This window comes from Mesoplodon densirostris, chromosome 3 (genome assembly GCF_025265405.1).
Source record: "Mesoplodon densirostris isolate mMesDen1 chromosome 3, mMesDen1 primary haplotype, whole genome shotgun sequence".
Classification (NCBI taxonomy): Eukaryota; Metazoa; Chordata; class Mammalia; order Artiodactyla; family Ziphiidae; genus Mesoplodon; species Mesoplodon densirostris.
Window position 1 is genome coordinate 62,429,363 of NC_082663.1, and position 576,716 is coordinate 63,006,078.

General features: G+C 40.6%; 5 protein-coding genes and 2 non-coding genes across 23 annotated transcripts in view; 2 read left to right on the plus strand and 5 right to left on the minus strand.

Annotated features, from left to right (window-relative positions):
• Positions 1-92,509: 92,509 nt before the first annotated feature.
• PDE8B (phosphodiesterase 8B) lies at positions 92,510-351,426 on the plus strand. Of its 9 annotated transcripts, none has more exons than XM_060093065.1 (22): positions 92,510-92,848; positions 196,735-196,794; positions 212,965-213,155; positions 216,646-216,705; positions 218,757-218,814; positions 228,831-228,919; positions 235,680-235,758; positions 251,006-251,146; positions 252,686-252,774; positions 254,887-254,947; positions 320,743-320,785; positions 324,490-324,567; positions 326,027-326,103; positions 327,553-327,717; positions 330,213-330,258; positions 330,669-330,804; positions 331,715-331,913; positions 336,350-336,567; positions 343,999-344,119; positions 346,116-346,283; positions 348,658-348,787; positions 351,317-351,426. In XM_060093065.1, exons 1-22 carry the CDS (start codon positions 92,510-92,512, stop codon positions 351,424-351,426), a joined length of 2,658 nt encoding a protein of 885 aa, XP_059949048.1. The 9 variants fall into 9 exon arrangements, with proteins under 9 accessions (XP_059949048.1, XP_059949050.1, XP_059949049.1 ...); XM_060093067.1 differs by having other exon boundaries at positions 254,896-254,947; XM_060093066.1 differs by having other exon boundaries at positions 196,738-196,794.
• On the minus strand, positions 230,445-230,547 carry LOC132487345 (U6 spliceosomal RNA). Its single transcript, XR_009531626.1, has one exon. It is a non-coding gene; the product is annotated as a U6 spliceosomal RNA (small nuclear RNA).
• Positions 351,427-354,410: 2,984 nt separating the features above from the next.
• WDR41 (WD repeat domain 41) lies at positions 354,411-401,808 on the minus strand. 5 transcript variants are annotated; one of them, XR_009531451.1, is made up of 14 exons: positions 401,465-401,807; positions 398,913-399,028; positions 387,225-387,273; positions 385,841-385,972; positions 382,902-382,964; positions 377,642-377,753; positions 374,589-374,651; positions 370,928-371,038; positions 364,823-365,007; positions 361,856-361,977; positions 360,934-361,022; positions 359,840-359,973; positions 355,846-356,860; positions 354,411-355,038 (listed from the first exon to the last, which is right to left on the minus strand). XR_009531451.1 is itself a non-coding variant. In XM_060093075.1 (13 exons), the coding sequence occupies exons 1-13, from the start codon at positions 401,513-401,515 to the stop codon at positions 356,708-356,710; spliced, it is 1,380 nt and encodes a 459-aa protein (XP_059949058.1). In that variant the 5' UTR covers positions 401,516-401,807; the 3' UTR covers positions 355,213-356,707. The 5 variants fall into 5 exon arrangements, 2 of the variants coding, with proteins under 2 accessions (XP_059949058.1, XP_059949059.1); XR_009531452.1 differs by having other exon boundaries at positions 354,412-355,038; positions 356,658-356,860; XR_009531450.1 differs by lacking the exon at positions 354,411-355,038 and adding an exon at positions 355,213-355,748.
• Positions 401,809-442,770: 40,962 nt separating this feature from the next.
• Positions 442,771-442,844, plus strand: TRNAG-GCC (transfer RNA glycine (anticodon GCC)). The gene has a single exon. It is a non-coding gene; the product is annotated as a tRNA-Gly (tRNA).
• A 54,765-nt stretch (positions 442,845-497,609) lies between these two features.
• Positions 497,610-498,857, minus strand: LOC132485265 (protein FAM50A-like). The gene has a single exon (XM_060091770.1). It carries the CDS (start codon positions 498,810-498,812, stop codon positions 497,802-497,804), a length of 1,011 nt encoding a protein of 336 aa, XP_059947753.1. The 5' UTR covers positions 498,813-498,857; the 3' UTR covers positions 497,610-497,801.
• Positions 498,858-533,804: 34,947 nt separating this feature from the next.
• Positions 533,805-541,923, minus strand: OTP (orthopedia homeobox). 5 transcript variants are annotated; one of them, XM_060091772.1, is made up of 4 exons: positions 541,758-541,923; positions 540,649-540,813; positions 540,057-540,466; positions 533,805-534,371 (listed from the first exon to the last, which is right to left on the minus strand). In XM_060091772.1, the coding sequence occupies exons 2-4, from the start codon at positions 540,752-540,754 to the stop codon at positions 533,841-533,843; spliced, it is 1,047 nt and encodes a 348-aa protein (XP_059947755.1). In that variant the 5' UTR covers positions 540,755-540,813; positions 541,758-541,923; the 3' UTR covers positions 533,805-533,840. The 5 variants fall into 5 exon arrangements, with proteins under 5 accessions (XP_059947755.1, XP_059947756.1, XP_059947754.1 ...); XM_060091773.1 differs by lacking the exon at positions 540,649-540,813; XM_060091771.1 differs by having other exon boundaries at positions 540,057-540,813.
• Positions 541,924-570,647: 28,724 nt separating this feature from the next.
• TBCA (tubulin folding cofactor A) overlaps positions 570,648-576,716 on the minus strand; it is a 111,287-nt gene continuing 105,218 nt past the window's right edge. The window contains exons 3-4 of the mRNA XM_060091777.1: positions 573,318-573,404; positions 570,648-570,904 (exon numbers count right to left, since the gene is read on the minus strand). Coding sequence (XP_059947760.1) covers positions 570,824-570,904; positions 573,318-573,404 — 168 coding nt within the window. The 3' untranslated portion in view covers positions 570,648-570,823. The remainder of the gene's footprint in view (positions 570,905-573,317; positions 573,405-576,716) is intronic.

Sequence of the window (576,716 nt, forward strand, 5' to 3'; positions counted from 1 at the left end):
TCACACAGGTACATTTATTTTTGAATGGTACACTTGAGATTTCTGCATTTCACTGAATATGAGTTTTGCCTTAAAAGAAAAAAATCATAGGTATTGACTTCTCGTTAATGATATGAATGCTGAAGTGCTTAGAGGTGAATTGTACTGTTGTCTGCAAATTACTTTGAAATGCATTTAAAAACGAGATATATTAGTAGATGGATAGAGGGATAGATGATAGACATGCAGTAAAGAGTTAAATATTAGTTGTATAATCTAGGTGGTGGATATATGTATATTAACTAAGATTCTTTGAACTTCTTTATGTTTGAACTTCTCTATGTTTGAAAATTTTCATAATAAAAAGTAGGGTAAAAAGAAAACTACCTTGTCAAGTTAGAGACATTTGAGCAGCTGGTGCTCAAGCCTACCAACGCCTTCTCAGAAGCTTTGTGAAAGCCACCTCAGAACTTAACACCTGAGTGGTGAAAGGGAAAGCATTTATCCGTTGGTTTCTTTCTCATTATTGTGAGTGCTAGGAGGCATCTTGCCAGTGTCCCACACCTAAGAGAATTCCCAGTGTAGGAAGCTAAAGGTCCCCAGCATGGGCTGAGGTCATATGCTTCTGATTACAGCTGGGGGCAGCAGGTCAAAGCCTATGCAGAAATGGTCGCCTCCAGCAATGCTGCAGTTAAGAGTCAAACGAGAGGATGTAAGTGCTGTAGAGGAATCATTGAGTTAGTTACATGTCACTGCATAAGGAATGAGCCCCAAATTTAGTGTCTTACAACAAACAAGCAATTATTACCCACAGTTTCTATGGGTCAGTAATTCAGGAGCAACTTAACTGGTGGTTCTGGCTCAGGATCTCTCATGACGTTACATCCAATATTTCAAGCCAGGGCTGCATTTATCTGAAAGCTTGATTAAGGCTGAAAGATCACTACATTAGTTCACCCATAATGTAGGGCTGTTTGAGTGTCCTTATGATATGGCAACTGGCTTCCTTTAATGAGTGATGAGAGAGGGGTCACAAGACCTTTTATGACCTCGTCTCAGAAGTCATACACTGTCACTTGCACCACATTCTGTTCCTTAGAAGTGAGTCACTAAGTACAGTCCATACTTAAGGGGAAGGGAATTAGGTGTCACCTTTTGAATGAAGGAGCATCAAAGAATTTGTGGACTTATTTTGAAACCACAACATATTTCCAATAGGGTTCAACCTGTGTCCTTATATACTTTTCTGTTCTGCATTAAATCCAATCTGTCCAGAGTGGTCTTCAAACTCTGGCCAGCTGCAAACCCTACAAAGATTTAATACAAGAAGGTTAGTAGAAGAAGTTACATTCCCTGCTGCTGCAATATGTCCCTAGTCCATAATTAATATTTGTCATCTCCCTTTCCTACTATCTGCTCTAGATTTCCCTTACCCTCAGCTGGTTCTTTGGCTGATCTTGGTTGCTTTCCTGAATGGATGACTCAGACCCTCATCTCGGAGGGGTCTAGCCCTTTAGTTGTCTTTGTAAGTCCATGACTGCTGCAACTGCCTGTTTCATCATCACTGATCAATCACCAGTTGATATCCCGGTGAATCTCCTGTGTTCCAGAATACTCCTCCCTGCACACATTATTTAAGAGCAGCCTTAGCTCTTCATGGTAATCAGAGTCAATTATTCTTGCCAGTATTAGAACACCTTTCTTTGCTTGTTAGTCTACTACCTTGAGGAGGCCAAAGTTAACAGGTCATAGCGTCAAGTTCAGTAGAAAGCCTACCATTTCCCCTAGAGAAATATTCTCCTACTTAAATGTAGGATGATTAATTCAACAGAAATTGATTACTACAACAGAATTGTAATTGTGGGAATGGGAAACACAAATTTTAACTAGATTTTAAGGAGTGTTGGTGAGTGGGGGACCAATGCTACTTCTGCCTCGTGTTTCCTGGACCACTGTTGCTAGACACAGGGGACATGGCACTATATACCAGCTCTTGTTTTAGCACATATATACAATATCCTGGAAGACAGTGTCCTAACAGCAGGGTGTTTTCCCTGAGCTGACACTTAAGCTGAGTTATTTGAAGAACTTTCTAGTAACTGCTTCCAGCCATGAGGGAGTAATCCAGTCTGGAATTCCCTTTTGAACCTAAGCAAGTAGAAAACTAAGCAAAATATAGGAAATAATTGTTTTCAAACACTGGACAAGAGTCAAACAAGATTGTGATCCCTGGGAAGAGGGAAACGAATGGGACAAGACCTACCATTGCATAGCCTTTCTGCTTGTAGGTAGCTCCAAGGCTGTGCTTCAGGCAGAGGAAACTATATGGAATGTGACAGTCTCACTGAATTGGGTAGATAGAGATTGTAATTCAAGAAGACCAAGGTAACTATAATTTTAGAGGCAGAGTACCTGAGAGGAGAGAGTTATACAAAAAGAACTCAAGAAGTCTTTGTAGGAATCCTCTTGAATCTTTGTCTGAATGCCAGTCTAATCAGGAACACAGAAAGTGTTCTGGAGATGGATAGTGGTGATGGTTACACAACAATGTGAATGTACTTAATGCCACTGAGTAGTAGGCTTAAAAGTTGTTAAAATGGTAAATTGTATGTATGTATATTATACCACGATAAAATTTTTTAAAATTGTCACCACTGTTCAAGTATAAACCATGCCTTATTGGCCAGTATAGGTCATTCAATGATGATGACAAAAATCAAAGAGCTTGATGGAATTCAGTTATGTAAAATGGAATCTATGTGTATTTCCTACAGACTTTTTAAAAAAACTTAGATGCTTGTAGAAATTTAAATTACATTTTGCCTCTGTTAATTCCTAATGAACACTTTCTGTGATCTGTCATAAATGAATAATCAAGAAAAAATAAGTCTACTCTAATATTTCTATTTGTCTTGAGCTTTCTCACTCCTTTCTCAGAGCTATGTCAGGAAAGTTCCAGCAACTGAACTTTATTTATTGCAGGCCCTTATTTTGTCCAAGCCTCAAGAAACTATCTTTGCCGTGGATAGTTTCCTTGCCAGGACAGTTTAAATCAAAGAAGAGCGCCGTCATGTCAATTAATTCTCTGCTTTCCATTCACCCTACCTGGTCCGACATCCTCGAGGCCCAATCCCACTAGCATAACCAGGTTCCTGGCTGAATGCATTAACCATGGCCTTCAATTCATTCAGTAAAACTATTTCCTACTGGAGCTGGGATATATTTCCCCTCCTGCTTGAGCCAAGCCCTGGCTCTAGTTATCCTGGAGGCAGGGAGTGGAGATGGGAGAGGATCTTGAGGAGGACAGGCATCATCCTGCAAGGCAAGGTTCAGGTAAGGTCTTTGCAGGGTGTCCTGGCCAGGTGAGGCTGTTCTCTTGTAGCGGGGAGGGGTGGGGGTGGGGAAAGGCTGGTTCTGCTCTCCTAGAGGATTAAAATATATCTAGTGACAATATTTTCAGACTTGTCTACCCTATCCCAGGTCTTAAGATCTTAAACTTTTCCTTTAACTGAAATAGGAGACCTGTTGAGGCTTTGTATTCTGTCGCCTTTTGACTTTGTCACCTTATGACTCAGTTATCGGTTTAATATTCAAGACAATATTCCCTGCACCTCTAGGAGATAAAGTGTTTTAAACATTGCCGTGGAGACCTTCTAGAGTTCACAGTATGCTTGAGTTGATTGTTGGTTAACCTGACTCCATCAATTTCCTCTTTTCAAGATTTCCAAAGCAGATCGCAAAAGCCAATGAATTCCCCATTTCTTATCATTATCATTGCTTCCATGCAGGTGCACAGCAACTGCATAACCCAAAGCTTCTCCTTCTACCTGTAGCTTATCCCAGTCCACCACAGGTGAGAGCCTTAACTGTGTTGCTACTGGATCTGCACTTCCACCACAATGGGGCCCTTATTTCTGTCTACCTACAACATCCTGTCCAAGGGGAGCCTCAAAAGTAGTAATTGCCGAACACCTCTGAATTGTGCATGTGTGACTGCCAGGAAGCTTTCAACAGGCATCACAGATCTTGGTGTCAGAGAAACCCTGGAGTAAAATCTAGAGATCCATAGTGTGGGTGTAGGCTGAGGTGCTGTCAGATGACACCTGTGTGGAACTGGTTGCCCATAGCAGTGACTGGGGTAAATGGCAGGGCCAGGATGAGAATGGTGCTCAGGACTCTGGTACACTGGAGGCTCTGCTCTAGCCAAGTTTTAGTATACAAAACATTGTCAGCCCATTCCAAGTATTTACTTGAGCCCAAGTAAATTGGAGGTCAGTTCCTACATGCATTTGACCAGACCTAGGTCAAAGTCTATTCACCTTATCAATTTCCTGACTACTCTTTAATCTGTGTGGTTCTGATGGTGGGTTTGGTCTGAGTCTGAGGACCATGATCACAAATCCATTTCTCGGTGGATTAAAGGAGAAAGCAGGCTGGAGATTCCCAAAGTTACTGACATCCTTGACTTCAGTCAGATATGAACCTGATGGCTATTTCATTCACCAACATAACTTTGAAGATAGTTTTTAGTATCAAAACTCTGTCTGAGGGACTTCCCTGGTGGCGCAGCGGTTAAGAATCTGCCTGCCAATGCAGGGGGCACGGGTTTGAGCCCTGGTCCAGGAAGATCCCACATGCCACGGAGCAGCTAAGCCTGTGTGCCATGAGCCTGCGCTCTAGAGCCTGTGAGCCACAACTACTGAGCCCACGAGCCACAACTACTGAAGCCCACGTGCCTAGAACCCGTGCTGCACAGCAAGAGAAGCCACCGAAGTAAGAACCTGTGCACCGCAACCAAGAGTAGCCCCCGGTCACTGCAGCCAAGAGTAGCCCCCGCTCGCCGCAACTAGAGAAAGCCTGCGTGCAGCAATGAAGACCCAACACAGCCAAAAAAAAAAAAAAAAAAAAAAACCAACAAAAAAACCTGTCTGAATAGATTATTTCCCTGTTCAGTTATTAGACGTGTAACCTACTATATGAGCTAATATGTTCAGATAAAAAATTACTAACATTTTCCTGACCAGTTTATTAATGAAGGTACCTTCTGATTTAAAAAATATCTTCAGTATAGGGAAAAGGAGAACAGATTCAATTATTACACTGTCACCATTCTTTTAAAAAGTTACAAATGCTTGAGGATGTTTCAAAACATTTTATTTTGGAAAATTTTTAACATACACAAAATAGAAAGAATAGAATAATGAATCCTCATGTACCTGCCAACCAGCTCTCAGGGGATCTTTACCAAGACTCCAAAGGAATCTAGAATTCTAGGCTTACTTTGCAGGTAGCCAAGATGGCCACTGCCAGAGAAGAATGTTTTTCTCACTATTCCCATCACAGCTTGCCTACCCTGGAAACGGATCTCTTCCCTTCCAGTGGGTTTATTTGCTTAGGTTCTCTGCAACCAGAGGGGTCAAGGCCAGAGATGAGGAAGGGTCTAGCTGTGCCAACCAGAGGGAGCAGTGTCCTCCTGTTTCTCAGTAATTCGCTGGGCATTGGTGCTGATACTTGTCAGAGTTTTATTTAGCTCTGTTCTTCTTCTCCTTCAGTTGAAATGTCATTGGTTTTTCTTGGACTGTGGGATACAGTCGGTGACCTTCACGTGGGCTCCAGCATTAGTGTCTGTAGGATTTCACAGTAAATGAATTGGCATAAATCACCATTCTTACTTCTATTGAACCTGCGCTCTAGAGCCTGTGAGCCACAACTACTGAGCCCACGAGCCACAACTACTGAAGCCCACACGCCTAACCCAAAGCTTCTCCTACCTGTAGCTTATCCCAGTCCACCACAGGTGAGAGCTGAAAATATTGTCACAGATATATTTTAATCCTCTGGGAGAGCAGAACCAGCCTTTTCCCCCCCGCTAGAGTGTTTGACTCTTGCATTTCGATGGGCCTAGGCTGCTCACTGTTTTCTGTCTTAGTTCAGGGAAATCAGAAAAAATTGTTTTGAAATTGAATTTTTTTTTGAGTATGTTTTTCTAACGAAACTCTGTGATGACCTTGATTGTGTTTTTCCAAATCTCCTCCCATCTCACTTCTGTTTTCACATTGAGATGCAGTTGTTTTTCACAATCTGGAGCACAGAAAAAATATGGACTGTACTCTATGCTGTTCCGAGCCCATATGGACCTCTGGGTTTTATTTGGGGCACTGCATTTGAAAGGATATATTGGCAAACTGGAGTGTATCAAGGGGAGAGCTAAAAGGCTGGTTTGGGAGCAATATATGAAGAACAATTAACCATGGAGAAAAGAAGACCCAGGGGAGATGCAGTAACTATCTGCACAAGCTGTATTGAAAGCTAACTATGACCAGTGGGGGGAAGTTAGAAGAAGGAAAATTTCAGCTTTATAAGATCTTTATAATCTTAGAAATTATAAGATTAGATTAGATTAGAAATATCCAGCACTTAAACAAGATTGTCTCATAAGGAATTGTATTCTCCTCCCTAGGAGTCAGATAAATGCCAGATAACATGTCTTAGGAATATACTTATAGAGGGGGTTCCCAGTAGTGACAGAAAACCTGTCTAAGAGCACTTATTTTGTGCCATGTACTATTCTGAGCACCTTTCCTATGTTACTAATTTAATCCTCACAACAGCCTTATGAGATACGCACTTAAGATCCACAGGCTTTTATCCTAAAGACTTAAGACCAGATGTGTTTTAAAATTCTTTGGATTTTAGAAAGGTGCATGGCACATCTACCTCATGTTAGAAAACACTCCCACGGCACTGTCAAATACGTTAATATTTCTGCGGTGAGGCATATGAGTTTTACATTAAATGGAATACATACCTTTACATGAATTGGGTTAGATTTTGCTGCCAAATGAGGTCAGGTCAGCTCTTCCCACGAAATAGGTTTTGAAATAATTTTATATTTATGGATTCTGAATTGTCGATGAGGGACTATGGACTCATTTTTCTATCTCTAGTTTGCAGATGAAGACACTGAGGCATAGAGATGAAATACCTGGCTCAGAGTCATACTCTTAACCACCCCATGGGCTGCCTCTCACTATGCTCTGCCTCTTCTTGTTTTTTTTTTTTAATTAATTAATTTATTTTTGGCTGCGTTGGGTCTTCATTGCTGCGCACGGGCTTTCTCTAGTTGCGGCGAGCGGGGGCTACTCTTCGTTGCGGTGCACAGGCTTCTCATTGCGGTGGCTTCTCTTGTTGCGGAGCATGGGCTCTAGGCGCGTGGGCTTCAGTAGTTGTGGCTTGTGGGCTCTGGAGCGCAGGCTCAGTAGTTGTGGCTCACGGGCTTAGTTGCTCCGTGGCATGTGGGATCTTCCCGGACCAGGGCTCGAACCCATGTCCCCTGCATTGGCAGATAGATGGTTAACCACTGCGCCACCAGGGAAGCCCCATCTGCCTCTTCTTATTGAGTTGAGCTAAATTCCCCCAAGTGTCTCTTCCAATTCTGCGCGTCTTTGATTTCCTAACCTCTGATTTCAACCTGCCTCAGGCTCTTCCCACCAGGTAGAGATGCATTATGGAGATACCAAGATCTGTTCCCAGAGGCCACGTTGAAATAAGAGATATTTGGGAGAAGGAGATCACCTCTTCCTACTCCAAGTGGATTATGTCTCTCGGGTGGCATTTTGGTGTAATTGCTCTCCAAGCACTAGGCTGAGCAGGCTGAAGAGAAAATGATGTGTCATCATGATTTGTCTTCAGTGAACTTCCCTTTTGTATCTTTCACCACCACCTGTTACCCAGAACACCACCACATGAATCCCGATGGCTCAGGTTTGCCCCCTTTCCATCCATGTTCCAGGACTGATTTTCCCAGTAAAGGAGCTGATGCCTCTTAACCTTTCTTTCACCATCTAGATATGTATTGTGGAGTAGTAGAAAGAAAGTGGATTTGGACATTCAAATATCTGAATTTAGATGTGCAAACTTGGGCAAAGCCACTTAACCTCATTCATCAATTTGTAAAATGGGATAGATAGTACTTAGCCAGAGATGAATTCAGGTTTTATGGGCCTTGAAGTTTATACTCTTTGGGGGAACCCTTTTTAAACAAAAGAATACAAAATTGTGAATACAAATTGGGTGGGTACAAAGTGTATATTTAGTTAGAAATAATGCCCATGGCCATATAAGGGGAAGTATGATGCTTTGGAAGTTGGAGTATAAAGAAACCATCGCCTTAACAAAAGGCCTTTTTTTTGTGTGTGAATATATTGCTAGGGCCCCTTCCTGGAGTTAGGAAGGGGTTCATTCATCAAAGGGTCTTGAAGCTTAAGATTCATTAGCATCATGGTAAATATACTTCTGTGCAAACGTCATAGAGTTGTGAGAATTAAGTCACAAGACTAAATATATGCAAACCTGTTTTGTAATCACTAAACACTGTGCAGTGTTAATCTTTATTCTGATGCCTGAAACCAAGCATAAATGAGTACTCAGTAAATGACAAAATGGATGAAATTTGCTCTCACCAAAGTGTTATATGGGCTTATTGTATTACTTTTCCCTAGGCCTTTAAAAAATTTATCAGAAAAATATATGCATACATTTTTACAAAAAGAGTCAAATATTGATAGAAGACTTGCAACAAAAAAATAGCAATTCCATGTCTTGTGCTTCATATTTTCTAATTCCACTTTCCAGAGTCAGCATATTTCTTCAATACTGCTAAGTAATATGTATTATATTGCTTTCTCCAGATTTATCAATGTTGGATAATATCTAGTAACTTTCTGTTATGGTAGGTAAGGATTTTACTTTCTTCTTCCCATACTCTCAATATAATTATAGTATAATTTTTATGACTAACTTAATATGAAATATTGTTTACAGCTGAACCATAGTGAACTATGATTATATTTCTTTCCATATGCATCTGTTTTACTTTCCTAAAGTTGACAACATGTCATTTTTTCATTTCTTAGTTTTTTGTTTTATGTATATTTGAGTGTTCCCATTCTCCACAATAGCATTTTATATATTTTTCACACAATTAAATTCCACACACTGCACATGGAGGTCTCTGTCCTTCTGCTCCAGATTGCTCTTGTAGCTCTGTGTGCAACAGGATGGAACTTCCACGTGCCATCGTGCTGGACATTTCCTTCACCTCTCTCCTATGTTGGGTTTCCTATTTCCTATATTCCTCATCTTCCTCTTTGTTGGTTTAGTCCCTCTTTTTGGTGGATCTTATTCTCCAATAGCTTCCCGAGGAAAGCTATACGAGAGGTAGGTTAACTGAGACTCTGAATGTCTCAAAATGTCTTTATTCTAGCCTTATAATTGACTGATAGTTTGGATGGATCCAGACTTGTAGGTTGAAAATCATTTTACTCAGAATTTGGAAGGCATTCCATTATCTTCTAGCTTCTGGTATTACTCTGAGAAGTTCTGGCATTCAAATTCCCAATCCTTTGTACCTGAAGATTTTCCTCTTTGGAGGTGGTCTAAAAATTCACAATAGCATATGTGGTAGGTTAGATTATTGCTCAAAAAATATTCACTCTTCTCCCTTCCCCTCCCACTTAGGTGAGTGGAGTGTGCTTCCCTCCTGTTTGATTCTAGGCTTTGCCATGTGGCTTACTTTGGCTAATGGGATATTAGCGGACATGTTGCAAGCAGAAGCTTGAAAAGCACTTAAGTGGTTGAGCCTGCTCTCCCATGCTTTGTCATTGGAAGCAGCAGAACGTGCTGATGACTAGCCCACTGGTTCTAGGAGAAGAATGAGTAATACCTGGAACAAAGCCAATCAGTCCTGGCCAAGTTCAACCTAAATCAGCAGAGCTGCCCAGCTGAGCCTAGCTGAGATCTGCCAACCCTCAGCTGACTCACAGATCAATGATAATAAATTGCTGTTATTCTAAGCCACTGAGTTTTTGGATGTTTGTCATATAGCATTTTGTGGCAGTAGCTTTTGGTGTCAGAAATTAGTATCTAATTGGTATTAGGAATTGGTATCAGTAGTAGGATATAGACACAAGAAGAACAAAAAATAAGTGGCATTGGTTTGGGGACTGGATGGTGGGCAAAAGAAGCCTAATAGGCTGGAAAGAAAATGTAGACCTGTGTTATGTAGGGATGAAATGTTTTATACATCATTGGTAACTTGAAAATTGGAATATTCACCTAAAAATATTTGGATTTATGCTGAGAGATCTCCAGAGAAAATGATGAAAGTGTCAGCTAGCTGTATTTATTTGCCAATAATAGGACTACAAGAAAGAGATGCGTTCATAAGTGAACAAGCCAGTTTTCAAGGGAAATGTAGATGGAATAGAGGGAGCCCAGTAATTGTTGAGTTGGAAAATAACTTTTTCATCTCCAACTGGCTACGTTGTAGCAAGTCAACTACATTTGGCCCCCTCTGTCCCGGAAGGCTCAGCAGTTCATCCCATCGGGTTAGATACCTGTTCTGGCTATCGGTTTGCTGTTGTTGCTCACAGAGCTTCAGCAAGCACCACTATCTGAGGACTTATGGAATGCTAGATCTTAGTCATGAAATCACATACAACATAACGTCAACCACTGGATCCACTTCATACCAAAGGAGGTGTGAGAGTAAGCTCATGACCATGGGATCCGCTGGCCATGTCACATATCGCATCATCTAGAAGGAGCAAGCTTCATAAAACACTGGAATGGTTACTAAGGCACAGCTGTATCTCCAGCTTGGAGATAATTATACCTTGAAAGGATAGGGTGCTATCCTTCAGGAAGCACTGTATACATTAAATCAGGTCCTCCATGTGGTATGCATCCTCAATAGGAAGACTGTGTGGGTCTGGGAACCAAGTGGTGGAAGCAGGAGTGGTACCCTGTATCATCAATCCCAGCGACCCACTGGGGAAATTTGTGTTTCTTGTCTCTGCAGTTCTGGGCTCTGAGGGATTAGAGGTCCTGCTCCCCAAATGTAGTGCACTCTTGACAGGAGACACAGCGAGAGTCCCACTGAACTATATGTTATGGCTGCCACCAGGGCATTTTGGATGCCTTATAACCAGTGACCAGCAGGTGAAAAAGGGAGTCATCCTCTAGGCAGAGATAATTGACTTCAATCAGCAGGGGTAGGTGGAGCTGCTTTTACACAACGGGGACAAGGAGGAAACGTGTGTGGATCCCAAGTGATCCTCATGGGCATCTCTTCTCCACCCTTGCTCAATCTCCGAACATATATGGGCAGCAAATTCTGCTTGAAAAGAATGTGATTGCTAAGATGCCTGTAGAATGAAAGTTTGGGTAAGCCACCAAAAGCTGCAGAATTGATAGCTGATGGGGAGAGGAATTTAAATCGGACAGTGCAGGTGGGAGAGAATGAGTACTATTTGTGACCTCAAGACAAAGATGCAGCATCAGGGGCTGCAGTTCTTCCCATAACTTCTCTCTTCTAAGTTTCTCCTCCAGAAGAGAGGCCTATAGAAACCATGGAGAACTTGATCTGTATAGGGCAAGAAATGGACTGTAGTAGTCATAGAGGTGTACTGCTTAGATGTCCCTTAAAGATAATCTGCCATGTATATCATAGTTGACTGATAGCCCAGCTGCCACACCTCTGGATCCAATACCATGGGAACAAAGAGGCCATACTTCCCTTAGACAGCTTCCAGCTAATAACTGAATAAGGTGAGGGTACTAGAGCTAGGCTATGCCTACCTGTTCCTCTCATGAACAGTTTGTGGCTCAGAGACTCCTCTTTGGCCTGGCTGACACCTTTTCAGAACTGTTCTGAGGTCTGAAGCTTTTCCTACTCAAGTCTCTCTTTCCCCTCTCCTTTCACAGGTATCAGACCTGCGTTGTGATCTGAAGGTTCTTCCCATCTACTCTTGTTCTCTATCCGTTTATCCTTCACAGACATTTACCCCAGTAAATCTCTTGTACATCTAATCTCCTCTCGATAGCTGCTCAGAGGACTTGTCCCATAGTGTTTTTGGCAATAGCAATTGAGGTACTATGACTTGGTGTAGTTTTTATTCACTGTGCTGGACACTTGGGGGACCCTCTCCATTGAGGGACTCGAGACTTTCAATTAGAGGAAATTTTATTTCTTCTTTTCAAATCTTCTCTCCAATTTTCTCTTTCTGGAACTCCTATTAAGTTGGATATTGGACCTTCAGGATCAAGCTTCTAATTTTCCTATCTTTTCTCTTCTATTGTCCATATCTTTTTTCTTTTTGTTCTGTTTTCTGAGAGACTTCCTTAACTTTATCATCAAACTTTTCTATCAATTTTCAAAATTTCAGGTTTCTTATTCTTTTTTTTTTTTTTTTTTTTTTTTTTTTGCTGTACGCGGGCCTCTCACCGCTGTGGCCTCTCCCGTTGCGGAGCACAGGCTCCGGACACACAGGCTCCGCGGCCATGGCTCGCGGGCCCAGCCGCTCCGCGGCATGTGGGATCCTCCGGGATCGGGGCACGAACCCGTGTCCCCTGCATCGGCAGGCGGACTCTCAACCACTGCGCCACCAGGGAGGCCCAGGTTTCTTATTCTTAATTTCCAAGAGTTCATTCTTATTTTCTAGTTATTTGTTTTCTTTAGTATCTTGTTTTTATTTCCTGAATGCACCTTCTCTTCTTATCTAAGGGTGTTATTTCTAGCTTTTTTTGTCTTTGAAGTATTCATTTATTCCTGGCATTGTTCTACTTCCTCTTACTTATTTAAGAATTAGGCACTAACCAGCTTAATGGACAGTCTGTGAGCTTGTCACCCCTTGGCTCCACTGCAGTGTATATGGCATTAAGCTGGCTATTTCAGTGGCGGAAACTCAAATGTCAGTGTCTGTTGGACATCTCTCTGGGACCATTAATGTCTGGAAAGAAGAATTTTCCAGTCTCATTATTAAAGGATCTAAGTCTAGCTGCTGGCATTTTTGAGTCTGAGATGAGGAGGACATTTGTATCATTCAGTATTTTTACTCTGGAATCTAACTTCCACCATCCTAAAAGCTTTCTGGTTCAACTTTTTCCCCAAAAAACTATATGTAGGGAAGTTTTTTTTTTTTCTTAATCACTTTGTTTGGCTTGTGGGTGAGGACGAAATGCTCATTAAATGGATTCTGAACAAATCTCCCTATTTTCATCAGTTGCCTCACTCCAATTAGTGCCTCAAAGCCTCAGCTTTTCAGGGGGGTGTGCACTGCAAAATCACTTTGCTTCTTGGTGAGTTCATGCTCTGCAGGTTCTTAAGTTCCACCTTTCTCTACCCTGCTCAGGCCAGAGTCTTCCAGTCACTTTCTGTCTTCGTGTATTGTGATTTGAGAAGAGAAGGGCCTACTGCTTTCATCAGTGCTGCATGTGTGTTTCTGTTTCTCATCTTACTTGTTGCTGAGAGGCGAAAGGAGAAACAAATCTCTTTTCTGTACCACCTTAAAACTGAAATTCTTCCCCAGGCTTTTTTCATGTTAAGAGAGTAAATGCCTAACTCCTAACTAGCCTGTGTAGGTTATGCCAGGAGAGCCTGGCTTAGGAGAACTTGGGGCACCAACACTGCAGGTATACATAGATGCAGCTGGATCGAATGCCAAGAGCAGGAAGCATGATCGAGATGGGAAAGAGCACTTTTCCAAATGGTTTGCTCAGAAATGGGATGGGAACTGTAACTGAGTTGAGGGTGGACTCAGATGTGGAAGAAGGAACAGATATGAGAAGCTCTAGTGCTCATGGGCTGGCCAAGGCAGAGTCAAGATGGAAGCAGCTTATTTGAATTTCTGTTCAAACTCTTCCAGTGGCCATGTCAGACCTGTCTGGATGCCACTACCTTAGAGAAGACTGCTTCCTGGTCCTCCGTGTCTTAACACAAAGTAAGGAACACCAGTGGTCAAATTCCAGAGTCAGCGAGTGCCCTCTGTAGAAAAGACCACTTTACCAAAACTTCAGAAAGTCACACTCTTGCTCTAGCTATGAGTCTATCTACTTTGCCCTCACATTTTGTATATCTTGTTCAATTTGGGCATTATTTTCCCCTGCAGGAGTAAAATAGAGTGGTGGATGTGGGGTGGTATGGCTAGAGATTGGTCATTGTTAAAGCAAAAGGGAGACTTCAAAGTCTGAGATGGCCAAGGGGGGACACCAAATCCACAGGCTAACCAGAGCAAAGGCACAGATGTGTTGCCCACCCGAGAATCATTACAAATAAGAATGGCCGCCCAGGGAACAGGAGAAACTCCCTCCACTTCCCTGGCACCTTAGGCTGCCCATGTTGATAGTGACCAAAGTCTCAAAACCATATATCTAAACATCTGTTATGACAAGTCCAAGGGCACTCATGAGGACATGGAGTCTGAATATCTGAAATAGGTACCATCCTTGGAAAGTTGGAGCCTAAGGATGCCATCTCCTCAGCCCCTCTCAGCCTGAAGCACCACAGTGATTTCTTATCCTCACCCCTCCCTAACCCTTCACCCTCTGTCCCTGTTGTCAGGCCCTAAATGGATTAAGTTAGGAGTTTCCTAGGACAAGTGACACTTTTCCCTCTTGCTCTGTTTTTTTTTTTCTTTGCCCAATAGCATGTATATTTTGAGTAGAACAAATGGGTGAGGATTATCTGCCTGAGAGCCCTTTCCAGAACAGGGTGTTTCCAGAACAGGTAAACAGGAGTGCTGTCACTCTAGTCTATTGTGATGATTAACAAGATTTCCTTATTTCCTATGAGTTTATTTATCAAAGACTCTGGTGTGGAATTTATTTAGGAAAAACAAATTCTTTCTAGCTTCTGCTTCTTGGCTGAGAGGAATAGGGATTCATGGTTTAGGAAACCCCAAATAGGAAAACCTTCTGGTTTTTTCCTTTGAATTAATCAGTTATCAATTAATCAATTATTTTCAACTTTTCTCCCTGCTTTTATTTCCCACAATCCAGCCCCCTTTCCTACTATGCCCAATCATCAATCTACAGGACTGTGTAAATATAATTCTTGTTGATTCTTTTAAACATTAACCATAATCCACACACCCCCAAAAGAGTCTTAGTACTGCAGTCCTAGCAGAGCAAATTTTAACACTGACCCAAGTGATTCGTTTTTTATTTAGATACTTCGAACTGAATTCAGAGGGTGAAGTGGTCATAGGTAAAACTAACAATTAGTTACCCCAAGCTTGCAACAGAGGCACAGAAATGTCAAGTCATTAATGAAAATGACGTCAACTTCCCTCCTGAATCCAAGTTGTTCCCAGTAAGTCGACGTCTGTCACAATCTGTGTAAAAGGGCAGAACATGCTATACAACAGCCCATTTGAAAACCCAGCTGCAAAACATTAAATCAGAACACAGAGGCCTTTGGGCAGTGTGAGGCTGACTTGTCTGCAGCCCAATAGTTGCCAAGGAAAACAGAATACGCTCTTTGCAGGAAGCCCTCAGGGGCTCAGCCAGTTCTCTTCCCCTTTATTTCACATTCAGCTAAAGTGAGTGAGGCCACTTCCTGCTGACCACAGACGCATGGGTAACCTCTCAGCAGAGCCAAGCCCAACTTGTTCATCCACAGAACTATGATTTAAATAAACAGAGGTGTTTTTAATCCACCAGGTTTGGGGTTGGTTTGTTACATAGCAATATATTCTGATGCAGTGTACTTCTCTGTACACCGTCTTTTGTCAAGTTGGTAAAAATTCTCAGTCATTATCACTTCAGTTGTTGCTTCCTCCCCATTTCCTATTTCCCTCTTCCATAACTCCTAATGGGTATATTTTCTGTTATTTACGATTCTGTTCTTGGTGATTCTTAAACTCTTTTTCCCCCCTTTTTATCTCTGTGCTACATTCTGAGTCCTGTCTTTAGTTCCAGTTTCCTTATTTTCTATGCAAGTATTAAATATATCTATTTACTTTTGACTTTCAGTGGATATAGGTTCCATTTATAAAAGAACTATTTGGTCCTTTTCCAAATCTACCTTTTCTTTTTCCATGATTTCCTGTTTTCCTTTGTACTCTCGATTCCTTCTTTCATCTTGTAAGTCATCTAAAACTTACTTATTTTATAGCCATCTATAGGTTGGTCTGTTTTCTCTACTTCGTGGGGCATTATTTCTCCTGTTAATTTCATGATCTGGCCCTGGGTGACTTCCTCCTATGATTTGTAATTTTTATTATGAGCTTATTTTCAGCAGGGTTTTTTCCCTTGGGGAAGAACTGTGTGCCTGGGGTTGTTAGATTGTCCCTTCACTGTGGCTGCAAGTTTGCTTCTGCTAGACTCCTAGAGACATCACCAGTTCTCAACTTGCTTTTATGTTCCTTCTCAGCCTGGTATTTCTGTCTCACAGTGAAAATGCAGAACTCGTGTCAATGTATGACACAGGTATAGTTTCAAGCTTTTGTGGATGAATTTTTTTTTTTCACCTATAGCTTGAGGACGCAGGAACTTATCTGATCCTGTTTTTGCCAGTAGCCTAGCGCTCAGGAACTCAGATTTTGCAGATTGCTCAATGCCCGCCCATTGCTTCCTTGCTCACACCAGAGACAACATCTTATTGGCCTGCAAGGGTGTTAAAATCCCTAGCTGGTCCAAACCCTGCACAGGCTACAGAGGCATTAACCCCTACTTACTGCTCAGCTTCTAGGTTCCCTCTTTGTTTCTAGAATAGGGAGAGTTCCCTTTCTTTCTGTCAATGGCATATATATATACACGTCTGTTTGTCCAGTGTTTCTCAGTAGCAGTAGCCAGAGGGGAACTCTTCTGCATCACCTCAGCCCACTGAAATTCTGGAGGTTCTCCTCACACTTTTGAGATATAGTTTTATAATAGTGAAAGGTAAAATTCACAAGAAAGATATAACATTTGGGAATCTGTATATGCTGAATCGCAGTGCATCAAAATATACAAAGCAAAATGTGTTAGATACACAATCATAGGGCTTCCCTGGTGGCGCAGTGGTTGAGAGTCCGCCTGCCGATGCAGAGGACACGGGTTCGTGCCCTGGTCCGGGAAGATCCCACATGCCATGGAGCGGCTGGGCCCGTGAGCCATGGCCGCTGAGCCTGCGCGTCCGGAGCCTGTGCTCCGCAACGGGAGAGGCCACAACAGTGAGAGGCCCACGTATGGCAAAAAAAAAAAAAAAAAGAAATACAATCATAGTGGAGACTTTAACATGGTACGTTGAGACTTTACCAAATCAAGAAAGTAAAAATTAAACATAAAGAAGGATCTGAATAATACTACAAACAAGGCAGGTTTACTACATATACATCACACAGTAATCTAGAAGAGTGACTATACATTTTCTGATGCTCATTTAACATTAAAACCCACAAGAATTTAAAGAGCAGTGGATAGAGTTGAATTGCTCATGGCTTGTTGCTAAAGGCATTTGCTGTACCTGTGTCATGGAAGGTCCTCTGCTTTGGATCCCCTCTGTGTCCAACTCAGATTTAAACTCTGTGGGCCACTAAAATCCTCTGAATCATCTCCAATCATGCAGGATGCATCACAGAGCCACTTTGTTCAGCTGCAATTTGGAGGCAGGGTCATATCCGACTTTGGCTATTTCTGTACAGAGCACAGATCCTTGAAGCAGGACACTCCTCCTTACCAGCATCTGACTCAACAAACCCACCTGTCCACTTAATTGGTGGCCACTACCCAGTAACTCCTACTGCCAATACCATAAGGTTTGTTTTGAAAACTTTGCAGCTTATTGTAATATTGCTTGTAATTATGAAAACTGAAAACAATGGAAATGCCTATCAAAGGGGGAATGGATAAATAAAATATATTCATTTTATCCTGTGATATGATTTTTATCATAATATCCTAGTATATTGTGATGTGCATTATCATAATATTCTATTATATTATGATATGAATTGTTATAACAGCCATTAGAAGGAATGGGTTGTACCTATATGTAACATAATATATCCATGTGTAAAATAATCTTTATGTAATGTCAACTCATGACAATGTAATAAAGAAGAAATTTTGTGGAATAAAATGTACGTGTTGTCATTTACATGAATTTTAAAACACATAAATAATATGTATTATTTAAGAATACATATATATGCATATAAAATTACCACAGATGGTTGGGATATACACTAAATTCATGATAGTTGCTTCTGGGGTTTGGGGTGAAGAAATAGAACAGTGGTTGGGGACTTAACTATTATCTGTTTTATTTAATTTATATAAGCACTATTGAGGCAAATATGATAAACTATTAATAAGTGTCAATTCTGAGAAGAAAAAATGTATGGGTGTGTATGTTAGTCTTTTTTCATTTTTATTTTTTTACAACTTCATTGAGGTATAAATGATATACAATAAACTACGCACATTTAAAGTGTAATAAAGTGTGTTAAATTTTGACAGATGTATGCACTCATGAAACCTTTACCACATGAAGACAGTGAACATTTCCATAACCTCCAACAGTTTCCTCAGGCCCTTTTGTAATTCATTTCTCCTTCCTGCCTTGAACTTGGGCAACCACTGATTTGCTTTCTGTCACTATAGATTAGTTTGCTTTTTCTAGAATTTTATATAAATGGAATCCTACAGTAGTATGTGCTTTTTTTTTTTTTTTGGCATGGTTGCTTTCACTCACTTTCTTAAGAGAACAGCAATTTGTCAAAAACAATTTGAAAAATAATATGGAGCATATATCTGTGATTCAGAAATAGAGGAGGGAGGGAATCTGTGGAAAGGAGGTACCATTTGGGATACACTCCCAATAGGCAGAATGAACATATCTACTATAAGGCTTCCATATTCACCAAAATCTTCCCCCATATAACCTGTATTTTAAAATTTTCTGACACTGCCTGAAATTGCACAGACAAGAATCTTTTGACTATCTGAGATATCCATTTAAAAACAGAGGCATCATTGAGAATTCATTAATGGCAGTTGATTTGATGAGATACCTGTCATTCTAACCCCACCTGAACTTGGCTTTACTGGGGGGATGGGTACTGGGTCATGGGCAAGGGGAGCTCAGGTGTATTGAAGCCTGGAGAATTGCAGAATGTAGGGAGATCTGAGTGAGGCAGCACCCTAGGAGACGTCTGACCACACGAGAATATTGGGACCTAGGAGACTGGGATAAGGACCTGAAGAGGTGGGGGAGGGCCAGAAAAGAACGTGGGAAGATATCCAAAGTGAAGAGTCACCCAGTTCAAAATGTTCCCGAAGAGCAGCCTCCACTGAGAAATTGAGACAGAAATTCTCACTTCATCTTTCTGCATCTCTTAAGCTTAAGATCAGAGAATTCTTTTTTTTTTTTTTCTTTTTTTTGTGGTACACGGGCCTCTCACTGTTGTGGCCTCTCCCGTTGCGGAGCACAGGCTCCGGACGCGCAGGCTCAGCGGCCATGGCTCACGGGCCCAGCCGCTCCGTGGCATGTGGGATCTTCCCGGACCGGGGCACGAACCCGTGTCCCCTGCATCGGCAGGTGGACTCTCAACCACTGCACCACCAGGGAAGCCCCAGAGAATCCTTATTCCCTAAATTCAACCTGATATCATTATTGCTCTGTGACCTAAATTGGCTTTCTTTTTTTTTTTTTTTCTTTTTGCGGTATGCGGGCCTCTCACTGTCGTGGCCTCTCCCGTTGCGGAGCACAGGCTCCGGACGCGCAGGCCCAGCGGCCATGGCTCACGGGCCCAGCCGCTCCGCGGCATATGGGATCCTCCCAGATCGGGGCACGAACCCGTATCCCCTGCATCGGCAGGCGGACTCTCAACCACTGCGCCACCAGGGAGGCCCTTGGCTTTCTTTTTTGGCTGGGCTGGGAACTGCTGTTTCTGTGGGAAAATGTGCCCAACTTTCAAATAACTGAAACATAACTTGTTATATGCCAGCCAGGAACTCCTTAGGTATATAAATCTTTGTACAATGAGCTATGTTATAATGGAAATATTTTCACAGATATAATTCTTAATCTATAGCCAATATCAGTCATTAAAACATACTGTTCAGTCCTTGGCCCCATAAGGGTAGGATGTTATGGAGAAGTTGGAAAGGAGCCAGGGGAGACAAAGTAAATGATGAAAGCTTTTGAAAAATAGCCCTTCAGGGAAATGTCTACATTAGTTCAGAGAAGAGGTGTGAGTAGACTGAATATCAGTCTTCAAACTATAGAGGGATGTTACATTATTGACACCAAGTCTTTCTTCTCTGTTTCCATAGAGGGAGATATGAGAGAAAATGAGCTTCAGCTACAGTGGAAGGGATGTAGTCTGGTCAGATGTACCCAACATGAAGGTTAGAATCCAGTCTCAAGTTACTAAGCTTCATTCTCACAAGGGAAGAAGTCATTCTTGAGATTTCTCAAGAGCTGTCTGCTCAGTGGCAGGCCAACTTCACCCAGACCTGGTCACCTGTCCAGGTGGTTTGCATACAGTATTATTTAGGAAACTGATAAGTTCTGTCCAAATACAGAAAATGCTTCAAGGCTACAAAGAGAGTAAAGCAAGGCTAGTGGGAAAGTCCAGACGAGGGAGATCGTAGCCTTCCATCCATCCATCATTTGACATGGTTGGATAAGGCTGATCCAGACAGCCCTTGGAGTTAGAGTGTGCACTGGGAGGGCGGTGACAGCCCCTCCGCATTGTGGGCAGATGGGCCACCTCTCAGGGTGGAGGCCATTTTTGCCATCGGTGTGTTTTCGGGGGCTGTTGAAATGCCTCCAGAAGAGAGCCACTGGGACAGAAACTGGAGGCTGGGTCAAATGAGGAAAAATAGAGGGAACCACATGTGTTGGTCTGGAGAAGACAAGCTCAGGCCGGGGAGGACAAGAAGTCATTTTCAAATATCTGAGGTGCTGTCAGGTGCAAGAGAGATTGGAATTGTGCCTGCAGCTCCAGAGGGAAACGCAGAGCCAGTGGTACAGGTCGCAGGGATGGAGTGTCAGCTGAGAAGAAGGAAGCGTTTTATAATAATTAGAGATATTTAAAGAGGATTGAGGCGCCTAGTGATGCAGGAAGTGTTTGTGTAAAGACTGGTTGAGTATCTCACAAGAACGTTGACAGAAGAATTTCTGGATTTTTTTTTCTTTTTCTTTTTTCCCCAAGCCTCGCTAATCAAGAGAAACTTCTTGGAGAGCGAGCTTAGACTTAGCAATAAGCATTTTTCTCCTGGTTCTCAGGAAAGGTGGGCTTCGCAGTCTGAACCACTAGAGGGCGTCAGGACAGCAGCATTCCAGAGCCGCCATCCCGGCTCTTTAAAATAGCAACTGATACGAACTGAAACCTGGCTCTTGCCTCCCTAATTCTGTCTTCTGTGTCTCCGCCATGAAGCTTTCAGGAACGCTTACATCTGATTAAATTCATTAATGTTCGAGGGGTCTCTGTACGTCCAGAGGCACAATCACTGCAGTTGGTACTTTAACGCTGGATTTACTAATTCTTTAAATAGATTAAGCAATATTCCTCTGAACATCTGAACGCTCCTTACACAACTAAAAAAAATTAAAACTTACGAATTTAACAAATATAACATTTTCCAGACATTTAAATATTAATTGATAAGCTAATTGAATTTCTTCTAAAATAATGAGTATCCTATATCGGAATCTTTTAAATGCTACAAATGCCTTTAAAAGCAGAAACATACATATGAATCATCACAATGATTACAACACTTACTATTATATTTAAACTTAAACTGTTATAAAGTACTTATATACTTAACTTTATTTCTCGTCTATTACTATACTTACACTTATGAGTATTCTTATACTTTCCTGAGGATAGAGTATGTTTAAAAATGCACATTTCTTTACCTTCCTGGTGATACAGTAATTTTGTCAAACTCAAAAGCAAAAAAAAAAAAAAAAATCATCTCTGAGTAGCTCAGGTTGGAAGTGCTGGGTTGTGTAATTTCTTACAAACATACAAAATCTTCCCACGTAGTTAAAATTCTAGCAGATCTAATCAATTAAAGTTAAAAACAAGGTTACATTTTGGTACCTGAAAGTGGAGTGTTGCTATAACAAATACCTAAAACAAGTGGGATTGACTTTGAAACTGCTTAGAGGCTAGAAGAATTTTGAGGAGCATGATAGAGAAAGCCTAAGTTGCCTTGAACAGACTGTTAGTGAAAATTCAAACTTGATGCTGCCAGTGAGGGCTCAAAAGGAAGTAAGAAATGTGGAAACTGGAGGAAGAGATTTCCTTGTTAGGTAGTAACAGAAAGCTTAGCAAAATTGTCTCCTGAAATTATATGTAAAGCAGAACAGGTAAGTGATGAACTTGTTTATCTAGCTAAGATTTCCAAGCAAAATGTTGAAGGTGCCACCTGTTTTTTTCTTGCTACATATAGTAAAATGCGAGAGGAGAAAGAAAAAATGAGGGGAAGAACTGTTAAACAAAAAGGAACTGGGACTTGATGATTTTGAAAATTCTCAGTCTCTCCAAATGGCAAAAGATGTTAAAAGTAAGAAATGACTTTCAAGCATGTGGCATGGAGATAAACCCTGGCCTAGGAAAATGCCGAGTGGTTATTGTAGTAGGTTTTGTTAAAACCTCAGGAAGATCTAAGGATCAGAATAGTATCCAGTCACATGATGGACCCTCTCTAGAGATAAAAGGTGTACCTCATACAACTTCTCAAATAATAAGGCCTGTCTGAGTTGTCCCTTAACCATCTCAACATCTTTACCCTAGCTAAAGGAGTGCCTGTCTCAAAAGAACTGTGGATGTTACTCACATGTAAGGGAAATTGACAGGAGACCCACAAAGTATTTAAGAAATTTATTTTGGCAAAAGCACTGCCAACTTAAACGGAAAGGGACAGAAACAGTACAAAATAAAGGAGGCTGTTAGATCTCCAAACTACTGGCAGGAAGCAGGATGATAAAAGTACTCAGCTGCGGGGCTTCCCGGGTGGTGCAGTGGTTGAGAGTCCGCCTGCCGATGCAGGGGGACGCGGGTTCTTGCCCCGGTCCGGGAAGATCCCACATGCCGTGGAGCGGCTGGGCCCGTGAGCCATGGCTGCTGAGCCTGCGTGTCCGGAGCCTGTGCTCCGCAATGGGAGAGGCCGCAACAGTGAGAGGCCCGCGCACCGCGAAAAAGAAAAAAAAAAAGTACTCAGCTGCAAATGTGCTGCCTTTCATGAAAAAGGTAACATGACTCAGAGGGCAGAACCAAGAGTTACTGTGGATTATTCCCAGGCCTTAGAATCTAATTAAGGAACTCTGGTAAGAGTTTGCTAGGCTGAATTTCAAATTTTCTTTGGATTGGTAACTCCTTTTCACCTTTCATATATCCTGTCCCATTTTAAGTAGAATGTCTATAACTATTTTACATACCTGTTCCTCTACTGTGTGTTGGATGGTTGGGCGTCAGATAGCTTGTCTAGTTTTGTAGACTGAGAGTAACTATACTTAAGGAGACTCATTCCTACCTGGACCTGATTTAGATGATGAGATTCTAGACTTTGAACAGATGCTATAAAGGTATGAGATTCTTGGGGAAATTGGGAGGGAGTAAATGTATTTTTCATGTGGGAGGGACACAAATCACTGGGGACCAGAGGGTAGACTATGGTGGACAGTCTCTAGGGTAGTCCTTACATTCCCTACCTCCTGTGTGTGATTCCTCTTGAGTGTGAACGGGACCTATGAAATGCTTCTAATTGGTAGAATTTGGCAAAGGCAATTGGATATATGTGATTATGTGCACATGATTATATTACATAAAACTGCAATTCGTCTTGCTAGGAGACCTCCTCTCCTTTGCTGGCTTTGAAGGAGCAAACTGCCTTGTCATGAGCTACCATATGCAGCAAGGAGCTGAAGGCAGCCTCCAACTGATGTCAGCAAGAAGATAAGGTCCTCAGTCGACAACCTGCAAGAAACGATACTCCAACAGCTGTATGAGCTTGGAGGCAGATCTGACCCCAGTCAAACTTTTGAAGTCCACAGGCAGGTAAGCAGAAAAGGAAGATCACGAGCAGGCTGGTATCCCATGAACATGAGCCAGAATTCCACAAAGACAGGTTGAAACTCATATTTGTTCTTGTTGTCTTTGAACTTGTTGACAAGGGTGTCCTACAGAAGCTGGAGTCCTTCGTCATGGGGCTAAACACATACACCTGGCCCAGGAGTCAGACAAACTGAAAGAGAATCCAGGGAAGGAGAACAATTGCAAGCCCGGATGCTGCTTCACACCAATGAGGTGAGTAAGCAGACCAGAAACAAGGTGTGTCAGCTCCAAAATGACTTATACAGGTACCAAAATATAACATCATATAAACTTATACAGTCTTAAATATTTCTAAACTGTTAACAATGTTGGAACAACTCTCTTTTACACTTAACCTTAAAATCCCAAGTCTAATTTGCACTTTCGAAAGTTCACCATGGCTGTTGAGTGGAGTGTTCTCTTATATGGTTGTATAACATTGTGTTTATACATTTATCAGATAACAGATATTTGGGTTGTTTTCAGTTTTTGAATGTTATAAATAATACTACTGTAAACATTTACATACAAGTCTTCGTGCAGACATATGTTTCTTTTTGTTCTTTTGTTTTTTATTTAACATCTTTATTGGAGTATAATTGCTTTACAATGTTGTGTTCGTTTCTGCTTTATAACAAAGTGAATCAGCTATACGTATACATATATCCCCATATCTCCTCCCTCTTGCATCTCCCTCCCTCCCACCCTCCCTATCCCACACCTCTAGATGGTCACAAAACACCGAGCTGATCTCCCTGTGCTATGCGGCTGCTTCCCACTAGCTATCTGTTTTACATTTGGTAGTGTATATATGTCCATGCCATTCTCTCACTTCGTCCCAGCTTCCCCTTCCCCCTCCCTGTGTCCTCAAGTCCATTCTCTATGTGTCTTTATTCCTGTCCTGTCCCTACATTCATCAGAACCATTTTTTTGTTTTTTTTTTAGATTCCATATATATGTGTTACCGTACGGTATTTGTCTTTCTCTTTCTGACTTACTTCACTCTGTATGACAGACTCTAGGTCCATCCACCTCACTACAAGTAGCTCAATTTCATTTCTTTTTATGGCTGAGTAATATTCCATTGTATATATGTGCCACATCTTCTTTATCCATTCATCTAGACATATGTTTTTATTTCTCTTGGGTAGATTCCTAGGAGTGGAATCACTAGGTTGTATGGTAAATGTATGTCTAGCTTTTAAAGAAACTGTCAAACTGTCTTCTACTGTGATTGAACTATTTTACATTCTTATCAACAATGTATGAAGATTCCAGTTCTTCCACATCCTCACAAACATTTGGTGTTGTCTTTCTTTTACATTCTAGCTGTTCCAGTAGGTATATAGTAGAATCTCATTGTAGTTTTAATTTGCTTTTCCCTAATGACTAATGATTCGGGCATCTTTCCACATGCTTTTTAGACATTTGTGTACCATCTTTAGTGAAATACCTATTTAAATCTTTTACCCATTTTTAAATTGGGTGGTCTTATTAATGAGTTGTAAGAGTTTTTTTATTTCTTCTATATACAAGTCCTTTATAAGATCTATAATTCTGTATATTTTCTCCTAGTCTATAGCTTATTTAAAAAAATTTTTGCTTAGTGATCTTTTAGAGTGCAAAAGTTTAATTTTGATGAAGTCCAATTTATCATTTTTTCTTTTAAGTGTCATGGTTTTGTTGTCATATCTAAGGACTCTTTGTTCAACCCAAAGTTACCAAGATTTTCTCCTGTTTTTTTCCTAGAAGTTTTATGGTTTTAGCTCTTATATTTAAGCCTGTGATACATTCAAGTTCATTTCTTTTATATGATGTGAGATAAGGGCCTAAGTTTATGTTTTTGTATGTAGGGGATATGCAATAGTCACCATTTGCTGAAAAAAGACGAATTCATTCCCCCATTGAATTATTTTGGCACCTTTATCAAAAATCAGTTGAACATAATGCAAGTGTTTATATATGGACTCTCAAACTTCATTCATTGATCTATATATATTTCTTGCACCAATACCACACTGTATTGAGTCACGTGGCTTTATAGTAAATTTTGAAATCAGGTAATATGTCTTCTAACTTTGTTCTTCTATTGCAAAATTATTTTGATTATAATAATAAATTATTATTTTGCATTTCCATATAATTTTTAGGATCAGTGTGTCAATTTCTATAAAAAAAAAAAAACGCCTGCTGGGATTTTGATAGGGATTGTGTTGAATATACAGATCAATTTGGGGAGAATTTCCATCTTGACGATATTGAGCCTTCCTATCCATAAATAGAGATTGTTTCTTTGTTTATTTGAATCTTCATTAATTTCTCTTAGTAATGTTTTATAATTTTTAGTGTATAAGTCTTGCACTTCTTTTATTAAATTTATTCCTAAATATTTTATTCTGTTTATGCTTTGTGAGTAGAATTAAAACATTTTTTATTTTCGGATTTGTCATTGCTAGTATAGAAATGCAATTGATTTTTAAATATTGATCTTGTATCCTACAATATTGCTAAACTCATTATTAGTTCTAGTCATCTTGTATGTGGATTCCTTGGGATTTTCTATGCACAAGGTGATATCATGTATGAATATAAGCAGTTCTACTTCTCTCTTTACCCTCAGCCTACTTTTTTTTTTTTTTTTTTTGCGGTACGCGGGCCCCTCACTGTTGTGGCCTCTCCCGTTGTGGAGCAAAGGCTCCGGACGCTCAGGCTCAGCGGCCATGGTTCACGGGCCCAGCCGCTCTGCGGCATGTGGGATCTTCCCAGACCGGGGCACGAACCCGCGTCCCCTGAATCTGCAGGCAGACTCCCAACCACTGTGCCACCAGGGAAGCCCCTCAGTCTACTTTTAATGAGCTATATTTTCTTTTCTACACTGGTCAGACCCTGCCTTGGCTCATAGTATTTATTCTTGGCCATCACGTGTTCCTTTGGGAAACAAACAAAACAAATTAAAAAGATAAAATAATGATCACTGTAATCCCTACACTCAGGCAAAACCTTTACGAACATGTGGGGTAGATTCTTCCAGACATTTTTGTTAGAGGCATCATAGCAGAGCTTGTGATGTACTGAGCCACATCCTTCAGCCACCAGATTTCAGTGTAGCTGTGGTGAACATGGCCATGCACTTTGCCAGTGTCCATCCAGGCTCACGTCACAGTGTCTCTCGCCTGTGCTGTCTAGGAGTCTGCAAAGTCTGCTCAGCTATATATAGGCACAACCCATACTTTAAGGCAATACCACTGGGTTGGGGGCAGCTCTAAACCAATGAGAGCAGGATTTCATAAATAAATGCCCCAGCCTTCCCATTCTGCAGGACATAGAATGTGGACAGTTCTAAGGTGCCTTCTACATATTCCTCAAAGCTCCTATGGGATTGAACCCCAGTTGCCCACAGCTGTAACCCACTCATTTGTTGACTTTTCTCCCTTCCCCATTTGCCCCACTTCTGTTTCCTAAGATAACTACCCCCCCCCCAAATTATCTGCACCCAAGTCCTATCGCAGGGTCTGTTTTCAGGGAAACCTTATTAAGGCAGGCAGCATATTTGGTCCCTTGACAAGCTGAGGTATGTCTATGGAACAGCCATCCAGAGAGTGAAGGGGCTGGTAATGACACGACATAAAAACAATGAAAATAGCTGAGGAAACTGGGAGAAGAGAAAACTTACAGAAATAATTATAGTCATTTTAAAATTCCTGGAAAGCATTCATGTAGAAGAGGACCAGGGGAGATACGAGCATTAATTCTAGGTTGTGTATCAGATATTAGGCAGTGTGCCAACACATGTATTATCTTATTCCATCTTACAACAATTCAGGGAGGTAATTACTATCTTTATCTTTCAAATGAGTAAACTGAGATACAAAGAGGTGAAGCGATTTGCTCAAGGTCCAAAACTAGCAAGTATTTGAACTGAGATTCAAATCCACACCTACTTGTGCCCCAGCTTGTGTCTTCCCGCTGTCCTGTGCCTGTTGCTCTGACGGGCAAGACTGGGACCAACAGGCAGACGTTCTGAGTCTGCAGAATTGTCTTTATACGAATGCAGAGCATAACAGAGATTGTTTAGATGTTCACTGATGCTATTTTCTCTTCCTGGATGCAGAAGAACATTTCATGTTCCAGCTTCCTTTACAATTAGATTGGGGCCGTGTGCCAGGGCTCTGGCAAATGGGAATGTGCAGATGTGATGCACCTGATGTTCTCTCTCTCTCTTTCTTTCTTTTTTTCCTCTTAGCTAGCTGAAAACAGAGAACTCAGTAGAGGATTCTGGGAAGGTCCTGGGAGATGGCAGAGCTACCAGATAGAAGGCATATGGACCCACAGGGCATGGGGTGGGATAGAGCACCCGATGTGTTCGCACTGGACTGGGACATGAGCAATAAGTGAACATACGTCGGATTAAACCACTGAGATTTGGGGGTTGTTATACAGCTGGCATTCCCTAAGAAGCCCTGAGCTTCCTGTCTCAGAAAGCACACAAGCAGTGATCAGATGTTCAACTGCCAAGGCTGTTGTAAAAGGGATTTCTGGGAGAGTGGACCAGATGACCTGTAAAAATGATAGCTCATGTTTATTGAGCTGTTATAGATCAGGCATGTACATGCATTCTCTCATTTAAGTCTACAGTGTACTTCATCATGCTCATTTAATACATGAGGAAAGCAAGGCACAGAGAAGTTAGGTAACTTGCCCAAGGTCACACAGCCAGTAAGAGGTACAACCAGACACCCTTCTTACCCCTTCCAGGTACTTCACTCTTCTTCTTTTTTTTTTTTTTTTCCGGTACGCGGGCCTCTCACTGTTGTGGCCTCTCCCGTTGCGGAGCACAGGCTCCGGACGCGCAGGCTCAGTGGCCATGGCTCATGGGCCCAGCCGCTCTCGGCATGTGGGATCCTCCTGGACCGGGGCACGAACCCGTGTCTCCTGCATCGGCAGGTGGACTCTCAACCACTGCACCACCAGGGAAGCCCCTGAGGTGATTTTGCTCCCCCAGGGGCATTTTCTAAACCTGGAGGCATTTTTGGTATTAACGACTGGGGGTGGGGTAATGCTGGTGGCTTCTACTGGATAGAGACCAGGGCTGCTGCTAAACATCTTACAGTGCACAGGACAGCCCCCTGCAACAAAGAATTACCCATCCCCAAATGTTGTATGTGCCGAGGCTGAGAAACCCTGCCTTGAAGGATGGTTTTATTCCTTTTTTTAAGCTTCAAAATTATAAAAAGCAATTTATTATTTTATAATCAGAAAAATAATTTATTTTAAATATAGATAAATATGTTGGACTTCCCAAGTATCACCTTCTTTCATTATTTATAATAGTGTTGGCATATAGTAGGTACTCAGTACCTATTTGTGCAATGAATGAATGACATACTATACTAGTTTACCTTATTTAATTGGTTATAAGTGGTTACTTCTTTTATTGAGGCAATATACAGCTCTTTGCAGGGGAGGGAGGGAGGTTTTAGGCAGTCCATTCATTCATTCATTCATTCATTTTTCTGCTTCTGGCTTTAGCACATGGGCCCCTGACTCCAGCTGCACTTTGTTTAATAAAATGTCAGTTTGCTAATAAGGTTGGTCTCTCTCTTTCCTGAACCCTAACACTGTTATTTGAGTGGATTTGACTTGGTGAATTTCCGATCCATCTCATCTGGTTCTGAGAACCAGATTTGATATTGATATGGATTGTAGCCATAAAGCTGTTTTTCACTGAAAAAGAAACATTTTATAATTGAAAACTTGAATTGTTACTTGTAACACTTGAGTCAAAAAGTCCCAAACTTAAGAATTTCATATTGTTCAAAACGGGAGGCCAGGTGGAATCCGGACTCACTTCTGGTACTGCTTGGCACCTGTCAAAATTGCTGATGGCCCCTGTGGCTCTGTGAACTTTGCCTCTCCCATTTGGTCAGTGGTTTCTTTATGGCATTGTCACCACCTGAAATTCTATCAGATATTGTGTACTTGTTTTACGGTCTGTTTCTTCTTCTAGATGTGAGTTCTCTAAGGGCGAGGACCTTCTCACTTATTCACTGCTGTGCCTCAAATGGTGCCTGGCACATGGGGGGCACTTAATGAATATTTGTTGAATGAACCAGTGGCAGAGCAGAGAGGCCCAGAGACTGAGTGACCCGCCTAAGGCCGTACTGAGCCCAGCCGTGTAACCAGGTCCAGGCCCTCTCATTTGGCCTATCCCAGCTCCCCCAGCAAATACTCCGTCTGGGGGGATGCTAGGCAAGCTCTACTAACACCGCAGAGCTGCCCAAGGAGACTCAGGAGCACAAGGGTGTAGTATGGTATCCTCATCTCCCAGATAGGAGAGGCTGCTGGAGGGGTGAGCTTAGGACATGACACATGGGGTAACCAACCTGGTTGGCCTGGGACCGAGGAATTTCTTCAGATGCAGGACTTTCAGCCTAAAAGAGGAAAGTTCCAGTTAAACTAGGATGAATTGGTCACCCTATGTGACAACAACATTCGTGAAAATCTATGGTGCCCTACAGTGGATACTTCCTCTGAGAAATGCTTTCACGTGTCAGGGAATCATGGACTCTTAGTGGTAGAAGGGAGAGACCTCAGTGATCATTGAGTCCAGAAGTTGTAGACTCATCTGTCTGCATGAAACTGTGAGAAATGGGTATGGCGGCAAATTGGGGAATATTTGTCCCTTGTAAAAGGAGGTGGCCTCACTCAACTTGAGGTGAATATTGACCTGTGGGAATGAGAGCCCATGTAGCCAGGTGGGCTCATTTTCCAAGAAAACCCTGAAATGTGTGTTGGGGGTGTGGGTGTGGGTGTGAGAGAGAAAGAGAGACAAGTAAGGAAATCTACTGATTTTTAAACATTGGCAACTACTTTTTTAAAGTGTAAAGATTATGCAGTATAACAAAGTGCAACTGTGGGCCAGGTCCAGCTCATAGGCCGCTGATTGGGGCTGCTGACATAGTCTGCTGTTTCATTCTACACAGGGGGAAACTGAGGTACAGAGTACAATGAGTGCATAGCTAGGAGTGAAAGATCCAGGCCCCTTGAACAAAGAGCTTCATTAAAAAAATCATTTTCTGGGAATCCTCCTACACTGTTGGTGGGAATGTATATTGGTGAAGCCACTATGGAAAACAGTATGGAGGTTCCTCAAAAAACTAAAAATAGAGTTGTCATATGATCCAGCAATGCCACTCTTGGGTGTATGTTGGACAAAACTATAATTCAAAAAGATACATGCACCCCAATGTTCATAGCAGCACTATTCACAATAGCCAAGACATGGAAGCAGCATAATGTCTATCGACAGATGAATAGATAAAGAAGATGTGGTACATATATACAATGGAATACTACTCATCCATAAAAAGGATTGAAATAATGCCATTTGCAGCAACATGGATGGACTTAAAGAGATTACTGTACTAAGTGAAGTAAGTCAGACAGAGAAAGACAAATATCATATGATATCATTTATGTGTGGAATCTATATGACACAAATGAACTTATCTCTGAAACAGAAACAGACTCACAGACATAGAGAACAGATTTTTGCTTGCCAAGACAGGGGTGTGGGTAGGGAAGGGATAGAGTAGGCATTTGGGATTAGCATTCTATATATAATTAGTATTATATATAGAATGGATAACAACAAGGGCCTACTGTATAGCACAGGGAACTATATTCAATATCCTGTGATAAACCATAATGGAAAAGAATATAAAAAAGAATGTGTATATATGTATAAGTGAATCACTTTGCTGTACAGCAGTAATTAACACAACATTGTAAATCAGCTACACTTTAATTGAAAAAACCCATTTTTTTTTTTTTTTTTTTGCGATACGTGGGCCTCTCACTGTCGTGGCCTCTCCTGTTGCGGAGCACAGGCTCCAGATGCGCAGGCTCAGTGGCCATGGCTCACGGGCCCAGCCACTCCGCGGCATGTGGGATCTTCCCGGACCGGGGCACGAACCTGTGTCCCCTGCGTCGGCAGGCGGACTCTCAACCACTGCGCCACCAGGGAAGCCCAAAAAAGCCAATTTTTTATAACGATTAGTTAATTTGGCAAGAGGGGAAGGGAACTGTAAAGGGACAAATTAATTGAGCACCTACTATGTTTCAGACAGTTAATGATTTCACTGTGAAAATCACACTCAAATTTTACAACCCTTTGAGCAAGTTACTTAATCTCTCTGTGCTTGTTTCCTTATGTGTAAAATGAAAATAATAGTAGGTAATTCATGAAGTCGTGGTAAAGATTAAAGATTCATATGAAATGCTTGAAACCAGATAGTAAGCGTGTGTTGGCTCTCAGCACCATTGAGGTAGATGTTATCCTCACCCACATTGTACGCTCAAAGAAACTGATTTCTGAGAGGTTGCTTAAGTTGCCCATATTGTCCAGCAATAAATTAGAATCAAGAGTTGGACCCTGATTGTCTGAATATAATTACAGGGGTCTTTTCCTCTACTCTCCTTGTTATACAACTAGGCTGGTGTTATAAATTCAAGATAAAAAAAACAAAAACAGCCCGTTTTTCTCCTTGGTAATCATTGTACAGACAGTCAAGGTCAGAACTTAAGTTCTGTGGTATTTCCCTACACTTTCAGCTGAGTATCATCTGCAGTAATGGAAGAGAAAACGTTACACAGATAATAAAAATGGTGGATAATAAAATACTTTCTCTTTGGGCATTCATTATGCAGTTTTGGGGGGCAGCTAATTTATCTTCCTAATTATGTTTTGCTTAAGCTGATTTTAAAATTAGTTTGTTTACCCTGGGCACATACTGATTAACAGCAGGGAGAGGTGGCCTAGAAACATCTTGGGTGGTAGAGGGAAGATATCTTGAGATTTGGGGGAATTTCCTTGGATAATTTTCATGTAGCTATGGGAAGATAGAAGGTTGATATGTTGATGGCGCTCTGAGAATAAATCATTATTGGGATTTGCTTTTGGGAGTATTTAAATATAAGGCTATGGATTGCAGACCCAGAGAGTTGAATGGACCCCAAGCTCCTCCTTGTTTAGTCTTTAGTGCTGAGAGTTCAGACAATCAACGCCAAGGAGATGGAAAAGGAGGGCTAGCTGGAGGTAACTCCAGGAGTTTCCTCTCAATAGGTATCCAACAAAGATAAAATGCCTATTACGTGCTGTGAGTTATGCCAGGAGCTCAGGCTAGCAAGATGAATAAGGCCATTGTCTTACCCTGTGGGATTCCACAATCTATTAAAGAAAACAGACTTGTAAACAGAAATCACAGCCCAGTGGGATCAGGGTTATAAAAAAGATAGGATCAGAGTGGAGAAGAGACAGTGACAATCTGCCTAGTCAGGAAGAGGAACCTTCCAACCCTCTCTCTTCCTCTGCCCTCTTTGTGTTGCGGGTGGGAGCGGGAACCCTTGCAGGCTCAGTGTCAGCTGGCTTCTGGCTGGTCCAGCCAATGGGAGGCAAAGGTGCCAGACTGGAGGGTAGCGGAGAGAGGCGGGTCGGGGTATCTCTCCTGTTCCTTCACAGCGTCTGGGTCTCTGCCGTGACTCCACTTCCCGCTGGACAGGCCCACTGGGGTACAGCTTCTGCAGGGTGATCATGGCCCCTGGACTCTGGTCACCTCCTCCGATTGCCCCTCCAGCCTAGGAGCGGAAGCAGCTTCTTGCTGGTGCTAATCTTACCGTCCCCTGGTTGGTGACTCAGTGTTTTCCATCACCTGCTTTGAAATGAATCCCCTACACTAAATTCACTCCATGTGAATACAGAAAGCCATTTCTGTATTTCTGGGTGGGCTCTGATGGATGTAGAGGGCTGCCAGGGGAACAGATACTTGAACTGGTTTTTAAAGGGGAAGAAGAAATATTCTGGGTAAAGATCCAGAGTATCCTAAATACACTTGGAAATGTGAGACTTTGAGGATGGAGGTCCAGGAGGCACAGACCACCCCGGGAATGGGGAGCCACTGAAGATTTTCAGAAAGGAGATAAAGTATGCAGGTATTTTAGAAAACTCACCTGACTGACTCTGCTCAGTACAGACTGCTAAAGAAAACAGCAGAGTGGGCATGAAGCCTAGCTGAGAGGCAGCCACAACAATTCAGGCCAGAAGTCACTGAGGCCTGAACTATAACAGCCTGATGGATAGATACAGAGAGGAAAGGACACACCCTAGATAGTACCCTCTTAATTAACTCCAAGAAAAGAAATTTCTTATTTTCCTGGGACGTAAGAGGTGCTCAATAAATATTTGTTGAATGAATTAATATACTAATAACTGCTTTTCTTTTCTCTGATATTATAAAGAATGCTGCTATAAACATTTAGTACAAGTTATTGTGTGGGCATGTATTCATTTCTTCTGGCTATAGACCTAGGAGTGAAGTTTCTGGGTCATATGCTAACTCTGTGTTTAACTGCTTGAGGAAGTGCCTGACTGCTTTCCAAAGCGGCTGCACCATTTTACATTCTCACCAGCAGTGTAGGAGGGTTCTGATTCCTCTATATCCTCACCAACCTTTGCTGTATCTGAATTTTTTTTTGTCGTTATTGTCACCATAGGGCGTACGAAGCTGTCAGTCACTGTGATTTTTGATTTGCGTTTCCCTGTGATTAATGATATTGAGTGTATTTTCATGTGCTTACTGGCCATTTGTATATCTTTGGAGAAGTTTCTATTCAGTTCCTTTGCCCATTTTAAAAACCTCAGTTGTGTCCTTCCTTCCCCACATTTCTCCCCCCTCCACCAGAACCCGAGGTGCTGTGATAATATTTGACCTGTCCTGCGGAGCCTGTTACACAGAGTCTCTGCTTCCCCTTTTCAGGACAGCATGAGGTTCACACCACTCTAGAGCAGCTCTCTGTTTACTGAATGTCCTTGCCCATTAGAGCCACTCAATTAGCAGGGATTTACTAAGCACTTATATACTAAGAGCTGATGTTTACTGAGCACTTATCAGGCACTGTGCTCAACACTTGCCAGGCATTTGTCTCAGCCCTCATTACAGCCCCGTGAAGTGGTACCACTTCTGTCCTCATTTTTACAGATAAAGAAGACACACAGAGGCTGGGTAATTTGCTACAGTCATGCAGCTAGTAAGTGGCAGAGCTGGAATTCATACCCAGGTATCTGACTCTGGCACCTGGGTTCTGAGCCACTAGACTTTGCTGACTAGCACTGTAACCTGTGGGGAGGAAAGATGTGAATACACAAAGAGTAAAACTTCATGCTAAAAATATAGAGTAATTCAAGGCAATAAAAGAAAATCTGCCATAAACCAGAATGTGATGATTGCCTGGTAGGGATAATGAGAGAGATCATCCCGGACTAGGGTAATCAAGGGAGGCTTAAGGAAGGAGCCAAGATTCGACTTGTGGTTTTCCTGCTAGTTAAGGAGACATGCTGAATTCCTTTGAAACAATGTAAGAACAACTTGGAGGTCACTAGTGGACTGATGCAAATTGCAGCAGGGAATTAAAGAAAGGAGCAATTAGTATGGACTTTAAGAAGGCATCTGGGTAATCCTCCAGCTCCCAGCTCCTGTGGCTGGAGCCTCCAACGGATGGCCCATGGGCAGAATCCCTTTACTAACTTCTCCGCTGGACACCCGTAGCAGACTCATTTCATACATATGCATATTTTTAGGTTGAATAGGCCTTTTCTGGGACTCCAGCTTTTCCTTTAGGAGCGACCTCTTCCTACCTTTTTTCACACATCACGTGTGATCACATCAGGGAAGACAGAATCCCACTACAGCCAAGAAGGAGGCGCCATCCCTCTTGGTCCATGCAGGGATGATGGAATGGCAAGCATCACATGAGACTTGAGTTGACTCACTTGATGGGTTATTCATTACCTAACGCAGGAAAGTGGGCCCAGCAGGATGAAGTTGGCGAGTCTGAGCATGGAGACAGGAGAATGCCTGCTTGTCCCCTGAAGTAAAATCTATATCTTTTCAGTCTGTCTTATTCCTTCTCTTGGGGAAGTCCTCCCCTACTCTATTTGGTCTAAGAAATTGAGAAAACTCAATCAAATTTACTGTCCTCTACCACAGAGGAGAGGATATAACCTAGCTGGCAAGTCAGATGACTCAGCTGGCCCCCAGGCTGGTGACAGGGTCTCCCCTTGCTCTCCAGCCATCATGGATCTGTGTACCCACTCATAGTCCCTGTGTCTAGACATCCTGTGAAAGCAAAAGGACTTCGGATATACATTGACAGTTTTTCTTCTGGGAAGAATAGATCTAAAAATGTCTTTTTCTCCCAGCCCTCACCAAACCTAAGTAGTTAATTTTAAAAAATCAATTTGATAAATGATAAATTATATTGTTATTCTAATTTATATATCTTTGATTTATAAAGAGTTGGAGTCTTTTTTTTTGGTCATTTTTTTTCCACTTAAAAAAATTTTTTTAAATTGAAGTACAGTTGATTTACCGTATCATGTAAGTTTCAGGTGAATAGCACAGAGATTCAGTTATACATATATATATGTGTGTGTGTGTGTGTGTGTGTATATACACACATACACATACACACACTTTTTCAGATTCTTTCCCCCAGGTTATTATAGAATATTGAGTATAGTTCCCTGTGCTATATAGTAGGTCCTTCTTAATTATCTATTTTATGCATAGTAGTATGTATATGTTAATCCCAACCTCCTAATTTATCTCTCCCCCTTACCCCCTTTCCCCTTTGGTAACCATAAGTTTGTTTTCTGTGTCTGTGAGTCTCTCTCTGTTTTGGAAATAAGTTCATTTGTGTCTTTTTTTTTTTTTTTTTAGATTTCACATATCAGTAATATCATATTATATTTGTCTTTCTCTGTCTGACTTACTTCACTTAGTATGATAATCTCTAGGTCCACGCATGTTGCTGCAAATGACATTATTTCACTCTTTTTTATGGCTTAGTAATATTCCATTGTGTGTGTGTATGTATATATATATACCACATCTTCTTTATCCATTCCGTTGATAGACATTTAGGTTGCTTCCATGTCTTGGTTATTGTAATAGTGCTGCTGTGACCATTGGGGTGCATGTACCTTTTTGAATTAGAGTTTTCGTCTTATATTTATTTGATTTATAAAGAGTTGGAGTCTTTTTCAGACTTACTGGCCACTTATATTTCTTCCTTTGTGAATTACTCTTTTGGATGCTTTTCTAATTTTCTGTTGGTATGTTCATTTTTTTCTTATTGATTTGTAAGAAATCAATTCTTTGTATGTTAGGACCTCACAAATTTGTCTGCCTTAGTGTTGCAAATATTCTCACAGTTTGTCATTTTCTTTGGTGCTTATAGTGAAATTTTTTCAGTGTAATTGCAATATAATTTATATACAGTAAAATCCATCTACTTTAAGTGTACAATTCAATGAGTTTTGATAAATGTATATACCCATGTAGCCATGACCAAAATCAAGATATATCCGTAGAACATTTCTGTCATCTCAAAAAACTTCCCTTGTGCCATTTTACATGGATCTAATTTCCATCATTTTAGGTTAGTTTTTCCTATTCTAGAACTTAACATAAATGGAATCATACAATATGTACTTTACCTCACAAAGCATATTTTTGAGATTCATCTATGCTGTTGTATTCTCAAAATAAATAACTAAGAAAATGAAAGGCAAGTCACAGATTGTGAGAGAATATTTAATATGTGTATCTGACAAAGGACTGGTGTCATGGATATTTTTAATATACAAAAAAATTTTTCTAGTTTTTACAAAGTCAAGCATATCAGTCTTTTTCTTAATGCTGATATCTTTGCTGTTATTCTTAGAAAGTCACTATTATCCCTCACATTAAACAACTATTTATTTATAATTTTTGGCATTTTTATAGTGTTAAAATTTTAATTGAAAATTGAAACAAAATTAAATCTAAAATGAGAACATTAAAATATTTAATCTACCTGAATTACCTTTCAAAAATGTTAGCAAATTATCTCAATTCCATTTATTGATATTCCATCCTCCCCCTCCCCCAATTTAAAATGCTTTGTTTACTAAATATGAAAATAGTTTAGACACTTTGGTCAATTCTGGTCCTTTTATTCTGTTTTTCAGCCTTGGGAACAGCTGAACACTCTTAGCAGTGCTAATCTCTTTTCTGTCTTGTACCCTGTGAATACTGGCTCCTCTCTCTCTCTCTCTCTCTCTTTCTCTTTCTCTTTCCTTCTCTCTCCCCTCTTTCCCCCTTTCTTTTTCTCTTTCTCATCCTTTTCCCCAATGGTATGTTGAAATACAATTAAGCCAACCACCTTTTCCCACCAAATCATCTTGATGTTATCTTTGGGTTTAGTGAAAACATATTTTTTCCTTCCCAACTTTATTGAGGAGTAATTGACAAATATAATTGTATGTATTTAAAATGTATAATGTGATGATTTGATATCCATATATCTTGTGGAATGATCACCAAGACCAAGATAATTAACACATTTATCACCTGTGAGAATATTCTTGATTTTAATAATGAGTTCGTGTTTACTTGGTGAGAGTAAGGCAGAAACAGGGGTATTAAAGCTAATAGGGGGACTTCCCTGGTGGCACAGTGGTTAAGAATCCGCCTGCCAATTCAGGGAACACGGGTTTGAGCCCTGGTCCGGGAAGATCCCACATGCTGTGGAGCAACTAAGCCCGTGCATCACAACTACTGAGCCAGCGTGCCACAACTACTGAAGCCCATGTACCTAGAGCCCGTGCTCTGCAGCAAGAGAAGTCACCACAATGAGAATCCCGCACACCGCAGTGAAGAGTAGCCCCCGTTCACCACAGCTAGAGAAAGCCCGTTTGCAGCAACAGAGACCCAACGCAGCCAAAAATAAATAAATAAATTTATTTAAAAAAAAAAAGTTAATAGGAAGCCAGCCCATTACTAACCAATAATTCAGTGGCCCTGATCCTAGCAATGAGTAGAGAGAAAATGAGCCAGTTTTTTTAAATCACAGAGATCTAATTTGTGCCTTTCCTAGGATACAAGTCCATAGGTGAGCCCCAAAGAATTATTAACCATTCACAATAGTTCTTAGTAGTAATTGACTTATTTACACAAAGAATTGATTCCCATATTTGCTTTAACCAGACCTACCAACTAAATATACTTGACTTCAAATAAAGAAGACAGGTTAAAAGGGAGCATTAATCTTACTCATGGGAAAGTTATATTAAAATGATTTCTATGTTACTTTTCAAAGTAGCCATGTGCCATTGATTTTACCCATGAGGCAAGCATGTAAATAAATACCAAGAGAAGGAGCAAACAGAATGCCTTCTGAACTCAATTTTGTAATAGGAATGAGGGCCAGAGATAAAATTATGAGGACCCTAAACAGACACAGCAACTTAGGAAGAGAGGGAGATGGAGAAATGGCTTGCATGGCAATCCCTTCCCTGTTAGTGTAATGTCACTTTCTGTATTTGTCTTTGGGGAGATTATGGCTTAGTTTATTTAGGATAGGATTCTTTTTTTTTTTTTTTTTTTTGTGGTATGTGGGCCTCTCATTGTTGTGGTCTCTCCCGTTGCGAAGCACAGGCTCCGGAGGCGCAGGCTCAGCAGCCATGGCTCACGGGCCCAGCCGCTCCGCGGCATGTGGGATCTTCCCGGACTGGGGCACGAACCCGTGTCCCCTGCATCGGCAGGCGGACTCTCAACCACTGCGCCACCCGGGAAGCCCTAGGATAGGATTCTTATATAGAGTGTTTACATGGCTTAGTTGAAGTAATGGATAAGACCCTTAATAAATGCTTATTTATGTTTAATAAATTTAAGGGTGTCATTATTGTGCTTCTGAAAGTATAAGGAAGACTAAAGAAAGGTTGTTATCTACTGAAAACTGTTGATAGTGGGACTTTTTAGAAAAATCTTCATTTCCCCTTGAATAACCACTACTAACAGTTTGGTACAAATTTTCCCAGTCACAGTTTACAAAACAAGAAGTCTCACTTACAAGGATATAATAAGGAGTTTCTTTTCCCCAGTTCTTTGGGTCTGGCCCAAGGACTGGGTAAGCAGCTGTTTTGCAAAAGCTGGCCTCTCTCCTTTCCCCCTTCACAGTCTCTGCCCAATTGGCCAGCAAATTAATGAGGCTTAATGTCATCCAGTTTTTGAGTCAGGAATTAATAAACCATAGTCTCATAAAAAATTGTTTATGTTTATGGTATGTGAATTCATACTTTAAGAACTCCATACTCTGCTTTACAAGCAGAGCTTCTGCACCAGCTCTAGCTTTTCCCATGGATCCTGTGACCTTGTGGTCCCGTGGCCTTGTGGTCTTCTTCTTTGTACTCTGGTGTCATCTGTTAAGGACACTGAAGGTCAACTTCTAATCTCACTTTCTGGTAAATAAATGGTCTGCATGACCAGGATGAACCTCTAAATAGTTCAATGCCATGGAATCAGGTGGAAAGCTAACAGGAAAGTCCTTGGAGGAGGAAGAGAGAACAGATAGCCCATTTTTGACTCCCATGGTTGACTTCCATGGTTGACTTCCAGTTAAAGTAATTGGCATGTCATGCTTCCTACTTCTGTAAGGTATGACATTTTCAAAACCAGCTGGCACTGTGGGACCTGATCCCAGTTCTTTTACAAACTAGCCAGGTGGGCATTGCTCATTCTGATAGTGTCTGTATCTTGACCCCTTTTGTTCATAATGGCGACAGTAATGTGTGTGTTGTGCCTCTCACGGTGTCATTCTAAAAGCTGTATGTAATAATAAATGTGATAGGGCTTTGTAAAATGCAAAACACTGTATATTCTTCTAAGGATGATGCCCTTTGACCCATTCACTCGGCGGTGGGTGGGGGGGAAGCTAAGTGCCTTGAAATCCAGAGGTCAGAGTTATAGGTTTACCTGTACTTGCTCAGTCCTTCACCCAGCAATTCCAGTATGTATCTGCCAAAATAATGTCTAGAGTGGAAAACTGAGGAGAACCACTCAGCTCCCGGCTTTGAAGTCAACTCATGGGACCAAATGAGAAGAGATGGTATGCATAGTAACCTTATATCCAAAACACTCCACTGCTGCCGCTTCTCCCCTTCAGACCCCACTCCCCACCCGCAGGCCCACAGACTCGCATTCCCCAGAACTTAGTTGGAGTTAACAGAGTCACCCCAAGCAGAATGTGTTGGCTATGAGAGTGGGTGTTGGGGACGGGCACAGGTGTCTTTGTAGTGGGGGGGAGGATAAAGCAGGAGTGACTGGAGACTGTCAGAAGTTATCCCAGCAAAGTGGCTTTGGGAAGGCACAGGCAGAGCTTTGGGGAGGTTCTGCAGACCTCTCCCCACATCCGTGCCGTTGGGTATTAACACTTCTAGCTGATCACAGGTCTGGCCCCTGAGCCCAGTGAGGGCAAGATAGTGGGATGCCCATGAATGCTTAACAACCTGTTTGATGGAGGAAGAGGCAATAACTAAAGCCCTGATTTGTAGTGTGAACCAAATTCTCTGGTGTCAGTACTCCCACCCACCATGGCTGCGTTCAAGCTACCAGTGTGACATCATTGGACACGGAATTGGGAAAAGATGTGCGGTAACACCAGGTGTAGTATTTGCACCATAGAGACCCAGTAGACATAAATAACTTCAAGTGCGTAGATGAGCGTATCATGGAATAATTAGGAAGTGATGAGGTTTAAGTGTAGATTACCGTGTTTTTAATATAATTTATTTAATTGTAAGCCTATGTAATATAACTTTTAATAATGGCAGTGTTTAACAACGATCTGGCAAAAATTCTTGAAATTTTGGCACTCGGTTCCTATGAGCCAGGACAAGCTAGGTCCAAAGGAGAAGAACAAAACGCTGAGTGTTATGGAATATCCAGCCTCTAAGTAGAGTACAAGGCTCCTGCCTCCTACTTCATCCCCTCCTCTGGCAGGACAAGAGCCCTAAAGGGGGTCTGAAACAAACAACTCAGCTTCCTTAACTATCATAACAACAAAGAATAAAACAAAACAACAACAAAAAAACCCCAAACCTTTACCCAACTGGTATAAAATCTCCATCTTCATGGTTAACCCATGTCTGTCTAGCAGGGAGCAGGTATGGGAGGGAAGGGTTACAGGAAGGGTGAACTTTGAGATGTAAGGCAGGTGAGAGCTTGGGCATGTCAAAACAGACAGGGACTATCATAGAAGGTTCTAGAAGCCAGGAGTGATATTTGGATGCTGGATACTTAGGCTGGAGAGAGGAAGCAGGAAGATGATGGGAGGAAGCCAACACCTTGCCTTCACAGTTCTGCCCTAGGTCAGTTCTGGCACACTTTTTGAAGAACCACATCCCTTCATGAGACTCTTACGGTAAAGGAAAAGAATCTTCTATGATCTCAGAAACATGGCTCATAAGATAGGTCTCCCAGAATTCAGGCCACAGAGCCATCCTCGGCAGCCATAATGAGACACAAAATGAGAAGTGCCTGAGGCCTGCGTCCTACTGAATCCTACCCCGCTGAGTGCACATGGAAAGGAAAATGACCAGATGCCATTTCAGCCCATTATCGGTCCAATCTACTTCTTGAGTGGGAGCAGAGTTAGAAATCTAGTTCTAAAAATAACATTGTAATCTGTGTCCTGGAATAATCACACCTATCTGAAGCTAGCGTGCATGCGTGTGTGTGTGTGTGTGCGTGCGTGCGCGCGCGTGTAGGGTGGGGTGAGAGAATGAACACTACCTTGCATGTATATGCAGCAGTGATTTTTTTTTTTTTTTTTTTTTTTTTTTGCGGTATGCGGGCCTCTCACTGTTGTGGCCTCCCCCGTTGCGGAGCACAGGCTCCGGACGCGCAGGCTCCGGACGCGCAGGCTCAGCGGCCATGGCTCACGGGCCCAGCCGCTCCGCGGCATATGGGATCCTCCCAGACCGGGGCACGAACCCGTATCCCCTGCATCGGCAGGCGGACTCTCAACCACTTGCGCCACCAGGGAGGCCCTGCAGCAGTGATTTTCTTTCCCATTTTATGTTTTCTTTCTACCCACACTGGAGAGTGGGGGAGGAGGGAGACAGGGACCAGCACTGCTGAGTCCCTTCAGGACCCAGCGCCTTCCATGGGTTATCCATGCAGTGCTCACCAGCCTCTGAGGCAGGCAAAGTCTAGCAGCCAGGAACAGGTAAAACTGTGTTTTAGACTTATTTATTGGACACCAAGGCCACTCTCTTTTCCCCATGCTCTGTGGCTGCTAATCACGTCCTTCACAGATCAGACCAGAGATGTCCGGAGCTAGGTCATACTCATCTCAGTACGCCTGGCCCCAGAATGGTCCCCATCACAGAGGAGAGTTCTACCAATTCATGTTGAATGTATAGTGATTTCAGAGCAAAGACAACATCTCAATGTTTGACTCACAGAAAGTTAATTGGGAAGAGACTCCACAATCATCCTAGATTTAGTGATACCCCTTAAGAGTCAAGACATAAAAACAGAAAATGGCGGACACCAATCCCTGCACCTGTATTAACAGGTATTGGTTTATTTGTAAGTGTGGCACTGCTTGTCACCATTCCTCAGAGCACTTTGAAGTCAGATGCCCTTTGATGACAAAGTTGTATTAGATTGTACAGCAGACCATGTCTGTTTTTGGCTTTGGGGTACAGGGATGCTTAATACTTTGAGAAAAACCTAATAGAGGCATAGCTAGATTGACAAAGATAGAACGTGGTGGGAAAGAATGTTTCTACTACAGAATTATTTACCATGGGCTTCCCTTAGATCATCGTAGTCCAGAGTATGTTTAAAATATGAATCAATATCCCCAGGCTGAATTGCACACCACTTTTCAGTGGCACATCTGAGTTAAGGGAGCCACAGAGACCTCCATCTAATCTACACCAGCTCCGTCCCTGTGCAAGAGAGCACTCAGCTCTCCCCTCCTGCACTCGCCTTTCTCTTCTCCAGGAAGAGACATGTCCTCTCAATTGATTCCCAGGAAACCTGGGGACAAGCTGGCTGCCCCTGAAAAGGGAGATTTGAGTGGAAGAAAATAGACTAGGGGAAGCTGAGGGGATGAGTAGAAGGAATTGCGACATCTGCTAAGAGTGCCACTGCATCCCAGGAAACCCCCAGCACGGAAGTGAGGCCCGCTCTGTGGGACTGGGGATTCTTGAGGGAGAAGAAGCATGGTCCCCGTGACGTCAGAGCCCCCACCTGTTTACACCAACTGGTTTCCACCACCCAACGGGGTAAATTGAGCTGCATATTTGATGATGAGGAAGTGGAGTGGAATGTGAGAATCCTCGTTATTGACGTCAAGCTTGCCTTTCATTTTATTTATACCCGTGACATTGTGACACGGGATCTAATTTTCCATTGTATATTTTTCCTCTGTTAGGATGCGAGTGATGACAAGTGAATTTGTGCCGGGGCCTGGAAAACAATATTTTCAATTAATTTGAAGCCAGGGTCCCTGCAGGATTCGGTGTCTCTGCCTTCCCACCTGCCCGCCCCTCCCTTGAACTGCTCAGTTGACCAATGCAAAGGGCGGAAGGGACCATGCTCCTACAGAGGACGGCCCCCCCGGGAAGTCAGATCTTGAGGCATCTAGCTGCCCACTCCTCACTGGTGACAGGCTGTTCCTTCCTGGCCCAGACGCTGGAGGGAGACCAGGGAGCAGTGAGGCCGCTCGGCAGCCCCGGCGCAGAGCCCTGGCCACTGTCTGCGCATGAATCTGGGCTCTGGCGCCAGGAGCGTGGCTCCGGGTCCCTGATCCAGAGCTGCCTGTGCAGAAACCACTCGTGCTCTGGTGGGCCCCACTCCTTCTGTCCCTTAGGGGCAAGGCTGTGTCAGGAGCAGAGATGGATCTAGAAGGAATGGCAGGAGCAGTTAGGGCTCCTTGACTGGGGCAAGTGTGAGTTATGTCCCCATGTGCCAAAGCGGCCTTTGGAGGTGTGCCTAGGATGGAGGAGAGAGTGGCACGTGTGTCCGGCAAGTGAACAGGGTGGGCGGTACCCCCAACTCATTGCTGGGGGCCCAGCCCTACGAACAGCCTCCGTCCACTACCTCCCCGGCCTCCACTCCAGACGCAGTGTCTGTAGCATGGAGCCCTGTCCTGCCCTGAGATGAAAGCTCCACCTAGGTCCCTGCAGACCTGCCACTATTTCAGTAGGGCCTCCTGTCACCAGCTTTTCAGCAATGTTTTCCAGCCTCTGACCCCAGAGAAATCTCAACTTCCTTGTACTCAGTTCAGAAGATGTTTGTTATTCAGGATTGTGATGCGGACATCTGATAAGAGAGGCCTCAGGGCTTCCGCGCTAGTAAACCAACAGAGTCTGAGGATTTAAAAACCCGAGAAGCCCAAGGACAACCACGCCCTGAGAGGTGGCAGAGTGCCAACTCCTGTCACCTGAAATCTTCCAGGAGTTTTAGAAATGGGTGTCAGTGAGTTTTCACTACCTTTACTTTCCATATCTTGTTTGTTTTGCTTTTGAAACGAAGGTTTCCAGTAGCACTAACAAAACTGGATCTGTGTTTTATTGAATCTACTGTAGATCGGAGCTTGACTTGGTGTTGCCTTCTACTTGTGTGTCACTTTTCTCTGTCAATTTAGGTAAAAATGGCACAGAGTAAACTGTTGTCTAGAAATACAGTGTGGGAAGCCAGAGAGAACACCTCCAAAGCTGTCCTGGTATCTCACCCCTAACTGACCCACAGGGAAGGAGTTGCTTGGGGTGGAAGGGGCCGTCTTCACGTGCAACAACTTAGGGCCAGGTCTTTAGAATTCCATCTGCAACAGCCCACCCAAGACCCGGTTCTGAAAGCCTGTGTCTGTTAAAGCAGCCTGTCTCAAATGCTTCCCATGGGCGGGTATATCAAGTGCTTCCTACTAGGTGCTGGGGTGGAGGTGAGGGCCAAGGGCAAGGAGTTATGAATGAGACACGGGCCATTTCCATCAGCCAGAAATTACGGAAGTAACACAAGGCTGCGGGAAATAAAAGTCTGGTGGTAAGGAAGGCCTAAGTGGACTCCATGGGCTCAGAATATAATTGGACAAGCTCTAAGTTTCATATTAGGATATTGGTGTCACTTAGGCATCCCTTTCCCAAGGCTCATTGGAGGGTTGTTTGGGACAAGTGCATGAAATTTGTAGTCAGACAGTCCGGGGTTCAAGTACTTCCTCATGAGTTCTGTGATCTTGGGAAGGTACTTAAACTCTCTAAGCCTCAGTTTCCACATCTATAAAAGGGAGATACAGAGCTTGTCACTTAGGATTACTGTGGGGATTGAATGAGATTCGGAAGACAAGCATGTCTGCAGCATTGAGCGCATAGTATGGGCTTCCTTGCCTTCCCCATTCGGACTGGGGATGGGAGAGCCCCACAGAGGGTCTGCTTTTTTTCTTTTCTAATTGAAGTCTAGTTGATTTACAATGTTGTGTTAGTTTCAAGTGTACAGCAAAGTGATTCAATTATACATATGTGTATTCTTTTTCAGATTCTTTTCCATTATAGGTTATTATAAGATATTGAATATAGTTCCCTGTGCTATACCGTAGGACTTTGTTGTTTATCTATTTTATACATAGTAGTGTGTATATGTTAATCCCAAAGTCCTAATTCATTCCTCTCCCCTCCCTTTCCCCTTTGGTAACCATAAGTTTGTTTCCTTTGTCTATGAGTCTGTTTCTGTTTTTAAATAAGTTTATTTGGATCGTTTTTTTAGATTCCACATGTAAGTGATATCATGTTATATTTGTCTTTCTCTGACTTACTTCACTTAGTATGATAATCTCTAGGTCCATCCATGTTGCTACAAATGGCATTATTTCATTCTTTTTTATGACTGAGTCATATTCCATTGTGTGTATATATGTGTAGGTGTATATATGTATGTTTGTGTGTATGTATGTGTGTATATATATATATATATATATATATCTCACATCTTCTTTATCCATTCATCTGTTGATGGACATTTAGGTTGCTTCCATGTCTTAACTATTGTAAATAGTGCTGCTACAAACACAGGAGTGCATGTATCTTTTTGAATTAGAGTTTTCATCTTCCAGATATATGCCCAGGAGTGGGATTGCTGGATCATATGGCAACTCTATTTTTAGTTTTTAAGGAGCCTCCATACTGTTTTCCACAGTGGCTACACAGAGGGTCTGCTTTTTTTTTTTTTTTTTTTGCGGTACGTGGGCCTCTCACTGTTGTGGCCTCTCCCGTTGCGGAGCACAGGCTCTGGACGCACAGGCTCAGCGGCCATGGCTCATGGGCCTATAGCTGCTCCGTGGCATGTGGGATCTTCCCGGACCGGGGCACGAACCCGTGTCCTCTGCATCAGCAGGCAGACTCTCAACCACTGTGCCACCAAGGAAGCCCCAGAGGGTCTGCGTTTAAGTCTTAGCCCAGCCAGGTGGTTCCACTTTTCTGAGTTCTCTTTGTGATGGGCTGTGACGGTTGGGAATCTGTGTGTGGATGGAATGGATATGACTGTGCTGATTAAGATGTGGGGCGAAGGGGCAGGTGATCCCCTGGGTTCAGGGACACAGTGTGGGGAGAGGGATTGTCTTCATGAATAGGCGTTGGAGGAGATGAGCTGAGGGACATGGAAACATACGCGGCTAACCTGATCCTCACCAAGCTCTCCCAGGAGGAGCTGGGTTGGGGCAGGTGAGGTGGCCTCTGCCAGGACTCTTCTGCCTTGGAAGTTCATGTGAACCTGTTTTTGTCTTGGGGTCGTGGGTGGGAGGGAGAGAGTACTGAGGGCCCATAGTACACTCTACCCTGAGCCAGAGTCCCCAGGACAAGCCTCGAGGCCCTTCTCCTGTCCCCCAACCCCTGTCGTGGCCCCCAGCAGCCAGCTACCCATAATCCCCTGGGAGTCATTCTGGGTGTCCCTGCATCGTGTGAAGGCTCGGCCGGGATAAGCATCGAGTAACAGTGCTGTCAGGAGGGATGTTTCATCAGCCAGGGGGAGAAAAAATTTTAAAGTTATTTTTGTGAGGAAATTGAGATCCAAACATCATACCTATGTAACCGAGCCAAGGTGGAAAGTGAGCCTTGACTCCATATTATACACGTTAGACCTGAAAGAGAAGAGTGAGTTTTTGGGTTAACAGAGACACTGAGGCATCTGTGCCAGCTTCAGAGTGGCTCCAAGCAAAAAGCAAGAGTGGCCAAAGTCTACTAAGACTCTGAAAATCTCACATAGTTAAAAATTTTGCTCTCTTCCCAAGCTACTGATAAACGACAACTGCCTAAATCTCCGGATCCATACCCACCCCCCCACCCCCCCGCCCCACACACCCTCTTATCCATGTGGCTTCTCAGCAATGGAAAGAAAAGAGAGGCTGAGACACAGAGGGTCACGGGTCGTCTTCACTCTACGTGGTGAGTAAGTGAAGCCTGGCCGTCTTTTATACTGTGTCGTTCATGACTAGAGGCAAAAGCCCACATGGTGGGCTCAAGAAGGACTCTGGAGCCTCACAGGCAGGTTGGCTCGTGGGCGGGCTATGGTTAGAAAAAACTGACAAATGGATAAGCATCGCTCGAGTACATGCTGTGTGGCACGCACAGTGTAAAGCTTTGGGCAGACATGGTCCCTGCCTTCATAGAACTCAGAGTCTGGTGCGGAAGATCGATTTTAAGCAAAGAAACACGCTAACAGTTATATAATTTGCAGATTGTGATAAATGAATAGCTATCGTGAGAGAGAATAACCGTGGGGATATAATAGAGACTGGGGAGCTGGGATGGAGGGAGGTCTCTCTGAGGAAGTGACAGTACAGATAAAGCCTAGAAGAGTGCTGCTCAAATTTTACTGTGCATCAGAATCACCTAGAGAGTTTGTTACAAAACAGGTTCCTGGGTCCCACCCCCAGAGTTTCTGATTCAGTAGGTCTGAGGTGGGTCCCAAGAATTTGCATTTCTAATAAGTTCCTAGGTGACGCTGAGGCTGCTGGTTTGGAGACCAAGCTCTGAGAACCACTGGCCTGGAGGATCTATAGGAATTAGCCAGGTGAAGAGCATGGAGGAGAAGACCAGTGAGCGGAGGGAGAAGCGTGTGCCAGCACCCTGATGTGGGAAAGATCTGGGAGCTGCAGGTAGTGGAACGGTCAGTGCCCTCAAGGCAGTGAATTAATGGGCCAGTGGCTTGAGGTGATGTTAGAGATGAACCTGACCCTCATCCCCATCCTGAAACTCACCCTAACAGAGCTACTGCCAGTGGTAGCATTTCTAAGGTTGATGGTGCCATTGACCCTTGGAGATGTCCTGCTGCCGCGTGGGGCTAGTGGAGCTGTGCTGGCCCTGAGATACTGTGAGACTAATGTGATAATGTATGCAGAGGGCTGAGCACAGATCAAATGCCCAGTCCATTCTAGTTTCCTTTCCTCCCTCTATTCCCTGGCTTGAAACATGGCCCCGTCTCAAGTTCCCTATTTTATCTAGAGGGACATGTTGCTAAATTGGTGCTGTCCTGGAGATGCGAGCAAAAAGAGTTCATGTGGAAGGAATCCGTGGTACCTCAACTGGGATCTGGTTCAATAACTATAGATAAGGAATCTGGATACCACTTCCAAAGGGCAGGTGTATGTGTGTGTTCTCCTACATCTCATGCAATTTATAAATGTCTCAGGATTTTAAGCCAAGGAAAGCATGGGTTGGGTTTCTGGAGCCAAAGTGCACAGTTAGCATTAGGCCAATTCAATTCTGAGTACATTTTCTGAGTCCTCACTCTGTGCCAGGTGCCATGCTAGGTGCTGGGAAGACAGAGGTAGGTGATCAAGGCTGGGTCCCTGCTCCTGAGGAGCTCCTAGTCTCAATGGGACACGGATACAAAAATAACACAGAGCGGTGAGATGAAAGCCATAACAAAGTTCTGTTCAAAGGGCAATAAAAACTCAGGAGAGAGAGCAGTTCTGCCTGGGGAAGACGGAGGTCACAGACAGTAAGTGACATCAGAGCCAAGCCTGGAAAGGAAATATCTAGAGAATGAGCAGAACTGAAGGATAAATGAACAAATCTTTAAGAACTTTTTTGTTACTGTCTTATGCTCTGACCTAAGTCATCATTATGAGCTTCTAAGATACATGGCCACATGGTGTTGAGTTTGACTTAAAATATTGCATAAACCATTATATATAGAAACACATATGGAAACAATCTGAAAATATTTCTCCTCAAATATAGTGCCATTTGCTTTTATGAGTTTGCTATTTCTGGATGAAAATGTGAAATCTGGTTTGGTCTTCTGAGACTCAGAAGAAATTATATCACTATTCCAAGTGAAAATAATTTTGGTGGTTAATTCATACATTTATTTAGTCAGTCGACAAACATTTAGTTAGAAATTTCAGTTTTTGGAGCACTGCAGTGGAGCCAACAAAGATATGTAAGACGTCCTGCCCTCAGGACTCTTCAAGCCTTAGGAGTGAGAAAAACACCTGGACACATAATTCTAACACAAGTGAGTAGTAAGTGGTACGAATGAGTACAGACAAAATGCTCCAAGTTTCTAGAGGAAAAAAAGCTATTTTCTGATCAGGAAAATCATAGAAAGCTTGACCATTTATGGAGAAGCCATTTGCACTAGACCTAGTAGGGTGGGAAGGGATTGGACATACAGAACCAAAGCAGGGGGAGAGGTATTCCAGGCAGAGGCAGGTTTGTGAACAAAAGGAGAAGGAGGTCACTTGGAAGCGGCACTTTGTCCCATTTAGGGTGTGACCTGGGGAAAGAGCTAGAATTGGTAGATGTCAACCTCACAACCAAAGTTTGAACTTGATTCCACTGGCTGTGACTTCTTGGAATTTGAAATGCCAAGCATTTGTCACTTTTTTCCTTGTGTGCTTGTTTTAGTTGGCATCTCAGGCCTGACCTTTGTCTTGGCATAATTTTGTCCAACCCATAGGATATATTTTAAAAAATCAGTCTGTGTAGGCTGATAGTAATAAAATCACAACGTGGCTCCAAATAGCTGTAAAGGCCACAGATTGAAAGTAGACCCCTTTCTTTAGGAATTTGTGACTCCACCTCTGGAGGTTGAAAGAAATGGGTTCTGTATTGGAATCCCTTCAGGAAACAATGAAGGCTTGCCCTACAAAGGTGTGGATGGGTGTGGGCAGGCTTACGGGAAACCAAGAAGGGATGATGCAGTTTCCATGGGCTAGTGAGAGCCGAGAAGCTATTACCACCCAGAGGCCAATGGTAACACGCCACTAGGAGGATGGTAATGGGCTCAGAGATGCAGCAGATGCTGGGACTGAGAAAGCTCTGTGCTGCTATGGAGACACACAGCTACTGCCCTGCTCCCATCCTATGCTGGTACCTCCCATTGCTGAACCCAGCTCTCGCAAGCCAGAGACCAAGGGGCCCGTGATGTATTCCTTACAGGTCAGCCTCCCAGGGCACAGGGTCGGGGAGGAAGGATGGAGAGCCCATCTGGAGGGGCAAACAGAGACTATCCAGCACAATGCTTTTTAGCTTTTGAATATTTTTAGCTTTAGTAATATGATTCCAAAACAACCCAAACTACGGTAAGTCTTCATTTAACAAATATGTTCCAAACACCCCTATTGTTCTCAGGAATTTAAAAGAATTAAGAAACACAGAAAATAGATTGGATGGATAGATGAATGCATGGTTGGCGAAGGAGTCTTTGGCTGGGACAATTCACTAAATGGTAACTCAGCTAGATTGCGAGGTTGGTGAATACAGGGATTGGGCTGGGTTTCTTCATTGTTGAATCCTAGCTACCCAGTACTATGCCTGGAGCTTAGTAGACCCCAATAACTGTTTATTGGAATAACATGATGAATGAAACATCAAGAACACCAAGCAGCGTAAATGTGAGTCTGGGGTCTTAGGTCAGGGGAACCCAAAGTTAGGGTCAGGACCTAACGTTCTCAGACCCAGGAGAAGCAGGTAATGACAGTGTTTATCTTTCTGATTCTAGTACTTTTTAGGTCAAAGGACGTCCCAGGAACAAAGGCCATTTAACGGTGTTGGGGAGATAAAGGATACTGTTTCCTTTCAATCTTTCAATCTTTTTCAGCAGCTTAAGAGGGCAACATTATAACTCCTGCATTCCAATCTCAATTCATTCATTCATTTATTCATTCAGTGACTTAGCCCTCAAGGAGCTTAGTCTGGTAGGAGCCACAGACATGACATAGGAAACTGCAGTGCTAGTGCTGGCTACACAGAATGCGGGCTGCTGTGGGAGCAATAGGGGGGCACCCTACACGGGCTGGAGGTCTCCCAGTAGGAAAGTTGGGTCCTGAAGGACTATCCCACCTGTTTATTGCTGGCATCCACCCATGCCTTCTCCCTCAACCGCAGAATAAAGAAGTAAGAAAGTATCAGTAAGTAGATAAGTAAGTAAGTAAGTAAATGTCTTGAGACGCACATTACTGGCTAAGGTAACACTTGGACTCAGATGCATTCACACCAAAGTGCCATCAGCCAATCAGTGAACTCAGGCGGAGGGTTCATCCCTTCCTCACCCTAGAGAAGAGGAGCAAGAGGTCAGGAGGGAACAAAGCCGGTGTCTGGACAGGAGAGAAGAGAGAATAGGTACAGCAAGGGAGGCTGGGGGATGTCTAGAGAAACCTCATGGATTGCACGGTTTTTTTTGGAAGATCCGTACTATTTACCTTTAACTCTGCAAACCAATGGAAGGTGTGTGAGGAGCGTTCTTTGTTTAGCCATGCTCATTTGTTTGCTTTTTTTTTTTCTTAGCCCCTAGCAACTGAACATAGGGTCCAAGGTCTCAGAAACGTTGTTATGGACCCACACGATGTGTGTTAACACGGATCCACCTGATTTATGAAGGTGGTTGGCTGGTTTTAAAACTTGGGCAATTTTTTTTACAAATTTGCTTCATTCCCAGAGGTTTTGTTAATCAGTACATTCTTGTCTTTCCCTTGAGTATTATGACTAGGAATGGGAGGAAAAAAATAAGTTGGGGACGAGGAACAGAGGGGGAACAAAGAAATAGTGTTGGTCAAAATCTAAGGGGCAAGGATTTGTTTTTAGAGATTTTTTTTGATGTGAACCATTTTAAAGTCTTTATTGAATTTGTTACAATATTGTTTCTGTTCTATGTTTTGATTTTTTGGCCGGGGGCATGTGGGATCTTAGCTCCCCATCCAGGGATTGAACTCGCACCCCTGCATTGGAAGGCGACGTCTTAACCACTGGACCACCAGGGAAGTCCCTGGATGTCTTAATTTATCTATATTGCCCTCATTTTTCAAGAAAGCCTGCTAGAGTTTGAGAATTTGATTAAAATGCATTTTAATTCTTAGATAAATTTGGAAAATAGAAGTGTTTTTTTTAGTTTACTTCCTCCTCCTTCAACTGATTTTTTAATGGAGGATAAAACATCTAGCCCCAGAAAGTTTTGTTGGTTTAAGAGGGTGTGTGTGTGTGTGTGTGTGTGTGTGTGTGTGTGTGTGTGTGTGTAAGGCTATATTTCATTTTCTATAAGAATACTAGTTCTGTTAGGGAGTAACTCTCTCCATTTGCAGTCTTTCAGGTGTTGAGAATTTTGTTGTCCTTGGCCTGGAAGATGTTAGGCTGGGATGGACCTCTGGCCAGAGGGCAGATTACTTACCTTCTGGCCTTCAACTGAAGTCTCCTTTTTCCAGCCCTCTCTGTTCACCTCTTGAAAGCCTTCGAGGCTAGATCCTTAGCTCCCTTGCTCAGAGCTTCCTCTCGTATCTTTATGTTGATGATGCCCAAATTTTTAGCTCCAACTGAAACATTTCCCATCACCTGCAGACCTGTTTCCTCTTACTGGCTAGACATCTTGTGTGTTCCCCAGGTACCTCAGACCCCATTGACTCAAAACTGCGCACCAGAGTGCTTGCTTTTGCCCAACCAGTGCCTGTCTTAGTGGGAAATACCAGCATTCCAAGAGTCGCCCACTCACAGCCCATTGGTTTCCAAATCCTATTCTGTCCCTGGATTTCTTTCCCGTTTCCCCCCCCTCACCATTCCTGATGCCAGTGCTGTCTTTCAGGCTCTCCTCCCCTCTTCTGGATGATTATTAGTTGTCTCCCTGCCTCTGTTAGCCTTCTCCAACCCATGCTTGCCTCCACCACCAAATTTATCTTTATAATGTACAAGTCTCCATGTTGTGTAGCCCTTGTGCAAAATCTTTCAGAAGTTCTTCATTTTCTAACTCTTCATATCAGTGGACAAGTTGGTTAAATACTTTCCTTCTCTTTATGTGGGTTTTCCTCCTATCATATGGGCCACAGCTCCTTCCTCTCTTTGCTGGTATCTCCTCTGCTGAACCTCGAAGGGTTGGCAGGCCCAGCACGCACTTCACCGCCCTTTCTGATTACACACCCCATGGCTTACAGAAGCATCTACACACTGATGACTCCCAAATGTATGGCTCCAGTCCTGACCTTTCTACTGAGCTCCAGACACAGATCCAGCTGCTTCCTTGCCATCTTCACTTGGATGTCTAATAGGGACTCAGACTGAACAAGGCCAAAGCTGGGCTCTTGATTTCCCACCCATTCTTTTCCTGCTCCTTCCTCACCCTTCCCCATCTCAGTAAATGGCACCGCCATCCACCCAGCTGCTCAGGCCAGAAACCTAGGGGGTTTTACTGTTTCTTCTCTCTCCTCACTCCACTCCCCACATGCACTCCATCATGAGTACTGTCAGCCTTACATTCAAAACCATGCATCCCCAACCTGATCATTTCTACCGTCTCCGCTGCTTTCTCCCTAGTCATCACCGCCTCCTGCTGTGGCAACAGCCTCCTGCTGCCCTATGAATCCCTAGCACGGATCCTCCACACAGTGGCCGGAGTGATCTTTTCAAAAAGCCAATTGTATCATGTTTCTTCTCTAACACTGTCACCAGGCTTCTTGTTGCACCCGGCCATACCCACACTGGCCTCCTGTCTCTTCCTGGAACTTACCAAGCTTGTGCAGCCTTAAGGATTTTGCATTTGCCATTCCCCTCTCCCCTCTCTGGGACCCTCTTCCCTCACATCTTTGCATTTCCAGCTCCTTGGGACAATCCATGTGTCAGTACAAACATTCCCTCCCGGAATAGCCCCCTCTGACCTTCCAAACTCACCTCTCTCCATCTCTTTCTATTGCAATCATTTGTTTTATTATCTTCAGCTCATGCTAAAATGATCTTCTTCTTTCTTTTATTTTTTCATGTTAATTGTCTCTCTTCCCTCCACTAGAATGTAAGCAGTATGGATTCATCTTGTTTCCAATCTGTTTTTTATATATATTGGGTATAAGTGTCAGTGAGTGGGGGAGGGGTCAGGCTCTCAAACACACTCGAAGGAATACTTGGGCACAGTGGGCTCTCTTCAGATACAAGTGCAAGTTTATGCTTCTGGCCTCCTGAGAAATAACGATGAGAGATTTTATTGGTAATGCTAAACTTCCCAGTCCACAATTAATCTTTGCAGATCTGTAACTCCAAGCCACAGGGCTAATGCCCATCCGTATGACAAGACAGGTTTACTCAAAACTCTCTATACCTCTCTCTCTTTGACTTGAGCCCTCCTGAGGACAGGGATCCAGGTTGGAGAATGTCTGATCTAGAATTCTGTAGGAGGTGTGTTGGGTTTCCTTAGGGTGGCTTTGCTAATTGGACTGAGATTTCAATATGATTAGGGAAGACTGGGGCTAGGATCCTGAATCTACTCACATATTTAGAGTAAGGGAGGCCACAGGTGACACTAAGTGGCCTCTCCAAGTCTGTTGTCAGAAGGTCAGTAATGTTACTGTGTATTCCTTTGGTTCGGGATAGGGATGGTGGTAATGGGATAATGGTATACCAAATGGATGGAAGAATTACAAGAGGAGTTTAACGCACATATTGCCATAGAAGGTAAACCATGGACTTAATTTCTCCAGAAATTGCCAAATGCTGGTAGCACTTGAAGGTACTGGTCTTTCATATTGCGGCAATCATGTAAGTACCAGCTTGTCAGCACTATCAACATCTTCAATCTTCAAAGAATGACCAGTGATATGTTCAGAGGAGCCTAAATGGTGAACCCCATTTGTTTTAACCTCATCAGTGGAACCAAAGTCTTGTTATCGATACATAGCTGCTGCTCTTCCAGCCCTGAGTGGTCAGGCTGCTTCTTCTTCTTTTTTTTTTTTTTAAATACATTTATTTATTTTTGGCTGCATTGGGTTTTCATTGCTGCGTGTGGGCTTTCTCTAGTTGCGGCAAGTGGGGTCTGCTCTTCGTTGTGGTGCGCGGGCTTCTCATTGCAGTGGCTTCTCTTGTTGCGGAGCACAGGCTCTAGGCACTGGGGCTTCAGTAGTTGTGGCACACAGGCTAAGTAGTTGTGGCTCGCGGGCTCTACAGCGCAGGCTCAGTAGTTGTGGCTTGTGGGCTCTAGAGCGCAGGCTCAGTAGTTGTGGCTCGCGGGCTCTAGAGCGCAGGCTCAGTAGTTGTGGTGCACGGGCTTAGTTGCTCCGCGGCATGGGGGATTTTCCTAGACCAGGGATGGAACCTGTGTCCCCTGCATTCGCAGGCAGATCCTTAACCACTGCACCACCAGGGAAGTCCTGGTCAGGCTTCTATTTATTCCCTATGAGAAAACAACTCCCCCCCGCCACCCCCCCATGTATCTCTGCTTGTTGGGTTATGGAACTGAAACAGGTAGATGCCAGTACACGTCTGGTGCCACCAAAAGCCAACAGCCAACAACCAACCATGAGCTGCCTTACTCCCTCTCATATTCCAAACAGCTAGACCCATAGGGCCATAGGCAAAGCTGTGGAATGGGTGAAGTTGGTTTTTGCTGCCCATTTCCTTTTACCCCAGAAATGTTTACTCTTCCTAAGTAAGCATTGTGTTAAGTTGCTCTTCAAAGAAGAGAGCATCAGATACACAGTACACAGTCTTATGAAGGTTTTAAAGGCACAAAGAGTCGCCACAGATAGAAATATTTACAGGTTTAAATTTTAGGATAGAGCAATGCTGAACCAATTAGGACCAAAACAACAACAACAACAACAAAAAACACTCCAAGGAAATTATAAGCCATGTAAAATCTGGGTGGAGGAGACATTATGGGCATGAGCAGGGGGTGGGCTGGACTCTAGCCCCTCTGAGTTAAATCATCCCATGTTGGCTATTGCTACTTACCTGGCTTAGTCCAGGGAGAGACATGGGCACTGTTTCACTCCTGGCAATAGGGGTGCAAAGGGAGGGACAGGCCAGTGACACTACAGTGGAAGAGGTGGCTGGTTGGTTCAGAGAGCAACGGAGAAGGAGGGAAGCCAGATGGCTGTGGTTTGAATTGGGAGAGCTGTTAGTGGCATTAACCACCAGGAATCAGATTTGGTAGGGAGAGGATGCTTCCTGGTTCAGAAACTTTCATTGTGAAATGTTGGTGGGACTCTCGTAGAGATGTCCAGTAAGCAACAGGAAGTGTGAGAACAGTGCTTCATTATGTTCTTGTAGACTTTCCAGCCACTCCCCCACTAGACTGGGAACTCTGTGCTTTGGGTTCTTTTCCCTTTGTTCTCTCCCTTCTTGGTTTCCTTCCCTTTGCTTTAGTTCCCTTTCCTTCTCCTTCCTTCTTTCTTTCCTTTTCTCCTTCCCTCTCTTCCTCACTTTAAAAATCATGCATCACTCCATAATCCCCTTCAGGGTTAAGTGTTGGCCTTGATTTTGCTGTATTATAGCAGGGATGGAATAGAAAACTTTTAAACAGTAGGCATCCAAAGACACTGAGAAGCTAACAAATACACTCAGACCCTCAGAACTCTGGCTAATAGTCTTGAGACACCGTCTGTTTTCATGCAGTATCTCGGGAACAGTAGACAACCTGCTGGTTGCCACAGGCATGTAATGTGCACAGCCAGCCCCCTAGTACTTCTTGAGCATCTCTTCTGGAAAATCCCCGCACTTCCAGGAGTAAATAATATGGCTTTTGTTTTTCTTTTATAGATAATGAGAAAAGGGATTCAGAGGATTTGGTGTTATTATTGTTTTTCTCGTTTTCCTTTTCCTTTACTTTCTGAAAATATTTGTACTTTTTCTTGGGTTGACTTACCCTGAGTTCTTCAAACTGTCCTTTTACCCGCTGGGTTATTTTCAGACTTTCTTAAAGTTGTGTTGCTTTACCCCCCAAGTCTCAACCTGAACTTGATCTTTCACCTTCTGATGTCTTTGCTGTTCTGCTTTTCCTTGTCTATACAGGGCCTTAAAAGGCTATTATTGTGAAATAATGGTAGATTATGCTTATGATTTCAGTGACCTTCACCCTTATACCTAATCTTCTTTGCCTTACTTTTCCGTCTGTGGAAGGAGGAAGTGTATTAGTTTTGCTGTTGTACATAACACATTACCACAAATTTAGTGGCTTAAACACACACATAAATTATCTCACAGTTTCTGTGGGTCAGAAGTTGAGCATGGATATACAGGTCCTCTGTGTTAGCTGGGGCTACAGTCTCATCTCAAGGCTCAACTAGGGAAGGGTTCAGTTTTGGGCTCTCCTTGTTGTTGGCAGGACTTAGTTCTTTTCAGTTTGTTGGACTAAGGGCCTCAGTTTCTTATTGGCCCTAGGCCAGAGGCCCCCTCGGTTCCTTGCCACAAAGGGCCTCCCCAACATGGCTGTTTGCTTCATCAAAACCAGCAAGAGAGAGCGTTTCCTAGCGAGACTGTGTACCATAATCACTGAAGTGACATCCCCATCACCTTTACCATACTTTATGTATAGGAAGCAAGTCACAGGTTCCCTGACACTCAAGGGGAGGGGAGTCCACAAAGGCATGAACGCCCGGAGGTAGGGATAACTGGAGGCCATCTTAGAGTCTGTTCACACAGAGAGGGGTGCTGTTGAGGGAAAAGGCTTTGAGCTCCTTAGAAAAAGACAATAAAGGCTATATTCATACTGCTCTCATGCTTTATGGTTGGCCTTTATAGATTATGGCTAACACTAAAATAATCATGTTTTTCCATGTCTCTCTCCGTGTCCTATGCACTAGGTTTTACTTCTAAAAATGACTTGTTTTCCTTTTCTGCCATTAGAAGTCGCATCAGCCTCTCTGGATGAAAGTCAGCCGGAAAAGATTGCTGTTGTTGATCTTGGTTTTGGCTGGACTGACTCAGCCCTGTGGGCAGTTGAGAGAGGAAAGGCCTTTGTAAATGCTCCCTAGGTCTTTGTTAGAAATCCGTCCCCCTAGAGGAGCCAGGTATGGGGCAGGTGTGATAATAACCACAGCTGGATTCCAGGCTTATTCACAGCTGAAGGATTTAATTGGGCCCGATCCATTACTTTTTCAAAGTGTCTGAAAGCTTAATAGTATCTGCCCAGGCCTTTGATTCCAGCTCCCAAAATACATTGGGAGGGGCGGTAAGGGTAGCAGTAACTTTGGCTTGATCCACGTTTGACTCGCTTTGGTAAATTGTCTGCACAATTAAGGCTGAGGGACAACACCCCCTCACCAGCCTATCCCGCCCCGCAACAGGCACATAATCAGGTGTCCTTTACAAATTCATTTGAATACAAAAGTCCTCCTTTAACTTTGAGGAAGAATGATCTCTATCTATCTATCTATCTATCTATCTATCTATCTATCTATTTATCTATGACTAATGTCTCTGACATTAGAATCTCTTTAAAATGATAGTGTATACGAATTTGAGTTGAGGAATGAGGCAAATCTGATCCTTCAGTGTTTTCTTGGGGGTAGAGGCGCACGGAGAAGAGAGTGGAAAGGATGGGCATGGTGAGGAGGAAGCTCCGTGTCCAGATTCCGAGTCCCAAGAAACGCCAGACTGGGCAGAGCAGGCTAGACTCGACTTCCCTCGAGGGGCGGGAGGGGCGCTGCGGGGATCGGAATAGCTAAAGGTGGGGGGTGGGGGGGGTGGGGGGGGCGCTAAGCGGGCTCAAAGTCGGGGCTCACACCCTGAGAGGGGCGCTAGGACCCAGGCACTCGCTGGCTCGGGACGCGCCTGGGGAGTGAAGGCGCAAAGAGGCTCAGGCTCGCGGCCAGAGTCCCGCGGAACGACCAGCCCCTCGGCGCGGGGTGCGGTCGCCCTGTGCCCTCTGTGCGGGCTGCGGCGCGGGCCAAGGGCACCGCCGGGGCGCCCAGCAGCCGCCCGCCGCCGGCATGGACCCGCCGAGTGTGCGCCAGGTGAGCCCGGTGCGTGGGGTCCGCATGTCCCGCGCGCCGCCCCCTCCCACCCCCGTGCCCAGAGCTGTCCCCACACCCCTTTAGGACACCCCGCAGCCAGGGAGAGACTCCCCCTCACCCCCGGTCTCTCCGTGTCCTGGTGCCCAACTCCCTTCTTCCGTCCCAGGAGGGGAGCACCTCGAGTGTCTGCTGTAACCGCCCGGTTTATAATTCCGAATAATACCAATCGCCCACCAACAGCGCGATCGGCTTATGTGTGGCGCTTTCCCTGGCACTAGCCGTCCTGCTGCTACGTCGGGCCAGCTGCACTGACTCCTGTTGCGCCCCGAGTTTCCCACGCCGTCTCCGCGCAATCGCGGTGCCCCTGCCTGCCTCCGCGCTTGCCGTGGCTGCGGAGCTGCCTCCCCTCCTGGAGAGCGAACCGCCCACCGCCCCAGCCCTCTGGCGTGGGTGGAGGGCAGGGCGCTTCGGCGCCCGGGACTCCGCGATCCGGGGGACCCACTCCTACCCGCGCGCGCAGCTCCCCAGAGTGCGCTCGCTGGGCACCCAGACGGAGCGTGAGGTTTATACCACCCGCCTCCGGTGGGGGAGATGGAATGTGGGTGCAGAGAAGGGGCTCACGCTGTGGGGCGTAGGGAAGTGCGGGTGAGAAAGGTCTTCCGTGCAGGAGGGGCGTTTCGACCAAGGCGGAAGCTGCGCAGGAGAGCTGCCTCTCTGAACTTGGGGGTGACCTGCTGGGCGTCCGAGTGTCACCTGAAGCGCACTCAGTTACCAGGATCAAGTAGACTTGGTCCCTGGACTGCTGCGGGAGGGGAGGATTGCACCCGCATTTATAAAGGCTTGCCGAGAGGTCTTCGGCCTTCAGAAGGCGCTCTGTACTCTCAAGACTAGCCGTGCCCAACCATTCTGCTTCCGGCTCAATCTGCTACCAGTTTACCGTCTCCAGTTTGCCAAAACCAGAAAAACGTCGCTGACGAGTTGCTATGGGCGAGCTTCGAGTTGCTAGGGCTGCAAGACCACCGCGGTTGGGTGGTGGCTGTGGCCCCCGCAAACCTTTGCGGGCCGCCAGGTCGGGGCACTGGGGGGCGTGCCTGCTCTGATAATCACAGACGCGTGTGTCAGAACCTGAAGTTAAACGCGTAGTGCTAACCTAGAAGAGAAACTTCCTCTAAACTGTGTGTTGGGAGACAATCAGCAAAAACATTTAAACAGGGCCAGTGGGGGTAGATGAGGGGCAGAGGACCCGCCCTCTAGGATTTTATAATCTGCTGGTTAGCATCGCCAGTTCTACTTGACTGCCTCTCTGACACTGAATGAACTGTTTTAACTTTGCTCGGTTTTCCAAGAAGCAAAAACGGAAGAATGATAATTTACTAGCAGTGGAAAGAGCATCTGTGTTGGAAAGTTACTACCTGGGTTCCAGCCCTACCTGTACCACTGACCAGCTGTGAAACTTTGGGCAAGACACACAACCTGTCGGAGCCTCAGCTGGCACAAAAAGCTCGAAAAGACCCTTTAATTCTGGGAGCTTCTGTAACAGTGATTTGCCAAGCTTACATAGCCTTCCCATGCTCAGTGGTTCTTTGGAGTCTAAATTGCGCTTGGTTCCACAGAGCATCCATGGACCAAAGAAATACTAGATTAGAATGTGGGTGAACTGTATTTTATTATTATTCTTTTTTCTTTTTTTTTCTTTTTTGTGGTACGCGGGCCTCTCACTGTTGGGGCTTCTCCCGTTGCGGAGCACAGGCTCCGGACGCGCAGGCTCAGCGGCCATGGCTCACGGGCCCAGCCGCTTCGCGGCATGTGGGATCTTCCCGGACCGGGACACAAACCCGTGTCCCCTGCATCGGCAGGCGGACTCTCAACCACTGCGCCACCAGGGAAGCCCGGGTGAACTGTCTTTTAATTCCAGTCTGTTTATAGGGCTGCACAAATCTTTCAGGTTTAAGGTCTGTGGAAATAAGCCTGGCTGGCTCAGTTAATACTTAGAATGCCCCGGGAAGGACCTCAAATAGAAAGTCCTGTTTTAAGTTAGAGTATGGTTACATAAAAGGTTCTTTCTGTGCATTTGAAAGACCTGTGCCATAGCCACCTTGTTACCTAAATGAGCAGAGAAGGCCCAAACTGATCCCTCCACAGAAGAGGGCTGGGTATACTGCATACTTTGCGGAGGCATCTTGGGTTATACCTGATAAACAATTTATTTACCTGGGAATGACTCTGTTAATATTAACTTCTCAGAAAAGCAGGTTATCAGTTTAGTAATGAAATAATGAAATTGTCTTTAGAGGCTACATTAAGTATCAGAATACCTAATATTGCTAGAGTTTATTGGGGTAAGCACTGCTTTAAAAAGCACTGCCTTTTTATTTAATTTCAGGCAGGGAAATAAGCAGGATGATTTATTATGTTTTCTTACAAGATAATTTTTTAAAGGAGATAAACAAAGCAGAGTAAATACAATATGAACTAAAGAAACCTTGTTTCTTCAGGTTCCAGAGATGAATAACATCATCATTACCATAATGGTGCATATCTATTAAGCACTTACTATCTGCCAAGCATTGTTCTAAGCACTTTATGTACCTAGTCTCACAAAATCCTATCAACAACTTCTGAAGGAAGTGCTATAATTTCTTTCAACCTTACTGGCGGGGGAACTGAAGCTTCTTGCCCGAGATCACCTAGCTGTTAGGCGGTAGAACGGACCAGCTCCTTGAATTCATTGCGATAATTCAAATGATATGCAAGATGGAGGAGGTGGGGAGGGTCAAAAGCGCCTACTGAGTGTTGGGTACTTTATACCCCTCAGTGCATGGATATTAATACATCTTTTGTGAGTTGTATTTTTATTTTCTTTCTCTAGGTATCCTTTCTTGCTTTTAATATGATTTGGGCATCTTTTAACATGAGCAAAGAGAGTGACCTCTTTCTTTTTAACTATGGTACATAGATTTTTTTTTTAATTACTACTCTTACTTTAATTAATTAATTAATTAATTTATTGGCTGCATTTATGTCTTCGTTGCTGCACACGGGCTTTCTCTAGGTGAGGCAAGCGGGGGATACTCTTTGTTGTTGTGCGTGGGCTTCTCCTTGCAGTGGCTTCTCTTGTTGTGGAGCACGGGCTCTAGGTGCATGGGCTTCAGTAGTTGCAGCATGTGGGCTCAGTAGTTGTGGCATGCAGGCCCTAGAGCACAGGCTCAGTAGTTGTGGTGCACGGGCTTAGTTGCTCCGTGGCATGTGGGATCTTCCTGGACCAGGGATCGGCCCATGACCCCTGCATTGACAGGCGGATTCTTAACCACTGCGCCACCAGGGAAGTCCCCGGTACATAGATTTGAGTGCAGATGGATGAACCATCATTGATTTAACCAATTCCCTGTGAGTCGGCATTTGGATTCTTTGTAAATTTTCACATCACATATGGGGCTGGCATTGTGGGTCTTCTTATTTATATATTTCTGCACACCTATTCAGATGTTTCTGGTAGATCAATTCCTAGGGGTGGAATTGTTATGTGAAAGAGCATGGTTACTATTTGATATGTACTTTTTAATAGATACTGCCAACTTGCCTTCACAAAAGGAAATGTAATTTCTGGTTTGGGGTCCAGTTCTTCTGCTAACACGTTTTTGGGCTTTTGATAAGTCAGTGCATCTGAATGGGTCTCAGGTCTATCATTTATAAATTAGGGGTGGTAGGACTTGTTGGTTCCAAGGTCTTTTCTGCAAATATGTATAATTAGAAGATGAACAAATAAAATTGTCCATATTTGACCATTTTTTTACCTACACAAACAGAAGTTTAATATGGGTTCATCTAATGACACATGAACTAAAATACCCATTTTTGGTACCCCAGGTTTCTGAGATTGATTTGTATGTGGCCTTATCTCACATGCAAATCTGTGTCCTGCTCTCTTTTTATAAAGGTACCAGTTGTACTGGATTAGGACCTATCCTAATGACCTGATTTAATGTTAATTATCTTTTAAAAGGCCTTCTCTGCAAATACTGTTACACTCAGAGGTAGTAGGCGCTAGGACTTCAGCCTGTGAATTTGGGGGGACACAATTCAGCCCATAATACACTGTCTCTGTCAGATGGCACATACTGAGGTGTAGGCACCCTGTTTTTATTTGAGGGCAATATGTTTCTGAAGCTACATCATGGAATCCTCTCTCTTCCTATTGCATGTCCCCCATTGCCTAAAAAAAAGTGTTGTTTTTTTAATTCCCTGGTGTTCTTTAAAGGGGCTCAGTATTACTACTTGTATCAAGTAAACTTTCATCAGTGACAGTGAATCTCATGTGAGACAGGGTGACTGTAGGTGAGAGGTGGTAAGCATTGTGGTTAAGAGCCTGCGTCCTGAAGTCGGCTGCCTGACTTCTAATCCCAGCTCCATCACTCACCAGCAGAATTTCCTCATCTGTAAAATGGGAAGAGTAATACTTACCTCACTGGGTTATTGTGCCAGTTAAATGAGATGATGTGTGTAAAGTGCTTGGCATATACTAGGGGAGTCACAAATGGTTGACTATTATTATTTTGCAACTTCAGAAGCTCATGGAGCCTTTCAGGCTCAGTGTGCCCTGCCCCAGGCTGCACCCCAGAGGCACAGACAACCCAGAGGCTCTGTTCCTGGAGCTCCCAGGGCTTCCATGTGTGCCCTAGTATGATAGTCATTGCATGACCATTGTCAGAATCCAACAGCTCACACACATTAAAGTCATAGGCTCATAATTCGATTTGAAAGCTGAAAAGGAACACAAGAGATGTTCCCTTAAATATCTCATTAAAATGATCATCCCCATTTCAGTTGTGGCCACTAGGGTTAGCAATTAAAATGATATGTAAAAGCAGCATTTCAGTTTTTCTAAGATGTACCTTGCCAATTTTTTTTTTTGAAGATGTTGGGCGTAGGAGTTTAGTAATTAATTTATTTATTTTTGCTGTGTTAGGTCTTCGTTTCTGTGCGAGGGCTTTCTCTAGTTGTGGCAAGCGGGGGCCACTCTTCATCACGGTGTGCGGGCCTCTCACTATCGCGGCCTCTCTTGTTGCGGAGCACAGGCTCGAGACGCGCAGGCTCAGTAGTTGTGGCTCATGGGCCTAGTTGCTCCGCGGCATGTGGGATCCTTCCAGACCAGGGCTCGAACCCATGTCCCCTGCATTAGCAGGCAGGTTCTCAACCACTGTGCCACCAGGGAAGCCCCCAAAGATGTACCCTTGCCAATTTTAATGCCCCTGGAATCAGGGTGTGTTTTGCAGTCAATGGCACCTGAGAGCTAGGAACCTTTTCCCATTAACCTGCCTGGGAAGATGACCGTAGACTTACCTTCTCACAGCAACTTTACCTTGGAAACATAAGGGTTAAGTGTGGATGGCTCTATACCTGGGGTGGATTATCTGTCTTGATTATTGTGAAACTCTAGATTCCTGGGACTGCCCTGGGACTGGGAGAACTTGGAGTGGTCACGTGGCCTTAGGCCTGCAGGACTAGAGCAATATAGAGGCCAATAGGAAATGAAGGCTGTGGCTTCTTTGGGTCAGGGTGAACCATACACGTCATCTCTAGCAACTGTGTTCACCCCTGCTGTGGTAGAGGGAGGCCAAGACTCTGCATCAGGAGTAGTTGCTGGCCTTCCTATGAGACAGCAGATACATACTGTATTTCCCATCCTTTTTCCTACTATGAAGCTAAGGAAAGGCAGTGCTAGATTAAAGTCAAGTGTGTTGTGACTTGATTACCCATCTGGATCTGTGACTACTGCTGGTGGGGCAGCACCTTATCCATTGCTGTTGGCCTGGCAGTGATTGTGATGTATTTGTCATTGCCTGTGAATTCATCTACTGAGTTTTAGCTTCTGATGTTTTCAACTTTTCAATGAGATAGGTACATTGTTGGTAATACGTGTCTTGAGTTTAATCGCTGATTAAGATGACTTCAAAAAGGTTACACTGTGATTTGGCACTGAAACAAAAAGTTATTGTTTACATGGTTACAAAGAGAGTCAAGGAAATAGAGCATGGGGTATAAATTTGATATTGATAAAGCAAATATTTGTCATTGGAGGAATGACGCAATTTCAGTTCTGTTTTCTTTGTGGTTTTTTTTTTTTTTTTGCAAAGCAGCAGCCAAATACTTTTAATAAAGAAAAGATACCCACAAGTACATAGAGCTAGATTTATGTTTTATTATTGAGATATGTGCAAAAGGATTACCTATCACGTCAAGTAACTAAACTGAAGGCAGGAGAAGTTGTCTAATCCCTCACTACAGATGAAAAAATTCGAGGCTGTGAGAGGCTAGCGAGGCCAATTCTTGTATCTTACACAATTGTCATTATGCCATTATGTCATAGTTTAATGGGCAGCATTTTTTTTTCATAATGGTACATCAAGCGATGGTGTTTGTACAATCAGTGGTATCTTAGATTTGATGGAATATGGCAAAAGTGGTAAAGAGGGGACTGGAACATAAGTCTCCTGCCTCCCAAGCAGTTTAATTTCCTCTGCACACACATGCCCTGACCAAGGTATTGTCTGACCCCAGCTTCCAGATTGGCGACAGAGTCACTTGCATGACCCTGAGAGTGAGAAGCCTAGGCTGCAAAATTTAAGGAGGTCTTCAAGGGCAGGGCCAGCATCTGAGAGTGAGCGCCTCCTTAAAATTGCAGTCTAGTTGCCTTGCCCCAGTCCCAGCCCCAGTTCTGATCTTTGAAAGGGATTTCAAAGTTTTCCCTAGATGATTAGGAAAATTAAATGGAAGTATAAATGGATGAAAAGGCAATCATCTAAAACACATGGCCAGCCAATATCCTGCATTCCAAATATGAGTGCTCCTGAGTGAGATCTATGGGGAGCATTACCAAGAGTGGTTGGGACGTTGCTAAGAAGGTGACCTCATAAATGCATTAACACTGCATGAGTTCTTTACCCTTGTACATGTGTTAGGAGGCTATGGCTGATTAAATAATAGGAAAGCAAATGATTTTTCTAAGTTTTTAGGATCTTTTTTTCTAGTTCCATTTAGCATTTTTAAAAGGAACATTCAAGGCCATTTTTCTTGCAAAGGAATGGAATGTGAAGAGGAAAATTCAATTCCTCATCAAGGCTCCTCTATTTTGAAAACTGCACAAAGATCTTCTTAGTAACCCAAGAGTGCTTTAGAAGGCTGGGGAGTTCTAGATCCTGTCCTGGCTGGTGGTGGTGATATGAGGAAGACTAAGATACATAATATCGACAAAGCATTTACTATGAGCCTCTTTGTCAAACAACCCATTGAATGGCATATGTGCCTGAAGAGCATCGTTTTGCAATACACATTTTTATGTCTCAAAGAGGAAAAACTCAGTTTATCTCAGAATGGCATTTTCCGAGGGACAGTGGCCACTGAGGTATTTTCACCGTCTGTCTTTTGTTGAGCAGGTTTTTCTGTTTAAGGAAGGGCATTTCAGATCTTTTAATGCGGCAGGCATGGAAGTTCTCAACATGCTGTCACTCACATTGTGGGAGTCCATTCTGTTGGAAGGGCCATAGCTCCCCCATTGATCTCTACAATAGCAGAAAATATGGCACAGCTGCAGGGATTGCACAAGAGAGGAAAACAAGCAGGAACATGGGAGAGGAGAGTGGAAGGAGGAGAGGGGAAGGCGTCTGGAGGAAGGGAAAAGCACTGTGTCCCAACCCTTTTGCATCACAGCACACAGAGGACAATGATGATGTTGTCTGGGATGCTGGAGGTGGTGGACAAGGCTCTGTCTGCTCCAGGCCCTGCGTGGGTGGCCTGAGGGCTGAGAGAACCAGTCTCTTGTCAGGCTATTCCAGTTGGGTCAGTCCATCTGAGAAAGCCCTGGTGGAAAGTGTAGCCCTCAGGAGGAGGGAGGGAGGGAGCCCAGGGGCCACTGGATTATCCTACCCACCTGCCTCAAACACCGGATGGCCTCTTGCCTTGGCCCGCATGTAGCTGACATTCTTATTTCATCCCGAAGCCCTGCCTCCTATGCTCGTCTGCAGGACTTTTCTCAGTTTCCGTCTGAGCGAGATTTGGAGGCCAGGGAGAGCTGTGGGTGGCAGAGGAGGATGAAGGCAGCCGAGGATGGTAGCTTCTTTCCTCTGACTTCTGTTCTATAAAAGGAGCAGGTTTCCACTGTCCACACAACAAGTTATTACTGAGCCTCCTGCACGTGCGAGACAAAGTTTCTCTCCCTTGGTGCTTACCTTCTGGTGTGGGGAGTTGGTAAAGAACGAGAGAGCGAATCAAGAGAAAGCAAGCAAGTCAGAGGGCAGTATGTGCTAGGGAGAAAGAGCACCAGGGCAAAGATAAAGCCGGAAAGGACTCCCTGAGGTGGGGTGGGGAATGTTGGTTCATTCACTAGGAAGGTCAGAGAAGGCCTCCCTGGAAAGGTAACATTTGAGCCGAGACCCGAAGGAAATGGGGAGCGAGCCGCGCGGATAGTTAGGAAAGGCGTTCCAAGCAGGAGAAATAGCAGGTGCAAAGGCCCTGAGGGAGCATCCACATGTTCAAGGTACAGCAAGGAGGCCAGTGTGGCAGGTAGACGCTGAGGTCAGAGAGGTCACAGAGGGTCAGGCTGCTGAGGGCCTTGTCCTCTGCTGTAAAGACGCTGAGCCAGGTAAGAGTGATGGAGCCTGACTTAAGCTGTAAGAGGATCATGCTGGCTGCTGTATTAAGAATAGGCTGAGGGGAGCCAGGGTGAAGCCTTAGTCCAAATAAAGGTCCACCTCCACCTGGAAGCCTTTCCTCATAACCAACCTTTGAGGGCCCCTAATATAGTTTTAAAGGAGAAAGGTGGATCATAGTTTGTTAGCTGAAAAATGTTGCTCTAAATAAATGAACCAAATCAGTGGACAGATGAGAACTGATAGAATCATTGGTTGCAGAAATGTATCTGATAGGGGCTTCCCTGGTGGCGCAGTGGTTGAGAGTCCGCCTGCCGATGCAGGGGACGCGGGTTCGTGCCCCGATCCGGGAAGATCCCACATGCCGCGGAGCGGCTGGGCCCGTGAGCTGTGGCCGCTGAGCCTGCGCGTCCGGAGCCTGTGCTCCGCAACGGGAGAGGCCACAACAGTGAGAGGCCCGTGTACAGAAAAAAAAAAAAAAAAAAAAGAAATGTATCTGATAAATGGGATGGTAGAGAGAAAAAGAGAAGCCCACCATCCATGGATTTGGTGCCATTGCCAAGTGAGGCACAACCAAAAGCCAAGAGAGAGCAAGTCTTTCACTGATACATGACCTGACACACACCTGGGTGTGACAGAGGTGCTCTTGTGAGCTTCCTTTCACTTGGTCCCAACGATCTCAGTCGTTTCAATGACTGCTTTCACAGGTCTGAAAATCCCACCATCACTTTCGGTCTAACATATGCATCAGCTGTCTGATCTGTTGGCCAAGGCCTTCTACAGAATTAAAACAACTGCTGGCCTCTCAATACATATTCCAGAAAAATTTCACTCAGCTAAAGGCAAAATAGGCTCAGGAATAACATGATTAGTAAGGAATGGTGAGTTTATTTTCTTGTGCTCAATACTCAGGTATATTTCTCATGCCATAGGCTGAGTGGTTTAAACAACAGATGTTTATTTTCTCACAGCTCTGAAGTCTAGAAGTCCAAGACCAAGGTGCCGTCAGGGTTAGTTTCTGGGAGGCTTCTCTCCATGGCTTGTAGATGGCTGCCTTCTTGCTGTGTCTTTTTTTTTTTTTTAACTTATTTTTTATTTTTGTCTGCGTTGGGTCTTTGTTGCTGCGCGCGGGCTTTCTCTAGTTATGGTGCTTCTCATTGCGGTGGCTTCTCTTGTTGTGGAACACAGGCTCTAGGTGCACAGGCTTCAGTAGTTGTGGCTCTCAGGTTCTAGAGCGCAGGCTCAGTAGTTGTGGCTCATGGGCTTAGTTGCTCCTCAGCATGTGGGATCTTCCCGGACCAGGGTTTGAACCTGTGTCCCCTGCATTGGCAGGTGGATTCTTAACCACTGCACCACCAGGGAAGCCCTTGCTATGTCTTTATAGGGCCTTTTCTCTGTGTGCTCACGGAGAGCTCTATGGTGTCTCTTCTTCTTCTAAGGGCACCAGTCCTATCAGATTAGGGCCCCACCCTTATAACCTCATTAATCTTAATTACCTCATTAAAAGCCCTATCTCCAAGTATAGTCTTTGAGGGTTAAGACTTCAACCTTTGAATTTGGGGGGGCACACTTCAGTCTATAACATCAGGCAAATGTTGCAAATTTAAAAAAAAAATAAATACATACCTTTGAAGTGTACAGCTTGCTGGTTTGGGCAAAGTATACAATCACAGAATATGCCCATGAATCGTTACTGCAGTCTAGATATAGAACAGTTCTGGCATCCCATCCCTTGTGCTCCTGCCCAGTCAGTTCTCAACCCCACCATAGACCTCAAGTAGTCACTTGTCTTCTTTTTATTACAGTAGACTAGATTTATCTCTTTTAGAATTTAATATCAAGAAAATCGTACATGAGCCTTTTGTGTCTGTCTTCTTTCACCCAGTGTAATGATTTTGAGATTTGTCCATATTACTGCGTATATCAATTAGTTTGTCACATTTTATCATTGAGTTGTACTCTGTTTTATGGATGTACTACAATTTATTTACTCACCTGGTAATGAACATTTGGGTTATTTCCAGTTTGGAGCTATTATTTTAAGTGCTGCTCTAGACAAGCCTCTGGGCATATATTTTCATTTCTCTTGGGTGAGTGCCTAGAATTGAAATCTCATGGTTGTAAGGTAAGTGTATGTTTAATAAGAAACTGTCAGACTGTTTACATTCCCAACAGCAATGTATGAGAGTTCCAGTTGTTCCATATCCTTGTTGTCACTTGGTATTGTCAGCCTCTTCCATTTTTAGCCATTTTAGAGGATGTATAGTGATATCTCATTGTGGCTTTATTTGCATTTCACTGGTGACTAATAATGATGCTGAGCATTTTTTTTCATGTGCTTACTGGCTATTTTAATGTCTTGTATTGTGAAGTGTTTGTTCCAAACTTTTTGCCCAAGTTTTAATTGAGTTGTCTTTTGGTTATTGATTGTAAGAATTCTTTATATATTCTGGATACATCTTTGAATATATATTTCTTCCAGTCTGTGGCTTGCCTTTTTATTTTCTTAAAATTATCTTCAAAGGAGCACACGTTTACACTTTTGTTGAATTCCAGTTTATCAAGTTTTTTTTCTTTTAGGGGTTATGCATTTTACATTCTTTCTAAGTAATCTTTGCCTCCCTGAAGTTCGTAAAGATTTTCTCCTGTGTTTAGTTTTAGCTTCTTTAGTTCTATGACCTATTTCTAGTTAATATTTGTGTTTGGTGTAAGGTAAGGGATGAGGGTTGCTTGTTTGTGTTTTGTTTTTGTTTATGGATATCCAGTCATTCCACCACCATTTGTTGAAAAGATTGTATTTTCTCCATTGAAGTATCTTGACACTTTCATTGCAAATTAATTGACTCTCATAACCTGAGTCTGTATGTGGACACTGTCCTTATGACAATACCACTCTGTCTTGATCACTATAGCTTTATATTAAATCTCAAAATCAAGTATTGTTTATCTTCCAACTTTGTTCTTTTTCAGAGTTCATCTGGCTATTCTGGGTCTTTTGCATTTCTACACAAATTTTAGAATCACCTTGACAGTTTCTAACAACAACAACAACAAAACCTGCTGGGGTTTTGATTAGAATTGTATTGAATCTATTGATCAATTGAGAGAAAATTGACATTTCAGCAATATAAAGTCTTCTGATACAAGAATATTATACGTATCTGTTTATTAAGGACTTCTTAATTTCTCTCAGCAGTGTTTTATAGCTTTCAATGTGGAGATCTAGAGAGAAACTTTCATGCTTTTTAATATCATTGTAAATAGTATTTTAAATTTCAATTTCCAATTGTTCATTGTTTGTATATAGAATACAATTGATTTTTGATTGTTGACCTGTATCCTGTAATTTTGCTAAATTCACTTGTTAGTTCTAGTAGCTTTTTCTGTAGTCTTTAGGATTTTTTATGTGCACAACTATGTTGTCTGTGAATAAATAAAGTTCTACTTCTTCCTTTCCAATCTGAGTATTTTCTTTCTTTTTATCTCTTTACTGTGCTGGGTAAGGCCTCCAGTATAGAGTTGGTGATAGTGCACGTCTGTGCCTTGTTCCTGATCCTCTGTTCCTCATTTCACGTTTAAGTAGGATGATTGCTGTCAGTTTTTCATAGATTTTTTCTTTTTTTTTTGTACACGGACCTCTCACTGTTGTGGCCTCTCCTGTTGTGGAGCACAGGCTCCGGATGCGCAGGCTCAGCGGCCATGGCTCACGGGCCCAGCCGCTCCGCGGCATGTGGGATCCTCCCGGACCGGGGCATGAACCTGTGTCCCCTGCATCAGCAGGCGGACTCTCAACCACTGCGCCACCAGGGAAGGAAGCCCTCATAGATTTTTTAAAATCAGATTGAAAAATTTCCTTTCTACACATGATTTATTGAGAGTTCTTATCATGAATAGGTAGCAAATTGTCAAATGCTTTTCCTACATCTATTGAGATGATGGTATGTTTTTTCTTTTATTCTATTAAAGTAGTGAATTATATTGATTGATTTTTTTTTATTGTGGTAAATGCACATAACATAATATTCACCATTTAAACCATTTTAAAGTATACAATTCAGTGCTGTTAAGTATGTTTACAATGTTGTGCAACCACTTCTACTCTCTAGGTCCAGAACATTCTGCTCTCTCTAAAAGGAAACCCCATGCCCATTAGGCAGTCACTCCCCATTCACATCTTCCTCCAGCCCCTGGCAACCACTAATCTGCTTTCTGTCTTTGGATATTTCATATAAATAGAAACATAATATGTGGTCCTTGTGTTTGGCTTCTTTTACTTAGCATAATGTCATCAGGGTTCATCCATGTTGTAGTATGTATCCACACTTCATTTTTTTTATGGCTGAATAATATTCGATTGTATAGATATACCACGTTTTGTTTATCCATTCATCTGTTGATGAATATTTGGGTTGTTTCCACCTTTTGGCTATTGTGACTAGTGCTGCTATCAACATTCATGAAAAGGTTTTTGAACATCTGCTGTCAATTCTTTGGGATGTATACCTAGGAGTAGAATTTCTGAGTCATATGGTAACTCTGTGTTTAACTTTTTGAGGAATTGCCAAACTGTTTTCCATAGCAGTTTCACCATTTTACGTTCCCACCAGCAACAATGTATAAGGGTTCCAGTTTCTTCGCATCATTACTAACACTTGTTATTTTTCTTTTTAAAAAAGTTTTAGCTATCCTAGTTTGTATGAAGTAATATCTTATTGTGGTTTTGAATTGCATTTCCCTAATACGCTTGTTGGCCATTTGTATGTCTTCTTTGGAGAAATTTCTATTCAAGTCCTTTGCCCCCTTTTCCATTGGGTTGTTTGTCTTTATGTAGTTGAGTTGTAGAGTTCTTTATATATTCTGGATCATTAACCCTAATTAGGTATATGATTTTCAAATTTCTCCCATTCTGTGGAGTATCTTTTCACTTCCTTGATAGTGTCCTTTGATGTACAAAAGTTTTTAATTTTGATGAAGTCCAATTTATCAGTTTTTCTTTTGTTGCTTGTACTTTGGTATTGTATTTTAAAAACCTTTGCCAAATCCAAGATCATGAAGATTTGTCTCTGTGCTTTCTTCTAAGAATAATTTTAGCTTTTAAATTTGTCTATGATGCATTTTTAGTTTTTATATATGGTGTGAGGAAAGAATCCAACTTCATTCTTTTGCCCACTGATTGACTTTTGAATGTGAAACTAACTTTGCATTCCTGGGATAAATACAACTTGGTCATGGTATACTAGTTTTTAAAATATATTGCTGGGTTTGATTTGCTAAATTTTGTTAGGATTTTTGCATCTATGTTCAGGGATATATTTGCAATATTCTTTTCTTATAATGTCTAGCTTTTTCATTTTTAAATTTTTTTTTGCTTTGGTATCTGGATAATTCTAGCCATATAATATGAATTATGAAGGACTTCCTATTGCTCAATTTCATGAAAATGTTTGTGTAATGTTGGTATTATTTATTCCTTGTGAGTTTTATAGGCTTTACCAGAGAATGTTTCTGAGACTGGAGTTTTCTTTGTAAGCAAGTTTTAAACACAAATTCAGTTCCTTTAGGGAAATTTAGATTTAAAAATATTCTTTCTTGAGTGAGTTTTGGTTCTTTGAGTGTTTATAGGAATATGTCCATTTTATCTAAATTATTAATTTATTCACATAAATTTGTTTGCAATATTCTCTTCGTACCCTTTTAATGCCTATAGGGTGACTGATGTCAATAACTGGTGTTGTCTGTCTTTTTTTATTGGCCAATCTTGCTAGAGGTTTATTAATATTGTTGACCTTTCTAAAAACCATCTTTTTTATACATTGAGTTTGTCTCTTGTTTATTTGTCACCTACATGTTAATTTCTGCTTTTATATTTATTATGTCCTTCTTTCTTCTTAGTTTAGATCTAATTTGCTCTTTCTTTTTTCCTAGACTCTTAAGTGGAATCTTAGCTCACTGGATTTGGACGCTTCTTCTAACAAAAGCTTTTAAAGCCATATATTTCCCTTTAAGTACCACTTTAGCTGCATCTACAAGGTTTGATTTCTTTTCATTTTTATTCAGTTCAAATATTTTCTAATTTCCCTTGTGCTTATTTGACTTATGGGTTACTTAGAAGTATGTTGTTTAATTTTCAAATATATCTGGATTTTTCAGATAATTTTGTTATTGAGTTCTACTTTAAATCCACTGTGATCAGAGAACATTCTGTGTATGAGTTCAATGTTTTAAATATATTGAGACTTTTTTATGGATTAGCCTATAGCATATCTTGGTGAATGTTACATGTGTACCTTAAAAAAATGTGCATTCTGCTCTTACTGAGTAGTGGGATAAATATAAATTATGCCAAGTTGACTAATGGTATTTTTATATACTTACTGATTCTTTTTCTATTTGTTATGTCAGTTTCTGCAAGAGGAAGTTTCCAAGTATAATTGTGGATGTGTATATTCCTCTTTTCAGTTTTATCAGTTTTTGATTAATGTATATTGAAGCTCTGTTATTGAGTGCTTTCATATTTAGGATTGTTATGTCTTCTGGATGAACTCACCCCTTTATCATAATGAAATGCCCTTTGTATTCCTGAGTATAGCTTGTTCTGAAATCTACTTTATGTGATATCATTATAGACACTCTAGCTTTCTTATATTTAGTATTTGAATGGTATGTCTTATTCTATCCTATTACTTTTAACTAATCTGTGTCTTTATATTTAAAGTAGATTTTTTAAGATCATATATACTTGGTTTAATTATTGTGCTTGGATCATTTACATTTAATGTAATTAGTAATCACTATAATTTAATTAAAATATCTCTATGGTAGGATATAAGGCTATCACATTAATATTTGTTTTCTATTTTTTGCATCTGCTCTTTCTTTTTCCTTCTTTCTCTGCATTCTTTTGTGTTGAGTAATTTTAATGATTTTATTTCATATTAGTTACTTCTTTGTTTCTTAGTAATTGCTCTTAGATTTATAGTATATACTTTTAAAGTTATCATAATGTACTTTCAAATAATATTATGCTCCTTAGTGTTTAATTCAAGAATTCTACAGTATACTTCCATGTACTCCCTCCCATTCTTTGTGCTATTTTTGCATTTTACTCCTACATATTTTATAAATACCACAATACATTGCTATTATTTTTGCTATAAAGTTAATTATCTTTTAAAAACAATAAAAAAATTTTAAAAGTATTTTATATTTACCCTCATATTTACAGACATTCCTTGGAGATATTGCAGGTTTGGTTCCAGACCACTGCAATAAAGCGAATATTGCAATAACACAAAACAAATGAATTGTTTTGTTTCCCAGTGCCTATAAAATTTCTGTTTACACTATACTGTAGTCTAGTAAGTGTGCAATAGCACTATGTCTGAAAACAATGTACATACTTTAATTTAAAAATATTTTGTTGCTAAAAATTGCTAACCATGAGATGAGCCTACAGTGAGTTGTAATAGTAACATCAAAGATCATTGATCACAGATCAGCATAACAAATATAATAAGAATAAAAACAATTGAAATATTGCTAAAATTACTAAATTGTGACACAGAGACACAAAATGAGCAAACTGGAAAATTGGCACTGATAGATTTGCTTGTTGCAGGGTAGCTAGAAACCTTCAATTTGTAAAAATGCACTATCTGCAAAGTGCAGTAAAGCAAAGCACAATAAAACAAAGGGTGCCTGTATCATTTTAATGATATTCATTTATTTGTGTGTATTCAACTTTCTAACTGGTTTCATTTTCCTTCTGCTTAAAGAACTTTTAAAACTTTTCTTGTAATGCATAATTGCTGGTGATGAATTCTCTCAATTGTTGTTTGTCTGGAAAAGTCTTCATTTACCTTCATTTTTTTGAATGATATTTTTTCTGCACAGGCTGACAGTTTCTTCTTTTTTTAAACATCTTTATTGGAGTATAATTGCTTTACAAGACTGTATTAGTTTCTGCTTCATAACAAAGTGAATCACTTATACATATACATATGTCCCAATATCTCTTCCCTCTTGCATCTCCCTCCCTCCCACCCTCCCTATCCCACCCCTCCAGGTGGTCACAAAGCACCGAGCTGATCTCCCTGTGTTATGTGGCTGCTTCCCACTAGCTATTTTCCATTTGGTAGTGTATATTTGTCCATGCCACTCTCTCACTTTGTCCCAGCTTACCGTTTCCCCTCCCCGTATCCTCAAGTCCATTCTCTAGTAGGTCTGTGTCTTTATTCACGTCTTGCCCCTAGGTTCTTCATGACCTTTTTTTTTTTTTTAGATTCCATATATATGTGTTAGCATACGGTATTTGTCTTTCTCTTTCTGACTTACTTCACTCTGTATGACAGACTCTAGGTCCATCCACCTCACTACAAGTAGCTCAATTTCATTTCTTTTTATGGCTGAGTAATATTCCATTGTATATATGTGCCACATCTTCTTTATCCGTTCATCTGTAATGGACACACAGGTTGCTTCCATGTCCTGGCAATTGTAAATAGAGCTGCAATGAACATTTTGGTACATGACTCTTTTTGAATTATAGTTTTCTAAGGGTATATGCCCAGTAGTGGGATTGCTGGGTCATATGGTAGTTCTATTTTTAGTTTTTTAAGTCACCTCCATACTGTTCTCCGTAGTGGCTGTATCAATTTACATTCCCACCAAGAGTGCAAGAGTGATCCCTTTTCTCCACACTCTCTCCAGCATTTATTGTTTCTAGATTTTTTGATGATGGCCATTCTGACTGGTGTGAGGTGATATCTCATTGTAGCTTTGATTTGCATTTCTCTTATGATTAATGATGTTGAGCACCCTTTCATGTGTTTGTTGACAATTTGAATATCTTCTTTGGAGAAATGTCTATTTAGGTCTTCTGCCCATTTTTGGATTGGGTTGTTTGTTTTTTTGATATTGAGCTACATGAGATGCTTGTATGTATTGGAGATTAATCCTTTGTCAGTTGCTTCATTTGCAAATATTTTCTCCCATTCTGAGGGTTGTCTTTTCATCTTGTTTATCATTTCCTTTGCTGTGCAAAAGCTTTTAAGTTTCATTAGGTCCCATGTGATTATTTTTGTTTTTATTTCCATTTCTCTAGCAGGTGGGTCAAAAAGGATCTTGCTGTGATTTATGTCATAGAGTGTTCTGCCTATGTTTTCCTCTAAGAGTTCGATACTGTCTGGCCTTATATTTAGGACTTGAATCCTTTTTGAGTTTATTTTTGTGCATGGTGTTAAAAGAGAGTTCTGTTTTCATTCTTTTACATGTAGCTCTCCAGTTTTCCCAGTACCACTTATTGAAGAGGCTGTCTTTTCTCCACTGTATATTCTTGCCCCCTTTATCAAAGATAAGGTGACCATATGTGCGTGAGTTTATGTCTGGACTTTCTATCCTGTTCCATTGATCTGTATTTCTGTTTTTGTGCCAGTGCCATACTGTCTTGATTACTGTAGCTTTGTAGTATAGTCTGAAGTCAGGGAGCCTGATTCCTCCATCTCCGTTTCTTTCTCAAGATTGCTTTGGCTATTCGGGTCCTTTTCTGTTTCCATACAAATTGTGAAATTTTTTGTTCTAGTTCTGTGAAAAGCCAGTGGTAGTTTGATAGGGATTGCATTGAATCTGTAGATTACTTTGGGTAGTAGAGTCATTTTCACAATGTTGATTCTTTCAATCCAAGAACATGGTATATCTCTCCATCTATTTGTATCATCTTTAATTTCTTTCATCAGTGTCTTATAATTTTCTGCATACAGGTCTTTTGTGTCCTTAGGCAGGTTTATTCCTAGGTATATTATTCTTTTTGTTGCAATGGTAAATGGGAGTGTTTTCTTAATTTCACTTTCAGATTTTTCATCATTATTGTATAGGAATGCAAGAGATTTCTGTGCATTAATTTTGTATCCTGCTACTTTACCAAATTCATTGATTAGCTCTAGTAGTTTTCTGGTAGCATCTTCAGGATTCTCTATGTATAGTATCATGTCATCTGCAAACAGTGACAGCTTTACTTCTTCTTTTCTGATTTGGATTCCTTTTATTTCTTTTCCTTCTCTTATTGCTGTGGCTAAAACTTCCAAAACTATGTTGAATAAGAGTGGTGAGAGTGGGCAACCTTGTCTTATTCCTGATCTTAGTGGAAATGGTTTCAGTTTTTCACCATTGAGGACGATGTTGGCTGTGGGTTTGTCATATATTGTCTTTATTATGTTGAGGAAAGTTCCCTCTATGCCTACTTTCTGGAGGGTTTTTATCATAAATGGGTGTTGAATTTTGTCAAAAGCTTTCTCTGCATCTATTGAGATGATCATATGGTTTTTCTCCTTCAATTTGTTAATATGGTGTATCACATTGATTGATTTGCGTATATTGAAGAATCCTTGCAATCCTGGGATAAACCCCACTTGATTGTGGTATATGATCCTTTTAATGTGCTGTTGGATTCTGTTTGCTAGTATTTTGTTTAGGATTTTTGCACCTATGTTCATCAGTGATATTGGCCTGTAGTTATCTTTCTTTGTGACATCTTTGTCTGGTTTTGGTATCAGCGTGATGGTGGCCTCGTAGAATGAGTTTGGGAGTGTTCCTCCCTCTGCTATATTTTGGAAGAGTTTGAGAAGGATAGATGTTAGCTTTTCTCTAAATGTTTGATAGAATTCGCCTGTGAAGCCGTCTGGTCTGGGGCTTTTGTTTGTTGGAAGATTTTAAATCACAGTTTCAATTTCAGTGCTTGTGATTGGTCTGTTCATATTTTCTATTTCTTCCTAGTTCAATCTCGGAAGGTTGTGCATTTCTAAGAAGTTGTCCATTTCTTCCAGGTTGACAGTTTCTTCTTTCAGCACTTTAAAATATCCCTCCATTTTCTTCTGGATTCTTTAGTTTCTAATGAGAAGTCTTTTTTTTTCCTCTGTATTTATTATGCCCCTTTTCTCTGGCTTTTAAAGATTTTCTTTTTTATCGGTTTTTCCAGAATTATATTATATTGTGTCTTGGTATAGTTTTCTTTTGGTTTATCCTGCTTGAGGGTTGTTGAATTTCTAATATTTGTTGAGTCACCAAGGCTCTTTTAGTTTTCTTTTAGCTTTCTCTCTCTCTTTGCTTTAATTTGAATAGTTTTAATTAGCATGTTTTCCTGTTCACCAATCTTTTCTACTACAGTGTCTAATGTGCTCTTAGTCCTATCTAGTGACTATTTGATTTCAGAACTTGTATTTTTCATTTTTAGAACTTGATTCCTTTTTAAAATCTCTTCTTTTAAAAAAATGGGGCTTCCCTGGTGGCGCAGTGGTTGAGAGTCCGCCTGCCGATGCAGGGGACACGGGTTCGTGCCCCGATCCCGGAAGATCCCACATGCCGCGGAGCGGCTGGGCCCGCGAGCCATGGCCGCGGAGCCTGTGTGTCCGGAGCCTGTGCTCCGCAACGGGAGAGGCCACAGCAGTGAGAGGCCCGCGTACAGCAAAAAAAAAAAAAAAAAAAAAAAAAAAAAAAAAAAATAATAATCTTCTCACAATGTTTATGTTTTCCTTTCAATACTTGGACAATAGTTATAGTGGCTCTTTTAATGTTCTTATCTGTTAATTGCAATATTTCTCTTATTTCTGTTTCCATTTGCTGGTCTTATGGTTATTGGCCATATTTCCTACTTAGCATACCTAGTAATTTCAATTGTGTGTTAGACATTTTGAATGTTGCATTGTTGAGTGTTGAGATTTTGTTTTCTTTAAAGAATGTTGGATTTTGTTTTGGCAGACAGTTAAGTTAATTTTGGTTCAATTTGACCCTTTAAAGGATTGTTTTTAAGCTTTTAAATGTGTATCTGGAGTAGTCTTTTCCAAGCATTCTTTAACCTTATTATTAAAGCACGACTCATTGGGTTTTCCAGTAAATTTTTGAGTGATCAGCAAGGACTTTCTATTCTGGCTGGTGAGAACTTGGATGGCTTCCAGTTCTTCGTGAGCTCTGAATTGTTCAGCTTACAGCTTTCCAGTCACTCTCTTCCTGCTCTGTGGAATTTTACCCTACTCATACTTGTCTTAGTATATAGTAAACTTTCAGGTATTCCTCAGTACTCTGTATATATAGTTTCCTCTTTCTGAAACTCTGTCTCATAAATTCCATCCGCAAAAGCCTCTCCAAACTCTGATTTCTATTACCTCAAGTCAGTGACACCACTGGACTCTGGCTGGGACTCCTTCCCTGCCCCAAGGTATGGAATGTGTCTCCAGGATAAAAGGTAAGGTAATATCGTATACCTCATCTGTTTTTTTTCTCTCAGGGATGACAGTCCTGAGCTACCTATTGTCCAATACCTGAAAATGATTGTTTTGTATATTTTATCTGTTTTTTTAGTTGTTAATGGAAGAAGGGTAAATTTGGCCCCTGTTTCTTCATCACAGCCAGAAGTAAGTCCACGCTACAAATATTTATTCATGAACCTACACAAAAGGTTGCCATCTTTTTTTTTTAAGGTTGCCATTTTGAATGCAATTCTATTTGAAGATATACTTTGAGATATTTTGTGTTCTTTTTTCTTAATTCGTCTATAATTTAAAATGTAAACAATGGATATTGCAAAGAAATTTGGAAGAACTGCACTATGTTGTTTATAATTGTGAAATTGTCTGTCCCACAATGGCTTCTATGCCTATTTTCCTTTCCCCACACATCCACTCCAAATAGAGCTCATACGACTTTCTGATACAGTATTTAGGCTCTGAAATGACTCTCAGACCTTTCTCAGGGGAAATTTCTAAGCACCTGATAGCTGGAGTTCTAATAATGACCATTCATGTCTTGCTTCCTACATTTCCTAAGAATAGAACTTACTTGAAGTTGTGGCATCTCTAACTCATTATTATATATGTTTTATACTTGTACATACAGGAGAATATATTAAAAGTACAATTAATGTGGAAATTTATGCCATCTGAATTATAATAAGCTATGAATTTCTTACAAAACTTTCTACAGTTTAGTGCTTAAAATGTCTTATAAATGTATAGACTTTGTGGCTGGGCTGTATCTCTCTCAAAAGTGTTAAGAAAGGGAAAATCTTAAATCCTGGCTTGATTCCTTAATTTAACAACATGAGACAATTCTCATACTATATTTCTCCTAATGTGTCATTTTCATTTCTAAAATCTAGGGTTGTTTTTTCCTTTTGAAGTTGATGTTTATGTTGGTGATTTTAAAAAAATCCCCCATTAAGAAGGATCTGAATCTTATCTTTTAGATCTCTGTGAGAAATACAGTACATATTGCCTAAACCATATATATATATATATATATATATACACACACATATATATTTAAGGGCTATGTAGGATTTTTATAACTTATAAAAGTTTTATGGGCTTCCCTGGTGGCGCAGTGGTTGAGAGCCCACCTGCTGATGCAGGGGACACGGGTTTGTGCCCCGGTCCGGGAAGATCCCACATGCCGTGGAGCGGCTGGGCCCGTGAGCCATGGCTGTTGAGCCTGCGCGTCCAGAGCCTGTGCTCCGCAATGGGAGAGGCCACAACAGCGCGAGGCCCACATACTGCAAAAAAAAAAAAAAAAAAAAGTTTTATGACTCTACACTCAACAGAAAGCAAGTAATTATTTAGCCATGCTAGGTGGGACTTCAGGTTAATGGTAAACAGAAAGGAGATGTTGAAAGATTTCATATCCAAAGGTAGAAGAAGAGAAGTATACAGAGATACATCATACATGCAGAAATTGTGTACAGAGACAAAACATGTAATGTACAACACTTACATAGTAAGCCACCTCCTAAGTAGCAGCCATTGGTATTATTGTTATTCAGCCAGTGTTCTGAAACTAATTTTGTTTGCTTTGTGTAGTTACACTGGCTTGAATTCACACTATCTTCCTCCTCCTATTCCCTAGGACACTGCCTTCCAGAACTTTACTTATTGTTCCTAAAAGTTAGTGAACGTTTGTCTTCCTAGGCTTCAACACTATATATCAAAAAAAAGAAAACCAGTTATTTACTGGAAATTTATATAGCTCTGCTGGTGTGCATTTAAACATAAAGTTTACTTCTGTAAGTTCCCCTGCCCCCCGCCCATGCCACAGCATGCTGCCGTGTCTCAGAAAGGGTGAAGACTCTTGAGAACCTGTCCTAAGAAGTCCCTGGCTTGGAGGGGCATCACTGAAACCCACAACTTTACAATTGTTATAAATTGCCAGATGATAGTGCTTTGTTACATTGCTTTGTATAATGAAACATTCAGGTTTAGGCACAAGTTATATTATGCTTCAGAAAATAAAACATCACAGGTAAAGTTTTTTTTTTTTTGTCATTGTTTTTGTTTTGTAATATTGTTATTTTATGTATAGCAGTGGTTTTCAAAGTGTAACCTGGCATCAGGAGCATCAGCATCATGTGGGAACTAGTTACAAATAAAAATTCTCAGGCCCTGCACTCTGTTTTAGGCAATTTTGATGTATGCTAAAGTTTGACAGCTGCTGGTGTAGAGAACCCTGGAAAGGCTCCTTCCTATATTGACTTAATTTATTATAAGCCACATCATATGAGATGTGAAGAAGTAATCAGTCATGCCCCCCAGCTACTGTTGCCTAGGAGATGTTTAATGGTGTAACACGGGAAGTGCCATGCTGTTGAGCAAATGTCAGACTCCGAGAAGGAAGAGCCTTTCTGCCAAAATCCCTTCTAGAACACCTCCTTTCACAGCCCTAGCAGCCCAAGGGAGAGGATTAAGACATCAGAACCACAGAAGGTGCTAATGCAGTGCCCTTGGGCTGATCTGCAGCCTTGAGGCACCTTTAGCTAGTTAAGAGGGAAAATCCCAGGGCTCAAAAGCGGTCCTCGAAGCAGAAGTATCAAAAGACAGAATTTAACAATCTGGACATGAAGCAAGAAACTCATATCCCTGTGTAGACCAGACTGTAGGGAAACCCAAGGACGTCTTGGCAAAGAGACTGTATTCTTAGCTGCACTGGGAAAGGAGGGCCATGACCTTGTTAGTGTGGAGGACCTAGAAGCTGACATGCGTTCTCACTGTGCGCTGATATGGCCTTTTCTCTGTGTGTGAGCCTGGAGAGAGAGAGAAAGCGCTCTGGTGTCTCTTCCTCTTCTTATAAGGGTACCGGTTCTATTGGATTAGGGCCTCACCCTTATGACCTCATTTTACCGTAATTACCTCCCTAATGGCCCTATCTCCAAATCCAGAACAGTCCCTATTATCCCATGCCTGGATTATTATAGCGCCTTACTGATCCTCATTCCGGACTCCCTTCACCAGTCCTTCTTGAATATGCAACCAGATTCACCTCAGTAAATTTGCACTTTTAAGGTACAGTCTTACTGAAAAAACCTCAGTGATTCCCAATGACTAGACTTTTGCCAAACTCCTTACTCTGGCATTTGGCTCCCTGGTAGGTCCAAGCCTACCTTGTCAGCCAAAATAATGCTATACTCTTCCCCCACACCCCACACCTTTTGAATAACCTACTTCATTGTTCTTCAAGCATTCAGTTTGTGTGCCCACCTCTAGGCCTTTGCTCACATTATTCTCTCTGGAATGGCCTCTTTTCTACTTATTCAAATACCGCCCTTTCTTCCAAGTGCCACACTCCTCAGTGACATCTTCTGCATCACTCCACCCACAGTGATCTTTCTCTCTGCGCTTGGATTATTTTTCCAAAGCAAGTGTTAACACACTTCTCTGGGTGTGTGTCTGTGTTCCTGATAGAACTGTCTGAGAGTGGGTACTGAGGATGTTCCTTCTTTGCGCCCCTCTCAGGACCTGGCACAGGGGTGGGTGCTCAGTGTTCTTACTGCGTGGATTGGTGGATGGATAGATGACAAGACCGATACTCCTTTGGTAAGGTTTTTTGAGAATCTTAAATGTCATCTCCTCTGAGAAAACGTCCATAACCTACCCCCTCTCTATCACATCAATGTATTTTGAATCCCTGTACAAGCTTCACCACTACCAGAGAATTGTAGTGTTTGTTTGTCCTTCCAATCCCCCCATCGTATCCTAACTCTATAGAAGAGACTGTTTCTGTCTTGTTTCCCAGTGCCTACTTAGTGTCTGATACATGGTAGCCCCTCAGTTAATATTTGATGGAATGAATGAGTGAATGAATGACTTTAGCATCACATAGTGTAATGGAATCTTTTGGAGCTTAGCAAAGTGTGTGGACACATAGAGGAGGACCTGCTTAAAAACCTGAACCTTTTTTTATTTTATTACCCATGAAGCATTGAGGAAATGTCACACTAATTTAGAAACAAATGTGCTTTGCTTTATATATTATATAGCTTAAGTCAAATCAGAGTGAATTAATAATTTATACCCTGACTTAATACCCCCCAAAATTATAGTGCTGTAGAAAAGTATTCATTGAAGCCATGCAGTCTACTATGTTTTTAGAAAGCCAATGTTTAATCATTTGGCAAACACAAACTTATTTTGCAAAACAAGAATTTGTTTTCTAAATCTAGATTTTCACATGGGGAGTTTCCTTAAGGGTGGTAGGACCTACACTGACTTCCACTACATATAGGAGAATTTTCAGTCTTCCCTTTTCTGTCTTCTTTCTTCCCCTTCCAATCTTACCATCCCCACCTCAGGAGACACCGTCTAGTTATCTCAACTGCTCACTGTCTTCTGGATCCACCAAGGTTAATTCTGCCTCTGTGCCTTTGCTCATGCTGTTCCCCTTGCTTGAAAAGTCCTCAACCTCTGGTGGAGGTCCAACTGACATGTCCCCTTCTCCAGCAAGCCTTCCCCAATTGTCATAACTGCTCACTTTTGCTCTTAGGCCTTGAGTATCAGCTCATGTATTATGCTCTGTCACTTCTTGTATGTAAGTCTCATCTCCCTGATTGCTCTAGAAGCTCCTTTGGAGTAGGACTGTACCTCGTGCTTCATTTGTATATTCTTTTATGCCTGATACTCTTGTGAAATGTATTCACAAGATTTTTGGAAATGAATATTTCATTTTTCATAGCCTAACTATTTGAGTCCAGGAGAATTCTGAAGATGAGTAACAAGAAGATGCTGGAGGCCCCTCTCCAGGGCTGATCCAGCCTGCTGCTGCACACCGCCCCCAGGCCCCCTGTCGTGGTGTTCTTGTTAATGGTCAGATCACTTTTGAGTACATGGATTCAGGACCCAGTGTTCAGTAGATTCCATGTTTGATGACGTTAACCTAAAAAAGTCAGATGTTGGCTGAATCACCTTCCTGCATCTCTTTTTGCATATTTTACAACTGGCTTGGGAAAACTATCCTATGGGCCAAACCTTCTCCTAAATTTCACTTGGTCTGTGGTAAAAGGTCCAAAAAGTGATACACTTACAGTTAAACACACAACTTACAACTTATTTTTACTGCCTTAAAAGAGCTGTAAATCCACTTGGTAGGAATATTTCACCATGAAAATGTTCACATGAAAATGTTCCCATGCCTTTTTTTGACTCTCACTTTCTTTTAGCCTCTGTACCTTTGTGTCTCTGTGCCTCTGGTTTTGTATTTCCTTTGTAAATTACAGAGACACTTGTAAAAAACAGAGAAATTATTTCTGTCTCCATTTATGTCTGATCCTTTTCCTTCTTTAATTTTTTCCATCTTCTACTTTCTGTCTGAAAGAAAAAAAACCAGTGGGAGTCCATAAAAGAAAATATAGTTAGCTAGGGAGTTCCCTGGTGGTCCAGAGGTTGACTCCATGCTCCCAATGCAGGGGGCCTGGGTTCCATCCCTGGTCAGGGAACTAGATCCCGCATGCATGCCACAACTAAGAGCCCACATGCTGTAACTAAAGGTCCCACACTTAGCAACGAAGATCCTGCGTGCCGCAACTATGATCTGGTGCAGCCAAATAAATAAATAAATAATAAATATTAAAAAAAAATACTTAGCTAAAATATTTTTGAGGAGAGAATTAAGAAACATGATGCTCATTCATGTACATTATTTTTGTATTTGGTGAAATAGTTTTTTTAAAATTAATTAATTAATCTATTTATTTATTTATTTATTTATTTACTTTTGGCTGCATTGGGTCTTTGTTGCCATGTGCGGGCTTTCTCTAGCTGTGGTGAGCGTGGGCTACTCTTTGTTGTGGTACGTGGGCTTCTCACTGCGGTGGCTTCTCTTGTTGCAGAGCACGGGCTCTAGGTGCGCGGGCTTCACTAGTTGTGGCATGTGGGCTCAGCAGTTGTGGCTCGCGGGCTCTGGAGCTCAGGTTCAGTAGCTGTGGTGCACGGGCTTAGTTGCTCCGCAGCATGTGGGATCTTCCCACACCAGGGGTTGAACCCGTGTCCCCTGCATTGGCAGGCAGATTCTTAACCACTGCGCCACCAGGGAAGTCCCAGTAAAATAGTTTTTCCCAAAAAGAAATTTGTCGTGCTCCAACTTCTTACCTATATCACTTTACATTCACTTATGAACCTCAACAGATAGACATGCATTTTCCATAGTTGTAATCAATCTACATATACTATATATAAATATTTAATCCATACACATTTAAATAGCAGTATTCTGACTGCTAGTGTAACTTGTTGAGCTATTCCCTAAGTGTTTGATGTTTAGATTATCTCCATTTTCATTATTGTAAATGGTGTTGCAACACCTTTGTATAAGTTATTGTTTTATTGTTTTGACTTTTTCTGATGTATATTGCCAGAAGGAGGATTATCAGGTCAAGGCATTCACTGGCTTTAAAAATCAAAAACATAGAACATAACCCTCTACTCAATAAAGAAAAAACCCAAACCCCTTCCATTTTGAGGTATAACAGTTAAGAGAAGAGAAAGACAGAAAAGGAAGAAATGAGAAAAAATCATTCATTCATTCAACAAATATTTCAGCATGTACTATATGCCAGGCACTAGGAATGTGGTCCATCAGTGAATAGGAAACCAAAAGATCCCTGCCGTAGTGAAGGCTACTCTCTAGTGGGGGAAGATAGAAAATGAACATAATAATCAATGAGCTAATTATATAATAAATTGGAAAGTGATAAGTGCTATGGAATAAGAAAAACAGCGGTGGGGGGGAATCAGGAGTGGTGGGGGGACAGTGGAGGGATAAATAAGAGTTACTCAGATGCTCAGAAGGCAGCATCTGAGCAGAGACTTAAGGGAAGTGAGGAAGGTAGCCCTGTCCGTGTGTGTGTGTGTGTGTGTGTGTGTGTGTGTGTGTGTGTGTGTGTGCGCGCGTGCGCCTGCCTCTCACTGTTGTGGCCTCTCCTGTTGTGGAGCACAGGCTCCGGACGCGCAGGCTCAGCGGCCATGGCTCACGGGCTCAGCCGCTCCGCGGCATGTGGGATCTTCCCGGACCGGGGCACAAACCTGTGTCCCCTGCATCAGCAGGTGGACTCTCAACCACTGCGCCACCAGGGAAGCCCAGCCCTGTCCTTTTTGACAGCGTAAGAGGCAGAGGGAAGGGCTCCTGGCTAATATTGTTTGGTGTCTTGGGGAAAGAGCAAAGAGGTCAATGTGGCTGGAGAAGAGAGAGTGCTGGTGAGAGGGGAGAGAGCTGAGAAAGGCCGGGCAGGGGCCACATCAGGTAGGATTTTGTAGGCTCTTGTAAGGACTTCAGCTTCTATCCTAGTCCCCCAAAGGAGGCTGTGGAGAGGCTACACTGGACTCCTCTTCTTTGGACCTGCCCTTGACGCCTGCCTCCAAGTCTCTGGGATGGGATCAGGAAGCTGCTGTGTTTCTGACAAATTCCTCAGGGTGATTCTGATGAGCAGTTAGGTTGAGGACTACTCTTTCAGGTCAAAAATTCCACTGTTCTAAATTTAAAATAATTTAATAAAAGAAAGTAAAAAATTCACAGCATCCCCGAATGTTGGTGATTTAGAGACGTTGAAGATGATGTAGGAAATTGAGGCCCAGAGGTTAAGTGACTTGCTGGAGGTTACACAGCTATAAAAAGCAGCACTATTTTCAAGTTTGCCCTTCTCACTCTGAGTTCAGTGAACCTTCCACTGTGCCAGGCTACCTAATAAACTGTATCGTTTCACTTATCAGGTGGTTAGACTTCCAGTAAGCTCCACCATTAGGAATAAAGTTTGAATTCAGAGTTCTGTAAGGTTGATTGGTTGATTAAATGTTTGATTACCTAAAGATTAATCTGAAAGCTGCAATTGTCTTAACCTTTATGGTTAAGAATCACTCAAAATGTACTAGTCACATTTTATTCTTCTTTAGAGGAATTCTGGAAGAGTTATACTGATTTAGAATGGGAAGGGACCTTAATTGTTCAGGGTCTTGCAGTGCTTCTGGGTCATAATTCTGAAATCAGCTCTGTTTGACATCAGTATAAAACATACAAGCCGTTCAGCTGACCCTGGACATTTCTGAGGTTTAGAAGAAATTTCTGATTTACTTCGCTGTTTGATTTCTTTCTTGGACATTGGCTGTAGCTAAATTTTCTTAACTCAAATTTTTTTATAATGTTGGTTTTTCTGGCCTTATTCTGTAACTTGAGCCTAAATTTTATCTGCAATGTCTGAACTTGTAGACTTCGCGGTTACTGTGGAATGCACTGAAATTGTGACATGGGAATTGGTCCAGAAATCACTTACAGGAGCAAGAACTCAGGCCTCAGAGCTTAACTAGGGAACGATTTCAGTTAAACCATTTTTCCTCCACTTGCACGCTTCTGCATGTTTCAGTGACCAGATTTGTGCCAGTGATGGGGGCAGGTTACACATTCCCACTGAGAACACTTGGTGGAGATTATAGGGATACATTATTTTTTTTTCCTTTCACTAAGCCAGAATTGGCAGTGGAAGCTATGTCTGAGAAAGATACTGAAGCTATTGGCTGCTCTGGGAATGGGAGGAAGAATTTATAGCTAGTGCATTTCCCCCATTCCCTCTTCTGCTCCTGCAAAAACTCACATTCAGTGAAAGGCTCTGGTCCCAACCCAATAAGTAATGGTCAGTTAACATAGTAAAGCAGCTCAGTCCTGTTCAATAGCCACCTAGGGGTTATTTACTTCTCAAGTCTTAATCTTTTTTTTTTTAATTTAATTTTGCTTCTATTTTTTTTTTTCCCCTAAATTTGCTTCTGGATGACTTGTCCCTTCATGACTCAGCTCCTAATGTTCTCCACCAGAAGACTGGTTGTTATTTCTGTTTTATCATAGTCTTCTTGCCTTCAAAGCCTCAGTGAGTGACTGGCCCTTTTCTCTTCTCTGGGAGGTGTCATCATAGTAACCACATTCCTAGAGAAAACTCTGAAGAAGTAGACATGGGGCATGAGAATTAGCATGGCTCTAAATGTCAAAAAAGGCTGACATTGACTGGTAGCTCTGTGAAGGATAATGACTGAAATGGGTGTATATAAGAGAATCATAGAGAACTTTAGGAACCAGTAACTCCCACCTAACATTGCATCAGGGATTGGTATGGAGACTAGTGCTTTTGTAATTTAACTCTGATGATGTTTGCCCAGATTCTGAATGGTCCCTTGGAAGTAGAGCAGATGGCAGCCATCAGGCTTAGGCCTATTTCAGATGGATGACTGTCCCTATATCTCAGTCTTGACCATTTAATGTGGTATTCTTACAGGCATGGATAGGGACAAGGAAGCATGGCAGGGAACTGTGGTGGAAGACACGATGCCAGGAAAGAAGAACTTATTCCTTCAGCTGGAGGAGTGCTGCTAGCAGATCGCCCTCTGCTCAGCTGTCAGTCTCATAAGGGGACTACCTCAGCTGAAGAGAGCCACCTGGCCCAAGGCTACTGTGGTGGCCTGCAAGTAACTGCTGATCCATGTGAGAGTATAAAGGTCTATTCTCCTAGACCCAATTCAGGACAACTCTGAGGCATCGTCCCGTTTCAGAATTTTCCCCGCAGGGTTGCCTGAGGCTTTCAGTGAGGCTGTATTCTAGCTCAGTTTCTCCCTGCTCAATCTCCCTTCCTACTTCCCTCCCTCCCTCCTTTCCTTCCAGATGTTGATTAGGGTCCTAGAGTATTTACTCATAAACCTTATGCCTGCTAAACACCATTTCAGGATCTGCTTCTTAGGGAACCCAGCCTGCACAGAAATTTTATGAGCAATTTGCCTGTCCATTAGAAAATACAGCATAGACTTTCTCTGCATTAACTAGAGATACACTTTTTCATGTCATCAAATATTTTTTTTAAAGAGACCAACAGTTGGAAAGTTCTAGTGTTAAACTGAGAAGCGAAACAGAAGTAGAAGACTTAGGTTAGCTTAGGTTAGTTAGACTAGGTTAGGTTAGTTCTTTCTCCTCTGTATATCTGAATTTGAGATTTGCTTCTCTATGAAGGTTAGAAGCTGTAATATAAAGTCTTGATCCAGTCATTCCCAAATTTGATGTTATGGGGAGAGAAAGGGAGGGAGGAACCAAAAAAATTATTTGAAATTGGATACTTCTTTGTGCTTTGCATTAGGACTCTGTGTTCTTGCCTTTAACCTTATAAGCAACTCTACTGTTGAGTCCTTCCTTGGACCAGCCATGTGATGCTGTGGCAGCAGGCAGGAATCACTCAAAGAACCAATGAATAAATGAGCAATGGTGCCTCGAAGCGCTAACCCAGATTGCACAGCGGGGACAACGATAAGCAGCCTTCTTCTGAAGGTATTCTTGCTCCCCTCGTGTGAAGCTGTGTAGCCTCACTCAGGGGAGTGAGGGCAGGCAGTTTTGACTGCCCAGCCTGGGGTGTCAGGCAGAGCAGTGGACAACGGGAGGCTGGATGGAGTAGAAGCCAGGGTGAAAATTTAGTGACACCCAAGGAAGAGGTGAAAACTCTGGAGGAGAAATCCAAGAACCACGCGAACAGCTTCTTTCTGTTCTTCCTTTGGATCTTAGAATTTGTGTGTTCAAGTGCTTGGTCCTCTGCAGGGCCTCCCGTCCCTTGGCGTGACCTCCAGATGATAAGTAGACATGGAATGGACTTCTTTTGAAGACTGGGTCGCCAGCCATCCAGCTCAGCCTTCAGAATGTGTGGGGAAGCGGGGGACTATGGAGGCATGAATTCTCTCCTTAATGCTCTGAGTGTACTGGGAGGCGAGCAAGTCAGATGGGTGGGCATGGTCTGGAGGGTCCCTACAGGGCATCGTGGTGTTTTACTAGGATGTTACAACGTGTTCGTGAAAGGCCAGAAGCTTGTTGCGGGGCTCCCCAGGCTACACCGCCCTTCGGGGCCGGCCCGGGGTGTGTGCCTTGAGGGGAAGAGGGGCTGGGGAACCGGGGGGCGGCCCCGGGACGGGTGCAGGAGGTATGAGGCCTCTGGACGGCGGAGGAGGGGAGGGCGCCGAGGGGTGGTGCCCGCTGCCGCGCCCTGGGGCCCCGGGGGCCGAGCCGGGCGGCGGGCACTCTCTGTTCAGCCCTGGAGAGCGCGGGGAGCGGCGGGCGGGGCCGAGGGGCGCAGCGGGGCCCGAGTGGCGGCGGCTGCGGAGTGAGGGCGCCGCAGAGGGAGGCGGGCGGGAGGGAAGGAGGGAGGGAGACGCGCGCGCGGACCGAAAGTAGGGAAAGAGGTTTAGGCGGGCGGGCGGGCGGTGCTCTGGCCCAGGGGCCGCGGGAGCCCGGCGAGGTCGAGCTGGGCGGCGGCGCGGGCCGAGGGCGGAGGGGAGGGCGGAGGCGCAGGGAGCTCGTTTGGGGCGCCGCGGCGGGGAGGGTGGCGGCCACCCGTGCGCGCGGGGCGCTGTGTGTGCGCGCTCTCCCGCTCGGGGAGGAAGATGGCCCAGAAGGGAAAGTTGGGGTGACGCGCGCAGCCCCAGGAGGCTCGGCGAGGGGTGCCGCGGCGAGCCCGACGGAGCGGCGGCCAGACAGGCCGGGGGGCGAGCGGTCCGGGCGCCGCCGCCAAGGCGCCCGCCCCCTCACTGCAGGTGGCCGCCGCGGCGCTGGGGCCCGGCGGCCGGGGGCGCGGGCGGGCGCTCGAGGGAGCCCGGCCGAGGGATGGGCTGCGCCCCCAGCATCCACGTCTCGCAGAGCGGCGTGATCTACTGCCGGGACTCCGACGAGTCCAACTCGCCCCGCCAGACCACCAGCGTGTCGCAGGGCCCCGCGGCCCCCCTGCACGGCCTCTTCGTCCAGACCGACGCCGCCGACGCCATCCCCCCGAGCCGCGCATCCTGGCCCCCCGGTGCCGCCCGCGGCCGCAGGGCCCGCGGTGAGCTGGGCAGCGGCAGCAGCGCAGGCTCCACGGCCCCCGCGGCGACCACCTGCAGGGGCCGGAGTCGCCACTGCTGCAGCAGCGCGGAGGCCGAGACCCAGACCAGCTACACCAGCGTCAAGGTAAACGCCGGGCGCCGGCCCGGGCTGGAAGGGGGCCGCCTGCCCCGTCCGGCGGGTAGGGGGCTCCGGCGGAGTTGAGTGGCCGTGACGTGGTTGGTTTGGGGAGGTTTTCACTAAGGAGGAGTTTACTTTTCATTTAGGGGGTGATGAGGGCCCAGGAAATGTGAGCATTAAAGACCCCTGGAGGGGTCCAGGGCGCTGGTTCTGGGGCACCGGGTGGAGAAGGGAAGCAGGTGGGCTGGCCCGTTTCTCACTGAGGTGGAGAAGGCTGGGCTGGGTCAACTCAGGAGGAGGGGTGGGCATCATTGAGAGCGTTCAGTGGCGAGTCCCATTGAATGAAATCTGAGCTCCGGGCTGGATTTGCGTGGCTTGTAGGTGAATGGTGCAGACTCGGTGCAACGGTACTATAGTGCCCTCGTGTTCAGGTTTTTACCTTGGAGACACCAGCCAGGTTGCATGGAGTCTCAGCCACAGGGACCGAGTGTGGGATTTGTGAATGAATGAGGGTGTTTCTGTTTTCCGGAGGGATGGAGGAAGAGGACCTGAGTGGAACCTGTTGTTTATTACTTCTTTGGGTTGGCTGTGTCTTGGACATAATTGAGAGAATCGGGTCGTGAGTGAGGAGGGTCGGCTGAGCTACAGCGAGGGGAAGTGGTTTCCGTGCAGTGTAGCTGTCTGAAGATGATTCATTCTGCACATACATCTCATCTTTCAGGAGAGTGGAATTTTGAGGAACTAGAAAAAATTAAGTGATTAAAGCAGTCACTACTTATTTCTTAATGCCAGAAGAAGAATGATTATTTTAATAGTGCCTTCCTGTGTGTTCTCAAAATACTATTAAATCCAAGAGGTTTTTCATTGTGTAAATGTGGCCACTGGGCCTTTTATCCTTATATAGCAAACAGAAGGACAATGGCACATCCCACAGTACAGAGGAAAAGAAGTGTGTCTCTATGACTGTTAATGGGAGGTAGAATCACAGTTTTTACATGGTCAGTAAATTACCAGGAATCGTTCCATTGATTATTTGGTAAAGGCACGATTGTATAGTTAATACTTGAAAAGTTATTCAACAGCTGGAGGCGGCTAGTGTGAGGAGGCTCCTAGTCTTCATTGGTTAAAGTCAGCTCTCAGTGGAGGGGTGAAGAGAAGGATGACGTGCTTACTTCAGTGTGGAAGAGCAAAAGGTTCTTTTAGTGAGCTTACTTTAACAGCATCTGATTTTGTAACATGAAGCTTAACTGATGTTTACTTATAGTTGTAGAGTTTCTCTGGTAATAATCATGTAATATACTATGATAATGTACTCATTATAATACAAATACCATTTATTGAGCACCTACCATGTACCAGGTATAAGCTTTCTCTTCTAGCTTTTGAATGTTAACTGTGTATTGATAGAATATCCAAGAACCAGAGACCTGGACTCATGACAGTACAACCTACTAATTGAACATTTGTTATAAAGGTATGTGCTGAACACTTTCTATTATTAAGTTCCCCCCCCACCAGTTCACATAAAGTTACCACTAGGAGTAATTTCAGGGGATTAAAATGTTATATTTGGTGAAATAATTAAATTGGAATTTTATCAATAAAGACTATCCTTTGCCTTCTTGTTGAAAAGGAGATTTGCAAACATGAAGCAGTAGTTCCGAATGGTGACAACTTATGAACTCTGTGATACTCTTTTTGGTTTGCTTAAGAGAAATTGTATATTTTTGCCTTTCAGAGTAGCAAGAATCCCAATTTAGTACCTGGCACCTCTAGCTACTCCATGTTTGTTCAGTGAAAGAAAGAATAATGAATGAACTCATTCTCTATGTTTTAGTACTTCTCTCAAGAGGCTACTTAGAGACCAAATGAAATAAAAACTGGAGGGAAAATAAGTCCCAATTATTAGCAGCTAGTATGAAGTTGTATAAATATCATTGCTACTTGGCTGAAGTGTTAAAAGGCTTGACCTGGGTATGAATTTAACGTACTTTGCTTTATCAACCAGGTTTCCAAATAAGAGCTTATTTCATTCCAACCCATTGCTGGAAATGTTGGACTAAAACTGCTGGTTCAGTTTATTCAACACTAATTTGCATGCGTAGAGCTCAGAAACTATAGATTTGAGACCAGAATTATTATTTATACAAACCACACAGAATTATTATTTTTTCTTTTTTTTTTGTTTTTTCTTTTTTTTTTATTTTTTTTATTTTACAAATTTAATCAGTTATACATATACATATGTTCCCATATCCCCTCCCTTTTGCGTCTCCCTCCCACCCTCCCTATCCCACCCCTCCAGGCGGTCACAAAGAACCGAGCTGATCTCCCTGTGCTATGCGGCTGCTTCCCACTAGCTATCTACCTTACGTTTGGTAGTGTATATATGTCCATGCCGGCATGGACACACAGAATTATTATCACAGAATTATTTTAATATATTTAATAGTATCCTTTTAGGATGTGTGACTCAGTGTTATAGTAGCTTTTTCAGTTTTCACATGTTCCATGTTCTTTTGTGGATAAGGTAATTTTATAAAGACATTACTTTCATTTCTTTTTAGAAGAGTTCTTCTACCTTAAGAGTTTGAGATAGTTGCTACTCATGCCCCCCCCCCACACCCTCCCTTTTCCAAAATGCTCAGGTGGAAAAGTAAAGTCTTTGCCATTTGGTCTTGTTTACAGTGGTGATGGGGTTGTAATAGATTTTTTAAAACTTTCTCTTTGTACATCAATTAGAAACCATATCTTCATTATCTCCTTGGTCTCTGGTGTTCCCCAGAGTGCAGAAATGTGTACTTGATTTCTCTCTCTCTTTTCTAGCAAGAATTCATCTCATTAGGCTTTTAGAATGATGAAGCATTATGATGTCAAACATGATGTCGACAGGAACCTTCCTGAATACCTAATTTACAAAAAAAATGATAAACATTAATAATTCATGTGCAGTACAATGATATCATGTGGATTTCCATTTCTGGTAAGAAGTTAGATTTGTCTTCCAATTGCTGTAAAAAATGCAGGTTCCTAGCAATTTGTCTTCCTCTTGTTTGCCTTTTTAAAAATAGTACTCCAACAGGAGAATCCTGCAGAATGCTCACTCCTGATATTGTGCCAGTTTTGTAATTCTTGTTCAGAAATCCTCAGAGGAGATGGTTGAACCTCTCCCCGGGAAAATCTGGGGATTCTTACAAGTCTTCTTTTCTCATCCCAGCTGTTGTGGCTGGAGAGGCATCTGGGACTAGGCAGCCAGTTGTAGAAAAGAGTCTTTGTTGACAGTTCAGTCAACTTGCAGCCATCTCTGTGTAGTTTAACTATTTTGTGGATCAGACGCAGGAGGTTCTCAGTTTCCAAGTGATTTTGTGCTGGTAGGCAGCCTCACCAGTTCCCCATCTCCTCCATTCATTGTGCTCATTTATTCACGCAGTCAGTATTTGTACCAGACTCTGTTGTACTAGGGGTTCAGGGAATATCCATGAAGTTTGGTAAGCAAAGCCTAATGAGGATGGTCAATCTATTGCAAAAGGGTGTACCTAAGCCAGTGATTCATTACTTTTGTATTATTCTTTCCATGGTTTTCTGAATCAGTGAGGATAATCCCAAGTTGACTATATATAAAGGGAAAATAAATAGATAATTTTCTGACCTTATGGTAAATAATGAATGAGATTTTATTTCGGGGAGGGGTAAAGGTATTTTGGAAAAAAATCATTTTTGTTCTCTAAATCAATATCCTCAAGCTTTAGTGTACAACAGAATTACCTGGAAGGCTTGTTAAAGTACAGATTGGTGGGTCCCACTCCCAGGGTTTCTAATTTAGTAGGTCTTGGGTGGGGCCTGAGAATTTGGATTTCTAACAGGCTTCTAGGAGACACTAGTTTTGCTGATCTGGGGACCACAGTTTGAGAACAACTGCTTTTTAAATTAATTAAATTGACTGTCTGTGGGCCAGATGAATTAGGTGTGACCACCTCCAGCAGAGTATATGGTACCACATTGCATGTGTTTGGACTACTAGTCACAGCCCTGCCTTCATCTTAGTTGACTTTTATAATGTGCCACCTGTCATCTCTATCCATGAAGTCTGCCTGGAAGGTTGGCTGGAAAGTCTGTAAGTGGAGAGAGGGCTGGACCACGTAGCCCACTCTTGTTTCTTGAGGTTCAAATTCTCCTCAGGATCTGTTGGGATTTGCAGGTCCTGATGTCTTCCTTTGTCATCACAATCCCTCACATGCCTCTACTCTGCTAGAGCTGTGTCCTACGTGCTGGGAAATTGCAAGCCAAGGGAGGAGCTTAAAACAGGGGCTGATGTGACGCCATAGGCTTATTCAGTTCTCGGCTCTTGGAGTTCTTGCTAGTCGTTTTCACCATGTTTATTTGTTTTAATTTTAGTAAAGCCCTAGTTTATTTTCTGCCATAGCTTATTTCATCACAATTTAGTGCCCCCCCTTTCTTCCAACACATGAACTATAGTCATTGAGCAAATTTTCCTAATTTTCACTGCTTTCTTCAGTAGTCACACTAATTTTTAAGAACTATCAGATAATTCTTCCTTTGGACTTTGGTAAATCAGTTCTCAAATCAGAAAGTAGCACAGCAAGCTGCTACTTTTCAGAGGTGATGCTTTTCTACGGAGTCCTACCCTGGTGGACACAAGGCAGGACTTGGGCTGCAGCAGGACAGGACATACTGGTGAGGGCCAGACAGCTCCTGTGGTACCAGATTATGATGGGCGAAGGCCAGGAATCAGAATAGGAGGGAGGGAGGGAGCCCTATAGCACCAGGTGTGAAGACAGAGTCCAGGGTCTGGGAAACCAGCAGGGTTGGAGAGGAGCAGGTGAGTACTTAGGGGCCAAGGAGGCAAGTAAAATCTAGAATTCAGGGGCTCAGAAAGATGACAGCTGTTGAACTGGGTTGAGACTTCTGGTTGGGGAAAAAAAAGGGAGATGCTGATGACCAATCAAAGGGCTGTAAGTAAACCCTGCACCTAGGTGAGGCAAGACCAACCAACCAGGCCTTCCTGACACCTGATAAGATGGTATCTGGACAGGAAACAGATTGCATATCCACAAAAGTTTAAGAAAAATCATCTAATGAAGGGATTGATGCGGATGTGTTGGCAAGATGAAAGGAAATTAGCAAATGATGATGAAGCACCCTAAGACTAGAAAAAGAGGGTGCTGTTACCACCTAAAAGAAGCCACAGGAGGGAATGGTTATGGGAACCTGAGAAACCAAGCCTATAGGACAGGGAAGCCCCCCGAAGCTGAGGTCTTAAGGAAGAATGCAGTGACTGGAGGCCTTTGGCCTGGCAGGGGGAGCCAAGGGAGTAAATACCTCCATGCTACTGTTCTCCTTTTCAGGAGGTACCATCTTTGTCCAAACACATTTGGAAACCAGAGGGCAAGGGAGCCCATTGATCGAGGTTTTACAGAACAGGAGAGAATATCCTGACCATCCCCCAGAAGGCCCTCTGTAACCAGTGTTAAAAGATGGTCAACATCATTAGAGATACCCTGGGAAGCTCAAATTGAGATGAGTAATTCTGATCATTTTCTAAAATAATGGCATTTTTAAAATGGCCACTTAATTTATTGTTTATATTTCCTGTCTGATGACTAATGATGTTAAAGAATGTCCACTTGTCTTGTGTGGAGACCTCCAAGATATTGCTGAAAACATCTCCTCCTCTTTTCAGTTCACTCTCCACCCTGACTCTGCTTAGACATTTTCTTAGTCAGCTTGGGGTGCTATAACAAAATACCATAAACAGGGCAACTTAAACTCCAGACAGTTCCTTCTCCCTGTTCTGGAGGCTGGGAAGTCTGAGATTAAGGTGCTTTGTGAGAGCATTCTTCCTGGCTTCCAGATAGCTATCTCCTTGTTGTGTCCTCACATGGCAGAAAGCAAGCAAGCTCTGTTCTCTCTTCTTCCTCTTAGAAGGACACTAATCCCATCATGGGGACCCCACCCCCATGACCTCATATAAACCTAACTACCTTCCAAAAGTCCTGCCTCCAAATATCGTCAGGGTTTAGGGCTGCAGCATAGGAATTTTGGAGGACACAAACATTCAGTGCGTAACACACGTTTCTATCATTTCCTCTGTTCTTTGCCCACTGACCCCTCTCCCCACGATCTCAGAGCCCAGAGATAGGGGGTGGGGGTGATAGCACTCTTTCTAGGTGAGAAGTTCCTTAAGTAGGAACCTAGCTTAGCCAATTTATTCTATTTTTGCTCAGTTTTTACTTTCTTGCTCTCTACACCTTCTCTCCATAGCCTCAAAACATTAATAAATGAGTTTTACTGTATGTTTATAAGCTGATGTTTTCACTCAAGAATATGTATATTTAAAACATTTAAAAATATTCAAATGTGTTCAGGAGTTCATTTTTAAAAATAGATGTTACCTTACTATGTATAAAATAGATAATCAACAAGGACCAGAACTCTACTCAATATTCTTTAATAACCTATGTGGGAAAAGAATCTGAAAAATAATGGATATATGTATATGTATAGCTGAATCACTTTGCTGTACACCTGGAACTCACACAACATTGTAAGTCAACTATACACCAATATAAAGTAAAAATTAAATTAAAAATTAAAAAAAATAGGTGTCACCATTATCTTACAGTGGAAGTCTGGATACTTATGTTTTAATGGAAAACACCACTTTTTTTTTGAAAACACCACTTTTTAATAAGTTGCAATATAGATTAGTTTAGATTTGGTTGCTAATAGCTTTTCCCCCATTTTCTCTCTTCTCCCACTGGCAGATAAAAGCCAGGGTTTATTCAGGATTTTGATGCTTTATTCTTTACCATCAACTTTTTTCAGCTCCTCCTTTCTGCTTTCTCAGGGACAGGTCACAGAAAAATAGTTTAGACACTTGTGATTGGTTTAATGAAAATCAAGAGATGATTTTGCTTTTGGATAATCCATCACTGAAAGAAAACTTGTCGTGGTTGTCTCATGTTTCCAAGGCGATTCCAATTTTCTTGTGTGGTTTGTACATTTTGCAACACATTGTGTAGAGTAGATGTAGTAACATTAGCTATTAAAGTCTTGCTATTTGTGGAGTACTTTATATACATGAGCCACAAATTATCATTCCCATTTTACAGAGGAGGAAAACAAGGCTTCAGAGGTACAATACATTGCTCAAGGTGGGGGCTGAAATTTGAATACAAGGTTGTCTGAATCCAACTCCCAAGTTTTTAACCACTGAGCTTTATTGCCTTTTACACAGGCCTGAAGGCCCAAGCGTAGCTGGTGCTGGAATCACAGTTATTTAGAATAGAGTGGTAGGACGGGAGGTGGGGAGCAATCAGAGGGCCTTGCGGGTGAGGTTTTTCCTGTTATAGATCCACCGTCACCCCCTCTATTAGCTCACACTGGAGTGTTGTTTTGAGATGAGTGGAGAATGTAAAATGGAGAAAGCTTTGGTAGAACATGTTGCCCAGTACTCGGCACTTTGCTAAGTACTGTACAAATATTAGCTGCTAATAATCTTGTGGTTGCTATGATTTCTGTTTTGGTAATTAAAATGAAAGTTTGCTTATTTAGATTTAGATTTTTTGAAACACATAGTTGTTTTTTATTGGAAAATGTATCCCACTTTCAAGTAGATTGATTTGGCCAATGTAGGTGACTAACTGGATTTATATATAGACATGCTACCCTGAAGCTTTGGAAACCCGCTGGGTGTGGTCTGAGTCAATTGGATTTCCAAAGGAGATGACACAGTAGAATCTAGCCAGTCAAAGGCCCAAGCTGGTGTTTGGGTTCCATGACTGTTGGACCTGCATCAGGCTTCTGCCTTTAAAGCTCAGGGCCTTGGTGTTATCTTGAGATGGTTCCATGTGGAATTCTTCTTTGGTGTAAACATGTAACCTGAAACCTTAGTCTATAATTGGGCTTAAAGCTATTTTGGAAAAGCTCTGTTGGTTTTTATGTTGTGGCATTTCAGGTGCTGTCACATGTAGTATATTGTTGGAAAAATGATACACTGTAAATCTAACACCGTTTCCTCCTAGAGAAGGTATAATGATTAGCTACAGGGATCCAGTTGCTTGTGTGAGTCACAAAAAGGAGGGAAGACCCCGAATTTTGGAAATTTTTATAGGAAAACTTCTTAGTAACCTATCACACAGGTTAACATGGATAAAAAGAAAAGTGCCGTTTTCTGACATTAGATCCATAAATAACGTCAAACCTCTGGACCTGGAAGGTGATGACTTCAGGGTTGATGGGGCTTTTGTCCTCTTCCGAGTTCCTGCTGAGGAAGCTTCAAAAGCAGTGGCCAGATGGAGAGGAAGGTACCAGTTTATGAAGGCCAATAATGACCCAACGGCCCAAACCCCTCACCCACAAGTGGTCTTTGGGTCATATGAGGCATTTTCATTTTCAGCTTAAGAAACTGATTGACAGTCTTGACCTGTAATCTGGGTGACTGTGAGGAAAGCAAAAGGTGTTCCACTGGGTGATGTTTTAGAAGGATAAGTAGCATTTTGAACTGAGCGGTAGCTGGAGCTGAACGTTTCTCTTTTCCCCACGGTTTGATACAAACTCTGTCTATAATATCTCCTTTGCACAGTTCCCTCGAGAGAGTGGTACTCAAGACAGTGATGGCCAAATAAAGAGAGAACAGAGCAAAGGATCAGCTTTGTCAGTGGCTGGGCAAGCACAGGTGAAGATTGCCTGGTGCGTGCTCTGGGAAGTGGTGGCTTGCTCTGTACCGGAGGCTTAGGCAGACAGGGTTGCACGAGGCTTCCTGCCCGCTTCCTCCCAAATCTACAAGGCAGGGTCTGCAAAGCCAGTTCCGGGACTCCTTACACATTGGACCACCACAGGCCCTCCTGTCCCTGTGGTCGGCCTCTCTGCCCATGTACTCCACCCTACGCGGAACCCAGGTGAGCTGCCACCTGGGTGAAAGCCCAGCACCTTTGCCTGCAGTGATCTGGCCCACTAGGACAGTGAGATGTCAGGACTGGCTGACTCTGATCGTGGAGGCTTCCTCTTCATCCCTTTGGGAGGAGCTGGTGAGGGGAAGGGAGCTTTGTCCAGTCCCCTCACCTCCCGGGGCTGGCCATGGCTGGGAGGAGTGTTGCAGGAACATTCTCCTCTCCCCTTTGTTGGTTGAGATTTTCAAGAAGGGAAACGGAGGAGGAGCACAAGACTAGAACCAATTCTGTGTGTCAAAGGTGAGAATGTTGAATCCGAAAAAAGAATCAGGAAATGCTTTGGATTAATGTAAAAGGTAACACTCACTCTTATATGCAGATTATATGACAAACATACTTTGTAAAGAATCCAGTTGGTACTGGGAAAGGGTTTTCATATAGAAACAGTGTTATACGTGGCATTTAGGTTTCTAGGTTAGCTCAAAAAAAGTAGTTAGCCCATTATGTGGCTGGAATATATTTACAGTGTTGTGAGAGAAACATAAAATTGAATTAGAACTAGCATTTCGTTTGTACGCATGTCCTTTGGGAGAAGTGGGTTTAATTAGAAGGTGATGAAGCAGATGAGGAAGAACCTGTGCAATTCCCTCAGGGAGTCGTTATCCTAAGTGATCCTCGGTGTTCTGAGGAGGTGAGGGGCTCAGGTGGTGTTTTTGCCCCACATTGGTAGGGAGAGAGCTGGGGTGCGGGGTCTCTAGTGGCTTGACCAGGACCCCACAGCTAGGGACTCAGAGCTACTGCCAGTACTCTTTTCATTGTGCTGTTTCACCTCCAAAGGCACTAAATTGTCTCGTTTCTTTTAGGCACTTATTTTCTGTTTCATCTACAAATATTTCAGTCTGTATCTTTAAAATCTAAGAATTCTTTGCTTTAAAAAGTCATAAAACCACTCTACACCAAAAAATTTAATAACTACTGTCTTAGTTCTGGCTGCTATAACAAAAATCCCATAGACTGTGTGACTTATGGACAACAGAAATTTACATCTGGAGGCTGGGAAGTCCAAGGTCAAGGTGCCAGCAGATTCGGTGTCTGGTGAGGAACTGCTTCCTAGTTCACAGACAGCCATCATCTCATTGTGTCCTCACATGGAGGAAGGGGTGAAGGAGCTCTCTGGGGTCACTTTTATAAGGGCATCTGCCCTCATGACCTAATCACCTCCCAAAGGTCCTACCTCCTAATATCACATTGCAGGTTAGGATTTCAACATATGAATTGGGGAGGGGCACAAACATTCAGTCTATAGCAGCTACTTAATATCAATCACATTTTTCTAATTGTCTTTAATTGTCTTATTATTTTTTACAATTGGTATCCAAATAAGACTCACTCATTGCAATTGGTTGGTTTATCTCTTAAGTCTCTCTTAATCTATAGGTTCCCCACCGCTCTCTCTTTTTCCACTTGCAGTTACTTTGTTCAGGACCTTGGGTTGTTTGTCCTGTGGATATTCCCCCAGTCTGCACTTTACTTTTTGCATTCCTGGCATGTGTCTAACATGTTTCCCTGCCTTCTCTGTTTGTTAGAAACTTGCAGTTATTTTTAGAGTTTTGGTTCAATTATGCTCAATTTTGAGGGGTGGAAGTGGGGCGAGAATACATTTTCAGTGATACCGTGTTCTTACAGCAGGAAATATACAATGTTTGCTTTTTTTGTTTCTTGGGTTGTTTGTTTGTTTTGTTTGTTTTTGCTGTGACTGTCTTTTTGCTGTGATGCTAGCCGGTATTAACGATCTTTGCTTACATCCATTTATCATTGGGGGTGTCAAATGGTGATATTCCTGTTGCATCCTTTCCTTCACTTATTAGCTGCAACACCTCTAAGAAGAAAAACATCCCCTCATCAGTTAGTTGGTTTCCCTGGGATACAATTTATATGCGAAAGGCAGGTTAAATGCGTCAATCTTCCCTGTTATTTCCAGTTATCAAAATAATGAGTTGATTCTCTACCATTCTCCTAAGGTAACAAGGGTGTTTCACTTGTTCCTCTGCTTGCTTAGTAACATTATGAATCAGTTTGGCTCACACATATACTTTTTTAAAATTGAAGTATAGTTGATGTACTAATCATATACGTTACAGGTATACAATATAGTGATTCACAATTTTTAAGGGTTATACTCCATTTATAGTTGTTATAAAATATTGGCCATATTCCCTGGGTTGTACAATATATCCTTGTAGCTTATTTTAACACATATAATTGATGCGTGTCAACCCATTGCAGTTCTTATACTTGGATGCTCAAATTGTCCATTTTTGGCTGGAGGGAGCTTATTCAAGTTGGTGAGGCATTTTTCTTTTTTTATAAATTTATTTAATTTATTTATTTTTGGCTGCGTTGGGTCTTCGTTGCTGCTTGCACGCTTTCTTTAGTTGCAGTGAGTGGGGGCTACTCTTTGTTGCGGTGCGCGGGCTTCTCATTGCGGTGGCTTCTCTTGTTGCAGAGCATGGGCTCTAGGCACGTGGACTTCAGTAGTTGCAACACATGGGCTCAGTACTTGTGGCTCGTGGGTTCTAGAGTGCAGGCTCAGTAGTTGTGGCGCACAGGCTTAGTTGCTCCGTGGCATGTGGGATCTTCCCGGACCAGGGCTCGAACCCGTGTCCCCTGCATTGGCAGGCAGATTCTCAACCACTGCACCACCAGGGAAGCCCAAGGCATTTTTCTTGAAGAAATAGTTCCAGCCAAGTTGACTAAGTTATGTCTTTCTTTTATAAACATTCTTCGTAGATGAGGCTTGCTGACCACCGGGAGGTGGAGGCATGACTTGGTGTCTGCCTAGCCATCCCTAGTCATACCAAGCCTCAAACATCAAGGAGGTTTTGAGGGGAGCCATTGCACAAGGCCTGGCTGCAGCTCCTTTCCTAGGCTCCAGCTCCTAATCTTGGTGGCTATAAAAAGTCAATCTGGTGTGATGGAAAGATACTCACTGACCCAGGCTTGAGTTCCAACTCTGCCCTACACAAGCTTTGTGGCCTTGGAGATGCTGCCTAACTCCTTGTAAGGTGGGACTCATACACTGTCAGAAGGATTGGTACAGCTATAACAGATGTACGGTCCCTGTAAACCTTCTAGGTTCTCATGAATATGTGTGTGTGAGTCTAAGTCTTTGAAATTCAGAATGTATTTTACACTTAACAGGGCATCTCAATATGGATCAGCACGTTTCAAGTGCTTAATGGCCACATGGCAGCTATTAAAATGGAAGAAGCAAGGAAAAAAGTAAAACTTCACATTAAAGTTCTTTCCTTTCCATTTTCTTTTTTTTTTAATTGAAGTATAGTTGGCATACAATATTGTATTAGTTTTAGGTGTACAACATAGTGATTCAATATTTATATACATTATGAATTGATCACCACAATAAGTCTCATAACCATCTGTCACCACACAAAGTTATTACAATATTATTGACTGCATTCCCTGTGCTGTACATTACATCCCCATGACTTATTTTTTTTTATAACTGGAAGTCTGTACCTTTTAATTCCCTTCACCTATTTCACCCGCACGTGAGTTCTAAATCAAAAAATTACAATTTGACATTGTAACTCGACAAGAAGTACAGCACAGTAGTTGTGCTGGTTATTTGTCTCTTGGGTCTCAGCTCCATTCCTGCTTTTCCATATTTTCTTTTGTATTGTGGGGGGCTAGAAGCCTGCAAACTGCATCTTCCATACTTCTTTGCCAGCTGGTCTACTCTTAGATTCTGCAAGTAGGTGGTACTGGCAGGAAATTGGGATGTGGGAGAAAGGAGGAGACAATAGCAGTGGCTACTTCTAAGTGGCAGTGGTACAACTTTCACAGTGATGGTGCCAGCATCACTGATGAGTACAAGTATGGGCTTGTGGGTACCAGCCCAGGGTGTTAACAGTTTCTGGTCTCTGGATGTTACCCTTTCATCCTCTCTTTCTCCAGTTTTTATCTCCATCTTCTTTTTGCTCTTCTATACCTTCCAGCACCTCGTAAACAATTCTCTACACCAATCTCCTTCTACTTATGTAGAGGAATTTCCATTTCTCCCACTGGACACTTGGAGTCTCAGGTCAGAGAGAGCTAGGTTATAATCTCTGTGCCACTTACTTTGTTCTGTGGCTTAACTTCTTTAATTTTCAGTTTCTTCCTCTGTCTAAGGAGGATCGTAGAAGTAACTGCCTCATAGAGTTGTTTGAATATATTATACACTCTCTCTCTCTCACACACACACACACACACACACATACAGACACACGTTGTTAGCTTTGAACATAACTCTCAATATGTGTCTGCAAGACACAAACCAATTTTTGAAGGCTCGTCATTTAACATTTTTTTATTATGGAAAAGTTCAAATATATACAAAAATAGAATAGTATAATGAAACTTCATGCAAACATTACCCACTTTCAACAGTTATAAAATTAAGGCTATTCTTTTATACATACCACCCACTCTTCCCCCTACTCTGGGATTATTTTAAAGCAAATCTAAAACATCATATTTCAGCCGTAACTATTTCAGCACATAACTTTGAGGTAAGGACTGTTTGAAAAACAACCATAATACTATTAGCTTATATAAAAATTAAGATAATTGCTTGATATCATCAGATACCAAGACAATGCTCAAATTTCCCTAATTAGCTCATAAATGTCTTTGTTTTTAAAAAATGTTGTTTAAATTATGGTTGAAATAAGACCCACCAATTGCAGTTGGTTGATATGTTTCTTAAGTATCTTTTATTCTGCAGGTACCCCTTTCTCTTTTTTCCCCTTAAGATTTATTTGTTGCAGAAATCGAGTCATTTGTCTGGCAGAGTTTCCCATAGTCTGGATTTTGCTGATTACAGTCCTGTGGTATCATGTACCCCATTCTTCTGGACCTATATTCTCTGTATATTGTTAGTTAGATCCAGAGGTAGATTGGTTGGTTGGATTCAGGCTTATTTATTCAGACTTCTTTATAGGTAGTGTTGTGTACGTCCATTAGGAGGCATATAATGTCTGGTTTTCTGTTTTTGTGATGTTTCATGATTGATGCCTAGATCCATTAATTCATTAGCATTGCAAAAGTCTGTGGTCCATTCTTTCTACAAAACTTCTGGAATGCTTCTATAAAGAGAAACTCCCCTCATCAACTATTTGACTGTCCTGAGGTATAGTTCATATGGGAAAGATGGGGTAAATGCTTGAGACTTCTCTTTTACTTAGCAATTTTCAAGGTAGTGGTTTGATTCCCTAGCATCCTCCAAAGATAACCAGTGATGCTTTTAGTATTGCTATACACTTATCAGTTTATAAATGTCAGCTATGTCCCAGTCAGTTCCAGTTATTGTTCCTACTGATGCTCAACTCATCTATCTTTGGCAACTGGAAGTAGCCATGTTGTCTCCTAGTTATCTCTGATAGGTCGTTTGCCTGATGGTGTGACAGGATATTCCAGTTTCATCATGTTCATTCCCTGCTATGGAGTTAGTCATTTCTCTCAGGACCCTAATTCTTCTTATTGAAAGATGGTACTTAAAGACATGATCTGGGCAGTGGAGTGATCATTGCTAATGGACGGGTCATTGTCTCCTGGCTTTTTAAGTGGACATAGACAGAAGATAAATGTTTTTAAAGATAAAAATGCATCATGAGTTTATACTAACACTTCCAGTTCAGATTTAGGACCTTTTCTTTAACCTCATCAGTCTTAACATTATTTCCTCTTCCCATAACATAAATCCTGGTTCTTAACAACACCAAGATAATTCCTCATTTGTTCTATCCCACAACACACATGCAACAGTCTCAGAATCATCGCTGAAAACAGTTTAGTATTTTTTCCCCATAATTTTTTACATTAAAGTATATCCTACTAGGGATGAACAGGCAAATTATTGTGTTTTAAGTCATTTGAATGTTCCTTTTTGTGTAGCAATCCTATTAACAGTGGAATGGTGATTAATTCAATACAGTTACATTCAGTTGTTTCACTTTACTTTTGATTTGCTCTTTTTAAAAATTTGATTTTGTTATAATAATGTAAATTATTTACATGTTACAAAGTAAAATCTTTATGATGTGGTATATTCAGAGAAGTTTAGATTTTATCCCTATCTTCTACATAGTATGCCCTCCATCAAAAAGTAACTATATTTAAAATGTTTGTGGTTTTTATAACATTGTTTTAATTACATACAACCATGTTTATATCCTCCATTTCTTAGATAAATGGTAGCATACTAACTCACTTTCCTGCATTTTGCTTCTTTCATTTAACAATATATCCTAGAGATCATTCCACCATAATTCATAAAGATGTTCCTCATTCCTTTTTATAGCTGTATAATATTCCATTGTATGGCTGCACAATAGCTTATTCATCCAGTCTGCTATTGATATTTTTTGAATTATTTTTTGCTATTATAACTGTTGCTGAAGAGAATGGTCCTATGCTGATATCTTTTCATATTATGACATCTTTTTTTTAGTGCAATAACGAAATAATTTTTTTTCCAGAAAGGCCTTATTTATCTAATCTGGGACATTAACTTCTGCCCATCATATAGAGAATTTCTTTGGGCCCTTTAGTTCTCTAGAAATTGTAAAATAGTAATGTAGTTTTTCTCAAGCGTAAAATCTCTAGCAGAGGGTTCCTTGTGAGTAAAACCTGCTTTTTTCTGTTTTTACCCCAGCTATAGTTTCACTTTCATGGAGGTGTGAGATCTTTGAGAAAAATTTTCTAGAGGAGGTTGGTCCTCTCAATGGTAAATGTCTGTTGGATACTGTAATTCTACTCACCTTTTCATGGCAGCAAAATGGTTTCGGAAGAGTCGTGACTGCCTTTTCACCTTCATTTCTGTCTCTCCACTTACCTTAAAGTTCAGCAGTTACATTATCATTAGCCCTGTCAACACCCACAGAATACACCCACAGGGGGCTCAGCATCACTGATTGTTTTAAAGAATTCCCTTGCATCTTCATGAGGACTTAGAACGTAATTAACACCTTATCTTAATTTTTAGTCATCAAGACCTAAAATCAAGGTTTTTTTTTTTTTTTTCCATTTTAGAAATTGAATGCACAGATGTGTATTCTTGTATGTTTAAAAATGTGATTCTCTTTTCTGTGCTAGAATCACATATCTGATCTACAGATACTTTTACTGAAGTGCTTTCTTATGTTAATGTCATTTGTAAATGGATCTTGTTTTTTTTCCTTATACAGATATATCAGCTTTATCAGTGAGCAATGCTTAGGGTGGCTCCTGAGTTGTATATGAGTGAATGAGAAAGTGTGAGGAAGTTGGGGTGGTGCAAGGGAAGAAAGAGAGAAGCAGGGGTGCTATCAAGAGAGAGAGCAAACATGTATCAGAATGAGACAGATTTTGGGGGTGCAGATTAGAAACTGAAAGTTGGAGAAAGTGATATAAAAAGTGGCTGTGTGCCTGTGTATGTCCAGAAGAGATACTCTTGAAGGTAGAGTAACTTTATTGTGTGTCACGAAAGGAGGAAGACAGAGTTGTTTACCTGCCTCAGTTTAGGAGAGAGAAGCAAAGTTGGGTCACGGTTCCTTCTGCGGGCCATCAGGTGGTGCTGTCAAACTAGGGCAGCTTGGCTGTCAAACATGCAGAAGCATTAGGGTAGATTGGTGCAATTCAACAACAGTTCATAAATATTTATTGAGAGCCTAACTGAGCATCAAGCCCCTGTGTTAGATTTAGGATACAAAGATGAATAAGATGATCCCTTCCTTAGGGGAGTTTATATTCTAGTCGGGATGGGGAATGACATACAAATAGGTGCAGGCATACCTTGGAGATATCTCAAGTTCAGTTCCACACCACTGCAATAAAGTAACTATTGCAATAAAGCAAGTCACGTGAATTTTTTTGTTTCCTAGTACATATAAAAGTTATGTTTACACTATACTGTAGTCCAGTAAGTGTGCAATAGCGTTATGTCTAAAAACACAAAACACTTTATTGCTAAAAACATGTTAACCATCAGCTGAGCATTCGAGTCATAATCATTTTGCAGTTATAACTGACGATCTCTGATCACAGATCACCATAATAAATACAATGTAAAGTTTGAAATAGTGCGAGGATTAACAAAGTGTGACAAGAGACATGTAGTGAACAAATGCACTGATAGACTTGCTCAGTGTAGGGTTGCCACAAACTTTCAATTTGTAAAGAACACAATATCTGCAAAGTACAGTAAAGTGAAGCACAATAAAATGAGGTATGCCTGTATTTATTGCTGTGTAAAAATACCACAGATTAAGTGGCTTAAGATACACAAATTTGTTATTAGTTTCTATGGGTCAGGAATCCAGGCACAGCTCATCTGTGTCCTCTACTTCAGGGTCTCTTACAAACCTGTAAGGTGTTGGCTAGGGCTAGGTCTCATCTGAAGGTTTGACTGGCTTACTGACATGGTTGTTGGCAGGATTCAGTTCTTCAATGCCTTTTACACTGAGAGACTCTGTTCCTTGCAGGCTGTTGGCCATAGGCTACCCTCAGTTCCTTGCCACATGGACCAGTCAGATATGGCAGCATGCTTCATCAAAACCAGCAAGAGAGACCGTCTTTTATTTTATTAAATTAATTAATTTATGTATTTGGCTGTACCAGTCTTAGTTGCAGCATGTGAGATCTCTGTTGCCACGTGCAGGATCCATGTGCAGGATCTTCAGTTGCGTCATGTGACATCTTCAGTTGTGTCATTCAGGATCCTTAGTTACAGCATGTGAACTCTTAGTTGCAGCACGTGGGATCTAGTTCCCTGACTGGGGATTGAACCTGGGCCCCCTGCATTGGGAGCACGGAGTCTTAGCCACTGGACCATCAGGGAAGTCCCAAGAGAGACCGTCTTTTAGTAAGATGTCAGTCACAATCTTGTGTATCTTAATTACAGGTGTGACAGCCCATCATCTCTGCTGTATTCTATTGATTAGAAGCAAGTCGCTAGGCCAGCCCACACTCAAGAGGACGGGGTTCAGAGGGGTATGAATACTAGGGGGTGGGAATCGTTACGGGAGATATTAGAGTCTGCCTGCCATACAGGTGTTTACTATAGTTTGCTAATGTCTGAGAGAGGTAGGTTTCCGCAGAAGCAAGAAGGAAGAGCATCTAACCCAGCCTGGCATGGAAATGGCCTCTCAAATAATGCAAACTTGAGTGTCACCTTGAACGACAAATAAGGATTAACTTGGTGTGTATATGGTAATAGGGAGAGGAGGAGGGAATTTTAAAACAGTGTGCACAGACATGGGAGCGGGGTGGGTGAAATAGGACGGTATGTCTGAGGGCTACCATCCAACAGTTTTGTGAAAACTGTGGGTGGAAGACATGCAAAAGAGTCAAATATAAGGCGAGGGCCAGTTTGGGGGTTTCTCCTTTGCCAGGCTAAAAAAATGAGGGCTTTATCAAGGGGATCACAGGGAAGGTTTTAAGCAGGGTAGTGACATAGGGTTGTGGTTTCTTGATCTGGGAAGATTGTGGGAGATTGACTTTGATAGCTTTTACAATAATTCAGGCAAGAGATAAAAAGGGCCTGGATTAAAGTAGTGGCAATAGAGTGGAGGGCATACATTTTTATTTTTTAAATTAGGAAGTGATTTGATGTTTGGATAAGGCAGAGGTGGGAGATGGAATAATCTGGAGTGATGCCCAAGTTTTGGTGTAGTTTTGTCAGAACATCCTTGCTGGGGGCAGGGGAGAGAGAAATGGGAAGACAGAAAGGATGGGTGGAAGGAAGAGGTCTATAAAGTGTGTTTGTAAATTTATGTAGGTTTGTAGATTTAGTGACTGACTGCAGAGGAGCTTAACTCCGAATATTCTTTACAATGTTTATGTTCTCAATGTAATCAATGTAACTATGTAAATTTACTTTCTAGTCAAACCATATGCCTCAGTGGTAGGAGGTAGAATCAAATACAGAATTCATTTTCCTTGCAAACAGCTTGATAAAAGAAAAGTTGGTGTTAGAATTTTAGTAAGCCTAGACCGCAGGTGGGGCCCCCGTCCAGTCCTGTCTAGTGCTTGGAACATTGTAAGTACTACTACTTAAAATACTACTACTCCAGAACAAGTACTACTCCAGAACACTTGGTACAAAGTGTCATGTCACTGACTTTTTCTTCAATTGAATTACAATTCATAACATAAAATTCACCACTTTAAAGTGTATAATATAGGGGGTTTTAGTACATTCATTATGTTGTGCAACTATCACCCATGTCTAATTCTAAAATATTTCCATCCTACCCAAGAGGAACTCCATACCTATTAGCAGTCAGTCCCAATTCCTTATTTCCCCAACTCTTGGCAACCATTAATCTATTTTATGTCTCTGTGGATTTGCTTATTCTGGACATTTCATATAAGTGGACTCATCCAATATGTGGCCTTTTGTGTCTGGCTTCTTTCACTTAGCATAATGTTTTCATGGTTCTTCTGTGTTGTAGTATGTATCAGTATTTTATCCCTCTTTATTGCCCAGTAATATTCCATTGTATGGGTATACCACATTTTGTTCATCCATTCATTCACTGATGGACATTTGGGATGTTTCCACTTTTTGGCTATTTTGAATAATGCTGCTATGAACATCCTGTACAGGTTTTTGTATGAACATATACTTTCATTTCTCTTGGGTATATAGTAGGAGTGGAATTGCTGGATCACATGCCAACTCTGTGTTTAACTTTCTGAGGAACCATCAAACTATTTCCCAGTGCAGCCACATTATTTTCCACTTCCACTACCAGGTAGGGAGGGGGGTGTCTCTGTTTCTCCACATCCTCACCAACACTTGTTACCTGTCTTTTTTATCAGAGACATTCAGGTGGATGTGAGGTAGATCTTATGACGGTTTTGATTTGTATTCCCCTAGTGGCTAATTCAGGGTTGTTTTAAAGAATTAAACAAGATACTGTAGGTAAAATCTGATACGAATTTAGGTCTCAGTTCTATGCTAGATTCAGGGAACCCCCAGAATAACTGTGTTAGTGCTTGTCCTTTTTATTTGCTCTGTAGCCTTTTAGCTCAGGAAGGCAGAGCACAGGCCTAACTCCCACACTGGGCTTTACGCTCATGTAATATATTCATATACCCAAGTATGCCAGAATCCCCTGTGGATTCTATCCCAGAGCTCTAGAATCACAGTCCAACGGGCCGGGACTTCCCTGGTGGAGCAGTGGCTGGGAGTCTGCCTGCCAATGCAGGGTACGTGGGTTTGAGCCCTGGTCCGGGAAGATCCCACATGCCGTGGAGCAACTAAGACTGTGAGCCACAACTACTGAGCCTGCATGCCACAACTGCTGAAGCCCATGCGCCTAGAGCCCGTGCTCTGCAACGGGAGAGGCCTCCGCAGTGAAGAGTGGCCCCTGCTCGCCGCAACTAGAGAAGGCCCGCGTGCAGCAACGAAGACCCTATGCAGCCAAAAAGAAAAAAGTTTAAAAACCAGATTAAAAAAAAAAACAGTCTAACGGACCCCAGCCTGTGCATTAGAAAAAAACCTACACATTTGAATCACTGCACCAGTTCCCGTCTAACAGAAGTAATTGGTAGGATTTTGAGGAAAGGCAAACAGCTTGGGGTTAAGTGGCACTTTCTTTTGCTGCCACAGGAGGCGCCATTGAGTACATGCCATTCAGATCTCACAGTAACACCTGAGAGGGTTAGTCACCATTTTTACAAGTGCAGAAACTAAGGTTTGGATTTGCTTCAGAAGCTTAGTATCAGTATGAAATCTTTGGAACACTGGAATTAAACGTAGGGCCAGGTTTCCAGTTTGGGCACAGTGAGCCACACATTGTGTGTTGGTTCTTGATATTTGTTTTGCTAATTTAGAGGGAATGGAGGTAAAGATAATTCCCAAATGGTGGCTCATGCAAAATTCATGTGTAGTCGTTTTGGAATGCATATTCTACCTGCTCATGTGAATGCAGATGCAGCTGCCGGCTGTGGAAATTCCCAATACAGGAAGCTAAACAAGCCAGGTTGTGAAGACCCAGCTAAAAAAGACTTGGAGGCGGTCTGTGGAAAACTGCCCTTTCCTACTTTTCCAGTTCTTATTTTGATTAAGTAGCATTGCTTTGTAGAAGGAAATAAAGTTCCTAAGGAAACATTCTGTCTCTCTTTAGGCTGCCTTTTCCCTGGTTATAGTGGAATGAATTGGATTTATGCTTAAAAGGAGGGAATTTCAAATCACCTTCTTTTCTAGCTTCTTTTCTATGATAATCAGAGAAGGTAGGAATGATAATGGTAATAATGTCAAAAGGGAGCTGTGTGACAAAAGATTTTGCTGCATGTTAATTCAGAATTGATTGCAGTTGTCAAAGTTGCATCAATCAGGGAAACAATTCAACTCAGGTGGTGCTAATGAAAAGACTTAAATGGAGAAAAGGTCTGAGCAGAGATTAAGGAAGACAGGAAACAGTGAGGTGCCCCGACTAGCAACCTTGTGTAGCCCTCACCAGATCCAGGGCCGAAGGGGCCAAGAGAGGAGAGAGCATTGCGGGCCGTAGGGCCCCTGGCAGGAGCTGTGCTCGTGATGGCACAAGCTATTTCCAGGCCAGGGCACTGAAGCAGGGAGGCGTGGGGAAGAAATGCCCCAACCTCAGTTTCCCCTCGTCCTCCACTGCCTTGCCAGCGTGAAGCCAGCTGGGAAAGGAGGCTGGGGGTGCAGGCTGCAGAGGTGAGCTTCCCCGGGTACGGAACAGTGGACGGGGGTGGTGGGTTGCAGTGGGAGACCAGTTCGCACAATAACCAACTATTTTACAGTGAGCACATTCTATTTTTTGTTAATTTTAGAAGGTGTTATTTTGGAGAAGGTTGAGAAATAGTGCAAGTATAGAAAAACGTCTGTTTCTCATTTTTAAAAAATTCCACTCTTTCACATTTACGCCTGCAGAAGCTTCTTATCTTTTAGATTGTAACTTTGTTATGAAGTATCTTAAACTTTGCACATTTTTCTTATTTTCCTAATACATTTGTGCATATCATTATATAGTGATAAGCCTAAAACAGAGGGTGCCATGCTTTCATAATTGGCAGGGGGTGATTTTTAAATTTCCCTTTTCAGATGAATGCATAGATATTAGTGAATTATTCTAAGGTGTTCACTGGTCTTCAAGTCAAATGAGTCAAAGTGGAATTTAATTGAGCGTTTTTGTAACCCCTAACTGAGGGGAAGATACAATGTGTTAAAGACATCCAGATAGCCGCATATGTCTCCCTGCAGACCCAGCTGGGAACTATTCTGCTTCATACATTGATGAGATATGCCGACTTGCAGTGTTGGTGGTAACCTAGTGACCTGCTTTCTCTGTCATCCTGTATGTAATTCTTCTAGGTCTAAGTAAAGGGCAGGTGAAGGTCTGTGTCTCTGGGTGCCTATGGGGTTGCTAGGAAATGGGTTTCAAAGTGCTTCATGGTGATGCAGGAGGTTGAACTTTTTTGTGAAGGGTTGTCATGGAAACCAAGTACATCATTGCCTTGTCTGACTAATGTATCTTTTAATGATAAAAATTGTAATCCAGGGTTAAGGGATTAAAAATGATAAAAAAGTGAAATGATGAAACCTGTAACTTGAGGAGGAATGCTGCTGCAAGTAGCACATCTTTTGAATCGGAAGATTTCACTGGCAGTGTAATTCAACGTTGGTCGGGGCTTGGCTGTGTGAAGTGATGGGAGCTAATCGGTTTGTTTTCCCTCTTGTCTTCAGAGTAAGAAAACCATGATTTCACCCTGTGGCTTTTTGCTGTGGGGTTTTATTACCAACTCCAGCTCCTGAGCTTTTATGCGAGGTAGAAGGCAGCACACCCACACTGTGAGTGCCAGCGAGGTTGCCAGGGTCGGTTCTTTGGTTGGTCGATTGGTTTTACATCTCCCTAACCCTGTCCAACCCCCTTCCCCCAAGAACAGGCCTGTGGGGTGACGGTGATAGCCCTACTTGCTCTTTGCTAAGCACTCAGATACCCGCACATCCCTGGAGCAGATCCTGGAGCAGAGTCTGCCCTGACCTCCTGTGGTTGTTATAAGGGCCCTATAAGGAAGCAAGATCCTCCTCTTCTGCAGATTGAGGACAGAACCTTCTAGCGTTGTAGGTATGATGAATGCTGCTTATATTTTGATCACTAGCTTATTAGGATAAACTTTCAAATGAAAGTACTTAGGATAGGAGAACTGAACTGAAAAGAGACTTTATACTGTGTTTAGTGGTTCACCTGCCTCCATGGAGATGGAACTCCTGGGATTTCATTTCCCACTCCCCAGCTGTGTGTGTGTGTAATAGACTTATGTTGCATTGGAATAAATCTGCTTTGACCTTTGACCTTTGCAAAATATCTTTTATTAATATTTCCAAATTTAATATATTTGAGTTTTTTGCATTTAAGGGGGAAAAGTTTGACATGAGTCCTTAGATTGACAATGGAAATAAGCCAATTTAAATAAGTATTTCACTGAGCGGCATTTAAGACCCAAATCTAGTTTCATTCATTCCTTCCTTTGTTTATTCATTCATTCATTCATATAGCATATATATGTTTTTAATGAGTACCTACTTTGTTTTGGGTACTTCCGGTGCATCTATTGTTTTTACAAAACAGTTGTCAGGTGTCAGGAGGTACCTTTGAGGAACTGAAGGCAGAGGCTAGCCAGAGCCCAAGGCCTGTCCAGAGTGGCCACAACCAGGAGGGTGCCATCTGGCAGCGGTACTAGGATCCCCTTGCTGAGGTCCCTGCATTCCCATGACTTGCTTCTTATAAGTTTGGCTGTTTCTCCAGTTCCAGGGTCTTGGCTGCAGCTCTTGATGAGAAGGTGGAACACATGCCCAGCATTTCTTTATGTCCTTCCAGTACTGACCTTCTGTAGGGAATGTCACCTTTATTGATAAAATGGCGCCCAGAACCTAGCACCCGAAGGACTGCGTGGCTCTTGACTGCATCCCATGATGTTTTGTCTTCTGCTTTGATCCACACTACTTCCACCTCTGTGCGGGCCTCAGGGTGCGGGTGGGGCCCTCCTCCCCACTTTAAGAGTCTAGCCAACCCATACACGTAAGGTTCTGTCTGTGCTTCCCCAGAGTGGAGATGAGACAGGACTGTCATATTCAAGAGGACTTGGTCGAAGACTCAGGAATGACGAAAGAGAACAAGCCAAGTGGCCGCTCAGAGACCAGACCCTCTGGTTTGCTCTCGGGCCATGGCAGCTCTTGTTCAGTCTACCAGAGGCCTCAGGCTGGTCTTGCCTTCCCAGGGCCCCTCCATAGCAGCTTGACCTTTATCCTTTCTCCTCCAGAATCCTCCCCCAGATTCCTAGACCCCTGAAGTCCAGACCAGATGAGACTAAGACTTTCCTAGGATATGTGTCACCTTTGAGAATATATGATTCTTGCTTAGGCTGTTTTCTCATCTGTTTAACGGGGTAAGAGTGATACCTCTCTCCTTTGGGAGTAGTGAGGATTAAATGCGAGTATGCATGCAAAATGCAATGGAGTGCCTGACACTTGGTAAATGCTTGTGATCATCCCATTACTGCAGAGACCTCCCCTTCTAGTCATTTTCCACCATCACCCCAACCCCCATCTGTGAGGACCATCCTTAGTGCTCCTGGCCTCAGCATAACTACGAGAGTCATTGTCCTACGCCATGGCTGCCGCAGGGCCCCTCTTGTATCACAGAGTCAACCTATGGCCCTGCCTTCCTTCCAGTATTTATCTGTATGTTGTGAAGTGATGTCTCTGTGTGTGTGTATGCGGGCATGTATGAACTCCAAGTTGGGAAACATAAAAGTGGGGTATAGACTAAAAATGGCTGTGTTTATCGCTCTTTTAGTATATCATTCAATTGGTGAAGTATTCAGAGTAACCTTTGCTGTAAAATGTTCAGCATTTTATCCCCATTTCCTGTGTGTACCATAGCACTTGGCCTGTCAGCATGGGAATAAGATCCTCTGGGCTATGCTTGTGCTCTCAGGGACTCACTCTTGCAGATCAAGGACCAGGAGATTGCATACAGGGCATTCATTCATTCATTCAGTTATGCAGCAAGTATTTGTTGAGTACCTACTGTGTCCTCAGTTCAGGGACTACAAACAAGGTCTTTACTCTGTTATAATTCAGTCACCATTTTCATTCATGCATTCAGCACATCTTGAAATTCTGTGTTCATCTTCTGATCAATGAGAAATATTTCTTTCATATCCTTTTTTTTCACTTATACTTTTATCTATTCAGCAAATATTGATTGGGGGCCGATTATGTGTCAGGCAATGTCCAAGATACTGGGTTCTAGCAGCAAAAAAAAAAAAAAAAAAAAAAAAAAAAAAAAAACCAGCAAAACTTTCTGTCTTCTTAGAGCTACATTCTAGTTGGGGGAGACTACCAATAGAAAAAACAAGTAAGTGAAATATAAATATTGTTATGGACTGAATGTTTGTGTCCTCCCTCCCAATTCATATGTTGAAATCCTAACCCCCAGTGTGATGGTATTAGGAGATAGGGCCTTTGCCTTTGGGAATTGATACGGTCATGAGGGTGGGGCCTTCATGAAAGGGATCTGTGCCCTTATAAAAGGGACCCCAGAGAGCTCTCATACCCTCTTTTCTGCCATGTGAGGACACAATTAGGAGTTGACAGTCTACAACCCATAAGAGGGCTCTTACCAGAACTCGACTGTGCTTGGGACCTTGATCTTGGACTTCCAGCCTCTAGAACTGTGAGAAATAAATTTCTTTTGTTTATAAACCCCCCAGTCTATGGTACTTTGTTATAGCAGCCCAAATTGACTAAGACAAATATGTTAGAGATAAGTCTTAGGGAGGAAAACAATTCAGGGAAGAGGAAAAGAAATGACCTTCTGAAATAGCCAACACTTATATCACATTTCATATCACATTTCACTGATGTTAAGATGCACTTTTTCAAAAAAAATTTTTGCAGCTCTAAAATTGGTATGCATCTTGTAATTGATAGCATTTACTAATTTAATTGACAGTATTTAAAACAGCAGATAAAATAATGGTGTGTCTTAGCTTCTTAGACTTAATAAATATGACCCTTACCATGTACCAGGCACCATTCTAAGCAATTTGTTAATTCGTTGAATCCTCACAACAACCTTATTTAGGTTGGTAGTATTATTATTATTATTCTCCATTTAAAGATGAGGAAACTGAAAGCCCAGAGATTAAGTAATTTACTGAAGGTAATTTACTGAAGGAATTGGCAAAGTCAGGATTGGAACCCAGGCTGTTTGTGGAGTCTGGGCTCTTAATTGCTGTGATGTATTGCCAGAGGGGGTCTTTGGGAAGGTGACTTTTGAGAAAAGACTTGAAAGAGGTGAAGGGGCAAGCCATGTGGATGTCTGGAGGAAGAGTGATGCAGACAGAGGGAGTCCCTCAGTCTGGAATGGGTTTGGCATTTTGAGAGAACCACAAGCAGGTCTGTATTTTTGGAGTGGAATAAGTGAGAGGGAGGGGTAGGGGAGGTGAGGTCAGAGAGATGACAGGTGGGCACATCATGTGTCAGTTTAATCTATCTTAAGCACTCTGGTGTTTACTTTGAACCACCTTCTAACCAGAGGAGTGATTTATTTTACTAGGATCATTCTGCCTGATGCATTGAGAATAGTCTGAAAGAGACAAGTTAGGAGCTCACTGGAATAATTCAGGAGGGAAATGTCCATGGCTTGGATGAGAGTGGTAATGGCAAGAGATGGTAAGACGTGGTCAGATTCCATATGTATTTGGAAGACACAGATGACATAATTTCTGATGGATTAAGTTTGATAGTATGACATGGTGATGATGATATGAAAAACAATAGCCAACATTTGTATATTCTCACTAAATAATTTATACATGTTAATTTAATTTATCCCTGTAACAGCCCTACGAGGAAGTAAGTATTATTATTATTCCTATCCTATAGATAAGGAAACTGAGGCACTGAAAGTTTAGGTAGTTTGTGTAGTATCACAGACTAGATAGTGGTGAAAATAGGATTCTAACCCAGGTGCTCTGGATCCAGAGTATGTTTTCAACTACTACATTTTATTGCCACTAAGCTGAGAAAAAGAAAGGAGTCATATGTGAACTAAGATTTTTGCCCTGAGTAATTGAAAACCACTGAGGTGGTGATAAGTACTTTTTAAAAAAGAAATGATAGTAGCCAGATAAGGTTTGAATATGTTAAGTTGGAGTTGGCTTATAGATAGTTCTGTGGAGATGTTGCAAAGACAGTGGAATATACAGGTTTGGAGTTCAGGGGCAAGGTCCTACCCATTGACCTAAGTTTGAGAGTCATCAGTACATAGATGACACCTAAAGCTATGAACCTGGATGGCATTGCCAAGGGAGTGACTGTGGACAGAAAGAAGAAGAGATGCAAGAACTAGACTAAGTCCCGAGGCACCCAGCATTTAGAGATTGGGTTGATGAGATGGAATCCAGTTCCTGAGAATGAGTAGCCACTGGGTAGGAGGAAGAAAGTGTGGCTACCTGAAAGCCAAGTGAAAAATAGTGCTTCAAAGAGGAGGAAGTCATCAACTGTGTCAGGTGCTCCTAACAGATTAAGTAAGATGAGGACTGATATTGGACCATTGGATTTAGAAAAGTGAAGGTCATTGGTGAACTTGACCAGGGCAGTTGCAGTACAGTGATGGAGGCAAAAATCTACTTAGAGCACTTTAAAGAGAGAATAAGGGAGAGAAATTGGAGACAGCACACTTAGAAAACTATTTTGAGAAGTTTTTCTGCAAAGCAAAGAAATGGGATATCGTCTAGGGAAAGTGTTCTATAAATGTCTGTTGGGTTCAGCTCTTTGGTGGTGTTGTTCAGTTCTTCTATATCCTTGCTGATTTTTTGTCTAGTACTTTTATTGATTACTGAAAGAGGAGTGTTGAAGCTCCCAACTATAATTGCGGATTTGTCTATTTCTCCTTTTAATTCTGTCAGTTTTTACTTTATGTACTTTGCAGCACTGTCATTTGTTGATTACAAGCTTAGTATTGTTATGTCTTCTTGGTGAATTGATCTTTTTATCATTATGTAATGTCCCCTTTTAATCCCTGGTAATTTTCTTTCATCTGAAGTTTACTTAGACAGATGTTAATGCAGCCACTCTTCACTTCTTTTGATTAGAATTCACGTGGTATATCTTTTCCCATCCGTTTACTTTTAACCTACCTATATCTGAAGTGCATTTCTTGTAGACAGCATATGGTTATGTCATGTGTTTCTAATCCGTTATTATAATCTCTGTCTTCTAATTGATTTGTCTAGATCATTTACATTTAATGTACTATTGATGTGTTTCAATTTAGAGCTACAGATTTATTATTTGCTTCCTGTTTGTGTCCTCTGTTTTTTTATTTCTATATTTCTTCTTTCCTGCTTTCTTTGGGTTATTGAAAACTTGTTAGTATTCACTTTAAATTTATATGTTATGTTTTTGACAATATTTCTTTGCATGTGAAAAGTCCACTTAGAAACATTGTTCTACTTCAAGTGGTATGAAGACATCTTCATAGAGGTCCTTTTATCCTACCCTTTTTCTGTTATAGTTATCTTATGTATTAGATCTATATACATTAAAACTCCATCAGATGTTGTAAAATTATCTTTCAACTGCCAAACATATTTTAAAGAACTCAAGAGAAGAACAGTAGTCTACTATATTTATTTAGATATTTACAATTTCTGTTACTCTTTCTTTGTTCCTGATCTTCCAGGTTTCCATCTGGTATCATTTCCCTTAGGTCTGAAGGATTTCCTTTAGAATTTTTTTTAGAGCAGGTCTGGTGGAAACTGATTCTTTTAGTTTTCCTTTGCTTGAGAAAGTCTTTATTTCACCTTAGTTCCTGATGGATATTTTCACTGAATATAGAATTCTGGATTGACAGTTCTTTTCTTTCAGCATTTTGAAAATGTTGCTTCACTTCCTTCTGTCCTTCATAGTTTCTGATGAGAAATCTTGTCATTTGAATCATTGTTCCCTTATAAATAATACATAATTTTCTCTGATGCTTTTAAGAGTTTTTCATAGTCTTTAGTTTGCAGTAGTTTAATTACAGTGTTTCTGGACATGGATTTGTTTGGGTTTATCCTGTTTAGAGTTTGCTTAGCTTCTTGAATATGTAGGTTTCACCAAAATTGGGAAGCTTTCAGGCATTATTTCTTCAAGAATTTTTCTGTCTTCTCTCAAACTCCCATGGCATTATGTTTGACCTTTTTTTTTATTGTTCCACGGGTCTCTGAGGTTCTGTTAATTTTTTTAAATTAATTAATTTATTTTTGGCTGTGTCGTGTCTTTGTTGTGGTGTGCGGGCTTCTCACTGCAGTGACTTCTCTTGTTGCAGAGCACAGGCTCTAGGCGCACAGACTTCAGTAGTTGTAGCACACGGGCTTAGTTGCTCTGCGGCATGTGGGATCTTCCTGGATCAGGACTCAAACCCGTGCCCCCTGCATTGGCAGGCGGATTCTCAACCACTGCGCCACCAGGGAAGCCCTGTTAATTTTTTATTCAGTCTTTTCTCTCTGTTGTTCAGATTGGATAATGTGTATTGATCTATCTTAAAATTCACTGATTCTTTCCATTACCTCCATTGTAATATTGAGCCTGTCTAATTAGTTTTTTACTTTGGTTATTTTATCTTTCAATCCTAAAACTTCTATTTGGTTCTTCATTACATCTTCTATTCTTTGCTGAGACTTTCTACCTTTCTATTTGTTTCAAGTGTTAACCTTTACCTATTGGAACCATATTTACAATAGTTGCTTTAAAGTCTTTGTCAGATAATTCTAACATCTTTGTCACTTGATGTTAACATCTTTTGATTCTGTTTTCCCACTCAAGTTGTGACTTTCTTGGTTCTTATGTCCAGGAATTTTGGATTGTATTATACTGTGAGACTTTGTATCTTGATTAAATCTTATGTCAGATTCTGATATTTTTGTTTCAACAGGGAATCAACCCAGTTGGGTTCAGGCTACAAGTTCTTATCAGCCTTCCGTGGGTTGCGGTTTCACTATAAGTTTCATTTTCAAAGCCTTTACAGTGCTCTTTGCTTGTGTCTGGTGTTCATGCCACCCAGTGGCCAGCCTGTGACCTGGGAGGTGATCTATCTCATAGTTCAGTTCTCAAAGTCTATGGTATGCTGTTTAATGTTAGATCCATGTGTGTGCAACTTGTAGGTGACCCCAGGAGTACATAAACAGCTTTATGGTTTTGCTTTTCCAAGCTCTTCCTTCTTTGCAATCTCTTGGTATTTTCTAGTTCCCAGGGCTTCCCTTTTTGATCTTCTGGCCAGGAATCTGGGACTTTATTTACCTCATTCTGCTGTACACTTCCTGTGACTGTGGCCATGTTTGGAGCCAAGCGATGAGGGGATGGAGTTAGAAAAAAAAGAGTAACAGGGATATGATCACATTCTCCAGACCACAGCTTCTCAGACTGAAGAGGAAAGTTCTCTTCCCTTAGAGTTTTAGTCTTGAATGGATTGCTGCTGCTACGGTCACAAGATAGCTTGAAGTCTGGGATGAGAGAAGATGGAAGAAGATGGAAAAAATGGGGAATCCTACCCCTCCAAGTGTTGGGAGACCCTTTTCCCATTCTTTGAGCCATAACTAGGGCTTCTTCTGGAGTTTTCTTTGAGAGCACTGATGGTTTTCAATCTGCATTGAATATGGGCCAAGTGTACCAATAGGGGAAAAATGGTCAATTCACTACCAGTTCAAAGGTACTTTGAATTCTGGTTGTCTTCTCCAGTCAACCTGCTACTATTTACTTTTCAAGGTTCTTAAATAACTGCTCCATGAATTCTCTCTGGTTTTATAATTGCATTAGGTTGGAGAGACAGAATGGAGTGTGCTTACTGCACCTTACCCAGAACCAGAACCTCTGGTATTTTACAGTAGGCCCATTGGCGTGGGCCATGCATAAGTTTGGTGTTGAAACAAGTTAAGGAGGGTTTTGAACCATAAGAGAGTGTTTTGTTGCTGCTTGTGGTGGTAGTGAGCGAGGTGATGTGTTCTTGCTGGTGCCTTTTTCAGAGACATTTTAGCAGCTATAACAACTCTGTTTTTTAAACGATAACTTCAGAACTTTTAAATGCAAAATCTGAAATGCAAGTTGGCCAGACGCTTGTGATTTTTTAGCAAATCAATTTAGCTTTCCCATTTCCCCAGGGAAATCATCCAAGAGTACTGTGAACTTTGCTTTAAGAACACATTATCCTGTGAGAGAGTTAGGGAAGGTGGTTGGGAGCTGGCCTTGGACATCAAACAGACTTGAATTCCAGCCTCGGCCTTGTCACTTAGTAACTGTGTGACCTTGGTCAAGCTGCTGAACCTCTTTAATCTTCATTCCTTTATGGTTAAAATGGAGATAAATAATGATAGTGCTTACTTGATACAGTTGCTGTCAATATGTGATTCAGTGAGGTAATGTAGGTAATGCTGTTCATATGCTGTTGATAAATGTAAGCAATTATTCTTACTATGATTGTTTTTGTGTCATAAGTAAAGTGTACCTATTTAGCTCCTCAAATTACTTTTAATCTGTTGAAGTATATGGCATCTAATCACTATTCTCTCAGTATTTCAATTCATATTGAACATCATTTAAAGTTATTTCTTGAGATTCAAGAACAATACACTTTTTAAAATAAATTTATTTTTATTTATTTATTTTTGGCTGCATTGGGTCTTATTTGCTGCATGCAGGCTTTCTCTAGTTGCGGAGAGCAGGGGTTACTCTTTGTTGTGGTGCTCGGGCTTCTCATTGCAGTGGCTTCTCTTGTTGCGGAGCATGGGCTCTAGGCTCGTGGGCTCAGTAGTTGTGGCGTGTGGGCTCTAGAGCACAGGCTCAGTAGTTGTGGTTCACGGGCTTAGTTGCTCCATGGCATGTGAGATCTTCCCAGACCAGGGCTTGAACCCGTGTCCCCTGCATTGGCAGGCGGATTCTTAACCACCACACCACTAGGGAATCCCTCAAGAACAATACACTTTGAACTATGGTATTTCTGCTAGTGAAAGTATTTGAATAAATATTGTGAGTTACTTTCAGTACTTAACCAAAGAGCAATGACATATATGGGTTGTCATCCAAGAGCTGCTCCTCTGATGGTGCTGTACTAGTGACTGCTCTAGAAAAAGACCTCTTTTCAAGAGGCCACCATCTCCTTTGTTGATGGCAATTCCTGTTTGCAACTGTCTTACTCTTCTCTTCTTCATTCTTTATTTTTATATTGAAATAAAGTCAATGTGTGTTTACTGAAATGAACAACAATCTGGTCACTTCCTAGGAAGTTTTGTAAACAAAATTTATCAAAATGCTGCTTGGTTGTAACTACATATTATTCAAAAGGCTTCTTAAATATTTTATTCCTGCATATTTGGAAATCTTTATTTGGAATGCAAAATATTTTTATTTTGTGGAAGTGCAATCAAGGAGCTCTTGGACCTAAGAATTAATATTTTTCTTTACTTCCTTTCACACACTAGTGGTCTTTTGCATAAAATTTTACATAATTGTTTAATTAATTGGAACTCAAATGCTTTTGAATAATTTTTTAGTGTGGTTATAACATTTTATATTGACTATTTTGCCAGAAATAAATTAATAACTAGCCCCTATTGATGAAGAAAATGTTGGCATAATATTATTTGACCAATTACAAGGCACAAGTACACTGGGTTTTTCTGTGGGTTATGCTTATTTTCTTTCCACATGAGTAGAATCTGGTGTACAAGCCTTCCTGTGAGCCCCGAGTTTTAATTAAAATTTAAATTGCCTTTCTGAAAAACCCTCAGTTGACTGACTAAAACAAAATGTAGAAAATGTCTTTATTTTGACTTCTGTGCTGTCATTGGAAAGCTTGTTGACACAGAAGGATCACAGAAAAAGTATTGATGAAGGAAGCAAAACCACTTATATTTGGATGCACTTGGATAGACTGAAGTCCAAGTGCTGCTGTCATGTTCCTCAGCTCGAGGACCCCCTACAAAACATCGTATTCCCAGGGGATAATGGACCAGTAGCAGGGATAGATAAACATGCTTTAAAAGCCACCCAAGTTGAAGAGCATTCTGGAAAGACAAGCCTAGGTTATTACAAGAATGAGATTTCTGAAGAGGAACGTGTTTAACCTCATCCGAGATCTTCACAATAGATCTGAAGCTGGAGGAGTCTGTGTCTGTTACAAAGACATGTGGAAAGTTTTAAAATTACACAGGGATAGGAGATTGGGCTATTTTCATTGAAAGTGTGAATTTTAATTTCAGAAAGATTGGCTGTTATTTTCCACACTAAAATTATCCATTAAAGGAGAGAAAACATTGGTGCAGACCCCTTAGTTACACAGAGAATTAGAGAAAAGAAAGGTGACGAGATATCATTAGCAAAGGTGCTGAAGGAGAAGGTAACAGATAGTAACTAAAGATATTTCATCCACATCAGCATGTTTTAAAGTGTATTTCAAACAACACTAGTTGTGCAGGATATTAGACCAAAACAAACAAAACAGTGGGAGGTCTAGAGCTGTCTTGAATGAAGCCATTTGTAAGCCATTAAAAGAAGCTAGATACATTTTTTAAAAATATTTGTTTATTTATTTATTTTGGCTGCGCTGGGTCTTAGTTGTGGCATGCAAGATCTTCGTTGTGGCATGAGACTTCTTAGTTCAGCATGAGGACTTCTTAGTTGTGGCATGCAAACTGTTAGTTATGGTATGCATGCAGGATCCAGTTCCCCAACCAGGGATCAAACCCGGGCCCCCTGCATTGGGAGGGTGGAGTCTTACCCACTGGACCACCAGGGAAGTCCCGCTAGATACCTTTTTGATTTGATAAAATAGTAAGTATGATTTGGAGATCCAGTTTATCATGTTGAGATTTTATTAGTGAGACTTCAGGTAAGACATCAATGTCTTCTAAGTTTTCTATTAAAGTATCAGTCACATTTCTCTTTGCTCATTAACTTAACCATTCTAAAAAATGTCAAACAAGAAATTAATTGTACTTTATACTCACTATAACATGTTTATTTTATTTTATTTTAAGTGGTGCCTTTTAATCAAGATATGCAGTGAAGTTGGTGGGAGATGTTCATGGTGAACTTATAGTTACTAAGCTTGAGTCTAACTTTTTGTGGGGGTGTGGGTGGGGAGAGGTTCTCAGAAGATGCCTTTTATAGTATAGCCGCAGAATAAAATGTAATATAGTGGGGTAGAGCCATCTATACTACCAAAAAAAAAAAAAAAAAGATATTTTATATTTGGGACAAATTTTATGCCTTTTAGGAGTTATCATTGCATTTTTTATGTTAAAAAACATTTTCACTGAGGTATAATTTACATACTATATAGTTCATCCATTTTAAATCTATAATTTCATGAATTTTAGTTAATTTATATACTTATGCAAACAGCACCACAATCAAGTTTTAGAACATTTCTGTCACCCATAAAAGATCCCTAGTATTTGTCCCACCCCCAGACCCGGCCACCATTAACCTCGTTCTGTTGTTGTTTTTGCCTTTTCTAGAAATTCCATTTAAATGGAATCATACAATATGTAGTCTTTTCTGCCTGGCTCCTTCCACTTCACATGTTTTCAGAGCTTATCTACATTATACCAGATGTTAGTCATTTGTTCCTTTCTATTGACAAGTAGTATTCCATGGTTAGGATATACCATATTTTATTTATCCATTTGTCAGCTGAGGGACAGTTGAGTTATTTCCAATCTTCTGCTATTATAAATCATGCTTGTATGAACAGTTGCATACAACTTTTCATGTGGACATATGTTGTCATTATTTCTCTTGAGTAGATACATAAGAGTGCAGTAAGGATTGTATGGTAAGAGTATATTGGACTGTCAATAAATTGGGCAACCTGGAAGAAATGGACAAATTCCTAGAAATGTACAATCTTCCAAGACTGAACCAGGAAGAAATAGAAAATATGAACAGACCAATCACAAGCACTGAAATTGAAACTGTGATTAAAAATCCTCCAACAAACAAAAGCCCAGGACCAAATGCCTTCACAGGCGAATTCTATGAAAAGAGCCTACACCTATCTTTCTCAAACTCTTCCAAAATATAGCAGAGGGAGGAACACTCCCAAACTCAATCTACGAGGCCACCAAAACCAGACAAAGATGTCACAAAGAAAGAAAACTACAGGACAATATCACAGATGAATATAGATGCAAAAATCCTCAACAAAATACTACCAAACAGAATCCAACAGCACATTAAAAGTATCATACACCACGATCAAGTGAGGTTTATCCCAGGAATGCAAGGATTCTTCAATATATGCATATCAATCAATGTGATACACCATATTAACAAATTGAAGGAGAAAAACCACATGATCATCTCAATAGACGCAGAGAAAGCTTTTGACAAAATTCAATACCCATTTATGATAAAAACCCTCCAGAAAGTAGGCATAGACGGAACTTTCCTCAACATAATAAAGACAATATATGACAAACCCACAGCCAACATCGTCCTCAATGGTGAAAAACTGAAACCATTTCCACTAAGATCAGGAATAAGACAAGGTTGCCCACTCTCAGCACTATTATTCAACATAGTTTTGGAAGTTTTAGCCACATCAATCAGAGAAGAAAAAGAAATAAAAGGAATCCAAATTGGAAAAGAAGTAAAGCTGTCACTGTTTGCAGATGACATGATACTATACATAGAAAATCCTAAAGGTGCTACCAGAAAACTACTAGAGCTAATCAATGAATTTGGTAAAGCAGCGGGATACAAAATTAATGCACAGAAATCTCTTGCATTCCTATACACTAATGATGAAAAATCTGAAAGTGAAATTAAGAAAACACTCCCATTTACTATTACAACAAAAAGAATAAAATATCTAGGAATAAACCTACCTAAGGAGACAAAAGACCTGTATGCAAAAAATTATAAGACACTGATGAAAGAAATTAAAGATGATACAAATAGATGGAGAGATATACCATGTTCTTGGATTGAAAGAATCAACATTGTGAAAATGACTCTACTACCCAAAGTAATCTACAGATTCAATGCAATCCCTATCAAACTACCACTGGCTTTTCACAGAACTAGAACAAAAAATTTCACAATTTGTATGGAAACAGAAAAGGACCCGAATAGCCAAAGCAATCTTGAGAAAGAAACGGAGCTTGAGGAATCAGGCTCCCTGACTTCAGACTATACTACAAAGCTACAGTAATCAAGACAGTATGGCACTGGCACAAAAACAGAAATACAGATCAATGGAACAGGATAGAAAGCCCAGACATAAACTCACGCACATATGGTCACCTTATCTTTGATAAAGGGGGCAAGAATATACAGTGGAGAAAAGACAGCCTCTTCAATAAGTGGTGCTGGGAAAACTGGAGAGCTACATGTAAAAGAATGAAAACAGAACACTCTTTAACACCATGCACAAAAATAAACTCAAAAAGGATTCAAGTCCTAAATATAAGGCCAGACAGTATCGAACTCTTAGAGGAAAACATAGGCAGAACACTCTATGACATAAATCACAGCAAGATCCTTTTTGACCCACCTGCTAGAGAAATGGAAATAAAAACAAAAATAATCACATGGGACCTAATGAAACTTAAAAGCTTTTGCACAGCAAAGGAAATGATAAACAAGATGAAAAGACAACCCTCAGAATGGGAGAAAATATTTGCAAATGAAGCAACTGACAAAGGATTAATCTCCAATACATACAAGCATCTCATGCAGCTCAATATCAAAAAAACAAACAACCCAATCCAAAAATGGGCAGAAGACCTAAATAGACATTTCTCCAAAGAAGATATTCAAATTGTCAACAAACACATGAAAGGGTGCTCAACATCATTAATCATAAGAGAAATGCAAATCAAAGCTACAATGAGATATCACCTCACACCAGTCAGAATGGCCATCATCAAAAAATCTACAAACAGTAAATGCTGGAGAGGGTGCAGAGAAAAGGAAACCCTCTTGCACTGTTGGTGGGAATGTAAATTGACACAGCCACTATGGAGAACAGTATGGACGTTCCTTAAAAAACTAAAAATAGAACTACCATACGACCCAGCAATCCCATTACTGGGCATATACCCTGAGATAACCATTATTCAAAAAGAGTCATGTACCAAAATGTTCATTGCAGCTCTATTTGCTATAGCCAGGATATGGAAGCAACCCAAGTGTCCATCAACAGATGAATGGATAAAGAAGATGTGGCACATATCTACAATGGAATATTACTCAGCCATAAAAAGGAACAAAACTGAGTTATTTGTAGTGAGGTGGATGGAACTAGAGTCTGTCATACAGAGTGAAGTGGCTGGTGGCTGCTGACATCTGATATGGGTTCCTGGGCACAGAAGCACTCTAGTTAAAGGCGTGGGCTACAGCATGAGCCTCCATAAGTCAGAAAGAGAAAAACAAATACCGTATGCTAACACATATATATGGAATCTAAAAAAAGAAAAAAAAGAAAAAAATGGTCAGAAGAAGATGCAGGGCAAGATGGGAATAAAGATGCAGACCTACTAGAGAATGGACTTGAGGATACGGGGAGGGGAAAGGGTAAGCTGGGACAAAGTGAGAGAGTGGCATGGACATATATACATTACCAAACGTAAAATAGATAGCTAGTGGGAAGCAGTCACATAGCACAGGGACATCAGCTCGGTGCTTTGTGACCACCTAGAGGTGTGGGATAGGGAGGGTGGGAGGGAGGGAGATTGAAGAGGGAAGAGAGATGGAGACATATGTGTATGTATAACTGATTCACTTTGTTATAAAGGAGAAACTAACACACTATTGGAAAGCAATTTTACTCCAATAAAGATGTTAAAGAAAAAAAGAAAAAGATTAATAGGAAAATAGAAAAGAAATTGGGATAAATAAATATGACCTTAAACAATAAGATTCTAAAAAAAAAAGTATATTGGTCTTTTTAAGACACTGCCAAATTGTTTTCCAAAGTGCCTGTAACATGCTACATTCTCATCACAACCACTGCATCAGTTTTTACTAGAATAAATGGTTAATGGTGAACTTATGAGCAGGAAGTACTGTGTGGAGGAGAGCTGAAAATTCTCTACCACGAGCACCACTGTGATAACAAGGATGCTGGGGAGTCAGATTGGACTACACGAACAAAGGGGAGGGTTGGACTAAGAAGATCCAGGCTTGGTGGTTGCAGCCGACCTGGAAACAATTCAGATGGGCGGAGTTTGATGCAGTGTTAGAATGAGTTAGACTTGGGGCTGGATGTGCTGGTGGCCGCTGACATCTGACATGAGCTCCTGGGCACAGAAGCACTCTAGTTAAAGGCGTGAGCTAGAGCATGAGGCTCCAGAGTGGAAGACTGAAAACAGGCAGAGCAACAGGACCTTCAGGCTCGTCGTAAGGCTGCAGTAAGGGACACTCCAACTTCAGGCAGAGACACAGGGTCAGATACAGGGACGGAACCAGGTCGGGGAGGAAACATCAAAGAGCTGAACCTAGGAAACCTCACAGGCCCCAGGGACTGCCTTGGGTCAGCTTGCAGTGAAGATTCTGTAGAGACAAGCTTCTTACTGGTTTAAGTGACCCAGCAGGCCTTGGACAGAGAGCTGAGTCTTTGATATAATAATAGTAGAATGATAATGGCAACCAAAATTTATATAGTACTTTACACTAAGTACTGTTCTAAGCACTTTACATATAAATTTATTTCTCACACCAACCCAGGAGACAGATGGGTCCTATTTTTGCTAACCAAGACCCTAAAGCAGAGGTTAAGTGACTTGCCCAAGGTCACCCAACTAGTAAGTGGCGAAGCCAGGATTCAAATAGAGGCCACCCTCTTAACCACTAAGATAACCTCCTCTCATTGTCATCCTTGTCACCTATGCCTGGGTCAGCTCAGGACGTTACTGACCACCGTGAGGGGCTGGAAAGCTTGAGGCAGGAGAGGCAAGACCCTTGTTGAAAACTTAACAGAAAAAAAATCCCAGAGGCATAGGCCACAGTTTCCCTCTCAGGATCCCACCCGAGAGTCAGTATAAGCATAGGGCAAGGAAGAAATGGTAAATGTAAAGGGAGCCCTATGTGGAATATTTCTTAAATTGCTTAAAACAAACCTCCAAAACTCATCTCTCAAGCTCTGTAACTACTACTTGAGTCGTGTCTGAGATAGTTCCAATAGTAATGAACTAGAACCTTCCATGTAGGTTTGTCATGATTATAACTACTCTGTTGGTTTCAGTAGGATATTCTCCTACGAAATTAGCAAGATGTTGTACAAACTAACAAAAGTTTAAAGAATGAATAGTATATAAAATAAAATAAAATTATCTTTTTGGTTTGGGAAACGTTAAAATGAAATAGAAAAATATGTTGAAACCAAAGCATCTCCATCAACACTTTGTGACTTTTCAATGACTTTATACACAAAATATTAGATTCCTTAACGAGGCTTGTGGGTAATCTCCTTCTTCTCCTTATCAACCTCATCAATAGTGACTATTTATTGAGCATCCATTGTCCATCTGATCATAAAGAAGATAATGCCCAGCCTTCAGGGACTCAAGAGGTCAGAGAATGGAGTGAGGTGATCATCCCTGGGCCTCCTTTGCCTACCTCATTTCCCTTTCTCTTTGGTCTTCATTTCCTAGGGAGGCTGTGTGTGTGCTTACATGCTGTATCATTATCTCATTTGATCTTCATATCAGTCATGGGAAATAGGTACATTATTATCCTCATTTCACAGAAAAGGAAACTGAGGTTTAAAGTTTACCTAACTTATCCAAGGTCATTCTGAGTAGAATCTGTGTTTTTACCACTATGTATTTTGTATCCCTCTTTCTCTCTCCCATCACCTTTTTTTTTTAGTTTTTTTTAATTGAATAAAGATTCTTTAAATTCTGTAGTGCTTTTTTCTCCCTCTTTCTCTCTCCCATCACTTTGTTTTTAGTTATATATTTTTTACTGAATAAAGATTCTTTAAATTCTATAGTGCTTTACAAGTTTCAAAAGTTTCCCACACATGATTTCATATAATCCCATAATAACCTTTTGCCCCCTACCCCTGTAGTGCCCCTCCCATCCACCACTGGTAACCTCCAGCTTGTTCCCTATATCTGTGAGTCTGCTTTTTTTTTTTAAATAGGTCTTTATTGGAGTATAATTGCTTCACAATACTGTGTTAGTTTCTGTTGCACAACAAAGTGAATCAGCCATATGCATACACATGTCCCCATATCCCCTCCCCCTTGAGCCTCCATCCCATCCTCCATATCCCACCCCTCTAGGTCGTCACAAAGCACCCAGCCAGTCTCCCTGTGCTATGCTGCTGCTTCCCACCAGCCAACTATTTTACTTTCAGTAGTGTATATATGTCGATACTACTCTCACTTCGCCCCAGCTTTGCCCTCCCACCCCATGTCATCAAGTCCATTCTCTATGCCTACCTCTTTATTCCTGCCCTACAGCTAGATTCATCAGTACCATTTTTTTTTTGTTTTTAGATTCCATATATATGTGTTAGCATACGGCATTTGTTTTTCTCTTTCTGACTTACTTCACTCTGTATAACAGTCTCTAGGTCCATCCACCCCATTACAGATAACTCAGTTTCGTTTCTTTTTATGGCTGAGTAATATTCCATTGTATATATGTGCCACATCTTCTTTATCCATTCATCTGTCGATGGACATTTAGGTTGGTTCCATGTCCTGACTACTGTAAATAGTGCTGCAATGAATATTGTGGTGCATGTCTCTTTTTGAATTATGGTTTTCTCAGGGTATATGCCCAGTAGTGGGATTGCTGGGTCATATGGTAGTTCTATTTTTAGTTTTTTAAGGAACCTCCATACTGTTTTCCATAGTGGTTGTATCAATTTACATTCCCACCAATAGTGTAGGAGGGTTCCCTTGTCTCCACACCCTTTCCAGCATTTATTGTTTCTAGCTGTTTTGATAATGGCCATTGTGACTGGTATGAGGTGATACCTCATTGTAATTTTGATTTGCATTTCTCTAACCACTAGTGATGTTGAGCATCTTTTCATGTGCCTCTTGGCCATCTGTTATGTCTTCCTTGGTGAAATGTCTATTTAGGTCTTCCACCCATTTTTTAACTGGATTGTTTGTTTTTTTGATATTGAGCTCCATGAGCTGTTTGTATATTTTGGAAATTAATCCTTTGTCTGTTGTTTCATTTGCAAATATTTTCTCCCATTCTGAGGGTTGTCCTTTTGTCTTATTTATGGTTTCCTTTGCTGTGCAAAAGCTTTTTTTTTTTTTTTTTTTCTTTTTTTTTTGCGGTACGTGGACCTCTCACTGTTGTGGCCTCTCCCACTGCGGAGCACAGGCTCCAGACACGCAGGCTCAGCGGCCATGGCTCACAGACCCAGCTGCTCCACGGCATGTGGGATCTTCCCAGACCGGGGCACGAACCCATGTCCCCTGCATCAGCAGGCGGACTCTCAACCACTGCGCCACCAGGGAAGCCCTGTGCAAAAGCTTTTAAGTTTAATTAAGTCCCATTTGCTTATTTTTGTTTTTATTTCTGTTACTCTAGGAGTTGGGTCAAAAAAGATCTCGCTGTGGTGTATGTCAAAGAGTGTTTTTCCTATGTTTTCCTCTAAACGTTTTATAATGTCTGGTCTTACATTTAAGTCTTTAATCCATTTGGAGTTTATTTTTGTGCATGGTGTTAGGGAGTGTTCTGTTTTCATTCTTTTACATGTAGCTCTCCAGTTTTCCCAGCACCACTTATTGAAGAGGCTGTCTTTTCTCCATTGTATGTTCTTACCTCCTTCATCATAAATTAGGTGCCTATATGTGCGTGGGTTTATCTCTTGGAATTCTATTCTGTACCATTGATCTATATTTCTGTTTTTGTGGCAGTAAAATACTGTCTTGATTACTGTAGCTTTGTGGTATAGTTTTAAGTCAGGGAGCCTGATTCCTCCAGCTCCGTTTTTCTTTCTCAAGATTGCTTTTGCTATTCGGGGTCTTTTGTGTTTCCATATGAATTGTGAGATTTTTTTGTTCTAGTTCTGTGAAGAATGCCATTGGTAGTTTGATAGGGATTGCATTGAATCTGTAGATTGCTTTGGGTAGTATAGTCATTTTCACAATATTGCTTCTTCCAATCCAAGAACATGGTATATTTCTCCATCTGTTTATGTCATCTTTGATTTCTTTCATCAGTGTGTTATAGTTTTCTGAGTACAAGTCTTTTGCCTCCTTAGGCAGGTTTATTCCTAGGTATTTTATTCTTTTTGTTGCAGTGGTAAATGGGGATGTTTCCTTAATATCTCTTTCTGATTTTTTGTTGTTTGTGTATAGGAATGCCAGAGATTTCTGTACATTAATTTTGTATCCTGCAACCTTACCAAATTTATTGATGAGTTCTAATAGTTTTCTGGTGGCATCTTTAGGATTTTCTATGTATAGTATCATGTCATCGGCAAACAGTGATAGTTTTACTTCTTCTTTTCCAATTTGTATTCCTTTTATTTTTTTTTTCTTCTCTGATTGCCACGGCTAGGACTTCCAAAACTATGTTGAATAAGAGTGGCGAGAGTGGACATCCTTGTCTTGTTCCTGATCCTAGTGGAAATGCTTTCAGTTTTTCACCATTGAGAATGATGTTTGCTGTGGGTTTGTCCTATATGGCCTTTATTATGTTGAGGTAGGTTCCCTCTGTGCCCATTTTCTGGAGAGTTTTTATCATAAATGGGTGTTGAATTTTGTCAAAAGCTTTTTCTGCATCTATTGAGATGATCATATGGTTTTTAATCCTTAATTTGTTAATGTGGGGTATCACATTGATTGATTTGTGTATATTGAAGAACCCTTGCATCCCTGGGATAAATCCCACTTGATCATGGTGTAAGATCCTTTTAATGTGCTGTTGGATTCTGTTTGCTAGTATTTTGTTGAGGATTTTTGCGTGTATGTTCATCAATGATTTTGGTCTATAATTTTCCCTTTTTGTGCTATCTTTTTCTGGTTTTGGTGTCAGGGTGATAGTGGCTTCGTAGAATGAATTTGGGAGTGTTTCTCCCTCTGCAATTTTTTGGAAGAGTTTGAGAAGTTTTGGTGTTAGCTCTTCTCTAAATGTTTGATAGAATTTGCCTGTGAAGCCATCTGGTCCTGGGCTTTTGTTTGTTGGAAGGTTTTAAATTATGGTTTCAATTTCATTACTTCTGATAGGTCCCTTTATATTTTCTGATCCTTCCTGATTCAGTGTTGGAAAATTTTACCTTTCCAAGAATTTGTCCATTTCTTCGTGCTTGTTCATTTTATTGGCATATAATTGTTTGTAGTAGTCTCTTATAACCCTTTGTATTTTTGCAGTGTCAGTTGTGATTTCTCTTTTTTCATTTATAATTTTATTTATTTGTGTTCTCTCCATTTTTTTTCTTGATGAGTCTGGCTAAGGGTTTATCAATTTTGTTTATCTTCTCAAAGAACCAGCTTTTAGTTTTATCTTCTCAAAGAACCAGCTATTGTTTTCTTCGTTTCTATTTCATTTATTTCTTCTCTGATCTCTATGATTTCTTTCCTTCTACTGACTTTGGGGTTTCTTTGTTCTTCTTTCTCTAGTTGTTTTAAGTTCAGGGTTAGATTGTTTATTTGAGATTTTTCTTGTTTCTTGTGGTAAGATTGAATTGCTATAAACTTTCCTCTTAGTACTGCTTTTGCACATCCCATAAGTTTTGGTCATCGTGTTTTTGTTGTCATTTGTTTCTATGTATTTTTTTAGGCCTTCTTGATTTCTTCAGTGATCTCTTGGTTATGTAGTAGTGCACTGTTTAGCCTCCATGTACTTGTTTTTTTTACAGTTTTTTTCCTGTAATTGATTTCCAGTCTCATAGCATTGTGGTCAGAAAAGATGCTTGATATGATTTCAATTTTCTTAAAGTTTCCAAGGCTTGATTTGTGACCCAAGATGTGATCTATCCTGGAGAATGTTCCATGTGCACTTGAGAAGAAAGTGTATTCTGCCACTTTTGGGTGGAATGTTCTGTAAATATCATTTAGATCTATCTGGTCTATTGTGTCATTTAAAGCTTGTGTTTTCTTATTTATTTTCTGTTTGGATGATCTGTCCATTGGTGTAAGTGTGTGTTAAAGTCCCCTACTATTATTGTGTTACTGTCAATTTTTCCTTTCATGGTTGTTAGCATTTGCCTTATGTATTGAGGTGCTCCTATGTTGGATGCATAAACATTTATGATTGTTTTGTCTTCTTCTTGGATTGATCCTTTGATCATTATGTAGTGTCCCTCCTTATCTCCTGTAACAATCTTTATTTAATAAAGTCTGTTTGATATGAGTATTGCTACTCCAGCTTTCTTTCGATTTCCATTTGCATGTAATATCTTTTTCTATCCCTTAACTTTCAGTCTGTATGTGTCCCTAGGTCTGAAATGGGTCTCTTGTAGACAGCATATATATGGGTCTTGTTTTTGTATTCATTCAGCCAGCCTGTGTCTTTTGGTTGGAGCATTTAATCCATTTACATTCAAGGTTATTAGTAAGATGTATGTTCCTATTCCCATTTTCTTAATTGTTTTGGGTTTATTTTTGTGTGTCTTTTTCTTCTCTTGTGTTTCCTGCTTAGAGAAGTTTCTTTAGCATTTGCTGTAAAGCTGGTTTGATGGTGCTGAATTCTCTTACCTTTCGTTAGTCTGAAAAGCTTTTGACTTCTCCATTGAATCTGAATGAGACCCTTGCTGGGTAGAGTAATCTTGGTTGTAGGTTTTTCTCTTTCATCACTTTAAGTATATCCTGCCACTCCCTTTTGGCCTGCAGAGTTTCCACTGAAAAGTCAGCCAATAACCTTATGAGGGTTCCTTTGTACGTTATTTTTTGTTTTTCCCTTGCTGCTTTTAATATTTTTTCTTTGAATTTAATTTTTGTTAGTTTGTTTAATATGTGTCTTGGTGTGTTTTTCTAGAGTTTATCCTATATGGGATTCTCTGTGCTTCCTGGACTTGGGTGACTATTTCCTTTCCCATGTTAGGGAAGTTTTCCACTATAATCTCTTCCAGTATTTTCTCAGATCCTTTCTTTTTCTTTTCTTCTTCTGGTACCCCTATAATTCGAATGTTGGTGCATTTAGTGTTGCCCCAGAGGTCTCTGAGGTTGTCTTCAATTCTTTTCATTCTTTTTTCTTTATTTTGCTTCTTGGCAGTTATTTCCACCATTTTATCTTCCAGCTCACTTATTCATTCTTCTGCCTCCATTATTCTGTTATTGATTTCTTCTAGTGTATTTTTCATTTCAGTTATTGTGTTGTTCATCTCTGTTTGTTTGCTCTTTAGTTTTTCTAGATCTTTGTTAAACATTTCTTGTATTTTCTCAGTCTGTGCTTCTATTCTATTTCCGAGGTTCTGGATCATCTTTACTATCATTACTCTGAATTCTTTTTCAGGGAGGTTGCCTATTATCTCTTCATTTATTGAGTCTTGTAGGTTTTTGCCTTGCTCCTTCATCTGTGGCATATTTTTTTGCCATCACTTGTTTTTGTTTTTTTTTTTTTTAATGAGTGGGATTGTGTTCCTGTTTTACTGGTTGTTTGCCCTGAGGCTTCCAACACTGGAGTTTGTAGACCATTGGGTAGAGTTGGGTCTTGGTGCTGAGATGAGGAACTCTGTGAGACCTCACTCCCATGAATATTCCCTGGGGTCTGAGGCTCTCTGTTAGTTCAGTGGTTCAGATTCAGAGCTCCCACCACAGGAGCTTCCACCCAACCCTGGGCTCACAAATCAAGATCCTGCAAGCTGTGTGGGGTGGCCAAAAAAAAAAAAAGGAACAGTAACAAAGTAAAAAGTAAAATTAGACTAGGAAACTAGCAGATATGTTAGAAAGAATGTAAAAATAAAAATATAGATGAATCAACAACCGGAAGGTACATCAGTACCACAATAGTAAAAAAGAGGAGGAGGGAAAAGAAAAAAAAAGGAGAGGGGGAAGGCCTTGGCTATGGAGAGCAGGGCCTAAGCAAGGGTGAGGTTTGGGCAGTGGGTGGGGCCAATGCTTAGGACCCACAGGGCTGGAAAAGGCCCTGGGGGCTGTGGGAGGTGGGACTTAGGCTCAAGGAACAGAAGCGGCCCAGGTGTGCCCCCTACCCCTGGTCTCAGAGGGCAGGGGACCTCACATGGGAGCCCAGCAGGCTTCCTGGCCTTCAATGGGTGGTGCAAACACCCTCCTCTCCTCTCCTGCTCCTCTGGTCTGGGGTCTGGGAGGGCCCCTCCTGCCTGCCTCTCCTGATCTCCCCGGCCTCCTTCCTAAGCCCCCAGGATCAGTGCAGCCAGTGTGGGGGAGGGGGAACCTTACAGGGCAGGGGACCGGCCTGGGAGCTCAGCAGGCTTCCCAAGCCTGAGTGGGCGGGGCAATCGCCCTCTGCTCCTCAGCCTCTCCTCCCGGAGGGCCCCTCCCACCTGCCTCTCCTGATCTCCCTGGCCTCCTTCCTATGCCCCCAGGACCCATGCAGCCTGGAGGGGGCTTTGGAGGTGGGGGGAACCAGCTTGGGAGCTCAGCAGGCTCCTCGGGCCCAGTAGGCCAGGTGATCGCCCTCCACTCCTCTCCCGCTCCCCCCACAGAGTCCCTCCCATCTGCCTCTACTGATCTCCCTGGCCTCAGGAGCGCCGATCTTGTCTGGCCTCCACTTCTCCTCCCACCTTTGTCCCCCTACATCCTACCGGTTCACTGGGGTTCCTCCCGTGTCTCCTTGGGGCTCAGAGTCCCCCACCAGCAGCCAGCAGGCGCCCTGGTTTTGGGGAGACGCTAACTCTTCGTCTTCCCACACTGCCATCTTGACTCCTCCCCTGCTTTTTTTTTTAATTCACTAGTTTGTTGTATTTTTTGATTTCACATATAAGTGATATCTTACGGTATTTGTCTTTCTCTGTTTGACTTATTTAGCATAGTGCCCTCCAAGTCCATCCATGTTGTTGCAAATGGCAAAATTTTATTCTTTTTTTATGGCTGAGTAGTATTCTACTGTTTATATATACCACATCTTTATCCATTCACCTGTTGATGGACACTTAGATTGCTTCCATACCTTGACAATTTGTAAATAATGCTGCTGTGAATATCGGGGGTGCATGTATCTTTTCGAATTAGTGTTTTTGTTTTTTTAGGATACATACCTAGGAGTGAAATTACTGGGTCATATGGTAGTTCTATATTTAGTTTTTTGAGAAACCTTTGTACATTCCCACTAACAGTATATGAGGGTTCCCTTTCCTCCACATCCTCGTCAACACTTGTTATTTGTTTTTTTATTTTGGTGATAGCTATTCTGACAGGTGTGAGGTGATATCTCGTTGTGGTTTTGATTTGCATTTCTCTGCTGATTAGCGATGTCCCATCACCTTTTCTTTCCTCCTCAACTGGTCATAATATAAAAACAACAGTGTTTTTCAGGTCGTTTGATGGATTTTTTGCACTTCATGCTTGATCTACAGACCTACCTTGTTGATCCAAGATGGCTGAGCGTGTCACTCAGGGGACACGGCACAGACCATACTTAGATGCTTCTGTTGCAGGGATCTGCCAGCTGCAGCTGAGGACCAAATCCGGCTCGCTGCCTGTTGTTTAACAGCTATGACTTAAGAAAGATTTCTACGTTTCTTTTGAAAAAAAGAATAGAATGTTTTTGTGACAGGTGAAAATTATATGGAATTCAAGTTTCAGTGAACATGAATAATGTTTCAATGGAACAGCTACACTCATCCATTTGCATATTGTCTATGGCTGATCTCACACTACAACGGCAGCGTGGAGGAGTTGTGACAGAGACCAAGTGGCCTGCAAAACCAAAACTAGTTACTATCTGACCCTTTACAGAAAAAGGTTGCCTGCCCGTGGTCTACTGGAGGAGATTGGAGAATGATGAGCTTCTGGAGGAGAGGGACTAAGCTCTATAACAGAGAGTGCGGCAGCAGGCAGCATGATGTACTCCCTGGTAAGAGTGCTTTGGGCTCTGGACTTGATTTCCACTCCACCAGGGACAGCCTGTGCGGCCTTGGCCAAGATACTGAACCTGTCTGTGCTTCTGTTTCTGTATCTGTAAAATGGGGCTAATAATAGTTCCCACCTCATAGGTTGTGATAAGGATTATATTTATATGCAAAATATTTAAACAATGCTTTACATATAAATATAATGCACAAAAAAGATGATTAATGTTCATCCTTGTGTCATGGACATTTTTTCTAAGCAAAGTACAGCAGGCCCCTAGTAGTCCCCAAAACTTGGCCTCTTTGGGTAGCACCCCACACTCAGCATTATGAGACTCTCTGGCCCCCTGAGACCCTTTGTCCCAGCACAGACTTTGGTGGCCCATAGGCATACCTTTCTCCTCTTTCTCCTGGGCCAGCAGCTCCCTACCCCAGCCCCTCCATAAGGCTCCTGGCTCTCTTCCAGGGCCCCACTGAGAGCCATGACGTTGGCACTTCAGTCATATGCTGGGGCCCAAACTTGGGCTATGTTGTTCTCACATGGACCTCCCTCCACGTCATATCACAATGACTGCATCCCTTTTGGCCCTATGGGGCCACAGCCATGACCCTTAGTCCTGTGGGCAGATAGAGCTTTGCTTTATGGCTCATGTCATGTGTGAGGGCTGCCCCACATATTCATCACTATCTCTTTTATGGACCACGTACCACACGCCTGGTCTTAGGCTAGGTGTTCTACTCACAACATCATTAATCCTCATGAAATCCCTACAGCGTTGCACTATACTTATCTTGGGGAGAAGTGTCACGACACTTGGGATGAGTCCCTCTCTTGGATCTAGGCTAAAACATGGCCTCCCTGGGGGCCAGTGTTCTGTAGAGGTTTCGTTTCCCTCAGTTAAGGTAGAACTCATGTCCTCATTCTGACAGCTGTGGTTCCTTTCTGCCCCTTACCCTTGGCTGCCTTATTCACCCATCCCTGTAATATGCTGTCCAGGGACCCATGCAAGAAATTCTGAGGTTGCAAGTAAGCAAACAGAGAAAAATCCAAGGCATGTTACATGACATTTTTGGGGTTAACAGCACAGCTAGGCCATACCTGGCCCTTCCACATTGGAGAGCTGAAAAAACAGTTGCAGAGAGGTGAAGTGACACTCTCTGTTACAGCTGGCCTTCCAAACCCGGCTCTGACTCTGCAACTAAAGAAGGTTCTTGGTAGAGATGGAAAGTGAAGGGGTTATAAGTGTTCACTAGACCACCAGCTCCATGAGGTCAGGGATTGTTGCCTGTTTTATTCACGGTTGGATCCCAAGGGCCTAGAGCAGTACTGGGTTTGTGGTCAGCTCCAAACAAGTATTGGTTGGAGTCATAGTGATTGTTATTTGGCCAAGGTGCAGAGAAACTTGAAGCTTCCTATTTGGACAGGGAGCATGGGAGAGAGCATAGCTGTACACTGAGTGGGACGCTTTATATCCTCAATAATTAAATTGAAACTCCAAATTAAATTAGCTTATTTAATGAGCTGCAGTTTCTTCCCCATCCACACCACTATCACTGGCCTTGGGTGACAAAACCTTCCTCACCCCACTGTATGTTGTCAAGATGGGAAAAACTCCGTGTCTACTCTGTGATGAAGCAAAGGGTGTTATGTCCACCCAGGCAGCCCCCTAGATGCACTTGCAGAATCCTTTTGTCTGTGGGGAAAGGGATATCCAATTATGCCAGAAAATCTCTGGAAATTCACACATCAAACACGGTGCTATGGACTGAACTGTGTCCCCGCCAAAATTCACATGTTGAAGCCCTGTCCCCCACCATGACTCTATTGGAGTTGGGGCCTTTAAGGAGGTGATTAAGGTTAAATGAGGTCATAAAAGTGGACCCCTGATACAGTAAGATTAGTATCCATGTAAGATGAGACACCAGAGTGTTCACTGGCTTTCTCTGCTCTCACTGTGTGAGGACACAGTGAGAAGGTGGCAAGCCAAGGAGAGGATTTTCACCAGAAACCCAATCTAATGACACCTTAAAAATGGACTTCCCAGGGACTTCCCTGGTGGTCCAGTGGTAAAGAATCCGCCTTCCAATGCAGGGGACCCGAAGTCGAACCCTGGTCAGGGAACTAAGATCCCACGTGCCGCAGGACAGCAAAGCCCGCGTGCCACAACTACAGAGCCCACCCACCCTGCAGCCTGTGTGCCACGACTAGAGAAGAGAAAACCACACGCCACAACTAGGGAGAAGCCCACGTGCCGCATGAAAAACCCCGCATGCCTCAATGAAGGTCCCACGTGCCACAACTAAGACCCGATGCAGCCAAAAATAAATAAATAAATAATATATAAATAAATCTTAAAAAAAAAATATGGACTTCCCAGAACTACGAGAAAGTAAATTTCTGGTGTTCGAGCCACCTAGTGTGTGGCTTTTGTTACGGTATCCTAAGCTGACTGATACACATGGTTTCTCAGTATTCATCTGTTGACATAACTAGGATCTGGCTGGAAAGGTCTTTACATCTTCAACAGCAGAAGCAGAATTCTCCAAATGATGCCACTAATACTTAATAAATTGTATCCAAATAAGTAGCAGGTATAGTGGTCCATATTTTTACAACAGGAAAAACTGCATTTAATTCTTTTCTGTATAAAATGTTTACCATAAACTTTAATTCTCATAGTTGTGCTGTGTTATAGTGCAAGTTAAGGAAATTTGGGCTCAGAGAGGTTGAATGAGTGTGCAAGACCACACAGCGTATGAGTGGCAAAGTTGAACCCCAGCACAGGCCTGTGACTCTTCGACAGGGCCGTTTAAACTTAGGGACATCATTCAGAATCTCTGACCTATCTTGGTCATATCTACCAAGTGGCAAAAAAGAGCTCAAAATAAAGTGCTGTAACTCAAGGAGGAATCAGGAACATTTAGAACCAAGGTTTGTCTTTGTCCTTAATTTACCTGACAGCATTTTCTGAAGTAATGGATGTGTGGGATGCAACACATCCATTGTGTGGGATGGAACATGCCACATTTGCAGCAATTACGAGGCAGAATACGAAGAGTTGGGGAAGGTGTTAGCAGCATCTGGACTATCAGTTGTCAAGGCCGCTTGCTCTTGGTCACCTGAAGCATGCCACTTTAGAAGCACTTCATTTTCCACTGATGAAAATTAGAAGAATTAAGTTTGGGGGGGAAGCATTTCAGCACAAAAGAACTCATTTGGCTGAAGTGTCTGCAAGCGTGGATTGGATTCTTTGGAAAACATGAAGGTTTGTGAAAACAAAAACAGCAATTACAAGCTGGTGCAGGCCTTGTATAAGAAGATGTGTACGGAGGTCCCTTCTGTTGGTCAGGCTGTGTGCACACATCCCTGTTATATAATTACTGCTTTTCTCAGTTGCCTCCATTTAAAAAAGAAATCAGCATAAGCACAAGCAACACAATAAAATTAATATCTAAGTGGAAAAGTGTGCATCTATGAGCTACTTCTTTCTCATCAAACTGGAAGGCGGTATGAGAAATTCACATTTATTGAATGTCTGCTCGATGTCAGGCTCCATGCTGGGCTCTTAAGGTGGGTTTATTGTATTTTTGTCTTCATAGCAACCTTGTGATGTAGACACAAATTAATAAATAAGTAGTAAAATAACTTGTTCAAGGTTTTTCTCTTTTAAAGTTGGGAATTGAAACAAGGTCATATGAGTTAGAAATCCTTGCTCACTGTTGATGGGGCCCAATTACTCCCCTTTCCTTGTTCCCTCTCTGATGATTCAGGGAAGAGGCAAGGCTCTCCTGCTGCTAACTGCATGAGGATGGGGGACCAGGGTAAAATGTCCATCTTTGCTGCTTAATGAACAAGTCCTCTTGAGGTTCTAGTGTGCCTTCCCCTCTTCATCAGCTTGGCTCTCTCTTAGTGAAAGCAGAAGAGGTTTTTGGCTTTCCCATGTGGCAATAACCTGCATTCTTGCCTGCCCAAGACAGATAGCTGAGCTATCCATCTTGATAGCTCCATTTCCAAGGTCCACAGTCTGGGTGCGGTGTGGGAGGTCTCAGCCTCTTTACAGCTTTGGATGGTTCATAATCGTTCTTGCACTGACTTCTCAGGCTGGTTCACCAGTGGGCTCCGGCTTCCCTGACACCTCCAGAGAACAAGCCTGGTTTCCTGGGCCAATGAGTACCTTCTTCACAAGTACAGGGAGAGGATGTGAAGGGCTACAGGAGTCATACCATGATTCTGCAAATGCATTTTGGCTGAACATCGTGAGATGTATTTTCTTTCTAGGTCAAGTTATAAAAATACATAATATAGGTACTCCTGATTAAATAGCATTGGTAGTAGCTCAGCCACATTATGGGTTCTTACAGACCATTCTGAAAGCTGGGGAAGCTGTCTAGCAATAGTAGCTGAGAGAATGGATTTTGGAGTCAGACTACCCAGGTTCATATCCCATTTGTTTGCTGTTTAACCTTGAGCAAGTTCTTCTTAACTTTTCTGTGCCTCCATTTCCTTGTTTGTAAAATGGGAATAGTAATAGTACCTCCCTCACAGAGTTGTTAGGAGTATTAAATGACTCAATACGTGAAAAGTTCCTAGGAATATAGCCTTGCCTGTAAAGAGAGTGTAGACAGTCGGCTAGGATGGTGATAGCCATTGTGGTGGTCCTGTCCGGAGAAGATCGAGAATGTTGGTATTAGGATGTTCAGGCCATCGGCCCTAATTTACATACTTGCAAGTTAATGTAGGCCAATGAGAATCATTAGTTGGCCAGAGTCCCACATTAACATAGTTCACGCATTCATTATCCGCTGAGCACTTGTTATGTGCCAGGCCCTGTGTTTGGTATCAAGAATGGAAAAATGAATGAAACGGATGTGATTCTGCTCTTGTGAAATTGCACAATAGTTGCTTAATTATCCAGTAATAGGATATTTCAAATAAAGTTTACCAAGATAATCTCAAAACATTCAATGTCATTAAATAAAGTTTTCCTCCTCTTTTAGATCTCAGTGATCGTTTAACAGCCCCTCAGATAGAATCTGTAGCTGCCCTGTCCTGTATGGTAGCCATGAGCCACATGTAGCCGTGGGAGCACCATGAGGGGTAAAATTTGAGGCAGGAGAGGTGGGCAGCCCTTTACAAGGGGCTGTGCTGAGAAATTTAAATGTTATTCTAATAAAGGTGGGGTTAAACAGGAGAGTGAGGCGAACTTTGGAATTTAGAATAAAGCCTCCATGAATTGTACCAACTTTCTTTTATCCTATTTATATTTTAATGTAATCAATGATATATTTGGGTCTAAATCTACCACTTTTTTTGTTTTCTGTTTGTCCCATCTGTTTTATGTTTCACTCCTTTCTTGCCTTCTTTTAGATGGATTACATTAAAAAAATCATTTGATCCCTCCCTCCCACTAGTGTGTTTCTTTTCTTTACTTGGTTACCAGAGAAATCAGAAGAGGCACCTGTAACGTAACAAAGTCTAAACTGTATCAGCGTGGCTCCTGCCTCCAAGAGCGTAGAAGGGTTATCTCCCTTTTGACTTACCTGCTGCTGTTGTCTTGTATGTTATTTCCCTGTACATAGTAAACCCCATGAGATACTATAAATGCATTCTGAAGTCAGTATTATTTATGTTGACCCACATGTGTCTCCCTTTTGTTGTTCCTTCTTATATTCCTTCCATCTGGGATCATTTTTCTGCTGCTTAAAGAACACTCCTTAATTCCTTTGGTGCAGGTCTTTGGCAAACTCTATTTTTGTTTAATAATATCTCTATTACACCTTCATTTTTTAAAATTGAAGTATAGTTGATTTACAATATTGTGTTAGTTTCAGGTGTACACAAAGTGATTTGGTTATACATATATATATATATATCACACACACACACACATACATATATCTATATTCTTTTTTTTAATTCTTTTCCATTATAGTTTGTTACAAGATATTGACTACAGTTCCCTGTGCTATACAGTAAATCCTTTGTTGTTTATCTATTTTATATATGGTAGTGTGCATCTGTTAATCCCATACTCCCAATTTATTCCTCCCCTGTTCCCTTTGGTAACCATATATAAGTTTGTCTTCTATGTCTGTGACTCTGTTTCTGTTTTTTTTTTTTTTTTTTTGCTGTACGCGGGCCTCTCACTGTTGTGGCCTCCCCCATTGCGGAGCATAGGCTCCGGACGCACAGGCCCAGCGGCCATGGCTCACGGGCCCAGCCTCTCCGCGGCATGTGGGATCTTCCCAGACCGGGGCACGAACCCGTATCCCCTGCATCGGCAGGCGGACTCTCAACCACTGCGCCACCAGGGAAGCCCTGTTTCTGTTTTGTCATTAAGTTCATTTATATCATTTTTTAGATCCCACATATAAGTGATACCATGTTATTTGTCTTTCTCTGTCTGACTTACTTCACTTAGTATGATAATCTCTAGGTCCATCTGTGTTGCTGCAAATGGCACTATTTCATTCTTTTCTATGGCTGAGCAATATTCCATTGTATATATGTACCACATCTTCTCTATGCATTCATCTGTTGATGGACACCTAGGTTGCTCACACCTTCACTCTTGAAGCGTATTTTTGCGGCATATGGAATTCTAGTGTGGTGATTATTTTCTTTCAGCATACTGAACATATCATCACACTGTCTTCTGGCTTCCTTGTTGCTGCTGAGAAGTATCTACTCTGAGGATGATTTCTTTGAAGGTCATCCGTATTTTTCCCTCTGGCTGCTCTTAAGATTTTCTTTGTCTTTGATTTTATGCACACGGTGGTACGTGTAGGTGTGGATTTCTTTTTATTTATACTGCTTGAGAATTGTAAGTCCTTCTGAGTCCATGGATTGATGTCTTTCATTGGTTCTAAAATATTCTCTGGTATGACCTCCTTACGTCATGCTTCTCCCTCTCTTTCTCACTCCTTTCCCTGAACTCCAAGTAAATGTATGTTAGACTTTCTCACTGCCTCCGCCACACCTCTTTTATCTTTGTGTCTCTCTGTGATACATTCTGCATAGTTTTTCTGACATCTTGTGGTTTACCAATTCTGTTTGCTTATATCTTATCAGCTGTTAATTCCTTCCACTGATTTATTGATTTTGATTATTACTTTCTTCTTTCATTTTAGAATTTTTATTTGGTTCTTTTTCAAGTCTGCCAAATCATTTAAAGAAAATCATTTCCCATTCCCCTAATGAAAATTGAGGCTTTGTTTTTAATTTCTTTGAATGTTGTAAGTATAGTTGTGTTAGAGTCCATAACTGATAATTTCAATATTTGAAGGCTATATTTTTTTCTGTTGCTGCTATCGGTCCTCACTTACATTGTCACATGTGCCTCGTTATCCTTCACAGAGCTTTTCTTTCGCTTCTGCCAAGGGTGGGGGGTGGAGGTGGTAACTGGTTTAATCTGAGCTTGAGGCTTGAGACTCCCTGGATGACCTAGCTGATGCAAACTAGCTGCGAGTCTGCCCAAGGATGGCTCCCTTTGGGTTCATTCCTTCCCCCAGTCATAGCCTGCTGGGCTGCAGACGAGCCGAGAGCGGTTCACTCTGTTTTCTACCTTTGGTGGGCCCTGGCTTTTTACATTAGTCCCCATTTCCCCTTGAAGCTGTTGAAATAGGAAGCTCCGTTTCACAGCTCTTTATATTAAATGAGCAAATGCTCCTGGGTAGTACATTTACCCAACTGGGTTCTGAGGTTCTAGAACTGGGCCTGGTAATTCCTCACACTATTGATACTTCTTTGAGGCTTTTAAGAGGGTGTTTTCAGTGTTCAGTACTTTTAGTTGTACTTGCGAAAGTTGGTCTTAGTTTCCTACTGTCCCACTATTAGAGTGTCTGACTGTGATACAACAAGGTCGGTGGCCCTATTGTTTGTTGTTTGTTTGAGGAAGATACTTTTGGGAGCCATTTTTCTGCACATTTCCCTTTTGGGGAATGAGTGGAAAGGGGGGGGGCACTAGATTTATTTATTTGGAAGGGAGGTGTAGACGTAACCATCGCATGCTTCCTTCTGGCTGAGGTAGCCTTTGAGGAGTGAGAAGTTTTTGATGATTGAAAACTGGTGCTTTAGTAGAAAAGAAGAATATTGCTGATCAATATTTCCATTATTTTTTCTGTTACCATCTTCAAGGCCATAGAATTTGAGCAGATAATTCTCTATTTCAGCCATTCCACTGAGGTCACTCGTTACCAAGTCTAGTCTCTCCACTGATGAATCGTATCCTATTACTGATAAGGCATCGTATTTTTAGAGAGCAAATATCGTTTAAGTGATAGAAGTGATTTTTTTTTTTTCTATAAACACAGGCCCAGAAAAGGCAGCAAGCAGGTTACTCAGTGTGCAAGGAGCAGGCAGCAGGCTTCTGGCTCACTGGGTAAATATCTGGGTTAGAGCAACATCAGGGTCTCTTCTGAGGGCAGTTTGTATTTTCGTATATGAATATGTTGACTCAAAGTAATTATAAGAAAACAATTCCAACAGTTCCAAGTGTGTTACAATCTTATCATAAATGGTATACATTTTAAAGGATAAGGTATTGCAGTAGTCAGGTACCAATGGCAAAGTGTGTTTTTTACCTGGAGGCACCTGATTAATTGTTAATACAAGTGAGGCTGGAGAGAAAAATAATTGACTGTGAGAGGTGCTGTTTGTTGTTATTTATATGTTTTTCTTAACAGTTTTTCCCCTTCACATCTTCAGATTCCAAATTCCTGTCTCCAAAGCATAAGTCTTCAAAATGATTAGCAAAAGCCACTCAAAATATTAACATTTTCATTCTGCTTCTTAGAGAAATCTTCCAACGACGAGAGAAAAAGAAATTGAAGATTGCCCCATTTATATATTTATTTTAGTCATTTGAAATTTCATTGGCATAAAGACAACTTACAGTGAACATAGTTATGTTTTAACATTCTTCATTTGACATTATCCTCCAAAGATGGCCTGGAAGACTAGAGCAAAAATTTTGGAGGAAAATCTTGGGGACACCTGATATTGTAATTGCACAGCCCTGATGTGAAACTTGGTATTGAACCTTACAGGAGGGCAATCTTGATATCATGATATCATTGGTCACACAACGCATCACAGGAAAAGAAAATATTTTTCTCTTATTTTAATTGACATGCCTAACTCCTAAGTGAATGGGTTTAATATGATTGTAGAATGGACTCTAATGAAGTTTGAGTATTCTATATTTTATGTGTTTTAGTTACCATCGTATGAAGTATGCCATCATATTCTTTTCACTAATGTAGCCTAAAAGGTTACCAAAAAGAAATAAGGCATTGGAAATTGGTGTGGAATCAATAACTAGAATGATCTATACGATTGTATCTTTACTTGAAAATTTTTACAATGTACCTTTCAGATCCAGTCCTTATCTATTGTGATTACAGTTCTAAAAGAATCCTGTTGCTTAGCAACCAGATTATATATGATGGAACTCCCTGAAAGAACTTTAAGTGTTAAGTCTTTAGAAATTGAGAGATACCTTGGATGTTGTGAATCTCTTAATTTTAAAAGTAAGTATGAATTGTGTTCAGAAAAGAATCACAGTGAAAAACTGTCTCAGAAGTAGATAGAAAAGACCTCAGAACTATTTGAATAAGTGCTTTCCAATTTAGAAAATTCAGTCATTAAAAAAATTGAAATAATTGCTCTGAAGAATGATAGGTTGGTGCTCCCTTTTAAGATTCCTGTCTCTAATGGGTTTTTCACTGCCTCTTTTCTCTAGTCATTGTATTGTTACAGCAAACCCCCAAAGCCAGGTGTGTAATGACGCACTTAGTTTCCTTCTGCCTTTCTCAGAAAGGAGCTGATCTTTTATCTTTATTATCTGAGTTGTTTTGTTTTGTTTTTCTTTTGTATCTAGTTGCTACTTCTGAAATACAGTTAAATAATGGTTGGAACATTCATTGTAACTTGAAGTGAAAAGAATCATAATCGGAATTAATTTCTTTTCATCACTATAAATTCTTCAGCATTGACTGATTTCACGTGTGCCTGCATTTTTCTGTTCATCTTGAAGTGTCTTATGTTTTCATGGCTGTGACCAGCAATAGCTGGTGATTCTGTGTAGGCAACGGTGAATGCCTGCTAGGTTTCTCAGTTTGTGTGTGTCTTCTTGGTACAGGGAAGAGTAGTTTCTTTAATAAATGGTGCCTTTTGGGAAGAGAGGGAAAGGTGGACGTGTCTTCTGATTTTGTGAATCCCTTTTGTTTCCAAAGGACCCTTAATTTCTGTTGGCTTGCTTCTTTTTTTCTCTTCACCATCAAGCATCCAGGGGATGTGATCCTCCATCTTGCCTCCCTTCCTCCAGAAGTGATGTCTCCAAAGACCTCCATCTTCAGTCCCACTGACTTTCTGGCCCTTCCTTTCATTTACCTGGTGCCCAAGCATCAGACTTACTTTCAGTATTTCCACACTTAGGGTGGGAAGCTCTTTCTGGAGGTAGTTTTCATCTGTTCCGCTGCCAGAACCAGGTGTGGCCACCTGACCCTCTTTTCTGAAAAGATTTCTGCTACTTTCAGATGTTCATTTCCCTCCCTGTGTATTAATTGAAATTTCTAGTATACTCCATCTCCTAGTTATGCTATAGGCAAGGCTGGCTTCATGGGCATGCCACCATTGCATGGCTTTATAATATGGTTATATCTGGTGGAGAAAATCTCCCCTTACCATTCTTTATTTTGCAATTTTTTTGGCAGTTCTAATGTACTGCTCCATGAGAACTTTAAAATAATTGCTTCCATTTCTCCTAAAAACTATGTTGGAATTTGGATTGGAATTTTATGCATTAATTAAGGTTTAAATATTAATTTTAAAATGTATAATTTTCTTAATATTTATCAGTTTCCTTTCAGGGTTTTATAACTTGTTGCTATCATGTATGGAATTGGCTTTTTATTTTTTAAAGGTTAATGTTAGTATAGAGGAAGACTATTCATTTTTATATCTGGATCTATTTCTTTTTCATTTTTTTCTCTTGTGTTGTGATAGATTTTTTTATTTGACCTTCTAGACCAGGGATCTACAAACTTCAGGTTGCTTGCCAAACCCATCCTGCTGCCTGTTTCTATAAATAAAATTTTATTGGAACACAGACAAACCCATTTATGTATATATTATCTATGGCTGCTTTCATGCTACAATGGCAAAGTTGGGCAACTTCAACCGAGACTATATGGCCTATAAAGTCAAAAATATTTACTAACTTGACCTTTACAGGAGGTTTGCCAACTCCTGTTCCAGACTACTTATTTTGTTCCCGGGAGTGAATTTTCTCTTTCAGTTAGGTTATTGAACTTTAAATTCTTTAAAAATGTCAATTAAATCTCAATAAAACTGGAAGAAAAAAACAAAAAATAAAATAAAGTGAATAAAAGTTATTAAATTTTTAAAAAATTTTTATTTATTTTTTATTTTTATTTTTGGCTGCATTGGGTCTTCGTTGCTGCGCGTGGGCTTTCTCTAGTTGCAGCGAGCGGGGGCTACTCTTTGTTGCGGTGCGTGAGCTTCTCATTGCAGTGGCTTCTCTTGTTGCGGAGCATGGGCTCTAGGCACACTGGCTTCATTAGTTGTGGCACGCAGGCTCAGTAGTTGTGGCACGCAAGCTCTAGAGCTCAGGCTCAGTAGTTGTGGCGCATGGGCTTAGTTGCTCCGTGGCACGTGGGATCTTCCCGGGCCAGGGCTCGAACCTGTGTCCCCCTGCATTGGCAGGCAGTTTCTTAACCACTGTGTCACCAGGGAAGCCCCTATTTTAAAGTTTGACAAAAGTTAAAAAAACTTTTTTAATTTCAGTAAATATTTTTTGTTTTAATTACATCACTTTGAGGATTTGCATTCATCTGTTCTTTAATGTTTTCTTTCATCTCTTCTATTAGTGGGACCCATCCAATTTCAGTTTGGTCTTTTCCCCTTAGGGGCCGAGTCCCCTTTCAGGGATTGCAACTTTTCTTTGCCTGTTCTAACACAGATGCCCACAGCACCAGTACATTGAGGTTATGGAGGCTCTCAGGCAGTGTCAAACTTGAAGGGGCTGGAAGACCTGGTAATCCTTGCTAGGGGCCACCCTTGGTCAAAAAGGAGAAGGAACCATACCTGTTCCAGTGATGATTGAGGAATGCCTTTATTCTCCAGCCTTGACATGAATGGGTGGGTGAACCAGCCTTTTCCAGTCTGTAAGTAAACTGGGGGATGCAGGCCCCCTCCCCAGAACACATGCACACATGCATATCCATGCTTGTCTACATGTACATCATCTACCTTGGCCCCCTCATGTCATATACCACAGGTTACAAAGCCAGGACCAATTCTAGCCTCTTAAGAACTCCAGGCCTCTGCTGCCCCATGCTTTCTAGGCCTCAGGAAAAGGCTTGCTCTTGTTCTCCTTAGTTTAGAGTCATTTAGTGAGTTCAGAGATAGGAAGTTGGGGATCTCCTTGTTGATTTCTAATTTGAGTATTTATTTTTTCCTTTTGCCTGTCTGACTATGCTGGGAAGGAATAGGTGGTATAGGTGTAGATAATATAGATCAACTTGGGACCTGGCATGTGTTTGATTAGGAGTTTAGTGGTATCAGGAGGGGTTCTATATTCCTGTCAGTAAATGAAGGACTATACTTATGTTTATTTTCCTCTGTAGATCTATGTATGCATATGTACATATGTCCCCCCCTCACACACACACACATACACACACAGGCTCAATGCTGATTGTAAAATAAATATTATAGTACAAGTACTATATACAGTCACACCAGTAGAACCCAATCATGAGGGAGAAATAAGCCCTAAAGAGACCAATGCTCAAGGACTCTGTTTGATATCCCTTTATCCCATCTTCCAGAAGTTCCATGAGAATACCTACTGGCTAATGATGTTCATCATTGCTGTGGTTTACAGAGAAAATGCTAGTTCAGCTGATTACTTGAAATTTTACAGTTTATAGAGGGTTCTCTTTGTACCAGGCTTTGCAGATTTAGAAGGTGATCTGTATTTGTTATTAATCACTCTTTAAAAGCTTTAGTTCAGACAAGGTATGATTTAAATTCATGAGTGTCCTTTACCTCTGCAGGAATGATTATTTATAATTATTTGCCTTTTATCATCATTTAATTATTAGTTACAATAATCAATTTATTTTCACATTGTCAGAATAGGTTTTGCTAGAGAATCGTAAACTGGAAATAATCCATGAAAGCAATGATGGGGTCATGTTTTTATGTACCACAAAAGAAGTGTAGCCCTTGTGGGAGCTGTTCTAATGCATTGTTTGGTCTACTTTTCATGCCCTGACTGCATTTAAGTGTGTGGGCAATTTCATTATGCCTTCAACATTTACTAGTGCATTACTGCTCTTATTGTAATCTCACTTGATTCAATTTCATTTCTAAAATTCTGTAGTGTCTTCTCTGAGTCTGACACAGAAATGTTTTTGCCCTCTTACTCTATTTATCCATACAGTAAATATGCTCCTTTATTCTTCCACAACTGAAAGAATTTTTTTCCTCTTTGTGTCAAGGACAAAGGCATATTACAGAGAAAGCATGCTCCATTAAGATTTTCTTCAAAAAAAGAGAAACTAAATAAATAATTTCTATGGTGTGTCCTGAGCTCAGTACAGGTTTATTCCATTCTGTACCTTCTCTGCCATTTCTGTGTTCAGACATCAACATCACAGGTGTTCAGAATGATGAAAATGAGGCAACAAAAAGTTATTTCTAGTACACGAAATTTGTAAGGCATAAGAGCCAATTGTTACATTTTAGAAAATGTATCTCAAACCAAACAAGCGTTGAAGTATATAGTTTTCTGAATAATCCTCATTTGATTAGAAATTCAGTTAACCAGAATATTCCATATTTTTAGCCCACAATTGGTATTTTTCTTAGCTCTGTTATCAACTTATTCAACAACAATTTATTGAACCTCAACTAGGTTTGAGGCATTTTTCCAGATGCTAAGGTAATAGAAATGAATTGAACAATAGTGGACAAAGAATTTGATAAGTTAAATCAACCACCAAAAAAAGAGAGGGAGACCTAATAAAATAATATGAAGATATTTTTAAAATAATAAATCTGGAAGAAGGCAGAAAAAGAGGGAAAATGGCAACCAAGAACAGAGGAGTCAAGGGGAAAACAAACAGCAAGTTGATAGTTTAAACCTAACCATATCAATAATTACATTAAATGTCAGTGGTCTAAACACCTCAGTTAAAAGGCAGAGATGATCAGATTGGATAAAAGAAACTATAAGACTCAACTATATGCTATCAACAAGGCACCCACCTTACATATAAAGACACAAATAGGTTACAAGTAAAAGGATAGAAAAAGATACACCATACTAACACTAATCAAAAATGCTGAAGTGGCTATATTAATATCAAAATGAATTTTGGAACTAAGAATACTACCAGTGATAAATATTATCATTCCATAATCAAAAAGGTACCAGTGAATCAAGAGAATATGACAGGGGCTTCCCTGGTTGTCCAGTGGTAAAGAATCCGCCTTCCAATGTAGGGGATGTGGGTTCAATCCCTGGTTGGGGAACTAAGATCCCACACACCGTGGGGCAACGAAGCCTGCATGCTACAACTACTGAGCTCACCCTACTCAATGAGAGAGCCTGCGTGCCACAAACTACAGAGCCCATGTGCTCTGGAGCCCACGCCACAGCTAGAGAGAGAAAACTCACATACCACAACTAGAGAGAAGCCTGTGGACTGCCACGAAGAGCCCATGCAGCCAAATAAATGAATAAATATTTTTAAAAATAAAGAGAGGGCCTCCCTGGTGGCGCAGTGGTTGAGAGTCCGCCTGCCGGTGCAGGGGACACGGGTTCGTGCCCCGATCCCGGAGGATCCCACATGCCGCGGAGCGGCTGGGCCCGCGAGCCATGGCCGCGGAGCCTGTGTGTCCGGAGCCTGTGCTCCGCAACGGGAGAGGCCACAGCAGTGAGAGGCCCGCGTACAGCAAAAAAAAAAAAAAAAAAAAAAAAAATAAAGAGAATATGACAATACTAAAAGATTACACAAGTAATAATAGGACTTCAAAATATATTGATAGAAATGAAAGGAGAAGCAGATGAATCTACATTTATAGCCAGAGATTTCCACACCTTTTTCTCAGTAATAATTTAGAGAAGACTGTACCAGGCAGAAGAAAAGGTATATGCAAAGGTCCTGAGGTCAGGAAGAGTTTGCTTGTTGGAAGAACCCAAAGCAGTCCAGTGTGTTTAGAGCAGAGTGAGTTGAGGCATAGTCCATGGTAGGCCAGAGAGGCAGGCAGGGGCTTGATTGAATAAGACCTTGTGGACAATGGTAAGGGGTTTACAAAAACACAAAACAGGATTGGGGAGCAAAAATGTTTACTTCATACTGTAACTTTAATATTTAATCATTAGGTGGCTCTTAGGTTTCTCCATGGCCTAAAACGAAAACAATAGATGACAAAGAGCCCCACACATTAAAGAACAGGCTGGACCTGATAGGATACCATCAGGGAAACAGATTTGTTTCTCCCCCATCACCTCTTTCAAACCTGTTCTGTTAGCTCTTTCTTCTGCATCTCTGGATTATATCTCAGGGATCTGTCATAGATTTTGAGTCCCGTTTTCTGTTATTAAAAAGCCAAATCCGATCTTAATCAAAACTCCCATCCCCCATCATCCAATTCAATGTTTCTATGCTTCCTTCAGCTCAAGGCTGACCTTGTCTTGAAAACCTGCAGCTGAGAAAAGCTGTGTGGCCTTTATCTCTGCTCTCCTTGCCCCACCCCCTCCTGCACAGACTTCTGGTTCCTCAGGGTCTGGGCAGAGAGAATGAGAGGTAAAAAATGGGACATTGGGCCTTTTTGGGTTTTTTAACGTTCCCTTGGTTACTAAATACCTTCTCTTATGGAGTACTTTGGTTACCCGCTGTCAAGTCTTCTGTAGATGAGCCTCTATAGTGTGGTGACTTTATTTCAGCTTTCAGCCACTTAATATCCTGTTACACGTGCAAAAAAGTTTGAGTATACGAATAAAGCTCTCATTTACACTTATTTATACAAATGAAATGTAAAAAGAAAGCTACTTTAAGAATCTTTTGAAAAGTTCTAATATGACTATAAAAATTTAAGAACTTGCTGAATTCAAAGTGTTTCTTGGAAATCACCTCATCAGTTTACTATCTGGTTTGGAAAATAAGAGGCCTCTTTCTGTAAGGAGCATTTTTAAAAGTGACATTTAAAAATTAGCCACCATTTATGTAAATTCTTCTGAAAAAATTTTATGTACAGTTTAATGATTTGGTAAATTAAGAAATATTAAGTACCTCTATAGATATCAGTTTCCTAGGATTTGATTGCTATTTAATTTCATAATAAAAAATATATTCTCAGGCATTTTATTAATGATTTCCACTGAGGCTCACTTCTTAATCAGTTGTTGGTCCATTTTCCCAAAGTACTCTGTTTCTTCATCAGAAAAGTGGTAAAAAAAAAAATGAAATTATGACTGTTCTCATATTGACTAAAGATGGAGAAACAAATTAGGAACAACTGATCAAGACTGTTCTTTAGTTCTGTGGGGTTGTGGAGAAACCACTGATTGTCTGTTTCAAAGATAGCTGTATTTTGTTGCTTTTAAATATCCAGAAATTAAAATGGCCTGACATCTTTAAAAAGTTTAGAAAAAGTCTAAGGGCTTAAAAAAGTCAGAAGCCATCCTGTTAATAAAAGGTAATAAAACCAGCCTGCAGTCCTTATGAAAAGAACTGGCTATACAATACATGTAGGTGCAATGGGGAGAACGTTGTCTCCATGGAGAGGAGAAAAGATAGCTCTAATCCCTTCAGATCTGCATGTAAGCTGAAGGCCTTCTTAGAGGTTGTTAAATATTTCTCTTTAATACGTATTGGAAACCAAAATGAAGTTAAGCATTGATTGATAACGGTTCGGCACGACTCTGGGAACCACATTTATTTTTCTACATTTTGCTCTCACCTATGCCATTTTGTTTCTAATTAATCACTAACATTTAAGCAAAATAGTGTAATTGATGGCTATCAACTAGACTCTCAGTCCTCTCTTCACATTAGAGGGTATCTATCTGTTCATTGCCGGATACCCTTTCTGTCTCATGGGAGCCACCCAGATTTTCGGCCAGTGGGTTTGCTCCATACACTAGACTTGTAATGTGCTGGGTGATGCCTGAGTCGATTCCAGTAAGGTCCCTTGCAAGGGTGTGCAAGAGGGAGGAAGACTGTCCTCTTGTCCTCTGAATCCAGATGTTTGGCTGGGCCCTATGCCTAATTTTTAGAAATTTACCCCAGCTTTGCTTTCAGCAGCAAAGAGGATTTTCCATGTGTGGATTCACAGACGTGTCTTATGTTCACAGTGAAATCGTTTTTATTCCTATGTAACATTTGTTAGTATTCCTCTGCAGGTTGCTGACAGTCTCCTGTTTTCCATTTTTCCTCTCCACATCTTTGTTTAGGATAAAATAAGTCTGGCTACAATTTTTTGTACACACAAAATTTTTTTTTTTAATGAGACTACTGTGCCTTAAAAAGAGTAGCAGGAAATGCATGTCTTTTTTACTTTATACAGTATACATAATAACAATATACTCCATTTCTATACTGTGTCCAGTTAAGATGGAAAAATCCTGCCTGTGGGAATGGGGGTGGGGCTAGTGAAAGCATCTGGTGAGAAAAAAGATAAAAAAAGACAGAAAATGGAGAGAAACAGGAGGACAGATGAATAAAGAGCACACAGAGAAAAAGGGAGACACAGGAGCCTTCATATATTTTTTAACCTGTTTTTTAGTACTAAAATGGTCATTGATTAGCTTGTCCACAATCTCTCTATGTGGCTATTAAGCATAATCAGTATTATTTTGCAAGAATAGAACTGAGAGAGGAAAACAGGTGTCCGTCTCCTTTTGAACCCCTACTGAAATATTGCAGAACTAATCTCTGCTGGAGGCATCATGCTGGTGTTCATTTTCAAAACACATGATTATGGAGGAGTAGAAAGTAACAGGGTTGATTACATACCCCTTACACGAAAATTGATTTCCATACTTTATAGTTATACCTTATCACATGTGGACACTGTGTATCTGTATGCAGTATTTGTGTGCAAAATGAACTTCGATTTTATTTAATTTGGTGCCTTGTATTACCTTTCTTATTCCATGTCCAGAATTAGTTGTGCCCTCTGGTTTTCTACTTCTGTCTTTCCTATACTTGTTGTAACATACTGGTGTCAGTAACCCATGACGACACATCCTACAGAGGAGGCCAGATGGACTGGAGGGAGACACATGATTTCTCTCCCAAAATCTGTTTTGCAAACCACAAGATGGAGGCTCCTCTCTGTTTAGGAGTGGGTGCCTGCTGCATCCACTTAGGCACTTCCAACTGATTTCACAAGAATTAGTACTTGTCAGTTTTTCATTTCACTTGGCATGTGATGCAATATCCTCAACAGAAGACTTCACTCTTTTTTTTTTTCTGATATAATGGTAATTTTTAAAGGCTCTCCTGGAGACTAATTGGAAAGGGCATGGTTGTCACTTCATAGAAATCGACCTAATTGACTCTAAGACGTGTGCTGTAAACTTTCACCAAAATAGAAGCAACATGGAGAAAACAAAGCAAAATGATTAGTGGATCATACAGACGCCATCAGGGAGAATTTTGTAGTGATTACTGGCAAGTAGAAAAGGGGGCAAAGACTCAGTGAGAGCTCAGTGGTGAGAGAATAGGAAATGTTTGTCTTCAGTGAGTTAACATCAATGTGAAATTTTATTCAAATGCTGGTCTTGCAGTAGGTTAAATAGTATATTCTAATGTCACAGTGTGCTTTCTTGCAACATATTTAAGTAAATAAAAACCTTTGTTCCTTGGATCATATTTAAGTGAATAAAGGTTTTTACTCTTTAGTACTCAGAGCTTTATGTTTCTGAAATGCTGTTTTAGATTCTGGTAAGTAGTTTTTCGTGGAAACAAATTTGATTCTTCTGTACTGAAAGAATAAATTACAGTAACCCATGATCCTGCTTCCCTCTTCCACCTATTGAAATAGGATGATTTGAAAATACGGTAATTAGCTTATCACTACTTTATGTCATTGCTAAAGGTGTCCAAGCCCCCTCTTCCACATTGGTGTCTGAGTACCTCGTATTTGGTGCTATGTAGAGTGACCATATAGCTAATTTCCTTATTGGGGTGGTTATTCTTGTTATATTACTATTTGATTTATTATTCCTTTTCTAACAGCTTTATTGAGATATAATTCACCTACCATACAATTCACTCATTTAAAGTGGTTTTTAGTATATTCCCAGAGTTGTATAGCCATCACCATAATCAATTTTAGAATATTTTTGTCACTTCAAAAAGAAACCCCCTATGCATTAGTGGTCACTACCTCACTTCCACCCCACCTCTGGCCCTGGAAAAACACAAGTCTACTTTCTGTTTCTATGAATTTGCCTATTTGGGACATTTCATACAAATGGACTCATATAATATGTGGCCCTTTCTGTCTGGCTTCTTTCATTTAGCATAATGTTTTCAAGGTTCATTCATGTTGTAGCAGGTATCAGAACTTCATTCCTTTTTATTGCTGAAAAATATTTCATTGTATGGATATCACACATTTTATTTATCTCTTCATCATTTTATGGACATTTGAGATGTTTACACTTTTTGGCTACTCTGAGTAATGATGGTATTAACATTCATGTACAAGCTTTATATAGACATGGGTTTTAGTTTCTCTTGAGTATATACCTAGGAGTGGAATTGCTGGGCCATATGGTAACTCTGTGTTTAACCTTTTGAGGAACTGCCAGACTGTTTTGCAAAGCAGCTGTACAAATTTCCATTCCCGTTAGCAGTGTATGAGGGTTCCAATATCTCTACAGTGTTGTCAACACTTGTTACTGTCTTTTTTTTTTTTTTTTTTGTAGTGGGGACAATTTTAAGAATGGAAATGAGCACTTATTAATCACATCAGGTATGAACCAGGTGTGAATACCCTGACCATGAAGCTAGATTACCCTAGCACCCTGGGGAATGGGGCTGGGAGTGGGAGCAGGGGTCTGCTAAGAGTAGCAGAAGAGGGGCATGTGGGGGACGTTTTGGGAAGTGTGGTGCCAAGTGCCAGAAAGTTAGATATATTCAACAAGGAGAACACGACCAGGTTTATCATTATGCCCTGTAGATAGATAGTTGTTACTATTTTAATCATCAAACCTACATTTATTTGGAAAAGAATCAAGGCCCTTAAAATCATTATTACAGGGTACAATTATGTTATCACTCTTAATAGTAAGATACAACAGTAGATCAGCTTTGTTCAATAGGTAAAACAACTCACCCAGGTGAACCATAAGCCGTTTTGTCCAAACTTGGTTCCCAGGAGCAAATATGTAATAAGAAAGAGAATCAGACCTTCAGCTTACTGTAGTTTGTTACCAGAGACATTCTTTTGGCATTGAAATGCATCTTTCACGTTTGAAATGGGCCTCTCCTGGTTGCTTGCGCAGGTCACTAGATCTTCAAGTCTTACAGATTTTTGTCAACCGATTCTTTTTTTTATATTGTTAGTGACCAGCTGGTAGTGTTTTTGTGAGATGTCTCATGAGGGGGTCTCTAGCCCTCTACCTTATGTAGGAGTCACTGTGGCAATTGACTCATCCATCTAGCAATAGCTCATGGTACACTTGTGGACTGACTAGGGTGATGCCATATAGAGAACATCAACTGACCCAGAAACCAAGACGTCATAAATAATGGTGATTTTGGCACAATAAGTACCTGCTGGAGTCTAATACCCACAAAACATATTCTTCTGGGTGAGATGGTCTGGTGTGTTGGCTTTTATCTATTGATGAAACTTATGTATCAAAATGTTTTCCTTTTTTATTTGCTGCCAGAAAGCTCAGAGCTGAGTTTTTTTGTTCAACCATAGTAACTACTTCATTAATGTCTTTAATATCACAATTTCTGAGCTTCTTCAGTGTTTCTTAAACTGTATATATATTTTTTAATTAATTAATTAATTAATTTTTGGCTGCATTGGGTCTTCATTGCTGCGCGTGGGCTTTCTCTAGTTGTGGCCAGTGGGGGCTACTCTTTGTTGCAGTGTGCGGGCTTCTCTTGTAGCAGAGCACGGGCTCTAGGCGCGCAGGCTCAGTAGTTGTGGCTCACGGGCTCTAGAGCACAGGCTCAGTAGCTGTGGAGCACGGGCTTAGTTGCTCTGCAGCATGTGGGATCTTCCTGGACCAAGGCTCAAACCCGTGTCCACTGCATTGGCAGGTGGATTCTTAACCACTGCACCACCAGGGAAGTTCTGTATTTTTTATTGTCCTAAGCTTATGGGTTTTTTTTTTTTTTTTAACATTGTCAGCCACCTTTGAATTTTTAAAAACTTCCACTTGTAAAATATCACTGTCTTTTCTCTCCAAAATTGTAGGCCTCTTGAAAATCTCATGATTTGATTTAGTTAAATGGCCCTTCTAAGTGGTGCCTTCTCTCTCGAGGATGTCTTCCATCTGGTTCATCCTGTGTTTGTTCATGCTCGGAAAGTATAAGGAGAGTAGCTCTTTGGGTGTTCTTCCAGAATTTAATGAGAAAAGGCAGAATGCTTGATAAAGGGGCACTTATCTCAAGATTAAATGTCCTGCAGGGAAAATGGGCTGAAGTTTAAACTGCAAGCCCTTCTGAGATAATTCACATTGTCCTTGATTAAGATATGTAGACATAGAATAGTCTCTCTACTTCCCCTTCTTTTCTGCGGAACAGGTAAAAGTACCTCCTCTGAAACTGGAGTGAGAACTACTCCTCTCGCAAGACCTTTCGGAGAGCCCAGCTCAAACTCTGCCTTGACTGGGCTGCTCAGCAAATACGGGGACATCACCCCAGCATGGTGGGGGGCCTCAGAGGGGCCTCGTGCCTTTGAGTAGCTGCCACGTAGCAATCATGTCCCTGAGGTGGAAGAGAGGTACAGTCAATCCTGACTTCTTGTGCATTCTGTATTTGCCTACTCCCTAAAATTTATTAACCACAAAGTCAATACTTGCACTGCTTTTGTGGTCATTTGTGGACATGGGCTGAGCAGTGAAAACTTTGGGTCCTCCAACGTGCACGTCCCCAGCTGAGGTGGAATGAGGGGCTCTCTGCCTTCTTGTTTCTGCTCGCAGACTGTAAGCAAGTGTCCATGTCTCACAGTCTACTTAGTGTGACGTTTTCACATTTTGGTGCTTTTCATTGGTGATTTCACTTTTTCATGGGCCCCTAAACATCGTGCTGAAGTGCTGTCTAGTGTTCCTAAGTGCAAGAAAGCTGTGATGTGCGTCATGAAGAAAATATGTGTGTTAGATAAGCTTCATTCAGACATGAGTTCCAGTGCTGTTGGCCCTGGGTTCAATGTTAATCAATCAACAACATATTAAACAAGATGTCTTCCATCGGAAACACACGTAAAACAAGGTTATGTATAAATGGGTTGACAAAAATGTTATGAGAAGAGGCTTGCAGGAACCCAACCCTGGCTTTCCCTTAGGAGCAGTGGTTCAGTATTTATTAATTCAGTGTTTGTGGTGACTTTATAGACCATAGCTACTGTGAATGATGAGAATCAACTGCCTCTCTCTTCTGAACCTCATAATTCAAGTCTGTAGGACCCTGCCTTCAGCCCTCCAGGATGAAACATGGGCTTATTGTTTCTTTTTTTTCCCTCCTTTTTGCTTTTTATATCTTGGATCTCTTTCCTCCAGAGAATTCTGCTTGACAAATTACAAATATTATGTAATGTTGAAATAAGGTTTTGAAAACCTAGTCAAAGTCATCTACAAGGTTTGTTTTTTTTTTTTTTTTTGCAGTATGTGGGCCTCTCACTGTTGTGCCCTCTCCCATTGTGGAGCACAGACTCCGGATGTGCAGGCTCAGCAGCCATGGCTCATGGGGCTAGCTGCTCCACGGCATATGGGATCTTCCCAGACCAGGGCATGAACCCGTGTCCCCTGCATTGGCAGGCGGACTCTCAACCACTGTGCCACCAGGGAAGCCCATCTACAAGGTTTTTGATCCACACATTAAGCCAGTCTTTAATCAGATGGAGAACTCTGCCTTTCCTTTGGCTTCTCTCCTTAGTATTTTCACAGGATATAGTAAACGTGAGGATGTGTTTCTCTTTTTTTTCTTTAACATCTTTATTGGAGTATAATTGCTTTACAATGGTGTGTTAGTTTCTGCTTTATAACAAAGTGAATCAGTTATATGTATACATATGTCCCCATATCTCTTCCCTCTTGCATCTCCCTCCCTCCCTATCCCACCCCTCCAGGTGGCCACAAAGCACCGAGCTGATCTCCCTGTGCTATGCGGCTGCTTCCCACTATCTATTTTACGTTTGGTAGTATATATATGTCCATGCCACTCTCTCACTTTGTCCCAGCTTACCCTTCCCCCTCCCCGTATCCTCAAGTCCATTCTCTAGTAGGTCTGTGTCTTTATTTCCATCTTGCCCCTAGGTTCTTCATGACCTTTTTTTTTTTTAGATTCCATATATATGTGTTAGCATGCGGCATTTGTTTTTCTCTTTCTGACTTATTTCACTCTGTATGACAGTCTCTAGGTCCATCCACCTCATTACAGATAACTCAGTTTAGTTCCTTTTTATGGCTGAGTAATATTCCATTGTATATATGTGCCACATCTTCTTTATCCGTTCATCTGTTGATGGACACATAGGTTGCTTCCATGTCCTGGCTATAGTAAATAGAGCTGCAATGAACATTTTGGTACATGTCTCTTTTTGAATTATGGTTTTCTCAGGGTATATGCCCAGAAGTGGGATTGCTGGGTCATATGGTAGTTCTGTTTTTAGGTTTTTAAGGAACCTCCATACTATCCTCCATAGTGGCTGTATCAATTTACATTCCCACCAAGAGTGCAAGAGGGTTCCCTTTTCTCCACACCCTTTCCAGCGTTTATTGTTTGTAGTTTTTTTTTCTTTTTGCGGTATGCGGGCCTCTCACTGTTGTGGCCTCTCCCGTTGCGGAGCACAGGCTCCGGATGCGCAGGCTCCGGATGCGCAGGCTCAGCGGCCATGGCTCACGGGCCCAGCCGCTCCGCGGCATATGGGATCCTCCCAGACCGGGGCACGAACCCATATCCCCTGCATTGGCAGGCGGACTCTCAACCACTGCGCCACCAGGGAGGCCCCCTGTTTGTAGATTTTTTGATGGTGGCCATTCTGACTGGTGTGAGATGATGTCTCATTGTAGTTTTGATTTGCATTTCTCTAATGATTAACGATGTTGAGCATCCTTTCATGTGTTTGTTGGCAATCCATATATCTTCTTTGGAGAAATGTCTATTTAGGTCTTCTGCCCATTTTTGGATTGGGTTGTTTGTTTTTTTGATATTGAGCTGCATGAGCTGCTTGTAAAATTTGGAGATTAATCCTTTGTCAGTTGCTTCATTTGCAAATATTTTCTCCCATTCTGAGGGTTGTCTTTTTGTCTTGTTTATGGTTTCCTTTGCTGTGCAAAAGCTTTTACGTTTCATTAGGTCCCATTTATTTATTTTTGTTTTTATTTCCATTTCTCTAGGAGGTGGGTCAAAAAGGATCTTGCTGTGCTTTATGTCATAGAGTGTTCTGCCTATGTTTTCCTCTAAGAGTTTGATACTGTCCGGTCTTACATTTAGGTCTCTAATCCATTTGAGTTTATTTTTGTGTATGGTGTTAGGGAGTGTTCTAATTTCATTCTTTTACATGTAGCTGTCCAGTTTTCGCAGCACCACTTATTGAAGAGGCTGTCTTTTCTCCACTGTATATTCTTGCCTCCTTTATCAAAGATAAGGTGACCATATGTGCGTGGGTTTCTCTCTGGGCTTTCTATCCTGTTCCATTGATCTGTATTTCCATTTTTGTGCCAGTACCATACTGTCTTGATTGCTGTAGCTTTGTAGTATAGTCTGAAGTCAGGGAGCCTGATTCCTCCAGCTCCGTTTTTCGTTCTCAAGATTGCTTTGGCTATTCGGGGTCTTTTGTTTTTCCAAACAAATGTTGAAATTTTTTGTTCTAGTTCTGTGAAAAATGCCAATGGTAGTTTGATAGGGATTGCATTGAATCTGTAGATTGCTTTGGGTAGTAGAGTCATTTTCACAATGTTGATTCTTCCAATCCAAGAACATGGTATATCTCTCCATCTATTTGTATCATCTTTAATTTCTTTCATCAGTGTCTAATAATTCTCTGCATACAGGTCTTTTGTCTCCTTAGGTAGGTTTATTCCTAGATATTTTATTCTTTTTGTTGCAATGGTAAATGGGAGTATTTTCTTAATTTCACTTTCAGATTTTTCATCATTAGTGTATAGGAATGCAAGAGATTTCTATGAATTAACTTTGTATCCTTCTGCTTTACCAAATGCATTGATTAGCTCTAGTAGTTTTCTGGTAGCATCTTTAGGATTCTCTATGTATAGTATCATGTCATCTGCAAACAGTGACAGCTTTACTTCTTTTCCGATTTTAGATTCCTTTTATTTCCTTTTCTTCTCTGATTGCTGTGGCTAAAACTTCCAAAACTATGTTGAATAAGAGTGGTGAGAGTGGGCAACCTTGTCTTGTTCCTGATCTTAGTGGAAATGGTTTCAGTTTTTCACCATTGAGGACAATGTTGGCTGTGGGTTTGTCATATATGGCCTTTATTATGTTGAGGAAAGTTCCCTCTATGCCTACTTCCTGGAGGGTTTTAATCATAAATGGGTGTTGAATTTTGTCAAAAACTTTCTCTGCATCTATTGAGATGATCATATGGTTTTTCTCCTTCAATTTGTTAATACGGTGTATCACATTGATTGATTTGCGTATATTGAAGAATCCTTGCAATCCTGGGATAAACCCCACTTAATCATAATGTATGATCCTTTTAATGTGCTGTTGGATTCTGCTTGCTAGTATTTTGTTGAGGATTTTTGCATCTGTGTTCATTAGTGATATTGGCCTGTAGTTTTCTTTCTTTGTGACATCTTTCTCTGGTTTTGGTATCAGGGTGATGGCAGCCTTGTCGAATGAGTTTGGGAGTGTTCCTCCCTGTGCTATATTTTGGCAGAGTTTGAGAAGATAGGTGTTACCTGTTGTCTAAATGTTTGATAGAATTTGCCTATGAAGCCATCTGGTCCTGGGCATTTGTTTGTTGGAAGATTTTTATTCACAGTCTCAATTTCAGTGCTTGTGATTGGTCTGTTCATATTTTCTGTTTCTTTCTGGGTCAGTCTCGGCAGGTTGTGCATTTCTAAGAATTTGTCCGTTTCTTCCAAGTTGTCTATTTTATTGGCATATACTTGCTTGTAGTAATCTCTCATGATCCTTTGTATCTGTAGGGTGTCAGTTGTTACTTCTCCTTTTTCATTTCTGAGTCTGTTGATTTGAGTCTTCTCCCTTTTTTTCTTGATGAGATGCCTAATGGTTTATCAATTTTGTTTATCTTCTCAAGGAACCAGCTTTTAGTTTTATTGATCTTTGCTATCGTTTCCTTCATTTCTTTTCCATTTATTTCTGATCTGATCTTTATGATTTCTTTCCTTCTGCTAACTTTGGGATGTTTTTGTTCTTCTTTCTCTAATTGGTTTTGATGTAATGTTACATTTTTTATTTGAGATGTTTCTTGTTTCTTAAGGTTGGATTGTATTGCTATAAACTTCCCTCTTAGAACTGCTTTTGCTGCATCCCATAGGTTTTGGGTCATCGTGTTTTCGTTGTCATTTGTTTCTAGGTATTTTTTGATTTCCTCTTTGATTTCTTCAGTGATCTCTTGGTTATTAAGTAGTGTATTGTTTAGCCTCCATGTGTTTTTATTTTTTAAAGATCTTTTCCTGTAATTGATATCTAGTCTCATAGCATTGTGGTCGGAAAAGATACTTGATACAATTTCAATTTTCTTAAATTTACCAAGGCTTGATGTGTGTCCCAATATATGATCTATCCTGGAAAATGTTCCATGAGCACTTGAGAGAAATGTTTATTCTGTTGTTTTTGCATGGAATGTCCTATAAATATCAATTAAATCCATCTTGTTTAATGTATCATTTAAAGCTTGTTTTTCCTTATTTATTTTCATTTTGGATGATCTGTCCATTGGTGAAAGTGGGGTGTTAGAGTCCCCTACTATGAATGTGTTAATGTCGATTTCCCCTTTTATGGCTGTTAGTATTTGCCTTATGTATTGAGGTGCTCCTGTGTTGGGTGCATAAATATTTACAGTTGTTATATCTTCTTCTTGGATCGATCCCTTGATCATTATGTAGTGTCCTTCTTTGTCTCTTGTAATAGTCTTTATTTTAAAGTCTATTTTGTCTGATATGAGAATTGCTACTCCAGCTTTCTTTTAATTTCCATTTGCATGGAATATCTTTTTCTATCCCCTCACTTTCAGTCTCTATGTGTCCCTAGGTCTGAAGTGGGTCTCTTGTAGACAGCATATATATGGGTCTTGTTTTTGTATCCATTCAGCCAGTCTGTGTCTTTTGGTGGGAGCATTTAATACATTTACATTTAAGGTAGTTATCGATACGTATGTTCCTATTACCTTTTTCTTAATTGTTTGGGGTTTGTTATTGTAGGTCTTTTCCTTCTCTTGTGTTTCTTGCCTAGAGAAGTTCCTTTAGCATTTGTTGTAAAGCTGGTTTGGTGGTGCTGAACTCTCTCAGCTTTTGCTTGTCTGTAAAGGTTTTAATTTCTCCATCAAATCTGAATGAGGTCCTTGCTGGATAGAGTAATCTTGGTTGTAGGTTTTCCTCCTTTCATCAGTTTAAATATGTCCTGCCACTCCCTTCTGGCTTGCAGAGTTTCTGCTGAACGATCAGCTGTTAACCTTATGGGGATTCCCTTTTGTGTTATTTGTTGTTTTTCTCTTGCTGCTTTTAATATATTTTCTTTGTATTTAATTTTTGACAGTTTGATTAATATGTGTTTTGGCGTGTTTCTCCTTGCATTTACCTTGTATGGGACTCTCTGTGCTTCCTGGACTTGATTAACTATTTCCTTTCCCATATTAGGGAAGTTTTCAACTATAATCTCTTCAAATATTTTCTCAGTCCCTTTCTTTTTCCCTTCTTCTTCTGAGACCCCTATAATTCGAATGTTGGTGCATTTAATATTGTCCCAGAGGTCTCTGAGAGTGTCCTCAGTTCTTTTCATCCTTTTTTCTTTATTCTGCTCTGCAGTAGTTATTTCCACTATTTTATCTTCCAGGTCACTTATCCGTTTTTCTGCCTCAGTTATTCTGCTGTTGATCCCTTCTAGAGTATTTTTAATTTCATTTATTGTGTTGTTCATCGTTGCTTGTTTCCTCTTTAGTTCTTCTAGGTCCTTGTGAAATGTTTCTTGCATTTTCTCTATTCTATTTCCAAGATTTTGGATCATCTTTTATTTTTATTTTTATTTTTTTTGCGGTATGCGGGCCTCTCACTGTTGTGGCCTCCCCCGTCGCGGAGCACAGGCTCCGGACGCGCAGGCTCCGGACGCGCAGGCTCAGCGGCCATGGCTCACGGGCCCAGCCGCTCCGCGGCACATGGGATCCTCCCAGACCGGGGCACGAACCCGTATCCCCTGCATCGGCAGGCGGACTCTCAACCACTTGCGCCACCAGGGAGGCCCTGGATCATCTTTACTATCATTATTCTGAATTCTTTTTCAGGTAGACTGCCTATTTCCTCTTCATTTCTTTGGTCTGGTGGGTTTTTATCTTGCTCCTTCATCTGCTGTGTGTTTTTCTGTCTTCTCATTTTGCTTAACTTACTGTGTTTGGGGTCTCCTTTTTGCAGACTGCAGGTTTGTAGTTCCCGTTGTTTTTGGTTTCTGTCCCCAGTGGCTAAAGTTGATTCAGTGGGTTGTGTAGGCTTCCTGGTGGAGGGGACTAGTGCCTGTGTTCTGGTGGGTGAGGCTGGATCTTCTCTTTCTGATGGGCAGGTCCACGTCTGGTGGTGTGTTTTGGGGTGTCTGTTGCCTTATTATGATTTTAGGCAGCCTCTCTTCTAATGGGTGGGGTTGTGTTCCTGTCTTGCTAGTTGTTTGGCATAGGGTGTCCAGCACTCTAGCTTGTTGGTCGTTGAGTGAAGCTGGGTGTTGGTGTTGAGTTGGAGATCTCTGGGAGATTTTCGTCATTTGATATTACATGGAGCTGGGAGGTGTCTTGTGGACCAGTGTCCTGAAGTTGGCTCTCCCACGTCAGAAGCACAGCACTGACTCCTGGCTGTAGCACCAAGAGACTTTCATCCACATGGCTCAGAATAAAAGGGAGAAAAAGTAGAAAGATAGAAAGAGGATAAAATAAAATAAAGTAAGATAATATAAAATAAAGTTATTAAAATAAAAAATACTTATAAAGAAAAAAAATTTTTTAATTAAAAAAAAAAACCGGCGTACAGAACCCTAGGACTAATGGTGAAAACAAAGCTATATAGACAAAATCTCACACAGAAGCATACACATACACACAAAAAGAGGAAAAACGGAAAAAATATATCTTGCTCTCAAAGTCCACCTCCTCAATTTGGGATGATTCGTTGTCTATTCAGGTATTACACCGATGCAGGGCACATCAAGTTGATTGTGGAGATTTAATCCGCTGCTCCTGAGGCTGCTGGGAGAAATTTCCCTTTCTCTTCTCTGTTCGCACAGCTCCCAGGGTTCAGCTTTGGATTTGGCCCCGCTTCTGCGTGTAGGCCGCCTGAGGGCGTCTGTTCTTCGCTTAGACAGGACGGGGTTAAAGGAGCAGCTGCTTCGGGGGCTCTGGCTCACTCAGGCCGGGGGGAGGGGAGGGTGGGGTGCGGATGCGGGGCGAGCCTGCGGCAGCAGAGGCCAGCGTGACGTTGCACCAGTCTGAGACGCGCCGTGTGTTCTCCCGGGGAAGCTGTCCCTGAATCTCGGGACCCTGGCAGTGGCGGGCTGCACAGGCTCCCGGGAGGGGAGGTGTGGAGAGTGACCTGTGCTCGCACACAGGCTTCTTGGTGGCGGCAGCAGCATGCCCGGCTCTGGGGTCCGCGCTCTTAGCTGTGGCCTGCGGCAGTCTCTGGAGCTCCTTTAAGCAGTGCTCCTAATCCCCTTTCCTCGCGCACCAGGAAACAAAGAGGCAAGAAAAAGTCTCTTGCCTCTTCCGGCAGCTCCAGACTTTTTCCCAGACTCCCTCCCGGCTAGCCGTGGTGCACTAGCCCCCTTCAGGCTGTGTTCACGCCGCCAGTCCTCTCCCTGCGCTCCGACCGAAGCCCGAGCCTCAGCTCCCAGCCCCAGCTCCCAGCCCCCGTCCGCCCCGGCGGCCGAGCAGACAAGCCTGTCGGGCTGGTGAGTGCCGGTCGGCACTGATCCTCTGCGCGGGAATCTCTCCGCTTTGCCCTCCGCACCCCTGTTGCCTGGCTGTCCTCCGCGGCTCTGAAGCTTTCCCCCTCTGCCACCTGCAGTCTCCGCCCGCGAAGGGGCTTCCTAGTGTGTGGAAACCTTTCCTCCTTCACAGCTCCCTCCCACTGGTGCAGGTCCCATCCCTATTCTTTTGTTTCTGTTTTTTCTTTTCTCTTTTGCCCTACCCAGGTACGTGGGCAGTTTCTTGCCTTTGGGGAGGTCTGAGGTCTTCTGCCAGCGTTCAGTAGGTGTTCTGTAGGAGTTGTTCCACGTGTAGACGAATTTATGGTAGTATCTGTGGGGAGGAAGGTGATCTCCGCGTCTTACTCTTCCGCCATCTCTCCCCTCTCCCTCTCTTCTTTGACTGACTTGTCCTTTAAAACCTCCTTCTGGAAAGACTTCCTTGCCCACCCGGGCCCCTGTGTGATTTGGGCTACCACTCTCTCTGTGCTCCCAATCACCATCTGCGAGGCTGCGGCTGGTACGTGATCTTTGAAGGACTTAGGATGGTGTCTGACACGCAGTAAGTGCTCAGTAAGCACTACTCTCTATTTTTAGCCCGGGAGTAGGAATAAAGGTAGTTGAGAGTAGAACATGTGGTTGAGAGGGAGTGGCACCATATAAAGGGGGCAAAAATAACCAGAGATCCCAGCAAGCGCCATACTGAAGTGGTGACTAAGGATTTTCTGTGCTGGGAAGGAAAGGGTGAGAAGGCAAGTCAGAGGCAGTGGAGTGGTTTTGAATGGCCTGCTTGCTATAAGGGTCATTATAAGGTGGGGGGGAAAGAAGGCATCATTTTAAGGAAACTAGCTCATCCAAATCATTCTACTTATAAGAAAGCTTTGTTATAGCTGGTTGTAGGAGTTGGAACAAATGTATGATAGGGCAGAGTTTTCTTTCTGTTTACAGATATGTCTTTGTGCTATACTGAAGCCTGTGTGATCAATGTACTGTATAGCTCCCATTTTAACATACATTTTATGGAACCTGAAGCCTAATATTACCATTGGTATAGTTATTTTTTGATATTTTTTATTTTATTAATGTGTAGTTATTTTCATAGTTATTGAATCTTTGTTTCTATCCTGTTAATTTTATCTGTAATTTATTTCAAATCAGTTTCTTGAACAGGTATGTAATAGCCTATTCTATCATTCTTCCTGTGAGAAAATAGGATCAAGTTTCTTAATTTAGTTTTAAAAAATTTCCTCAACATCTGTTACCTCGAAAACACTACAAACATTGCTTTTTGAGGGATGCAGTGATGAACCAGAAATGATCCTTGTCCTTGAGGGAGCTGACAGCCTAGGAGGGGAGACATCACATGTAGAAATGATTATAAACTCAACAATGTAAGTCATGCTGTAAGAGAGGTGAGATGCTGTGCTCGTTGGGGGAGAATAACTCGCTTTTGGCTGGGAGTGGGAGTAGGGGATAAAAGCTTTGAGGCAAAGACAGCGGTTCAGGTTGACCTTGAGGTTGGGTTTGATAGGAAGAAATAGGACAAAAGGCATTCTAGGTGGACAAAATATTATAAAATAATAAATTTTGATTTTCATAAACACATTGTTGTGCTAGATGGTGCCATCTCTAGATAATAGTTTAAGTATCCACATAAAGGGGGAACTACCATTTAATGAATGCTAATGTTTAGGTACTTGTGTGTTATCTCAATCGATCCTCACAAAAACCTGATGAAGTAGGGAGGTATTGTTATCCCCATTAACAGGTAAAGAAACTGATGTTCAGAGAAGTTAATCATTTGCTCAAGGTCATGTAGCTCGTACATGGCAGGGCTGGGATTCAAACACAGATCTATCTCATTCCAAAGCTCATGCTCTTTCCACTACTTCCTGCTGCCTTCCTGTAGACATGTTCACAGACTGCCAGTCATTCATTCATTCATTCCACAAAGAGTAATTGAGAATTGAACATGTCCCAGGTGCCATGCTAGGCACTGGGTTTGCAGCTATGAACTCTGGTGGTAGTCTTCCTGGCAACACAGCCATGTTCCCTGCTAAATGTATGGGACACATGGAGAAACAGATAGCACCTTGACATTTCTGGGACATTAAGGTTTCCAATTAAGCATAAATTTAGAGGATTGATTTGATTTTATCAAATATCTTCATTGATTACCCTCATCAAATAATTAGAAAAGGCGCAGTGCTCACTGAGAAATAATAAATGGAAAAATAAAGACTATTTCGATGCCATAGTTGGAAGATCTACAACTTAAATATTTTATGAAAACATCAGCAGTTAGGATCTTAGCAGTTGATAGACCTGAGTGCCCAAAAGCATACCTTACCTAAGCCGGGCAGATGGTGATCCCAATAAAAGTCCAATAAAAGTGTTCCAGGGAAGGGTGGGGGAGAGCGAGAGGAAAGGATGGGGGGCGGAGAGAGGGAGATTTTGTTGAGAACCAAATGAAATTAGGTGTTCAGGAATTTCATCTGCTGGCCTACTTTTAAACAAAATGTTTTCAAAAAACTGAGAAATGCAAACAGTAAAGTAGAAGTCACTCATACTATCATCAGTTAAATAGTATACATATATATAAAACATATATATGCATATACATACTTGTTTCCCCATGTGTCCCATACATGCATATATATGGAGTCTCTCTCCCTGATAACCTACTCCTGCAGCCCCACCCTAGAGGTGACCACCATTAGCAACTTGGAAGTTGTCCTTCCTGAATAGTGACTCCTTACTTACTCCTTATCCATAGTGACAGATCCATTTTCGTTTCTACATACCATCCTCATTTTATTCTTTTTACAAAAACAGGACCATTCCTCTGTTTTTATTTTTCTGCCATTTGCCCTTTTTAAACTTAAGGTACCTTTGGGCCCATTAATTAACTTATCTTTGACTTTTTTTTTTCTTTTTTTTTTTTTTTTTTTTTTGTGGTACCCGAGCCTCTCACTGTTGTGGTCTCTCCCGCTGCAGAGCACAGGCTCCGAATGCGCAGGCTCAGAGGCCATGGCTCACGGGCCCAGCCGCTCTGTGGCATGTGGGATCTTCCCGGACTGGGGCACGAACCCGTGTCCCCTGCATCGGCAGGTGGACTCTCAACCACTGCGCCACCAGGGAAGCCCCTTATCTTTGACTTTTAAGAGAACATCTGTAAGTTTCTCCCACGAGGGTGCAAACATTGAGTTAACAGCAAGTTGTACGAAAGGCTGGGAAGGTGGTGTTATGGTCAGTTTGGGGGCAACATTCTTCAGTATGTGAAGCTTGGGAGTAAAAGAGGAGTATCTTGACTCAACTGAAATACTACCAGTGACTGTAAAGAAAAAGTTATGGATTTGCTTTTAATTGCTTTAATTGCTACACAATTCTCCTTAGTTACTCTGTGGACTTGTAAGAATCCACCCATGGTAAAAGTTGATTTGACGCCTTGTGAGAATTGTTATGAGGATGACAATTCTTTGTGTCTCAAATGCAAAGTGCTTCTAAGACATTTTATAAAACGTTGAGTTTCATTTAAGTATCTCAACAAGGAAAAAAAAATCTAACCATACAAGACTGGAAATCTTAAAAGTAATCATTATCCTATGAAAACCCCAGAAGGTACTTAAAAACAATATAAAATGTAGTATAAGTATCTGTACTATTATCTTTGGAATTGAAGCAAGTAGCATGTGCATGTTATCCTTTGTGCTGAGTGAATTATGTAACACAACGAAGTTCAAAATATGAGTATAGTTATTGTGTGATGAATTGCCCAAATTACTTAAGTGGTTAATTCAAGCCTCTACTTCATTTGTTTGTAGAGTTCTTCTGAAGAGCTTATTTCTTACTCAGACTATGCAGAACACACACCTGTCCTTACTGAGTCAAGGCTGGCCTGGTGAACCTCCATTACTGTCCAAGGCTGGAAAGCTATGGTTTAGAGGCTGTTGAGGTCACCAGAGCTGTTCGCCTGGGCACCAAATGCTCTTCTGTTTCTCTGTATCTCAGCTTACCACTCTAGCTGCCATCTCCTGGGACCATCACTGGGTCTTTGTGGCTTCTGAGTTTTTCCTCACTGTAAACACAATTGGCTGAGTTAAGGCCCAAGTTGACCACCAACTGTTCTATAGAGGAAGTCCCCTGTGTGACCCTCTGTTCAAAACTTGGGCCATTGTCTTGCACTTCTGTGCTCTGTTGAGGTTCTGGTAGGTAGGAACCTGACCTCCCGACCTCCCTGACCTCGGGCTAAGAGGAAGGGGTGTTGTCATTCTAAGTTGTCATCACACATCCCTTAGCCCTAGTGATGGTCTTGCTCAGGACTGTCCATTTTCGTTTTTTGTCTCCTGTGTTCCCAGGAGATGGAAATAATGGGGCCAAATCTCTTTGAAAACTTCTACTTGAGATATAGCAAGACTTCATGTTATTTTAAAGAGAGAGAGAAGCTTTACGAATATTTGAGTGGATAGTTTGGCATATTAATGCTAATACTGAAAACAGTATAGAATCAATCTTCATCATTTTAATTTCTCTCTTTCCATTAAATACCTGTTTAATTTAAGTTGGTACTTCAAAAAATGCCCCATTCATACAGAGTATGAAATACACACACCCTGAAATACATAATATGAATATAAGAAGTGTGTGGCTTGGTTTTTGTTTTGTTTGTTTGTTGTTGTTGTTGTATGCGGGCCTCTCACTGTTGTGGCCTCTCCCGTTGCGGAGCACAGGCTCCGGACGCGCAGGCTCAGCGGCCATGGCTCACGGGCCCAGCCGCTCCACGGCATGTGGGATCTTCCCGGACCAGGTCACGAACCCGTGTCCCCTGCATCGACAGGCAGACTCTCAACCACTGCGCCAGCAGGGAAGCCCCAGTGCTTGGTTTTGTACTTTGATTACTGTAAACATCTGAAATAAAACAAATGTACTCCAGCTTGTGAAGTCATTTTAATTGCTTTCTTAAATTGTTTTTGTTCCATCCATAATTATATTTTAATGTCACATTTCGCTAAATACTGTTGATTATGTGGAGCTCTGATGAGTGTGTATATGTAATAAAAATAAGAAGAGGGAATTTAGATTCAGGAGGGTCAAAAAAAACTTGCTTAATTTTGAATTTCCAGCTCTTTGATGATTTGATTGTAAACAGGATAATTTTTTAAATTGCATTACAAAATGTGGTGCATGACTTGAGCCACAGTTGCTATTCTCATGTCAGTTACTTTTATTTTACTCTGTACTTTTCCTTCTTGATATTCTTGATGTTATGTTCTTTTAATCCCTGTCCTTAGAGCTTCTTCATGCCTTAGCTGTGGCTCCCATCTACCCCTGCCCTTTTTTTAAGTCAGTGTTTATTGGGAACTTTGGGCCAGGTAGGTGCTAAGTGTCAGGTGTTTTCCAGACATTGCTCTAACTACTTAATTATGAGAACCCTGTGATGAAGGTATTAGTATCCATATTTTACAAATATGCAAACTCAAGCCCAGAAAGTTAAATGACTGCAAGGTTACCCTGCTGGTTAGTGATGAGAATTGAATACAGGTCTGACTTCCAAAGCCTGCGCTTGACTCATTACCCTGTACATGCCTCTCTGAGCCAACTTTGGGTTTTCGGTAAAGCAAGAGTGACAATCTTAGTCTCATGGGGTTTTCTGGAGGCACGAGTGAGAAAAAGAATGCAGAACAGCCTTCTGTACTGTCCATGAGCAGCGTGGGCACTGCTTGTACAGCATGGGTAGTAAACTTCCCCTTTCTGGGTTATGGGTAGCAGTATCTCCCACTGGGCATGCTTTACCCTGCCACCCAGCATGCATCCCGGCTCTGGGTTGTTATGCACTGAGGAAGTGAAGATAAACTGGAAACGCCTAATTAAGAGGAAAGCGGTGGTGAGGAAAGGCATACCCTTGAGAGCCTTATACTTCATGCTTTTTTTTTTTTTTTTTTTTTTTTGCGGTATGCGGGCCTCTCACTGCTGCGGCCTCTCCCGCTGCGGAGCACAGGCTCCGGACGCGCAGGCCCAGCGGCCATGGCTCACGGGCCCAGCCGCTCCGCGGCATGTGGGATCCTCCCAGACCGGGGCACGAACCCGTGTCCCCTGCATCGGCAGGCGGACCCTCAACCACTGCGCCACCAGGGAAGCCCTACTTCATGCTTTTTATCATCTGATAGATGGGACCATCCCTAAGGCTATGGCAGGACAGGTGATTGGGTGTTAAGCAGGGTGCCGAAGCGCTCGCCATGGAGCCCGTGCATCATATTGCCCTCTAGGCACCTGGCCTTTGTGTTTCAGGCAGTCATATGCAATCCCTCTGCTGGAAAAGCTGGCAGATCACACCTGGGTGTCCAGAAGCCTCCTTCCTGCCACCTGCACTGTGGTCCTCCAGAGCCCTATTGGTGGTAAACAACCAGTTATGAGTGTGTGTGTGTGTGTGTGTGTGTGTGTAATTTCCAATTTATTTCAAACAAGTACTCATAAAATACAATCAAAATGGATTACTAGAAAAATGACTTTTTAAAAAAGGCATATAAAGCGCAAGCCAAAATATTTTATGAGAAGATTCAACAGCAATAAAACTACATTTCCAAAAATGTCAAGGCAATGCCAAATTGCTCTAAGTTTCTAAGCACTTATTCTCAATTTTCTGTCCTTATCTCACTGCTGTTGGGTAACAGTTTACAGGCCAGTACCAGCCTGCAGAGGACACTTTGAGAAGCTGGCCCAGAGCTCACCCTGATTGAGGCTGGCAGTACGTGTGTGGGTGCAGGTCCTCCTGCCAAGGTCTGGACTGGTGCCTACTGCCGTCAGCCTGTGTGTGGAATGCTTGGGCGTGGAGGAATGCCAGTCCCTTGCCGTCCTCCATCACAGCTCTGCCCTTGAGGCTTGGTCCCTGCCTCAGCTCCTGGTTCCATCCTGTCTTCTCTGGGTCCTAGAGCTCAGCCCTGAACCCTGACTGATATGCTGTGGCACTGAGATGGTCTTACTGGTATTCTCCCCCAAGGCCTCCATTCTGCTCTCTGGATGTACAGTCGTTGGCAGGATTCCAAGATAACTTATCAGTTTCTTATTGCTGCTGTAACAAATTACTACACATTTAGTGACTTAAAACAACAGAACTTTATTCTCTTAGAGTTCTGGAAGCCAGAAGTGCGAAATTAGTCTTGCAGAGTAAAATGTAGGCATTGGCAGAGCGGGTTCCTTCTGGATGCTCTAGGGGAGAATTCATTCTTGCCTCATCCAGCTTCTGTGACTGCCAGCATTCTTTAGCTTGTGGCCCCGTTAACCTCTGCTTTTCATTGTCATATTGTCTTTTCCTTTTCTGTGGTCAAATCTCCTTCTTAGGAAAACACTTGTGATTACATTCTGGCCCACCCTGATATCCAAACTAATCTCCCCATCTCCAGATCCTTATCTTAATCACATCTGCAAAGACTCTTTTGCCATATAATAACATTCACAGGTTCCAGGGATGAGGACCTGGATTTCTTTGGAGGACATTATTCAGCCTACCATCTCCGGATTTGGGGATTCATGTCATTGTCATCTGACCCACTGTATGTTTTCCTTCTGCTGTGTACCTCCTCCCCTCCCCCATACACATCGGGCCACCTACCAGGTGGAATCATTTCTAGGGTCTGAGGTTTTCAGAGTCTGGGGGCACTGGTGTGGCAGCTAATAATTACTGAGTAATTTGCGTTTTAGATATTTGTAGATTAGCCCATTTAATACTTGTGACAACCCAAGAGATTCTGTGGCATCCAACTTGGAGATGAAGAAATAGAACCTTAAGGAGGTTAGATAGTTAATTGCCCAAGGTCCCTCGGCGAGTAGATGGGGGAGCTGCATGCAGTCCCAGGCAGTGTGGCTCCACAGTTGGAGTTCTCACCCCTACGCCAGGCTGCCCTTGGACAGCGGCAGACCCTGAGATGTGGGCTACAGGCATGTCTCCTCCCCGCAAGCACCAGCCATGTAGCAGAGCTAGTGCCCTAGCCTGGCCCTGTAGTCCCAGCTTCCTTCCTTTCCCCTCTGGGCTGTGGGATGTATCCTCCCAAGAAGGGACAGGCAAGATCAACTCTTCCACTTTCTCCCAGAAGGTCACCAGGAGCTCTGGGACCAAATGACGGACTGACTGTGAGAAGAGCCCCTACTCTTCCAGGTAGCCTGGCTGTCACCTGCCCTTTGGACAGGGATAGAGCTGGCAGTCAGCCAATGCTGGCTGAGTTTGAATTTGTTTGCTGGTCCTGTCATGATATGTCATTAAGCATTCCTGGCTAGAAGTCAGACAGGAAGAGAACTGAAGGGCGTTCTCACACCCTGTGCTCCTGAGAGGCTTCCCTGCTTTCCGGCGGCCCTGGGACTCTCTGGGGCCTTTTGCTTCCATTTAGGAGGCAGTGCTGGCCACGCTCGCTGGTACAGCAGCAGCTGGAGTTTGGGGAAAGGCTGTTAGGCTGTGAGTCCTCTTCCCTGACAGCACATTCTGAGTCCTGGTGGAGCAATGTCCAGCAGACTCAGGAAAGTCAGAAATCGAGAACTCTGCCTGGTAACCAGAGGCAGGAGCCAGATGTGGCAGGAGAGCCAAGCTTCCTCAGAAGGCTTCCTGGGTCAGCCTGTTCTGAATCCCCAGTTGGTGGAACCATAAAATGCCAAGCAAAGGGATGTGTCATGAGAATTAGGACCTAAACTGTAGACTGACCTTAGCAAATGCTCACTGTGGGTCCCTTTGCAGGACGTGCCTGCCGCAGAGCTATCCAAGCTGGGCCTGCAGCATCAGGAAGCCAGATAAACACTACTCTCCCAGACTAGGAATTTATTAAATTCCATGTAATTTAAATGTGTTTTAATAATAAAAGTGTGGATAGATTATTGATGAGAATACAAGTTTTTTGCATATCTTTTACATTATGGTTTATTTTTTTTATAAAGTTTATTTTTTTAAAAATAAATTTATTTATTTATTTTTGGCTGTGTTGGGTCTTGTTGCTGCACGCGGGCTTTCTCTAGTTGCGGAGAGCGGGGGCTGCTCTTCGTTGCGGTGCGCGGGCTTCTCATCACGGTGGCTTCTCTTGTTGTGGAGCACGGGCTCTAGGAGCACGGGCTTCCGTAACTGTGGCTGGCAGCCTCTAGAGCACAGGCTCAATAGTTGTGGCGCACGGGCTTAGTTGCTCCGCGGCTTGTGGGAACTTCCCGGACCAGGGCTCGAATCCATGTCCCCTCCATTGGCAGGCGGATTCTCAACCACTGCACCGCCAGGGAAGCCCCCTCCTATTATTTTTTATTATTACTCAAGGACCCATACCTCCATTCAGCTTTAGCAAGACAGCTCAGTGGTCCAGAGGATCCTTCTTAGTTTATGGAAATTGTCCTTGATTTACCTAACCATATACAAGGGTCTCCTCTTACTCACTTTCTCCTACCCTCCTTCATTGATTTAGTTTTTCCTCTAGATTTTTTTTTTTTTTTTTTTTTTTTTTTGCGGTATGTGGGCCTCTCACCGTTGCGGCCTCTCCTGTTGCAGAGCATAGGCTCCAGGTGTGCAGGCTCAGTGGCCATGGCTCACGGGCCCAGCCGCTCTGCAGCATGTGGGATCTTCCCGGACCGGGGCACGAACCCGTGTCCCCTGCATCGGCAGGCAGACTCTCAACCACTATGCCACCAGGGAAGCCCACCTCTAGATTTTTACACTGCCACTTATATCTTTTCTTTGACTAATAGGTAAGTCCACACTGAAAGACATATCTTCTGGTACAGTGGCTTCAGAGACTGCTTAATTAGTCTGCCTTTTTTCATGGCTGGATATATATATTATGTCAGATTCTGCAAAAGGCTTTGGAGAAGAAGATATAGAGGCAAATGATAAAATGGGGCATTTGAGGAAATTTTTAAACTCATGATTAGCCCCTTTATTTAAAAATAAGTAATAATTTCTTTCAGAATTTCTAACAAAGGCTTTTAACTTTTGTGGTTTATCTGCCATTCTCTCAAGTACATGGTATATATTTATAGGTCCTTATGTTAAATTATAAGCAGAATCATGAGGTAGGGAATTGGAGATAAAGCTGACCACAAGTTAATCTATTCCAACATCTTCTCTTTAAAAGGCCTGCAAATGTGGTGTTCTATGCTTCTGTTTTTGAAGGGAAAGCATTTTGGTGACTACCAGGAAGAAGCAGTGGGGGCAGGGTGGAAGTATCATTGGCCTGGCAGCTTGGAGACCTTGATTTTATCCTCCTGTGACATCTTACTTGTGTACGACCTTGAACATAACAGTACCCTCTTAGGCCTTATTTGGCAGTCTGTAAAATGAAAGAGTTAAAGAAGATGACCCCTTGGAAGCCTTCCAATTCCCCAACTGTTGGAAATCATCCTTCAGGATGTCAATATCTAGGAGACTATGTTGTAATAATGAAAGTGAGAATGTAAAGCAGTTCTTGGTTTTCTGTGATATTGGGGGGACAAGGGTGGTAAAGTTAGCTAATACAGAAGTAGACATTTGTGTTTTCATGTAAGCAATTCACATGTTTTGGGACTACATTTTGATGCAAGCTAAAGAAAGAGCTTATGCATATACCATAGAGAAATTCTTTCACATGTGCCACAGAGATATGTACAAGAACATTCTTAGCAGAACTGTTCATACTAGCAAAAAGTAGAAATAAAATGTCCACCAAGAGCAGAAAAGATAAATTATAATATATTCATATAATGCCTTACTATATAGCAGTGAAATGAACAAACTATTACATGACAATCCCACATATAATGTTTAGTGAAAACAAGCAGGGCAAAATGGTACAAACAGTGTAATTTTGTAATTTATATAAAGTTCAAAAATCAAGTGAAATAATGTGTTGTTAAGAATGTATAAGGTATATGTAATAAACTATAAAGAAACATAAAGGCATAATAAATAAATAAATACAAAAAAAAAGAAAGAGCTTATGTTATGATGATCCAGCTTATTAAGTTAGATTACAAATGTTTTGTTTCTGGCTTACTGTGGGGCTCAGTAAGCATTTTTCAAAAGAATGAATGAGAAATGATCGTAATGATATGTATCATTTACCACCTGTCTGATGTGCCAAGCACTGGAGGTACATCCATGAATAGCACAGACCCAACATCTGCCCTCTCCAAGAGGCATGTGTTATTACCCGTTAGTTACATACGGGGAAAAGGAATTCCAGATTTGGCGTTACATTGAAAACTGAACAGCAACGCTGGCAGCTTTCGTTCTACAGAAGCCCGCGTTTTGTGCCCAGGAGCAGAGTAATCTTCCATTTACCAAGGGCTTCTTCAGCTTTTTAATGATATATTAAACACCCAGTCACCAAATATCTGTGAGTCTGGGTTGTAGCAGATGGATTTGGGCCTTGGGTGCTGGAATGCATCCTGTCGCAGCTGATCATTTACTGGTTCTCTGACTGTGGTTGGATGGAGTTGGCATTTGTCTCCTAGGGTCCTCTTGCCCTCAACAGTTTGTGGTTATGGTGACAAAATTATAACATGATAAATACAGGCATACCTCTGATATATTGCAGATTCCTGTCCAGACCACTGCAATAAAGCGAATATCGCAATAGAGTCACTCGAATTTTTTTGTTTCCCAGTGCATATTAAAGTTGTGTAAAAAGTTTACACTATACTGTAGTCTGTTAAGTGTGCAATAGCATTATGTCTTAAAAAACAAAGTACATAGCTTAATCAAAAATACTTTATTGCTAAAATATACTAATCATTATCTGACAATGCAGGGCTGGCACAAACCTTCAATTTGTAAAAAACAAAACAGTATCTGTGAAGCACAGTGAAGTGAAGTGCAATAAAATGAGGTATGCCTGTATTATGGTAGATGTATAAACAGAAGAAAGAGGACAGCAATTTAAAGAGCCTCCAAAACACTTTTAAGGTTCTAACCATTTAAGGTACCCAGATCCAGGAAGGCATTTGGTGTGTGTTATGGGATAAGAGTCACTGGGACAGTTTTTCTCTCCCTCCAGAAAGGAAAATACTGATTTCCCCAGACCTTTAACAGCAACTGGGGTTTATCATTGCAAAATCTTTGGAATTTCATGAGTAAAAGTGGAATCTAGTTTTGAAATCAATCCAAAAAAATTGTTTTGGATTGCCAGAGAGGCTGAGCATTGTTGCATAATTTTTACAGCCTATTTTTGTGTGTTTGTTTTGTGAATTGCCTATCCTTTCTTTACTGTCACATTTTTCATTGGGATGCTTGCCTTTTTTCTAATTGTCTTATTAGAGTTTTTACAAACTCTTATAAGGATGCCAACTCCTTTTCCATCATATATCACTAATAGTTTTTCTTTTTTTTGGTATTTTTATATTTATTCTGCTTTTTATATATTTATTAGTAAAACTCTAACAATCATTCCTTCAGTGTTTATGTCTTTGATGTTATTCTTAGCACGGCCTTCCAGGCCCTTGAATGATATAAGTGTTCACTTGTCTATTTTGTCAATATTCTCACTGGTTTTTTTAATTAAAAATTTTAATCTGTCTGGAAGTAATTTGGATATATGTCATGATGCATGGAGCTAACTTAATTGTTTCCCACCTGTTAACCAATTATACTATCGTTCTTGAAATTATTGAATTATCAACTTCTTCCCCACTAATATAAAATGACACTTTTACTATTTACTAAAATCATACTTCTAAAACAGCATGGTTGTAGCAGAGAGGTCAATGAAAGATAGCAGAAAGCCTAAGAACTGAGAAAATATACATATATATTCATATATATATATATATTCTTGTGTGTGTGTGTGTTCCTAAGCTTTCTGTGATCTTTCATTGACCTCTCTGCTAGAACCACACTGTTTTGGTAGTTGTATCTTTGGAGTCTATTGGTACATCTTGCAGAGCAAAATAACGCTTCCTTCGTAATTTTGTTAGCCAGTTGCTGCCATTTATTCTTCTACATGGATTTGAGGATTTTACGAATTAAAGTTGGCGTCAGGATATTTATAGTAATTAATATATTGATTTAGGGGAGACGACACTTTTAAAATACTGACTTCCCATCCGGGAAGGCACATATCATTCCATTTATTTCAGTCTTCTTTGATGACACTCAGGTGTATGATATCTTATGTGAAAGCCCAGGCTCTGAAGTCAGGGAGTCTGAGTTCAAATCCAAATTGAGCTGTGTATTTACTTGTATAGTAATGAGCAATTTTTTTCCCCAGTGACTGGAATACAGTGGGCAGTCAGCAAACATTTGTTCAAGAAATTTTTTTTTGACAACCAGGGAGGATTAAGCGAGAGGGAGAGAAAGAGGGAGAAGGAGAGATACTGAGAGAGAGAGACTGCGAGAGAGAAAACAGCCTTTTGTCAGCATTCCTAACAAAATCCTGTGCTAAAACTTCGATTGGACCAGCCTAAGTCACTTGATTACCTCTAGCCAGTCACTGTAGCCAGAGAAGTCAAATGCTTAGCCATATTCATATAAATTCACATTTTTTCTTTAGAACCACATAGCTCCCCAAACAGGAGTCAGTCAGTGAACCCTGGGAAGAGAGAAGGAAGGAGTGGATGTTGGGGAGGCTATCAAGAAAGAAATTTTAAAAATGAATGTTGAACTTTAGCAAAATGCCATCTAGGCATCTCTTGAGATGACCAAGTATTGGCTTACTCTTTTTTTTTTTTTGCGGTACACGGGCCTCTCACTGTTGCGGCCTCTCCCGTTGCGGAGCACAGGTTCCGGACGCACAGGCTCAGCGGCCATGGCTCACGGACCCAGCCGCTCTGCGGCATGTGGGATCTTCCCGGACCAGGGCACGAACCCGTGTCCCCTGCATCAGCAGGCGGACTCTCAACCACTGTGCCACCAGGGAAGCCCTGGTTTACTCTTACTGATGATGGTGAGTTATATAAATAGATTCCCTAATATTAAGGTAGGAGAACAAAACCTACTTAGCTGTGCCCTGTGGCAGTACCAGAGGTTCTGGGAGAACCAGCTTATTTTCCTTTTCCTTCTCTTTTTCCTTCTTCTGGGGCTTCTGTGGACTTTCCTGCCTCTCCTCAGCCCTCTGATACTGGTGTCTCCAGAGTTCTGTCTTTGGTTTCCTGCTCTGAGTGGTGGCATGTTTTTCACTACCTCTCCTCTGAGCTTCCTACTCATATATCCCACATCCTGACAAGTTGCATGGCCCAGAGGCATCTCAAACGCTGCACATCCAGCACGTAACTCATCAGCCCTCATAAGTCTGCTTGGCCTCTTGTATTCTTGACAGCTCCAACCAGTCACTCAAACCAAAATCCTTGAACTTCCTCTCTTTATCCTCCGCTGCCCACACATGTCTCAGTTGATTTTATGCCCTGCGTTAGCCTCGAATTCATCCCACGCTGCTCCTAGCGCAGGCGCCCATCACCTCTTGTCTTTACCAGTTGTTCTCAAATTTTAGCGAGCATCGCAGTCACCTGGAGGGCTGGTCAGTTCACACATTGCTGCTCCCACCCCTCAGAGTTTCTGACTCAGCAGGTCTGGGGTGGGCCTGAGGGTTTCCATTTCTGGTAAGTTCCAGTGCTGCTGCTGCTGGTTCAGGGACCACACTTTGAGAACCACAGGCCCAGATCATTGCAGCAGCAGTTCCTTTCTGGTCTCTGGTCTTCCAGTCTATCCACACTTACTCTATCCACACTTCAGCCAGAATGATCCAGCTCAATACTGATCCAGCAGTGCTACCGTAAGCCTAAGCTTCTCACCATGGTAAGGCTGCGAGCCGGCCCCTTCCTCCCTGGTCAGCCTCATCATCCCCATCCACAGACCCAGGCTGCACGGGGCTGTCCACAGGAACTCTGTTCTTTGCCTTTCCTCGTGGTATTCCGTAGGCTGGAAATGTCCCTTCCATGGTTTTCACCTGCCTCAGTCTCACTCCTCCTTCATCATTGAGCTTTCCTGTGATCTCCTGGAAATTTGCCTGAGTTCCCAGAGGGAGCTTAATGCATCTTGCCTGAGTTCCCATAGCACCCTGCAGGCACCTCTGGCTTATTTCTTACCACCATTATTGAATTGTTTGCAGAGTGCTGTGTTCTCAGATGAAGGTATTTAATGCCTTGATTACGCAGAGGTTCATCAGAAGACGCAAGTGGGCAGAGCTTTAGAGCAGGAACAAAAGGGAGCCTTTCACTTCCATTCCACTGTCAGACAAGAGTGTGTTATTCAGCCTGCTCTCCAGCCAAGAGAAGAGGGACATGTGCAGGAATCCAGGATAGGCTGTGAGTTGGAACCACCTTTTTAAAGAAATGTACTTTGATTGAATAGAAAACGGTCTTTGTGGACTTAAGTAATCTTTTGCTGTGTTTGGGAGCTCTCTGGGTTTTTTCCTCCCCAGTGGACACATTCACTGGCTACCCCTTTCTGACTCTCTGGGTTTCTGGGAGAAGGAGGAGGATGCTGCCTTAGGCACCCTTCCTCAGCTCAGCCACACACCCATAAGCAGGCCACTTCCACCCTCACGGTGCTCCCCTGTCCTCTTCCCTAACTCTTAAAAAAATTACTATTTTTTAAAAAGAAGTAAGGTTGTGGGGTGTTGACACCTTGGCTTTTGATGGAAGCCACGGTGGACCCAGAGGGCCAAGCACAGTGGAGACCTGCCCCCAACGTGTTTACCTTTGTTAGATAAAGGGAAGAGGCACAGGGCTCGGGGGTGGGGAGTGGGGGGACCTTCAAGGTATGCCCTGCTGGTCTCGGGGGCGGCTGTCCATATGCTAAGCTTCTAAAAATGTTGAGGTTCTAATTGTATAGTGCTTCTCTTAGGTTTTACGTCTTTAGGATGGGAACTGTGCATATGATGAATAACTGTTTGGAAATCACTGTTTTTGCCAGCTAAGTAAAATTCCTTTTCAAAAAAGTGGGCATTTGCATTTTGCAGGTTACTTCTCATGAGTTTGTTACTTTTAAATGGGATTCGTTGAAATGGGATTAGCTTTTAAGTGGAGTCAGCATTCCACGCGGATTCATCCCTCCTGACATCCACACGGTCCGTGGACTCAGGGTCTGACGGTGACAGTTCACCCAGTGTGAGTGGCCCCGATACGCCAGAGTCAGGAAAGCGAGTGTGGTTCAATTCTGGTGTGGTGCCAGATGTGGCTAAAAATCCAGTGTTGCTTCAGGGTCACCCGGGCCCTAGTGTGAGATTCTCCTGGAGTCCAACAGGGAAGATATTTGGCTACTGGTTCTCTAAGGCGGTTCTAGCTTTTCAGTGATAAAACTGAGGACAGAGGCAGCATAGATAATTGAAATCCACAGGCTATCTCTAAAACTCATTTTTAGCAGGTGGTTTCTGTTTCCTTGGCCATCAAATCTATTTACCAGAACTGCTGACCAAGTAACAGAACTGACGGATTTGAATATCATCCCTCCCCACTTTGTCCCATCTTCATTTAATGTTAAGGAGAAGGCATATAGCAGGATGGAAGGGCATTAGAAATGCTTGGGTTTTTCCACAGTCCGGGTAACTGCCTTCTGCATAATCAGAGATCGACATTCTTTGCTCATCCTCTGTTACACAATGTAATTTTGAGTGCTTGAAGTCATCTGGCTGTTTCTATTATCAGTAATATTCCTAATAAAAGGAAGGAAGTTAGTTGAGGGATGTCACGTTTTTCAGTTGCCTTTAAATTCCTCTGTTCTCCAGGTCACGCCCTGGGTTTGACCTTTGCAATCTGGGAATGGTTATGTTGACACACATGCCTGGCCCAGTGACACTGCAGCTGAGTTGCTAGGTTAATGAAAGCTTGATGCCGTGATTCTTGCGTATGTATGATGTAAAGCTTTTTGACATAATCATAATGTTGAAGTGCAATTAGGGTTTCCCCCGCCCAAAGCTAATTCTCTCTAAGGCTTTCTTGTGCTAGCCTCCTTCAGGTGTACTCACCATTTCATGGATTGTATTCTAGACCTTCCCCCCGCCCCCATTTTAACACATAGTCTGTTTCAGACAGTTCTTTTCTGATGGCTGTAGATGAAATGACTCCAGTGTTTAAAGAATTTCTCTCTTTCATCTGATATTTATGGGGAGTGGGATGGTTTCTCCATTAGACTGTGCTGGCCACATTTTCTGTGTGTGGATCTGATGGCATCTTGGATGTCTTTTGCCTTTTATTTATTTATTTTTAAATAAATTTATTTTATTTATTTTTTGGCTGCTTTGGGTCTTCGTGGCTGCATGCAGACTTTCTTCTAGTTGTGACGAGCAGGGGCTACTCTTCATTGTGGTACTCAGGCCTCTCATTGTGGTGGCTTCTCTTGTTGCGGAGCACAGGCTCTAGGCGCACGGGCTTCAGTAGTTGTGGCATGCGGGCTCAGTAGTTGTGGCTCATGGGCTTAGTTGCTCCGTGGCATGTGGGATCTTCCCAGACCAGGGCTTGAACTTGTGTCCCCAGCATTAGCAGGTGGATTCTTAACCACTGCGCCACCAGGGAAGCCCTTTATTTTTAAGTTTATTTTTAATTACCATTTCAGTGCTAACCAGAGGGTGGATCTGTCCTTTGTCACTGTGATGTTTTCCAGGCATGGTGGGATATATCATCCTCTTCTCCACTCGCCCAGTAAGAGTCACTGAGTGTAATGACAATACTTATTAAGAAAGAACAGCCTTGTCCCCAACAGCGACAGTGGAGAATGGGAGAGGGCAGGGGGCATCATAAGACACTGTGCTGGAAAGCCCATCACGGCGTCTGGTCCAGTGCCTCGGGGTGCCTCTGGGTCGCATCTTGCTTTCACTGGCTCTGACTGCGTCAGCTGTGACACACGTAGTATGTACTGATCTCCTTACTTGCTTCACCTTCCCCAAGCTCAGCCTGATCTTCCACATCTTATGTATAAGTTTTTTACAACTAAAGTCTCTTTGTGTACCATCTTAAGACCTTTCTGGAACAAATCAAGATATAAGTTAATATGTAAATAAGAACATGGCCTTCCTTCCAAGAAAGACAGGTCTGGGCTTAAATCTCAACTCCTGCCCTCAGGTGAGTTGAGTAACCTTTCTGGAGCTTTAACTTCTTTAGCTTTAAGTTTGTGGGATTGCTGTGCCTGTTACATGGGATGATGCACATCGGGGCGTGGGTCCTCAATCCCCTCTTGTCTTACTGGGGCACAGAGAAATTAGTTACCTTGAGCAAGGTCCCCCGAGTCCCAGGTCCCCCGAGTCCCAGCCCCATTTCCTAGGGTTTCATTTCAACAAGTTTCAGGGAAACTCAGTCTGTATTCTGAGGAATTTTAAATACAGCATCTTATTTTACCAAATAAAGACCTTACTGGGAGAAAAAAAAAAAGTATATGTAGAATATTTATATATTGACTACTTGCTCAATTAATGTTAACCCCAAGATAGGAAATAGGCTTTTCCCATAAAACTAAATATATTGTAAATTTATTTTGTGATATTTAAGATATCAACAAACCGGAACGTATAATCCAGTAAACACCTATGTACTCAGTATTCACTGCTTAAAAAAAAAAATCAATGATGAACAATACTTGAAGCCCCTGAATAAATCTCCTTCTCCACCAGTAGGACCACTTGCCTCCATAGGGAATTTATAAGCATTTCTTTGTACTGTTATAATATACTCTTAAACTATATTCAGTGTTATTTTAAATATTTTAAAACCTTAAGTGGTACTCTAAGGTATGTGTTTTTCTGAGACTTATTTTTTTTACTTGATGTTTGTGAGATTCATCCATTTGGAATGGGTAGCTTGGGTTGTTTCATTTTCATTGTTGTATAATTTCCATTGTATGGATATTTCTTGATATAAATTTTTTTTGGTGATGGATGTTAATGGATTGTGGATAAGGCTGTTTCCAAATCTTGGTTCTAAATCTGCTCCAAATGTTCTTGTAAGTACTTCTTCATATACCCCAGGGGTCCATTCACATAGGACGTGGATTGTAGGTCGTATGTAAACTTCATCTTTACTAGAAATCCCCAGAATGTTTTCAAAGTGGCTGAACCAATTTACACTCCCAACAACAATGTATGAGTTCCTGTGGGTCTACTTCTTGCCCATGCTAGGTAGTGTTTGACTTCCTAATTCTACTGTTTTGTTGATCAAAAAACAGCTGGTTGTGACATGGTATCTCATTGTAATTTGAAATTTTTATATTCCTGATGACTAAATATTGAGTGTCTCTTCATACGCGTATTTCCTATTCTGTGAATTTCTTTTTCAGATCTTTTGCCCAGCTTTCTTTCTGGTTGTCTTTTTATTGTTTTTAAGGATTTTGTTATGTTCTGGTTACTAATACTTGCTGGTTTCCTATACTGTAGATGTCATTTCTTGGGCTAGCACCTACCTTTTTTCCCTTTTATTAGGGTGTTTTTTTGCTTTTGCTTTTGGTGAATAGGAGTTTTAAAAGTTAAAGTCAAACCTCATGCTGCCAAATTAATAATCTAACCAGCAGAGCATAAAACATGGAGTTGGTAGCTCTGTCGCCCACTGTGAGTATCTCATGACTATGAGTAATCTTCCATATATATAATGTGTGTATATGTAACAAAAAAAGACTATAAAAATTTTTATTTTGATTCTAGTTTAGGGATACTGTTTGGGGGGAAAAACTCATCAAATGTGAAGGACTGTATTTTCCTCTTGCCTAAATGATCATCTTGTGTTTCTGGAGTGGCTTATCTGGAAAAAACCCTGTGGGTATCTGGGTTCAGGTATGATGGTTGAGTCTGGGTGGGTTTTGGTGCCTTCCACCAAGTAAGTGCTCCGTTGATATCTGTTGCATAAATGAATATGTAGTAGCGTCTGAAGTTGACAACAGACATGTCTGCTCAAAGAACAGACTAGTGGTTCTCAACCCCCGTTGCACCTTAGAGATACCAGTTCTCTTGGTTTGAAGTAGAACTCAAGCATTAATATAATTAAAAAGTCCTTCAGGTAATTCTAATAAGAAGCCCAGGTTGAGAATGTCTAGGTAAGATAATTGGAAGCAGGAAGGGGAGGAGAGGGGAGGATTGGGACCACCTGTTGGGCTCTGAAAGGTCCAGGGGGCAGTGGAACATGGCGAGAATCAAAGTGAGGTGAAGGCTGGAGGCTGGTGTGAGGTCAGAGCTGACCACTGGGGCCTGTGGCTGATCAGACACAGGAGGAGGAAGGAAGCATTCTGGGTGTTCGGTGGACAGTGGGCCTGGGAGGTGAGGCAGGAAGAGTCAGTGGTTCCCAGTCTGGAGCAGCGATGCCCAGCAGCCTCATGGTGGGGCACGTGGAGGCTGCACTGCTGGTGCCTTTCTGACCAGAAGCCAGAGGGCAGGCATGGGCTCATTTAAAAGGGACAAGTCAAATACCACCTTTGCTTACCCAGAGCTCAGAGGAATAAAGAAAGTAGTTTGGCCTGGGAATGGAGGGTAGACAGGGGACCCCTTGAGAGATGTAAATACTGTTTTAAAATCAGAGCCAACAGGGCAACAGTCAGGGTTGATTAAGGATATTTAAAAATAAGAATGATCTTTACAATGGGGTACCCCTTTCATGAAGTGAAGTTGGTTTGGCCCTGAGCTGTGCGTGTGTATACACCTGTGTGTGAACACTCAGTACTGCAGGTGGTGGGGAGGAATGGATTCCCAAGGAGTTGTTGAAGTGGGGAGGATTCAGTCTCTGAGCTTGTTTTTGGAAGGTAGAAGTTATGGCAACTGCCTACCCACCCCGACAGACAGAGACACACACATATAGAACTTCTCCTTCTTAGTCCTGGTGGCAGCCCTGTTAGCAGCAGCACAGACTACTAGGGTGTGAGCAGAGATTGCCAGGTGCTGAATCCATCTGCAAAAGTGCAATAGAGTCCAGAAACCCATAAGAGAAATATGGGGGTTTCAGTCAGAATTAATGCTATAAAATGTGGAGCATAATGAAAGAGCAGTGCACTGGGAGTCAGGAAAAATGAAGTCTCAGCCCTGACTCTGTTACTTAAAATCTGTGTGATCTTAATTCAATTCCATTTCTTTATTGAGCACCAGCATTTACTGAGCACCTTCTAGAGGCTGCGGACAAAATAGTGAAAAAGACAATATCTGTGTCCCTCAGGACACTCACAACCTTGCCCAGGGGAAAGATATTTAAATGGGTAGTAAAGTAAATGCTAAGAAGCACACAGGAGGAGCACTGAGCAGAGAGAGTGGTGAGTCCTGTCTGGGTGCAACTGGACCTGGACAGCCTTCAGAGAGTGGGGGGCACTTGAGCGGCCCTCCAAGCCTGAGTCAGCTCTGCTGAGCAGATGCAGGAGGAAGGCCTTCCAGCTCAGTCACTTTGCCTGAATTCTTACCACCTTCATATTTGAGGGAAGCTCTAAAACCGGAGTCCAAGTTATTTAACACAATTCCTGAAGCTACCGAGAGCTGTGGCCACCACCACTAGAGAGTATGCTGCAGTTACAGGTGGACCAGCCGCCTGAACTGCTGCGATTTCTCTCAAGACTTAGTCTCTTTCGTCTGGTTACCCTGCACCAGTTGGTTTTCATCTTGGAGTTCCCTCTCCTTGGATATGAAACCAAGCTGGTGGTGGCGGGGGGGTGTAATTTTTTTTTTCTTGATCGTTGTGGTGTATTTTACCCACTTGCTTTCACTGCTATAGTTCCTACTCATAGCAGTGTCTTTGTTTTGTTTTTGCAAAATTTCTGTTCTTGACTATCCAGAAAGTAGGCAAACCAAATGGTTTTTCTCCCTGAGTCATAAATCTGATCCCGTTAATCCTCCGCTCAAAAACCTGCAATGTGGTTGGTGCCTACAGAATCAAAAGGGATTTCCTTTCCAGAATCCTCTAAGGAACTGACCGCAACCTAGTCTTCCCTTTCATGCTCTGTAATCCACCTTCTCTAGATTCCTGTCTTCTCCCCTACGAGCATCTTTGCATTCTTGCCTCTGTGCCTTTGCTTCTGTTGTTTCCTATGCCTGGAATTTCCTCTCCCAACCCAATCTCTTCTTCTTCCCATCCATGACCCACTTGTCTTCATAAAGCCTTCCTTGACCTCCCCACCTTCAAAACCAGAAAGATGGTCTCCTTTCTCTCCACCTCAAAGTCTGAGGGGAAATGTCTGTCAATCAGAATTCTATATCTCACTGAACTCTCAAACAAAAGCAAGTGATAGAAATTTGCCTATCAAACAAGTCTGAATGAGTTTGCCTCTCATAAACCCTCTCAGAATGAAAAGGTATACTCCCAGTTGCATGTTCAGGGACCTAGGTTGCTACCTTGAGATCAGTCAAGGTGAAAGTGTCTACACCGTAGAATCAGTAAATGATACAAAATAGGACATTTCTTTTTTCCTGAAGAGCCAACTCATCTGAATGTGAATTGGTGACCCTGCTACATATATATGTGTATGTGTGTGTGTGTAGGTGACCATGCACACACATGTGTGTACACATAAATATTCGACACACTATTAATGTTGGACAGTTGAGACTGCACTGTCAGCCAGCAGTGCTTCCTCATTTGGCTGCTGGGGAGAGCCGTGGGGTCGGAGTGACTAGGAAGCTTGTCTCTCTTCACACTCAACGTTATCCTCCTCTCCTCTCCAGAGCTGGAATTGTAATACCTATGACCCCACCTCCTTCTTGCTTCTGTGTCCTTGGCAAATGTGGTCACACCCTGGAATCAGAGCTAACACACTAATTGAGGATCTGTGTATCTGCAGTTGCTCAAAGTTCACTCTTTGAAGTAGAGAATCTTGGCTTGATTACACAGACATCAGTAAATGGTCTCCTGTTTCTGTTCATAATTTGTTCTCTTAGAAATGGGTGGAATGCAGGCAATAAGACTCCCGTGGGGCTTCCCTGGTGGCGCAGTGGTTGAGAGTCCGCCTGCCGATGCAGGGGACACTGGGTTCGTGCCCCGGTCCGGGAAGATCCCACATGCCGCAGAGCGGCTGGGCCTGTGAGCCATGGCCGCTGAGCCTGTGCTCCGCAACGGGAGAGGCCACAACAGTGAGAGGCCCGCGTACCGAAAAAAAAAAAAAAAAAGACTCCTGTGTTAGAAGGAGAACTCTGCAGGCTGCTGCTGCTGTCTGTGCCCATACCTGCTGCTGGTCGGGCCTTGGGCCTTCCCTCATAGGCCAGGAGGAGAGGTTCCAGTTCTACTGGGATAGTTGACCTCTGTTGGACACAGAAGCCAAAGTCGGATGACTGGAGCGCAGACCAAGAAGGAGAAGGCACACCAAGAGACGAGAAGTGACGTGTAGGTCAGGACTAGAGGAGCTGGGAAACCGAGGCGCCCAGGCTGGCGGTGAAGTCGACCTGTGCTCTCTGGGAGGCAGCACAGGGACGTGGGGCTCGGGGGGCGGGAGGGGCTGGCAGAGGCCGGGGTCTTGGAGGGAGCTCAGCGACCTTGCAGTTCCTCTCCTGGGCTCTGCTTCAGGTGGCAGCTTCCTGCTGACGTGGGTCCGGAGGAGGTTAAAATGCTGGATGCGGGCAGGGACCTCTTGTGCTGCAGGGGAAAGTTGGAGTCTTTCCTGTCTGTCAGCAGGAGAAGGATCTTCTAGATGGAGGCTTGCTTCTAAAGCTGCATGCCGTCACTCCGTGGCTGTTGCTTTTCTCCTGCCAAGGTCGCTCGTGTGAGAGTGCCTAGCACAGGGCTGGAGACAGGAGGGCCCCCCGCAGTCATCAGCTGCTTTGCTGGCAGAGTTGAACAGGGCCTGTTTAACAGCGTCGTGCACACATTCGTTCCTTCAAAGTACACAGGAGTGCGTCGCTTAGGAGGGAATTATCACTTTGGGGGCAGTCTCTGCCCTTGCCCCAGTCCCTTAGCCTTCCAAAGCGAGCCACTTTTTATTTGATTGCTTTTAAACTTTTATGGATTTCTTGTTTCATTTGTCTTCTGCCCCTGGGTGCCCCTGTGCAGGGCCAGTTTTGCTGGAGAAAGCGCAGGAGGCCCTGTCGCAGGGGCTTCTGTGGGTGGTGCAGGCACTCTGCCAGGAGAGACCAGAGAGCACAAAGATACCTCAGATTTTCAGTCACATTTCTCTTTCTGTACCAAACTGGTTTCACTTCTTAGTCGTTAATTTTGTAGCAGAATTCTGGCGGTTGCACTGCTTTTGAGGGAGGGTGTCTATTTCAGACGATAAAAACTGCTTTTAGGGTGAAGCTGCGTGGTGGCCAGAGTCCCAGTGATGCAGGAGACCTGGTGACGTTTTCCTTCCAGGGGAATTCTTGGGGCTGTGCACGTATCAGTCAGTACAGACCCCTCACAGGGCATTGTTTTGCTTAGAGAAAAGCAACTTGAGTGTGTCACTTAGGCCTGAGGACCGCAGTGCAACACTGAAGGGACTTGTCACAGGTCCATAGGCTCAGGGACCCGAGGAGTCCTTCCAGCCCTGCTGGAAGGTCTCACCGTGGGGAGGCTGCTTCCCCAAGCAGGGCAGGAGAGCCCAGCTTTGCTCTCCTGAGAGCTCACTGCAGAGAGCAGGCTGGAGGAATCCGCCTGACAGAGGAAAAGGAAATTGGCAGCTCGTGGTTATGTTTTGGAGAAGCTTCACACCATGCCCACCTGCAGTTAAAGGGCAAGAAAGGAGAAAGGGAAATTAGTAGTCTTCGAGTCTAATGTAAAGAAAGTTCTGCCTTTCTTGTTTAACTGATAAAGCCTCCTCTGACCCTTGGGTCACTGAAATGTCTCTGGTCCTGTGAACTCCTGTGCTTGCTGAAGCTGTCCTGTCTGACTCACGGGGGCCAACCTAGTGTGTTGAATGCAGGATAAGCTGCTAAGTAGAGGCAAAATGACTGCAGCCTCTTGGAGAAAAACAAACCTGGATCCATGGAGGTGAGGCCAAGACCTTCAATCGGATTGTCTAGAGAAAAGTTATTTTTAGAAATCCAAGTAAAGTAATTAAAAACAAAGAGAAATATTTTCTCTCTGCTCGCAGCCAAAGGCAGTTAGATGGTGTTGGCCAGTGAACACCTAAGCTCATTCCTGGAGTCATGGGACAGAGTCAGCTTCCTGTGGTCCTGGGTGTGAGGTTACTCAGTTTATTTGAGGAGGTACAACTGAAATGAATAATTTAGTCATGGTCAACACGGGTAAGAGTAAGCTGTTTATTCCTCGTACTAAAACATTAAGATAAAAAAATAAGATCTAAATATAGGAACACTCTTAAGCCATCAAAATGCTTTAGCTTCCACATATGAGAGGAATTTTTACTCTTTGGAAATTTCAGAATAATAACAGCCTGGCATCATGCCCAGAATAGTAGGTGCTCAGTAAATAATTATTGAGTTGTTTTCTCCCATAAAGAGAGAGTAAAGAATAATATGTGCTTATTATAAAAATCCATGCACTTAAGGTAAAAATAACCTGAAATCCTACCACTTAGCCTTGAGGATGTATCCTCCCAGACATTTCAATGCACATAAATGTATACATTCTTTTACAAAACCAGAATTGTACTGTATGTGATAATTTATAAACTGTCTCCATGTCAATAAATTGGATCCTTTCATTTAGCTGCAAAGGGGCATGACATAATATCCAGTGTAAGGAAGAATTTGTCAATTCCTGTAGTTTATGACTTGACACATCTCATGGGCTGTTTTTGTTTGTTTGTTTGTTTTAGCAGGTCTCTTCGGCAGAGGTACGCATCGGGCCCATGAGACTGACGCAGGATCCTATCCAGGTACACCCCCGTTCCTCTGTAGGGACTTGGTTTGCAGAGCAAGTGGCTATAGAAGCACTATGCCAGGGGCTCTTTCATATACAGCAGATGGCCATCCTTGCCCTGATGTGCATGCCCACATATCCATACGTGGTGTGTGTGTATATGCCTGTGTGCAAAGGCTTGTTTTTATTAATGTCAAACTTGAGGAATCAGATTGCTTTCTTGAAGACAAATATTGCCCCATTTTGAGTATAAATAATATAATAGGTAGAGCGATTGCATGGTAGGTTGTGAGGGAGAACAACTCTTCACCAAAAAATGCATCTGTTCTACATTGCTGCTTCCGCAGCTGGAAAGGGAAGAAGCCATGTGTGGTAAAGGGCAGGGCTTTGCCACGAGCCACGGCTGGGTGGGAATCCTGGCTCTGCCTTTACCAGCTCTGTGACCTTGCATGTATTGCTTCACTTCTCTACCCAGTGCCTTGTATGTAAAGTGGAGACGGTAATGGCTCTCTCTTAGGAAATTATGAGTTCAAGGAAATAGCATCAGGTGCTTGGGACACTGCCTGGCAGTAGAAGGTGCTCAGTGATGGTAACTGTTGCCCTGTGTGACTAGAGGCAGGCAGCCTACTGGGCTCTGAAGACCAAGGCTCCTGGTTCCAGGGAGAGAAGGGGCCAGCGCCTGCAGCCTTGACCACCCTCTAACAGCAGCAGCACCCATGTCCTCCCCACCACCCCTCCAGCTTCCTGTGTGCCCTGTGAGGAAATAAGTATGAGAAGTGTTTGTTAAGTCCTCATCTGCATCTGCATCTTCCTGGTATACCTACATGAGCCACCTTCCTCCTTGTAAAACTAGCTTGTTAGCATCTGGAAGCTTGTGCTGTACTTCGGACAAGTGAAGATGCAGAGACGATGTAAATAAACCAATTAACATGTAGATGAAAGTGAAAAACCAACCAAAGAAATGTACTGTTTGATTTAAGAGCAGTTGGAAAAGAAAATAATTTACTGTTGCTTGGAAAAGGAAATGCAAATCTAGGGAAAGGAAAAAAACAAGAGATTTAAGCTTGGGAAAATTGGATGAAAACAAATTTAGGAGCAGAGAGAGAGAGGAAGAGAGAATTTATTAAAATAAACATAAGCCACAACTATTTATATAGAATACAAACAAGTGGAAAATTCCAGTATTCATTCTGGGGGCATGGACTTTGTAGTCCATTTTGAATAAAGGCAGTGACAAAGGTTCTGATATCAGTATTTATTCCCAAAGTAATTTCCAGAATTTTTCTTGGGATTAGTGTGGTTTTAGATCAGTTACTTTAATTTACCTTCATTTTTCACCCTGTGCTGTACTGGCAATGAATGCTCATGATAAGGGCATCTCATTCTTAAATCTTTTTTTCTTTTGAGATTTTTTTTTTGATGTGGACCATTTTTAAAGTCTTTATTGAATTTGTTACAATATCGCTTCTGTTTTATGTTTTGGTTTTTTGGCTGCGAGGCATGTGGGATCTTAGCTCCCCGACCGGGAATTAAACCTGCAACCCCTGCATTAGAAGGCGAAGTCTTAACCACTGGACCACCAGGGAGGTTCCAAGGATGTCTCTTTTTTTTTTTTTTTTGCGGTACGCGGGCCTCTTACTGTTGTGGCCTCTCCCGTTGCAGAGCACAGGCTCCAGATGCGCGGGCTCAGCAGCCATGGCTCACGGTCCCAGCCACTCCGTGGCATGTGGGATCTTCCCGGATCAGGGCACAAACCCGTGTCCCCTGCATCGGCAGGCAGACTCTAAACCACTGCGCCACCAGGGAAGCCCAGGATGTCTCATTTTTATAAAATATAATTTGTTAAATTGTAAAGTATTTTAAATACTCATAAAAGTACATATGTATACCCATATCCACTTTTATGAAATATGCTAATTTTATTTTATCAAACATGATAAATTTATTTTATCAAGGATATCCTATTTGTCTCAGAGTTCTTTTTAGAAATAAGAGATTGCAGATACTTTAAGCCCTATTTATCCCTTTGCCCTCCTCTGTCTTCCCTAAAAGTAACCACTATTTGGAGATTGATTATGATAGGTATTTGTATATTTCTTCTACATATTTATGTATCCATTTTTTAAAAATATTTATTTATTTTTGGCTGCATTGGGTCTTGGTTGCGGCACACGGGATCTTTTGTTGCAGCACGTGGGATCTTTTGTTGCAGCATGTGGGATCTTTCGTTGCAGTACACGGGCTTCTCTCTAGTTGTGGTGCACAGGCTTCAGAGTGTGCGGGCTCAGTAGTCATGATGCGCAGGCTCTCTAGTTGTGGTGCATGGGCTCTGTATTTGTGGCGTGTGGGCTCTGTAGTTGCGGCATGCGGGCTCTGTAGTTGTGGCATGTGGGCTTAGTTGCCCTGCAGCATGTGGGATCTTAGTTCCCCGACCAGGGATTGAACCCGTGTCCCCTGCATTGGAAGGCAGATTCTTAACCACTGGACCACCAGGGAAGTCCCATGTATCCATTAACATTTACTTTGTCTTGAATATTTTAAACTTTATTTGAAAGGTGTCAGGCAGCAGACATCATTCTGAAATTTTTCTTTATCATTTAGTGTCGTACCTAAGAATCTATTGCCTAATCTAAGGTCACAGAGATTTACTTCTTTGTTTTCTTCTAAGAGTTTTATAGTTGTAGCTCTTATATTTAGCTCTATGATCCATTTTGATTTAACTTTTGTATGTGGTGTGAGGTAGGGCTTCATTCTTTTGTTATGTGGATATCTAGTTGTGCAGCAGCATTTGTTAAAAAGAATATTCTTTCCCCATTGAATTGTCTTGGCATGTTTTTCTAAAATCAACTGACCATGATTGTGAGCATTTATTTCTGGATTCTCATTTCTATTCCATTGATATATGTCTGTCCAATGCCAGTACCACACTGTCTTGATTTCTGTAGCTTTGAAGTGTGAGTCCCCCAACTTTCTTATCTTTCAAGATTGTTTTTGCTGTTTGGGTCCCTTGAATCTTCATATGAATTTCAGGACTAGCTTGTTAATTTGGGGAGTGAGGGGGACCAGCTGGGATTTTGATAGTGATTGCAATAAACCTGTAGGTCAATTTGGGAATATTACTGTGTTAACCATTTTGTCTTCCAGTCTGTTAACATAAGATGTCTTTCCATTTATTTAGATTTTCTTTAACTTCTTTCACCAATGTCTTATAGTTTTTAGTGTAGTGTTTTATATTTTTATTAAATTTATTCCTGAAATATTTTATTCTTTTTGATGCTATGGCAAATGGAATTGTTTCCTTACTTTCAGTTTTGGGTTGTTCATTGCTAGTGTATAGAAATATATTTATTTTTATATATTGATTGAACTCATTTATTAGCTTTTATATTTTTCTGTGAATTCTTTAGGATTTTCTATATACAGGATCATATCATTACTACTTTCTTCCCAATCTGAATGCCTTTTATTTTGTTAGCCTGATTGTCCTGCTAGAACCTTCAAAACAATAGTGTGTTTAGCCTGATTGTCCTGCTAGAACCTTCAAAACAATAGTGTGTTTAGATACTATTTATAAGATATATCCAGATCTTTTCTCAAAGTGGTTGTACCATTTTACACTCCTACAAACAATGTGAGTTCTTATTACTCCAAATCCTTGGTAATGTTTGTTTCAGTCTCTTAATTTTAGCTCATCTAGTATGTAAGTAGCTCTATCTTATGGTAACTTAAATTTGCATTTCTCCATGACTAATAATGTGAGCACTTTTTTGTTCGCTGATTGGCCATTTTTAAAATCTTCTGTGAATGTTTAGTTAAGTCTTCTGCCCATTTATAGTTGGGTTGACTTTTTAAAAACTACTGAGTTGTGGGAATTCTGTATATATTCTTGTCCCAAGTCCTTTATCAGATTCTGAAAATATTTTCTTCTAATCTGTGGCTCTTCATTTTCACAAATTTGGATTTTGAGCAAAAATTTTAGTTTTGATATAGTCTAATTTATCACTCCTTTTATGGTTATTACTTTCTGTGGTCTATGAATCCTTAATCCCAGGTTGAAGATTATTTCTCGTTTTCTTCTAGAAACTTTATTGTTAAATTTTAATTTTAGATCTATAATCTATCTCAAGTTCATTTTTATGTATGGTGGAATAAAGAGGTCAAGGTTCTTTTTCCTTCCATGTTGAATGAGCAGCTCCATTTGCTGAAATGACTGTGTATTCCTTGCTCCATTGAATTACTTGATGCCTGATTCTTTGATACTTGTTGCAACTTGTTTGGTAGCCAATAATGTAGCCAGTTTTGAAATTTTCCACAAAAACTTAAAAAAAGATGCATCTCTATTTCTGGAATACAGGTTTCTATATCTGTGAAATTAATTAATCTTTATTAATGATGCTATTCAAACCATCTCTATCTTAATTTTATGTGTTCTGTTAGTTTCTATTGTAATGGATATGTCAATATCCTCAATATTTCTTAATATTTTCTGATGTTTTGAGTCTGTCATGTTAATGTACATCCAAGTTCTAGATTGTTGTATGTTCTTGGTGACTATTCCTTTTATTATTATGTAGTGTCCCTCTTTAAACTTCTGCCTTAAATTTTTTTTTCCTTTTTTTTTTTAATTTTTGCTTTATAACAAATTTAATCAGTTATACATATACATATGTTCCCATATCCCCTCCCTTTTGCGTCTCCCTCCCACCCTCCCTATCCCACCCCTCCAGGCGGTCACAAAGCACCGAGCTGATCTCCCACTAGCTATCTACCTTACGTTTGGTAGTGTATATATGTCCATGCCGCTCTTTCACTTTGTCACAGCTTACCCTTCCCCCTCCCCATATCCTCAAGTCCATTCTCTAGTAGGTCTGTGTCTTTATTCCTGTCTTACCCCTATGTTCTTCATGACATTTTTTTTTCTTAAATTCCATATATATGTGTTAGCATACAGTATTTGTCTTTCTCTTTCTGACTTACTTCACTCTGTATGACAGACTCTAGGTCCATCCACCTCATTACAAATAGCTCAATTTCATTTCTTTTTATGGCTGAGTAATATTCCATTGTATATATGTGCCACATCTTCTTTATCCATTCATCCGATGATGGACACTTAGGTTGTTTCCATCTCCGGGCTATTGTAAATAGGGCTGCTATGAACATTTTGGTACATGTCTCTTTTTGAATTATGGTTTTCTCAGGGTATATGCCTAGTAGTGGGATTGCTGGGTCATATGGTAGTTCTATTTGTAGTTTTTTAAGGAACCTCCATACCGTTCTCCATAGTGGCTGTACCAATTCACATTCCCACCAGCAGTGCAAGAGTGTTCCCTTTTTTCCACACCCTCTCCAGCATTTATTGTTTCTAGATTTTTTGATGATGGCCATTCTGACTGGTGTGAGATGATATCTCATTGTAGTTTTGATTTGCATTTCTCTAATGAGTAAAGATGTTGAGCATCCTTTCATGTGTTTGTTGGCTGTCTGTATATCTTCTGTGGAGAAATGTCTATTTAGGTCTTCTGCCCATTTTTGGATTGGGTTGTTTGTTTTTTTGTTATTGAGCTGCATGAGCTGCTTATAAATTTTGGAGATTAATCCTTTGTCAGTTGCTTCATTTGCAAATATTTTCTCCCATTCTGAGGGTTGTCTTTTGGTCTTGTTTATGGTTTCCTTTGCTGTGCAAAAGCTTTGAAGTTTCATTAGGTCCCATGTGTTTATTTTTGTCTTTATTTCCATTTCTCTAGGAGGTGGGTCCAAAAGGATCTTGCTGTGATTTATGTCATAGAGTGTTCTGCCTATGTTTTCCTCTAAGAGTTTGATAGTGTCTGGCCTTACCTTTAGGTCTTTAATCCATTTTGAGCTTATTTTTGTGTATGGTGTTAGGGAGTGATCTAATCTCATACTTTTACATGTCCCTATCCAGTTTTCCCAGCACCACTTATTGTCCTTTCTCCACTGTACATTCCTGCCTCCTTTATCAAAGATAAGGTGACCATATGTTCGTGCGTTTAACTCTGGGCTTTCTATCCTGTTCCATTGATCTATCTTTCTGTTTTTGTGCCAGTACCATACTGTCTTGATTACTGTAGCTTTGTAGTATAGTCTGAAGTCAGGGAGCCTGATTCCTCCAGCTCCATTTTTCATTCTCAAGATTGCTTTGGCTATTTGGGGTCTTTTGTGCTTCCATACAAATTGTGAAATTTTTTCTTCTAGTTCTGTGAAAAATGCCAGTGGTAGTTTGATAGGGATTGCATTGAATCTGTAGATTGCTTTGGGCAGTAGAGTCATTTTCACAATGTTGATTCTTCCAATCCAAGAACATGGTACATCTCTCCATCTATTTGTATCATCTTTAATTTCTTTCATCAGTGTCTTATAATTTTCTGCATACAGGTCTTTTGTCTCCTTAGGTAGGTTTATTCCTAGATATTTTATTCTTTTTGTTGCAATCGTAAATGGGAGTGTTTCCTTGATTTCACTTTCAGATTTTTCATCATTAGTATATAGGAATGCCAGAGATTTCTGTGCATTAATTTTGTATCCTGCAACTTTACCAAATTCATTGATTAGCTCTAGTAGTTTTCTGGTAGCATCTTTAGGATTCTGTATGTATAGTATCATGTCATCTGCAAACAGTGACAGCTTTACTTCTTCTTTTCCAATTTGGATTCCTTTTATTTCCTTTTCTTCTCTGATTGCTGTGGCTAAAACTTCCAAAACTAGGTTGAATAAGAGTGGTGAGAGTGGGCACCCTTGTCTTGTTCCTGATCTTAGTGGAAATGGTTTCAGTTTTTCACCATTGAGGACGATGCTGGCTGTGGGTTTGTCATATATGGCCTTTATTATGTTGAGGAAAGTTCCCTCTATGCCTACTTTCTGCAGGGTTTTTATCATAAATGGGTGTTGAATTTTGTCGAAAGCTTTCTCTGCATCTATTGAGATGATCATATGGTTTTTCTCCTTCAGTTTTTTAATATGGTGTATCACGTTGATTGATTTGCCTATATTGAAGAATCCTTTTCTGCCTTAATTTCTATTTTATTTGTTGGTAATATGGCTGGACCAGCTTTCTTTGGTTAATATTTTCCTGGTATATCTTTTTCTATCTCTTCATTTTGGGGTTTTATTTATAACTTTATGTTAAATATCCCTCTTATAAGGAGCATATAGTTTTATTTTTCTAAAACCTATTCTGATAATCTGACTTTAATAAGTGAGTGTAATCTTGTTACATTGAGTGTGATTACTGATACAGTTAGTCTTATTTTGTATTTTGTATTTTCTATTTCTCATATTTCTACTGTTACGTTGACGTAGTTTTCAGAATTACCTTTTATTTTCTCTGTTTTAGAAGCTATAGGTTAGGCTTCTATTTTAGTGGTTACCCTTAGTTTATTTTTAATGTTTGTTTAGCAGTCAAATTTTATAACAAAGTCTCAAGTGTACTGTATTTCTATCCTCTCAAATACGATATAGTCCTTTGCAGTATTTAAATATCCCATAATGGACTCACTCCCTCATCACAAAATATTTGGTATGTTAAAACATAATTAACATATAAAATTTTTGCTCATAAGCTATGAAATATAATAGTAAAACTAATGCCGTGAACCCACCACCCAGCATAAGAGGTGGAGTGTTTCCAGTGCTACTGTGTACCCTGCCTGGTTCCTGTCACATGAGTTTGGCCCCCATGACAGCAGATACAAGTGGTCAAGAGTCCCTCTCTGAATGAGGGAGAGAATAATTAAGAGACTCTTCTTTAAAAAAATAATAAGCTCTACTTAGAACCAAGGATGTCTTTACTCCTGGGTCTCATTCAAACGTAATTTCACTCACTGATCCATCCAGTTCGAGTCTGTGGAGTACCTATGTGCTCAAGGCTCTGCACCAGGTGCTGCAGGGGAAGGGGGCTGAACAATGACTCTTGACCACCCAGGGAGTCTGGTTGGTTTGTTTTATTGTCTATTACATTCTAACTTGAAAGGCAGAGATATCTAGTCAAGTGTTCTTGTGCTTCTGATACTGTCATTGCAACTGTCTTCGAAATGGCCTAGAACCTTAGTTTTTAAATTTTTTTTTTCTTGGAGCCAATTTCTATAATTTTCTTTTTCTTGGAGAAAAATACCTACTCTGTAACTTCACTGCCTTGCCAAAAACATTAACTACGTCAGCCGGAACGCTTAGGACTTGGGAGGAACTTACTTGACAAGCATATTCCAGGATGTGGTTGCTTTTGAGGGTGCACTTCTGAGGTCACCAGGGGAAATTTGCCCCCGTGTAGAGACCAGGAGGTGTGATGTGGCCTGGTGGGAGTGCTGTTGGGAGTGGAGCGGGTGGATGTGCCTCGTCGTATTGTAGAGGACAGCTCTCCTGGGTGAGTGCCTGTGACTCACAGCAGGGCATGTTTTCCAGTCTTAGCAAAAAAAAAAAAAAAAAAAAAAGTAGAGGAAATATTATGAGGCAATAGATTTTTATCAGCATGATACCATCTGAAAATCAAGAGGTCTTTTCTTTGTCAGTGCCTGGAGCATATTTACTTCCCCGTGTGTGGAATTGTCTCTGCTTAGAGTGCTGTCGCCCCTGCCCCTCACAGAGCTCTCCGACTGGACTTGGAAACAGATCTTCACTGCTCTGGCCTAAGCGTTTTCCCAGCAAGACAGCACTTTCCTTTAAAACTTAAACTTCTATGTTGTGTGGAGATGGATTTTTTTCTGGAACCATTATATATTGGAGACTTTATGTTGGAGATCCTTTGGCCTTGTGGGAAGCTGTTCTTCACATGGTAAATGAAATGACAGAGTGATGGAGGTGTTCAGACTCAGTAACTTGCTGTGGTCAGCATCTCCCCTCTTGTCTGTCCTTACTGCTGGTACCAAGTCAGGTCCTCTACCTGGCCCAGCCAATTTCATGGAACCACAGAGTTGCTAAGGGTTTTGGTCCAATGTTTTGGGGATAAAATAGAGTACGTTACTTAATGATTGCCCAGGCTCAGGGGTTCAGCCAACCTCAGTTCAAATCTTGTTAGTTGTGTGGCTGTGGGCATGTCTCTTAATCGTCCCATATCTCAGTCTCCACGTCTGTAAGTGGGGATGATGCCCAACTTGAAAGAGTTGTGAAGTGTTATTAAATGAGATAGTTAGTTTAAAGTCCTTTCAGTATCATGGCTGGCCCTTAAATTCTCATTAAACTGTAGCTGCTCGACAAAGCCTTTACTTTGCATAGTTCCAGTGTGTGCACATTTCAGAGTTTAGTTAACATCAGATCACCAAAAAGATGTATTAAACAAAACGTATTAGCATTACTTTCTTAGGGACATTTGAGGAAAGCTCCCAAACCATTTTTTCCAACTGAATCGACCCCACCTATGATCAGATTGGCCAGCTGTTTACTATGATGTAGATATACTTATATATGTGGTCTACTCTAGAAGCTACTTGTTACCTGGCTTTTGCTTAAAGCCAAACCAAGTATTCTGAAAGTTAGATGTTTAATAGTAGACATTGATGATCCATTTGGAGACATGTAGACACACCCTTTCTAGAAAAAACACTAAGAATAATGAACACTTACATTGTCTTCAAGTTAAGGAAAAGCAAGTGTTTTTTTTTTTCATCTTTCTCATAATTAGCCTTCACCAGAGAATACAGTTTCATACTCACTTAGCTATCAAAGACCGCTTATTGCTGTCCTCAGAAAGATAGTTTTCAGTACTTTCTTGATAAAACATGTCAAAGGAATGATTACAATACTTGTAGCACAACAAGAGGACATCAGGAAAGATTACTGAAGGAGGAGCTGGGAATTGTGGGTCCATCTCTGCTGCTGCTCTGCTTGGGGAAATTGCTGAACTCATCTGTTGATTGGGGGTTGATGGATCACCCCCAGAGTCCCTTCCTGCTCTGAGAACTCCTGAGAGTCATGGTCCCTGTCCTTGTCATGGCCACTAGGACCGCCCCCCACCAAGTCTGCTGGAATCTGAGTGCTACCCCCTGCAGCCTCTTACACTTCATTCTCTGGGTCCTGCTCTAGGTCATCCCTTACTTCATTATCCTGGCTTGGGTTGAAAGATGAATTAAACTTTGTGGTTCTGGGCTTCCCTGGTGGCGCAGTGGTTAAGAATCCACCTGCCAATGCAGGGGATGCAGGTTCAAGCCCTAGTCCAGGAAGATCCTACATGCCATGGAGCAACTAAGCCCGTGTGCCACAACTACTGCACCTGGGCTCTAGAGCCTGCGAGCCACAACTATTGGAGCCCATGCACCTAGGGCCTGTGCTCCACAACAAGAGAAGCCATGACAATGAGAAGCCTGCGCACTGCAACAAAGAGTAGCCCCTGCTCACTGCAACTAGAGAAAGTCCGCACACAGCAACAAAGACCCAACACAGCCAAAAATAAAAAACAAATAAATAAATAAATAAACTTTGTGGTTCCAAGAAGGTGTAGGTAGAAATAGATGAGACCCTGCATGGTAGTTTGAGGTATTCATAGCTATGTTTGAAAAGCTGTACAGGTAGCCCTGGCTTTGCACAGTTCCAGGGCTAAATAACACCAGACCCAAAGACTGTAGTCACACTGGTGTTTTTTTTTCTTTTTTTTTTCGGGGGGCTATGCGGGCCTCTCACTGTTGTGGCCTCTCCCGTTGCGGAGCACAGGCTCCGGACGTGCAGGCTTAGTGGCCATGGCTCACGGGCCCAGCCGCTCCGCGACATGTGGGATCTTCCCAGACGGAGGCACGAACCCGTGTCCCCTGCATTGGCAGGCAGGCTCTCAACCACTGCGCCACCAGGGAAGCCCCTCATTGGTGTTTTAATTGTGATGATTGCATCAAGTACAAACTTGGCTGCTAGTTCTTCAGTCCACGAGTCATTGCATAAATAACAAATGTGCAGCCTGAGCAGTGACGAACCACATCACTTTTTTGGAAGTCTCTGCCTGTTAGTTCTAGCACAGACAGCAGAGTGTGCAATTGTGTCGCCCCTTTATCTCTCCGTGATAACTCGCACGGCATTAAAAAATATATATAAGTATATCATTGAAAGAAGGAGCTAGCCCACAAAGACGAAAGTGTCGCAAAGGAATGGAAAGCGATAATGCTGGAAGTGAAACGGCAATGGAAATGGAGTTAGAGAAGAAAGCTGATTGACAATGTTGACAGGGCTGCCTGTGAGACATTCTAGAGGGTAGCCAGAGGAAGTTAGTCAATGCAAGTTTATTGAGCTAAATGAAGAAAGTGGTTGTGATGAAAGAGATGAAGTGATGCCAACAAAAAACTGCACAGTAATTAAAGGAACTCTGGGGACATTTCATGACATTGAAAGTACAGAGGATAAAATGTTGGAAGCTGATCCAAACTTAAGAGTTTATAATTCACCAAGGCATAGAAAAGAGGCTCATTCTGTATCATAATTTATACAACTGGAAGAAGGCAAGCACTGTTCAAACTACTCAATAAGCTTAAAAAAATTTTTAATTCACAGTTTCTAATGTTTTAAAGTAAGTGCACTGAATAGATATTAATTTTCCATTTTTCATTTTGCTATACATTTATAACCAACAATAAAAGTATTTTGTGTTTTGACAAAATTTCTAAATGTTATGGAACCATCGTTTTTACCATCCTTCATTAAGGTTGCTTTGTGTGGTCATTTATATGGTCTGACATTGCCATGCAAAGTGAGCACTGCCTGTGTTTGTGTTCTGATCCTGGACAAAGCCCAAGCTGGCCAAGATCTGCTCCAGAAGAAGATGTTTCCTCATTGCCCCAGGCTTCACCCCAGATCTGCTTTTAATCTTCTCTTTCGCTGTGTTTACAACAGTACAGTGAGGTTGATATAACAAAACTACTTCCTTCTTCCCGTTCTCCTGTGCCTAGATTCTTGCCCTGGATGCCATGTCCTTGCTCTGTCTTTGGCCACTGCTTATTAGTGCATCTCTTGTACTTATCTGCTTACCTGAACCTCTCCCCTGCTTGCGTCCCAGGGGTAGAGACTGGACTATGGTTGTCTCTGTCAGCTTCTTACTCTCAGTTCTTAACATCTTGCATGATAGGTCATCAAAAGTATTCTTTGAAGGAATGTTCCACATACTCTTTAGAGCAAGTAAGAGTCAGTTTTTACTCTTTATAAATTAAGTTCAGCTATATGCTTTTATTAATTATTTTTAAAATATATTTTACAAAATCATTTTATGGGATTTGCCTCAGTGAATGGTCAATAAACATTTACAAACTGACATGTTTGACAAAGAAACTAAATATTGATACATGGAATGATAAATCTGAAGAGGGACTATATCACAAAAGGTTTTTGAGGGGTTGTGTTCTTTGGTTTTAAGTAACAGCTGTCTTACACAAAATAGTAAATGAGTAAGAAATAGTGTGTTTTTTTTTTCAGACTCCAAGGAAGAGTTGAAAAGCCATGGCTTAGAAAGGGTGACAGTGAGCCATCTCTGAGTATTTTGACAGAAGGGATTTAAGGTTCTTCCTTCAGTATCTCTACTATTAATGAGCCATGGGTCCTAATTCCCAGCCTTTGTGTCTCTCTGTTCACATTTCAAATTCCCGGAAACAACATTATTAGTCCAGCTGTGGCCTAGGAGATGGGGACAGAGAGTACAGCTTTGGTTACTTGGGTGTGCTGCTTTCCTAGAGAAGATAGAATTTTCCAGAGATAGGCAGACCTTAAAAAAAGTGATTACTATAGTACTTTACTCTAAATATATATATATATATATATATATATATATATATATATATATATATAGTTTTTTAATTCCCATAGATTTTCACTTTGCTTAGGAGTTGGATTATTGAAAAGTAGTCTTTCTGAATTATTTTTTTATAAATGGAAAAAATTTTGAATACTACCTAGAGAGATTTTCTAGTGAGTACTCTTGTAATATAAATACTCTGTTTCAATATGTAGATTTTAATTTTTATTCAGGTAGGGGGAGGCCAACAGATTAGGAGAGACTGTCATTGAAAGATAGTTTGTTACAGTTTCCGAGAGGAGGGGCGGTCCGTGCAGGACCACAGAGGGAAGCGCTAAGGTTGATTGGAGGCAGGGAGCCTAAAGGGGACAATGTGGGCCAGAGCCTTGATTGTGGTTTCTGTGGGAAGCGGTGAGGCAGGGAAAGCAGGGTAGACAGGTTTAGCTAGTTTGAATCATTCCAGAAGAGAGTTGGGCAGAAGGGCTGTTCCTAGTTGTCTGGTGCCTGGTGCTGGAGTGATTAGGGCAGGTAGATAGTGGTCCAGAGGGTTAGCGAGTGATAGAGGTGGTAGGAGTAAGGACTGGATTGGTTTGCATATGAAAAGTGCATTCCTAGGCAAGTCGTTTGCTTTCTCTAGGGGTTGGAGAATTGGCTATCCCTCTGGGGCATCTCTCCAGGGTCAGCAAGGCTCCAGACGTCAAAGCATCAGAAATATCAAAATTAATGAGGCATAATTAATACAACTCCCCACTTTGAATTGATTTTTAAGTTTCCAAGTGAAATCCGGTGTAAGTTCCTAAACCAGGCATTACCAAGATCGAGCCCTCTGCTGTGACCTCCACTTCCTCTCCCACCAGCTCACACTCCTCTCTGTCACACTGGCTTCCTTGAGTTCCTTGAACACATCAGGCATGAGTCCCACTATAGGAACCAGTGGATCTGTTCCCTCTTTTTGTGGAATGCTTTTTCTTCAGTTATCAACTTGACTTTTTCATTTCCTTCAGGCATTTGCTCACATGTCACTTTCTCAGTGAGGCTTACCCTAACCGCCTTACTTAATACTGGTCCCAGCACCCACTCTGGATCCCTCTTATTCAACCCTACTGTCTTTACCTAGCACTTACCACTTTTAACATTCCATATCATTTGCTTATTTATCATGCCTGTTGTTTGTTTCTTTACCCCCACAATGCAAGAGGTCTTTATTTTGGTCATCAGCATACTCCAAGCAATTAAAAACATAGTAGGTACATAGTAGGTGCACATAGTAGGCACATAGTAGGTGCTGGCACATAGCAGGTGCTCAGGAAATACTTGAATAATGACATTATTTTTCCAAAAGTGGAGCACTCCCGTCTTTTGAGGACATCTAAGACATATGAGATTAATAACTGTAGCAATGTCCAATATGGGAATATAGTTAGGTTCTTATTGCATTCGTCAAATATTGAGGCATAAATGGTATAAAGGAAATATATAAAGTGTTGAGATTCTTGCTTAGCAATCATAGTTCAGCCAGACAGATGAGACAAGAAGTTCTGTCACCTTTTCTGACTTCTAGGCTTTGCTTATTGAGTTTCTCATGCTAATACCACAGCTACATCAAGTAAAGGGCTAGTGACTTTTTGTACAAGCCAGTTTATTCTACCTGATTTTTGTCATTGTAGCTCCATTGTTAACAGTTCTGTTTGAAGGCTTTCTTTTCACTATCAAGATCCACAAGGCTGAGCCCCTTACTCCTCTTGGAAGAGCCACCCCCCGTTTCTTCCTAGAAGTAGCTCTGTAGCTGAGGTTTTGGGGGATAGACTGAGCTGAGGAGTGACAGACCCTTGCCCAGAGTGAGCCGTTAATAAGTGTGGCTGCCTCATATGTTACTGGCATGTGATTTCAAGCCATGTGCTAAGAAGTAAATGTCAAAATCATACTGAAAAATATTTCTCTTCTGGAAACATGGCATTTGAGAAAACAGGAAATGATTCAAACAGTGTAGAACAAATGACATTTATAATACATTCAGATGTTTAACAGTAAGGAATTATTGGAGAGGTTTAGGTATGAAATGGTGTTGTGGTTTCTTTTTTTTTTTTTTTTTTTTTTTTTTTTTAGAAAAGAGTCTTTATCTTTAATAGATGCATATGGATGAAATTTGTGGGATTTGCTGCAAGATGATACAAGAGTTGGAAAGTGGCTAGGGATAGAATTGAAGCTAGATTGGCCAGGAGTTGGTTATTGCTGAAGCCGGGTGATGGGTACATGAGGGTAATTATACTGTTGTTTCTATTTTTCTATGTATTGTCAATTAGTGAAACATTTTAAAAATGTAGTGGTAATTATTGGACAATTTGTCTTGTTTCTGACTTTAAATGAAACACATTCAGAATTTCATCATGAAGAATGGTATTGGCTATGGGCTTAAAGGACCAGAAACTTCCCTTCTGTTCCTAATTGTTTAAACCAGAAGTGGTTGGTGAAGAATATTAAATGCCTTATCAAGATCTTGAGATTATTATATGTATTTCTTATTAGACCTATTGCTGCGACGTAGTTTTATTCCAATTGACAGTAAAAACCGTCTTACATTTTGCAGAAACCCAGCACGTAGTTATCCTTTCACTCAGATAGTAAGTGCTGACCAGCAGGGGGTCACAGCAGGAACAAGACAGGCAGGTCCTTGCTGTCCTGGAGCTCAATTCTAGTGGGGAAGATAGACCATAAACAAATAAGTGAACAAGTTCAGGTGGTGGTATCGCCATCTCTGGCTTTCTGGCCACGAGGGAATCTGGGTCCCAGAGCCCAGGGAATGAAGAGGGCAACGTGGTGGGAAGTATGGCTACCTTCTTTCCAGGGAGCGGGGCTTCACTTTTCAATGAAGAAAAAAGAGGCACGTTTCCTCACCTTGGCTCCAATAGCTTCACATTTCATGATTGTTCTTTCTAGATTTGGCAAGCGCTAGGTGTTGGAATTCGTTTTTGAGATGGTTTTGAGTTCCCATCCCTTCTGTGTCTGGATAAGGATTTAAGTGCTAAGTTTAGAGAGGTGGCCAGGTACCTTGAGACGAACACCAGCTGCCCTGGCCCCAAATATGTGTGTATGTGAATCATAGTCTAACTTGTGTTGATTAGCCTGTTTTCATTGCAATGCTCAGTCTATTTAAAAATGAAGCCAGTTAGGAAATTACAAATGGGTAACAACCACCAGCAGAATGATGGACCATGTATTCTGTGCTCACTCAGGCCTCATAGTTAGCTTACATGGTACTGTTCTTAGCACATCTGACATTGGAGAAGCTGTAGGCTGAAGAGATGAACTACCTTGTTCAAAGACACCCTAGAATCAGTGGACCAGCTGGGATTTGAACCCAGGTAGCTTCTCTTCAGAGGCTACATTTTAAACCAGTATCTTGTAGGCCCGCTTTTAATACTCTCTAAGGATGATGATTACTGTCAAGATTCTCTTTTCTTTGTGTTCCAGGTTTTGCTGATCTTTGCAAAGGAAGACAGTCAGAGTGATGGATTCTGGTGGGCCTGTGACAGAGCCGGTTACAGATGTAATATTGCTCGGACTCCGGAGTCAGCCCTGGAATGCTTTCTAGATAAACATCATGAGATTATTGTGATTGACCACAGACAAACTCGAAACTTTGATGCAGAAGCAGTGTGCAGGTACCTTAGATACGCTATTATGTTAGTAAATGTCCACTTAACAGCTTAAAATGAAATTCATTTAAAGATGTCTTTAGTTCTAGCCCAAATATTTCTAGAATATGTGTTGATGTGTCTAAGTAGTATATACAGATTTCTGTGGTGAAGGCTATAGCTCCTCCTATGGCCTTTTCTATTTCTCCACATTTGAGTTCCGATGAATTTAGAGGTGTGAGCTAGTCTCCACTGAAAACTTCAGGGTGTTTTTTCCCCTTGAGTATTGCTCATGTTTCACCAAAAAGAAAAATTGAAATTCGCACAGTTCTTGTTACACAGATAGAGTTTGGATTTAAACCAGATATTTTAATCTTAATTATTCTGTCCCAAAATGAACATCAGAAATGTGTGAAATAGACCATTTTTCTCTGCCTGATACAGATGGGTGGATTCTACAGCAGTCGTGGAGGGAAGGCAGCTACTTTGCAGCAGCAGAAAATCTTCCAGGGATCCAAACCCCCTGCTTGTTTACAGAAATGCTTGTGCTCTGGGGAGGAAATGCTTGCCTGTTCATAAACAAATGCAGTCATCAGAGTTAGCTCTGGATGAACTGATCCATTTAGCACAAGTGGAATGCTTTGAAGCTGGATGGGAAGAGGTCACTAATTAAATGCTAGACCAGGACAGACTCCAAATACATATGGAGCTGGAATTGTCTTGAATATTAGCAAGTGAAATGAAAGGTAGGGGAATGGTTCCTTAAACCCTTTGGTACCCTGACAAGGAATTAGTGCATTAAGAGAAGTTTCTTGTCACGGCATCACCTTGCTATTCTTGGACCATTTTCAGTTTTCCAAAGAAGAAACTTTCTTAAGGAACCTTTTTAAAAATGTCTTACTGGTCCCAAATAATCCTATCTTCCTGCATAGAAACATTTGCCTATTTAAGTATATAATACTAAAATGTGTCACAAAATATTTGGGTATTTTTAGTGTTAAGAAATATATACGTGTATATGTATATATATATGTGCATGTGTATGTATGCATGTGTGTGTATAAAATGATTTTCGGGCTAGAATTGGGTCTCTTATAATTAAGCAGGTCTGCTTTTTCTTGGTCTCCACTTAACTCTTCTTACATGATTTTGTAGTAGAAATAGCACAATCCTTTGTGCATATATAGAATGATTTAAGACAGGCTTCAGATGTAAAAAGAAGAAATGAATAGGAAGAATTCTTTTAATTCAGGCAAAGGCCCCAGTTAGCAGGTAAGCTTCGTAATCTTCCTTGAATATAAAGAAATGTAGTTTTGTTTCCTGATGAGTGAACGTTTGTCTTAGCTGCACAGAAAAACAGTGGGGCATCAGTGCAGTTCAGAAGCCAGGTTATGTATCTGCTGGTGCGTTTACTGACTGTTACCAGTCACGCTGAGGCTGGTGAGATTCCTGAATGCTGGACTGCCAGCACATCTTCCCTAAGATGAGTGGGGACGCATTCCCAGCAGATGTGCCTTCTTCATTGTCATCTATGGCCCAAGATCTCTGGCTTTTGAGCTGGACTGGACCTTAGCTTAGCATGCTTCCTTGGACCCTGGCCTCACCTGTGCCCAGCTCCCCCTTAGTCCTCTCAACCAGGAGGAGGTCCAGGTCTCTCTGGCCACACCAGTTCCTTTGGAGGAATGAGAGAGAAGAGGTCAGCAGCTGGAAGGGACCTAAAACATAGAAGCCAATCTCAAAAGAAGCTAAGCAAGCGTGAGCTCCAGCCCAGTTATTTCCATAATGTGTTTTCTCTTGCCTAAGCCCCACCCCTTAGAATGCAGCCCAGCAGTGTACCCATGACACCTCCTGGGGCTGGAAGAGGCTGAAGGAAGGTGAGAGGTGTTTAGCATCTCCCTAGAGATGAGAGTGCACCTCTGAAATGCTGTACATTTTTTTTCATTAGGTGCACCTGGTATTTCTGCTGAGATTTCAGTAGGCTCCTAAGTAGGAGACAAGTGTAGCTTCATGTTACCAGGATATGGTAGCGGGTAGGGTGGCTGACTGGGAAGTAGTCTGGGCTGGCATTACCCCTGCTGCCCATAGTGAGTTCAGGCGTCTCTCCAAAGGAGCTCGTTCAAATACCATTTATCCACAAGGGGAACCTTCATTTCCCAGGAAGACAGCAGGTGGTCTTTTCTTGAGCCTTCTACTCACATAGAGTGAGGTCTCAGGAATAGGACATGGGGAAGGTACATTTTTAGAGAAAGGTGAGGAAATTTAGTCAAAGAGGATGAAGCAGTATGAGCTGGCTGTCCCTGGGGGAGCAGTAATGCATACACCTTAAAATGGAGAGGGGGGCTTCCCCGGTGGCGCAGTGGTTGAGAGTCCACCTGCCAATGCAGGGGACGTGGGTTCGTGCCCCGGTCCAGGAAGATCCCACATGCCACGGAGCGGCTGGGCCCGTGAGCCATGGCCGCTGAGCCTGCGCGTCCGGAGCCTGTGCTCCGTAACGGGAGAGGCCACAACAGTGAGAGGCCCGCATACCGCAAAAAAAAAAAAAAAAAAAAAAAAAAAAAAAAAATAGAGAGGGGCAGAAATGCCAGTAGCTAGAAAGAAACAAATACAGGTTGTTTCACAAATTCCTCAGCCTTCTGTTCTTAGTGGTGTTGGTCCCCTTCTGAAGGCTCTCGAAATAAAGAGAGGTCAGACCAAGGAGATGGATGGAAACAAGCATGCTTATTTGTACTAAAACTCAGGCATGTGGCCCTTTATTAAAAGTTCATGCAACTCATGACCCCTGACCAGAATAATCCAGAATCTGAGCTGCAGCATAGCACATTTTCTGGCATCATGGACCTCAAAACTCTATATCCTTACATATTTTAACCCTGTTAAGTTCCTAGGGAATAAACAAATTATAGACAGGCGGTCATGGTACAACAAATATCATTATAGTGACAGTTAACTGTATTGACCATTTCTCAGCCCTAGTTGATGACTCAGTTGTTTAAAGTATTTGAGCACAAATAACAGTACAACTGAAAAATTGAGATGGCTCTTTGAAATTTTTAAAAGACCTTAACCTGCACGTGTACATCCATCTGCCAGCAATCCTTCTAAGGTCAACTTTCTTAACTATCTACTATTTTAAAAGAAAAAAAGATCCATCCCAGTTAGCTCCCCAAGTACAAATTGATAACTAGAGAATTGTAGGACTGCCAATTTTCTTGCAGAGTGGAATTTCAATCAGAAAACATGGAAGTTAAGTGGAATTTGCCAGTTTTTGAAGTGGAAAATTGGCAGGTCTGACCTACTGGAGAATTGCCTGGGAGTTAAAAAAAAAATTTATTTTTATTTTTTTTTAGTAAAAGAAAGAGATTGTCCTAATCCACAAGGGCATCTTTTTTTGTTGTTTTCCATGTGTTTTCAGACTTTTTCTTTAGAGGGACATTTGATTTTGTGCCATTTTCACTGTGAAGAAGTCCTGTATCCTGAGGCCTTATCACTGGTTTGACTTGGAGCTTTCTCCTTGCAGGTCGATCCGGGCCACAAATCCCTCGGAGCACACGGTGATTCTTGCGGTGGTTTCACAAGCGTAAGCTCACCTCCCGTTCCCAGCGGGGAGTACTACTCTTCCTCCTGAAACATTGGTCTGTTGTAATTCAGCCTTTGAGCTGGCAAAGCAAGGGGGAGGTCTTTGGCCTCACAGCAGCAACCTTAGATCTTACTTGGGATTTTCTTTGTTTTGCAAGTTTCTAGAAATAATTAGATTTTTCTCTTTATCCTATCTAATTTCTGTCAGCACATACTCACACACTTTAAGAAAAAAATGGTTACTCATTATATGCTGGAAGTGAGTAGAGAATCTGGGGAGGAGGAGGTCTGGAGAGAACATTGTTCCAGCTTATCTTTTTTCTTTGAAGAAAAGAGATAGGAGAATGCTTATTTTTTTCACTTAAGAAGAAACAAATTATAGCATGAGAGCAGGCACTAAAGCCACCGCAAGAAAAGGATTGTGCTGTTTATGTTGGGACTGTTATGTGGCTAGAAGCAGGACAGCAGGATGGCCCCACTGTGGTGATTGGCACAGATTCTGCCCTGAAGGAGCTGACAGGCCAGCAACTCAGAGTTTCAGCCTCCCTCAGGCAGGCCCCGCCCAGGGGAGATTTGAAATATCCATTCCAAAGCCATATTGGAACAGTGGGAAATCCTGGCTTCCAAGTCTTGCCCTAACCAAAGACTTCTCCTCACCTGCTACTCCTTGAGTCTCTTGATAGGAGCTGTGTCTCTTCACTTGGACACCTACCACAGGCTCTTGGCCCAGGAAAGTGAAGAAACTGTCCCATTGATTTCTTACCACCTTGCTGTCTTGGTGGGAGATGGGATCTCAGCAAGAAAGAGCAAGGGGAACCGAGATGTGAGACTAGCCTTCTTCAGCCCTCTTGCTTATATTTTATCTTCTGGGGATGTGAGCTCTTAACAGGGTCTTAGAGTCTTGACATGGGTACCAGAAGGGTACCAAGCCACACAGCATTTCCCCAAGCCTGGCTGATTCCATGGGACCAAGACAAAACATTCATTTTTTTCTTATTCATGTGTTCTTGTCCTTGACAAGTAATGGCTTGCTGTGTCTTGTTATTATTTTTCACCTTTTTCTCCCTATTTCTTAAATATTTCATTTATAGAGGAAGTTGATAATAAAATTAATGCTGCTTGTGCCACCCAGCTTATGAAATAGAACCTTATTAATACCTTTGGATCCCTTTTTGTGCCCCTCCTGATTATTGTTCAGAGAGGGTAGAACCTTGAGTTCCTAAGGAGGAAAGGGGGTAGGGAGGAGAGCTTTTCCCTGTTGGGAAAATGCCACAGGTAATGCCACAAACAGGCACTGGGATTTCTCTTCCTGTTCTCTTTCTGCTTCTCCACCCAGTCCCCATTGTCCCATTTTTCTAAGGTATGTACACCATGCTACTTGCTCGCTGCCTTGGGGACACCATTTCTCATAAAGGCGGCAGCAGAGCTACAGCATGACTTCATGACCAGCTGACCCCCACCCCCTCCTTGTATTCAAACTGAAGTTCTGAGACCCAGCTGCAGGCTTAGTGTAGGGAACCTCCACTGAGATGAGTGCCAGTAATCAGTTTCTGTCTTCTTCCCGTCTAACTCGGCTTTCCTGATGACACTTCTTTCCCATTGGCTCTGGGGTGTTGCAACCTCCAATGCCAGTTGTCTTCCTGAGAGCTGGACCCACCTAAGTCTTGGGGTGGGAGTCCTGCTTCCAGAAGGTTTGGGGATCTCAAAGAGGACAGTGGTCTCTGGGATGAGCTTTGCACCTACCTTGTCCCTTTATGGGACTGCTCCGGTACATTTGCTCCAACTCCCAAGCAGCCCAGAGTTGGAGAGGACCTGTCGTGTGCACCTTTCACGCACACTGCTGGAGTTCCTTCTACTGTTTGTGTTCTTTCTGCACCTGAAGGCGGACGTGGGAGTCTGGGTTCTTACAAGGCAGGTGCACCCTGCGGGCATGTGCCGGGCAGGAAGGCACTCTCAGAGCCGTCTCCCTGCTTGCCTTGCTCTCCCCGAGGTTCAGTGTGAGGAATCCCGGTTTATATCTGCCGAGTGACCACATTTTCTGCTTTGCTACAGATCCGGCAACTATGAAGAGGCCTCGGTCCTCCCTCTTCTGCACGCAGGCTTCAACCGGGTATGTAAAAGATGAACTAGCACCTCCCTCAGATACAGACACCTAGCCTTAGCCAAACGGCTAAGCATAGTGTTACAGGCATTCAGCCCCAGAACTGTGAGGGAAAGGAAGCAGTTGTTCTCATGGGATGGTGACGAGCACCTGCTGGTCAGGCTTTTTTCCTTTTTCTCTCATAACTTCATATATCTTAGCTACAGATATGTAGTGATGTAAAAACCTGTCTTCTTATGTCAGGTCGAAATTCTCTAGTCCCAAAGTAATCTCATTTAAATCAGTCTGGTCAGTTAGCGTGTATGTGTGTGATTATGTATAGTTAGTCCACCAGATGGGCACCCAGGGCTCTGTGTTCGTCAAGGGCCCAGCCACAGCTTACACCCTGGAGACAGGCCCATGACAGCAACAGCATCTTGGGAACTCCTCGCTGAAGCCATAAATGTCAGCAAAGAAAAATTCTCAGTGACAACTACATGAATAACACTGATATTCAACTTGAAGATGAAGACTGATTACTCCAAGGAAACTTAACAAACTAGATAACTAGGCTTACCCAGTATCTCAGGGTAAGGGCAGTCTGAAGGTTTGGTTGGAGGTGAGGCCGTGTGCATGCAAACAGAAAACAACATAATGGATTTGAAAGAGAGAAGAAAAGGGGTGGAGAAAGATAATCAAAACGTGACTGTTTAAAGGAAATGTATTTCATAAGATTAAAATATTATAAACCCTTACAGAGAAATTGTGGAGGACCTCACTTTATATGCTTGAATTTTTTTAATAACAAGCATATAATTCTTCTATTAAAAAAAAGATTACCCTTTGGAAAAAATAAGGTAGAGGTCACAGTTGACTTGGGCAACTTTTGCGGGTAATTTAAACTCAAGCAAGTGACTTGTGGCATCTTGTGAACTCCTGGTTTAAACCAAAAACATCAGCAAAGAAAAGTTCTTTGACAACTACATGAATGACACTGATACTCAACTAGAAGATTAAGATTGATTAAGGAGACTTACCAACAACCTAAATAACTAGGTTTACCTGGTATCTCAAGGTCTTTTGATAGGAGTAATCTGAATCTCAAATAGATGGTGTGATGCATCCTTTTCCTTCAAAAATAGGAGACTGCCAGTGCCTTGTGAATTATGAAAATTCCTTTGGGTGCTTTAAGCAATGGTGGTTGGCTACTCTGGGTTCAAAAAAATCCCTTGTTTATTGTCAATCACAGAGAAGCAGAAATTGCCCATGGGATGCAGTTGTTCTGTGCTTTGGTGTGCTTCTGTGGAGAAGCAGCAGTGCTGTATAAAACGTTGAAGGCAGTGCTGCGGTTCACAAGTGTGATAGAAATGAATGTTTCCGGTCAGCAGTATCACTCACTCCCTTAACTCTTCCCTCCTGTCCGTCATCACATCTCTCAGAGGCTGGCACTCGGTTCCGGACGTCGTTCTGGCGTGCGTGCCACGTCTTAACGAGACAGTGCTTCTGAGTTTCGGAATGGAGAATTGCAAAAGGAAAATCATCCATGACGTCGTGTGGCTGGGACGTCTTTTCTTTACTTACTCATTTTCTGAGGAATGACTTAAAACGACTCAGTTTTCATAAACCTTCCGTGTAACGTTGACCACCCATGCACCTCAGCCCCAGGCTGTCCTTCACAGCTGAGGCAGGGCCTCTCAGAGTGTGAGCATGGAGGTCCTCCACGTGACCTGTGGAGGGGCTGGGGCAGCCGCGACACGCCGTGGGTTACGGCCATGAGCCCCCGTCGCCATAGGTGCTGTTGGGTGCCCTTTTGGAATTCAGCTTTTAGTTCACCCATCCTGCCTCTGACCAACTGGTGTGGAGATTGGTGTCATTAGGAGTGATAGCGTCTTGTCTGGGGGGCTAAGATTGCACGTCTACTCACAGAAAAGCTTAGGAGAGACATCTGCCCTGTTTGGGTGCGAGCGCTGTTAAGTAAATTTAGGAGGGAAAGTAGCATTGTTCCTTTTTATTCTTTTTTGTAACCTGTCTGTGCTGCTCTGGAAGGTTTCGTTTCTCTGTCTTGATATGATGCTGCTTTTTGCAGGCAGCCATGGTGAGTAAAGCCCTTTGTGGAAGCATGAAAAACAGCACCTGTCAGGGGCCACCTGGTAGTCTTTAGTGCTGGGTCTGATCAAGGCCATTTGCCAGCCAGGTCAGGGTGCCCCCAAGGAGTTGGGGCTCTTTCTGAGAGAAGCATGCCGCACCTAACAGGCTTTCCCTCCTGAGTTACAGTGGCACAAAATTGGCTGAGGCTTCTCTCCAGGTGGCTGGTCTCCTTTTTTTGGGCAAAATCTTGTCCCTGGCAACTTTCTACCCAAACACCCTTCCAAATATGCCAGCTATTCTTCTTGCCTTCTGTGAAGTTGTTTCCCATCTCTGAGTTGTTGTGATTGTATTAAATCATCTGCTGAAACTCGGCTCTGTGTTACTAGCTAATTGACCAGTGCCTCAGTCGATGGGTCCCTGAGTGGGGATCCAGGAACACATTGTACCATCAGATATCCCAGAGCAGCTCCTCTTGAAGCCGCTATAGCTGTGCGTGAGTGGCCAACTGCATGGTGCTCAGCCCACTCTGAGTTTTTAGAAAAAGCATCTTAGCAAAGGGCGATTGCAGCTTGTTTTTGTATGAGCCTTTGTGTATCCCTTTTCTATTTGGAATGATGTTTACAAGTTCATTCAGCAAGTCTTTATGGAGCACTTACTCTGCGCAAGGTGGTGTGCTAGGCGTGTCGGGGATACGGCAGTCAGACACAGTTCCTCCCTGGAGAGACATTGTGTGGAGGAAGAAGTGGAGAACCAAGGTTTATTATTTGCCGGGCTCCACTCTAGGTGACTGACTTGATCCTCATCTACAGATGAGAGGTTTGGTATTTTCTCCATTTTTGCAGAGGAGAAAACAGGCTGAAAATGACTACCTTGCAGAGCTCATACTCATAATAAGTCAAGATGCAAATACTTGGTATTTAACTCCCAACTTCATGCCGGTCCACCAAAGTCATATTTCCCAAAGTGTTCCAAGGAACGCTAGTGTCCCAAAGCTTTTAATAGGTGTCCATGACAAAAGGTTTCTGTGGTCGAGTAAGTGTGGAAAATCAGTGAAGACTCTGATTCTCCTCCTCTTGCCCCTGAGAAGGTACAGTGCATGTTAGCAGCATCACACCCGAGCATATGGAGAAATCCTGTACTAAAGACACCTGCCTACGTTTCTGGAAGCGGGGCCCAGGAAGCTGCATTTTAACCAAACACCCAGGTTATTCTTAGCATGTTGAAGTTTGAAGACCACTGTTCTTGGTTCACTCAATTTATTTCAGATTTTGGGGTTAATGATAGTCTAGAAAATTCCCAAAATATTTTCCCACTGCCCTTAGTCTACAAAACACTTACTGAGTGCCACTTATGTGCAAACAAAGTGCTCCAGTGTTTAGAAACCATCACCTAACAGAAGGCTGATCTTCACCGCACTGGAAGTTCTTAGGAGACCTAAAGAAAAAGAAGAATTATAAAAAATTACGGTAGGACCTTCAAGATGGTGGAGGAGTAAGACGTGGAGATCACCTTCGCCCCACAAATACATCAAAAATACATCTACATGTGGAACAACTCCTACAGAACTCCTACTGAACTGGCAGAAGCTGAACTGGCAGCTGGCAGAAGACCTCAGACTTCCTAAAAGGGTCTTGGTGCTCCAGCTGGCTGTCAGGCCTGAGCCTCTGAGGTGGGAGAGCCGAGTTCAGGACATTGGACCACCAGAGACCTCCCAGCCCCACATAATAGCAGTCGACGAGAGCTGTCCCAGAGATCTCTGTCTCAATGCTAAGACCCAGCTCCACCCAACAACCAGCAAACTCCAGTGGTGAACACCCCATGCCAAACAACTAGCAAGACAGGAACACAACCCCACCCACTAGCAGAGATGCTGCCTAAAATTATAATATGTTCACAGACACCCCAAAACACACCACCAGACATGGTCCTGCTCACCAGAAAGACAAGATCCAGCCTCATTCACCAGAACACAGGTACCAGTACCTTCCACCAGGAAGCCTACACAAACCACTGAACCAACCTTACCCACTGGGGGCAGACACCAAAAAAAATGGGAACTACGAGCCTGCAGCCTGTGAAACGGAAACCCCAAACACAGTAAGTTAAGCAAAATGAGAAGACAGAGAAATATGCAGCAGATGAAGGAGCAAGGTAAAAACCCACCAGACCAAACAAATGAAGAGGAAATAGGCAGTCTACCTGAGAAAGAATTCAGAGTAATGATTGTAAAGACGATCCAAAATCTTGGAAATAGAAAGGAGAAAATACAATAAACATTTAACAAGGACCTAGAAGAACTAAAGAGCAAACAAACAATGATGAACAGCACAATAAACGAAATTAAAAATACTCCAGAAGGAATAAATAGCAGAATAACCGAGGCAAAAGAACAGATAAGTGACCTGGAATATAAAATAATGGAAACAACTACTGCAGAGTAGAATAAAGAATAAAGAATGAACAGAATTGAGGACAGTCTCAGAGACCTCTGGGAAAATATTAAACACACCAACATTCGAATTATAGGGGACCCAGAAGAAGAAGAGAAAAAGAAAGGGACTGAGAAAATATTTGAATAGATTATAGTTGAAAACTTGCCTAATATTGGTAAGGAAACAGTCAATCAAGTCCAGGAAGCTCAGAGAGTCCCATACAGGATAAATCCAAGGAGAAACAAGCCAAGACACATATTAATAAAACTATCAAAAATTAAATACAAAGAAAAAATATTTAAAGCAGCAAGGGAAAAGCAACAATTAACATACATGGAATCCCCATAAGGTTAACAGCTGATCTTTCAGCAGAAACTCTGCAAGCCAGAATGGAGTGGCAGGACATTTTTAAAGTGATGAAAGGGAAAAACCTACAACCAAGATTACTCTACCCAGCAAGGACCTCATTCAGATTTGATGGAGAAATTAAAAGGTTTACAGACAAGCAAGAGCTTAGGAATTCAGCACCACCAAACCAGCTTTACAACAAATGCTAAAGGAACTTCTCTAGGCAGGAAACACAGGAGAAGGAAAAGACCTACAATAACAAACCCCAAACAATTAAGAAAAAGGTAATACAAACATACATATCAATAACTACCTTACATATAAATGGATTAAATGCTCCAACCAAAAGACACACACTGGCTGAATGGATACAAAAACAAGACCCATATATATGCTGTCTACAAGAGACTCACTTCAGACTTAGGGACACATACAGACTGAAAGTGAGGGAATGGAAAAAGATAGTCCATGCAAATGGAAATCAAAAGAAAGCTGGAGTAGCAATTCTCATATCAGACAAAATAGACTTTAAAATACAGACTATTACAAGAGACAAAGAAGGATACTACATAATGATTAAGGGATCAATCCAAGAAGAAAATATAACAATTGTAAATATTTATGTGCCCAACATAGGAGAACCTCAATACATAAGGCAAATGCTAACAGCCAAAGGGGAAATCGACAGTAACACAATCATAGTAGGGGACTTTAACACCCCACTTTCACCAATGGACAGATCATCCAAAATGAAAATAAATAAGGAAACACAAGCTTTAAATGACACATTAAACAAGATGGACTTAATTGATATTTATAGGACATTCCATCCAAAAACAACAGAATACACTTTCTTCTCAAGTGCTCATGGAACATTCTCCAGGATAGATCATATCTTGGGTCACAAATCAAGCCTTGGTAAATTTAAGAAAATTGAAATCATATCAAGTATCTTTTCCGACCACAATGCTATGAGACTAGGTATCAATTACAGGAAAAAATCTGTAAAAAATACAAACACATGGAGGCTAAACAATACACTACTTAATACCCAAGAGATCACTGAAGAAATCAAAGAGGAAATCAAAAATGCCTAGAAAGAAATGACAATGAAAACATGACAACCCAACACCTACGAGATGCAGCAACAGCAGTCCTAAGAGGGAAGTTTATAGCAATACAATCTTACCCTAAGAAACAAGAAACATCTCAAATTAACAACCTCACCTTACACCTAAAGCAATTGGAGAAAGAAGAACAAAAAACCTCAAAGTTAGCAGAAGGAAAGAAATCATAAATATCGGCTCAGAAATAAATGAAAAAGAAATGAAGGAAACAATAGCAAAGATCAATAAAACTAAAAGCTGGTTCTTTGAGAAGATAAACAAAATTGATAAACCATTAACCAGACTCATCAGCAAAAAAGGGAGAAGACTCAAATCAATAGAATTAGAAATGAAAAAGGAGAAGTAACAACTGACACTGCAGAAATACAGAGGACCATGAGAGATTACGACAGGCAACTCTATGACAATAAAATGGACAACCTGGAAGCAATGGACAAATTCTTAGAAAAGCACAACCTTCCGAGACTGAACCAGGCAGAAATAGAAAATGTAAACAGACCAATCACAAGCACTGAAATTAAAAATCACAAGCACTGTGATTAAAAATCTTCCAACGGGGCCTCCCTGGTGGCGCAGTGGTTGAGAGTCCGCCTGCCGATGCAGGGGATACGGGTTCGTGCCCCGGTCTGGGAGGATCCCATATGCCGCGGAGCGGCTGGGCCCGTGAGCCATGGCCGCTGGGCCTGCGCGTCCGGAGCCTGTGCTCCGCAACGGGAGAGGCCACAACAGTGAGAGGCCCACATAACGCAAAAAGGAAAAAAAAAAAAAAAATCTTCCAACGAACAAAAGCACAGGACCAGTTGGCTTCACAGGCGAATTCTATCAAGCATTTAGAGAAGAGCTAACACCTATCCTTCTCAAACTCTTCCAAAATATAGCAGAGGGAGGAACACTCCCAAACTCATTCCATGAAGCTGCCATCACCCTGATACCCAAACCAGACAAAGGTGTTCACAAAAAAAGAAAACTATAGGCCAATATCGCTGATGAACACAGATGCAAAAATCCTCAACAAAATACTAGCAAACAGAATCCAACAGCACATTAGAAGGATCATACACCATGATCAAGTGGGGTTTATCCCAGGAATGCAAGGATTCTTCAATATATGCAAATCAATCAATGTGATAAACAGTATTAACCAACTGAAGGAGAAAAACCATATGATCATCTCAAGATGCAGAAAAAGCTGTCCACAGAATTCAACACAGTTTTGGAAGTTTTAGCCACAGCAATCAGAGAAGAAAAAGAAATAAAAGGAATCCTAATCAAAAAAGAAGTAAAACTGTCACTGTTTGCAGATGACACGATACTATACATAGAGAAACCTAAAGATGCTACCAGAGAACTACTAGAGCTAATGAATGAATTCGGTAAAGTAGCAGGATACAAAATTAATGCACAGAAATCTCTTGCATTCCTATACACTAATGATGAAGAATCTGAAAGAGAAATTAAGGAAACACTCCCATTTACCATTGCTACAAAAAGAATAAAATACCTAGGAATAAACCTACCTAAGCAGACAAAAGACCTGTATGCAGAAAGCTATAAGACACTGATGAAAGAAATGAAAGATGATGCAAATAGATGGTGAGATATACTATGTTCTTGGATTGGATGCATCGACATTGTGAAAATGACTATACTACCCAAAGCAATCTACAGATTCAATACAATCCCTATCAAACTACCACTGGCATTTTTCACAGAACTAGAACAAAAAAGTTCACAATTTGTATGGAAACACAAAATACCCCGAATAGCCAAAGCAATCTTGAGAAAGGAAAATGGAGCTGGAGGAATCAGGCTCCTAGACTTCAGACTATACTGCAAAGCTACAGTAATCAAGAGAGTTAGGTACTGGCACAGAAACAGAAATATAGATCAATGGAACAGGATAGAAAGCCCAGAAATAAACCCACACATATATGGTCACCTTATCTTTGATAAAGGAGGCAAGAATATACAATGAAGAAAAGACAGCCTCTTCAGTAAGTGGTGCTGGGAAAACTGGACAGCTACATGTAAAAGAATGAAATTAGAACACTCCCTAACACCATACACAAAAATAAACTAGTAATGGGTTGAAGACCTAAATGTAAGGCCAGACATTATAAAACTCTTAGAGGTAAACATAGGCAGAACACCCTATGACCAGTCAGAATGGCCATCATCAGAAAATCTACAAACAATAAATGCTGGAGAGGGTATGGAGAAAAGGGAACCCTCTTGCACTGTTGGTGGGAATGTAAATTGATACAGCCACTATGGAGAACAGTACGGAGGTTCCTTAAAAAACTAAAAATAGAACTACCATATGATCCAGCAACCCCACTACTGGGCATATACCCTGAGAAAACCATAATTCAAAAAGAGTCATGTACCAAAATGTTCATTGCATTTCTATTTACAACAGCCAGGTCATGGAATCAACCTAAGTGTCCATTGACAGATGAATGGATGAAGAAGATGTAGCACATACATGCAATGGAATATTACTCAGCCATAAAAAGAAATGAAATTGAGTCATTTGTAGTGAGGTGGATGGACCTAGAGTCTGTCATACAGAGTGAAGTAAGTCAGAAAGAGAAAAAAAAAATACTGTATGCTAACACATATATATATAGAATCTAAAAAAAAAAAAAAGGTTCTGACAAACCTAGGGGCAGGACAGGAATAAAGACGCAGATGTAAAGAATGGAACTTGAGAACACAGGGAGGGGGAAGGGTAAGCTGGGATGAAGTGAGAGAGTGGCATTGACATATATACACTACCAAATGTAAAATAGCTAGTGGGAAGCAGCTGCAAAGCACAGGGAGATCAGCTCGGTGCTTTGTGACCACCTACAGGGGTGGGATAGGGAGGGTGGGAGGGAGACCCTACAGGGAGGGATTATGGGGATATATGTATATGTATAGCTGATTCACTTTTTTATACAGCAGAAACTTACACAATATTGTAAAACAATTAAAGTCCAATAAAGATGTTAAATAAACAAAGAAATAAAATATAAAGGAAAAAAAGAAAAACGTTCCTACGTAAATATGAAAGTGAAAATATAGAATGATTTTATATATATATAAATATATACATATAAAATATATACCTACACACATAGACACAGAGGCATAATAAAAGCCTAAGGCAAATAAATTAGACTTAGTCAACAGAAGTTTACTTCTGAGGTTTTCGTTTTAAAACAAAGGAACCTGTTTATCCCAGCCTTTTCAAAGACTTATTTTATCACAGATCCTTTTTTGTACTTCATGAAGCATCAGCTAACACCACTCAGAGCTCAATTACAGACTGACACATCGTCTCCACCCGTCCAGAAGCTGAACCAGAACCTCACCATGTTTAACTTTGCTTCATAAATAGAAAGTATTTCCCTCTGTGTGTGTTCATGGTTCCCCCTCTGTCCTTAGCCCTTCCCAGCTTCCTCCTGGGCTGGTGGGGACCAGAGGCACAGGGAAAGTCAGGGAGCTTCTCAGATATTCCACAGGGAGAAGCCATCCATGCTAGATGTGTGGAAGAGTGTGTTTGTGTGTGTGTATGTGATAGAGAGAGAGAGACAGACAGACAGACATGAGAAGGGGCAGGATGCGTTAGGCACTCAGAAGATGAGAAAGGAAGCAAAGACTGCCTCTCCCCACCAGAAGACATCACTCGAAGTGTGGCACGCCATGAACACGTCCAGGCTCAGGTTTTAGAAGACTTTCCTTAGTGCAACAGAAGCACAGGTGTTTCAGTAATTAGCAAGTCTGGGGGAGGTGTTCTATCCCTTGTGTGTTTATTTTCCTGTGAGTGTTCATAATGTTTTTCCCACCTTTGTTATAAATAACTATGCAATGTTATCTGCTCTCTTGTTTCTTATACATTTAAACAAGCATTTCAAACACTTGACAACTGTTTTATTTCACCTCATCTTACCTACTAGTTGTCTTATGTAACAGAGTTACCTGAGGTTGGAGAAACTGTTAAGCTTCTTTGACTATTTAAGAAGTAATTGTATATGTCTTATGTATTACCTTTGCTTTTTTTTTCCAGAGATTTATGGAGAATAGCAGCATAATTGCTTGCTATAATGAACTGATTCAAATAGAACATGGGGAAGTTCGCTCACAGTTCAAGTTAAGGTATGTAGCAAAATAGGATGAATACAAAGTTAACCATTCTGTAGCAAAGCTTGTCTGTCCTCAGGCTGAGGTTCACTGGTTCTTAGCGGAATCCCAGGGACTCTGAAGCTGTTGAACAAGTAACCGTAGCTGGTAAATGGCAGAGTCTAAACTGGGAGCCAATGGTATAATGAAATAAATTGGAGGCGTTTCTTCTTTTGACAATATTTTCCACTATTTACAGCAGTTTTAAAATTATATGCTAGGAAAAGTACTGTTTAACTTCTGTACAATTAGCTCAAGATTAAGAAAAGCCTTTGAGGATTACTTTCTACTTTGTACTTGCAACATTTATAAATTCCTACTTGGATTGTTATAGATAGGGGCAAACCCGTGGGAATATTTATTATGCTAACTATGGTAATCGCTACAGATCCGTGATAGCAGTTTCATGAGGCCTGCTTGTGGCCTCAATATGCATGAAGTATCTTCAAGAAACTGATTTTAAGTCTCTTTACGCATGCCTAGTGCTTTAAGAACTTCTCTCTGGTGCTTACTTCTGCGATGAACAGATTCTCTCAGCATCTCAGTGGTAGGATGCTCTGCTTCTGGGACGTCTTGGAGTATCAGAGTTGTAGCCCATGCCTGGTTTTGCTCAGGCTCCACTCCAGCACACTCTTAGGACCCTGATTTCTTCAACCTGCCCCGCTTCAGCAGAGAGAACAGGGGAAAGAAGAGGCTCTTCATAGCCCGCGGCCCCTGGGAGACCAGTCCCAAGTGGCTCCAGGCTATGGGATGCCAGAAGGGCCCTGGTTTCTCTCTCTGGCCCACTGAGGGGTCACAAGGCTTTCAGGCTCAGTGAAAAATAAGTAGGATAGCATCTCATTGAAATGGTTATACTTCTTACCTTGATGACTGAATTTGCATTCAAAGAGAACAGAACCCTTTCTAAACTTAACTTTTCTTGGCCCTCCTCTGCCCCTTGGAAGAAAAATGGATTGGCATGAACCCCCAGAGGCAGGCTCTTCTGGGGTTCACCCTGCTCAGGGAAGTCAACTGTTTGGTGGATAGAGAGCTCTAAGAAATTAAGTGTGGGGATAAACAGTCCCTTTTGAGGTGGGAAAGTATTAAAAAAAGAATCTCAAACCAGTGGAAATTCTTTGGTAAGGAAGATTGCCAATGATTTTTGAGTGTCAGTTAAATCCCTTGGTTTCTTTGTATCCATATATTTATCAGCTGCAGAGAACTTCATAGAATTTCGTAAGAAAACCGCATTGCCTTTACTATAGCAATTTATGATTTTTAATTGTACATTAATTGTTTTTATTCCTGGGGCTCTCTTCTGTTTTATTTAGGGTAAAAAGACTGTACTTTTATTTTAGATGTTTTCACAATAAATAGGATTAGGAAAAGAGAGATTTCATTTTGGTTTAATTCTTCAACTGTGCGTTTTCTACAACAAAAATGAACAGCAGACGCCTTATTGCTTTGATAGGTAATTCCCTTATTTTATTTTATTTACTTATGTTAGTATGTCATTTTTTATAAAAATATGGAACGCTTCACGAATTTGCATGTCATACTGGCGCAGGGGCCATGCTAATCTTCTCTGTATCGTTCCAGTTTTAGTATATGTGCTGCTGAAGCAAGAACTCCTCATTTTATTTTAAATGACTGCTTGAGTTTTCTTAGGCAGCATTAAATGTGATGGCACATGTAAGAGGTTAGAAGGTGCCTTGCCCATGGGGAGCATGACGAAGGCAGGTCTGGCCGTTTGAAATAAACATCCCCAGGCAGCACCAGGGCTAAATGAAAGGGCTTCAAGTTATTGTGCTGATGAAATCTGCTTAGAGCCAGGGCACTGAAAACTTTTCAAGGACTCATTAGGTTCAGAACTCGGCAAGGTTCTAACTACACAACACTCTGTGAGTCCCATAACTTCTCACCCATCAGTGATGAGCTGTTTGGGAGCGTTGGGCTCATTGAAAAGGCTCAGGTTCTTAATGCAAATCAATGTAAAGCTGGTGAATGGACCTCGCCCAGGCAGCAGCCATCCCAGGAAGGTGGGCTTGCCCAGAACCCCAGTCCCCTCACCCTCTGCATCAGCTTCAGCTTGGCTGGTTGGGACCTCCCCAAGCAACCAGCACAAGAGCAGCCCCTGCAGAGGGGGAGGGAAGGCAAGAGTTCTTCACAGGAGAAGACAGAGGAGGACTAAATGGTCAGTTTCTTTTGACGCTTTTTGGCTGGTTGTATCTCAACTGTCTCCAACTTCTTTTCTGTCCTTTGGAGGAGTAGGGTGTGTGTGTATGGTTTGACTCTCCCTGGGTGTATGATATCTGGGCCCAGCGGATGGGGGTGGACAGTGACCCTCCATGGTCTCCCCAGCTCCTTAGGGCATTCAAGGATGTCTAAAGCATCTACCTGCACCCCAGAGGTTGGCAGGCAACTTTGTCACTTGCTGCAGATGGGGAAAATGAGGCTCTTTGTTATACAATGCCAGAATCATTATAGTCTAATTATATAATACTTTTCCCTGCAATTCCACCCCCAGCTGCAGCTAAATACGTGACATTACTAGCATTCTGCAAGGACAGTCTGTACTGCAAGGATGATGTTGAATGTTGAAGGCAGACGCTTCTGTCCAGTCTTCATGTATGGTAACCATATTTACTTAACCAAGGAAAAAAAGATCATGTGATCAAACATAACATACCTAATTAAAAAATTCCATTATATGGGAATAACTTTTAAAGACAGAACAAAATCACATTTCTGTGTGCATGTGATGAATTACTTTATTGAACAGAACTCATGAAAGGGGGAATGTCTAGGGAAGTATGGGCTAACTGATGACCATTTATTGCTGATGTTCTTATGCTTCTTTATCATGAGAAGAACTATGCTAACCAAAATACAGATAGGATTTGGCTATTTATTGAGAGTTTAAGCTGATGAGTTTACACTAATCAAGTACGAGCTATTATTTCATCATTAGGCAGTCTGATATCTGTTACCTAGGGGTTACACCCAAATCATCATGTTTATTTTACTCCAAATCTTAAGACAGTAGCAGTCCTCCATTTTAGAATCAGTTTCTGATGGGCAAACCTTAGTATTCCATGGACCACCACATCTCTCATTATTGGCTGATATTTATAGAGCACTTCATCCTCACGTGGGCTCTGCGTGACAGCCCCGTTGTGTTACGGAAGTAGAAACTGATCTGTGATGGATTAAAGTAACCGGCCCCTGCCTTGTCACTGCCTAGGAGTGGTGCTGGTGGATAGCAAGTCCACAGCCCCCTCCCTGCTGCTCCCGAACCCCTGCTGGGATGTGGCTTTGTGTTCAGAATCTTCTCCCTGCACGCTACCACCTTGCCCAGTCCTACCCTTGTGTGTGTGTGTCTGCGGTGGGGTGTTTGTGTTTTGTTTGAGTAGATTCCAGGGTGCCTTTGTTAGGGACACAGGAGGTCATATAACCCAACCACCCCAGACAACTGACAGGAATGCTGAGAGCCGGGAAGACTCTGGGCATGATCACAGCAACCCAACATGTGGGTGGCAGCGCTGGAGTAGCGTCCAGGCACCCTGCTTTAAGTCGGATGCACTCTGCACCCCATCAGAGCACTATGTTCTTTGTAGACTTTCTACCGGGGTCCCTGTAATATTTACTTTTTCTCTGCAGACCTTCACAGACTTCTAAGAAGGTGAAGGGGAAATGGTTACATCACTAGCACTACATGGGCTCTGGTTCCCTTGTGCTTTTTCCAATTTTCCAGCTTCTCAAACTGAAGGCTACTAAAGTACATTTGAGGTGCAGAGTTACATGGTTTCCCAAGAACAGAAAATTAATAAAGCTAAGGTTCTTCTGCATGAAGAATATTAATAATTAATACAAGCAATTAAATTCCCAAACTTTAGGAACATGATTCAAATTGATTACCTCATTTTGCTGCAGGTTTATTTAAATAGAACCATCAACAAATTGGTTTAAAGCCTAGATCTACACATGGCAGTCCAGTAGCGTTTGTCACCGAGGCAATAATCTACTCATCCTGCCAATATACTTTCACTTTAACTGTCAAAAAGGATCTGCTTTGTCCCATTGGGCATTATACTCTCACAGGATAGTGTATGCTTTGCAGTGAACATCTAATAGATACATTTTGGCAGTTGGAGCTAACATCTTGTATGAGGCAGCCTGTTGAATTGACAAAAACAGTCATACTCTGAAGTAGCTGTTTACATACTTAATTGAGCCACACAGGTACTTTAAGAAAATACCTGGGCAAGAGGGGAATTTATCATTTGATCAAATGTTTTAACACTTAGTTATCCAGCTCCCAAAGCTAAGGAACTAGCCCACACAGATTGTGCTTTTCCACATCAGACTTCTGGAGGACAGGGAACGCTTTCCCGTGGTGCGGAGTTGGGTTTTGGACCCAAGTGCCTGGAGCAAACTTGGGATAAGACTAGCTCTTGCTTGCCTCTCCATGAGAGGTGATGCAGTAGTGACTTTGGTAACAATTTTAAAGTCCTCTTTGAATTCTTTTTCACATTTTAAATGATCATGTTTACAAATGCAGCAATGCTAATAGGACAGTATACAGTTCACATTAGGTAGACTGGAGCAATTTATTTTATTTTATTTTATTTACTTTTTTAATTGAAGTATAGTTTCTGTACAATATTATAGGTTACAATATAGTGATTCACAATTTTTAAAGGTTATACTCCATTTATAGTTATTATAAAATATTGTTATACAGTATGTCCTTATAGCTTATTTTATACCTAATAGTTTGTACCTCTTAATCCCTTACCCCTTATTGCCCCTCCCTCCTTCCCTCTCCCCACTGGTAACCACCAGTTTGTACTCTATATCTGAGAGTCTGCTTTTTGGTTATATTCACTAGTTTGGGGGTTTTTTGCTTTTTTTTTTTTAAGATTCCACATGTAAGTGATATCATACAGTATTTGTCTTTCTCTGTCTACTTATTTCACTTAGCATAATACCCTCCAAGTCCATCCATGTTGCTGCAAATGGCAAAATTTTGTTCTTTTTTATGGCTGAGTAGTATTCCATTGTATATATATACCACATCTTTATCCATTCATCTGTCGATGGACACCTGGTTTGCTTCCATATCTTGGCTATTGTGACTAATGCTGCTATGAATATTGGGATATATGTATGTTTTTGAATTAGTGTGTTTGTTTTTTTTCGGATGTATACCCAGGAGTGAAATTGCTGGGTCATATGGTAGTTCTATTTTTAGTTTTTTGAGAACCCTAGACTGGAGCCATTTAAATAAGAAAACATCCCACACCCATCAGAAATCTCAGTGGGGTTAGGGTTATGTTCTCCTCCACTCACCTGCATCATGATTACTTACTTTACTTACCCTCCCACACCTGTGTCTTCATCTCTGCAGCGACAGGAGCGCTACCCGTCAATGGGCTAAAATCCTTCCCTTTCTGTGCAGGCTGCCTTGCTATTATTGAAAGCAGTTCTTGGTTTGATATTTCAGATACACTCATGAGAAAAGATAGGTTATGATTCACTTTTCTTCTCGCCAACAGCCTTTGAAAGCTTTAGAGAACAAAAATATTATTCTGAGATCTTACAAATAACAAGTACTATGTCTTGAATTCTTATATCATCCCAAGTATTTTGAGACACGCCTCACATAAACTGTTTTGATTCTTACAACAACCTGTAAGATGTGTTATCTTCATTTTATAGATGAGGAAACTGAGGGCCAGCAGAGAGAAAACATTGCCCAAGGTCCCATAACTGGCCAAATACCGAACCAAGTTTCACCCAGTTTCTTCTGCCCTCTCCCTTGTAAACAGTTCAAAATAGAATGGCAAAGTTAGATGCCTTATGAGAGGGAAAGATGAATAACATTATAAGAGTTCGTTTTATAAGAAGAAACATCAATCCAGTAGATTAACATTTTTTTTGTAATGTATAAGAAAGCCTTCACTGGGATTCTTTAAACAGCCAGTACAAATAACAAAGCTCTAGTAACTAGCCACATACTTGCTGGGTTAGATAGTAAATAACTTACTGTATTTGGAGTTGCTCTAAATTTGGAAGGTAGTTAAAATGTTACCCAAGAAATTGAGAAATTGAAATGATTTCAAATATTCCAGATATACAAGGAAGGTCATCAAGAATAGTGCCCACCTGGAGAGCTGTAAAATGAACCAGGCAAGGGGAATTCAGCCATATTTGCCTTTCATCAGGCTGGTGCGTGTAGCAAGTACCATAAAGGCTTGCTTATCTAGGTCGTAAAAGTAAGAAAAGAAAAAAATATTTCTGTGTCTGTTGCAAAAGGTCAGAATACCTCAGATCTAATTTGGGCTTAATTAGGTTTTTCTAATTGATGGGGATGGGACTTCTCCATGACTGCCGCCGTGAATGGAACAGAAGAATGTCATTGACATAGAACATAGGGGCTTATGAGACCATCTCCTGCATCTTTGTTCTCTTGTGTCAGTATGAAGGTTTTATCCAGCACATACGGAGCTCATTTCACGATCCACGATGATTTTGCCAGATTACATTCTTCTCTCTGCATGATATGCATAGAAATGCATGCTATTGTTTATTCATTTAGTTTGAAAGGCTAGGTTTCTTTTTTTTCCCCCCAAAACATAATATCGAAAGGTACTTGGTTTTAATGAACCTGAGGCACTGTTTACTTTGATAAATTAACAGATGAAATGCTCATGGTTTTCCAGCAGAACTAACATCAATCTTTTGCAACTTTCAGGGCCTGTAATTCAGTGTTCACAGCATTAGACCACTGTCACGAAGCCATAGAAATCACAAGCGATGACCACGTGATTCAGGTACGGGGACACTTTTTATCTTTAGGTGTCAAAATAAAGCCTTTCTAGTTTGAGCCATCCTTTTTCAAGCACTTTGCTGTAATTCTCACATTTCAGCACATTTTCTTTGGAGAAAGGAACATCAAAGTATGCAAGGAAAACTGATATTCTTAAGCTAAGAATTAGATACTCAAGAAGAATAAAAATTAGTTCAGATCAGAGCCTGCAGTTTCTTTCACAGTGATGAGGTAAATTCTTTAGACTATGCAGGAAGACACTGTTTATACAGAAGTGTGTCAGAATTTGTAGAGTAACTGCTTACACATGCCTTGGGAACAGAATGTTGTGAACAGTCCTCAGTTATCTGCCTACAGTTGGTATTCCAGTTATAAAGCACTCTTATATAATACTAAAGTCATCTTTCCTAAGGAAATGTGTATAGCAGACAAACCTTTATTGAATTAAAGTTGTCTTATTATTTGTTGGAAGGTAAGACATTTACATTTTAAAAATACTCTGAAATGTAGACCTTCCACTGATGGGCACTGGCCTGACTGCCCTTGGTTTGCATAGTGGCACCGAGTGTGAGGACCATTTGCCACCATTGGTAGAGACCAAAGACAGTGTCCAACACACAGTGGCCCCATAACAGGGCCTCATACATGCTCTCCTGTGAAACCCCCACTGCACACACAGACACCCTGCTCTCACACGGGGTCAATGACATCAGTAGCCCACCGTGCCCAGGCCCTGTCATCAACACGCTTGTGAGATTATCTCATTTGCATTCAGGAACCCTATGAAAGAGACATAAGGGCCTGATAATACAGATGGGGAAACTGAGGCCCAGGAAGGCCAAGGGACTTATCCAAGGAAAGCCCCAGTAATAAATACTGGAACCAAAACATCCAGCCATGTCTTTCTGACTCCAGAGCCTTCCTACCTGGTTCCCTGTTGGGCTACATTTTTAGAATTTGTTTTTCTGGCTGTCCCATGACCTGGGTCTGAAGGCTTCCTCATGTTGCTGCCTATTACTGGCTCACCTGCCCACAGATCTGCCCTGAACCACAGTGAAATCAGACATGTTTCTGTTACGACTGAGCACAAACCCCACAGCTCTCCCACTTCCACCTGGACTTGAACAGTCAATTCTGTTCATGAAACACATTTGCTTTGCACTTCCCTCTTTTTTTTTTTAAACAAGAAAACCCCAGAAATTTATCCATATGTACTTGTATACCAGGGAGATATCCAGGGAAAAGGAGATAATTCGCACCTCCCTCTTTTACGGGGAAGCCGGGTTGTGATTTTAGTGATGAGGAGAAGGGGATCTCTGCTTTCTACCAGCCTTGTAATCTTGCAGACAGTCCTTTAACAGGCAACTGAGTCCTTCCTTCTACAGTTAGCTCCTGGTGGTTAGGAAACCTGTGTCTCTTGGAGACGTGATATGGCGATGGTGTCACATGAATCACCTGCCAGCCTTTACCTTGAAGAGGAAGAAGCAGGGATTGAGGACAGTGGGTGCCTGGGAAGGGGAATCCCTGTATTAAAAGGGAAGCTGACCTGACTGCAGGCTTTTTCTTGGGGCGCCCTCTCAGACCCCTTTAAAAACCTACCTGCATTCTGAATATAAAACTCAAGAACAAGGAGGAAGAACTTGAATAGAGGATATTATATGTAAGGGGGAAATTAAAAAGGCCTTTGTGCTATAGATTTTAAGATGAGTCATCTTGAATGAGATACATCATATATGTTCCTACTCAATACCAGAGTCCTTCTTGGGGCAGTGCTGCTTCACAGGGAACGTGCCCCTTAGTGCAGATGGTCAGAGGTCGGGCAGTAGCACTTAACATTTAGGAGCAATAGCTACCTACCCATCCATCCATTGAAACTACCTATCTGTTTGCTTTAAAACACTTACACGGTGCTTACCATGTGCCAGAGGGAGTACTAAGCATTTTTTTTAATTAAAAAATTTTTTTTTATTTTGGCTGCCTTAGGTCTTTGTTGCTGTGCACAGGCTTTCTCCAGTTGCGGTTGAGCGGGGCTACTCTTCATTGCGGTGCGCGGGATTCTCATTGCGGTGGCATGTCTTGTTGCAGAGCGTGGGCTCTAGGCGCACAGGCTCCATAGTTGTGATGCACAAGCTTAGTTGCTCCACGGCATGTGGGATCTTCCTGGACTAGGGCTCGAACCCATGTCCTCTGCATTGGCAGGTGGATTCTTTTTTTTACTTTTCTATTTTTTAATTTATTTTTTTAACATCTTTATTGGAGTATAATTGCTTTACAATAGAGTGTTAGTTTCTGCTGCATAACAAAGTGAATCAGCTATACATATACATATATCCCCATACCTCTTCACTCTTGCATTTCCCTCCCTCCCACCCTCCCTATCCCACCCCTCTAGGTGGTCACAAAGCACCGAGCTGATCTATCTCCCTGTGCAATGTGGCTGCTTCCCACTAGCTATCTATTTTACATTTGGTAGTGTATGTATGTCCATGCCACTCTCTCACTTTGTCCCAGCTTACCCTTCCCCCTCCCTGTGTCCTCAAGTCCATTCTCTAGTAGGTCTGCGTCTATTCTCATCCTGCTCCTAGGTCCTTCACAACTATTTTTTTTTCTGATTCCATATGTATGTGTTAGCATACAGTATTTGTTTTTCTCTTTCTGACTTACTTCACTCTGTATGACAGACACAAAGTCCATCCACCTCACTACAAATAACTCAATTCTGTTTCTTTTATGAATGAGTAATATTCCATGGTATATATGTGCCACATTTTCTTTATCCATTCATCTGTTGAAGGACACTTATGTTGCTTCCATGTCCTGGCTATTGTAAATAGAACTGCAATGAACATTGTGGTACATGACTCCTTTGAATTATGGTTTTCTCAGGTTATATGCCCAGTAGTGGGATTGCTAGGTCGTATGGCAGTTCTATTTTTAGTTTTTTAAGGAACGTCCATACTGTTCTCCATAGTGGCTGTATCAATTTACATTCCCACCAACAGTGCAAGAGGGTTCCCTTTTCTCCACACCTTCTCCAGCATTTATTGTTTGTAGATTTTTTGATGATGGCCATTCTGACCCGTGTGAGGTGATACCTCATTGTAGTTTTGATTTGCATTTCTCTAATGATTAATGATGTTGAGCGTTCTTTCATGTGTTTGTTGGCAATCTGTATATCTTCTTTAGAGAAATGTCTGTTTAGGTCTTCTGCCCATTTTTGGATTGGGTTGTTTGTGTTTTTGATATTGAGCTGCATCAGCTACTTGTATATTTTGGAGATTAATCCTTTGTCAGTTCCTTCGTTTGCAAATATTTTCTCCCATCCTGAGGGTTGTCTTTTCATCTTGTTTATGGTTTCCTTTGCTCTAAAAAGCTTTTAAGTTTCATTAGGTCCCATTTTAAAATTTTTGTTTTTATTTCCATTTCTCTAGGAGGTAGGTCAAAAAGGATCTTGCTGTGATTTATGTCATAGAGTGTTCTGCCTATGTTTTCCTCTAAGAGTGTGATGGTGTCTTGCCTTACATTTAGGTCTTTAATCCATTTTGAGTTTATTTTTGTGTATGGTGTTAGGGAGTGTTCTAATTTCCTTCTTTTACATGTAGCTGTCCAGTTTTCCCAGCACCACTTATTGAAGAGGCTGTCTTTTCTCCATTGTATATTCTTCCCATCTTTATCAAAAATAAGGTGACCATATGTGCGTGGGTTTATGTCTGGGCTTTCTATCCTGTTCCATTGATCTGTATTTCTGTTTTTGTGCCAATACCATACTGTCTTAATTACTGTAGCTCTGTAGTGTTGTCTGAAGTCCGGGAGCCTGATTCCTCCAGCTCCGTTTTTCTTTCTCAAGATTGCTTTGGCTATTCAGGGTCTTTTGTGTTTCCATACAAATTGTGAAATTTTTTGTTCTAGTACTGTGAAAAATGCCATTGGTAGTTTGATAGGAATTGCATTGAATCTGTAGATTGCTTTGGGTAGTATAGTCATTTTCAAAATGTTGATTCTTCCAGTCCAAGAACATGGAATATCTCTCCATCTGTTTGTATCATCTTTAATTTCTTTCATCAGTGTCTTATAGTTTCCTGCATACAGGTCTTTTGTCTTCTTTGGTAGGTTTATTCCAAGATATTTTATTCTTTTAGTTGCAGTGGTAAATGGGAGTGTTTCCTTAATTTCTCTTTCAGATTTTTCATCATTAGTGTAGAGGAATTCAAGAGATTTCTGTGCATTAATTTTGTACGCTGCTACTTTACAAATTCATTGATTAGATCTAGTAGTTTTCTGGTAGCATCTTTTAGAGTCTCTATATATAGTATCATGTCATCTGCAAGCAGTGACAGCTTTACTTCTTCTTTTCTGATTCGGGTTCCTTTTATTTCTTTTTCCTCTCTGATTGCTGTGGCTAACACTTCCAAAACACTGTTGAATTATAGTGGTGAGAGTGGGCAACTTTGTCTTGTTCCTGATCTTAGTGGAAATGGTTTCAGTTTTTCACCATTGAGGAAAATGTTGGCTGTGGGTTTGTCATATATGAGCTTTATTATGTTGAGGTAAGTTCCCTCTATGCCTACTTTCTGGATGGTTTTTATCATAAATGGGTGTTGAATTTTGTCAAAAGCTTTCTCTGCATCTATTGAGATGATCATATGGTTTTTCTCCTTCAGTTTGTTAATATGGTGTATCACATTGATTGATTTGTGTATATTGAAGAATCCTTGCATTCCTGTGATAAACCCCACTTGATCATGGTGTATGATCCTTTTAATGTGCTGTTGGATTCTGTTTGCTAATATTTTGTTGAGGATTTTTGCATCTGTGTTCATCAGTGATATTGGCCTGTAGTTTTCTTTCTTTGTGACATCTTTGTCTGGTTTTGGTATCAGGGTGATGGCGGCCTCGTTGAATGAGTTTGGGAGTGTTCCTCCCTCTGCTATACTTTGGAAGAGTTTGAGAAGGATAGGTGTTAGTCTTCTCTAAATATTTGCTAGAATTTGCCTGTGAAGCCATCTGGTCCTGGGGTTTTGTTTGTTGGAACTTTTTTTTTTATCGCAGTCTGAATTTCAGTGCTTGTGATTGGTCTGTTTATATTTTCTATATCTTCCTGGTTCAGTCTCGAAAGATTGTGCTTTCCTAAGAATTTGTCAATTTCTTCCACGTTGTCCATTTTATTGGCATATAGTTGCTTGCAGTAATCTGTTATGATCCTTTGTATTTCTGCAGTGTCAGTTGTTACTTCCTTTTTCATTTCTAATTCTATTGATTTGAGTCTTCTCCCTTTTTTATTGATGAGTCTGGTTAATGGTTTATCAATTTTGTTTATTTTCTCAAAGAACCAGCTTTTAGTTTTATTGATCTTTTCTATTGCTTCCTTCATTTCTTTTTCATTTATTTCTGATCCAATCTTTATGATTTCTTTCCTTCTGCTAACTTTGGGGTTTTTTTGTTCTTCTTTCTCCAGTTACTTTAGGTGTAAGTTTAGGTTGTTTATTTGAGATGTTTCTTGTTTCTTAGGGTAGGATGTATTGTTATAAACTTCCCTCTTAGAACTGCTTTTGCTGCATCCCATAGGTTTTGGGTCGTTGTGTTTTTGTTGTCATTTGTTTCTAGGTATTTTTTGGTTTCCTCTTTGATTTCTTCAGTGATCTCTTGGTTATCAAGTAGTGTATTATTTAGCCTCCATGTGTTTCTATTTTTTTACAGATTTTTTCCTGTAATTGATATATAGTCTCATAGCGTTGTGGTTGGAAAAGATACTTGATATGTTTTCAATTTTCTTAAATTTACCAAGGCTTGATTTGTGACCCAGGATATGGTCTATTCTGGAGAAAGTTCCATGAGCATTTGAGAAGAAAGTGTATTCTACTGTTTTTGGATGGAATGTCCTATAAATGTCATTAAGTCCATCTTGTTTAATGTATCACTTAAAGCTTGTTTTTCCTTATTTATTTTCCTTTTGGGTGATCTGTCCATTGGTGAAAGTGGGGTATTAAAGTCCCCTACTATGATTGTGTTACTGTCGATTTCCCCCTTTATGGCTTTTAGCATTTGACTTATGTATTGAGGTGCTCCTCTGTTGGGTGCATAAATATTTACAATTATTATATCTTAATCTTGGATTGATCACTCAATCATTATGTAATGTCCTTCTTTGTCTCTTGTAATGTCTTTGTTTTAAATTCTATTTTGTCTGTTATGAGAATTGCTACTCCAGCTTTCTTTTCATTTCCATTTGCATGGACTATCTTTTTCCATTCCCTCACTTTCAGTCTGTATGTGTCCATATGTCTGAAGTGGGTCTCTTGTAGACAGCATATATACGGGTCTTGTTTTTGTATCCATTCAGCCAGTGTGTGCCTTTTGGTTGGAGCATTTAATCCATTTACATTTAAGGTAATTATCGATATCTGTGTTCCTATTACCATTTTCATAATTGTTTGGGTTTTTTTTTTTTTTTTTTTTTTTTTGCGGTACGCAGGCCTCTCACTGCCGCAGCCTCTCCCGTTGTGGAGCACAGGCTCTGGACGCGCAGGCCCATCGGCCACAGCTCATGGGCCCAGCCGCTCCGTGGCATGTGGGATCCTCCCGGACCGGAGCACAAACCTGCATCCCCTGCATTGGTAGGCAGACTCTCAACCACTGCACCACCAGGGAAGTCCTGGGTTTGTTTGTGTAGGTCTTTTCCTTTTCTTGTGTTTCCTGCCCAGAGAACTTCCTTTAGCATTTGCTGTAAAGCTGGTTTGGTGGTGCTGAATTCTCTTAGTTTTTGCTTATCTCTAAACCTTTTAATTTCTCTGTCTAATCTGAATGAGATCCTTGCTGGGTAGAGTAATCTTGGTTGTAAGTTTTTCCCTTTTGTCACTTTAAATATGTCCTGTCACTCCCTTCTGGCTTGCAGAGTTTCTGCTGAAAGATCAGCTGTTAACCTTATGATGATTCCCTTGTATGTTATTTGTTGTTTTTCCCTTGTTGCTTTTAATATTTTTTCTTTGTATGTAATTTCTGATAGTTTGAATAATGTGTGTCTTGCCATATTTCTCCTTGGATTTATCCTGTATGGGATTCTCTGCGCTTCCTGGACTTGATTAACTATTTCCTTTCCCATATTAGGGAAGTTTTCACCTATAATCTCTTCAAATATTTTCTCAGTCCCTTTCTTTCTCTCTTCTTCTTCTGAGACTGCTATAATTCAAATGTTGGTGCTTTTAATGTTGTCCCAGAGGTCTCTGATACTGTCCTCAATTCTTTTCATTCTTTTTTCTTTATTCTGCTCTGTGGTAGTTATTTCCACTGTTTTATCCTCTAGGTCACTTATCTGTTCTTCTGCCCCAGTTATTCTGCTATTTTTCTTTCTAGAGAATTTTTAATTTCATTTATTGTGTTGTTCATCATCGTTTGTTTGCTCTTTAGTTCTTCTGGGTCCTTGTTAAATGTTTCTTGTATTTTCTCCATTCTATTTCCAAGATTTTGGATCATCTTTACAATTATTACTCTGAATTCTTTTTCAGGTAGACTGCCTGTTTCCTCTTCATTTGTTTGTTCTGGTAGGTTTTTACCTTTCTACTTCATCTGCTGCATATTTCTCTGTCTTCTCATTTTGCTTAACATACTGTGTTTGGGGTCTCCATTTCACAGGCTGTAGGTTTGTAGTTCCCGTTGTTTTTGCTGTCTGCCCCCAGTGAGTAAGTTTGGTTTAGTGGGTTGTGTAGGCTTCCTGGTGGAGGGAACAAGTGCCTGTGTTCTGGTGGATGAGGCTGGATCTTGTCTTTCTGGTGGGCAGGTCCGCATCCGGTGGTGTGTTTTGGAGTGTCTGTGAACTTATTATGATTTTAGACAGCCTTTCTGCTAGTGGGTGGGGTTGTTTTCCTGTCTTGCTAGTTGTTTGGCATAGGGTGTCCAGCACTGTAGCTTGCTGGTTGTTGAGTGGATCTGGGTCTTAGCGTTGACATGGAGATCTCTGGGAGATTTTCTCCATTTGATATTACATGGATCTGGGAGGTCTCTGGTGGACCAGTGTCCTGAACTCAGCTCTCCCACCTTCAAGGCACAGGCCTGACACCCGGCTGGAGCACCAAGACCCTGGCATCCAGACGGCTCAGAATAAAAGGGATAAATAAATAAATAAACAAATAAATAAAGTTATTAAAATTATTTTTAAAAATAAAAAAAAATTTTAAGTAATTAAAAAAAAGGAACAAAGAGAGCAACCAAACCAAAAAAACAAATCCACCAATGATAACAAGCGCTAAAAGCTGTACTAAAAAAAGAAAAAATGGACAGACAGAGCCCTAGGACAAATGTTAAAAGCAAAGCTATACAGACAAAATCACACACAGAAACAAACACATACACACTCACAAAAAGATCAAAAGGAAAAAAACATATATATTGTTTCTCCCAAAGAGAGGAGGAACTCAAATAAACAAGCTAACCTTACACCTAAAGCAATTGGAGAAAGAGGAAGAAAAAACCCAAAGTTAGCAGAAGGAAACAAATCATAAAGATCAAATTAGAAATAAATGAAACAGAAGATGGCAGAGTAGAAGGACGTGCTCTCACTCCATCTTATGAGAACACCAGAATCACAACTAGCTGCTGGACAGTCATCGACAGGAAGACACTGGAACTCACCAAAAAAGATACCCCACATCCAGAGACAAAGGAGAAGCCACAATGAAATGGTAGGAGGGGTGCAATCACAGCAAAATCAAATCCCATAACTGCTGGGTGGGTGACTCACAGACTGGAGCACACTTATACCACAGCAGTTCACCCACTAGAGTGAAGGTTCTGAGCCCCACGTCAGGCTTCCCAACCTGGGGGGCCAACAACGGAAGAAGGAATTCATAGAGAATCAGACTTTGAAGCCTAGTGGGAGTTGATTGCAGAACTTCGAAAGGACTGGGGGAAACAGAGACTCCACTCTTGGAGGGCACACACAAAGTAGTGTGCACATCGGGACCCAAGGGAAGGAGCAGTGACCCCAGGGGAGACTGTAGCAGACCTACCTGCTAGTGTTGGAGGGTCTCCTGCAGAGGCGGGGGTGGCTGTGGCTCACCGTGGGGACAAGGACACAGGCAGCAGAAGCTCTGGGAAGTACTCCTTGGTGTGAGCCCTCCCAGAGTCTGTCATTAGCCCCACCAAAGAGCCCAGGTAGGCTCCAGTGTTGGGTTGCCTCAGGCCAAGCAACCAACAGGGAGGGAACCCAGCCCCACCCATCACCAGTCAAGCGGATTAAAGCTTTACTGAGCTCTTCCCACCAGAGCAACAGTCTGTCCCTCCCATCAGGAAACTTACACAAGCCTCTTAGAGAGCCTTATTCACCAGAGGGAAGACAGCAGAAGCAAGAAGAACTACAGTCCTGCAGCCTGTGGAACAAAAACCACATTCACAGAAAGACAAGATGAAAAGGCAGAGGGCTATGTATCAGATGAAGGAACAAGATAAAACCTCAGAAAAACAACAAAATGAAGTGGAGATAGGCAACCTTCCAGAAAAAGAATTCAGAATAATGATAGTAAAGATGAACCAGGACCTCGGGAAAAGAATGGAGGCAAAGATCGAGAAGATGCAAGAAACATTTAACAAAGACCTAGAAGAATTAAAGAACAAAAAAACAGAGATGAACAATACAATAACTGAAATTAAAACTACACTAGAAGGAATCAATAGCAGAATAACTGAGGCAGAAGAATGGATAGGTGAGCTGGAAGACAGAATGGTAGAATTCCCTGCTACAGAATAGACTAAAGAAAAAAGAATGAAAAGAAATGAAGACAGCCTAAGAGACCTCTGGGACAACATTAAATGCAACAACATTCACATTATGGGGGTCCCAGAAGGAGAAGAGAGAGAGAAAGGACCTGAGAAAATACTTGAAGAGATTATAGTTGAAAACTATAATGAAAACAATGAAGGACACTACAAAATGATCAAGGGATCAATCGAAGAAGAAGATATAACAATTATAAATATATATGCACCCAACATAGGAGCACCTCAATACATAAGGCAACTGCTAACAGCTATAAAAGAGGAAATCGACAGTAACACAATAATAGTGGGGGGCTTTAACACCTGACTGACACCAATGGACAGATCTTCCAAAATGAAAATAAATAAGGAAACACAAGCTTTAAATGACACTATAGATTTAATTGATATTTATAGGACATTCCATCCAAAAACAGCAGTATACACTTTCTTCTCAAGTGCACATGGAACATTCTCCAGGATAGATCACATCTTGGGTCACAAATCAAGCCTCAGTAAATTTAAGAAAATTGAAATCATATCAAGCATCTTTTCTGACCACAATGCTATGAGATTAGAAATGAATTACAGGGGAAAAAACATAAAAAACAGAAACACATGGAGGCTAAACAATACATTACTAAATAACCAAGAGATTACTGAGGAAATCAAAGAGGAAATCAAAAAACACCTAGAAACAAATGACAATGAAAACATGACAATCCAAAACCTGTGGGATGCAGCAAAGGCAGTTCTAAGAGGGAAGTTTATAGCAATACAATCCTACCTCAAGAAACAAGAAAAATCTCAAATAAACAATCTAACCTTACACCTAAAGGATCTAGAGAAAGAAGAACAAACAAAACCCAAAGTTAGCAGAAGGAAAGAAATCATAAAGATCAGAGCAGAAATAAAAGAAATAGAAACAAAGAAAACAATAGCAAAGATGAATAAAACCAAAATCTGGTTCTTTTAGAAGATAAAATTGATAAACCATTAGCCAGACTCATCAAGAAAATGAGGGAGAGGACTCAAATCAATAAAATTAGAAATGAAAAAGGAGAAGTTACAACAGACACTGCAGAAATACAAAGCATCCTAAGAGAGTACTACAAGCAAATCTATGCCAATAAAATGGACAAGGTGGAATAAACGGACAAATTCTTAGAAAGGTGTAAACTTCCAAGACTGAACCAAGAAGAAATAGAAAATATGAACAGACCAATCACAAGTAATGAAATTGAAACTGTGATTAAAAATCTTCCAACAAACAAAAGTCCATCACCAGATGGCTTTACAGGTAGATTCTATCAAACATTTAGAGAAGAGCTAACACCCATCCTTCTCAAACTGTTCCAAAAAATTGCAGAGGACGAAGCACTCCCAAACTCATTCTATGAGGCCACCATCACGTTGATACCCAAACCAGACAAAGATACTGCAAAAAAAGAAAATTACAGACCAATATCACTGATGAATATAGATGCAAAAATCCTCAACAAAATACTGGCAAACAGAATTCAACAGCAAATGAAAAGGATCATACACCATGATCAAGTGGGATTTATCCCACGGATGCAAGGATTCTTCAATATACGCAAATGAATCAATGTGATAAACCCTGTTAACAAATTGAAGAATAAAAACCGTATAATCATCTCAATCGATGCAGAAAAGCCTTTTGAGAAAATTCAGCACCCATTTATGATAAAAACTCTCCAGAAAGTGGGCATAGAGGGAACCTACCTCAACATAATAAAGCCCATATACAACAAACCCACAGCAAACATCATTCTCAATGGTGAAAAACTGAAAGCATTTCCCGAAGATCAGGAATAAGACAAGGATGTCCACTCTCACCACTGTTATTCAACATAGTTTTAGAAGTCCTAGCCATGGCAATCAGAGAAGAAAAAGAAATAAAAGGAATAGAAATTGGAAAAGAAGAAGTAAAACTGTCACTGTTTGCAGATGACATGATACTCTACATAGAGAATCCTTAAAATGCCACCAGAAAACTACTAGAGCTAATCAATGAATTTGGTAAAGTTGCAGGGTACAAAATTAATGCACAGAAATCTCTTGCATTCCTATACACTAATGATGAAAAATCTGGAAGAGAAATTAAGGAAACACTCCCATTTACCATTGCAACAAAAAGAATAAAATACCTAGGAATAAACCTACCTAGGGAGACAAAAGACCTGTATGCAGAAAACTATAAGACACTGATGAAAGAAACTAAAGATGATACCAACAGATGGAGAGATATACCATGTTCTTGGATTGGAAGAATCAATATTGTGAAAATGACTATACTACCCAAAGCAATCTACAGATTCAATGCAATCCCTATCAAATTACCAATGGCATTTTTTATGGAACTAGAACAAAAAGCCTTAAAATTTGTATGGAGACACAGAAGACCCCGAATAGCCAAAGCAGTCTGGAGGGAAAAAAATGGAGCTGGAGGAATCAGATTCCCTGACTTCAGAGTATACTACAGAGCTACAGTATTCAAGACAATATGGTACTGGCGCAAAAACAGAAACTTAGATCAGTGGAACAAGATAGAAAGCCCAGAGATAAACCCACACACCTATGGTCAACTAATGTATGAGAAAGTAGGCAAGGATATACAATGGAGAAAAGACAGTCTCTTCAATAAGTGGTGCTGGGAAAACTGGACAGCTACATGTAAAAGAATGCAGTTAGAACACTCCCTAACACCATACACAAAAATAAACTCAAAATGGATTCGAGACCTAAATGTAAGACCGGACACTATAAAACTCTTAGAGGAAAACATAGGAAGAACACTCTTTGACATGAATCACAGCAAGATCTTTTTTGATCCACCTCCTAGAGTAATGGAAATAAAAACAAAAATAAACAAATGGGATCTAATGAAACTTAAAAGCCTCAGCTCCCAGCCCCCCGCCCGCTCCAGCAGGTGAGCAGACAAGCCTCTCGGGCTGGTGAGTGCTGGTCGGCACCGGTCCTCTGTGCGGGAATCTCTCCGCTTTGCCCTCAGCACCCCTGTTGCTGTGCTCCCCTCTGTGGCTCCGAAGCTTCTCCCCCGCCACTCCCTGTCTACGCCAGTGAAGGGGCTTCCTAGTGTGTGGAAACCTTTCCTTCACAGCTTCCTCCCACTGGTGCATGTCCCGTCCCTATTCTTTTGTCTCTGTTTTTAATTTTTTCTATTTCCTTACCCAGGTACGTGGGGAGTTTCTTGCCTTTGAGGAGCTCTGAGGTCTTCTGCCAGCATTCAGTAGATGTTCTGTAGGAGTTGTTCCACATGTAGATATTTCTGATGTATTTGTGGGGAGGAAGGTGATCTCCACGTCTTACTCTTCTGCCATCTTGATGGTCTCCTGGCAGGTGGATTCTTAACCACTGTGCCACCAGGGAAGTCCTAGTACTAAACATTTTATACATTTATACATACTCATTTGTTTGTTAAAACAATTCTATGAACCAGGTACTACTGTCATAGCTATTTTACACATGAGGAAATTGAGGACCAGGGAAGGTAAGCAACCTGCCCACAAGTCATATAGCTAGTAATGGGCAGAGCCAGGATTTGAACTTGGGTGCCTTGGCTCCATAACCCATGTCCTAGAGTATCTGCTGCATTGTGAGGTCACCTGGCATGAAAGTAGAGCTATGATTTCTACCCATATTTGCAACCTAGTAGCAAAAGCAGAATAAACACATGTGAAAATGTATGAGAATTTAGCCAACAAATAAGGAAAACAATACAGTCTCAAATATTATCCATTCCTCAGATATTTACTAAACAGCCCTGAGTATCCAAAGATAAATCCAAAGTAGCCTTTGCCCTTGAGGATTTTCATGTCTACTGGGGGAGAGAGAGAGAGAGAAATATAGATTCAGTGTAATAAGTCACCAGAAGCCTGCACAGGAGAGAGTGGGAGTTGTAGGAGTGGCACAAACCCACACTGGGCAGGGGCTCAAGGACAGCTTGCTGGAGGAGGGGAGGGAAAAATTGGAGTTGACGTGACCAGGAGGTGGGGAAAGGCTTTCTAAGCAGCGAGCAGCTGGGCAGATGCCCAGACGTGGGAGACAAGCACGCACTGCTCAGCTGCATGCAGGGCTGGGCCGGGGCGCTGTGGGGCTGACCTGGTGAGCAGAGGTCCTGCCGCCCAGCCCAGGGAGGATGGTGACCACCACGTGAAGTGGTAGGAGATCAGTGAAGACAATGTCACCGCCCCCTCCTCTTCAGCAACCCCCATAAGGCCTGGTGCCAAGGGCCCCAGAGCAACCTCCCGACTCGCCCACTTCCCGGGGTAATTGTACTAGCAGAAGCTGTGTTCGCCAGAGAGCAGCTCCCCAAATGTCCCTGCATCACTCAGTTCCTCACTCCTGTCATCTCCGTGGAGGTCACGAGTGATTACAGTTTGCAAGACCGTTTCTGAGACAGCATATGGGTATCAGTTATGCCCAAGGAAATCTGTGACCTAGATACAGTGCACTCATGTTTTCCCCACATTCTTCGTCACTTGTCCCCTCCACTCAGCTGCTCATCTGGTGACTCTGTTCTTTGAGAAGAAATTGGAGGGTGGGGATAGCAGCCAGGAACCAGCCAAGGTGATAGCTCTAAACTCCAGGGCCCTGGGCAGAATTTTGGAAAGAAACCTCTGAGTCTGCTGGTCCCAGCATGTACCAAGCTGGGGGGGGGGGGCGGATGGGGGATGGGGGATGGTGCCTCACCTCACGCCAGCGCTGAAAGGGCTGCTGCCTTCTGCCCAAGGATTTTTTTTTTTTTTTTTGCGGTACACAGGCCTCTCACTGTTGTGGCCTCTCCTGTTGCGGAGCACAGGCTCCAGATGCGCAGGCTCAGCGGCCATGGCTCACGGGTCCAGCCGCTCCGCGGCATGTGGGATCTTCCCAGACCGGGGCACGAACCCGTGTCCCCTGTATCGGCAGGTGGACTCTCAACCACTACGCCACCTGCCCAAGGCTTTTAACTTAATTTATTCTTCAGTTAGACCAGAAGCGGCCCCAAGCTAGAGCACTGGTTAATAGACAGTGGCAATTATCTCTTAATAATATCTAGACGCGAGAGATCGAATTGCTTCTTTGTAGAGACGTGACTAATAGAAGCCACAATCTGTTGAATGGAGTTCTAGTTAATTTTTATTTGTTCTTTTTTTATGAGTTTTTTCTTATTTCATGGATGGTAGATGATGAATAAGGCCCATTGGAGGCTGGCACTAGCAGATAAAAGCTTCTTGCTCTTTTTCTGCTGAAGAATTTCTTCCCATTTCCCAGAGGGCCCGGGGTGCTGGGATGGCAGTTGAATGAACGCATTGCTGCTCAGGAGGGAAGCACATATTCTGGGGGCATTTGGGGCTGGGGGGACGGGTCAGCACCCCGATTGGAGAGCGCTCGCCCAGGGCACATTTCCTCTGTGTCCCAACAAGCGTTCATGCGAGGCACACAGCACCCTGCCCTGACCTTGAACCACTTCCCGTTCACAGTATGTCAACCCAGCCTTCGAAAGGATGATGGGCTACCACAAAGGTGAGCTCCTGGGGAAAGAACTCGCCGAGCTGCCCAAAAGTGACAAGAACCGGGCGGACCTTCTTGACACCATCAACACCTGCATCAAGAAGGGCAAGGTGAGGAAAAAAAAAAAAAAAAAAGAAGGGCAAGGTGGGTGAAACCAAAGCAGTCCACAAACCCTTCCCCAATGCATTTTTTCTTCTGTGAGTTTTTATGTCACATCTTTAACGTTGGCTTCTTTAATAACGTTCCAATTAAGTGAAAAATCCTTTATGTTTGCAAGATGAGTTAACTTTTGAGTTAATTTTGGATAGCAAGCGAACCTGGTGCTTATCCTGATGGCATAGAATCTGGTGATCTTGTGTAAGGAAATTTCTTCCTTCCCATGAATGAATCTCACCTGTCATGGCTGGAATTTCATACCTATCTCTGAGGAGAGCTGTTCTATATTTTTTAGTTTATCCAGTGTTTGGGGGACTAAGAGCATTTAATATCAGTATTTACATGTCTTACAGGCCCAGTTTTTTGGTCAGTTTTCCTTTTTCTGCTCTCTTTACCCATCACAGTTCAGTTTGCCCAGCGACCCCCACTGCATCCCAGCAGATGAAGGCGGTGGTGCAGGTGCAGTAGGCATCTCTCCACAAGCCTTCCTTTCCAGAGGAGCATTGGTCTCATCACTGGAACTGCCTGGGCATTTTCTTTTAATCATTCAGATGCTTTCTCTGATGTGAAGTAGTTAGATAAGCATTGTATTTATTTCATGGGGGACCATTGTATAGAAATAAAATGTTTGGCTTATGTATCATGGCCACAATTAGTAAAAGAAAAGAACATTGGGGCAGTGAGACTGAAAAGGAAACAGGACATTGTCAAGTCCTCCAAAAAATCTGCCTGAAGAGTACTGCCACACATCTAGTGACCCCAACATGCATACCAGTTAGCCATCCTGTGTGAGTGTGTGGGCAAGAAAAGGCTGCAAAGGATCTCAGGTCTAATTCAACCACTTCCTCCCAGAAATAGTGGAGGTGCCCCAGGCTCCCCCCTTGAGGTCACCGGGCTCTTTATCCTAGCTGGTTCCTCAGGGTCTGGCCACAGCAAGTCTTCACACTCCCCTTTGTCTCATCCATGGAAACTGCCAGGAGCCAGATTAAGCCAGAGAAGGCTTGGCTGGAGGCCTGATAGGATAGTAGAAGGATGATGGGCTTCAAGGAAAGTTAAGAGATAAATTTATAACCACATTTTTCACTTTCTCACGTGGGCACATTAGTCAGCATCTCTGAGCCTCGGTTTACCTATCTTCAAATGAAGGGTGATAATATCAAGCCCACAGGTTGTTGTAAAGATCCCGAGAAAGACCTCAGAAGAACCTCGTGCCCCTACACCCACAGGGCTGAGAGCAGGAATAGCAGCCACTGCTCAAGTGTCCCAGAACCGGGAGGGGCAGCCCCTGGTTGTGGGCTCATTGCTCTGGTGGGCTCTGTGCACTGTGACGATGAGCCTCACGTAGTCACCGTTGCGGTGAGTGCAACTATGGAGCGGTATTTTGTGGAATGTTACAAAAGCATGCGGGAACTTCATGGCTGAACTTGATGAGACCCTCTGTAGGAGCCACCGAATGCCTGGACAGAAGGATTTTAAGAGCTCTCTTTATGTAGGAGTGGCAGGGGGTTTACTATGCCAGACGGAAATCCGGCGACAGCATCCAACAGCATGTGAAGATCACTCCAGTGATTGGCCAAGGAGGGTGAGCGCCAACTCTTCAACTCTTGTTTTGAGGGGCCCCTGTGGGCGTTGGGTTTGTATATGGAAATGCAAGTGTGTTAGACACACAAATACAGTAGGATTGGGCCTGTACATAGTACCTGCCGAGGACACCTCCATGTGGCCGGCAGCAGCCCCAAAACAACACAAGGTCTTCTTCTGCTTGTGGGCTTTATGAAGCATCACCCCAACTGTCCACTTCCGCCTGATTGTCTGTAGGTCCATTGTCCCCACGCCGCAAGGAGCTCAGTTTCTAGGCCTTTCCCTGTCATCACAAAGACCACGGAACAGCAGGGTTCGCTGCCTCAGCCCCACCAGGGAGCCGAGCTTCTCTCCTTGAGGCACCGGCTCTGTGATGATTCTCTCCAGTCCTCGGGGCTTGTTCCACAAGGAAGAGAGAACCCTGGGGGTCATGGTTAGGAGAAAAAGGTGTCTGACCAGAAGCTGAGATATCTGATTCCATGTGAATCTCAGGTTACCAGAGGAACCTGTTCATTTGCAGAGAGAGAAGGAAAATGCTCAATTCCATTTCCTTCTCCCAGTTACATTTTGTGAGAAGGTTTATGGAGCCAAACAGGACCCCCTAACAGTACATCACTGAGGAGCCTTTGTAAACAAGCCTGAAGGTCAACCAGCCAGCTTCATAGTACAGGTTTACTAGGGACACACGCTGTTGGGTGACGGTTTGGAAAAAGAAAAGGAGCAGTTGTGGTGCGAATAACCAGAAAAAGAAAGCCCTGTCTGTGACTCTTATTGTGTGGTTAGAAAACGTTCTGTAGTCAGCAAAGTGTCTGTAGGTTGTTTCCGCTCCAATTTTACTTATTTGTTAGTTTCAAAACTGTTCCCCCCTCCGTTCAGAATCCACTGTCTCATGTTTCCTGCCACTTTGCTTCACTCCGCATGGTGGGGACACTGGTAGCCCTGACCAGGGGTTTCGAGCGCACAGAGAGAGGCCCCCAAATCCCTCCTGAGTGCACAGGCTTCCGCATGGCCATTTCCACCAGCGGTCAGAGCTCTGAGGCCACGATGGCCATCACATTATTGTTTCCAAGCATCATCCTTAGACCGTCTTCTCAAGCTAAGATTCACTGTGTTTGTGTGACCAGAATTATTAGGTAACAAGGTGGAGGAGACCGAGTTATTGTTTGGTTGTTTCTGTCAGAATGAGTTTTTCTGATCTTTCTGATTTGACAGATAAGAGCAAGAAGTTCTAGAGCCCAGAGACAGTGTTATTTTTTCCCCCAGTGAGCTATCAAAGGAAATTCTTAACTAAAAGTAGGGAAATTTTACCTCTTCCAATTTAGTGATGCTCACTACAGAATGACCAGGACTCTTCAGAGTCCTCCAGAGAAAACTGAACCAAAGAGGAAGACAGACAGAGACAGAGAGACAGAAGCAGAGACACAGAGAGAAGAGATTCATTACTATAAAATCTAACATAGTCCTCTGTAATTCTAGCTTCACTCAGTAGAAGATCTACCTTGAGCTGATCTTTGTGCAGGACTAAGGCACCTGTTGTCTTTTCCTGGTGTCCTTGTGGTAATGAGCAAGACCACAGGCTGTTTTGGGATTCTGTCCATGATCTTAAAATAAGAGGATTTTTCTGTGCCTGAAAAATGCCATCATTTATGATGACCGGGCTGTGAAAGAATGTGGAATATTAAATGTAAAAACAACAACCACGAACTTTGGTCATTGTCCAAATGAGGCTTTGCCTTCTATATAAGCTAAAAAGTATTAGTGTCAGCAGAATTAAATCCCATTTTACTTTAAAGTCTAGAGTAGCATTTCATCCTGTCACTGATGCTATCTAGGAGACAGGCCTCAGGAGTTGGTTAGAAAATGAAGTACCCATTAGGGAAGTGTTTCTGAGCCAGCTATGATTAAAAGGGAAGCCCAGTTTCTGAGGGCATGTGTGGGCTGTGTGTGAAAAAAAATGCATCTTTTACAGACTGTGTTTTGTCAGAATTTAAAATCTGCCCTAGAATGGACCCTGGAGTTTTACTTGAAGAAGATTCTGTTGATGTTTTCATTTGCTAATTTGTTGAATCATCTCATATCTGACTCACTAATAACTGATTATTTATGTTATTAGGAAAATTAGGCATTTTGTCTCCCTCAAGAAACTGTGTTGTACCACTGACAAAAATAAGCAGGTATGGTATTCAGTTTGCTTCATTTGCTTTGTCGGCTTGACCATGCGTTCGTTACATTCTCACCACGGTTCTCTACTTGTCTTTCTCCGTATCTTACTGTAGTTGCCAATTAAGAAGCTTTATGGCAAAATTAGGCCCTTAGACAAATAGTAAAAGAAAATATTCCCCAGCAAGCCTATACACTTTATTAGTAACGCATGTCAGTTATGATTTAGCTTGTGACTGTGCAGCTCAGGACCCATATATTTTATGAGAGCATAAATTTTTCCTCCAAATAAAAATGTTCTAATTTGCTACCTTAATTTCTTAAGTGAAAATTATATATGCATTTGAGCATTTCACCCCTATAAATTCATGTCAAAAACAAAAATCATTTATAATTGGTACTATGATTTTTTAAACCATTATATCATGCAGAACAATATATTTGAGTGTTTTCTGAAGTAACAGAATTTTAGTAAGTTGCTGTATTTAAGAACTTTTTAGGTAGTTTTATCACAGAGAACAACAACGGTATTGATATTTTTCTTTTTTTTTCACATCCTTATTGGAGTATAATTGCTTTACAATGGTGTGTTAGTTTCTGCTGTACAACAAAGTGAATCAGCTAAATGTATACATATATCTCCATATCCCCTCCCTCTTGCGTCTCCCTCCCACCCTCCCTATCCCACCCCTCTAGGTGGTCACAAATCTGATCTCCCTGTGCTCTGCAGCTGCTTCCCACTAGCTATCTATTTTACATTTGGTAGTGTATATATGTCCATGCCACTCTCTCACATTGTCCCACCTTACCCTTCCCCCTCCCCATGTCCTCAAGTCCATTCTCTACGTCTGTGTCTTTATTCCAATCCTGCCCCTAGGCTCATCAGAACCTTTTTTTTTTTTTTTTTGATTCCATATATGTGTGTTAGCACACGGTATTTGTTTTTCTCTTTCTGACTTACTTCACTCTGTATGACAGACTCTAGGTCCATCCACCTCACTACAAATAACTCAATTTCGTTTCTTTTTAAGGCTGAATAATATTTCATTGTATATATGTGCCACATCTCCTTTATCCATTCATCTGTTGATGGACACTTAGGTTGCTTCCATGTCCTGGCTATTGTAAATAGTGCTTCAATGAACATTGTGGTACATGACTCTTTTTGAATTATGGTTTTCTCGGGGTATATGCCCAGTAGTGAGATTGCTGGGTCACATGGTAGTTCTATTTTTAGTTTTTTAAGGAACCTCCATACTGTTCTCCATAGTGGCTGTATCAATTTACATTCCCACCAACAGTGCAAGAGGGTTCCCTTTTCTCCACACCTTCTCCAGCATTTATTGTTTGTAGATTTTTTGATGATGGCCATTCTGACCGGTGTGAGGTGATACCTCACTGGAGTTTTGATTTGCATTTCTCTAATGATTAGTGATGTTGAGCATCCTTTCATGTGTTTGTTGGCAATCTGTATATCTTCTTTGGAGAAATGTCTATTTAGGTCCTCTGCCCATTTTTGGATTGGATTGTTTGCCTTTTTGACATTGAGCTGCATGAGCTGCTTATATATTTTGGAGATTAATCCTTTGTCCGTTGATTTGTTTGCAAATGTTTTCTCCCATTCTGAGGGTTGTCTTTTCATCTTGTTTATGGTTTCCTTTGCTGTGCAAAAACTTTTAAGTTTCATTAGGTCCCATTTGTTTATTTTTATTTCCATTTCTCTAGGAGGTGGGTCAAAAAGGATCTTGCTGTGATATTTTTTCTTTTTGGTTTATACTTTAGCACTGGATTGTGTGTATTGTCACTTCATGCTTTAAAGTTTGTTGATTAAAAAGTATTCAACAAACATAATTACCAATGATCTATTTTTAATACAAATCTATTTATTTTATTTAGGTATAATTGATGTGCCGTATTATATGTTTCAGAAGTACAACATAGTTATTCACAATTTTTAAAGGTTATAGTCCATTTATAGTTATTATAAAATATTGTCTATATTCCCTGTGTTATACTCTATATCTGTGTAGCTTATTCATTTTAGACAGAGTAATTTACACCTCTTAATTCCCTACCCAGGTTTTCCTCTCCCCCTTTCCCTATCCCCTCTGGTAACCACTAGTTCTCTATATCTGAGTCTGTTTCTTTTTTGTTCATTCATTTGTTTTATTTTTTAGATTCCACATATAAGTGATATCATACAGTCTTTCTCTGTCTGACTTATTTCACTTAGCATGATACCCTCCAAGTCCATCCATGTTGTTGAAAATGGCAAAATGCCATTCTTTTTTATGGCTGAGTAGTATTCCATTTTGTGTGTGTGTGTGTGTGTGTGTGTGTGTGTGTGTGTACCTCCAGTGATCTATTTTTGAATGTCTATCAAACATGACCTTTGACTTAGATGAAGATTTTAAAAGAAGGGACAGTGTCTCTCAAGGATATGAAGGGCTTCAGGGCATAATCCATTTTAGTGTAACATGTCAGAGGCTTGGGAAGTGGTGTGGGATCAGGAGGAAGCCTGGCCAGGCCAGGAAGTAAGCTGGGGCATGGCAGACCCAAGATGCCTGGGCTCCTCCCAGTGAGAAGGCAGCTCCAGAGGGGAGGAGACTCAGTGCAGTGAGCTTCCAGCTGGTGTCTCAGCCCATCGAAGGTATCCATGTCCATCTGCTTTTTAAAAAAATAATGACTCAGTATTTGTATATACTGTGAAATGATCACCACAGTAAGTCTAGGTAACATCCATCACCATATGTAGTTACAAATTTTTTTTTGAGAACTTTTAATATCTACTCTTAGCAAATTTCAAATATGCAACATAGCATTATTGACTATAGTCCATGCTGTACAGTACATCCTCAGGACTTATTCATTATAACTGGAAGTTTGTACTTTTTGACCTCCTGCATCCCTTTTTAAAAATAATTAATTAATTAATTAATTAATTTAGTTTTGGCTGCCTTGGGTCTTTGTTGCTGTGCGCGGGCTTTCTCTAGTTGAGGCGAGCGGAGGCTACTCTTTGTTGCGGTGCGTGGGTTTCTCATTGTGGTGGCTTCTCTTGTTGCAGAGCATGGGCTCTAGGCATGTAGGCTTCAGTAGTTGTGGCTCGCGGGCTCTAGAGCGCAGGCTCAGCAGTTGTGACGCACGGGCTTAGTTGCTCCACGGCATGTGGGATCTTCCTGGACCAGGGCTCGAACCCGTGTCCCCTGCGTTGGCAGGCAGATTCTTAACCACTGCGCCACCTGGGAAGTCTCCTGCATCCCTTTTACCTAACTCCCCCACCCCGACCTCTGGCAACCACCGATCTGTTGTCTGTGTGTATGAGTTTGAGGGTTTTTTTAGATTCCACATATTAGTGATAACATATGGTATTTGCCTTTCTCCATCTGATTTATTTCACTTACCGTAATGCCCTCAAGGGCCATCCATGTTGTTGCAAATGGCAAGATTTCCTTCTTTCTTATGGCTAAATAATATTTCATTGTATATGTATATACCACATTTTCTTTATCCATTCAACCATCCATGGTTGTTTCCATGTCTTGGCTATCGTAAATAATGCTGTAGTGAGTATGGGGTTGCATATATCTTTTAGCGTTAGTGATTTTATTTCCTTTGGATAAATACCCAAAAGTGGAATTTCTGGATCATATGGTAGTTCCATTTTTAATTTTTTGAAGAACTTCCATGCTATTTCCCATAGTGGCTGCACCAGTTTACATTCCCACCAACAATGCACAAGGTTTCCCTTTTGTCTACATCCTTGACAACACTTGTTATTTGTTTACTTTTTGATAATAGCCATGTTAACAGGTGTGAGTTTATATCTCACTGTGGTTTTGATTTGTATTTCCCTGAAAACTAGTGATGTTGAACACCTATTTGTATACCTGTTGGCCACCTGTTTGTCTTCTTTAGAAAACTGTCTATTTAGATCCTCCACCCATTTTTTATTGGGTTGTTTGTTTTTTTGCTGTTGAGTTGTATGAGTTCGTAATATTTTTTTAGATGCTAACTCCCTTATCAGACATATGATATGCAAATATTTTCTCCTATTTGGTAGGATATCTTTTCATTTTGTTGGTGGTTTATTTTGCTATGCAAAGCATTTTAGTTTTATGTAGTCCCAATTGTTTATATTTGGTTTCATTGCCTTTGCTTTTGGTGTCAGAAAATCACTGCAAGACCAACATCAAGGAACTTATCCCCTATGGTTTCTTCTAGGAATTTCATGATTTCAGATTTTAAGTTCAAAACTTTAATCCATTTTGAGTAGATTTTTGTGTGTAGTGTAAGATAGTGATCCAGTTTCATTCTTTTCCACGTGGCTTTTTAAAAAATTTTATTTATTTATTTTTGGCTGCATCAGGTGTTCGTTGCTGCACACGGGCTTTCTCTAGTTGTGGTAGTTGCGGCAAGCGGGAGCTACTCTTTGTTGTGGTGCCCGGGCTTCTCATTGCGGTGGCTTCTCTTGTTGCGGAGCACGGGCTCTAGGCATGCAGGCTTCAGTAGTTATGGCCCGTGGGCTCAGTAGTTGTGCCTTGCAGGCTCTAGAGCACAGGATCAGTAGTTGTGGCACACGGGCTTAGTTGCTCCGCGGCATGTGGGATCTTCCCGGACCAAGGATGGAACCCATGTCCCCTGAATTGGTAGGCGGACTCCCAACCACTGCACCACCAGGGAAGCCCTCCATGTAGCTATTTAATCCAACACCATTTACTGAAGAAACTATTCTTTCCACTTTGTATATTCTTGGCTCCTTTGTCATAAATTAATTGACCATATATATGTGAGTTTATGTCTGGACTCTCTATTGATCTACATCATTAGATACATTGAACTATCTATGCAGATAAATATGTGTCTGTTTTTATGCCAATACCATACTGTCTTGATTACTATAGGTTTGTAACATAGTTTGAAATTGAGGAGTGTGATTCCTCCAGCTTTGTTCTTCTTAAGAATATTGGGAAAATATTCTAGAATAGCAAAAGGAATCATGTATTTTTTTGTAAGATTTAGTTCAATAAAATGCCTCCTTCAGTACTGAGTGTTTCATCTGGAATCAGGAAATTTTCACTTAATAACATAAACTCATGCAGAGAGGCAAGTCCTTGGAGACCTCTGGGAAAGGATGGGAACTGACTTTCACAGGAAAAAAAATTCTCCCAACAGCAAAGTTTAGACATCGCAGGAGGAAGAATGAGGTCCACGTGAGAGGTGACATGGGTAGCGGGAGAATCACATGACATCCTGATGGCTTTTTAGAGACAAACTAGTGAACCCAGGCAGTGCAAACCAACTGCTATGGGCTGTGAAGCCACAGTGCAGGACCCAGGCCCACTTGGGCTTGTTCGCACCCATCCAGAAATGAGTCGAGTATTGTCCACGTCCAAAACCGAGCAGATCCTCCCCCACCAGCCTAGCCTTGCTCCTCCTCCTTCCCTGCTTTCCTGTTTAGTGAATGGACCCCGTCTCCTGTCACCATTTCCCTGCAGCTCCATGTGCCCAAATTCTAGCAGCCCTCCATGGTCCAGCCCAAGAAACATCAAGTTCCATCTCCCTCCTCGAGCCCCCAAAGTACCTTCTTTGCTGTGTATCACGCCCACTGTCTTGATGGCTACTTGTGTGCCTCACTGCCCTCTCCTCTCCAGCAGGATCCCTGGGCTGTGCTTGTCTTTGTGTGCCCATGCTGCCTGGTGCATAGTAGGCCCTCAAGCTGTTGGTGAGCTGGAGTGGACTTGAATGTCTCGGTCCTGGCCTCCTGCCACCTGTAAACTCTTCCTGCTTCACAGGGAGAGCGGGCAAGTCCTTAGCACAGGACTCAGGGATGCAGAAGAAGAGGGGCCACCTCCTCTTTTCTGAGGCTCTAAATAGAAATGTCTTTATTGCCGTAAATTAGCTGCTGTTCTGAGAAGGGTGGAAATGCAGGGCTCAGATATCCTGAGCCATTGACGTCACCTAATGGTGCTGCACTGGCCTAGAGAGACACTTAGATTTTCCAATAACAAATAATTTTTATATCTTTGGCCAGCCACACTGTTTTTCCTTCTCATCAAAGGAGGCTGAAGTGAATGGTGATAGGTCTGTGATGGGAAGGGCTCCCTAGAGGGTGGGAGCAGCCCGTCTGCAGGTGGTTGTAGTGGCGCGGCTTTCTGGGGTTTAGCCCTGAAGTCAAAATCCACCCGTGGGTTTGCATTTTAACAAGGAATGAAATTGGAAGCCAGGCTGCTGTCTGCTGGTGGTGCTTTTCATCAGCAAAGATCTTTTTTCCTATGTGAACCCTGTAGCTTTTTGCCAAAAGGCTGGAAATGCCCTGCGAGGTTAGTCTGCCGTAAACATTGTCACCTCCTGCAGCACTCACACATTTTCTCCCCAGATATGTATTAAACACCTGTTCCGTGCTGGCGCCAGGGACACGACGTCTCTGCCCCAGAAGCTATGGGGCCACAGACAAACAGGACACATTTCTAGAGCACAGTGTGGGGAGGTGTGAAACAGGTGCTGCAGAAGCACAGTACGCAGGACTGAAGGAGGCTGGCTAGGATTTTCTTAGGTGTCATCTAGGACAAAGGGCAACAAGCTACCACCTACAGGCCAAATGTGGTCTGTTTTGTAAATAAAGTTTTATTGGCTCACAGCCACATTCTTTTTTACGTAGCACCTGAGGCTGCTTTCATTCTACAACAGCAGGGTTGAGCAGGTACAACAGAGACCATGTGGCCAGCAAAGCCTAAAATATGTACTCTGGCCCTTTACAGAAAAAATTTTCCAACCTCATTTCTAAAAGATAATTTTCTTTCTTGAATTTCCCACTTTCTTAGGTCAGGGACCATCTGCCCCACCCTCTGGAAGGCCTCCCCCGCCTCCATGCATGCACATACTTCTTTGAACACCCTTTGCCTTCCTGGCATCCCCCGCACCCTGGTTCAGAGCCTGTCTCAACCCCTTTATACCAGTGTGAGAAGTTAGTTCCCCTGAGGCTTTGCCTTTTCATGAGGTCCAGGTCGAAATCCAAATGCATGGCTGAAACGCAAATTTCAGACATCTGCAAGCACGGTCCAGGAGTTGGACTCATATAGGGGAAGGAGGCTTCCAGGATCCCAGCTTTACACCAGCTCCTCCTAAGCTGGCCTGGTCCAAGGAGAGGGGATCTCCCCATTGCCACCCCCATAGTGCCCACCCCCAGCCCAGTTGCAGTACGGCCCCCATTCTCACTTCTCCTCCAAGCCTTGGCCATTAGAATATGGGGAGCACAGCACTCTCAAAAGCCAGCAGCCAGTGGCAGGCTTGGAGCCCTGGAGCGAGTGTGGGGTTGCAGCTGGTGGTGTCCATCGTACTGTGTCATCTGGTCTCTGTTCTCATGGGGGGGCGGGGGTGACACATAGGCCACGGAGACGCCTCAGGGAGATGCATGTGTCTCGTGTCCAGTAAGAGGAAGTTGTTCTCTTGTGAAGTCAGGAAGCACAGCCCACCCAATGAGCAGCTCCCGAAAATATTCCCTTGGTCAATGGGGTTATAGCAGGAGAAGGTCATAGCCAGGCTCAGAGGAAGTGGTCTGCTTTCTGACTAATCAGCATTCCAGGACAAAAGCTGGTTGAGAGCAGACTGAGACCAATCTGACCTGGATTTTGCACAGGGCTTTCCAGAGCTAGACAACAGAGGTTCCTGCCTTTGGAATTTCATTGACCACCACCTCACCCTCATGACAGGAAGGTTGTTTCAGCCCTGGGAAATAGGAAGGACATAATCTCTGAATGAAGAATAGCTATTTAACATGAATCAGTTTGCCTTAGTTGAAACCTTGTTTCTATCAGTGAAAACCTATGTAAGCATCGTCACAGCCTGACATCAGTATGGGGACGGGCATTTGGAAGTCACTGCTTTAAAAGCAGTTTCACGCTTGTAACTTATTTGGGGATAGAAGAGGCAGAAATAGGGGCTGAGTTGGCCAAATTTGCAGTAATGAAACTTTGCTTTGAGATAAGCTTTTTAGGGTTCATACTATTATGCCATCTTATACAAGGGACTTGAGCGTCCGTGGATTTTAATATCCATGAGAGCAGAGGAAAACTAGGAGGGTGGTCCTAGAACCAATCCCCCATGAATAACAAGGAATGACTGTATTTTGTTTTATAGTAAACTATTTAATCTTGAAATTGTAAAGATTAGGGAAAAATAGAACTTTACTGTAATAATAATGCTTAAGACCAAACCTGTCAGAAGTGCCTAAAACAAGATGCAAGGACATAGAGTGTCAGGGAGTAAGAAGGGGGAAGGAACAGGTCTTTAGTTTTGTGAAGGCTTCAAGTAGGGAAGGAGAGACTAGGTCCTGAAGGCAAAAGCAGTGGAAAGTTTTAAGGGATCCGATTAGGCTCAATATAGGAAAGAATTATTAGAATTGACCAAAGTTTGTAGCCTTATCAGGTAGTGAGTTCACCACCATGGGAGGTAATCAAATAGCAGTAGACTGAGCTTTCAGTGGGAAAAGCTGTCAAGGGAGGTCACTCATTGGCCAGAGTTTAGACTAGATCAGTGGTTCTCCAAGTGTGGTTCCCTGGAGCAGCAGTGGCCCCAGGAATTTGTTAGAATTACAAAACCAGACTACAGAATCAGAAATTTGGGGGATGGGCCTGGGCAGTCTGTTTTAATAAGCCTTCCAGGTGCTTCTAATTCACTCTGAAGTTTAAGAGATACTAGATAAGATGAATGACTTCAAGACTCTGATAGTGTGAATTTGGAATATTGGTTCATGAGCAGAGGCTGTTCCTGGTTTAATATAGTCAGGAATGCTTATTTTCACTTCTGGCCCTCCAGCTTTCCCCTCCTGAGCATGAGGCCCCTGACCCAGGCTGCTCAGAATGTTGTGTTGCAGAGGACCCCCAGCTCTGCCCCAGGCATGCCCAGCTTGTGCCCTAGACCTGCACGTCCCAGATGGAAATGTGGCTCAACAAATGGCGATGTGCTTCAAGTGTGAACCATGTGCTAGATTTCAGAGACTTAGTATGAAAAAGAATGTAAATTAGCTCATTAAAAATATCTCAGTCTCATGTTGATAACATGTTGAAATGATAACATCTCGCACATATTGTACTTAAAATATTAATTTCACCTGTTTCTTGTCACTAATGCAGCTACTAGAATACTTAAAATTATGCATGTAGCTTGCATTTGTGGCTCTCACATTATTTCTGTTGGGGGTCTAGCCCTTCCCTTCCAGGCCAAATCTTACCCCGAATCCAGCTCTTTGCGCCCTTTTGCAGGAGATAGAGGGGCTCAAAGAGCTACACACACAGTCTGGCTTCTGTCAATGAGTCGGCTGCAGACTTACTGAGCCTCCCAGGAGAGGAGGCTGTAACCCAGGCTCCTAGGAGTGCTTTTCTGTTCCATGATGGGTGCTTAAGCAGACGTTCAGGGACCATTTTTGTTCAGGGAAGTGTGTGGGGCACCTTCCATTAGTTCTCCAACTGCAGCAGAAAGTTAGCTGTCACTTTCTAGAGCTATTGGGTGGACAGTGGGAGCTCTGGGCACCACGGCCTCCCACCCACTGCCCCTGTGGCCCTTGCAGCCCCACCCCAGACCGGCCTTCTCTTGGGTGCGTCTCTCCCCTCGTTGCCCCTAGGTCTCGACTCTCCCCACGTTTGCCAGGGTCAGCTCCCTCTCATCTTTTCCTTCCCAGGAAGTGGCTTGGCTGATAGCCCTCTTTGTGATTTGGGGGCCTCCCCACAGCGTGCACAGAATAGGGGCCTTAATGCTCAGAGAGCCTCATCCCACTGCATTCTCGGTAAAACAGGAAGAGCATGGCTGTTGCGGGCAACCAGGAGAGAAAGATGGGTAGAATCACTTGCTGGTTTCTATTCATTGCTGATCCCTGGTGATAAAAACAAGTTTTCAGTGTATCCTAAATTCCCAATATTTGAGATGTGTCACATGGGGGTTTTGTTTTGTTTTGTTTTTTGATTTCCTGTGTTAACATATAAAAAGTATCCATAGAAACAAGGTGGGGAGAATTTTTTCTTTAGCCTCAATACATTTATTACTGATGCCACTTTGTATTTCTAACACCATTACAATTCTGCATCCTAAAAATACATTCTGCAGGTTTCTGGTCTATCTAGAACCTCAGCATCTAACTAATTCAACTTGGATTTTGTTAGCGTGTCAATTTTATCCTCACTTTTACTTAATATTGCATTACATGGAAAATATATCAAATGATCCAAATGTGCTCCAAGATGTGCTTCTCCTGCCCATAAGTACACATAATTACAGAGTCGTTGGGAAGATTGCCTAGCCCATTTCTCCCCCCAAAATATGTAATATATGTCATCTTAAAATGATTATTGTCTAGATTATCTATGTCACATGTCTTTGAATGATGTAGACCCTTTGCAGCTTCCTCGTCCTTCAGGACTCAGTCCAGCTTCTTTTCCCTCCAAGAATCTCCCCAAGCCTGCCCGCCATCTCTCTCTCCACCAGTGAAGGTGACGGTGACACTGGTTTTCTGCATCGTCCATTCCACTGTTAATCTTATGCTGCTTTGGGTCACTTCTCACTTCCGGCCACTGTGTGTACCCAGTAGATAACAGGAAAGTATTTTGAAAGCTAATTTTTATTCCCTAATACAGTAACCTTTGGAAGGCATAAGAAATCAAAGATACAGCTCTGTCTAGTCCCAAAGTATTATTACATGTAGAGTTTTCACCTGTATGTAGCCAATATACATATCACACACCGTTGCAAAGAGTATTTGCTGTGTTCTCCCAAGGCGCACGTCCAAGTGTGACTTCCTGAAGTGGGAGAAAAAGGACACTGCAACTGAAAACATGACTTCAGTTTGCACTGAGGGTGGCTGTTCATGTTTAGAGATGTATTATATCTAATCAGTGTATTACCACGGTACTGAGTTTGTACATATATACTTTACTCACAGTAGGTGCCCCAAATATTTGTTGATAGATTTGGTAAAGCCACTAAGTAAACAACATTTTTCCATTTAGCTTTAGTACATATTTACACGGAGCTATTTAAAGAAAGGGCTCCAATATTGCAAAACCACAGTTTTTCGTGAGAAACCACGTTTGAACAGCCAAACCCCGAGCAGATGGGAATGGGGTACCTGCGGGGTGTCTGAGGGTAAGGCAACTAGGAGCTCCCAGCAGGGAACAGGCCCGCACGCTGAGAATTCAGCGATGCGATTACATGTGTGAGAAAGTCTCGGCTCACAGGAGAGAGAGGCGACCGCAGGCCTGGCGCTGCTGGCCGCTGTTGTAGCTGGGCACGACAAGCTTCATGAGACCCCACACGTCTGAAGCTGAGAGAGCCACCTAGCCGACAAGGGAGGGGACTGACTGAGAACATTCTGGGCGCGTGTACCTACCCTGAGCCCCGTGGGAAAGGAGGCTGCCTCGTTTCAGGTGGACACACGTGGCTAGCACACTCGTGGCTAGCAGGGCAGCAGGCCTGGGGTTGTCTGCCCTGCATGGGGGTGGGATTCCTCTGTCCCGGCTGGTCTCTTCTCCTGTTCTCTCCGCCGCGGCCGTAGGTATTTATAAGGCACCTGACCTGTGGTGGGGACAGCTAGGAGGCGGAGAATGGGAAAAACAGAGGGGAAGGCACTCAAAGTCCGAGCCGGAAATCACGTTTCCCTCTGTGTGAAACCTTTCCTGCCTGCTCACCTGTAACGGGCTGCCCCGATGGAGAGGCCCCGCTCAGGTGAGCCTCAGGATGGGAGGCCTAAACGTGAAGAGAAATTTGCTTGACTTAAGAAAAGTAAAATAGGTTTGCTGATGAATGGTAAACAGACATAGCTGAGCTGTTTCTTAAAAATTAACGTTAGCTCTTTATCTCTGACACGTTTAAGACAACTAGGATTTAAGGAGGAGGTTCTATGTTGGCCTTTGGGAAGGAGGAGCTCCCCACCCCCCAAATTTAACTAAAATTCCAAAGGTTGTATCTTTGTATGATTTGTGTCATTCAGACTATTGAAAGATATTCTGTTCACTGTGGAGACTTAAAATAATTGAGCACAAGAAGCTTTTATATTACCTTAGAGCTGATTTAGGTTAAAGTTTTACTTATTTACCTATTTTTATGCAATTTATGGGAATTAGCAATTGATAGGAAAGTTTTCTTTTTCCAAAGCAGCACCTGGTGTCTGTCTCCTCAGAAGGAATTAATTCACTTCACATTCAGAACTTTTCAGGCTGGGGCATGTGCTCAGCGTAAGCTGGGCATTCATTCCTCTTTCCATTAAGCAGCAATTGCCTTCCAGCACTTTGGCCCAGTGGAAGACCCAAGGGTGGATGAGAATGAGGTCACCACATTTTACCCCATATCGGCGGAAATCCTTGGCTTGGCTAATGGGACCACCCATTCCACTCAACCTCGCCCCGCGTCCCCCAAACCTGGGAACCACCTTCAGCAACCTTGCTTTCCTGATCCCCCTGCATCCTCAGAGCCACTTAGTTCTGAAGATTGTGTCTTCCTAACAATGCTTGACTTCATGGCCTTTTCTCCAGCCCCGTCCCACTTCATTTCATCCCATGGCGGCCTCTGGGTGTCCTGCACTAGCCTCCTAACTGCTGCAAGCTCTTGAGAGCTGACTGTTTAATTTTCTGGAGTTTTGTGAGGCATTATTAAAATTAAATGATAGAAGCACACAATTAGATAAATGTTTAAATAGGTAATAAGGACTCAAAATCTACAACTTACCGTGTTACTACATTTTACTGTTAACTATGCTGTTGAGGTTACTTAACATTTGTTTTATCTGCATGGTGGAAATACAATATAAAGTTGTGCTGCACACGCATCTTTCCAACCCCCCATGTTCAGTGACATGTTGGTAGCTTCAAAGAGCCATGGTGGAAATCAGACCGAGGAAATCAGCAAATGCTACAAATTCAGGCTTTTTTTTTTTTTTTAATAAAACACAGTTTATTATTTTAAGTGCTCTTCTTAATATTATTGTGGTGAAAACAGAGAACCCCCTCCCCCTCCAAACGTTGTTTAATATTTACATATTTGTTAGCTGCTCACATCTTAAAATTCTTTCTACAACATCATAAACCCATGGAAAATTCTGAACAGAGAAATTCATTGTAGGAAAAATGTTCAGGCAAGGCATGGTTTACATGGATAAAAATGAAAAAATTTAAATTCACATTTGTGACTTAGTCTAGATCACAATTTATCTGTGTTGGCTCAGACTTTTTAAAACTGAGGAATTATTGACATAGAACACTGTATTAGTTTTAAATGTACAGCATAGTGATTTGATACATGTACATTGCAAAATGATCAACACAGTAAGTTTAGTTAACAGCTATCACGACACACTTAGAAATATTTTTTTCTTTTGCTGAGAAAATTTAAGCTCTACAATATTAGCACCTTTCAAATACACGATACAATATTGTTATAGTCACCATGCTGTACATACATCCCCAGGACTTATTTATCTCATAACTGAAAGCTTGTATCTTTTGATCACCTTTACCCATTTCATCCACCTCTCAATCCCCCACCGCTGGCAACCACCAATATGTTCTCTGTATCTATGAGCTCAGGTTTTTTGTTTTTAGATTCCACATATAAGTGATATCTTATAATATTTGTCTTTCTCTGACTTATTTCACCTATCGTGAAATACCATCAAGGTCCATGTTATTGCAAATGGCAGGATTTCCTTCTTTATAGCTTAATAATACTCCATTGTATACATAAACCACATTTTCTTTATTCATTCATTCATCAATGGACGCATAGGTTGCTTCCATGTCTTGACTATTGTAAATAATGCTACAGTGAACATGAGGGTCCATCTGTCTTTTCAAGATAGTGATTTCATTTCCTTTGGATAAATACCCAGAAGTGGAATTGCTGGATCATATGATAGTTCCATTTTTAATATTTTGAGGAGCCTCCATACTGTTTTCCACAGTGGTTGTACCAGTTTACACTCTCACCAGCAGTGCACAAGGGTTCCCTTTTCATCCTTGCCAACACTTGATATTTCTTGTAGTTTTGATAATAGCCATTCTAATAGGTATGAGTTGATATCTTGTTGTGGTTTTGATTTGCATTTGCCTGATGATTAGTGATATTGAGCACCTCTTTGTGTACTGGTTGGCCATCTGTGAGTATTCTTTGGAAAAAATGTCTATTCATATCTTCTGCTCATTTTTTAATCAGGTTTTGTGGGGGGGATTTTTGCTATTGAGTTGTATGAGTTCTTTATATATTTGTAGATATTACTTATCAGAATCATGATTTGCAAATATTTTCTCCCATTCAATAGGTTGCCTTTTCATTTTGTTGATGGTTTCCTTTGCTATGCAGAAGATTTTTAGTTTGATATACTTCCACTTGTTTTTTTTTTTTTTTTGCTTCTTGCTTTTACTTTTGGTGTCAAATTCAAAAAGTCATTGCTAGGATCAAGGAGCTTGTCCCCTATGTTTTCTTTTAGGAATTCTGTCGTTTCAGATCTTACGTTCAAGTCTTTAATCTATTTTGATTTGATTTTTATGTGTGGTGTAAGACAGTGGTCTAGTTTCGTTCTTTTGTATGTGACTATCCAGTTTTCCAGTACCATTTATTGAGGAGACTATCTTTTCCCCACTGTGTGTTCTTGGATCCCTTGTTGTATATAAATTGCCCATATATGTATAGGTTTATTTCTGGGCTTTCTGCTCCATTTATCTATGTGTCTGTTTTTATGCCAATACCATACTGTTTTGAATACTCTAGCTTTGTAATACAGTTTGAAATCAGGAAGCATGATGCCTCCAGCATTGTTCTTCTTTCTCAAGGTTTCTCTGGCTACTCAGGGTCTTTTGTGGTTCCATACAAATTTTAGAATTGTTTGTTATATTTCTGTGAAAAATACCATTGGAATTTTATAGGGATTGCATCGAATCTGTAGATTGCTTTGAGTACAAAGGACATTTTAACAGTATTAAGTCTTCCAGTTCATGAGCATGGACTATCTTTCCACTTATTTGTGCCTTCCTCAATCTCTTTCATCAGTGTTTTATAGTTCTCAGGGTACAAGTCTTCCAACTCCTTGGTTTAATTTATTTCTTTGTATTTTAATGCAACAGTAAATGGGATTTTTAAATTTTTCTCTTTCTGATAGTTCATCATTAGTGTACAGAAACACAACTGATTTTGTATATTAATTTTGTATCCTTCAGCTTTACTGAATTTGTTTATTCTAACAAATTAGGTTAGAAGTCTTTTAGGCTTTTCTACATATAAGATCATGTCATCTGCAAATGGCGACAGTTTTACTTCTTTCTTTCCAATTTGATGACTTTTCTTTTTCTTTGCTAATTTGTCTGGCTTGAACTTCCAGTACTGTGTTGAATAAAAGTGGCAAGTGTGGACATCCTTGTCTTGTTCCCAATCATGAGGAAAAGCTTTCAGTTTCTCGCCACTGAGTATGATGTTTGCTGTGGGCTTGTCATATATGGCCTATATAATGTTGAGGTACATTCCCTCTATACCCACTTTATTAAGAGTTTTCTTATGGTGAAAAATTTTATATTTAGAATTAGTCTGGATTCAGTTTAGATGATCCCAGTTTTGTTGGCAACAAAAGTTCAGAGCCAGTCAAACAAATGCCTTCTTTGCTTCATCAGGCCAGATCAGGGCGTTGATCTTGGCTATGTCGGTGTCATGGAGTTTCTTCACAGCCTGTTTGATCTGGTTTTTTGATCTGGTTTTTTGGCCTTGAAAACTGCAATAAACACAAATGTGGTGTTGTCTTCTATCTTCCTCATGGCTCACTGGGTGGTCAGGGGGAACTTGATAATGATATAGTAAAAGCTTGTTTCTCCTGGAGGTGTTCTTCCAAGGATATCTGAGCTGCTTTCAGAGTTACAGTGTTTTAGGCACTGGAAGCTGGGTGACATATATTGTTCTTTTGTGGCTGGGAATGACTTTTAGCACTGCTTTCTTGACCTTCAGAGTCTTGGCTTTGGGAGAGACAGGGTCTTCCTTCTTTGCTTTCGGTGTCATCTTTCTGAAAAGTTATTGAGAGCTTTTATCATGAATGGATGTTGAATTTTGTCAAGCACTTTTTCTGCATCTATTGAGATGATCATATGATTTTTATCTTTTGTTTATGTGGTGTATCACATTCATTGATTTGCACATGTTGAACCATCCTTGCATCCCAGTGACAAATTTCACTGTATCATGGTGTGTAATCCTTTAAATACACTGTGGAATTTGGTTTGGTAATATTTTGTTGAGAATTTTTGCATCTATGTTCATCACAGATGTTGGCCTGTAGTTTTTTTGTTAGTGTCTTCGTCTGGCTTTGGTATCAGGGTAGTGCTGGCCTCATAAAATGAGTTTGGGAGTGTTCCTTCCTCCTCGAATTTTTGGAAGTTTGAGAAGGACTGGTACTAATTTTTCTTTAAATGTTTGCTAAAATTCACCAATGAAGCTATCTGCTCCTGGGCTTTTCTTTGTTGGGAGGTTTTTGACTTATTGATTAAATCTCCTTCCTAGTAATTTGTCTGCTCAGATTTTCTATTTCTTCATGATACAGTCTTGGTAAGTTGTGTGTTTCTAGGAATGTATTCATTTCTTCTAGGTTGTCCAATTTTTTTGGCATATAATTGTTTATAGTAGTCTCTTATGATCCTTTGTATTTCTGCGGTATCAGATGTAATGTCTCCTCCTTCATTTCTGATTTTATTTGAGTCCTCTCTCTTCTTTTCTTGTTGAGTCTAGCTAAAGATTTAACTATTTTATCTCTTTAAAAAGCAGGGCCTCCCTGGTGGCGCAAGTGGTTGAGAGTCCGCCTGCCGATGCAGGGGATACGGGTTCGTGCCCCGGTCTGGGAGGATCCCATATGCCGCAGAGCGGCTGGGCCCGTGAGCCATGGCCGCTGAGCCTGCGCGTCCGGAGCCTGCACGTCCGGAGCCTGTGCTCCGCAGCGGGGGAGGCCACAGCGGTGGGAGGCCCGCATACCGCAAAAAAAAAAAAAAAAAGCAAACAGTTCTTAGTTTCATTGATCTTTTCTATTGTCATAGTCTCTATTTCATCTATTTCTGCTCAGATCTTTATTTCCTTCCTTCTACTAACTCTGAGCTTAGTTTGTTGTTCTATTTCCTTGAGGTATAAAGATAAGGTGTTTGAGATTTTTCTAGTTTCTTAAGGTAGGTGTTTATCTCTATGAACTTCCCTCTTAGAAGTGCTTTTTCTGCATCCCATGAGTTTTGGTATGTTGTATTTCCACTTTTATTTGTCTCAAGATATTTTTAAATCCCTTTTTTTCTTTGATCATTGGTTGTTCAGTAATGGTATTTAATCTCCATGTATTTGTGAATTTTCCAATTTTCTTTTTGGAATTAATTTCTAGTTTCATACAATTATGGTTGGAAAAGATGCTTGATTTGATTTCAGTCGTCTTAAATGTATTAAGACTTGTTTTGTGGCCTAATATATGATATGTCCTGGAGAATGTTCTACGTGCACTTAAAAAGCATATGTATCCTGCTGCTTTTGGACGGAATGTTCTGTGAATATCTGAAGTCCATCTGGCCTAATGCATAGTTAAAGTCTATTGTTTCCTTATTGATTATCTGGATGATCTATCCATTGATGAAAGTGTGGTATTCAAGTCCTCTACTATTCTTATATTGCTGTCAATTTCTCCCTTTAGGTCTATTAATATTTGCTTTATGTATTTACATGCTCCTTCTTAGGTGCACAAATATTTACAAATGTTATATCCTCTTGTTGGATTGACCCCTTTATCATTATATAATGACCTTCTTAGTCTCCTATTACACTTTTTGTCTTAAAGTCTATTTTGTCAGATATAAGTATAACTACCCCAGGTTTCTTTTGGTTTCCATTTGCATGGAATATCTTTTTCCATCCTTTCACTTTCAGTCTGTGTTCTTAAAGTTGAAGTGAATCTTTTGTAGGCAGCATGTAGTTGGGTCTTGTTTTTTATCCATTCAGCCACTTTGTCTTTTGATTGGAGAATTTAGTCCCTTACATTTAAAGTAATTATTTATAAGTATGGACCTACCACCATTTTGTTCATTGTTTTGGGGCTGTTTTATAATTCCTTTGTTTCTTTCTTCTTCTTTTGGTCTCTTCCTTTGTGATTTGTTGCTTTTCATGGTGGTATAAGTAGATTCCTTTCTGTTTATCTTTTGTATACCTACTGTTAGGTTAGCCTTGTGGTTACCGTGAGGCTTGGCATAAAGCATCTTATAACAGTCTGTTTTAAGTTGATACAACTGAAGTTTAAATGCATTCTAAAGCCCTAAGTTTTTAATTTAATGTTTTTGATGTCACAGTTTGCATCTTTTAAAAATATTACTATCTTTATATATTCTTTCTGTCCCCCTCTACCCCTTTTTTAGGTCTCATACAGTCTCTACTTTCCAAGTCAAATCTTTTACCTGTCCCCTTAATTCTATCCCATGACCAAATACCCCAACCACTCTTTCCCATATTTTTATTTTTAGTTCATAGTTTCTTCTGAAAGCCTACCAAACATGATGTGGGTTCTCCATATGCCCCCAATATTTCATTTTTTTTTTTTTTTTTTCCTTTTGCGGTATGTGGGCCTCTCACTGCCGCGGCCTCTCCCGCTGCGGAGCACAGGCTCCGGACGCGCAGGCCCAGCGGCCATGGCTCACGGGCCCAGCCGCTCCGCGGCATATGGGATCCCCCCAGACCGGGGCACGAACCCGCATCCCCTGCATCGGCAGGCGGACTCCCAACCACTTGCGCCACCAGGGAGGCCCAATATTTCATTTTTTAAATCTTGCAAAACTATCTCACCTCTGCCTTTCCTTGAAAAACTTCTTTGCTGCCTTTACCCCTGATATCCAACATCTCATCATTTGACTTCTGCCTCAAACTCTACAGAAGATGCCCTCTCAGAGCTCACCAGTGACCTCCCAAGGATCAGGTCCAAAGACTTTTTCATTGTACTTCCTTACCTTGGTGAATCCCCTGCTCTCTTTGAAACTCCTCCTTTGGTTTGCACAGCATGCTACTGCCGCAGTCATCCCTCCCAACCCTTCCCTTGTTTGCCTTCTTCTTCCTCCTTGTACATCCCCTAAATTCTTCTTCAGAGGTATCACCCATTCCTTCCATTTTGGCCAAGGAAGGGGAGTTTGGGAAGGCTGTTGGGACTTCAGCAATTGACGGGGTAAAAAGCTGTTGCATACTCAAGCTTGATCCAGACTTGCAGAGACATTCTGGGGGAGATATGGTGGGTGGGGCAGGTCAGCCTATATTCGCAGATAGTAAAGATACTTAGAGTCAGGTGGCTGCTAACTTTGGGGTTCTGGATGCCCCACCCACTTCTTTTTTTTTTTTTTTTTTTTTTTGCGGTATGCGGGCCTCTCACTGTTGTGGCCTCTCCCGTTGCGGAGCACAGGCTCCGGATGCGCAGGCCCAGCGGCCATGGCTCACGGGCCCAGCCGCTCCACGGCATATGGGATCCTCCCAGACCGGGGCACGAACCCGTATCCCCTGCATCGGCAGGCGGACTCTTAACCACTGCGCCACCAGGGAGGCCCCCCACCCACTTCTGAACGAGACCCAGCCGCTAGGTAGAAATTCTGGAGAGCAGGGTTTGGGTGCTTCCGTGGGTATAGGGGCCTAGCTACAGCTGGGAAGTGTTTCCAAGTTCTAGTCAAGCAGGCTGTGGGCTGAGCAGGTAAATAGAGGGGAAACAAGAATCCACTGTAGAATTATGCTCTTAGTATATGCATCATGGTCTTAATCAGGATTAGCTTAGAGACTGGGCAGAATGACTTAGGCAGTTCCTGGACTCAGCAGCATCGCTTATACCATGAACTTCAGTGCTGTCAACTTCATATAGGTGATCCTAGCCCTGGTCTGCCTGCCTGTCTGTCTCTTTCTCTTTCCTTCCATCTCTCTTTCTCAAACGTGCAGAAAAGTTGTAAGAATGGTAAAAAGAACCTCTTTTCTTCCTTGACTATTTGAAAGTAAGTTGGTAACATGATGCACCGTTGACTCTGAATACTTTTATTTGTATTTTCTACAAACAAAGACCCTTTTATACATAACCAGAAGACCATCATCAAAACCAGGAAATTAACAGCCATACATTACTACCATTTAACTCTCAGACTCCATTTGAGTTTTACTTATTTCCCCACTAAAGTCTTTTGTAGAAAGAGGGTCTAGTTTAGAATCAGTCATGTCTCTTGATTTCCTTCAGACTGGAGTAGTTCCTCAGTCTTTCCTTAACTTTCACAATCTTGACAGTTTTGAGGATAACGAGTCCAACTATTTGTGTAATATCCCTCAGTTTTGGTTTACTAATGTTTCCTCGTGATTAGATTTAAGTTATACATCTTTGCTAAGAATATTCCAGAAGTGATGTTGACTACTAAAAGGCATGAGATTTGAGTTTGCTCCATTACTGATGATGTTAATTTTGATCACTAGATTAATATAGTATCTCTCAGCCTTCTCCACGGTAAAGTTACTTTTCTCCACTTTATAGTTAATGAATACTTTATGGGAAGTTACTTTGGGATTTTGTAAATATCGTGTTAATCATCAGACTTTCAATTTATTTGTTAGTTTATTTATGTGAGTATGGACTCATGGATTCCTATTTTATTCAATGGATTTTAATCTATTTTTTAATCTCACTGACTCTATTTTCTTTCCCATATTCTATAATCACCCAATACATTATTATTATTATTACTTTAAGCAAAAAGTTATGTTTTGTTTTGTTTTATTTATTTTTGTATTCCAAATGTCAGAGATAGAAAGGGCTTAAATAAAGTCCATGCTTTCCAACATCCTCATTTACAAGCAAACAACAATAAAACCCTGAAACCCAGAGATATTGGATGACTTCCAAGGTCATAGAATTAATGAGATAATCAAGGTTGGAATCCAAGGCTCTGATCCCAAACCAGCGCCTCTCCTACTACACTGTGGTCACTCTGGCTCTACCACTCACTGTCTGTGCATCCATGAGTAACCTAATCACATTCTCTGTACCCCAGTTTTCTCATCTGTTTAACAGGGACATAATGAGCACCTCACTCTTTGGGCTCATATGAGGATCAAATGAGATAATTCATGTGAAGTGCCTAGTGCAGTGTCTGGCTCACAGTAAATATTCAATAAGTAAGAAGTCTCATTATTATTGCAGATCTTCCTTGACTTATGATGGGGTTACGTCCCAATAAATCCATCATAAGTTGAAAAGACATTTAATACTCCTAGCCTACCAAACATTGTCGCTTACCCTAGCTTATCTTAAACTTGCTCAGAACACTTATATTAGCCTACAGCTGGGCAAAATTATCCAACACAAAGCATAATTTATAATCAAGTATTGAATATCTCATGTAACTTATTGAATACTGAAACTGAAAAACAAAATGGTTTTATGGGTACAGAACGGTTCTCAGAGTATTGGTTGTTTACCACGGTGATTGTGAGGCTCACTGCTGCCTGCAGCATCATGAGAGAGTATCATACCATGTATTGCTAGCCTGGGAAAAGATCAAAATTCAGAATTCGAACTACAGTTTCTACTGAAAGTGTATCACCTTTGCACCCTTGTAAAGTTGAAAAATCATGAGTCAAACCATAATAAGTCAGGTACCATCTGTACTAACGTTATGATTAACATCTCTGTCTTACGTATGAAGAAACTAAGTATAGGACCCTCAAAAATACTTGACAAAGAGAACAAGATTTTTTTTCTCTTTATTTTCTTTTTACTTTTTGACCCCCAACCCCCACCACTGGCTCTGTAGTATAAGCTTGTTTTGTTTTGGTTTTTAAATTCCACATAGAAGAGAGATCTTACAGTATTTCTCTTTCTCTGTCTGACTTATTTCACTTAGTATAATGCCCTCAAAGCCCATCCGTGTTGTTGAAAATGGCAAGATTTCATTCTTTTTTCTGACTGAATAATATTCCATGGTGCATGTATACCACAATTTTTTATCCATTCATCCATTGGTGGACACTTAGGTTGTTTCCATGTACTGCTATTGTAACTAATGCTACAATGAACATGGAGATGCATATATATTTTCTAGTTAGTGATTTCATTTCCTTTGGATAAATACCCAGAAGTGGAATTGTTAGATTATATGGTAGTTCTATTTTTAACTTTTTGAGAAATCTCCATACTGTTTTCCATACTGGCTGTACCTATTTACATTCCCATCAACAGTACATAAGTGTTCCCATTTCTCCATATTCTCACCAACACTTGTTGTTTCTTTACTTTTTGATAACAGCCATCCTTACGGATGTGAGATTATATCTCGTAGTGGTTTTGATTTGCATTTCCCTGATGATTGTGATGTTGAGCACCAATTTGTGTACCTGTTGGCCATCTGTATATCTTCTTTGCAAAAATGTCTAGTCAAATCCTCTTCCCATTTTTTTTTTTTTTTTTTTTGCAGTAAGTGGGCCTCTCACTGCTGTGGCCTCTCCCGTTGTGGAGCACAGGCTCCGGACGCGCATGCTCAGTGGCCATGGCTTACGGGCCCAGCCGCTCCGCGGCATGTGGGATCCTCCCGGACCAGGGCACGAACCCATGTCCCCTGCATCAGCAGGCAGACTCTCAACCACTGCGCCACTGGGGAAGCCCTCTGCCCATTTTTAAATTGTATTATTTGGTTTTTTGCTATTAAGTTATATGTGTTCTTTATCTATTTTGGATATTAGCCTTTTATCAGATATGACTTGCAAATATTTTCTCCCATACAGTAGGTTGTCATTTCATTTTATTGATGGTTTCCTTTGCTGTGCAGAAGCTTTTAGTTTGCTGCAGTCCATCTTGTTTACTTATGCTTTTGTTGCTTTTGCTTTTGGTGTCAGATTTTTAAAAAATCATCACGAAGGCCAGTGTCATGGAGCTTACTTCCTATGTTTTCTTCTAGGAGTTTTATGGTTTCAGGTCTGAAGTTCAAGTCCTCAATCCATTTTGAGTTGATTTTTGTGTATGGTGTAAAATAGTGGTCAAGGTTTATTCTTTTGCATGTGGCTGTTTAGCATCCTTTTATCTTGTGTATTTATTAACAAATTATTGTATTATAGTTATTTTTACTACTTTTGTCTTTTATAAGTGATTAATCTATCACTTTTACAACATTAGTTTTTTTGAGATTTATACTTTGTTTTCCTGTTACTAATTAGTGATTTTTTGTTTCACCTTAAATAAATGTCTTTAACATTTATTCTAAGCCCAGTCTAGTGGTTATGAACTCCTTCAACTTTTGCTTGTGTGTAAAACTCTTTATGTCTCCTTCAATTCTGAAGGACAGCTTTGCCAGGTAGAGAGTTCTCAGTTGACACTTTTCTTCTTTCAGCACTTTGAATATATCATGCCGCTTCCTTTTGGCCTGCAAAGTTTCTGATGAAAAATTTGCTTTCAGTCTTATGGGAGTTCCCTTGTACAAAACGAGTTGTTTTTCTCTTGCTGCTTTTAAGATTGACCCCTTGTCTTTAACTTTTGAAAATTTAATTATAATGGGTCTTGGTGTAGGTCTGTTTGGATTCATCTTCTTTGGAACTTTCGGGGCTTCATGGATCTGGATATCTGTTTCCTTCCCTAAAGTAGTGAAGTTTTCAGCCATTATTTCTTCAACTAAGTATTCTGCCCCTTTCTCTCTTCTCCTTCTGGGATTCCTATAATGCAAATATTGGTTGTGCCTAAAGTCCCTTAAACTATCTTCACTCTTTTTCATTCTTTTTTCTTTTTGCTGCTCTGAGCGGGTGAATTCCACTGCCCTCTCTTTGAGTTCACTGATCCTTTCTTCTGCTGCATCTAGCCTGCTGTTGAAACTCCTCTTTTGGACTTTTCAGTGCAGTTATCTGTTCTTCAGCTCTGTGATTTCTGTTTGGTACTTATTTATATTCTCTCTTTATTGAAATTCTCACTATGTTCAGACATTGTTCTCCTGATCTCAGTAAGCACATTTATGACTGTTATTCTGAAATCTTTGTTAGGTAAATCACTTATCTCCACTTAATTAAGGTCTTTTTCTGAGGTTTCATCTTGTTCTTTCATTTGGTGCATGTTCCTCTGTTTCTTCATTTTACTTGATTCTCTGTACTGGTTTCTCTGTGTTAGAAAAAAGTTTGATGAAACTTATTATTCTGCCCTGCCCTAGCTCTTGGTTGTTTCTCATACCTTTGTGATTGTCCAGGCAGCCTACTTTGTTTTAGTGGCTCCTAGTAGATGAAGGTGTGCCAAGACCTGTCCGTGTCCCAAAGGAGAGGATCCTGTCAGAACCTGGATGGAGGCTGACTGGAAGCAGGACCCTCAGGCAGCAGCTCTATGAAGTATGGAAATATAGCTCTTAAAGGGTAGGACTGGGTATTTCTCTGTGCTGCCTCTGTGCTGTGCCCTTGGGGGATAGCCTATTAAGAACTATTTTTCTGTTTGTTGCAGTCCTGTGGAACCTGGGAAAGAAGCCCGGCTGGCCACCAGAGCCAGGCAATCAAGGGGTGACTCCTAGCTGGCAGCCACAAAACTCAGGGTGCCATGTATGTGCACAAGCTCCTTTCAGGGAACTACCAGCAGCATGAGGCAAAGGGAGAGAGTGCGGAAATGGCATCTGTGGTCTCCCAATCTCTGGATAGTATTGCAGTTTGTCCCTAGATATGTGTTAAATTAGAAGCCTGCCCTTCAGGCCAAAGCTTTAAGGTAAACAAATAGGCCTCTTTCACAGAAAGACTGGGTGAATTTCAGTTTGCTGTCTCTGCACTGGGCCCTGGGGTTTAGCTGTGGTGAGTCCACATGAGCCCTTTAAGAACTATTAGTTTCCTATAGCCTTCAGCTCTCATGGACACAAGCCCTGTTAGCTTTCAAAGCTAGATGTTTGGGGGTTCCATATCTCAGGTGGAAATTTTAAGAGTTGGGGTGCCAGATGTGGTGTCCAAACCCTTTGCTTCTCAAGAGAAGCTGGGAATTTCCACCTGATTGTGTGTTGCCATGCTGTGGGTGGGGTTTATGACCAGATGGTTTCTCAGCCTCTCCTCCCACTTCAGTGTGGGATTTTTCTCATTCACTTTTTGTGTAGGAGTTGCTCAGCTAATTTCTGGATTTCTTTCAGAGGGAATTGTTTCCTATGTTGTTGTAGATTTGGTGTGTCTGTGAGTTCAGGACCCTCCTATGTCACCATCTTGAACCTAAAAATTTCCAGGATTTATTTTTTGGATGATTTTCTAGATTTAAGAAAGTGAGAGAGAAAATGTTAATAATACAGAGTCAATTTAAATATGCATCAAGTCTGTAGCAGTTTCATTGTGAATAGTGCAAAAAATTGAAGAAATATCCCTCCAATATTCAAAAACTATTACACGAATCAACAAAGAAGTTACTCACATCACTGATGAGTAAGCGGGATTCCTATGCACCTGGTATTTTACTTTCATCTTACTGCTCAATGTACGTGAAAGTATCCACTCCCATTTGTGTCGAAACTCCACTCATTTATCCATTGCAACCATAGTTAGGCTACCCAGACAAGAATTCAGCAAAAAAGTCAACAGAAGTATTTTGTGAGGACTTCCCTGGTGGCACAGTGGTTAAGAACCCGCCTGCCAATGCAGGGGACATGGGTTTGAGCCCTGGTCCAGGAAGATCCCACATGCCGCAGAGCAACTAAGCCCGTGTGCCACAACTACTGAGCCGGCGCTCTAGAGTCCACGAGCCACAACTACTGAAGCCCACGCACCTAGAGCCAGTGCTCCGCAGCAAGAGAAGCCACCACAATGAGAAACCTGTGCACCACAATGAAGAGTAGCCCCGCTCAGCAACGAATACCCAACGCAGCCAAAGATAGATAGATTAATTAATTAGTTAATTAATTTTTAAAAAGTATTTTGTGAGAATCAACTGACTAAAGAGAACTTATGGAGAAGAGCATTTTATATTTTAGTATTATTTAGAAACTGTGTGCTGCACATCCTTTTTAGAAAGTTGGCAATTTTTTTCCTTAAAGGGCCAGATGGTAAATATTTTAGACCTTACAGTCTCTGTTGCCACTACTCGTCTCAGCTCTGCCACTGGAAAACAGCCATAGGTGATATGTAAATGAATGGGCAAGGCTGTGCTATAAGATTATATTTACAAAACCAGATGACTAGCCCCTGGACCATAGTTTACTTACCTCTGCTTTTTATCAGTAAAATTTATAATAAACGTAGGTATGGATATGTATGCATTTTTCAGCAAGCCAGTTGTCAAACCTTTACCACACGCCATGGTTATCATCCCAACCAGTCCACAGTCCTCATTCTAAAGGGCTCCCCAGTGGCTTCTCATGGTCTAAAGAACAATCGTCAAGAATCTTTTAGGAGCAAACGAAGCCCTCTGTGCTCCTGCGTGCTCTCCACCTCTTTCACTGCCACTTTGTTCCAGCCACACCAGGCTCTTATTAGTTCCCTAAACACACCAGGCTTTTTCGTGCCCCTGGGCATTGCACTCACTGCTCTCTCTGTTCAGCCTGCTCTTCCTTTCTCCTGTCCTCCTGAAGGACTCTTGCTCACCTGACCCAGGTCAAGTTTTTTCTCTGTGCTATACGCCTGGCCATTTTCTCCTCCTCTCACCTACTCAGTGCATTCAGCACTTCCCACACTAGACCCCGCTCATCAAGGGCAGCTCCTGTCCCAGTGTCCTGCCTTCCGATCTCCCACTGATGCGACTGAACTCACTCAGTAAATTCTTGATCAGTGGAGCTTGTCAAGGATTTTATGTTTTAAGAGTCATAATAAGGTATATCGTGTATGGAAGACTTTGTATCCCTTACTCTGCCAGTGTGTTTCATACATGAACTCCTGTCATTCTCACTGCAACTCATGAGGGTAGATATGATGATCCCATTTTACAAATGAGGAAACTGAGGCTTGGAATGGTTGCACATAGGTGATATGTGACAGAACCAGGATGCACACCCTAGAGTAGTTAGCAATAAGGTTATAAAAGAAATGCAAGTGCATATTATGGGCGGTCACACGAGAGAAAGGCTACTCTTACCTGGTAACCTGGGGGAACAGCTTCATGGAGGAGGTGTTGACTGAGACTGGATAGAATTTATCCTTGTGGGAGAAGCAGCCCATGCAGAAGCAAAATGGTAACCAGAGGCAAGAGAAGCAGGAATGGTCAGGTTTGGCCTGCCCCCTTGATGTGGTGTAGACCAGGGCAGATGATGCTGAGGCAGCCTCTTAGCTGCCCACCTGCCTTTGTGTGGCTTCATCTGACAGTCGATACCCTCTTGTAGGTGCTTCAGGGTCTGGAGCCATCCTGATGGGTGTTTAGATCGAAGTAAATTATACCATGTGTTCTGTGCCACAATTCAACTGCCACGTCCCGATGAAATCAAGTTTATGTGTGCATTTGATGTGCCATGAAAGGAAGTTACACCAGGGCAGTTTGGGGGTCCGTGTAGAATAAGAAGGTAAGGTAGCAAATTGTCCACGGAGGAGCCTTGGGACTCTCTTAGGAAAAGCTGGCACCTGGTATCTCCACTGCTTGTGAAGGTTATTGGAGCTCCAGGACTGGATACTTGTTAGACACGTGGTAATGTTGTCAGTTCTAACTGCAGTGCTTCAAAATTCATTTTCCCATCATATTTTGGACATATGCAGCCAATCAAAACTTAATACCCGGGACTTCCCTGGTGTTCCCAATGCAGGGGGCCTGGGTTCAATCCCTGGTCAGAGAACTAGATCCCACGTGCTGCAACTAAGAGTTCACATGCCGCAACTAAAAGATCCCACATGGCAACGACGATCCTGCATGCCGCAACTAAGACCAGCGCAGCCAAATAAATTAAAAACAAAAACAAAAAACTGAATACCCAACCATAATGCCGTCAGCTCCTTTGCCTAAAAGGTCATTTGTTTCAACTATAGTCAAAGCAGAGTTTTTCCTCTGAGGATTTTATTCCAGCTTCTGGACCTTCACGGATGTGGCACCTCTTTTAAATAATTTCTAAGAAGAAAATTCCAGTGAGTATGCCCTCCTGTAGTGCCATTGCTGGAGAAAGAAGCAAGGAGGAGGGAGAATTTGGCATGTTTTCCATTAGGTTTGCTCTGCCCTATTTTGGAGAAATCTGACTCTTGCAGAAATCTGACTCTTGCAGAAATCTGACTCTGGTTTGCTGAAGGCTGAGCTTCTGGTTGTGATTTCAGAGCCCAGCTCCAGGAGACTGAAGAAAGCATGCATTTACTCATCTTCTTCATAACCACCCCATCCCGAAACTTAGAATCACAATGTAAGGAGTGGGGTAAATAAAACTTTTCCTTATTACTTGAGTCAAACAAGATAGATGGCTGTGGACGGGGGGCTGAACAGGTATGACATACGTACCCAGGGGCAAGAGGGGAGGAAGTGAATGGCCCCTCTCAGCCCGGTGCCATTTATATACCACAGGTGCTAGTTGAGTTCTTTCATTCTGAGCCTGAACCAGAGCTACAGTATGATGCAGAAAAACCACGGGTGCAGCCTGCTCCCAGGCGGCTTTGAGTCTAAGAGAGGTTGGTCAGGTTTCTGATCATTAGAACTATGAAAGTGAATTTAAGTGTCTAAGCACAGAGCATTGGCAGGTTCAGAACAAGCAGAGGGTCATCCATAAGGAACGCCGGACTATGGATATCCCTACAGGAGGAATGTTACAGCTACCCACCAGCACTGGAGAACAGCAGCACCTGTAAGCACTCATACTAAACGGTGAGAAAGGTAGAAAAGTGAGATTAATGCAGTGGTTCTCAGCCTTGGCTGCATGTTGGAATTACCTGCAGGGTTAAAAAAAAAAAAATACAGTGATGCCTGAACCCCAGGGGCTCTGATGGAATGGGTCTGGGGTATAGACTGGGCATGAGGGTTTCTAAGAGCTCTGCAGGGAATTTTAATGTACTTGTCAAGGTCAAGAACCACCAGGCTACAGAGTATTTTGGATCTGGTGTGACCGGTTAGGTGCATCTAGGGAAGTTTCCTGCTGGACGTTTTACAGGGGGATAGGAGTGTGGTTTGACCAGAGGATCACGGAAGGGCAGGCGAAGAGAAGGATGGCCTGTGTGTAACTCACACGGGGAGGGCCAGGCCACAGTGGAACTGCCAGGGGTGGGACCAAGTCTTCATCTTCTTTGTATGTCCCTCCTGGGCCTGGGCACACAGAAAATGTCTGTGGAATGGCTGTTTGCATCCTGTGGGAAGGAAGCCTCGGTGTCTGGGTAGCAGTGAGGTTCCTACGTGGGCTCGTCCACAGGCTGCAGATGGACTAGGGATCACAGGGCACAGCACCGACGCTGAGTTCCAGCAAGTCAGCAGGAAGAGCTTCTCAGACAGGCACTGGCCCTAGAGAAGGCTGATGGAGAAAACCACTGTCCCTGCTGGCTTGAGAGCACTATGGTGGTAGAGACCCTACCTGTCTTCACAGCAAGCACCTGTTCTAGAGCCTGGCACACAGAGCAGGGACAGGGGTGCTCCCAGAATGGACAGGTGATGTTCTGGGCAGTAGTCCCCCCACCTAGGATTGGTCCCAGGCACAGGAGCTTCTCTGTCTGCAGGGCCTGCCCCAAAGGCACTTGACTTCCTTATTATAGGGAGACTTGGGACATATGCAATAGAAATTAATTCCACGGTCTATGTCCCAAGCCCTGTTATCTGTTTCAACTGACAGTATTCTTTTTCTTCCATTTCTCTTCCACATCAATGTTTCATGGCTAGGAGATCTGGTAGGGGAAGTAATGGTGTGTATGGGATTCATTTAGTTTTCTGTTTCAATGTAAATGTGAGAAATTCACCCAGTACCCTTTAGGCCATGACAATGACTATTTTTTTAAAAAGTCATTTTCAGTAGCTCATCGATCTTATGGCTCTACAGGGCTGAAACTCCAAGTCTTTTTTTTTTTTTGCGGTACGCGGGCCTCTCACTGTTGTGGCCTCTCCCGTTGCGGAGCACAGGCTGCAGACGCGCAGGCCCAGCGGCCATGGCTCACGGGCCTAGGCGCTCCGCGGCATGTGGGATCTTCCCAGACCGGGGCACGAACCCATGTCCCCTGCATCGGCAGGCGGACTCTCAACCACTGCGCCACCAGGGAAGCCCTGAAACTCCAAGTCTTGTTTCCTGGTCACTGTGGGCCCCCTGCTGAGGCTGCCCCCTTTAGCCACAGAGCACAAGGCTCCATGTAAGCATCCAAGTAAGGGGTACCATCCAGATCACGTTCCAGGATCACACAGTGGTGCTGAAGGTCCCGTGCTCCCCCGGGAGGAGCCTGAGACACGTGCTGCAGGGTGGGTCTCAGCTCTCAGGAGCTGCTGCCCTGAGGAGGTGACCTGTGCCGATTGGCAAGGCTCAGGCGGGGAGCTTTCTGCTTCAGAGGAGGTCATTACCCCTCACCGCAGTCCTGCCTCTCCCTCTGGGCCTGAGAACCTCAGCACCTGTGCTTGGGGAACGTATGGCTGCCGAAACACAGCCTTTCCAGGCCAGTTGGCGGGAAGTGGGGAGGCTGGGCCAGCACCTGTACGTGTTGCCTTACCTTTAGATAAATCAGTTAATACTCAGGGAATTGTTTCAGTGATTGCTCCAGAGTTGTTTTCTGTATTAGGAATTTAAAGTGACGTTAAAACTATATCATCTTTAAAATATCTAATCAAGACTTGGGGGCTTCAGGGTTCTAGGCTTTGCTCGTGACTGGCAGTCTCCTGGTGGCCAGCAAGGGTCCTTCAGTGCAGGTGTGCAGTGTCAGGCCCAGAGCAGGCCGGAAGCTGATGGGTACCAGGGGAATCCAGGCCCTCTGGGGCCTCTTGACTCATCAGCTTCTATTGGAGCAGGAGGCTAAACTGCTAGGGAAAAAAGACCTTTCAAAAGTGGTTTTTAGATAATATTGACTGCTATTTGTGAACTTACAAAGAAGAGGGGGTGTTGAAATTTGACTTCCCAAGAAAACACAAAACAAGTGTCTTTCCTAAAAAGGGAAGGGAAAGGAAGACAGGGAAAAATCTTGCCTCATTTTGTTCAGAATGAATCTCCTCCTTATGCAGCTGCTGAAGGTGAGCCAGAGTTCTGATGTACTTTCTGGGATGAGGTCTGTGTTCCTCTTGGTTCAGTGGTGCAGAGAGTGGGTGTCACCCCTTGTGGAGTGCACTGTGCAGAAGAGCTACCCTGTCTGTGGTTGGTTTAATCTCTGGCCCAAACCACACTTTCCAGCTAGTCTTGTTGGCAGTACCCTGACCTTTACCTCTGGAAATACCAGCGGTAGCCTGGAGAGTTTTACGTTTTGCTAAGGTTGTAACAACACTGAGTCACAGACCTAAGTGAGTCATCTGTGTGTCTTTTCATTCACGAGCTGGCTCCCTTGGCTGTCCCTCTGGAATGCGATTGTCACCTCCAAGTCATCGGCAGGGGCCTGTGAAGCTGGTGTGGCCTTTGTGACTAATATTCCCCCACGGGAGGATAGGGTTCCTCAAGTGTGAAAATAATTTGATTCCCTGAAGAAATCTTGACCTTTAGCATGCCATTTTCAGCAGCAGCATTTAGAGAAGAAAGCACAATTTCAGGAGGTCTTTCAGGTCCAGCTCTCTTCTTCCTCCAAAAGGACATTCACTTTCTCCACTGAGTTGAAGCTACTCCTTCTCTCCCTAACCATCCTGCACCCCCTGCCAGATTCATCTTCCCAAGATGCCACTCGGATCATTCAGTTCTACCTTAAAAACTTCCAGTGGCTCTCTGTTGCCTGGAAGGGCTGTCAAGGTGATACCATTCCAGAACTTGGCCCCTTGTCACTCCTGTGACATGCTTTCCCCCTGGAGCCTATACTCTAGAAGGCTCAGCTTCTTGGCGCCCTTTTCTGTTCTGGTTCCAAAGTGCCAGTTACATATTCAAAGGCAGATATAGGAATCCAGTTGTCCCCTTCATAGTGGCCTCTGGCCTTTCTGGGCCGTGGCTGTACTTCCTGATGCATCACACAGCCCAGCCCTTGGTCAGGTTCTGTCCAGCTACACTTATCACCCCAAGCAGCTTTCAGTTTCTTCTCCATCCTGCTTCCTCCTTCCTTGAAGGGCTTTATGCAGTGCAAGGTAGGTGACTGATACATTCAGATTAAATTAGGTTATCTGAAGTTATTCATACTTAAGTTACCAGCATCATATCTTACAAGTTAATCACTGGAAAGGGACTTGATGAGATACCCAGAAGGAAAAAGACACCCTCTGTTCTATTCTAGTTTTATTAAGTCAAGTAAACAATACTCAGCTATAGGAAAACAAAGAAAAGTAAAGGGGCATGGGTAGACGCCATCTTAAAGACGCATGGAGGGCTTCCCTGGTGGCGCAGTGGTTGAGAGTCCGCCTGCCGATGCAGGGGACACGGGTTTGTGCCCCGGTCTGGGAGGATCCCACATGCCGCGGAGCGGCTGCGCCCGTGAGCCATGGCCATTGAGCCTGCACATCCGGAGCCTGTGCTCCACAACGGGAGAGGCCACAACAGTGAGAGGCCTGCGTACCGCAAAAACAAACAAACAAACAAACAAAAAAAGACGCATGGAGAAAAGATGGGCATAAGAGTTGTTTTGAACAAAGAATTATCCGTATTCTCTGACAAATGAGGTATTGTGGGGGTGAGACAGAAAGGGGAGCAAAGAATGGCTCCAAATAGGTGGCCAGGGCTTTGGCCAGGGCATTCATGGACAACCACAAATTCAGAGGTGGGAAGGGAGGTCATGGGGCACCAGATGGAGGCCTCTGCTGGACAAGAGAAGCTAGGAGGAGGGGGTGTGCTGGGCTGAGGATCTGGGGGCTGGTAGATATGCAGAGGAGAGAGGAATCCAGGGTGATTCCACAGGGACCCACTACACCTGAAAATGATGAAGCACAATACAGTAGTCCCCCCTTATCCATGGTTTCACTTTCCATGGTTACAGTTACCTGCAGTCAACCATAGTCCAAAAATATTAAATGGAAAATTTCAGAAATAAACAATTTGTAAGTTTCTTTTTTTTTGCCTTGAATTAGAGTTGATTTACAATGTTGTATTAGTTTCTGGTATATAGCAAAGTGATACATATATATGTATACACTTATATATTCAGTTATACATATACATATATTCTTTTTCATCTTCTTTTCCATTATGGTTGATTATAGGATATTGAATAGAGTTCCCTGTGCTATACAGTAGGACCTTGTTGTTTATCTATTTTATATATAGTAGTTTGTATCTCCTAATCCCAAACTCCTAATTTATCCCTCCCCTACCCCCTTTCCCCTTTGGTAAACAGAACTTTGTTTTCTATGTCTGTGAGTCTGTTTCTGTTTCATAAATGAGTTTATTTGTGTCATATTTTAGATTTCACATATAAGTGATAGCATATACTATTTGTCTTTCTCTTTCTGACTTACATCACTTAGTATGATAATCTCTAGGCCCATCCATGTTGCTGCAAATGACATTATCTCATTCTTTTTAATGGCTGAGTAATATTCCTTTGTATATACATACCACATCTTCTCTATCCATTCATCTGTCGATGGACATTTATCCCATGTCTTGGATACTGTGAATAATGCTGCTGGGAACATAGGGGTGCATGTATCTTTTCGAATTAGAGTTTTCTCTGGATATATGCCCAGGAGTAGGATTATTGAATCATATGGCAACTCTAATTTTAATTTTTTGAAGAAACTCCATACTGTTTTCCATAGTGGCTGCACCAATTTACATTCCCACCAACAGTGTAAGAGGGTTCCCTTTTCTCTACACCCTCTTCAGCATTTGTTGTTTACAGACTTTTAAATGATGGCCATTCTGACCGGTGTGAGGTGGTACCTCATTGTAGTTTTGATTTTCATTTCTCTAATAACTAGAAATGTTGAGCACCTTTTCATGTCCCTCTTGGCCATCTGTATGTCTTCTTTGGAGAAATGTCTATTTAGGTCTTCTGTCCATTTTTTGATTGCATTGTTTGTTTTTTTTTATTATTGAGTTGTATGAGCTGTTTGTATATTTTGGAAATTAAGCCCTTGTTGGTTGCATCATTTGCAAATATTTTCTCCCAGTCTGTAGGTTGTTTTTTCATTTTGTTTATGGTTTCCTTTGCTGTGCAAAAGCTTTTATTGTGACTATATAGTATCCGGTCTTACATTTAGGTTTTTCATCCATCTTGAATTTATTTTTGTATATAGTGTTAGAGAATGTTCTAATTTTATTCTTTTACATGTAGTTGTCCAATTTTCCCAGAACCACTTATTGAAGACACTGTCTTTTCTCCATTGTATATTCTTGCATCCTTTGTCATAGATTGACCATAAGTGTGTGGATTTATTTCTGGGTTCTCTGTCCTATTGCATTGATCTATATGTCTGTTCTTGTGCCAGTACCATACTGTTTTGATGACTGTAGCTTTGTAGTATAGTCTGAAGTCTGGAAGCAATCTTCCTCCAGCTCTGTTCTTCTTTCTCAAAATTGTTTTGGCTTATTTGAGGTCTTTTGTGTTTCCATACAGATTTTTAAAATTTTGTTTCCAGTTCTGTGAAAAATGCCATTGTTAATTTGATAGGGATTGCATTGAATCTGTAGAATGCCTTGCATAGTATAGTCATTTTAATGATATTAATTCTTCCAATCCAAGAACATGTTGTATCTTTCCATCTGTTTGTGTCATCTTCAATTTCTTTCAGCAGCATCTTATAGTTTTCAGAGTACAGGTCTTTTGCCTCCTTAGGTAGGTTTATTTCTGGGTATTTTATTCTTTTTGATGTGATGGTAAATGGGATTGTTTCCTTAATTTCTCTTTCTGTTGGTTCATTGTTAGTGTATAGAAATGCAACAGATTTCTGTATATTAATTTTGTATCCAGCGACTTTATCAAATTCGTTGATGAGCTCTAGTAGTTTTCTGGTAGCATCTTTAGGATTTTCTATGTAGAGCATCATGTCATCTGCAAACAGTGACAGTTTTATTTCTTTTCCAATTTGGATTCCCTTTATTTCTTTTTTTTTCTCTGATTGCTGTGGCTAGGACTTCCAAAACTATGTTGACTAAAAGTGATGAGAGTGGGCATCCTTGTTCCTGATCATAGACGGAATGTTTTCAGCTTTTCACCATTGAGTATGATGTTAACGGTGGATTTGTCATATATGGCCTTTATTATGTTGAGGTATGATCCCTCTGTGCCTACTTTCTGGAGAGTTTTTATCATCAGTGGATGTTGGATTTTATCAAAAGCTTTTTCTGAATCTATTGAGATGATCATATGGTTTTTATTCTTCAGTTTGTTAATGTGGTGTATCATATTGATTGCTTTGCAAATATTGAAAAATCCTTGCATCCCTGGGATAAATCCTGCTTGATCATGGTGTATGATCCTTTTAATTGTACTGTTGGATTTGTTTTGCTACTGTTTTGTTGAGGATTTTTGCATCTATGTTCATCAGGGATATTGGCTTGTACTTTTCTTCTTTGTGATATCTTTGTCTGTTTTTGGTATCAAGGTGATGATGGCCTTATAGAATGAGTTTGGAAGTATTCCTTCCTCTGCAATTTTTTGGAATGGTTTTAGAAGAATAGATGTTAACTCTTCTCTCAATGTTTGGTAGAATTCACCTGTGAAGCCATCTGGTCCTGGACTTTTGTTTGTTGGGAGTTTTTAAATTATTAATTCAATTCCAGTATTGGTAATTGGTCTGTTCATATTTTCTATTTTTTTCCTGATTTGGTCTTGGGAGATTATACCTTTCTAGGAATTTGTTTATTTCTTCTAGATTATCCATTTTATTGGTGTATAGTTGCTCATAGTAGTCTCTTATGATCCTTTGTATTTCTGTGGTGTCAGTTATAGCTTCTTTTTTATTTCTGATTTTATTGATTTGGGCCCTTTACCTTTTTTTCTTGATGACTCTGGCTAGAGGTTTATCAGTTTTGTTTATCTTTTCAGAGGACCAGCTTTTAGTTTCATTGACCTTTTCTATTATTTCCTATTATTTTTTTAGTCTCTATTTCATTTATTTTTTCTCTGATCTTTAGATATCTTTCCTTCTACTAACTTTGGGTTTTGTTTGTTCTTCTTTTTCTGGTTGCTTTAGGTGTGAGGTCAAATGGTTTATTTGAGATTTTTCTTGTTTCCTGAGGTAAGCTTGTATCACTGTAAACTTCCCTCTTAGAAATGATTTTGCTGCATTCCATAGGTTTTGGATAGTTGTGTTTTCATTATCATTTGTCTCTAGGTATTTTTTGATTTCCTCTTTGATTTCTTCAGTGATCCATTAGTTGTTTAGTAGCATATTGTTTAAACTCCACATGTTTGTGTTTTTTTGCAGTTTTTTTTCTTATAGTTCATTTCTAACCTCATAGTGTTGTGGTTGGAAAAGATGCTTGATGCGATTTCAGTTTTCTTAAATTTACTGAGGCTTGCTTTGTGGCCCAGGATGTGATCTATCCTGGAGAATGTCCCATGTGCACTTGAAAAGAATGTGTATTCTGCTGCTTTCGGATGGAAGCAATATCAATTAAGTCCATCTGGTCCAATGTGTCACTTAAGGCCTGTGTTTCCTTATTGATTTTCTGTCATTCATTGAGGTAAGTGGGGTGTTAAAAGTCCCCCACTATTATTGTGTTACTGTCAACTTCTCATTAAAAAAAAATTTTTTTTTATGTCTGTTAACAATTGCCTTGTATATCGAGGTGCTCCTTTGTTGGGTTGCATATGTATTTACATTTGTATTATCTTCTTCTTGGATTGACCCTTTGATCATTATGTAGTGTCCTTCTCTGGCTCTTGTGACAGTCTTTATTTTCAAGTCTATTTTGTCTGATATAAGTATTGCTACTCCAGCTTTCTTTTGATTTCCATTTGTGTGGAATACCTGAAACCCTCAGTTTCAGTCCGTATGTGTCTCTAGATCTGAAGTGAATCTCTTTGTAGGCAGCGTATATATGGGTCCTGTTTTTGTATCCATTCAGGAAGTCTCTGTCTTTGGGTTTGAGCATTTAGTCTGTTTACATTTCAGGTAATTATCAATATGTATGTTTCTATTGCTATTTTATTGATTGTTTTGGATTTGTTTTTATAGGGTGTTTTCCCCCCTTTCTTCCTTTGTTCTCTTGTGATTTGATGACTATCTTTAGTGTTATGTTTGGATTCCTTTTTCTTTTTTGTGTGTATGTCTATTATAGATTTCTTTTTGCAGTTACCATGAGGTTTTTATATAGCAGTATATATATGTATGCTTGTTTGAAGTTGCTGATCTCTTAGTTTCAAATGCATTTTAGATACCCTGCATTTGTACTCTCCTCCCCGCGTGATTACTGTTTTTGATATCATATTTTACATCTAATTGTTTTGTGTACCCATTAACTGCTTATTGTGGATACAAATGATTTTACTACTTTTGTCTTTTAACCTCCCTATTAGCTTTGTATGTGAATGATTTCCTACATTTATTGTATATTTGCCTTTACCAGTAAGCTTTCCCATTTTTTAATTTTCTTGTTTCTAGTTGCGGCCTTTTCTTTTCCACCTAGAGAAGTTCTTTAGCATTTGTTGTAAAGCTGGTTTGGTGCTGTTGAATTCTTTTAGCTTTTGCTTGTCTGTAAAGCTTTTGATTTCTCCATCAAATCTGAATAAGAGCCTTGCTAGGTCGAGTATTCTTTTTTTTTCAATGATAATATAGTTTTAATAATAATAACCCAAAATAGAAAGTCTATATGTGGCCTTTTACTAAAAATTTGTTTTCATGAAATTAGTTCTGTAACTAGAATGGTTTTATATACATATGGATTGGAATTTTACAAATGCGAGGATATATCATATTTGAAATCTGTAAGTTTTCTAGACTCTTATTTATACACTTAGACAATATATGTTCACCATTACCTTGTACAACATAATATTCATCCAAATTATAATTAAAAGATCATAAAATCACCTTTTATTGATTAAAAAGGGGTCTTAACACTGCAAATACCAATCAGAAAAGCTGAGTAAAAATGTTTGTTAGTCATGCCAGGGTTTCAACCACGGGTTGTGTTGCGCAAATGGCAGTACAAGGATACCCCCTCTAAGAACAATGAGAGAAGCCAGTTAAAACACAAAGTTCTAAGTTTGAAGTCATCACAGAGCTGCTGAGACAACCAGGAATTGAGAGGCTAAGAGGCTGGGGAGAAGGGAACTCAGGAGAGATGAGCCTACTTCTTTGACCTGTTTTTCACCTTGGGGGATTTGCTGGTTTCTTTTTTTTTTTTTTTCACACACACACACACACACACACACACACACACACACACACACACACACACTGTATTTTATTTTTACAAGAGATAAATAAACTGACACCAAGCATTGTAAATGGATGTAGGTCGAGTATTCTTGTTTGTAGAGTTTTCTCTTTCATCACTTTAAGTGTATCATGCCACTCTCTTCTAGCCTGCAGAGTTTTTGCTGAAAAGTCAGCTGATAGCCTTATGGGAGTTCTCTTGTATGTTGTTTGTTGCTTTTCCCTTGTTGCTTTTTTTTTTTAATATTTATTTATTTATTTAGGCTGTGCCAGGTCTTAGTTGGGACATGCGGGATCTTCGTTGCGGCATGCGGGATCTTTAGTTGCAGCATGTGGGCTCGTAGTTGTGGCACGCATGCGGGATCTACTTCCCTGACCAGGGATCAAACCCGGGCCCCCTGCATTGGGAGTGTGGAGTCTTACCCACTGGACCACCAGGGAAGTCCCTCCCTTGTTGCTTTTAATGTTCTCTCTTTGTCTTTGTCATTTTGATTACAGTGTGTCTTGGTGTGTTCCTCTGTGAGTTAATCTTGTATAGGACTCTACACTTCCTGGACTTGGGTGACTGTTTCCTTTCACAGGTTAGGGAAGTTTTCAGCTATTATCTCTTGAAATATTTCCTCAGGCCCTTTCTCTCTCTCTTCTCCTTCTGGAGCCCCTATAATGAGGATGTTAGGGCACTTGATGTCATCCCAGAGGTCTCTTAAACTGTCCTCATTTCTTTTCATTCTTTTTTCCTTTTTCTGCTCTGTAGTAGTGATTTCTACTATTCTGTCTTCCAGCTCACTGATTCATTCTTCTGCTTCATTTAACCTACTATTGATTCCATCTTGTGTATTTTTCATTTCTGTTATTGTATTCTTCAATTCTGTTTGGTTGTTCTTTATATTTTCTAATTCTTTGTTAAAAATTTCAGATTTCTCACTCTGTGTATCCATTCTTCTCCCAAGTTCTTTGATCATCTTTACTGTCATTACTCTGAACTCTTTCTTGGATAGATTGCCTCATCTTTACTGTCATTACTCTGAACTCTTTCTTGTATAGATTGCCTATCTCCATGTCACTTTCTTCTGGGGTTTTGTCTTGTTCCTTCATGTGAAACATATCCCTCTGTTGTCTCATTTTGTTTAAATTTTTATTTGTATTTTTGTGTATGTGGTAGGTTGGTTACATTTCTCGACCTTGGAGAAGCGTCCCTCTGTAGGAGACATCCTGTGCATCCCAGCAGTGCACTCTCCTTTCATCACCAAGGGCCAGGGGCCAGCTGGTCCCAGGGTAGTGTCTGGCCTGCATTTGCAGATTCGGTCTGCAGGCTGCAGGACCATAGTTTTCTTGCTTCTGATGTCTGCCCCCTGGTGGGTGAGACTGGTCTAGAGGCTGGTGCAGGCTTCCTTGTGAGAGGGGCTGGTGCCTGCCTACTGGTGGCTGGAGCTGGTTCTTGGCCCTCTGGTGGGCAGGGCCATGTCTAGGGGCATGTCTAGAGGGCTCAGAAGTCTTTAGGCAGCCTGCCTGCTTATGGGTGGGGCTGTGTCCCCACCCAGTTAGTTGTTTGTCCTGAGGCATCCCAACACTGGAGCATACATGCTGTTGGGTTGGGCCATGACTTGGTGCTAATGACCCAAGCAAGATGTCAGCCTCCAAGAGAGTCTATGCAGATGAATACTCCCGATATACCTGCCACCAGTGTCTATGTCCCCTGGGTGAGCCACAGCTGTCCCCTGCCTCCCCAGGAGACCCTCCAAGACCAGCAAGTAGGTCTGGCCCAGGCCTCTATGAAATTACTGCTTTTTCCCTTGGTCCTGGTGCAACATGAGATTTTGTGTACACCCTTTAAGAGTGGAGTCTCTATTTCCCCCAATCCTGTGTAGCTCCTGCAATCAAGCCCTGCTGGCCTTCAAAGCCAAATGCTCTGGGGGCTCCTTTTCCCAGTACCGGACTCCTGGGCTCGGGGGCATGGCATGGGACTCAGAACTCTCACTTCTGTGGGAGAACCTGTCTAATATAATTATTCTCCAGTTTGTGGGTCACCACACAGGGCAGGGGCAGGAGGAGGTGAGGTATGGGACTTGATTATTGCGAGTCCACCCCTCCTATTGGTCTCACTGTGGTTCCTTCTTTTGTCTTTAGTTGTGGAAGATCTTTTCTGGTAGGTTTCAGACTTTTTCAATGATGGTTGTTATGCAGATTGTTGTGATTTTGGTGTGCTTGTAGAGGAGGTGAGCTTAGGATCCTTCTTTTCCACCATCTTGGCTGCTCTCTCTCTGTTTCTGTTTTGTTATATTCATTCATTTTGCTTTTTAGATTCCATGTATAAGTGATTACATACAGTATTTTTCTCTGACTTATTTCACTAAGCATAATACCCTCCAAGTCCATCCATGTTTTTGCAAATGGCAGAATTTCATCCTTTTTATGACTGATATTCCATAGTAGGTATGTATATATGTATATATGTGTGTGTGTATATATATATACCACATTTTGTTTATCCATTCATCTGTTGATGGACATAGATTGCTTCTATATCTTGACTGTTATAAATAAAGCTGCTATGAACATTGGGGTGCATATTATCTCTTCAAATTAGTGTTTTTGTTTTCTTCAGATAAATACACAGGAGTGGGATTGCTGGATCATATGGTAGTTCTATTTTTAATTTTTTGAGGCATCTCCATACTGTTGTCCACAGTGGCTGCACTAGTTTACATTCCCACCAACAGCGTACTAGGGTTCATTCCACTTTCTCCACATCCTTACCAACATTTGCTGTTTGTAGGCTTTTTGATGATTAACCATTCTGACAGATGTGAAGTGATATCTCACTGTGGTTTTGATTTGCATTTCCTTGATGATTAGTGATGTTGAGCATCTTTTCATATGCCTGTTGGCCATCTGTGTATCTTCTTTGGAAAAATGTTTGTTCAGGTCTTTTGCCCACTAAATTGGATTGTTTATTTTCTTCATATTGACTTGTATGAGCTGTTTATATGTTTTGGATATTAACCTCTTACCAGTCATATCATTTGCAATTATTTTCTCCCATTCAGTATGTTGTCTTTTCATTTTGTCAGTGGTTTTTTTTTGCTGCACAAAAGCTTTTAAGTTTAATTAGGTTCCATTTGTTTATTTTTCCTTTTGTTTTCTTTGCCTGAGGAGACAGGGATAAAAAAATATTGCTACAACTTACATCAAAGGGTGTTCTGGATACATTTCATTTCTTTTTCTTGCCTTAAAGCAGTGAATTGAGCCCTCATCACAGTGTTGAATAAAAGTGATAAAGCAGACATTATTGCCTCATAGCTAATTCTGGGGGGAGAGCATCATTAAATATGATGTTAACTATAAGTTTTTTGTATCTAATACTTACTAGATTAAGGAAGTTTCTTTCTATTATTAGTCTGCTGAGAGTTTTTTTTTTTTAATCAGGAGTGGATATTGGGTTTTATCAAGTGGGTTTTTTTTTTTCAGTCTATTGAGATGCCTTTTTTTCCCATTTAGTCTGTTAATATGGTGAATTTTATTGACTTTCAAATGTTAAATCAACCTTCACTTCTTGGCATAAATGCCATTTGTTGTATTATCCTTTTTACACATTGTTAGATTTGATTTGCTAACATGTTAAGAATTTTTGCATCTATGTTCATGTGGGATATTAGTTTCTAGTTTTCTTTTCTTGTAATGTCTTTGTCTAGTTTTGGGACCAGTGTAATGTTGGCCACATAGAATAAGTGGGGAAATATTTCCTCCTCTTTGTTTTTCTGGAAGAGGTTGAGAATTGGCATTATTTGTTCCCTAAATATTTCATAGAATTCCTCATCTGGGCCTGAAACTTTTGGTTTCACTGATTTTATCTATTTTTGTGTGTGTGTGTTCTATTCTATTGATTGCTGCTTTGATCTTTTTTTTTTTTTTTTTTTTTTGTGGTATGCGGGCCTCTCACTGCTGTGGCCTCTCCCGTTGCGGAGCACAGGCTCCGGACGCGCAGGCTCAGCGGCCATGGCTCACGGGCCCAGCCGCTCCGCGGCATGTGGGATCTTCCCAGACTGGGGCACGAACCCGTGTCCCCTGCATCGGCAGGCGGACTCCCAACCACTGCCTCACCAGGGAAGCCTGCTGCTTTGATCTTTATTATTTCCTTTCTTCTGCTTACTTCAGGTTTACTTGCTGTTCTTTTTCTGATTTTTAAAGATAGAAGCTGTGGTTATTTTTTCTAACATAAATATTTACTGCTATAAATTTCCCTCTAAGTATTGCTTTAGTGCATCCCCAAATTTTGATATGTTGTTGTTTGGGAGGTCCCAAGACCACCCATATGTTTGGAGATTCACTAAAAAGACTCAGGGACACAGAGGCAGTTGTACTCATGGCTATAGTTTATTACAACAGTCATAAAAGGGAAAAGATATCAGGCAGAGTCTGGAGGAAAACAGGCATAGGCTTCCAGTGTTCTGCCCTTCCTTTCCCCAGATGATGTCACACAGAACAAGCTCCTTTCTGTCGCAGCAGAGTGCAACAATGTGTGTGCAGTATTTCCACTCCTGTACTCAAAGTCCAAGGCTTTTACTAGGAGCTGGTCCTAGTAGCACAAGAGCCAGCCACAAGTATCAAAATTCCTATTATCTCCCAGAAGGAAAGCAGGTGTCAATACCCCAAATAGGCTAATCAGTCTTATCATTGTAGGGAACATTCCAAAAGTCAAGTTCACAGACACCAGCCAATGGCCAACCCTGAAAACAGGCTCCTCTGAAGATTACAACCTCAGACCTGCTCTCTAAACTCTTTCTTGCACTACATATTTTCATTTTCATTTAGTTCAAAATGCTTTCCAATTTCCCTTTTGATTTCTACTTTGGTTCTTGGGCTATCCAAAAGTATGGTTTTTAGTTTCCAAATATTTGGGGATTTTACTGATACTTTTCTACTATTGGTTTTTAATTTAACTCTGTGTGATCAGAGAACATACTTTGTGTGATTGTGTGAATCCATTTAAATTTTTTGAAACTTGTTTTTATGGTCAGATAAATGTCCATCTTAGTCAACATTTCAAGTTCATTTGAAAACAATGTGTATTCTTTTGTTGGGTAGTGTTCTATAAATGCCAATTAGGTCAAAGCGGTTGATTATGTTCTTCATATTTTATATATTTTTACTAATTTTGTCTAGTTCTGTCAGGTTCTGAAAGAACAGTGTTAAGATCCTCAACTGTCATTATGAGCTCATCTCTTTCTTTAATTCTATCAATTCTTATTTCATGTGTTTTGAAGCTCCATTGTTAAGTAATATACATTTATGATTATTATGTCTTTCTGATGAATTGACCCTTTTATCATTATGAGAAGTTCCTCTTTATATCTTTTTTTAATAAATTTATTTATTTATTTTTGGCTGTGTTGGGTCTTCGTTGCTGTGTGTGGGCTTTCTCTAGTTGCCACGAGCGGGGGCTACTCTTCGTTGTGGTGCACAGGCTTCTCATTGCGGTGGCTTCTCTTGTTGCAGAGAATGGGCTCTAGGTGTGCAGGCTTCAGTAGTTGTGGTGCGAGGGCTCAGTAGTTGTGGCTTGTGGGCTCTAGAGCACAAGCTCAGTAGTTGTGGCACACGGGGTTAGTTGCTCTGCAGCATGTGGGATCTTCCCAGACCAGGGCTCGAGCCCATGTCCTCTGCATTGGCAGGCGGATTCTTAACCACTGTGCCACCAGGGAAGTCCCTCCTCTTTATATCTGATAATACTCTTTATTTTCAAATCTATTATATTTTTTCTATTAATATAGCCACTCCAGCCTTCTTATGTTTATTAGTTTGAATGATGTATCTTTTTCCATCCATTTACTTTCAATGTGTATGTCTATTTAAGGTACATTTCTTATAGACAGCATATAGTTAGATTTTGATTTTTTATCAATTCTGACAATCTCTGTATTTTAATTGGAGTGTTTACTCCATTAACATTTGATGTAATTATTCATATGGCTGGATTCAGGTCTACCATTTTATCATTTGCTTTTTGTTTGTCCCTCTGTTTTGTTTTTATTTCTCTGTTCCTTTATACAGGTCTTCTTTTAGATTATTTGGATAATTTTTTAAGTGCTCTTTTTTATCTATTGGCTTTTTGTTCAATTTCTTTTCATTTTTTGATAGTTGCTCTAGGAATTATCATATATATCCTTAACTTTACACAAGCTACTTAAGCTAATATTGTACCATTCACGAGAAACATAGCAACCTAGCAACTCTAAGTTCCACTTAACCACTCTCCTATTCTATATGCTGTAGTTTTCATATATCTGTATACATTTCATCTGTATACATTATAAACCCCATAAGACAATGGTATGATTTTGCCTTAAACACATGTGTATTAAAGAAATTAAGAGATTTTCTCTAGTATTTACCTAAGTATTTGCCATTTCTGAGTGCTGAAGACTGATGAGAAGGCAGCGTGCACAGTTGTTCTGTCCTTCACCCTATCTCTTTCCAGTTCTGTGCCCTTGGGTAAACCTCACCACTTGGCCTGAGTGCCTCCCTCTATGACATGTCAATAGCTGTTTTAGCTGCCTGCAGGCTGTGGACTGAACCAGGCAGTCTCTCCCACATACACCTCAACTCTAGGGTGTCTAATTCTTGAGAGGTTGCTCTCTTGATGTGGATTTTTTGACCCTGAAACTGTTCTCAGTGGACAAAGCAGTTTCCTTACTAGGAGCTTTCAAAATAGTTGCCACATACGTGACGTTTTAGATGCTGTGCTGTTGCCTCTGATGTAACCACTAAGGAAGCTCCAGCCGTGTCTCTAGGCCCCTCTAGGGACAGATTTCTTGATAGGGTGATGAACAGTCCCCTACACTTGGACTGCAGTGCCTTCTGTCCTGAAGCAGACCCACCTGCACAGTGTCAAGGTGGGTAGTTTCATCTCTTGAGGAAGCCTGGGGGCCCAAGGGTATGTGTGCTACTGTGAGAACCTTCTGGTGATGAAAGCTCCACGTGAACAGCCCCAGGCACAGAGGGTCAGGTTAGACAGGTAGACCAGTCTAAATGATCCCAAATAATTTGTTACCTGGACAGGACCAAGACTGTAACAAAACGTATTTAAAATTTAAATCTATGTGGGTGTCCAGCTGCTTTTCAGCCAGGCACTTCAGATATGTTTTTCTTGTACATTTTAAGCATTAATAGTACTGGGGTCTGTAAAACTGAAAGCTCGGATAGAGGAAATAACACTCCGTTTAGAGTGAGAATGTATCTCATGACTCTACTTGATGCCATCTGTTCCTATCTCCCTTCCACCAGCCAGGCCAGCCCAGAAAGTTAAGTCTCTCTGTAATATCCTCCCGCAGCTAGCCTGTCATCACAGAACTCCGCTCATAGCCATTACTGACTTGAAGGAAACGTTATAATTACAGCCTTCGAGTAATGTTGCTCCTGCTTGGACTTAATTGGCATTTTTATTGTGTTTGGAAGGGAGAAAACTGTCCATGCCATATGGAAGTTGTATACTTTTTAAAAATTATGAATGCTGCTTGATTCATCCATCTTGTTACCCTTTATCAGGGTGGAGAGGTGTGTTTCATACCCCTCGGTGCCTTCATTCCTAAAGGAGCATTTCCAGACCAAATTAAGTTAATGGTCTCACTTACTAGTATTTCTTAACAGGTGGCATCAGCCCCTAGATGTGCAGCTTAGGACCAGAAATGGCTGTAGTGTTCCATGCAGTGACACAGAAGTGGGAGACGTAGGCAGTGCAGAGCTGTGCAGAGATCCCCTGAGAATTAGGAGACAGCAGTAGCTGCTGGGAACTGTGTCACACACTCTGCTGAGCATAGGCCCACCCATCTGACACACAAGGAAACTACACTCAGAAGGGGGCTGGCCTGCCAGATCCACTAGCTGCTAGCTGGTCAGTGTGACTCCCACAGCCTCTCCAGCTGACACAGTGCTGCCTACCCCCTTCCCCAGCACCATCAGCCTGACTGAGTAGCAGATCACTCCTCTCTAAAACCAGGGTTTTGTCTGGGTCTGCTTTCATTCTCTGTTAAAGGAAGTCCTCAGCTTCTTCAGCAGAAGAAAGGGGCCAGGTATGAGGAGCGCCAGACCTCTACCCAGCCCATGCTATTCCAACTGAAGTCACTCTGCTTTACCTGTTTTATATTTTGGGAGAGTTAATTCAAAGAAAGCTTTCTGCCGCTAAACCCTGGTGTGGCGCTACCCCTGTCCAGTGTGATCAGTGCCAGAGCTGGAGGTGATTGAGTCATTATCATTGTCAGTATGTGCTACTTACCTGCCCTGTCTGCATCCACAAGCCCTACCCATGCTTCTCAATGTCCCCCACCAAACCTAATCCTCCAACCAGGCCTGATTCCTCCCTGCTGAAGCCAGGGCATTTCAGGGGCCGAGGATGGGCACATCACTTATGACTGTTTCCCCTACTTCACTCCTAGACTTTGATTATTTCCATATTCAGGCACCACCTGACCTATTCATATTTAATTTTACTTTAGAAGGAGTCACTTTAAAAAAGACTTTTTAAAATTGAAGTCTAGTTGATTTACAATGCTGTGCCAATCTCTGCTGTACAGCAAAATGACTCAGTTATACACATCTAGACATTCTTTTTTATATTCTTTTCCATTATGTTTTATCACAGGATATTGAATATAGTTCCCTGTGCTATCCAGTAGGACCTTGTTGTTTATCCATACTATATATAATAGTTTACGTCTGCTAATCCCACACTCCCAATCCCTCCCTCCCCCACCTCCACCTTGGCAACCACAGGTCTGTTCTCTATGTCTGTGAGTCTGTTTCTGTTTTGTAGATAGGTTCATCTGTGCCATATTTTAGATTCCACATATAAGTGATATCATATGGTATTTGTCTTTCTGACTTACTTCACTTAGTATGATAATCTCTAGTTGCATCCATGTTGCTGCAAATGGCATTATTTCATTCTTTTTTATGGCTGAGTAGTATTCCATTGTATATATGTACCACATCTTCTTTATCCATTCATCTGTCGATGGACATTTAGGTTGTTTCCACATTTTGGCTATCGTGAATAGTGCTTCTGTTAAAATAGGGGTGCATGTATCTTTTTGAATTATAGTTTTCTCTGGGTATATGCCCAGGAGCGGGATTGCTGGGTCATATGGTAATTCTATTTTTAGTTTTCTGAGGAACCTCCATACTGTTTTCCACAGTGGCTGCACCAACTTACATTCCCACCAACAGTGTAGGAGGGTTCCCTTTTCTCCACACCCTCTCCAGCGTTTGTTATTTGCAGACTTTTTAATGATGGCCATTCTGACCACTGTGAGGTGATACCTCATTGTAGTTTTGATTTGCATTTCTCTAATAATTAGTGATGTTGAGCATCTTTTCATGTACCTACTGGCCATCTGTATGTCTTCTTGGGAGAAATGTCTATTAACGTCTTCTGCCCATTTTTCGATTGGGTTGTTTGTTTTTTTGTTGTTGAGTTGTATGAGTTGTTTGTATATTTTGGAGATTAAGCCCTTGTCAGTCACATCATTTGCAAATATTTTCTTCCATTCCGTGGGTTGTCTTTTCTTTCTTTCTTTTTTTTTTTTTTAAGGTTTCCTTTGCTGTGTAAAAGCTTGTAAATTTGATTAGGTCCCATTTGATTATTTTTGTTTTTATTTCTGTTGCCTTAGGAGTTGACCTAAGAAAACATTGGTACAATTTATATCAGAGAATATTTTGCCTATGCTCTCTTCTAGGAGTTTATGGTGTCATGTCTTATGTTTAAGTCTTTAAGCCATTTTGAGTTTATTTTTGTGCATGGGGTGAGAGTGTGTTCTAACTTTACTGATTTACATGCATCTGTCCAACTTTCCCAGAACCACTTGCTGAAAAGACAATTTTTTTCCCCATTTTATATTCTTGTCTCCTTTGTCAAAGATTAATTGACCATAGGTGTGTGGGTGTATTTCTGAGCTCTGTATTCTGCTCCATTGATTCGTATGTCTGTTTTTATACCAGTATCACACTGTTTTGATTACTGTCGCTTTGTAGTATTGTCTGAAGTCTGGGAGAGTTATGCCTCCTGCTTTGTTTTTTTCCTCAGGATTGCTTTGGCAATTCTGGGTCTTTTATGGTTCCATATAAATTTTTGGATTATTTGTTCTAGTTCTGTGAAAAATGCCATGGGTAATTTGATAGGCATCGTATTAAATCTGTAGGTTGCTTTGGGTAGTGTTGGCCATTTTAACAATGTTAATTCTTCCAATCCAAGAGCATGGAATATCTTTCCATTTCTTTGAATTGTCTTTAATTTCCTTTATTAATGTTTTATGGTTCTTAGTGTATAAGTCACCTCCTTGGTCAGGTTTATTCCTAGGTATTTTATTTTTTGGTGCTATTTTAAAAGGTATTATTTCTTTACATTCCCTTTCTGATATTTCATTATTAGTGTAAAGAAATGCAACTGACTTTTTAATGTTAATCTTGTATCCTGCTACTTTGCTGAATTCATTTATTAGATCTAGTAGTTTTTGTGTGGAGTCCTTAGGGTTTTCTATATATAGTATCGTGTCATCTGCATATAGTGACAGTTTTATCTCTTCCAAGAAGGAGTCACTTTTAAAACTTTATATCATCACAGTAATCGCTACCATAAAATGGAATACCACAATAGTTAGCCATAATGAAAGTTAACAGTAAAATAGATGTACTAGAAAAAAACCCACAGTGTTAGTAAATCTAGAAAGCTATGGCTGTTGGTTGAAAGTTTGGAGACTGAGCCCCCTCTCCTTGGAAAGTGGTAGGTGTTAAAGACCCACCAACCTGAGGCTTTCTCCTTGATAAACCCAGAAGTCTTGGAAAAACATTAAAAGACAAATGACTTGAATATATGATTCCAGGTTATTTAGCATCAAGTTTTGGAATGCCCTTAACTTACCTTTTAACCCCTCAGCATCACACCCTTTGTGAAATGCTATCTTGGCACTTTTGAACCAGCTTCCTGAAACTATCTGTTTTGTTTTCTGTCACATCCCCAGTGTCTAGAACATTACCTACACACATAGTACACGCTCAACATGGAGTGAATAAGTTCATTGTGACAGTACTTGTTTTTTGTCCCCTATTAGTAAATCCCTTGAGAGCAGCGACTAGGTCCTAACCACCTTTGTCTCACAGGCCCAATAAATATTTCTTGAATTGAATTAGAAGATGAGGTATCAATTAGAGATGGCCTTTTTCTCCTGGGGGTGATTGTTCACAAAATGTAAGCAAAGATTCTAATGAGCAGCGTTTTCAGAACCTCAGCACACACAATGATAACGCTGTTTTACAGTTCTATACTCTCATTACTAATTTTTCCTTTGTGCTGTCCCACCTCTGGGTAGCTTTCAGAGGGCCTGATTTATTAAGCAAAGGTCCTGCTGATTGCTTCTATCTTATGCTAATCTCAGTGCAAGCGAAGTCTGGGTGTCATTAAGCAGTTTAATGCATCTCTGTTGAGTGCTGGGGTAACAGGAGTGAGAAAATGTTAGATCATTGCAGTTCCCTCATTCTCTTGACAAAGTCTAGCAGGCGTCTGAGTTTACACAATAGAACATTTAGCAAAAGTCAGTCATCCGTCATGGATAGTTCTTTGAGAGCAAGAAACTTTAAGCAAAATGCAATTTCTTTCATATAAGTTTATATATAAGTTTTATATATGTTTCTGTTTGTCACTGAGCAGTGAGGGGACACAGGCTAGAGAAATGATGGCATAGAAGTGAGAAACACAAATGTGCTGCTTATGTGTCTACCTTAAAGGAAATGATTTCTGTAAACTAAAATCAATCCTGAAATAGCAAGCAGTGCTGCATCCAGATTCTCAACAAACAGGATACATCTATGAAAGAGCAGGCTGAGGGAACCAGCATTATCCGGGCACCCACTATTTGCTAGGCCAGTGGTTCTCAAAGTAGGGCCACTAGATCAGCAGCCTCAGCCTTACAGAACTTGTTAGAAATGCAACTTCTCAGGCCCTGACCTACACCTACTGAAACAGAAATTATGGGGGCCCAGCACAGATGTGTGGTTTTGTGTGTGTGTGTGTGTGTGTGTGCGCGCATGTGATTTTTCTTCTTTTTTGGCTGCGCCTCACGGCATGTGGGTTTAGTTCTCCAACCAGGGATCAAACCCGTACCCCCTGCAGTGGAAGCACAGAGTCTTAACCACTGGACCGCCAGGGAAGTCCCAGAAGTGTGGTTTTAACCAGCCTTCTATGTGATTCTGACATAAAAGACCAGCCTGAGAGCTAGTAGGCTAGGCATTTTGTACACATTATTTCATTTAATCCTCTTAGATCCTAAAAAGTAGGCATTGGTCCCCATTTACCCGTAAGGAAACTGAGACTCAGTGAAGTTCATAAGTTTACACAACTAAAAATGGAGATATCAGAAGATCTTTTGACAATCCTATGATTTTTCAGCTTGAATCAGTGTTTCTCAAACTGTAATGTGTAATCAAATCACTTAGAGATTACATGTTAAAATGCAGATTCTGATTCAGAGTCTGGAGTGAGCCTGAGAGTGGGTGGAGTTAACAAGCTCCAGGTGTTGCCAGTGCTGCTGGTGCAGAGCATTCTGAGTGGGGAGGCATCAGGAATTGCAGCGTGGTCCCCAGACCTGCAGCCCTGGCCTCACCTGGGAACTTGTTAGAGATCCAATTCTAGGCAGAAGTTTGAGAATCACTATCATATTTCCATATTAGAAAACTCAGTATTTGCCAGGTATGAAGCAAAGTGGTGCTTACATGGTAGGTATTTGAAAGCAATTAAAAGAGAAGCTGGACAAGGGATAAAAGTTAAAACATCTAAGCCTGAATGGTCACTTGCATTAAGTGTTTTCCCGTGAGATAAGCATACAAAAATGATTATCACTGGGCTACTTCATGAGAGTCCTTCTCTGTGTAAAGACTTTTGCAAGTGCATGTTGAATGTAGGGCCACTGGACACTAGTAAGAGAAGTAAGAGAAATTTTGACCAAGGGATACCAGCCATATCTGAACACGCTAGATCGGAGATTGCACAAAAGGTTGTTTAAGTTTTTCCAAGAAAATACCTAACAGCACAGGAGATATTTATTTTCAGCAAATTAACAACAACAAAAAAAGCAGATTGAGATCCTTCTTTTTAATCTTGTGTAATCTTAAATATTCATATGCATTTTCATTTATATCAAACCAATGCATGTTGCTTTGATATAAGTAACATTTTAAATTACCATCAAGATAAAAGAGGAGAGATGATGTTATTTTGAGTCTGTTAGGCTCATAAAATTAACCAAAGTGAGGAGATCTGACACGGAGCATCAAGATGGGCATCCAGGCAACTTCTCCTCTGTCTTGGTGCTATAGTATTTTGAGAAACCAGACTCAGAGTACGTGAGAACAATGACAACAACTTGTCCGTGGCTTTGGGAGCTTATGTAAAGGTAACCATTGAGGACAGGGATCCAGAATGTTGCATGAGGAGTTTTCTTTCAGTGTTTGGAGAACACTGTTGGTGTTTGTTTGCTGTTTGGGAATTTTGAGAAGTGTATCTTCAAGTGGTTTTTGACAGTAGCGCAGATAGAAAGGATCTTTGATCTATGCCTCAGATATTCATACCTTCTGAGGAAATACTCATCAAAGTATCTTCAGTAAAGAAAGATGATCAAAGAAATTCTGTATTAGACCACTCACACTATCATTTTCCTTGCATGTAAATGAAGGGAGGGTCTCGAATGACTCCAGTTCCCATAATCAAATTTCTCATCCAGCGTTCAAACTCCACTGCATTACTGAAGTCGTGTCATTATACATGAAAGCATTTAGTTTTGTCATGAAGTTGTTGGTCAAGAATGTTCACTCTTAAAGATCGCTTACACTGATTATTTAAGAGAATAGTGCTTTTCTTCATCTTAACCAGGTTTTTACCCCTTTTCATCATATTGGGGGTGGGGAAGATGCAAAAAACAAGCAAACAATACAAAGCCAAAGGTTGAAAACTGTGATCAAAACCAGCACTCTTCTGTATAATCAAGAAATATTTCAAAGTCACTTATCATTCCTTTACAAATGTATGTGTAGATATGAACCATCATTTTGTTTTTTAAATAATACCTACTGGGTTTTATCACTGCATTGATTATGATGAGAAACTTAACAAAGAATCTCTCAGAGGCGCAGCAGCTGGTTCAGGGATGAGGGTGCACTCAGGTGTTTGATAGCCTTGATTTCTCACCATCACACCAGCTCTTTTGCTTGTCATAGATGTGGCGCTATCAGAGCACATGGATTGGTTTTTTTTATCACTACTGTATTTGCTTTTTTTAAAAAAACACTCATTTTATGGAAAACTTCCTTATCAGTATTCTACCATGAAATGCTTTAGAGACATCCATATTAAGTATAATCAACAAAGACCAATATGATGGTCAAATCATTAACAACAGTGTTTTCACCACAAGCTATAAGGTAAAGAACCTGGTTAACCTCAGTCTCTTATGGACTCATATTTACTGAACTTCTATGTGCAAGTACTATGTTAGCACTCAGTATACAAAGGTAATCAAGTGAAACACAGCTCCTGCTAAAAGTAGGATTTACAGTTGGGAAGGATAACAAACAATCAAATAAGTACAAAGTTATGAACTGTAAAAAAAATGCAATAAAGGAAAAGTCCATTGAGAACATATGACACTAGGACTTAACCTCATGAGGGACTGGGATAGGCAGGAAATACCTGGGAAGGCTTCCCTGAGAAACTACCGTTCAGCTAAGATCTGCAGGATAAATAGGCAAAAGGAAGAGAATGGGTTGGGAAGCTTTCTGGGCAAGAGTCACATGTGCAAAGGCTCTGAGGTAGTAAAGAACATGGAAAAATTAGAGGGATGGCAGTGTGGCCTGCAAGCTGAAAGCCCAGGACACAGTGGCAGGGGTCAGTGGTGCATCTGGGGAGCTGGCAGGGGCCAAGTTGAGCGCAGCCTCATAGCCAGGTTGTCAAATGGGGCTGACCCTGAGACCAATTGGGAAGTGTGAGGTTTTTTTTTTGTTTTTTTTTTTTTTGCGGTATGCGGGCCTCTCACTGTTGTGGCCTCCCCCGTTGCGGAGCACAGGCTCCGGACGCGCAGGCTCAGCGGCCATGGCTCACGGGCCCAGCCGCTCCGCGGCATATGGGATCCTCCCAGACCGGGGCACGAACCCGTATCCCCTGCATCGGCAGGCGGACTCTCAACCACTTGCGCCACCAGGGAGGCCCGGGAAGTGTGAGTTTTAAGCAGGAGAATGACAGGATTAAATGTACAGTTTTGCAAGATTACACTCATTGAAAAGTTGAGAATGGATTAGGTTGCGAGGGTTATTGCTGAGGTTAGAGTTAGACGAGAGCTGATGGTAGCCTTGTACTCTGACAATGGAGAGAAATGGGTAATCCCAGAGGTATTTAGAAGTGAGATTTTACAGGATTTGATGATGGACAAGTCATGGGGATGAGAGAAAAGGAAGCATCATGGATGACCCCCAGGCTCACATACGGGGAACCTGGTGATTTTAATTACGACTGATGCCTCGTATGACTCTGTCATTCCGTGATGACAAAAGCAGATTCAGATATTTCTACCAAATGCTATTCACACTCTCCCAAGGTGATTCTGAAATGAATGTTGAAGGAGGAATCTAGTATTTATTTGCTTGTTAGCTTGTTATTGTTGTGATCCTGGCCTTGACTCATTATTTAACATCTTTATTGGAGTATAATTGCTTTACAATAGTGGTTAGTTTCTGCTTTATAACAAATTGAATCAGCTATACGTATACATATATCCCCATATCTCCTCCCTCTTGCGTCTCCCTCCCACCCTCCATATCCCACCTCTCTAGGTGGACACAAAGCACCAGGCTGATCTCCCTGTGCTGTGCGGCTGCTTCCCACTAGCTATCTATTTTACATTTCGTAGTGTATATATGTCCATGGCACTCTCTCACTACATCTCAGCTTCCCCTTCCCCCTCCCCGTGTCCTCAAGTCCATTCGCAACGTCTGCGTCTTTATTCCTGTCCTGCCCCTAGGTTCTTCAGAACCAATTTTTTTTTATTCCATTTATATGTGTTAGCATACGGTATTTGTTTTTCTCTTTCTGACTTACTTCACTCTGTATGACAGGCTCTAGGTCCGTCAACCTCACTACAAATAACTCAATTTCATTTCTTTTTATAACTGAGTAATATTCCATTGTATATATGTGCCACATCTTCTTATCCATTCATCTGTCAGTGGACACTTAGGTTGCTTCCATGTCCTGGCTATTGTAAATAGTGCTTCAGTGAACATTGTGGTACATGACTCTCTTTCAATTATGGTTTTCTCACGGTATATGTCCAGTAGTGGGATTGTTGGGTCGTATAGTAGCTCTATTTTTAGTTTTTTAAGGAACCTCCATACGGTTCTCCATAGTGGCTGTATCAATTTACATTCCTACCAACAGTGCAAGAGGGTTCCCTTTTCTCCACACCCTCTCCAGTATTTATTGTTTGTAGATATTTTGATGATGGCCATTCTGACTGGTGTGAGGTGATACCTCATTATAGTTTTGATTTGCATTTCTCTAATGATTAGTGATGTGAAGCACCCTTTCATGTATTTGTTGGCAATCTGTATATCTTCTTCGGAGAAATGTCTATTTAGGTCTTCTGCCCATCTTTGGATTGGGTTGTTTTTTTGATATTGAGCTGCATGAGCTGCTTGTATAGTTTGGAGATTAATCCTTTGTCAGTTGCTTCATTTGCAAATATTTTCTCCCATTCTGAGGGTTGTCTCTTCGTCTTATCTATGGTTTCCTTTGCTGTGCAAAAGCTTTTAAGTTTCATTAGGTCCCATTTGTTTATTTTTGATTTTATTTCCATTTCTCTAGGAGGTGGGTCAAAAAGAATCTTGCTGTGATTTATGTCGGAGTGTTCTGCCTATGTTTTCCTCTAAGAGTTTTACAGTGTGTGGCCTTACATTTAGGCCTTTAATCCATTTTGAGTTTATTTTTGTGTATGGTGTTAGGGAGTGTTCTAATTTCATTCTTTTACATGTAGCTGTCCAGTCTTCCCAGCACCACTTATTGAAGAGGCTGTCATTTCTCCACTGTATATTCTTGCCTCCTTTATCAAAGATAAGGTGAACATATGTGTGTAGGTTTCTCTCTGGGCTTTCTATCCTGGTCCATTGATCTATATTTCTGTTTTTGTGCCAGTACCATACTGTCTTGATTACTGTCACTTTGTAGTATGGTCTGAAGTCAGGGAGCCTGATTCCTCCAGCTCCATTTTTCTTTCTCAAGATTGCTTTGGCTATTCGGGGTCTTTTGTGTTTCCATACAAATTGTGAAATTTTTTGTTCTACTTCTGTGAAAAATGCCATTGGTAGTTTGATGGGGATTACATTAAATCTGTAGATTGCTTTGGGTACTATAGTCATTTTCACAATGTTGATTCTTCCAATCCAAGAACATGGTATATCTCTCCATCTGTATTTATCATCTTTAATATCATTCGTCAGTGTTTTATAGTTTTCTGCATACAGGTCTTTTGTCTCCTTAGGTAGGTTTATTCCTAGGTATTTTATTCTTTTTTTTGCAATAGTAAATGGGAGTGTTTCCTTAATTTATCTTTCAGATTTTTCATCATTAGTGTAGAGGAATGCAAGAGATTTCTGTGCATTAATTTTGTATCCTGCTATTTACCAAATTCATTGATTAGCTCTAGTAGTTTTCTGGTAGCGTCTTTAGGATTCTCTATGTATAGTATCATGTCATCTGCAAACAGTGACAGCTTTACTTCTTCTTTTCTGATTTGGATTTCTTTTATTTTTTTTACTTCTCTGATTGCCGTGGCTAAAACTTCCAATACTATGTTGAATATTAGTGGTGAGAGTGGGCAACCTTGTCTTATTCCTGGTCTTAGTGGAAATGGTTTCTGTTTTTCACCATTGAGAATGATGTTGGCTGTGGGTTTGTCATATATGGCCTTTATTATGTTGTCGTTAGTTCCCTCTATGCCTACTTTCTGGAGGGTTGTTATCATAAATGGGTGTTGAAGTTTGTCGAAAGCTTTTTCTGCATCTATTGAGATGATCATATGGGTTTTATTCTTCAATTTGTTAGTATGGTGTATCACATTCATTGATTTGCATATAATGAAGAATCCTTGCATTCCTGGGATAAACCCCACTTGATCATGGTGTATGATCCTTTTAATGTGTTGTTGGATTCTGTTTGCTAGGATTTTGTTGAGGATTTTTGCATCTATGTTCATCAGTGATTTTGGCCTGTAGTTTTCTTTTTATTGAACATCTTTCTCTGGTTTTGTTATCAGGTTGATGGTGGCCTCGTAGAATGAGTTTGGGAGTGTTCCTCCCTCTGCTATATTTTGGAAGAGTTTGAGAAGGATAGGTGTTCACTCTTCTCTAAATGTTTCATAGAATTCGCCTGTGAAGCCATCTGGTTCTGGGCTTTTGTTTGCTGGAAGATTTTTAATCACAGTCTCAATTTCAGTGCTTGTGATTGGCCCGTTTATATTTTCTGTTTCTTCTTGGTTCAGTCTCGAAATGTGCTTTTCTAAGAATTTGTCCATTGCTTCCAGGTGGTCCATTTTATTGGCATATAGTTGCTTGTAGTAATCTCTCATGATCCTTTGTATTTCTGCCATGTCAGTTGTTACTTCTGCTTTTTCATTTCTAATACTATTGATTTGAGTCTTCTCCCTTTTTTTCTTGATGAGTCTGGCTAATGGTTTATCAATTTTGTTTATCTTCTCAAAGAACCAGCTTTTAGTTTTTTGATCTTTGCTATTGTTTCCTTCATTTCCTTTTCATTTATTTCTGATCTGATCTTTATGATTTCTTTCCTTCTGCTAACTTTGGGGGTTCTTTTGTTCTTGTTTCTCTAATTGCATTAGGTGTAAGGTTAGGTTGTTTATTTGAGACATTTCTTGTTTCTTGAGGTAGGGTTGTATTGCTATAAACTTCCCCCTTAGAACTGCTTTTGCTGCATCCCATAGGTTTTGGGTCATTGTGTTTTCATTGTCATTTGTTTCTAGGTATTTTTTTATTTCCTCAGTGATCTCCTGCTTATTAAGTAGTGTATTGTTTAGCCTCCATGTGTTTGTATTTTTTACAGATTTTTTCCTGTACTTGATATCTAGTCTCATAGCATTGTGGTCGGAAAAGATACTTGATATGATTTCAATTTTCTTAAATTTACCAAGGCTTGATTTGTGACCCAGGATATGATCTATCCTGGAGAATGTTCCACGAGCACTTGAGAAGAAAGTGTATTCTGTTGTTTTTGCATGGAATGTCCTATAAATATCTATTAATTCCTTCTTGTTTAATGTATCATTTAAAGCTTGTTTTTCCTTATTTATTTTCATTTTGGATGATCTGTCCATTGGTGAAAGTGGGGTGTTAAAATCTCATGCTATGATTGTGTTACTCTCGATTTCCCCTTTTATGGCTGTTAGCATTCGCCTTATTTATTGTGTGCTGCTATGTTGGGTGCATAAATATTTACAATTGTTATATCTTCTTCTTGGATTGATTCCCTTCATCATTATGTAGTGTCCTTCTTGTCTCTTGTAGCAGTCTTTATTTTAAAGTCTATTTTGTCTGATATGAGAATTGCTACTCCAGCTTGCTTTTGATTTCCATTTGCATGGAATATCTTTTTCCATCTCCTCACTTTCAGTTTGTATGTGTCCTGAGGTGTGAGGTGGGTCTCTTGTAGACAGCATACATACAGGTCTTGTTTTTGTATCCATTCAGCCAGTCTATGTCTTTTGGTTGGAGCACTTAATCCATTTACATTTAAGGTAGTTATCAATATGTGTGTTCCTATTACCATTTTCTTAATTGTTTTGTGTTTGTTATTGTAGGTCTTTTCCTTCTCTTGTGTTTCCTGCCTAGAGATGTTCCTTTACCATTTGTTGTAAAGCTGGTTTGGTGCTGCTGAATTCTCTTAACTTTTGCTTGTCTGTAAAGGTTTTAATTTCTCCTCAAATCTGAATGAGGTCCTTGCTGGGTAGAGTAATCTTGGTTGTAGGTTTTTCCTTTCATCACTTTAAATATGTACTGCCACTCCCTTCTGGCTTGCAGAGTTTCTGCTGATTGATCAGCTGTTAACCTTATGGGGATTCTGTTGTATGTTATTTGTTGTTTTTCCCTTTCTGCTTTTAATATTTTTTTCTTTGTATTTAATTCTTGATAGTTTGATTAATGTGTATCTTGCCATGTTTCTCCTTGGATTTATCTGGTATGGGACTCTCTGCACTTCCTGGACTTGATTAACTATTTCCTTTCCCATATTAGGGAAGTGTTCAACTATAATCCCTTCAAATATTTTCTCAGTCCGTTCCTTTTTCTCTTCTTCTTCTGGGACCCCTATAATTCGAATGTTGGTGCATTTAATGTTGTCCCAGAGGTCTGAGACTGTCCTCAATTCTTTTTTCTTTATTCTGCCCTGCAGTAGTTATTTCCTCTATTTTATCTTCCTGGTCACTTATCCGTTCTTCTGCCTCAGTTATTCTGCTATTGATTCCTTCTAGAGAATTTTTAATTTCATTTATTGTGCTGTTCATCATTGTTTGTTTGCTCTTTAGTTGTTCTAGGTCCTTGTTAAACGTTTCTTGTATTTTCTCTATTCTATTTCCAAGATTTTGGATCGTCTTTACTATCATTACTCTGAACTCTTTTTCAGGTAGACTGCCTATTTCCTCTTCATTTGTTTGGTCTGGTGGGTTTTTACCTTGCTCCTTCATCTGCTCTGTGTTTCTCTGCTCATTTTGCTTATCTTACTGTGTTTGGGGTCTCCTTTTCACAGGCTGCAGCTTTGTAGTTCCCGTTGTTTTTGGTGTCTACCCCCAGTGGCTAACATTGGTTCAGTGGGGTGTGTAGGCTTCCTGGTGGAGGGGACTAGTGCCTGTGTTCTGGTGGATGAGGCTGGATCTTGTCTTTCTGGTGGGCAGGACCACATCCGGTGGTGTGTTTTAGGGTGTCTGTGACCTTATTATGATTTTAGGCAACCTCTCTGCTAATGGGTGGGGTTGTGTTCCTGTCTTGCTAGTTGTTTGACACAGAGTGTCCAGCACTGTAGCTTGCTGGTCGTTGAGTGGAGCTGGGTCTTAGCAAAGATATGGAGATCTCTGGGAGAGCTTTCACTGCTTGATATAACGTGGAGCTGGGAGGTCTCTGGTGGACCAATGTCCTGAACTTGGCTCTCCCACCTCAGAGGCACAGGCCTGACACCTGGCTGGAGCACCAAGCTGCACAACTCAGAAGAAAAGGGAGAAAAAAAGAAAGAAAAGTAGAAAATAAAATAAAGTTATTAAAATAAAAATAATTATTAAAAATTAAAAAGTAATGAAAAATAGAAAAAGAAAACAACAAAAAATGGACAGACAGAATCCTAAGACAAATGGGAAAAGCAAAGCTGTACATCAAAATCACACACAGAAGCATACACATACACCCTCAGAAAAAAAGAAAAAGGAAAAATATATATATATCATTGCTCCCAAAGTCCACTGCCTCAATTTTGGGATGATTGGTTGTCTATTCAGGTATTCCAGAGATGCAGGTACATCAAGTTGATTGTGGAGATTTAATCCACTGCTCCTGAGGCTGCTGGGAGGGATTTCCCTTTCTCTTCTTTGTTCGCACAGCTTCCGGGGTTCAGCTTTGGATTTGGCCCCGCCTCTGCGTGTAGGTCACCTGAGGGCATCTGTTCTTCATTCAGACAGGACGGAGTTAAATCAGGAGCAGCTGATTCAGGGGCTATGGCTCACTCAGGCTGGGGGGAGGGATGGGTACGGATGAGGGGCGAGCCTGCGGCGGCAGAGGCCGGCATGACGTTGCACCGGCCTGAGGCGCGCTGTGCGTTCTCCCAGGGAAGTTGCCCCTGGATCCCGGGACCCTGGTAGAGGCGGGCTGCACAGGCTCCCGGGAGGGGAGGTGTGGACAGTGACCTGTGCTTGCACACAGGCTTCTTGGTGGCGGCAGCAGCAGCCTCAGCATCTCATGCCCGTCTATGGGGTCCGCACTGATAGCTGCGGCTCGCGTCCGTCTCTGGAGCTCACTTTGGCGGTGCTCTGAATCCCCTCTCCTCGTGCACCAGGAAACAATGGTTTCTTGCCTCTTAGGCAGGTCCAGACTTTTTTCCCAGACTCCCTCCCGGCTAGCTGTGGCACACTAGCCCCCTTCAGGCTGTGTTCACACAGCCTACCCCAGTCTTCTCCCTGGGATGTGGCCTCCAAAGCCCGAGCCTCAGCTCTCAACCCCCACCCGCCCCGGCCGGTGAGCAGACAAGCCTCTCGGGCTGTTGAGTGCTGGTCGGCACCGATCCTCTGTGCAGGAATCTCTCCGCTTTGCCATCCACACCCCTGTTGCTGTGCTCTCCTCTGTGAATCCAAAGCTTCCCCCTCCGCCACCCGCAGTCTCCGCCTGTGAAGGGGCTTCCTAGTGTGTGGAAACTTCCTCCTTCGCAGCTCCCTCCCACTGGTGCAGGTCCCGTCCCTATTCTTTTGTCTTTGTTTTTTCTTTTTTCTTTTGCCCTACCCAGGTACGTGGGGAGTTTCTTGCCTTTTTGGGGGGTCTGAGGTCTTCTGCCAGCATTCAGTAGGTGTTCTGTAGGAGTTGTTCCAAATGTAGATGTATTTCTGATGTATCTGTTGGGAGGAAGGTGATTTCCACGTCTTACTCTTCTGCCGTCTTGAAGGTCTCAAGATTTATATTATTAAAGTTTTATCCCGGTGGTCTGGAACCAAAACTGCAGTATCTTGAAGTTATGCCCTGCCCTACTGAGAGCCCCACATCCTCCTTCCCTTGTCACCTTGATTTTAGCTCAAGTCGCCCTTCACCTTGGATGCCAAAACTGTTCCTTGACTCATTTTAATTGCTAAAAAGTCTCATGATTTTTCATTTAAAAAGTTATTTCTGAGTTTTTCTCCTAGAAGAGATACCAGGATTTAGGTTCATTTGTAACTCCATAATTCACAAAATCAATCAATAAAATTATTAAAATCAATGTATTAAATAGTTACCTAGGTAAATCTTATACTTCTAAGATTGATAGCTGCTGTCTACAATTCCTTAGTGATGGTTTGAAATGGAACATCATCCTCATGCCCAGGCTCGTGGTACAGAGTCCCAGGGACCATGACATGTCACTCACCTTGCTCAATTTCAGGCTGTTCTCAATTTTCTTCATCTTATTTATTTTCACAAATTTTGAAATTGTTTCAGACTTCCAATTTTTAGCCATCAATCCATATCGTCAGTTGAACATTTAATTTTCTCAATATTTTATTATGAAATTTTTTAAACATAAAAGAGTTAGAAGAAGTGTAAGTAAATACACATGTACTCACCACCTAGGTTCTATAAGTAACATTTTGCTCAATCATCTATCCATCCATATATCTATCAGTCCCTCTATCCATCCCCCAATTCGTCCATCAGTCCATCTTATTCTTTGATAGATTTCAAATTAAGTTGCAAACATCAGGACATTTCACCCCTTGGTACTTTGGCATGCATATTATTAATTAGAGTTTAATATTTGTTTGTGAGTTTTTTCATTTTTTAGGTAAAAGTTACATACAGTGAAATGTACAAATCCTAAGTATAACATTCCTTGAGTTTCAGCAAATGCATGTGCCTCTGTATTGCAGACCCCATCAAGATTTCAAACCTTCCCAACCCAGACGTTCCCTCACACCCCTTCCCAGTTATCCCTGCCTCCACTCCCTTCCTTCCCATGCCCGGAGGAACACTGTTCTGACTTATGTAACCAGAGTAGTTTTGCCTGTTCTAGAGCCTCATAAAGTGTCTCCTCTTTTGTGTTGGGTTCTTTCATTCATCATCAGTGTTTTGAGATTCATTCATGTTGTATGTATCAGTATTTTTTTCTTTTTTCTTTTTATTTCTACCGCAGTTTATTTCTCTTGTTGATGGACTTCTGGGCTGTTTTCAGTTTGGGACTCCTTTGCACATTCTTAGACAAGTGTTTTTTGTGAATATATGCTTTCATTCATCTTGGGTAGATGCTCGGGAGTAGAGCTCAATACGGAGGAGTTGGGTCATAGGGTAGGCGTAGGCTTAATTTGGTAAGAAACTACCAGACCTTCTTCAGAGTGGCTGTACCACTTTATACACCCTCCAACATGTGAGAGTTCCACTTGTTCCACATACTTGACAGAATTTCTTTCTTAGACATTCTGGTGGATGTGTAAAGAAAATATCATTTTAAAATGATTATTCTTTAAGAGGAAAACAGTCAAGTGACCCTGAAATCACACATACACGCACGTGTACACACACCCCCCCAGAATTCGTAGCGCTTTTGAGCCAAGCATAATCAGGTATCTGTCTGTACACAAAGCATTTAGCACAAGGACAGTAACACTTGTGGGAACCTATAGTATTTTAAGGAATTAAAAGATTGGAATTATGATTTTTTTTCCCCCAAAAAACAGGCTGTAAGCTTCCAAGGCCTTGCTAAGAAATTCCAGCTTTGAGCTCTGGCAAGAGTGGCACAGGCAAGGCCAGCAGTATTCACATTGCAGAACCTTAGTGCTGAAGCCTGGGGGACACATGATACCAGAATTCTTAGTCACTACTGTATGCATTTCCATTACAAAAGGGAAAACAAAAGCACTACACTCTGGAGAGATTGGCTGACATGGAACCATTGAATTACGATTTCTCTTCTTTGCTTTAGCATGCATGTGACAAAACCTATCGATAGCAGAGATTCAAACCCTCCCCAAAATTACAAAGAAAATTGTATTCAGACAGATGCCCTTCACTGAACCCAGGGATATTGTCCTCAGACCCCAGTTTAACAAGCTTGCACCGGGGCTTCCCTTCTGGGGCCTGAGCAACGTGACAAAGAGAAGTGGTTTTAGTTGGAGAGAGCTGGGTTTGAAATTGGGATCTGCTGCGTGCTGGCTGTGTGGTTCAGACAAGCCCCTCAACTTCTCGAAACCTCAGCTTCCGCATCTGTCAGAAGGAATGACAACCTTTCCTCCTTTCGAGGGTGCCGTAATGACTAGATTGTAAATGTCGAGCTGCTAGCACCATGCAAACATGTAAGAGATGGCTGCTTCGGTCACAGGAGAAGTGGTTCCTCCTTTCTTTCTGCCCACAGGCCTCTCCTGGCTGCCCACCAGAGAGTGCCAAACTACAGGACCACTCATTCTCTGTATTTCCTCAGTGAGCCTGACTTGAGAATTATGAGGAAATAATTTTGGGTTTTTTTTGTTTTTTGTTTTTTTTTTTTTTTTTTTGCGGTACACGGGCCTCTCACTGTTGTGGCCTCTCCCGTTGCGGAGCACAGGCTCCGGATGCGCAGGCTCAGTGGCCATGGCTCACGGGCCCAGCCGCTCCGCGGCATGTGGGATCTTCCCGGACCGGGGCACAAACCCGTGTCCCCTGCATCGGCAGGCAGACTCTCAATCACTGCGCCACCAGGGAAGCCCTGAGGAAAAATTTTAATAGAAGCATTCATACCAAGTTATAAATGATGGGTGGGTTTAGCCTTCCAAGAAGAAAATTGTAATTCTAAAAGAATTGTTTTCATTCAAATGAATCTTTGGTTGTAAAAGGAGGTATTTGGGAGAGGCAGGAAGATAACCTGAGTTGGAAGTTTCAGTAAAAACCTAGCACTGCTGGGGTGTGATGGGCAAACTGTCTTCAGGCATTGCTCTTACCACAGAGGATTGTGAAGGGAATTATGACCTGACACAGCCCTGCAGAACCTCTGTGTGCAAAGCAAGTGGTGATTGGTTGTTTGAGGAGTACTTGCAGTTTCTTCTGCTGTTCATAACGAAGAGCCCATCAGAGACAGATGAGCCAATTTAGGGGCACAGGTTTATGGGGATGCAGCATGCTCAGCTCAGAAATCGCTGAATGCAACATCCTGTGTGGAGAAAGCCCAGAGCCACCTCAGCAGACGGACCCGATACCTCTCCTCTCCCCTCCTCCCTGTCCCCGCTTCTCCCTTCAGGGGCAGGTGCACATTTCCGTCCCAAAGGCAGGGTTGAACTGTGCATCTACTGGACCTTGGGCTTCATCTAGTTCCATCGAGACTTGATGGAACACAAAGCCTACACTGACCTCCCAGGAGGCCCACAGTTCAATCAACTGGCCTGCAGAAGTCAACAAAAGACAAGAAAGTGGCTTTCTGTGTAATCTGGGGAGCCATGGGACTTTGTTCTTAAAGGAGAGATGTATTGTGATTCAAAGAGAAGAGCTAAGCATTTAAAGATCACTTGCTTTTGAGCTAAAGCTGACTGAGAAAAAGTTGTATTCATTTGGTTATCAGAAATTCATACTGCACTCAGTAGCTTGGTAGCAAATGATCTTTATTTCTAAAGGAAAAACATAAAACAGTTGTTCACAGAAGAAATAAAAAGTTCCCATAATTATGGGATAAATAAGCCACAGCCCTTAGTCACATATAAGACCAAGATCTCACACAGGCTGGCCATGTAATTTTTTCTGTAATTATGTGGAATGAACTGTGCAGAATAATTCATACAAAACCCCTATTTTAACACTTCAGTTTTACATGATTATTTTTCAGTGGTTCAGTCAAGCTGGAACATTTTACTGTACCTGAAATATATGGGACTTCTGGCTGTTACAGCTGATGTTGCTAAACCATACTAATCTTCCCTCATAAACAGTCCTACATACTCATCTGTCTTGTTTTTCAGGTTAACTTATTCCATTCATTCAGTGCTTACAAATGTGTGATGGTTTGAGAAACTGGAAGTAGGTGGATTTAGCAGCAAAGCAGCATGATTATAATCATGATAAAGCTAGGTGTGCCCCAGTAAGTGTCTTAGTTATAAACACCGGAAGTGCAGAACCCCCAAAGAAAGCATATTTATTATTTCTAATGTTAATAACTTCACTAAACATTTGATAGATATGTACTGAGCATTAGCACAAAAAAATTGATACTGAGAAAGAACTAGGTGCAAAATTGAATTTAAAGTTCAGACTTTATGAAGAAACATTTAGTAAATTGTCTATAATTGAAGTGCATTTGAAGAGCTTTTGGGGAAGGTTTTTTAATATCCTAGGCTTAAATTCAGATTGCTTTTATATTACAGGAAAAATGTATAACATGTCTGAAATATTAACAGAGTACATATAAAAATCTTAAATTTTGTTTTAAATTCTGTTTTTTCTTTTGTCTTTCTGCATTTCTGCAGACTGTCAAAATAACAGCTGACTGGAGATCTAGACGTCTTGCTTAGAAAGTGTATCCCTTGGGTATCTCCCTGCTGTCAGGCTCAGGCATTCTATAAGTGTCTGGATGTAACAGAGAATTTGTAGTATTATCAGCTGGTGTCCATCTTTCATCTGTTCATATTATCTGTGCAACTTCTTGTTTTCTTGAATTTTTCACAGTTTTTAATGAAATTGTTTGGTTGGAAATGTAACTAATACCATATTTAAAATCTCTTTTTCTTGCTTTACCAAACTTCTGAACAACTTTAGATTCACAAGGTTCATCGTGACTCAGGAGATAATTCTCAAACAGGTGAGAATACTTCAATTTCACTCTTACATACTCAGCTGGAATTTGTGGGTTCAAGTCTATGAATCACTCTGAAGAAGTCTGGATTGACAGTCACCACCCCAGAACCTGGGTTGCTGATATCTGAGTGCTGATACTGAAAGGTCTGAGAGCGAGGTTAAAAGCAGGATCCCTTAAAAAGCTTTGAATCTTCATTCATGGCAACCTTTTCTACTGAATGCCTTCTTCATCCTGGTTTCTTTTGCTGACTAGAAACCATGGAGAGCAAGATAAACTCAAAATAGAGAGTGGCCCAAAAGTCCAGGGGACACACATTATTATACCACAGTTAGTCTTCCCTTTCTTTGTAGCAGTCAGTGACTACATACCATTAGAAAATGTGAATGGGCCTTTGCCAGGCAGTCAGGAGCAGCAAATCACCATTTCAGCTGCCCACATCCTCACATCATACCTTGAGCAAGACTCTCACTGTCTGACTCTTGGTTTCCTCTGCCATAAAAAGAGGAGGCTGAACCTAATGACTTCTACATTTGAAAGGTCTAGAATTCTTTGATTAGAGGGGAAAATCAGTCTGCTACCAAAGACTTAAAATTCTCGTTCCTGCACACACACCACACATTCTCTCCCTTGTTGGTGGCTTTCCCAGCCACTGAGGCATAAAGTTGGACCCTGGGCTACTTAGTGCCTTTCCTGGATTCTAAAATGGACCATATTTTCACCTACTCAGAAAGATTTCATTTGATCTTTCTGAGCTTCAGTTTCTTCATTTGTAAGATGAATTAACAATGCCTATGGGAATTAAAGGAGAAAATGTATATAATGTCTAGCAGTACCTGGCGTTTAACTGTTTGGTATCCTTCTCCCCTTCCCTCCACACTTTTTCTCTCTCTCTTTCACAGATGTTTTAGTTTATTTCTTTAACCCAGTGAGAGTATTATTTTCACTTACTTACGAGCTTCTGAGTGTCAAAAACTGTTATAAGCATTTTCATATCCTTTACAGTGCCCAGTATTGCCTTGCACATAATAGACACTCAATAAATACAGAACATTGATTAACTGAAACTCTCCCATCTTGGAAAGTGTAAGTTCCACCATTTATTAACTCTTGGACGTTAAGCAACCCACATAATCTCTCCAAGTTTAAATTTCTTCATCAGTAAAATGGGGATTGCACTATGTAGCTTTCAGAATTGTAATGATTATGTAAGATAATTACTATATTTAAAATAAATAGTAAAGCACAATGTCTGGTGCATAGTAGGTGCTCAGTAAGTGGTAGCTATTTTTTTTTTAAATTGATGACACTGTATCCTTTTTTGCCATTGAGTACAGCTATTTGAATCTCTCTTATCCTTCTTCTCTCTGGTTTTAAAGTTCATTCCACAACATCTTTTGAGAGAATGAATAAATGAATTCTTTGATTTAAATGGCCTTTATTGAATAAATAAGTTCCCCAAACTTTTAGTCTTTTCTGTTCCTATAGATTTTCTTAATTTTAGCTGAGATGAAAGTCAGAAAGAATAAGCATTATCCATCTTTGAATAATTATTTCTAGTGAATGATTTAGAATTCAACCAGCCAGCCCTGGGCTATAGCCTCCCTAGTTTAGTTTTATTTGGAAACTACATTTTGAGGAATTCTTGTGCTCTTTAATCCTGAATTTAATCTTAAATATTTAATAAGTTAGATTTAATTTGTTATCTGGTAAACAACTGTTAGGAATGTGTATGATTATTACATTCCTAAATGTAATAGACTAAATCCAATGTCTTGCAAATGATCACTATTAGTTCCTCAGGGTTTGAAAGATGTAATATGATCTTAACAATATAATTTTATAGGTATCTTATAAAGAAATACTGAAACTCAAATCCAGGGCTAGGAAAATTATTAAGGCAGGGTCTGAAAGAAAATTAGGCAAAGGGGTAGTAAAATAGTTTAAGTTAGGTGATTTAAGACAAGGTCTTATGGCTGGCTGTGTTGTTCAGATTAACTTTATAATAGTTCTGCCTTCCACTTTATGCTGTATAAATATAATTCGTTTCGTTACTGATTTAACCTTTTTAAAATTGAATCAGATGTTTAATGACATGAAAGTAAATGGTTAAAAAGGTGATCTAGAGAAATACCTAAGACATATTATAAAGTGATAGCAAGTAGTAGAATAATATTATAACATGATCCCCCGTTTGCTTAAAAAGAGGGTATACATGCAGATGAACAAATGTAATTAATAATAATAGGGAAACATGAACTTTATATTTACTATGTAGCAGGCACTAAGTGCTATCTATGAATTAACTTATTTACATCTCACAACAGCCTATGAATGAGATGCTATAACTATCCCACTTTGCAGGTGTAGATACTGAGACACAGAGAAGGAACATTCCCAAAGTTACACAGCTATTAGATGGCATAGTGGAGATTGGAGTTTTGGCAATTTGGCTCTGGAACTGGTTCTCTTAATTACTATGCTCTCTTGCACTTTTTTTGGTGTCAGTAGACAATTCTTTAAAAAGCATTGCATATTTTTTTCTCTCTTGGAATATGATCATTTATCAGTGTCTAAGAAAAGCACCCCCCCTGCTGAAACCTGCACATCTGCCTCCTTTCTGCACAGTGAGGAGAAATTCTGTGTTATGGTTAAGTTTCTCTCCTTGCTCATGGGTTACTCCTACAAAAAGCAAATGCCCTGAAACTGCATTTTTCTGAAGCCACCTCTGCTGCCCTGACATTTTTATCCTTTGGTCCTCACTGGTAGCATGCACCGTTTGATTAGATCTCACATTAATGTGACAGCACATTTTGAGCATTAAATTCAAAGTCTGCAAATACTTACATAGATTTTTTAAGTGCTTTTTTTCCCTCAGAAAACAAGGACAAAAGTGAGAGTTAAATTGTTGGAATTTGTTGGGATTAGAAAACTGCTTTTTCTTCTCTTCATTCCTGGGATCAACAATCTGCATCATTTGATGAAATCATATCCTCAGGAGAACCTAGAAAACCATCAAGAGGTCTGACTTTACAGGGGGGCCTAAAATTGGTCCAAATTAGTTTCTCAAATAAACTCTACTCTCTGTGGATTTGACTAGTATTTTATTTCCTCAAATATCCCCATAAAAGCCTTCCCCACCCATTGAAATGTATTGTCCTTCATGTCAAAATGAACCCCTCAAAATTTCCCCCAAGTTTTTTTTTTTTTTGCGGTACACGGGCCTCTCATGTTGTGGCCTCTACCGTTGCGGAGCACAGGCAGAGCACAGGCTCAGTGGCCATGGCTCACGGGCCCAGCCGCTCTGCGGCATGTGGGATCTTCCTGGACCAGGGTACGAACCAGTGTCCCCTGCATCGGCAGGCGGACTCTCAAGCACTGCACCACCAGGGAAGCCCTCCCCCAAGTTTTAATGTTTATTTTCAAGGAGATATTTATTAATGGAACTAAGTAACCCTTAATAATAAACCCATTACAAGGTAATGTGGTACCACAAGGAAAAGATGTCATTTTACAATTAATATGACTGATAATTCTGTGTGTGTTGATGATTTGAAGAGACAGTGGCTCACTATTTCTTAAAAATATTTTACAGTGCTTAAAAAGTAACCTCGTTTTCTTTGGAGAATGAGGGAAAAAATATGTCTAAACTTTGCCTGTGAATAAGCTTGAAAACTAATCACTCTCCATTACTAATCTGAAATCCTTAGAGTCTCATTCATTCAGACACAAGAACAGGAGGAAAGAGTCCATTGATGTGAAATCAATATCATCTCGAGGCAGTGATGGTAAGTTTTTCACATTTCCTTGACTTTAAAGTGTAGAAAATGACACAGGAATATATTTAAGAATTCCTCAGCATATAAACAAAACTCCAAGGAATAGGATTACAACTAAATTGGCTTTTTTCCTGTAGATGGAAAAATTTTTAGGCCTTTTTATTCTTTTTTTTTTTTTACTTTTTATAGTCTTTGCCTTCTCTGGGAAATGACTCCATGCTTGTTCCTTTATGGCCTAACGTGTGTTAGGCCACATAACCACTAGAGCAGCTCAGTTTCAATAGCTAGGTCACTCTTAGCTGCTATCCTTCAGGTCACAATGGGAAACCTGAGCCTGAGGGAAGTGGCTGAACTAGCAAGGACCAAAGACTCTAGGGATAAGGTGTATAATTCATAGAGGAAGATGGATAGACCACAAGGTATGCAAGGGATTGGGACCAAGAACGTGAAGGAAGAAAATGGACTGAATTTTTCCTGATGGGTTGAGGGTGTAGATAGATGAAGAGGGTATCCATTTTAGAGGATCATGGATGAGGGCATTTCAACTGGATTAGTTCAGTTTTCAGAATGGAGTTTGAGATGGATCATCCATTATCTCTCCAGAGCACGGGAGAAGGGAAGGCTGAAGAGTATAGCAGGGCAGCAATGGTGGCTGCCCTGGCAGTGGAGATGGCTGACCGGCAGGCAGGCTCTGCTGACATCGGCTACGTTAAGTTATCAGATCTGTAACATGCGAGTTCTGTTCCCTCCTGCCTCCTCTCAGGGAGGGGTAGGAAGATCTGATGAGAACAATGCTTTTAAAATAAAGCTTCTACCTTTTGGATTTTGAACCACATGTAAAGATAGGACATTTTAGATGGAGAGGATAATGGGTGAAGGAATTTCAACGGGATAAGCTCAGTTTTTACAGATGAGAGCTAGACCCACCGTGGGCTCCTGGTGCTAAGAACCTAAAGTCTTAGGAGTGCCTGGAGTGCCTGGCCCTAACTCAGACTGAGAGGGGCTCATTCTTCTGCCCACCCCACCCTGGCCACGGATCGTGCCTCCCCTCCTACACTGCAATCATCCAGTTACCCGGCCTGTGGCTGAGGACTGAAAGTGACGGAACTGCCCAAGTTGGGCCTTAGTGACTTACGGGAAAGTAACTCCTGGGGGATCATTAGGCTGTTGGGATGAGGCCTCCGGATCCCATCAACCTTCTCTGAAATCCCCGTGGACCTGAGACTCATAAAGCCTTCCTGTCATCAATGTTCCAGGCCAGACCACCCTTTCCAGTCCCTGGCAAGTAGTGGCTGAGCTCTCAGCCTTTTAGGACTAAGAGATGGGTGAATTCATTGCTTTATGGGGAGCAGTGGAGGACAGTAGTCCTGTGGAAATCAGGCCCCCAAGTCCATGCAGGGTTCCTTTGCTGCACTTAAGCGCAGCTGAGCCACCAGAACCAGATACAACTTTCTTGACTTCTCTCCAGCACCAAGCCTACAGAATCGTCGCTATCCATCCATGGCAAGGATCCATTCCATGACCATCGAGGCTCCCATCACAAAGGTGAGTAGCAGCTGCTGCCCCTACTCTGCAATCAGGGCCACTGAACACTAGGCTATATTCTGGAGATAAAGTGATGAATGGCATACTATTACCTATATCATGGAGTTTACAGTCTAGTAAAGGAAACAGATATTAAATAAACACATAATAAATACGTAGTTATAAATTGCAATAACTGCCATAAAGGAAAACAACGGGTTTCTATGAGGGAAAATTAGGTTAGGGCCCTAGTTTGGTTGGGTGAGAGGGGTGGTCAGGGAGGGTCTCTCTGTAGAGGAAGTAATGTTTGAAGTAAGACCTGAAGGATACAAAGATGTTAGGAGAAGAGGATTCTAGGCAGCAGGCACAGTAAGGCATGAGCACTGAGGTGGGAAAAGGAGGGAATGGAGCAACTGAGGACCTGAAAGAAAGTCAGGTGTGACTGGAGCTCGGAGAGCAGAGGGGAGAAATGGTGACATGGAGTTGTGTGGGGCTCAGTTCATTCTGGCCAATAGAGCTGTAATAAGTTTATATTTTAGTTCACGTGCAATGGAAACCACTGAAGAGTTTAAAGTAGGGGAGTGACATGACCAGATACGTTTATTGAAAATAACACCAAGCTGCCATGCAGAGAATGGACTGGAGATGGCAAGGGTGAAAGAGGACAGTTAGGGACCTTTTCCAGAATTCTAAGCAAGAAATTGTGTTAGCTGTCCTAGAATTACAGCAGTGGAGGTGGAGAGAAATGAGTAGATCAGGAAATATTTGGGGGTAAATTCAATTCGTCTTGATGATGAATTATACTGTCAGGTAGGGAGAGAATTGAGGGAAAGTGTATGTCAACCAGGGCCTCCCAGGGTTTTGGTTTGAGCACAAGATTAATAGAAGTGGTTTTTTCACGGCAATGTAGAAACCAGACGAGTACAGCTCTTGTCTTTCATTTTCTGTTAGGTTTACTTGCTTGCTTTGGGAAGAGGAGAGCAAGGCTGTGAGTTTAGTTTTGGATATGTAAGTAAGATATTCCAATAGATATGTCAGGCAGGCAACTGAATATAAATCTGAAAGTCAAAAAGGAGTTCAGGGCTGGGATATAAATTTGAGAGTCCTGGGCATGTGGATCGTATGTGTCCAAAGTCATAGAAATGAAAAAGCTCATCTCTGAAAGGACTGTGGAGTGAGAGGAAGGCCCAGCACTAGTCTCTGAGGAACTGCAACCTGTAGAAGAGAGATAAAGGAGAAGGATCAGCAAAGGAGCCTGAGAAAATGTGGTCACTCAAGTAAGAGAAACACCGGGATAGGGTGGGATGAGAAGCATGCTTCAGTATAAAGAGAGTGGTGCCATGAAAGCACTGGTCATTTTGAACAATAAGATGTGTTATCTTCCGATTTCTTTTGGATTCTAGGCACATGAGTGAGTTTTGAGAAGAATCCTAATGTCCTCAAATTGATTCTTTCTCTTTACTTCCTCAGGTTATAAATATAATCAATGCAGCCCAAGAAAACAGTCCTGTCACAGTAGCAGAAGCCTTGGACAGAGTTTTAGAAATTTTACGGACCACAGAACTGTACTCCCCTCAGCTGGGTACCAAAGATGAAGATCCCCACACCAGTGATCTCGTGGGAGGCCTGATGACTGTGAGTGATGAGGAAAAACCAGAAATGCAGGACAATGTTAAGTGCACTCCAGAGAACATATACCATGTAACATATAAACTGTTACCTATAGGTATAGAAATACCTGCTGTGTGGGCTAACATCAGCATCACCAGAAGCAGCTGCAGGAGCACAAATGACTAATCTGTCCTCTGAATTTGTACTACAGTAAGGAGTAAATAGACAGTTGATTGAAGGCTAAATATCACAATGGAGCCCTTCTGTACTTCTTCCCCTCGACCTGGTAGAGTATTCCATCGAGGGTTATGGCTATTCCTTGGACCTCAGGCTCTTTACATAATGAAAGCATTGGAGCTTAGATGACAGCACTAGTTTCCAAAACCTTAGCTGTAGAATTCTTTCTTTAAATAAAACCTCTACACAGAGTTCCCTTTAGAATCAATAAAAGCAGAGGGGAGCTGCTGTGGCTCAGTATGGGGAGGGGAGGAGGAGCCGCCCCCTGCTGGCACTCCAATACCACCATTTGTAACCACTAAAAGTAGCTTATTTCTAGGGAGTCATCCTGTTCTAGTGTTTTTGCTGTGATCTATTTGGCTGTAATCATAATCTATCAGCAAGTGAAGAAAAATGAGAAAATTGAAATTATTCATTTGTGCTCCCTATTGGAGACTGAAACTGGAAGAATTCTTTGGGAGAAAAACAAAGTCCAAGGGTCATCGAAGAGTTTTACTTTGAAGTTTTCTGTCTAGCCCTGCCACCAAATGCTGAGTGTTGACTGGCTTTCTGGTCCATCCTCCTTGTTCCTACTAAAGGTTTCTGGTGAGCCTGTAATTTGAGTGACCTCCTGATCCTTTTGAGCCCCTCGGCTGGCCTTGGTTGCCCCATCCCAATGCAGTGTAGACTTTAGTTCTAAAGAACACTGGCAAGGTGTGTGTGTGTTTGCCATCTGCAGCAACATGAATGGGCTTAGAGATAATCATACTAAGTGAAGTAAGTCAGACAGAGAAAGACAAATATGATATCACTTATATGTGGAATCTTAAAAAGTGATACAAATGAACTTATTTACAAAACAAAAATAGACTCACAGACATAGAAAACAAACTTATGGTTACCAAAGGGGAAATGTTGGGGGGAGGGTGGATAAATTAGGAGTTTGGGATTAACAGATATACACTACTATATATAAAATAGATAAACAACAAGAACCTACTATATAGCACAGGGAACTATATTCAATATCTTGTAATAACCTATAATGGAAAAGAATCTGAAAAGGAATATACATATATATATATATATATATCTCCAAATCACTTTGCTATGTACCTGTAACTAACACAACATTGTAAATCAACAATACTGCAATTAAAAAAAAACAGAACACTGCCAAGGGTCTGTCAGGAGGCTGGCCACTGCAGAGTTGCAGAACCTTTCTGGCTCCTAGAACAAGTTATCTGCCCTCCTTTCCCCTGCTGCCATACCGTGTTGGGCTTCCTCTCCAGGTAATGCTGTGAGGAACCAGTACAAGCTTCCACCTTTTTAATGTAGCATTAGGGAAGAGAAGAAAGAAAGATTAAGATCAGAGGAGTTCCTTGTGATACCTGCCTTAGAGGCAGGACAGTTACGGCCATTGTTACTTATCTATTTATCCAGTTTTGAAAATTAAGCTCTTGGCCTAAAGATCCAGAGTGTGACTTCAGGAGAGCCCTTCATGAATACTTTAAATCTTAGCACATACTTTCTGAGGATGACAAATAAGCAATTACAAATGGCTTTTAAGCAGAGGTCTAAATAATTTGGTACTCGGGGGTAGAAGGTAGAGGGCAGGAAAATGAGATGCAAGAACATCTGGGGACTAAAGTTCAAGAGCCTAGTAAATGGCAGGACATCGAAATTCTGTTCACTCCCTTATGCTGCCCTTCCAAAGACCTCAAATCCAGAAACTTCCTTTAAAGGCTAACAGTGAAGCTCATGTTATAAGACAGAAACTACAGCTGGAAAAAAAGTTAATTTAGATGTTAGTCAAAAATTAGCCCCACCTTTTAAAGGCTTTACATTAAATCATCCCCCAGATGTGGCCCATGGCTTTGGCTCCCCAGGATGCAAATCTAAGAACACAAGAATAACACAGTCCTTGTGAGGGTAATTGTGGTCCTTTCAAATTAACATGCACCCGAAGCAAGATCACTTCTGTGATTTCATTATGTGGCTTCAAAATGCAACAAGAGAAAGATGGCATGAGAACAGAGCTAACTCACCGCTCAGGTGTGAGACCTGAATGCAGTCATAGCCACTTAATTCTCAATTCTCCATCTCCTGGGGCTAACAGCCTTGGAAAGGAGAGTATCCACTGTTTTGTAGCTATTGTTCCCACTTGATTTTGAGCTTCAAGCTGGAGTTCCAGATTGACTGGGTTATTCAGGATTCAAATCTCTTTGGCTAATAAAAGAAATGAGAGAGTAACGATAATGGCATATAAAGCATGCTTCTCATAGCATCTTTCTTTATTCCAGGATGGCTTGAGAAGGTTGTCAGGAAACGAGTATGTGTTCACTAAGAGTAAGTTGTCCTCTATCCACTTGTTACTGATAACCTGTCTCTGGCCTTTTGTCTCCCTCAGTGTTGTGATTATTGTTTGGGAAGGGCCTTGGTGGTACTTCCTATTCGACTCATTGGAGTTTAAGCATCTCTATGGTCTACATTTGAAACCAGGTCTCCTAATATAAATTACTTCTGTGAGCGCTGTCAGAATAAGAATGGCAAATCTCTCTATATTTAAACAGTTAAACTGAATTATTTTTCTGTTGGGGAGTCCTGAAGTTTAATAATGTAAGAGAACCCTGAAGGGAAAATCTTACCCCTGGAAGTTTAAGACTTTCTTTTTAGTAGCAACCATGAAGATGACAGATGCTCAGCAGCACTCAAGATTCCACAATTGCCCACCCCTCCTGCCCCATCTGTTTGCTCAGATGTGCCCCAGAGTCACAGTCACCTTGGGATGCCAGTAACCATCAACGATGTCCCCCCTTCTATCGCTCAATTACTTGATAATGAGGAAAGCTGGGAGTTCAACATCTTTGAATTGGAAGCTGTGACACATAAAAGGTATGTGGCTTCTCTGGCTGTAGGCAGGGGGAGGATTGATGGACACACTCAAGACTTTCACATCTGGAAACTTTGAGGGAGATGTGAGTCCTTGCCACAAGTGACCTCCCAGGTTCTGCTTTTCATGCCATGCTGGAGGAGTGTCAAATGTGCAGAGAGACTGTAGCCCCTTGAGCGAGCTCCTTTATGGAGAAGAGAGTATTAGCGGGTAAGATGTGGGATCAGCCTGGTGATACCCAGGATGAAGAAATGCTGAGTGTCTTCTTCAGATCTACCCAGGTCATTCCTTTGCGCCAGTGAGCCAAGAGTTCTAAGTATTCTCAGCCCCAAACTTGTTGAAGTCCCACCTTACAAAATGAGTCTGAGAGCACTGTAGACTTTTCTTTTGATCCATCCTATAGGCAGGGGAAAGGTTAGATAACACAGAAAGTCCTCTTCTATTATAGAAGTCCATTCTTTTCCAGGGGTGTTGAATATGAATGATAACTATAAGTAAGTAATGTAATTCTAAATGACATGACTTTGCTGAACCCACACAAGCCATTCCTTTTGTCCTTAAGCTCAGTAACTTCCTCAGGGGACACAGGAAGTGCAAAGCTTATGTGGAAGCAGAGACAGAGAGGGACTGTCAGGGACCTCTCTCTTGGTTGTTAGAGCCACTGAAGGGCAGATGACTTAAGACAGTCTAGAAGTCATTTGGATTAACCACCATGAGGCACCTACTTTTAAAGAAGTGGCTGGTGAGGAGGAGATGCTCTATCACCTTCTAATTTGGAGAGGACATATTTTTATACCCCTGTGCCTATGAAGCATCAGGAAAAAAATGACTCAATTTCCCAGTAGCTTCAAAGAAAGCAGCTTCTGGAGCAGTGAATACAATGAATCAGAGTTTTTTTCCCCTGTTTTCCAGGCCATTGGTTTACCTGGGCTTAAAAGTCTTTTCCCGGTTTGGAGTATGTGAATTTTTACACTGTTCTGAAACTACCCTTCGGGCCTGGCTCCAAGTGATTGAATCCAACTACCACTCCTCCAATGCTTACCACAACTCCACTCATGCCGCTGATGTCCTGCACGCCACTGCCTTCTTCCTTGGAAAAGAAAGAGTGAAGGTAGAATTTTGATATCACAATCTAGTTAGCTGCATAGATTTTAGAGATCTAAGAACTCAATCTTAATAAATATGTTAGGCAAACAACTATTTTGGAACCAATTTTGACAGAGTTTTTGAGCTACCAAACTGACTGGTCCTTTTGGTATTGTAAAGACATGGCATTTTCTCCTAGCTCTCCCTTCCCACAGATGCTTAAAATAATAATTTATGCCACTGTAGAGACTCTTTTACATGTCTGGCTGATCCATGAACCCATTCTCCAAATGTTCACTAGGAGCCCTTTGTGATACTGGGTTAGAGGACAGAACTTATTATAGCAAATGGTTACTAGGTCTGGAGGTTAAATTTTAGGATCAGAATTTTGTCATTGGTATATTACAATCCAGACAGTAGTGAGCCATTCAGCATCCTACTGATTTACATACATATATATGTGTGTTTTGTGTAGGTATGAATGTGTATATCTGTATATTAATGACTTGTATAATTCTGCAAGAGTTCCAAGTTCCTTAGTCTTAGAAGTCAATACTGTCATTTACAGGTGCTGATTTGTAGGGCAGTCCTATGTATACCCCACGTATAGCTGGCAAGAGATCCCCATCTCCCCTCTTCCCCAACTACCATCACTTTCACAGTGAAGCTTGTAATTCCTTTGCTACAATTAGAAGTGAAGCTTAGAATATAGATACCCTTGGGACAAGTGCTGTATAGAGACAGGTTCACATCAATCTGCAAATGCTTAACATTCAATCATTTTCTGACTTAGTCTTAAGACCCTAGCTACTTAGGAGATGAGTGGTAGTGGGATAGGTAGACAGAGCAGAAATGGCACCAAAATGGGGAGGGGGAATGGTCCCTTCTCGGTTTTGCCAAAGACTGATCCTGGCATTTACTTTCATCAGCAAGAAAGCAGAGTGTCATTCAAGAATGATGGTTTTGAAGATTTTTGTCTCCTACTTTTAAAAAAGGTGATATCACAGGTGATAACAGCCTATGTTTCTATAGCGCTTTTCTTTGAGGAGCTAAGATACTTCCAGATTCCTACTCCAGGTTCACATTCCTCCATTTTACATTACATGAGATATTATACAGCTTAGGTTGCACACTGCCAAATGAGGACAGGACCTGCCTGGGCATTAATGCTGAGACCAAAGTGACCTATAGGCACTGCAGCCTTGAGTTAAGGATGAACCCCACTTAAGCAGAAGCACTCTAGAAAAATATAGATTAAATGCTTGATAAGTTATGGAATGCTTAGTCACTTTATTATCTCCCTCCCCTAAAATAAGAAATTTTCTTTAAATTGTTTGTTCTGCTAGCACATTCAGAGTCTGATTGAATTCTCAAATAGCAGCAATACAAACAAGTCTAAGACTAGATACAATATGCTTGTAATCCAAAAGACATTTTCTAAGAGGCCAAAGAATCAGAAAATTTAGAGCTGCAAAGAACCCTGGAGAATTGGGCTGGAAGGGACTCCTGAGGTCAGAGGTTTAGTAGCAGCCCAAGATCACTGGTTAGTCCACCCTGAGGCACTCTGAGTGGGATTTATTCCTGAGGTGTCTTTCACCAGACCTGCTGCCGCTGACAAAGAGAGTCAGAAAAATGTTTCTGTCATCTGTCACCCTAATTTCTTTATAAGGCTAAAATTCTTTTTTTTTTTTTTTTTTTTTTTTTTTGCGGTATGCGGGCCTCTCACTGTTGTGGCCTCTCCCGTTGCGGAGCACAGGCTCCGGACGCGCAGGCTCAGCGGCCATGGGTCACGGGCCCAGCCGCTCCGCGGCATATGGGATCCTCCCAGACCGGGGCACGAACCCGTATCCCCTGCATCGGCAGGCGGACTCTCAACCACTTGCGCCACCAGGGAGGCCCAAGGCTAAAATTCTTAATGTCACTATGGCATAGCTCCACATCCTCAACCCAGCCATATAGATAACATGCCCAGAGCTGACATTCCCCTTCAATTTGTTGCACACCCTATCCCCTTCCCACTCTTTCCAGTTCCCAAGAACCACTGCAAGTGGAGAGATCAGGATAGCCAGAATTCTTTTGTTATTCTCTGAGTGAGTGACTATTTGTCCTAGAAAAGGAACTGTTTGAAAGGCTAATCTAGAATGGAGTCCATTCTGGCCAGTCTGCTTCAGTGTGATCCGAATCTATTCCTGCTGGTTAAAGGAGGAAAAAACTATACAGAAGTGTCTGCACCTCCAAGGCTTTGGGGAACTTCTCCTGCCGTGGGTTTGGTGGGGAAGTTTTCTTCCACAGACAGTCCCTCCCTGCCATGGGAAGAGCCTTGCGTCTCCCATCTGCTAGTGAGCAGCCCGGTCTTCTTTCTCTGCCTCCCTGCATTTCTTATCAGACGTTGCATTATTAGACAGTGCCCACCAAAACTGCAGGGCATGGCCCTTTATTGGTATCTTTGTAAAAGTGCCAGGTCTAAATCAGTGTAAGTTGGAAGGAAAGACATGTCTTGTCTAATGCTATTTGTTGTCTATTCCACTTACTTGAATCTATGTCATTGAAGAAGTTAAAATTAAATTGGCCCCGTACTCCAAACAAGATTGAACATACTCCAAGAGCACTAGCTGGAGGCCCAAAGTTTGGCCCTCATGGGTCCTCACTGCACAGGGAGAATCAGTGAGTGTGGAGGCCAAGTCAGGGCAGCTCTGGATTGTGACTGTACCTGTGGGTTACCATGGGCTCTCCTAACCAGCAGCAAAAGGGGGCTAGGCATGTTTGCTTGCCCTGGGCATTACAATATCGGTCTCTGAGAAGAGCTGAAAAGAATGGCAGCAACTGCTGTCCCCCCTCAGGAAACCGGTTCACATGGACTAGAGGCAAGCCAGGATTGCCCACCAGCTCCAGGAGGTCAGGATTGAAAATGGAAACGGCTTCCTTCTGGTAGGGACAGCTTTCAGGAAAGTTTTCAGGGCTGAGCTTCAGATTCACTGTTCCTTACCTATTAGCATCTGAGAAGCAGTTTGCAATTTTTTCTCCCACAGCCTAGGAAAGCAACTCAGGAAAACCAAAAATTATGCCCACCCCTCCAGCCTCATCCTGGGGACCAGTTTCCCTCTCACTCACTACCCTTCAGCCACAATGATGCTCTTTAAGTTTCCTGAATAAGCCACTTCGTTTGTTTCACGTCAGGAGCATCATATAGGCTGATCTTCCTGCCTGGATTTCTCTCCCTTGCCATTTTTTGCCTGGCTAATTCCTGCTTATCCTTCAGGTTCCAGCATAAAAATCACTTACTTAGAGAACCCATTCTTGCCCACCCTCTGGACCTGCATTGTCCATAAGTAGCCATTTGCCACATGTGGCTATTTACATTTAATTAAAATTAAATAAAACGAAACATTCAGTTCCTCAAGCATGCACATTTCAAGTGTCCAGGAGCTGTAAGTGACTAGGGATTACTATCTTGGACAGCCCACATACAGACATTTCCATCACCAAAGAAAAGTTGAACGGACAGCACTGCCCTAAACTAGATCAAGCCTCATGGTTACTCTCTCAAACCACCTGTACTTCCCTTCTTAACCCATCTCACAGTAAGTTAATTGTGTTTGTGTGTTTCCTTATTTGTGCCTTCTCCAGTAAATTACCAACTCCATTAGTGCAGGCTATGCCAGTATAATTTATCACTAACTCCAGCACTCTGCATGACAACTGGCACCCAGTAAGCATCCAATAAGTGATAACTAAAGGAATGAATTCATAAAATACAGTGTCTCTTATATAACAGTAGCCCATTTGACAACTTCCTCCTAAAGCTGTGAGCTGAAAAAACATTTGTATCCCCTGATGCTCTGGTTTGTGTTCTTTAACTACATAATGAGAGCGTTAGAAAGAGGGTCTCCCTTTTAGCCTTTCCCACCTGCTAGCCCAGAGCTGAATTGTGTTCTTCACTGTAAGAGCCCCCTTACCCTCAGTTTTCCTGGGAAAATTCTTCTTGCCCTTGATCCTCTTGTGTTGCTTGGCTGTAATCCTTTTATTTTTGTGTGAAAAGTTTTATTGTATCTGTGCCATTTACTGCCATACCCTCAAAATCTTTTCAGAAGTAGGCAAATAAAGTAACACTTGTGATCCTAGGCCACTTTCTTCTCTATCCACTCACAGAAGAGAGTCATGGCAATATGCCACACAGCATACATTTGAAAAGGCCTGTTTGGCATCCTCCTGCAGAAGAACTAGAGTGAATGAACTCTGGAGAAAGACTTTAGGTATCCATTATAACTGCTACTCAGATTTCTATTTCCCTCCAGATAATCCACAGTACGGCAAGGTGATGTGATATACCCTAGGTGGTCTCTTAACTTCTGGGAAGTCAGAGAAGGACCCCCTGGCTCATCCCCTCCAGAGAGACAGGGAAGAGTGTAGGTCTCCTACATCCAGTGGGTAATGCTCAACCTTGCCTCCCCCTGACCCCAGGGAAGCCTCGATCAGCTAGATGAGGTGGCTGCCCTGATTGCTGCCACAGTCCATGACGTGGATCACCCAGGAAGGACCAACTCTTTCCTGTGCAACGCAGGCAGTGAACTCGCCGTGCTCTATAATGACACTGCTGTCTTGGAGAGTCACCACACAGCCCTGGCCTTCCAGCTCACGGTCAAGGACAGCAAATGCAACATTCTCAAGAATATTGACAGGTTTGTGTGCTCGGGCTCTTGTGCTCAGGTTTGTAAAATGTAAGTGGGAAACTCAGTTTTCCCTAACTTCTCCAAGTACTTAGCTTCCTCTTAGGGGGAAGGCTGTACCATTCTATCAGACAGTAAAATAATAACCTTATAAACTGAACTGTACTTTTTAGACTGTTCATCTCTTTTTTTAAAACATCTTTCTTGGAGTATAATTGCTTTACAATGTTGTTACTTTCTGCTATATAACAAAGTGAATCAGCTATATGTATAAATGTATCCCCACATCCCCTCCCTCTTGCGACTCCCTTCCACCCTCCCTATCCCACCCCTCCAGGTGGTCACAAAGCACCAAGATGATCTCCCTGTGCTATGCGGCTGCTTGCCACTAGCTATCTATTTTACGTTTAGTAGTATATATATGTCCATGCCACTCTCTCACTTCATCCCAGTTTCCCCTTCCTCCTCCCAGTGTCCTCAAGTCCATTCTCTAGTAGGTCTGCATCTTTATTCCCGTCTTGCCGCTAGGTTCTTCATGACCTTTTTTTAAAATTTTATTTTAGATTCCATATGTATGTGTTAGCATACAGTATTTGTTTTTCTCTTTCTGACTTACTTCACAGTATATGACAGACTCTAGGTCGATCCAGCTCACTACAAATAACTCAATTTCATTTCTTTTTATGGCTGAGTAATATTCCATTGTATATATGTGCCACATCTTCTTTATCCATTCGTCTGTCGATGGACACTTAAGTTGCTTTCATGTCCTGGCTATTGTAAATAGTACTGCAATGAACATTGTGGTACGTCTCATTTTGAATTATGGTTTTCTCTGGGTATATGCCCGGTAGTGGGGTTGCTGGGTCATATGGTAATTCTATTTTTAGTTTTTTAAGGAACCTCCATACTGTTCTCCCTAGTGGCTGTATCAATTTACATTCCTACCAACAGTGCAAGAGGGTTCCCTTTTCTCCACACCCTCTCCAGCATTTATTGTTTCTAGATTTTTTGATGATGGCCATTCTGACTGGTGTGAGGTGATACCTTATTGTAGTTTTGATTTGCATTTTACTAATCATTAGTGATGTTGAGCATCCTCTCATGTGTTTGTTGGCAATCTGTACATCATTGGAGAAATGTCTATTTAGGTCTAATGCCCATTTTTGGAATGGGTTGTTTGTTTTTTGATATTGAGCTGCATGAGCTGCTTGTATATTTTGGAGATTAATCCTTTGTCAGTTGCTTCGCTTGCAACTTTTTCTTCCATTCTGAGGGTTCTCTTTTCATCTTGTTTATGGTTTCCCTTTCTGTGCAAAAGCTTTTAAGTTTCATTAGGTCCCATTTGTTTTTATTTTCATTTCTCTAGGAGGTAGGTCAAAAAGGATCTTGCTGTGATTTATGTCATAGTGTTCTGCCTGTTTTCCTCTAAGAGTTTTATAGTGTCTGGCCTTATATTTAGGTCTTTAATCCATTTTGAGTTTTTCTGTATGCTGTTAGGAAGTGTTCTAATTTCATTCTTTTATGTGTAGCTGTCCAGTTTTCCCAGCACCACTTCTTGAAGAGGCTGTCTTTTCTCTGTTGTATATTCTTGCCTCCTTTATCAAAGATAAGGTGAACATATGTGCGTAGGTTTCTCTCTGGGCTTTCGATCCTGGTCCATTGATCTACATTTCTGTTTTTGTGCCAGTACCATACTGTCTCGATTACTGTAGCTTTGTAGTATAGTCTGAAGTAGGGAGCCTGATTCTTCAAGCTCCATTTTTCTTTCTCAAGATTGCTTTGGCTGTTTGAGGTCTTTTGTGTTTCCATAGAAATTGTGAAATTTTTTGTTCTAGTTCTGTGAAAAATGCCATTGGTAGTTTGATAGGCATTGCATTGAATCTGTAGATTGCTTTGGGTAGTATAGTCATTTTCACCATGTTGATTCTTCCAATCCAAGAACATGGTATATCTCTCCATCTGTTTGTATCATCTTTAATTTCTTTCATCAGTGTCTTATAGTTTTCTTCATAAAAGTCTTTTGTCTCCTTAGGTGGGTTTACTCCTAAGTATTTTCTTTTTGTTGCAATGGTAAATGGGAGTGTTTCCTTAATTTCTCTTTCGATTTCTCATCATTAGTGTATAAGAATGCAAGAGACTTCTGTGCATTAATTTTGTATCCTGCTACTTTACCAAATCATTCATTACCTATAGTTTTCTGGTAGCATCTTTAGGATTCTCTGTGTATGGTAGGTATCATGTCATCTGCAAACTGTGACAGTTTTACTCCTTCTTTTCCAATTTGGATTCCTTTTATTTCTTTTTATTCTCTGATTGCCATGGCTAAAACTTCTAAAACTATGTGGAATAAGAGTGGTGAAGGTGGGCAACCTTGTCTTGTTCCTGATCTTAGTGGAAATGGTTTCAGTTTTTCACCATTGAGAACGATGTTGGCTGTGGGTCTTTCATAATGTCCTTTATTATGTTGAGGTAGGTTCCCTCTATGCCTACTTTCTGGAGTGTTTTTATCATAAATCAGTGTTGAATTTTGTCAAAAGCTTTTCCTGCATCTATTGAGATGATCATATGAGTTTTATCCTTCAATTTGTTAATATGGTGTACCACATTGACTGATTTGCGTATACTGAAGAATCCTTGCATTCCTGTGATAAACCCCACTTGATCATGGTGTATGATCCTCTTAATGTGCTTTTGGATTCTGTTTGCTAGTATTTTGTTGAGAATTTTTGCATCTATGTTCATCAGTGATATTGGCGTGTAGTTTTCTTTTTTTGTGACATCTTTGTCTGGTTTTGGTATCAGGGTGACACTGGCCTTGTCGAATGAGTTTGGGAGTGTTCCTCCCTCTGCTATATTTTGGAAGAGTTTGAGAAGGACAGGTGTTAGCTCTTCTCTAAATGTTTGACGGAATTGGCCTGTGAAGCCATCTGGTTCTGGGCTTTTGTTTGTTGGAAGATTTTTTAGCACAGTTTCAGTGTCAGGGCTTGTGATTGGTCTGTTTATATTTTCTATTTCTTCATCGTTCAGTCTTGGAAGGTTGTGCTTTCCTAAGAATTTGTCCCTTGCTTCCAGGTTGTCCATTTTATTAGCATATAGTTGCTTGTAGTAATCTATCATGATTCTTTGTATTTCTGCAGTGTCAGTTGTTACTTCTTTTTCATTTCTAATTTTGTTGATTTGAGTCTTCTCCCTTTTTTTCTTGGTAAGTCTGGCTAATGGTTTATCAATTTTATCTTCTCAAAAAACCAGCCTTTAGTTTTATTGATCTTTGCTATCATCTCCTTCATTTCTTTTTCATTTATTCCTGATCCGATCTTTATGATTTCTTTCCTTCTGCTAACATTGGGGGTTCTTTTGTTCTTGTTTCTCTAATTGCTTTAGGTGTAAGGTTAGGTTGTTTATTTGAGAATTTGTTTCTTGAGGTAGGATTGTATTGCTATAAACTTCCCTCTTAGAACTGCTTTTGCTGCATCCCATAGGTTTTGGGTCATTGTGTTTTCATTGTCATTTGTTTCTAGGTATTTTTTGATTTCCTCTTTGATTTCTTCAGTGATCTCTTGTTTATTTAGTAGCATATTGTTTAGCCTCCAAGTGTTTGTATCTTTTACAATTTTTCTATAATTGATATCTAGTCTCATAGCATTGCAGTCAGAAAAGATACTTGATTAGATTTCAATTTTCTTAAATTTACCATGGCTTGATTTGTGACCCAAGATATGATCTATCCTGGGGAATATTTATTCCATGAGCACTTGAGAAGAAAGTGTATTCTGTTGGTTTTGGGTGGAATGTCCTATAAATATCAATTAAGTCCATCTTGTTTAATGTATCATTTAAAGCTTGTGTTTCCTTACTTTCATTTTGGATGATCTGTCCATTGGTGAAAATGGGGCATTAAAGTCCCCATTAAAGTTACCCTTTTATGGCTGTTAGCATTTGCCTTATATATTGAGGTGCTCCTATTTTGGGTGCATAAATATTTACAACTGTTATATTTTCTTCTTGGATTGATCCCTTCATCATTATGCAGTGTCCTTCTTTGCCTCTTGTAATAGTCTGTATTTTAAAGTCTATTTTTGTCTGATATGAAAATTGCTACTCCAGCTTTCTTTTGATTTCCATTTGCATGGAGTATCTTTTTCCATCCCCTCACTTTCAGTCTTTATGTGTCCCTAGGTCTGAAGTGGGTCTCTTGTAGACAGCATATATATGGGTCTTGTTTTTGTAACCATTCAGCCAGTCTGTGTCCTTTGCTTGGACCATTTAATCTATTTACATTTAAGGTAATTATCAATATTTATGTTCCTATTACCATTTTCTTAATTGTATTGAGTTAGTTTTTGTAGGTCTTTTCCGTCTCTTGTGTTTCCTGCCAAGAGACGTTCCTTTAGCATTTGTTGTAAAGCTGGTTTGGTGGTGCTGAATTATCTTAAATTTGCTTGTGTGTAAAGGTTTTAATTTCTCTGTCTAATCTGAATGAGATCCTTTTTGGGTAGAGTAATCTTGGTTGTAGGTTTTTCCCTTTTATCACTTTAAGTATATCCTGTCACTCCCTTCTGGCCTGCAGAGTTTCCACTGAAAAATCAGCTGATAACTTTATGGGGATTCCTTTGTATGTTATTTGTTGCTTTTCCCTTGTTGCTTGTAACATTTTTTCTTTGTATTTAATTTTTGATAGTTTAATATGTGTCTTGGCATATTTCTCCTTGGATTTATCCTCTGTGGGATTCTCTGTGCTTCCTGGACTTGATTGACTATTTCCTTTCCCATGTTAGGGAAGTTTTCAACTATAATCTCTTTAAATATTTTCTCCGACCCTTTCTTTTTCTCTTCTTCTTCTGGGACCCCTATAATTCGAATGTTGGTCCGTTTAATGTTGTCCCAGAGGTCTCTGAGACTGTCCTCAATTCTTTTCACTCTTTTTTCTTTATTCTGCTCTGTGGTAGTTATTTCCACTATTTTATCTTCCAGGTCACTTATCCGTTCTTCTGCCTCAGTTATTCTGCTATTGATTCCTTCTAGAGAATTTTAAGTTTCATTTATTGTGTTGTTCATCATTGTTTGCTCTTTAGTTCTTCTAGGTCCTTGTTAAACATTTCTTGTATTTTCTCCATTCTATTTCCAAGATTTTGGATCTTTACTATCATTTCTCTGAATTCTTTTTCAGGTAGGCTGCCTATTTCCTCTTCATTTGTTTGGTCTGGTGGGTTTTTACCTTGCTCCTTCATCTGCGCATATTTCTGTCTGCTCATTTTGTTTACCTTACTCTGTTTGGGGTCTCCTTTGTGCAGGCTGCAGGTTCATAGCTCCCGTTGTTTTTGGTGTCTGCCCCCAGTGGGTGAGGTTCGTTCAATGGCTTGTGTAGGTGTCCTGGTGGAGGGGACTGGTGCCTGTGTTCTGGTGGGTGGGGCTGGATCTTGTCTTTCTGGTGGGCAAGGCTGCATCCAATGGTGTGTTTTGGGATGTCTGTGAACCTAGTATGATTTTAGGCAGCCTCTCTGCTAATGAGTGGGGTTGCATTCCTGTCTCACTAGTTGTTTGGCATGGGGCATCCAGCACTGGAGCTTGCTGGCTGTTGGGTGGAACTGGGTCATAGCGTTGAGATGCAGATCTCTGAGAGAACTCCCACTGATTGATACTACGTGGGGCTGGGAGGTCCCTGGTGGTCCAGTTTCCTGAACTCACCTCTCCCACGTCAACAGCTCAGGCCTGACACCAGGCTGGAGCACCAAGACCCTTTCAGCCACATGGCTGGGGTAGATGCCCCTGGATGAACACTTGTGAGAAGAGCTCAGAATTATCAAGATAGTGGTCTTGGCAAGTGAAACCACAAGAGAAGAGGCCTGTGCTATGCCTGGTCCTGCTGAGCAATTTTCAGACTTCAGCTCATTCTGGCAACAGGGCGACTGGGTCGGCGACGTGAGGCAGGGTGGGGTCCGTGAGGCGGGTGGCGCTCAGCTGCTGTGCAGCCTGTGGGGCCTGGTCGAAGCCCTCAGGGAAGGCCAACAGCGGCCTGGACTCCAGCCTCCTGCAGCTGTGGCCTCTTTGGGGTTTCCCTCCCGGCGTCACGTCGCTCTCACTCCTACTTTGGCGGCTGTGCCTTTACCCTGAGCTGCTTCAGAAGGCGAGCACTCCCTGCTAAATGTCATAGGTGCTGCAAGGACATCATCATAAAGATGTACACAAACGTTGACCACATAGATTTCTTTGATGTGCAGCCAGCCCTCCTCCATTCTCCGCTTAGACTGTTCATCTTTTTAAACTCCATCTGGTCTTCAGTGAGTTCATGAAAATGTTTTATACACTGCAAAGCACTCTATAAATATTGATCATACTACTAACAAATATAGCAGATATTTTTATCCTCTCAAAAGGACATCCTGTCTTTGGTGTAACCTGAGGAAAATGTATCCTTTCCCATCTTTCCCCAGCTCAATTTTCAGTCACTTAAAATCCTAACTCATGAGGAGACACTGTTCCACAGTCCCAGCAGAGCTCCTGGAGTCCACAGGGTGGGGCAGGTTTCCCCTCTGGTGAGTTGGCCAAATGTGAACAGATAGGAGCAGTTCCTCTTGCCAGCCACCACCCTGCCATCAAGCTATGAGTATTTCCTACATAGCACCCGCCAGGCTGGCGTGCAGACCCCTGAGAAAAGGCAGTATACAGGGATCTCAGAGCTCACTCAGGCCTCAAGGATGACTTGTCAACATGAACCTGAACCCATCTGTTTGGTCTCCATAAACCTGAGAAAATATGGAGACCAGTTATTCCACCTTCAACTGAAGGCTTCATCAGTATCAAGTATTGTTTTTAAAACTTTCATAGGAAGAATTCTTGCCAATAGCCAATTTTATTCAGTTCCCCATTCTGGCTCTTGAAGTTAGAAAAAGATGATAGGAACTGGGTGATTTTGAGCAGGGTTGTTGCTCCTTCCATTACAACTTCTATCTAATTGCAATCTAGAGAACTGCTCATTATTTGGAAAACTTTCTTCCAATGCCATCATCAAAAGAAATAATGACACTTCTCTGTAACAAGAATCACTGTGTCTGCACTGAATGCCATGGGACAGCTCACCAGGTTGCTGTACTAGCCTTGTAGGGAAGGAACTTGTCATTTCCTTTCACCTCACCGTTTTGATATTGCCAAGGGAAGGTAGAAGGGAATCACCTTGTGAAATAAGTGCCCTTGGGACACTTATTTCTTTTTTTTTAATATTCATAAATCATATGAAGGTCAGCTGTCACTGGGGAAAATGGAATAGTGTCACCAAGTCCTGGCTTAGTAGGAAGATGAGCAGGTAAACTTTTTTGTGATCTTCACTCATTAACTCTGTGCCCCTAGCTTCCTCCTAGATTGTGGGAAGTGTGGTGAGATGGTAGAACAGTTCTAATTCGGGACATGATATGAACAAGGCACTTTGTCTTCTGGTTATTTTAGGAACCATTATCGAACACTGCGCCAGGCTATTATTGATATGGTTTTAGCAACAGAGATGACAAAACACTTTGAACATGTGAACAAATTTGTGAACAGCATCAACAAGCCAATGGCAGCTGAGGTAAGCATTTCCCATGTAATAAGATACACCAGAACGTATTTCCATTAGAGCCTACTCTGGCCTCAAAGCATTTTCTCTCCATCTTGAATACAAGATGGTTATTTGCTTGGAGTTGGTAAAGAAGGCTGAAAGTACTGGTCACTTGTTTTCCCTAAGGACAAGAATAGACTGAGAGTGTCCACAGCAACTCTGAGCTCCTTGAAAGAAAGGCCCTGACTGAGATAAAGCCAGCTGTGACAAAAGTAGGCCCAGTCTATGATGAAAGGAGCCTGCAGACAGCAGAGACTGGAATAAATAGTAGCATTTTAGGGGATTCAGAGCCTTTCTAGTTCTCTGTTCTTTGAGCTCTTGGGAGACCTCAAAATTAGATGTTTTAAAGAACTATAATCCTGCTGATTTGCATTAAAAGCCTATCAGTATCTAAAGACTATAGAAAGTTAAATTGGGAGTGACTAGTTGAAAACAAAAATACAAATCTTTCTCCTTTTTAAAATTTACTGATGTACCTTAGACCTGCCTTAAGTCCCTACAAACTTGGGTTTTAGGAACATGGACATAAGTTCACATCTCTTACTGTTTAAAATGAGATCAACTGCCCTCTCATACCATAAAGCTGTTCATAGCCCCATAAAGTTAGAAAAGCTTTTCACTCATTCCTGTATGAGGGGTGCATATGTGGATGAATGAGGAGTAGTTGTCTTAGATGTAACTTGATCAGTAAGGAAACTACCTGTGTAGGACCCATCACATGACCAGCCTGGATGGAGGAACAGTGTCCACCTCACCTGTGTTCTGCTCCATCCCCCAGGGATTCCACAGCACAATGCCAGGACCCTCTCCTTCCACAGAGGACTTATGGGAGCAAGGATCTGGGGATTTAAGAGGGGGAAATTAAACAGAATCATAGAATTTAGAGTTGGGAAGGTCATCTATCCAAGTAAGCCCCCAACTCTGTTGAGATTTATGTACCGCAGTAACTATAGCAAGCAGTATCTTCCCAATGGTAAGTAAGCAAAATACCAACCTTCAGAATATAATTCTGCCCATTGATGGTTTAATAAATAGGTCCAGTCCCAAAACAAAACAAAAAAATCCTTAAATGTCATACAGTCCTTCAGCTTGGCAGAGTTCTGGAGAGCTAATTAGATGTTTACACAGTCAGTTCTATGGTATCTTTGAAATCAGGGAATCGTAGTCTTCTAGGTTTTGTATAATCTGCCTGTTGTCACATTTACATAAGCCTACTCACAGACCTGGCCACTTGGCTCTGGACCGCTGACATCCATCACTAGGTAGGTATTAGTGTACAACCAGTCTTTTTAACATGGCTGAACATACCTGCTCCTGCCCTGGCCCACTTTCTGCTCCTAGTACCCCCAACACATGTTTCACCCTCCCTACCACCCAGCCAGAAGAGCAGCCTGGAAAGCATGAGTGGACACATACCTTAAGAGAAAGAACAAAGTGGGAGGAGGTGGGTAACTGGGGGTGGGACAGAAGGTCACAGGAGAGAGGGAGCTATCAGGCATATAAAGTAGAAAGAAGTCAAGAAATAATTGAAGGGTCACATGTATGTGGCATTTCCCCATCTTTAATGTATTAAGAAAGTGGAATTTGTGCTTTTACACATTTCCTAATAAAACTGGGAGAAAAGCTCTCCTTCCTTAAGATTACATACCAAATTATTAAAAACAAAACAAAAAAACCCCTGCTTTGTAGCAGCTACCTCTGGGGAAGAGAATGAAAGTGAGGTTGTGGATGGGTGGTGATAGGGACTTTGACCTTTTAAGCTCTGTGTGTTTGTATTGTTTGACTGCTCCCCGTCCCCAAGAATATATCAGTGTATCATATATGGAGTTAAGGATGGGAAGGCCTCCTTCATCAAGTCTCATGCCTAAGTTTGCCTGGGTGACTGCCATCTAATATCTGGTCAGCTGGCCCTTGTGGGCTTCACCATCATATTGAAACAACCCTGATGTGACCATCTGTTTTCCAGATTGAAGGCAGTGACTGTGAATGCAACCCTATTGGGAAGAACTTTCCTGAAAATCAAATCCTGATTAAGCGCATGATGATTAAGTGTGCTGACGTGGCCAATCCATGCCGCCCCCTGGACCTATGTATCGAATGGGCCGGAAGGATCTCCGAGGAGTACTTTGCACAGGTGTGCTGCCTCTCTAGGGAAGCTCCACCTCCCTTCTGGGAATGGCCCCGGGTCACAGTAAATAAATGACTCCTCCCTGGAAAGCAATGGCTCACCCCTGCCTGGAACAGAAATCTGGTCCCTCACGAGACTAACTGATGTGGCTGGTCACTGAGTAAACTCTCTCTAGGGGAAGGGGGATAAACTGAGCCTTTGGAAGTATCTTTTCATCCTCAAATTTTTAGATCCTGAATTTCCACAAAAACTGGGAAATCCTCCATTCATTCACTAGATTATCATCTATCTCCACAGTGCAGTCTGGGGAACATAGACATAAGACACATCTTTGCCCATGGGTAGCTCATAATACAGTAGGGGAGGGAGATAGACATAAACAGGTCCATACATTGGTAAATTAAAAACAAATGAAAGGGCTTCCCTGGTGGCGCAGTGGTTGAGAGTCCGCCTGCCGATGCAGGGGACACGGGTTCGTGCTCTGGTCCGGGAAGATCCCACATGCTGCGGAGCGGCTAGGCCCGTGAGCCATGGCCGCTGAGCCTGCGCGTCCGGAGCCTGTGCTCTCCAACAGTGAGAGGCCTGTGTACCGCAAAAAAAAAAAAAAAAACGAGAACACTTCTAAAGGAGGTATATGTTAAGTCCTAAGAGTTCAGAAAGTTTTTTTTTTCTAGATAAAAAGGCTTTGTGGAAAAGGTGTTAGAGCTGGTGTTTTTGTTTTTTTTGAAGGATTTCAAAATTTAGAAATGGGAAAGGACATTCTGGGAGAATTCTGGGAGAACAAAGGGTTATAAGCAAAATTAGTAGGGAGGAAAAACAGAATTTTTATATAAGGAAAACAGCAACTTTGGCAGTGTGAAGAGGAATTAAAGGAGAATAATGTAGTAGACCACAAGATGCCATTTAAAAGAGGCCTACTTTCAAAGAAGAGGCTCTAAGGACTAATGTTTATTATTTGTGATAGAAAGACAAACATGTCACAAGTAGCTACAAGTAATGCATTTGGGGACGGGGGGCGGGGAGGGGGGTTGTGTGCCTATATGGCTGGAACGTACCGCTGAGGCAGAGTAGAAGAATAGCTGATAATGTCTAAGAGGGTTGGCAGGGGCAAAGGCCAGCCAAGGACCCAGTAAGTTAGGTGCACTTTCAAGGATGGGAAGAGAGCCCATGAATCAAAGAAAAATAGGACAAGCAGTTCTGAGCTTGCCAGAGAGGGGGAAAAAACCCAAACCACTCCTTGAACAGCAGTGGCTATTTTAAGGCTGCCTAATCGACTGACCTGAAATGAGCAAGCTGAGCCAAAAACTGGTAGGAGGCCATTAACGGGGCTTCCCAGGACCCACAGAGAAGACTGAAAATCCTACTCCTAGTTATTCTCAAAGTATGTGAATGGGGAACGGGAAAGAACCACTTTTAAGTTCTTTAATGTAATCTCCCTGTTTAGGTGTCCTTTTCCCAGAAAGGAAAGTACTAATATTCACAAGACAATGTGACCTAAAAATCAGGTTACAAATGAGGTCTCTGATCAGCCAGCCTCTGGCTCAGCATACTACCAATAAATGTGGATCTCAATTTCAGCCCAGTGAATTATGACCTCATGCATATAAACATAGGTGCAAAATACTCAGATTTACACATATCTTGAGAATTGCATGACCAATACCCCAATCTGAAAAATCTCATAGTTTGTCATTCTTTGGAGTAAAACGTAGCTATTTCATGAAAAAAAGCTAGTTCAGCTCAACTGCCTAACTGCTTTTCATCCAGAGTACCATAATACGTTGGTGTGCAGCACAAGGGCTTTGTATGTATTTCCGATTTTGTCACACACAATATTAAAAAGACGTATTTTCAAAGGTCAAGTTTAAATAAGATTAATAATTCTTACTTTAATGAAGACATTCTTAAGTGAAACTGGCTTTCTTTTTAAACTGCAAGCATATGACAGTGAATAATATAATGACTTTGTACAGCTTGGCGCCAGTTCTTTGATTCATGCTAAGGCGTCAGCAGTTTTTAAACACACCATCGCTCCTGTACCCTCAGTATAAACGCCACTTAGTATTATTAGTGTTACTTTAAAAATAGTCTTGACCTTGCAATCATGAAAACAGATCTCAGAAAAGGGGGTACAAATCCTGAGATAAGTGCTTCAGAAGGGGCTGTAAGATAGCATAACACATTTGAGAGTCAAAAGACCTGAATCCAGTCACTGTAGCTCATCAGGTGGTTGTCTTATATAAGCCTCGGGACCTTGCAAAGCCAATTTCTTCACAGATACAACTGGATTATGACCCATTTTCACAGAGTGGTTCTGACAAACTAGATGTTACTGTGACAGCTCCTTATGTGCCCTACAGCCCTGTGTTATTTCTTACAGACTGATGAAGAGAAGAGACAGGGGCTACCTGTAGTGATGCCAGTGTTTGACCGGAATACCTGTAGCATCCCCAAGTCCCAGATCTCCTTTATTGACTACTTCATAACAGACATGTTTGATGCTTGGGATGGTAAGACAGTTCCTGTTTTGTTACCCACAAACAGAATATTTTGCTATACTTTATGGTGGTTACCTTTAATGACAGAAGCTGGGCCTAAAGGTGTAAACGAAATGTAACTTAAAAAAAAAAAAGTCAGCTGTTTGTGGCCAGGTATGGTGGGGGTGCATGAACACTTTGTGTGTCCTCAGCACAAACCATGTGTATGGAAGACTCAGTGGATGTTTGGTAACTGGATAAACAGGTGTTCAACTCTTCCAAGGACATGTTTACAAAGCTTACAGGAGTTTTATTCTATCATTAGAGGAAATTCTAGAGCGAACATAAAATATACTAAGTCTACTCTGAATCACAGATTCTTTTCGTAATATCAGTTGATAAACAGCTTTTCATTTTTTTGAGATCCTTTTTAATTTTTTTGAATTTAATTTTTATTTTATATAGGAGTATAGTTGATTTACAATGTTGGGTTACTTTCAGGTGTACAGCTAAGTGATTCAGTTATACATATACATATATCCATTCTTTTTCAGATCCTTTTCCCATATAGGTTATTACAGAACATTGAGTAGAGTTTCTTGTGCTATACAGATTCTTGTTGATTATCTATTCTGTATATAGTAGTGTATATATGTTAACCCCAAACTCCTAATTTGTCCCTCCCCCCGTGTTTCCCCTTTGGTAACCATAAATTTGTTTTCAAAGTCTGTGAGTCTATTTCTGTTTTGTAAATAAGTTCAATTGTATCTTTTTTTCAGATTCCACATATAAGTGATATCATATGATATTTGTCTTTCTTTCTGACTTACTTCACTTAGTATGATAACCTCTAGGTCCATCCATGTTGCTGCAAATGGCATTATCTCACTCTTTTTCATGGCTGAGTAATATTCCATTGTGTATGTGTACATATACACCACATCTTCTTCATCCATTCATCTGTTAACGGACATTTAGGTTGCTTCCATGTCTTGGCTACTGTAAACAGTGCTGCAGTGAACATTGGGGTGCATGTATCTTTTTGAATTACGGTCTTCTCTGGGTATATGCCTAAGAGTGGGATTGCTGGGTCATATGGTAGCTCTATTTTTAGTTTTTTAAGGAAACTCCATACCGTTTTCCATAGTGGCTGCACCAATTTACATTTGCACCAACAGTGTAGGAGGGTTCCCTTTTCTCCACACCCTCTCCAGCATTTGTTATTTGTAGACTTTTTAATGATGGCCATTCTGACTGGTTTGAGGTGATACCTCATTGTGGTTTTGATTTGCATTTCTCATTGAGTGATGCTGAGCATCTTTTCATGTGCTTTTTGGCCATCTGTATGTCTTCTTTGGAGAAATGTCTATTTAGATCTTCTGCCCGTTCTGATTCTTTTGATACAGAGCTGCCTGAACTGTTGGTATATTTTGGAAATTAATCCCTTGTTGGTTGCTTCATTTGCAAATATTTTCTCCTATTCTGTGGGTTGTATTTTCATTTTGTCTATGGTTTCCTTTGCTGTGCGAAAGCTTTTAAGTTTCATTAGGTCCCATTTGTTTATTTTTGTTTTTATTTTCATTACTCTAGGTACAAGGTGGATCCAAAAAGATACTGCTGCGATTTATGGTGAAGAGTGTCCTGCCTATGTTTTCCTCCAGGAGTTTTATAGTAGCCAGCCTTACATTTAGGTCTTCAATCCACTTCAAGTTTATTTTTGTGTATGTTGTTACAGAATGTTCTAGTTTCATTCTTTTACATGTAGTTGTCCAGTTTCCCCAGCACCACTTATTGAAGAGACTGTCTTTTCTCCATTGTATATTCTTGCTTCCTTTGTCGTAGATTAATTGACCATAGATGCATGGGTTTATTTCTGGGCTTTCTGTCCTGTTCCATTGATCTATACTTTTGTTTTTGTGCCAGTACCATATCATTTTGATTACTGTAGCTTTGAAGTATAGTCTGAAGCCAGGGAGCCTGATTTCTCCAGCTCTGATTTTCTTCCTCAGGATTGCTTTAGCTATTCAGGGTCTTTTGTGTTTCCTTACAAACTAAAAAAATTTTCACTCTAGTTCTGTGAAAAATGTCATCGGTATCTTGATAGGGATTGCACTGAATCTGTAGATTGCCTTGAGTAGTATAGTCATTTTCACAATATTGATTCTTCCAATCCAAGAACATGGTATCCTTCCATGTGTTTGTGTCATCTTTGATTTCTTTCATCAACATCTTATAGTTTTCAGAGTACAGGTTTTTTGCCTCCTTAGGTAGGCTTATTCCAAGGTATTTTATTCTTTTTGATGTGCTGGTAAATGGGATTGTTTCTTTAACTCCTCTTTCTGATCTTTTGTTATCAATTTTTAGTTAAAAGGACCTGTTCATATTTCAGAAACCAGTGTTTAATAACTCATCCTTCTCATGCTTCTGTGTTCACCTTAGGCCTAACCTAGGGTACCTCTCCTCCAATTCTGATCCCAAATTTGTCCCACAGAGCCCCAACCTTATAAATGCTCCTGGAATCTAACTTAACAGGCTTCTTTTTATTCTCTTATATCCTTGCAGCCTTTGCACACCTGCCAACCCTGATGCAACATTTGGCCGATAACTACAAACACTGGAAGACGTTAGATGACCTAAAGTGCAAAAGTCTGAGGCTTCCATCTGACAGCTAAAGCCAAGAAAGAGAAGGTGACCTCTTGCTCTACAAAGGGCACTGTGAATCACAGTAGTGTAAACAAGAGGTTTTCCTTTATAATGAAAATGACAGGTGTAGGTTAAGGAGCTAATGTTTAATATCTGACTTTGAATCATTCAACTTCCCAAATTTTATTTTTAGAAAATTATGTTCCATGAAGAAAAATGTACGTTCTTTTGAACAATCACTTAGTGACAGAACAAACTCATGGCAAAATCCTTTGCCCTGCTGTCATCCTGTCTGCCCTCATCAAACCCTGCAGCTGATTCACTGTAACTAGCAGGAGACATGCAGCAAAGACTTGGTGCCCACGAGCCCATCATCTCTGTGGATGATGGACCATGTAGCTTAGCTAGTGGTTTAGCTCATCTTTTACCATGAAAGTCACCATCACTGTTTAGCTTGACTATTTTCCTCAAGAGCATCAATCTAAAAGGTTCGTAAGAATATCTAAGAAAAAAAAAACATATAAAGTGAGCAAAACAACTAGGACCAAACTGCTGATAAATTAGCTTCAGAGCCTCCAAGGCTAGGTGGTTCTGATCAATGGTGTAACACCCAAGTTAGAACACAGTCTGTTTTGGCCTGGTGAGTGCCTTCTCTAGACTGGTATCAGCAGCCTGTGTAGTCGTCTCTCCTACAAAAGGGATTCATCTTAACAGAAAGCCAACCATGATGGGGAAGGAAGTGACATCTTGTCTGGGGGGAATCCAAGAGCTTTTTCCCTTTATTTCTGGTTTACAGAGGCAGTTACAAGGCTCTATAGTAGGTATTATATACAAGCCATTAATCTGAATGCCCTTGGACAAGCTTTTTTAAAAAAAAAAATTTATATACATTTGCTGTTTAAAATTTTTATTAAAGCAATCTAAATTTTCTGGGTTTAAGTCCATGGAGTACGTTGTGCCGAGTACTGAGGAGACAGAGGAGGTTTCAAGGTTCAGATGTTTTTAACCTATCTGTATTTAAGATCATGCCATTTTGCTTTAATGATGAAAAAAAGATTGCAAGGTGTGTAAATATATCAGAAAATAGCATATGGGGAAGCAGTAAATACTATTTTAAGCTATTAATTGTATGCTAAAAGCTTCTAAAGCACAAGTGCGTATTTTTATACAGCTCTTTTCACAACTTTCTGTGGTCTACATGAAGTCAGACTTGAGATTTTCTTTTCTCTTTTACCAGCCAACCCTTCTCTATGTATTATAAATTAGAGAGTCTTTCAAAATTCTCTGTACTTCATGCTGCATTTCTAAGAGGTATAAACAAACAGAGACTAAATTAACTGAACCAGTAGTTAGTTACTTTTTTCAAATGAAAATTGGAATGCAGAACATGTGGAACTAGTACACAGGGAAAAAATTACTTATCATGCCAATGTTTTTTTCTATGTTTTGTACCAACAAATGGAAACATATATATGACAATTCCATGCAAAGAAATGTACCTAAATTATTTTTGTTAGATGGTAAGAGAACTTGCTTGGTCAGGACAGCAGCTAGCTTTGTATTGTAATGCTGCACTAAGTAAATGTGATGAAAATGTTTTTGTGAAGTACTTGTAACTAAATTCCTACAGCCATTTTTCATTCCTAACAGCTGTTTTTATTTTACCTCTTTGGCCTAAATTTTTCATAATTTCAATATTTCGGTTTAGTGTTCTTTATTTCATGAGTCACACGCTTTGTTTTCAGAACACATTAAATTCAGGATGTCAGAATCCCATTTTAAGGAGCTAAATAATTTGCCTAGGCTTCAGAAGCTTGCCTGAGGCAACGACACTCTTTTCTTGACCATCTCGCTTTTGGTTCCATTTGGTAAGTGACATTCATCAGATGTCTGACATTCTTCTATGTGAATGTCTGTTAGAGCTGACTCAGTATAATTTCAAATTAATTTCATATGAACACTGCCAGGTACTAAAGCTTTAGCATAGCTCTGCTCTTTATCAGTGTAATCTACTATGGTGTAATCCTCTACTGAGTTGCTAACTAAATAGTGCATTCCTCCAAATAGTCTTTCAGATGGTATGTGTATCAGATGAGTGAGTATAAACTATTATAATTATCTCTCATACTGAGCATAAGTCTGTGTTGAGGGGAACCCTATTAACTTAGGAAAATATAACATGATCTAATCTAGAGAGAAGTCACATTACTACTACTACTTAACCAGAAGTTAGTTATAAAACACTGTTACTGGGACCAGAATAACCCTATAATTTAACTAGGCTATTCTTTACTTCCAATTTAAGATTTTAAAATATGCTTGCCTTCAGAGTTAGGACTGGTTAGTCTTGTGGACAAAGAACAAGCCTCATCTATTAATCAGAACGCACTCAACTTGAGAAAGATAAATACAATGTCCCTCAGGTTTATGCTCTTGATTGTGTTATGTGAGTAAGCCAGAGAATGAGGTAATAAGGATATTTTTAAATAAAAATGACAAGGCCCACTGCATAGTATTACTTCTGGTGTTGCAAATATAACAGCACTGAAAGCTAAGCTAGGGAAATGGAAAAAATGCACATAATATTTATCGACCTCAGTTATAGTTGTATTCTTCTAATTTGAAAGTTCAACTTTTTGCAGCAGTCTGCATACAACTAGTAAGCAGCCATCAAGTCTGAGTCCCTGCTAGATTTTCCCATCTCACTGTTTTACTCCATCTCTGACCTTAGGGCATTCATGAAAGCAAAAACCATCAAGTTCCCGTGAATGGGTTGGAGGTTTTCCTCTAGATTTTAATAACAACAGAGGGACTCACAGTGGTACTTTCATCAGTACTATTTGCTCCCCCAACTCACCTGTGGTTTGTATCATTCACGTGAATAGATTACTATTACATAATACTAATCCAGAACAAATTAGGAAAAAAAGCAGTTAAGAACCTATGAATTCCTTTTATAATTCATTGAATATCTTATACAATTCAAGAAAACTTTTCATTGAATATCTTATACAATTCAAGAAAACTTTAAAACTCATGACCTAATAGTAGAATCTCCAAAGAAAAAGCTAGCTAGTAATAGGAGAAAGTCCATCTATGGAGGAAAATTAAAAGCCTAAAAATGACTCTGATCAATAATCTGATGCACTCAGACCAAAATGCATGTCTGCCTGGTTTAGGAATCCTACCCAGGTTCCAATTTCAGGATGAAAGATAAGCGGTGCCTCAGTATGACTGCTCAGATATGCCACGATAACAACAATCTGTTGGCTAAAAGGCAGTGCTAATTTTTCTATTCACATTCTCCTATTATATAATGGAGGTTACATAAATTTTATTATATTTCTCCATAAAGGTATTTTCATTGTGAATTAAAACAGAAACAATGACTATGAACATTATCTGGTTTTGCTCAAGGGGTAATCATACAACCCTTCTCTCTCATTCCAGTCATGTTCAATTTCTGTTTTTAAATTCGTTTACTGATGCTAATGAGAATTGAGCTAACTAACTGGAAGGCCTTACCTGACTGGGCTTCAGCTTCCTTATTTATAACATTATGGCACTGGTCTGGCATAGATGACCATAGCTCTTCCAGACTTTGTAGGTAGTTGAGGAAACAACAACGGTCAAAGGTAAAACTAGTGAAAAACAACAATTTACAAAGATTCCATTAGGGTGTGTGATGAACAAATAAATCCAGAAAGTGTTCTTTGAGAAGGATTAGTCCTCTGACACATCAGCCACCTGGTGTTTACTTTAATACTATTCTTTCATCAGCAGTTTAAGATTAACTCCACAATTAAACCCACCCATTTTTTAATGTATGGAACACTTTTTAATTTTTATTCTTTAGTACCAAAAGGGAGAAAGAGTGCTCTAAGGCTGATGGGGTGATGAAGATGAGTAAATCTCAGTGGTCTGCAAGAAACTCATAAGTGATGCCTGTCTCAAGCATTTCATATTTGAGCCAATGGTAAGATCAATCAGGCACTTCAGAAACACTGTAACTTTACTGAACTCGCTCTCATCTCTGGCATATATGAGGGGCAGCTGCTGGTCTATTACCAAGAATCTAGTCAATAGCTGTTCAGGCTAGGGGGAAAAAATACACCCTAATAAGATTCCTCCTGATTTGAGTTTATAGGGATTTTAGTAGCTAGAATTTTTTTAAAAAAATGATTTAAACAAATTAGTTGGCACCAAAAAAAAAAAAAAGCTGTAGTTAAAACAGTGAGAGATTCAGGTTTGCTTCATATTTAGAACATTGAGAGTTACTAAAGACCCAAGGGGATTTGTAGGAGAAAGGATATATTTAAATTTATCACAAGAATTCTTAATCAAACAGGCTCTAAAGAAAACCAAAGAATGAAAAATACTGTTATTTCTATTTCTACCTCCTCCCAGGGTCTAGGTTCAAATTAAGAAGCTTAAAATACAACACTCACCACTTCAATAGCAGCAAAAAGTACAATTATTATGGAATCTTCATTTCCTACAGGGAGGAATCTTCATTTCCTACAGGAAAACTTCCTCAGTTTTCTGGATATCTCAAGGTTTAAATTCAAGATATGCTACATCCTACCTATTTACTCTTCACTGGATTTTTTCATTTTTCTCCCAAAATATCGTCTATAATGATCATGTATATTTATGTCCATAAAAGTAGGTTCCTTGAATAAATCTTTAAAAGAATGACAGGTATAGTTAAAATACTAACTTTGGAGAACAAAGTCAGGTATTTCAAAATCCAAAAAGGCTAAAGGAAAGAAATTACATGTAATATTTTAAAAATCTAATCCCTTTTGATGAATAAAAATTTAGTTAGAGGCAATATAATTACATTAAAGAGAGTGAGAGGTTCCAAGTACTCTTCTCCTCATTAAACATAAGCTCATATAATTTCTGGTGTAGAACCTTTTTCAAAGCATAAAAAATTTATCTCTATGAGGACACCGTGGTATAATTTAATTCTGCTTCAACAGGTATATGTGATGAATTCTGAAAACTTCACTTTCTGAAAATTCACTGCTGAAATTAGACCCATTCCTTCAATGGTTTCAGGTAACTGTTATGTGAAAAGTCAAATGAAAAACTTGTGCTATATTCTTTGGTGAATGTACTAATACCTGAGAAGCAACTTGTTGCTGGTTTGCAGCCCCAGAAAAAAGAACTCAAACAATTGGAATTTTATGGAGTAACAAGAAAAAAAATTACAAAATTTAAGTGATTAATATAGTAATGGTTTTCAGAGTATTACCCCTGTATTTACTGTTCAAGGTTCATGCACAGGTGTTCAAATTCCTTAAACTAAACAGCAAGATTTAAGTCACCATTCTCCTCTAATTTTTGAAATAACTTTAAGCTGCGCAATCCAGATTCTCGTTCTCCATTTTTCCACAAAATAATGAGATGATCAGCAGAACATGTCACTAGTCCATGATCCTCAAAGTACAGAAACATCTGTAAAAAAAAAATTTTAATTACTGATTATAGTAACTTCAAGGAGAAGAGGCTAATACTAACTAGATTAAGACAGGTGCTTGTTAAAATGTGTACCTTGGCGACTTCTTTGGATCTGACTGTAAAACTCCGTATCTTTCATGAGAAATGTTATTTTTAAGTGTGAGTGATAATCACATACAAATGCTAGACCAATATCTAGTATTTTAAATATCAGAACTTTGTAAATACTACTCAACTACAGAACTATAAATAACAGCTATTTTTGTAAAGTACATGAATTCCCGAAGTATCATCTAAATTTTACCATTATCTAATTCCTCAGGTATTGGTTTTAAGATTTTTGTCAGAAGTCCCAACAAACCTGCTTTAATCATTTTTACTGGCCTTCTTATTTATGCAAAAATGGCCACCAATAAAATGTCTGAATTCCAAATTCTTCAAGATAAACAATGGCTTTAGCTCTCTATATAAACAGAGACATAATCAATCCTTAAGCATTTACTGAGTGTCATCTATATGCTTATGGTCCCTACCCTCAAGAAGGTTCTAATTCAGTTGTGAAAACCAAATCATAGTTGAAACAATAAAGGGTACCAATTAAAGATGATGTAATCAGGTACTAAATAACATAGTTCAGGCTATGATTTGCCACGGAAATGCAGAAAAAGGAGGCATAGATCAATAATGAATGAAATTGTCAGAAAAAGCTTCAAAAACATAAAACTCTCCAAATAAAAGGAAGGTCATTCCCAGTGAAGGAACAGGCTGGAAGGTAAGAATAGGAAAATGGAATGTTGATGAGAAGGCAGCATGCATCCTATGGAGTAGAGAGCTGGTATTAGAGAGGAGATAAATGAAACTATGAAAAGGATGAGCTCTTTGAGGGAAAGAGTGAAATATAGGAGAGAAATAGGATGCGAGTTTTCTAAGAAATAACTCATACATTTCTGAAGATAGCAGGAGAAGGGCTCAGCTGATGATGTAGGAGTGAGGGGTGGAGACCTAGCAGAGCAAAATTCCTCAGGAGATGGAAAAGTTAGAATTCAATAAATACAGGTAGATAGGATTAGGCTTAGAGAGTAAGGATCAAAAGAAAAAAGGAACGAGAAAATTCAAGAAAGAGCCAAGATTTTCTCAGTGAAGCCAGAGATACTTTTAAAAAGTAATTAAATGTCAACACTTCCACTCAGGAAAATTTCTAAGAATCGAACACTTCCATACAATGACAAATGTGCCACACCATTTAAAAACCTTTAATAAGTTCCTACTATTTAAAACAAAGTCCAGCGACTTCCCTGGTGGTGCAGTGGTTAAGAATCCACCTGCCAATGCAGGGGACACAGGTTCGAGCCCTGGTCCAAGAAGATACCACATGCCGTGGAGCAACTAAGCCCGTGCGCCACAACTACTGAAGCCCGCGTGCCTAGAGCCCATGCTCCACAACGAGAAGCCACTGCAATGAGAAGCCTGTGCACCGCAACGAAGAGTAGCCCCTGCTTGCCGCAACTAGAGAAAGCCCGTGTGCAAAGACCCAACACAGCCAAAATAAATACATAAACTTTTTATGTATGTATGTATTTATGTATGTATATATGTATGTATGAATTTTTTTTAAAAGTCCAAACTCCTTAGCCTTACATTCAGTAATCTGACCCCAAACTACTTTCCCAGCATTATCTCCTACTGTGTCCATTCATTGGAACACAGTCCTCCAGCCTAGCCAACCTGCTCCTTGCCACCAAGTAGATTCTTTGCCCTCCTGTCTACCACATTCCATCCGCACAACTCCCAAAGTTAAAAACAAAATGAAAACAACTGGGCTACCTGGCAGAGGAAGGCAAAAATGAGTAAGATATAAGTACCCAAAATCAGGGAGCTTATGGTCATAAGACTATCTTAATCCTACCTAAGCATCAAGGTTCAGCTCATATTCAGGGCCATAATATTTTTATATTATATCTCTTTGTAAACTCCAGTGTCTAGTGTAGTGCCTGAAATACAGGAAATGCTAATAGCAAGTGTTGTGCTGTTGCTTCTAAGTATAAATGCACTTTCAAATGAAAAACAATTTGTTCCTCCCTGGCTATGAAACAGGGAAGAACAATTTAAGAAATTCATGAGACTTCCCTGGTGATCCAGTGGTTAAGACTCCATGCTCCCAATGCCAGGGGGCCTGCAGCACGCGGGAACTAGATCCCGCATACTACAACTAGGAGCCCGTATGCCACAACAAAGATCCCGCATGCCGCAACTAAGACCAGCACGGGGGGGGGGGGGGGGCGGGGGGGGGGAGGGAGCAGGGGAGGAATTTAAAAAAAAATTCATTACTTAGGGCTCTGCTTATACTGTTACCAGTTCCAATCATTTCTTTACCTCGACTGGTCTTATTCCTTCTTCATTACAGGCAATAATGCCTGTAGTAAATATTAAAGTATTTGAATATATTTATAACAAGTTAGAACTTTATGCATCCTATAATTCTCAACTATTATTTTCATATATGCACAATGACAGTCAAGACATTGGGTTTCACTAAAGCTAACAAATTATTATCCTCCAAAGGGAGGTAAAAACAGTACTCTGTTCATGAATTTGATAAACGTCCCTGGAATTAGATTCTATAAGGCTTTACCTCTACATATATAAGCACAACTCTCCATGTACCATCTATTTAATACTGTTATATATTCAACATTATTCACACCGTCCTTATTGTCAGCTATCTACCTACATCTCATAAGTAATAGTAATTAAGCGATTTTTTAGAAGCAAGACATTCCTTCTTCAAATCATTTCTCTGTAAAGGGAGATCCTAATGGCACCTACTATATAACCTATCCCATTCCATGTTTAGATTCCACAAAAACCTACAGATAAGAGAAAGTTTAGGTCTTTATGAGACCAAATGAAAGAAGAGCAGTGAGATGCAAAAAGCAGGAATTCTCTGGACATTTATATGCCTATTAAAAATAATACCTCCACAGATGATGAGTGTCCAATTAAATCTCCAATAAGCTCTAGTGAACATGAAGTGGCATTTTCTTGTTGTTTTTTAACAGGGTGGCTGGCTTGTTTATTTACTCTTCCAAATCCCCACATGTTAAAAAAACCTAGAAAAACATAGCCATTTCAGTCATTTTCGAAATTACTGTGCTCTTTTCTTATAATAACAATGTAAAATCAGAAAAACAAAACTTAAATACAAAAAGTGTTCCCCACTTATTTTAGTCAAGGGCTAAGTGAGCGGATGGTACCAGGTACTATGCTAATGTTTTTTAAATATGTTACTTCGTTTCCTGTTAGCTACCCAGGTTTGTTGCTCATCTCTTTTTATTGTCCCTACTCACGCACTGGTGAAGGTGTGTTAACGTGAGGAAAAGGCAATGGGAATCAAAGAGAAGAGAAATGAAAGGCCTGAATGGCAATGAGGTGGGGCGGGGGTGGGGGAGGTCACAACTCAGATTTATGGATAAAGGGTAGACAAAAAGCAACATAGGGATGTCCCAGAGCAATGCCCTATGACTTCAAATAACCAGAAGAAATTCCAGAGGTACCAGCATCTGATTTCTTATGCAAAGGTTGCTAACTAACAGGGATTTTGTTTTTCAAATCAAACGCCTGAAAAATCAAAGAGTTCATGAGATTATGATATAAATACAAAAATGTTTATAAATAGAGTTCTATGTTAATGATAATGCTTTAAGGCTGAAAGAACTTTGACACCTGATGATACAAATTCTGTCTGTGTACCAGACATAATTACAGACAATATAAATGAGTAAATAGTTCATTAGGCCTTTTGGTCAGTCAGATTACCAGGAATAATAGTTTCCCCTCAAAACAAAAAAATCCTGGTTGACTTGAATTGAAATAAACAGGTAGTTCTACAGTAAAGCAATATTTAAATGTGAATCCTAGATCCCAATTACCAAATGCTTCATGTAAACATCTGATGCTTATTTGGAGCACACTGTATATTATTCTGTGGTTACATACCACTGCCTTTCTTCTGTCTTGCATATGAGAAAAAAAAAAAAAGCAAGACTACCTTTTTGAGAAAAGATACTCACCTGTTGGTACAGGTTCAGCTGCAAGCTGCTGTTTTTCTCGTAACTCCCAAATGCGTACACTGCCATCTTCTGAGCATGAGATTAACTGCCTGTCAGAAGAGAAAATCAGTGATAAAAAGAGCACCATGGAAGGCCAATGCTAAATTTGCAGTGCAAGAAATCAGTGGAGCCCTCAACTGCTTTTATTCAGCTCTTGGCAGGAGCCAATAAAAATCACAATTTATCAATATGGCTTTACAATGCAAAGTAAAAGCACTGCTCAAGAAAGGCACACATTATATTGTTACATTGGTTCAAATGTTATAAATATGTATCATTTCCATTTTTAAAAATGCATTCAGGAAACAGGTTACGAATTACAGTTTCACAATATCCTGAGAAGTCTCATTCCTTCCTCTCACTGTATCTCTTCTCAGGGCACCTCTCACTCTAAAAGTATCCTGCATAGAAAATAATTCTATTTCCTTCGTATAATTCATCCCTAGAAACTCAACAACCAAATCTACCCTGAGGGGAAAGCCCTCGGTTGGTAGCCTTAGCCAACAGGAGACTACCATTTAATTGTAGCCGTAATCAAACACCACCACCAAAAAGGTGGGTTTGTGGAAAATATAAAAAGAAAAATTAGTACACAGTCAGTGCCCAAAAGTCTTTTATCTTTTAAAATAAATACCGAATTTTAAATTATCTCTTCTTATAATGAAGTTCAATGTAATTCATTTGAACCTTGCTTCTTGTAAATTTCATAATATATTGCCACAGACTCTTCTGTTAAGACAGCCATGGGGTATTCTCCATTTCCAAAAGAACATAACAGGTTAAGCCATGGAGCCAGGTGACTTTGCCCCTTGAAAAATTACACTGGTGGCCCTGGGAACTATGCATTTCTTTCACCTGTTACAGAACTGACGGAAACTTGTACCTGTTTGGAAGTTTGGCAACGTGCAGGACATTGGAGTCATGTGCAGTTTTCTGGCAGGCAATCACACGCTTCATTTGAAGGTTATACACGTATAAACCCCTTCCAACTGCAACAAACACATTCTGGGGGGGGGCAGGGGGGAAGTTCAGTAATGGGCATAAAACTAGTACTTACCACTACCTGGTGTGAGATCAGAAAGCCATTGTTACCTTCCCTATTCCTAGCCTTCAGCCCAAATTATTGTACTGCCCTCTGAAATCCAAAAATATCAAAGCACAAAGGAAAGTTCAGCATTTAGAAGGTGGAAGGACACAACTGCTAATACAGAGAAAGCTTTGTATATTATACCCCACAGCATCGCTTTCTTCCTCATTGAAACGTGACAGCTAGAGAAAGGAGCTGTGGCTGACAGACTGGCCTGCAGTGGAGGTGGAGCTGCTGAGGTACAACCTAGGTTTTCATCCACATAATACTATATCCTTGGGAAAACTACTTAGCTTCTTTCGCCTGAAAAATGTGAGCAAAATTACTTGCACTCCACATCTTAAGTGTCACAAAACCTATAAAGGATACAAAAAAGCATATGCTATAGTGGCATATATACAGTGGCTTCACAAAAACATTTTTCCAAATGTAGTGTTAGAAACACCTTTTTACTAAAACAGCTTTAATCTTTTGAAAGTACTTTCACCAATATTTACCTTACTTCAACCTCACAACATCTCATTAATGTAGGAAAAGCTATTTTCCAGAATAACAAGTCAAAATAAAAAAAGATTAATATCACACAAAAATGAGGACGTGAGAGTTTGATATTAGAATCCAGGTCATGTTACTCCAGTCCCTTACTCTTGCCTCATACCATACCACCTAGCTTCTGAAATTATTTTGCAAGTCACTAGACTTCTGGTAGCTCTTGTCTTAGAATCATTCATTCTTACTCAGTTGATATGCCAGTAGAAAGACCTTTCAAAAATCCTTTTTTTTTTTTGCCTACCTGTTCTCACCAAAGAATACTTCTCATGCAGCCTCAAAGGCTACAACGCCAACTCAGACCTACAGTATCTCGACCAAAACATGCCCCCCAAGGCTTACCAGAGTTTAAATCTGGAATGATCCCCTTGACCCTCAGGATTGGTATTCTGCATGTAGCAATGCAAGCTGAAGACCAGTGCCATGAGCATTAACGAGAACAGCTAGCCAACTTGCTAAAATCTAGCGCCCTGGGTGACATTCAATGCAGAGAAACCTCAGAAACTAGTTATATGGACCAGGAAATCTGTGCAGAGTTTAAACAATTTATCCAAAGTCACAAAATTATCAACACAACTAGAGAATTAATAAGCTTTGGGGCAGCCTTTACTCAACAGAATCACTCTATCAATCACTTGTCATCAACAATGAATGGCCCCCCTGAAGAAAGAAAAAAACTCCAATAAAACAAAGAAAATTAGGGAAAACTGAGTGCTTTATTAATGCTTTATTAAGCATTTATAGCAGTTAATAACACCAATCAAAAAATTTTAAGATTAAAGAGAATACAAAATGCAAAACGTTAAACACTTTTACAAAAGTGAGAAAAAGGTATCAAAAATATATACAGACTTCCCTGGTGGCACAGTGGTTAAGAATCCGCCTGCCAATAAAGGGGACACAGGTTCGATCCCTGGTCTGGGAAGATCCTACATGCCGCGGAGCAACTAAGCCCATGCGCCACAACTGCTGAGCCTGCACTCCGGAGCAGGCTGAGCCACAACAACTGAGCCCGCACGCCTGGAGCCCGTGCTCGGCAACAAGAGAAGCCACCGCGATGAGAAGCCTGCGCACCACAACTGAAGAGTAGCCCCTGCTTGCCGCAACTAGAGAAAAGCCTGCACGCAGCAAGAAGACCCAACACAGCCAAAAATAAATAATTAATTTTTTAAAAAAGAAAGATAAAAATATATATACATATAAAATTTTTAGGGCTACAACTCTTAGAAATAGTTTTCATCTTTTCTGAGACTACTGTCTTATCATATTTACTTTTTTTAAAAAAATAAAATCGGGATATAAAGAAACTTAATCTTTAGGTATAATAGTGTTCTTTAACCTATTCTTACCCTACGTCTGTTTTAGTTTTGTTTTGTTTTTAAGGTAAGAGAGGTGCAAAGAAAGCCAAAACAAAAACAAAAAAACAGACCATGCTCTCCCCAACCAGAACACTATTACTGAATTTTTAAATAAAAATAACAAAACACATACAATTAGAAGATTTAAATAGTACAGGAAGGCATAAAATAAAGTGAGATAAAAGCCTCCTCTAACCCCTCTCCTCGAAGTTTATAACTCAAACATTTCTTGTGATTATATTTAGAAAAGGAACCCCCATTTTAAACATATTTTCTGAGCCCCTGAAGCTAAAAGAAGACATGTTCAGATCAGAGCCAAGATTCAGAAATCCATTGGCACTCATCTCTTACTGCAAAAAAGAATGTGAAGTGCTTCAAAAGCATCACTGCCAAGGCCTAAAGGATTGAAATCAGTAATTCTCACACAATCATCTTGCCCCATGATGCTAGAAGACTAAAGAAAGGCATTTCTGAAATTTTCAATTTCCTTTACTGCTCCAGGAAATGCACCAGAATCTTCAAAAGGATTCTTTCTCGAAGTGTTTCTTAGAACAATTTTAAGCATTATCCTCAAATCCTGTGGGAATATTTAATCCAACTCAAAATTTCAATAGGGTTTTTAAATCTGTGGCCATTTAATCACTTCCTTGCCTCAAAGATAAGAGCTAAGATTAAAATTCTTTTTTAAAGCAAGTGATGCAATCTTTGAAAAATATCAAAACATTTTAGAGCACAACGTGAACACACGGAATGATAACTTTCTATATGATCATGAGATTAAATTTTAAAAATGAGAAACTGGGCTTATTAAAACAGACAAGATTATAGATATTTTTCTCAATTTTTTTTTTTTTACCTCTTCATCCCATGTGAAATGATGAATAGAAATGTCATTTGGCTTTTGACAGAGTTTTATTTCTTGCTGAGTGTCCAGCTGTGGAGATGGGTCCCAGAAGTTGCGTTCACAGGCCTGCACAGTCCAGTCCAGGATATCCCAGATGATGAGCTCTCCAACATGGGAGCCAGTTACAAAACTCAAATCTAGGCAGAGTTCATATATGTCTCATTATTGACCATTTACCTAGGCTAAACATAAAAATGAATGAACTGTCTCGTAGTATTGCTCTATAAAATCACAATGTTTAGAACAGTGAAGTAACTAGACAAGCCAAACAGGAAGATTCTCAGAAATAGACTCAAGCTTACTTAGAAATTTAGTATGTGATAATGATTGCATTTCAATTCAGCAAAGAAAGAAATACCTCATGCTGGACTATTTGGTTAAGTATTTGGGGAATAAAAACAAAAGAACCTTACCTTGGATCATACACAGTGAAGAGAAGCTACACTTCTGTTTCTCCTTTACTCCCACACTCACCACGTGCCTGACACCAGATGCGTGGGGTTTTCCCACACCAGGCAATTCTGCGACACCAGCTGAGTGTCCCTACAATTCAACTCAACTTTGACACTGTCTACCTGGAGACAGTGTCAGATCCCACAAGTTAAGGACTCAGTCCTGCAAGACTTCTCCCACTTCAGATACTAACTGCAAATCTGGGTTGTTACCTGTGTTTCTGATCAACTGGCTATAAATCGAAGAGTCCCACATCCCCTCATCAGGTTCAATTAATTTGCTAGAATGGCTCACAGAACTCAAGAAAACAGTTTACTTACTTTATTATACAAGGATATGATAAAGGATACAGATGAACAACCAGATGGAGGAGATGCACAGGGCAAGGTATGTGGGAAGGATCGCAGAGCACGCATGCCCTCTCTGAGCATGCCGCTCTCCCAGCACCTCCATGTGTTCGGCAACTCAGAAGCTCTCTGAACCCCATACTGTTGGGATTTTTATGGAAACTTCATCACATAGGCATGATCGATGACTAACTCCACGTCCAGCCCCTCTCCTCTCCCCTCTCTGGAGAATTGCCGCGGGGGCAGGTGGCCGGTGGCCAAAAATTCTAAGCTTCTAATAATGGCTTGGTCTTTCTGGTGACCAGCCCCCATCCAGGAGCCCGTCAAGAAAGAGTAGCCTCATTAGAACAAAAGACACTCCTATCACCCAGGAAATTCCAAGGGATTTAGGAGCTCTGTCAGGAAATATTAGACCACATATTAGAACAAAAGATGTTCCTTGTGCTCTTATCTCTTGGGCAATTACAAGAGTTTTAAGGAACTCTGTGCCAGGAACTGGGGGCAAAGACCAATATATATTTTTTCTGTTATTTCACATATACCAAAGTAAGTTTCAAACAGATTAAAACATTAAAGGTATTTAAAGAACTGAGGAAAATAAAGGAATGTTTTATGAATATGGAGCGCTAAAAGGCTTCTCAAGGAGACAGAGTGGAGGCTGGGGAAAGAGATATGAGTAAACACCTGCTTAGCACAAAATAATACTTTTTTTTTAAGATTTTTTTGATGTGGACCATTTTTTAAGTTTTTATTGAATTTGTTACAAAATTGCTTCTGTTTTATGTTTTGGTTTTTTGGCCTCAAGGCATGTGGGTGGGATCTTATCTCCCTGACCAGGGATCAAACCCACACCCCTGGCATTGGAAGGGGAAGTCTTAACCACTGGGCGGCCAGGGAAGTCCCCCAAATCATACATTTAAATGACAAAACTCTGGGAGAAATCTGCAATTTAGATGTCAAAATAGGTTGATTATACTTGATACAAAAGGACTTCTTAGAAATCACTAAGAACAAGATAAGCACTCCAGCAAAATGGGCAAAGGACCCGAACTGGCAAAACAAGAAATACAAATGGCCAGTAAACATGTGAAAAGACGTTCAATTCCCTAATAATCAAAGACATCTAAAAGCAATGAGGTACTATTTACTGACTTGCAAATTGGAAAAGATTATAAAACACGAAAACACCCAATGCCAGCAAAAGCATAAGGAATCAGCACACTCACATACTATTCATGCCCTAGTATAAACTGGTGTAATCTTTGCAATTCTTGGTAATACACATCAAAACCTTAAAAAATTGTAAACCCACTGATCTAACAATTCCACCTCTAGGAATTTATCCTGAGGAAAGTACATAAAAGACATATGTGACAAGGCTGTTGCACATAGTATTAAAAATCTAAAGGTATCCTAAAACATCCAATTGGGGATCGAATAAATAAATAACATCCACGAAATGAAACAGTTATGCTGTTATTGAAAACTAAGTTGTAAAAGTATATTAATACAGAAATATATTCATGACATACTGTTACAAAAAGCACACCATATATATACACATATACATACATATATACGCCCAGAAAAACACTTAGAAGGATATGAACCTGTACTTAATGCTGTATGGTAGGATGATTTTCATTTTCATTTTTATGTTTCTGTTTCCTCATATGTATTATTTGCACAATAACAAGTTTTTAAAACCTTTAATAAAAATGAAATTAGTGGGCCAACTAAGACAGTTGACAAATTATACATTTAATAGAAAACGTACAACTGCTGAGACTAAAAACTATCTTAAAGAAATGTAATTTATTTTAATTCCTTTATATTTAGGAGGAACAGAACAATGCACTGTGAGTCTAGAAACCCTAGTTTTAATTTTGGCTCTGCCTGTTACTAGCCATGTGGTTGGTCTTCAGAAAGTCATTTACTCTTTTTCTATCTTGGATTTCTCAGGCATTAAATGAAGATGATTGTAAAAATCAAATTAAATAACGTGTAGCCATTTAAAAAAGACATCATATGTTATCTTTGAGTCCCTGGTATTATTTTGAGCCCCTGGTATTATTCCATATTAATAGTATTAAAACATCCAGTTACTTGTAATTTAGGAATACATGGATGAGTAATTATGATTTAATTATCCCATTTATCAAATAAACCAGCAGGACAGAAATCTCTAATAACTAGATGAACAATCTCATAGAAATAAAGAATTACCAGCAATCATACAGGTAAATATTATTTTGTCTTGGTTCCAAGTCCAATTTCTATATAGTTTATTAACAGACTCTATAGAATTCTCTCTATGAAGAATTAAGTTCATTTCTCATCTGTGGAGAGAAACAGGCTCCTAGTTCTAAGAGTGGGAAAGTTAAGACAGTAGTAATCTTTCCATAACCTTCTTTTCCATTCCTTTCCCTCCGCTTTCCAATCTCACTCAAACTACAAAAGAACCAGAGACGTTAACAAGTGAAGATCCTTCTAGATTCCAATTCCGCATGCGTCATTATAACAGAGTTAACCTACTGAGACCACACAGCTGCCTGCTCTGATCTCCTCCAAGTGTAATTCATCTATGTAATAGCAAAGTACTTGAGCCCAGTTAGAAGTTTTCACTAAAAATAAAATGCTGACACTGCCCTGAGTCAGTATAGTTTATTGCTATGTAAATTATCCCAAACTAGTCATTCAAAATGTTTCACACCAAACAACCTCGATGTGTTTTATATATATGGATGGATTTTCATCCTATGCAATTATCAAAAGTCACTTAGTATGAAAATCTCACCTGATACCTGTCTACCCATCCCTCAAAAGTACTAATACCTTGGGCCTCCCTGGTGGCGCAAGTGGTTGAGAGTCCGCCTGCCGATGCAGGGGATACGGGTTCGTGCCCCGGTCTGGGAGGATCCCACATGCCGCGGAGCGGCTGGGCCCGTGAGCCATGGCCGCTGAGCCTGCGCGTCCGGAGCCTGCGCGTCCGGAGCCTGTGCTCCGCAACGGGGGAGGCCACAACAGTGAGAGGCCCGCATACCGCAAAAAAAAAAAGTACTAATACCTTGTGACTAACATACCATGCTGTCAGTACAAAACAAGAAAAGGAATAAAATAAAGAAGCAGCACCCAGAGCCTTTTGCCAGAAGAGATAAGCAAGGTTATCTTGTATGTCTGTCTTAGAAAATCTGTGCACAGGCATTCAGACCTCATTGGCAAACCTGGTATTCATTATTCACATCTGTAGGAGTTCTCTGTTGTACCATTCTAAGGTTGCCCCAGGGCCACCTCAATGAAAATGCACTTTTCCTGTGAGTTATAAACCCAGAAACTGGCCATATCTTTAACTGGTAATTGGTGAGGATAAAGAAGCAGGGCTGAAAGTGGAACTGGGAATTGTACAACATAATCATTTCAGGATTGCCAAAATCTGCAGCATGGCAGACGTGTCTATATACGAGGTAAGACTGTCACAATATCATTCTCAAATTTCACCAGACTACTTGTCCATATATGATTCTTAAATATGCTTTTGGCTTACTTATATTCTGTAGTGTAATTTTATAGTCATGGAATTTATAAACTAAAAAGCACTAGGGGTTTTCTGTAATTTTTATTAACTATTTTTTTTGTTTTTGGTTTAGCTTTCCATTTTCCTTCCCTTAAAAAGCTGGCAAAGAAATACTTGAAGAAAGCTTTCTTGGTTAAACTGTTACAAGCTTCTCTGTACGTCACACAGCAAAAGTGCCATGAGGTTAAGGCTACCTCAGGAACATCCCATCACCTGCATTAAGGAAACATGCCAGGTCCTGGTACCAATGCTTCACTGCTAAAATGGGACAACTAGGCATGACCACTGTAATGGCCAAAACACTGCTGTGCTTTTCACAACAGCTTTAGGGCCTTGGAGCTTCTCTGGCTCACTGTCAGAGGGACTTCCAAATAAGAACCTGCCTTTTGTGCTGCCATCATGGCTAGAAGAAAAGGAGCCCCCAGAGAAAAATAAAGTGGTGCTCCTAATATTATTATTTCTATCATATAGACAATCTAGTCGGCAGAAAGACTTGCAGCTGGGTTGAACAAGCAAATGGTTATTGGAGAGGAAAATTTTGGAGCTGGAAGGGACATTCTCAATGATGTATCTGAAAATGTGACTGAACAGCATACAAATGGAGACTACACTTAGTGCTGTCTGTGCCCCTTTCCCTCTGCCTCATGTTTCTACAAAGTATTGCTCAAAAACAGCCAACCCAGATCTCAGGTCAGGGGGTGCAGTCCAGTCCCCTTACAACATCATATTCATGGCATCCTTACAGGACCCTCTTATAGTGTCCTCCAGATTATCACACTGAAGCCACCCAGGAGTCCTCCCATTTGACCTCAGAACACAGATCACCCAGGAAAGCTCTGATGATATAAGGTGTCACTTTATTTGAAAGTGAAGTAGCTAAATCCCAGGATTTGTGGTTTGTGATCCTATCCTGTCATCTGATGTCAGGTTCAGCTCACAGGAGCTAACTCATTAAAATCATTATAAAGTCAAATAGAAAGTCTGGCAGGACTTCCCTGGCAGTCCAGCAGTTAGGACTGTGTGCTTCCACTGCAGGGTTGGTGGGGGGTTCAATCCCTGGTCGGGGAACTAAGATCCCACGTGCCATGCAGTCAAAAAGTAAAAAAAAAAAAAAAAAAAGGAAGAAAGAAAGTCTGGCAAACCAACACACACATCCATGAGGAAGGGCAGATATGACCCATTTTCTGCACACCTTTAGTTTGGTGTTATTCTCTGACTCTTCAATCATAATTACAACTGGCTTGAATCCAGCTCATTCTACTGTTTAAGTAGAATGCTATATAATTTGTACTGTGTGATCTTCAAAAGAGAAACTAGCCAGGACCATTTTGCCAAAAAAGTCAAAATGCTACCAAGCATTAGTACCGATAGCCTAAAACAATCATCCCACAGCTACCAAGCAGCACCTGAGGTAAGTATGCTCTCTCCTCCATCATCCCTTTTCTCTGCCCAACTCTATTCTTCCCCTTGTGCCTAAATCTAAGACCTAACAATCTATGAAACTTGATGAATTCCACTGGTTTAAACCTCAGAAAATAAAAGACTGCCAATCCCTACTAATTAACAGCATTATTTTCATCATGGTAATTCCAGAATCCTAGAACAAAACAAGACTAAAGTTCAAAACAGGTTAAAAAGTTAAAAAAATTTTACATAGTATCAACATGTACACAATGAGCTTACCATTGACATTAACCAGTGAGAGAATATTATCCTGGTGATCAAGGAGGCGCTTAACTTGAAGAATATCCCATCCTAGTGATCCCTCTGTGGGTGCTACCAGCCTGAAAATTACTAAATGAAAAGACAGATATAATTTTATTAAAATGGTCAAAGATTAAAGTTATATTTCTGCTCAAAAAGTAGCATTTCATTAAGTGAGAAATACCTAAAATACTGAAAAACCCATCTCCAAAGAGAGCCTTGTTCATACTACTTTAAAATATTTCTTTCAAATGCTTGAGATGTTTGAAATGATCTACTAAAATCCCAAGTGAGTGTGTCCTCAGAGCTCTGTTCCTTTATTAAAACTCTTCTAAACCCACTACCAACCATGAAGCCTCTGAACAAAAAACTGCAAAGTACAAAAGATAATGTGAAACTGCTCAGTGAGTCCATAAATATAGTCTCAATAGACAAGTATTCACAAGGGTCACATATGTAATAACTTCGAGGAAATAAAAACAAATATGAATTAGATCAGAAGATAAAAGAGAAGCAATAGGGCTTCCCTGGTGGTGCAGTGGTTGAGAGTCCACCTGCCAATGCAGGGGACACGGGTTTGTGCCCCGGTCCAGGAAGATCCCATATGCCACGGAGCGGCTGGGCCCGTGAGCCATGTCCGCTGAGCCTGTGGGTCCAGAGCCTGTGCTCCGCAACGGGAGAGGCCACAACAATGAGAGGTCTGCGTACCGCAAAAAAAAAAAAAAGAGAAGCAATAGTCAATTCTTAAAAAGGATTAATAGAAAAATCCTGGACTTCTGAACCAGGATGAGTACTCAGAGCTGACAGCCTTGCTTAGCTATTGATAATAAAAGCCTCAAAGTCACTGCAGCTAGTGCACACAGAAATTCTACTTCCTGTTGAGAGGAATCCTCACATTAGAAAAAGAGAAATTGGTATGGAACATTTAAAACCAAGTACATGGGCACAAGCTTAGTCTTAGAAATAGAAAAGATAGTACATTTAAAGGAATAAAACTTATTTTTGTAAGGAAAAATGGCACAACATTTATAAGACTAACTAAAATGCAGAACCTCGTTTTTAAGAATATTTGTATTTTTTATAAATTATTTTCTGAATAAAACCAACTTTCATTTCTTCCTTTTTTTTAGCTAATATTCTAACTTCCGTTGAGGCATTAGTGTTGCTTTTATTACTATTTCAATGAATTCACTAATTCATTCAATAAAAATCTCTTATTTTAGAAATTAGCCAGATCGAAGAGGACAATAAGTAGGAGGACAAGTCCAATACAGGGTGACAACAGAAATGAAGGCATAGAGGTTGGGGAATCCCAGGCAATTCAGTGTTAACAAGCAAGTGATACAGGACTCAAAGGAAGCAAGAGGGAAATAACAGAGGGCATGATTTGATATGTTGAAAAATCTGGACTTGTAGGCTTACATTGGTCCCTAGGGCAAAGCTTTCTTTCATCCGGAGTAAAAATGAGAAAAAATAAGGACTACATAAGTTTTTTTAATAAAACTAAATGCATTCAATTTAAAGTCCTATTCTTTTTTTTCTGAGGTCATGTTCTTCATATTTTGTTGTTTAAAACTTATTTTTATAAAATCAGGGTGGTAAATGGTAGTTTGTTTGGTTTCTGGTTTGGGATTTTTAATGTTTTCACTAAACAAAATAAAAGCTGGCAACTCTATGTTGATCTCCACAAGTTTGACCTTTTGTACTAATCAGAAATTTGAGAGTCCAGAAACAACTGATGTAGGCAATCGGAAGCTACTGAAGCTTTGAAGCTTTTTTTTTAAATTAATTTTTACTGGAGTACAGTTGTTTTACAATGTTGTTTTAGTTTCTGCTATACAACAAAGTGAAACAAATATACGTATACATATATCCTCTCTTTTTTGGAGTTCCTTCCCATTTAGGTCACCACAGAGCACTGAGTAGAGTTCCCTGTGCTACACAGTAGGTTCTCATTAGTTATCTATTTTATACATAGCATCAATAGTGTATATATTTCAATCCCAATCTCCCAATTCATCCCCCGCTCCCTGCCCCATATACATACATCCATTCTCTACCTCTGTGTCCTATTCCTGCTTTGCAAATAAGTGCATCTGTATCGTCTTGAAGCCTGCATTTTAGATAGATCCCTCTAGCATCTACTAAAAAATGTATCTGGGAAGCACTAAACTAGAGGAGAAGGCATTTGAGAAGCAGTAAGGTAGAGGAAGGAAGACAAGTTAGGGGACTATCACAACAGAGCAGGCAAAAGAGGAGATGAGTACCTGAATAGAGCAACAGTACTGAGATGGAAAGAAGTGGATCAAAATATTTACAGCAGCCATCCTCAAAGTATGGTCCCAGACCAGCAACCTCAGCACTACCAGAGAACCTGTTAGAAGCAGAAGCTCAGGCCCCACTCCAGAATTAGTGAATTAGAAACTCTGGGAGTAAGGCCCAGTAATCTGTGTTTTTAACAAGTCCTCAAGTCATTCTCACACACACTAAAATGTAAGAACCACTGAGTTAGAGTAAAACCAGCAAAACACAAGTGATTGATACAAGAGGGAAAAGGCAGGGAAAAGCTAGACATCTTTCCAGGTCAATAAAGAACATGGGAAAACTGAATTTCTGCAAGGAAGGAAAAAGAAAAAAAACTAAACACAAAATTATATCTTTAGAAATTACTTTATGAAAAGAAAGAATAAGCATAGGGTCTAGAAAATTACTTCTCAGACATGATTACACACAGAAAGTTCAGTTGAAGAAAGAGAAATGTGACTGCAAAGCAGTGGAGCCTGCAGACAGCAGTTTATAAATGGTGAACAATTAGCTCATGGCTCACTGGTATCTGAAAACATGCCAACTGATGGTCATAGCAAATCTCAAGACTGGTCTCTAGAAGCAGCAGCACAAGTAATAGCAAATGCCCTCTGGGCAACATTACAAAAATTCAAGAAAAAAGCAGCTTTTAAGAAGTGTGCTTACTCTATCACTTCTCAGCACCCAAATTTCATCCATAAGGTAATGAACATAGAAGGTTTTTTTTTACTTCAGGCTCCTGGCAGTAAATGAGTTAGCCAACAGTCAACAGCTAAGTAAGTGTCCTTCAAATTGCATGTTTATAATCAGTTAATACATTTACAAAATTCCTGTTGCTATCCCTCCTTCTGCTGTCCCACTACTCTAAGGGAAATGGCATAAACTCCCCCACAAGAAAATGGGCCCCATTCTGGCTTCCTGAGGCAAAACCTCCGCAGTTCCTATCTTAGTGAACTCCCCAAATAATCCTCTTCCAACACTCCCAACTCAAGCTTTTAGTTTCCAGAATGTGTTGTTTTACGTGGCTAAAGTTTTTGCTAAGTAAGTGTATGAGTGTGGATCAGCAACAGACAGGACTGTGGAATGTAAATGGCCTTCTCTAGCATCAGAGGAGTGGGGCTACCTTGCCCACTTGGCTATGCTAGACCAAGTGTGGTACAAAAACTGACCTAACATCTTGGAAATGTCTTGGGCTCCACATCACTTCAACAATCCCAGGAGGCCAAGAATGGGGTGGGAAAGATGTCCCTTGAATTACTCTTTCTGAAATGTGTATACAAGGCTAGTTTAAAATTTTTAAAAAGCAGAAATAAAAGAAAAAAAGGGTCATACTCACTCAGTTCTTTGCCAACTGCTGCCACAACACAGTTCTTAGGTATTTCAATCAAAGCACTGATCCCTTCACAAAAACATATAAAACGAAGGTTAAATTATTTTCTTCATGGATTACATCAAAAACAAAAACATCCTCAGATTTATGTTGGTCAATCCTATAAAGGGGATGGTAACTATAAAGCACACACAATTTGCTACATCACACTTCCGTGCTTGCTTACATATGGAAAATGATTTTGTGAAAAGTAGGTGAGACCTCTGGAAGACATTATTGATTTATTAAGGGTAGGAAATGCTCTTTGAATATTTTTACTATTGTGGTGAACTTATTTACCAGGGACCCCTTAAGATAATCATCATCACCATTTACAAGATGGCTAGCTCAAATGAGATATAAAATTGGCATGTTCCTCAATGTAAATTTAAGAAGCCTGGGTGGGCTCCCTGGCAGTAAATGAGTGAGCCGACAGTCAACAGCTAGGAAAGTGGCCTTCAAATAATATGTTTATAATCAATCAACACATTTACAAAACTCCTTGTATTACTAGGATAATCAGATTCAACATTCCATCACATTTCATTTATTAAGCATACAGTTCTAAGTATCTTTTTATAGCTGAATCATGAAATAATTTTAGGGTAACCATAACTTCTATAAGATATGTTACAATTATTACTTCTGTCAGCAAAAAAATTCATGTATTAGATTTAGAACCACCACATGTGTTGGCAAAAAACCCTGTTTATTAAAGTTAACTTCTCCATTATAAAATATATGTAATTTTATATATATGTAATTTATAACATATACACAAATTTGGAAAGTATTCTACTCATTTACTTTACCTTCCCACTTGGGGAGTATTTCTGACCAAAATCTTTTCTCCACATACTGTTTTAACAGTATGTTTCTATTTTCCCATGTTCAAGACGGGGAGATGATGGTGGTGGAGGAGAAAGGGGAGGAGGAGTGGTACAAGAAGTAAAAGAGATAGGAGAGCAGGGAAAGGGGTAGCAGAGGAGAATTCCAGATGCAGAAAACAGCTTGTTTAAAAAATGTTTATTAAATTATTTATGAAATAAAATTACTGGAAACTCATTAATCCAGAAGTAGCAACTTAATACACAGAATCACAGAACATATTGCTGGAAAGGGCATGGATGTTCTGTTTTCTAGTCCAAGGCTCCTTCCATTGCATCAGACTAAGATTATCTTTGCTTATTTCCAAATATGTAATAACTGTTCTAAAAGCCCTGCCAGTCCATAAATCAAGCAAGGCTTACTGAAAGGAGCTTTATAAGATAAGGGTCTAAGAGTACTGCTAAATCCAAATCATGAAAAGCTCACCAATGGCAACCTAAGGCCTTTTCAAAGCTTTCTAACTGATTTCCTCAAAGATTTCTGCTATCTCTTGAAACACTGATAAACAGGGCAATACTGTGACTACTTAATGTACAGTCCTCAAAGATAACTCGTAACAGGAAGGGGGACTGCGATAATAGGTGGTTATTTCCATTAACATACAAAAGGTATTTTTAGCCCTGATTTCAATATTTCACAACATAATTACTAATAATTCATGAAATAAAAATTCAGATACCCACAGGCTAGTATAAGAAATAGGAAGGAAAATGTATATGTAAATAAAGAGATATAACTCATGATAATAGTAAACACGAAAATACACTCTAGATTCAAACAAGATTACTAGTGATTGAACGTTGAATTGAGAAGTTAAACTGTAAATCCTACTAAGGTATGGACTTAGTTTTGCTAAGACATATTATTTTTCTGGTATTTTATAATACCCATGTGGAGATAAACTAGTTCCAATAATGAAGTGTAAATGCAACTCACAGGGCTCCTACTACCCTTAAGATGACAACATGCTTTAGTAACACAGGCATACCTTGGAAATATTTCAGGTTCGGTTCCTGACCACCAAAATCAAGCAACTGTCACAATAAAGCAAGTCACACAAATTTTTTGGTTTCCCAGTGCATATAAAAGTTATGTTTACACTATACTATCATCTATTAAATGTGCAAAAGTATTATGTCTAGAAAACAATGTACGTATTAGTACCTTAATTTAAAAATACTTCATTGCTAAAAAAAATACTAACCACTGTCTGAGCCTTCAGCCAATCATAATCTTTTTGCTGGTGGAGGGTTTGAAATATTTCAAGAATTACCAAAATGTGACAGAAACACAAAGTGAACAAATGCTGTTGGAAAAATGGTGCCAACAGACTTGCATGACTCAGAGCTGTCACAAATATTCAATTTGTAAAAAATGCAGTATCTACAAAGCCCAATAAAGCAAAGTGCAATAAAACAGGGTATGCCTGTATTCTTTCTAGGATGTCCATGGGTTCATTTCACTACTTTTAGAAACAAAAATAGTTAATAGTGTATCACATGACTTCAAGGTTACTGTCATTTAAATTTACCCATTTATACTTAAATATTTTTACTCTGAATAAATTTTATTTTTTAAGTTCCTTGATATCAATATAAGTCAAAACTGATTTTTTTCTATTAAAACCCAAAGTATATGTCAACAGAATTCTGAGAAAATAGAATTTTGTTAGTAAGTTTGCACATGAGTGAAATTTCTTTAGTAAAAACCAACTGTAAAATGAGGTCATCCTTAGGAATCTATTCAAAGTCTGATGACCCTACAAATAAAGAAGAAAATGCTATTGTAAAGTCATAAAGATCTGCTTCCAGGTGTCAACATGCTCATCAAACTCAGTTTAAGACATGGTCCAGAAGCATATATGAAAAGGTTTTTCTTGATCACTTTTGAGAAATTCTGTTAGAAAGGAAGGGGAAGCCAAAGGAAGGGGGATCTTTTCCTTCCAACTTGAGATGGAAATGTATTTTACACAACCCTTAACCTGAGTTGGAGAAATACGGCTACATCTTATATTCAGAATTAAAAAGAAAATCTATATTTCCTTTGTATTCACGGAAAGTCTCTTTGAAGATTCATTGAGTCTTTTTAGAGTCTATCTATCATGGTTCACAATTACCTTGATTTGTTTTTACCTGTATCAGAAAGGTGACTAGTCTTACACAGGAGATCTAATTTTCGGTTCCACACACAGAGGTCATTCCCACCAGAAAGCCAAACATCTAGTCTCTGAAGAAGAGCTAAACACTGAAAAATTCATGTGAAATAGTTATCAGTTTAGAAATTCAAGCATTCATCAGTGGTTTTAAAATATGTCCACGAGTTGATACCCTTTCCCTTCAAGAGGTGGAGCTTGATTCTCTTCCCCTTGAATGTGGGCTCTGCTAAGTCACTAGCTTCCAATGAACAGAATGTGGCAGAAGGAATGGTGTGTGACTTAAAGGACTAAGTCATAAAAGACATGGTGGCTACCTCCTTGCTCTCTCAGATCACTCACTCTACAGTTTTGAAAACACACAAGCAGCCGCATGGAGAAAGATCCATCTTTTTTTTTTTTTTAATTGTGGCTGGCATCTTTTTTTTACCCTCAAGGAAGTGAGGCAAGGAAGTGAGGCCTCCGGACAACAACCAACACTAAGTCACCAAGCATCTGACCCCCTAACACCTCCAACCCCAGTCACCTGAAGGTGACAGCAACCTCAGGAGAGACACTGAGACAGAACCATCCAGCTAAACTGCTCTCTATTCCTGACCACCAACACTGAGATATTGTTTTAAACAACTAAGTTTTGAGGTAATTTGTTACTCAGTAATAGACAACTAATACACAAGCTTAACATAAACTGCTTTTTAAATAAAACTGAAAATATGACCTTAGTTTTTATGTATCTTTCAAATTCAAACCTCCTAATTCTTGACTCAGGTAATTGTTTCAAGGTTGGTAGAAGTCCTTTACGTTTAATAGTACTTTAAAGTCCACACCTTTAATAGTTCTCTCCCCACCCATTAACTCTGAGTGAACACAAGGGCAAGAGAAAATATGTTAAAAAAAAAAAAAAAAAAAGAGGAAACGTTTCTGGTAGTCTTCCCTGGGCTGAGGATGGGGTTGCTTTTTAAACTGCTGGAATAAAAAGGGTTGAAAATAATCAATGCAGTTTGTACTTCAAGAAGTCCTACTGTGTCTAATCTCTGATTTTTTAATATCGGTACTATATTCCTTTTTATTGCCAAATAATATTCCACTGTATGGTATACACATTTTATCCATTCATCAGTTCATTGACATTTAAGTTGTTTCCAACATTAGGCTAGTAAGAGTAATGTTGTTATGAACATTCATGTACATGTTTTTGTGTGGACATTTTTATTTCTCTTGGGAATACCTAGGCGTGAGATTGCTGGGTCAAATGACTCTATTTAACATTTTGATGAACTATCAAACTATTTACCAAGGTGGCTGTACCATTTTACAGTCCCTCCAACAATGTAAGAGGGTTCTAATTACTCCACATCTTTACCAATATTTGTTATTATCTGTCTTTTAGATATTAGCCATCTAGTGCATGTGAAATAGTGTCACATTATGTTTTGAACTGCATCTCTCTAATGACTAATATGTTGAGCTTCTTTTCATGTGCTTATTGGCCATTTGCTCACCTTCGTCAGAGAAATGTCTTTCAAATTCTTTGTTTTTAATTGGGTTGTCTTTTTTATTGTTAATTTGTAAGAGCTCTTTTTATATAATCAAGATACAAGTTCCTTATCAGATATATGATTTGCAAGTATTTTCTCCCATCCTATTGGTTGTCTTTTCACTTTCTTCATGGTATCCTTTGAGGCATAAAAGCTTTTCATTTTGATGAAGTCCAATTTATCATTTTTTTCTTTTGTTGCTATACTTCTGCTATCACATCTAGGACACAAAGGCGACACTTTGTACCGCCCAAGGACAGATTTACTCATATTCCTTCTAAGAGTTTTATAGTTTCAGCTCTTATATCTTGGTCTTTGACCCACTTTGAACTAATTTTTGGATACAGCATGAGGTAGGGATCCAATTTCATTATTTTGTATGTAGATATCTAGATCCAGTATTATTTGTTGAAGAGACTATTCTTTCTCTTATTGGAGGGTCTTGACACCCTTGTCAAAAATCTATTGACCACATATGTGAGGTTTTATTTCTGGACTCTCAGTTCTATTCCACTGATCTGTATGTCTAGCTTTATGCCAGTACCACACTGTCTTGATTACTACAGCTTTGTAGTAAATTTTGAAATTTGTAAGTTTCAATCTTGAAACTTTGTTCTTTCTTTTCACAACTGTTTTAGCTATTCTGGGGTCCCCTTTACTTCTACATGAATTTTAGGATCAGCTTGTCAATTTCTGAGGGAAAAAAGCCTGCTGAGATTCTGTCCAGTGTTGATCATTTGGGTAACGTTGCAATCTTAACAATATTAAATCTGATCCATGAATTTCTTTCCATTTATTCATATTTTCATTAGTTTCTTTCAACAATGTTTTGTAGTTTTTGGTATACAAGTCTCATAGCTCTTCTTCAAATTTATTTCATTTTTTGGATGCTACTGCAAATAAATTTTCTTAATTTCATTTCTGGAATGCTCATTGCTAGTTTAAAGAAATACAGTTTATTTTTTGTATATTGAGATTGTATCCTGAAATCTTGCTATATCCATTTATTAGTTCTAATAGTTTTGTCATGGATTTAGGATTTTCTATATAGAAGAGCGTGTCACTTGTGAATAGACACAGTTTTATTTCTTCATTTCTAATATGGATGCTTTTTTTAAAATAAGTTAATTTATTTATTTATATTTGTTTTTGGCTGCGTTGGGTCTTCGGGGCTGCACACAGGCTTTCTCTAGTTGCGGCAAGTGGGGGTTACTCTGTTGCGGTGCACGGGCTTCTCCTTGCGGTGGCTTCTCTTGTTGTGGAGCACAGGCTCTAAGCACGCAGGCTTCAGTAACTGTGGCACTTGGGCTCAGTAGTTGTGGCTCGTGGGCTCTAGAGCACGGGCTCAGTAGTTGTGGTGCACGGGCTTAGTTGCTCTGCAGCATGTGGGATCTTCCCAGGCTAGGGATAGAACCCATGTCCCCTGCATTGGCAGGCAGATTCTTAACCACTGCACCACCAGGGAAGTCCCTATGGATGATTTTTATTTCATTTTTATTGTCTAACTGCCCTGGGTCAGAACCTTCAGTGCAATGTTGAAGAGAAATGCCAAATGCAGACATCCTTGTCTTGTTCCTGAACTCAGGAGGAAAGTATTCAGTCAGTCTTTCACCATTAATATGATGTTAGGTGCTGTGTTTCCCTAGATACCCTTTATCAGGTTGAGGAGGCTCTCGTCTACTGCTAGTCTGTTGAGTATTTTATCATGAGAGGATGTTGGAGTCTGTCAAATGCTTCCTCTGCATCTATTGAGATGACCATGTTTTCCATCCTTTATTCTTACCATGTATGGTATATTACATTGATTGATTTTTCAGATGTTAAACTAAACTCATATTCCTAGGATAAATCTCACTTGATGATGGTACATAATCCTTATTATATATTATTGGATTTGGTTTGCTAGGTTTTGTTGAGGATACTATACTGCTTTTGTTACTTAACATCTTATCATTAGCATTTCCCAAATGCTACGTGTTCTTCTGAAACCATTTTTAGCATATATATCTACCATAAGTTAACTATTTTCCTATAAGACATTTAGGATACTGTCAATCATCCATTTATAAAATATATTTGTAATATATATTTCTGTTCATAAATCTCTGCCCAAGTTTTTATCATTTCTTTAAAGAGTTTTCTAGGAGTAGAATCACTGGGTCAATTCATACAATAATTTTTTAAGATTCATTCATAAAGCCAACAGCCTTCCAGGAAGATCATTTTGATTATACTCTCAATGACAATAAAAATGCCAATTTCAGCATCTCCTTGCTAATAGCATCTCTTATAAAGAAACTTTACTAGTTCAAAAAATAAATAATAGTATTTCTTATATTTATTAAGGATATGAAATTCTTTGATAAACTATCAGTTCAAGAACAATTGAACCACTGAACTAAAATAAAATGAGCGAAATGCTGTATTTAACGATTTTTTAAAAATGCGAAACAGGATCACAGTGGGAACAAATACAACTATCTAGCTGATTAACAGTACAGTAAAACCCCTTTAAGAAGTACTTTCAAGGGGAAGGAGGCTGCTCATTAAAAAAAAAAAGAGGAAGTCCTTTCACCATACCGAAATAAGATATTTTATTGACCAGTTCGTGAAACAGCTCACCAAAGGAATTTCCCCAAAATACACTATATTTTTTCTCCTTCCCTGTTCCTTCAATGCATATATTTTCATTTGAATCCTAATTACCTCAGTCAAATAAGCAAGACTATTTTTTGAGGGATTTAATAGGAGCATCTTTTCACATAAAGCATAGATTTTGATCAAGTCAGTACTTTACTGACTTCCTCAAAGACAGTCCATTGTAAAATTGGATACCAGTATACAGTAAATGGCACTTTCTTCCCCAGAAACTTTTCTAAATTTAAAATCAGAATAGCATAGTAGCATAAGATGGCTACCAGAGATGCTGCCTTTTAGGAAAAAAAATGAAATACTTTGACTACTGGCACACTGATTTTTTTTACATTGTAAGTGTTAGCTCCAATACAGAGATCAGTAATCTTCAAAGCAAACGAGGAAACACTATTTCAGTTTACTAGTATCTTTCCCCAAACTTGCTGACATTATTGAAAAACAGTGTACTTTCTGAGAACATTTAAGGTAATTTCTTCTACAGAAATCAAAGTAGCCAAGTCTTATCCAAGTTTGTTTCTCCAACATGTAGCAGAGTTCCTATCAAGTAATAAGCTCCGATTAATATTTGTTTATAAAATGAATGAACCTAACAGTAGCAGCCAATTAGCCACAAAAGATTTTGTTCTGGAACTAAGTAATTGCTATGTCTTACCCTTATCATTTTATAGAAGATAGACGGTGAAGGACAAATAACTCCATGTTTTAGTTCAAAGATAAAACAAACAAACAAAAAAGAGACTAGCTATTGCTGTAGTCTCTTTGAAAGTAATATCTCTTCCTAGAATTACCTACTAAAAACATACTAGTTACTACTACCTTTTTCCTTAGCTTACTATAGAGATTCACCTCTTGCTCTAATTTAAAATTCAAAATTCTAGCATTTAATATATATACTCCCCAAAATCTAGTCTTAGAAGAATCAAATGACTGTGTATGTGTGGAAGAAATAATTTTTGAAACCTACAAAAGTAATTTCATCTAAATCATTAAACAATTTTTTCTGAAACAAAAAGATTATTACCGTGAAGTATCTGATTAAGATTTTACCTTTACAGTAGACTGGAAGCATGACACTTTATGAACTTGTCTGCCAGTATCACAATCCCATACCTAAATTTATGTTAAGAAATAATTTCTCAGCAGAATTTTAAAACCTTAATTATAATTTTTCTAATAAATAAATCACAAATATTACACATTTACATAGAAAATATATAAAGCATGAAATATTTCATGTTTATACTACCACAAAAATCATCAACTTAGCATAGCAGACTTATAATCTAAAATAAGTCTGAGGTAAATTTTACTATCAAACCATTTGAAAATACCAACAGAATGAATGGTCTGAATACTGAATGTTTACAGGCATTAAATATTGCAACTATATAAAATTTAAGTTTTATTCTCCAAAACAGTCTACCGTAATCTAATAAACATTGAACGTAAAATATTTATACTAAAAACTATCACATCCATTAATTAACATTTACTGAAAGCTCCTTCAATGTGCCTGGCATCATTTACTACTGTTATCTTGATTGAAGAAAGACAGTAACAGTGTATTCCTATTACCTATATACATATTTAAAATAATTAGAGGACCTCTCATAAAATGTCCAAGGTTAGTTTGACCTAAGGAGCATAATGATTTTCAAATTTTTCATAGCATTTCCTATGGTAAGATATACATTTTATATCATATCTGAGAATACGTTTACATACAAATAAATATGTACATATATATGGACTCTTAAGACCATCACTTGACAAAGAAATAAAGTCTACCCTCAGCATTTAATTAATGAAGTTAGTTAACAGCAAAGACCCAAGCAGGGTAAATTTAGAATTCATATGAATAAAAGGAACTGCCAACAAAGCAACCTGAAATTATTTTTAACAAAAAATGTCATTCAGCAAAGGAAATAACTCTATACTATCATTTACAGTTAAAGTTTATACTGATATTGTCCCAGCTACTCACGTCTGTACTGTAATAGTAATTTTAATAATTGGCTCTAAATAGTATCATAGTACCTTAGGAACAGTCTAATAAAAAGTATTTGATATTCTATTTTTGCAGAGATTATACTGATGCTAAAAACAAACCCAAAAAAGAGACCTTTAGTCCATAAAATAACACTTGCCTCAACAGAGCAACAGTAGTAAAGCTACTCTGACCTAAACATATGAGTGCATATTATGCCCCTGTTTATGCAATATTGTAATCACCACAAAATATCGTTTATCTCCACTTAAACCTTGTCTTCAAATTCTTTCACCTACTGGCAATCTGTCTAGAAATCACTGCAGCTAATGACCTCATTTAAAATGTGTCATAAGCTATGTCTTGGTTCTACAGAAGCCTTTGGACTTACTCCAAAACTTACTTCAGTAATGCTTGAAGCTATTTAAATAGAATTCTCAGATAAGCATAGACTTTTTAAAGCTAATCTATGATATCTTAAAAAAAAAGTAATGAAAGATTAGCTATCATAGCATTTAGCTATGGCTTTCACAGACCCAATTCCACAAACAAATATAAAAGGGCTAAATTTGTTTAAGAAAAATATTTTATGAAAGCAGCATTACATAGTGATTCAGAGCTCTGACTCTGCAGTCAGTCTGTTGCCTTCTGCCCTATACTGGCTGCATGACCTTGGGCAAGTTACTTAACCTCTCTGTGCTTCTCTTTTCTTATTTATAAATGAAAATAATAGAAATACTTATTATAAGGATTAAATGAAATGTAAAATAGAACAATGCCTGGCACATATAAGGAATTTATTACACTTTACTATGGCTACTACATCTTAAATTTTCAACTAAAAGTATGGGGAGGAAAGATCATTTACATTTTTAATTGCTTTAAAATACTAAATATGGGGCTTCCTGGTGGTGCAGTGGTTAAGAATCCGCCTGCCAATGCAGGGGACACGGATTCAATCCCTGGTCCAGGAAGATCCCACATGCTATGGAGCAACTAAGCCCATGTGCCACAACTACTGAGCCTGAGCTCTAGAGCCCGCGCGCCTAGAGCCCGTGCTCCACAACAAGAGAAACCACAGCAATGAGAAGCCCACGCACCGCAACAAAGAGTAGTCCCAGCTCGCTGCAACTAGAGAAAGCCCGCGCGCAGCAACAAAGACCCAATGCAACCAAAAATAAATTAAATAATTTTTTTAAAAAAGGCAAAGGAAACATAAATAATAAAAAAAAGAGATCTGCCTGCCAATGCAGGGGACATGGGTTTGATCCCTGGTCTGGGAAAATCTCACATGCTGCACAGCAGCTAAGCCTGTGTGCCACAACTACTGAGCCTGTGTGCTGCAACTACTGAAGCCCATGCACCTACAGCCCATCCTCCACAGCAAGAGAAGCCACTGCAATGAGAAGCCCACGCACCGTAACAAAGAGTAGCCCCTGCTCACCACAACTAGAGAAAGCCTGCGTGCAGCAACGAAGACCCAACGCAGCCAAAAATAAAAATAAAATAAAATACTAAATATATTAAACACTGAGCAGATGGTAATTCGCTTTTCTGCCAGACTCATATCCTCAAAAAGTTCTTATGGGTTGAGGCCATTACGTTTCTTTTGCTGTACAATGAACAGAAAAAAAATGTGAATTATTCTCCAGTTCAACTCATCTTTGTTTCTCTAAATTGAAAAGCAATCTGAGATGATAAATATTTTTAAGCCCACGTTCTCCCATTTCCTCTGTTTTATGTAATTTGATATAATAGTAACTGAGAAAAACAGCTTTAGTTATGAAGTTTCCAACAACAATAAGCCTTAACTTGCCATTTCCAGTCTAATACTTTTCAGACGCCTAATACTTTTAAGTGTCTTATGAAGGCTAGAACAAAATCATTTTTGCTAAAACAGAATGTACAGACAGACCCCAAGAGGATAAAGACTAATAACATATGTACTGGTCCCTTGGATCACCATAGCTATGTTACTTGGTTCTAGAATTAAGGATATAATAACTGTTCTGTCAGCAGAGGCTGTCAAGATCAGTTGATTTTTTTCTTCACAAGCTTCCAAAGAAGGAAATGTAATGATAGCTGTTATCTTTTGAGAGTGTCCATTGAGTTCCAGAAGTTTTTCTCCTGTCTGAAATACCAATAAAATGTTAATAGTACTTCATATTTCATAACTTAAATAATCTTAAATGACAACATTAAGAAAAATCACCAGGTAGAAAATATATACATTCCATCTGAAATTACTTATATTTTATAATTTAACTTTAAACAATCAAATAGTATCTGAACATTAGGTGCTAAAAGAGTAGCTATAACTAATTTTAATTATTTTCTAATAGAAAATACTAATTTTTAGCGATTGTTATAGGAAGTTTAAAGGAGTATTCTTTCCATATGGTTTTAAGATTATAACTGTGTAAATTAAGCATAAAAATATCAGTAACTTCATCAGTAACTTAATCAGCAGGAAAAAAATAAGGAGTCTTCATTATGCAAGCATCTGTTATCTAAGTCTTCACAGTTATAATGCTGTGGAAGAAAATAAAAGTCAGCATAACAGTAACAACAATTGGATATATATATCCAGTAATGTATCAACCACTCGTAAAGTCAGTATGGACTCTACTTCTCTCTAACATCAATAGCTATTCCCATCCATCCAATGTCTACATCTATCAGTTTCTCACTGATTTCCCAAGTAGTAAACATACAAAAATGCAATATAAATATAAGATAAATTGCAAATCTCTCCAAGGTTGCAGGATTTCATGATGCACGTGATGAACATAATGTTAAAAAAACTGCTTTAATCACAGGCAAAGCCACCGAAAAATGAGGATCTTGACTGAGTCAGACCAGATAACAATCCAAACAAGGGCAAGAAGATAAATGCTTCAAAAGAGAATAATTTGAGAATCCAAGGATAAGAAGAGAAGTCCTAGAGAAATTTGGTAAAGCCTTAAATAGTTTTGAAAAAATAAACCTTTTATTACATTACTATTATAGTCAAACATGATAAGAATGTTATATTATGCTATCAAACGATTCTGACAGAAAAACTGTCTTCCACAAAAATCAACATCTGATTCATTTTCAGAATCAGTGCATAGTTGCTGATAACTTAAATTTTGTTTAATTAAGATTAAAACTTTTATTTTCATAATCTAGCATTTGTTTATCAGGAAAAAATCTTAAATAAAAAAATCTATTATGGAACATTGGTCCTCATTTTAAATGGATTCATCCTAAGCAGCCCTTTCGAGCATTAACTAGTCTCAACCTACTGATATGCAGGTGTATCTCCAGATAATGTTTATGAATGCATACTCAACTATACAGTCATGTCTTTATTACACAATCCACATAGAAACAATACACACCTGGGCATTCCACACAACTACAATTCCATCATCACCAGCAGATGCAAATCTGGTTAGAGAAAAAAGGTCAAGAAAAAAAAAATCACTGATGACATTTAAGTGCTAGGATTACTAAGATACCATCAGACCTTATCAATGGTATTTTGACTTACTAATATCAATACAGATTAAGTTCTTTAAGCTAATTTAACAAATATTTACAGAATACATTCTAAGTTTTGTGCCAGGTACTGAGAATCCAAAGATAAATAAGACCATTCAGAAAGTTAAAATGAATAAACTGCTAGACTAAGAATAAGGGAGAGCTATCAATGATCTTTAAAGTCCTTCCTTGCTTTAAAATTATGATTAAACCCTGACTTAAGTGACATGAAACCAAGCTGAGGAAAAGCTACAGTGACAGGAAATGATATTCTAGGAGTGGAACAAAGGAATCATGTCCTTAGATTCCTTACTTTCTAGGTAAAGATATTTAGATATTTTAACTCTACTATTTAAAGCCAGTTTCTCTCCTTTGCTCCCCTCAGCTCTGTGGTCTTTCCACATAAATACTGTGTTCTTTGGTTTGGAAGGTTTGGTTTTTGCTTTGTTTTGTTTTTTTCACCAAAAATTCTTGAAATGAAAAGAGGTAAAGGTAAGTTTGCTTCATGGAATGAAAAAAGAGCTGTGATGAACTAAATTATAGCTTCTCTCTCCTCTTTACCACCCATTCACTACATGTCAAGGAAAATCATCTATATTTTGTAGAGTAGAAGATAACCATGACACAAACACTATCAAGAAAAATCACTTGTACAGGATTATTCATCCATAGTGCCTGCATTATAGTAAAATCAAACACTACTCTCAAGCAGTGTCCCAACACAGTGGTGTACAGCAATCACATTGTAAGCATGTCAAGTAATTTGTTATTAATAATGTAGTACACAAGTTTGTAAATGATTGTTTTAATTGGAGTATATAGTTGCCTTATAATGTTTATTAGTTTCTGCAGTACAGCAAAGTGAATCAGTTAAACATATATCCACTCTTCTATACATTCCCTTCCCATTTAGGTCACTGCAGAGCTGTAAATGATTCTTTAAGGAATCAAAATCAATTCAGTTGTTCCAATAATATCTTTCATTCACTTGAATTCAAGGTTTGCTTTTCTGAATATGAGAGAAAGAAGTGGTGTTGTAGAGAGCCAGCTATGAACTGCATGTGGTTATGGTTAACAACCACTAATAAATGATACTCCGTTAGCAGCTATGGCATTTAGAAAACGTGTTACTTCCTTGCAAGACTGTTAGTGTGTTTTCACAAAAATCTGGGCATGCCTTGAACAGCTTCATTAAAGTAATCATTGTTAAGCCTTATGTGTGTCATTGGGAGAAAAGTAGAGAAGTGATACATTAGGACACAAGAATTACTTTGTTCCTTAGAGTATGTTCTATTGAATTTTACCCTATAGATATCCATATAATCTCACTACTTCAGTCATGTAACACTTTCCTTAGCACTCTAAACTGAGCTTCAAGTTCAAATTTCTCATGCTCAGTTTCAAAGCCTCACACATAGCTATTGTCTTCACTGGCTCTGACAATTCCCATACCCAGCACTCGTTTCAAAATCCTTTGCTTACATCTTCTACTGCAGGAGCTAAGAGATTATCCAGGAGATGGGAAACTGGCCTAATACAGTCCGACAAAGTCCGTTAGTAATTTTTTAATAAAGAGCTACGTATCTTTTTAACAGAAAGGACCTTTAAAACGTCTTAGTTAACTAGACAGAAATCATACAAAGAATTATTTTAAAATCCATAGCTAACATTTATTTTATTTTCAAAATGAAATATAAAAAATATGGAGACTAAAAAGAAAACAATCATTTTATATTTTAAAATGTAATTTCTTATGCTTAATTACATAGATTTTCTGAATCAAAACATTAAACAATGCCTTGAGTATCAAAAATAGTCGCTGGATGTAAATCTTTAATGCTTATGTTTCTAGGCCTATTGATTTCTTTTTATTTGTATCATGATGGTGGGGAGGGCAGAACTCAAGGTCTTAAGATTTCTTTGGTATAAAACATCAATTTCTATTGATTCTTGAAACTCTTATAATTGCTTTTCTCCCTTTTAGAAGAGTGCAGGTTTAAAATACATACTTTTTTCTAACCCTGATTGTTAACTTCTCATTATTGTTTTATCATGTCTGAATCTCATGACTTCACAATGAGAGATGACTGAATGGTTGAGAGTTTAGAAATGAGATACAGAGCATTTCACCTCAAACTTAAATTCAATCAGTGGTGAACAAAAGTTAAATCTAAACAACGCTCAATAGTAATGCATGAAATCACAGCCCTTTTTGTTTTTAATTGTTCAGAGGTCAATTACCCAGTGTGTATATTATTCAGGCTTTTCAATTCTCATATATTCTATTGTTTGGGTTTTTTTTTTCCCATTCCAGTATTTCTTTTTACCTGCTCTAAAGAGGAAACATGAAGCTTTAAAATATAAACCAGTATGACTTTGCTACATATTAGTACCAATCATAAACTAACTAATAAAAGGGTGGGAGATCATTTGCAAATTACCCATTCTCCTAGGATGAATAACTGAAAACTAGCAGCACTGTATCAGTTTATCTTAATCATCAGTCAAGCACACACTCCAGCCATCTCCAAATTTTCAGAAATGAAAATTCAACTCAAGAATCCCTAACAGTAAGATACACTGTAATTGATTAAAAGAAGTAATGAACCATAAAAAAGAAGGAATTAAGATGTCAATAAGGTTTAATCTAGTCAATGGAAGGAAGAATAGTGGCTATACTGTCATATAATAGTATACAAAAAAAATTTTTAAACACTCTAAATTAATAGAATCCAAAGATTCAAATCTAAAGATAATATTTTAAGAGAAATCCTTCTTTACTGATTAACACAAAATGAGATTTCATGTCATGTGTTAGGGAAATGCCAAGATCAATTACATGTTGTTCTTGCTTCAAGATCTTAAAACTTAGTGATTGTTTAGAAATGTACTATATTTCATCAAATATAAGACATACTGGGCTTCCCTGGTGGCGCAGTGGTTGAGAGTCCGCCTGCCGATGCAGGGGATGCGGGTTCGTGCCCCGGTCCGGGAAGATCCCACATGCTGCCGAGCGGCTGGGCCCGTGAGCCATGGCCGCTGAGCCTGCGCGTCTGGAGCCTGTGCTCCTCAACGGGAGAGGCCACAACAGTGAGAGGCCCGCATACCGCAAAAAAAAAAAAAAAAAAAAAAAAAAAAGATCAAATTTAAGACATACTATTATTTTAGGTACTATTAAGGAAAAAATGATGTCAATTATTAATGAAAGACACCATCAATTATATGATGTATCCAAATTTTAAAGATGTTACAATAGGAAAAAATAGGCTTTTTAGAATCAATGAAATTTAGTAATTGTTGTATTTATTGATCTTTCTAGTATGGCACTTTCTAGTCCAACAAATTTCTGATTACGTCTAGCAGGTTTAAAGGACTAAAGAAATGCTTTTTCAGTAAATAAATGAATAAGCAAACACTTAAGTGTTAAAAGGGCTCTGTAAAATAGATTAATAGTATTAATGTAACCTCACTTTTCCCTTTAATCAAGACTAATATACCAACATACTGTCAAAACAAAACTAGAAATTCAAAATATGTAAAGCCCAGAATCTCACCACATACAAAAATAAATTACTTTTATTTTTTCATTTTCCCGTCCCATTCTTTTTTTATTCTTTTATGAATTTATTTTATTTTATTTATTTTTGGCTGTGTTGGGTCTCCGTTGCTAGCGCAGGCTTTCTCTAGTTGCGGCAAGCAGGGGCCACTCTTCATTACGGTGCGCAGGCATCTCATTGCGGTGGCTTCTCTTGTTGCGGAGCACAGGCTCTGGGCATGTGGGCTTCAGTAGTTGCGGCACGCAGGCTCAGGAGTTGTGGTTCACGGGCTCTAGAGCACAGGCTCAGTAGTTGTGGCGCACGGGCTTAGTTGCTCTGCAGCGTGTGGGATCTTCCTGGACCAGGGCTCAAACCCATATCCCCTGCATTGGCAGGTGGATTCTTAACCACTGCGCCACCAGGGAAGCCCCTCCTGTCCCATTCTTATGCATAACCTTCAAGTTTTCTCAACTTGAAACCAACTCTTTAAAAATACTCATTGAGACATACTCAATGACATTTAATTAAATTATTAAGCAAAAACTATACGCATGGGCTTCCCTGGTGGTGCAGTGGTTGAGAGTCCGCCTGCCAATGCAGGGGACACGGGTTCCTGCCCCGGTCTGGGAAGATCCCACATGCCGCGGAGCGGCTAGGCCTGTGAGCCATGGCCACTGAGCCTGCGCGTCCGGAGCCTGTGCTCCGCAACGGGAGAGGCCACAGCAGTGAGAGGCCCGCGTACCACAAAAAAACCCCACAAAACTATATGCATGAAAAAAGTTTAAAAACATAAAGTGTGATTTAATGAAGACCTATAGCAGAGCTTCTAGAATGTTCCATTCTCTCTTCCCCTCATTATGAGAATTAATTGTGAGAGTCAATGATCCATTCATTCAAGAAATATTAAGCATTAACTATATATTAAGCATTAACTTTATATATCTATATGCTTGCTCCTGAGGGTAAAGATCAATGAGATAGTTCTTGCCCTTGAAGAGCTCACAGTCTGCATTATTATAGAATGCTACAGGGTCCAAATTATGAATCCACTGAGAATTCTCAGTTATACTCATTTCCATTTATAGAAATCATTTCCTTTAAACACCTTCCTTTGGACAGCTCAGAGAAAGCACTCTCATTCTTGCCAACTGTGGGCTTAAAGTACAGCAAAGGTTCACAAAGATTTGTATAAAATAAAATATTTCCACAAGTAATTCCTATGTCCATTACCTACATGCTTATTTAATAGTCCTTATTCAAGAGAATTTATTTCAATTAAGTCAGAGGTGCTACAGATTCAAACATAACCTTAAAGGACAGAAAAAAGATAATCCATAAACCTGAACATAAACTTTCCTGTATTCAATATTTACATAACCATAAAGCACTGGAAAAATAATAGAGTATTATTGTGGCAATACAGAAGTCCCTGTGGTTAACTAACTTCCCACCGAATCGACAAGTACTTTCTAATCATGATGCAACTAAAACAGTATACACTTTTTACAATGTAGTAAAGTTGAAAAATGCTAATATCAGAAACCAGGCAAAAATAAAAAATAACAAAATTTTCACTTAAAATGGACTTCTACTTATCTTGTATTCTAAAATTACTTGAAGAAAATTAGAGAAGTTTGTAGACAGAGACTTGTAAGAGAAGTTAAAGGCAACTTCAAAGCATTTTCAGGAACCATAGATACTGATGTCACCGATCCTTTCACAATGTACTTGAGCGTTAAAACTTTTTTTTCCTTGATTAAGTAATACATATGTATTAACACAATTCCAATATCAATGTCTCACAAATTGAATAGAGACGGAAAAATTCCATAGTTCCCATGGTCATTTGGAAAGGTAAAACCTTTGGTAATTTTCCCCTCCCCCAAATCACAAATAGAAAGCTAAACTATATCAAGTTTACAAGTATTAGAATACAAAAAAATCCCTGTGACTTCTATTAGTGGGAACCTCCACTACTCTGAGCTCAAGTGTCTCTGAAGGAACTTCTACTAGAGAAAGTTCCTTGGCCTCTCTCTGTCCCACTGATGTAATAAATGAGTTTAAGACAATGAATTGAGTATGCTCAGTTTAGACCCTTCTGGGTTTTCTCTGAGATTTGTCTGTTTATAAAGAGGCAACATTCTGGTCTGCTCTTATTTTTGAGGTAAACTTACATCCGAGTGGGAGGCTTGCAGATGTCCAGCACTACCTGTGATTCAGTGAAGTCTACGTAACTCAGGGTGAAAATCAGGAAACCCACTGTGGTTGTATATCAAAGCTACAACCTTTAGTCCAGCTTTTTGCTAGTTATTACTTTATTAAGCTGATGGGTTCATGTCCATCTGTGTGATTCCTTCATCTAATAATATCTAAGAAAAAATTTTATTTTATACTGAAACAAAAATACCTTTTAAATTGGCGTTTTTTTCCTCTATATCAAATATATATCATTTTTAAACTTTTCATTATGAAGAATTTAAGTATATATAAAAGTAGAAACAGTATAACAGGTAACATGTCTTCAATAATTATCAACTCATGACCAATACTGTTTCATCTGTACCACAGCCAATCCCCCCTTTGCAGATTATTCTGAAGCAAATCCCAGTCACTGTATTTCATTTCATCAATAAATATTTCAATATATTTACATCACAACTAAAGTTAACATTTAGTTTCTTAATGTCACCACAGTGTAATCAAATTTCCCTGTCTCACAATGTTTTTTAAGTGTATCAGAAGCAGGATCTAAATAAGGTTCATACACTGCAACTGATCTCTAAAGTCTCTCTTGTTCTATTGATTCTTTCTTCATGTATTTTTTTCCTTGCAATTAAACATTTGTCTTACAGAGTTCTCACAGTCTGGATTTTGCTAGCTACCTTCTTGTGTTGTCATTTGATATGCACCTCTGTCCCCTGTGTTTCTAGTAAATTGAGAGATCTAAAGACTTAATCATATTTGAATTTGACTTTTTGGTAAGACCACTTCATAAGCAGTTTATGTACCCCAACAGGAAATACAATTTCCAGCAATCTTTTTGTGTGTGTGTGATGTTAACACCTATCAATAACCATTGCCTAAATTTGTTATTAGAGGCTGTGAAATTATAATATTCCAATTCCATGATTCTTCCTAACTTGAATTCTTCTATAAAGAAAATGTCCTCTCATCCAACATGACTGATCTCAAGATAGAGTCTGTATAGAAAGGCAGTATAGATCTTGACTTGCAGATACCCCTTCAAGAGAGGACTTGCTGCCCAGCTATGAGGAATATGGTTATCTGCCTCCAGCTGTTGACTTCAGGGTCCATTTCAGTTTTCAAGTTGAAGTCAAACTATCTCAGTTGGCCCCCAGCCCCTGGGACATAAGCAAGTTGGTGGAAGCCAGGGCACGTTCTTGGATGGCCCTCAGCCAATGTCTAAGCAATGCAGGCTAAACACTCTTAGTTATTTCCCTAATACAGGACTCATCTAAAGAGCATTCTTTCCTCCAGAGCTCCACACTGGACTTACAGAGACTTTGTCAAATCTGCATCACAGTTTGAGACAGCTCCTCTTGTCCAATCCTGTCTCTTTCCTTTTCCCTTCAACGGTATTTCTCTCTAATAAACCTTTTGCACGCTTAATTCCACTTTACTGTCTACTTCCCAGGGAAACCAGGTATTAGGAGGATCTAAATGATCTTGATTACTGATTTCTATTCTCTAAGTGTTAGTGAAAAAGATATTCTTAGCTTTAGAACATTGTCTTAAAGATGTAACATATTGTTTGCTGTTAGTGAATTATCAAACTGTACTAAGTTTGTCTAGCTTCTTGTGAATGTACAGCTTCACCAGTCATCCTAAGGTACATTTTGTTCTTCAGTCTGGCATTTCATGGGTCATCTGATTCTTTTCCAGTCATGATCACCATCCTACATAACCTTGTCTGTTTCCTGGAGGAGCAAGGGATGGTCAAATGAGCAACAGAGAAAACTATTCTTAAAATGTGTTATGAACCCAGTTTAGTTTAATGTGTCAAATGCTAGAGTATTACATGCAATTTTAGCACAGTCCATTTTTTGGGTGACTCTTGCTGAGGCTTAGCCTTCTTTAGTGATCTCCCAATCAATATGACCCTCACTTCATGTTCAAAAAATACTAAAGAAGATAAGAAAAGGCTGCTGTCTGTTAGGTTATACAGGATTTATCTGGTATCTTCAAAAACCAACCTGAGAAAATTTTCCACTCACTGATTTTAGCTGAGCCACTGAGAAAACTAGAAAATCCTTCTGCAAAATTCTCAATAAAATGATATTATCTAAAGACCTGAAGCGTGAAACCTGGATTACAACAGCTGACCAATAACCCAGAATGTGATGTCTATAAAAACTAAATAAAAACATAAAAAGTATAACAATATTTATTTAAAAACTGGAAAGGTATTTCTATAATTTGACAATGCATATATAATATACATATGTAACAGTAAAAAGATATCTGAACTATCTAAACTATTAAATCAAGAATGAAAACACTGAGCTCTACTATTTATAATAGTTACATCATTTGTATATTTTTAAATGTATTTCTTACCAATAATGACTCTTTCAGTTTTATTTTGTTTTTCTAGTACACTACAGAATTAAATCTTTTAAAACAAAACAGATTGAAAGTTCTTCAGGTCTGCAACTGAGTAAAAAACTTCATACCTAATTATATGTAACTTTTGACAAAGTCATGACTTGAGTACAAAGAATTAAATGTGGTTCATGTAGTAATATGTTCACTTGACAGCAAAAGCCAAAAAGTAAGCTTTTTAAAAAAATCTATTCTAGACATTTAGATTCACTGTGGTATACAGCAAACATGGCCACCAATCTCCCTATTTCCACCACCACTTGCAATACGATTTAGTTGCTTCTCCCATCAAGAGGTAGAATTTATTTATCAACTTACTGAATTCACGCCAGCTCCTGACTTGCTTTAGCCCATGAAACAACATCAAACATGATGAAAACAGACTTGAAAAGAGTTTTACACTGGGGCTTGCCCTTTTGCTGGTATTTGAACTCCATCCCTATGTGAACTAGCACTTGAGCAACCACATGGAAAGAGACCCCAGTCATCCCAGCTGAGACCACTGTAAACCTGCCAACCCCAGCCAATCTACCTGGTGACCACAGAAGCATAAGTGAACCTAACGAAGATCCGCTGATCCCAGCAGAGACAAAAGAACCCTGGACCCAGCTGAGCCTAACCCAAATGCCATCCCACAGAATAGTGAAATAAATAAATAGCGTTTGTTTTAAACTACTAAATTTGGGCTGATATTTAACAAGGACAACAGATAACTGATATACTCATCTACAGCTTTTTACTGCTTACGTAACATTTACTATATCATTGAATAACTGAAGTATACACAAGCACCACTTTGGGAAAAGGTAATCAAATATCAGTACCTGTACAATGATCATACTCTACAAGATGGCCTTTTCTGCAGATTCTTCTAACTATGTAGTAAGAATAATCAAGAAGAGGGCCTCCCTGGTGGCGCAAGTGGTTGAGAGTCCGCCTGCCGATGCAGGGGATACGGGTTCGTGCCCCGGTCTGGGAGGATCCCATATGCCGCGGAGCGGCTGGGCCCGTGAGCCATGGCCGCTGAGCCTGCGCGTCCGGAGCCTGTGCTCCGCAACGGGGGAGGCCACAACAGTGAGAGGCCCGCATACCGCAAAAAAAAAAAAAAAAAAAAAAAAAAGAATAATCAAGAAGACATTTTAAAGGACAGATAGCAATCAACATGAAATCTTAACAGTTAATCTATTAAAAAAAATTTAAAGACCACATCCTGAAAGTATACTGTATATTTTGTATTTAGCTTTCTTAGACAGAACTATCTGAGGACTCCTTAAAGCCCAAATATTAGGGATTATGGTCTAAGAAATCATTTTGGGTTTTTTTTTAACTTACGTAGCATCTTACAATGGTAAAAGACAGTACAAGACAACTTTAGTTGTCCATATGTCCTATCTTTCCAAAAATGTTTAGTTTCAAAGATGACTGACTAAATAAATAAATAAATGTCTCTTAGGACATAGCAAAAGTAAGTATTACCAAAAAGGCTGAAGATTATTATACTATGGTTGACATGCTATAATTTGGTTGGCTCACATCACAACATGAAAATTGTGTTAATAGGCTAGTAATATAAAAAAAGGCAAATCCTTTCAAGCAAAAGTTGAGGAGCATATTTTCATAATAATGTGGCTGGACTTGTCCCTGGTTTCTAAAAGAGAGCTGGGCCCCTCAGAGCTCACCTGAGTTTATGCTAATGAGATGACACATGGTGGACCCCTGGACAATTTAAGGATGGGGACTGGCCATGTGGGGAATATGAACCATGCAATTAGAGGGTTGGGGCTTTGAGCCATGGGATATCATCCTGACCTCCCAACCTGGGGGAGCAAGGAGGGGATGGCAGGGAGAGAAGGGCTAGAAATTGAGTTCAATCATGAGGCAAATAAGTGAAACAATCATTCCCATGTAATGAAACCCCAATAAAAACTCTTGACACCCAGAGCTTGAGTGAGCTTCCTCACTGGTGATATGCATTAATGTGCTGAAAGGGTGATGTGTCCTGAGGACACAGAAGCCTTACATTTGGGACCCTCCTAGACCTTGCCCTATACATCTCTACATTTGGCTAGTCCCGATCATATCCTTTATAATAAAACTGTAATCATAAGTATAGTGCTTTCCTGAATTCTGTTAGTCATTCTAGAGAATTATCAAACCTGAGCGGGTAGTAGGAATTTTTAGTTAATTGGTCAGAAGTGCAGGTGGCCTGGGAACCCTGGAGATTGCAGCTGTGACTGAGGTGAAGGGACTGTTGTACACGACTGTGCCCTTAACCTTTAAAATTCAACCTAACTCCAGGTAGTGCCAGAATTGCACTGTACATGGGAAAAGCAACTAAATACCAAAAACATAAAACGAGCAAAGAGAAGACAAGGTTAAAAAACATCAGCAGTGATAATGAGTATTAGAAGTAATCATAGTAGCAGTCATCCATTGAGTCAAAAATGGAAGGAAAAAAAGACAGTATCAAAGGCAAAAGAGAAAATTAAGAGATGATAGGGGGAATAACTGATAAGGACAAGAGAAGTGGAGTTAGAGAGTTAGGATGGCATGCAACATGTACACTTAATAGTTGAGGGAGTCATTCATTCATTTAACAACTAGTAATAACCTGCTACATGTAAGGCACTGTGCCAGGTACTAAAGATACTGTGGTGAATAAAAAAATAACATGGCCCTCACTCTCATCTAGAGAGGAACATAAATATTATACAGTTACACAGTTAATTGTGTAATTGTTATTAAGGCTACAAAGGATAAGCGTACAGTTGAACAAAGTCTTAATAAAACAGATATACAGATCAATAATAAGCTAAATCTACAGTTCTAAGACCTACGCACCTTCACCTCTATTTGCAAATATATTAAACACGACATTATACATGTTAGCAAGGAAGTACAGAATAATGTACATTTTAAAGGGTTTCACAAATAACAAAAAATTCAGATTAAATACTTACCTTACCTTCCACTAAAAACAGTACATTCCTGGAAGGTACCTGATATTTAAACATTTCCCATATAGGTTCTCAAATTTAGCTTCACCTTAATATACAGTTAAAACTCCCATCAACATTTTAAAGTCATACACTTCCTTTAAACTAATGAGAATATTTGTGAGTATTCAAAAGACCAAAAAAAAAAAAAAAACCCTGAAACAAACAAAAATAACCATAAAATCACCAGAAATGACATCCCAACTTTTGGGCAAAAAGACTTCAGACACATATTTCATCAAGAGGCAGAGGTCAATTTCTACTAAATGTTATTAATGATCAGTTTTGAAATTTTTAGAAAAGCTGGATTAATTCTGAAGTTGTTTTTAACATACAATTCCCTAAAAACTCTTTCCAAACAGTAGTCAATTGGAAAACTAGAGTTTCTTACCTGTAATCATCTAACTGTACCAGAAACCGTACAATATCATGATGAGCTTTCAGTACAAGCAGTTCAGTGTAGGGGTTCTGGGTTTGTTCTTCACCTATTGTCTGTAAAGGAGATTGCTTGTAATGGGGGGAAAAAAGAGAGAAAAAAAGGGATAAAATGATTTATGATAAAAGACCACATTTGAATAAAACACATGGTATGCATCTAAGAACACAAGGTTTAAAAAACTGTAAGATATTATGTTCTAATACTATATATTATTTCCCCTAATATCAAGTAACTGCCAATTTAACATAAAACATTTCTCTTACCACAAATCCACATCATAAATTTTAAATTTTGAACTCAAAATAAATTTTTAAAGGGTGTATTTTGTTTTATGGAAATTACACCTCAATAAACCTGACCTAAAAAAATCAATGGGCCAGGGGCTTCCCTGGTGGCGCAGTGGTTGAGAGTCCACCTGCCAATGCAGGGGACACGGGTTCGTGCCCCGGTCTGGGAGGATCCCACATGCCACGGAGCGGCTGGGCCTGTGAGCCATGGCTGCTGAGCCTGCGCGTCTGGAGCCTACGCGTCCGGAGCCTGTGCTCCGCAACGGGAGAGGCCACAACAGTGAGAGGCCCGCGTACCACAAAAAAAAAAAAAAAAAAAATCAATGGGCCAAACCAACACAATATTTTAGGATGGATGTTTGCCAATTAAAACTTGGCAGAAACAAAACTGAAGGTCAAAGGGGTAAAATATAGACTAAAACAGTGCCTACCCCATTATAGGCACTCAACACATGTTTACTGAATAAATAAAGGAAGAAATGAAATAATTCAGTCAATGAATTCAATAAATTCAACTTCAGACAATAATATTGATAAAGATAACTGGTAACATTTACAGAGTATTAAGCTCAGTCCTAAACCTACACACCTTCATCCCTATTTGCAAACATATGGGCGGCAGTCCATATGCCACACACTGTGTAAAGCACATATGGCTTCTAACTCACCCAATAATTCTGTAAGGAAGATCTTATCAACCCGATTTCTATAGTCAAACCCAGTAATATTTCATGATAAAAACCTGTGTTCTTAACCTCTGAACTGCCATTTCTCAAACCGGGCACTACTGACATTTTGGACTAGGTAATTCTTTTGTCGAGGGCTTTCCTGTGCATTGAAGGATGCTCAACATCATCCCTGGCTTCTACACACTAGATGCCAATAGAAATCCAACCTCTCTCCCCACCCCCAAATCGTGACAATCAAAAATATCTCTGGACATTGCCGAATGTCCTCTAAGGGGCAAAATCATCCCAGCAGACAAACACTGCTTAAACTAGAAGCCTGGATACAAAGTTCTTGCATAATTAGGGGAAAATCTTTGGTTCTGATAATGTACAGATTCACAGCAGTTCTAAAACTGAAGTACTTTTACATGAAGAAATGTACAATTTAACACGCATGAATTTTTTTTAATTCACCCTCAAAGCAGTAATTTTTTATTTATCCCATCTCCCTTCTAGCAGTGCTTCTGATGAGAAAAGCAAAGGCAAGAAATCTGAAAACTGTATACCACTTCCCCCAAATGAAAGCTTGCCAAGCACTGCAGAATTAGTTAATCAAATTCTACAACTAATCAAATAATCGGGTTAATACATAATTGTCATATATATCACAAATGGACTAATCACTTTTCCACAATTCTTTCATAATCTTTAGAATTCAAGCCTATCTGAAATAAGCCTAATTTTAAATAAGAAATACTTCTTAAAAATTAGACAATAAGCCTCAACTGCAAAAATATGAGGAAGTTAAAACAGAGAAGTAACGTTGCTTACAACCACCCAAGTTTTTTTTAACAATCAAAACAAATATTTTCTATGAAAAATAAAAGGGAATTCAACACAAATTCTATTCTTCAGTGACATATGAAATAAATTCCAGACCTCGACACTTTTCAGGTTCCAAAATTATTTTATTCGCAACATTTCAAATGTAAATCTCATTAGTCTGGTCAGTTATTCAGGCCCATGAAGAAAGTGTGACTATGGAACCCAAAACAGTAGCTAGAACATAATTTTTTTGACTTTTAAGCAAATTATTTTTTAAAATAATTATATCTTTTTTGGTTTTATATAAATAATCAAATTAATTTCATATTCCATGAGCAAGCATCAGTTGATGTTGGGAAGCGACACCATATCAAACAAACCAGAAGTGTAAATCTGCAGTCACCGTTTCTTAGTCTCTACCAAACCGGATACTTTTTCTATTGAAATGAGACTGGTTTACGTGGGGAGACCAGTTAAGGGTCCTTGAGCCTGTTGCTGAACTACGTCAGTTTCAGTTTCCACACCTAGTGGAACATGGATTTACCTCTCAGGGAAAGAGCCCCCGCAATCCACCCCCGTCGACCCCGGCGACCCCGCCCTCGCAACCCGCAGGCCCCGCCTCCGCCGGGTCTCCCTCATCCGGTCAGGAGCCCCGCTCACACAAGCCGCAGCTCCGGCAAGCAAAGCCTCTGCGGTGGCAGGCAGGGTCCACCCCGGGGTTTACCTCGGCCAGTCCCTGAGGTTCTCGGCCTCCCCCAATCAGCCATCGCAACATCCGGGCAGCGACGGCGTTTCGCGGGCCTAGGCCCCAGTCAGCCCGAACTCCGCGCCAGGCTCAGCCTTTCTCCTACCTCTCTGGTAGCAGCTCAATGGAGGCGCTAATACCTGCCTTCTCAGATTTGCCCAAAATACGAAGTACGAAGCAGAGCGTAACGAATAGGGAAGACTTTTGTCCCCAAAGAGCTGCCGTACCCACCCGCAAGAGGTTTGGTTAAGGGTAGCCGCCAGGGGAGCAGCAGCCGAAAGCTAGGGTGTCCGCGGAGGTTCAGAGGCCCGCGCGGCACCGAGTGAGCACGCGCGGGCGTCGCCTGATTTGCGCGCACAGAGCCTGGGTAGTTCGAGCGGCCCCTGGTGGACACGCGGAACGCAGCAACTGGAGCCCGTCGTTGCGCAAGTGCTTGCCAAGAATAAATAGTCCCCTCCCTTTTTAGATGGCTTTTGCATCTTTCACTTGGCAAGCTTGGGGACCAGGAAGCCTTTCCATCTCCCGGCGGTTTCCTAAAGAGCTGCCTGGGGAAGGTGTACTTCAGTAGGCTTTTTCATCCGGGCTAATCCCAGTGGCACGTGTGTACACCATAATAAATCTGGCCAGTATTTATTGTGTGCTGTAGTACTGTGCTAAGACTTTACATAAATCCTCACAGTAACCCTATACTGCCTATACTCCCTATTTTATAAAGAAGCTGACCTCTGAAAGATTGGGTAGTTTGTCTACGGATAACAGCTAGAAAGTGGCTACACACACTGGAACCAAATATCCTAGCTCCAAAATTAGTGCTCTTAACTGTATGCTATACTGTTCCACATAATCTCCCTAAAGAACAGAAGGCACTACACATCCTCTTTTTTTGACTTTTTTTTTGTTGAAGTATAGTTTATTTACAATGTTTCAGGTGTACAGCAAAGTGATTCAGTTATACATATATATTCCTTTTCAGATTTTTTCCTTTATACAAGAGGTATATTGAACATAGTATTGAACATACTATATTGAACATAGTTACCTGTGCTGTTCAGGTTTTTGTTGTTTATTCAATATTTTATATATAATGGTGTATATCTGTTAATCCAAAACTCCTAATTTATCCCTCCCCCCCTTTCCCCTTTGATAACCATTAGTTTTCTATGTCTGTGAGTCTATTTCTCTTTTGTAAATAAGTTTGTATCATTTTTTTAGATTCCACATATAAGTGATATATGATATTTGTCTTTCTCTGACTTACTTAGTATGATAATCTCTAGGTCCATCCATGTTGCTGCAAATGGCATTATTTCATTCTTTTTTATGGCTGAGTAGTATTTCATTGTGTATACATACCATATCTTCTTTATCCACTCATCTGTCCATGGACATTTAGACTGCTTCCATGTTGTGGCTGTTGTAAATAGTGCTGCTATGAACAATGGGGTGCATGTGTTCAAGTTAACAGTTTTCTCTGGATATATGCCCAGGAGTGGGGTTGCTGGATCATATGGTAGCTCTATTTTTAGTTTTTTAAGGAACCTCCATACTGTATCCATAGTGGCCGCACCAATTTACATTCTCACCAACAGTGTAGGAGGGTTCCCTTTTCTCCACACCCTCTCCAGCATTTATTATTTGTAGACTTTGATGATGGTCATTCTAACTGCTATGAGGGAATACCTCACTGTAGTTCTGATTTGCATTTCTCTAATCATTAGCAATGTTGAGCATCTTTTCATGTGCCTCTTGGCCATCAGTATGTCTTCTCTATAGAAATGTCTATTTAGGTTTTGATTGGGTTGTTTGAGTTTTGTGATAATGAGCTGTATGAGCTGTTTCTATATTTTGGAAATTAATCCCTTCTCGGTCACATCATTTGCAAATATTTCTCCCATTCCGTAGGTTGCATTTTCATTTTGTTTATAGTTTCCTTTGCTGTACAAAGGCTTTTAAATTTAATTAGGTCCCATTTGTTTATTATCGCTTTTGTTTCCATTACTCTGGAAACAGATCCCAAAAAATATTGCTATGATTTATGTCAAAGAGTGTTCTGCCTATGTTTTCCTCTAAGAGTTTTATAGTATCCCAGTCTTACATTTAAGTTTTTAATCCATTTTTAATTTATTTTTGTATATGGTGTTAGAGAATGTTCTAGTTTCATACTTTTACATGTAGCTGTCCAGTTTTCCCAGCACCACTTATTGAAGAGACAGTCTTTTCTCCACTGTATATTCTTGCCTCCTTTGTTGTAGATTAATTGACCATAAGTGCATGGGTTTATTTCTGGGCTTTCTACCCTATTCCATTGATCTATGTGTCTATTTTTGTGTCTGTACCATACTGTTCTGATGACTGTAGCTTTGTAGTATAGTCTGAAGTCAGGAAGGGTAATTTCTCCAGCTCCATTCTTCTTTTTTAAGATTGTTTTGGCTATTTGCAGGTTTTTGTGTTCCCATACAAATTAAAAAATTTTTCGTTCCAGTTCTGTGAAAAATGCCATTAGTAATTTGATAGGGATTGCATTCAGTCTGTAGATTGCCTTGGAAAGTATGCTCATTTTAATAATATTGATTCTTCCAATCCAAAAACACAGTATATCTTTCCATCTGTGTGTGCTGTCTTCAATTTCTTTCATCAGCATCTTATAGTTTTCAGAAAACAGGTCTTTTGCCTTGTTTATTCCTAGGTATTTTATTCTTTATGATGTGATGGTAAATGGGATTATTTCCTTAATTTCTCTTTCTGATAGTTCATTGTTAGTTTATAGAAATGCAACATATTTCTGTATATTAATTTTGTATCAGGCAACCTTACCAAATTCACTGATGAGCTCTCATAGTTTTCTGATGGCATCTTTAGGATTTTCTATGTATAGTATCATGTCCTCTGCAAACAGTCACAGTTTTACTTCTTCCTTTCCCATCTGGACTCCTTTTCTTTTTCTTCTCTGATTGCTGTGACTAGGACTTACAAAACTATTTTGACTAAAAGTGGCAAGAGTGGGCATCCTTGTCTTGTTCCTGATATTAGAGGGAATACTTTCAGCTTTTCATGGTTGAGTATGATGTTAGCTGTGGGTTTGTCATATATGGCCTTTATTATGTTGAGGTATGTTCCTTCTAAGCCCATTTTTAGGAGAATTTTAATCATAAATGGATGTTCAATTTTATCAAAAGCTTTTTCTGCATCTATTGAGATGATCATATGGCTTTAACTCTATTTGTTAATGTGGTGTATCACACTGACTGACTTGTGCATACTGAAAAATACTTGCATCCCTGGGATAAATCCCACTTGATCATGGTGTATGATCATTTTAATGTGCTGTTGCATTCAGTTTGCTAGCATTTGGTTGAGTATTTTTGCATCTATTTTCATCAGTGATATTAGCCTGTAATTTTAGCATTTTGTGATATCTTTGTCTGGTTTTGGTATGAGGGTGATGGTGGCCTCATAGAATGAGTTTGGAAGTGTTCCTTACACTGCAATTTTTTGGAATAGTTTCAAAAAGGATAGGTGTTAAGTATTCTTTAAATGTTTGGTAGAATTCACCTGTGAAGTCATCTAGTCCTGGACTTTTGTTTGTTGGGAGTTTACTGAATCAATTTCAGTACTGGTAATTGTTCTGTTCATATTTTCTATTTCTTCCTGGTTCAGTCCAGGGAGATTGTACCTTTCTAAGAATGTATCCATTTCTTCTACGTTGTCCATTTTATTGGTGTATAAATTGGTGCTCATAGTAGTCTCCTATGATGCTTTGTATTTCTGTGGTGTTGATTATAACCTCTTTTTCATTTTTTTATTTTATTGAGGTATAGTTGATTTACACTGTTGTGGTAATTTTTACTGTACACCAGAGTGATTCAGTTTTATACACACACACACATTCTTCTTCATATTCGTTTCCATTATGGTTTATCACAGGATATTGAATATAGTTCCCTATGCTATACAGTCAGACCTTGTTGTTTATTCGTTCTACACATAATAGTTTGCATCTACTAATCCCAAGCTCCCAATCCATCCCTCCCCAAACCCTCTCCCCCTTGGCAACCACAAGTCTGTTCTCTACATCTGTAAGTCTCTTTCTATTTTGTAGATAAGTTCATTTGTGTCATATTTTAGATTCCACGTGTAAGTGATATCATATGGTATTTGTTTTTCTGACTTACTTCACTTAGTATGATAATCTCTAAGTCCATCCATGTTGCTGCACATGGCATTATCCATTTTCATTTCCGATTTTACTGATTTGGGCCTTCTCCCTTTTTTTCTTGATAAGTCTAGCTAAAAGTTTATCAATTTTGTTTATCTTTCAAATAACCAGCTTTTAGTTTTATTAATCTTTTCTATTCCTTTTTAGTCTTCATTTCATTTATTTTTTCTCTGATCTCTTTCATTTCTTTCCTTCTACTAACTTTGGCTTTGTTCTTCTTTCTCTATTTGCTCATATCCTCTATTTTTACTACTAGATTTCCATAGGTACTCAAAGGGCCGTGGTTCTCTACTCTGGTTGCATATCAGAATTACTGGGTAGCTTCTGAAAATATATATATTCCTGGTTTCCACCCCAGATTTATTAAAATAATAATGTCTATGGTTAGAACATAGAAATCAGGTTTTGGGGAAAGTTCCTCAGGTTATTCTCATGAGTAGCAAGGGTGGAGAATCACTGGTCTAGGGACTATATGTGTCGGTAAAAGTTCATATATATATTTCCGTATGCGATTGTTAGGTTCAAATAAAGGTGCTAGCAGTAAATTCTTATAGAGAACCTACCACAAGTGTCCCAACCAATGCATGAACTCAATAAACATTACTGGTCACAGATTCACTAGAGATACTAAAAGGAATCATATAAAATTGCTGCCCTTTAAGATCAAGGCAGAATGTACTACACACCAGTAAGAAAAGGCCATACACTCTAAGGTACGTTAGTTATGCGCAGCTACCCAATCTAACTGACAGTTTTTAGAGAACGAGGATCTCCCATGATTCATCTCTGTATTCATTTTGAGTGCACTTCATGAAGGAACACTCCCAAGGGTCAGAAGAAGGTTGCCTTCAGTGTGCTATTCCCAAATTGGAGTCTGCATGCATTTGAAGACAAGACCAAAACAGACTAGCCCTAGGAAAAGGGGGATATAAGATAAGTTAAACAAAAACCCAAGAACAGGGCTTCCCTGGTGGTGCAGTGGTTGGGGGTCCGCCTGCCGATGCGGGGGGCGTGGGTTCGTGCCCCGGTCCGGGAGAATCCCACATGCCACGGAGCGGCTGGGCCCGTGAGCCATGGCCACTGGGCCTGCGCGTCTGGATCCTGTGCTCTGCAATGGGAGAGGCCACAACAGTGAGCGGCCCACATAACGCAAAAAAAAAAAAAAAACCCAAAAACACCAAAATTTTAGTCCTGGATGGACAATCTTCAAGTGAGGTAACATGGCTGCCCTGGTAGCCTAAATTTTATTCTTCTGATTTACCACATTCTTTGAGGGTTTGTCCACTGCCTCATTACTGTGATCTAAGGAACACTCTTCTGATCCTTAAAGCACTAGTCCAGGGATGAACAATTCCTCCCTTGCTTCCTTTTAGGACAACTGAGAAAAACTTTATAAAAGAGTATATTAGAGTACCCTTAGGAAAGCCAAAAGAGTGGGAAGCACTAAGAATCCATCTCTCCACCTAGACAACCATACTGGTAGAAACTGTGTGAACTATTTTGGAACTCTGAAATCTATTAAAAAGCTTGCAGCGAAAGGGCAGACAGCAGAAGCAAGAAGAACTACAAACCTGCAACCTGTGGAACAAAAACCACAATCACAGAAAGACAGACAGGATGAAAAAGCAGAGGGCTATGTACCAGAAGAAGGAATAAGATAAAAGCCCAGAAAAACAACTACATGAAGTGGAGATAGGCAACCTTCCAGAAAAAGAATTCAGAATAATGAGAGTGAAAATGATCCAGGACCTCGGAAAAAGAATGGAGGCAAAGATCGATAAGATGCAAGAAATGTTTAACAAAGACTTACAAAAATTAAACAACAAATACCTAAAAGAATTAAAGAACAAACAAACAGAGGTGAACAATACAATAACTGAAATGAAAAATACACTAGAAGGAATCAACAGCAGAATAACTGAGGCAGAAGAACGGATAAGTGACCTGGAAGACAGAATGGTGGACTTCACTGCTGCAGAACAGAAGAAAGAAAAAAGAATAAAAAGAAATGAAGACAGCCTAAGAGACCTCTGGGACAACATTAAACGCAACAATATTCACATTATAGGGGTCCCAGAAGGAGAAGAGAGAGAGAGAGGACCCAAGAAAATATTTGAAGAGATTATAGTCAAAAACTTCCCTAACATGGGAAAGGAAATGGCCACCCAAGTCCAGGAAGCGCAGAGAGTCCCAGGCTGGATAAACCAAAGGAGAAACACGCCAAAACACACAGTAATCAAATTGACAAAAATTAAACACAAAAAAAATTATTGAAAGCAGCAAGGGAAAAACAACAAATAACATACAAGGGAACTCCCATAAGGTTAACAGCTGATTTCTCAGCAGAAACTCTACAAGCCAAAAGCGAGTGGCATAACGTATTTAAAGTGAGAAAAGGGAAGAACGTACAACCAAGATTACCTGGCAAGGATCTAATTCAGATTCTATGGAGAAATCAAAAGCTTTACAGACAAGCAAAAGCTAAGAGAATTCAGCACCACCAAACCAGCTCTGCAACAAATGCTACAGGAACTTCTCTAAGTGGGAAACACAAGACAAAAAAAGAACCTACAAAATCAAACCCATAACAATTAAGAAAATGGTAATAAGAAGATATATATTGATAATTACTTTAAACGTGAATGGATTAAATGCTCCAACCAAAATACACAGGCTCACTGAATAGATACAAAAAAAAGATCCATATCTTTTTTTACATGCTGTCTACAAGAGACCCACTTCACACATAGGGACACAGACCAAAAGTGAGGGGATGGAAAAAGATATTCCATGCAAATGGAAATCGAAAGAAAGCTGGAGTAGCAATACTCATATCAGATAAAATAGACTTTAAAGAATGTTACAAGAGACAAGGAAGGACACTACACAGTGATCAAGGGATCAATCCAAGAAGAATATATAACAATTATAAATATATTTGCACCCAACACAGGAGCACCTCAATACATAGGGCACCTGCTAACAGCTATAAAAGAGGAAATCGACAGTAACACAATAGTGGGGGATTTTAACACCTCACTTACACCAATGGACAAATCATCCAAACAGAAAATTAATAAGGAAACACAAGCTTTAAAGGACACAATAGACCAAAAAGATTTAATTGATATTTATAGGACATTCCATCCAAAAACAGCAGATTACACTTTCTTCTCAAGTGCACACAGAACATTCTCCAGGACAGATCACATCTTGGTTCACAAATTAAGCTGCAGTAAATTTAAGAAAACTGAAACCATATCAAGCATCTTTTCTTACTACAACGCTCTGATATTAGTAATCAATTACAAGGAAAAAAACGTAAAAAACACAGACAGGTGGAGGCTAAACAATACGTTACTAAATAACCAAGAGATCACTGAGGAAATCAAACAATACCCAGAGACAAATAACAATGAAAACACGACAATCCAAAACCTATGGGATGCAGCAAAAGCAGTTCTAACAGGGAAGTTCACAGAAATACAAGCCTACTTCAAGAAACAAGAAAAATCTCAAATAAAGAATCTAACCTTACACCTAAAGGAACTAGAGAAAGAAGAACAAACAAAACCCAAAGTTAGTAGAAGGAAAGAAATCATAAAGATCAGAGCAGAAATAAATAAAATAAAAACAAAGAAAACAACAGCAAATATCAATAAAACTAAAAGCTGGTTCTTTGAGAAGATAAACAAAATTGATAGCCCTTTAGCCAGACTCATCAAGAAAAAGAGAGACAGGACTCAAATCAATAAAATTAGAAATGAAAAAGGAGAAGTTACAACAGACACTGTAGAAACACAAAGCAACCTAAGAGACTACAACAAGCAACTCTATGCCAACAAAATGGACAACCTGGAAGAAATGGACAAATTCTTTAAAAGGTATAACCTTCCAAGACTGAACCAGGAAGCAATAGAAAATATGAACAGACCAATCACAAGTAATGAAATTGAAACTGTGATTAAAAATCTTCCAACAAATAAAAGTGGAGGACCAGATGGCTTCACAGGTAAATTCTATCAAACATTTAGAGAAGAGCTAACACTCATCCTTCTCAAACTCTTCCAAAAAACTGCAGAGGAAGGAACACTCCCAAACTCATTCTATGAGGCCACCCTCACCCTGATACTAAAACCAGACAAAAATACTACAGAAAAAGAAAATTACAGACCAATATCACTGATGAATAGAGATGCAAAAATCCTAAACAAAATACTAGCAAACAGAATCCAACACACATTAAAAGGATCATACACCATGATCAAGTGGGATTTGTCCCTGGGATGCAAGGATTCTTCAATATATGCATATCAATCAATGTGATACACCATACAAACAAACTGAAGAATAAAAACCATATGATCATCTCAATAAACGAAGAAAAAGCTTTTGACAAAATTCAATACTCATTTATGATAAAAACTCTCCAGAAAGTGGGCGTAGAGGGAACCTACCCTTAACATAATAAAGGCCATATATGACAAACCCACAGCAAACATTCTCAATGGTGAAAAACTGAAAGCATTTCCTCTAAGATCAGGAACAAGACAAGGATGTCCACTCTCACCACTATTATTCAACATAGTTTTGGAAGTCTTAGCCACGGCAATCAAAGAAAAACATATAAAAGGAATACAAATTGGAAAGGAAGAAGTAAAACTGTCACTGTCTGCAGATGACATGATACTACACATAGAGAATCCTAAAGATGCCAGAGCTAATCAATTAATTTGGTAAAGTTTCAGGATACAAAATTAATGCACAGAAATCTCTTGCATTCCTGTATACTAATGATGAAAAATCTGAAAGAGAAATTAAGGAAACACTCCCATTTACCACTGCAACAAAAAGAATAAAATACCTAGGAATAAACCTACCTAGGGAGACAAAAGACCTGTAGGCAGAAAACTATAAGACACTGATGAAAGAAATTAAAGATGATACCAACAGACGGAGAGATATACCATGTTCTTGGATTGGAAGAATCAATATTGTGAAAATGACTATACTACCCAAAGCAATCTACAGATTCAATGCAATCCCTATCAAATTACCAATGGCATTTTTACGGAACTAGAACGAAAAATCTTAAAATTTGTATAGAGACACAAAAGACCCTGAATAGCCACAGCAGCCTTGAGGGAAAAAAAACAGAGCAGGAGGAATCAGACTCCCTGACTTCAGACTATACTACAAAGCTAGAGTAATCAAGACAATATGGTACTGGCACAAAAACAGAAACACAGATCAATGAACAAGACAGAGAGCCCAGAGTTAAACCCACGCACCTATGGTCACCTTATTTTTAATAAAGGAGCCAAGGATATACAATGGAGAAAAGACAATCTCTTCAGTAAGTGGTGCTGGGAAAACTGGAAAGCTACATGTAAAAGAATGAAATTAGGGCTTCCCAGGTGGCACACTGGTTGAGAGTCCGCCTGCCAATGCAGGGGACATGGGTTCGTGCCCCGGTCTGGGAAAATCCCACATGCCGTGGAGCAGCTGGGCCCGTGAGCCATGGCCGCTGGGCCTGTGTGTCCGGAGCCTGTGCTCCGCAACGGGAGAGGCCACAACAGTGAGAGGCCCGCATACCGCAAAAAAAAAAAAAAAAAAAAAAAAAAAAGAATGAAATTAGAACACTCCCTAACACAATACACAAAGATAAACTCAAAATGGATTCGAGACCTAAATGTAAGACCGGACTCTATAAAACTCTTAGAGGAAAATATAGGAAGAACACTCTTTGACATAAATCAGAGCAAGATCTTTTTTGATCCACCTCCTAGAGTAATGGAAATTAAAAGAAAAATAAACAAATGGGACCTAATGAAACTTAAAAGCTTTTGCACAGCAAAGGAAACCATAAACAAGACGAAAAGACAAACCTCAGCATGGGAGAAAATATTTGCAAACGAATCAACGGACAAAGGATTTATCTTCAAAATATATAAGCAGCACATGTAGCTCAATGTTAAAAAAACAAACAACCCAATCAAAAAGTGGACAGAAGACTTAAATAGACATTTCTCCAAAGAAGACATACAGATGGCAAAGAAGCACATGAAAAGATGCTCAACATCACTCATCATTAGAGAAATGCAAATCAAAACTACAATGAGGTATCACCTCACACCAGTTAGAATGGGCATCATCAGAAAATCTACAAACAACAAATGCTGGAGAGGGTGTGGAGAAAAGGGAACCCTCTTGCACTGTTGGTGGGAATGTAAACTGATACAGTCACTATGGGGAACAGTATGGAGGTTCCTTAAAAAACTGAAATAGAATTACCATATTACCCAGCAATCCCACTACTGGGCATGTACCCAGAGAAAACCATAATTCAAAAAGACACATGCACCCCAACGTTCACTGCAGCACTATTTACAATAGCCAGGTCATGGAAGCAACCTAAACACCCATCGACAGACGAATGGATAAAGAAAATGTGGTACATATATAAAATGGAATATTACTCAGCCCTAAAAAGAAACGAAATTCGGTCATTTGTAGAGACGTGGATGGATCTAGAAACTGTCATACAGAGTGAAATAGGTCAGAAAGAGAAAATTAAATACCGTATATTAACACATATATGTGAAACCTCGAAAAATGATACAGAAGAACCAGTGTGCAGGGCAGAAACTGAGACACAAATGTAGAGAACAAATGTATGGACACCAAGCGGGGAAAGTGGCGGGGGGGGGTGTGATGAATTGAGAGATTGGGATTGACATGCATACACTGATGTGTATACAATGGATGACTAATAAGAACCTGCTGTATAAAAAATAAATAAAAAGCAAAAAAAAAAAAAAAGTTTGCAGCTTCCATGGGAAATTTTGGCTAGCACAGAGTCTGGTCACCACTGTTTCAACCCACCTTGACAGAAACTGTCTCCAGGAGAGTTAAAGGAACAGTACACATTTGAGGTTTTTTTGCCTGACCTTTCCCCCCTTTTGAGACATTTCCCCATTTGAGAGGAGTTTAGTAAGCTACCACACATGCGCAGGGAAAGACAGAGGCTCAAAAAAGACCTGAAGAGACCTTGAAGCTTTCATCTCAAGCTAATCCCCACCACAGAAACACCTTTGAAGAATTAAAAAAGACAGAAAATTCCCAGTAAGAGGGAGAATCTGATTTCCAGAATTAACACATTGAAAAATTCAAATGTGCAGTTTAAAAAAAAAATCACAGGCATACAAAATATCAGGAAAGTATGGCTCATTCAAAGGAACAAAATTAATTGACAGAAACTGACCCTGAGGAAGCCCAGACATTCGACTTACTAGACAAAGACTTTTTAAAAACTGTCTTAAAAAATGCAACAACAGGGCTTCCCTGGTGGCACAGTGGTTGAGAGTCCGCCTGCCGATGCAGGGGACGCGGGCTCATACCCCGGTCCGGGAAGATCCCACATGCCGCAGAGCGGCTGGGCCCGTGAGCCATGGCCGCTGAGCCTGCGCGTCCGGAGTCTGCGCGTCCGGAGCCTGTGCTCTGCAACGGGAGAAGCCACAACAGTGAGAGGCCCGCGTACCACAAAAAAAGAAAAAAAAAATGCAACAATGAAACTGTTTTACAGGGGCTCAAAGAGCAAAAGGAAGACATGGTCAAAAACAGGAAAACAATATATGAACAAAATGAGAATATCAATAAAAACAAGATGTAAAAAGGAATCAAAGGAAATTCTGAGGCTGAGAAATACAACTGAAGTGGAAAATTCCCTGGAGAGGTTCAAAAGCAGATTTTACCAGACAGAAGAAAGAAGCAGTGAAGATAGGACAATTGAAATTAGTAAGTTTGAGGAACAGAAAGAAAAAAGGATAAAGAAAAGTAAACAGAGCCTAAGGGACCTGTGGAACACCGTCAAGTGGATCAACATACGAACCGTAATCGTCCCAGAAGTAAAGAAAAAGAGAAAGGAGTAGAAAGAATATTTGAAGAAATAATGGCTGAAAACTTCCCAATTTTGATGAAAGACATAAATCTACAAATCCAAGAATCTCACTGACCTCTAAGTATAGGCATGCAATGGAATAGTATTCAGCCATAAGAAGGAATGAAATGTTTGTATTTCTACAACATGATGTACTTTGAAAACATTACACTGATATAAGCCAGACACAGAAGGACAAATATTGTATGATTCTATTTATATGAAGTACTTAGAATACACACATTCATATAGAGAAAAAGTGGAATAAAAGTTACCAGAGGCTGGTATCAGGGGCTGGTACCAGGGGCTGGGAAGGGAGAATTGAGAGTTATTGTTTAATGGATACAGAATTTATGTTGAGAATGGTAAAAAAATTTTTAAAAGCTTGAGGTATAGATAACAGTGATCATTATACTACATTGTGAATGCCACTGAATTGTACACTTACAAATGGCTAAAATGATAAATAGTATGTAATGTTTATTTTACCGGGGGAAAAAAATAGTACAATGGAACAGAATTTGGAGTCCAGAAATAGAACTATACATACACACACACACACACACACACGGAAACCAATTTTTTACAAAGGTATAAAGTCAGTCTATGGAGAAAAGATATCTTTCCAATAAATGGTGTTAAAAATCTGACATACACACCCAAATAAATAAACTTCAATCTGCACCTCACTCTATGTACAAAATTCAACATGTATCACGGACATAAATGTAAAACCTAAAACTATAAAAGTTCTAGAACAAAACATAGAAAAAATTTTTGTGACCCTGCATTAGGCAAAGACTTCTTAGTTATGGCTTCAAAAGCATGACACTGTACTTCATCAAAATTAACATTTCTGCTCTTCAGAAAACACTGTTAAGAGAATTAAAAGATAAGCCATAAACTGAAGGAAATACTTATAAATCAGTATCCAATGAAGAGTATATACCCAGAACATAAATTCTCAAAACATAATAGGGGTCCAATTTTGGGTAAGATGGATTAAACACACAATACCTTTTCTCTCCAAGTGAACACTATAAAACTTGGATACTGCAGCTATTTGAGGATCAGAGAAAAAGTAGGGAGGAAAAGAAAATTCAAAACACTACCAACTCAGCATTTCTTTCCTCCGGTAACTCCCACCCCCAGCCTAAATCCAATGCAGCCTCAAATCTAGAAATGAGCACAGTCAGGGAGACAGAGGAAGATGCAGGAAAAGCTCTCAATTTCTGGCTAAAAGAGTCAGAAGAGGAACCCTTAAAGTTCAGAGAAAATGGAAGCATCCCTGGGGTGTAGAAGGGTTTGCTCCTTTTTCTCCATTCTCTCATACCACAGACTCCGAGATAGCCAATAGCCATGGTGGCAGCAGCAACAGTGGCTAACAACAGGAGACTGCAGGCGCCAAAACTCTAAAGGAAAAAAACAAACACTTCCTCTTCATTGGATGGAGTTAATGCAGCAAGATGGCAGATCCAAAGCCTATATCTGTTTTTCTCCCTCTGTCTACCTCCCATCAATTGGCACCAGAGGTGGAACAACTGTGGAAATACGTCGTTTCTAATCAGAGATCCAAAAGGGGGAGCCCCAAAGAACCAGAAAGCACTGAAAAACATAGTGGAAAGGGGAAAAGAGCCACATAAAGTTTTATATTAACTCCTAAGCTCACTCCTCTCACCTGAATATGCATGGATCTTATCCTAATTAGCATACTAAAGACACTGAGAACTAAGCTAACAGATAAAATTTCACTCAGGTCCAAGGCTACTCAGTGGCACACAGGGTACAAATTCAAATACTACTGCTAAGGCTTTAAAACTGAACCAACATTGGAACCACAGTCACAGGAGAAAGGTTGGAACATGCCAGGTTAACTGCTTACTAAAATAAAAATACCAACATTCCCTAGAGGACTTAACACAGCTTCTTAGTGTCATACAACAAAGGTGCAGAAATTCAATCTGAAATTACTTGGCATATGAAAAAAACAAAACCCTCAACCCATGTGGGAAAACATATTCAAAGATGATAATGACAAGATGATACAAACACTGGAATTATCTGACAAAGACTTCAAAGAACTATTATAAAACTGCTCAAATGGCAACTCTGAACACTCCTGAAACAAATGTTAAAATGGAAAGTAAGTATCAGCAAAGAAACACAATATATAAAATGGAAGAAACAAATGGAAATTTTAGAATTAAAAATACAGTAATCAAAATTAAAAACTCACTGGATGAACTCAAAAGCAGAATAAAGATGACAGAGAAAAAAGTCAGTGAATTTGAATGGAGAAAATCAATAAAACCAAAATCTGGCTTTTTTTTAAAAGATCAATAAAATTGATAAACCTCTAGCAAGACTGACCAAAAAAAAAAAAAAAAGAGGAAAAAACCCCCACAAATTAGCAATAAAGGAATGAAAAAGGTGATATCACTATAAACCCTATAAACATTAAAAGGAGAGACATTAAAAAGATAATAAAAGAATATTATAAACAATTCTACAAACATAAATTTAACAACTTCAACACAGTAGACTAATTTCTCAAATATCACAAACTACCCAAACTCATTCTAGCTCAAATAAATAAGTAGTCCTGTAACCATTAATAATGCTGAATTCATAGTTTAAAATGTTCTGAAAAAAACCTTCTAGGCCCAGGTGGCAAATACTAATGAAAATCCCAGGAATATTTCCTACAGATGGGCAAGCTGCTTCTAAAATTTATAAGGAAGGACAAAGGAACTAGAATACATTGTGAGACACTGTTAAGAACTGAGAAGGATACTCACAATATTTTAAATTGAACATTATAGTACCTGATCTCGAGGAAGTTATAGTAGACTTTAGATTAGCGCTGAGGAGATTCCTGCATGTTAGTAAGAAGTAAATGAAGGGTAACAGATGATGACATACAAATTAGTACTGAGTAAACTCAAGGAGTAAGTTTTAATGGAATATTATTTTAAAATCATCAGAGTTCTCAAGATTGGTTACACAACAATGTGAATGTACTTAACACTACTGCACTGTACATTTCAAAATGGCTCAGATAGTTAAGTATTATATTATGTGTACTTTACCACAATAAAAAATAAAAATAGGAAATGACATCATCAACATGGCAGAATAAAGAGTTTTCTACCATCTTTCCCCCAAAGAACAGTGACTCAGACAATCACCCATGGAGGAGAGTACCTTTGTGGAAGTCTGGGAGTCCAGTAGAGAAGCTCCAGTATACTGCTGAAGCAAAAAAATATCCAAGATTGAATACATACAAGAGGGTAAAATACTGACGTGAGCTGTGCAACTAGGGGCTGGGGAGTGGCTGGGAGGATAGCACCAGGAACATGGATCCTATTAATTGCTCCACAAACTTGATCAGGAAGCTTGCCAAGGAGCCGCTGGGGAGGCCTCACCTGTAGATCCCCCAACTGGCCGAAAGGCCCTCCCAATGCTTCACACACCTCACTCACACCTCATGGCTGGCTATCTACATATGTCCCTGATGGTGGTGGGAGCCTTTTTAGTGATAATGTACAGAAAGCCAGCCTGATTGCAGGATTGGGAGAAAGCACACAAACTTGAGCAATCAGCATTGCCCTAGGGAAAGTAAACAGAACACTGACAGCACACAGCCTGGCTTTGCAGGATAGAGAGCAGCATACAATCTGAAAAATCCCCCCAACCCGAGAGGAAACAAGTGTGAAGCACAAATATACACAGCAAAGGTCTGCGAAAGCTGTCCTCCAGAAATGAAGGAAAAATAATGACTTTCCCATTCATGCAAAGTCTGATGGAGTTCATCACCACTATACCTGCCTTACCAAAAATGCTGAAAGGAGTTCTTCAAGCTGAAATGAAACAGGAAATTAGTTTTCCTAATTTCACTAATTAGTAACAGAAAAACATAGAAAAGCATAAAACACACTGGTAAAGGTAAATATATAGTCAAATTCAGCATACTACTGTAATATGGTGGTGTGTTAATCACTTGACTCTACTCTAAACAAAAGACAAAAGTACTAAAAACAACTATAGCTACAATAATTTGTTAATGGAAGCATAATATAAAAAGATGTAAATTGTGACACCAGAAACAAAATGTGGGGGTAGTGAGAGGGTAAAGTTCTGTGTGCTGTTGAAGTAAGTTCTTATCAGTTTAAAAAAGACTGTTATACCTATGTTTTATGTAAGCCTCATGGTAACCACAAAACAAAAACCTACAGTAGATACACAATGATAAAGAGAAGGAAATCAAAGAAAAAGATGTACAGAAAATCACAAATCCACAAAGACAGCAAAAAGGAAGAAAGGAAAAGGCATTTGTAAGTTCTTTCCTATCAATAATCACTTTAAATGTAAATGGACTAAGTTCTCCACTCAAAAGGCATAGAGTGGCTAAACAGATTTTCAGGAAACAAACAAATGCAAGTATACTCAGCCAACAAAAGACTCACTTCAGCTTTAAAGACACATAGACCCAAAGTGAAGACACAGAAAAAGACAGTCAATGCAACAGGAAACCAAAAGAGAGCAAGAGTAGTCATACTTATGTCCAATAAAACAGGTTTTAAGTCAAAAACTAACAAGAGACAAAGAAGGTCATTATATAATAATAAAGGGGTCAATTCATCAAGAGGATATAACAATTATAAATATGTATGCACACAAATTGGAGAACTTAAATATATTAAGCAAATACTAACAGATCTTAAGGGAGAAATTAGACAACTATACATACAATAACAGTAAGGGATTTCAGTACCCCACTTTCAACACATCATCCAGTTAACAAATCAATAAGGAAACACTGGACCTGAATTATAGTTTATCAATAGGCATAACAGACATATACAGAACATTCCATCCAACAGCAGTTGAATACACATTCTTCTCAAGTGTACACAAAACATTCTCCAGGATAGATCATACGTTAGGTCACAAAACAAGTCTTGGCAAATTTAACAACACTGAAATTGCAAATATGATTAAAATCATACCAAGTGGGTTTCCCTGGTGGCTCAGTGGTTAAAATCCGCCTGCAAACGCAGGGGACATGGGTTCGAGCCCTGGTCCGGGAAGATCCCACACGCCATGGAGCAACTAAGCCCATGTGTCACTACTGAGCCTGCACTATAGAGCCCACGAGCCACAACTACTGAGCCCGCGTACTGCACACCTAGAGCCCAGGCTCTGCAATAAGAGAAGCTACCGCATTGAGAAGCCTGTGCACCACAATGAAGAGTATCCCCCACTAAACACAACTAGAGAAAGCCTGTGCACAGCAACAAAGACCCAATGTAGCCATAAATAAATAAATAAATAAATAAATAAATTTATATTAAAAAAAGAATCTGCCTGCCAATGAAGGAGACACAGGTTTGAGCACTGGTCTGGGAAGATCCCACATGCCGTGGAGCAACTAAGCCTGTGTGCCACAACTACTGAGCCTGCGCTCTAGAGCTCGCAAGCCACAACTACTGAGCCCATGTGCCGCAACTACTGAAGCCTGCGTACCTAGAGTCCACGCTCCACAAGAGAAGCCACTGCAATGAGAAGCCCACGCACCACAACAAAGAGCAGCACCCGCTCACCTCAAGTAGAGAAAGTCACGCACAGCAATGAAGAACCGAAACAGCCAAAAATAAATAAATTTATTTTTAAAAAAAATCATACCAAGTATCTTTTCTGACCACGATACTATGAAACTAGAAACAAGAACAGGATATAAACTGCAAACTTCACAAATATGTGGAAATTAAACAACACACACCTGAATAAACAATAAGTCAACAAAGAAAGCAAAAATGAAATTTAAAAATATCTGGAAGCAAATGAAAAAGTAAGCATCAAACCAAAACTTATGAAATGGAGCAAAAGCTGTTCTAAGAGGGAACTTTATAGTAGTAAACACAAATATTTAAAAAAGAAAGATGATGATACTACAAAGCTACAGTAATCAAAACAGTATCGTACTGGCGCAAAGGCAGACTTATAGATCAATGGATAGAAAGCCCAGAAATAAACCCATGCACCTACAGTCAATTAATCTATGACAAACAAGGTGAGAATATACAATGGAGAAAAGGCAGGCTCTTCAATAAGTGGTTCTGGGAAAACTAGACAGCTACATGTAAAAGAATGAAATTAGAACATTCTCTAACACCATACACAAAAAATAAACTCAAAATGGATTAAAGACCTAAATGTAAGACCAGAAACTATAAAACTCTTAGAGGAAAACACAGGCAGAACACTCTTTGACATAAATTGTAGCAATATCTTTTTGGATACACCTCCTCGATCAATGAAAATAAAAACAAAAATAAACAAATGGGACTGAATTAAACTTAAAAGCTTTTGCACAGCAAAGGAAGCCATAAACAAAACAAAAAGACAACCTACAAATTGGGAGAAAATACTTGCAAATGATGCAACAAACAAGGGATTAACCTCCAAAATATACAAACAGCTCATACAGCTCAATATAAAAAAAAAAAAAAAAAAACAACCACAAACACTGCGATCAAAAAATGGGCAGAAGATCTAAACAGACATTTCTCCAGGAAGACATACAGATGGCCAAAAAGCACACGAAAAGATGCTCAACATTGCTAATGATTACAGAAATGTAAATCAAAACTACAATGAGGTATCACCTCACAACTGTCAGAACAGCCACATCAAAAAGTCTACAGGCACAGTGGTTAAGAATCTGCCTGCCAATGCAGGGGACACGGGTTTGAGCCCAGGTCCAGGAAGATCTCACATGCCACAGAACAACTAAACCCATGAGCCACAACTACTGAGCCTGCGCTCTAGAGCCCGCGAGCCACAACAACTGAGCCCACGTGCCACAACTACTGAAGCCCATGTGCCTAGAGCCTGTGCTCTGCAATGAGAAGCCACCGCAATGAGAAGCCCGCACACCTCAACAAACAGTAACCCCTGCTCGCTGCAATTAAAGAAAGCCCACACGCAGCAAAGAAGACCCGACACAGCCAAAAATAATTTAATTAATTTTTAAAAATTATTTTTAAAAGTCTACAAACAATAAATGCTGGAGAGGCTGTGGAGAAAAGGGAACACTCTTACACTGTTGGTGGGAATGTAAATTGGTACAGCCACTATGTTAAACAGTATGGAGGTTCCTTAAAAAACAAAAAATACAGTTACCATATGATCCAGCAATCCCACTCCTGGGCATATATCAGGAGAAAATTCTAACTCGAAAAGACACATGCACCCCAATGTTCATAGCAGCACTATTTACAACAGCCAAGACATAGAAGCAACCTAAATGTCCATCGACAGATGAATGGATAAAGAAGATGTGGTACATATTATACAATGGAATATTACTCAGCCATAAAAAATAATGAGACAGTGCCATTTGCAGCTACATGGATGCAACTAGAGATTATCATATTAAACAAATTAAGTCAGAGAAAGACAAATATCATATGATATCATATGTGGAATCTACAAAAAGGATACAAATGAACTTATTTACAAAACAGAAACAGACTCACAGACTTAGAAAACAAACTTATAGTTAGCAAAGAGGAAAGGTGGTGGGGGAAGGACAAATTAGGAGGTTGGGATTAACATATATACACTATGATACATAAAACAGATAATTAACAAGGACCTACTGTATAGCACAGGGAACTCTACCCTGTACTCTGTAATAACCTGTATGGGAAAAGAATCTGAAAAAATAATAGATATACGTATATATATATAACTAAATAACTTTGCTGTACATCTGAAACTTAACAACAACACTGTAAATCTACACTCTAATATAAAATAAAAATTAAAAAAAGAAAGAAAAGATCTCAAATAAACAGCCTAACTTTATACCTCAAAGAATTAGACAAAAAAAGAATAAACAAAGCCCAAATTTAGTAAAAGGAAGGAAATAACAAAGATAAGAACAGAGATTAATGAAACAGAGACCAGAAAAACAATAGAAAAGATCCATGTAACTAAGAGTTGGTTTTTGGAAAAGAAACAAAATTAACCTTTATCTAGACTAATAAAAAAACAGAGAGGAGTCAAAGGAAATCAGAAGTAAAAGAGCAACTATTACAACTGATACCACATTAATACGAAGGATCAAAAGAGACTGCTATTAACAATTATATGTCAACAAATTGGATAATCTAGAATAAATAGGATAAGTCCTAGAAACCTCCCAACAAAGAAAAGCTCAGGACCAAATGGTTTCACTGGTGAATTCTCTCAAAGAGTTGAAGAAGAATTGATAGCAATACTTCTCAAACTCTTCCAAAAAACTGAAGAGGAAGGAACCTTTGCAAACTCATTTTATGAGGCCGGCATTACCCTGACACCAAAGCCAGATAAAGTCACTGTAAGAAAACTACAGACCAGCATCCCTGATTACCACAGATGCAAAAATTCTCATCAAAATATTAACAAACCAAATCCCAAAGCACAATAAAAGGCACACACACCATGATCGAGTGGGCATTCTTCCAAGGATGCAAGGATGGTTCAACGTTCACAAATCAATAAATGTGATATGCCACATTAATAGAATGAGTGATAAAACTCATACAATCATCTCAATAAATGCAGAAAAGCACTTGACACAATTCAACATTCTTTCATGATAAAAACTCTCAACACGGGCTTCCCTGGTGGCGCAGTGGTTGAGAGTCCACCTGCCGATGCAGGGGACACGGGTTCGTGCCCCAATCCCGGAAGATCCCACATGCCGCGGAGCGGCTGGGCCCGCGAGCCATGGCCGCGGAGCCTGTGTGTCGGAGCCTGTGCTCCGCAACGGGAGAGGCCACAGCAGTGAGAGGCCCGCGTACAGCAAAAAAAAAAAAAAAAAAAAAAAACTCTCAACAGTATTAGAAGTCCTAGCCAGAGCAATTAGGCAAGAAAAAAAAATAAACAAAAGGCATCCAAATTGGAAAGAAAGAAATAGAACTGTCAATACCCACAGAAAACATGATTTCATATATAGAAAACCCTAAAGACTCCACCAAAAACTATTAGAAATAATAAATGAATAAGGAAATCTGCAAGAAACAAATCAATACACAAAAATCTGTTGTATTTCTATATACTAACAATGAGTTATTAGAAAGAGAAATGAAGAAACAGTCCTATTTATAATCATAACAAAAAGAATAAAACACCTAGTAATACATTTAACAAAGGAAGTGAAAGACTTATACACTGAAAACTATGAGACATTGTTGAAAGAAACGGAAGACAAAAATAAATGGAAAGATATTCTGTGCTCATGGATCGGAAGAATTAACACTGTTAAAGTGTCCATATTGCCTAAAGCAATCTACAGATTCAATGCAATTCCTATAAAAATCCTGAAGACATTTTTCACAGAAATGGAACAAAAAATTATAAAATGTATATGGAACCACAGAAGACCCTGAAGAGCAAAAGCAACCTGAAAAAAAGAGCAAAGCTGAAAGTATCACACACCTTGATCTCAAACTATATGGCAAAACCATAGTAATCAAAATATAATAGTTTTATATATAGATCAATGGAACAGAACTGAGAGCCCAGAAATAAACTCGTGCCTACATGGACAATTAATTTACAACAAAGAACATACAATGGAGAAGAAACAGTCTCTTCAATAAGTGGTGTTGGGGGGACTTGCCTGGCACTCCAGTGGTTAAGACGCTGCACTTCCATTTCAGGGAGCGCAGGTTCAATCCCTGGTCAAGGAACTAAGATCTCACATGCTATGTGGTGCACAAAAAAAAAAAAGAAAAGAAAAAAAAATGGTGTTGGGAAAACTGGAAAGCTTCATGCAAAAAAAAAAAAAAAAAAAGATAGACCACTATCTCAGAACATAGAACATATACACAAAAATTAACTCAAAATGGATTAAAGACATGAAGTAAGACCTGAAACAATAAAACTCCTAGAAGAAAACATAGGCAGTATGCTCTTTGACATCACTCTTAGTAATATCTTTCTAGATATTAGATGTGATGTTGGAAAAGCTGGACAGCCACATGTAAATCAATGAAGTTAGAACATTCCCTCACACCATACACAAAAATAAACTAAAAATGTCTTAAAGGCTTAAATATAAGACAGGACACCATAAAAACTCCTAGAAGAGAACATAGGCAAAACATTCTCTGATGTAAGTCGTACCAATGTTTTCTTAGGTCAGTTTCCCAAGGCAATAGAAATAAAAGCAAAAATAAACAAATGGGACCTACTCAAACTTTCAAGCTTTTGCACAGCAAAGGAAACTATCAACAAGACGAAAAGACAACCTATGGAATGGGAGAAAGTATTTGCAAACGATGCAACCAACAAGGTATTAATATCCAAAATACACAAACAGCTCTTGCAGCTCAATATAAAAAAAAACAACCAATCAAAAAATAGGCATAAGACCTAAATAGACATTTCTCCAAAGAAGATACAGAGATAGCCAACAGGCACATGAAAAGATGCTTAACGTCTCTAACGATTAGAGCAATGCAAATCAAAACTATAATAAGGTACCACATCACACTGGTCAGAATGGTTATCTTTCCACTACCCTAATTTTTCCTCATAACCACCTATGAAGTTGGCAGGAAAAACAGCTTCATTTAACAGATAATGAAACTAAGTCTCAAAGATGTGAAGTAACTTAATCATGGCTACACTGCCTGTTAAGCGATGGAGCTAGGATTCAAACCCAGGTTTTTCTGACTCAAGACTTTAAATTAAAATTTTTAAAAGCACACCCCTACTAATTAGGATTTACACTAAATGAAGCATTACTTATAACTTTTAGAACTTCCTACTGAAAGATCTTTAGGTCACAATTCTTATTTAAAGCTCTCTCTTACTTTCCCCTCCAACAAACACAACCAGTTAGTTCATTCTCTCCAGCTGACCTCTTTTCAACACGCTCCACTGCATCAATATATCCTGTGCTCTCATTCAAACAAGGAATTGTTCAGCTAAGTGTGTTGCATTCCCACTAAAGAGTCCGTTGTATATTTTATGGAATTAAGCAGAATGCAGCAGAATTTTAAATTGAGTTCTCAGTCTCTATCTCTAATGGCTTTTCATTCATAATTACAGTGTTTGTAATGAGTGTATTGGTGATGACAGAAATCCACCATAAGATATTCCATTGTCTGCATTAGTTTCAGACTCTTATTTAATGACTTATTAATCAACCATAGTCAGTCAATAGTATATCATATTAATTCTCTGAACAACACAAGCAAAGAATTTTTATTTTCTCTCCATGTAACCCATGGAGCAATCTTTAACAATATGAATCTGTTCAAACATCCATCCACAGTTCCATTACAACTGCAGTTCTATTAGTAAAGGTCAGCTTAGGTTAGTTCACTGTCAGCAGCTAGAAAGTGCAAGAAGAGATGAGCTTAATTGCTTTATTGTTACTATCACTGTAACTGTTTAGAATTCTGGTACATAAAACTTCTGAGATACTAAAACTCCATTTAGGTTACCAACAAGCATTACTTAAGTTTGGATTCTTACCCAGAAGCCACCCTAATTATTAATACTACAGAGAGCACATTTAAGACACTTCATAAATCAGTAATACATAATGTATATTATACTTACTTTACCACCTATTCCACTTTTACCATCCTTAGGGGTTTAAGCAGTTAATCAATCAATGAATACAATATTCCATTGCACATACACAGCCAGTAACTATTGATACAGAACAACAGTATTATGCCTTTAGCAAGACTGAAGGGGGAAAAACTAAAATGAATTTACAATTTTGCTAGTTTAGTTGTTTATCTAGAACAGTGATTCCCAACTTTGCTGCACACTAGAATTACCTGAAGAGTTTTTAAAATATATTGATGCTTATATCCCACCCAGAATCTGATGTAACTGGCATAGGGAGCAGCTTGGGCATCAGATTTTTTGATATTCCCCAAATGACTCTAATATGAACCTAAAGTAAAGAAAAGCGAAGGTTTGCAATTGTGTGTATGTCTGTGTGTGTGAGTATGCATGTTGGGAGCTGTTAAGATGAGAGGGAGAACAAGTAGAAGTCTTTGGGACATAAAGCTGGAGTGGAGACCTCAACTTTCCTAGTAGCAGAATGATTTTTTAAATTCTGAAAATAGAAATCAGTAATTAATATATAAATGCATTATCATATTGAACACTCACATATAATATTCTTACTAGATGCCAAGCCCTGTTTCTAGCCCTCAGGGAATCTTAAGTAGCAGTGGAAATTTTCTGATTAAGACAATAAAAAGGCTTATGTTTTTTCCTACTTGATTGCAGCCTAAAGGCCAAATTTAAATAATTATGATTTTATTCCAAAGATGGTAGCTAAAACACTCTTAAGTCCCTGTCATATTTTGAGTATACATGGATTTGTTCCACCTCTATATTCTTGGAGTGAGCAACTACATGTGAACTACATGGCATATGTACTTCTCTACATTTTCTTCTGTTATCTCCTGTTTAAGGAAATCTTATAAAGATTCCTGAGTTTAATTCATAGATTCCAGTGTCTTATTACTGCTTGGCACTCTACAGATCTGTGCATCTGCCAGTGATAACCTGAATTCTTCACTGGCATTGCCTTTCTTATGTTGCTAGTCGTCAGCATTCACCATATAACTAAATTAGCTCTTAAAATCTGTAATGCAACCTCCTCCTTCTTTCAAGATTAGAAAATAACAGCAGAAAAATTAATAGCTGTCTAGACACACTGCCATAGCCACAGATCCTGATCCTGCCCCTTTTTCCAATTAACAAAACGTTTCCTTGATAACTAAATTACTATTCCCCATTCATCCATCTGCTTCCTTCCTCCTTGCATTCAGTGAAGGTATAAAAAGTATTTTGCAAACGATAACAGAGATAACATAAAGAAGTTGCCCAGTTTTTCCAAACCAGTCCTTTAAAAGGGCTACTTATGCTTTTTTCCTTCATAAAAACTTATACATACTTTAACAGAACAATATCCAAACACTGTTAATCATTTCCACATAGTATTTGCCAGATTTTACATATGGTTTTTAAATGTCCACGAGCCTAATTCATTTTTCTAGCTCCTTTGATTAGGAAAGACCCTCTGAATGATAGAAAACCTTCCCCTCTCCACTATTAAACTCCTTTGCACATGCCCACAGAAGCCTTTCTTCATCAAGGATTGCTTAATCAAACATTTTTCTTTATTTTGTTCTACAAAAGCTTTTTTTTTCTTTCTTGTACTGTAAGAGTCAAAGCTTCCCGACATGTGTTATGCTATTAGTTTTATATGTTAATATAATGGAAAAATAGCATTTCTTTTTTTAAATTTCATAAAAGTAATTATAGCACCATGTAGAAAATTGAGAAAATTTATGAGGGGGAAAAAAATCACATAATCCTACCATCATTTAAATCATTCTTAGCATTTTGATGTACTCCTTCCAGTCTTTTTTTCTGTACACTACTGCACATAATCACACTGTAGATTCATTTTTGTACCCCGTGTTTTCCAGTTACTATAACCTAAGCATTTTCCATGTTATTACTACATAATGTTTCTATCCATTCTCCTGGTTAACTTCTTCCCATTCTGCAGACCTCAGTTCAAAGGTCACATCCTTAATGATGCCTATCCTCCTTTTTATAATAAATTTATTTATTTTATTTATTTATTTTTGGCTGCATTGGGTCTTCGTTGCTGTGTGCAGGCTTTTCTCTAGTTGTGGCAAGTAGGGGCTACTCTTCGTTGCAGTGCATGGGCTTCTCAATGTGGTGGTTTCTCTTGTTGCGGAGCATGGGCTCTAGGCGCGTGGGCTTCAGTAGTTGTGGCATGTGGGCTCAGTAATTGTGGCTCGTGGGCTCTAGAGCACAGGCTCATTAGTTGTGGTGCACAGGCTTAGCTGCTCCGAAGCATGTGGGATCTTCCCAGACCAGGGCTCAAACCCGTGTCCCCTGCATTGCCAGGCAGATTCTTAACCACTGCGCCAGCACAGAAGCCCTAATGATGCCTATCTTAACATCTCAGTCTATGTCACATTATGTTATTTGCTTTCATAGAACCATGTTCCTTTCCTACATAGCACTAATCATAATGTAATTATTTCTTTTTTTTTTTCATTTTAAATTTTTGGTCACGCCACACGAGGCATGCGGGATGTGGGATCTTAGTTCTCCAACCAGAGATCAAAACCATGCTCCCCGCAGTGGAAGCGTGGAGTCTTAACCACTGGACCACAGGGCAAGTCCCCATAGTGTAATTATTTCATCATCTGTCTTTCCCACAAGACTATAAGCTCCAAGAGAACCAAGACCATGTCTGTCTATTTTGCCCATCATTGTACAATGTGAACAAACCCTGTAATGTAGCAGACACTCACATTCGACAAATATTTATTGACATGGCACTGTGTGCCAACAAATATAACCTGTTGAATAAGTAATCCTCATTTTCAATGGTCATTTGACAATTTGTCTGATACATACTATCATATATCATTTAACCAATCCCTACTGTTGGACATTTAGATCATTTACAATCTGTCACCATTATTAATAATGCCTCAATGAGTATCTTTGTGTGCATAACATTTTCAGTGTTTACAATTATTTCCCTAGAACTCTTTCCCAAGAACAGTTGGATCAAAAGGCAAACACATTCTTATGGCACCTAACACATATTTCCAAAATGTTTTCCAATTTATGTTGCCACAAGCAATAACTTGGTGTACCAACAGCCTTTTTTAAAAAGGTTTTTGTTAAGTTACTAAGAGTTACAGGATATTTTATTGTTTTAATCTGCATTTTTAGTTTTAGGTTGAATATTTTTCTTATGTGTATTATTTGTAGTATTTACCACACTATCATGATGATGGTATTACAAGAACGGACTAAACTAATGCAGTAGATAAATACATGGATGTGCTATACAAAAATCAATTTGAAAACATGAATACATTTTTAGTTACATTTTTAGTTACTGCAATCATCAAGTGAATCTGTATTTTCCATGACAATTTTGTTACTTGGTATTAAATTCAGCTACAAGTCATAGAAATCCCAAAGTAATTGTACCATAATAGAAGTTGATTTCTCTCCCAGGTAAGTGGTCTAGAGCTGTTATGGCACTCCACAGACCCTGGCTCCTTCCATATAGATGTACTCTGTGTGGCCTCTACCTTGCAGCCCAAGACAGCAGCATCTTTGTTCCAGGCAGCAGGACAGATAAAGGGATGAAGAATAGGAGGCAAATGGTGTGTGCCACCTGTCTCTTAAGAATGTTTTCCAAGGAAGAGCTTCAAGATGGCGGAAGAGTAAGACATGGAGATCACCTTCCTACCCACAAATACATCAGAAATACATCTACATGTGGAACAATCCCTACAAAACACCTACTGAACGTTGGCAGAAGAACGCAGACCACCCAAAAAGGTCTTGGTGCTCTGACCGGGTGTCAGGCCTGTGCCTCTGAGGTGGGAGAGCCAAGTTCAGGACACTGGTCCACCAGTGACCTCCCAGCTCCATGTAATATCAAACAGCAAAAATCTTCCTGAGATCTCCATCTCAACACCAAAACCCAGTTCCGCTCAACGACCAGCAAGCTCCAGTGCTGGACACCCTATGCCTAACAACTACCAAGAGGGGAACACAACCCCAACCATTAGCAGAGAGGCTGCCTAAAATCATAAAAAGGTCACAGACACCCCAAAACACACCACCAGACGCAGACCTGCCCACCAAAAAGAAAAGATTCAGCCTCATCCACCAGAACACAGGCACTAGTCCCCTCCAACAGGAGGCCTACACAGCCCACTTGAACCAACCTTAGCCACTGGGGGCAGACACCAAAAACAACAGGAACTACAAACCTGCAGCCTGCGAAAAGGAGACTCCAAACACAGTAAGTTAAGCAAAATGAGAAGAAAGAGAACACACAGCAGATGAAGGAGCAAGGTAAAAACCCACCAAACCAAGCAAATGAAGACGAAATAGGCAGTATGCCTGAAAAAGAGTTCAGAATAATGAGAGTAAAGATGATCCAAAATCTTGGAAACAGAATGGAGAAAATACAAGAAACGTTTAACAAGGACCTGGAAGAACTAAAGAGCAAACAAACAATGATGAACAACACAATAAATGAAATTAAAATTTCTCTAGAAGGAATCAATAGCAGAATAACTGAGGCAGAAGAATGGTTAAGTGACCTGGAAGATAAAATAGTGGAAATAACTACTGCAGAGCAGAATAAAGAAAAAAGAATGAAAAGAATTGAGGACAGTCTCAGACCTCTGGGACAACATTAAACACACCAACATTCGAATTATAGGGGTCCCAGAAGAAGAAGAGAAAAAGAAAGGGACTGAGAAAATATTTGAAGGGATTATACTTGAAAACTTCCCTAATATGGGAAAGGAAATAGTTAATCAAGTTCAGGAAGCACAGAGAGTCCCATACAGGATAAAGCCAAGGAGAAACACACCAAGACACATATTAATCAAACTATCAAAAATTAAATACAAAGAAAATATACTAAAAGCAGCAAGGGAAAAACAACAAATAACATACAAGAGAATCCCCATAAGGTTAACAGCTGACCTTTCGGCAGAAACTCTGCAAGCCAGAAGGGAGTGGCAGGACATACTTAAAGTGATGAAAGGGAAAAACCTACAACCAAGATTACTCTACCCAGCAAGAATCTCATTCAGATTCAACGGAGAAATTAAAATCTTTACCGAAAAGCAAAAGCTAAAAGAGAGTTCAGCACCACCAAACCAGCTTTACAACAAATGCTAAAGGAACTTCTCTAGGCAGGAAACACAGGAGAAGGAAAAGATCTACAATAACAAACCCCAAACAATTAAGAAAATGGTAAGAAGAATATACATATCGATAACTACCTTAAATGTAAATGTATTAAATGCTCCAACCAAAAAACATAGACTAGCTAAATGGATACAAAAACAAGACCTGTGGGCTTCCCTGGTGGCGCGGTGGTTGGGAGTCCGCCTGCCGATGCAGGGGACGCAGGTTCGTGCCCCGGTCCGGGAGGATCCCACATGCCGCGGAGCGGCTGGGCCTATGAGCCATGGCCGCTGAGCCGGCACGTCCGGAGCCTGTGCTCCACAACGGGAGAGGCCACAACAGTGAGAGGCCCACATACTGCAAAAAGAAAAAGAACACGCACACAGAAAAAACTGTTCCTATAAAAATTTCCCCCAACATAAAAAAAACAAAACAAAAAACAAACAAACAAAAAAAACAAGACCTGTATATATGCTGTCTACAAGAGACCCACTTTAGACCTAGGGACACATACAGACTGAAAGTGAAGAGATGGAAAAAGATATACCATGCAAATGGCAATCAAAAGAAAGCTGGAGGGCTTCCCTGGTGGCGCAGTGGTTGAGAGTCCGCCTGCTGATGCAGGGGACACGGGTTCATGCCCCAGTCTGGGAAGATCCCACATGCCGTGGAGCGGCTAGGCCCGTGAGCCATGGCCGCTGAGCCTGCGCATCTGGAGCATGTGCTCCGCAATGGGAAAGGCCAGGACAGTGAGAGGCCTGTGTACCACAAAAAAAAAAAAAGAAAGAAAGCTGGAGTAGCAATTCTCATATCAGACAAAACAGACTTTAAAACAAAGACTAATACAAGAGACAAAGAAGGACACTACATAATGATCAAGGGATCAATCCAAGAAAAAGATATAACAATTGTAAATATTTATGCACCCAACTTAGGAGCACCTCAATACATAAGGTGCTGTATATGCTAACAGACATAAAAGGGGAAATCAACAGTAACACAGTAATAGTAGGGAACTTCAACACCCCACTTCCACCAATGGACAGATCACCCAAAATGAAAATAAATAAGGAAACACAAGCTTTAAATGACACATTAAACAACATGAACTTAATTGATATTTATAGGAAATTCCATCCAAAACCAACAGAATACACTTTCTTCTCAAGTGCTCATGTAACATTTGCCAGGATAGATCATATATTTGGTCACAAATCAAGCCTTGGTAAACTTAAGAAAACTGAAATTGTATCAAGTATCTTTTCCGAACACAACGCTATTAAGACCAGATATCAATTACAGGAAAAAATCTGTAAAAAATACAAACACATGGAGGTTAAACAATATACTACTTAATAAACAAGAGATCAATGAAGAAATCACAGACAAAATCAAAAAATACCTAGAAACAAATGACAATGGAAAAACGACAACCCAAAACCTATGGGATGCAGCAAAAGCAGTTCTAAGAGGGAAGTTTATAGCAAAACAATCCTACCTTAAGAAACAAGAAACATCTCAAACAACCTTACAACTAAAGCAATTAGAGAAAGAAGAACAAAAAAACCCCAAAGTTAGCAGAAGGAAAGAAACCATAAAGATCAGGGCAGAAATAAATGAAAAAGAAATGTAGGAAACAATAGCAAAGATCAATAAAACTAAAAGTTGGTTCTTCGAGAAGATAAACAAAATTGATAAACCATTAGCCAGACTCATCAAGAAAAAAAGGGAGAAGACCCAAATCAATAGAATTAGAAATGAAAAAGCAGAAGTCACAACTGACACTGCAGAAATACAAAGGATCATGAGAGATTACAACAGTCAACTATATGCCAATAAAATGAACGACCTGGAAGAAATGGACAAATTCTTAGATGGACAAATTCTTAGAAAAGTACAACCTTCCAAAACTGAATCAGGAAGAAATAGAAAATATAAACAGACCAATCATAAGCACTGAAATTGAAACTGTGATTAAATATCTTCCAACAAACAAAAGCCCAGGACCAGATGGCTTCACAGGGGAATTCTATCAAATATTTAGAGAAGAGCTAACACCTATCCTTCTTAAACTCTTCCAAAGTATAGCAGAGGGAGGAACACTGCCAAACTCATTCGACAAGGCTGCCATCACTGTGATACCAAAACCAGACAAAGATGTCACAAAGAAAGAAAACTACAGGCCAGTATCACTGATGAACATAGATGCAAATATCCTCAACAAAATACTAGCAAACAGAATCCAACAGCACATTAAAAGGATCATACACCATGATCAAGTGGGGTTTATTCCAGGAATGCAAGGACTCTTCAATATACACAAATCAATCAATGTGATACACTGTATTAACAAACTGAAGGATAAAAACCATATGATCATCTCAATAGATGCAGAAAAAGCTTTCGACAAAATTCCATACCCATTTACGATAAAAACCCTGCAGAAAGTAGGCATAGAGGGAACTTACCTCAACATAATAAAGGACACATATGACAAACCCACAGCCAACATCATCCTCAATGTTGAAAAACTGAAACCATTTCCACTAAGATCAGGAACAAGACAGGGTTGCCCACTCTCACCACTATTATTCAACATTGCTTTGGAAGTTTTAGCCACAGCAATCAGAGAAGAAAAAGAAATAAAAGGAATCCAAATTGGAAAAGAAGAAGTAAAGCTGTCACTATTTCCAGATGACATGATACTATACATAGAGAATCCTAAAGATGCTACCAGAAAACTACTAAAGCTAATCAATGAATTTGGTAAAGTAGCAGGATACAAAATTAATGTACAGAAATCTCCTGTATTCCTAAACACTAATGATGAAAAATCCGAAAGAGAAATTAAGGAAACACTCCCATTTACCACTGCAACAAAAAGAATAAAATACCTAGGAATAAACCTACCTAAGGAAACAAAAGACCTGTATGCAGAAAACAATAAGACACTGATGAAAGAAATTAAAGGTGATACAACCAGATGGAGAGATATACCATATTCTTGGATTGGAAGAATCAACACTGTAAAAATGACTATACTACTGAAAGCAATCGACAGATTCAATATAATGCCTATCAAACTACCACTGGCATTTTTCACAGAAGTAGAACAAAAAATTTCACAATTTGTATGGAAACACAAAAGACCCCGAATAGCCAAAGCAATCTTCAGAAAGAAAAACGGAGCTGGAGGAATCAGGCCCCCTGACTTCAGACTATACTACAAAGCTACAGTAATCAAGACAGCATGGTACTAGCACAAAAACAGAAAGATAGATCAATGGAACAGGATAGAAAGCCCAGAGATAAACCCACCTTATTTTTGATAAAGGAGGCAAGAATATACAATGGAGAAAAGACAGCCTCTTCAATAAGTGGTGTTGGGAAAACTGCACAGCTACATGTAAAAGAATGAAATTAGAACACTCCCTAACACCATACACACAAAAAAACTCAAAATGGATTAAAGACCTAAATGTAAGGCGAGACACTATCAAACTCTTAGAAGAAAACATAGGCAGAACACTCTATAACATAAATCACAGCAAGATCCCTTTTGACCCACCTCCTAGAGAAATGGAAATAAAAACAAAACTAAACAAATGGGACCTAATGAAACTTAAAAGCTTTTGCACATCAAAGGAAACCATAAACAAGACGAAAAGACAACCCTCAGCATGGGAGAAAATATTTGAAAATGAAGCAACTAACATAGGATTTATCTCCAAAATTTACAAGCAGCTCATGCAGCTCAATATTAAAAAAACAAACAACCCAATCCAAAAATGGGCAAAAGACCTAAATAGACATTTCTCCAAAGAAGATATACAGATTTCCAACAAACACATGAAAGAATGCTCATCATTAATCATTAGAGAAATGCAAATCAAAACTACAATGAGATATCATCTCACACTAGTCAGAACGGCCATCATCAAAAAATCTACAAACAATAAGTGCTGGAAAGGGTGTGGAGAAAAGGGAACCCTCTTGCACTGTTGGTGGGAATGTAAATTGATACAGCCACTATGGAGAACAGTATGGAGGTTCCTAAAAAAACTAAAAATAGAAACTACCATACGACCCAGCAATCCCACTACTGGACATATACCCTGAGAAAACCATAATTCAAAAAGAGTCATGTAGCACAATGTTCACTGTAGCTCTGTTTACAATAGCCAGAACATGGAAGCATCCTAAGTGTCCATCAACAGATGAATGGCTAAAGAAAATGTGGCACATATATACAATGGACTATTACTCAGCCATAAAAAGGAACGAAATTGAGTGAGTTATTTGTAGTGAGGTGGATGGACCTAGAGTCTGTCATACAGAGAGAAGTCAGAAAGAGAAAAACAAATACCATATGCTAACACATATATATGGAATCTAAAAAAAAAATGGTCATGAAGAACCTAGGGGCAGGACAGGAATAAAGATGCAGACCTACTAGAGAATGGACGTGAGGACACGGGGAGGGGGAAGGGTAAGCTGGGACAAAGGGAGAGAGTGGCATGGACATATATACACACCAAATGTAAACTAGATAGCTAGTGGGAAGCAGTCGCATAGCACAGGGTGATCAGCTCGGTGCTTTGTGACCACCTAGAGGGGTGGGATAGGGAGGGTGGGAGGGAGGGAGGTGCAAGAGGGAAGAGATATGGGGATATATGTATATGTACAGCTGATTCACTTTGTTATAAAGCAGAAACTAACACACCATTGTAAAGCAATTATACTCCAATAAAGATGTGAAAAAAAATTTTTTTAATGTTTTCCAGAAGTTGCCACAAGATATTTCTATTGACAATCCATAGGCTAGAACTTAGTCACAGGAATACAGGCAGCTGCAAGGGAAGCTAAGGAATATAGCCTCTATTTGGGGTAGTCAAATGCCCAATTAAAATTCTATTTCTACTGGTGGTTACCAAGGGGGAGGAGGGTGGGAGAGGGTTGGATTGGGAGTTTGGGATTAGCAGATGCAAACTGGTACATACAGAATGGATAAACAACAAGGTCCTACTGCATAGCACAGGGAACTATATTCAATATCCTGTGATAAACCATAATGTAAAAGAATATGAAAAAGAATGTATATATGTATAACTGAGTCACTTTGCTGTACAGCAGAAATTAACACATTATAATTCAACTATACTTCAATAAAAATAAATTTTTTTTTTTTTTTTTTTTTGCGGTATGCGGGCCTCTCACTGTCGTGGCCTCCCCCGTTGCGGAGCACAGGCTCCGGACGCGCAGGCTCCGGACGCGCAGGCTCAGCGGCCATAGCTCACGGGCCCAGCCGCTCCGCGGCATATGGGATCCTCCCAGACCGGGGCACGAACCCGTATCCCCTGCATCGGCAGGCGGACTCTCAACCACTTGCGCCACCAGGGAGGCCCAAAAATAAATTTTTAAAAATTCTATTTCTGATGACAAAGATGAATACTGAGGAACTACTACTAGCCTCTGCCACAGTAATGTAATACAGTTCGAATACTCTACAAATAACTTACAGATGTTCATTTTTAAATATTACAAATCTCATCAACTCTAACCAGAGCTTCTGCAGATGCAATCATAACCAGTTGACTAAAACATGGATCACATTTCATCACAAATTTATTCTCCTTGTTTTAAATGTCCCTGCAACAACTAGACTTCTTTGAGTCCTCCGAACATGTGCATAAAATAGCCACAGAGTCAGGCTGCAAACAATGGACCAAATCCATCATCCCACAAATCTAGCCACTGTCTATTTCAACTTTTTTCTTTTCCTTTATAATACATATTTTCTGTTGGGACAATTAGAAAAACTCCAAAATTGACATTTATTCTCATTTATTGAACATGTACTATATATCAGGCTAAAAGGTAATTAGCAGAAACAAAAAAATATGTGAATAAATTGACAAATAGAATAATGAGATTCAAATTAAATATGACATTGTTTACAGCAACAGGGATTTAAAAATCACCCAAATGAGAAAGACACAGTTAAAGCATCAGATAGCAAAAATCACTCATGGAATTGTAAAAACATAAATAAACATTTATTAATAAACAAACAAAAATTATATAAATAAAGACACTGGCAGGTCTTATGTGTTTTTACCTCATGTGTATTATATATACTACCTCCTGACAGCATGATCTTTCTTTTTTCTTAACAATATTCAGCAAAAAAAAATGGCATTCAGTTAGTACTACTAATTGATCAATGCAAATGGACGTCCTCAAAAATGGGTTTTGCTGGGGCTTCCCTGGTGGTGCAGTGGTTAAGAATCCGCCTGCCAATGCAGGGGACACGGATTCAATCCCCGGTCCAGGAAGATCCCACATGCCGTGGAGCAACTAAGCCGTGCGCCACAACTACTGAGCCTGCACTTTACAGCCCGCAAGCCACAACTACCCAGCCTGCACGCCTAGAGCTTGTGTTCTGCAACAAGAGAAGCCACAGCAATGAGAAGCCCACGCACCACAATGAAGAGTAGCCCCCGCTCACGGCAACTAGAGAAAGCCCACACGCAGCAACAAAGACCCAACGTAGTCAAAAATAAATTTTTTTTAAAAATGGGTATCGCATTGCAATCACTTCTCAAATGCTACCTTTACTCTAAGGTGGCTCTGTCAGTGTGACTAACCCTTCTATGGGTTTTTAAGGTTAACCCAAAAAGGACATATTTTCACTGCCATAGATGCATATTACTATATGCCTTTTTGTTAAGTTTGTTCTTATTTGCTTTCACCCTATAATCCTATTGCACATCATAATGTAATGTAAAATTTTAGACATTTTATGTTGTACATATCCTGCCTCTTGAGAGGAAAAAAACATTGCCTGGCTACATACAGGAAAGAAACATCTTGGTAAGGTAGATTATAGAAAATAAGATATTTTGAGCCATTATTCTTACTGTGTTATTACTACAAAAATCAGTGAAAAGGAAAAAATAAATGATAATTATGGTTCTGAAGGACAAATGGAGGTAACTGTAAATTACCCTGTAGGATTCTTAGTTCTAGTGAACTGTGATGTCCTTAAAAGCCCCCAGATGGCATTATAGCCTTGATTTTCCTAAGTCGTTTGTTTTCATATGGCACAGATCAGAAACTACTTTAACAAAAAATTCCCTTTACTCCAATGATAAATATGGATATGAAAAATACTATTTTCTTAATCTGTTTATTCTTCACTTTGAGTAGGTTCTCAATTCTGAAGTAGTTATGAATTCGTGTTTTGATTGAGAGAAAGCATTTTTCAAAATAAAATACTTCATAAACCAAAACTTCCAGAAAGAACAAAATGTAAATTTTTTTTCAGGGATACTACTTCATCTGTAAGAATCCAATAACATAAGTTTAAATAAATATGTATGCAAAATATAAATTCAATCCCAAATGAATAATCTCAGTGAGAAAGAGAACTTTATTAGCAACTGTCACTAATTCTCTGTGACCTCTGAAATATTATTAATTTTCTTAGACTCAGTTTCTCTGAGTTCAAAGCAAGAACACTACTTTTCTTAAACTGAAAAATACCTTTGAAATCTTTAGCTAAATGCTAGGAGTAGGTGTGAACAGGCATGCTTTTCAGCTAATATTAAATAATGGAATTTGTGTATCAATAAACATAATGTCAGGCATGGGATCAATGTAATTTAACAGTAAATTACTGTAATGAGTACTAAAATGAAAATAATTTTTATTAAAATGTGCTTCCCAGTTATTTACATTCAGCAAAATAAACTTGTTTAAATTGCAGCTCTATGTACCTGCATATATAAGTTTTTAACACCACAACCTTCTATAAGTTATTTTGAAAGTACGTGATACGAAATTTATCAAACTATACTTGAGTAGCAGACATCATAATCGATTCTATGGTATCACTTTCTAAAGATATGAATTTTTATATATACTTTATTTACTAAATAATCAACATATTAAGTTGAAGGTTCAGGCTGCAATTGAACTCCAAGACTTAGTCTTTGTTCTTTCCAAATTTAATCTACCCACTGCTGTATGAAGTTATCTCTAACTTCAGGGCTTCCCTGGTGGCGCAGTGGTTGAGAGTCCGCCTGCCGATGCAGGGGACACGGGTTCGTGCCCCGGTCCGGGAAGATCCCACATGCTGCAGAGCAGCTGGGCCCGTGAGCCATGGCCGCTGAGCCTGCGCGTCCGGAGCCTGTGCTCCGCAGCGGGAGAGGCCACAACAGTGAGAGGCCCGTGTACCGCAAAAAAAAAAAAAAAATTATCTCTAATTTCAAATATCATAAGATATCATTTGTATGTGGAATCTAAAAAAATGATACAAATGAACTTATTTATAAAACAGAAATAGTCTCACAGACATAGAAAACAAACTTATGGTTACCAAAGGGGAAAGGAGCAGGAGGGATAAATTAGGGATTTGGGATTCACAGATACACAGTACTATATATAAAATAGCTAAACAACAAAGACCTACTCTACAGCACTGGGAACTATATTCAATATCTTGGAATAACCTATAATGGAAAGGAATCTGAAAAAGGATATATATACACGGACACACACACATATATGTAAAATAATCACTTTGCTGTACACCTGAAACACTGTAAATCAACTATACTTCAATTAAAAAAAGAAAAAATTATCTCTAACAATGTACTAAGCAATTCAAACAAAATTATATTTATTGAGAAGTAATTAAGATTCAACTTGAAAATAGATTCTTGTGAAGACTTATGCCAGATTTAAAATTTTTTTCTAAAACAATATTGATAAACAGCCTAGTTTGCATCTACATTAGGTAATTTAAAAGACTTTTTAAACTTTTTCATCTTTATTAAATGAATTTGCATTTTTATGTTAAATGTAAAACCCATGCCCAAATTTTTCCAATTCTAGGCATGCAATTAAATTTTTTTCATGAGTTTACTTATAACTTTCATGGTAACAAAAACCATGAAATCTTTTCTGCTAACACACACAGATACACAAAAGAAAGCTTTTATATTCAAAATTCCAGAAGATTAATTCATCTAAGACCCTGATTACTCACTGAAAATATTAAAGAACATTATTTTTTCAATGTAATATATTACTTCAATACACTCTTCCAGTACATTAAAATTTTGTATTTTTTTAGTAAAATAAAAACAACTTTAAAACTTTAGGCCTCTACATGACTTTCCTTTAAATCACTTACCGTGTTGTTTTCAGAGGGCCCATGCATAGGCTCACTAGGAAAAACTGCATAATTAGAGAACTAACAGTCACATGAGAAAACATGAATAATTATCTATCTTGCCCTTTTGGTGTATGATCCCTCTCTGACTGGGTTCCAGGCCCATTTAGAATGGATTGACTAAATAAAATTAGATTTGTTAAATGAGAAACCACAGATACAACTTGAAAAAACATCTACTCTAATAAATGTGCATTGACAATATCTTAGTAATCTCTTTAGAGATTTTTTCTAGAGTCCAAATGATTCTATGCTAGAATTGGTAACAGCACTTTTGTCTAAAGATCTTTAAGTGCTCTTCCAGCATTAACCCATTAATTTTCACTCTTTCTCTGTGAGGCAGTCAGATGTAGGTATGGTTAGTTTAATCTTCCACATGAGAAAAACAAGTCATCAAGAAATAAATTTGCTAAAAATCACACATGCAATGCCAACAGATGAAACTGAGCTCAAAGCCCAGAAACTCAACTGAATAAGCAGGAGGTGTTTTACACACTAGTGCACACAGAATGACCATCTCTATCACTATATTTACTAGACATATTCCCATATAATCGAGACTTTCCTCACGTTCGCCCCTCCTGCTCCTCCTCTGCTGCTGATCCACCTTGGAAATGAACTTCCTTTCACACCTGAAACCCACCCTGTTCCCAATCATTATGAAGTATGCTATATCTGTTCAAAAGAACCCCTTGTGGGTAAGTGGGTTCAGACTATGCTTGGTATTATTTAACATAGCAAGACCCAACCAGTCTTTTTTTTTTTTTTTAAAGGCAGACAACTTGGTTTGATAATGAATGGAGTTCAGAGTCTGACAAACTTGGATATTAATCCAGCTCTGCCACTCACTGTGAATTGAAACACATTACTTAACTCTTTGTACTCTTTGAGATTACTCTTTGAATCTCAGCTTCCTCATCTGTAATACGGCAACAGTTCTATTTCTTCATAAGTATGTTAATATAATTATGTAAGATTATATAAAGCATAGGGATTATATAAAGTACCTGACACACTGCTGTAATTTCATTAAAAATCCAGGGGTTCTCAGGAGAATTGAACAAATAGAATTATTTCAACAAAAATCTTTCTTTGGACTTATATGCTAAGAACTATAAAACATTAATAAAGGAAATTGAAGAGGATTCAAAGAATGGAAAGATGTCCCATGCTCTTGGACTGGAAGAATATTGCTAACATGGCAATACTACCCAAAGCAACCTACAGATCTAACGCGATCCCTATCAAATTACCCATGGCATTTTTCACAGAACTAGAACAAATAACCCAAAAATGTATATGGAACCATAAAAGACCCAGAATTGCCAAAGCAATTCTGAGGGGGAAAAAACAAAACAAAGCAGGGGGCATAACTCTCCCAGACTTCAGACAATACTACAAAGCTACAGTAATCAAAACAATGTGGTACTGATATAAAAACAGACATACGAATCAATGGAGCAGAATACAGAGCTCAGAAATACACCCACACACCTATGGTCAATTAATCTTTGACAAAGGAGGCAAGAATATAAAATGAGGAAAAAAATCATCTCTTCAGCAAGTGGTGCTGGGAAAGTTGGACAGCTGCATGTAAATCAGTAAAGTTAGAACACACCCTCACACCATACACAAAAATAAACTCAAAATGGCTTAACGACTTAAACAGAAGACATGACACCATAAACTCCTAGAAGAGAGCATAGGCAAAACATTCTCTGACATAAATCATACCAATGTTTCCTTAGGTCAGTCTCCCAAGGCAATAGAAATGAAAACAAAGATAAACAAATGGGACCTAATCAAACTCAAAAGCTTTTGCACAGCAAAGGAAACTATAGACAAAACGAAAAGTCCACCTATGGAATGGGAGAAAATATTTGTAAGCAATGCGACCAACAAGGACTTAATTTCCAAAATACACAAACAGCTCATGTGGCTCAATACCAAAAAAACAAACAACCCAATCAAAAAATGGGCAGAATACCTAAATAGACATTTCTTCAGAGAAGATAAACAGATGGCCAGTAGACACATGAAAAGATGCTCAACATCGCTAATTATTAAAGAAAGGCAAATCAAAACCACACTGAAATATCACCTCACACCAGTCAGAATGGCCATCATCAAAGTCTACCAATAATAAATGCTGGAGAGGGTGTGGAGAAAAGGGAACCCTCCTACACTGTTCATGGGAATGTAAACTGGTGCAGCCACTATGGAAAACGGTATGGAGGTTCCTTAAAAAACTAAAAATAGAGCTACCATATGACCCAGCAATCCCACTCCGGGGCATATATCCGGAGAAAAACATGGTTCAAAAAGATACATGCATCTCAATGTTCACTGCAGCACTGTTTACAACAGCCAAGACATGAAAGTAACCTATATGTCCACTGACAGATGAATGAATAAAGAAGATATGGTACATGTATACAGAGGAGTATTACTCAGCCATTAAAAAGAATGAAATAATGCCATTTACAGCAATATGGATGGACCTGGAGATTATCATACTAAATAAAGTAAGTCAGACAGGGAAAGACAAATATCATATGATATCATTTATATGTGGGATCTTTTTTAAAAAATGATACAAGTGAACTTATCTACAAAACAGAAACAGACTCACAGACTTAAGAGAACGAACTTACTGTTACCAGGGGGGAAGTGTGGGGGGAGAGGGATAGATTGGGAGTTTGGGATTGACATGTACACACTACTATATTTTAAACAGATAACCAACAAGGACCTCTGTATAGCACAGGGAACTCTGCTCAATATTCTATAATAACCTAAATGAGAAAAGAAAAATGATACATGTGTATGTATAACCGAATCACTTTGCTGTACACCTGAAATTAACACAACACTGTTAATTAACTATGCTCCAATATAAAATAAATATTTTTTAAAAGCCCAAGCTTTTGCATAGCAAAGGAAACCATTAAAAAAAAACAAACACAAAAATAAAACCTATGGAATAGGAGAAAAAATTTGCAAATGATGTGACCGACATGGGAATAACCTCCAAGATATACAAACAGCTCATACAAATCAACAACAAAAAACAAACAAGGGACTCCCCTGGTGGTCCAGTGGGTAGGACTCCGCACTGCCAATGCAGGGGGCCTGGGTTCGATCCCTGGTCAGGGAACTAAGATCCCATATGCCACAACTAAGCCCATGTACCGCAACTACTGAGCCCATTCGCTCTAGAGCCCACATACCACAACTAGAGAAGCCCGCACAAAGGAAAAATGAAAAACAAAAAACAAAAAAAACCCAATCAAAAAATGGGCAGAAGACCTAAATAGCATTTCTCCAAAGAAGACATAAGGATGGGCAGTAGGCACATGAGATGCTCAACGACACTAATTATTAGAGAAATGCAAATCAAAACCACAATGACATACCACCTCACAAGGGTCAGAATGGCCATCAGTAAAAAGTCTACAAATAACAAATGCTAGAGAGGGTGTGGAGAAAGGGGAACTCACGTACACTGTTGGTGGGAATGTAAGTTGCTGCAGCCACTATGGAAAAGAATATGTAGGTCCCCCAGAAAACTAATAATACAATTACCATATGATCCAGCAATTCCACTCCTGGACACATATCCAGACAAAACTATAATTCAAAAAGATACATGCACCCCTATGTTCACAGCAGCACTATTCACAATAGCCAAGACATGGAAACAACCTAAATATCCAACAAAAGATGAATGGATAAAAAAGATGTGGTACATATATACAATGGAATACGACTCAGCCATAAAAAAGAACAAAATAATATTTGCAGCAATATGGATGCAACTAGAGATTATCATACTAAATGAAGTATGTCAGATAGAGAAAGACAAACACCATATGATGTCACTTATATGTGGAATCTAAAATATGGCACAAATAAACCTATCTACAAAACAGAAACAGACTCACAGACATAGAGAGCAGACTTGTGGCTGCCAAGGGAGAGGGATTGGGGGAGGGATGGACTGGGAGTTTGGGATTAGTAGGTGCAAACTATTTAGAATGGATAAACAACAAGGTTCTACTGTATAGCACAGGGAAATATATCCAATCTCCTTAAACGGTAATGGAAAAGAATATTAAAAAGAATGTATACATGTGTATAAACTGAGTCACTTTGCTCCATAGCAGAAATTAACATTGTAAATCAACTATACTTCAAAAAAAAATGAAAGGAAAAAATCCTTCTCTGGGTCATGATATTTTGCTAACTTATATTGTCCCAAATAATTAAATAATTACTTAGTTTTCCATTTTATATTCTTAATGGAGAACATACTATATATAAGTCTATATACTTATCACTGTCATAAACTTATTTCTGCTCATCTATCTATATAGAAGAAAAATGATTAGTTGTTATAACCATTCTGTACTGAGAAAAAATGCACAAGGCTGTCCTCTCCTCATCAGCTCAAACCCTTCCTGTTTCTATATGCCCTTATTTCACTGCTCCCACCTAACTAAATTCTCAGCCTGGTATAACCTACCAAAATTTAGGAATTTGAGGTAAGGATTCTGGTAAGGCATATGGGCTGACTATAAGGAAAAATTTATGGATGGAATGACAAGACATAGTCACAGCATTTGAGAAGTGAAAGAGACCTTTGCAATAATTCACTGAATCTCCTTTTTCACCGAAGAGGAGACTAAATTATGAGCAAACCTAGAACTGAGGCTGTAATCCATTACCTATTCAATTTCATCACTTGATGTCTTTTCTTACTTCCTCACTACAAAGGCACATTAAAGATCTCTAGTATGCAAACATGATAAAGCGAAGTGAGGTGAGGTGGACAGAGGTGAATAGGGGAGAGGAGAGCTTAAAAAGAACACATGGCCTGGGCAACTCTCCATTTGAGTCCTGATGACTACCTGAAAACATACATCCTTCATTCTTATAAGTTCCCATGACTCCAGGACATCTTACTGGCTGGAACTCATTAAACCAACTAAGTTTCTAGTCCTCAGTCCCTAACCTGTGGGAGTTTTACATGCCAGGAGACTCTAGCTACCTTATGAGTCTAGCCCAAACAAACTGGTATTGCCCCTAGACTCCCCTCTGTCTCCTAAAGTTCCCTTTAGGGTACAAAATAACTGTTCCCCAGACAATTATGGGAGAAACTGCCCATTTGCCCAATGAAAATGATGTATCAAAAATGCAAACATGGGCTTCCCTGGTGGCGTAGTGGTTGAGAGTCCACCTGCCAATGCAGGGAACACGGGTTCATGCCCCAGTCCAGGAAGACCCCACATGCCGCGGAGCGGCTGGGCCCGTGAGCCACGGCCGCTGAGCCTGCGCGTCCGGAGCCTGTGCTCCGCAACGGGTGAGGCCACAACAGTGAGAGGCCCGCGTACCACAAAAAAAAAAAAAGCAAACATTAATTCCAAGTCATTAATCTTCCAGGTCCACAATCCCTTATCCATAATTCCAAAATCCAAAAAGCTCTCAAAAATGAAAAATATGTATAACTCATTTGGTGGCAAAACTTCATTTGACCATATTTTGTGGCAAAACCTAACCTAAGTTGATGTGAGGCTTTTTTAGTCTTGTTTTAGCACATTCCATGTGAATATTCACACATTTCACTGCAGAAACTCTAATGTATTTGACCAGGTCTGCTGTGCTGCCCGCAAAGAGTATTATAAATAGCATATGTACATTACTATTTGATAAACTCTAAAAAATTCTAAATTCTGAAATTCATCTGGTACCAAAGATTTCAGATTAGGCACCGTGGGCCTTATAAGCAATAGGCCTCTGGTCCTTCAGATTTTAAGACTTCAGCTTGATTCCTGGCCCCACCTTCTAGCTCAGTAACTGTGGATGAGTCATCTGGTTCTTACTAAGTTTGAGATACTTACAAGAGTTATTTTTGCAGAAGAGTCAGCATAACTTCATGACCTACAGGTGACTAAAACATTAAAGGTGAGAAGTCAGGAGGAGAAGTAGGCCTGAGATGCATTCAATTACACATCTTTTGGCATTTGAGGCAATGTGTGAAGATGCCCTCCAGCAGATGTACAGATAGACTGTAGTTCTAGTGGATGGATGTTGGAATAAGGGCCACAGGGTTGAGGAAAACAGAACTAAAAACTGGACCTTTGAGACAGCAGCTAATTCCAGAGAACAAGTCTCAAGAAAAGTCCTAGAGAATGCCAGAGGGAAAGAAATCAGAAAGAACCATCCAAGAGACAGAAGGCCAAGGAACACAGCACCATAAAAGTCAAAGTAAAACAGAGTTTCCCAAAGGGGTTGACCAGAAAAATTAAACGCTGGAAAAAGATTATGGATTACGAGGTGTCTGAGCAAAGGGTAATCGTTTCGACTAGAAGGAAGCCACTAGAGATTTTGAAAGTGTGGTTTCAGTAAAGACTATAAGGGAATGTGTGATGCATGGTGAGGAAATGAAGGTAACAGATCAGGGCACTGATGTGAGAAAAAATATAAACAACTGTAGTAGTCAGCTAAGAAAAGGAAAATCAGAGAAGTAAATAATGGTAAACAACTCACGCATCTGAAAAATAAAATGGAATATTTTCTACTTTTTAGAATAATCTAAATAACATTTCTCTCTTTAAAGCACAAACTTTATATTTATCAAGTGCTTGGAAAGTATCTAATTTATTATTCTGCTTTATAACTTTTATGAAGAGAAACAACTATATTTTGCAGATGGAGTAAAGGCAGGTTTAAGTACTTTCTTCATTATTATTACTATTCCTAGTTAGTAAGCTTTCATTGATTACCTACCATATTCAGAAAGCTATACCAGTGCCATGCTTATTACAGTGCCTGGCATTATTCAGTGCTTAATAACTTTTTTTTAAACTGTGTTGAATTACGAATATTTAAATTTAGTGTCACTGTAAGCCCTCTGGAGTACCAGGCTCTTTCTTAGTTCAACCGTCTTGCAAATGCTAAGAAACAGATTTGAATATACCTACATATATACCGGAAAAAAAAATTGAATATAAAGAATAAAGATCAAAGGATTTCCCTGGTGGTCCAGTGGTAAAGAATCCACCTTTGGGACTTCCCTGGTGGCACAGTGGTTAAGAATCTGCCTGCCAATGCAGGGGACACGGGTTCGATCCCTGGTCCGGGAAGATCCCACATGCCGTGGAGCAACTAAGCCCATGCGCTACAACTACTGAGCCTGCGCTCTAGAGCCCGCAAGCCACAACTACTGAGTCTGCGTGCCTAGAGCTCGTGCTCCACAACGAGAAGCCACCGCAGTGAGAAGCCCGTGCACTGCAATGAAGAGTAGCCCCTGCTTACCGCAACTAGAGAAAGCCCACACACAGCAACGAAGACCGAACGCATAGATAGACAGATAGATAGATAGATAAATAAATAAATATTTTTTTAAAAGAATCCGCCTTCCAATGCAGGGGATGCGAGTTCGATCCCTGGTCGGGGAACTAAGATCCCAAGTGCCACGGGGCAACTAAGCCTGCGCACACAACTACTGAGCTCGCACACCTCAACAAGAGAGCCTGCATGCCACAAACTACAGAGCCCACATGCTCTGGAACCCGCGCACCACTACAGAGCCCACACACCCTGGAGCCCATGTGCCACAATTAGAGAGAGAAAACCCACATGCCACAAGAAAAGATCCCACGTGCCTCAACAAAGAGATCCCGTGTGCCTCAACTAAGACCCAATGCAGCCAAAAAAATGAAGGAAGGGAGGGAGGGAGAATAAAGATCAAATTACAGTTCAGTAAGAATTACGAACATTAAATATTGACTCCACTGACTCACTAAATGCCCATTCATTTGAAACCTAAGAAAATAGGAGGAAAAAAAAGACCTGAATGAACTAAGAATTTGAATATGCAATCCTTTTATTAAAGAGCAATGGGGCATCTAATTATCTGAGGAATTGACAATTGTTTCAACTCATTTGCTATTTCAAAAAAAAATATGCTAAGATTTTAATAAACTTGTTTTCTTACACTTTTTATAAGTTATATCTCATAGTTTAAAACAGCAGGGTACCTGTACTCATACACAAGGACAAAACAATCAGGTTATTTCTAAAGAAAATATGGCCATTTAAAAATAGAATAAATAACTTGTTTTCTCTTATTATTACTCTAGGGTTTTTATATAGGGTTTTTTAGGTTAGTGCAACTGAGGCATTTTCTACCAAAGTACCATAAAAAGAATAAAACACTTAGCCAGGAATTGGGGTAGGAAGGACATTAATAGCCCAAAAGGCTCTCCACAAGCTCAAGATGTATCTTAGAATTTTGTGTTAATTGAACATTCTACCCCACAATACATTCATGTTTTTTAATATAAAATAGTGTTCTAAATTATTTACCACTTACATTACATTTCTCTTAATATTTGAGTAAAATCAACCCTCAAGGAAGATGCACCACAAATCCAATGGCTTCCCAACTTACTGGCCTCTCAGCCTCAGTTTTAGAACTATAGCTATAGGAGTTTAGGTAATGAGGGGAGGACACAATGTTTTCTGATCAAATGAATCTTTCAAGAGACAACATACTACTGAGGACTGTTGAGGAGGGTGGAGTAAGGAGGCAACACAGAGAGTGAGTGGGCCAATGTAAATGTACTCCACTGAAGAGCCAAAACTTTCTAAACTTAATAGTAAAGAAGGATTCATATTCTTTTCATTATGTCCCATGAAATTAAATGCCACAAAATTATTTCAGTTTGCTTTCCTTCATTCACCTATTCCTTCATTCATCCATTCATTCATTCAACAAATATGTATTATGCCCCTTTCCACGCCAGACTGTGTCCTAGATACTCAAGATACAAAAACGAAACAGAAAATCCCTACCTTGAGGATCTCACAGTCTTGGGGGAAGGGACATGCAGTACAACAGAGTAAGAGCTATAAAAATAACTGTACACAGTGAGCACAGAGAGACCAACTCTTCCTAGGAGAGTTACCCAAAAAAAGGAAACATCAAATTTTTAAGAAGAGGCAGAAATGTAGTACATTAAGAACCACAGATGGAATGAACTGAAAAAGACTTTGAGCTCATTTAGGCCAATGCCTCATCTTAAAAACAAAAAAACCCTGAGGCCCAGATTGGTAAATGATCCTGCCAAATGGGGTGGAGCTCATTAGAGGTGGTCTGAAGCCAGTGCTCGCTCCGTCTTTAGCATTCTCTGGTTCATTTTCTAGCCTCTAGTCATTTTTAAAATCTTATATATAAAAATTTTATCCATCACAAAAACACTTAAATTTTTAACTTTAAGGTGATACAGTGCTTTTCCAGGAATATATTTTTTCTTTAAAAAATTTTATTACAATTTTTAAATTTCACTGTCATGTAACCTATTGACCAAATTCAATAGCTTTTAACATTTTGGCACATGTGCTTTACCTCTCCTTTTTTTCTTTCTTTGTTACCAAAAATTCTAAAGTAAATTCCTGACATGTCTATGTCATTTCAACCCCCAATACTTCTATGTTTATATCTGAAAAACAAGGACAATTTCTTACATCACTACAATATGGTCATACCTAAAAAATTAACAATGATTCCTTAATAACATCTAATAGCCAATCAATATTTAAATTTCCTTATTTATCTCAAAAATGTCTTTTTAGTTATTCCATTTAAAATATTTATTTAAAATATTTATTTCTACTTCACTACAAAACAGTATTCAACAATCCTATTTTTCTTGCTTTTTACAAACTTCTATTCTGAACTTGTACTTACAAGGGTTTTACACATAAGTCATTAACTTCAGGCACACCTCCCCAACCCTTATCCCAGTCTCTCCCCATATATATATATATATATATATATATATATATATATATTTTTTTTTTTTTTTTTGGCTGCGTTGGGTCTTTGTTGCTGCATGCGGGCTTTCTCTAGTTGTGGCGAGTGGGGGCTACTCTTCATTGTGGTGCACGGGTTTCTCATTACGGTGGCTTCTCTTGTTGAGGAGCACAGGCTCTAGGCATGCGGGCTTCAGTAGTTGTGGCACGCAGGCTCAGTATTTGTGGCTCACAGGCTTAGTTGCTCCATGGCATGTGGGATCATCCTGGGCCAGGGCTCGAACCCGTGTCCCCTGCATTGGCAGGTGGATTCTTAACCACTGTGCCACTACGGAAGTCCCTCAATATATTTTTAAAACTTGAATAATTATTTCAGATATCCTTCCTGCTTTTTCACCCCAACATACATAAGCTATGGCTCTCTTATTATTTTCTCTAGTCTTAATAAAATTACAGTAAAACCCCATTAAAAAGGTCCCTTCTATATCACAGATAAAATCACATTTCAGGGCGGAAGAGTAAGACGCGGAGATCACCTTCCTCCCCACAGATACACCAGAAATACAGCTACACGTGGAACAACTCCTACAGAACACCTACTGAACGCTGGCAGAAGACCCCAGACCTCCCAAAAGGCAAGAAACTCCCCACATACCTGGGTAGGGCAAAGCGGAGAGATTCCCGCACAGAGGAGCGGTGCCGAGCGGCACTCACCAGCCCGAGAGGCTTGTCTGCTCCCCCGCCGTGGAGGGCGGCGCTGGAGCTGAGGCTCGGGCTTCGGTCAGAGCGCAGCGAGAGGACTGGGGCTGGCGGCGAGAACCCAGCCTGAAGGGGGCTAATGTGCCACAGCTAGCCGGGAGGGAGTCCGGGAAAACTCTGGAGCTGCCGAAGAGGCAGGAGACATTTTCTTCCCTCTTGGTTTCCTGGTGCGCGAGGAGAGGGGATTAAGAGCGCCGCGTAAAGGAGCTCCAGAGACGGGCGCGAGTCGCGGCTGAAAGCGCGGAGCCCAGAGACGGGCGTGGGACGCTGGGGCTGCTGCTGCCGCCGCCAAGAATCCTGTGTGCGAGCGCAGGTCACTGTCCACACCGCCCTTCCGGGAGCCTGTGCAGCCTGCCACTGCCGGGGTCCCGGGATCCAGGGGCGGCTTCCCTGAGAGAACGCACGGCGCGCCTCGGGCTGGTGCAACGTCACGCCGACCTCTGCCGCTGCAGGCTCGCCCCGCACTCCGTGCCCCTCCCTTCCGCCGGGCCTGAGTGAGCCAGAGTCCCCGAAGAGGCTGCTCCTTTAACCCTGTCCTGTCTGAGCGAAGAACAGACGCCCTCCGGCGACCTACACGCAGAGGCGGGGCCAAATCCAAAGCTGAGACCCAGGAGCTGTGAGAACAAAGAAGAGAAAGGGAAACCTCTCCCAGCAGCCTCAGAAGCAGCGGATTAAAGCTCCACAATCAACTTGATGTACCCTGCATCTGTGGAATACATGAATAGACAACAAATCATCCCAAATTGAGGAGCCAGGAGTCAGTGCTGTGCCTCTGAGGTGGGAGAGCCAACTTCAGGACACTGGTCCACAAGAGACCTCCCAGCTCCACATAATATCAAACGGCGAAAATCTTCCAGAGATCTCCATCTCAACACCAGCACCCAGCTTCACTCAACGACCAGCAAGCTACAGTGCTGGACACCCTATGCCAAACAACTAGCAAGACAGGAACACAACGCCACCCATTAGCAGAGAGGTGGCCTAAAATCATAAAAAGTCTGCAGACACCCCAAAACACACCACCAGACGTGGACCTGCCCACCAGAAAGACAAGATCCAGCCTCATCCACCAAAACACAGGCAGTAGTCCCCTCCACCAAGAAGCCTACACAAGCCACTAAACCAACCTTAGCCACTGGGGACAGACACCAAAAACAACGGGAACTACAAACCTGCAGCCTGCAAAAAGGAGACCCCAAACACAGTAACATAAGAAAATGAGAAGACAGAAAAACACACAGCAGGAGAAGGAGCAAGATAAAAACCCACCAGACCTAACAAATGAAGAGGTAATAGGCAGTCTACCTGAAAAAGAATTCAGAATAATGATGGTAAAGATGATCCAAACTCTTGGAAATAGAATAGACAAAATGCAAGAAACAGTTAACAAGGACCTAGAAGAACTAAAGACGAATCAAGCATCGATTAAAAACACAATAAATGAAATAAAAAATACTCTAGATGGGATCAATAGCAGAATAACTGAGGCAGAAGAACGGATAAGTGAGGTGGAAGATAAAATAGTGGAAATAACTGCTGCACAGCAAAATAAAGAAAAAAGAATGAAAAGAACAGAGGACAGTCTCAGAGACCTCTGGGACAACATTAAACGCACCAACATTCGAATTATAGGGGTTCCAGAAGAAGAAGAGAAAAAGAAAGGGACTGAGAAAATATTTGAAGAGATTATAGTTGAAAATTTCCCTAATATGGGAAAGGAAATAGTTAATCAAGTCCAGGAGGCACAGAGAGTCCCATACAGAATAAATCCAAGGAGAAATACACCAAGACACATATTAATCAAACTGTCAAAAATTAAACACAAAGAAATCATATTAAAAGCAGCAAGGCAAAAACAACAAATAACACACAAGGGAATCCCCATCAGGATAACAGCTGATCTCTCAGCAGAAACTCTACAAGCCAGAAGGGAGTGGCAGGACATAATTAAAGTGATGAAGGAGAAAAACCTGCAACCAAGATTACTCTACCCAGCAAGGATCTCATTCAGATTTGATGGAGAAATTAAAACGTTTACAGACAAGCAAAAGCTGAGAGAATTCAGCACCACCAAACCAGCTTTACAACAAATGCTAAAGGAACTTCTCTAGGCAAGAAACACAACAGAAGGAAAAGAACTACAATAACGAACCCAAAACAATTAAGAAAATGGGAATAGGAACATACATATCAATAATTACCTTAAATGTAAATGGACTAAATGCTCCCACCAAAAGACACAGACTGGCTGAATGGATACAAAAACAAGACCCATATATATGCTGCCTACAAGAGACCCACTTCAGACCTAGAGACACATACAGACTGAAAGTAAGGGGATGGAAAAAGATATTCCATGCAAATGGAAACCAAAAGAAAGCTGGAGTAGCAATTCTCATATCAGACAAAATAGACTTTAAAATAAAGACTACTAGAAGAGACAAAGAAGGACACTACATAATGATCAAGGGATCGATCCAAGAAGAAGATATAACAATTGTAAATATTTATGCACCAAACATAGGAGCACCTCAATACATAAGGGAAATATTAACAGCCATAAAAGGAGAAATCGACAGTAACACAATCATAGTAGGGGACTTTAACACCCCACTTTCACCAATGGACAGGTCATCCAAAATGAAAATAAATAAGGAAACACAAGCTTTAAATGATACATTAAACAAGATGGACTTAATTGATATTTATAGGACATTCCATCCAAAAACAACAGAATACACATTTTTCTCAAGTGCTCATGGAACATTCTCCAGGATAGATCATATCTTGGGTCACAAATCAAGCCTTGGTAAATTTAAGAAAATTGAAATTGTATCAAGTATCTTTTCCGACCACAATGCTATGAGACTAGATATCAATTACAGGAAAAGAGCTGTAAAACATACAAACACATGGAGGCTAAACAATACACTACTTAATAACGAAGTGATCACTGAAGAAATCAAAGAGGAAATTTAAAAACTACCTAGAAACAAATGAAAATGGAGACATGACGACCCAAAACCTATGGGATGCAGCAAAAGCAGTTCTAAGAGGGAAGTTTATGGCAATACAATCCCACCTTAAGAAACAGGAAACATCTCGAATAAACAACCTAACCTTGCACCTAAAGCAATTAGAGAAAGAAGAACAAAAACATCCCAAAGTTAGCAGAAGGAAAGAAATCATAAAAATCAGATCAGAAATAAATGAAAAAGAAATGAAGGAAACGATAGCAAAGATCAATAAAACTAAAAGCTGGTTCTTTGAGAAGATAAACAAAATTGATAAACCATTAGCCAGACTCATCAAGAAAAAAAGGGAGAAGACTCAAATCAATAGAATTAGAAATGAAAAAGGAGAAGTAACAACTGACACTGCAGAAATACAAAAGATCATGAGAGATTACTATAAGCAACTCTATGCCAATAAAATGGACAACCTGGAAGAAATGGACAAATTCTTAGAAATGCACAACCTGCCAAGACTGAATCAGGAAGAAATAGAAAATATGAACAGACCAATCACAAGCACTGAAATTGAAACTGTGATAAAAAATCTTCCAACAAACAAAAGCCCAGGACCAGATGGCTTCACAGGGGAATTCTATCAAGCATTTAGAGAAGAGCTAACACCTATCCTTCTGAAACTCTTCCAAAATATAGCAGAGGGAGGAACACTCCCAAACTCATTCTATGAGGCCACCATCACCTTGATACCAAAACCAGACAAGGATGTCACAAAGAAAGAAAACTACAGGCCAATATCACTGATGAACATAGATGCAAAAATCCTCAACAAAATACTAGCAAACAGAATCCAACAGCACATTAAAAGGATCATACACCATGATCAAGTGGGGTTTATTCCAGGAATGCAAGGATTCTTCAATATACGCAAATCAATCAACGTGATACACCATATTAACAAACTGAAGGAGAAAAACCATATGATCATCTCAATAGATGCAGAGAAAGCTTTTGACAAAATTCAACACCCATTTATGATAAAAACCCTGCAGAAAGTAGGCATAGAGGGAACTTTCCTCAACATAATAAAGGCCATATATGACAAACCCACAGCCAGCATCGTCCTCAATGGTGAAAAACTGAAACCATTTCCACTAAGATCAGGAACAAGACAAGGGTGCCCACTCTCACCACTCTTATTCAACATAGTTTTGGAAGTTTTAGCCACAGCAATCAGAGAAGAAAAGGAAATAAAAGGAATCCAAATCAGAAAAGAAGAAGTAAAGCTGTCACTGTTTGCAGATGACATGATACTATACATAGAGAATCCTAAAGATGCTACCAGAAAACTACTAGAGCTAATCAATGAATTTGGTAAAGTTGCAGGATACAAAATTAATGCACAGAAATCTCTGGCATTCCTATATACTAATGATGAAAAATCTGAAAGTGAAATCAAGGAAACACTCCCATTTACCATTGCAACAAAAAGAATAAAATATCTAGGAATAAACCTACCTAAGGAGACAAAAGACCTGTATGCAGAAAATTATAAGACACTGATGAAAGAAATTAAAGATGATACAAATAAATGGAGAGATGTACCATGTTCTTGGATTGGAAGAATCAACATTGTGAAAATGACTCTACTACCGAAAGCAATCTACAGATTCAATGCAATACCTATCAAACTACCAATGGCATTTTTCACAGAACTAGAACAAAAAATTTCACAATTTGTATGGAAACACAAAAGACCCCGAATAGCCAAAGCAATCTTGAGAACGAAAAATGGAGCTGGAGGAATCAGGCTCCCTGACTTCAGACTATACTACAAAGCTACAGTAATCAAGACAGTATGGTACTGGCACAAAAACAGAAATATAGATCAATGGAACAGGATAGAAAGCCCAGAGATAAACCCACGGACATATGGTCACCTTATCTTTGATAAAGGAGGCAGGAATGTACAGTGGAGAAAGGACAGTCTCTTCAATAAGTGGTGCTGGGAAAACTGGACAGGGACATGTAAAAGTATGAGATTAGATCACTCCCTAACACCATACACAAAAATAAGCTCAAAATGGATTAAAGACCTAAATGTAAGGCCAGACACTATCAAACTCCTAGAGGAAAACATAGGCAGAACACTCTATGACATAAATCACAACAAGATCTTTTTTGACCCACCTCCTAGAGAAATGGAAATAAAGACAAAAATAAACACATGGGACCTAATGAAACTTCAAAGCTTTTGCACAGCAAAGGAAACCATAAACAAGACCAAAAGACAATCCTCAGAATGGGAGAAAATATTTGCAAATGAAGCAACTGACAAAGGATTAATCTCCAAAATTTATAAGCAGCTCATGCAGCTCAATAGCAAAAAAACAAACAACCCAATCCAAAAATGGGCAGAAGACCTAAATAGACATTTCTCCACAGAAGATATACAGACTGCCAACAAACACATGAAAGGATGCTCAACATCTTTACTCATTAGAGAAATGCAAATCAAAACTACAATGAGATATCATCTCACACCAGTCAGAATGGCCATCATCAAAAAATCTAGAAACAATAAATGCTGGAGAGGGTGTGGAAAAAAGGGAACACTCATGCACTGCTGGTGGGAATGTGAATTGGTACAGCCACTATGGAGAACGGTATGGAGGTTCCTTAAAAAACTACAAATAGAACTACCATATGAACCAGCAATCCCACTACTGGGCATATACCCTGAGAAAACCATAATTCAAAAAGAGACATGTACCAAAATGTTCATAGCAGCCCTATTTACAATAGCCCGGAGATGGAAACAACCTAAGTGTCCATCATTGGATGAATGGGTAAAGAAGATGTGGCACATATATACAATGGAATATTACTCAGCCATAAAAAGAAACGAAATTGAGCTATTTGTAATGAGGTGGATGGACCTAGAGTCTGTCATACAGAGTGAAGTAAGTCAGAAAGAGAAAGACAAATACTGTATGCTGACACATATATATGGAATTTAAGAAAAAAAAAATGTCATGAAGAACATAGGGGTAAGACAGGAATAAAGACACAGACCTACTAGAGCATGGACTTGAGGATATGGGGAGGGGGAAGGGTAAGCTGTGACAAAGTGAAAGAGCGGCATGGACATATATACACTACCAAACATAAGGTAGATAGCTAGTGGGAAGCAGCCGCATAGCACAGGGAGATCAGCTCGGTTCTTTGTGACCGCCTGGAGGGGTGGGATAGGGAGGGTGGGAGGGAGACGCAAAAGGGAGGGGATATGGGAACATATGTATATGTATAACTGATTAAATTTGTAAAATAAAAAATAAAATAAAATAAAATAAATAAATAAATAAATAAATAAAAAATCACATTTCAGATTCAGATATATACACACACACACACACACACACATACACACACACACACACATATATACGGCACTGTGTGATTCATGTAACTGCAATCATAATTCAATAAGCCTAGATTTTCCTTCCCTGTCAATGCAAAAGTGAAAATTGAGTTTGCTTATATCTGTATCCCTGATATGGCTCCTTTCTTGGCCATATTTTCAAATGCATAAATAACATTTTCAAAAATGTCTGAAAATGTGCAACAAAGCAAATCTCAACAAATTTCAAAGAACTGAAATCATACAGACTATGACTGATATCATACAGAGATGTTCTCTGACCACAGTGCAACTAAGCTAAATGTCAGTATTTTAAAAGATAACTTGAAAATTCCTAAATATTTTTGGGGAAAAAAATCTACCTCTGGAAACAGAGGCAAGGGAACCCTAAATCAGAGACCTACAGTGAGCTGATCAAAATGTCCCACTGCTCACCATCTCATTTTTGGAAGCAGCTCCAACAACTCTGGACCTGAGTAAGCCCCAATAATTTTATGGCCCAATGGTGTCCTAAGAGGGAAATTCTGGACTTCTGCCTAATATAGCTAAAGGATATAGAAGAGGAATCAAGTAATTAAAGAAACAGAAAAGATATAATCACGTTTGTATTTCTGGCTGGAGAAGTGTCTTTCTGTTTACATCTAGTTCATCAAGCAATCCAAGATTTATAAATATGTTGTTCAGGTAGAAGATGTGGATTCAAATACTTATTTAGAACTTACAGTAATATGGTTCCCTTTTTCAATAACTTTATGCATTAAATGCATAAGGTAAGGAAATGGAGAAGTATGTAAGGCACAGGTCCTGCCCTCAGGACCAAAGTCTAAAAACAATAAATGACACACTGTGGCGGCAGTGGTGTTTTCAGTGTCTTTACTCCCCAGACAAAAAGGAATGTTTTCACTGTATTTATAAAATATGTACAAATTAAGACAAAACATTTAGTTCTGAAATTATATTAGATGAGTTTGTGAAGCCGGTAGTTATAATTAAACTTTATCTAGTACTTTTACTATTTAGGGCAAATACCAGAGCTATTCATGGATCCACTGATTCTGAGTTTGCTGTTTTTGTCTCTTCATTTCCTATCCTAAATTGTTCCCCTTATGTTCCCTGCTCACTGTAGAGACAAATTTTAGCTCTTAAATGTCTGGGGACAGATTCTCCCACTCCAGCTTCCCCTTCTGCACAGAATGCTTCATGCTTATGAAACACTCAGAGCCTGGGGAGAAAGGTGCTATACCCATGCAAAGTGTGGTTATTATTATTGATGTTTCTCATAAACACTGATATTTAAAATGTCAAAAGTAATGTCAGACCCTAAGGTAACAACAAAGCTTTTTCTCTTGGAAAGCTATTGCATTACGTTTGCTTTGATGTCAGTTACGTCTGTAATGTGTAAAACACCTCCATGTAGGCACAGCTCAGAGGCAAGGATGACTAGTCCAGAGGGCTAATAACAAAGACTTTATTTTCTGCCACATCCCACCAGTCAGGTAGTTCCCACAGTGGTTACCTGAGTCACTATGTACACATATAAGTTTATGCTAGCATGAGGAAAATTATATATAGGACTCGGGTTCGAAAGAGCAAGCCCTTCCACAAGTCGCCTGATGATTAATCAGTCATTTCATTTCAGCATTTATTGAGATCCTATGATATGTGCACAGTGCTGTACTAGGTACTGAGGATAATAATATAAATATCTTTCTTGACCTCAAAGAGCTCAGAGAGTAATAAAAGAGACATAGATGTAAATGAAGCAAAATGAAAAAAGGACTTTAAAAGATGCATAAGCAAGTGCAAAAAAAAAGTACTGAAATTTACCTGGGGACACCAGAGAAGTCTCCATGGAAAGTGTAGTAGTTGAACTAAAAATAACAGTTCTGAAGTCAGAGAAGGGAAGAAAAAGGGAATTATAAACAAAGTCAAAAAAGCTTAAGAGTTACATAGTTCAGAATTATACTCTAAAAGAGAAAGAACATTGGACTTTAAGTTCCAAGACTATGGTTTTAGTTCCTGCCTCATCTCTGACTCTCTACAGAAACTTAATTGATAAGAAAAATGGGATTAGGGTTTACCTAATAGAGATGCTATTGAAAATCTTGAACATCTTGTATGGACACTGACCAATCAAAACGAACGTTGGCTATAATCAGTACAGACATTTTGCTGAATACCAACTAGCCTTACCTACATCTTTTTTTTTTTTCTGTCCTCCCCCTCTAGAATGTAGGTTCCTTGGGAGAAACCATTGTTAATCACTGTATTCTAAAAACGTACCAGGGATTTGTTTTAACCAGGTATGGTAAGACATGAAGACAGAGAAATGATCATCATGAAGGAAGAAGTTTATACTTGCAGACCCCTAGAAACAGGAGCATTTCTAAAATACACCAATATAATAATATAATAATAATGGCACAAATGGTAACAATGATAATATTCAGAATGTCCTCAGAAACCCAATTTAGATCCAATAAGACTTAAAAATGGTCGAACCTGTCGAAAAGAATATTTATGATATTCTGATTAAGATTAATTTTCTCCTCCCAGAGAGAAAACAAGGTTCTTTTCCTCTACATAACTAGGCCTTTACACAGAGTACACCTAGTTTCACAAGATAAAACACAGGTAAAACATAAGCAATCTTTAAGACTATCTCCTAGCCTCCCTTAATCCAGTGAGGAGGAAAATAGGAAGATACCCAGCTGACAGGGAAATAGTTAAGGTATCTCATCACTCCCGACAGAATTCTCCATATACGTAAAACAAAGCGGGGGCAGGGGCGGATGTCCCTGTACCAGCTGGCAGGACCCCATGGAATGAGTCTTGCTTTGCTAATTCTGTTGACATCTCTCTCAGCAGGTACAGCAGCAGCAGCACCAAGATCCCAAACTGGTCTTGTTGCCTCAAGCTGCCTCGGGGAAATGGTCAAAGGAACTCAATTTTTAAATCTCAACTATTACAACTTTTCAAGAGTGGCTAGACATTTAGAGGCCATGCTGTCCGGGCCCAAATAAGCCAATAATGCCTGTTAAATACACTGCTAAGAGCTAATGACCCTGTGACATTTCAAACAGTTGTTTCAAGTCTACATTCAAACTGCTGCATTATAATCAAGTTGTATAAACCTGTCTCACATTTAAGGCCTATGGGCTTCAGCTAATGAAGGAGATAGTTTGACAACTAAAAGGAAAAAATCTTGTTACAAATTGGCAGGTGTAAGAGGAGTCAAAGTCCTAGAAAAAAAAAAATTGTTTCAAGACCTCTACTAGTAAAGATCCTGAGGTTACCACTACAACCACAACCTTTATGAAGTTTCTGGTGATTCTCTAAGGGTTATTACACTGAACTTGAGGAATACAATATCTCAAGTTAACATACCTAGATGAGACTTTTCTTTAATTTTTATTTTTTTATTGAAGTAGAGTTGACTGACAGTGTTTCAGGTATACAGAAAAGTGATTCAGATACACACAGATATATGCTATAGATATGTATTCTTTTCAGATTCTTTTCCATTATAAGTTACTACAAAATATTGAATATATAGTTCCCTGTGCTATTCAGTAGGTCCATGTTGGTTATCTATTTTATATATAGTAGTGTATATCTGTTAATACCGAATTCCTAATTTATCCCTCTCCCACTTTCCCCTTTGGTAACCATAAGTTTGTTTTTTATATCTGTGAGTCTATTTCTGTTTTGTAAATAAGTTCATTTGTAACATTTTTTAGATGCCACATATGAGTGATATTGTATGATATTTGTCTTTCTGTGTCTGACTTACTTCAGTTAGTATGATAATCACTAGGTCCATTCATGTTGCTGCATATGGCATTATTTCATTATTTCATTCCTTTTTATGTCTGAGTAATATTCCGTTGTATAATATGTACCACACCTTCTTTATCCATTCATCTGTTGATGGACATTTAGATTGCTTCCATGTCTTGGCTGCTGTAAATAGTGCTGCTGTGAACACTGGGGTGCATATGTCTTTTCAAGTTAGAGTTTTTCCCTGATATATACCCAGGTGTGGGACTGTAGGATATATGGTAACTCTATTTTTAGTTTTTTAAGGAAACCCCATACTGCTCTTCATAGTGGCTGTACCAATTTACATTCCCACCAACTGTGTAGGAGGGTCCCCTTTTCTCCACATCCTCTCCAGCATTTATTATTTGTAGTTTTTTTTAATAAACTTATTTATTTTTAATTTTGGCTGTGTTGGGTCTTTGTTGCTGTGCACAGGCTTTCTCTAGTTGCGGCGAGCAGGGGCTACACTTCGTGGTGGTGCGTGGGCTTCTCATTGCAGTGGCTTCTCTTGCTGTGGAGCACGGGCTCTAGGTGTGCGGCCTCCAGTAGTTGTGGCACACGGGCTCAGTAGCTGTGGCTCACAGGCTCTAGAGCGCAGGTTCAGAGTTGTGGCACACGGGCTTAGTTGCTCCGTGGCATGTGGGATCTTCCTGGACCAGGGATTGAACCTGTGTCCCCTGCACTGGCAGGCAGATTCTTAACCACTGCACCACCAGGGAAGTCCCTAATTGTAGACTTTTTGATGATGGTCATTCTGACTGGTGTGAGGTGATTCCTCACTGTGGTTTTAATTGAATTCTTCTAATAATTAGCAATGTTGAACATCTTTTCATGTGACTGTTGGCCATCTGTATGTCTTTTTTTTATATATATAATTTTTATTTATTTTATTTTTGCTGTGTTGGGTCTTAGTTTCTGTGCAAGGGCTTCCTCTAGTTGTGGCAAGCGGGGACCACTCTTCATCGCAGTGCACGGGCCTCTCACTATCGTGGCCTCTCTTGTTGAGGAGCACAGGCTCCAGACACGCAGGCTCAGTAGTTGTGGCTCACGGGCCCAGTTGCTCTGCAGCATGTGGGATCTTCCCAGACCAGGGCTCAAACCCGTGCCCCCTGCATTGGCAGGCAGATTCTCAACCACTGAGCCACCAGGGAAGCCCTGTATGTCTTAATAATTAAAGATTTGTATACTCTACTACCCAGAAATCCTACTTTTAAGAATGTTCTTACAAGAAAAAAAAAGGGGGAGGGAGCAAAAAACTCATATCAACGAAGTTCATGACCACAGTATTTATAACAAAAACAACAACAACAAAAATACATTGGAACCAACCTTAATACTAACAACTAAAATAAGTAATATATCGATTCAATGGAATATAATTCAGCTATTACTACTCAGTCATTACGAGCTTCAAGTCTTACAGTACCCTGATAATATAATGAAAATAACAACTTCATAGCACTGTTTGCAAAAAACATCTCATACTTTATGATGAAAAATTGTGAGGGACTTCCCTGGTGGTCCAGTGGTTAAGACTCTGCGCTTCCACTGCAGGGGGCATGGGTTTGATCCCTTGTCAGGGAACTAAGATCTCTCATGCCACACAATGCAGCCAAGAAAAAAAAATGTGCAAAAATGGGAGAGAAGCTATAACAGTCAAATGTTCTCATTTGGCTTAACATTTACTTTTGTGACTTCATCTATAGAGGATATCTCCCTCACACTCAGTATCAATATAACACATAGATACTTTGGGTCAAAACTAAGACAGGGCATGTAACTAAATAAACTATGTTAGGTACAGAAATGATTTTAAGTCATTGTGAACACTATTAAGGATGACTATAACCTTCACTTTAATTACCTTCAAAAGAAAAATGAACTTTCATTTCTAGAAGTATGGTGGGCTAGATACCTGTCTGACCTCCTAATGTAAACATTAAAATTCTGATAACGTATTAAAACCTCCTTTTTAAAGGAATCAATGACCTGGCAAGACATTAAAGAATATTCAGAAGTCAAAAACTAAGTAAACATGGGAATCAAGAGAGTAAATGTAGCACTGAAATCTACTCTTCTCTTGACAGTACAGTCAGCCCTCCATATCTTCAGGTTCCACATCCGCAGACTCAAGCAAACTCTGATCAAAAATATTCAGGGAGGGCCTCCCTGGTGGCGCAGTGGTTGGGAGTCCGCCTGCCGATGCAGGGGATGCGGGTTCGTGCCCCGGTCTGGGAGGATCCCGTGTGCCGCGGAGCGGCTGGGCCCGTGAGCCATGGCCGCTGGGCCTGCGCGTCCGGAGCCTGTGCTCCGCAACGGGAGAGGCCACAACAGTGAGAGGCCCGCATACAGCAAAAAGAAAAAAAAAAAAAAAAAAAATATTCAGGGAAAAAAAAATCCCAGAAAGTTCCAAAAAGCAAAACTTGAATTTGCCAAACACTGGCAACGATTTACATAGCATATACATTGTATTTACAGCTATTCATATAGCATATACATTGTGTTAGGTATTACAAGTAATCTGGAGATGATTTAAAGTATACAGGAGAATGTGAGTAGGTTCTATGTAAATACTACACTGTTCGATACAAGGGACTTGAGAACTTTCAGATTTTGGTATCCTCAAGGGGGTCCTAAAACCAATCCCCTGAGGACATCAAAGGATGACTGTATATGCCTAATTAAATGACCTTGAGCTGAGATTTTCACAGCCTGCTAGGAGTTGAGAGAGAGAAGAGAAAGATCAGGGCGTGTGCAAGGTATAAAGCATAATAAATGATTCCTCCAATAAAGATGAGACCACAAAGCACTACACCTCCTGTGTAGTTATACTAAAAATGATCCCAATCCCCTTCCTCCATATGCCTCCAAAGAGAAATGCAGGGAAAATCTCCTGACCTTAGAGCAAAATAAATGAAAGTGGAAAAAAAATCCCGTGTATTAATATCCACAACAACTTTCTCATGGTCTGCATCCTGAATTCATACTACCTAAGTGGTCTGAAAAGCTTCAAGCCAATAATTTAAAGTGGTCCCAGACATACAACAGAAGCAAATATAAATCCTCTTTGAAGCAACCCACCTTCAAGGTAGGTCTTAAAGAATTCCCACTATTCTACAAAATATCAACTCCCAGTCACCAAAATTCACAAAACACACAAGAAAACAAGACACTGTAAGAAACAGCAGATATAACTGACAACAGAATCAAATGTATGAAAACTTCAGATATCAGAATATCAATCACAGAATATAAATATTTTAGTATCTTTAGTAAAATAAGAGAATTAAAATGAGTAAAAAACAAGAGAAAATAAATTATAACTAAACTTGAAAAATAAACAAATATATAATAATTGAAATTTAAAACTCAATGAGTAAGTTCTATATTAGATTAAGAACTAAAGAGAGAGTTAGTGAGCTAGAAGATATATTTCAATAATTTGTCCAGAATGCTGCAGAATCATGTATCTACATATCTAGACAAGGAAACAGAAAATATAAAAGAAAGGTTAAGAGATATGTAATACAGAGTGAGAAAGTCTTACATGCGTGAAATGAGAATGACAGAAGGATAAGTTATATTCAAAAGTATATTCTTCAGACAGGGGAAAGTAATCTCAAATGGAAGGTCTTACATGCAAGGAAAATGGTAGATACATGATTAAATTTAAGCAAACACCGATACTTATAAAATAGCAATATTAATGTTTTGTGGAACTAAACAAAAAAGATAAAATTATAATACATGACAACAACAGCATATAAATCAAAGCATGCAAGTCAGGAGTGCTGTGATAACAGTTAAAATATTCTAAGGACTCTGTATGTTTAAGAAAAGGGGTAAAGGTAGTAATTAATGTTAGATTTTTATAAGTTAGAATTCAAAAGCTAATTCTAGAGTGACTACCAAGATAAAAATAATAGAGTATAAAATTTCCTAATAGGGTAGAAATTGAATGAGAAAAAAATATGCAATTGATTCAGAGGAGAAAAAGAAAGAAATATACAAAAGGTAGGACGAATAAAAATCACTAAATAAAATTATTAAAAATAAAACTGTATCAGTAATTTAAATAAATATGAAAGGACATACAGGATCAATTATACTGACAATGAACATGCCAATACTGAAATTAAAAACACAATACAGGGACTTCCCTGGTGGCGCAGTGGTTAAGAATCCACCTGCCAATGCAGGGGACATGGGTTCGATCCCTGGTCCAGGAAGATCCCACATGCTGCAGAGCAACTAAGCCCGTACACCACAACTACTAAGCCTGCGCTCTAGAGCCCGCGAGCCACAAGTACTGAGCCCATGTGCCAAAACTACTGAAGCCCGTGCGCCTAGAGCCTGTGCTCTGCAACAAGAGAAGCCACTGCAATGAGAAGCCCGTGCACTGCCACGAAGAGTAGTCCCCGCTAGCTGCAACTAGAGAAGCCCACAGGCAGCAACAAAGACCCAATGCAGCAAAAAAACAAAAACAAAAAAACACAATACAATTTATAATCACTCCAAGGAAAATTAAATACTTACATATATACTTAACATATACAGGATCTATATGCTAAAAATGCTAAAAATTACAAAATACCCATTTTAAAAAGTCAAAGAAAACTTAAATTGAGAGAAATAGCATGTTAATGAATTGGAAGACTCAATATTGTAAGCATGTCAAATCTCACCAAATTGGACTATAGTTTAATGCAATTCATACCAAAAAACTAGTAAGATTTTTACATAGGCAAGATTATTCTAAAATCTACATGGAAAGGCATAGGCCTTAAAAGAACCAAAACAATCTTGACAAAAAAAGAATGAGAACAAAGAAGTGGGAGAAAGTACTCTGTCTATATTAAGGTTTACTATATAGCAGAGTAGTCAAGACAGTGTGATATCGGCCGAGGGACAGACACATAAATCAGTGGAGCAGAATAAAAGACTCAGAAACAGACCCACACAAACATGCTATACTGACTTTCGACAAAGGCACAAAACCAATTCAATAAAGGAAGGATAGCCTTTTCAATACATTATGCCTGAACAGTTGCACATCCACAAGCTAAAAAAAGAGAGAGAGAGAACCTCAACCTAAGTTCCACACCTTACACAAAAATTGGCTCAAACTGGATCACAGACAAACATAAAACGTAAACCTTTTAGAAGAACACATAGAAAATTATCAGGATCTGGGGCTAAGCCAACAGTTCTCAGACCTGACAACAAATACATGATCCATTAAAAAAAAACTGATAAATTGGGCCTCACTGAAATTAAAAACTTTTGCTCTGTGAAAGCCCATGTGAAGAAGATGAAAAGACAAACTACAGACCAGGAGAAAATATTTGCAAACCACATATCTAATGAAGAACTCATATCTAGACTATATAAAGCACTCTTAAAATTCAACAGTAAAAATGAAACAATACAATTAGAAAATGAGCAAAAGATGAACAGACATTTAACTGAAGAGGGCATACAGATGAAAAATAAGCACATGAAAAGATGTTCATGATCATTAACCATTAGAGAAATTTATATTAAAACCAAAATGAGATACTACTACACACAAATCATAATAACTAAAATAAGAAATAATAACACCAAATGCTGGCAAGGATGCAGAGAAAGTAGTTCATGCATACATTACTGCTGAGAACGTGAAATGGTACAACCACTTTAAAAAACAGTTGGACGATTTTTTTTTTAAACTAAACATGCAACAATCATAAAGCCACTAACTGTACTCTTGGGCATTTATGTCAGAGAAATGAACATTATTTTCATGCAAGGACCTGAATGTGAATGTTTATAAGCAGTTTTACTTGTAATTGCTAAAAAACTGGAGTCAGTGGGTGAATGATTAAAGAAACTGTGATATATACATAGCATGAATACTACTAAGCAATCAAAATTAACAGACTATTGATACACACAGCTTGGATGAGTCTCCAGGGAATTATGCTGAATTTAAAAAAAGCCAATCCCCAAAAGATTACATAATGTATGATTCTATTTACATAACATTTTTGAAATGACAAAATTTTAGAAATGGAGGACAGATTAGTGATTACCAGATGGTAGAAAGTGGCAAGGGGAGGGAGAAAGGTGGTGCAGTTATAAAAGGCAAGAGGAAGGATCCTTGTGGTGTTGGAAATATTGAGTATCTTCAACAGTGGTAATGGATACACTGAATTTACACACACACACACACACACACACACAAAAAATACAATTAAAACTGAGGAAATTTGAATAAAATCAGTGGCTTACATGAATCTCTTGGTTGTAATATTATATCATAGTTTTGCAAAAGGTTACCATTGGAGGAAAATGGACAAAGTATTCACAAGACCTCTTTGTATTATTTCTTACAACTGTATATGAATTGACAATTAAATACAATAGCATCAAGAAATATAATGTGCCTAAAAACAAACATATGGATCAGTGGAACAGAACAGAGAACCCAGAAATAAACCCACACACCTACGGTCAATTAATCTTTGACAATTCTTGCCTCTCCATCAGAGGCAAGAATATACAATGGAGAAAAGACAATCTCTTCACCAAGTGGTGTTAGGAAAGTTGGACAGCTGCATGTAAATCAATGAAGTTAGAACACACCCTCACTTCATACACAAAAATAAACTCAAAATGGCTTAAAGACTTAAACAGAAGACATGACACCATAAACTCCTAGAAGAGAGCATAGGCAAAATATTCTCTGACATAAATCGTACCAGTGTTTTCTTAGGTCAGTCTCCCAAGGCAATAGAAATAAAAGCAAAAATAAACAAATGGGACCTAATGAAACTTACAAGCTTTTGTACAGCAAAGGAAACCATAAACAAAATGAAAAGACAACCTACAGACTGGGATAAATTATTTGCAAATGATGCAACCGACAAGGGATTAATCTCCAAAATATACAAACAGCTCATACAACTCAACAACAAAACAATCAACCTAATCAAAAACTGGGAGAAGACCTAAACAGACATTTCTCCAAAGAAGACATACAGGTGGCCAACAGGCACAGAAAAAGATGCTCAACATCTCTAATTATTAGAGCAATGCAAATCAAAACTACAATAAGGTATCACCCTCACACCAGTCAGAATGGCCATCATTTAAAAGTCTACAAATAACAAACCCTGGAGAGGGTGTGGAGAAAAGGGAACCCTCCTACACTGTTGGTGGGAATGTAGGCTGGTGCAGCCACTATGGAAAACAGTATGACGTTCCTCAAAAAACTAAAAATAGAGTTGCCATATGATCCAGCAATCCCACTCCTGGGCATATATCCAGACAAAACTGTAATTCAAAAAGATACATGCACCACTACGTTCGTAGAAGCACTACTCACAATAGCCAAAACATGGAAACAACCTAAATGTCCATCAACAGATGAATGGATAAAGAAAATGTGGTACATATACACAATAGAATACTACTCAGACATAAAAAAGAATGAAATAATGCCATTGCAGCAACACGGATGAACGTAGAGATAATCATACTAAATTAAGTCAGAAAGAAAAAGACAGATACCATATGATATCACTTATACGTGGAATCTAAAATATGACACAAATGACCTTATCTACAAAACAGAGACAGACTCACAAACATAGAGAACAGACTTGTGGTTGCCAAGGGGGAGGCCTGGTAGGAGAGGGATGGATTGGGAGTTTGGGATTAGCAGATGCTAACTATTATATATAGAATGGATAAACAACTTGGTCTTACTGTAGCACAGGGCACTATATTCAGTATCCTGTAATAAACCATAATGGAAAAAATATAAAAAACAATGTACCTATATGTATAACTGAATCACTTTGCTGTAGAGCAGAAATTAACACAACATTGTAAATTAACTATACTTCAATAAATTTTTTTAAAAGAAATATAATGGGGCTTCCCTGGTGGCGCAGTGGTTGAGAGTCCGCCTGCTGATGCAGGGGACGCAGGTTCGTGCCCCGGTCCAGGAAGATCCCACATGCCATGGAGTGGCTAGGCCCGTAAGCCATGGCCGCTGAGCCTGCGCGTCCGGAGCTTGTGCTCCGCAACGGGAGAGGCCACAACAGTGAGAGGCCTGCGTACCGCAAAAAAAAAAAAAAAGAAAGAAAGAAATATAATGTACCTAGTATAACTCTAAACAATGTGTAAGATTCTTATGGAGAAATTATAAAATTTTGTTGATACTAAAGAACTACTACATAGAGCTATATCTTATACTCATGGATTGGAAGACTTAAGCATAAAGATATAAAGACTCAATGCTATTCCAATCAAAATTTTAACAAGATTTCTTTGTGGAAACAGGCTGATTCTAAAATTTGTATAAAAAGAACCAAGACATTTTTAAGGAGGAAAAACAAAATGAGATTTGCCTTACCGGATATAAGATGGTATACTTATAAGCTAAGACAGTTAAGACAGTGGAGTTGGCAACACAATCAGACAAAATAACCAGCAGAATAAAATAGCCCAGAAACAGACTTCATTTTTGACAGAAGTAGCACTGCACACCATAGGGAAAAAAAAACTTCTGTTTATCAAAAAATACCACAGAAAGAGTAACTAGATGAAGCACATACTGGGAGACTTACTTGTAATACCCACTAAGTAACCAAAAAAAGTTGTACCCAGAATATATAAAGAATCACCACAAATCAGTAAGAAAAAGGCATAAAACCCAACAGAAAACAGAAAACTTGAACAAGCATTTCACAAAGAAGAAGCACAAGTAGCCAAAAGCATAAAAAGATGAAAGATGCTCACAATAAGGTAACATTTTACATCTGCCAAGTTTGCAAAAATTTTAAATTCTGACAATATTATGTGTTACTTTGAGGCACTAGAACACATGCAGTACTGGTGGTGGTATAAATTAGTATAATCACTTTGGAAAATAATTTGGCATTATCTAGTAGAATGGGAGGTATGTAATTCCACTCCTAGGCGTGTACCTTAAGAAACTCTTCCACATATGCACCAAAACACATGCATAAGAATATTCACAGTACAGTGGCACTATTCATAATAAAAAAAATAGCAAACAGACCAAATATCTACCAATAGTAGAATGAACAAATTGTAGTATATCCATACAATGCAGTACTATAAGAGAAAAGTAATGACTCGTAGTAGAAGCAATAAAGTCACAAAAGAATATATACAGTATAATTTTCTTTATATAAAGACAAAAAGCAGGCAGAATTAATCAATATATTAAACAGAAGAAAAAGTATGTTGAAACTGTAAGTAAAGGCAAGAAAATGAAAACTCCAAGTCAGTATAATGGTTATCTCTAAGTAGAGAGGAAAGAGATGGGCACACAGGGCACTTGAAATTTTTTTTTTTTTTTTTTTCGTGGTACGTGGGCCTCTCACTGTTGTGGCCTCTCCCGTTGTGGAGCACAGGCTCCGGACACGCAGGCCCAGCGGCCATGGTTCACGGGCCCAGCCGCTCCGCGGCATGTGGGATCTTCCCGGACCGGGGCACAAACCCGTGTCCCCTGCATTGGCAGGCGGACTCTCAAACACTGCGCCACCAGGGAAGCCCTAAATGTTCTTTAAAAAAAAAAAAATAGGAGTAGACATATAGGTAATCATCAAAATTTTATTCTTCAGACCTTAACATTTTTTTTTTTTCTTTTTGTGGTATGCGGGCCTCTCACTGTTGTGGCCTCCCCCGTTGCGGAGCACAGGCTCCGGATGCGCAGGCCCAGCGGCCACGGCTCACGGGCCCAGCCGCTCCGCGGCATATGGGATCCTCCCAGACCGGGGCACGAACCCGTATCCCCTGCATCGGCAGGCGGACTCTCAACCACTGCGCCACCAGGGAGGCCCCCAGACCTTAACATTTTTAATTAATATTTAACTTAAAAAAACTTTTTATAAAGAAAGCATCATGGGGCTTCCCTGGTGGCGCAGTGGTTGAGAGTCCGCCTGCCAATGCAGGGGACACGGGTTCGTGCCCCGGTCTGGGAAGATCCCGCATGCCACGGAGCGGCTGGGACCGTGAGCCGTGGCCGCTGGGCCTGCGCGTCTGGAGCCCGTGCTCCGCAACGGGAGAGGCCGCAACAGTGAGAGGCCCGCATACCACAAAAAAAAAAAAAAGGAAATGACCTTGTGTCACAAGCTGAGGTATTTGTTTATACTGATTATTAAGCATCCTGAAGTATGAATAAATCATCTACATAGAGAAATAAATTTACTTTTAACAAAAATGGTCCTTGGCATGACTCTACTATTTATACTGTTGCAGTGAGTTTATTCCACAACCAGTTTTCTTAACACATTCAGTCTCAGGACAGCTTGGCAGCCACTGAAACTCAGCAATAAACTGTCTGGTAAATTAATATGGAAGACACAAACTATTAAGTAAATTATGAATATGTGATAACTTTCCTCCTTTCAAAATAATGAAGTCACTGAAAAATATTTTTCTGTATTTTCCAAATTATCTATTACACTATAAGGAAAAACTTAATTTTTAAAGTTTAACAAGAATTAGAGCTAAGGTTTCCTAGGGAGTCAAATGTTTATCAAATATATACATATATATATATATATATTGCTTTTTGTAAAGGTCTGTGAAAAGTATTGTTACTCTCTTAGAAGAGGTCAAGAATAAATAACACAACATGCATTGAGTTGTTGTGTACTATAATTAAAGATAGTGGTATGCTGGTAAATGGTTAACAGTTCTATTGGTGGGGGGGTGGGTCTTGATTTGTAGTATTTGCCAATTTCTCTGTTGTAAATACTCCCACTACAGCCGATTACAAACTACCAATTTGAAGTTACTAAATGTGGAGTTGGGAAGAAATGCCCACTAGCACATCATTATCTAGTATTTTTACCATACATATATAATAGATGTAAATAACATTAAGGGCATAGATAACAATAAAATGTAGCACAATAATTGGGAAGTGATGTTTGAGCACGTATTACCTTTGTTTTTAGTATAGCTTATTTTAATATAAGTTTATGTGATTTTAATAATCACTGTGTTTAACAACAGGCTGGCAAAATTCCTGAAACTTTGTTGCAGCTTACCACGGATTAGTTTGCACTCTAGTTAATGTCCCCAAACTGGTACAACAATTAGTAAATGACATGAACATGATTATATTGTATATACATTCCTGTACACTTATGACCTGTACATAAGAAAGAGTTACAAAATTCTCCTTTAAGGTAACTGCTTGGTAAAGTACGTACACAATGCAATAACAGCAATGTTAGTGAACTGTTTTGCAGACACCAGACTTAATTTTCAGAATTTACCCCTTAGTCCAGACAGATCAGACTGAGCTTTGTAACAGAGAATTTCTGGATTCTTAACAAAGTCATGTAGCAGGCCTGAAAAAACTCCACTATCATTCCCACTCTGTCTAGTCGGTGAATGAGACACAAGGTAGGAAAGGAAAAGGGGGAAAACAGAGACTCCCAAAGGATCCCTTCCACAATTAATTATGCAAATCACAAGTAAATTAGACACTAAAAATTTAAGATTGATTGAAAGCCTTGCTCAAATTGCTTTAACTGTGATTCATAAACCAATCACACAAATTCATGTGTTGTGTAAAAGAAAAAAAATTAGAGAGATGTAGAATGGAATAAGATTACCTTAATTTAAATGTAAAAGACATGGTTGCTGATATATGAGTCTCTTACACTGTTAGCACTAGCCCATCAGATGTTAACAAAATCTGATATGCAACAGTTTTACATATCCCCTTGTGGGAGAAAGATCAACTTGTGATCTGCTTTATAAATCAGCTACAGTGTTAGAGTTAGGCTACTGTATCTAAATGGCTTTTAGATATGCTTCCTGTTTTAAGCTACCATATTTACAAATGAAAGCATTTTCAAACCACGGCTTTTAATATAATTTGCATATTTAGTAATACATTGATTAAAATTAAACACGGATTATTGCAATTTATTTCAGAAACAGATGGGATGCATTAAGTGAAAAGCCAGAGCTTTTAAACAGAACAGACTCACTGGCTGACTACTGATGAATGATGAATACAAAAACTTTGTAAATTGGCAAAAAGGGAAAAGAGCCCTTTGCACCCATTTCCTTTCAAGGCTTTCCTGACAAGTGATTCCATGAAATTAGTAATCAAGTTAATTTAAAATGAATAATGTATATCAAAGGTATGCATCAGCTTAATGAGAGCAGATTTCTCAAAAGAAAAAAAATGTTTCCACAAACTTTATATCTTCCTCATCTGCAGTGCTTGTGTCCTCAGGTTTTCCTAATTAAATATGGATTTGATAGGGTTCACCAGCAGATGGCATTCTTCCATTACATACACTCCTGCTGGATTGCTTTGATTTCAGTTTCATGAAACTTCACCCACCAGCTAGTGTAAATTAACCATGAATTTACTCAGTGGTAGAGTTGGCTGGGCCCAATAACTTGTTTCTAAAATGGCATATTCTCAAAATAGTCTTGGTCACTGTGAACCTGATCAAACTATAAAGAGTATTTCATTTTTTCCTCTGCTCTCTGTATCCACTGCTTTGTTGAATATCATTCACAAAAGCACATTTGTTAAGCTAATGTATATATCCCTAATGTTAACCCCTTGTCAGTTATTTCATCAAAGGGAGAAGGACTAAGCTTTTGCCTTGCCCCACCCCCAGAGTAGTGGATATAATTCAATTAGATCACAGTAATACGCTAGTTCCATTGTGAAAATAATTTTTGCATATAAGCTTTTCATTTTTGTAAAGCATAGGCATTTGCCAAGGTAATTTAGCAAAATCTGGCTGGATCTGCTAGGCTATCCAGTTATTCTTATTAACCAAGGCAATTATTTCTCAGGATGCCATAAAAGAAAACCTATCAAATAGGTAAAGGATTTATAATTTAATTTTGAAACATTTTTCCTCTTGGATTTTTTTTTTGAGTTAGAGGTGAAAAGGGAATTTGACCCATAATATTTAAATAATGTTTATATTATTCAAAATCTTCAGTGGACAGTACAGAAATCCTATTAATATTTAGTCTCAAATTCAGTTGAACTGGGTTGCTGAAAGTAAAGTTGTACTAAAGTTCAGACTAGTCCTTCCTAATACTTCCTATCTAATATAAATGCTAATTATAAACTCTCAGAATAAGCAAAACTGGGTAATTTAACACAAAAATTCCTTCTCTCATACTGGATCAAAGGCACATATTTCGAGAAAGCAAATGAAAACTAGTTTTATATAAAGTTTCTGATGATTTTGTTTCTTAAAAGCACACATGAATAGCAAAAACAAAAAAGAATTTTTCCATCAAAATCCTGATTACAGTAACACCATGCTGGGAAAGTTTTACTTTGTTTTGTTCTGAAATGTAAACTATTACCAAAAATTATCTCCAGCTTTTTCTAAGTTTGATTAAATACTCAAAAGTATTTAAAAGGTCAGTTCCCAGTCTCATTGCTATGGATTACTCTAACATGAAATCTCTATCACCTATTGTGAGTTGTGAAAATCCCCCTGTATCCAATGTGTTTTGTTTGGATTGAGATGGCATGCAGTTGACGGCTGTGACCTTCATGGTGGCTTAGATCCCTGGCTGGCACTGATTTTTGATTTAGTGCCGATCTGCTGCGCTTGTCACAGGCTGCAAGGTGCTTTCCATGCACTAATGGAACAGCTCAAGGGCAGAGGGGCCCTGTAAATGTCTATCTCTCACCAACCACAGGCTAAATAGAGAAGTGAGTTTTCTACATGTGAATGACAGACTATGAGATTACATGCAGGAGGTAATGCAAAGTTTTAAAACCTGCTCTGACTTCATAAAATAACAAGCATTTGCAAAGTGCAAACTCTAAGGTTATTCTGCCTGCTAATGAATATGTATCTGTACTGTTAAAATGGAATATTTAACACAAATACTGATAATATATCTTCATTTGGTGGCAGGGAACTAACAATCAGCTGGTATGTCCTTTGGTTCAACTATAGTTGCTAATAAATTCTGCTACTTAACGATGTCTTCAACAGAAAATTGCACATGTCCAAATTTTTTCCTTTAAGAACACACAAAATGGTATAATTGTTATAGGAAAAGACAATTTAGAGACAAAATATAACATCTTGGCCTATGTGTCTTTTTGCCTAGGCATCTTGAACACTGAAGGCTGTTTCGGATATGCAGTTTAAAACACACACACACACACACACGTACATGAATTTTGCCTTCTAAATCTACAGGTTACTTGCTCTGGCTTAGGTGAGAGTAATTCATGCCAAGAGGCTAGTAAACACATTGGTAGTACATCTATAACTTACCAAATCATATTCATCCTTCAAGACTCAGCTCAAATGAGCAATTCTTGATTCCCCCAAGAAGTAATTTCTCCTTCCTTGAACTTCTTACTGATATTTGATTTGTGCATTTTTTACTGTTATTATTGCTCTTTACTTTTATAATAGATATTCTCTCATTTCCTGCAACAGACTGTAAGCTCCTTAAGAGCAAATACCACTTCTATTTTATTTTTTAAAATAAATTTATTTATTTATTTATGGCTGCGTTGGGTCTTGGTTGCTGCACACGGCAAGCGGGGGCTACTCTTCGTTGCGGTGTGCAGGCTTCTCATTGTGGTGGCTTCGCTTGTTGCAGAGCATGGGCTATAGGCATGCAGGCTTCAATAGTTGTGGCGCGCAGGCTCAGTAGCTGTGGTTCGCAAGCTCTAGAGCACAGGCTCAGTAGTTGTGGCACACGGGCTTAGTTACTCTGAGGCATGTGGGATCTTACCAGACCAGGGATCGAACCCGTGTCCCCCTGCACTGGCAGGCAGACTCTTATCCACTGTACCACCAGGGAAGCCCCCTATTTTATTTTTATAACCATCACTTTACCTAGCCCTGTGCCTGACATAAGTGCTCAATATGTTTTTGCTGAATGAATGAATGATAAATACATGACTACAACATGGTAGCAGTCTCTAATTTGATGAAATTTTAAAGCTATCAGACTTCATCATTAACTTTAATGCCTGGCTGACTTCCTAAATCTCCACTTCTTCAATCACCACACATAGGTGAATGGACCCTCTAACACTCAGAAATCTCACTTTGGAGTTTCTGATTTCTGACTCTGACTCCCAACAGCAAAACCACATGCTAGACCTTATTCTCATCTAAGACAGATCTACAGCCAAGACCACCAAACCAACACTCCTCTACACATACTATTCAGATCCCTTATATGTATAATATCCCTAGATTCCTTCACCTGACCACGTGGTAATTCAAATGATATAAACCACCCATTTCTGACAAATCTTTGAAACCATCCCATGAGATGCCTTTTCAGTATATTCAGCTACTTTCACTGAAACTTTGATACATTAATTCACCAACTCTTTATTGAATGCCTACTATGCCCCAGGCACTAAAAGTTAATTAGGATATAGTGCTATGCACCCTCAGGAGGTACTGGGCAGTATGCCATGGAATACCTGAAGCCACTAAAAAAAAGTGGTACATCTTATTGGATAGGGAAATTAAGTAATTTAAAACATTATTTTTATATTAAAATAAGTACAGATAATGTAAGGAATAGAATGCAAAATTTACATGAATTTTTAAACCACAAGAATTCAAAAAGTTCCCACTTTCAGTAGACCGCTTCTGATGCCCCTGTGTATTCACACTTCTTCTGCCATTCAAGACAATGCAGTTGAAATTTTTCAATAAATTGTATGAAAGAACTCATAGTTTGGAATAAGGAAGTCTTGATTAGAATCCTAATTACTCCTCTTTTTAATTATATTTCACTGGATGAGTTACTCAATCACTATGTACCTAACTGTTCCTATCTATAAAAATGTGCATATTAACACCTACCTTCTGGGGCAATTGTAAAGATTAAATAAGTTAAACAAGTTAATACATGTACAGTGCAAAGACAGCACCTACTACCTAGTGACTTTTTTCTCCTTCCTACTTCCTTCCTTTGGGAACTTTACTCATCCCTTAAAAGAGACCTACCGGGCCTCCCTGGTGGCGCAGTGGTTAAGAGTCCGCCTGCCGATGCAAGGGATACGGGTTCGTGCCCCGGTCTGGGAGGATCCCATATGCCGCGGAGCGGCTGGGCCCGTGAGCCATGGCCGCTGGGCCTGCGCATCCGGAGCCTGTGCTCCGCAACGGGAGAGGCCACAACAGTGAGAGGCCCGCATACCGCAAAAAGAAAAAAAAAAAAAAAAAAAAGAGACCTACCAAATCCTGATGTCCTTATTTCGCAAGTCTGCTGCTTCAAATCCTTGCACTTGAACCACTGGACAACCGATGTAATAATTTAACCATCAAATTGCATTCTTTCACAATGAATTCAAATTCTGTGTGCAGAACAGCCCATTAAGGCTTCATGGATACTGTTCAGATGATCTACATAGTTTTGTCACTACTTTTTCAACTTTCAAAAGCCTCCAAGTTCAATCATCTCACATTCTAAATAGCCTAACTACTTTGTCTCTCTTGCTGGCTGAAATCATTTTACTGCCTCTCTCTCCAGTGGAGAGGTATCAAACCAAGCTTCTACTCTTAGCACTCATCTCTCCTCTTTCTACACTTATTCCCCCCTAGTGGGAGCATTCATTCTAATGGCTTCAATCACCAACACTATGCCAGTGACCTCAAAATCTTTGTCTCCAGTCCTGACCTTTGATTTGTGCTTCAGTCTTCAGGTTCTACCTGGGTCCAGGACAATGCTCTGTTAAATGAAATGCCATCCACTCAAGCTCAACTGGCTCACAACTTATCTCAGCATACCTTCCTTCAAACTACCTTTCATCCTCAGAGCGGAAACTCTGAAGTAATCATTGACTTTTCTCTCTTTTTTAGTCCTCTATAATTAACCTACCACCAGTTTCTTTCCTTTTTAAGACATCATTCACATCTGAATAGTCCTTTCAACTCCCACTGCCGTGGCTCTAGTCCAGGGCCTCATGCCCAGAGAGTTTCGACATAAAACTCAGATTTAGATGAGGAAATAAACACAGAGAGGTTAAGTAACTTACCAGCCTTACACAGTTCACCAGTGGAAGAGCTGAAATTCAAACCCTGGTAGTCCTTCCAAAGCTTAAGTTCTTAACCAATAAACCACAGAATCATAGAACGTTAGCACCAGAAGGGGCTTTAGTGGCCATCTAGCTCATCTGCTTATTATTAAGAAGATATTTTTCTATTTATTAATCTTTATTTTTGTTTATTTAAAGGCATCTGAGTCTTCCCTGGTGGCACAGTGGTTTAGAATCCGCCTGCCAAAAAATATACAAATCAATTTTCACTGCAAAGTAAAGGAGCTGTTACAGTGGAGGATTACTGGACTGAATGTCAATATTATGACATAGTATGAGTGTGTTTCGTGTTTGGTAATTGCAATCATCGTTGCTTTTGTTGTGGTCATCCATTTACAATGCTTGGTGTCAGTTTATTTATCTCTTGTAAAAATAAAACAGTGTGTGTGTGTGAAAAAAATAAACAAATTTAAAAAATTCTGCTTAGACCAAGGAATCTTTAAAGGAAGTAATTTTGGACCCTGAATTTCTTTTGGAAACTTTCTCATTCCAATAAAAAACAACCAAACAAACAAACAAAAAAAGAATCCACCTGCCAACGCAGGGGACACGGGTTCGAGTCCTGGTCCAGGAAGATCCCACATGCTGCGGAGCAACTAAGCCTCTGAGCCACAACTACTGAGCCTGCGCTCTAGAGCCAGCGTGCCACAACTGCTGAAGCCCGTGCACCTAGAGCCCGTGCTCCGCAACAAAAGAAGTCACCACCATGAGAAGCCCGTGCACCGCAACGAAGAGTAGCCCCCCTTTGCTACAACTACAGAAAGCCCGTGCACAGCAACGAAGACCCAACAGAGCCAAAAATAAATAAATAAAGGCACCTGTTCTCTATTCACTTTCCTGTATGTCCTGTAGGTCTCTCTGGATCTCTGCTTATATTGATACTACATAATTCTTTGGATGACTCTAAATGTATACATATTAGTTGCAGTGATGAGTACCTAACGAAATCTATGACAAATAAAAATCCCCACTGAATCAAACTGTCCATTTTGAAAGGGCATTAAGGCAGGCCAAGACATATTTCCTTAGAGGGTTTCCTTTTCAGTATTTTTGGGCCTCTGCTGCCTTTTTTTTTTTCTGTAAGTAAGGGATTTGTTAAATCAGCATGTTGGGGTTGTGTGTGTGTGTTTAGTTGGTAGTGGGGTGGGGGACACAGGGGCTTAAAGAATATGCTTTTGAAAGTAGACATCAAAATTTGTTTATGTCAGGGTAATATGTGACTTGTTTTCCTGTTTATATGTTGTGTACTTCTTCTAACACACTTCTGACACACAGACCTGTTATACCTCAGGGTACGTGAACTGACTGCAATCCAAGTCTGTGCACGTGTTTAGGCCTGGGGGTACGGTATTCCTGACAGTCAGCATGATCTGAGGGGCACCAGAAGTCACTAGAATTAAATGGCACTCCATGTGATGGAATAAGACACTTCTGTCAGCTCATGTCAATGGGAAAAAAATAAGTTCCAACATTCAGAGGAGAGTCCAATATGGTAGTACATCAACCAGATTTCATATTTTGGGCCAGACATATTGAAAATTTGAGTCCTATTAAAATGCTGCAAACAAATGAGGTAGAGAGACAAGAGTCCATTGCTCTATTTACACTGATATTGGCTTCCACATACTTATTGGTGGCCCTACTAGAACAAGCAATAAGCAGCTCTAGATTTTTTCATGCTTTGAAGTTTTAGAATAGCATGAATAATTGAAATCCACAGATAATACCAAAATTTAATTTTAGTCAAGGTATTAAGTCATCTCCCCCTCAATGAAGCTTTTATATTAGCTAACGAACAACATAACTGACTGACTTGCATTTCATCTTTTAGTCTTTTCTGTACACCTTCTAGAGTTCTTGGTTAGGTGTTATTGAGCCACTGGAAAAGAGATTTGCACTCCCACCTTGTCCACTATGACCAACTAACTACTGTCCATGCATTTGCAAGATGGCTGGTTGATGCCAGGATTGAAAAAGGATAGCCACTTTTCATCCTCACAGAGCTGCTTGACCCATAAACACGGCAACATTGCAGAGTTAGTGTAAACCTCTCATTCCAAATAACAGTATAAATATTTCATGAATGGAACTATTTTTAATCACTTACAAGTGGCATCTTTACAGATTATGTATTAAAGTAAATATGATACAGGAACCCTAAACCACCTATCAAAAAAAAAAAAGAAAATTCAAGGCTTGGAACTACTGCTATTCTGAATTACCTAAGAATATTGTTTAAAAAAAAAAGATTCCCCAAATTTCCCTCTGGAGAGCCTGACACAGTAGATTTGGGCCCAAGAATCTGCATTTTAATAACTACCTCACCCTTCTCACCCTATTCCCACCCTAGTGATTTAGGAATGGAGGGCCCATAGACCATACTTTGAAAATCACTGCATAGGACATAAAAAAAGAGTTCCATAAGTCAGAGATCTTTTTTTGGTTGTTTTTCTGGTCCTATAACCCCCAAGTGAGTTGAGTCTAGATCAGCTATGATGACTTACAGACCACGTTAAAGATCCAATACACACTTCCTCTAAAGCAAGAGGTGATTAAAGTGTTCACATACTGGGTGTACGAAGGTTTAAGGTGTAGCCTCAAGGGCTGCTTAAGGGCAAGATCAGGCTTACAGATAATGAAATGTACAAGAGAGTGACACTGTCCTGCCAGAATATGATTCTGCCATGCTCTGATCCAGGCATAAAAAGCAGCTGCTGAGGCCAAACCATGACAAGGGCTATTTCTGCCTGACATTGAAGAATTTATTCAAGAACAGTTCCACTTTGCACCAGGATTTCCACTGTACAGCTGCAAACGTTGCTTAGTCCTTGGTTCATCTGCTGTTTAAGCTTCCTCAAACGTCTAAAATAAAGCTAGTCATTCTTCCCAGAATTATGGATTCAAATGATAACTCTGCTAGCTGGGGACAAAACTTCTGGCCTCTATTTCCTCTGGTCCATATACTTTGAAGAGCGGTCACTTAGTTGTAACTGTAAATTACCCAAATAACAACTCCTTGCACTGGCACTATGATTTGGGGGAGAAGATGATTTCCCCTAACATTCCCATAGTTCACAAGGGTCTTTGTGAGGATTAAACAATATAATACCCATGAAAGCACTCTGAACATTCTCACATACCATGAAAACACTAGAAATTATTAAATAGCATGTAGCAGAAAGGATTCAAACTGCAAACGTTCAACAAGGAATGTTACTCTAATACAGAAGTCAATCAACAGACTGTGCTCTCCTAGAAAAGCTCCTCTTTGTGTGTTTGGCTTCCCCATGCCTAATCTGGAATACAAACAGTATATGTTATATGTACTAGATTTCTGTGGACTGTGGCAGACAAACCCTGAGCAAGAAAATAAAATTGTTTTGTCTTCATTTCAGCAATAATAGACTGTAATGTCATGGAGTGTTTCCAGGCAGAGGCATCTCATCAGACCTCCCCACATCACTGTGCTCAGCCTTTCTCTGGTTCTTTCCCACTATCTGAGCACTTTGACATGTTGTGGATTATGCTCTCAGGTTCTTTCATCAATTTAACATTAAAATTCCTGTGAAATATTAATGAAATAATGTTTAAAAAAAGAAAAATGTTCCCACAATATTGCAACATTTTAATGCCTCATTAAAATCATTAGCAATGCTAATACTAAAGAACTTACTTCATCTTTCAAGGAGCCAAAAAATAAATCATAATAAAATGTTTGTTAATGTTACATCCGGAGAAGTAAATTATACAATGCCTTTCTATATGGGCTTTATATATTCTAAAGATGACACGCTAAGGTCACACTATTAAGTATATGCAACTAGTTTTTTCTATGGAAACTCACATTGTTTTATTTTATAATATTTATTAAACACTGTGAATACTGTTTGTGTTTTTCATTTACGAGAAAAGTATATGGTGTGCCTATCAACCAGCCGGCGCTCTCATGGAACTCAGGTTGCAAACACTGACATGCTTCACTGACCTGAATGACTTACAAAAGCTATTTATATTCAGTACTCTCATTTATGCTATCTTTAAAAATGAATAAGAGACATATATTAATAGCAAGAAACTGGTAGGATGATTGCATCACTATCCATCTCCAGACTTATTGCAACACTTCATTCTCCATCAGTTGAACTAACATGGGAATGTAAATGTCATATATAATAGTCATATAAAATTTTACTACATGAGTGACTTAGGCAAGTGTAAGTTTCCTCCTCTTTGTTGACCAACTTTTATTTGGAAAGTAAAGGGGTTTAATGACATGGCAAAGTTCTAGCTAGTTTGTTACTGAAGGAAATCTTACACCATCGAGTGGGGTAAGCAGCAGCAGAATGTTCTCTTAAATAAATCTACATATCCTGGGTGGGGGAGCTCATTGCACAGTACAATATAGCCTTAGTATATGGGCAGATCCAGAAGATCTTGGGAACTTCTTTTCTATCTCAGAATAATCCAGTATGTAGTAATGTAGGTAGAGACAAAGATATAAAAAAACAAACAAAACAAATGAAACAAAAACACCACCCATAAAAGTGTTCCCACCTCTCTCTAGATAAAAATAAGCAACAGGAACCTAGCCAAATCCAATCTCTCAGCCACAGCTATTTGATACTGTAGTCTATTAGAAATTAATACTTGCTAACAGCATGATTTTCACTTGGGCCTGATTTCTCTCAGGCTCTCCAACATGGGCTGTACTATTTGAATGTTTCTTTAGGGGTACATATTATCCATGGATTTTATCATGCAAATACTTATTATTATCTACTGTTAATGATTATCATAGTCACTCAATCACTATATGACTAAAAGATTATTGTTGTCATTCAATGGGGAGAATTGTAGGCACTGAGGACAGTTACTTACAAATGAAACCAGAATAACTATTTAGAAAAAACACCACTTGTCAAGTAGTGGGGAGAGAGGAGGTTATGCTTTATTATGTCATATGGTATGTACCATATCAGAGATGTTGCTAATTTTACATTAGTATATCTAATCCATAGAGCAGAAATTTTATATAAGCATAGCTAAGCAATTTTTTAAAGAAAATATAATCCTAAATTCCTAAAATCCAAGGGCTTAAAGGTACAAGTTCCAAATCACAGAAACTATTTTGGCACTTTCATTTCAAATTATAATTTACTTTAGATAAATAGTTAAGGATTTTTCACATATTTAAAACATAAGCAAGCTCTAAAAATGATAAAATCATTTGTTAAAAACTTCAGCTACATCTCCCTTAGCCATCCATCTCTTCAGAGAGCTACTTAATTGTTCCAATCTAGTAAGCAACAAAAGAAATAGTCGACAAAGGGTGAAATATGAACATCAATGGTAAGTTTTGAATTTACCCTATTTATCTTGAATGTAAGCTCTCATGACCCACTAAAACTCAGTTCACAGTGTTTTATGAAAAATAATGGCTGAAATTGAATGTCTTAATTTACATTTAATGCAATTAAGAATGGTTTAAATTATGACTGATGAACAGCACACACAGATGTCAGTCAGTTTCATCAGAATAAATTGAAGTCAGTGTCAATGAATGCTCCACTGACAAATCCCACTTTACATAAAATTAATAAAAATAAGGGAATATAGTCCTTAACTAATTGCAAAATGGTCTGGAATTCCCCTGAATTTTGGGAGGGAGACTTAGGTAACCGAGAAAACCACAGCATTGTTTGGAAAAGGGGTTTTGTTTTTTGTTTTTTAAATAGTGACTCTAGGGACATCCCTGGTGGTGCAGTGGTTAAGAATCTGCCTGTCACAGCAAAGGAAACCATAAACAAGACAGAAAGTCAACCCTCAGAATGGGAGGAAAATATTTGCAAATGAAGCAACTGACAAAGGATTAATCTCCAAATTATACAAGCAGCTCATGCAGCTCAATATCAAAAAACCAAACAACCCAATCCAAAAATGGGCAGAAGACCTAAATAGACATTTCTCCAAATAAGATATACAGATTGCCAACAAACACATGAAAGGATGCTCAACATCACTAATCATTAGAGAAATGCAAATCAAAACTACAATGAGGTATCACCTCACACCAGTCAGAACGGCCATCATCAAAAAATCTACAAACAGGGCTTCCCTGGTGGCGCAGTGGTTGAGAGTCCACCTGCCAATGCAGGGGACGCAGGTTCGTGTCCCAGTCTGGGAAGATCCCACATGCCGCGGAGCGGCTGGGCCCATGAGCCATGGCTGCTGAGCCTGCGCATCCGGAGCCTGTGCTCCGCAACGGGAGAGGCCACAACAGTGAGAGGCCCGCATACCGAAAAAAAAAAATCTACAAACAATAAATGCTGGACAGGGTGTGGAGGAAAGGGACCGTCTTGCACTGTTGGTGGGAATGTAAATTGATACAGCACTATGGAGAACAGTATGGAGGTTTCCACAAAAAACTAAAAATAGAACTACCATACGACCCAGCAATACCACTACTGGGCATATACTGTGAGAAAACCATAATTCAAAGAGTCATGTACCACAATGTTCATTGCAGCACTATTTACAATAGCCAGGACATGGAAGAAACCTAAGTGTCCATCGGCAGATGAACAGATAAAGAAGATGTAGCACATATATACAATGGAATATTACTCAGCCACAAAAAAAACCGAAATTGAGTTATTTGTAGCGAGATGGATGGACCTAGAGACCGTCATACAGAGTGAAGTCAGAAAGAGAAAAACAAACACCGTATGCTAACACACATATATGCAAACTTAAAAAAAATCGTTCTGAAAAACCTAGGGGCAGGACAGGAATAAAGATGCACATGTAGAGAATGGACTTGAGGACATAGGGAGGGGGAAGGGTAAGCTGGGACAAAGTGAGAGAGTGGCATGGACATACATACACTACCAAATGTAAAATAGATAGCTAGTGGGAAGCAGCCACAGGGCACAGGGAGATCAGCTCAGTGCTTTGTGACCACCTAGAGGGGTGGGATAGGGAGGGTGGGAGGGAGACGCAAGAGGGAGGAGATATGGGGATGTATGTATATGTATAGCTGATTCATTTTGTTATAGAGCAGAAACTAACACACCATTGTAAAGCAATTATACTCCAATAAAGATGTTAAAAAAAAAAAAGAAATGTAATCAGGAAAAAAAAAAAAAGAATCTGCCTGCCAATGCAGGAGAAATGGGTTCAAGTCCTGGTCTGGGAAGATCCTGCATATTGCAGAGCAACTAAGCCCGTGCACCACAACTACTGAGCCTGCACTCTAGAGCCCATGAGCCACGACTTCTGAAGCCCACGTACCTACAGCCCGTGCTCTGCAACAAGAGGAGCCCTGGCAATGAGAAGCCCACGCACCGCAATGAAGAGTAGCCCCTGCTCGCCACAACCAGAGAAAGCCCGAGCACAGCAACAAAGACCCAACACAGCCAAAAATAAATAGATAGTGACTCTATCAGCAAACAGTCCTAAGGAGTTATAGGATACAAACTTCTACAATGAATTATGCAAATATTTGTGGTAGGAGGCTAGAAGAAGGAGGATGAGGAGTAGGAGGAGAGGAAAGGGAGGAAGAGGATGGGGAAGAGAAGGAGAAACTGAAATAACGTTTGTGAAATAAATGCATTTGGCAGTGCCTGTTTCAGATGGCTGCACTTCCAAGTTTCCTCAATCAGTCTAAAGCATAACACTGGGTTCACATCTTTCTTTATAAGACTTCTCCAAGTTTTTGCTGTAACTGATGTTTTAATGCCAAGCTAGAAAGACTGTGGACACAACTGCTGACAGTATCCTTAGCTTGCCGACAGCATTCTCTTCCTCCAGGGTAGACCCTGAAGCTTTGCGGATTGCAGCAGATGTTGCCACTTTTGAAGTTAACAGAAACTTTATGGACCATTTTTCACCCCCTCTTCCATGAGCAAATGTCAACCATAGTTTTTATCAAAACCTGAATTCTTGGCTCAAGTACTAATTGCCGTTAATGTGTTTAAATCCCAATTCTCAGTGAAGGAGGGAAAAGTGTTTTTCCAGTGGAAAAAACTGGGTTAATATTTGCATTCTTAAGACCTGAATAAGCAAGAAAAATGGTATGCTTCTGGGCCACACAATTATGCAAGCAACCATGGAAGGTCTAAAACCAAGTTTCTCTAGGTTCACTGTGTTAATATGTTAAGGATTAAGTGGATCTCGAAACTTCAAAAATGTGAAAAATTGTCAAGGAACACAGGCTAAAAAGGGAATGAGAAGGTTCACTTTATAATGCTCTCTTAATGATAATAACATCAACCACTATTCCTATTACTGTTTGTACAGCACTTTAGAACAAACAGTGTACTTCCATTGTGAGACATACTATTTTTTAATATTATTCTACCCATTTCACAGATGAGTGAAGTACTCAGAAATTATGAGACATGGCTAGGAAGCAGTAATGCTGAAATATGAATCCAAGTCTTTTGACTCTAAATCTAGTGTTCAAAACTTTTTAACATGTATCTGCTCTAGCTATGTGAATTAACTGCAATTTAAGAAGATCCCAAGAGTATTCAGTATTTACATGAAAAGGTGCTGAATAGGTGCTCAACATCACTGAGCATAAGGGAAATGCAAATCAAAACCACAGTGACATATCACCTCACACCCGGTAAAATGGCTGTCATTAAAATGACGAGATAAAAAGAGCTGGTAAGGATGTAGAAAAAAGGAAACCCTTGCACACGGTTGGTGGGAATGTAAATTGATACACCCACTATGGAAAACAGTATGGAAGTTCCTCAAAAAAATTAAAAACAAGACTACCATGTGGTCAGCAATTCCACTTCTGGATATATATCTGACGGAAATTAAATCAATATCTCAAAGATATATCTACACCTCCATGTCCATTACAGCATTATGAACAATAGCCAAGACATGAAAACGACCTAAGTGTCTGCTGACGAGTGAATGTAGAAAGAAAATGTGGCATAGGGCTTCCCTGGTGGCACAGCGGTTAAGAATCCGCCTGCCAACACAGGGGACACGTGTTCAAGCCCTGGTCCGGCAAGATCCCACGTGCTTCAAAGCAACTAAGCCTGTGCACCACAACTACTGAGCCAGCTCTCTAAAGCCCATGAGCCACAACTACTGAGCTCAGATGCCACAACTACTGAAGCCTGCGCAGCTAGAGCCCAGGTTCCACAACAACAGAAGCCACCGCAATGGGAGGCCCATGCACCACAACGAAGAGTAGCCCCCAATCACCACAACTAGGCACACGTGCAGCAGCAAAGACCTAACACAGCCAAAAAAAAAAATAAGTAAAAATAAATAAATTTATATTTTAAAAAAAGAAAATGTGGTATATATACACAATGGAATATTATTCAGCCATAAAATGAAGGAAGTCCTGAGCAGAAGCAAGAAGAACTACAATCCTACACACTGTGGAACAAATACCACATTCACAGAAAGACAGACAAGATGAAAAGGCAGAGGGCTATGTACCAGAAGAAGGAACAAGGTAAAACCCCAGAAAAACAACTAAATGAAGTGGAGATAGGCAAGCTTCCAGAAAAAGAATTCAGAATAATGATAGTGAAGATGATCCAGGACCTCAGAAAAAGGCAAAGATCAAGAAGATGCAAGAAAGGTTTAACAAAGACCTACAAGAATTAAAGAACAAAAAAACAGAGATGAACAATACAATAACTGAAATGAAAAATACACTAGAAGGAATCAATAGCAGAATAACTGAGGCAAAAGAACGGATAAGTGACCTGGAAGACAGAATGGTGGAATTCACTGCTGCAGAACAGAATAAAGAAAAAAGAATGAAAAGAAATGAAGACAGCCTAAGAGACCTCTGGGACAACATTAAGGGCAACAACATTCACATTATAGGGGTCCCAGAAGGAGAAGAGAGAGAGAAAGGACCCAAGAAAATATGTGAAGAGATTATAGTCAAAAACTTCCCTAACATGGGAAGGGAAATAGCCACCCAAGTCCAGGAAGCACAGAGAGTCCCATACAGGATAAATCCAAGGAGAAACACGCCGAGACACATAGTAATCAAACTGGCAAACATTTAAGACAAAGAAAAATTATTAAAAGCAGCAAGGGAAAAACGACAAATAACATACAAGGGAACTCCCATAAGGTTAACAGCTGATTTCTCAGCAAAAACTCTACAAGCCAGAAGGGAATGCCATGATATACTTAAAGTGATGAAAGGAAAGAACGTACAACCAAGATTACTCTACCTGGCAAGGATCTCATTCAGATTCGATGGAGAAATCAAAAGCTTTACAGACAAGCGAAAGCGAAGAGAATTCAGCACCACCAAACCAGCTCCACAACAAATGCTAAAGGAACTTCTCTAAGTGGGAAACACAAGAAAAGAAAAGGACCTAAAAACAAACCCAAGGGCTTCCCTGGTGGCGCAGTGGTTGAGAGTCCGCCTGCCGATGCAGGAGACACGGGTTCGTGCCCCGGTCCGGGAAGATCCCACATGCCACGGAGCGGCTGGGCCCGTGAGCCATGGCCACTGAGCCTGCGCGTCCGGAGCCTGTGCTCCACAACGAGAGAGGCCACAACAGTGAGAGGCCCACATACCACAAAAGAAAAAAAAAACCCAAAACAATTAAGAAAATGGTCATAGGAACATACATATTGATAATTACCTTAAACGTGAATGGCTTAAATCCTCCAACCAAAAGACACAGGCTTGTTGAATGGATACAAAAACAAGACCAATGTAGATGATGTCTACAAGAGACCCACTTCAGACCTAGGGACACATACAGACTGAAAGTGAGGGGATGAAAAAAGATATTCCATGCAAATGGAAACCAAAAGAAAGCTGGAGTAGCTATACTTGTATCAAATAAAATAGACTTTAAAATAAAGAATGTTACAAGAGACAAGGAAGGACACTACATAATGATCAAGCAATCAATCCACGAAGAAGATATAACAATTATAAATATATATGCACCCAACATAGGAGTACCTCAATACATAAGGCAACTGCTAACAGCTATAAAAGAGGAAATCGACAGTAACACAATAATAGTGAGGGGACTTTAACACCTCACTGACACCAATGGACAGATCTTCCAAGCAGAAAATTAATAAGGAAACAGAAGCTTTAAATGACACATTGACCAGATAGATTTAATTGATATTTATAGGACATTCCATCCAGAAATAGCAGATTACACTTTCTTCTCAAGTGCGCATGGAATATTCTCCAGGATAGATCACATCTTGGGTCACAAATCAAGCCACAGTAAATTTAAGAAAATTGAAATCATATCAAGCATCTTTTCTGACCACAATGCTATGAGATTAGAAATGAATTACAGGGATAAAAACGTAGAAAACACAAACACATGGAGGCTAAACGATATGTTACTAAATAACCAAGAGATCACTGAAGAAATCAAAGAGGAAATCAAAAAATACCTAGAGACAAATGAGAAAGAAAACACGATGATCCAAAACCTATGGGAGGGCTTCCCTGGTGGCGCAGTGGTTGAGAGTCTGCCTGCCGATGTAGGGGATGCGGGTTCGTGCCCCAGTCTGGGAGGATCCCACGTGACATGGAGCAGCTGGGCCCGTGAGCCATGGCCGTTGACCCTGCACATCTGGAGTCTGTGCTCCACAACGGGAGACGCCACAACAGTGAGAGGCCTGCGTAGCACAAAAAAAAAAAAAAAAAAAAAAAACCCAACAACAAACAAAACCTATGGGATGCACCAAAAGCAGTTCTAAGAAGGAAGTTTATAGCTATATAAGCCTACCTCAAGAAACAAGAAAAATCTCAAATAAACAATCTAACCTTACACCTAAAGGAACTAGAGAAAGAAGAACAAACAAAACCCAAAGTTACCAGAAGGAAAGGAATCATAAAGATCAGAGCAGAAATAAATGAAATAGAAAACAACAGCAAGGATCAATAAAACTAAACGTTCATTCTTTGAGAAGATAAACAAAATTGATAAACCATTAGCCAGACTCATCAAGAAAAAGAGGGAGAGGACTCAAATCAATAAAATTAGAAATGAAAAAGGAGAAGTTACAACAGACACCACAGAAATATAAAGCATCCTAAGAGACTACTACAAGCAACTCTATGCCAATAAAATGGACAACCTGGAAGAAATGGACAAATTCTTAGAAAGGTATAATCTTCCAAGACTGAACAAGGAAGAAACAGAAAATATGAAAAGACCAATCACAAGGAATGAAATTGAAACTGTGATTAAAAATCTTCCAACAAACAAAAGTCCAGGACCAGATGGTTTCACAGGTGAATTCTATCAAACATTCAGAGAAGAGCTAACACCCATCCTTCTCAAATTGTTCCAAAAAATTGCAGAGGAAGGAACACTCCCAAACTCATTGTATGAGGCCACCAACACCCTGATACGAAAACCAGACAAAGATAGTACAAAAAAAGAAAATTACAGACCAATATCACTGATGAATATAGATGCAAAAATCCTCAACAGAATACTAGCAAACAGAATCCAACAACACATTAAAAGGATCATACACCATGATCAAGTGGGATTTATCCCAGGGATGCAAGGATTCTTCAATATACGCAAATCAATCAATGTGATAAACCATACAAACAAACTGAAGAATAAAAACCATATGATCATCTCAATAGATGCAGAAAAAGCTTTTGACAAAATTCAACACCCATTTATGATAAAAACTCTCCAGAAAGTGGGCATAGAGGGAACCTACCTCAACATAATAAAGGCCATATACGACAAACCCACAGCAACCATCATTCTCAATGGTTAAAAACTGAAAGCATTTCCTCTAAGATCAGGAACAAGACAAGGATGTTCACTCTCACCACTATTATTCAACATAGTTGTGGAAGTCTTAGCCACAGCAATCAGAGAAGAAAAACATATAAATGTAATACAAATTGGAAAAGAAAAAGTAAAACTGTCACTGTCTGCAGATGACATGATACTATACATAGAGAATCCTAAAGATGCCACCAGAAAACTACTAGAGCTAATCAATGAATTTGGTAAAGTTGCAGGATACAAAATTAATGCACAGAAATCTCTTGCATTCCTGTACACTAATGAGGAAAAATCTGAAAGAGAAATTAAGGAAACACTCTCATTTACCATTGCAACAAAAAGAATAAAATACCTAGGAATAAACCTACCTAGGGAGACAAAAGACCTGTATGCAGAAAACTATAAGACACTGATGAAAGAAATTAAAGATGATACCAACAGACAGAGAGATATACCATGTTCTTGGATTGGAAGAATCAATATTGTGAAAATGACTATACTACCCAAAGCAATCTACATATTCAATGCAATCCCTATCAAATTACCAATAGCATTTTTCTACAGAACTAGAACAAAAATATCTTAAAATTTGTATAGAGACACAAAAGACCCTGAATAGCCAAAGCAGTCTTGAGGGAAAAAAAACGGAGCTGAAGGAATCAGACTCCCTGACTTCAGACTATACTACAAAGCTAGAGTAATCAAGACAATATGGTACTGGCACAAAAACAGAAACATAGATCAATGGAACAAGATAGAGAGCCCAGAGATAAACCCACACACCTATGGTCACCTTATTTTTGATAAAGGAGGCAAGGATATACAATGGAGAAAAGACAATCTCTTCCGTAAGTGGTGCTGGGAAAACTGGAAAGCTACATGTAAAAGAATGAAATTAGAACACTCCCTAACACCATACACAAAAATAAACTCAAAATGGATTCAAGACCTAAATGTAAGACTGGACACTATAAAACTCTTAGAGGAAAACATAGGAAGAACACTCTTTGACATAAATCACAGCAACATCTTTTTTGATCCACCTCCTAGAATAATGGAAATTAAAAGAAAAATAAACAAATGGGACCTAATGAAACTTAAAAGCTTTTGCACAGCAAAGGAAACCATAAAAAAGACGAAAAGACAACCCTCAGAATGGGAGAAAATATTTGCAAACGAATCAACGGACAAAGGATTAATCTCCAAAATATATAAACAGCTCATGCAGCTTGATATTAAAAAAAAAACATCCCGATCCAAAAATGGGCAGAAGACCTAAATAGACATTTCTCGAAAGAAGACATACAGATGGCCAAGAAGTACGTGAAAAGCTGCTCAACATCACTAATTATTAGAGAAATGCAAATCAAAACTACAGTGAGGTATCACCTCACACCAGTCAGAATGGGCATCATCAGAAAATCTACAAACAACAAATGCTGGAGAGGGTGTGGAGAAAAGGGAACCCTCTTGCACTGTTGGTGGGAATGTAAGTTGATACAGCCACTATGGAGAACAGTATGGAGGTTCCTTAAAAAACTAAAAATAGGGGCTTCCCTGGTGGCGCAGTGGTTGAGAGTGCACCTGACGATGCAGGGGACACGGGTTCATGCCCCGGTCCGGGAAGATCCCACATGCCACAGAGCGGCTGGGCCCGTGAGCCATGGCCACTGGGCCTGCACATCCGGAGCCTGCTCTCCACAATGGGAGAAGCCACAGCAGTGAGAGGCCCGCATACCATAAAAGAAAAAAAAAAACTAAAAATAGAACTACCATACGACCCAGCAATCCCACTACTGGACATATACCCTAAGAAAACCATAACTCAAAAAGAGTCATGTATCAAAATGTTCATTGCAGCTCTATTTACAATAGCCAGGACATGGAAACAACCTAAGTATCCATCAACAGATGAATGGATAAAGAAGATGTGGCACATATATAAAATGGAATATTACTCAGCCGTAAAAAGAAACAAAATTGAGATATTTGTAGTGAGGTGGATGGACCTAGAGTCTGTCATACAGAGTGAAGTAAGTCAGAAAGAGAAAAACAAATATCATATGCTAACACATATATATGGAATCTAAGGGGAAAAAAAAGAAGGTCATAAAGAACCTAGGGGTAAGACAGGAATAAAGACACAGACCTACTAGAGAATGGACTTGAGGATATGGGGATGGGGAAGGGTAAGCTGTGACAAAGTGAGAGAGTGGCATGGACATATAAACACTACCAAACGTAAAATAGATAGCTAGTGGGAAGCAGCCGCATAGCACAGGGAGATCAGTTCGGTGGTTTGTGCCCACCTAGAGGGATGGGATAGGGAGGGTGGGAGGGAGGGAGACGCAAGAGGGAAGAGATATGGGAACATATGTATATGTATAACTGATTCACTTTGTTATAAAGCAGAAACCAACACACCATTGTAAAGCAATTATACTCTAATAAAGATGTTTAAAAATACAATAAAAATTAAAAACAATATATCTTTAAAAAAAAGATGTGGCACATATATTCAATGGAATATTACTCAACCATAAAAAGGGACGAAACTGAGTTATTTGTAGTGAGGTGGATGGACCTAGAGACTGTCATACAGAGTGAAGTAAGTCAGAAAGAGAAAAACAAATACCGTATGCTAACACATATATATGGAATCTAAAAAAAAAAAAAAGAACATGGTCAGAAGAACCTAGGGGCAAGACGGGAATAAAGATGCAGACATACTAGAGAATGGACTTGAGGATACGGGCAGGAGGAAGGGTAAGCTGGGACAAAGTAAGAGAGTGGCATGGACATATATACACTACCAAACGTAAAACAGATAGCTAGTGGGAAGCAGCCACATAGCACAGGGAGATCAGCTCGGTGCTTTGTGACCACTTAGAGGGGTGGGATAGGGAGGGCGGGAGGGAGGGAGATGCAAGAGGGAAGAGATATAGGGACATATGTATATGTATAACTGATTCACTTTGTTATAAAGCAGAAACTGACACACCATTGTAAAGCAATTATACTCTAATAAAGATGTTAAAAAAAAGAAAAAAAGAAAAAGCATTCATATGTTAAAAAAAAAGAATTACCATATGATCCAGCCATCCCACTACTGGGCATATACCCAGAGAAAACCATAATTCAAAAAGACACATGCACCCCAATGTTCATTGCAGCACTATTTACAATAGCCAGGTCCTGGAAGCAATCTAAATGCCCATCGACAGATGAATGGATAAAGAAGATGTGGTACATATATACAATGGAACATTACTCAGCCATAAAAAGGAACGAAATTGGGTCATCTGTAGAGATGTGGATGGATCCAGAGACTGTCATACAGAGTGAAGTAAGTCAGAAAGAGCAAAACAAATATCGTATATTAACGCATATATGTGGAAGCTAGAAAAATGGTACAGATGAACCGGTTTGCAGGGCAGAAATTGAGACACAGATGTAGAGAACAAACGTATGGACACCAATGGGGGGAAGAGGTGGGGGGATGGGGATGGTGGTGTGTTGAATTTGGTGATTGGGATTGACATACATACACTGATGTGTATAAAATGGATGACTAATAAGGACCTGCTGTATAAAAAAATTAAATTAAAAAAAATTTTAATAAATCTTTTAAAAAACTGATAAAATCATTTTCAAAAAAAACAAAGAAGGAAGTCCTGCCATTTGTGACAACATAGATTAAACTTGGGGGTGTTATGCCAAGTGAAATAAGTTGAGAAAGAAGACAAATACTGTATGATCTCATTTATATGTAGAATCTAAAAAATTCAAACTCATAGAAACAGAGAGTAGATTAGTAGTTGTGAGGGGTGGGGGGATAGGGGAAAAGGGTGAAGGTGGTCAAAGGGTACAAACTTCCAGGTATAAAAATGAGTTCTAAGAGCTAATGTGCAGCACAGTGACTATAGTTAATGATACTGTGTTGTATACTTGAAATTTACCAAGAGACTAAATCAACAGTTCTTACCGCAAAAAAATGATAATTATGTGAGGTGATGGATGTGTTAACTAACCTTATTGTGTTAATCATTTTTCAATATATACATGTATCAAATCAACATGCTATACACCTTAAACTCACACAATGTTAAATGTCAATTATATCTCAATAAAGCAGGGGAAAAATTATATAAGAGTATTCAGTAGTTGTTGCTGCTTTATAACAGCTATAACTATTAAATATGTTAGTTCAAGGGAGTTTTATTTTCTTGTTTCATATTATAGACTTTTAATCCAATGTGGAATCCTTAACATCTAAAAAGTAACATTGAGTAATTATAGACATTTCCCACTGACAATTTTTACCTAACCATTTCCTAATCTCCTGACATAGTTTGAGGGTAAATGAAGACAAAGCCAGTCCTAAAGAGAATGAAGTAATAGGTAGTCAATCATCAAAAGTACTGAAAATTTTTTTTGCCTATCAAGAAACATCTTTCCTGCTATTCTGACACTTTACCATTTCAGAAACGTTTATTTCAAGCAAGGCAAAATTTCTCAAAGTAGTCAACTTTATTTAAAAATTCCTCAAGCTAGTTGCTTGGCACTTATTTGACCAAAATATCTGCTGGCAATTGAGTTTTTCAGTTACCATAAGTATTTGATATTCATTGCATATCTCTTCCATTAGATCAATCCAGCCCCAAAAGTGATGTATAAAATAGGGTCTTTTTGTGTGCACAAATGAGTGAGCAGTTCCCTTATATTTGCTGTGCTTTTTCTTCCTCTCTACTAATCTTCCTCTCCTATACCAATCAAACCAAAAAACCATGTGGTACCATAATTGCTTGTGGTACCACAAAGCCACTGTTCAGATGTCACTGCCCTCAAAGAGCTTACAATCAGAGGTCCTTTCTTACCCAGGATAAAGCTGTTTCTACTACTTTTGCCCACCTGCCTGTAAGGCTTAGAGGTTTCTAGAAACTAATGGGACCTTAAAAAACTAAACCAGGCACAAGTCAAGTTCTGGACCTGTCCTTATCTACTGCAAGATTCTCCTAATCTTCAGAACATTACCAGAACACTCACAGGCCCCACTCAATACAGAAATTACAGATTATTCAACTTTATCTCAATTCTCTAAACTTGCAGAAGGGACTTACATAACAATCAAATTTACTACTTACCCCAAATTGCTAACTGTGGTAGATCTTCCTCCACCAATTCTTCATGGTGCCTCCTTCTTTCTGGAGGCTGAAGAATTGTTCTGCAAGCAGGCACAGAATTTCCAACTATAGCTAATGCCCACCCAGCACTGACTCCAAAGCTCAGAAGTGCAGCTCAGCAGTTTTATAGGAATTAGGAAGAATCAGAGCAGGGAAAGGTTTATAAGAGACTGACCTCAGAAATTTCCATCAGAACTAGATGTGGTCTAGGCAGCATCAGACACACTATCCACCCTTCCCCTTTCCAATACCTCTCCCTCAAAACCTCTCTGAGCAACATTTGAACAAGTTGTGGGAAGACACTATAACCTATGTTATTTGACTCAAATTTCATATCTAGCATCACAAGCAATTTTTCTAGGAGTGAGAACCAAGGCCTCATTATTGCTTGCTTCCCCCATCTATTCCCCATTCACCCCAGGTAACGAGACATTTTGCAACAAAGCTCCTTTTCAATTAAAATTCCTATGTAGACAGTGATTGTGTTTAGCAAACTGGTTTCTGACTTCACCTCTTCCTCCATTCCAAATTCCCAGAGATACAGCAGGTGTAGTAGAGCCAGCAGTCAAGAAGGGAGGAGGTCAGATATTGCAAATATTCAGTGTGGGTGACATATAAGCTGATGAACACTGAGTAGGTTTTTGTTTTTTTATTATGTTTCTTTTTTAAGAGTAGGTTTTTTATGTACATTTTTTCATTTGACTTTAAGGGATCATTACTCAATGTTATTTCTCATATTGAAAAATCTAAGGCTAATGCTTTGACTTGATTTTAAAGACTGAATTTTTTCTGCTGGTATAAATAGTATGGACACAGTAAAAGTACTTGAGAGGGCCTAATGAACCATTTCTTACACCCCATTACCTTTAGTCTGATATGACTGAGAGTGCAGGCACTAATTATCCTCTCTTTCACAGACACCGACATAGATCTACAGTAGGTCTTAAAACACAATTTGCCGTACAACTCAACATTTCCTTACATGACACATTCCTATGTTTTTCTTCTTGTTACACTTTAAATGAGAAAGGCCAAGTTCTTATCTTCCTACAACTTTTCTAAATACAAACGGTATATACAGTTAATGATACTTCTTAATCTCCAGAGACCAAACATAAAATTATGCACAACTGGAAATGAGAATTTTTTTTGGATGCTCAACATCTTTAATCATTAGAGAAATGCAAATCAAAACTACAATGAGATATCATCTCACACCAGTCAGAATGGCCATCATCAAAAAATCTAGAAACAATAAATGCTGGAGAGGGTGTGGAAAAAAGGGAACACTCTTGCACTGCTGGTGGGAATGTGAACTGGCACAGCCACTATGGAGAACAGCATGGAGGCTCCTTAAAAAACTACAAATAGAACTACCATATGACCCAGCAATCCCACTACTGGGCATATACCTCGAGAAAACCACAATTCAAAAAGAGTCATGTACCAAAATGTTCATAGCAGCCCTATTTACAACAGCCCAGAGATGGAAACAACCCAAGTGTCCATCATCGGATGAATGGACAAAGATGTGCCACATATATACAATGGAACACCACTCAGCCATAAAAAGAAACAAAACTGAGCTACCTGCAATGAGGTGGATGGACCCAGAGTCCATCACAGAGTGAAGCAAGTCAGAAAGAGAAAGACAAACACCGCATGCCGACACATATACATGGAATTCAAGAAAAAAAATGCCATGAAGAACACAGGGGCAAGACAGGAATAAAGACACAGACCCACTAGAGAATGGACCTGAGGACATGGGGAGGGGGAAGGGCAAGCTGCGACAAAGCGAAAGAGAGGCATGGACATATATACACTACCAAACGTAAGGTAGATAGCTAGTGGGAAGCAGCCCCATAGCACAGGGAGATCAGCTCGGTGCCCCGTGACCGCCTGGAGGGGTGGGATAGGGAGGGCGGGAGGGAGACGCAAGAGGGAGGGGACATGGGAACACGTGCACATGTATAACTGACTCACCCCGCCACAAGGCAGAAATCAACACACCATTGTTAAGCAATTATACTCCAATTAAAAAAAAAAACGCACAACAGGTGCTCCAGCTCTGACGCGTATATCTCTGTCGTAAAAGAAAAAGGCGGTAAACAACAGCGCCAGGGGCAGGGGCTGAGCAGGCCCCGTCACGTCTCGGGAGCGGGGAGCTGGGCGCCCGGAATCCTGGGTCCGCAGGGAGCCGAAGGGGCGGGGGCCGCGCTGCTGCCACATCACGGGATCGTGTACTTGTCCCACTTCTTCTCAGGGTCGTAGGGCTCCCAGCGGCTGGCGGGGAAGATGTGCTTGTTCTTCTCGTACCAGCTCCGCAGCACCACCTTGCCCGCGTGTGACTCGTCCTTCTCCACGGTGGCGACGCTGAGCAGCTGCACATCATCGTGAACATCGAAATTGAAGAGGGGCCCGCTCTTCCCTCGCGCCTTGGTGACGATGAAGTCATAGAAGCTGTGGTGGTGGGGTATGATTAGGTCCTCCTTGATGTACATGAGCTGCTCCACCCCTGCCGACCTGAGCTCGCTGAAGTCTTTGCGCAGGATCTCGAGGGCCTTCTGCAGGAACTGCTGCATCGTGTTGCCCTTCTTCATCTTGACTGTACGCCGGTGCCCAGAGCCATCCCAGTAACTGAAGGTGATCTCGATCTCCTCGCTCTTGATCTTCTCCTGCTTGGCTTCCCACTCCTGCCGCAGCTCCTCCCGCAGGCGATTCTCCTCCTCCTCCCGGTCTCGGTCAGGCAAGAAGCTCGTGTCCACATCTGGGTTCCTCCCCAGTTTCCTCTTCTTTGTGGTGATCTCTTCCCTCTCCAGCTCCTCGTCGTCCATGGTCGCCTCCTCCTCCTCGTCGCCTGCCTCGTCCTCTTCCTCCAGGATGAAGGACAGGCTGGAGATCTTCCGCTTGGCCTCCTTCTTGCGCTCCTTCTCTCGCAGCTTCTCCAGCTTCAGCTGCAGCTCCTTCGACTGCTCCTTCTTGGCCAGCTGCTTCTCCCGCTCCTTCACCAGGGCCTCCTGTTTAGCCTTCATGTCGTTCAGGGTCACAAGACCCACGGTGCTGGACTTAAGCTCCGCCTCCACGGCATTGTAGTGCGCAGAGAACTTCTTGTCAATGTTGGATTTCATTATGTTCTCCTCTGCCATCCTCTGCTCCATCTGCTCACGCTGCTGCTCCCGCTTCTTCATCAGGTGTATGGCGCGGCCCGCCTCGCTCGCGGCACCCTTGTACTGAGCCATGGCGGCGGCGACAGCGACAGCGACAGCGGTCCGGCCGAGTCTCACGGGCTGCGGCAGCTGTGGAGGCGGCCGTGCAGTGAACTCGATAATTTTTTTTAATTACAAAAATAACATTTAATAAAAGCTTCTGTCCATGGAAGAATGGCCTAAAATGCATTTAGGAAATTAAAAAACAAAGAAAACTTATTTCCTACTAGGCTATATGAATGATTTTATTAATGTATTAACTTAAATATATTAATAAACTTAAGTATAGTAAGTATACACTGCAGTATAATGCCTGATATAATGAACATATTTCCTCCCAGCATTATACCACTCTAACTTGTGAAAGAAATTAACTATAGTTTCTGAAAGAAAAAAAGTCAAAGAATAAGCTATGACACCTGTATCAGATTTGATATAGTGAGAAACAGAAACTTCACAATGAGATAATTTAGAGACCTATAAAATATATTTGAATGTATATGGTTCTTTAAGATATTATATACATTTATGAAGGAGATATGTAAGGAAATAGCAAACCATGAGATTTTTAGCATATAAGCACCCTTCCATATTACACACTGAATAGTTTGGGTAAGGATTTTAATGGTAGGAGGGAAAAGTCTTTTATCATATAGCAGAAACTGAAAAAAATTTTAAGTGTGGAAGAATGCACCACACTTTAAAGTGTGGGAGAACTGAGCAGAGATCTCAATTGGTATGCCACTGCACATCAAATGAGTAATAAGTGTGTTCAGGTGTGTTCAAGATATTGAAGCCCTTAGGCTAGCAGTCAGGCAGGAGCCCCTGGTACCAGTTGTGAGAAGTTGTTCACACCAGTGTGCAGGATAAATACTATCCTTTTTTTCCCTGTATGTCATGATGTATAAAAAGGCTGGGAGTCATTGCAAGAGAAACTTCTCGATTCACAGGGTAACCCTGCTGACAAACTGAGACTATTCTCATGGAACGGTGTATAGAGATATGGAAAAAGTATAAAGTTGGCAAGATTTCGTTTCTGTACCACCTGCCACATCTTAATGTAGTAGAGTAAGAAGTGCCTAAAAAAAATGCATCAAGTATACAACATCCTTGATCCCAAGGACAATGAAGTGACAAAGCTCATGTCTGTGGTTCCCTGCGTGTTCAGGCTACACAGATAGGCAGTCAGTTGTATCGGATCAAAATGAACTTCATCAAATGGATGAAGTCTTCCAGATACCACAGACCAAGATTTAGTAGCTCTCTCCTTTATAACCTCTCATCACTTTGTACGTACTTCATAGCATGTCTTAAACAGTGTATAATTATTTGCTGTGTGACAGAGCACATCCTTATTCTCTTTCCTTCTTAGAAGAACCTGTGTTCTGCCCCATTCCCTCCTGTCTCCTGGAAGTCATATTCTGTTTTGCCTATCTTTCTTACTTCTCCTTTTGGTCTCCTTCCTTCAAATGTAAACATGTACAGTCTACCACATCTTTAATCACCCCCTCTCCAACCTCATATGCCCTTCTAGATATTATCTTCTCTCTCTGCTTCCCTTCACATCAAGTTCCCCAAAATAATACTCTACCCTCACTTTCAACATTCTAACATGCCATTTACACCTTGACTTTCTCCAGTATGGTTTCCAACCCCTGACCAGGCCAAGGTCACTTATGACCCCTCACTACCGAATCTTACTTGACCCGTTATTAACTACTCCCTCCTTGAAACTCAGGCCTTTTATTCATTCTGTTTAACTACTCCCTCCCTCTTGATGCTCTTCTCACCCCTGGATTCTATGAGTTCTCCTCCTAGAGCTCTGGCTACCTCAACTCTGATCACTTTACTGCCTCTTCTTCCTCTTCCTATCCTTTAAGAATTTGTGTTAGGTAGATTTCTGTTCTTAGTCCTTTTTCTTTTCACACCTCACACTCTTCCTGGACAGTTCTACTTGGATACTCTACCGGTATCACAACTCAACATGTCCAAAACTGCAACAAGCACCTTTCCTCAAACATTACTCCCTCCTCCTCTCCTATAATCCCTATTTTGTTTCATGGCACCACTATCAGACCAATTACCCAAGCCAGAAATTTGAGAGTTGTATTAAAGTTGGGTTTTTTTTAATTTGTTTTTGTGGTTAGAAGCAAAAAGAAATCGACCCCAGACTGCATAATTTTTCTTTACATAAGTGAGTATTGAAAGGATTCTGGGATATTTCACAGACGCAAAGAGCTGACATTGGAAGTAAAAGGACCAGGACATCCAGTCTCCTGGAGACTTCAGGAGATGATCTTTTTTTCCAGAGCCTAGCCACAAACACAATCCCCAGCTCTCTCTCTCTGTTCTAAGTTTCTTCTGTATTCCCAGGGGAAGAACTATATTGGCCCAACTAGAGTCATATGTCACCTGCAGGTCAGTCAGCAATGGTCCAAAACTGGAAGGATTAATTTGCAACCCATAAAACCAGCAAACAATCAGTACCACAATATAAAAATATTCCCTACAAATCAATATCCCCATTTCATGCCACACCACCCACAAAAAAAGAAAGAAAAGTGGGCACTATTTTCAAACAGGAAATAAGTATCACCAATAAGATACAAGAAGTTGCCCAATCTCAGTAGTGATCAAGAGATGCAAATTAATAAAACAAAGACTCATTTCACATTAATCAGAATTGAGAGCCCCAAAATAAAACCCTACATCTACGGACAACTGATTTTCAACAAGAGTGCCAAGACCATTCAATGAGGAAAAAATAATCTTTTCATAAATGACACCAAGACAATTGGATAGCCATATGCAAAAGAATGAAAGTTGGACCCTTACCTCACACTATACACAAAAAGTAACTTAAAATGTATGAGAAACTGGGCTTCCCTGATGGCACAGTGGTTAAAAATCTGCCTGCCAATGCAGGGGACATGGGTTCGAGCCCTGGTCCGGGAAGATCCCACATGCCGCTGAGCAACTAAGCCCGTGGACCACAACTACTGAGCCTGTGCTCTAAAGCCTGCAAGCCACAACTACTGAGCCCGCGTGCCACAACTACTGAGCCCGCATGCCTAGAGCCCGTGCTCCAGAGCAAGAGAAGCCACTGTAATGAGAAGCCCATGCACCGCAACAAAGAGGAGCCCCTGCTCGCCACAACTAGAGAAAGCCCACTAACAGCAACGAAGACCCAACGCAGCCAAAAATAAATAATTTTTTTAAATGTATGAGAAACCTAAATATAAGAGCTAAAACTTTTAAATGCCGAGAAGAAAACATAGGATAAATCTTTATAACCTTGAATTTGGCAAAGGAATCTTAGATATGATACCAAAAGCATGCGTAACAAAAGAAAAACAGATAAATTGGACTTCATCAAAATTAAAAACTGTTTACGCCACAAAAGTCTTCACAAATTTAAGAAGACTGAAATCATATCAAGTGTCTTTTCTGAACACAACAGTATGTAACTAGAAATCAATTACAAGAAAAAAACTGGAAAATTAACAAATATGTGAAGATTAAACAACATGCTACTGAATAACCAATGCTCATTCTGGACATTTCACAAAAATGTAACTGTACAGTATGCAGGCTTTTGTGACACGCTTCTTTCACTTGGGTAATGTTTTCAAGGTTCACCCATGTTATAAGATGTATCAGTTCATTTATTTTTATTGCCAAATAACATGCCATTGTATAGATATACCCATTTTATTTATCCATTTATCAGTTATTGGATACATTCGGATTGTTTCTATTTTGGGGATAATATAATTAATGCTGCTCTGAACATCTGTGTACAAGTTTTTGTATGGATGTATGTTTTTATTTCTCTTGGGTATACACCTCAGAGTGGGATTGCTGGAGTCATATGGTAACTATGTTATTAGCTTTTTGAGAAACTGTCAAACTATTTTCCAAAGGAACTACACCACTTCACAATAACACTCACAATATATGAGAGCTCCGATTATTCCACATCCTCAACAACTCTTATTTTCCATTGTTAAAATTATAGACAGACTAGTAGGTCTCTAATGATGTTGTTTTTTAAAATAATTCTTGCTTTCATAAAATGTTTCAGATTTTAAGTTGGTACCATTTTTCTGGAAGGCAATATGATCACATAACAAAAGCCTTAAAAATGGCGACACACTTTGATCTAGTGATTCCAGTTTTAGAAATTTACCCTAAGTAAACCATGGGTATGCTTACTGTATAAAGAATTAGCTACAAAGATATTTACCACTGTGTTTTTTCTGTAACTCACTCTTCTAAGCTAGATAAGATCTATTCAATTCCCCTTCCTACTTGCAGTGAGCAATCCAGTGGCCTCCCTGTAACTTCTGGCTTCACTTCCGATTCTGTTGAACTCTCATTCTACTGTACAAACTGTTCCTTTATCAACACCTGGGTTTTGACTAAAACATAAGACATGGCTTTTCTTTTCTTTTTTTTTTTTTTTTCTTCTTTTTGCGGTATGCGGGCCTCTCACTGTTGTGGCCTCTCCCGTTGCGGAGCACGGGCTCCACACGTGCAGGCTCAGCGGCCATGGCTCATGGACCTAGCCGCTCCACGGCACGTGGGATCCTCCCAGACCGGGGCACGAACCCGTATCCCCTGCATCGGCAGGCGGACTCTCAACCACTGCGCCACCAGGGAGGCCCAAGACATGGCTTTTCTTGATTTCCCCCAACAAAACACTGCCACGAGGTAGCTGTGTGCTGGGGAGATTCTGGGGTTAATGGGAGAAGGCTTACATTGGTGCATAACTTAAAAACAAATATGAAATACCCCTGTACTTTAAAAAATTCCCTCAGTCATTTCTGCCTACTCATGCTTCAGCCTTGGTCCTCTCTCCACACTCATCTTCCTATCCTCTTCATCTGCTCTCTGCTACCCCCCAAATTATTATTCATTTTTTTTTCAAGGTACTTTTAGCTCTGTCTGGTTTTTTCTTTCAATCCATTTCCTCAGGGCCACACTTTCCACCTAAAGAGGCCAATCAAGATGTTTCTCCAAACAAAGACAATTGACAAAACAGTAACCTTCCTTATCCTACTACATTTATAACAGAAAAATGCTAAACAAAAGCTTCAGTCATTCAACAAATATTTTTCAAGTGCCTTCTATAAGCTAGGCATAGTTCTTGGTGCTGGGGATTTTAAAAATGAACAAAACTGATGCAGTCCTACCCTCAGGGAGTTTACCTACTAATGACAGGGAGGGAGGGAGAAAGGGAGGAAGGGAGGAATAATGTCATAAGTAGAAAACAGCCAAGAAAACAGTGGGTGAAGTGCAGTGAGCAAGGCAGAGTGTAGAAATAATGTTCCAGAAGTAGGTAAGTGCCAGATTACACAGTGCTCTATAGGCCATGTAATGATTTTGGATTTTATTCTAAGGATGGTTGGAGAGTTGTATTTGATTTCCACTAAAAAGAAAAGGATCTATCTAGTTAGTGATTACAGACTGTAAGGGGCAAAAGCAAAAAAAGGGAGACCAACTAATAAACCATGGCAGCATTACAAGAAAGATATGATGGCTGTGATTGTGTCCACTAACAGAGATACGGTTAAATGAATCACAGTAAATTCATATAATGGAATATGATACAGCCATTATAAATGATGTCCATTATAAATGATATAAAAGAATACATAAGGACATAGAAAAATGTTTATATTAAATGTAAACAAAGCAGGTTATAAAAATAGACTATTATCTGAGTCATAAAGTTTATTCATCTATGTATAGTATGATGCTATTTTATAAAAAATATAATATGCATGAAATATTAAAGCTGGAAGACTTAGAGGTCACCTAGTCTACCAAAACCAGAAAAGCTTCAGAACTTAATGACAGCAAGGATGAGAATAAAGACCTAATTCTCAAACTAACACTTACTCTTTATCACCCATGGTCTCTCCACTATATTGGCTCTCACAAACACTCATACTTCTGCTAGTTTGGCATTCAAATACGAAATTAGAACAGAATCTTTTCTTTTGTTCATATTATGTTATATATAACATATTATAAGTATGGTTAAATTTAGATTTTTAAAAATTAATCTATAATAGACAGAAACCCTGTCCAAATTTAAAAAGGTAGGAGAGAAGGGATAATCTCAAAATAAGCCATAAATATATACATATATATATGCATACATATATTTGTAGAACTCTTCACATGAATCAAGTCACTGACTATAAATAAATACACTTCATGTCAGCACACATTATTAAAATATCTGTGGTCAGCGATATTTTTAATTCTAACAATGGTACACAGAATTTGTCAAGGAAATAACATTCCTGGACAGCAAAACACTGTTTCTGTGACACCAGTAACCATTTCTCCTTTGAATCTGCAGGTTTCCCTGGCTATGATTTTATTTTAGACCAAGGAGACCAGAGGCACCTTCTAGAAACCAAATAACCTAACCTAACCTCCTTTCTATGGTAATATAGCATAGCCCTTCACTATCTGACCTACAGAAAAAAACCTGCTGTTAATTAACCATTAATTACTTGAATACAGCCTGCATTATGTGGAAAAAATGTGTTACCTTCATCTTAATTTAAAAGACATCTGAGGTCCAAACTGGCAAGATCTGCAGGGCTTGGAATGGTAAAAAAGGTACAAGATGAGAAAATGGGGGTTTCTCCCTGAAGCTTTTTGCAGGGCAGAAAATATAATTTTTAATTTGAGAGATTTTTGACTATTTTAAGTAGTTACCTGAATAGTGAAGAGTAAAATTCAGATGGGGTCTTACTGAATGCTAATCAAGTCTATTTGAAATTTAAGATCTTTGTGTTGTATTTGCTATAAATACCTTAAAGTTATCTGAATTTGTATACTAAATTAGATCAAATAGAAAACAGAAAAGATTTGTCACAGGTATAGAGTGCATGACCAATAAAATCAAGTTCAGCTATAAGAGAGAATGTTTATAAATATGGGGGAAAGTTGCCTCAATATTTTTATAGTTTTATGTGCATTATTTTTCACATCTTAAAGCTGCCCAAGTATAGAAAAATACAGGACTTCAATAATAGTTACCAGCATGATTTGCTTTTATTACCTTTATGTTCAAGACCCTTGTTTCCCCTTGTAGCATGTCAAATTGCCCCCAAAACCATATTATACAGCAGAGAAATGTTGTTCACACTTCACTGGCTATTGATTTACTTTATTTATTGGCACAAAATCAGCCTGAGATAAACATTTTGTCCCCCATTTCCACTACTGTAAGCAGTATACTTCATTGCAAGATAGGTAGCTCCAAATGTGCAGGGTCACAATTCGACATGGCTTCCTAATCAATGTGTGAAAAATTATCTAATGAATAATGGGTTGCACATTTCCACAAACAAATTAACCAGGGTGAGACTGAAACTAATGATTATATTTATCTAATGTAATTTCACATCTGTTACTAGTGATAGTAGTTTTTTTCTCTTTCATCCATGGTGTCCTCAAAATTACAACTTAGCTTTTCAGATACAGTTATAAGACCTCAGTTTAACTAGAAAATAGACAATTTTGTGGAATGTCTATTTTTTTCTTTGAATGTCAGCAGCCCTAAGAAATATGATGCCGTTTTATAAAATGTGGGAATTCAGGTACTTCTTGATTATTACCTCTGTTGTGTTTAAGTACTGCCTGTGGGCTTAATTTCATAGCCTATGGGTCAAATCTCATCATGCAGTCTCATAAAGAGCAAAATGACCCTTTTCTACCACTGTAAGACCATCCTTAATTTTATCTGTCCTTATAATAATATAACATTTATCCTGATTTAAAATGTACAATTTTTAAAGTAGAAGCAGTTCCCAATTTAGGAAGTTATATCCTAAACATTTTATTTGGAACTCAGGGCACCTAAGGCTCCGGGGGAAGCCCACAGAAGCCTATTCCATCCATGTGTAAGTTCATCATAGAAGCTAGCCATAACTGGTGTTACATTTCCTATAGAAAAGAGCATTCACAGTTTAAACCAAGAACACCTGTCTTTCAGCTATGGTTTCCCACTCTCCTGCCACCTGCCAGGGAGTTTAGGGAGTCTCCTACTGTGTCGTACTGACTCTGGCACCAGTGGCTTGGGGAAGGGACCTAAAGGAAGGAGCTTGAGGTAGAAAGGTAATTTCACCTGCAAAGAGGTGAGGAGGGGCTCCAGAAGCAGGAGTCACTTGTTGAAGTGTATACCAGGGATATTTCTTGGCCCTATGTTTGCTCCCTATCCAGACAGACCTCAGCCTAATTCTGAAACCAAATCCTCTAATTTTAATAAGAAGCTCCACTGATTTGTATTCCAAGGTTTTGATTATTAGAAATTAAGACTCTGCTTGAGAGGATCTGCAAATTCTACCATATAACTGAAGAATTCTGTAACAAATTTTCACTTTTGTGGGGTACTCTTTGGTTAGGTTCACTACGAAGAAAAAGTAGAGAACTGAGAGACATCTTTTGATCCCTAGAATAAAAAACAGCCCTTAAGACTGCAGTTCTCAATGTTTGAGTTTTCAAACTTTCTTGGTCCCTTAAAAATTACTGAGGACCTCAAACAGCATTTGTTTACAAGTTATATCAAAAGCTGTGCTATTAGAAATTAAAACTGAAAAAAGTTTAAAATATTTATTAATTCATTTTGAAACAAAAGTAAACCCACTGCATGTTAACATAAATAACATAGGTTATTAAAGATATAGCTGATCCTCAAACAACATGAGGTTAGGGGCACTGACCCTGTGCACAGTCAAAAATCTGAGTATAACTTATAGTTGGCCCTCCATATCCTCGGTTCCACATCTGAGGATTCAACCAACCATGGATAGTGTAGTACTGTAGTATTTACTATTTTTTAAAATCTGCATATAAATGGACCCACATAGTTCAAACTCGTGTTGTTGAAGGGTCAACTGTAAATGTATTCCCTCCAAAAAAATTTAATGAAAAGACTGTCTTAATAGAAGATAGCTGAATTCTCATAAATGAGCCTGCCTTCAATTTGTCACGATATGTTGTTTTGACTGAAGTATACTTATAGAGAAAATTCAGCCCCAGACAGATACATAGCTGGAAAAGAGGTTATTTTAATAGTCATTTTAGATAACTGTGGATATTCTGCTTTGATAAAAAACCAAAATGTGTCAAGTGATAATTTCTTGGAGAATGGACTTGATGACATGGGGTGGGAGGGCAAAGCTAGGGTGAAGTGAGAGTAGCATCGACATATATACACTACCGAATGTAAAATAGTTGGCTGGTGGGAAGCAACATAGCAGGGAGATCAGCTCAGTGCTTGGCGATGACCTAGAGGGGTGGGATATGGAGGATGGGAGGGAGGCTCAAGGGAAGGGGATATGGGGACACGTGTATGCATATGGCTGATTCGCTTTGTCGTGCAACAGAAACTAACACGGTATTGTGAAGCAATTATACTCCAATAAAGATCTATTTTAAAAAAAAGTTAGCTGCAATACAGACTCTGAAACCATATCAATGAAATTTTCATACTTTCTTACATTAAAAATATACTGGTTTATCTTGCACTTTGGATGGATCTTCTAAGTTGCATGATTTTGTACCACCATGTATTGGTTATTTGGAAAACATTAGTTCACGAACTTATGTAGACCTTTCAAATGTTGACACATTTCATTATACAGTATTTAAAAAACACACATACCAATCTCATGAGAAATCTCTTTAAATACTGGGACACTGTCGGACTTCCCTGGTGGCACAGTGGTTAAGAATCCGCCTGCTAATGCAGGGGACACGGGAAGATCCCACATGCCGCGGAAAAACTAAGCCCGTGTGCCACAACCACTGAGCCTGTGCTCTACAGCCCGCAAGCCACAACTACTGAGCACCCACGCCACAACTACTGAAGCCCACGTGCCTAGAGCCCATGCTCTGCAATAAGAGAAGCCACCGCAATGAGAAGCCTGCACACCACAACGAAGAGTAGCCCCTGCTTGCTGCAACTAGAGAAAGTCCGCGCACAGAAACGAAGACCCAATGCAACCAAAAATTAATTAATTAATTAATTAATTAATTTAAAAAAATACTGGGATACTGTCAAGCTCATAGTGGCTAATATCAATACCAGTCTTCCAAACTTCTAGTTTTCACTTGAGAGGTCAAATTTTTATCACTGGCAACAAATACTTTCAGTTGTTTTCCTTGAAATATCACTTTGTTCATTTTTGAGAAAATATCTGCCAAACACCCAACTCCGAATAGCCACAGTTTGTCAGTTGTTCTTGCAAGTAAAAATAGTATTCCATGAAAAAGGTAGCTAGATCAGCTCACAACTCAAACAATCGCACAAATGCTTTTCCTCAAGAACCACTGTACTTCGGTATGCAGGCAAAAGTGTTTTATGCACATTTCCCATTTCATCACCCAGAATATTAAAAAGACATTTATTCAAGAGTTGAGACAGGGCTTCCCTGGTGGCGCAGTGGTTGAGAGTCCGCCTGCTGATGCAGGGGACACGGGTTCGTGCCCCGGTCCAGGAGGATCCCACATGCCACGGAGCGGCTGGGCCCGTGAGCCATGGCCGCTGAGCCTGTGCGCCCGGAGCCTGTGCTCCGCAATGGGAGAGGCCGCAACAGTGAGAGGCCCGCGTACCGCAAAAAGAAAAAAAAAAAGAGTTGAGACAATTTTTATTGATCAAAATGTTCTTAAGTGAAAGTTTTTTTTCTTTTTTTTTTTTTTTACTGTAAGAATATAATGACTACTAGTACAGTCTGGTGTCATTGTATTGATTCACTCTAAAACATGAATAGTTTTATCCACCATTGCTTTTGTGCCATCAGACCAAATGTCAACACAGTGAAAAAGGTTAATCACATCTTAGCCTTATGATGAAAATGGTTTTAACCTCCCAAACCTCCTAAAAGGGGACCCCCATATATCTGCAGACTACCTTTTGAGGACCACTGCTCTCAAGAGTCTACAAATCTATGTGTATGGAGGGAAGGCAGAGGTTGGGGGCAGAGTGACAAACTCTTTCTAAAAACAATCCAGAATTGAGGAAAACGTGTTCTCAATATAAATAAATGTTTAATTCATTTGGCTTTCCTTATAGCTTGACTGATTTTAAATAGTTAACTTCATTTAGTTTTCTAGTTTGCTTCTGGTCCTGATCCGAGACTGGTCTCAGTGAGTAGTTTTTTGTTGTTGTTGTTGTTGTTGTTTTATAATTTTATTGACTGATTGATTTTTGGCTGCATTGGGTCTTCATTGCTGAGTGCGGGCCTTCTCTAGTTGTGGCGAGCGGGGGCTACTCTTTGTTGTGGTGCGCGAGCTTCTCATTGCAGTGGCTTCTCTTGCTGCAGAGCACGGGCTCTAGGCGCATGGGCTTCAGCAGTTGTGGCACACAGGCTCAGCAGTTGTGGCTCGCAGGTTCTAGAGCGCAGGCTCAATAGTTGTGGCACATGGGCTTAGTTGCTCCAAGGCATGTAGGATCTTCCTGGACCAGGGCTCGAACCAATGTCCCCTGCATTGGCAGGCAGATTCTTAGCCACTGCACCACCAGGGAATTCCCTCAATGCGTAGTTTTATCAAGAGTCAATACTAGGCAAACTATGAAATTCCATGGCTCTGCCTGCCCCAGCAAATAAATGCCTGTGAGGGCTAATGCCCCCTCAGTAATCTAAACAAAAAGGGAAGCCTCATGACCATCTGAATTTATATATCCCTTTATGTGTTTTGTCTACACCAGAATATAAGCTCCTTGAGATGAGGTACCTGTTTGATTCACGGCTTTATCCTCAGTTCCTAGAACAGTATCTGGCTCATAATAGGCACTCAACAAATATTTATTGGATAAATGAAAGCAGTCCTTATGAGCCTACACAAGGAGTAAACTAGTTTACAAACACAACCAGATGAGTGTTTCAATCTTCAAAATAATTAAAGAGACTACAATCATTTTCCAGTGATGCTGCAGCTGTTGCTCAGGATGTTTTTTGAACACCAGAGAGGAAGTGTTGGAAATGCACTGCAGCTGGATTCAGAAAGACTTCGGCTAAAATCCTGGTTCCAGCAATTGCCACTGATATGAAACTGGGCAATGACTTAACCTGAGACTATCTTCTGAACTTAAAGCAGAGAGAGAAATAACTACCTCACAGAGGCATTGTGAGAATGGAATTAAATGAAACTACATTTGTGAAAGTATCTAACTCAGTGCCTAGCAAATAGGAAATGACAAGCATGTATAAATGCTAGTGCATAGATTTGGTACTGGGCTACCATACATCTATTCCTGCTTCCTTTGATAACTATATCCCAAGTTGTCTCTGCTGAATGCCCCACCCCAGTTCTCAGTCCCCATGTCTGGACAGAGCTTCAGACCTAGATTTATTAGCCTGAGCCTAGACAATCAGTGCATGATTTCCCTGAGCACAGTCACTTATATAAAATGACCACATATTTCTGTCAGAGCCAAGGAGACTCAAATTCTTTCTGGGAAATTTTGGGAAGAGCCTCTCTCTTTTCCACCTGGTTTGAACCTGGAAAAACTCGGACAGGAGCTGCTACAGGCAACCTAGAACCACAAGGAAGAATCTGACTGAGAATGTAACCCAAATAGCAGTGCCAGAGCTGAGAGATACAAAAGAACTAGGTTTTCCAAACAATGCTTAAGCTCCAATCAAGTAACACCTGAAGTCAATCTAGCCTTTAGAATTATATTTCAATAAATTGCCTTTTTTCCTTAGTTTGGGTTAAGTTTCCTGACATTAACAAGGAAGAGTGCAGGCTGATGTAGTATTTTTTTCTGTTCCCTAAGGCCCAACCTAGATTTGCACAGACAATTATGGTTCAAATGCTAATGTTGCTGATGAAGGCTGAAGCATAATGCCAAAGTCTGTCCTTAGGTCTTTGGAATTCCCATGGCCTTAAGTAAGACACAAGTCCAGTTCTCAAAGCATATGGTTAATATTTAGATCGGGCATTCCTGAAAAAGAAATCACATAGTAATTCCAAAGCTGGAAGTCTCCAGACCTTTAGAGACATGTAACTGTAGTAATGAGTATCCTTAAGCTATTACTAATACTTCTAAAAAGACTAAAACCTGTTGCACGTTTCCTTAATGAAGTTAACTAAAAGATAAATTTATTTGCTCTTGGCAGGAATTATGTGTACTCTACGCAGTTAACAGTGGTTATCTCTTGCTAATCAGAAGCTCTTTTACTGTCACATACACAGCTAGCTAGATAGCTATCCCTGACTGATTTTCCAAATGAGTAAGTTATTTAATAAATGCTATATGACAGATAAAATCTTCCAAGACACAGGGTCCCATGGTGGGAAGAGGGGTGAAGGATAAAAAGGACTTTGGCACTTTGTGATGAAAAGAATAGAAACACTAATGTAACAGAATGTTAAGAGGCTTGCCCTCTTTCTTTACAGCCATTGGGGGTGGGGATAGAGCATAATTCTTTTAAGTGTACAGTGGTTTTAAGGGCACTATGCTTCAGGAGCAAAGTACATTAAAATCATAATCTGACAGCATTTATAAATTCAGCTTACTTAACAAATAACTGTGGAAGGCCTAAAATAGCACTGGAGAGTGAAAGGTATAGAAAAGAGCAAGACAAGTTCCTCAAGGAACTCAAGAGTCTAGTGGTTATGCTCACTTATTGCGCTGTAACATTCTCTCATGGCATTCTTCTTCCTCAGGCCTCCAAGTATAACTCAAGTGATGTCTTCTACACAGCCTAATCCTAAAAAAATTTAAGATTCTTATGCCAGAATATACTGCTGAAATTTGATAGAATAACCTGGGCTTGACCATGGATGAACTGAAATTACTGACCTACGTACTCAAACCTTACCAATCAGCTCAAATCACTCTTCTAAATAAGACACTAAAAATAATGGCCCTTGGTACATCTATACAATGGAATATTACCTAGCAATAAAAAGCAAGAGAATACTAATATATGTCACAATATGGATAAATCTCAAAACCTTTATGCTAAGTGAAATAAGCCAAATGCAAAGGTTACATACTACATGATTCCACTTATTTGATATTCTAGAAAAGATAAAATGTATAAGGACAATAAACAGATCAGGGATTGAAAGGAGGAGAACTGACTAAAAGGGACATGAGGGTACTTTTGAAGATGATATAAATATTCTATATTTTGATTGTGGTGGTAGTTACAGGACTGTATATGTTTGTCAAAACTCAGAACTGTACATCTAAAAAGGCGTGAATTTTACTACATAAAATTTCCTCTATATATTATCTACCTACATATGAAAAAAAAAAAGGCCTTAAACAGTGTGTATCTGGTTATCACCCAAGGCAAGGGTAAACTCAACAAAGACGTTGTCAAAAAAGGGGTTCAAGCAAAACTCAAACACTGGAGTTCTGAAAGCTCCTAAGGGTGGCTAGGGGAAACGTTCCCTTTGAAATCAAAGGAATTATAAGTGAACGAAAAATGAGGCATGGAACTGGTAACAGAGTGGGAATGGTATTATTGCCTAAAATATTTTTTTTAATTATTAGAAGGAAAATTTTAGGATGAAATCTTGAGACTTCACAGAATTTTAATTTTGCCAAGACATACTACCTGAGATGAACCCCAAACTAAACTGGGTTTGAAAGTTGGAAATCATTTTATTTTCCTGCTGGGAGTCAGTCAATTGCTGATTTCCAGGGGATGAAAATGATATAATGCTATTTTATCTTCTTGAAATCCTCATCAGAAAGAATTGCAAGCATGTCAATAAAGCAGAGAAACTGTGCATAATATTAATGTTTAATTTTTCATACAATTTAGATTGCAAGTTTAGGGGAATGTAGAGGGTGAGAGGAAGGCTTTTTATTATACTATATTATATTATATTATACTACAGATCCTTTCATGTTTTAATTCTTTACCATATGGATGTATTATGTACTTAAAAAAATTTTTTTTTACCTTAAAAAAAAAAATCTAGCCTCTCCAACTGGAGGAGCCACCTTTTACTTCCTGGATGAGCCACCAAAGACATGCTACTGACTAGAACTAGCCCTAAATAAAATGGTGCAGATTGTCCTTTGGGATCCTCATCCTACCTAACTTCGTTTTCCCCATGTTAGTACAAACTCGGTCTGCTCCTTACCACTGTCTACCCTAAGTTCTCAGAGTCTTTATTACTGACTCCCTTCTCCATACCTGACATGCCCAAGGTTCCTCACCATAATTCACTTCTCTGCCACACTCTCCCTCCAAATTTCCCGAGGCAAAGGTTACATACATTCTTCATCCATTAGTATTGAATATTTGTTGTTGGTTTTTTCCCCCCTGGGAGTGGGACTATGGGCAGGGGGTGGGGTGGCTGTCCACCATCAATCCTGTTCCTATTTTTCCTATTTGGGGGAATCTATTTTGGATAGTCTTGTGAGATATTTTGGTCTGAGGTGCCGAAGGGAATAGATCCTTCCTTTCTCTACTCTCTGAAAGGTAGAACTGTTCAGAACTCTGAAGTTTGGGAGAACTGACCCCAAGTCAAAGGTTCAGTTAGGACTGACTTATGGAGGAATGCAGTGAGAACTGCAGTATCCAGAGACGACAGCATCTAGCTGGACAGACTGTTATGGCTGCCTACATTCTGGGGCCCTTTTGGTTCCTGCCCATTTTCCAAGCCTACTCCTCTAGCCTCCTATCATGTCTGTGAGCCTCCATTATCCTTCTAGGAAATCTTTTCACTTAAAACAGTAAGAAAGTTTTCTGTTTCTTATCATAAAACACCTTGACTGATATACTTTCAACAAAAATTTGAGTACCTATTATGAACAGGGAAAGATACAGAAGTCTAAAATACAAATACAATCATCGTTCTCAAGGAGATTATAATCTAGTTTTAGAGACATAAAGAACTAAAAAAACATGTTAATGAAGTGTATAGTCAGAGGACAAGGAAAGAAGTCAATGATTTGGAGTAGTCAGGGAATGCTAGATAATGTGGCTCTCTCAGGTAGAAATTACCATACGTGCCCTCCCAAGCAGAATTCAACTGTCCTTTTTTATTTACTATTATAGTTAGCTGTTTATATACCAGTCTGTCCTAGAGTCTCCCTTGTCTCTGAGTTTCTCGAAGAGAGATTTTATGAGACTAACTAGTGCCAGAAAAACTCATTCATCCATTAATTCCACACACAGTGCTAGAAACTGGTCATAAGCACGATAGGAGCCGATTTTCAAGGTATTTGGATAAGGATAAGAGAGAAGAAAAGGAGCAACAGTATAAGAAAAATGAATAAAGGTTTCCTATAGGGGAGTAGTAGGAAATAAAATTGGTAAAATACACTGCAGACATTATTCTGGGCATTGAAGACCATGCTAAACACCAAGAAGGGTGGCAAACTCAAAATGGCTACAGAAACAAATAGGAAGTGTAAATGAGTGAAATGAGCTGATAAAAGCTATAGAATCATGCTAACTGGGGTGAGGCTATGCTTTGCCTAAAAGTATTCAAATTTAAAAACAAAAACAAAAAGCACTTTGCAGTCACAAAATAGTTTGCAGACCACAGACTTCTGCTAAGGCCACAGAAAAGTTTCTGAGTAAGAAGGAAGCAGGATCAGAAAGATACATTAAGAAGAAAAACCAAGCAGTAGTGCAGATGGAGAGAAAGCCAAAAAGCTCAGGAGGACAAGCAAGAAGGAATAAGGCTCTGAATTAGGATAAGAGCAATATTCATCAATGGATGAAACAGTCAGATAAAAAGTTAATACGGAACTAAACAATGAAGGGAAGGTTGTCACCACTTGAACCCATTGATCAATTACAGCATCACTAAAAGTGAGACAATAGAGGGTGTGATAAATGCTACAAAGAAAAATTCCACAGGACTTAATTTACTGGATATGAGACAGAGGAGACAAGCCTTGTAGCTAGAGCAGTAATGACAATACTGACAGAGATAAGGAAACCAAGAGGGAGAACCAGTTTTCAAGGGGGCGACTAGAAACAGCTATGGTGCAGTGATAAGAACATCAGACTGGATAGGGATTCTGCCAGCTGTACCACCGCTTAGCTGCATAAGCTTGAACAAACACAACCTCCTGGACTCCATGTCCTCTTCTTAAAAATGAGATTAATTAGATAGATAGATAGAAAGAGTAGAAGGATGTGAGCTCATCCCCTTCTTACGAAAAAAACAAAATCCCAACAAACTGCTCAACAACCATCGACAAAAAAACGCTGGAACCTACCAAAAAAGATACCCTACATCCAAAGACAAAGAAGATGCCACAACGAGCTGACAGGAGAGACACAATCGTGATAAAATCAAATCCCACACTCACCAGGTGGGTGACCCTCAAACTGGAAAACAATTATACCACGGAAGTTATCCCACAGGAGTCAAAGTTCTGAGCCCCACGTCAGGCTTCCCAGCCTGGGGGCTTGGCAACAGGAGGAGGAGTCCCCAAGAGATCAAACCTTTGAAGGCCAGCAGGGTTTCATCGCAGGACTTCCACAGGACTGGGAGAAACAGAAACTCCACTCTTGGAGGGCGCACACAAAGTCTCATGCGCACCAGGACCCGGGGTGGGGGGAAAGCAGTGACCCCAAGAGACAATGGGCCAGATCTACCTGCTAGTATTGGAGGGTCTCCTGCAGAGGTGGGGGGCAGCTGTGGCTCACTGCAGGGACAAAGACACTGGCAACAGCAGTCCTGGGAAGCACCCATTGGCATGAGCCCTCCCAGAGGCCGCCATTAGACCCACCAAACAGCCTGTAGGCTCAGTGCTGGGTCGCCTCTGGTCAAACAACCAAGAGGGCAGGAACACAGCCCCACCATCTGCAGACAAGCGGATTAAACTCTCTCTGAGGAGGCTCTGCCCACCAGAGGGACAAGCCCCAGCTCCAACCACCAATAAGCAGAAAAATGAGATTAAATCAGATGCTCTATATGACTCTTCCAGATCTGACACTCCAAGATAAGTTTGGTTTAAATGTGTTTAAATGTAAAAGAATACTAAGAGGGAAAATGTTTCCTATGGATTTTTTAATGACATGAATTTCTTTAACAATATACACATATATGAAGAAAATATATAAAAATAACAAAGCTTCAGTTTAAGTAGCATATAACTGAATTTTTAAATGCTTTTTGTTGATTTCGTATATATTTTAAGGTTTCAAATTATTGACTTTATCTAGAGTCTCCAATTCTCCTTCCCTTCTCACTTAAATGCACTCCAACCATGCTTTTGCCCATTTAAAACTTCATGAAACCACTTTTTAAAAGAAAATTATGGTGAAATACAAATAACGAAATTTACCATCTTAACCATTTTTAACTGTACAGTTCAGCAGCATTAAGTATATTCACATTGTCGGGACTTCCCTGGTGGCACAGAGGTTAAGAATCCACCTGCCAATGCAGGGGACACGGGTTTGATCCCTGGTCCGGGAAGATCCCACGTGCTGTGGAGCAACTAAGCCCATGCGTCACAACTACTGAGCCTGCACTCTAGAGCCTGTGAGCCACAACTACTAAGCCCTCGTGCCACAACTACTGAAGCCCACATGCCAAGAGCCTGTGCTCTGCAACAAGAGAAGCCACCACAATGAGAAGCCCACACACCACAACAAAGACCCAACACAGCCAAAAAAAAAAAAAGAAGTATAGTTGTACTACCATCACCACCATCCACCCACAGAACTCTTTTCATCTTGCAAAGCTGAAACTCAATACCCATTAAACAGTAACTCCCATTCTCCTCATAGCCCTGGTAACCACCATTCTATTAGGTTGGCCAAAAAGTGCCTTCGTTTTTGGGGTGGTTTTTTTTTTAATATTTATTTATTTTTGGTTGTGTTGGGTCTTCATTGCCGCACACGGGCTTTCTCTAGTTGTGGCGAGTGGGGGCTACTCTTCATTGCGGTGCGCGGGCTTCTCATTGCGGTGGCTTCTCTTGTTGCACAGCACGGGCTCTAGGTGTGCAGGCTTCAGTAGTTGTGGCACATGGGCTCAGTAGTTGTGGCTCGTGGGCCCTAGTGCTCAGGCTCAGTATCCATTTTTCATTGCTCGTCACAATTTGTTTTAAAAATGGAACGTTTTCATTATGTTTAAGTAGAGAATTTCATACAGAAATATGGTCAAGAAGGTTTTTTTCGCTTAACTTACGTGGAACCCAAACATCAAAGCAATTAACATAACCAAACTGGTACAAATGATTTTCAATGCCTGATATGGATATTTTGAGTATGTCGGCTATATCCCGCGTTGTATAACGCTGATTGTTCTTAATTAATGTCTCAATTTGATTGCTATCAACTTCAACTGTTCTACCTGACCGTGGAGCATCGTCCAGTGAGAAATCTCCAGCACGAAACTTCGCAAACACCTTTTAACATGTTCCATCAGTCACAGCACCTTCTCCATACACTGCACAAATCTTTTTGCATTTCAGTTGTTTTTACCTTTCTTGAAATAATAAAGCACAATATGTGGAAAATTTTCCTTTTTTTTCTTCCATCTTCAATATTAAAATGGCTACACAAAAATTCACCAACTTTAATGTCTTTTTTTTCAATGCACACTGGTATGACAGTTGTCACATACAATCTAACAAAATTGTTTTGAATGAAGTTAAAGACAACTAAGCGCTACTAGAGCCATCTTATGGAAAAAACCGAACGAACCTCCAACCCAATACTTTCTATATCTATGAATCTGACTACTCTAGGTACCTAACATAAGTGAAATCATACAGTACTAGTCCTTCTGTGACTGGCTTATTCTACTTAGCATAATGTTCTCAAGGTTCATCCAAGATGTAGCAAGTATCGAATTTCCTTCCTCTTAAAATCTAAATAATATTCCATTGTATGTATATACCACATTCAATTTATCCATTCATTCATCAACGGACACAAAAGATTGCTTCCATCTTTTGTCTATTGCAAATAATGCTGCTATGAACATGAGTAAACAGACATCTCCTCAAGTCCGTACTTTCAACTCCTTTGGGTATATATTCAGAAAAGGAATTGCTGGACCATTCAGTAATGTTTTTGAGGAATTACTGTACTGTTTTCCATAGCAGCTGTACCATTTCACATTCTCAACTACAGTATACAAGGTTCCAATATTTCCACATCCTGGCCAATACTTGTTATTTTGTTTCATTTTTTAAATAGTAGCCATCGTGATGGGTATGAGGTGGTATCTCACTGTGATTCTGATTTGCATTTCCATAATGGTTAGTGTTCTCTATGGTTTTATCAAAAGAACATATGAGCCAACATAAAGAGCTCCTATTGGCCAAAGATCGGATACTCTGAGCATCAAAAAATATATAAATACAACTGATTAAAAAACACTGAATATATAAACCTAAAGTTCATAACGATACTAAAAAAAATCTCATTGAACACTACTGGAAACAACTAGGGCATACATGACTTATTCTGAATATTGACAGTTAAAAGGCAAAAAAATTAGGCATTTATCTTGCCTTTTCTGTAAAAATGTATTTTAGGATAACCAAATAACTGTAGTTGATGAAGGAATTCCAGCTCATAAACGTGGAAAGAATGACAGAATTAGGAAATCACCATCTTGTAAGCCCTGGTGAACTAACTGCTTCAGGCAATATTCATAAATGGACAAAATCATTAGATAAAACATTGATGGGGAACTGTACAATGGAGGTCAGGCTGTAACCACCTGAACCCACTGGTCAACCACTGCATTACTGAAAGACAAGTAAACATTGTGTGCCTCCTGGTATGATCCAATATGAAGCATACAGCACCACCTATGAAATATTCATGCCCTAAAAAATTGAACCTAAATCTGATTAAGCTTCTACAGCTGCACTAATATAATAACCACTAGCTACATGTAGCTAAATTTAAAAAGTAAAATTAAAAATTCTCAATCGCAAATGCTCAAAAGCCACATGCAGCCATTAGAAAGTGCAGGTACAGGACAGTTCCATCACTGCATAAGTTCTATTGTATAAAGCTGCTCTGGAGCTAAATTCCATTTACAAGAAACATGGAGAGGGAGAGGGATAAATGACACTAGAAAGAAGCAAAAAGACTAGACACAGGGCATTCTACAGAACAGTAAGTGGATGGCAGGGGAAAAAGAGAGAGAGGAAAAAACTACTTTAGATTTTAAGACTTAAGGTATGAAATGTCCAGAAAAAGACAACTTATACAAAAAGAAAGCAGATCAGTGGTTCCCTGGGGTTGGAAGTTGGAGGAGTGAATGACTACAAATGGTCTAGAAGAAATTTTGGGGGGTGTGGAAATACTCTAAACCTGGTTCGTGGTGATGGTTGCCCAACTCCATAAAATCATTAAATATTACTGAATAGTTAAAAAGAAGTAAACAGAGCCAACTATAATGTATAGACCTTGTTTGGACCTGATTCTAACAAACTAACTCTAGAAAGACATTTTTCAGATAGTCAAATGTGATTATAGACTAGATGATACAAAAAATTACTTAAAACTTTTTTTGGTGTAAATGGCTTACCTGTTCATATTTTTAGAGATGCACATTTAAATATGTGCAATGCTTGAAATATGCTTTAAAATACAAAACAGAGAAAAAAGATGAAGAATGAATGAAGCAGATGGAATAAAAATCTTAATTATTATATCTGGGCGATAGATATATGGGAGTTCACTGTTCTCTCTACATTTGTATATGTTTGAAATTTTTTGTAATTTAAAAACATTAAAGGCTACACTAACTCCTTTTCACAGTCAATGCTATATAAACCAAGTCAATGATGAGTTTGTGATTCCCCAATATTGTCAGCAATGAAGATACTAGATTATCATTTTAATAAGTTTCAGTTTTAAAATTAAGTCCCCATAGTAAAAACTAATTGGTTACCTTTAAATCACCATTTAAAACTTCAAAAAAATGTTTAAACATACTCTGTTTTTTGTGGGGGTAGGAGGAGGAACTGGATATGTATACTTTTTTTTCTATTAGCTCAGCTGAATCTCCGCTCTTTACGTACTTGACACTGCCCAGGTCATGAAATAAATCCATCAGGATTCTTAGTGACAACCCTGTGATAAATATGCCGGCACCAGTGCAATGTATTCAAGCCTTTTCAACAGCTTTTCCTTTGTGCACATCTGCAGGCTTTTTATGCACATCTGCATACAGAATCCACAACCATGATCTGCATTATAATTAATGTAACAGCACATCTGACCAGGTCCACAGGGTTTGATGTATAACCATTTTTGAGATCTGCAGGGAACTGAAGAAACCCTGGGGAGAAAGTACAGCTAATTTCAGATCAGGCACTGGATAAACTGTAACTGGGAAGACAGTCGTTTTCCTCAAACAGCTATGACATAGCTGGAGGAGAATCTCAGTGTGTATATAACTGCTTCAAACCATAGTTGATATACTCCTGAACCCTCACTACATCCCTCACATACCCACTCTAAATGACCAAGGTATAGCCCCAAATTTACATATGGATCCAATTTAAAACCTTATCTAAAAGGACTCTTTGGGGACTTCCCTGGTGGTGCAGTGGATAAGACTCCATGCTCCCAATGCAGGGGGCCTGGGTTCAATCCTGGTCAGGGAACTAGACCTCACATGCATGCCACAACTAAGAGTTTGCATGCCGCAACTAAGAAGTCCACATGCTGCAACTAAAAAAAAAAAAAAAGAAGGATCCCGCGTGCTGCAATGAAGACCCGGCGCGACCAAAATAAATAAAAATATATCTTTAAAAAATCCTCCTCCTCTCTCTCTCATCTACACACACACACACATAAACACACACACACACACACACATACACATTCATACATCAAATCTTAATAGTGCTTAACTGGGTGATGGGGCTTCAGAATCAGGAATTCAAATATATTTGAATGAATAAATATGTGTTTATACTTAACAATTCTTACAATAAACAGGTAATATTTATCATCAGAAAATGACTATAATACTATAGTCATCAAACCTATAAGTAGGAAGATATAACCCAATATGAAAAATACACAGAAGCAGAGTACAAAATATCATCTATTTTTTTGGACACAAATATTAAAAAACTAAATGCACACATGTAAGTAATGAAAAGCATCACAAACCAATGAAAATACTCAGACGGAGGAAGGGATAATAAGTGGATTTCATTCATGTTGAGTTGCATTAATGTTTGTATACAAATAAAGCTTTAGAAAAACAAAATAACGTTGAAGAGCAATGAGCTCTAAAGGACAGAGCACAGGAATAATCTCATAAAACCTGAATGCAGATGACTATCCTATACCAACAGCATAAGAAGGATAATGAGACTGAACAGAACTCAAGTTGTGTGCTGTGGGGGGAAGGTATAACTAGAATTTAGAAATCTACGACTGAGGGAAAAAGAGCAAGCTTGTAAATGAGAATGAAAGAGCTAATGCAGGTCAATGTTAATATTTAATCCGTAAAAGACTTAAGATTGTTCCAAGGCTGTTAGGTGAGAGGCCAGAAAGGCTCAACATTGCTTTCTAGGTGTGACCCATTCCTGAGATTAGCATCAATTACACTTAATTCACCTGGATAGCTTCAGTGACTGAAACAGCGGTTCTCAAACTTCAAAATGAGATTCCTAAACCCCATCCCTAGAGACTGAGAAATGATGATTAAAAAAAAAAAAAACAACCCTGCTTTAAATGTCTGGGATGGGAAAAAGAATAAAGACTCCTGATGCTCCTTATGGATAAAATCTCTCTTCTATTTAATAAAGACGGCTAAGCAAGTTTTTTGATAACTTGGGAAACCCTAGCATCTCTGACCACAGCCTCTAATCTTTCCATAGATTTTAGGAAAGGAAGGGGAATAGAAAAGCTCTCTTTAAACATGTGCAGACCTGTCAAGTAATAAAGGATGCAGACCTGTTTTGTGGGACATGAAGGATAATCCCTACAGGGGATGTTCTTAGTTTGATATAAGAATGCTTTAGAAGAAATGGGATCCATAAACGGTGGTGAGTTTCCTGTCTCTTGGAGATGTCGAAGATGATGTTAAATGACCATTTGGTCATTCACATAATCTATGTGAATAATTTAACCAGCAATAATAAGATTAAATGACTAGGGACTGACCTTCCTACCTTGATACAGCCTACCTAACATCTAGTAGACTACCACTGTTACAAAAGAGAACTCGAAGTTCATTTAGAAGTATTTTATTGGACGTATAACTGCTTCAGTGACTCATGATAATTAGATAAGCAGCTCACATCAATATGATTTTTCCCTTTTATGCTGAAAATCATTTGACTCCTCTCTCACTTTTCTGTACCTAAAATCAAAGTCAATGTGGTGTTTTCTTCTCATTACCACCTCAGTGTTATTTATTCAACAAATATTTTTTGCCACTTAGTAAGTGTCAGGAACCATGCATTCAGGCCAGAAAATAGCTAAACTAATCATCAATACACACAGGTTAAGAGGCAAAAGTCCTGGATCTGATTCTCGGCAAACTCAGGTTTCACTATCTCAATCTACCCTATGCTCCAAGTCATACTTTCCTGTATTACACTCAATGAAGCCTCCATTTTCCTTCCTCTCCCCACTCCAATTACCTGAGGTAATTGGGCAACATGTCCAGCTGTTGCTTCTCCCCAACCTTGACCCCAACTCCATGTGTCCCTAAGGCAGAAGAAATTTGGGGGCAGGAGCATGAGTACTGCCTGTCTAGAAGAAACAAGAGGATTACCATAGGGAAGGAAGAAGGAAACTCAGGGCAGAATATTACACAATAAAAAATGGACTCTGGGGATTTCAAAGCCGAGAAATTAAGGAAGAGAAAGAGGTGAGGGTTTTTTTTTCAAGGGACAGGTGAGGGAAGAGGACTTCTTTAAAGCCAGGAGACAGGTAAATGACTGAAGTGACACTGGAGCTCAGGGTTTCACCTAGGAGAAGCCAACAATGTAGAAGGTGCCTCTGTGTACTTACAAGCTTTTAGGCAGTCAATCTCTAAGAGAATCTGTAAAATCTTGGTAACTCTAAAAAAAACTGATGTTTGAAGGTGGGATACTGAGGGAGGGAGAAAATTACAACTGGTACTTTGGTCGTCATTTTCTTATTGGGAAATAAGTCCAACAAAGAAAAGAGTATATATGCCATTTGAAGAATAACTTAAAAACACCTGTGCTCCTGCCTCCCAAATGAAGACTGTTTTTCTTTACTCCTTTTTCTTCAACTCCTGGAGCAGCCCTAAAAAACTAAAGTAGATTTAGCTGGGGGCCAGTCTCAGGTGTGGTATAACTTCCTTAAATTGCAGAATGCCCAGAGGAAACGATCTCCAAAAACATTCTCATTTGTCTCCTAATGCTTAAGTTTTTTTAGATGGATTAAGATAAAGACATTTTTTCTCCAATAAAATTAAAGGGTTTTGAATGAATGAGTTAGCATATTGCTTTAATCTAGTCAGTCAAAATGTAAATGTTACCAGCTCATTTCCTATTCTGAATGGGGAAAAGGATTTCAAAGACAAGGTCCTGACTCTAAAAGTATCAGAGGAGGGAAGAAAGCCAAAGGTTCCCAAAAAGCTCAACATACTTTACCAGTTTCCCCCGGACTTGAATTATTTCCCTTCATCCATACATAAAAAGAGGTTATGAACAGAGACACTTCCTGGCCTATGTACATTTGCTCACCTGAACAGTTCTAGGCTGCCCATTCTTTCCATTCTCTCATGTGGTTATAAACACGAGGCATTTCCTTAGCAATTGAATAAATATGCTGACACTGTCTCACACTAGCTTCTAAGTAGTTGTCCAGTTGCATTGCTAACTTTACATAAGACACTAGCACTATCTGAATCCAATCAATCCAACCAAAACAACACAGAGTGCTTCCTATAGGAGACTAAGTCTTGGTTGTCTTTTTTCTCATTTCTCCTTTTCAATTAAGTGCATGGGATAACCATACTTTATTGGATGATATACAAACCCCATGGCACTAATGATTTAAGGACAGGGATGAGGATTCCTTTGCACAGCCATATTTGTCTATAGAAAGTTAAATTCTTGCATGTTCCAATCTTCCTTTCCCACACTGGAAAATAATTCCACTGCAGCCCCAACCTCTTCCCTGGTCCTGTTACAAGGAGGTTACTGTCAGTGGCAGTACTCTTCAGCAGAACACTGAGGTTTTTGTGCTTACCTTTTCACTCCCTTTAACACAATGCTGACTTGACTCAGATCCCCTCCTGGCAGATAAAAGGACAATACCTTTAAAAGAAACAGATTAGACAAAGACCAGCCTAGGACTCTGATTAACAGGTACTTTTTAATTGACTTGCCCCACACTAGTCAGCCATACAGAGTTATAACATTATGTATTAGAAATGGTTAGCACTGGGAAAGAACTTCAGATATTATAGGAGGAAACAGAACCACACAGCTGTTAAGTGACTCGACCAAGACCATACAGTCAGATATTGGCTGACCAAGGATTACAACTATGTTTTCCAAACCACGCTGCATTTCTTCAAGGTCCCCAACTATAACAGAGTAGGAACAGGACAAAGATTGTTATTCTGTAACTCAAAGAGAAAAAAAAAAAACAAAAACCTATCTCCCTGAGAAGCAGCAATCTCCTAACGAGCAACCCCTACCAGAACCTGACGGTCCTCCTTTGGAGTTCTTCTGCCTAAGGAGAAAATTTTCATCATAACTCTTCAAGCCTGAAATGTCTCATGGCATACAACCAGTTCTCAGAGAAGCCACTGAGTTTAAAATGAAAATGAAGCTCTTAAGTCTTCCAACAGGGAAATTTAAGATGGCTGGTTTCCTGGCAAGCATGTGATCCTCCCTCTATTGTAGGAATCCAGTCACTGGAGTTTCTAAGAGTGGCATATTAACTCTTCCAATATACCTGAGCACCATTTACTAAATTATCTTTTTGAAGATGCTATGTGGTTCCCCAGTTCTTTGGAAAAGGTAATTAGCCTCCCATGGGTGACTACTTTACTCCAAGTGAGCAATGAGCTCACCATAGGATGAGCATGGTCTCTTTTGGTGGGAAAGAATATATTATTTTGCTTGTTGTCAGGAGTAATTCGTTTATTTTTCACCTTAATGTAAGCCCTTTAATATATGATATTTTAAAAGTGGTAACTACTCCCTGAGATATAACAGATAAGTAGCAAGTGCAATAAGCTGGGAGCCTTAACACCAACACATCTGAAATTCAACTTAATAAACATCTATTGAGCACCTACTATGTGCCAGAGTCTTTGCTAGATGTTGGGGAATTATATCGCTAAAATTTATCCAATTAGAGAGTATCAGTGATACTCCAATAACACTATATAAGATTATGAATGGTTATTAATGAGTATGGCAGATGGTCCACCATGACTTGTCCTGGTCATTAGAGGCCTGAATCTGATCAATGGCTTCAAATTTAAGAAGGCAAGTGAAGAATTTAGTAATAATATAAACATACCAAACACAGTTTACTGATTTAAAAATAAGAGTCACAGGAAAGGTCAAAACAATTCCACTAAAGCGGACAAAAAAATCCTAAGGATGACACTGCTATCCTCTAAGGCCCAGTTCCTTCAGGAAGCCTTGCCCAGAAATTCTATCCCCAATGAGTTCCTGCTTCTTTGAATTTCCACTTCATTTACAATATGGATCACAGTACTTAACGCTTGATCAAACCATTAAAAACTACCTTATACATTTTTCTTTTCAAAATATATTTGTCTTGTCCCCTTAATTACATGGTGGGTTCCTCAAGAGCCTGGACATCATCGACTTCTCTAGCACCCCAACCTCCATGCCTTGTCAATAAGCACACACAAAAAAACAGTTGTTGACTTATAAGTATGAAAAACGCATTAAATAACGGAACTAGAGGTGTTTATCACAGGGAAAATAAGATCATGGCAGAGATATTTTCTACTCACTGACTATCCATGTGCTCCCCTACATTTGCCAGCCCTCTTGCAATTAAAGGAAGCCATCTAACTATTTCTTGTTTATTGGACCTTGAGCCTAAGTTTCTGGGCCAATGCATTAGAGTCAATTCACACCTTCCAGTTCTTTCTTTTCCTTCCCCAAAGATGATGGAAACCCCATAATTAAGTGGTCAAGCCACAAAATGAAAACAGCTTGGATCACTGAGTCACACATGAAGGGAAGGTGCCCAGGAGAATCACTTCACTTACAGTGGAATCTGTGTAAGCAAGAAACAAAGCTCGGTTATGTTAAGTCAGAGAGAAGAGGTTTATCTGGTACCACAGCATAGCCTGGTGTTATACTGACTGATATACTAAAAAAAGACTAAAAAGAAAAATCATTTTAGCACTAAGAGGTGTAATATAAAGTCCCCACTGAGACAAGACTATAGAAGGAAGAGCATGAGGCAGACGAGGCTCAATAAAAGGAAGTACTTCCGGGCAGTTGGGCCAATAATAGAGGTTTTGTGTTCAACCAGAATCTGTCAGTCCCCTTGGTGAGAAATGAAAAAGGAACAACTGTGGTCAGGGAATTTGAATGAGGTGACTTCAAAGATCCCTTCAAATGCTAAGATTTTATAATTCTATGATTGAGGGTTTCTAATATGTGGAGAACAGGAAAATGGGAAATAGCTTATCTTGTGTTGTGACTACTTAATATTATATAGAAGCAACATCAAAAGATCTCCCATAAAATCTTGCAGGGACAGACAAGAAACACATCTGAAGGACCAAGGGATTCAAGGATCCTCTCCCTTGTGAACAGTCAAACCATCCCCTCTCCATGTACAATGCCACCCACCTCAAAGTACTCCCAGAGCTAGTTCTCAAGTTTCTTACCACCTCAGCCCAGAGATCATGTCACAAGGAGACAATTCCATTGATAAAGATTGCTCACACAATAAAGAGCCTTCTCAGTGGCACACTAGAACTATCTTGAATTAATCACTAAAGAGAGGGTAAAGTTCAGAAGGAAATGAGTGTTTCTAGACTCTTGAAACCATGTTTAATTTTAATGCAGTTATCATGTCCCATCAAAAAGCATCTGTCCTGTTGAAATTACAAGGGTGGATTGTTAAACTTCTAAGTAAGGGAAGTTATTTAGTTTCTTCCCTTAAGAATAAGAGCAGCATCTACATGTTACATACACAATATTATTGCTAAAAGATCTGAAGACCACCTTAAAAGAATGATCTCTCCCACTTACTAGGTATGTGACATTGGGCAAGTTACTTAACCTCTATGAGTCTCAATTTCTTCATCTGTAAAATACAGAATATCTACTTCATAAAGATGCCATGATGATTTAAATGAGATAATGTGCTCTATAAACTGAAAAACGGGGTTCAAATGTAACATACTGGAGGAAGAATAATAAATACCATCAGAAAACATTATTTCTGAAATCAGTGTTGGAGTAGCTGCCTAACTAGGCAGACTAAGCATGTGATAACTAATAAAGCAAGGGCAGCAAAAAGAGAGACCAATTCAGCTTCAATGAACTCATTCAGAATTCTGCAATTAGAAAATCTAGAAAGAACTTATTTAATTTTAGTATACCTATGTTTTCTGTTTTACAATTTAGTATTTCTAATTTCATAAGAATCACATATAATCTTTTCACTACTAAGGGCTTCTAGGGGTTCTTAACCAGACATTGTTTGGGTTCATCTTAAATAGATTCAATAAGGACTGTGAATAAAAGCATGTAAAGTCCTGTGATATTTCAATGAAAGATATAAAGAACATATACTACATGTGTCATGTGGGTTAATTATATATTTCCTGGTACTTGTGAATTACTTCAACTCAGAATTAAGAAGAATTGTGGCAGCAGGAGCAACTGCAGCAAGTGTATCTCAAATCCAAGGTGGCTTTAAAGATGGAAACTTGGATATATGGGATATTTGATAATGTGGATGGAAGATGCAGCTTAACTGCACAAACAACTAATCATGCCCCCTTATAGACTGATTATGACATCGTCAAAATCAAAAGAGGGCCCTCTGTGTAGCTCATGCCTGAAATTCCTTAAAAGCATTTTCTAGTAAGTCTTATAAATCCATGCGCTGTTTTGATAGAGCATGCATGAGGAAAAGCGAAAAGCATTGTTCTCTCTGTAATGATCACATGTAAATAGGCCATGGTTCCCGTACCAAATGCTCTGCACTGATGAGAGTTAGCACAGAGCCAGGCAGGGGGTGCCCGCCTTTGTTGCTGCTTTCATTTTAAAAATGAATCATAATTTCTGCACTGGATACGAAGATGGGTTTACAGCTATTAGCCATCATATTACTAATTTAGAAAATACATGCCCAATCACTTGTGTTCTTTCAATTCCTTATGAACACAGCTGCAACCCACATTAAAGGCGAGGGTGAATGGATATTCTTCAGATGAGATATTTGGGCTGAATTATTAGGGTAGCCTGTACTACAAAATTACTAATAAACATTGCTTCTGGCTCAATTTAGCCTGAAGTCAGTGAACCTAGCCAATGGTGACAAATCAAAAACTCCGAAATGCCCGATGAATGAATCTAACTAATCAAGGAAGCCTGTAGGAAGTAGATGCCAGGATTAATGAGCCAGTAGTTTCACTATGCCATGCTGTTATTTCTTCACATAAATGCCCTCAGATGAGATTACCTTTATGTCATGAAAGGGAGAAAAGGAAGGTTACATTCTTTCAACTGACAGGTTAACTACTGCCATTACTAGAAGACACATCTTTGTGGGCTAAGTTTTTTCTTTATCCTAAAAATTAATACGTAAAGTCCACAACACAAATTAAAAACATTTTCATTTTCAGGGTAAGCAGTCATTGACAACGTCAAACATAAACTGCCCCAAAGTTAGAACTTCCTCAATATTTTCCATTTACGTCTACCTTGATTTACCCAAATTGCTCTGCATCCTATTTTCTATTCAATCCCTAACATCATCTTTAGTAGGTTGAATTCCTATAACCTATTTCTTCCACCATCAACAAAAGGTAAACTAAGTGCAACATCATTACTATGACATCCCTTGCATGCCATGTATGATATTTAGTACCAATATTGAGGAGAAAATAAAGATACAAGGATGAAAATGTGTACTCAAATAAATCAATCATATAATTACATCATAATAGCCTTTGACTTTTTCTAGCTAGCATGTGGTGGTGACAGTATTCAATGCCAAAAAGACTACTCAGTAAAAAGTACAATTCATTAGATGCAGGACATCTAACATGTTGTACTTATCTACCCTGTACTCTGATATTATTCATCATTATTGTCTTTATTACCTTATTAAATGTAATTAGTTATTTTTATGACTTTAACAGTTTTGAGTCAGAATTGCTGCTGATAAGGAGTAAAAAAGTAATATGAAGCATCACTGTTGTTATTTTTTTTCTCTCTCAAAATATAGAAATCTTTTAGGCTTGTGATTGTGATTCTCACTGCTTTTTATCTTTGCTAAACTGTCAACCTTAACAATTTAGACCAGGTTGCCTTCCCTTATGCTAACGGCATATATGACATTAAAATGTTCAGAATTCTTAATACAAAAATCTATTGCCATAGAAACAAATTTCCAGAGTCAGGTCAAGTGAAAAACTCTGTATACTTTCATTATAATATTGATAAATAACCACTATATTATGAAATATAAGTATCTTTGAAAGCATCTATCACTTCAGTTGATTTGCAACTTCTCATCAGTGTTCTGAGTTGGCCCATTTTTTTTTCAAATGAAAGATCCCATTTCCCTTGCCTTTCAGAAATACGATTTTTAAAGATCCCACTTAGCATCCTTTATTGCATTCCTACATCATAAAGTTATGTTTTATAGCAGCATAAAAAAGCTGTAAAATTAGCATCCTTGTAAACAACCTTCCATGCTCACTGGTGAAACAATCTGTGATTTGTACTGATCTCTTAAATGGGACTTGAGATTACAGTTTCCACAATTTCAGGTTTAAAAAAAAAAAAAAGAGCACTAATCTAAGCCAAGGGAGAATATGACAAAATGTAAAAACAAGGAAAAGTATTTTTCATCTACAGATATTTTAGAAATTTGGTTATTATGCTGCTAAATTAAAATCTAGGGTGAGTTCTAAAACATAGAAATGTTCCACTTTTATATGAAATCCCAAATGAGCCTGTTTTTATCCTCTTTACTATTTTAACATTATATTAAATATACCCTTAGAAAATGTAGAATTGAAATATTCTGTGAACCCACCCACCAATTTTATTGAATATCTCTAATTAAAATTCCTAAGGTAACATGAACAAATGATTTTTCATTACCATAGAAAATCATGCCTTTTTGTCCTCACCTTCCAGGAGATTCCAGTGTTCTCTTAGTTTAGTAACAATTACAACAGTTCCTTAAACAGTTGAGTAACAACTACAACGGCTCCCAATGGTATGAAATTGTAGTCTAGGACAAGGGTGTTTTTTAGGGTTTCCATTCTGTGGCAACCAACTGAGAAATCTTCCCATGGGAAAAGGTGCATTCTAATGCCTATAATAACCATTAAAATTCACACCACAAGGTTGATTTCTTCCAAAGAAAACCTGCGATACCGACTCGCCTCCAAGTTTAAAACACACCTGCAACCTTCCAGCTCATTATACAGGGAAAAAAAGCCATTTTTCACTACCACTTAGTTTGAACTGAGCACGTGACTAAAGTTGAGGTTAGCTCGACCCAAAGATGGACCCTGAGAAAACCAGAGCAGTCTCGCAGGGGAAAGCCTGAGAAGTTCCGACCCGCTGCCAGGCCGCCCTGGACACCCTTCTCCCGCCATGCCGTTTGCCCCCACCTGGATCCGCCGGAGCAAAGGGGCCGGGCCGCCTCTTTCGGACGGCCTCGAGGCCTAGGCGCCAAGGGAGGAGCCCCGGGCCTCTCTCGTCCACAGCGTACCTGGGGCCACACGCGGCTCTGGGCGACGCTAGACTGCAGAGCTCCCGGTCTCCACGCTTCCTTCACGGTGGTCCTTCCGGACGCAGCCCGGCGAGGGTTGCCGTCAGCTCCTTTGTCCGAGGGAAACGGTTCACGCCTGAAGCATATCAACTCTCGTGCCCTGCGTTTAGGGCGGGAAGCTCTGCCCGTAGGCCCATCTCGGGCTCGGGAGGTACCGGGGTCGATCCGAAGCCTCGCGAGGCCTCGAACTCGCGTGAGGAGATCACTGCGCGGCTTCTCACTTCCGGCCTGCGGGCCGCGCGACTCCAGGCCGGGCCTGAGGAGCCGAACGCCGTGTGGGTGCGTGCTGCCTAGGCTGCTGGGCAACCAGGCAACTGAACCCAAGCCTACTAGGACGCGTCCCAAAAGTGGGGATCCCGCCGACTGAGCGCGAGTTGAGAACCTCATGGAAGAGTTCTCTTCCCTTCCCCCACCACGAGACCCTTCCGCCATTCAAAGTCACACCAAAACCCATTATTCTCCATATCACATACTGAAAATGATTTTATTTTATCCATTTACATTTAAGTTGATATAAACTTGTCCGGAAAAGTCAAATAATATGCTTTATATTAGCTCAAACATTTATTAAGAAAACCAGATTCCATAAATAAGCACAGACAATAAGTTAAAACATATCACAAATTGACCAGTATGTAACAAGAATGCTTTATCTACACAAAACATCCTATTTCACATGTTTGTTCATTCTTCGAAAGCGCTTCTGTTCTCTGGGTTTGGATTTGACCAGCACATGCAGAAAAAGCTGATTGTGTTTTCTCTGTACAAAGTTGCAGGGTTGTAGATGTCCGAGTGCACCCAGCGGCGGCCAGCAGGGTCCGGGGCGGGGGGAGGGGTGGCCGAGGGGCACGAGGAACGACAGGACGACCACAAAACAACCAAGGGCACAGAGCAGCGAGGAGAGAGAAACGGAAAAAGGAAGCAAACAAACCCCAGTCTTGAAGGATCCAGAAAAGAGATGTGGCTTTTGCTTTTACAAAAGGAAAATTTTCTTACATGTTTATTTTATTCTTCCTTATAAAGACTTATCAAAATGGGTAAGATCACCTTTTCATCACATGACTGCTTTAGTCTACTCCAGCCACCCAATCCACTGTTATGTTCCTCCTGAGAAGCCTTTCCCTCAATACCCGCACACAGTTGTGCTTAAGAAAATAAAAGAAAGATGAAATAAAAGCGTTCTTTTGCAAGCCAGTACAGGGCTGCATGGATGTGACTGGGTACACAGGGCAAGGAACGGGTGGTGGGAGAGGAAAGAAAGAAAGGCGTTCGGAGCAAGAATACAAGGATAAATCAAATTGTAATCTGTTGGGTCCTCAGATGAGGCGGTTGGTAGTAGATGCTTGTCCTCCTTTAAGACAAAAATCCCTAACATTGTGCTGTCCCTTGAACACGTCCGTGTGTGACCTAGGTGCACTGTGTATGTGTGTGTAAGCGCGTGTGTGTAGTGTCTGAGAGTGAGCGAGAGTGCGAGTGTGTGTATTTCTGCCCACAAACCAGTCCATTGGTGTCTGATTTCAGATCCTGAGTCTACTCCCTGGTAAGTAAAATGACGGGAAGGATGCTTTTTGCAGGGCGCGGGAGGAGGGGCGTGAGGTGCGGGCAAAGAAGGGACCGGACGGGAGGCGGTGGGCGAGGGGGCCGCAGGCGTTGTGTAGAAGGTGTGGATGGGAATGCAGCCAGTCAGAAGGCCGTGAGGAGGGCGCGAGCACGAAGAGTGCGAGCGGGAAGGCCGCGGGTAGCGGGAAAGGGTGGGGTGAGGCGCTAGAGACCGGGAGGAGGGAGGAGCTGCGTGAGACGGGGAGGGGGCTTTGGGGAGGCTGGGGGGAGCGAAGTCAGGCGGAGGGGCGGCCTCGCGGGCTGGGGCTTGGGGGTGAGCCCGGGAGAGTGGAGGACAAGGGAAAGAACCAAGCGAGAGGTGGCAGAGGCCTGGAGGGGGAAGGAGCAGGGGGCCGGGGCCGGGGCCGGGGCCGGGGCCGGGGGCGGGGCGCCCGGGCCAGGGCCCGAGCTGGGGCCCGAGCGCTTGCCGCCAGGGCCTCGGGGCGGACCTGGGGGCGGTGCCGGGGGGCGGAGCGGGCCGGGCGCGGCTGCATTAAGTGAAGCTCATGGAGACTGTGTGCTCTAGCGCCTTGCGGCGGAGGGAGGCGATGCTCGTGCCCCGCCACACGTCGCTGCTGTCCGGGGAGCTGCAGAGCTGGGGCGAGCCGGAGACGTTGCTGGGGCCGGGGAGGGAGGCGGGCACCATGCCGGGAAAGGCAGGCTGGTAGAGGTGCGACTGCAGCCCCGCGCCGTTGGAGCCCGCCAAGCTGTTGGACAGGCCCATGGAGTTGGGCGGCGGCCCGGCCGCCAGGCTGCACTGGGACAGCGACTGTGCCATGGCTTGCTGCCTGCCCAGCGCCGGCGGTAGCGGCAGCTGCGACACTCCCGGCATGGCGGCTGCCGCCCAGCGGGTGTCGTTGGCATGGAAAGAGCACAGGCTGTCGCCCATGGCGGCGGCGGCGGCGGCGGCGGCCGACGGGAACTGAGGCAGGCCTGGCGTGGGCAGCAGCGTCCCCGGCGCACGGAACACGTTGGTGGTCTTCTTGCGCTTCTTCCACTTAGCGCGCCGGTTCTGGAACCAGACCTGGAGCGGGCAGGGCGGGAGACACACAGGGCGCTGTTAGCCGGCGGGCGGGCCAGGAGGGGCGGGGGCTTGAGCCCTAGAAACCCGCGTCAGGTCCACCCACTCAGCTCCAGGCCGAAAAAGGGCCATCGGCCCGGCACGGCCCCCGCACCCAGCCGGTGACCCTGCTTCTCCACCAGCTGGAATCAACCGTCGCCCCTTGCATCCACCGGGCGCCAACTCCCGGGGTCCTGAGTGATCGTGCCCCGGAGCGCTTACACACGGTGCAAACATACACCATGCGCAGTATTCACCACGCCCCTGCACGCTGGCACCTTCTGTTCGCTGCTTAGATGCACAGGTCTGCAGGCAGGCATGTGTCAAGGCTGGACCCACAGGTGTACAAATGAAGATAAACTTGCGTACCCATGTGGCTTAATAGCGTGCCTTATAACAATGATGGGGTATAGAATTTTCTGAAACGCTGTAACTTTGGAAATTGATGAAGGGCCGTGGATGACATAGCCAGTTCCAAAATCGAAAGACAAAGGAGAACCCCTAACGCCATGGATGACAGAGCAGAGAGGTAAATATAGTGATCCGTGTGGGAAAGCGAGCGCCACTGAGTTACAGTGTTGTTTGGGTCGCCACCGTGACTTCTGATTCATAGCGACTGGTACCGCTGCCACAAGTCCGTGCCTCATTCTCAAGCCCCTCTAAGGGTACCTTTATCTGGGCTATGCAAGTGTGCTGGAACCTGCTGCCAGAGCCCTAAGCCTCAAGGCCTTCAAATCTATTATTTTCAGAAACTTACTGAGGATCCCAAATAACAAGGCCTCCAATTCCCTCAGCCCCACCCCACCCCTCGTTTCATCTATAAACTAAAAGCAAATTTTCTGACCACTACAAACTAAAAGAAGTCAAGTGTAAAGCTCACACTAGGTATGAATCAAATTTAATTTTGCTTAGACAAACCCAGATGTCTTTTTAAAGGAGATGTGTTTTATAAAATATACTCCAAAGTGAGCCTATTAGTTCTTTCTTAACAGTGACCCTGGAAGTTCAGACCTTACCAGACAAATTTGTCTATGAATGTCAAATTCACCACCACAGGGGAAGGAAGGGCTCTTCCTGAAAGATATCAAGTAAACTGCCTGACCAAGATAACATCCCCTTGCCCCATATTTAAATTTGATCTTTTTATTTAAAGAAAAATGCCAGCATGCCCACTTGGCAGGTTTACAGTTTAACATTAGTCAGTTGGAGGCTTACTATGCATAAATATAAATGATGTGGGACACAGCTCAGGTACTGATTGAATTTTCTCATCATTTGGCCAACGCAATTTGACCACCATATTCATGGCCAAAAGGTAATGCGTTAATCCAAGCTATTCAGTGTTTATTCCGCAAACAAAAGCATCATGAGTATGAGTACCTGACCGCCTTTCCCGGTAAACCGGCTATGCACAATGGTTTGTTCACACCCGTGCACTCTCTATTTACCAATGTGAACGGCATTGCAATCTAGAATCCTCTCCCGCTTTTGGGCTGGCTCTGGCCTTTCTATCCCGTCGCCCACCACCTTATCTTTCTCTGGTTTCTACCCCACTTCCCATGTTTCCGCCTACTCCAGTGTCCGGATTGGGTAAAGCTGTTGGGTCCTTTCCCTGCTAAAGCCCCTTGAGCTGGTGGCGCGGCGGATTAATGAGGCAGCAGAACCCTAGGTGCACGCTGGGATCGACGTGGCAGGCGGCGGATTGAGCTGTTAGCGGCCTTCTGCGGAGAGCAACCCACAGGAGCCCAGGAAAGCATAGCGAGAACTGCTGCCAGAGGTCGCTTTGCATTACCCATCCAAGGCTGGACCGGATGGAGCCCTGGACAAGGGACGGTGTCTGTGTCCAGACAGTCTCCACACCTCACACTCCGCACCCGGATACATTTTGAAAGATGTCTATGAATACCGGTTCCTATCACCTTGCTAATGTCAGTGAATCCCGAAATGTCTGAATGTTTGGGGTGGGCACGGGGTGGGGGACTGGGAAAAAAAGCAGAAGAAAGGGGGGAGAAATTACCCTGAAGAATCTCAGTAAAAAACATGCCTGCCAGAAAGGTTTCTGAATCTCAGGCCCAAGCGGAAAAGAACAGCTCTTGAAGAACTAAATATTATAGAAATAATCGAAAAATCATGCTCAATTTTGTTTGAGGGTTAGTAGTCAAATAATGGCTACAAAATTTTCTATGTTTCATGGCTTACTGCGGTTGGGAAAAAAAATCTGCATGGGGTCTGAGCACCTCCGTTCCAAGCTATGATGCATATGTTTTTAAAATGTGAATGTTTCCACTTGAAAACTAGAGCATGACAGATTAAAATGCAGGTAAAACCTAAGGGAGATTTTGAGAATGCAGAGATGACAACTCCAGGAAATATATTAACCGCAGCCATGGCCAACTTTGTACTCAGTTTGAAATGCAGCTCTTCTCAGAAAATGCTTAATACAACAGTGAGAATCTAATGGAGGTTGGAATTTAAAAATCCACTTTCATGATATCTGCTCTTACAGTAATATAGACATACTGTAAATGTATTTTAAAATATATAGCCCGTTTAATTCCCCACCTATAAATGGCTCAGAAATAGAGAAAGAGAGGGAGAAAGAGAGAATATTACTTTTTTCCCCCTCGAAGCAAATGCTTTATGAAGATCTCATTGGAATCCAGCAAATGATTAATGTGAAGATTTGGGAGGAAATCTGGGGAGCTGTATTAAAGCCTAGATCTCAGGTTCATTTCGATCAGCCAGCCGTGAACTCTGGGCCGAATTCATTACACTTTAATAGTGCTGGGAGAGGAAGAAAATGCAATTTCTCATTCCATTAGAAAACTAGAAAATACTCTTGGCTTGTCCCCCTATTAAGATGTGGCAGGTGACAGGGCCATTCTGGGGGACACGGTCAATGGAATTACAGCACATTATTTTTGTTCGTATAAAATATTGAAAGGCAAGCCTGGCTGTGCAGAAGTTATTTCACTGATTTGGTTTTTATGTAAATAAAATATTGAAAGTTAATTAATCCGTGCTAGAGACTAATGATTATGCTTATTATATTGCATTTGATCGCGTAATTTGCATGATTCTCGCATTGCTGCTTAATAAGCCATTCCCGGTTATAAATAATTCTGAAATTGGTTTCTAATAATGGCATGCTATAAAAGGAATGGTTTTATTATACTAGCCAGAAAAGAGGAGCGATATCAGACATGGAATTGGCCTCCGTGTGAGTAGAGGTGCTTTAATAAATACTTAAAAGTATGATATATGCCAGATATAGATAAAAATACGTATTTTAGATCATTTAGTCTAAAATCAAAAAGTATCTTTAAAAACATACAATTGCAATAAATTAAATGTTTAGATCATTTTTAATCAGTGCAGTGGCCCCACATACTGAAAAGAATGTGTGGCAATCTGTTAACTATATAGAAAACTATGAAGTACTCATCATATAAGAACATAAACCAATTACTATTTAATTTGAATTTGGTCAAGGAGCAACCATACAATGAATTGAGAAGTAAATACATTTTACATAAATTATTTTTGCTTACATTACATAATGTTAATCATTTTGAAATGTTAATTAAGAAGGTTATGTTGATCTGATTACTTTTTAAACTATGGAACATTATTTTTAAAAATATTGAAATTGCCATTCTATTAAATTGTTCCTATCAGCAACATCAAGCTATTATCTTTGGTTGAACATTATGTTAGAACAATTAAAGTACTTTGTCTCTATTCTTCTTGATTATTCTTTTGTGTACTTCTTGAAAATTACTGTTTCTATTACATAGTTTGTGTTTTATTTCATTTACAACTTTTTATATTAAAAGAATCACTGCCATTAACCTTTGGAAGACCTAATAAAGTTTAATAGACCTCATTTTCTTTTTTCATAAAGTCAGTTGTCCAATTATATTTTATTTGTGGTCCTAAGTTCTATTTTAATTCAAACTAATTACTAGTAAGCCTAGGTTAAGCAACAGCATTTTAGTCTTTAAAATAAAAATTATTGTATAGCATTTCTCTTGAGTGACAAAAAATTTATGAATTTTGAACCGACAGGATTTTAACAAGCCAGTACTATTATGAACGGTAATGGAAATATTGAAATTGTATATTTCTGTTAAGATTTGAACTCAATTTCAAAAGATTTAAAAGAGGTGTGAGGTAAAAAAAATTTAAGAGCACTAGTAATATATTTCTGCACAATGCAATTAACATGCCTTTGATGCTTAATTTCAATGGCCCATGATTCAGGGCTTCCAGAGTTCACTAAGGAAACCACCCAGACTTACACTGAGTAAAAATGTTAATCTATGTTATACCCTGAATATTACTATATTAATTTGACCACTTTAAGTCCCTAATGACAGTTTTTGCTGACTATTTAAAACAGAAGCATATGCTATTTTTCCAGGTTAGACTATCTTTAAAATGCAGAATGGAGACAGAAAAACTCAACACCATGATTAAGGACACTCTTGGCTCTTCTTAGATCAAATGTAAAGTAACTGAGATCTTTAAACTTTGATGTTTAAAATTTGTAAGGCGAAGATATTTAAAATTTGTAAAAGCAGCCAGAGCTGAGATCAACACCCAGGGTAAGGAACAGAAAATACCACGTCCAAGACAGGAAAGGAAGGTTTTCAGAACCCTGGATAGCTCAAGACTAAGCGCGCGTCTTGTACTTTCACCTCCAGCACCTGTCTATAAAATATTTGACATAATGTTTTCATTCTTCTAAAAAGCAGAAAAAAATCCGAGATGCATTGGACTTATACTTTTATTCCCCGATTTTCAAAAAACTTACAGGTGTGGTTTTCTAAGTCACATGTAATTTACAACTTGGAGGGGGGTTGGATGAGAACAAGGGGTCAGTAATGATTTTGTCTATTGCCGGTCAATCTTTCCTGCCCCAAATGTCCTTTCTTCAAATCGGAGATCTACAAGAAAGCCCTCTTTCCTCCCCACTCCCCAAGTTACCTTAGGGAAAACCAGGACTCATAGTCTGTGGGGGATCGCTCCAGCCTCTCCCAGCGCATTGGTAGGCCTCCAAGTTCAAAGCCTTTGTAAACATCACAGCTAGAGGTGTTTTGCCTGAGAGCAGCAGGAGTGTGATAAGCAGGAGAATAAAGCTACACCGTAAAACCCAGGTGTAGATCTTTTTTGAAATGTGCCCATTTCGCCTTGTTTTCTCCCTTTTCATGTTTTCTGTATAATTGTTGCATTCTCCCATTTATCCAGACTCTTAACACAAACTCATTAGGGGATAATGAAATGCTTGTCAATTACGAGAGCTGGAGTGTAATCGCGTGCTGGACTTAGCCGCCTGGGAGACACAGAAGGTGGGAGACCCGGAGGTTCCCTTCTCAGGAGGAAGGAAGAGACCTAGCAATTGAACGACGCCGGCTTCGCTTTTGAGGAGTTTCTGCGGGGATGTGGCTATACTGGAAGGAGATGGGGGCACTGTCTGTCCATCGATGGGGCCAGTTTGCGGGCAGAGGAGCTAACTTGACCCAGGAAACCATAGGTAGAGGAAGCGCAGCCCAGGACCCCTGCAAGGGAAGGAAAGACCCTGCTTCCTTTGCCCAAGTCCACCCGCCCCCTCCTTGTCTTCTGCCCTGGCGCCCAAGCCCAGCGTACCTGCACTCGGGACTCCGTCAGCCCGATACGCAGCGCCAGCTCCTCGCGCATGAAGATGTCGGGGTAGTGAGTCTTGGCGAAGCTCCTCTCCAACTCGTTGAGCTGCGCCGGGGTGAAGCGCGTCCGGTGGCGCTTCTGCTTCTGTTGGCCCTGCTGCTGACCTGCTTGGCTGGGGTTCGGGCCACCTTGGGGCCCCGGCTGCTTGTCCGGGTCCTTTGAGCTCACCGCCAGAGAGGCCGGCGTAGAGCCCACTGTGGTGATGTCCTCCCCGGGCAGCAGAGTGGCTCCCTCGACTGGGTCGGAGTTGGGCGCTAGGTCCCCCGGATGGCCCCCGGGGTCGGAGCCCCCCACGCCCAGCCTACACTTCACCGCCTCCCGGTGGCCCAGAAGCTCGGCGGCATCTTTCATACCTGAGGAGGCAAGGGGATGGTGGTCACTACTGTCCTGGCCATGCCAGGAGGGGCTGTTCTCCCCGCGCGGTCCTTTTTCAGCCCCATCCTCGGCTCCCTCTGAGCCCGCGGTCGCCCTACGGAGCAATCTCCCGAGATGCTCAGCTGGGTTCCCCAGGATTTGGACAGCCAGGCTGTAATACCGTCTCCCGGCCCTTTCCCCTCTCTCCGCCGCGGGGTCCTGTAGTAAACAGCACATGCTTTCTTCTCTCCCACAATGAAACACTCCCAGTCCCGGCAATGAAACATGTCTCGGAGTCCCTTTCATGAACCGTACCCCTGGTGCCCCAGCAACCCGAGAGCATATCCTTCGACCAGGAGGGAAAAAAGAAAAGAAAAGAAAGAAGAAAAATTAAACGATTCCTTCGTTGCTGCCCCACCTGCGCTCAGGCAGTCTGACGAACTCTACCTCCGGCCCTCAGCTGATTCCCTCTCACTTTCTCGGAAGACGAATAAGTCTCCAAGCTTTCCACCTCCCGAAATCAACCCAAACCAGCTCCGCCTCCCCCTCAAATCAGAGAAAGTGTTTGGAAAATGGAGTCACATCCATCACCAAAGATTCCCAAACCGGAAACCCTGAGCCCAGTAACCCAGACAGCATTAAGGAAACTCAAGTAAACTCTCTAGACATAACAGTGAATCAAGCTTTAGAGAATTCAACTTTTCTTTCCGGAGAAATAAAAGGCGCATTCCTCTCGGCCACTGGCAATGACGAGTCCCTTTGCAGGCCGGATGCCCGTGAGGATGAATCTGGCTTTTCTCCTTTCTCAGTGAGCACACTTAGCAAATCCGCTTCTACTGCAGCGGCTTCTCCTTCAAGACCGATTTTTACAAATTCAACCATACTCAGACGAGGAAGAGAGAAAGAGGTAGTGGGGAGAGAGGAAGAGAGGGAAAAAGAGAAGAAAGAAATCTCAAATTAACGCAAATAGGAGGAGAAAAGAGAGAAAGAAAAATGCCTCCAAACAAAATATCACGGGGTAGGTCGTTCCCTTAAAAAAAAAATAATAAGGGGGAGGGGGAAAGAGAGAAAATAAGAAAAACAAAAAGTAACATTTCCCAGCTCCTCTGGATCTACATATTCCATAGATTTTTTTAAAAGACTCTGTTAAATCAAATTAAACTTTAATGCAGCACAATTACTTTTAAAGAAATTAGTCCGTTTAGGGCACATTAAGGTAAAATAAGGAACAAATTGACAATTTCCTGCCCGGGCTTCTCCTGGCTGCCTGGGCGAGAGACGCGCACTCACCTAGCCTGGCGTCCAGGAGGTCGGCGTGAGACAGCATCGCGCACCGCTCCAGGGTGAAAGCTGTTCCCCCCCAAATTTTAGCGGCTTTAAGTTATTTAAAATAGATATAAGCTATAAGCTATACGATATAGATATATATAGATCACCTAAATGAAAGAAAATTCGGTTTGTGGTTAAAAGGGGGGCTTCTTGCATTATAATGTCCTTTAGAGAGACGGGGAGGTGCTTAACAGTTGAATGAACCCGTGAGCAGCTCGGCGAGGGGACCAATCAGGAGGGCAGCCTGCAAATGTCAGCGCCCGGAGAGTCCCCCACTCCGCCCGCCCGCCCGCCCGCGCCCGCCCGAGGAGGCGGCGGCGGCGGCGGCAGCCCTGGCGGCTCCAGCCCCGAGCAGCTGCTAAAGCAGCGGCGGCCGCCTAGCCCTCGCCTTGGGCTTCTCGGCCTGACCTCCGATAGTTCTTCCCTGGGATTTCCTCCAGGCACACCTTTCCTTCTCCTTGTCCCGCCCTGCTCGCTCCAAAGGCGCAGCTCTGTCTCTTTGAGCTAGGGTCTTCCTGGGGCAGAGGCAGGGCAGGGGACAGCGCAGGGCATGACCCCCTGGTGACCCGAGAGTAGCCCCCACCAGCGCGCTGGGCAACACTGGCCGGCCGCTGGCGCAGGCCTGTCGATCCCGAGCACAACAAGGGCACGCCGCGCCCTCCAGACCGCCTCTAGACTTCGCTGCCGCCCAGCAGGCCTGCGCCTAAGGTCCAGACGCCCTGGCTGGGACCCCGGGCCTACAGAGTCCCAGCCCCGCGGCAGGGCCTAGAGAGCAAAACAGCAGTCGACTCCCCCGGCGCTGCCAGGCCCCGACGTCTGCTTCAAGGACCCGTGCGCGGTGCCGATTCTTGCACTTTGCACCTTTCGAGCCCGGCTTCTGCTGCTCCGCCTGGCCCACGCTTGCATCCTGGCCCACAGCCCGCTCCTTTGGTCAAAGTTTCTGAGTTCAGCTCGGCTCCCAACTCCACTTTAGGCTGTAAATAAAGTTAAATGCTCTTTATTTTCCTCTCGAATATGTTAAACTACTTGAACAATTTAAAGTGCTTTGCACAAGTGAAGCGAACCATTTCTAATGTTCTGATTTTTCAGAGCCAGCCAACAACAAAGTTTAGATTAGTAATATATTTCTAACCAGAGTAATTTTCAAGATCATTAGGCATTTATGTAATTAGTGCCAAATCTATAAGCTTTTATTACGATTATTAGAGTAAAATCAGTATAAATTTGTACTAATTTACTACTGTTTAGACTTGGCTGTCAAGACCGGAGGTTCTTATTGTAAATGATAACTGAGGAAATTAAGTGCAAAATTCTGTACCATTTCTGATCTGCTCCTAAACAATCCGTTTCAATTGTATTTGTAGCAGAACATAATGCCCTTTTAAAGTTATTTGACTTGTATTTTTATTTGCAACACAAGAAAAATGCCCTCTTCCCAGGCACAATGAAAACTGATGTTTACTACTCTCAACTTGATTAACATTGATTTTTAATTCGAGAGTGATGCAATTAAGATTATTCATTTAGTGCAAATAAAGCTTCCACAAAAGGGTGGCCCTATGAAGTCTGTTTTAAACAATACCGAGTAAATGGCTTTTTTTGTTCGCCGTCCAATTGACTTACACAAAACATTGGAAATGCTGCCTGAGAGCAGATGTGAGAGGAAGTGTGTGTGTGTGTGTGTGTGTGTGTCCTTAGCTATGTGTATGTGACAGGGACCGAGCAAGGAGACAAAGGAGGCGGCAAGGCGAACTCTGGGGCAGTTTTCCTTCCTCTTCTCTCCTGCAGCCCACTCCCCTCCTCCCACGCACACACACACGTGCGCGCGCGCACACATCCACACACACGTGTGAGTGTCGGGAATCAGCCACAGCGGCTCCTTCCGAGCAGCGGAGACCGCTTCCGCCGAAGCTGTGCGCTTGGCCGAGCTTCAGCGGCCGCCGAAGCTGCTGCAAAAGCGGTCTAAGTGGGACTGGGGCTCCAGGACCACCAGCTGCGGTTCGGCGGAGTCCGAGCGGCGGCGGCGGCTAGTCTGGGAGCCTTGAGGGTGTTCGGCAAGCTCCTAGTGTCCTAGCGACAAAGGCTTTGCTTGGGAAGAGAATACCTAGACCTAAAGCAGATAGAGTCCCTCCAATAAAAGCTTTCCCTTCCCCAAACAAAGCCCCAAATCTAGAAGCTACGGCTCGCGGTGAGCGCTGCACGAGGCAGGATAGCGGACCTGGGTGGGGCGGCGTGCTCCCTGGACGTGGTTCCAGAACGCGCACCTGGCTGCGAGCTCCCGAGGACTCGCAGGGGGGTTGTGCCCACCGGGGTGGGGCTTGGGGGTATCTAAGACCAGAACGCAGGGGCAGAGGTGGGGAGAAGTGTCAGAGTTAGAGACTGGAGGCCTGGCGGCAACACCCCGATCCTTCAAACCGGCAGGTCCGCGGAAGGCGGCACAGCCTTGGCTGGGCACCCTGTCTGGAGGGAGGGAGGAGAGGCCGCCACCTGGAGAGAGAAGGAGACGGGTGCGGGGCCTACACGTGTGTGCACACAAGCGCTCGTGTCCTCATCCCACAGCCGCCCCCAGAACAGCCGCGGACCATGCAGCATTCTCCCACACGCACACGCTCGTATATTCTGTTTTGTTGCATCTTTCAAGTCGATAAATAAATGTGTAATAGTTAATGTGAAGACACATCAGAGTAATAACAATGGGACGAAATCAAAGGATTATCCATCTCTGTTAGTAACCGCTGAATAACAATGTTGCGGCATGATTGATAGCTCGCTTCATTTTATGACTTTTCTATTGGTCTTGATTTTTATAGCAGTATAAACAAACTAAATCATTTCTTCCAAGACTTCGGAGCATAAGCATCTGGGGGTAGGGGTGGGGGGAGAGGGGAAAAGGATAGAAAAAGAAAGAGGGCAATCTGAGAGTGGGAAGGTGTGACGGGGGTGTTATGGGGGCGTCGAGCTCAAGCTGGAGCTGGACCGCGAGTCAGGAGCCTGCTGCCAGCAGGCGTGGCGAGGAAAATGACAATAGTCTGGACGTAAAATGCTCGCCCCCGCGCCCGGTTCCCTCTCTGCAGCTCATTTTGGCCAATGTCTGAATCCACCTGGGCAGCGCCTGAGATGTATTTAACAGAGTTTTATACCTCGTCATCTTCCCACGTTCCTCGGGCAGCCGGGAAAGTGCCGGTCAGGCCCATTGCTGTTGATAATTTAAGGCATTTCCCACATGATCATGGGAACTGGAGTCCCTAACAAGGCGAGGCTTCAGCGCAATGGCCCCCAAATCTTCGGAATGACAAGAATGTCTTCAGAAATCACTTCAAAGCAAAGTAGAAGGGTTTTCTATGACGGATCCAGTGATTTTCCCTCAATAAATAGGTTTTAGATTGTTACACACACGTAGAAGCGGAACAAAGGGAACTACTAGAAAATATATTGGTTGCCCCTAATAAAATTTATTTAGACAGTTTACTTCTCATAAAAAATAGAGATTGAATTTTGTACAAGAGCTTGCCAAGGGGCAATGCACAGGGAAATCATTTTTTTCTTTCTCTTTTTTCCCCCTTCTACTTTTTAACGAAGCACAAAGAGCATTTAAAGGCCAGGCAATCCGTTTCCACTCGTGCCGGGCCGCGTGCCCAGACAGAGCCAGAGAACTTTGTAGTTTTGAAAGAAGGCGGCTTTCTGGGAGATATATATTTTTAAAACAAAACAAAACAAAACCTTGAAGGCTGATTATGTAAACTACAAACACAGCAACTACAAAATCGGTTCCTTTCATCCTGCTTTGCCATCCTGGTCCAGAGCAAGATTTAGAAACATAGCGGTGGCTGGATCGAGAGGTGGGATGGTATGGGAGATCCATGCAGCAAGTGCTTTAGTGATGGGTTTATGCTGATTAGGTTTGTAATTCTGATTTTTCTCTCTACTTGTATTTCTGTGTTCATTGCAAATCCTTTGTAGAGACACAGAGAGAATAAAAATATATACCAGATGCTCCAGAAGAATTGGGTAGTGTGCCCAGTGCCCTAATTGCTTTTTCCACTTACAGAAGCCTTGGGTGTTTATTAAACGTAACTTTCGGCTGCTTGAGCTGTTTGTAAACTGCTCTCTCTCTCCCTCTCTCTCTCTCTCTTTGCAGACAGTGGGATGAAATATGGCACGTTATTATTCACATTCCTCCTATTAAATGCTGAATTGTAACATTGTTCCATTTAATGAGGAGTGCCTCCCTCAATAATTAACGATCTCACATTTTCCTATTTTTCTTGCCTGATGAAAAGAATCAATTTTAATTCGTGGTAAATTACAGCCATGCTTTTGGGTATTATTTGCTTACAGAAAACAAATCAAGTGACTTGAACACTCCTGTTTACTTTTCTAGATATGCAATAACCCAAACGCAATGGCAAATCAGATCGTGTTCCTCAGGCCTACCTTAAAACCTCAAACAGAATAAAGAGTAGGGGCAAATACTCGAGGAAAAAAACCCAGGAAGCTCTCAAGTCCACTGTGCTTGAAACAATGGTGACCACTTTCTCCCACAGCTTTCACATCCCCGGGTGCCTGGAACCGTTGCTCTGCCGGCCCTCACCCTCACCGCCCCACCCCCTTCCCGGAAAGGGGTCAGTGGTCCACTTCTGGCCACACTGAAGTTTGGGACGGCTTGATGTCTCATCTGGGGGGAGTCGATGTGAGGATGGGGTGAGTGGAAGGAAAAGGATCTGGGAGGGCAGTCAAGTCTCTGGGAAGAGGTGACAGGCGCTTCCACACTTCTCTGCCTAAAAGAACACTCTCGAGGTCCCCAGCAAAAGAGACCACAGCCACAGAGGCTTTGGCTGAGGACTCTGGCCCAGCCACTGCGAAAGCACCCTCGGCTCGCCTTCAGGCCGGGGCTCCCGAGGGGCCGAGTGAGCACCTCTAACCCCTAGCCGAACAGGCCTGGGCCCAGCCCCCAAGTGCACTCTCCAGTCCTCTCCGGGCCAGGAGTGCCGGGACTCCGGGCCGCTCCAGCCAGGGTTGTCCCACTGATGTCGCCGCGGAGCCGGTGGCCGAAAAAACTCCTTGCTTACGGGACCCTGGCTCCCCAGCCTGGGAGCTAAAATAAAAGCCAAGGACCCACACTCCAGCCTTCATTGGTTTTTTTTTTGGCATAGGGAGCGGGGGCTGCATGTGTTTGACACGTGTACTTGTGTGCGTGTTTGTGTGGACAGTGTGTGCCCACTGCCTGCTCACCTGAACCGCGGGGTTGTACCGGCGCTGGCGGAGGGGCCGAAAACTCGCCCCCAAAGAGTCTGATTTCCTACCCTTCCCAGAAGCCTGTGGCGATACACGAGTCAACATAATTTTTTTTCCGCTGCAGTAAACAGTTTCCCATACATTCGAGTTTGCAAACTACAGCCATGCAGTCCACCTGATGACTCTTCGTGGGCGCTGGAACCGCTCCCTTGCTTATTTTTTTCAATCTTTGCCTTCTAACAACTAACATCCGTGGCCCTCAACGCCGAAAGCTCGGCACAAAACAATGACGGATCAGTACCCGCCCCCTGACTCCGTATCTCCTCTTTTTTGCCTTTAGCCCTGTAATTTTAATGGCCCCAATCAGCCACACGGCATATAATAAGTGACATAGAGATTTTGTTTGTATGTGTTAAGTTCTCTGCTTTTCTGATTTCTATTTACTCAGGATAAATAATCATATATCAGTTATTCAGTTAGGTGACAAGGCTAGTAATTGGAATAAAAAGAAAAACATCTCATCCTTATCTCTTTCTATAACTAGATATAGCGCTAATAAGACTGCATCAATCTTATCTAGCAAATAAATAAAATAGACAAACAAACAAATTCGCCTCCAACAAGTTAATGCGGTGTATCTGAGTGGAAAGTAGATATTTTCACGCATTCTGGAGATGAGGAGTGACTTTTAATAAAATCACAAGAAAAACAAATGTAATTCTGTGAGCCATTTCTTGGAGCCGCCGGGGCCCGCCCCCTCCCCACTCTCTCCCCGCCCTGTTCCACCGTCCCAACCTTTTTCTTTTCACAAGCAGCTAGTCCCGACCTAAGACGAACACGGCGAAAGCCTTCTCTAGTTATTTTACAGTTTGGTGGGGGAAGGTTTGGGGGAGGGAGATATAATTCTACGGGGAGTGAGCCTTCTTCAAGTAGAATTTTCTCTTCTCCGGTCTTCTCCCTCCTTTACCGTCCTGGCCTTGCTCTTCCTTTTGCTTCCTTTTTCCTCTTTCCTTTTACTCCCCCTTTTCTCTTCCCTTATTCTATCTTCCTCCTTTCTCTTTTTCTTTTTTCTCTCTTTTTTTTTACCTTTCCGTCTTCCCATTCCTCCCTCTCTTTCTCTCTCACCCTTTGCCTCCATCCTTCAGTCTCCTCTTGCACTTTTTCTCCCCCTTTCTCTTTCTCCCCTTTTCTCTGTTCCCCTTCCTCTCTTCTTTCTTCTCCCTCCCTCCCCCCCCCCATTTCTCTCTACCCCCCCTTCCCTTGCCCCCTCCCTGCGGCCCGAGTGCAGCTAATTCCGGGCGTCTATATTCACTCAATTAGAGAAATCTACAGAGAAGATCGATCTTCCATCTGCAGACATGCCAGCTTAACAAATTAGATTCTTGTTTCGTGCAGGTGATTTGGTGACAGTTGGGGAATTAGAAGTAATAAGTTGTTGTGTTTGAGCCCGGGCCCCCGCCCCTCGCCCGCGCCCCTCCCCGCCCGCAGACCCCCGGCCGCGCCCGCCGCCCGGGCACCCCCTACCCGCTCCCCCAAGCCGGCCGGCGCCCGCCACCGCCGCCACCGCATCCCCCGCCGTAATTAGTGCTGCTGCCCTCCATGTGGGCTCGATTAAACCGTGATTTAGCTGAAAGAAATATAATTATGGCTGCAAATAAAATAATCAGCATTGAAGAGCGATTTCCTTAATGAGATGGAGCGGTTGCACGTCACGGAGTAAAGGGGTCTCATTAAGAGGTGGTAATGAGGCTTGGGTGGATGGTGCAGTTACAAAATAGCCCAACTCCTCTGCAGGCCCGGCCCGGTCGCCCGAGGTGGCCGCCGCCAAGCCCGGCCTCCGTCCCGCGGTCCCGCAGTCCCGGAGGGGCACCCGGGCCGGTCCCGCCCGGCCCCCAGGGGGCGCAGCGCCGGCCGCGCGGCCTCCTCTCTCGGGCCCGCCGCGCCGTCGGGCAGGCCGGGACGGACAGAGGCGGCCGTGCGAGGTGAGGGGGCGGCCGGCTGCTCCGAGGCCCCGGCTGTCCGGCCCGATCGGCGTCGGGAGCCGGGTTTGCGCCAACTGCTCCGAGAACAACGGTCGCTGGAGGAGCCGGTCGGAGCGAGGAGCCCCTGGCTGCAGCGGAGGCCGAGGGGCCGTCCAGGGAACCTGTGGGCGCAGGTAGAAGCCTCTCGGGTGGACGTGACTTCGTGTGTGCCGGGGCAGGAGAGCATCACCGTGGGCGCGTCTGCACGCGGCAAACGCTGCGTCTTCACTGACTTTAGAGTCCTGGCGAGGAAGGGCCTTGGGGTTCTCAGACTCTCCATATTGTTTCCAAACTTTATTGAAGTACTCAAAAGGCACCAACTCTGTTTTAAGCGCCTCATAGGAAAAAAAAAAAAAGATTTGAATAAGTTGTTCCAAAGATTTCTTAAATGGGTAGCTCTGACCTTTCTGGTTTATTAGGTTTAGGACAGTCTCTGAATTCCTTCTTTACATCAGGGTGTGTACACACGCATGTTCCCAATGTCCTGATGCGGTGATACTTCAGTACTTATTTCTAATTAGATTGTTAACCTTCTTGATTCAGTTCTATCATTTAGAACCTTTCTCAGTTGGACAAGGAAACACATTATCCACACAAAGTGACTAATGAGGCGACTGAGGCACTTTTCCTTATTCATCGAACCAATATTTGCTGAGCACCTGCTATGAGCTAGGCACGGTGATGGGCCTTGGGGAGTGAGAGGTGAACAGAGAGATGCAGCCTTGGACTGGTGGAGCTTACAGTCCAGCATTCCCTGCACTGAGTTTTTCAGCCCTGGTGGACTGTGGCCATCAGGCATTTACACCCTGTGAGAGGCAGAGGTAAACCCTAGAAGTAGCTTGTTTTAATGTGCTCTGACCCTCCCACCTTCTCAATCAATATTCTCTTTCTACCCAGGAACCTGGGATCCTGAGGAAGAAAGTAATATGATAAATTAACTTTCTTAGGTGTTAGGAGTTAATGTAATACCCTTTATAGAATGTTCCCATTTTAAAAGAGGAATGCAAGGCAGGGAAAATTACCTAGATAAACGACTTCCATATCTGTCTGGTGGTAGTGGGAAGCTTGAGAGAGGAGGATTTGGGGGTGTCCAAAATTACTACTTTCCTAATCAGCTCACTAGCTCTGATGGTAACTCTTGCATTTAAAAGAAAATTTTTTCTTGGGTCACAGATCCCTTTGAGAATCTGATTAAAGCTATGCACCCTCCTCCCATTAAAAGGCATATATTTGCAAACAACTTGGGGGGTTCAGGCCCCCCAATTGCTCCAGTTTGTGAAACAGTGGTATGCAGGTGAATCCTTAATATTTGTGATTAAGACTTTTGGAGAAGAAACAATACAAGTATCCAGAGGAGTTCTATCAATAAATCTGAACCTAGGGAGAAGCTGGGTCAAGAATCAAAAATGAATTGCCAGACCAGTAAGTTCCAAGAAAACAACTGGTTAGCAGATATGTGCAGTTTAACAAATTTATAACAAATTCACATCTTCCATCTGACTCAAATATAGGTTGATATTAATCCAAACTTACACACAATGTCTTCATGTTGTAGAGAATTGTCAGGAAAACTACCTTGTCGGTGGGCAGCTCTCGTGGGCAGCATCTTGCCTTCCCAGATGCAGGTCCTGGGCAGCTGGCACTCTGGCTGGGTAGGGCAGCAGCCTCACACAATGGTGGGTCATGAATACACAGACCTTGTCCTGGATGGTGATGTAAGTGCATGTGATTAAAATTCACACACTGGGACCACAGGGAGTGACGGGTGATTAAAACTCTGTCTTAAGCCCACTAAAGCCCCAGAATCCAGAGCTTAAGCTAATTCTCTTATTCACTCCCCAAAGGCATTTTACACATTAGGGCCTGAAACCAAGCAGCAGAGCTGCCTTCTCCGCCCTCCCACACTTTCCCAAGATGCTAACATATGGAACCAGAGAGACTTTTCTGGGCAGAAGATAGTTCTCATCTGGCTGCTTTAGAGCAAGGGTTTATTCTCCACCTCTCCCTTAATTTTCAAGAGGTCCCCAAGTTACCCATTAGAAGGTATACTGACTTTTCCATATACACTTTCCTAACATAATCTTTTTTTCACTCTCATGAAACAGCTGCATTAGGGAAAGGAAGATGTATTAGTTAAGATATGTATTAGGCTGCTGTAACAGCCATCCCAAATTACAGTAGCTTAGACAAGATGGAATTTTATTTCTCTCTCACATTCCAAGGCTGATATAGCAGCTCCAAAAGACTGAGAACCCGGCCTTCTTTATTGCTGTCCTGTCTTCCTCAACATTTGGCTCTCATCTTGTGGTCTAAGATGGCTGCTCCAGCTCCTGCCATCACCTCTGTATTTCAGGCAGCTGGAAAGGGAGATGAAGAGGAAGGTTCATACCCTTACAAAGGGTATGGCTCAAAAATGTATCTATCACTTCTTCTTACAATGCATTGACCAAAATCTATCTCAATGGAGACCGAGAACTGTAGTCTTTACCTGAAGTAGTTAAAACATTAAAAAGGTGGCTCTATGGGTTTCCTGCTCTGGGAGGCACATAACTGCTGTCTTCAACATGGCCTTCACTTATGATCTACCCCTCATCCTCACACTTCCTCTGAATTTGTACTGAAAGATTGGTGTGTGTTTTGGAGGGGAGGAGAGAAGGGAAGTTGAAGTAGAGAGTCCATTTAGGAGCCTGATGCAATAATCCAAGGGAGAAATGATGGTTGCTTGGACCAGAATGAGAGCAGTAGAGAAAGTGGTAAGTGGTTGGAATCTAAACGTTTTTCTTAGGAAGAGCCTAGGATTTGCTTCTAGATATAGGGTATGAGAGGAGTCAGGATAATGCTATTCATCGCTCATCTATTCATTCATTGGCTGTTCATTCAGTCATTCACTTACCAAATTGTTATTTATTTATTTATTTTAAAATTTATTTATTTATTTATTTATTTTTGTCTGTTGTTGGTTTTTCATTGCTGCGTGTGGGCTTTCTCTAGCTGTGGCGAGTGGGGACTGCTCTTTTTTTTTTTTTTTTTTTCTTTTTCGGTACGCGGGCCTCTCACTGTTGTGGCCTCTCCCGTTGCGGAGCACAGGCTCCGGATGCACAGGCTCAGCGGCCATGGCTTACGGGCCCAGCCGCTCTGCGGCATGTGGGATCTGCCCGGACTGGGGCAGGAACCCGTGTCCCCTGCATCGGCAGGCATACTCTCAACCACTGCGCCACCAGGGAAGCCCGGGACTGCTCTTTGTTGTGGTGCATGGGCTTCTCATTGCAGTGGCTTCTCTTGTTGTGGAGCAGAGGCTCCAGTAGTTGTGGCTTGCAGGCTCAGTAGTTGGGGCATGTGGGCTCAGTAGTTGTAGCTCGTGGGCTCTAGAGCGCAGGCTCAGTAGTTGTGGCACACGGGCTTAGTTGCTCTGCGGCATGCGGGATCTTCCTGGACCAGGGCTCGAACCCATGTCCCCTGCCTCGGCAGGCAGATTCTTAACCACTGCACCACCAGGGAAGTCCCCCAAATTGTTATTGAGCACTGACTGGAAGCCAAGCACTGGGCTGGGACCTATGGACACAATGGGTGTAGTCATGCCTTTACAGTTGACCAAAAATGATAGCCAGCAGAGGAATAAATACAAACATGATCTATATAATAAAGAGCAAATATCAGAGGCTATGAGATACTAATACAGAGGAAAGCAACCTAGTCTAGGAGCCTGGGAAGTGCTATTTAAGCTCAGACATGAAGGGTATATAGGAATTAGCCAGGAAATGGAGGTGGGCTGGGGGCAGAAGATGAAGAGTGTTCCTGTAAAGGAATTTTCTCCATGTCCTAATTCCTTCCATGGCCTCATGTTGTCTACTCGAGATAGCATATGAAAACCTGGGCTATGCAGTCTGGAAACTTGAACTTAGTTCATTTTGTTTCTTTAAAGAGAAACTGCTTTTTGAAGTTCAATTCAACTTAATTCAATTCAATAATCATTTGTCGATTCTGGGCCAGATTTCCAGCCCAAAGACAATAGCCCATGGTACCATTTTACTGAAAGCAGATAATAAAATGGAAGTCATCGAATTTTAGGAAATGCAGAGGCATTCTCCATGAGGTCAGACTGAAACTCAAAGAATGTCAACGAGAAAGACATGTGCTGAGGGGTGATGTGATCAAAGTCTATATAATTCAGGAAGAATTACAAGAGAATAAACATGAATTAGGAGACAACCCACAGTCTTCAAGACAAATAAAAGGAAGTACGTTATACAGGGGAAATTAGACTTGTGAAATTTGTTTCCTCCCAAAGGTGGTAAAAGTACTATCTTTGTTGGGATGGGGCTTCAACGACTATAAAAGAGACAAACAACAGCAGCAAAACCAACAGTGGCTTAAATAAGATAGAAGTTTATTTCTCTCTCATTTAGTAGTCCAGATGTAAGAAAGCCAAGACTGCGCTGGTAGGTCTATGGTATCAGAGACCCAGTTCCTTCTTTCTTATTCTGACTGCTAGGGTGTCCCCTTGCCGATGTTGTTCAGGATGGCCCACCACCATGTCGCATTCCAGCCAGCAAGAAGGGAGAAGGAAGAAGAGAGGAACCTCTTTCCTTTAAAAGAACAAGTTGAGGGCTTCCCTGGTGGCGCAGTGGTTGAGAGTCCGCCTGCCGATGCAGGGGACACGGGTTCGCGCCCCAGTCTGTGAGGATCCCACATGCCGCGGAGCGGCTGGGCCCATGAGCCGTGGCCGCTGAGCCTGCACGTCCGGAGCCTGTGCTCCACAACGGGAGAGGCCACAACAGTGAGAGGCCTGTGTACAGCAAAAGAAAAGAAAAAAGAAGAACAAGTTGAAGTTGTGCACATCACTTCTACTCAATCCCATTGACTAGAACTTGGTCAAATGATCAGACCTCGCTACAAGGAAGGGTGGGAAACAGAGTCTTTATACTGGACACTCGTGTTCCAGGTAACACTGGGGTTCTGTTACTGAGAGAGAGAAAGGAAGAGGACACTGGGAGCCTCTAGTAGTCTCATTGCACCCAAGGGTCCCTTTTCTTAGCATCTCCAAGGTAAGCGCTGGAAAGAACATTTTCAGGAGTGTGTGTGGAGGTGAGGGGTTGGGCGACACACACAAGCTTCACCTTCTTCTTTAGGGTCTTCCACTTGAGTTCCTGTCATCCCCCCAGGTGGTGCTGCTCCCTTAAATTTTCTGGCTCAAGCAAAGACGGAAACCTTTCCCTGGGTTCCCTTAACCAAGACTGAATAGAACTTTCAAAGAGTTTACTATAGGTGTCAAGAGAACAAAGAAGAAATAAACACAGAGAATCTAAGAAACTTGGAAACTTCTCAGGTTAAAAAGTCCAAGATATCTATCAACTCTTCCTCACTCTTGTCCCAAAGGTTTAACCTTCTCTGACACCTTGACCACATCCCTCATTCCCTGGTTCCCAGCTTGCTTCTGCATGAAGGATGCCTTTCTTAAAAAACAATAATCATTCAGGAACTACCTACAGTATCACCCTTATACCTGGCCAAGAAGCTGCCCCCTGCCTTGGAGCTTGGCTTTCACTGGCCCCCTTGGACCCTCTCCAGCCGCAGCCCATGCAGGGCCTGCTCTACTCCCTCCAGACCACCTGGAGCTGAAGAATCCCTTGCCCAACAGTCCTGCTCCTGCTTCCAGGTCTTGTGGGGCCCTCTTCCTATGCCAGTCCATCTGCAGTATGCTCACCCCTGGGCCTGAGGGGCAGCTGTTTGTGGTGGGATGCTGCCGGAGCTTGGACAACGGGGCGAGGGTGACCGCTTGTGCATGTGGGAGGCCCCTTGCTGCACTGGATGCAGCTGGTGAGTAGGAAGGGAGGACAGGGCAAGCCCAGAGCTTGGGGGCTAGGACTCCAAAAATTATAAATTTGAACTTGAACTCATAGGTTGTTATGCAGATATATTTGTCAAGATAAGAAGATAGAACATATTTCATGTAACAGTTTGTTAGCTTGACTGATAATTTTAAAATACTTAGACATATAGTATTTGGTCTCCTATTGGGGCTCTTGCTCCAGATCCTGCAAATGTTAGGGGTAAGCCTGTCTTTTTATTTTATTTATTTTTTATTTGTTTCTTTTTGCGCTACGTGGGCCTCTCACTGTTGTGGCCTCTCCCCTTGCGGAGCACAGGCTCCGGATGCGCAGGCTCAGCGGCCATGGCTCACGGGCCCAGCCGCTCCGTGGTATGTGGGATCTTCCCGGACCGGGACACGAACCCGCGTCCCCTGCATCGGCAGGCGGACTCTCAACCACTGCGCCACCAGGGAAGCCCCGGTTTCTTCATTTTTAAAATTGAAGTCTTTAATCTATTTGGAATTTACCCTGAGTAAGATATGGGGTATGGATACACTTTGTTTTTCTTGATCTCACATTGCTATGGAAGTATTTGTCACCACAGCTCTAACTGATACCTGAAATGATATTATATAGTTATGTGTTTGATCATTTGTTTTTTGTTTAGCACAAGATCATAAACTGCACTAGGGCAAGGATCTTGGCCATTCTTGTTTTCCACTGTATCCCTAGTACTAGCAAGCCCCTGGGACATAGTAGGTGCTCAATCAGTATTTCAAGAATAAAGGAACAAATGAGTGGGTGTATCAGAGAGCTGCAATCACAATAATGTTTCATAACAAACCATCTCAAAACTCAGAGGCATATAACAAGAAGCTTTTATTGCTCAGTCACACAAGAAATAATCTTGTTACCTGGGTCCTTCCTCCCAGAGATTCTGATTTAATTGGTCTGGGAGGCAGCTTGGGCATATATTTTCCCCCAAACTTCGCAGGAAATTTTTACGTGCAGCAATGTTTGAAACTGATTGTGTCCAAGTCTTGAGATGCTTAATTATGATGCAATTATCTGAAGCATAATAATGAGGAAACTGAGGGAGGTGAAAAGAGAAGTGGAACTTGGATTATGTTTACACAGAACAGAAAGGTGAAATTTTAGGAGCCACACATTTAATCAACATAAGCAGTCAAGCTATAGAATTCAGGTCCCAACACGAATCATACAACATCTTATCTCATGGAGAGGGGAAGATTCCTTGTCAAATGACTCAAAGCCCGCAAATACTAAGGACTTAGTAGAGTTCATCTCACAATGACATGGCATGTGAAGTATATTGAGAAAAATATTGGCATTTGCTCTTGTTATGAGATGCACTCAGGTTAACTCTGTAGCGTTAGGCCAAGATCATCTGACGCCATGACAATTTTTCCTTCCTAGGGGAAGCAGATGAAATTTTAAAAGGGTGATGATGTATCTATTGTTCTTTGGCAAGGTGCTGCCAACGTCCCTGGACTTCTCCCCCACAAAACAGGCTGTATTAACAGATCTATTGTCTGCAGCATCTTTGTTTAGAAGCCCTGCTGGATCAATTTTTTTTAATATAAATTAATTTATTTTATTTATTTATTTTTGGCTGTGTTTGGTCTTCGTTGCTGCGCGCGGGCTTTCTCTAGCTGTGGCAAGCAGGGGCTACTCTGTGCTGTGGTGTGCGGGCTTCTCATTGTGGTGGCTTCTCTTGTTGCAGAGCATGGGCTCTAGGCACACGGGCTTCAGTAGTTGTGGCTCACAGGCTCTAGAGCACAGGTTCAGTAGTTGTGGCACATGCGCTTATTTGCTCTGCGGCATATGGGATCTTCCCGGACCAGGGCTTGAACCCGTGTCCCCTGCATTGGCAGGCGGATTCTCAACTACCACGCCACCAGGGAAGTCCCCTGCAGGATTAATTTTCTGATATATTGCCTCCATACATAAATTGGGGAGAAACTTCTTCCTTTGTAACTCAGGTAAAAGGAGAGAAGTTTACAACTGGATATCACCTCAGGGCCCCATTTTCTGCACCATGGAAAGAAGAACTCTCCTATCTATCTCATCATTGGAACAGCTGCCTGGTTGTCACCCAGGGACCTGCTCAAGCTCTGGAGTCCAACACTGTTTATACTGAAGAGTAGATGATAGAGGACAGTTCTTGGCCTTGTGAATTGTGAGTAAAGGGAGAGAGAAACCCTTTGGCCAGTATCTTTCTCTTGGGCCCTGCAGCCATGTCACTGTGATCAGAAGAATCAAAGTGCTGTCTAGCCCAGAGAGAGGAGTCATTGCTAATCATGGCAAGCTCTAAAATAACTGTGTGTTTTGAGTGGCATCTAGCACTCAATAAGCACTTAATAAATATTCACTAATAACATTAGGCCACTCAACACCAAGCAGGAAGATAAGGCCATCTTTTTTGGTTGTTTTATATTTGGGTAATTGATAAAAATAATTGCAAAGCTTTAAACGTTTAGCAGTGATTAGCTAAAACCATCACCTCGAAGCCCTTCCCACTTTGATAAACTCATTCCCATTAAAATTCTCAGAACCTGAGGAACAGCAGGGAAAGAAGCCAATAAAAGCATCTCAAAGAGTTTTACATTATCTCCATAAGCTATCTAATCTAGCCATTTTGAATGATCTATGTAAATTAATTACACTTTTTAATTAGGTGGTCTTTTAGCTTGCATATTGAAGTTTACCAGTAATTACAGCAAGGCAGGAGGTCACTTGATTGGTATGGGAAACAAGAGGCCTTTATTTCATTGAACTGAAACACTGAGTGCTTAGGGGGAAAAAAAGAACTGTCAAATTTATGCCAGTTTTCAAAATTCAAACTGCGCAGATCTTGTCCCTTTTTTTTCCCCTTCTGTGGCTCACTGGGGGTTTTTCTTCATAAATATCAGAATGACTTCTAAACACCCACTGACTCAAAACTATTATAATAGACCAGCTCAGAAGCTTGAATTTTGCATCCCTAATGCTAGGGGGGAGAAAAACCTACTCTTTTGATATTAGTCACATTAAATGCCATTTAATTACGAGTGCAGTTGTTTCCAGATGTGACTTTATTTTGTTTCTGCAGGCAGTCTGTGATTTTCATTAACTTCATCATTTAAATAACAACAGCAACAGCCAAAAACAACCCCCGCAAAAGCTAGTGCTATACTTTATGCCAAGCAGGACAAAGTATTCTTTAATTAAACAAATATAGTGGTCATTGTAGTGAACAGAGTGCATTTAACATCTTTAAAATATTTGTGAATGACATTTCATGGCTCTTTCCCTCATCTAATCTTGCATCAAGCATCAGGATCCCAAATTTCCCTTCTTTTTCTACATTTTTGTGACCTGGGCTGTCCAATAGTAGTTCAGTGGGTAGAGAGTTGTGCAAGAAGCATTTGCTGATCTAATGCAATCCTTGGGAAAATCAGGATTGCTAATTAAAAACCACAGAGTGAATAAAGGTCGTGACCCAGAGGAATTCTCCTATCTGCAGCTCAGAGGGGCCTTCATTTTCATGCCAGCACACACACATCATCACAGTCCTGGGAGTTCAGTTAATTTCCTGCTGGTCATGCTTCCTCCTGGGCCAAGGGCTTTGCTTCTGTGAGATGGCATGGCCATCCCCCCCGCCCTCCCCCACAAAGGGCAAGGGCAGGTTATTCTAGTCTCTTTATCCAGCTTTGCATTTTCAAATCACTTCCAACAGGGCAGTGTAATAGAAGGGGCACCAGCTTGGGCATCAGGAGGCTTGTGTTCAGGCCTGATTATCTGTGCAGAGAGCAGGGTGACTGCAGTCAGCCCATCATGTCCCTGGGGGCTCCCACTTTCCTCATCTGTGAAAGGAGGGATTCATGTGGACCCACGTGATCACAAGTTCCATCCACTTCCAGTAACTTCCAAGGCTGTCTCTGCTGAAGCTTTTCTTTTTCCCTCAATTTATCGTGCATTTAGCTACACAGATGTAAGCTCTTAGAAGGCAGGAATCAGATTTTATTCCCTTTCTCGACCCGCAGCTCCTAAAGACTGAACATTGTAAAAGTCCAATAAACATTTGTTGAATGAATGGGACTGAAAAATCAAGATGATGAAGTAATACGTTTTATTAACGTTAGTAGTACGAGTAGCAACAGAAGAAGCAGCAAATTTATTTTCTTTTGAATACATACTCTAAGTTAAGCATCGTGCTAAATCCTTTATATGGTTTGTCTCAACTAGTAGAAGGAGACAAGCTCATATTTTCTTTTTCCCTCTCTGGTGGACACTGCTAAATAGAATTCATTCACATATGGGTTCGTCCTTACCAGTAGAACCTCTGTGTTGCTTGAGGCAGCATTGTAAATGCTAGAACAATGACCTCTCCCAGAACTCTTGCTTCTTGCCGTAAACCCAAGTGGCCCAGTTCTGGTCAATGAAATGTAAGCAGAAATCTATAAGGTAGGACTTCCAGGAAAGCTACTATCTCCCAGATAAAAAGGGGAAATGTCAGCTGAAATTTGCCTTCTGTCATTTCACCTTCTCTTTCTTCCTGCTCGGGACTTGGACTTGGTGCCTGTAGACAGGTGGATCTTGTTATCACGTGAACAAAAGCCACAGGTAAAGGCTGGTGGAACAGGAAGTGACAGGGTGCCTGGACCCTGGGTGGCTTCCTTGAGTGGCTGTCTCAGCCCTTCACTGTACCTCCAGACGCCTGGCTGTATGAGGAAGCTACCTCTAACGAATACATTTTACCTTGCCTACATCCATCCATGATGATACTGCAATGAGTGTTTTTGCAAACACAGAGCGTTTCTAACCTTTGTTTTTACAAGCTCTGGCCTACTCCTACCAAGAGCCATGTCACTTCTGCCTCATTGCCTGCTTCTCCATAACTTTCTATCTCTCTAGCTCAGCCTTTGACCATTTTTGTATTAACTGGGCAGAAGACCTTAATAGACATTTCTCCAAAGGCATACAGATGGCCGAAAAGCACATGAAAAGATGCTCAACATCACTAATGATTAGTGAAATGCAAATCAAAACTACAGTGAGGTATCACCTCACACCAGTTAGGATGGCCATCATCAAAAAGTCTACAAACAATAAATGCTGGAGAGGGTGTGGAGAAAAGGGAACCCTCCCACACTGTTGGTGGGAATGCAAACTTGTACAGCCACTGTGGAGAACAGTATGGAGGTTCCTTAAAAAACTAAAAATAGAACTACCATATGACCCAGCAATCCCACTCTTAGGCATATACCCAGAGAAAACCGTAATTCTAAAAGATACATGCACCCCAATGTTCATTGCAACACTATATTTTAAATTTTTATTTATTTTATTCATTTTATTCTTGGCTGTGTTGGGTCTTAGCTGCTGCACGCGGGCTTTCTCTAGTTGCGGCGAGCGGGGGCTACTCTTTGTTGCGGTGTGCGGGCTTCTCAGTGTGGTGGCTTCTCTTGTTGCAGAGCACCGGCTCTAGGCGTGTGGGCTCAGTAGTTGTGGCTCACGGGTTCTAGAGCGCAGGCTCAGTAGTTGTGGTGCACGGGCTTTGTTGCTCCACAGCATGTGGGATCTTCGCGGACGAGGGCTTGAACCCGCATCCTCTGCATTGGCAGGCGGATTCTTAACCACTTCACCACCAGGGAAGCCCTGCAGCACTATTTACAATAGCCAAGACATGGAAGCAACCTAAATGTCCGTTGACAGATGAATGGATAAAGATGATGTGGTATATATACACAATGGAATATTCCTCAGCTGTGAAGAAGAATGAAATAATGCCATTTGCAGCAACATGGATGGACCTAGAGATTATCATACTAAGTGAAGTAAGTCAGAAAGAGAAAGACAAATATCATATGATATCACTTATATGTGGAATCTAAAAAAAATGATACAAATGAACTTATTTACAAAACAGAAACAGACTCAGACACAGAAACAAATGTTACCAAAGGGGAAACGTGGAGGGGAGGGATAAATTAGGAGTCTGGGATTAACATACACACACTACTATATATAAAATACATAACCGGGCTTCCCTGCGTGTCCGGAGCCTGTGCTCCGCAACGGGAGAGGCCACAGCAGTCAGAGGCCTGCGTACCACCAAAAAAAAAAATAAAATAAAATAACCAACAAGGACTTACAGTATAGCACAGGGAACTCTACTCAATATTCTGTAATAACGTATATGGGAAAATAATTTGAAAAAGAATGGATATATGTGTATAAATAATTGAATCAGCTGTACACCTGAAACTAACACAACATTGTAAATTAACTATACTCCAATATAAAATAAAAATTAAATTTAAAAAATTAACAGCCAAGAAAAAAAGGGAGGGGCATCTTACTCATCATCTAATCACATCTCTCATTTTGATAGAGGAGAAATGGAGACCCAGGAAATATAAATGACTTGCTTACCAGGGTGACAGCACCCATCCTGGTACCAGAGGGAAGACAGTACCTACCAGCTGAAAATGATAAAGCCAAAAAGACCAAGACGGCCTGAGCCCTAAATCACATCACTGAGCTGCTGTTCTGAGCTCAGAAACGTCTACCCCCAGATTTCTAGTTGTGTGGGACTCTTGATCACCTTTATTGCTTCAATCAATATTGGTCAGGTGTTCTGTTACTGGCAGCTGAACACATGCTATGTGATCCAGGGCTCTTCTGAAAACTCTCTTCAGTTTTTTCATTTGATTTCCTGCTTGAGATGACTTGGATAGTTGTGGTGTAGTAAACAAAATCCAGACTGAAAGGTTTCAGTTTGTCCCTTCCTCTGGGCTCCAATAAGACCTTCTATGACTCCGATTCTGGCACCAGTTTTGATGTGTGGGTTCTCCAAGTTCTCCGATACCAGCTGGGTGTGCTACAATTCAACTCAATTCTGTTACTATCTACCTGGACGTAACATTATATCCCACAGGTTACGGGTTCAGTCTTGTAAGACTGTCCCCACTCCAGAACTTCAGAGGTCAACTGCAAGCCCAGGTTATTACCAATCGACTGTAGATTGGAGGTTCCAATAACCCCTTCCTTGGGTTTGATTAATTTGTTAGAGTGGCTCACAAAACTAAGAGAAATATTTTACTTACCACATTACTGGTTTATTGTAAAACGATCTAACTCAAGAACAGCCAGATGGAAGAGATGCATAGGGCAAGGTATGGGAAAAGTGCTCAGAGCTTCCATGCCTTCTCCCCAACCTCCAAGAGCTCACCAACCCGGAAGCTCTCAGAATGCTCTCCTATTGAGTTTTTTTTTTTTCCTCCTATTGAGTTTTTATGGAGGCTTCCTTACACAGGCATCATTGATTAAATCATTCAGCCCCTCTCACCACCCTGGAAGTCAGGGGTTGGGACTAAATTTCCAACTGTCCAATCACACAGTTGGCTCCCCTGGCACCAGCCCCATCTGTCTGTGCTTTCCAAAAATCACTGCAGTAACACAAACTCAGGTGTGATTGAAAGGGGCTTGTTATGAATATTATCCCTCTTATCACTTAGGGAATTTCAAGGGTTTCAGGGGCTCTGTGCCAGAAACAGGAGGAAGACCAAATAAATCTTTTTCTTTCTTCCTTCCCTCCTTTCTTCCTCCCTCTCTCCTTCCTTTCTTTTTCTCTTTCCTTTCTTTCTTTTTCTTTTTTTCTTTCCTTTCTTTCTTCTTTCTTTCTTTCTTTCTTTCTTCTTTCTTTTCTTCTTTTTCTTTCTCTCTCTCCTTCTCTCTTTCTTTCCCTCCCTCCCTTCTCTCTCTCTCCCTTCCCTCCTACCTTTCTTTTTTTGGTAGAACAATGACTGTTTTTTTCCCTTCCAGTTTTATTGAGATATAACTGACACATAACACTGTATATGTTTATGATATACAACATGAGATTTACATACTTCATGAAGTGACCATCACACTAAATCCAGTAAATATCCATCATCTCATACAAGTACAAAATTAAAGAAATAGAAACATCTTTTTTCTTGTGATGAGAACTCCCAGGATATACTCTCAACTTTCATATATAACACACAGCAATGTTAGTTATATTAATGATGTTGTACATTACATCACCAGCACTGATTTATCTTATAAACTAGAAGCTTGTACCTTTGACTGTCCTTATCCAATTCTCTCTTCCCCCACCCCTACCTCCCACCCTCCTTCATCTCTGGTAACCACAAATCTGATCTCTTTTTCTATGACTTTGTTTTTGAATATGTATTTCTTATTATAAATCTCAATATTACATTGATCTTTATAACAGCACTTGGTCCCCTACACTGTAAGGATTAGTTATCGGATCATGAGCTTCTCAACTTTGCATTCCCAGAGCCTAGCATGGTGCCTGGCACCCAGCAGGTGCTGAGTGCATGGCTGTGTCATGAATGGATGAAGAATAGGTTCTAATTCTGTACCCGTGTTACAAATCAGCGTGCAGCTACTGCTCTCATTTTGTCTAGAGGCCCAGCTATTTCCTCTCCACACAGTTTGCTAAATTCCCTATTTATAAACAATGCAATACTTTCATTTTCAATGTAGCCTTTCCCCTGACAGAAGTATGCAGCTTTGGCTCTAAATCATAATTTTCCCACCATCCCTGGGATGTCCACATCTCTGTCTTTGGTGAAAGTGGATGTGAAAGGTGGATATTCAGAAGAGAGCAACCCCTAACTGGAATTAACCTGAACACTAAACTATGTTCTGCCAAGGGTCTGGAGGGAGGGGAGGGTGGAGGAATCGGTGCAGTGGTGTTAGCTGCCCTGCGAGGCTGAGGTAAGTCTCTGGAGAGTAGACCACAGACATCCCAAGGCCAACCCAAGGCTGAGTGACCACGTCTAGGATACTCACACCTTAAATCTTTAAAAAGGAGGCCACCCATGAGAGCACCTACAGAGGCCCTGCTTTACATCTCCTCCGGGCTTTCTGATGGGGAAGGGAGGCTGTGGGGCTGACAGCCACATTCCTCAGTGGGGAGGAGAAGACACCAGCTGTGCGCTTCTCCCTGGAATCTGCCCAGCTGGGGGCGCTGTCAGCAGCCTGCTGGGAGATCTGCACACTTGGGAAGTCCGGGGAGAAACTGGTTTGCTTCGTATGACTCAGTCTCTACAGAACAACAAGATCTTTAAACAATACTAATTAAAGCATGTCACTCCCTGGGTTAAAATCTTGGTGGACTCTCGTTAGAATAAAACCTTAATTTCTTTCCTTAGCTTACAAAGCCCCACAAAATTTTCTACTACTTTCCCCATCACTCACTTGGCTCCTGCCCCACTAGTTCTCTTCTTAGAATACCCCTAGCACCTTTTTGTCTTGGGTTTCACACTAGTTGTTCCTTTTTGCTTGGGATATGATTTTCTGATACAGAGCTCAGCTCAAATGTCACCTCTCAGGAAGCCCTCCCTGATCACCCAATTGTTCTCTAGCGCATCATTTAATGTTAATTCTATGCACAGAACACATTACTGCTATTTTCTTGTTTACTTATTGTCAGTATCCATGAGTTGTATGCTCCTCAAGAGCAGAGATCTTTGTCTGTCTTGCTCACCATGGCATCATAGCCTCAAAATAGTGCCTAATAGTACAGGCTCAAGAAATGCTTGTTAGGTAAGTTTAATTCTTTAATCTATTTAAGCTGTATTTTGTTGTGTGGAATGAGATAGAAATCGATTTTTATTCTTCTCAGACTTTCCTAATTCCATTTATATATTATCCATCCTTTTACCACTAACTTGAGATGCCACCTCTATCAGGTACTTATGTATTGATACACATACTTAGGGTGGGTTTGGGTTTTCTAGTCTATTCTACTGACTGACAGTTTAATGTTGTGCTGGTTTCACTGTTTCAAATACAGTAATTTTAAGTTTCAATATCCAACTGCACTACCTGCTACACTTATCCCCTCTACCCCTTAGCAATTCTCAATTTTCAAGATTTTCTTGCATAGTCTCACCATTTATTTTTCTCTATTTTGATAATTGTGACATTACATTTATATATTAATTTGTGGAGAATTGCCATCTTTAAAATGTTCTCACCAACAGTGTATTAGATTTTCTATTTCCCTATACTCTTACTGCATAGTATCAAGTAAAAATTCTGTTAATCTATTAGTTTCACCCATTCTTTTTTATATTAAAAGTTTTGAATCTGTTGAAATTTACTTTGGTGTGAGAGGTGAAATAGAAATCCAGCTTTATTTTTCCTTCAAATGATTAGCTGGTTATCCTAATACGATTTATTGAATAATCTATCTTTCTGATAAGTCGGAAATATCCTTTAATCATATGCTAAATATATATATATATATATATATATATATATATATATATATATATATATATATTTGGGCTTGCTTCTGGACTATATTCTCTTTGATTTTCTATTTTTTACCATACATTTAATTATCACAACTTGGTAAATTTTAATATTGAGCAGAGCTAGTTTTCCCTCATTACTATTTTTTCATATCCCCCTCCCAGATATTCTTTCCTGTTAAAATTTTTTAAATTGCATTTTAGAATCATTTCCTAACATTCCCCTCCTCTCTCCAAACCATGTTGTATTTTATTTCATTGACTTTACAGATGGACATAGAGAGAAACCTCATTTTGACAATATCAACTTTCCATATGTAGTACAAGTCATTTTTTAAAATGTCATCTTCTATGACTCTTCTTAGGGATTTATTTTTCCATTATGTTTGGTTATTGCTGGCATATAGAAAAGCTTTTGGGTTCTATGTATTCATTTTTTAAGACTGCTGTAACAAAGGTACCACAAACTAAGTGCCTTAAAACAACAGAATTTATTATCTCACAGTTCTGGAGGCTAGAAGTCTGAATCAACGTGTTGGTAGAGCCATACTCTCTCCAGGAATCTAAGGGAGAATCTATTCCATGCCTTTCACATATCTTCTGGTGCCACCTTGCTATTCCTTGGCTTGTAGCTGCATAACTCCACCCTCTGCCTATGTTGTCATGTGGCCTTCTCACTGTTTCTTCAAGTTGTCTTATTAGCACATCGGTCATACTAGATTAAGGGCCTACCCTACTCACTAGTGTGACCTCATCTTAACTGATGAAATCTGCAAGGACCCTATTTCCAAATAAGGTCATATTCTGAGGTACCGGGGGTTAGGATTTCAACGTATCTTTTTGGAGCACATAATTCAACCCATTACAGTTTTATATATTCATTGTGCAGCTACCCACTTTAATTTCCTCAGTGCTTCTAATTATTTTACAGATCATGTCCTTGTGTTTTCCTGGTATCAATACATGTCTTATCAACTGCATATCATGTAAATAATGCCTCTTTTCCAGTTTATTTATTTCATCCTTTTATCTAAGCTCATTGGCTAGTACCTTATCATACGTAGTCAACAGGTATTCATCTTTAAAAAAAAACCATTCATTCACACTTATTCTTTTGTGAACTCTGTTTTCATCCTTTATCTTTTGTACTAGGAATTTTTTCTTATTAATTTGAAAAGTCTTTTTGAGCATTAAAAATATTAATCTTTGGTGACATATATTGCCCCCAAGACTTTGAAAGCACCTTGTCACCTATCCAACAGTCAACAGAAAGCACAAAAAATATAAGGGTGTAGATCTACTGTAACATAAATTAATCATAGCTTTCTGTGCAACCGTCTAATACATGAACAAATACCTCTCATAAGAGCAATAAGACTAACAGTGAAGTGCAATGTAGAAGCACTCTTGAAAATTTCAAGTACTCTAATACTTAAAACTTGTTTCATACTGCACCATTTCTAAACCATTCAATTTCTTTCCAGCTAAAGCACTCAAACGAGTCTCAAGGACTAAATTATCTGATTAACCCTTTAATGTCAAATGCTTCACAGCTCTTGCTCACATACTATCAAGTTTACACTGACATTTAAAGGCCCTAACTCACCATCAAGGAAAGGATTAATCTGTCCTTGGTTTATTTAAATGACCAAATAATAAGATTAAAGTGATAACCAGCTGTAGGATATGTCCTTATTAAATTTGATAGGATTTTTTAAAAGCCAAGTAATGTAATGAAGTTTGCAAAGTAATTTAGATTAACCAGGTTTGACTGCTCAATTTGGAAGTGATTCAGTGCACAGGTACAGGCATAGAGACAATTTTTAAATATTAGGCTTTGATTGTTCCTCACCAGAAATTCAAGAAAAGTGAAATGAACATTTCAATATATTGCTATAACCAGCTTTCATTACTCATAAACACGTGCTTATCACTTTTTTTTTTTTAATCCTCCCAAGTAGCTGTTTACATGACTTATCCAGATGGTACAAAATAGGATAAAGGAAGGACGATCTAGTTCTGGAGATGTTAATACTCATCCAAAATGTGAATGTCCCAAAAACCCCGCCAGAAAGCTCCAGGACTTTGGGAGAGTACTCTGATTTACTAGGACTGAATCCCTATTAGACATGTCCAAGTGAAAATGCCGAAACTTGGGAATCCTCCCAATGGCATTAAAATCAGCCTGGATTTGGTCACTTTACTCATTCCATATGTTATGTCTGTTTATCCTATGTACATTCTTACTTACTTAGAAATGATGTGACCTTTGCTATACAAAAAAAATAGAAAAATTAGGTTTACTACTTGATTCTGCCATTTGTCTTTGTTTTGCCCGTCTAATCTATGGATGCCATTGTATTGGTCTGTGCAAGGACTAAGGACACCTAACAAATGTTAAATAATTACATATTACCATGACAATTCATGCCTGCAATGTGTGTAAATTTGCACACATTCACTGAGACAACTGCTCTGAGACCTAAGAAGTTGATAGCTATATATCAAAGAAGTTTATATATATCTATATCTATATGGTATATATATATATATATATATATATATGAGTCTATATATATGAGAATTTTATATAAATTTTATATTACTTTATTATATTAAGGCAACCCAGTAGCAGGTGGTCATGATCAGATGAAAGAGAATAGAAAACATCTGAGGAACTGTACATATTAAGGATGCTTTTTATTTTATGTATATATGGACCCCCATATATATATGCACTGGGTCACAATAAAAAATGTGTTTCTTATCATGCTTTGTGGTCAAAACAGTTTGAAAAGCATTGTATTAAATGTATTTTGTTTGTGATGAGACGGAATCCTTCACAGCATTCTTTGTCTCACTCTAGAAGTTAGACATGTTTTTGCTTTTCACTTACTCTACAAATGTTAATTGAGCAACTGCTGTATGTTAATGGGGGTCAGGTATTGGTACAGGGAGAAAAAGGGCAACATTACTTTAGGGAATTTCTACTTATTGTTACACAGTGTAAGGTTCTAAATAAAAGCTTAAAAAACAAATCAATGCTAAATCGATTATAACTGTTCTTAATGTGCCTCTTGGCCACAAAAACAAGTGGAATGTGTCAAAATTCTCAGGAATAAGCCTTCCCAGAATGTTAAGCTTCTTGCTGCTTCTCATCAATACCTGGAGAGAGCCAGTATAAAATCTATAGTAGTTGAGATAGGAATTCTCTAACGATATATTTCTTTTCATCTACCTTGTTGATTTCTTCTTTCTTAGGCTTTTTGGCAAGACAAAAACTTTTTCAGTAACCAAGATCTGGGTCATGGCTGCAAAACTTACCCTTCAGTATTACTTTGCTCAGGAGGGAGATATGCTCTCTTCAAGTTTTAACTGATAAGAAAACCATTGCTATGAATATATATGATATTCATGTATTTGGAAGAAGGATGAAATGAGATATTTTACATTAAAATAATAAATTTTTTTTTTTTTTTTTTTTTTTGCGGTACACGGGCCTCTCACTGTTGTGGCCTCTCCCGTTACGGAGCACAGCTCCGGACGCACAGGCTCAGCGGCCATGGCTCACGGGCCCAGCCGCTCCACGGCATGTGGGATCTTCCCAGACCGGGGCACGAACCCGTGTCCCCTGCATCGGCAGACTCTCAACCACTGCACCACCAGGGAGCCCCGAAAAATAATAAAATATTTAAAAACTTAATATGCCAAAAACAAAAAAATAAGCCACAAACCAGAAAAGGCCCACCTGTTCTGTTCTTAATACCAACCACAAAATAATCTAAATCTGAAGAGTTCAATTCTCCTGGTACTCAAATCTCTAATAGTGAAACTTAGTATAAACTTTTACATTGTAATTATAATTTTTATTTCCTCATTTGTCCCCTCTTCTACCTCAAATACTTTAAAAATGGCATGTAATATGTTTTTTTTAACATCTTTATTGGAGTATAATTGCTTTACAATGGTGTGTTAGTTTCTGCTCTATAACCAACTGAATCAGCTATACATATACATATAGCCCCATATCTCCTCCCTCCTGCGTCTCCCTCCCACCGTCTCTATCCCTGTAATATGTTTTTATTTTTTAATTTATTTTATTTATTTAATTTTTTTTTGCGGTACGCGGGCCTCTCACTGTTGTGGCCTCTCTGGTTGCGGAGCACAGGCTCTGGACGCGCAGGCTCAGCGGCCATGGCTCACGGGCCCAGCCGCTCCGCGGCATGTGGGATCTTCCCGGACCGGGGCACGAACCCGCGTCCCCTGCATCGGCAAGCAGATTCTCAACCACTGCGCCACCAAGGAAGCCCCCTGTAATATGTTTTTAAATGACATTTCAATTTAGAAATGCTTCAGATATGTTATTCTCTGATGAAGTAATTTTCTGAATGTGTAAAAGTTTTATTTTATAAATGATATATTCTGTGTTTTAAAACAGAGTAGCCTTCAGAAATAACATTAGGAAAGAATAGTATTATTTTTCTCTTTGATCTTTTGGACAGATTCAAGAAATGTTATAGTTTCTAGTGATCATTTGCAATTTCCAAAATCAGACCCACCATACTACATGTATGTATTTTATAGCAGCAAAAATTCAAGTTCTCTTATTTTTTCAATTATGAGCTTTAAAGTTTAAATGTTATTATTACTAGTTTGGTTCATTAGATCATGGCTCAGGTTGGTGACATAAAGCTCATATACATTTTCTAGAAATATAAGAAAACTAAAGTTGTCATTTATTTTGGGGAAATAAATTCAAATGATTAGGTTATGGATTTACAGTAGTACTGGGAAAAAGCTTTGTGATGCAACAATACCCTTTTCTTGTCAATCAAGACAATCCAGGTTTGGCTATGGCCAGTGCATGCTATAGCTGACTTGTATCTTCCCAGCTCTGTTTGGCTGATGTCACATTAGTCGCTTGAAATCAGTCACAGTGAGAGTATTTACACTACAGAAATCAGCAAAAGCTACAAACCAGAGGTTCCCTTCCCGTTTTGAAAAGCCATTAAACATTTCCCAGCACACCACTGGCAATAGCCATTATTGCTTTAAACTACAATTCTTTATTGTTCATAAGAATCTTATTCTTGAAGCTCTAAATGGTTGGTATTTTCTGTATAAATCTGACTTTCTGAAAGAGGATTTATATGTTTCTCATTAGTTCATAGTGATGGAAACGCTGGACTTTCACTGTGAAGAAATAAATATGTAAGGCTGTATCCACAGAGAGCTTCTTACTTTCTTACATGGGAGTTGTATCCTACTAAGAATAAAATATTCAAAGTTTGGATTTTTATCTTAAAAAAAAAAAGTAACCTATTTTTAACTTAATCCATGCTTAAGGAGCAAAATATCTAGACTTTAAATAGGACCTAACAGATTTTAATTCTCTGTCAAAAATGGCTATGACTTAATGATAAAAGTTTCATTAAAATACACTGTAAAGTAGGAAAGAAGCAATTTTATTACATGAACTCATTTATTTGACACATTAAATCAGGCAAAGAAAAACATATGCACTGCACAAAAAGAATTACATTCTCATACTACTTGAACACATAGCAGTGGTCAAAAATAATGAATTGTGGAATGGATCCCAGGACTTAATGCAAAAAAACACCCTGTACAGAAAACCTTCAGGCTTCTAACTTCACTGAATCCAGTACTGAACGTGCCTCCTTATATTCCTCAGCTTCTTCCAAGTCTTTTTCACTCTCCTGAAATTAAATATAATAAAAATTAGGTTTATTCTTCTCGAACTTCAGTACTTTAATTACTCAGATATTAGAAACCATCAACATAAGCAGCTCAAAAATTAAAACAAAACGGATCCCAAGCCTCACCTAAATATAGTATAATTCCACAGATTTCTGAAGAACAATTCTGTTCTTTCATTACAGGTAAGGGAGGAAATAACAGGTTTGCTTTTGTTTCATTGTATATACTCATACAATAAGTGAAAAACACGGTCATCTAAAGCTACTGGCATTAAGTAATTAAATTAAAACCTCAGAAAAAATTTTAAAACATTGTATTCTCACTTTGTCAACACATCACCATACAAATGGAGTTATTATTAGTAATGCACAAAAAGTAAAAAATTATTTACTAGTGTGTTACATATATGATGACATTCAGACCAAAATAATCCTCCAACTACTCACAATGACAAAGAAGGCTACTGGTGTCACACCAGAGTTAAGTACAATCTTTGAAGCAGAAAAGTGAACTGTCTGCTTGGTATTGAGTATTATATACACTACTACAAGGAAACAGCCTGACAGCTTTCATTTTCTGATTAAAGACTCAATTAAAGATTGAGTCTTTCCTTGGTATTTTATACAGAAAACTTTTACTAACATATTGTAACAGTAACAGAGAAATGAAATAATATCATCTAAGTCACTGTGCATAGCAAATTTTGATTTTTTAATAAATAAATAAAGCGATAGCAATTCAAGGCAATAAAAGATGGATATATACAAACAGTTACAGGGCAGAGGGAATAAAGTGTGTGTATATGTATTTAGTATGAAATTTTAAAGCAAAAAAGACTGAGGATTTGCTTAATTAAGACTACAAGTAAGAATTTCTTAAACTTCTGTATTACACCTAAACTATGTCTTTGTTCTCTGTCAGAAAATATAAGCTCTTCGGGCTTCCCTGGTGGCACAGTGGTTGAGAGTCCGCCTGCTGATGCGGGGGATGCAGGTTCGTGCCCCAGTCCAGGAGGATCCCACATGCCGCGGAGCGGCTGGGCCCATGAGCCATGGCCGCTGAGCCTGCATGTCCGGAGCCTGTGCTCCGCAACGGGAGAGGCCACAACAGTGAGAGGCCTGCGTACCGCAAAACAACAACAACAACAACAAAACCCCAAAACTATATATATATAAGCTCTTCGAGGGTACAGACGTTGCTGAATATATCTTCACACACACAAATATATCATCCAAAGACAATATTATTTTTTTCAAGCAGTTTCTATTACTTTCTCAGCTACTACATTCATGAGAGAAAAAAGCATTTCAATTTTCAGGAAATACAAATGATGCTTTTGTTTTAGGTAATATTTTAATAGAGTAATTATTTCCTGCTTTCATCTATCTTTTATTTCATCTGTCTTTTAACCATAGCTTCATTTTTGGCTTTAAAGAGAGTTTTCCTGCTTTTAAAATGTTCCTATAGATAAATATGAGTTCTGTGTCGAAAGTAAAGTAAAATGTAAGTATTCCTCTCTTTTTTCCTACAGATTTAGTCCTAATATTATTTTGGTGGGAAAACAAATGTCACTCTTTCCAAGAATACATATACATGATCATACTGAAAAAGCCTCACACTACTTTTGTTATATAGGGAAAACTATGAATCAGGAGACAGCTATGTAGCTGGTAATTGATATTAGCTCAAGAACTAGACACATAAAATGAGGTTAATAAAGGAAATGATAGAATTCATCAGATTATCATCAAACAGCAATAATAATCGGCTGGTATATAGTGTTATGCTTTTACCTCTATTAAGAAATAAAAAAGAAGATGACTTCGCATTTTTCTTAGAACGCTTTTTAAAATGATTCTGCCACTGTATCACAAGACATTTATACCAGCAAGTATGATAAGAGTGTTATACAGCTCCAAGTTAATATGAGAGGACTGCCTAAATATTACTGTACAGGGTTTTCTTTACTCTCTCAAATCGATTTAGGTTTGAATTGGAAAGAATTCCAAATCCTTCTTAAAAGAGCCCAAATTCATTTGAAACATTTGGATCTTTTAAAATTTCAAACAGACTACTCACCTTCAATGTGTCAAAAAAGATCTTTATGTGTGAAAACCAAATCATTTAAGATATTGCTGGACAGTATTAGTACTATGAATACCTACCATGATAACTCAAATATATTTAATTAACTAAGTTTAAATAAATAAACATGTTAGACACAGTACTTTTACTGGAGGTATAACTTAAAACACCACTTAAACTCCATTAATTATTTAAAAATAAACTGGTACACTGAGCAAGTAAACAAAATGTCACCAACTAGCTTTCAGTGTTAACATTTAAAATTTTGGCCTTTCGTGTATTAGATTGAAAAAAAATTGAAACATAAGACAGATAAGTATTACTTACTACTAACTGCAGAAGATCAGTATATGCAGCTTCCAACCTGCGCTGGCAATCTGGGATCATCATCCGGGACTCTTGCAGGATCTCTGCCTATAATGAGAATCTCTGTGAGACATGCAGAAATGGCAGAACTTACGCATTTAGCTCATACCTCTGAAAATATATAAAATGATTTAGAGGAATCAGAAAAAAATTACTGTTATGTTAAATTGTTCAATATTTTAATTTTAATTGTGTTTATTATAAGTTAGAAAGAATGACTATCATAATGTAAAATATACAAAGTACAAGTTTTACATCTAAACCTTTTTGGTAATCACCTTCTCATGCTAAGCAAAAATTAACTCGAAAAGCTCTTCATAGAGCATTTATTTTAAAAGGCTATTTAAAATAAACTATTTCTCCTGCTGTCACAAAGCACCTTTATCCAAAATGGGATCAGCTGGTTATATAAATATCTCCTGCATCTTTTGAGTAATAAAGAAAAACAGTGTTCAGATAATATCACACGGAGATAATTACTGCATGAAAAAAGTTATTGAGTTATTGATCACATCGTGCGCACACTGCAGGAGGTTCTCACTGAAAGACAGAGGTAAAGAAAAATGAAAAGCAAAGACCAGCAGGCTCATATTTTTGATGCTTATCATGCATAAAAAGTTATTACTTATCCTTGTGCTTCATTTTAGGAGAGAGATTATTCTCCCCATGCAGTTTGATCCAAATTACCAACCTGGCACCCCTCTGAATGTGAACTTCTACCTCTGTCTATTCCTCCTGAACACAGACACTACAGGATTAAAAACAGGAATCTTTATTTTGGAGGATATTTCTGGACTTAAAAATCCATCGTTTGAAGAAGGACTGTAACATATCAAATCATAGAAAAAGAAAAAAAATCAAAGAGATGACTGGGAAACCCAATCAATAAGAGGGTAAATACATTAGTGTAAGATGTCAGACCTCAAATAAGTCTTTTTCCTAAGGAAGTAGGAAGCTTTATTTCCTTAAACTAGTCTCAGAAAGAGACACAGTGATCATTAAATCATTTCCAAAAAGTAATGTTTGGTTAAATGAGTGCAAAATCTAAACTTTAACCTAGAAGCTTTATTAGCTAGCTCACATAAAAACAAAAGACATAATTTAATGGTAATCATACTACATTCTAATAGAAACTTTAATAAATCCCATTACCTCTTCCTTTTCCCAAAAGTTTTGTCATAGTTCACAATGTAAATAAAAATCAAAATTATAATATACAAGGATGCTCTCTATCCACATCTCTTTTCTCAGGTGAAATCTATTGCTGAACTTGTAATTCTTTTACTAATAAGGCACATGTTGAAAATTTCAAACACAGGATCAGGACTTTATTTTACAGCTATTCATCCTATGCCTAAATATTCAATCATTGCCACTAATTTATTTTTGTGTAACTGGTTAGTTTGAATACATGTGAAAAATCAGTGACAGGGACGTTTCATTGGGTAAGCGATTCATATTTCCTCCCCTATGGACTCCACTTGAAAATAGCTTATAGGAATTAAACAAGATGAAATGAATATAAAGAATTTGGTCAAACACATGATAAGCCAAAAGGTACACTTGTAAAATTTGTTTGGCAAGCTTTAGCGTTGTCACTGAAATGAACTTTAAACAATGCTGTCCAAAATAATTTCTAGTCATTATTGTTCTATCCATTATTATAGAGCAAAACTCCTCAATTAGTCTATCAAAACAGGACTCTGACTTAAGTAGGGCCAAAGCTCAGTCTGTCCCATACACCAGCCTCATTTCATACAATAAGCTTACTATATATTTGCAGGATGCCAGGTATAGGGGATATAAAGACGAAAAAGAGGTCTCATCCTCCAATCCATATGGGAGAATAAACATGAAAATAAACACTTAACACTGCTTCAAGAAGATCATGCCACAGGGAGCCAAAGGCATACAGTACAGTGGTAACTATGATTTGGAATCCATAAACCACACCTTAATCAAGGCCATAAATCATATACTTTACCTTTCTACAATGAATTATAACTGTCAGGAATAATTTTAAAAGACAGTATATAAGGTGTGATTATACAGTAAGGACACCCTTCAAAATACCTGAATAAACTAAAATAAAGTATTATCATTCAAAGTGTTCCCCTTGGGAAGGAGTCATTCGAATGAATGGGGCCTCTGTTTAAAATATCCGGATAAACTGTCAGTTCATTCTAGTGCTTACTATGACAGGACTGAGGTTAAGTAAGGATCTTGGCACAGATATGCAGGTACAAGGAACTCAGGAGAACACAACAGGATGCAGTCCTACTGATATCTTACTGTTTTTAAAACAAGTTATGATTTTTGGGGGGCAGGTTATTCAGGTAAAACTGATGTTGGGGGAGGCTTAGCAAGGCTCATTATAGCAATGAATAAACTACTGACCTAAAATATGATCAATTTTTTTTAATAATCAAAACATACATACATTGGAAAGGAAAAGTCTTATTGGCAGATCTTTACTTTTTCAGAAAGAAGAGTGTGTGAAATAATCTAGCCAATGTCAAGTCCTTTTGGTACTGATCAACTGGGATAAGGTTTCTAGCTTCTTTAGTGATCCAGATCATTCACCCAGGCCTGGCTATACCTATAATAATCTATAAACACTCTAATATTAGATACTGGTGGCTTCTGGAATCAATGGTAACCGCATTAGTTTGTCAAACTGAGATCTAGAGTAGTTCAGAGATTACTGGAACAATGGTTAAGTCTTTCCTTTTACATGGTGGCAAAACGGTAATGTGATAATAAACAAGTTAAGAAATCCATTTGATGAAAGAAAGAAAGAAAACAGTAACTATGTGGGGTGATGGATATGTTAAGTAGCTTGAACATGGTGAATATTTATTTCACAATGTATATGTATATCAAACCATCAAGCTACATACCTTAAATATATACAATTTTAATTATACCTCAATAAAGCTGGGGAAAAAAGATATAAAGATACTCTGAGAAATACAGAATTATAAAGTCAGAAGGGACATAAGTGGTCATCTAGTCCAGCCTCCTCAGCCTACAAATGATAAAGTTGAGTCCCAAAGTGATTAGCTAGCTAACTGGTGAGTTATAGTCCATGATTCTGATTTCAACTCTAGCATGTGAATTAGTGGTAGTGGCAGTCAGTATCCAAGACAGCTTCCAATGATCCTCACCGCCTTGTATTCTTACCCGTGTGCAGTCACCTCCCACACTGAATTTGGTTTGGCACTGTGTGACCAACAGAATGTGGCATAAATGGCATTCTGGGACTGAAGACCTGAAGCTGGGTCTTAAGAAGCCTTGTAGCTTCCACATGGGCCTCTTGGATTGATCACTTTTGGGAAACACTTCTCTTAGGACCCAGTC

Bases quoted from the DNA above. Each gene is read 5' to 3' on its own strand.
- PDE8B (XM_060093065.1), top strand. From the start codon at position 92,510: ATGGGCTGCGCCCCCAGCATCCACGTCTCGCAGAGCGGCGTGATCTAC. The intron at 251,147-252,685 runs GTGAGGAAAAAA...CTCTTTATGTAG, and splicing joins CCTGCATCAAGAAGGGCAAG to GAGTGGCAGGGGGTTTACTA. The intron at 346,284-348,657 runs GTGTGCTGCCTC...TATTTCTTACAG, and splicing joins CCGAGGAGTACTTTGCACAG to ACTGATGAAGAGAAGAGACA.
- WDR41 (XM_060093075.1), bottom strand. From the start codon at position 401,515: ATGTTGCGATGGCTGATTGGGGGAGGCCGAGAACCTCAGGGACTGGCC. The intron at 374,652-377,641 runs GTAAAAACAAAT...GTTTTTGTGAAG, and splicing joins TAGTCACCTTTCTGATACAG to GGATCAGTGCTTTGATTGAA. The intron at 359,974-360,933 runs GTGAGTATCTTT...ATGTTTTTCTAG, and splicing joins AGCTGAACCTGTACCAACAG to GTTTTTTTAACATGTGGGGA.
- LOC132485265 (XM_060091770.1), bottom strand. From the start codon at position 498,812: ATGGCTCAGTACAAGGGTGCCGCGAGCGAGGCGGGCCGCGCCATACAC.
- OTP (XM_060091771.1), bottom strand. From the start codon at position 540,773: ATGAAAGGGACTCCGAGACATGTTTCATTGCCGGGACTGGGAGTGTTT. The intron at 534,372-540,056 runs GTACGCTGGGCT...TGCCCGCTCCAG, and splicing joins TGACGGAGTCCCGAGTGCAG to GTCTGGTTCCAGAACCGGCG.